This window comes from Ovis aries, chromosome X (assembly GCF_016772045.2).
Source record: "Ovis aries strain OAR_USU_Benz2616 breed Rambouillet chromosome X, ARS-UI_Ramb_v3.0, whole genome shotgun sequence".
Taxonomy (NCBI): Eukaryota; Metazoa; Chordata; class Mammalia; order Artiodactyla; family Bovidae; genus Ovis; species Ovis aries.
The window spans coordinates 83,329,533-83,906,248 of record NC_056080.1 but is presented as its reverse complement, the minus strand read 5'-3'; the positions used below and the strand labels follow the sequence as shown (position 1 = coordinate 83,906,248).

General features: G+C 40.4%; 4 protein-coding genes, 1 non-coding gene and 1 pseudogene across 6 annotated transcripts; 2 read left to right on the top strand and 4 right to left on the bottom strand.

Annotated features, from left to right (window-relative positions):
- The first annotated feature begins 88,961 nt into the window (after positions 1 to 88,961).
- Positions 88,962 to 94,119, top strand: LOC101106410 (melanoma-associated antigen 10). The gene is made up of 2 exons (XM_060408367.1): positions 88,962 to 91,664; positions 91,967 to 94,119. Exon 2 carries the CDS (start codon positions 92,022 to 92,024, stop codon positions 93,306 to 93,308), a length of 1,287 nt encoding a protein of 428 aa, XP_060264350.1. The 5' UTR covers positions 88,962 to 91,664; positions 91,967 to 92,021; the 3' UTR covers positions 93,309 to 94,119.
- Positions 94,120 to 124,694: 30,575 nt separating this feature from the next.
- Positions 124,695 to 142,438, bottom strand: GABRE (gamma-aminobutyric acid type A receptor subunit epsilon). The gene is made up of 9 exons (XM_004022672.4): positions 142,331 to 142,438; positions 137,976 to 138,196; positions 137,473 to 137,540; positions 133,098 to 133,318; positions 132,488 to 132,570; positions 131,005 to 131,142; positions 127,181 to 127,333; positions 126,864 to 127,063; positions 124,695 to 126,573 (listed from the first exon to the last, which is right to left on the bottom strand). The coding sequence occupies exons 1-9, from the start codon at positions 142,381 to 142,383 to the stop codon at positions 126,226 to 126,228; spliced, it is 1,485 nt and encodes a 494-aa protein (XP_004022721.1). The 5' UTR covers positions 142,384 to 142,438; the 3' UTR covers positions 124,695 to 126,225.
- Positions 142,439 to 236,162: 93,724 nt separating this feature from the next.
- Positions 236,163 to 239,244, bottom strand: LOC101105892 (melanoma-associated antigen 10-like). The gene is made up of 2 exons (XM_042241852.2): positions 238,135 to 239,244; positions 236,163 to 237,841 (listed from the first exon to the last, which is right to left on the bottom strand). Exon 2 carries the CDS (start codon positions 237,776 to 237,778, stop codon positions 236,660 to 236,662), a length of 1,119 nt encoding a protein of 372 aa, XP_042097786.1. The 5' UTR covers positions 237,779 to 237,841; positions 238,135 to 239,244; the 3' UTR covers positions 236,163 to 236,659.
- A 47,549-nt stretch (positions 239,245 to 286,793) lies between these two features.
- On the bottom strand, positions 286,794 to 530,499 carry GABRA3 (gamma-aminobutyric acid type A receptor subunit alpha3). Of its 2 annotated transcripts, XM_042241792.1 has the most exons (11): positions 530,323 to 530,499; positions 512,752 to 512,796; positions 427,772 to 427,937; positions 412,799 to 412,920; positions 382,507 to 382,574; positions 359,745 to 359,965; positions 348,905 to 348,987; positions 328,075 to 328,218; positions 307,568 to 307,720; positions 302,354 to 302,565; positions 286,794 to 289,097 (listed from the first exon to the last, which is right to left on the bottom strand). In XM_042241792.1, exons 3-11 carry the CDS (start codon positions 427,909 to 427,911, stop codon positions 288,762 to 288,764), a joined length of 1,479 nt encoding a protein of 492 aa, XP_042097726.1. In that variant the 5' UTR covers positions 427,912 to 427,937; positions 512,752 to 512,796; positions 530,323 to 530,499; the 3' UTR covers positions 286,794 to 288,761. The 2 variants fall into 2 exon arrangements, with proteins under 2 accessions (XP_042097726.1, XP_004022324.2); XM_004022275.5 differs by lacking the exon at positions 512,752 to 512,796.
- On the top strand, positions 491,616 to 491,722 carry LOC114111868 (U6 spliceosomal RNA). Its single transcript, XR_003587600.1, has one exon. It is a non-coding gene; the product is annotated as a U6 spliceosomal RNA (small nuclear RNA).
- Positions 494,510 to 495,388, bottom strand: LOC121818341 (transcriptional repressor p66-alpha-like; annotated as a pseudogene).
- Positions 530,500 to 576,716: the final 46,217 nt, after the last annotated feature.

Sequence of the window (576,716 nt, the reverse complement as noted above, 5' to 3'; positions counted from 1 at the left end):
ACCCAGAGGGATGGGATGGGGAGGGAGGTGGCAGGGGGGTTCAGGGTTCACATGTACACCCATGGTGGATTCATGTCAATGTATGGCAAAACCAACACAATATTGTAAAGTAGTTAGCCTCCAATTAAAATAAATAAATTTATATTAAAAAATTTAAAAAAAATTTAAGGTTAAATATAAATTCTAATTAAGTCAGGGGCTTTGTTCTTTGGACTAACAGTGAAGAAACTGATGGAATATTTGTTTATTATGTTATAAATGGAATTTTGTTTACTATTCAAAGTAAAGTGGTTCTCCTTTTAAAAAAAAGAGAGAGAGATTGATGTCAGAGAGTGAGGTAGGCAGAAATCATGTTTAGAGTTTGAAATTTATTCTTAGATCCAGATTTGCAAGGTAATCCACACAGCAGTCTCTAGTGAGTATGAGGAGGATAGGAAATAGGATAAAGGTCAAGGCCATAGATGGACTTGAAGGTCACTGCAGAAACCTCCACCCAGAGAAGGGAAGGAACTTACACAAAATTCCATAGATTTAAGAGGTAGAGTTGGAACAGGAGCTCAGCCTGCCTGATGTCAGATTCTGTGCTCTTTCTCTGTGGTGTTCCACCTCTGGGTGGAGGTTGGTTTGTGGACTCCAGCACCCAGCAAACATTCTTCCTCTACCATTGTTTATAGCTGCTGGCCATTTGGCCTTGGCATAGAGCTGAAATGCGGATGATCAAAGGTAGGAGGCTGGCTAGGTGATCTCTGGCCTTTCCTGGGTCTCAGATCTGGGCCTGAAAGGTCAGAGCTTGAAGCTGTTTTGGCCTTGTAAATTGTTCATAAGCTCTGATGGTGAGCTCCAGATTTGTCACTCCCTAATCTGGCCATGGCTATAGCTAGCTGTCATCAAGCTCTGGGGAGGAATGCTGTAAATCATTTTCCCCTTTGTGCAAGGAGGAAAAATAGAAAATTACATTCTTCTCAGCACTTTTGAATGTGCTGGTGCCTCTGTCAATAGCTCCTTCTTGCAAGCAAAAAAGCAGCATGATCCCTGGGAAGAATGTGTTCTTATGGGCATCAGCCCAGTCATCCACACACAGAGGGAGAGCACTGTTCACTCATCAGAGTGCTTTGCCCCGTCAGCTCATGGTGTGTACCTCTTAACAGCAACCTGGGATACAGGTCAGATCTCCCGCTTTTGCATATTGGTGACCTAGACTCAGGAAGGTTGAAAATTCACTCAAGCTATGAGGAGGCAGAGCTGCACCTCAAGTTCAGAGTCCTGTACTCTTGGCCCTGAGTGTGATTCAGGACTGGGAAACTGCCAACCAAAGTGGGGATAAAATCTGCCTAAGTAATGAAATAGCAAAATAATAATAGTGACAGTCATAAAATGCTGCTGCTGCTGGTGGTGGTGATGGTGCTGATGGTAAACAATTCTTCACTGACTTCTCTGGAAATCAGAGAAGGGGGTTACACATGCAGGGATGCCCAGGGTGCACTCACAGTCCATGCCCTGTGGCTAAGACGGGACCCCACTGGGGGCTCCATCCTCCAGGTCAGCCTCCCTCTTCTTCACCTTCTCCTGACCCTGAAGCAGAAGCAGAAAATCCACCCTCTCCCTTTCTTCCCATTTTCCTTCCGAATGCTTCAAGACCCTGCCCATAAACTTTATGGCTGGCCACACCCTGCCTGCAGAATCACACAGGGCCTTTGATCAGTGGGGCTGGCCATCCCATTGAACACAGCAGTGTCCAAAGTATGACCAGTCTTTGGCTCCCTTCCTGAAGATTGTGGCATTAATTCCTGTGCTTGCCACCAGAGATACAGCTGCATGCAAGCATGGGGAGCTGTTGGCTATTTTGAACACTGCTTCCAAAAGCACACTCCACACACAATTTTCTCATGGGCTCAAATAGGCAAGAGTTACAGAGCGAAGAGCAGGCAACTGGCCAGTGAGCGAGCTCGGATCTGAACTGCTCTGTGGCCCCACCAGGGCACGTCCCTTCTCTGGGCCTTGTTGTGTCCAACTGAGACAGTGAAGTTAGACTGGAGGGCCTCTGAGGCCTCTTCCAGTTTTTACTATCATTCACTCCATCTCTCCTTCTCACTTGTTTCCTTTCTCTCTCTCTCTCTCTCTCATTCTGTTTTGCTCTCTTCCTCTCACTCTCCTTCTTATTCTGTCATTTGCTTTGTCTGCCAAACACCCTAGGGCTTATTATAAACATGTAACTGGTCTTCTAATAAACATTCCACACTCTATCCAGCCAGAAGTGTGTTCTTGCTTCAGAGGACTCCCCTGGGGTGGCACTGGCTTGTTCCAAAAGGCAGAATCATGACCTGTGCCTGGATTTCTTTGCACTCATGGCCTAGAACCAGTTGACAGGAGGAAGCTAATTTCATATCCAACAAGAATGTGTCTGTGAACAAGAGGATCTGTGTTGGCAGGTTGATGGACTTGGATTTCAACTTGCCTGGGCCTGGTCTCCAAAAGCAGGGCACCGAATTCAGCAGCCCTAAATTCTCAAAAGCATTTGTGAAGGGAAAGAATAGAATTATTTTCTGAGCTGGCTATCAAGAGTCAGAGCCCACTTGCAAGGACACATTATCAGTAGGAAACCCAGGACTAGGTCTGCAGTCATCTATTCCCAAGTCTAATGAATTCCCATTGCACTATGCATATCGCTCAGTGAGGACCCCTGTGATGTTGGGAGAGAAAGAATTGAATTTCTATTTTTGTTAACTTGTAATTGAAATTTCTCATTTCATTTCATTTTGTAGGCAATGAACCACGACAGTATTAGTAATTTGTGAAACTTTGTCTCTAACAGAAATCACAGATTATTTTCCTAGTGTATTATTATCATCATAGCTATCTCGAGATAGTCTTTACAGTCCATAGTATTTTGAAATTATTGCAGTTGTTAGAATCACCATTAACTTTTTTAATTTCATGCATTTATGTTAGCATTTCACTGTAAGTTTTGTTTAATATTTTGACATAATTTGTATCTTTTATAATCTTATGCATTTTAATGCATTTAAAGTATTATTCTGAGATAGGGTTCATAGGTTTCATCTGTCTGCCAAGGCTCCACAGCAGAACAGAAGTGTAACACAGCAGTCTAGGGCCCACCTAAGTCTTGGAAATCATTGAGAGTTGAGCCTGGTGAAGCAGGCTTTCACTCTCACTAGACCTTACTCCAGGCACCTACTCACTTCCCCCATAAGACACCTGCCTGGACGTTATTCATTGTCCAACCTCAAAATAGCTTGCTATTCTCACAAGGGTGGGTTTGAAGTCTTATTTTGATCTCACTGTAGTTTGTCTGCCCCCAACATCAGCTCTTCAGTCTAGGCTCTGCTGAAATGCAGGCATCTCATGATGTCTCCCCTCCCCTGCCTGTGGAACGTCATCCTCCTTCAGCCTTGCTCATGCTTCCTGACTTCATTATTACTTGCTTCCCCTCCTCCTTCCTGGCTGCCGCCAGCACTGTCATGTCTCCTCTTTCCTCTTCCCTGGCCCACGGCTTAGCCCAAGAGAGGCCATGATGCCACATATGCCCTGCCTTTTCCAGTAGGACTCCTGCAACAATTTGGCTTGAGGCTCCAAGAAGGAGCTGGGGTTGCTGTTTCTGCTGATGCTGATAGGGGTGGGGCAGCTGTGATGATGCAGGTGCAGAAATAAAATCAGACCAGCTCTGAGCCAGATCGTTTGACTCCAAGACTTCCTACCCACTCTAATCTCTCTAGTCACACCACATCTGCTTGCAGTTTGGTGTCTCCGGATGCTCCCTCTCATCCAGGGTTGTCCTGAGCAGTGAATGAGACATTTCCTATTGGAGCTCCAGATGATGGACCCAGACAATGGACCCAGAGGGCACTTTTGGAGTGAGGCAGGTGAGAGGGTGGACTGGGATGACAAGCTAGTTAGTTTGGCCAGCCACGTGAACTTGGACAAGTCCCTAACCTCTCTGTGCCTCAATTTCCTTATATATAAAATAAAGAGGATTGTTGTGAGCAAAATGAGCTTATCCCCTTAAAGTTCTTAGCACAGTGGACACACAATCAGTGATAGCATTGTCTTTATTAAGCAGGTGCATGTTTGCAGGGAGGAAACAAAATGGGGAATTCTGGGTACAAGATGCTTCAAGATTCCAGGAAGCTCAGTTTGACATCTGCTGCCACTGCCCCTTTCCAGAGTGCCCACACTGGAATCTAGAAAGGAAGTGACCTTCCAGCTTACTCCACCGTTCCCACTCAGCCCATGTTGTTTGGAGTATATTCCTTTCTTAACAATCCCTCCCTCCCAGGACTGTCATGGGCTTCAAGGAGATATTGCCTATGCAGAGACGGGAGCTCCTTTGAAATAGCCATGCAGTAGATTCCCCAAGAAATTCACCTTTGAAAGGAATTTGTTTTGGACTCTAGACTCACCTGCCTGCAGCTGCTGGATAGTTTCCCAAAAGCCCAATAGCCCAGAGTCACCGAGCCTGGACTGAGTAGCTCCCCTCCCACAGTAGCCTTCCCTGAGGCCGCACACACAACATCCCACTCCTGTTGGGACCAGACTCCTGCCTTTGTTTCGCCATGCCACATGCTTTGATCCAGAGGCCCCTCCCCTCCTCCAAGCCCCGTGCTCCCCATCCTTTAAGGTTCAGTGCCAGTCCCTCTTCCTCCAGGAAATCTGTGCTGAGTATAATCATACATTCTCAGACGTCAGAGCTCTGGCTGCCCACGCATTACTCAGCCTTCATTGACTGCCCCTCCTTTGAATTCCTGCAGCACTTAAGGCCCAAGCCAGACAATTTAGCACTTAATTACAGACTGTCGTCAATTGTGCCTTAATTTTCACTTGTGCATTAGAGTGTTATCCCCCAGCTCTCTCAAAAGCTTTTAGAGGACAGAGAGAAGTAAAGACACCAACATTTCTTCCTGACACTGCTATAGAAATATGACTGGTGTGGTGTCTGTACAGTTGAAAATGAACCTTTTTATTCTGCTGTCATTCAGCCACCCTACTTCCAGATCTAAGTCTTATCCTACTGATTCTTTAAAAAAATTGTATTGGTTGATTTACAATATTGTGTTAGTTTCAGGTATAAATCACAGTGATTTAGTTATACACATATATACCTACATCCATACACATATATATATATACACATACCTGCATATATACATCTATATATACATACATACTACTCTTGCCTGGAAAATCCCATGGACGGAGGAGCCTGGTGGGCTGCAGTCCATGGGATCGCTAAGAGTCAGACACAACTGAGTGACTTCACTTTCACTTTTCACTTTCATGCATTGGAGAAGGAAATGGCAACCCACTCCAGTGTTCTCGCCTGGAGAACCCCAGGGACAGGGGAGTCTAATGGGCTGCTGTCTATGGGGTCACACAGAGTCGGACACAACTGAAGCGACTTAACAGCAGCAGCAGCAGCATACATACATACATATATATATATACACATACCTACATATATACATCTATATACACATATACATATATATGCATAAATATATATTCTATACATATGTATATATTCTTCAGATACTCTTCCCTTACAGGTAATTACTCAGTACTGAGTATAGCTCCCTGACCTATACTGTAGGTATCTCTTGGTGTTCCAGGTTCTTTTTGTCCCCAAGATACTCAGCAACTGAACCTCCAGGAGCTGCAGCCCATGTATTGCAATATCCTCCATCTCCTCTGAAGGGACTCCCCACTCAGGCTAGGGTTTCTCAATACTAGGGCTAGTGATAGAACTGACTATGCTTGGGAAAAAGCTGCCACCTATGGGAACAGGACCCTTCAAGATGCTTGAAAAAGGATTGCTTTAATAAGGTAGTGTGGCTTCGTTGCCTGGGACAGGCTACTGTGCTCTGATGCAAGTCTTCCCAGTAGGCTCCTTACACATACAAGTTTGGGTACAGATTGTCTCCATGTCACCCACTCATCTATGATGTTTATTCAGCAGTGAAACCTCAGTCTGCTTTCCCAAACTATCTCTGCTGAGCCAGCCATCTGAGGCAGCAACCGAAGACAGGGCAGCAGCAATATGCTTGCTCCACTACATTTATTGAACATTCACTGCCTGTCATGTATGTGCTGCTTGCTGAAATGACAAAGAGGAGAAAGAGGGAGTCCTTGTGTTTCAGAAGCTGATGGCCTGCTGGGAAACACAATCTATACAAGCCAACTAAACTCCATGATGGAGGAAACCACAGGGACTGTGAGGGCTTGTACAAACAGCCTAACTTCCCAGATCAAAGGAAAGTTCTTTCCATTTCCTCCAGTTCCCTAGCGAGGTGCTCTCCCAACAATCCATTCCCTGTCCCAGCTCTCTGCACTCCTTCCTCTGCTGCAGCTTCTGACAGAGGTCCAGAGAGAGAGAAATTAATCTGATAGACAGGCAGAGAGGCAGTTTCTAGTAACAGGATACAGGATGGGGGTCTTTGGGGTCATGATGTTGCTCAGAGAGTTGCCATCTCACTGGCAGTACCACTTAGCTCCAAAGCAAGAGCTGAGGGAAGTCCCTGACGCCATGGTTACAAATAGCCTTATCTCTGCGAAGCACTTACAATGGGAGCTATAATGATTGTCCCAGTGTCTTGTTCACAGACACTACATCGGGCAAATATTGATAGCTGTGGTCCAGTGGAAAGAGGCATATGATGTTGGGGTCAGGGATTTGCATTCTAATTCTGGCCAAGCCACTTACTAGCTCTGTGACCTTGGGTAATTTATTTACCTTCCTTGCCTCTGTTTCCTCAGCTGTCAAATGAGGCTAGTAATAGTATTTTGGCTAGGATCAAATGAGATCATGTTTTAAAATTCCTCCATAGAGCCTGACATACTATATGTAATCCACGAATGGTTACTGGCTATTGTTATTAAAATAATCTTCCTTCTCTCATTGGCAGTAATAGAAGCAGCAGCAGCATCTCTGTACCAATTCCTCTTTTTCCCTCTATCTGGCCTGTCTACCCTTCAGCTAGCTGAGTCTCTGAGCAAGTGAGGAGCAAAGAACCTGACAAAATGGACAGAGATGTTGTCAGGTGGGTCCAGGCAGCTTCCTAGCAAAGAATTAACAGTTGCTGCCAGAGACAGGGCTTCTGGAGTGGGGGGTGGTGAGATGGCTGAGTTCACTTGCTCAGATTGCTACGTCCCTTTGTGGAGGTTAACTTGTACATTTCATCTGATGAGTGTGTTAAAGCAGTAATGAGTTCAGCGCAGTCCTCTTTCTGGGAATTAATAACTGGTGATACAATATGGTCCTTTTTGCAGCCATTAGTGTTGGGCTATTACTGATTCCGAGAAGGACTACATTAGGGCCCTGGTGAGGTTATGAACCAGTGTTTTGCTAGGTTGGCTGATTATGGGGATGCACTTGGTGCTTTGAGCCTCAATGTCCTCCCCATTAGTTGTTCAAATGCGTGTACCACTTTGCTCTGTTCCAGGCTTGCACTAATAATGTTTGTATGTTTGGGCAGATTTTAAGCAATGTGATGCCCGCTGACATTGTCTGTTCCCAAATTAGAGTACCTTTAAGTGGAAAGCACTTAGCTTGGACATAAAATGTCATTTGTGGAGACAATGGATGGTGGCTTTGGTTGCCTTTGGTTACCGTTCTCCAACCTAATAGCTTGGGAGTTACCAGGTCTGGGTTTTATCAAGCTATTATCAAGACTATTCTTTCTCTCTCTCTATCGTCCTTCTTTCCTCCCTGCTTCCCTCTCTTCCTTTCTTCCTTCCTTCCTTTGTTTCAAGAACGTTGGATAGGAGATCTATCCTCTTAACAAATATATTGTTAACAATTGGTGCTTGGTTGTATAGCAGATCTCTAGAGCTTATTCATACTATATAATTATAAGTTTATACTCACTGACCAACAATTCTGCCCTTCTCCCCATCATCCGTTCTGGCAACCATCATTCTACTCTCTGCTTCTGTGAGTGTGACTATTGTAGATTATTCATAGAAGTGGAATCACATAGTATTTGTCCTTCTGTGATTGGCTTATTTCACTTAGTGTAATGTCTCCAGGTTCATCCATATTGCCACAAGTGGTAGAATTTCCTTATCTTTTAAGGCTGAAAAGTATTCCATTATATGTATAAACCATATTTTCATTATCCATTTGTCAGTGAACATTTGAATTGTTCCCAAATCTTGACTATTATGACTAGTGCTACTCTGAACATGGAAGCGCAGGTATCTCTTTGAGATACTTATTTCAACAGTTTGGGTCACGGGATCATATGGTAGTACTATCACAGATGTGTCCATATTTCCAAACTCATCAAAATATATACATTAAAATTTTGCCATGTTTTCTGTATCAATTATACCTTAACACTAGGCCCGGGTGAACACCTGTATGGGACAGTGCAGACACAGAGTATTTCCATTGCTGCAGAAAGTTCTGTTGGATAGTGCTGTGTTTGAATATTTCCAGTTAGGATTTGATGCTGAAACAGTGGTAGCCATCTGAAAAACACTGAAAGGGGCTAAGGATCACAAGTGAAAATGGAGATAACCTGAGGTTTTGAAAGGTTGACTTTCCTGATAGCCCAATTGGTAAAGAATCTTCCTGCAATACAGGAGACCCTGGTTCGATTCCTGGGTTGGGAAGACCTGCTGGAGAAGGGATAGGCTACCCACTCCAGTATCCTTGAGCTTCTTTTGTGGCTCAGCTGTAAAGAATCTGCCTGCAATGTGGGAGACCTGAGTTTGATCCCTTAGTTGGGAGGATCCCCTGGAGAAGGGAAAGGCTACCCACTCCAGTATTCTGGCCTGGAGAATCCCATGGACTGTATAGTCCGTGGGGTTGCAAAGAGTTGGACCTGAGTGAATGACTTTCACTTCACTTATACCTTAACAAAGCCTTTTTTAAAAGACTCTTGCTTCTAAACTCTGCTGCAGAGCTGTTTGCAGCCCTGGAGATTTGCCTTCTTTATACATTTCCAGAGGCTTCTTTGGTTTACTCCTCCACACAGGGGCACCTAAGTACCTCCTGGCATTGTTATAGCCCTCCAGAGCACATGACACTCATGAAGGAGGGAACAAAGGAGGCAGAAGTAATTATTTCCACTTTTAGATGATAAAATAGAAGATCAGAGTTTAAAGGACCCATCAGTGGTCACTTTGCTTGTCAATGTCAGAGACAGAACTGATATCAGGGTTTCTGCCTTCAAGCTCACAGCCACTTTTTCTCCCTGATGTAATCAGGGAAGTCTATGAGTTCTCTGAAAAAGTACTACACAAAACACTGATCATTTATAAAATGATGGGCTTGATGCACAGTGTAAATCAATGCACTGCTTCACTCCTGAGAAGTTCTTACTAGGGAATAAATGTCAGCTGTATTAAATAGTGTGCTTAGTGATAAGTTGGTTTACATTCTGGTTCAAGCTCCTGATCCCATCAAAGATGAGTATGTGTACCATACTTTGAGTAGTATTGGCCTAGAGTGATTATGCAGTAGAAGTGAGAAGTAGATTTAAGGGCCTAGATGTGATAGATAGAGTGCCTGATGAACTATGGAATGAGGTTCGTGACATTGTACAAGAGATAGGGATCAAGACCATCCCCAAGGAAAAGAAATGCAAAAAAGCAAAATGGCTGTCTGGGAGGCCTTACAGATAGCTGTGAAAAGAAGAGAAGCGAAAAGCAAAGGAGAAAAGGAAAGATATAAGCATCTGAATGCAGAGTTCCAAAGAATAACAAGAAGAGATAAGAAAGCCTTCTTCAGTGATCAGTGCAAAGAAATAGAGGAAAAGAACAGAATGGGAAAGACTAGAGATCTCTTCAAGAAAATTAGAGATACCAAGGGAACATTTCATGCAAAGATGGGCTCGATAAAGGACAGAAATTGTCTGGACCTAGCAGAAGCAGAAGATATTAAGACGAGGTGGCAAGAATACATGGAAGAACTATACAGAAAAGATCTTCACGACCCGGATAATCACGATGTTGTGATCACTCATCTAGAGCCAGACATCTTGGAATGTGAAGTCAAGTGGGCCTTAGAAAGCATACTACGAACAAAGCTAGTGGAGGTGATGAAATTCCAGTTGAGCTTTTTCAAATCCTGAAAGATGATGCTGTGAAAGTGCTGCACTCAATATGCCAGCAAATTTGGAAAACTCAGCAGTGGCCACAGCACTGGAAAAGGTCAGTTTTCATTCCAATTCCAAAGAAAGGCAATGCAAAAGAATGCTCAAACTACTGCACAATTGCACTCATCTCACATGCTAGTAAAGTAATGCTCAAAATTCTCCAAGCCAGGCTTCAGCAATACATGAACCATGAACTTCCTGATGTTCAAGCTGGTTTTAGAAAAGGCAGAGGAACCAGAGATCAAATTGCCAACATCCGCTGGATCATGGAAAAAGCAAGAGAGTTCCAGAAAAACATTTATTTCTGCTTTATTGACTATGCCAAAGGCTTTGACTGTGTGGATCACAATAAACTGTGGAAAATTCTGAGAGAGATGGGAATACAGACCACCTGACCTGCCTCTTGAGAAATCTGTATGCAGGTCAGGAAGCAACAGTTAGAACTGGACATGGAACAACAGACTGGTTCCAAATAGGAAAAGGAGTACAACAAGGCTGTATATTGTCACCCTGTTTATTTAACTTATATGCAGAGTACATCATGAGAAACACTGGACTGGAAGAAACACAAGCTGGAATCAAAATTGCCGGGAGAAATATCAATAACCTCAGATATGCAGATGACACCACCCTCATGGCAGAAAGTGAAGAGGAACTAAAAAGCCTCTTGATGAAAGTGAAAGAGGAGAGTGAAAAAGTTGGCTTAAAGCTCAACATTCAGAAAACGAAGATCATGGCATCTGGTCCCATTACTTCATGGGAAATAGATGGGGAAACTGTGGAAACAGTGTCAGACTTTATTTTGGGGGGCTCCAAAATCACTGCAGATAGTGACTGCAACCATGAAACTAAAAGACGCTTACTCCTTGGAAGAAAAGTTATAACCAACCTAGATAGCATATTCAAAAGCAGAGACATTACTTTGCCGACTAAGGTCCCTCTAGTCAAGACTATGGTTTTTCCTGTGGTCATGTATGGATGTGATAGTTGGACTGTGAAGAAGGCTGAGCTCCGAAGAATTGATGCGTTTGATCTGTGGTGTTGGAGAAGACTCTTGAGAGTCCCTTGGACTGCAAGGAGATCCAACCAGTCCATTCTGAAGGAGATCAGCCCTGGGATTTCTTTGGAAGGAATGATGCTAAAGCTGAAACTCCAGTACTTTGGCCACCTCATGCAAAGAGTTGACTCATTGGAAAAGACTCTGATGCTGGGAAGGATTGGGGGCAGGAGGAGAAGGGGATGACCGAGGATGAGATGGCTGGATGGCATCATTGACTCAATGGACGTGAGTCTGAGTGAACTCCAGGAGTTGTTGATGAACAGGGAGGCCTGGCATACTGTGATTCATGGGGTCGCAAAGTGTCGGACATGACTGAGCAACTAAACTGAACTGAACTGATCAGAACTGTAAGCTCTGTGTAAGCTCTGTAGAGGTAAGAGATCATTTCTGTTTTAATAATCCTAATAACTAGCTACCACTGATTTATCTGAGTTTTCTTGGTGTCAGATATTGTGTTAAGGTATTTATATAAACCTTCTCTATAATCTTATGTGATTGTCACTGTCATTAATCCCATTTTACATATGAGGAAACTGACAAATGGAACACCTAAGTAGTATGACTTTTCTATAGTCATACATTTTATCAGTGAAGAAGCTGAGTTTTGAACTCAGACCACCTGACTCAAGGGAACACACTATTTGCCACAGTGTTACATTCCTCTTATTGCTGGAGTCCAGCTCCAGCAGCCAGGGGATCAGCCTGAAGGGATGAACAGTGTCGGCCGGAAATGATGTAGCCTCTGACTCCAGGAACGGGACTACATGTTTATTTCAAGCATCAGATTCTCTTTTATACCTTTTCAAAAGCATTAGGTCAGATGTTTGACATTTTCAGTTCCCCCTCACCCAGATTATTGTCTCATTATTGCCCTTCAAACAGAGTTCCTGCTTCAACGATTCTCTCAGAATCGTGTTTACTTGTGATTACATTGTAACTCATGCTTATGTCCGGGCTGCATACCACATTCCTCAGTTTATTTCTTATCATTCTAAATCCTGCTTGCCCCTAGTATCCTAAGTTCACTATCTCCTAAAAAGGCTTCTAACTATTCTTAATTATTCCTAAACCCTAAACTCAGCAAACTTCTTTTGCCATAAACATTTCCCTCACAAACAGGTCTGAGATAACAATCTTTCCCATGGCCTCAAGATGTGGCCTACGTGTTCATCCTGGGACATTCTTTACAAAAATCCTGAACAAATGTCAATGGTTACTTTATAGATTATTTTCTGAGCACAACTGCAGAAGGCTTTGTGTTTTCTCACGCTTCCTCAAAAACAATAAGCACCTTAACCTTCTTTCCAGCCAACTCAACCAAAGAAAGGAAGAAACAAGTCAGAATCACAAGAACTAACTCCTTCATCCCAGGTCCATGCCTGCGGAATGAGGAGAGGGGGCTGGGACCATGCCTCCATTTTGTCAGTAATGCCTAATATGGCTCTGACATCTTATATCACTGTGGTATTCCCAGGGTAAAGTTCAGAAGCAATATGCTATTTTGAAAAAGGGTGAATGAAATATTTTCTTAGGGTGAGTAGACAGTGCTGGGGAGCCAAATGATACATCATAGGAGGAGTTAGATGGCAAGATAGAGGCTGTAAGAAAGAAGTCTGTCTCCAAGTCTGACCAAGTCTGTCTCCTAATGCCAGAATTCATGAGTTAGGATGGGATATTGAAGCTTAATGAAGGAAATTTTAGAAGAGATAAGGAAACCACCCATAACCTTATACCACATGAGCTAGGAGCAAGATAGAAATGTGAGCGAGCCCAAGAATGTTTATCATGCTGTTTGAAAGCTTAGGAGGAGTCCAGCTTGTGTCCAGTTAACACATGAGGTCACTTGGGAAACATCTTCCAAAAGCCCATGCTTAGGCCTAACCTGAAAGCTAGTAATTTCATAAGACTGATATGGGCACTGGACACCTGCTTTTATACAATCTTCCCCAAGTATCTCTGTTCAACAAATTTTGGATAGAGCATAGTCTTTATAGTCAGACAAACTGAGTTCAAATGAAGAATACTAGAAATAAATACACAGGTAAGTTTAAAAAGTCTGTTTCATCCTCTTATTTCTCTAAAATATAGGATACTGACTAAAGTAATATATTTTCTTATGGGACTTCTATTATATATATATATATATATATATATATATATATTCTCTATTTTTGTATCTAAAATAACTAAATCATAAATGGGTGATACAATAAATAGACCTATATGGATAAAAGACTTCTACATTTTATAAGACAGTATTTTTTGTACCATATTAACTCTAAGTAAACTATGAAAAATTAAGGACATATGATTTAGCACTTAGAACAATCATTAAAAAGTAATACAAATAGACAACTAAATAGGTTTATACCTCTTAAAGTAATAATGAATAAACAATGACTAACTTTCCAAAAGAGAAAGCACCAAGCTCAGAAGAAATTATTCAAATTTTCTAAAATATTTTTAGAAGGTAGAAACAGAGGGAATACTACTTCCTAACTCATTCTCTAAGGCCAGAAAACTACATAGCAATCTCTCTTTGAACACAGCTGCAAAAATTCTCAATAAAACATTAGAAAACTCAAACCCAAGGATATAGAAAACAAATTAGACACTGTGACCAAGTGGGATTTATTCCAAATGTGCCTGGCTGGTTCAGAATTCAAAGATCAATAAATGTAATCCACTGCATCAACAGGTTAAAGAAAAAAATAACATGATTATATCAATAAATGCACAAAAAGCATTTGATAAAATCCAACACCCAATCATGATAAAAAAAAAACACCTCTCAAGAAATTATAAACAGAGGGAAATTGCCTCAACTCAATAAAGAACACTACAAAAATACCTATAGCATACTTAATGGTGAAAAACTCGAAACCTTCTTACCATCAGGAACAAGATGAGTATTAATATATCTTACACAATAGCTTCTCTACATTGTACCATAAGTCTTAGTTAATTCAATAAGACAAGAAAAGGAAAGAAAAAATACACAGACTGGGAAGAAACAGACAAATTTATTTCTATTGGATAGAAATAAAACTGTCTTTGTTCACAGATGACATAATTGTGTAAGTAGAAAATCCGAAAAAATCCACCAAAAAACTCCTGGAACTAATAAGCAATTATAGCAAGGTTGGAAGATACAAGGTTAATATACAAAAGTCTATCACTTTCCTATACACCAGCAATGAACAGTAAGAATTTTACTTTTGAAGATACACTGCCATTTATATTAGCACGTACACAAAAAGAAATACTTAGGTATAAATCTTTAAAAATACAGAAATCAGCTTTTCAAAAGTTCACCTTACACCACTTCACTTTTATGAAAGACCTACATTAGTACAGGGCTTCCCTGGTGGCTCAGCTATTAAAGAATCTGCCTGCAATGTGGGAGACCTGGGTTCGATCCCTAGGTTGGGAAGATCCCCTGGAGAAGGGAAAGGCTACCCACTCCAGTATTCTGGCCTGGAGAATCCCATTGTCCATGGGGTCGCAAAGAGTCAGACACGACTGAGCGACTTGCACTTTATGTTAGTACATGTTTTCTCAATCGGAGAATCTGAGCAGGACCTTCACTTTTACAAAAAACAAAACAAAACAAAACAAAGGCAGAAAAGGGACAATATCATTTAGTGTTTGTTTTACAGGGAACTGTTATAGATGCAGCACATAGCCCAAGCAGCCAGAGTGGCACTTCCAAACTCTTTCTTTCCCTGGTAACTACAGTTAGTTACTCAGCATTAAGCGACTGCAGCTCTGGGCTTCCCAGGTGGTGCCAGTAGTAAAGAAGCCCCCTGCCAATGCAGGAGACCTGAGATGTGGGTTTGATCCCTGGATTGGGAAGATCCCCCAGAGGAGGGCATGGCAACCCACTCCGGTAGTCTTGCCTGGAGAATCCCATGGACAGGGGGAGCCTGGTGGGCTACAGTCCATAGGGTCACAAAGATTTGGACATGACTGAAGCAACTTAGCATGCATTGCAACTTTGAACTGTGTCTGTGAACATCTGTGCTTTTATCTTGATTTACTTTGTATATCCATTAACAAGACAGGTCCTAAGGCAATTGTTTCTTCTTCACTTTTTGCCATTTCAGCATGTGAAAGGCTTCATAGGAGCCTCTGCTTTTGGATAGTGGGGGAAACCTGTATATAAAGATGAATTTGAAGATAACTACAAAACTCTGCTGAGAGGTATCAAGGAAGAACTACATGAATGGAGAGACAGCTCATGTTCATGGATAAGAAGATATAATTTGTCAAGATTTTGGTCCTTCCCACCATGATGTATAGATTCAGTGTAATCCCAGTCAAAATCTCACCAAGTTATTTTGTGAATATCAGCAAGTTCTTTCTAGACTATAAAAAAGAGTTGAAAGACTCAGGATGGCCAGTTTAATACTGAAGAAAAACTGACACTACTAGACTACAAGCATTACCATAAAGTTACAGTAATCAAGACAGTATAGTACTGGTGAAAGAATAGACAGATCAATGGAACAGAATGAAGACATCAGAAATAGACTCGCAAAAATATAGTCAACCAATCTTTGACAGAAAGCAAAGGCAATGTAATGGAGTAGAGACAATCTTTCAACAGATGGTGTTAGAATACCTGGGCCTCTATATGCAGAAAAAACTTTTTTTTTAATACCCTTAGATTTTATACCCTTCACAAATATTAACGAAATGAATCATAGACCTAAATGAAAAATTCAGTGCTATAAAACTGCTCTGAAAATAAGTTTATTAATTAAAAAGTAAAATAATAAAAAAGGCATACATAAAGAAAACAATAGATAAATTTAAATGAAAGCATAAAAATATTCAGTTAAATCAAAAGAACATGGAGGGAAAGAGCATAAGGGGAAAAAACACAGATGAGACATAGAAAACAGAAGAGCTAAGTAAAACAATATCAATAATTACAGTAAATTATCATTGAAAGACAAAAATTAAAATGCAGAGATTGTTAGACTGTATAAAAGCAAGATTCAACTATGGTCTGTCTACAAGAAATGCACTTTAAATGTAAAGACATAAATGTATACCATGCATATAGAAACCAAAAGAAGGATAGAGTGGCTATATTAATATCAACAACATAAACTTTAAGACAAAGGGCATTATGAGATATAAAGATAAATATTTCATGAAGATAAAGGTCTCAATGCATCAGAAAGACATAACAATCACAAATTTATATGCATTTAATGCAGGAGTTTCAAAATGCCCAAAGAAATTATTAAAAAATATTAAAGGAAGAAGTAGACACATTCACAATCACTGTTGAAGATTTCAATATACTTTTCTACACAATTGATAGGGTAACTACACTAAAAAATCAGTTGTTATATAGATGATGTAAACAACTTATAACCACTCTGAAATCAAAAGTTGATTAATGCAGCTTTTAAGGAAGCTGTAAAAAGAACAAAGGAAATCCAAAGTAAGTAGAAGGAAAGACATTAAAAAAACAAAAACAATAGATAATATTAATCAAGTCAAAAGTTACTTCTTTTAAAATATCAGTGAAATTGATTAATCTCTATTGTGACTAATTAAGGAAAAAAGGGAAACAGACTATTAGGAGCAGGAGTGAAAGTGGACTTATCACGACAGGTCCAACAAACATTCAAAGGATAATAGGAGAATACTATGAACAAATTCCATTTCATTATTCTTGCCTGGGAAATCCCATGGACAGAGGAGCCTGGCAGGCTACAGTCAATGGGTTCTCAAAGAGTCAGACACGACTGAGTATACATGCACATGCACACATTTATGCCAACAATTTGAAAACATGTGTTAGACAAAGTATCTGAGTAATACAACTTACCAAAACTGACACAAGACAAAATGTTTAAAATCTGCATAACCCACTGTCTGTTAATGGATTCTTGCCCACAGTAGTAGATATAATGGTCATCTGAATTAAATTCGCCCATTCTGGTCCATTTTAGTTCACTGATTCTTAAAATGTCAATGTTCACTCTTGCCATCTCCTGTTTGACCACTTCCAATTTGCCTTAATTCATGGACCTAACATTCCAGGTTCCTATGCAACACTATTCTTTACAGCATCAGACTTGACTTTTATCATCAGTCGCATCCACAACTGGGTGTTTTTTTTTACTTTGGCTCTGTCTCTTCATTCTTTCTGGAGTTATTTCTCCACTCTTTTCCCGTAGCATATTGGGCACCTACCGACCTGCAGAGTTCATCTTTCAGTGTCTTATCTTTTGCCTTTTCATACTATTCATGGGGTTCTCAAGGCAAGAATACTGAAGTGGTTTGCCATTCCCTTCTCCAGTGGATCATGTTTTGTCAGAGCTCTCTACTATAACCCATCTGTCTTGGGTGGCCCTATATGGCTCATATATATGGCTCATACTTTCATTGAGTTAGACAAGGCTGTGGTCTATGTGATCAGTTTGGTTAGTTTTCTGTGATTTTGGTTTTCATTCTATCTGCCTCTGATGGATAAGAGGCTTATGGAAGCTTCATGATGGGAGAGACTGACTGTGGGGGAGTTTAGTTCAGTCCAGCTGCTCAGTCGTGTCCAACTCTTTGCAAAGCCATGGACTGCAGCACGACAGGCCTCCCTATCCATCACCAACTCCTGGAGTTTACTCAAACTCATGTCCATTGAGTCAGTTGCCATCCAACCATCTCATCCTCTGTCGTCTCCTTCTCCTCCTGTCTTCAATCTTTCCCAGCATCAGGGTCTTTTCCAATGAATCATTTCTTCTCATCAGGTGGCCAAAGTATTGGAGTTTCAGCTTCAGCATCAGTACTTCCAGTGAAAATTCAGGACTGATTTCCTTTAGGATGGACTGGTTGAATCTCCTTGTAGTCCAAGGGACTCTCAAGAGTCTTCTCCAACACCACAGTTCAAAAGCATCAATTCTTTGGTGCTCAACTTTCTTTATAGTCCAACTCTCACATCCATACATGACTACTGGAAAAACCATAGCCTTGACTAGATGGACCTTTGTTGGCAAAGTAATGTCTCTGCTTTTTAATATGCTATCTAGGTTGGTCATAACTTTTATTCCAAGGAACAAGCATCTTTTAATTTCATGGCTGCAGTCACCATCTGCAGTGATTTTTGAGCCCCCCAAAATAAAGTCTGTCACTTTTCCCATTGTTTCCCCATCTATTTCCCATGAAATGATGGGACCAGATGCCATGATCTTAGTTTTCTGAATGTTGAGTTTTAAGCTAACTTTTTCACTTTCCTCTCTCACTTTCATCAAGAGGCTCTTTAGTTCTTCATTTTCTGCCATAAGGGTGGTATCATCTACATATCTGAGCTTATTGATATTTCTCCCGGCAATCTTTATTCCAGCTTGTGTTTCTTCCAGCCCAGTGTTTCTCATGATGTACTCTGCATATAAGTTAAACAAGGAGGATGACAATATACAGCCTTGACGTACTCCTTTCCTGATGTGGAACCAGTCTGTTGTTCCATGTCAAGTTCTAACTGTTTCTTCTTTACCTGCATACAGATCTCTCAGGTGGCAGGTCAGGTGGTCTGGTATTCCCATCTCTTTCAGAATTTTCCACAGTGTGTTATGATCCACACAGTCAAAGGATTTGGTGTAGTCATAAAGCAGAAGGAGATGTTTTCCTGGTATTCTCTTGCTTTTTTGATGATCCGGCGAATGTTGGCAATTTGGTCTCTGATTCCTCTGTGCTTTCTTAAACCAGCTTTAACATCTGGAATTTCACAGTTCACATACTGTTGAAGCCTGGCTTGGATAATTTTTAGCATTACTGTGGGGGAAACTGGTTCTTATTCTAATGAGCAGGGCCATTCTCAGTAAATCTTTAATCCAATTTTCTATTGATGAGTGAGGCTATGTTCTTTCCCTGTTGTTTGGCCTGAGGCCAAACTATGGTAGGGATAATGACTGTAATGGTGACCTCCTTCAAAAGGCTTGTTCACATACTGTTGTATTCAGTGCCCCTGACTCTGCAGTAGGCCACTGTCGACCCATGCCTCCACTGGAGACTCCTGGACACTCACGGACAAGTCTGGCTCACTCTCTTGTTGGGTCACTGTTCCTTTCTCCTGGCTCCTGGTGCACACAAGGTTTTGTTTGTGTCCTCCAAGAGTCTGTTTCCCCAGTCCTGTAGAAATTTTGTAATCAAATCCCACTGGCCTCCAAAGTCAAATTCCCTGGGGGTTCTCAGTCCCTTTGCTGGATCCCCAGGTTGGGAAATCTGTTGTGGGTCCTAGAACTTTCTTAATGGTGGGAGAATTTCTTTGGTATAATTGTTCTGCAGTTTGTGGATAGTCTGCTCAGCAGTTCTATGGTGGGGCTAATGGTGACCTCCTCCAAGAGGGCTTATCCACAAAGGACAGAAAAGGAATCAGTCATCATTAGTGATCAAGGAAGTGTAAGTTAAAACTACAATGCAGGGACTTCCCTGGCAGTCCAGTGATTAAGACTTTGCCTTCCAATTCTGGGTGTGCAGGTTTGATACCTGGTCAGGGAGGTAAGATCCCACATGCCTGAATTATTGCAAGAGCCCCTTCCCTGGCCTCTTTGCTTCAGCCCTGTCCCTCCATGATACTCTCCATCAAGCAGCTGGAGTGGTTCTTTTAAAACATGAATTAGGGACTTCCCTGGAGGTCCAGTGATTAGAAGTCCAGGCTTCCACTGCAGGGGGCTGGGATTCAATCCCTGTCAGGGAACTAGGATCTAACAAGCTGCTCTAAGTTTTATGGCTTCTGCCCCAGCCTCCACCAAAGGCACTTCTGGGGTTAAAAACTTCGTAGCAAGACAGGAGGGGACCCTTCTCCAGACTAGATCCAGGCATACCTCTCTGAGGACCTTCTAACTTGTGCCCATGTACCCATTCTGCAGAAGGGAAAGCAGACCTCTGGGAGCCGTGGCTGGACGCCTGGACTCCAAGGCTGCCTTCTGCACCAGCCAAGCTGGGTGTGGAACATAATGTGGTCCCAGTCCCAGGAGGATGCCCGATTCTTTTGCATCACCCTAACCCTGGCAAGGTGCCCACAGCCAGGGCATGGGGGCCACCGGTGCTAATGACAGGGTCGGCAGCCTGTGTGTGGTGGTGGTGGAAGAAACCAGAGGAATCTGGCTGTTTTTGTTCTAGATACATCCACAGGCCTAGGCCAGGGATGGCCAGGATTCCTGGTCCCCATGTTTGCCCTCCCCACCAAATACGTGTAGGCAAACTACTGTGGACAAGAATCCCTTAGAGGAAATGTAGTAGCCCTCATAGTCAACAAAAGAGTCCAAAAAGCAGTACTCGGGTGCAATCTCAAAAATGACAGAATAAGCTCTGTTCATTTCCAAGGCAAACCACTCAATATCACAGTAATCCAAGTCTTTGCCCCAACCACTAATGCAGAAGAAGCTGATATTGAACGGTTCTGTGATGACCTACAAGACCTTCTAGAACTAACACCAAAAAATGATGCCCTTTTTATCACAGAGGACTGGAATGCAAATGTAGAAAGTTAAGAGATACCTGGAGTAACAGACAAATTTGGCCTTGGAGTACAGAATGACACAGAGCAAAGGCTAACAGAGTTTTGCAAAGGGAACCCACTGGTCATAGCAAACATCCTCTTCCAACAACACAAGAGACAGCTCTACACATGGATATCACCAGATGGTTGATACCGAAATCAGACTGATTATGTTCTTTGCAGCCGAAGATGGAGGTCTATACAGTCAACAAAAGCAAGACTGGGAGCTGACTATGGCTGGGATTGTGAACTCCTTATTGCCAAATTCAGACTTAAATGAAAGTAGGGAAAACCACTAAACCAATCAGGTATGACCTAAATTGAATCCTTTATGATTATACAGTGGAAGTGACAAAAAGATTCAAGGGATGAGATCTAATAGACAGAGTGCTTGAAGAACTATGGATGGAGGTTTGTGACATTGTACAGGAGGCAGTGATCAAGACCATCCCCAAGACAAAGAAATGCAAAAAGGCAAAATGGCTATCTGAGGAGGCCTTACAAGTAGCTGAGAAAAGAAGAGAAGTGAAAGGCAAGGGAGAAAAGGAAAGATATACACATTTGAATGCAGAGCTCCAAAGAATAGAAAGGAGGGAGAAGAAAGCCTTCCTCAGTGATCAGTGCAAAGAAATAGAGGAAAACAATAGAATGGGAAAGACTAGAGATCTCTTCAAGAAAATTAGAGATACCAAGGGAACATTTCATGCAAAGATGGGCTCAATAAAGGACAGAAATGGTATGGACCTAACAGAAGCAGAAGAGATTAAGAAGAGGTGGCAAAAATACATAGAGGAACTATACAAAAAAAGATCTTCATGACCCAGATAACCATGATGGTGGGATCACCTACCTAGAATCAGACATCCTGGAGTCCGAAGTCAAGTGGGCCTTAGGAAGCATCAATACAAACAAAGCTAGTGGAGGTGAAGGAATTCCAGTTGACCTATTTCAAATCCTAAAAGATGAGGCTGTTAAAGCATTGCACTCAATATGCCAGCAGATTTGGAAAACTCAGCAGTGGCCACAGGGCTGGAAAAGGTGTTTTCATTCCAAACCCAAAGAAATACAATGCCAAAGAATGTTCAAGGTAGTACACAATTGCACTCATCTCACACGCTAGTAAAGTAATGCTCAAAATTCTCCAAGCCAGGCTTCAACAGTATGTGAATCATGAACTTCCAGATGTACAAGGTGGATTTAGAAATGGCAGAGGAACCAGAGATCAAATTTCCAACATCCTTTGGATCATAGAAAAGCAAGAGAGTTACAGAAGAAACGTCTCCTTCTGCTTTATTGACTATGCCAAAGCCTTTGACTGTGTGGATCACAACACACTGTGGAAAATTCTTAAAGAGATGGGAAGTCCAGACCACCTTACCTGCCTCCTGTGAAATCTGTATGCAGGTCAAGAAGCATCAGTTAGAACTGGACGTGGAACCATGGAGTGCTGCAGTCCATGAGGTTGCAAAGAGTCAGACTCAACTGAACCGATGTCTGTTAAACAAATTAAATTAATTATCAAACATTCATTCAAAGAAAACTCCAAGTCCAGGTGGTTTCACTGGAGAATATTATCAGTCATTTAAGCAAAAAGCGACACCTGTTTTTCACAACCCCCCCCATTCAGAAATTAGACTAAAAGGGAACAATTCCAGATTTGTTAAATAAGGCTCACAGAATCCTGACAACAAAATATGAGATAAGTCATTACCAAAATTACAGAATAAATATTTCTCATGAACATAGATTTAAAAATATACACCAACTATTGTCATTTAGTCTAAATATATGTAAAAGTGATAATACATCACAATCAAGAATAATTTATCCTTGTGAGGCATGATCGGTTTAATACATGAAAAGCAATTGATATAATTCACAATTTTAACACAATATGATTAAAACCATATTATCATTTCAATAAACATGGAAAAAAGTATTTGACAAAATCCAGCACTTATTTTTGATAAAAACTGTCAGCAAACATGTATTTTATAGGATAATCTTAAATCTGATAAAAAACGTAAGTGAAAAACCTACAACTAGCACCATATTTATGGTGAAATATTGAATGCTTTCAATCTAATATCAGGTAAAAGGAAATGTGCTTGTGCTTGCTACTTTTATACGGCAACTGCTAAACATAAAGTTGGTGTGGCTATATTGCTATTAGACAAAGTAGGTTTAAATATAAGAAGAATTTCTATAGAAAAGAAGGATATTTACAATAATGTGGTGGGTTAATCAAGAAGACAAGATAATCCTTAATGTGTGTGCCTTTAGGATGCAGCCTGCAGCAACTGTATAATATACACTTTTTTCCAAGTATACATTGTATGTTTGCTAAGAAAGACCATACTCTGGGACATATATAAATCATATCTAAATAAATTTCAGAGAGTGTTCTCTGACCATAATGGAATTAAGTTAAAAAAAATCAAGAACTAATATCTTAAAAATCCTTAACTATTTGGAAATGAACAATCACTTCCAAATAGTTCATGCAACAATAAAGAAATTACATAAGAAGTTGTTAAATATTTCAGACTAAATGATAATAAAAATACAGCATATCAAAAAAATTTGGATATACTAAAGAAGTGCTGTCAGGGAAATCCATAGCTTCAGATACTTATATTAGCAAAAAGGAATGGTCTAAAAATATACATTTTACATTTTATTGCAGGAAAAGAAGAGGAATGATGATGAGGAAGAGGGAGAGAGGAAAGTATATTAAACCCAGATTTTCTATGTGGAAATAGTGAAGATAAGAGTGAAAATCAGTTAATCAGAAAACATAAAACAGAAAAAAAGAAAATCATTTAAACTAAAAGATGAATTTAAAAGATGAATAAAATCAACGAACCTTTAGTTATACTGATCAAGAGGAATGACGTAAGACCTCAATTACAGAATGAGACCTCAATGACAATATCAGAATGAAAAAAGCTGACTATTACAGATATTAAATATTAAAAGGGTAGCAAGAAAATGTTACTAACAACTTTATGCCAATAAATTCAACAACTTAGACAAAATCTTTGACAGATACACATTACAAAAATGTAACAAAAAGCAATAGAAAATATGCATAGCTTATGATAATTAAGTGTGATTCCCTGGTGGCTCAGATGGTAAAGCGTCTGCCTGTAATGAGGGAGACCCAGGTTTGATCCCCGGGTCGGGAAGATCCCCTGGAGAAGGAAATGGCAACCCACTCCAGTATTCTTGCCTAGAAAATTCCATGGATGGAGGAGCCTGGTGGGCTACAGTCCATGGGGTTGCAAAGAGTCAGACACAACTGAGCAACTTCACTTCACTTATGCTAATTAAATTAATTAAATTCATAGTTAAAAACCTTCGCACTATGAAAAGCTTAGCCCAGATGTTTCCTTAATGAATTCTATCAAATATTCAAGGAAGAAATGCAAATACTATTTCAACTCCCAGGAAACAGTGGAGGAGGAAACACTTTCCAACACTTTTTATGAACTCAATATTAATCTGATTCTATACGTGAAAACATTATAAGAAAGCAAAGCTATAGACCAATATCTCTCATGAACGTAGATTCAAAAATCCTTTATAAAATATTAAATCAAATATAGCAATATATTGAAAAAGATATATCATAACCAAGTGGGGTTCTTCTGGGAAGACAAAGTTGGCTTAATATTTGAATATCAATCCATATAATTTACCTATTACTCAAGTAAAAAAGAAAAATATATAATAATTTAAATGGGTGCAGAAAATTAATTTTATGCAGTTTAAAACCCAGTCATGTTTTAAAAAAATAGCCTTTTAGGTAACTATGAATAGAAGGGAACTTCCTCATTCGATTAATTAGAATCAATAAAGCATATGCATCTACTCAGAGCATCAAGGCAAGAAAAAGAAATAAAAGTTATCCGAGTTGGAAAAGAAGTAAAACTGGCATTAATGTGGATGACATAATTTTTATATAAGAAAACCATAAAGATGCCACCAAAAAAACTATTAGAAATAATAAAAGAATACTGTAAGGTTGCAGGTTTCAAAATCAATATACAAATATCCATTGCATTTCTGTACACTAACAATGAAATGATTCTGCCTGGAATGTGGAAGACCCAGGTTCAATCCCTGGGTCAGGAAGGTCCCTTGGAGAAGGAAATGATAACCCATTCCAGTATTCTTGCCTAGAGAATCCCATGAACAGAGGAGCCTGGTGGGCTACAGTCCATGAGGTTGCAAACAGTTGGACATGACTTAGTGACTAACACTTTCACTTTCAACAATGAAATAACAGAAAGAGAAATTAAGAAAACAATTCCATTTACTATGATAACAAAAATTAAAAATCCCTAAAAATAAACTTAAACTAGGAGATAAAAGACCTGTACACTAAAAACTGTAAGATATTGTTGAAAGAAATTAAAAAAGACACAAAGAAATGGAAAGATATTGTTAAAACATCTGTATTACCTCAAGTAATCTACAGATTCAATGCAATTGCTATCAAAATCCCAGTGGCATTTTCATGGAAGTAGAACATAAATTTCTAAAATTTATATGAAACTACAAAAAACTCTTAATAGCCAAAGCAATCTCATGAAAAAAGCTGGAGGTATCAGACGCCCTGATTTCAAATTATATTACCAGCCGATTGTACTCATAACAGGACGGTATTGGCATGATCATGGAACAGAGTTGAGAGTCCAGTAATAAACTCACACATATATGGAAAATTAACCTAAGACAAAGAATACAATGGAGAAAGAATAGTCTATTTAATAAATGGTGTTCAGAAAACTGAACAGTCACATGCATACTAGTGAAACTAGTCCACTATCTCACATGATACATAAAACCAACTCAAAGTTGATTAAAGAATGAATGTAAAGATTTAAACCATGAAACTTGTACAAGAAAAATAGGCACTACACACTTTGACATCAGTCTTAACAATATCATTCTGTGTATGTCTTCTTAGGCAAGGGAAACAAAAGCAAAAATATACAGATGGGACTATTTGAAACTAAAAACTTCTGACCAGCAAAGGAAATTCAAAAGTGTTGAAAGGGGTTTGTTATGAATAATAAGTTCAGTCACTCAGTCGTGTCTGACTCTTTGTGACCCCATGAATCATAGCATGCCAGGCCTCCCTGTCCATCACCAACTCCCAGAGTTTACCCAAACTCATGTCCATCAAGCAGGTGATGCCATGTAGCCATCTCATCCTCTGTCGTCCCCTTCTCTTCCTGCCCCTAATCCCTCCGGGGGTCTTTTCCAATGAGTCAACTCTTCACATGAGGCTTTATCACTTAGGAAGTTGCAAGGGCTTTAGGAGTTTTTGTGCCAGGAATAGGAAAGAAGACCAAATTATAAAATTTCTATTATGAATCACAATATTATAAAGAGAACTCCAAAACAGATATACTGATTTTTCCATTAATTAATTTATTTAAATTTTTATTTTATATTGAGTAGAGTTGATCAACAGTGTTATATTAGTTTCAGGTGTACAGCAAAGTGATTCAGTTACACATATGCATGTATCTATCCTTTTTCAAAATCTTTTCCCATTTAGATTATTATAGAATACTGAGCAGAGCTCCCTGTGCTATGCAAGTAGGTCCTTGTCAGTTATCCATTTTAAATATAGCAGTGTGTACATGTCCATCCCGAACTCCTAATGTATCCCTCCCCACCTCTGCCCCCATAACCATAAATTCATTCTCTAAGTCTGTGTGTCTGTTTCTATTTTATAAATATGTTCATTTGTATCATTTTTAAAAGATTCTGTATATGTGATATTATATGCTATTTGCCTTTCACTGTCTGACTTCAGTTAGTATGATAATCTCTAGGTCCCTCCATGTTGCTGCAAATGGCATTATTTCATTCTTTTTAATGATTTTTGACAAAGATGTCAAGGTAACTCAGTCGAGAGAGAATAATTTTTTTCAGCAAATGCTGCCAGAACAACTGGGTATCTGATATAGAAAAAAATTAACTTTGACCGTTACCTGATGCCAGTCATAAATAATAACATAACATAAATCATAGACTTTAACATAAAACCTAAAATTATGTAACTTCGGAGAAAATCTTTTTGACCCTGGGTTATGCATAATTTTCTTAATTATGACACAGAATCCACAAGCCTTAAAAGTTTGATAATCTGAAATTCGTCAAAAATTAGACCATGTACTCTTCAAAAGACATTGTTTAGAAAGTGAAAAGACAAGCTACAGAGTGGGAATAGATGTTCATAGCCCATATATCTGATGCAGCACTTGTATCCAGATTATAACTCTTAAAACTCAGTAATAATAAGAGAAACAACCCAATTATAAATGGGTAAAAGAATTGAACAGCTCATGTTGCTAAAGAAGATACATGAATACTCTGTCTTGTTATTGCTGTTTAGTTGCTCAGTCATGTTGGACTCTGCAACCTGTTGAACTGTAGCCCACCAGGCTCCTCTGTCCATGGGATTCTCCAGGCAAGAATACTGGAGGCGGCTGCCAGTTCCTCCTCCAGGGAATCTTCCTGACCCAGGAATCGAACCTGTGCATTGGCAGGTGAGTTCTTTACTACTGAACCACCAGGAAAGCAAGTTCTTGAAAAGATGCTCAATCATTAGGGAAATGCAAATTAAAATTATAAGACAGTAGCACACTACCAAAAGAATGAAAAAAAAAAAAAAAACTGAAGGTGCCAGGACAAGAATACCAAATGCTGTTGAGAATGTGGACCAACTAGAACTTCTATGCATTGCAAGTGGAAATGCAAATGGCATACACTCTTTGGAAAAGAATTCACCATTTCCTCATAATGTTTAGCATACATTCCGTCTAGTCAAGGCTATGGTTTTTCCTGTGGTCATGTATGGATGTGAGAGTTGGACTGTGAAGAAGGCTGAGCACAGAAGAATTGATGCTTTTGAACTGTGGTGTTGGAGAAGACTCTTGAGAGTCCGTTGGACTGCAAGGAGATCCAACCAGTCCATTCTGAAGGAGATCAACCCTGGGATTTCTTTGGAAGGAATGATGCTAAAGCTGAAGCTCCAGTACTTTGGCCACCTCACACGAAGAGTTGACTCATTGGAAAAGACTCTGATGCTGGGAGGGATTGGGGGCAGGAGGAGAAGGGGATGACCCAGGATGAGATGGCTGGATGGCATCACTGACTCGATGGATGTGAATCTGAGTGAACTCTGGGAGTTGTTGATGGACAGAGAGGCCTGGCATGCTGTGATTCATGGGGTTGCAAAGAGTTGGACACGACTGAGTGACTGAACTGAACTGAACTGAACTGATCATGTGAATCAGCAGTTTTACTTGTGGATGTTTCCCAAAGAGAAATCGAAACATATGTCCACATGAGTGCTCATAGCAGCTTCATTCACAAGAGCTGAAAGCTAGAAACAACTCACATGTCCAGCAACAGGTCAACAGATTTGTTACAGATTAGTATACTTGTATGCACATTTTATGAGCTAGCAATTCCATTTCTAAGTACTTACCCAAGGAAAAATAAAGTAATAAGTGTACACAAAAACTTGTCATGAATGTTAATATAAACATTATGTATAATAGCAAAAATTGGAGATGATTAGCTGCCCATCAACTGGTACATGGACAAAATTTGGTACATCTATAATATAGGATGCTACTCAGCAATATGAAATCAACTACTGATAACATCAGCAACTGGATCAATCCACATTATGCTAAGTGAAAGAAAAATTTAAAAAAGATCACTTACTCTCTGATTGGAGAAGGAAATGGCAACCCACTCCAGTGTTCTTGCCTGGAGAATCCCAGGGACAGCAGAGCCTGGTGGGCTGCCATCTATGGGATCACACAGAGTTGGACACGACTGAAGCAACTTAGCAGTTAGCACTCTCTGATTCCATTTGTGTAAAATTCTGGGAAATAACTACTGCTTTACAGTTACAGAAAGGAGATAAATAGTTGCCAAGGGTTGTAGTTGATCAGATTTATTCCAAAGGGGCAGGAAGGAATTTTCTGGCATGATGGGAGTGTTCTATATTTTCTGGCATGATGGGAATATTCTATATTTTGACTTTTGTGGTGGTTATGGGCACATAGGCATTTGTTAGACATTGTTAAATTGAGCACCTAAAGAAGATGCATTTTATGCTAATTGGTTTTAACAGCTCTGTCTGATGCTACAGTGTGCATCATGGATAGGGAAATCCAAGACGCACATGGAGACTCTTCCCCAACACGTAGAAGTCTTTTCTGCTTTTCACCCCACACGTCTGCTCTTTCTATTAGCAGGTCAGTCGCCTTCTGTAAGGCAAAAGTACCTAGATCCATCCAGGAAGATAAGCAAGAAAGAGGAATAGGGATACTCATAGAAGGCCTGGAGCAGCTGGTTGCCAGGGCTGCAAGGCTGTGCTGAGAGAGGGGAGAGAGGCAAATACCGAACCCCCTGCCCTACAGTGACAGGGAAGTGAGGAGGAGTGAGGAGGAGTGAGGTGTACGGCTGATGCATTTATTGTACTTGGAAACTCTCCCATGGTTGCTATGTTCATATATATATATATATATATATATATATACACACACACACATATATATATATGTATGTATGTATATGTATATATATATATATGCTTATTTAACTTATATGCAGAGTACATCATGAGAAACACTGGGCTGGAGGAAGCACAAGCTAAAGTCAAGATTGCTGGGAGAAATATCAATAACCTCAGATATGCAGATGACACCACCCTTATGGCAGAAAGTAAAGAGGAACTCAAAAGCCTCTTGATGAAAGTGAAAGAGGAGAGTGAAAAAGTTGGCTTAAAGCTCAACATTCAGAAAACGAAGATCATGGCATCTGGTCCCATCACTTCATGGGATATAGATGGGGAAACAGTGGAAACAGTGGCAGACTTTATTTTTTTGGGCTCCAAAATCACTGCAGATAGTGATTGCAGCCATGAAATTAAAAGACTCTTACTCCTTAGAAGAAAAGTTATGACCAACCTAGACAGCATATTGAAAAGCAGAGACATTAGTTTGCCAACAAACGTCCGTCTAGTCAAGGCTATGGTTTTTCCAGTAGTCAGGTACAGATGTGAGAGCTGGACTGTGAAGAAAGTTGAGCACCAAAGAACTGATGCTTTTGAACTGTGGTGTTGGAGAAGACTCTTGAGAGTCCCTTGGACTGCAAGGAAGTCCAACCAGTCCATTCTAAAGGTGATCAGTTCTGGGTGTTCTTTGGAAGGAATGATGCTAAAGCTGAAACTCCAGTACTTTGGTCACCTCATGCGAAGAGCTGACTCATTCAAAAAGACCCTGATGCTGGGAGGGGTTGGGGACAGGAGGAGAAGGGGATGACGGAAGATGAGATGGCTGGATGTCATCACCAACTCAATGGACAGGAGTCTGAGTGAACTCCGGGAGTTGGTGATGGACAGGGAGGCCTGGCATGCTGTGATTCATGGGTTCGCAAAGAGTCGGACATGACTGAGTGACTGAACTGAACTGAACTGATATATATATATGGTTTCCCTGGTGGCTCAGACTGTAAAGGATCTGCCTGCAATGCAGCAGATGTGGGTTCAATCCCTGGGTTGGGAAGATCCCCTGGCAAAGGGAATGGCAACCCACTCCAGTACTGTTGCCTGGAGAATTCCATGGACGGAGGAGACTGGCGGCTGAATCACTGTGCTGTACACCTGAAAATACCACCACATTGTAAATCAAATATATATATATATATATATATATTTTTTTTTTTTTTCATCATGATGGGTCTAATACCATTAGTGTGCAGCAGGGCCCCTGACAGGACCTCCCAGGATTCAGCATGCTATACCTGTGAATCTGCTGCACACTCATGTCCCTTGTCTCTGTCTTCTGGAGATGACTGGGAGAAAATTTCCACACCTCTCTGAACCTCAGTTTTGTCTCCTTGACCTGGGTCAGGAAGTCTTAAACTGGAGTCCTAGAGGCTTCCAGGGGTGGGGGTGTTGTGTCCGGGAGGAAGAGAAAAAAGAAGGAGCTCAAGCAGGCAGGGAGCTGGCTGGCCCATTCTCTTGTATCTCTCCTACATTTTGAGCACTCCATTCACAGAGTAAGAATTCTGTAGCTAAATCAAGTTGAAATATCTTGGGCCTGAGCACTTTGCCTTGAACTTGATTTGCATAGCCCTCAGATCTCAAAGCATCCTCCTTTCTTTTACTCTTCCATGCCTTCCATGGAAGTCTTCCTGTCTTCCATGTAGTCTATATCTCCCTATCATTTCTGTTCCTGTCACTTGCCTAATCTCTGGCTCCCTGGAGACCATTTTCCCAAATTGTAGATGCCTTTTTCTGGGGACCCTGTCCCAAATCCTTGTAAGGGTGCCCTCCTGCCTGGATTGGGGGAACAGTGCTGGGCCTGTGGGATCTGAGATCCCCCAAGCAAGAAAGCAAACTGGAGTACTTGGGCTGCAGGGACTGCAATCAGTGAAACGGCAGCAGATGGTAGCCAACTCAGGAAGAGTAAATGCTTCCTTTGCCTCTGAGCCAAAACTCAGTGGGCCTGTGAGGAGCTGAGAATGTGTGCCAGGCCTCAAACTCGATTCAAAGCATTCAAGCTGATGAGGATTTATGAGGCTCTCACTTTGTGCCAAGCCTGGTGCTGAGTATTCTGATGCTGCAATGAGTTATCATGAGTGGCAAGGCTGTCTCAGTCTTTCAAGTGGGCTGGACACATGTACTGGTGATATTAATACAGGAGGGGAGATTCAGCCTCTGCCTTCAAGTCTATTGACCCCGGATCATGTTGCCCTGGAGAGAATGGACGAGGTTTTGGCATTCTGAAGAGTGGGGACTGCAGAATCTCAAAGGCCTCCTCCTGGCCCAATGGGTTGGAGATGAAATCCTTCCTGCCCACCAGGTCTCCTCAGCATCTTTAATCTGGGTCAGGATCTATTTTATGGCCCAGGTGCTGGAGCCTCACTACTACCACCCTGCTAACATCTTTCCTTCTCCAATTAATGATTGAAAGACAGTCTGTTATAGGGAGAAATAGGGTGGCTCTTTCAATTTTAGGTTCTTTCTTTCATCAGGATTGAGGATTGACTGACTGACCTTCTAATGAGACTACCCTTTGAAAAACAGGGTTTTGATTCTGTTTTAAAATCCTCAGAATTCCAGAGAGGGCACAGAGTTTCAGCTGCCACCAGTGCCCAAATCAAGGGATGCTGCAAATTTCTGCAAGTATGTCCCCAAGGCCACCGGTCACTATCTGGAAGCTCATCATGGCACTTGGGCTGGGGCCTTAGACTGCAGGGTGCCCAGGTGACGTTCAATGCTAATTTCTTTCCTTCTGTTCTCATAGCACCAACAGGCTAGGAGGGACCTGGCCTGGAGAGATGGAAGATCCAGCAGATCAGAAAAAGGGGGAGGGGAGGCAGTGAGGAATAGTGGAAGGAACCTAGACTTTGGAATCAGGTGATACAGGGCCCAATTATGCCAATGACTAGCTATGTACCATAGAAAAATCTGATCCGTTCTGTCCTTATGTATAGAATGGAGATAACAATAGTACCTCCTTCATAGGGTTATATTGAAAAATTGAGATATAATTCACAAAATGCCTGAAAGAATGTAGACTTCTTAAAGTAGGAGCTACTGGCAGAAGTACTATTGTTCCATTATTTTCATTAATATCATCTTGATCAACAATATAGATCCTTTGGGGATCTAGAGCAGATGACAATGAGCACACTTGCCACTTGAAGCTTGTGGTTTAATTACCTTGTCTTAATATGAGTGTCCTGAGAGGTTGAAGCCATGTAGGACAGAGCCTAGGTATAAGCTTGTTTAGAGAAATCCAAGCTGTCTTGAAGTAACTTCTCTAGAGAGAGAAATTCCTGGCCATTTTCTGGAAGAGGAGTGAAATTCAGCTGTTTTAATGGTCAAAGTGACCTTTTAGTATCTCTGTGGCTCACTGGACCCAATACTCTTCCAGACTGGTCTTAAGTGCATTCCACCTCCTGCCATTTCTGGCTCCAGGGTCCACTTCCTGATGGCTTAGGGGGGGAAAGAGCAGCATGGTAGCTCCATTCTCAGGCAGTCACATTGGCTTCACAGCTGTGGCTTTTCCACTTATACTGGAACATGCTGCCCTTTGCAATGTTCAAGTGCCTACTCTATGTATTTGGACTTATGTAGTCTGCGTCTTTCAAATTATAGATTTTAGGGTGTGTGGGAGAATGGCACAGCCTTTTAAGGATAGGTCAGTAAATTAGAACCTCATGACCTATTTGCTCCATTTGTAATCTTGCTGAGCCATGCTCTCCCAAGATTGTAGCAATACAAGGAACCCCCTGGGGTGACATTCTGTTCCCATCCCAAGGGGCTGGTAAAACTGTGTCTTTGTCTGAAAGCTAAACATATTCCTTGGAACTAAGGTGGAAAAATGACAAATTTCCCATTTTAAAGAAGAGTTAACAGAGTCAGAGAAATGAAGTGAACTCACCTAAGGCCACAAGCAAAAAGGGTGATATTAAGGGGCCTGGTAGGTTCTGAATGTTGACAAAGCTGTAGCAATTAGACAGAAGACACGTCTTCTCTCCTTTCCCCTCCCCTTGCCTCTCCTTCTTTTCCCTTTCCTTCTCTCTCTCTACTCTACCCCTTGATAATATGGTCCATATGCTTATGGCTCCCAAAATCAGATCTCCAGAATGGATCTCTCCTCTAAACTCCAGACGTAAACATGACATCACTACTTGATTATCAAATACTACTTCTTTAGAATTTATTTCAACTGGTAGCCAGGGAAATGAGTAAAGAAAAATAAATAAAAGGCATCTAAATTGTAAAAGAAGAGCTAATACTATTTCTGTTCACAGTTGACATGAAAAATTATAAAGAATCTATAATTACACTACCAGAGCTAATAATTAAATTCAGCAAAGTTGTAGGGCACACACTCAACAGACAGAAACCAGTTGTGTTCTATACATGAATGACAAACAATTCAAAAAGGAAATTAAGTAAGTAATCTCATTACAAATAGCATCTACAATAATTTAACCAAGGAGGCGAAATACTTGTATGCTGAAAACATTGCCAAAAGAAATTAAAGAAAATCTAAAATAAAATAGAAAGACATCCTGTGTCAATGGGTAAGAAGACTTAATATTGTTGAGATGCGACTTACAGATCAAAAACAATATTTATCAAAATTGCAACAGCTTTTTTTCCCCCAAGAAATAGAAAAGCTGGATTATTGACTTCAAATTTGAAATTACAAGGTGCCCCCAAATAGTAAAAATAATCTTGAAAAAAGAAAAGAAAGTTGAAGGACTTACACTTTCCCAGTTTCAAAGCTTACTGCAAAGCAGCAATAAATGAGATAATGGCACCCCACTCCAGTACTCTTGCCTGGAAAATCCCATGGATGGAGGAGCCTGGTAGGCTGCAGTCCATGCTAAGGGTTGGACACGACTGAGCGACTTCACTTTCACTTTTCACTTTCATGCACTGGAGAAGGAAGTGGCAACCCACTCCAGTGTTCTTGCTTGGAGAATCCCAGGGATGGGGGAGCCTGATGGGCTGCCATCTATGGGGTCACGCAGAGTCAGACACGACTGAAGTGACTTAGCAGCAGTAGCAGCAGCAGGTACTGCCATAAGGGTAGAGATAAAGACCAAATAGAACTGAAGTCCAGAATTAAGCCTCACATCAATGGCCAGTTGATTTTGTCAAGGGTGCCTAGTTCATTTAATAGGCAAAAGAAGAGCATCTTCAATAGGTGGTACAGAGGCAACTGGTTTTCCACTGGCAAAAGAATAAAGTTGGACTCCTATACCACACTTTGCATAAAAATTAACTCAAAATGGGTCAGTGACTTGAATATAAGAGCTAAATCATAAAACTTTTAGAAGAAGACATGGAGGTAAATCTTCATGATCTCAGATGTGGCAATGGATACTTAGATGTGACACAAAAACACAAGCAACAACAACAAAAATAGATAAATTGTACTTCATCAAAGTTAAAATAAACTTTTATGCATCCATGTATATTATTATGAAAATGAAAAGACAATGGACAGAATGAAAGAAAATATTTGTAAGTCATATATTTCATAAGGGTTCTATATTTATTATATATAAAGTAAACTTATAATTTGACAACAAAAAATCTCACCAAAAAATGAGCCAAAGACTTGAATCGACATTTCTTCAAAGTATGTACACAAAGGGTAATAAGCACACAAAAAGATGTTCAAAATTTTGTCATTAAGGAAATGAAAATCAGAGCCTCAGTGAGATACTACTTCACAACTACTAGGATGTTTATAATTTTTTTTAATCAAAGGAGAATAACAAATGTTGGTAAGAATGTGGAGAAATTGGAACACTTGTGCTCTGCTGGTGAGAGTATAATTTGGCGTAGCTTCTGTATAAAACATTTTAGCAGTTCTTAAAAAAGCTAAAGACAGAATTACAACATGACCCAGAAATTCCATTCCTATGTATATATCTAAAAGAACTGAGGAGAATGGCATTCTAACATGTATACTATCATGTAAGAATTGAATCGCCAGTCTATGTCTGACGCAGGATACAGCATGCTTGGGGCTGGTGCATGGGGATGACCCACAGAGATGTTATGGGGAGGGAGGTGGGAGGGGGGTTCATGTTTGGGAACGCATGTAAGAATTAAAGATTTTAAAATTAAAAAAATAAAAAACTACAAAAAAATAAATTAAAAAAAAATAAAAGAACTGAGGAAAAATAACTCAGTTACTTGTATTTGTCCAATGCTCATGACAGGATTATTCACAGTAGCCATAACATGGAGACCACTCAAGCATCCATTAACAGATGAACGGATAAGTAAAATGTGGTATATACATACAATAGCATATTATTCAGTCATAAATGAAATTTCTCATATGCTACAATAAATATTGGAAACATTATACTAAGTGAATAAGTCAGATTAAAATGGTCACTTATGATATGATTTCACTTCTGTGAGGTACCTACACTAAGCAGATTCAGAGATAGAATTTAGATTAGTGTTTACCAGAGACTGGAATGAGGGAAGAATGGCAGAATATTGTTTAATGGTCACAGAGTTTCTATTTGGGGTGATGAAAAAGTTTTGGAAATAGTGATAATTACTTTACCGTATTGTAAATATCATTAAGGCCACTGAATTGTGTAGTTAAAATTGTTAAAAATGACAAACTTCATGTTATACATATTTTATCATCCCCAAAATGGTGAAAAAAAGTCAAAATTTATCTCAGTCCTGTGCACTTATTTCTACCTACACTACCCTCACCTCGATGCCTGTTTTGTAGTTTTCAGAGTAAGTTTTATCCTTTCTTTGTTAAATTTACTTCTGAGTTTTTCCTTGGGTGTGATGCTATTGTTTTCTTAATTTTGTTTTTGGGTTGGTCATTGCTATTGTACAGAAATGCAACTAATGTTTGTGTGCTTGTTGATCTTGTATTCTGCAGTTTTGCTGTTAGCTCAAACAGTATTTTTGTGGTTTTTAGAATTTTTTGCATACAAGAATAGCGATAGGTGTACTTCTTTTGTAATCTGAATGCCTTTTGTTTCATTTTGCTTCTAATTGGTCTGGCTAGAATTTCCAGTACAATGTTGAATAGAAGAGGTAAGAGTGAACATCCTTATTTTGTTCCTGATCTTAGGGAGAATGTTTTCAGTTTTTTATTATTGTGTATGATATGAGCTGTGAGGTTTTTTTTTTTTCCCATAGAATCCTTTTTCAGGTTGAGGAAGCTTCCTTATACTCCTTGTTTGCTGTATGCTTTTAGTAGGAAAGGGTGAGGTTTTGCCGAATGGTTCTGGTGTTTACTAAGAAGCTCATGTGGTTTTTGTCCTTTATTCTGTTCATATGGTGTATAATATTGGGTATGATACCATTTGTAGAAAGTAGGCAAGTAAAAGTAAACAACAGATTCTGTAGGGATACAAAACATATATTTCAAAACTTGGGAAATGAAAGACAAAGTTCTGAAAAGCCCAGAATTTCCCTTCAGGGCCACTGTTATGGAAAGGGAGGCTGGGATGAGTGAGGGAAGGAGCCCCCAAATGGTTGCTATGCTGTTGGGAATGTTCTTGTTCTTATTCTGGGTGGTCAGTGGATCAGTGTTTGTTTCACTATTATGCTTCAAATTGTTCTGTCATTTTTCTGTCTGCATCAATTATTGACAAAAGATGTAATACGTGGGACAACTGAAGTATCTAGAAGAAGAGACCGTCTGGCCTGGCTGCAGAGAAAGAAGCCTCTAGGAAGGGAGCAGTGATGCCAAGATCCATGGAAGAGTCATGCCTGGGGAAAGAGGTGCCAGAGATTATAGGCACTCAGCGAGGATGGACAAAAGCATCTTCAGCATTAAAGTGATCTTACTGATTGGTTAGACATTCCTAGAAGGCAGATGGAGACTCCTGAATGCCAAGAGGACAGCATGCGCCTAGTAATAAGGGCTTCATATAGACAGAAGAGTCCAGGCCCGCTTGTGCTTGTCTATGACCCAGGCAAGGGCTGGAACCATAGCTCTGAAGTTAACTGGGAGGAGGGCTTGTACAGACATCTAGGATATGAGACGTGATCTTGCTCTGTAAGTTGTAAAGGCCCACATTCACAGAAATGTTTAGGAGTCTGTGTTGTTTCCCTGAATGTCACCCAGTCTGAGGCTGCTTAGGGTCAGTCCACCTCTCCTGCATTTGCATCCTGAGTTTACTGGCCTTGCTGGAGAGACCAGCCCTGCGGAGACTTCAGGTTTGTATTGGAAGCTTTAGCCCTGAACAGTACAGACAGTTTGGCAGCCATTTAGAATCCATTGATGATGATTAAAGCCTCAGTGATTAATTCAGGGCCTTGCAGAGAGGCCTGTCCCTTCTGCTTGTGTTCCTACTCCATCATCTCTGGCCGACTCCTTGGCATGCTGATGCAAGGAAGAAGCCTGGAACCCCAGTCTGATGTTTTAGCACCTGTTGGGATGTTCTGGGCCTTTTGCATGGCAATGAGAGAAACACCTTCACCATTCCAGATGCAGTAGGCTATCTTTCCTCCACATCTCCATTAAGCTAGTCCCTATTAACACATTCCTGAGCAAATAACAGCCTCTGAACTATTTTGTGCCTCCAGGATCCATCCCCCTTTCGGTCTACTTTCCATGCAGCAGCCAGGGTGAGCATATACAAATAAAACTCTGTGCCGTTGGCCTGCTGAGAGTGTACCCCAAAGACAAAGTCAAACCTGCTTCAATTCCAGAAAGTCTCCCAGTATTCTTCTAAAGTGATCAGCCTTTGCTTTGCTGCAGAGTTACTAAGTTTTAAACAGATGCTCTTTGAATAGCATTGTCCAGAAAGTGAGAGCAGCAGGTCATTTTCTGGCCTCAAAAGCCTATGTTTTTGCCAAAGTTTTACCCAGATAGAAGGAGCAAAGCTTGGATTTGAACATGGACCTGTGTCTTAATTACTGGCACCAACTAGACTGTGTGAGGTCTCTGAGTATGGAACTTCCCAAAGTCTGTATTAAGTGGTTGACCTGGAGTGTCAGGCCTCCTGGCCTGAGCTCTGTTCACTAGAAACAGTCAGAACAAGCCCAAGACTTTTGCCCCAGTACTGCTGTGTCAGGACTGGCAGTCTCATCCCATTTCCCCAAGCCCTCTGGGGCCCTCAGCCCTTTGATAAACCTCCTCTGGAATACTCACCCTGTTAAAAATAATTCATCTCTATAGGCCAGAGAGAGTTTTTAGAAATCAAACATTTTGTGTGTGTGATTAAGAGCTTTGATGTTGCACAGATCTAGATTCAAATCTCCAGTCTCCAAGACCCCTTTTAGCTCTGTGACTCTAGCCAGATGACTTAACATCCACAAGCCCCAGTTTATGCACAGGTAATACAGGGTTTTTCCAGTGGTCATGTATGGATGCGAGAGTTGGACTGTGAAGAAAGCTGAGCACCAAAGAATTGATGTTTTTGAACTGTGGTGTTGGAGAAGACTCTTGAGAGTCCCTTGGACCGCAAGGAGATCCAGTCCATTCTGAAGGAGATCAACCCTGGGTGTTCTTTGGAAGGAATGATGCTGAGGCTGAAACTCCAGTACTTTGGCCACCTCATGCAAAGAGTTGACTCATTGGAAAAGACTCTGATGCTGGGAGGGATTGAGGGCAGGAGGAGAAGGGGACGACAGAGGATGAGATGGCTCGATGGCATCACTGACTCGATGGACGTGAGTCTGAGTGAACTCCGGGAGATGGTGATATACAGTGAACTCCTGGCATGCTGCAATTCATGGGGTCGCAAAGAGTTGGACATGACTGAGTGACTGAACTGAATACAGGGTTAATAGTAGTACCTTACTCATAAGATTGTGAAAATTGAGTTCATTTAGGTAAAGAACTTGAAGACGCATAGTAAACAATAAAACTGGGTTTGTTACATTGTACATTTCCCCAGATTCACTGAGGAACCCGCATTTACTTTTATTTTATTTAGAAAAAAAGTGATTGGGGTATAGTTCATATGAAGTAAAGCAAACAAACATTAAATGAATGTCTGTATATGTAAAAGATGTCTACATATTAATAAATATGTATAATGACAACTCAGCTCAAAATATGAAATGTATTCTTTACCCCCTCCTCTCTGCTTCTTCTCATTCAATACCTCACCCCTAGGTGTAGTCAATAATCTGGTTTCTATTACTATAGCTTAAGGTTTGTCTCTTCTAGAGTTTCATATAAATGGATTCATGTGATTTATATTTTTGTCTTAATTCTTTCATGCAGCATATTTCTGAAGTACATCCAAATTATAGGGTATATCACTTCATTCTTTTTATTCCTATTACCACATTTTGCTTATACATTCAACTGTTGATGGACACTGGAGTTTTCCAGCCTGGGGCAAATGTGAATAATGCTATTATGAGCATTGGAGTACTAGTCTTTGTGTGGACATAACCTTTTATTTCATTTGTGTAAATGCCTAACAGTAGAATTGCTAGGTCATATGGCAACTCTATATTTAACTTTGTGAGGATCCGTCAAACTGTTTTCCAAAGTGTTTGTACCATTTTAGATTCCTACCAACAATGTATGTGGAACCCAGTTGCTTCCCATTCTTGATAACAGTTGTTAATATTGGTCTTTTAAATAGGTTTTTTAGTAGCCTTTCTAGTGGATGTGCAGTAACAAGTATTTATTACATGACTATTCTGTGGTTTTTCCAGTAGTCATGTTTGGATGTGAGAGCTGGACTGTAAAGAAAGCTGAGCGCCAAAGAATTGATGCTTTTGAATTGTGGTGTTGGAGAAGACTCTTGAGAGTCCCTTGGACTGCAAGGAGATCTAACCATTTCCTAAAGGAAATCAGTCCTGAATATTCACTGGGAGGACTAATGCTGAAGCTGAAACTCCAATACTTTAGCCACCTGATGTGAAGAACTGACTCATTGGAAAAGACCCTGATGCTGGGAAAGATTGAAGGCAGGAGAAGAAGGGGGTGACATAGGATGAGATGGTTGGATGGCATCGCCGACTCAATGGACATGGGTTTGAGTAAGCTCCAGCAGTTGGTGATGGACAAGAAGGCCTGGCATGCTGTGATCCATGGGGTCTCAAATAGTCGGATATAACTGAATGACTGAACTGAATTCTGTGCTCAGTATTGATAAAGGCATTCTATTAGGCACAGTAGGTGCAAAATTCTAATTACTTTTCAGTATTATTACTTTTCTTCAGTATTATCTTTCTTTTCTTTTCTTCAGTGTTATTTCCATATTTTCTTCAGTATTAATACTGCACAGACATCAGGACGTATGGGTTCTGTGGCAGAGGCCTGTCAGCAATCAGTATTCTATGAACAGGTGACGAAACTGCAACTGTTCATGCATTAAACAATGAAACTCTGAACTGTGCCAGAGGTTGGGCTGGATTCTGGGAGACTGGTAAAGCAGCCAGATATTTCTGCTTGCCAGCGAGAGTTTCAGGCCCGTCGGCGGGGGTGGTTGGCTTCTGGTCAAGTGCTCAGTCACACAAACAAAATACGAAAATCTAAATGAGATTTTGAAGTCAGGCTAATCTGGACCGCAGCCCTTTCAAACCTGCCCTCTTTGGGGATGAATCCAATTTAGGTTTTGAGAGTTCTTTTTGCAGAGGGATTATTTTTCAAGCCAGGATAATGATGCTGAGGTGAGGAGCACAGGACTCTCCCGGGCTGGCACATAGCAGATGACCAGTAAGTGGCACTTGGTTTGTTAGGTATGGACTTCTTGGCCATTCTAATATCAGTCAGATCTTTCACTTATCACTGGTGGTGGAGCCACACCATGGCCGGACAGAAACTCATCATTTATAAGAAGAAGAAATTACCACCCTAGGGATTTTCCACTGGATGGGGAGTCATATTTGGGGATGTTCACTGATGTCTTTTTCTAAAGTCTCTTTGAATCACTGGATCCTCTGTCCTGATGGCCACCCCAAAGTGATTTTCATGCATTCTACTAGGAAATGGCAACCCACTCCAGTACTCTTGCCTGGAAAATCCCATGGATGAAGGAGCGTAGTAAGCTACAGTCCATGGGGTCACAAAGAGTCGGACACAACTGAGCAACTTCACTTCACTAGGCCTATAACTGAAGTCGTATCTCCTCCAAACTTCCCCGAAATTGTGTGGCAATCAGTCCAGCCTTTTTCAAGCTGTGCAGAAATAGTTACATGGGCAGAAATGAAATTGGCAATATATCTAAAAGGGCAAAATAGGATAACACATGCCTCCTCCCACACATATATCCCACTCTCTGCTCCTTTGGATAGTATGCTAGGTTAATGGGGGACATTTCCCAAGGGGACCCTTCTGCCATTTCCTCAGGAGAAGTAAGGCGTATGTTGTTTTTCTGAAAAGCTGGTTCTTAGAGAGTTTTACTTTTAAATAATCATAACAGATTCATCAGTTTATATTATGTAGAGACAACAATATTTTTTGTTGCTTCCTAACACAAATCACAGTAGCCTTGGGGAACCTACCCTCCTCACCTGCTATTCTTCAAAGGGTGCCTAACACAAGCCCTCTCCCTTCCCCCAAGCATAGCTCTGGAATAGAAATAGGACAGAGAATGCTAATTGAAACTGAACTGGGCAGTCTAAGGCATACCAACCACCCAAGGGGACGTGCTGCAGGCATTGTCAGTCGTTGCTCATTCACCGATGGATATCCCACTTTGGGGCCCAAACAGTTATTTGGGGCCCAAACACTTTGGGGCCCCAAAACATTCTCTTCTCAAAGGGCCCATGTCAACCCCTGTTCCTCTTTTTCTAAGTTCTTTTGACTATTCTAAGTTGTATGTGTTTCCAGGTTAATTTTAACATCAGATTTCCTATTCCTACAAAATATTTTGTGATTTTTATTTGGAATTGCACTGAATCTATATAACAATCTGAAATGTGAACATTTTAACAATATTGAGTCTTCTGACCCAACAACACAGTATATTTTTCTAATTATTCATTATTTTTTTCCATTTTTTCAGCAATGTTTTGTGAATTTCACTGTATAAATATTTTATGGATTTTGCTTTGGTGGTCAGATGTCTCTAAGTATTTTATAGTCTGGAAACTATTATAAATGTTATTGTTTTTTATTTCAACTTGTTTATTGATAGTATATAGATCTACACTTGATTTTTTTATATTGGTCTTTTCTTGAAAGCTTGCTATATTCATTTCCTATGCCTGCTGTTGGAGAAGGAAATGGCAACCCACTCCAGTATTCTTGCCTGGAGAATCCCAGCGACAGAGAAGCCTAGTGGGCTGCCATCTATGGGGTCACACAGAGTCGGACACAACTGAAGTGACATAGCAGCAGCAGCAGCATGCCTGCTCTAACAAATTCTCACAAACTCGGTAGCTTGAAACAACACAAATGTATTCATCTTACAGTTCTGAAGATTAGAAAGCCAAAATCAGTCTTATTGGGCTAAAATCAAGGTGTCCTCAGGGCTGTCCTTTTCTTTTCTAACTTCCAAGGCTGCCTGAATTGCTTGGCTATAGCCCCATTTACCTGCTTCAAAGCTAGAATAGCATCTGCCAACATTTTTCTCTTACTTTCTTTTTTTTTTTATTTTTCAAACTACATGCATCTATTTCTCTTTCTTTTCTTCTTCTTTTTTGAGGTAAGGGTTATTGTACTTGCTAAAATATATAGTACACTCAATTAGAAGTGATGAAAGGGGACTTTTTGCTTTGTTCTAGATCTTACAGCAAGATCTTTGGTGTATGTGTATTCTGCTATTGTGTGTGTGCTATAAATGTTGATTAGGTCACATTGGTTGACAGTGTTGCTCAATTCTTCTCTATCCTTTCTGTTTTCTATTTACTGTGAGAAAGATACCAACATTTCTGAATGTAATTGTTCATGTGTCTTTGCAACTCCATCATTTTTTATGTTTTGAAGATAAGTTATGAATTACATAAACGTTATGAATTATATATTATGTAGGCTTGGATGGTAAAGAATCCACCTGCAATGCAGGAGACCCAGGTTCAATTCCTGGGTCAGGAAAATCCCCTGAAGGAGAGCATGGCAACCCACTTGAGTATTCTTGCTTGGTGAATACTATGGACGGAGGAGCCTGGTGGACTATAGTCCATGGGGTCGCAAAGAATCAGACATGACTGAATAACATGGCTGACAAAAATTTGGATGTTCATTTGATGAATTGACTTCCTGATAATTATTAAATGACCTTATTTATACCTGGTAATACTCTTTATTCTGAAATTCACTTTGACTGACATTAAGATAGCCACTCTAGCTTTGTTTTCAATAGTGTTAGTATGATTTATCTTTTCCATCATTTTCCATCATTGTGTCTTTGTATTTAAAATATCTTTCTGGTAGGCAGCATAAAATTCAGTCATTCCTCTTTATCCAATCTGATAATCTCTGCTGTTTGTCAATTTGAACCATTGTTCTTATGGGATTATTGATATGGTTAGGTTTAAGTCTGTCATCTTGAAGTCTGTTTTCCATTTGTCCCTTATGTTTTTTGGTCCCCTTGTTCTTTTTTTCTTCCCTCTTTTGAACAAATTATATATATTTTTATGATTATATTCTATTTACTTTTTAAATTTATTAGCTATAACTTTTGTTATTTCAGTGGTCTTTTAGAATTTATAGAAACATCTTTTTGGCTTCCCAGATTTGCGCAGTGGTAAAGAATCTGCCAGCCAATGCAGGAGATGTGGGTTCAATCCCTGGGTCGGGAAGATACCCTGGAGAAAGAAATGGCTACCAACTCCAGTATTCTTGTCTGGAGAATTCCAGGTACATAGAAGCCTAAGGAGCTACAGTCCATGGGATTGCAAAGAGTTGGACATGAGTGAGCACGCATGCACACATCTTCTTCAGTAAACATCTTTGATTTACCACAGTCCACCTTCAAGGAATACCACACCTTTTCACTGATAGTATAAGAGCCTTATAACAATACTTCCATTTTCTCTTTCCCAGCCTTTTTGCTATTATTGACACATTTTACTTCTACATGTATTATAAATTATACAGTACTTTATTATTTTTAGGGCTTCCTTGTTAGCTCAGTTGGTAAAGAATCTGCCTACAATGCAGGAGATCCTGGTTTGATCCATGGGTTGGGAAGATCCCCTGGAGAAGGGAATGGCTACCCACTCCAGTTTTCTGGCCTGGAGAATTCCATGGAATGTATAGTCCATGGAGTTGCAAAGAGTCAGACATGACTGAGCAACTTTCATTGTTATTATTTTTGCTAAACCTGTGATTATCTTTCAAAATCATAAAAAGAGAATTATACATATTTACCCCCCATGGACTGGAAGAAACACAAGCTGGAATCAAGATTGCCAGGAGAAATATCAATAACCTCAGATATGCAGATGACACCACCCTTATGGCAGAAAGTGAAGAGGAACTCAAAAGCCTCTTGATGAAAGTGAAAGAGGAGAGTGAAAAAGTTGGCTTAAAGCTCAACATTCAGAAAACAAAGATCATGGCATCCAGTCACATCACTTCATGGCAAATAGATGGGGAAACAATGGAAACAGTGTCAGACTTTATTTTGGGGGGCTCCAAAATCACTGCAGATGGTGACTGCAGCCATGAAATTAAAAGACACTTACTCCCTGGAAGAAAAGTTATGACCAACCTAGAGAGCATATTGAAAAATAGAGACATTACTTTGCCAACAAAGGTCCATCTAGTCAAGGCTATGGTTTTTCCAGTGGTCATGTATGGATGTGAGAGTTGGACTGTGAAGAAAGCTGAGTGCTGAAGAATTGATGCTTTTGAGCTGTGGTGTTGGAGAAGACTCTTGAGAGTCCCTTGGACTGCAAGGAGATCCAACCAGTCCATTCTGAAGGAGATCAGTCCTGGGATTTCTTTGGAAGGAATGATGCTAAAGCTGAAACTCCAATACTTTGGCCACCTCATGCGAAGAGTTGACTCATTGGAAAAGACTCTGATGCTTGGAGGGATTGGGGGCAGGAGGAGAAGGGGACGACAGAGGATGAGATGGCTGGATGGCATCACTGACTCGATGGACGTGAGTCTGAGTGAACTCCGGGAGTTGGTGATGGACAGGGAAGCCTGGCGTGCTGCGATTCATGGGGTCTCAAAGAGTCGGACACGACTGAGCGACTGAACCAAACCAACCCCCTATTTTGGGTGCTCTCCTTCATTTATAGTCACATTTCTGTTACATTTTCCTTCTTTCTGTTTCCTTTCTGTAACAGCTTGAAGGGAGGATCTCCTGGTGGTATCTTTCACCTTTTGTATTTCTGAAAAAGCCTTTATATCATTTCACTTTTGACTGCTATTGTTCCTGGATATGGAGTTTTAGGTTGACAGTTATATTTTTCTTTCAGTGCTTTAAAAGCGTTGATCTACTGTTTTCTCATTTGCATGTTTTCAAAGGAGATTTTATGTTATCTTTACTTTTGTTCCTGCATATATTACATGTCTCTTTTTCTTTCTCCTTTTAAGATTTTTCCATTATCATTAGTTTTCAAAATTTGTCTATGATGTACCTTGGTGCAATTTTCTTCATGTTTCTTGTTTTCAGCTTATAGTTTTTTTTTTTTTTTTTATTTTACTTTACTGTATTGGTTTTGCCATACATCAACATGAATCCGCCACAGGTATACACATGTATAGTTTTCATTAAATTTGAAAAAAAAAAAGGCTGCTATTTTCTCACAGAATTTTTCTGCCCCCTCTTTTTCAGGGACAAGTTTCCCCAGTGGCTAAGATGGTAAAGAATCTGCCTGCAATGCAGGAGACCCAGGTTTGATTGGAGAAGGGAATGGCAACCCACTCCAGTATTCTTGCCTAGAAAATTATATGGACAGAATAACCTGGATTTTAAAGTTATGCTTATTAGGCCACTGGAAGATGTTTTATAGCTCAGTGATGCTTTGTTATTTTTTAAAAAATCACTTTTGTCCCTCAACTTGCCATTTTGGGTGGTTTCTGATTCTATGTCTTCAAGGTCCCTTATATTTTTTCCATTATATCTAATCTGTTAATCTCATCCAGTACATTTTAAAAATCTCATACACTGTAGTTTTCTTATGTAAAAGTTTGATCTGTGTTTTTCTATCTCTGTGTCTCTACTTCACTTTTTTTTCCCACACAGAATAGAATTGTAATAATCATTTTTATGTTGTTGTTTGCTAATTCTGACACTTGTATCAGTTGTGGCTTTGTTTCACCTAATTGATTTCTTTGTTGTTGTTTATATTTCCCTGGCTTTTTGTATGCCTGCTAACACTTGTCTGCAACCAGATATTTTGAATTTTACCTTCTCAGGTGCTAGATATTTTTGTATTCCTGTAACTGTTCTTGAGCTGTATACTGGGATGCAGTTAATTAGAAACAAGTTTATTCTTCTGGGTCTTGTTCTTGTTTTTAATATTTGCTTTGTAGGACCCAGCCATTGCCCAGTATTGAGCTAACTGCCCAGTTTTGAAGCAAGACTACCCAATGCCAGGTATTTTATGAGTTTGTCTAGCTGACTGATGGGAGCAGGTCCTGTGAGAGTGCTATGTTCCTCACTCTCATTCTTGCTTTCCCCAGCCTTGAGCAGTTTCCTCACGTATGTGTGTGCCGATCAGTACTCAGGTGAATCCCGGAAGGGGATCCTCTGCAGATCTCTGGAGTTCTTTATACATTCTTCTCTCCAATATTCTACATTTAAACTTGAGTGTCATTGTCTTTCCAGACTCAGTTCTGTCTCCTCAACTCAGGGATATTGTCAGGCTCTGCCGTGGCCTCTTCCTTGCATCACAGCTTAAGGACTCTTGCAAGGTAGTAAGTTGGGAAAACCATAAGGATTTGTTTTCTGTTTTCTGTTTTCTTTGTTTTCTGTTTTCTGTGGAATGTCTGTCCTTTGTTGGCTGATGTCCAGTGTCATGAAAACTGTTATTTCAGGTATTTTTTTTTTCTCAAGCAGGAAGATAAATCCAGTCCTTGCAACATCATCCTGGCCAGAAGTGTAAGTCTCAATTTTATTTCAAATTAAAATTTGATTTAAATTTAAATTTACATCAAACTAGGCACATACAAATAGGAAAAGGAGTATGTCAAGGCTGTATATTGTCACCCTGCTTATTTAACTTATATACAGAGTACATCATGAGAAACGCAGGGCTGGAAGAAGCACAAGCTGGAGTCAAGATTGCTGGGAGAAATATCAATAACCTCAGATATGCAGATGACACCACCCTTAAGGCAGAAAGCTAAGAGGAACTCAAAAGCCTCTTGATGAAAGTGAAAGAGGAGAGTGAAAAAGTTGGCTTAAAGCTCAACATTCAGAAAACAAAGATCATGGCATCTGGTCCCATCACTTCATGGCAAATAGATGGGGAAACAATGGAAACAGTGTCAGACTTTATTTTGGGGGGCTCCAAAATCACTGCAGATGGTGACTGCAGCCATGAAATTAAAAGACACTTACTCCCTGGAAGAAAAGTTATGACCAACCTAGAGAGCATATTGAAAAGTAGAGACATTTCTTTGCCAACAAAGGTCCATCTAGTCAAGGCTATGGTTTTTCCAGTGGTCATGTATGGATGTGAGAGTTGGACTGTGAAGAAAGCTGAGTGCTGAAGAATTGATGCTTTTGAACTGTGGTGTTGGAGAAGACTCTTGAGAGTCCCTTGGACTGCAAGGAGATCCAACCAGTCCATTCTGAAGGAGATCAGTCCTGGGATTATTTGGAAGGAATGATGCTAAAGCTGAAACTCCAGTACTTTGGCCACCTCATGCGAAGAGTTGACTCATTGGAAAAGACTTTGATGCTGGGAGAGATTGGGGGCAGGAGGAGAAGGGGATGGCAGAGGATGAGATGGCTGGATGGCATCACTGACTCGATGGACGTGAGTCTGAGTGAACTCCAGGAGTTGGTGTTGGACAGGGAGGCCTGGCGTGCTGCGATTCATGGGGTCGCAGAGAGTTGGACACGACTGAGCAACTGAACTGAACTGAGGCACATACATACATGAACAGTGCTGTTCTAGAGGATTATAAGAAGTTCTGTACGGCTGAAGTGCAGAATGCAAGGAGCATGTCACCAGATAATGCTGGTGTAATCAGGCTCTCTGTTTTAGATTCAAGTTATTTGCCATCCTAGCTTTACTTAGCCCCACAGGCCTTCAAGACCCAAGGTTATTTTCTCAATGAAAACCCCATTTGCCAGTGCTATTGCCTTCTCACCTAGCACTGCCAGCAGTTTTTCTCACCGCCCCCCTTCCAGGATAAGGGCTAGGTTCCATAATATCTCCATTGAGTCTACCATGGTACTACCCAGGCCTGATAAAACTAGACTGAGTAGAAGCTTCTAGGCTCAGAGGAAGTGCCTCATTGAACACGGGGCCTCACTTCTATAAGTGAGGGATGCTTGAGGGGCCAGATGACACAACTTGGAAATACAGGTGAGGTAACAGCTTCCGAGTTGGATCTTCAACACTAAGCACCAGGGGATAGGATGACTATGTTAAGGCAAGGTGGCTCCATTTCATTCCACCTGTTCATGTGACTCAACAGCTGGCTGAATTGATTTTGAAACTGTGGCCAGCTACACAATTTACCACTTGCTCTTTGCTTTCATTCCTTTCTTAAACCTCACTTTACTTTTTTCCTTCACTCCTCTTATCCTGGGACTGAAATTCTAAATAAAATCTTAGGAGGCAAACTTTGCTTCAGGGTATTTTTTTTTTTTAGGCAACCTCGTATAAGACTGTTCTGGCAGGTCATGGCCAGGATTTGGGACTTCAGGGCCCTGGAGACCCCCTAAGGTATGTTAAGCTGAGGAGTAATAAGTGTGCACTTTAGAAACTTCACACAAGCTCCTGAGGGGAGAATGGTTTTGATGGAATAAGAGTAAAGGTAATAAGGCCAATTAGGGGAATAATGTTATAGTTTAAGCCAGAGTTGATATTTGCTCAGACTAGGGTAATAATGGTGTAGTAAGGGAGAAGCTGATATATTAGAGGGATTTGGGAGGGAGACTCAAAAGTAAGTGACGATGGAATGGATGAAAAATAGGAGAAAGAGTAAGACGTCATAGTAGAATCATAAGTTACTGACTTTAATAACTGGTTGAATATTGTCATTCTCTAATACAAGGGAGAATGTGAAGTCAAAAGTTAGGAAGGAGAAGATGAATTTGATTTTAAACATAGAGAGGATACTACAAACCAGCTAATAGGATAGATTTAATTCTGCCTTCATGGGAGTGAGTATGCATTCTTCGGTCTCTCAGTTGTTACTGAGCATTTGATCTACGTGTGGTGGAAGGGAGGGGCATAGAGTAGGGTCATTTTGTTCAAGTGAGGAAGTGACTAATTCACAAACGCATGGACTGGCATGCTGCCATCCATGGGGTCGCAAAAAGTTGGACACGACTGAGCAACTGAACTGAACTGAACGGCAGAATTGAGACTTCAATATTGGTCTCAAGGCTCGGGGTGGGGAGTGGAGGAAAGAAGGCAGCATTGCTGACCTTGGAGCTCCTGGGTTGGATGCCACTGTGAGACCTCACTATCGTCTCTGCGGCTTATCTGTCAGCTATCTCCATGGTTGCTAGGGCCATGACCGGAGTCCCTTGGTCTTTTAGTTTTGCCCAGTGACAGAACAGACATCGGGTCTCTGGGACTAGGGACCTTTTTTAAAATGGTTTACTCGGATTTCTGTCCTGTAATTCACCTAGATGCCTATAGACATTGAAAAGCGCAGCTGTTAGAGCACGAGAACCCTGAAACCCTCAGTAGGAAGTTGAGACCCAGCTGTGCTTGCTGTGGCCCTTTTAATGTGGCAGTCTGAACCATGCCACCCTCAAGTTACCACAACAGGCTCCCCGAGAAGCAGCAAAGCAGCCCAAAAGGCCACCCAGGGCTTCTCCACCTCATTTAGTCGGGCATTCAGCTCAACAATGTTCTCTCTCCCAAGGAGTCCCAAGGCTCCACCTATTTGTCAGGCCCCTGTCTGGAGCTTTGCGGATTTAGGTTTAATTCTGAGGACAAGTCTCATTCCAGACATAATGTGTGAGGCTTTTGGGCCCTCACTGCAGGCAGCTAGGAGGCAGGTCTAAGCTATTACTCAGGCCGAGTCATTAAAGATCTGGAAATTGAGGCTATTTGTACCCCTGCCAAGCACAGCTCTCTGGTCTGGAAGAATCCTGGCTGTGTCTTAAATGGATGAGTAATTCTCTGCCCACACTGCAGCTTCATCTGCAGGCAGGGCCCAACTACCTGTGTAAATAGATTGACTAAGCAGAGATTTGGCAAAGTCTCCCACACATTTATGTGGCTGCCAAGGCTGCACCTGCCTGCTTGTTAGTCTTCCATCCAGGAATTGGTCCCAGGTTGAAGTGGTGTAGGGGAAAAGGCTAGTATGGGTTCTTCTTTGGAGCATTTTGGTTCACTTCAATGCCACAGCCATTTGCAGAGTGTCTATTAGTTGTTCTACTGGGTGCCTGGCCATAAGTTACACCTAATCCTTGCCCTGTTGATGTTGGAAATTTGGAGGTATTACATAGAAATTACTGGTAGGTTCTCAGAGCTCCAAGTTACCCTGGCAGCCAAATAACCGAAGGGATTGCCATTCAACAAGGTGTCCTAGAGGAGGTGGCACTGGAGCTGAGTCTTGTGAGAAGTAATTCTTTTGGATGGGTGGAGATCAGACTCGGGGTACTCCATGCACAGAGGACTGTGTAAGCAAGAGCAGAAAGTGATGGGAGGCAGAGTCCATTCAGGCAGCAGGATGAATACTGAGGATAAAGAAGTGGGAGTGGAGGGTGGACGACAGCTAGGATAGGACCATCCTCTGGGGATCTGACAGCCACGTTGTCAAGTAAGTTATTCAGCATGTGCCCTGGAGCCAAGGAAACGGTTTGAATTGCATAGGGGTAGGCAGCATTGTGACTGTCACAAAGACCTGTGTTTTGAAAATGACAGTTTAGAGGAAAGATTATTTGCAGAGAAAACAGAGTTCTATTCAAAGGCTTTCAGCAAGAGTTGAGGAGAGTCTGAGCTGATGCCCCAGCAGTGGGGTTGGAATAGAGGACAGATTTCTGACACACTCAAAGAGATTGAATAGGTAAGGTTTGTCCCCCAAACATACAGAGCGAGAGTCAGAAGGAAGGTGGTTCTCAGGATGGCTGCCATGAGTCTCCCAAGAGAATGAAGCCACCACCCTGAGGATGGGAAGTCCTGGAGGAACAGAAAAGCAAGAATGAGTTGATGGGGTGAGGTTTGCCACACTGGAGTGCAAGGTATCTGTGGGGTAACCCGGGCATAGCTACCAGGAGAGAAAGGGCCCGCGTTGAGTCTTCAGCTTCTAATGTGGTCTGCTGCATGGCATTGCCCAGCAGGGGGAAATGGGTGCCTTGCCACAGGGAGAGCCACCCCTTATTCCAAAAGCCTCATCAATTGTCAAACCCCACAAGGCTCCCAACCTGGCCCCACTCCCAAAACTGTCTCTGCCAAGGAGTTACTTCAGTTAAATAGTCCGCAGAGTAAAAGCAACAATTTTGTTCATTTTCTTACACCCAAAAGTAACAGGATAATTTTAGCAGCTTTTACAGGCCTTTGGGGGCAATTCCCAGGACTTAGTAATGAAAAGATCAACCCATTTGGCAAGGATTAAATGCTTTCCCTTGGACCTTTATAGAATTGTAGGTTGATGGGAACCCACCAAGGAGATTTTATCTGCAGAAGGCCTAGAAGCCAGTCCTCCTGAGCTTTCTGGCCTTGGAGATGGATGTGGGTGGCAGGTGGCAAAGAGGATAAGCAAGTCCCTAATTCCTAGCATCCTGGCATCCCAGATGGAAAATTGGCAACCCCCCGTCTATCACCCCTAGTGTACCAATAAAGGCAAGAAAGCATCAAGATGGGGCAGGGACTGGTCCAAAGCCACACAACCAGACGGGGGGGGGGGTGGGGGGAATCAGATTTGACCCCACTTCAGGCTCTTGGCTTGGTGTTCTTACCTTTACCCCATCCGGGCTGATCTTCCACTGCATCCATCCCAGTGGGGTTAGTTCAGAAGCAGCAACGATGGGTTCAGGCTTTCTCCCTACTGGCCTTGGTCCTATGGGTGGTGTGAGTGGGAAGAAGCCCGGGAAGTCCTCTGTAAGGAACAACTCAACAGAGGATTAGGGCCCCAGTGAGAAACATGGCCAGGGGCTGGCCTTGGCCATAGATGAATAGCATGCAGCTCAATGAACTACTTCATTAACCACCACTGAAAAATCCACAGAAGAACTGTACAAAAGTGATCTTCATGACCAAGATAATCATGATGGTGTGATCACTAATCTAGAGCCAGACATCCTGGAATGTGAAGTCAAGTCGGCCTTGGAAAGCAGCACTACAAACAAAGCTAGTGGAGGTGATGGAATTCCAGTTGAGCTATTTCAAATCCTGAAAGATGATGCTGTGAAAGTGCTGCACTCAATATGCCAGCAAATTTGGAAAACTCAGCAGTGGCCACAGGACTGGGAAAAGTCAGTTTTCCTTCCAATCCCAAAGAAAGGCAATGCCAAAGAATGCTCAAACTACCACACAACTGCACTCATCTGACATGCTAGTAATGTAATGCTCAAAATTCTGCAAGCCAGGCTTCAGCAATAAGTGAACTGTGAACTTCCAGATGTTCAAGCTGATTTTAGAAAAGGCAGAGGAACCAGAGATCAAATTGCCAACATCTGCTGGATCATCAAAAAAGCAAGAGAGTTCTAGAAAAACATCTTTTTCTGCTTTAATGACTATGCCAAAGCCTTTGACTGTGTGGATCACAATAAAATGTGGAAAATTCTGAAAGAGATGGGAATACCAGACCACCTGACCTGCCTCTTGAGAAACCTATATGCAGGCCAGGAAGCAACAGTTAGAATTGGACATGGAACAAGAGACTGGTTCCAAACAGGAAAAAGAGTACATCAAGGCTGCATATTGTCACCCTGCTTATTTAACTTATATGCAGAGTACCTCATGAGAAACGCTGGACTGGAAGAAGCACAAGCTGGAATCAAGATTGCTGGGAGAAATATCAATAACCTCAGATATGCAGATGACACCACCCTTAAGGCAGAAAGTGAAGAGGAACTCAAAATCCTCTTGATGAAAGTGAAAGAGGAGAGTGATAAAGTTGTCTTAAAGCTCAACATTCAGAAAATTAAGATCATGGCATCTGGTCCTATCACTTCATGGGAAATAGATGGAGAAACAGTGGAAACAGTGGCAGACTTTATTTTGGGGGGCTCCAAAATCACTGCAGATGGTGACTGCAGCCAAAGACACTTACTCCTTGGAAGGAACGTTATGACCAACCTAGATAGCATATTCAAAAGCAGAGACATTACTTTTTCCACAGAGGTCCGTCTAGTCAAGGTTATGGTTTTTTTTCAGTGATCATGTATGGATGTGAGAGTTGGACTGTGAAGAAAGCTGAGCACCGAAGAATTGATGTGTTTGATCTGTGGTGTTGGAGAAGACTCTTGAGAGTCCCTTGGACTGCAAGGAGATCCAACCAGTCCATTCTAAAGGATATCAGTCCTGGGTGTTCATTGGAAGGACTGATGCTAAAGCTGAAACTCCAATACTTTGGCCACCTCATGCAAAGAGTTGACTCATTCGAAAAGACTCTGATGCTGTGAGGGATTCGGGGCAGGAGGAGAAGGGGACGACAGTGGATCAGATGGCTGGATGGCATCACCGACTCGATGGACATGAATCAGTGAATTCTGGGAGTTGCTAATGGACAGGGAGGCCTGGTGTGCTGTGATTCATGTGGTCACAAAGAGTCGGACATGACTGAGCAACTGAACTGAACTGAACTGAACTGAACCACCACTGATACTCAGCAGGTGACCTGATTCAAACCAGTCTTTCCCATTCTTTCCAGTCTCTGAAGTCATCAACTACTAATTTCTCCTTTGCTCTGGTTCTTTCCATCACAGAAACCCTAAGGTCAGTTACTCTTTCCTCTATAGTGGCGAACTTTGAAGGAAGATTGGAGAGCCTTGAAAGAAGGTTTCTTTCAGTAGGAGAGGGTTGTGATAGCTGTGGGAGAGGGCAGTGTCACAGGCAGGTCTGTTTTCTGCCTGCAGCCAGGCCAGGGTGCTTCTCACCTGCCCCTCACCCTCCTGTGCGTTATTGATGGCTGCAGCCTCGCCACTTTCTGCCTGGGTACTTGAAGTCAGCATGACCCTCAGGTTTTGCACCACTTCTCAGGAATCTTCCCAGACTCACTGTCCCAGGCCTGAATGCTTTAGAGAAACTGAAGTATGACCCTTGTCTACCAGTCCCTATGAGGAAATGGATGGCTGTGCTAGCAGTAGTGGGCAAGGACAGGACACCTGTGACTTTCCAATGCCTTGCTGGCTCTTTTCGTATCATCCACTTGTAGGGAGCAGAGAAGTTTGGGAAGGTGGCCAGTCAGCAGAGACTTTTGGAAGAGACTAAGGCTGATTCATAACCAGGGCACAGGTCCAGACATGCTGTCAAAGGGACAACCTGAGTAACTCATCTCCAACATGCCAGGTCACTGCTAATATTTTCCAGTGAAGCTGTGGGTACAGGGATGACATCCAAGATGCCAGGCCCAGAGTTGGCACCAAGGAAATGATCATGGAAAAATTAATGATTCCAGATGGATGGAACACAGTTCATGGGCAATCATTTTCATTTAATTTTCTCTAATTTGTTCTTCCAGGTATTTCCTCTATATTTCATTTCATGTATTAATTTTGGAATTAAAGCTCTGGTTTATGAGCTCTTAACACAGTGTCTGGGACACAGTAAGCAGTCAATAAATATCACTGGCTATTATTATAAATTAGCATTTTAAACCTCGTGAGTAGCCTGTAGGTATTTTTGGTCTCCAAGTCAATCTTCTCTGGGAGAAAGAGTTCCCAGAAAATCTGGGACTACAGCCTGCTGTAGTCTCTGGAGTGGCTTCACCTCCATCAGGACCCAGATCTTCAGAGCACCTAACTTGCTCAAATGGACAGAGGCTGGGAATAGAAACCCAGTTGCCAGTGGTGGTACAGACATGGCACAGGACACAGCCCTGCCGAGTATACAAAACTTATTCAACCCTACAGTCATGGCAGGGATGACCAAACGGATCCTCAGAGGGGCAAGAACTTGTGTGTGACAGTGCAACAAAGCAAAGCAGAAGAGGGTCAGAGGCCAGGGCTGCAGCTTCAACTATATCAGGTGGCCTTTCTGCTGCCTCGCTCCACAATCTTAAGAGTCATAATTAAGACTTCTCTGGGAAGGGCAGATGTTATCTCCCCGGTCCTGTTTCACTCCTGAGCCAATAAAAGAGCTTGGAGAAAGAGAAGACCATTAGAAGAATAAAGAAAGCTGCCTCTCTGTATTAGAAGAGCCTTCTCCCAGCCGCTCAGCCACTCACGGGAGCATAATGCAGAGAGAGCTTCCCCTGGACCATAGCTACTGTCTAGTCTTCCACAGCAACTAGAGTGACCTTAGGAAAACACGAGTCAAATCATATCCATTCTTGGCCCAAAGTCCTACAATGGTGGCATCTTGTTCGGAGTAGGTCCCCAAGGCCTTACAGGGGCCTGCAAGGCCCTCCATGCTCTGGACCCCTCTGTTCGGCTGCCTGCCTTCCTGTTGCCTGCCCTCCTGACACCCCAGCCCCCCTTGTTGCTGCTCAGTCTCACAAGGACCTTTCACTTGCAGTCTACTCTGTCTGGGTCACCCTACTCAAATGGCTTCTCCTTAGAGAACCCTCCCGTGAAGGTCACATTTAAAGTTAGCTTCCTCAGCACCTCCTCAGTCTGTTAGAATTCTTTAGAGGGCAGTTAACTCCATTTGATTTTTTCCTTGTTCATTTGTCTGCTTGCTTCTACGCTGCTGGGACCTAGAATGCTTTTAAAGAACACGGCAGCATTTTCAACTGACATTGTGTATGTAATGTGAGTAAGAAATAAAACTTGGCTGTTTTAAGCCACTGAAATGTAGAAATTGTTGCTTTAGCAAAGCCTGCTGCTGCTGCTGCTAAGTCACTTCAGTCGTGTCCGACTCTGTGTGACCCCATAGACGGCAGCCCACTAGGCTCCTCTGTCCATGGGATTTTCCAGGCAAGAGTACTGAAGTGGGTTGCCATTGCCTTCTCCTTTAGCAAAGCCTAGGTAATCCTAATTATTACACTCTTCAAGTCACATCATTAAGAGCTATGTGGATACTTTGCACATTTCAGGCAAAATCCTTTCCTGAAGTTGTTGAAGGCGTGCCTAGCAGGATGGCAGGAGGTCAGCTTCCACAGTCACTGTAAAATGACTAAAATGTGATGTACAATTTTCCCAAACTGATCACTCTTGGGATTTTGGATGGAAGAATTATTTGTTGTGCAGGACAATGCTTCCCATATTATTAATAAAGCAAGGTGTTCAGCCTCCCAAATTCCAGTCTTACTCCTTCAGGCATTGTGCCAAACAAAAACATCCCCCCATTTTTAATGCCTCTAAGGGGTTGATGCCTGAAGAGGGTGTCGGAGGATGAGATGGCTGGATGGCATCACCAATGCAATGGATATGAACTTGGGAAAACTTCAGGAGATGGTGAGGGACAGGCAGACCTGGTATGCTGCAGTCCATGGGGTCACAAAGAGTCGGACATGACTGGGTGACTGAACAAGAACAAAAACAAGGGGTTGTATCATCCTCAACTGAGAACCCCTTGGGGAGGTGCTTGCAGGCATTTCCTTGAGGGTAGTCACCCAGCTCCCAAGGTAAGCCTCTCTGCAAAGGCTATGTACATGAACATCGCCATGGTCAGACAATGTGCAGATACTGGACTGGTTGACAGGGACTATGAATTACCTTCATTTAATGAATGAAAATACTGAGGCTTCAAAGGTGAGGTAACTTGTTCAAGGTCACATAGCCAGTGAGTGGATCTATGTCTTCAGGTTTGCAGTTCCCACTGTCCCCCTGTCATGATATATGTGCCCAGTGCCCACTGGAGCACACTACTACTACAATGGAAGCAGGCCTGCTAGATGTGAATGGAGTCAGAATGATAAGGAGGAACAGTCTGGCACTCCAGCAAGGAGCCAACACCTGGCAGGCATGAGCAAGGTGAGGAATACATCCTAATAACGCCAGTCCCTCCATGTAGGCTCACTGTGAATTTCCTAGGGTTGGCTGGGGGGGCTCCTTTTCCCCTGAGACCAGATTAACTCCATTGTTATACACCCCATGCTGCTGCTGCTGCTAAGTCACTTCAGTCGTGTCTGACTCTGTGCGACCCCATAGATGGCAGCCCACCAGGCTCCGTGTCCCTGGGATTCTCCAGGCAAGAACTCTGGAATGGGTTGCCATTTCCTTCTCCAATGCATGAAAGTGAAAAATGAAAGGGAAGTTGCTCTGTTGTATCTGACTCTTAGCGACCCCATGGACTGCAGCCTACCAGGTTCCTCTGTCCATAGGATTTTCCAGGCAAGAGTACTGGAATGGGGTGCCATTGCCTTCTCCGTATACACCCCATAGCATCCTGTATCTTCCCTCCATAACCCTCACCGCATTTGTAGTTACTTTTCAACGTCAGTTACATCGCCCACACACACATATACATAAGAAGAGGTGAGCTCTGTGAAAGCAGAGACTTTCTCCACCCTGTTCACTCACGTATCTGCATCTCTGACACAGTGTCTGCTACATGGTAAGCACTCATTAATGCTGTTCACCAGCTTCTAGTTCTCTATTCAGGACACATGGGAGGAATGCTTTTCTTCAGCTTTTAAGTGGTGGAGTATGGCCACGTTAATAGTTCTGATCAAAGAGTTTTTGTTGTTGTTGTTTTGGAAGGGGTGTTGTTTGGCCACATCATGCAGCATGTGGGAAATTAGTTCCCCGACCAGGGATTGAACCTGTGCCCCCTGCAGCAGAAGCCCAGAGTATTAACCACTGGACTGCTAGAGAAGTCTCTGACCAAAGAGGTTTGAATGAAAGTGTCATATCTCTCTCGCAGAGAGGGTCTAAGCTCCAGTGTGAAATGCTGTGGATTTGTTCTTCCCTCTGTCACAGTGACCAGCTGCATTCAAGTTGATGGCCAATACGTCAGCTTACATCCTAAGGTGAAGAGGCATGGAGCAAGCTTCCAGCCATCTAGCAATGAATATGCAGTCTGAATAAGAAACAACTCTTTGTTTAAAATAAGCCACCAAGTTTGCGGGGCATTATGGATTACTGCAGGATAATATGAAATATTCTGACTGATATAGTACTCAATGGATATTCATTAAAAGAATGTATATTTCCACATTGACTTGACTCTGAAGGCTAAAAATAATAAGTCCACAGACAATATGAAAATGCTACAAGATAAAGATAATTTTCTGGAAAGAGAAAATAAATAAAACAGCAATTTACACATGAAAGGTTATAGACTATTTTTAAAGGGAAAATTTAGTGAAGATAATGAATATCAAGTACTACAGGAATCAAACTGAATAATAACAGAAATAGAGAGTGATCCAAAATGTTTACTACATTGCTACACTCTACTTAAAGGGTAATGTAGAAAATATGTGGCGATGGCTAGGGCACAGGCAATTATTATATAGCCCATGTAAGAGTGAAAGTGAAAGTCACTCTCAGTCATATCCGACTCTTTGTGACCCCATGGACTATACAGTCCATGGAATTCAGTTCAGTTCAGTCGCTCAGTCATGTCCAACTCTTTGCAACCCCATGAACCACAGCACGCCAGGCCTCCCTGTCCATCACCAACTCCTGGAGTGCACCCAAACCCATGTCCACTGAGTTGGTGACGCCATCCAAACATTTCATCCTCTGTCGTCACCTTCTCCTCCTGCCTTTAATATTTCCCAGTATCAGGGTCTTTTCCAGTAGCCTTTCCATTCTCCAGGGGATCTTCCCAATCCAGGGATTGAACTGTGGTTTCCCGCATTGCAGGCAGATTCTTTACCAGCTGAACTGTAAGAGAAGCCCAAGAATACTGGAGTGGGTAGCCTATCCCTTCTTTAGAGGATCTTCCTGAGCCAAGAATCAAACTGGGGTCTCCTGTTGCAGGTGGATTCCTTACCAACTGAGCTATCAGTGAAGCCCTATAGCTCATGTAATGCAATACATATTTGCATATAAAAAGACTTTGGCTGAAATTTTATTTTTTTTCCTAGTAAAAACTGATGTCATCTCTGAAATCCTTTAATATGTAGTTCCTTGTTTTCTACCTCACAGAACAGTGGCACTGTTTCAAGGTGAGGCTGGAGTATTGAGTCAGGATTAGAAGTAGCCTGGATGTCTGGGGGTCTTGGTTAGAAAGGAGGTCTAGGGGGAAGAGCAAATGGGTAGCTGCAGTAGCTGGGGGACAAAGAAGGTTCTAGAGTCTGCCAGACATCCTTGAGCAAGTATACTTGCAGTTCATGTTAGGGGTTCCATTTCAATATCTGTTTTCATAATAAAAACAATAGTCATAAACCACACGTTTGGCACACTAAAAGTCAGGAGGTATTCTAAGTGCTTTGCAGGGATTATCTCATTTACTTCTTACAACACCATTGGGCAAGATGATATTACACATAATGAAGAAACCAAAGCCCAGAACAGTTAAGTAACTTGCCCAAAGTCACAGAACCAAGGAATGATAAGACTGATATATTGTTTCCTGGAGATCTAGCTCCAGAAATCAAACGTCTTAACTCACATCTGTCCTTGGGACTATGCTGAAAACTTGGTATAGGAAGCACTGTGAATGTGCCAGCAAAGCGTGGCACATGTGTAACATGTGACCAAAGGATGACACATTTAATTTAATCCACCAACCAGAGCCCAGCCTTGCTGGCCTTCACTCCACTGCTGCCTTCAGGCTTTCTTATGATTTTATAACATGACTCCTGAATTTAGTTACTACACGGTTCCAAGGCTTTACTCTTATTAAAGTTCAAGCAAGAGCCATTTGCTCAGATGAGGGCTATTGAAGATAAGGCAAAAAGGAGGGCATGCATTCTGATCATGAGGGGATAGCGAAAGTGTACATTTACCCTCTATATGTGGTGTTTCAGTGTCAAAATCAAGCCATGGACCACACCTGTTGATCTTGGGGATGGGATTGGAGGGGAAAGGTGGAGGCTACAGAAAGGAAACCTAAGCTTCCTTTCTTAATCTAGCCCTGGGCAACTTCACAAGTTAGTGAGCATTATTTGTGAGAAGAGAAGGACTTTCTGCACATACCTCAAGCTCTTAGCTCAGTCTGCTTTTGGATGGAACTGATATAGGAAAAAGTTCATAGACTCTGCACTTTTGATATGTTTGTCTCCTGGTGTGCTACAAACAGCAGCCTGGGGTCAAATGTTAATAGCCAGTTAGACAGTAAGATGGTAGGTGTTGCAAGAGGGCATCAGAGGGCAGACACACAGAAACCATACTCACAGAAAACTAGTCAATCTTATCACACTAGGACCACAGCCTTGTCTAACTCAATGAAACCAAGCCATGCCCGCGGGCCAACCCAAGATGGGCAGGTCATTGTGGAGAGGTCTGACAGAATGCGGTCCACTGGAGAAGGGAATGGCAAACCACTTCAGTATTCTTGCCTTAAGAACCCCATGATCAGTATGAAAAGGCAAAATGATAGGATACCAAAAGAGGAACTCCCCAGGTCATTAGGTGCCCAATATGCTACTGGAGATCAGTGGAGAAATAACTCCAGAAAGAATGAAGGGATGGAGCCAAAGCAAAAACAATACCCAGTTGTGGATGTGACTGGTGATAGAAGTAAGATCTGATGCTGTAAAGAGCAATATTGTATAGGAACCTGTAATGTCAGGTCCATGAATCAAGGCAAATTGGAAGTGGTCAAACAAGAGATGGCAAGAGTGAACGTGGACATTCTAGGAATCAGCGAACTAAAGTAGACTGGAATGGGTGAATTTAACTCAGATGACCATTATATCTACTACTGCAGGCAGGAATCCCTCAGAAGAAATGGAGTAGCCATCATGGTCAACAAAAGAGTCTGAAATGCAGTACTTGGATGCAATCTCAAAAACGACAGAATGATATCTGTTCATCTCCAAAGCAAACCATTCAATATCGCAGTTATCCAAGTCTATGCCACAACCAGTAACGCTGAAGAAACTGAAGTTGAATGGTTTTATGAAGACCTACAAGACCTTTTAGAACTAACACCCAGAAAAGATGTCCTTTTCATTATAGAGAACTGGAATGCAAAAGTAGGAAGTCAAGAAACACCTGGAGTAACAGGCAGATTTGGCCTTGGAATATGGAATGATGCATAGCAAAGACTAATAGAGTTCTGCCAAGAAAATGCACTGGTCGTAGCAAACAACCTCTTCCAACAACACAAGAGAAGACTCTGCACATGGACATCACCAGATAGTCAACACCGAAATCAGATTGATTATATTCTTTGCAGCCAAAGATGGAAAGCTCTATACAGTCAACAAAAACAAGACCAGGAGCTGACTGTGGCTCAGATCATGAACTCCTTATTACCAAATTCAGACTCAAATTGAAGAAAGTAGGGAAAACCGCCAAACCATTCAGGTATGATCTAAATCAAATCCCTTATGATTATACAGTGGAAGTGAGAAATAGATTTAAGGGCCTAGATCTGATAGACAGAGTGCCTGATGAACTATGCACAGAGGTTCGTGACATTGTGCAGGAGACAGGGATCAAGACCATCCCCATGGAAAAGAAATGCAAAAAAGAAAAATGGCTGTCTCAGGAGGCCTTACAAATAGCTGTGAAAAGAAGGGAAATGAAAAGCAAAGGAGAAAAGGAAAGATATAAGCATCTGAATGTAGAGTTCCAAAGAATAGCAAGGAGAGATAAGAAAGCCTTCCTCAGTGATCAATGCAAAGAAATAGAGGAAAACAACAGAATGGGAAAGACTAGAGATCTCTTCAAGAAAATTAGAGATACCAAGGGAACATTTCATGTAAAGATGGGCTCGATAAAGGACAGAAATGGTATGGACCTAACATAAGCAGAAGATATTAAGAAGAGGTGGCCAGAATACACGGAAGAACTGTACAAAAAAGATCTTCATGACCCAGATAATCATGATGATGTGATCACTAATCTAGAGCCAGACATCTTGGAATGTGAAGTCAAGTGGGCCTTAGAAAGCATCACTATGAACAAAGCTAGTGGAGGTGATGGAATTCCAGTTGAGCTGTTTCAAATCCTGAAAGATGATGCTGTGAAAGTGCTGCACTCAATATGCCAGCAAATTTGGAAAACTCATCAGTGGCAACAGCACTGGAAAAGGTCAGTTTTCATTCCAATTCCAAAGAAAGGCAATGCAAAAGAATGCTCAAACTACTGCACAATTGCACTCATCTCACATGCTAGTAAAGTAATGCTCAAAATTCTCCAAGCCAGGCTTCAGCAATATGTGAACCGTGAACTCCCTGATGTTCAAGCTGGTTTTAGAAAAGGCAGAGGAACCAGAGATCAAATTGCCAACATCCGCTGGATCATTGAAAAAGAGAGTTCCAGAAAAACATATATTTCTGTTTTATTGACTATGCCAAAAGCTTTGACTGTGTGGATCACAATAAACTGTGGAAAATTCTGAGAGATATGGGAATACCAGACCACCTGACCTGCCTCTTGAGAAATCCGTATGCAGGCCAGAAAGCAACAGTTAGAACTGGACATGGAACAACAGACTGGTTCCAAATAGGAAAAGGAGTATGTCACGGCTCTATATTGTCACCCTGCTTATTTAACTTATAAGCAGAGCACATCATGAGAAACGCTGGACTGGAAGAAACACAAGCTGGAATCAAGATTGCCGGGAGAAACATACAATAACCTCAGATATGCAGATGACACCACCCTTATGGCAGAAAGTGAAGAGGAACTAAAAACCCTCTTGATGGAAGTGAAAGAGGAGAGCGAAAAAGTTGGCTTAAAGCTCAGCATTCAGAAAACGAAGATCATGGCATCTGGTCCCATTACTTCATGGGAAATAGATGGGGAAACAGTGGAAACAGTATCAGACTTTATTTTTGGGGGCTCCAAAATCACTGCAGATGGTGATTGCAGCCATGAAATTAAAAGACACTTACTCCTTGGAAGAAAAGTTATGACCAACCTAGACAGTATATTCAAAAGCAGAGACATTACTTTGCCGACTAAGGTCCGTCTAGTCAAGGCTATGGTTTTTCCAGTGGTCATGTATGAATGTGAGAGTCGGACTGTGAAGAAAGCTGAGCACCGAAGAATTGATGCTTTTGAACTGTGGTGTTGGAGAAGACTCTTGAGAGTCCCTTGGACTGCAAGGAGATCCAACCAGTCCATCCTAAAGGAGATCAGCCCTGGGATTTCTTTGGAAGGAATGATGCTAAAGCTGAAGCTCCAGTACTTTGGCCACCTCATGAGAAGAGTTGTCTCATTGGAAAAGACTTTGATGCTGGGAAGGATTGGGGGCAGGAGATGAAGGGGATGACCAAGGATGAGATGGCATCATGAACTCAATGGACATGAGTCTGAATGAACTCCGGGAGATGGTGATGGACAGGGAGGCCTGGCGTGCTGCGATTCATGGGATCGCAAAGAGTCGGACACGACTGAGCGACTGAACTGAACTGAATTAGGCAGTAGCAAAATCCAGACTAGAAATTGTCTCTGAGACAGTTAGGGAGGGACACAGGGCTTCTGCTGGCTCTTGGCATAAGAATAGAATTACCAGGCAGAGATATTAAAAAAACAAAGTGATCAGAATTTTCCAAATCTTGATGAGTGAAGCTTTTCATTCAACAAGGATAAGCAGCAACCATTAGCTGTGTGTGTCATTCCTTGCATCATTGTGTGTCCAAGGCAATTGGATTCCCAGGGAGACTTGCGGAGCGTGTTATCAAAAGTGGCTTCAGCCCTAGCATAGCCTTTAAAACCATACAGAATATTGATCGTGTTTGTATTGCCCTGTTTGCCTTTGTCCCCGGCATTCTCCAGTGCTCTGGCTGAAATGGCTGGTCAGAAGTAAATCATCTTAGACAATGCTTCCCCTTACTTCCATTTACATGAGAGGCTACTATTTTGGCTCAGATTGACCCCATCTAGTGGGAAATGGCAACCCACTCCAGTATTCTTGCCTAGAGAATCCCAGGGTTGGGGGAGCCTGGTGGGCTGCTCTCTATGAGGTCGCAAGGGTCAGACACGACTGAAGTGACTTAGCAGCAGCAGCAGCAGCAGCAGTCCTATTATAGAACCAGGAAAAGAGGTAAAATTAGGTGAGAAGAGACCAGATGGTCCTAGATGGACTTGAATGGTGTGATCCTCCTTTTCCTCCCCGTCTTTCCTTGCCTGACTTCAGGCCAAGGAGAAAACTGCTGTATTTAGATCTGTGACTGGTAGCAGGGGGAGAGACTGAGAATTTCTGCCTGACTTACCTCTTTGGGCAATCTCTTCTAATACTAGCACCCCCTGCCCGACCCCCAAGCGGTAGAAAATGTGGGGAGAGGTGAATAGCACATTAGAGAGAATGTACCAAGCATGTGAAGGCCTAGATTGCAGCAAAAGAACCTGAAAGAACTCTAATATGGCAGGAGAAGAGAATGCAGAAAGAAGACAGATGTGACATGAAGCTAGAGAGTTAGTCATTGGAGGATTTTAAGCATAGAAAAGAAATGATCTGAACTGTTCTTAAAAAAAAAAAAAGATCACTTGGCTTGGTGGTGATTGGATGGTAGAGGTACAAGAGTGGAAGCAGAGAGATTAGAAGACATTCTCAGATGTCTAGGCAAGATATAATAGCAGCCTGGAATAAGCTGGCATCAGTAGCCACAGTGAGAAATGAGTAGATCAGAGAGATGTGTAAGAGGTAAAATTGCTGTGACTTGGAGAATTATTAGGTGCAGTAACTGAGGGAAAGAAGGGAATCTAGAATAAGTGACAGGTTTCTGGCTTGGGAGGGCCTCCTTTGTCGCTTAGCTGGTAAAGAATCCCCCTGCAATGCGGAAGACCTGGGTTTGATTCCAGGGTCAGGAAGATCCCCTGGAGAAGGGAAAGGCTATCTACTGCAGTATTCTGGCCTGGAGAATTCCATGGACTGTATAGTCCATGGGGTTGCAAAGAGTTGGACATGACTGAGTGACTTTCATTCACTCACTCACTTCTGGCTTGGGAAACTGGATGAAAGGTGGTTCAGCTTACTGAGATGGAAAAAGCTCGGCAAGGAGGTTGCTGAATTGTTTGGGACATTGAGAACTTATTTACAACCAATCCAAATCCATCACGTTTGCCATATCATCACCAATGAGCATAGGTTCTTTGTTCTCAGTCAATTCTTTCTAGAAATAGCAAAGCTATTTTCTCCAAGTGGAGCCTACCTTACCTAAAGATTGTTCCTAAATTCCTGTTCTGCAATCCGTTATGAGAGATGTAGATATTCTAATTCAAAGTTTATAATCCCTTCATCCCCAAATCCACAGGATCCATGATTGCTCAGTTTGGAGATTACCTGACTGACTTACCATCTTCTTCCTTCATCCATTCAGTCATCGTACCTTGAGGACCCAATTTACCTCAAGGACCTCCACTGGGCATTGGGGCCATAAAAGAATGACATTGGCCATTACAGCTCTCCATCCATTCATCCATTTCCTCCTTCCTTCAGTCACCCTTATTCCACAATTCTCTCACATTCTATTGCCCAGACTTCCCAAGAAAGAGAAGCTCTGTCTCACTTGCAGAACTGGGTAATGAATAGGGTGAGGAGAAATTGGATAGTGAAGCAAGAGAATCAAAGAGAAGCTAAAGCAAATCAACTGTTTAATAGAGGCATAACCCAAAAGATTCATTTAACACCATCAGTGACCAATACATCTCGTGTTTGGATTATTGTGACAGCCACTCCACATCCATGCCCTGTCCTTCCAATGCATTCTCCCAGAGCAGCCAGGGATATTTTGATAGCTAAACCAGTTAATTGTCCCCCCATGGTTAGAGCCCTCACTGCTTTTCCATCACACTTCAAATAAGATTGCACTGTCATGTCTGACGCTTTGTGTCCCCCATGGACTGTAGTCCTCCAGGCGCCTCTGTCCATGGGATTCTCTAGGCAGGAATACTGGAGTGGGTTGCCATTTCCTACTCCAGGGAATCTTCCCAACTCAGGGATCAAACCTCATCTCTTGCATCTCCTGCATTAGCAGGTGGGTTCAAATAAAATTCACTTAAAATACACATACCTTTCCACGTGTCCGGTATTTTTTCCATAAGCATCTTTACTGTAGACATCTTTGCTGAAAACATTTTGGTGCATAACTAATTGGCTGTAAGGCAATTTTGTAAAAGATAAATTAATTGTTTGACAATTTGGTTTCAACTGGTTGACAGTTTGCTTTCTTTTCTCCACTGACACCATACTCTCAGTTTTACATGAAATACATCTTAGCCATCATAAGGGTCTACAACAGACCTGACAATATGCCAAGAACATCAAGAGTATAGAGGGCTTTCACAATACAATACAAAGCTCAGCTACACACAGGCATGTTAGTATTTGGAAATGGATACCTCTCTTAATGAAAGAAGACATTTTAGTGAGGCTGGACAGGAAACTTTTTAGTCAGGCTCCACCAAATTTCCTTCTTTGCCCATTCTCCTGTCAGCCTTGCTATTCTCCAAGAAGCACAGGCATTCCAGATTCTACAGGCAACCATGCGTGAATCACCTGGGCCCAATAATGAATCCGAGGGGTGCTGCTCAGCATCCTCACAGCCCTTTAGGGTAACGGATTGGAAGCTCATTACATACCTGCTCACTTCTTCTGTGGATGTGGGATGGCTTTATTATGCTCAAAGAAATTGGTCAACAATGCAAGACTTAATCAAGTCAATTATTTAGCCCCATGCAGCCAGGAGAAAAATAAAGGAGTGTGCCCAAATGCAACTAAATCCAATAAAATTCGCTTGTAAGTAAAGGCAGAATATTTCATCCTGGTGGGTAGGTTTATTGTGGGGCAAAACTGAATGCCAATGGATAAATACAACTGAGGGCTGGGGCCATTTGAGCCAGCTCATCATCACACCTGAACCTCATACATTCACACACCAGGTGGTGGAATTTGCCAGAACAGGGCCTGATTATGAGCTTAAAAGGCCCTAAGCAAGGAAAAGATTATGCCGCCCTTCTATTTGCAATTAAAAATAATGGTTAGCTATTGTATACCCTGTAAAATAAGTGTAAGAATGTTCTACACAGTTCTAGTTTTGCACATAGTGATAGATACCTGAGTGCCTTGCCTTTGGAAATGTTTTTTCTTTTGGTTTCTTTGTTCTCTCCTTCTTTCCTCTTCCTTCTGTTCTTTCTTTCTCCTTCCATCTCTCCCTCTTTCCCACTTTCCTTCCTTCCCTCTGCCACTCCCTCACTTCCCTCCTTCCTTCCTTCATTTTCCCTGCTGTTCATACCCTAGTAAATCAGAGAATCCTAGCAGATCTGAGCCTGTTCATTATAGAGAGGAAAACTGACTGTGCTGGGGGAGGGGGAAGACATGATGGGAAATGGAAGCTAGTCATATAAATTGGTTAAAGGCATGATAATGTACAGCCTTTAAAGAAAATCAGTCAATTTATTTCAGTTACATAAAGTTGATGGATTTTCATAGTGACTGGCTTTAATGCACAAATGAAATTAGTTTGAAATTAGCCCATTGATTTGGTACAAAAGGTAGCTCTTGAAATGCTTTGCCATTTTTCAGTTTCTTCCTTTCTGACTGTCATCCCTTTTCGGGGAATGAGCATTTTTGGAAGTTGGAATCTATAGGAAGTTACTGTTGTTCTGAGGTATTGTCTGTCCACCATACCTGTGTGAGCTTTTGTCTAAGTGGTAAGTGGAAACATGCTTCATGGTCAGAGGTCTGCTGAGCATTTTCTTAGCAAGGTAGAGAAGCTTTTGTGACTTCATATTTTACTCACAACCTGCCTGCTCCCCCAGGACTCTGCTGACACCTGATTTCTCACCATTGTCCAAACATGCTGTCCATTTCTAGTCCTTTGCACAAAGTTTTCTCTTTGCTGGAAATGTCTCTCCATCTCTTCACCTAATATCCTCCAACTCAGGTTTCAAGCTCCATCTTAATGTCACATCCTCTGTGAACCAATCCTTCCTGAAAACCCTGGCATATTTAGTTTCTTCTCTGTATTTCCCCAACCCTCTGTCCATCTTTCTATTATACCTACATGTGGTATCATTGTCTGTTCCCTTGTAGGCAAGCACCATGTCTTGTTCCATTATGTATCCTCTTTATCTTCTTCTTGCCTTCCACTGCGTAGTCCAGTGATTTGTCCTTGGGAGACTTTCAGTAAATTCTCACTGAAAAGGGGAGAGGGGGTGAGGGAGATATGGTCTCTTAGAGAAAGCCCTGCTGAGAGCCTCACTACTCAAAGTGTGGCTCCCAGTCTAGAAGCATCATGATGCCAGGGAGTGTCTCAGGCCTCACCTCAGATCTGCTGAATCAGAATCAGCATTTAACAAGATACCCAGGGCTTTCTTTTGATGACTAAAGTTTGAGAATCATTCTTAGAGCTGATAGAAGGATGGTGGAGGGACCAGTACATTAATGATATTGTATCTGTCACAGGAAACAAGCTAAAGGTCAGAACAGATTCAAATGCTCACAAAGAAATGGGATGCTGGGACTGTTCAGAGAAGACTAGGAGAGCAGCTGGCTGACTGTAGTTCCCAATAGTCCTCGGATTCCTCCAGATCATGCTGGTCCTAGTAGAACTAAGCAGATAGTGTCATGGCTGTAAGGTTCTGTAGCCAGTATAATCAGCCAGGCGGCCTCAGAGCTGGTCCTTGGCTAGATGAAGCTGGCCAGCCAGTGATGCTTTGTGGCTCAGATGGTAAAGAATCTGCCTGCAGTGTGGGCAGATCCCACACTGGGAAGGGATCTTCCCACAGGGTTGGGAAGATCCCCTGGAGGAGTGCATGGCAATCCACTCCAGTATTCTTGCCTAGAAAATCCCCATGGACAGAGGAAACTGGCGGGCTACAGTCCATGGGGTCGCAAAGAGTTGACACAACTGAGCAACTAAGCACACACACACAGCCAGTGATTCAGGGCAGATTACTACATCCCCAAACTAGCTGGTTTCAACACCTTCCATTTGAATCTCTGGTGACTTCTATGATCTAGCTTTGCTCCAGGTCATTAAAAGTAAAATTCATTTCCACTGAACCCTCAGGTTTCTGTTAATTTGGCCAATTTCCTTTGTTGCTACTATTTTTGTATTAGATAACAGCTAATTTTAGACCAATTAATGCCATTGCACATAAGAAAAGCCCCATGGTGGTCTCATCTCTTTGTAAGGAAATGGAAAGTTCACTGTGCTCCAAAACACATAAAACTCTCAGCTGGTCCAGGAGACAAAAGTTTTCTTTCCAATTAGTCACTTCTGATGCCCTTTTCATTTGAAAATGTTCTTTTCCATGATTCTCCTGGCTCCCAAGTTTATCACTCCTTCCCATCTCAAAAAGAATTGAAGCTTTCAACTCCACTCATATACTCCATGCTTCCATTATTACCTAAGGCATGACTCAAGGGAGTTGTCAGTAAATACGAATGGGCAGAGATATGGAAAGCTCAGATACTGAATCCCTTCTAATAACAGCCCTCAGATCACGTCCCCTGACCACGTGCCCTAGTCCTTTGAATTCTTTCTTACTTTTACTACTGATGTAGCTTCTTCTTCACCTCAGCCAAGCATCCAGCCCTTGGGTGCACCCTTTACTGTCTCTCCAGCAGCCTCTTCCAAGCCTCTCTTCCTTGCCTCTGAAGTCAAGCCACCATATGTGGCGGATCAGTGGGACTGCTCTGTCCCCTGTATTGGCTCCTTCACATTTGTCTCTTTTCCTTGCACCCACCCAACAGAAACCCAATGCTGGATGAACTGATCATCCACAGTCCACCTTCTTTGTTTTTAGATGCAGCTCTGAGTCCAGGTGGAAGAAGAACAGAAAACCATATTAGCCTCATGGTATCTGGGTCTTTACTCAGTTGAGCAATCAGTGGTGCCAGGCAATCTTTTTTCATGGCTATAACGAGATTTGCCACCATTTTTCATCCAGCAGCTAAGGTTCAACCATTGCATTGTAAGTGAGAGGCAGTTTCAAAAAGGCCTAGTATGCCTGCTTTGAAACTGGCCGGAGAAACTCTTTGAATATTTACATTTACTAGTCACTATTCTAAACCTTTTCTTTTTGTCATCAAGCTTCCTAATGAGTTTTCATCCTTCTTGCCTATAAAAACCAGCCTTGCTCTTACTCCCCTGATAGAAGTGAGAAATTATATCTCTCAGCTTCCTAGCTCTTCCTCCTTGCCTTTGCTTCTCTGACCCCTTGACTATAGCCTTAGAGATGCCTCCTTCTGTTCGAAGATAAGCTCTTCTCCCATGTTCACACTTCTAAGTCCTCAGTCCTTCCTCTTCTGTCTCCTCTTCAAACTTTCCCTCTCTTTTCTGCTCCTTCATGATCCTTTTCTCTAATATCTTTTCTTTCTCCAAACTTGAAAACACATTTAAGTTTCTGTAATCTAAATTTAAAAATCCTCTCTTGACTCTTTATCTTCCAGCCACCATGATCTCTTTCCCCCATCCCCTCCACTGCCAAGTTCCTGGAAAGTGATATTTGTCCTCTAATAGTCTCTACCACTTACCCACTTCCCACTTACAATCTACTCTTCTATGGCCTCTGCCCACCACTCCACATAAACTGCTCTTGTCAAGGTCATAAGTAACTTCAGGTGTCTAAATCCCTTTGTCAAGTTTCAATCCTCTTTTCACTTGACCTCTTGATACCATTGAGCATGTTGACTGCTCCCCCTTTAAAACACTGTACTCCTTAGACACATTACTACTCTTCTCATTCTCTTTGGGGGTCTCCACTTACTTAATCATCCATCAAATGTTTGACACCCCAGGGTTTCTTCCTCAAGTCCATGCCTTTTCCCTTGGACATTCTTCTCCACTACTATGGTACTGAGTACCACCTTTAAGCGCAAGACCACCCCCAAACACATACACACACACCCACACGCGTTCTTTCTCTGACTTTTATCTGCCGCTCATAGCTCTCTGAACTCCCAATTCATGTAACAAACTTCCTGCCTGACATCTCTGATTGGACTCCATAAACTCGGAGTCACCAAAGCCACGAATTTAGGAGGTATCTAACTAGTCACTACAACATGCCCATTTCCCTTTGATTAACACTTCTCATACTGTTCATGGGATTCTCAAGGCAAGAATACTGAAGTGGCTTGCCATTCCCTTCTCCAGTGAACCACATTCTGTCAGACCTCTCCACCATGACCCGTCTATCTTGGATAGCCCCACATGGCATGGCTTAGTTTCTTTGAGATAGACAAGGCTGTGGTCCATGTGATCAGATTGGCTAGTTGTCTCTGACTGTGGTTTCAGTCTGTCTGCCCTCTGATGCCCTCTCTCAGTGCCTACCGGCTTACTTGGGTTTCTCTTACCTTGGACGTGGAGTATCTCTTCATGGCCGCTCCAGCAAAGTGCAGCCTCTGCTCCTTGCCCTGGATGTGGAGTAGGTCCTCTTGGCCGCTGCTGTGCCATCGCAGCCGCTGCTCCACTCACCTAGAGCCAGACATCCTGGAATGTGAAGTCAAGTCAGCCTTAGGAAGAATCACTACGAACAAAGCTAGTGGAGGTGAAGGAATTCCAATTGAGCTATTTCAAATCCTGAAAGATCATGCTGTGAAAGTGCTGCACTCAATATGCCAGCAAATTTGGAAAACTCAACAGTGGCCACAGGACTGGAAAAGGTCAGTTTTCATGCCAATCCCAAAGAGAGGCAATGCCAAAGAATGCTCAAACTACCACACAATTGCACTCAACTCACATGCTAGTAAAGTAATGCTCAAAATTCTCCAAGCCAGGCTTCAGGAATACGTGAACCTTGAACTTCCAGATGTTCAAGCTGGTTTTAGAAAAGGCAGAGGAACCAGAGATCAAATTGCTAACATTTGCTGAATCGTTGAACAAGCAAGAAAGTTCCAGAAAAACATCTATTTCTGCTTTATTGACTATGCCAACCCCTTTGACTGTGTGGATCACAATAAACTGTGGAAAATTCTGAAAGAGGTGGGAATACCCGACTACCTGACCTGCCTCTTGAGAAACCTGTATACAGGTCAAGAAGCAACATTTAGAACTGGACATGGAACAACAGACTGGTTCCAAATAAGAAAAGGAGTACATCAAGGCTGTATATTGTCACCCTGCTTACTTAACTTATATGCAGAGTACATCATGAGAAACACTGGGCTGGAAGAAGCACAAGCTGGAATCAAGATTGCCAGGAGAAACATCAATAACCTCAGATATGCAGATGATACCACCCATATGGCAGAAAGTAAAGAAGAACTAAAGAGCCTCTTGATGAAAGTGAAAGAGGAGAGTGAAAAAGTTGGCTTAAAGCTCAACATTCAGAAAATGAAGATCATGGCATCCAGACCCATCACTTCATGGCAAATAGATGGGGAAACAGTGGCTGACTTTGTTTTTCTGAGCTCCAAAATCATGGCAGATAGTGATTGCAGCCATGAAATTAAAAGACACTTACTTCTTGGAAGGAAAGTTATGACCAACCTAGATAGCATATTCAAAAGCAGAGACATTACTTTGTCAACAAAGGTCCATCTAGTCAAGGCTATGATTTTTCCACTGATCATATATGGATGTGAGAGTTGGACCATAAAAAAAGCTGAGCACCGAAGAATTGATGCTTTTGAACTGTGGTGTTGGAGAAGACTCTTGAGAGTCCCTTGGACTGCAAGGAGATCCAACCAGTCCATCCTAATGGATATTACTCCTGGGTGTTCATTGGAAGGACTGAGATTGAAGCTGACACTCCAATACCTTGGCCACCTGATGGGAAGAGCTGACTCATTTGAAAAGACCCTGATTCTGGGAAAGATTGAGGTCAGGAGGAGAAGAGGATGACAGAGAATGAGATGCTTGGATGGCATCACTGACTCAATGGACATGGGTTTGGGTGGACTCCGGGTGTTGGTGATGGACATGGAGGCCTGGCATGCTGTGGTTCATGGGGTCGCAAAGAGTCGGACACAACTGAGCGATTGAACTGAACTGAACTGAACTGAACATTTCTCAAGTTGGTTCCTCACTTCTCATCCCCCTGATACTATCTTAGTCTGGGTCCTCGTTGTTTCTCCCCTGACTATTACAAAAACCTACACATTAATTATGGATTACTAATCCTAGAATACTCATGGTAGCATTGATGGCACTTTGGAATCTGCAGGTAAGTTAAATGTAGACAAACACAACTCTGAATCACAGATTTGTTGGCCATGTTATTGATTTCACGTTTTCTGGCCGGATGTTATGAGAACTTGGGCAATGGATATCGCCAGCAATTCCTTTCTCATATCATTGGAAATAAGCAGGCTTTATAAGCCAAACTTATAGGAAAAAAACCTGGGTTTTGAGTCCTGATGATCACATAATGGAGGATTTTTTCCTCTTAGTTCTGGCTGCTAAAAATGTCTTAAGCTTAATTGAAAGTTCAGGATCCCATGACATGCATTGTATGTACAAACTCACTCTTGGATCCATCATTTTTTATTAATTTATATTTTTCCCTTAGCCTTGATACACTTTCCCTTTCCCTTGTGAGAAAACGAGGAGAAGAGGCAAGACACAAACTGAAGCATTTAACTCCTGCCTTGCCCCCACCCTGGGCTTCCCTTGTAGCTCAGCTGGTAAAGAATCCACCTGCCAACTGGGGGACCTGGATTTGATCTCTGGGTTGGGAAGATCCCTTGGAGAAGGGAAAGGCTACCCACTACAGTATTCTGGCCTAAGGAATTCCACGGACTCTATAGTCCATGGGGTCACAAAGAGTCAGACACGACTGAACAAGTTTTACTTCACTTCACTTCACTTAGCCTTGGTACATTAATTTTTCAAAAATCTTACTGTATTTCAAGGACTTTTGCAAATTCTCTTAATTCCATCTTTATAGCCCACCAGACTTTTATGTCCATGGAATTCTCCAGGCAAGAATACTGGAGCAGGTTACCATTTCCTACTCTGGAGGACCTTCCTGACCCAGGATTGAACCAGTGTCTCCTGAGTTGGCAGGCAAATTCTTCACTGCTACGCCACCTAGCCCAAACAGTAAAGAACCTGCCTGCAATGCGGGAGACCTGGGTTTGATCCCTAGGTCAGGAAGATCCCCTGGAGAAGGGCATGTCAACCCACTCCAGTATTCTTGCCTGGAGAATTCCATGCACAGAGGAGACTGGCAGGCTACAGTCTATGGGGTTGCAAAGAGTTGTACATCACTGAGCAAATTTCACTTTCACTTTGCACTTTAACTTGCTGCCCTGATCTCCATCTTGTAACCCAACAATGGCAGCAGTCCTCTCTTCCATCTATCCCACTGTCAGACTGCAATCTAAAATAGGACTCTGTACTGTAGGCAGTGGGGAACTACTGAAGCTTTTAGGCAAAGTCTGTTTAAGGCACATTATTTTGGCTTCAATATTCAGAATAAATTAGAGAGGAAGAAAACTAGAATCAGGACAATTTACTGAAAATCGGTTACAGTAAATTAGGTTCAGTCAGTTCAGTTCAGTCACTCAGTCGTGTCCAACTCTTGGATACCCCATGGACTGCAGCATACCAGGCTTCCCTGTCCATCACCAGCTCCTGGAGCTCATTCAAACTCATGTCCATCAAGTCAGTGATGCCATCCAACCATCTCATCCTCTGTCATCCCCTTCTCCTCCTGCCTTCAATCTTTCCCAGCATCAGGGTCTTTTCCAATGAATCAGTTCTTTGCATCAGGTGGCCAAAGTATTGGAGTTTCAGCTTCAACATCAGTCCTTCCAATGAATATTCAGGACTGATTTCCTTTAAGATGAACTGGGTGGGTCGCCTTGCAGTCCAAGGGACTCTCAAGGGTATTCTCCAACACTACAGTTCAAAAGCTTCAATTCTTCTGCACTCAGCTTTCTTTATGGTCCAACTCTCACATCCATATGTGACTACTGGAAAAACAATAGCTTTGACTAAATGGACCTTTATCGGCAAAGTAATGTCTCTGCTCTTAAATATGCTGTCTAGGTTGGTCATAGCTTTTCTTCCAAGGCACAAGCGTCTTTTAATTTCATGGCTGCAGTGACCATCTGCAATGATTTTGGAGCCAAAGAAAATAAAGTCTGTCATGGTTTCCCCCAACTATTTGCCATGAAGTGATTGAACCAGATGCCATGATATTAGTTTTCTGAATGATGAGTTTTAAGCCAGCTTTTTCACTCTCCTATTTTACTTTCTTCAAGAGGCTCTTCAATTACTTTTCATTTTCTGCCATAAGGCTGGTGTCATCTGCATATCCGAGGTTAGAAGCTAGGTTAAAAGTAGTAAAGGCTGTATCAGTCAGGGTCCAACCAGGAAAACAGAAATCACAGTAATTTTTTATGAGAGGACAAAGGCAATGCAGATAACTGGTTATATAGGAACTGGAATGATTGAGAAAGAAAGCTGTATAAAATGAAGCAACCCAGAAATAAGCAACAGCAGCAAGCTGCTACCACTCCTAGGCTACCGGGATAGAGAATGGATCCAGGGTCTGCAGAGGCCTGAGGAAGGGTTGACTGGTGGAAACTGGAATCACAGAGGGTTTGATGGTGGGAGATGGAGACACAGAGGAAATAGATGCAGCTCAGGAACACCCTCTCTCATCCTCCTTCTCACTTCCTGTCAGCCACCAGTCTCCCTCCATGAGGCACAATAGTCAAGAAAATTCATTCTGAAAAACAGAGTGGAGCAGAAGGATGAGGGGTGGATCTGAGGCCAAATGGGCTAGCCTATGCCAAAATTAAGGGCCTATACCAAACTGTGGCAGTGAGCACAAAGAAGAGATGATGGAATCAGAAAGAGTCATTTAGGAGTATAATCAGCAAGAGTGTTGAGCACTGATTTCCAGTCTGATAACTGCTGGATTAATCATGATGTTCTTTCCATAGGCGATGAAAATGTCTGGGGACTTGCTAAAATTTAGTTGCCTGTTGGGACTCAAGGTAGAGGGTCCTGGGAGACAATAATATACTTACCTCTGAAGTTCAGAAGATAGGTTGAAGGGAGATCAGGAATGGATATTAGACAGGGAGTGTATAGTGACAGAGATAAGAGGTTAGGAAGACCTGGAGCACAGTCTTTTTCTTAAACTTATGATAATGTTTATTAATCCTTAGCTCCAGTAAGTTGTGGTTAAATTATTTTTTGCATACAGTATCTATAAACATACTATGAAAACAACAAACAAAGAAAAACTGAAAAGTAGAAAGAAAAGTTTAATTATTCTCCTGTAGACTTTGTAAGGCTGTATTTTTGCAGGCTCAGGTTTGAAATTATTCTATTGTTTAATTTTGAACATTTGTACATTTTCTTATGAGAGTGGTATTAGCTAAAATGAAAAAGGATTTCTTTTGCAAATTAGTAGTGTAGAGTTCCGGAGGCCTTTTTACAACTACTTTGTTAGAATTTGTAAAGGAAGTATCTTGTATGATAGTGAATTTAATTTTTGTTTCACTTCTATCAAACCTAATTTATATATACTAATAATTAAATTAAAATTATATAGAATGGGTAATAGTTTAGAGTGATAATATTTTATAAAGTTTCTTTAAAAAGATTTTATTCAGAACTTGTTTATAGGGCAGTTAATTACAACTTTAAATAACATCAGTAGGGGGGATTAATATGTGTATTTTCTAGCCAAGTTAGAATTACTCTTACTCTCAATTCTAGTATCTTTTTCGCCATTAAAAGTTTTTTATTTTATATTATTTATATTGGAGTAGAGTTGATTAGCAATTGTGTTAGTTTCAGGTGTACAGCAAAGTGATTCAGCTATAGAGAGGTATTTATTCTTTTTCAAGTTCTTTTCCATTTTAGTTTATTACAGGGTATTGAGCAGAGTTCCCCGTGCTATAAAACAGGTCCCTATTGGTTATCTATTTTATATATAGCATTGTGTACATGTCAATCCCAAACTCCCAATCTTTCCTTCCCCACCACCCTTCCCTCTGGTAACCATAAGTTTGTTCTCTAAGTCCATGAGTCTGCTTCTGTTTTGTAAAGAATTTCATTTGTACCATTGTTTTAGATTCAACATATATTCAAAATATCATATGATATTTGTCTTTCTCTGTCTGACTTGTTTCACTTACTACATTAATCTCCAGGGCCATCCATGTTGCTGCAAATAATATAATTTCATTCATTTTAATCACTGAGTAATATTCCATGATATGTATATACCATATCTTTTCTATCCATTCATCTGTTGATGGACATTTAGGTTGCTTCCATGTCTTGGCTATTGTAAACAATGCTGCAATGAACATTAGAGTGTATGGATCATTTTGGACCATGTTTGTCTCTGGATATATGCCCAGGAGTGGGATTGCTGGATCATATGGTAGCTCTAGGGCTTTCCCAGTGGCTCAGCAGTAAAGACTGCCTGTAGTGCAGGAGCCCCAGGAGATGCAGATTCGATCCCTGGGTCTGGAAGATACCCAGGAGGAGTGTATGGCAACCCAATCCAGTATTCTTGCCTGGAGAGTCTCATGATCAGAGGAGCCTGGCAGGCTACAGTCCATAGGGTTGCAAAGAGTCAGACACAACTGAAGTGGCATGCAGACATGGAAGCTCTATTTTCAGTTTCTTAAGGAACCTCCCTACTGTTCTGCATAGTGGAGCACCAATTTACATCATCACCAGCAGTGTAGTACATCACCAACATTGTCCCTTTTCTCTACACCTTCCTGGAACACAATCTTGAAGAGCATCTACACTTAATGGTTGGATGGAGAAAAGAGAAGGATTGGTCAGTAATAGGAAGAAAGCCAGGAGAAAGTTCTTAGACAACGATTTAACTAAACTCAAATCAAAAGATATTCAGAAGACATCTAAATATGGAAAAATTTAAAAAGTATACTTCAGATAATCCATGACCCAAAGTGGGAATCTCAAGAGAAATTTTAAGATGCATTACACTGAATGAAAATTTAAATACACATTCAAGATTTGTAAGATTCAGCTAAAGTGATTCTTGAGGGAAATTCATTGCATAAATGCTTATATTAGAAAAGAAATTTAAAATTAATAACCTAAATTTCCACCCTAGAAAATTAAAGAAAGAAGAACAAATTAAACTTAAAGCTACTTAAAAAGAGGAAATAAGACAAATTAGAGGAGAAATCAATAGATTTTAAATAAGAAAACAGTAAAGAAAATCAAGAAAGCAAAGCACAACAACATAGAAATAGAGAACACATGAATAGTTACCAGGGGTTAAGGTGGGAATGGAAGTAGGAGGGAAGTGGATGTGTCCATTAATGGGCCACATGAGGAACTCCTGAAATTATGGAGATGCTCTGCATCTCGAATGTGTCCATGGCAATATCCCAGTTATGATATTATAGTAGTACAGTTCAGAGAAGGCAATGGCAACCCACTCCAGTACTCTTGCCTGGAAAATCCCATGGATGGAGGAGCCTGGTAGGCTGCAGTCCATGGGGTCGCTAGGAGTCGGACACGACTGAGCGACTTCACTTTCACTTTTCACTTTTATGCACTGGAGAAGGAAATGGTAACCCACTCCAGTATTCTTGCCTGGAGAATCCCAGGGACGGGGGAGCCTGGTGGGCTGCCGTCTATGGGGTCGCACAGAGTCGGACACGACTGAAGCGACTTAGCAGCAGCAGCAGCAGTAGTACAGTTATACAATATATAATCATTAAAGTTGGCTAAACGGTACATGGGATCTCTTTATTTTTTACAACTGCATGTGAGTTCATGATTAGCTCAAAATTCAATTTTCTCCGCAACTCAATGTCTGCACCAGGATTGAATAACTGCCATTGCTTCGCCTTTGGGAGCCACTATGCCACCACAAGTTTCTTAACAAGAAAGTAGCCTAACTGGTGTTGGGTTTGGGTGTCCAAATACCATTATTTTAGTGGTGGGGGAGTGCCGTCATTGACTTTTAACACTGTGAGATTTTTGGTCATTCTGAAGTCCTACAGTTGCTTACAGTTTATGGTGTGACAGAATAAACACAAGTATGAGGTAAATGGCTTAGAGGTGATGTATTTGCCCTTTTGATATGGGAGGGGGAATGCCGTCACCCACACACATCACTCTGTATTGTCATTATTCAGTCGCTAAGTCATGTCTGATTCTGCCACCCCATGGGCTATAGACCGCCAGGCTCCTCTGTCCATGGGATTTCCCAGGCAAGAATATTGAAGTGGGTAGCCATTCCCTTCTCCAGGGCATCTTCCCCACCCAGGGATCAATCCCATGTTTCCTATATTGGCAGGTGGGTTCTTTACCGCTGAGCCACCAGGCGGTTCTTATAATTTACACTTTAACATCACGCTCTGCACCCTCAAAATACACACTGGCAGAAACACCAAGCCCTTTTCCTCCTTGTCTATGTGGTAAATTATTATCTTTCTTTGTTGTTGCTTGCTTTCAGTGCTCATACCCACCCAGTCTTATCCTTCATATCTGCCTAACTGTGGGCCTTTTTCTGTGACCCACAACCCTGCAGAACTCTACCTTCTTTCATCCTCATACTTCTGCCACATGCCTACTCCCCACATTCAGAGAACTCATGAAGATGCACACATCTTTTCATAACTTATAGATTTAATTTTAATCATCAGTATTGGTATACACTGTAGGTGTAAGAGTTAACTTGTTCTCAGGGGTCTGATGCTACAAAGAACATTTCATGGGAAATGATGCTACAAAGAATATTTCATGGGAACCTGGAATGTTAGGCCCATGAATCAAGGTAAATTGGATGTGGGAAAGCAGGAGATGGCAAGAATGAACATCAACATTTTAGTAATCAGTGAACTAAAATGGACTGGAGTGGGTGAATTTAACCCAGATGACCATTATATCTACTACTATAGGCAAGAATCCCTTAGAAGAAATGGAGTAGCCCTCAGAGTCAACAAAAGAGCCTGAAATGAAGTACTTGGGTGCAATCTTAAAAATGACAGAATGATCTCAGTTCATTTCTGAAGCAAATCAACCGAGTCTATGCCCCAACCTCTGATACCAAAGAAGCTGAAGTTGACTGGTTCCATGAAGACCTACAAGACCTTCTAGAACTAACACCAAAAAAAAGATGTCATCTTCATCATAGGGCATTGGAATGCAAAAGTAGGAAGAGATAACAGGCAAGTTTGGCCTTGGAGTACAAAATGGAACAAGGAAAATGTTAACAGAATTTGCTCAAGAGAATACACTGGTCTTAGCAAACATCTTCTTTCAACAACACAAGAGACAACTCTACACGTGGACATCACCAGATGGTCAATACTGAAATCAGATTGATTATACTCTTAGCAGCCAAAGATTAATAACTTCTATACAATCAGAAAAAAACAAGACCTAGCTAACTGTGGCTCAGACCATGAGCATCTTATTGCAAAATTTAGGATAAAGTTGAAGAAAGCAGGGAAAACCACTAGGCCGTGCAGTTCAGTTTAGTTCAGTTGCTCGGTCATGTCCTACTCTGCAATCCCATGGACTACAGCATGCCAGGCTTCCCTGCCCATCATTAACTCCCAAAGCTTACTCAAACTCATGTCCATCAAGTTGGTTACCATCCAACCAACTCATCCTCTGTCATCCCCTTTTCCTCTTACCTTCAATCTTTCCCAGCATAAGGGTGTTTTCCAGTGAGTCAGTTCTTTGCATCAGCTAGCCAAAGTATTGGAGCTTCAGCTTCAGCATCACTCCTTTCAATGAATATTCAGGACTGATTTCCTTTAGGATAGACTGGTTTAACCTCCTTGCAGTCTAAGGGATTCTCAAGAGTCTTCTTCAACACCACAGTTCAAAAGCATCAATTCTTTGGTGCTCAGCTTTCCTTATGGTCCAACTCTCACATCCATACGTGACTACTAGAAAGACCATAGCTTTGACTATATGGACCGTTGTCAGCAAAATGTTGTCTCTGCTTTTTAATATGCTGTCTAGGTTGGTCATAGCTTTTTTTCCCAAGGAGCAGCTTCTTTTAATTTCATGGCTGCAGTGACCACCTGCAATGGTTTTGGAGCCCAAGAAAATAAAGTCTGTCATGGTTTCCATTGTTTCCCCATCTATTTGCCATGAGCTGATGGGACAGCACGCCATGATCTTAGTTTTCTAAATGTTGAGTTTTAAACTAGCTTTTTCACTCTCCTCTTTTACTTTTATCAAGAGGCTTTGTAGTGTCATCTGCATATCAGAGGTTGTTGATATTTCTCCCAGAAATCTTGATTCCAGCTTGTGTTTCATCCAGGTTGGCATTTCACAAGATGAATTCTGCATATATGTTAAATAAGCAAGGTGACACTATACAGCCTTGATGTACTCCTTTTCCAATTTGGAACCAGTCTGTTTTTCCATGTCGGGTTCTAACTGTTGCCTCTTGACCTGCATATAGATTTCTCAGGAGGCAGATAAGGTGGTCTGGTATTTCCATTTCTTTAAGAATACTCCACAGTTTGTTGTGATACACACAGTCAAAGTCTTAGGCATAGTCAATAATGCAAAAGTACATGTTTTTTTTTTTCTGGAATTCTCTTGCTTTTTCTATGATCCAGAGGATGTTGGCAATTTGATCTCTGCCTTTTCCAAATCCAGCTTGAAAATCTGGAAGTTCTCAGTTTATGTACTGTTGAAGCCTTGCTTGGAAAATTTTGAGCATTACTTTGCTAGTGTGTCAGATGAGTGCAATTGTGTGGTAGTTTGAGCATTCTTTGGCATTGCCTTTCTTCAGGATTGGAATGAAAACTGACATTTTCTAGTCCTGTGCCAACTGCTAAGCTTTCCAAATTTGCTGACATATTGAGTGCAGCACTTTCACAGCATCATCTTTTAGGATTTGAAATAGACCAGCTGGTTTTCCATACTTTCTTCAGTCGAAGTCTGAATTTTGCAAAAAGGAGTTCATGATTTGATCCACAGTCAGCTCCCAGTCTTATTTATGCTAACTGTATAGAGCCTCTCCATCTTCGGCTGCAAAGAAAATAATCAATCTGATTTCGGTATTGACCTTCTGGTAATGTCCATGTGTAGAGTTATCCTTTGTGTTGTTGGAAGATGATGTTTGCTATGACCAATGCATTCTCTTGGCAAAACTCTGTTAGCCTTTGCCCTCCTTCATTTTGTACTCCAAGGCCAAACTTGCCTGTTACTCCAGGTGAGCCTCGCACAAGATGGCAGAGTAAAAATCTTCTCCAAAATTGCAACTCGCTGCTGAACAACCATCAACAGGAGAATTTTGGATCCCACAGGGGGAAAAAAAAAGATACCTTATGTTCAAGGCAAAGGAGATGCCCCAACAAGATAGTAGGAAGGGCAATATCACGTTTAGAATCAAACCCCATACCCACCAGAGATACTTGGAGGGCTCAAACAAAACCTTGTGTGCACCAGGACCCAGAGACTCCAACAGAGACTGAGCCAGACCTGCCTTTGAGTTTTGAGTGTCTCCTGTGGAGGCACAGATCAGCAGTGGCCTGTTGTGGGGACAAGGGCTCTGGTGGCAGTAGACCTGGGTCACACAGAATATGATATAAGCATTCTTGAAGGAGGTTGCTGTTAGCCCCACCATAGAGCCACCAAGCAGATGACCCACAAACCTCAGAACAATTATAACAAAGAAACTCTTACACTATTAAGAAAGCTCTAGGACCCACAACACTTTTCCCGACCTAGGGATCTGGCAAAGGGACTGAGAACCCCCAGGGAATTTGACTTTGGAAGCCAGTATGATTTGATTACAGAACTTCCACAGAACTGGGGAAGCAGACTCTTGGAGGGTACAAACAAAACTTTATATGAACCAGGAGCTAGGAGAAAGGAGCAGTGACCCCACAAGAGACTGAGCCAGACTTGCCTGTGAGTGTCCAGGAGTCTCTGGTGGAGACATAGGTCAACAGTGGCCTGCTACTGGGTCACGGGCACTGAATACAGCAGTGTACACACAAGTCCCTTTGAAGTAATTACAGTCATTACTCCTACCATAGTTTTGCCTCAGGTCAAACAACAGGGAGGAAACACAGCCCCGCCCATCTACAAAAAATTAAATAGAAGATTTACTGAGCATGTCCCTGCCCATCAGAACAAGACCCTGGTTCCCCCACAGTCAGTCTCTCCCATCAGGAAGCTTCCATAAGCCTCTTATCCTTATCCATCAGAAAGGAGACAGAATGAAAACCACAACCACAGAAAACTGACCAATCTAATCACATGGACCACAGCCTTGTCTAACTCAATGAAACTATGACCCATGCCATGTAGGGCCACACAAGTGGACAAGCTGTAGTGAAGAGTTGTGACAAAATGTGCTCCACTGGAGAAGGGAATGGCAAACAACTTCAGCATGCTTGCCTTGAGAACACCATGAACAGTATGAAAAGGCAAAAATATAGGACACTGAAAGATGAACTCCCCAGGTCAGTAGGTGCCCAATATGCTACTGGAGAAGAGTGGAGAAATAACTCCAGAAAGAATGAAAAGATGGAGCCAAAACAAAAATAACACCCAGCTGTGGATGTGAGTGGTGATAAAAGTAAAGTCTGATGCTGTAAAGAACAATATTGCATAGGAACTTGGAATGTTAGGTCCATGAATCAAGGTAAATTGGAAGTGGTCTAATAGGAGATGGCAAGAGTGAACATTGATATTTTAGGAATCAGTGAACTAAAATGGACTGGAATGGGTTTATTTAATTCAGGTGACCATTATATCTAATACTGTGGGCAAGAATTCCTTAGAAGAAATGGAATAGTCCTCATAGTCTACAAAACAGTCCAAAATGCAGTACTTGGGTGCAATCTCAAATATGACAGAATGATCTCTGTTCATTTCCAAGGCAAATCATTTGATATCACAGAAATCCAAGTCTATGACCCAACGACTAATTCTAAAGAATCTGAAGCTGAACAGTTCTATGAAGACCTACAAGACCTTCTAGAATTAACACCAAAGAAAAGGCCATTCACATATGACCTCAATAAAATTTCTTATGAATATACAGTGGAGGTGATGAATGAATTCAAGAGATTAGATCTGATAGACAGAGTGCCTGAAGAACTATGGACAAAGGTTCATAACATTGTATAGGAGGTCATGACCAAAACATCCCCAAGAAAAGAAATAAAATAAGGCAAAGTGGTTGTCTGAGGAGACTTTACAAGTAACTAAGAAGAGAAAGAAAAGTCAAAGGAAAAAGGAAAAGATATACGCATCTGAATGTAGTGTTCCAGGAAATAGCAAGGAGAGATAAGAAAGCCTTCTTAAGTGAACAGCATAAAGAAATAGAGGAAAACAATAGAATGGGAAAGACTGGAGATCTCTTCAAGAAAGTTAGAGATACCAAGGGGGCATTTAATGCAAATATGGGCATAATAAAGGAGATAAATGGTAAGGACCTAACAGAAGCAGAAAGGATTAAGAAGAGGTGGTAAGAATACACAGAAGAGCAATACCAAAAAGGTCTTAATGACCCGGATAACCACAATGGTGTGGTCACTCACCTAGAGCCATACATCCTGGAGTGTGAAGTTAAGTGGGTCTTACTAAGTCTTACTATGAGCAAAGCTAGTGGAGGTGAAGGAATTCCAGCTGAACTACTTCAAATCCTAAAAGATGATGCTGTGAAAGTGCTGCACTCAATATGCCAACAAATTTCAAAAGCCTAGCAATGGCCACAGGACTGGAAAACATCAGTTTTCATTCCAATCTCAACAAAGAGCAATGCAAAAGATTGTTCAGACTACCACACAGTTGTGCTCATTTCACATGCTAGTAGGTAATGCTCAAAATCCTTCAAGCTAAGTTTCAACAGTACATGAATCAACAACTTCCAGATGTACAAGCTGGATTTAGAAAAGGCAGAGGAACCAGAGATCAAATTGCCAATATTCGTTGGATCATAGAGAAAGCAAGGGAATTCCAAATATATATATATATATATATATATATATATATATATATATATATATATATACATATATTTCTGCTTCATTGACTACGCCAAAGTTTTGGACTGTGTGGATAATAACAAACTGTGGAAAATTCTTAAAGAGATGGGAATACCAGATCTCCTTACCTGTCTCCTGAGAAACATGTATGTGAGACAAGAAGCAACAGTTAGATCCAGACATGGAACAATGGACTGGTTCCAAATGGGAAAGAAATATGACAAGGCTGTATATCATGACCCTGTTTGTTTAATTTATATGCAGAGTACATCATGAGAAATGCTGGGCTGGATGAAGCACAAGCAGGAATCAAGATTGTTGGGAGAAATATCAACAATCTCAGATATGCAGATGATACCACTCTAATGGCAGAAAGTGAAGAGGAACTAAAGAGCTTTTTGATGAGGGTGAAAAGCTGGCTTAAAACTCAATATTCAAAAGGCTAAAATCACGATATCTGTCCCCATCATTTCATGTCAAACAGATGGGGAAAAAGTGGAAACAGTGATAGATTTTATTTCCTTGAGCTCCAAAATCACTGGGGACATTGACTGCAGCCATAAAATTGAAAGACACTTGTTCCTTGAAAGAAAAGCTATGACAAACCTAGACAACACATTAGAAACAGAGATATCACTTTGCTGACAAAGGTCCATATAGTTGAAGCCATAATTTTTCCAGTAGTCAGGTATGGATGTGTGGGCTGGACCATAAAGATTGCTGAGCGTCAAAAAATTGATGCTTTTGAATTGTGGTGCTGGAGAAGACTCAAGAGTCCTTTAGACTGCAAGGAGATAAAACCAGTCAATTCTAAAGGAAATCAACCCTGAATATTCTTTGGAAGGACTGATGCTGAAGCTCCAATACTTTGGCCACCTGATGCAAAGAACTGACTCATTGGAAAAGAACCTGATGCTGGGAAAGATTGAAAGCAAGATAAGAGGATGACAGAGGATGAGATGGTTGGATGTCATCACAAACACAACAGACATGAGTTTGAGCAAGCTCCAGGAGATGGTGAAGTATAGGGAAGACTGGAATGCTGTAGTTCATGGGTTTGTAAAGAGTTGGACTTGACTTAGCAACTCAACAACAACAATAATGGTCAGACCACAGAGACTTTGCAAAGTGTTCTGAAATCTCTAGCATTGCTCTGAAGTTACTTGTTGCCCATGTCATCTCTTGAAGTGGTGGATTTCTCCACACTCTCTTTGTCCTGCACTGGCTAATTTTGATTCAGTTCCTCTTTTCTCCAGTGATACTTGTTCCATAATGCTGGTCTTCTAGCTTTCTTAGGTAAGAGAGTTTTTTGAGAGGCTTTTTTCTGAAAATTCCCTGAAGGTGTTTTTTGACCTCTTTAGTTGTCTTGGGAACCTGAAGGGACAACAGTGTTAGCACAGATGGACATTGGTTTGGGGTAATTGTTGGGGAATGAATGGGACCTAAGGTTTCATGAGAAGGGGTGTGGGCTGAGGATGGCTCTGGCAGGCAAGAACAGGGTAGAGGTCTTGGAGAGGTGTCAATGAGGAAGAGGAGGAGGATCTTGGGTGTGGTCATCTCACCTTGACCCTGTTTCTGGACTTGTATTGACAGAGCATCTTCTTCCTCCTTTTGATGCTTGGGATCAGTTATTTCATACCTATGCTAAGGAATTGTGGTTTACTGGTCACTTTCCCTGTGCCAAAATTTCCTAGTGGTCTGCTTCAGGCCTCCTGACCAGCCTATATACACTGCTCCCCAGGATAATAAAGGCCACACTCTTTAGGTTTGTTCGATCAAGGGTAGCCTTGGGGAAGAATCTCAGACATGACAAAGAACCATCCTGACATATCCATGGGGGCTTGCAGGAAGAAGTGAAAACGCCAAGATACTTTGGCTGGAGAAAGAGGGCTTTTCTTTAGTACCTCTAAAGAACCTTCTCAAACTGACCACTGCTTCTTACCATCCCACATTCAATTCTGGTGGCCACGTGTCAGGGAACAGGCCTTACCATCCATTTCAATGGTTCAGTGTTATCTCTCTTTACCATGCATGAACTGATTTTTGTATGTTCTTACATAAAATCCCTACAAGGTAAAATGGATGTATTTAAGGTTCGTTGAACATGTGAATCATCTCACTTCCCTTATGAATATTTCTTTTATATACCTTGAAAACCACTCACTTCTTGGCTACCACCAAAGAAACTTTCCATCCCACTTCCTATTCTGAGGATCCATATAGCTCTCCTCACTTTTCTACTTTCCAGATTGAAATCACTGCCTAAAGTCTGTTTTTAGTATACAGATTTTCCCAACTGGGCATCTTAGTTTTGTTTCAAATCTGAGAGGGAGGTCAGCGCACCTCACAAGTTATAGTACCCAGATGAGTTTTAACAGGGTAAGGTGAATAAGGCAGATATTAACCTGCCAGATATTGTGCTGGATGTTTGCATGTAGGAAACTGCACTCTTCCTTGCCCACCACCTCCTCAAGGAACTTGGAGATTCAGAGTCATATCCTGAATGGTGCAGACTCAGGTCCACAAAGGGCAGAAAGTCAAGGCTCTGCTGAAATCAGCAAAGGTAGGAGTCCCAGGACTTGACAGATGTGAAGGTAAGTAAGGACCCTGAAGGAGAGCCCTGAGGGAATCCTGGACCGCAAAACAGAGTTGGTCCTGTGAGGCCTTGGAGTGGGATGACCACTCGCAGCACTTTCTGACATCCGAGTCTCAGACTGGGGACCTGGTATAAGGGGTGGTGGCTCAGAGGGACAGATAAGATAATTCCAGGTCCTGCTGGGAGTCAAGGTGAGGACCCTGAAGGAGGATTGAGGGGATCCTGAACCTCAAACAGAGGGGACCCTCCCCCCCCCCCCCCCCGCCCAGATTCCTACCCTTGCTGTCAGCCCTGCAAGGACCTGGAGCTGGATGAGCACAGTAGGCCTGTTCTGAATTTTTGACATCCCAGTCTCAGAGAGACTGAGGACTCGGTGAAAGGGGCAAGGCTGCAGGTGGGCGGAGGGGAGAATCTCAGGTTCTCCCAGGAGTAAACGTGAGGACCCTGAGGAAGGATTGAGAGACCCTGGACCCCAGAACAGAGGCAATCCCTGGGATGCTTTAAGGCAGGATGACCCCATGTAGCCTTTCCTGACATCTGGGTCTCAGAGAAACTGGGAACTTGGGGAAAGGGGCGGGGCCTAAGGTCAGCAGAGGGGAGAATCCCAGGTCCCATCTGAAATCAAGGTGAAGACTGTGAGGACGGACTCAAGGGACCCTGCGAGAACAGAGAAGACTCTGAGAGGCCCTGGCGTGGGATGTGCACAGGCAGCATTTCCTGACATCCGGTCCCGGAGAGACTGGCAATCTAGAGTAAGTAGTGTGTCCTCGGTTGGAGAGAGAGGAGAATCCTAACAGGAGTCAAGGTGAGGCCCCTGAGGGAGGACTGAGGGGATCCTGGGCCCCAGAACACGGATGGAGGGTGAGGTGTCCCGGAGAAACCCACCCCTGCCCTCAGCTGTGGGCACCATGAGCTCGTGGCAGCCTGTGCTGACTTCCTCATCCGGGTCTCAGAGAATCCCGCCCCTGCCCTCAGCTGTGGTGAGCCGCGGGGCGAGATGAGCACGTGGCAGCCTGTGCTGACTTCCTCATCCGGGTCTTGGAGAGCAGGGGTGACCTGTGGTAACAGTTGCGGCCTCTGGAGGGCAGAGGCGGAATCCTAGATCCTTCGTGGACTAAGGCAAGGATCCTGAGGGAGGACTGAGGGGACCCTGTGAGAACAGAGAAGGCTCCGAGAAGCCCTGGCATGGGATGTACACAGGCAGGATTTCCTGCCATCCGGTCCCGGAGAGACTGGCAATCTAGCGTAAGTAGCGGGTCTTAAGTTGGAGAGAGGGGAGAATCCTCACAGGAGTCAAGGTGAGGCCCCTGAGGGAGGACTGAGGGGATCTTGGACCCTAGAACACGGATGGAGGGTGAGGTGTCCCAGAGAAACTTGCTCCTGCCCTCAGCTGTGGTAAGCCGCGCGGGGCGCCATGAGCCCGTGGCAGCCTGTGCTGACTTCCTCATCCGGGTCTCAGAGAATCCCGCCCCTGCCCTCAGCTGTGGTGAGCCGTGGGGCGAGATGAGCACGAGGCAGCCTGTTGACTTCCTCATCCAGGTCTTGGAGAGCAGGGGTGACCTGTGGTAACAGTTGCGGCCTCGGGAGGGCAGAGGCGGAATCCTAAATCCTTCGTGGACTAAGGTAAGGATCCTGAGGGAGGACTGAGGGGACCCTGTGAGAACAGAGAAGGCTCCGAGAAGCCCTGGCATGGGATGTACACAGGCAGGATTTCCTGCCATCCGGTCCGGGAGAGACTGGCAATCTAGCGTAAGTAGCGGGTCTTAAGTTGGAGAGAGGGGAGAATCCTCACAGGAGTCAAGGTGAGGCCCCTGAGGGAGGACTGAGGGGATCTTGGACCCTAGAACACGGATGGAGGGTGAGGTGTCCCAGAGAAACCTGCTCCTGCCCTCAGCTGTGGTAAGCCGCGCGGGGCGCCATGAGCCCGTGGCAGCCTGTGCTGACTTCCTCATCCGGGTCTCAGAGAAACCCACCCCTACCCTCAGCTGGGGTGAGCTGCCGGGCGAGATGAGCTCATGGCAGCCTGTGCTGACTTCCTCATCCAGGTCTTGGAGATCAGGGGTGACCTGTAATAACGGTCGTGGCCTCGGGGGCTCAGAGGAGGAATCCTAGATCCTTCGTGGACTAAGGTGAGGATCCTGAGGGAGGACTGAGGGGATCCTGTGAGAACAGAGAAGGCTCTGAGAAGCCCTGGCATGGGATGTACACAGACAGCATTTCCTGACATCCGGGTCCTGGAGGTACTGGGAATCTAGTTTAAGTAGTGTGTCCTTGGTTGGAGAGAGGGGAGAATCCTAACAGGAGTCAAGGTGAGGCCCCTGAGGGAGGACAGAGGGGACCCTGGACCCCAGAACACAGATGGAGGGTGAAGTATCCCAGAGAAACCCACCACTGCCTTCAGCTGTGGTAGCCCACAGGCCGAGAGCAGCCTGTGCTGACTTCCCTCACCTGGGTCCCAGAGAGCCACTGTGGGGTGGTCAGACGCGGAATCCTAGACCCTTCGTGGACCAAGGTGAAGACCCTGAGGGATGACTGAGGAGACCCCGTGAGAACAGAGAGGGCTCTGGGAGGCCCTGGCGTGGGATATGCACAGGCAGCATTTCCTGACATCCGGGTCTCAGAAACACTGGGGACCTAGGATAAAGGGCAGGGGCCTTAGGTGGGCAGAAAGAAAAATTCCAGGTCCTGCGGGGAGTCAAGGTGAGGACTCTGAGGGAGGACTAAGGGGAACTTGGGCCCCAGACCAGATTGGGCTCTGGGAGGCCCTGGGGCGGGATGACTACAGGGAGCATTTCCTGACATCCGCCTCTCAGAGAGACTGGGAATGTGGTGAAAGGGGCGAGGCCTCAGTGGGGAGAGGGGAGACTCCAATGTCCTAACAGGAGTCAAGGGAAGGAGTCAAACCCCTGAGGGAAGACTGAGGGGAACTTGGACCCCACAAGAGGCCCCAGATGGAATGGGGGAGGGGTTGCAAATGTGCTGTTTCCTGACTTCCTGCATGGCCACCTAAGGTGAGGTATCAGCATATGGTATTGTACTCAAGTGCACAAAGGTAGGAGGCTCAGGCTTTGTCAAGAGTAGTGGTGAGGACCTTGAGAGAGGACTGGCTGAACTCATGCGAAAATGTACTAAACCCCAGCTATCCCTACCCTTTCTGTTGGCCACAGAAGGACCTGAAGCAGTTTGACTGTATGTGGTGCCCTCTCATTTCCATCTTTGTTCTCACATAAAGGTGAGACACTTCAGTTAAGGAAGGTGGATTGAGGTAAACAGAAGGAAGCTCTGCCAGGCATTAAGGTGAGAACTCATCAGACCTCGACCCCAATCCCAGGACAGATGGACCCCACAGTATTCAGCCAACCCTTGCTCTTCCGCCTGGGAAGGCCCTGGGCAAGCATAGTTAGATGTGAAGCCCCATAACTTCCTTCTGTTCAGTCTAGGGATCCTATTTTGAGAGTTTTGTCTCAGGCCTGCAGTGAGGAGAGCCCACATCCTGCCAGGGAAAAGGTGAAAGCCCTGCGTGAGCACAAATGGGACCACCCATCCCAGAAGAATGAGGACCTCACAGAGTCCATCCTCCTATCAGCACCAAGGGGCCCAGCACTGTACCACAGTTTACAGCTGAGGTGCCCCCTTGTTTCCTCTCACAGGGGCTCCAGGAACCAAGAGGTGAAAGCCCAGATCTGAAGCTCGTGTCTACAGGTCACAGATCAGAGGAGGTCCAGGCAGCACGAGGAGTCAAGGTGAGGTGAGGTGCCTGCCTTGAGTGTGCACCAGGCAGGGACTCCCCACCCCAGAACAGACAGGACCCCACAAGACCCAAATCCCTTCCCCCTTCATCCCCAGAACCCTGGGCTGTGCTGCCCGCACCCTGGGGGGAGCCACCTCACTTCCTCCTTCAGTAGCCATGGGTCAGGCCACTCAGGAGGAGCTCCTCTATGAGGCCCGAGAGCACACCTCAAGAGGAGACCTGTCAGTGGCCTGAGTCAGACCGCCCAGGGTGGATTTCTCAGTCAAAGCCGCTCACACCCCCTCTCTCCCCCAGGCCTGTGGATCCAGTTCTGCACTGTCTGTCCGTACTCTTGCTACCAGGAGTCATTATGCCTCCACCTCCAAAGCGTTTGTGTTACAAGAAGTGTTGGTGCTGCATACTTAAGGACAACCTTCAGTCCCAGAGCGAGAATTGGGGACTTTGGAATGCACAAGTTCCTCAGTGTGAGGAGGAGAGGGAGCACACCTCCTCCTCCTCTTCCTCCTCCTCCTCCTCCTCCTCCTCCTCCTCCTCCTCTTCCTCCTCCTCCTCCTCCTCCTCCTCCTCCTCCTCCTCCTCCTCCTCCTCTTCTTCCTCCTCCTCCTCTTCTTCCTCCTCCTCCTCTCCTTCCTCCTCCTGCTCTTCTTCCTCTTCCTCCTCTTCTTCTTCCTCCTCCTCTCCCCACCCCACCTCCTCCTTCTGTTTTCTGACCCCAGGCACCACAATTGAGGTTCCTGATACTGCTGGGACACCAAGTCCTTTCCAGGCTTCTCAGAGAGTTTGGACCTTACCCACTGCCCTAGCAACCACTCCATCAATCATATCAGATCAGGGATCTGGCAGTAGAAAAAGAAAAAGGCCAAGCACTTCGCAGGCCCTGCCAGATGGTGGGCACTTGCTCAGAGATGCAATAGATGGTAAGGTGGGGGATCTGGTGTCATTCCTGCTCGTCAGATATCACAGAAAGGAGGTGGCCACAAAGGCAGAAATGCTTAGTGTTATCAAAGATTACCAAGACCTCTTCCCTATGATCCTCAGTCAAGCCACTGACTGCATGAATCTGGTCTTTGGTATTGATGTGAAGGCGTTGGACCCCACAGGTCTCTTCTATGTCTTGGTCAACACCTTGGGTCTCACCTACAATGATTCATTGAGTGGTGATGAGGAGAGCATGCCCATGGCTGGCCTCCTTGTAAATACCTTGAGTATAATCTTCATAGCTGGCAACTGTGCACCTGAGGAAAAGATCTGGGAAATGCTAGGTATCATGGGGCTGTATGCTGGTATGAACCATTTCATCTATGGGGACCCCAGGGAGCTGCTGACCCAAGTGTGGGTGCAACAAGGGTATCTGGAATACCGACAGGTGCCCAATAGTGATCCTGCCTGCTATGAGTTCCTGTGGGGTCCCCGGACATATGCAGAGACCACTAAGATGAAAGTCTTAGAGTTCTTGGCCAAAGTTCATGATACCATCCCCAGTGCCTTTCCTAGCTTGTATGAAGAAGCTTTGCAAAGTGAAAAAACAGGACCCCAAGCCAGAGTTGTAGCCAGGGCCAGGGCCAGGGATGGGACTTGTGCCAGGACCAGGGCCTATTCCAAGGCCACATCCAACAGCTTCTTTTGCCCTAACTGAAGTAGAGGAAAATGTTTCATTCTGTTTGATGAGAACAGTCACTTATCTAAGTAGTGGAGAGGCAAGATGGGGCTTGGGAGTATTGAATATATTATGTCTTTGTGTTCCTGCTGTGTAAAGGTGATTTGGAGATTTTTTTTTTTTTTTGGTACTTTTCAAATGCTGTTCCTATTAACAAAAGGCTTAATTAACTTCAAGTTCTAAGTTTACAAATGACATTCATCAAAAATGTATTGCTGTTATCCAGTTTAAGAAGTGAACATTTTACCTATTTTGTAGCTACAGTTATTGTCATAAGCCTGTATAAGTGATGGTGAACTCCTTTAGGTTTTACTTGTTTGGAGCATTTTTTATCTATCCTTTTCTGAATGATAACTTTGTAGGGTAACGAGCATATTGTTGGTTGGAAGTTTTTTCTTTTAGCCCTTTGAGTATATCATGCCCCTCTCTTCTGGCTGCAAAATTTTGGCTGAAAAGTCTGCTGATGCTCTTGTGGGGTCTCCTTCAAATGTACCAAGTTGTTTTTCTCTTGCTGCTTTTAAGATTTTCTGCATTTTGCTATTTTTTGAAACAAATTGGGAAACCTTTCATTATATTTTACTATCTGGAATAAGAAAACATGGCATTACTTTCCTTGGAAATGTGAAAATAGATGAATAGAGAGAAAAGTGAAAAATAGTTAATTTTTGTCTTCTGTTATCCCTTTTCTTGTGTTCTTCTGTAAAATTAAAAGATATGTACTTAGATATGCTTTGCTTATTTAAGAATGTATACAGTATTAAATCTAAATAAACAAGATTCTCTGTTCACTGGCTCTGTTATTCCCCAATCATTAATTAGAGATTGACTCTTTGAAAGGCCCTATAGAAGTAGGGGGACACCAAGATAAGGGAGATACACCCCTTAGCTATAAAATTGTAAAGTCCAAGAGCAACAGTCACATCAGGAAGATAATGAACTATTCTCTAAATACTAACTAAGGGTTAAGGTCTAAGTATTGGGTTAGCCTATAAGGTCATATTGTACAGCCCATGGGGTTGCAAAGAGTCGGACATGACTAAGCGACTTTCACTTTCAAAAGGTTGTATGGATTTTCTCATAAGCCGGCATGGAAAAACCCGAACTACCTTTTTGGCCCACCCGATACTAAATAATCAGTAAAAGAAAGGAAGAGGAGGTGAGTACTATGGATAAGAGTAAGTGTAAGTGCCCCAAGTCAGGGCAGTTTGGAGCTTTGGGAAACTTCAGTTCTGGAGGAGCTAGGGATGATGAAGCTGGGTGGTACCCGTGACCAGACTCATGGTGTGTCTTCAAAGTGAGAGGAAACCCTGGAATAGAAAACTGCACTTAGCAGTTACCTTTGAGTCGCTGAAAAACCAGAGAAGAATCTCCTCTTGGAGCAGGTAGGGAAGGAACCCTGCACACGTGTCTCAGTACTGTGGAGTACAGTACATAGACTAGACGCTTTATACTCATCATCTGTAAGTAAATTTTTTGAGAAATACGGTGATATGACTTTGAAGTGGTGCCCAGAAGCCTCTCAAGGGACACACTTTTCTCTGGCTGTGGAAAGCCAGAACGCACTGTATTTAAAAAACATTTTAATTAGATGATCTTGAGTGTCATTTGGACAGCTCTAAGCAAGAGCTAGAACTTTGGGGGGTAGAATGAATGAAAGACATCATTTGGATGGAAAAGCAGCTGGGAGGGAGGAATAGAGTTGGTTTTTGACTCAAATTCTAGGAGCTGTGAGTTGCATCCAGCTGAGGGAGACCCCCCCCCCCAAATTAAATAACATCTTCTAGGAGGGCAACTGTACTGAGTTTTATTTACAAAGCAATATTGTTGGATGATTTGTTATTCTTCATCCTATTGCTTTGCATATTCTCTGAGATCTGAAAAATAAAAAGCAAACAAGGTTCTCAGAAAAGGGGGTAGTATGGTTTGTGGGTAAAATAATACTAGAAGTGACTGCCAGTCATCAAAGTTCCAAGATATAATAGGCACTGTGTGAGATGCTTTACATACACTGCTCACATCCCTGAAGCCCTACAAAACAGAGCTCATCGAGCTCACTTGCTTCACAGATGAAGAAGCCAACACCGTGGGACTTGGGGATCTTCCCAGCATCACATGTTACTAGGAGACAGGATAGGGACTAGACCCTGGCCTGAATTTCTCTTGAGCCCATGTTGTTCCCACCTACCCCAGCCCGTGGCCGACCTTCTGACTTGTGTATTCTGTTCTCTCTACTACACGATGTCTCTGAGGTGACAAGGAGGATGTTGTGTCTAAGGTACTAAAAGCAGGCCTAAATAAGAAAGATGAAAATGAGATTTAAATGCAATTTGAGTACTGTCTATGGGCTTTATTAACCTAGGGTCCACCCACCTGAGTCCCAGAGTTCCTTGAAAACTGACTCTGCCTGAGTGCTAGCATTTTTTTCAGACCCAGAACTTTCCCAAATTATAGCACCCTTTCCCTGGTCTTCCTCTGTATGCTCTCCTGTCTAACTCTCAAATCTAGCCTGCTAACCAGCTCGTCATTGGTCTCCATTGGAAGCCCAGAATCACCTACCTTCCCCCAACATAGAGCATTAGTCTTCTGGCTGTCCCATGACTCACCCTAGAAGGCCTATGATATCAACAGCCCCATTGATGTAAAAATTCACCTGGGGACAGCTGCTTTAAGACACCTGGTCACCAGCCCTGTTATCTCTAACACAGTCTCCAAGTGTTTTCTAAATGGGGTGGTAAGTGCCATCTAATTTGGCACATCATCTATTTTTTCCTGGAATATAACTTTAAAGTTAGAGGATTATTGAAACCACCATGATATTTTAAGTAGGATTTCAATGAGGTGTCTTATTTTAAATTCAGTTCAGTTCAGTTCAGTCACTCAGTCGTGTCCGACTCTTTAAGACCCCATGAATTGCAGCACGCCAGGCCTCCCTGTCCATCATCAACTCCCGGAGTTCACTAAAACTCACATCCATCGAGTCAGTGATGCCATCCAGCCATCTCATCCTCTGTCGTCCCCTTTTCCTCCTGCCACTAATCCCTCCCAGCATCAGAGTCTTTTCCAATGAGTCAACTCTTTGCATGAGGTGGCCAAAGTACTGGAGTTTCAGCTTCACCATCATTCCTTCTAAAGAACACCCAGGGCTGATCTCCTTTATTTTTTTTTTATTTTTTTTTTCTTTTTTTTTTTAGTTTTTTATTTTTTAAATTTTAAAATCTTTAATTCTTACATGCATTCCCAAACATGAATGGACTGGTTGGATCTCCTTGCAGTCCAAGGGACTCTCAAGAGTCTTCTCCAACACCACAGTTCAAAAGCATCAATTCTTTAACGCTCAGCTTTCTTCACAGTCCAACTCTCACATCCATTCATAACCACTGGAAAAACCATAGCCTTGACTAGACGGACCTTTGTTGGCAAAGTAATGTCTCTGCTTTTCAATATGCTATCTATGTTGGTCATAACTTTTCTTCCAAGGAGTAAGCATCTTTTAATTTCATGGCTGCAGTCACCATCTGCAGTGATTTTAAATTCACTGCTGATCAAATACCTAACTTATGTAAGTGCTAAAAAACCAGAGACTCTCTCAGTTGTAGATGAGGAAAGATGACAGAAGTCATTGTGGAGCAAACATCTAAAGCTGAATTCCTAAATCCCTGGAGTTTCCTAGGAGTTAAAAATGGTTCCTTGGAAGACATGTCAGCTCTGTTGAAAAATAGAATAATTACCCATCCTCCCGCTGTGTCTTGCAATACATGCCACCAGGAAAGTCCCAGCTTTCAATGTGCTTCATGGCACCTATCCAGGTACTCAGGCAAGTTTAGTCACATGGAAGGTGAGCAGAGACTCAAAGGGTTAGAAGTGTGAGCTTGCATTAAGAGGAAGAAGTGCATTTTCAGTTTTATGAGATTATAGAGGTTGTTGCAAAGAAAAATGCAGAAAGGGGCCACTGAATGAAGAAAGTGAATTCTCCCTGCTGAGATTTATAGAACCATTTGACAATTAGATGTGACCCTGTATTTGAAAGCATCTGTCACATAGTAGATGCTTGAAAATTTCAGAGCATTTCAAGGCAGATCTGACTTCAGAAACTCCTCCAAGCATTGAAGATGGTTTTGGTCTCAGCAAATCATAATAATTGCTTTTTATTGAGCATCTACTTTGCAACGGTACATGCGAGAGGCTCCAATGCCCTTCCACATCTTGTCTTGCTCACCTTTCTGGACACGAGGGACACTATGCTGCCAATCTGCTTGTAGTTAAGAGGGGTCGTGACAACTCTTGGCCACTGAGACACAAGCAGGTGTTTACTACCACCTGGAGGCACTTGAGAAGCAGGATGCTGGTTTCACACGCTCTCCCTCGATTCACCAGCAAACATGGTGATCCAGTGTTGAGGTGCTGAAACCACAAGACAGAAGCAGCCTGGATCCCTGGGTCCCCCTAGAGCTGAGGGCCCCTGCTAAACCACATGAAAATTTACTTGCACAAAAACACACTCTTCTTGTGTTAGTCTTTCAAACGTCAAGGTTTGCCTGTTTCATCAGGTTGCAGTAACTTTAATAGACACAGCTACTATTTCTGTTGTTAGGTTTATATAAATATTTTAATTGGAAAGGTAGTAGTGTATATGTTCCTACCTCAAAAATTTCTAGAACTATAGAAAATTTGCAGAATCCCCTTTACAAAGTTTTTTCCATGATTCAGCCTCCTACTCAGAGGTCACCACAACTAACAATGTAGTGTGAGTTGCTTTAAAGCAGACTATGGGCTTTTTCATAGATATGCATTTTCTATCCTATAAAATATATTGATTTGATTTGACATACATAGATTATGATGCACATATTGATGTGCCACTAGCCTTTGTCCCTGAATTAAAAAGATGCAGGATCTTCCCATGACAGCATATACAGCTCCACCTCATTTTGAAACTACCTCTTGGAATGCTGAGGTATGTATGCATCATAATTAAACATCCCTAAGTTGCTTTTCTTTTGTTGTATGATAAATAAAAGGGAATTAGAATCTTAGAATTCTTGAGTAAATGTGGACGTTTTCTTATAAGATATACATACTAATGGGTTTCCCTCATAGCTCAGTTGGTAAAGAATCCACCTGCAATGCAGGAGACCTTGGCTTGATTCCTGGGTTGGGAAGATCCCCTGGAGAAGGGACAGGCTCCCCACTCCAATATTCTTGGACTTCCCTGGTGGCTCAGCTGGTAAAGAATCCACCTGCAGTGTGGGAGCCCTGGGTTTGATCCCTGGGTTGGGAAGATCCCCTGAAGAAGGGAAAAGCTACCCACTCCAGTATTCTGGCCTGGAGAATCCCATGGACTGTATAGGCATGGGGTCACAAAGAGTTGAACACAACTGAGCGACTTTCATTTTCATGCATACTAATACAGAAGTTGGGTTAATGTGGAAAGAGTAAGGATAATTTAACATTTTATAAATATTTCTGATTTTTTTCTCAAAACTGCTATACCTCTAAAACTGTCAGAAAATAAATTTGTGCTAAGTTATGATAATGTTGGTAATTTATTTTAGTGGCAAGAGGAAGCAAATACCATCTATTAAAACTGTATAGCTTAACCCCCTTTAAGAACACAGTTGAAGTGGTTCCTGTAAGAGCTAACTGGGACAAACTTAGCAACTGAACAACAAAAATAGCAACAAAGATCCTTTTGAGTATTTATTTAAGCTTTGTTAGGTGAGATGAGAGCAGTGTTTATAACTTATGGTCAGTATTTCTTCACTCCTAAGGCAAAATCCTTCTAAGTACTCTTAACAATGCACAATGAATTAGGAGCTTTTCTATTCTGACCATTGGGAACAAGAACGGTCTCCAACCCTATGAGAGCTATCTAGCCACCGTGGCCCCCCTGATCTCCCAGCTCCATCTTCTCAACAGAAGAAGACAATCAGGCTCCCCATTGTGCACCATGGTGTGCAGTCTCTCTCCAGGAAGTAAGTTGTAGGACACACGTCATTTGTTTTTTTATCAGAAATCACCATCCTTTGTTGCCTAATTCCAATCATTTGCCAAGTTTTGTCTCGTCTATTTTGTACAGATAATTTTTAGTTGTTTCAGGTAGGTGTATAAATCTGGTTCCTACTTCATCTTGGCCAGAAGCAGAAGTTCTATATTCTGATTTTAAAACTCAAATTATCTATACATAACAAATGTCCCAAATATATCAAACTAATTCAGAATAAAACCAGAATTGGAAAACTGTTGGACACACATACACACAAGCATACACACGTCTATATGTTCATGTAGACATACACAAAACTGAAAGCATATATAAAAATAGCAATAATACTCTTCTCTTGCTAACAGAAATATATTTACTTAAGTATGTTTTCAATATTTTCTAACCCTCTGAAACACATATGAATGCCTTCATAGTTTTAAAATATTATAAATATGTTAAATGTGATTTAGACTATCAAAAATAAGTATGCATTTTCTAGATAGTTTTTCTCCAATAGTGATCAGCTTCTTGCTGGATTCAGCTTTCCATATGCTTACTGTCTGTGAACTAGAAAGAAACAACAAACTTGGACAGGGAGTCACTCAACTTATTTCACACTTGCAAATACAATGCCATGCAAATAAGAATCTCCTTGTTCATAAAACCCTCCCTCCATGTTATAGTACCTTAATGGTGATTTAAATTTGTATTCCTGTGTTTACTAAATAGATTAACCACCATTTTATATGCTTACTGTCTATCTTTTCTTATGAAGAGTCTGTTCTGGTCTCTTGCACATTTTAATATTATGATGTCTTGTAAGTGGATGAAGTTGTAGAATTTCATAAATTTTGTAGAATCTATGTGGTAGGTACACATACATTCATAACACAATTTTTTAAACTTTTTTGTGCATTTGAAAATTTTTATTATAATAAAACATTGAAAGTAAGTTTCATTGTCACTCACTATTCTATATTGGGTACATTATAATATACAGAAAGAAGCAGAGGCAAGAAAAAATTTCTTCCTTCAGAGGTAAAATAAAATTAACCATTCTACTTCACAGACATAGTCATTACTACTCCTACACTGATCATATAGTGAAGATATGTGATTTCCCAAAACTTTGAGATAGGCGTTTCATTCAAGCTATTATCAAAGATAATTTTAGTATAGATTACTTTTGATACTATGCCATTTTTCCCACCTGCAAGGAAGTCCTCATCGAATTTAAGCTCAAAAGTGATTTTCAGAAACCCATTGTGAGGGCATATCCCCTGGAGGGATACCAAGAATTGTATCAGGCAGTGCCAGCCTGGAAAAGACAAAAGCGGACTAAGTACAGAAAATTGTTACACAGCTGATGAATGAACCAAGGGAGGCCACCTGTGAAGAAAGTAAGAAATCTCTACCATCTCCAGGTTTGTGGGGACCATGGAGAAAGTGTTGACCATCTGCTGATGTCCATCTATAGAGGCTTCTCTTGTGTTGTTGGAAGAGGGCGTTTGCTATGACCAGTGCATTTTCTTGGCAAAACTCTATTAGTCTTTGCCCTGCTTCATTCCGCATTCCAAGGCCAAATTTGCCTGTTACTCCAGGTGCTTCTTGACTTCCTACTTTTGCTTTCCAGTCCCCTATAATGAAAAGGACGTCTTTTTGGGATGTTAGTTCTAAAAGGTCTTGTAGGTCTTCATAAAACCATTCAACTTCAGTTTCTTCACCGTTACTGGTTGGGGCATAGACTTGGATAACTGTGATATTGAATGGTTTGCCTTGGAGATGAACAGAGATCATTCTGTCGTTTTTGAGACTGCATCCAAGTACTGCATTTCGGACTCTTTTGTTGACCATAATGGCTACTCCATTTCTTCTGAGGGATTCCTGCCTGCAGTAGTAGATATAATGGTCCTCTGACTTAAATTCACCCATTCCAGTCCATTTTAGTTCGCTGATTCATAGAATGTCAATGTTCACCCTTTCCATCTCTTGTTTGACCACTTCCAATTTGCCTTGATTCATGGACCTGACATTCCAGGTTCCCATGCAATACTGCTCTTTACAGCACCAGATCTTGCTTCTATCAGCAGTCACATCCACAGCTGGGTATTGTTTTTGCTTTGGCTCCATCCCTTCATTCTTTCTGGAGTTATTTCTCCACTGATCTCCAGTAGCATTTTGGGCACCTAATGACCTGGGGAGTTCCTCTTTAGGTATCCTATCATTTTGCCTTTTCATACTGTTCATGGGGTTCTCAAGGCAAGAATACTGAAGTGGCTTGCCATTCCCTTCTCCAGTGGACCACACTGTGTCAGATCTCTCCACCATGACCCACCCATCTTGGGTTGCCCTGCAGGCATGGCTTGGTTTCACTGAGTTAGACAAGGCTGTTGTCCTAGTGTGATTAGATTGACTAGGTTTCTGTGAGTATGGTTGACCAGATGGTCAACGCTGAAATCAGATTGATTATATTCTTTGCAGCCAAAGATGGAGAAGCTGTATACAGTCAACAAAAACAAAGACCAGGAGCTGACTGTGGCTCAGATCATGAACTCCTTATTACCAAATTCAGACTTAAATTGAAGAAAATAGGGAAAACTGCTAGACCATTCAGGTGTGACCTAAATCAAATCCCTTAGGATTATACAGTGGAAGTGAGAAATAGATTTAAGGGCCTAGATCTGATAGATAGAGTCCCTGATGAACTGTGGAATGAAGTTCATGACATTGTACAGGAGACAGGGATCAAGACCATCCCCATGGAAAAGGAATGCAAAAAAGAAAAATGGCTGTCTCAGGAGGCCTTACAAATAGCTGTGTAAAGAAGAGAGGTGAAAAGCAAAGGAGAAAAGGAAAGATATAAGCATCTGAATGCAGAGTTCCAAAGAATAGCAAGGAGAGATAAGAAAGCCTTCCTCAATGATCAATGCAAAGAAATAGAGGAAAACAACAGAATGGGAAAGACTAGAGATCTCTTCAAGAAAATTAGAGATACCAAGGGAACATTTCATGCAAAGATGGGCTCGATAAAGGACAGAAATTGTCTGGACCTAGCAGAAGCAGAAGATATTAAGAAGAGGTGGCCAGAATACACAGGAGAACTGTACAAAAAAGATCTTCACGACCCAGATAATCACGATGCTGTGATCACTCACCTAGAGCCAGACATCGTGGAATGTGAAGTCAAGTGGGCCTTAGAAAGCATCACTATGAACAAAGCTAGTGGAGGTGATGGAATTCCAGTTGAGCTGTTTCAAATCCTGAAAGATGATGCTGTGAAAGTGCTGCACTCAATATGCCAGCAAATTTGGAAAACTCAGCAGTGGCCACAGGACTCGAAAAGGTCAGTTTTCATGTCAATCCCAAAGAAAGTCAATGCCAAAGAATGCTCAAACTACCACACAATTGCACTCATCTCACATGCTAGTAAAGTAATGCTCAAAATTCTCCAAGTCAGGCTTCAGCAATATGTGAACCGTAAACTCCCAGATGTTCAAGCTGGTTTTAGAAAAGGCAGAGGAATCAGAGATCAAATTGCCAACATCCGTTTGATCATGGAAAAAGGAAGAGAGTTCCAGAAAAACATTTATTTCTACTTTATTGACTATGCCAAAGGCTTTGGCTGTGTGGATCACAATAAACTGTGGAAAATTCTAAAAGAGATGGGAATACCAGACCACCTGACCTGCCTCTTGAGAAATCTGTATGCAGGTCAGAAAGCAACAGTTAGAACTGGACATGGAACAACAGACTGGTTCCAAATAGGAAAAGGAGTACGTCAAGGCTCTATATTGTCACCCTGGTTATTTAACTTATATGCAGAGTACATCATGAGGAATGCTGGGCTGGAAGAAACACAAGCTGGAATCAAGATTGCCGGGAGAAATATCAATAACCTCAGATATGCAGATGACACCACCCTTATGGCAGAAAGTGAAGAGGAACTAAAATCCTCTTGATGAAAGTGAAAAAGGAGACTGAAAAAGTTGGCTTAAAGCTCAACATTCAGAAAACAAAGATCATGGCATCTGGTCCCATCACTTCATGGGATATAGATGGGGAAACAGTGGAAACAGTGTCAGACTTTATTTTGGGGGGCTCCAAAATCACTGCAGATGGTGATTGCAGCCATGAAATTAAAAGACGTTTACTCCTTGGAAGAAAAGTTATGACCAACCTAGATAGTATATTCAAAAGCAGAGACATTACTTTGCCGACTAAGGGCTGTCTAGTCAAGGCTATGGTTTTTCCTGTGGTCATGTATGGATGTGATAGTTGGACTGTGAAGAAGGCTGAGCGCTGAAGAATTGATGCTTTTGAACTGTGGTGTTGGAGAAGACTCTTGAGAGTCCCTTGGACTGTAAGGAGATCCAACCAGTCCATTCTGAAGGAGATCAACCCTGGGACTTCTTTGGAAGGAATGATGCTAAAACTGAAACTCCAGTACTTTGGCCACCTCATGTGAAGAGATGACTCATTGGAAAAGACTCTGATGCTGGGAGGGATTGGGGGCAGGAGAAAAGGGGACGACTGTGGATGAGATGGCTGGATGGCATCATGGACTCGATGGACATGAGTCTGAGTGAATTCCGGGAGTTGGTGATGGAGAGGGAGGCCTGGCGTGCTACGATTCCTGGGGTTGAAAAGAGTCGGACACGACTGAGCGACTGAACTGAACTGAAGTAATGGAGAAAGTGGTGAGATCAGAGTTCAGAAGCTGGCATCATCATCAGTGCCTCTTATGGACCAAACCTATTTGAAAACCAGGTAACAGGCTAACTTGAGAAATATAGCACATTGCACTGCAGAGCAGCACATGCTCAGGCCACAGAAAGCATGTGAAAGCAAACAGGCTAATAACTGGCACTGGGAGAAGTGAAAGTGAAAGTCTCTCAGTCTTTTCTGACTCTTTGCAACCCCATGAACTATACAATCCATGGAATTCTCTAGGCCAGAATACTGGAGTGGGTAGCCTTTTCCCTTCTCCAGGGGATCTTCCCAACCCAGGGATTTAACCCAGGTCTCCTGCACTGGAGGAGGATTCTTTACCAGCTGAGCCACAAGGGAAGGCATAGGGAGTGTTCTCTTTTTTCCTTTTTTTTTAGGTTCTGGAAGATTTTGTGTTAGGTTAATGTTATTTCTTCCTTAAATATTTGGTAAAATTTACCGACAATACCTGAGTCTGGGCTTCTTTCTGGGAAATTTTTAATTACTGATTTAATTTATTTTATAGTTATATAATTATTGAGGCTTAACAATTCCTTCTAACATACATTTTAATAAATTGCATTCATCAGGAATTTGAGAATTTTATGTAAATTTTAAAATATATTAACAAAAGTTGGCTTTAATATTTTTCTGGATCTTTAAAAAATTTTTTATATAGAAGCATTTTTATTGAAGTATCTCCAGAAAAAAGAAAGAGAAGTCATTTAGTCATGTCTGACTTTGCAACCCCATGGACTGTAGCCTACCAGGCTCCTACATCCATGGGATTTTCTAGGCAAGAGTACTGGAGTGGGTTGCTATTTCCTTATCTGGGGAATCTCCCAACCCAGGGATCGAACCCAGGTCTCCCACATTGCAGACAGACGCTTTGCCATCTGAGCCACCAGGGAAGCTATTGAAGTATAGTTGATTTAAAATGTTGTGCCAATCTCTGCTGTTAGCAAAATGACTCAGTTATACAAACATATACATTCCTTTTTGTAGTCTTTTCTATTATTTCATGGTCTTTTCTTTTTTCATTCTTGGTATCAGTTGTTTGTAACTTTTCTGACTTTTTCTCAGTATGTCTTATCAGTAATTTTATCAATTTTAGTTATTTTTTTTCAAGAACAAACCTGGCTTTTGTATCCTTTCTATGGCATGCTTATTTACTATTTAGTTAATTTATACTTTTATTATTATTTTTTCCATCCTTCTTATTTTCAGTGGGTTTTATTTTCTATCTTTTCTTTAGTCTTTTTATTTTATATATTTTTATATTTTTTTATTTTTACTTTATTTTACTTTACAGTACTGTATTGGTTTTGCCATACATTGACATGAATCCACCACGGGTGTATACAAGCTCCCAATCCTGAATCCCCCTCCCACCTCCCACCCCATATCATCTCTCTGGATCATCCCCATGCACCAGCCCCAAGCATCCTGTATTGAACTTCCTTCTTTTCTAGTATGTACATTTAACCTTTAATTTTTTTTCTTTACAAATGACTATTTTTGCTGTATCTCACAAGTTTGCATATGTAGCACTTTCATTTTTATTTCATTTGAAATGTTATCTACTTTCCATTGTGATTGTTTTTTGATCTTTGAGTTATTTAGAAGTGTGCTTCTTAATTTCCAGATGGGTATTTTCCTGTTATTTTTGCTGAACAGCAGAGATCCTCTGGAGGAAGAAATGGCAACCCACTCCAGTATTCTTGCCTGGAGAATCCCCTGGACAGAGGAGTCTGGCAAGCTACAGTCCACGAGGTCACAAAGAGTCAGACACGACTGAAGTGACTCAACATGCACACACGCAGTCAGTATTCATTTAAATTTACCACATATTTACCATTTCTTTTGCTCATTGTTATGCTTTCTGTCTTTGAGCTTCCAACTGGGATCACTTTCATTTTGCCAGGAAACTCTATTTTATTATTGCTTTTCAGAAAGTTCTAATGGTGATGAATTTGCTCAGTTTCCGTTTGTCTGATAACGGACTTCTTTCTCCCTCATTCTTGAAGTATATTTTCTTTGGATATTGGATTCTAAATTTGAAGCTATACTTCTTTTGTGCTTTGCAGACATTGTATCATTATATTGTGACTTTCATAATTTCTGTTGAGAATCCAGCTGTCAGTCTAATTCTTGCTCTTTTGAAGTATGGTAGGCTGAATGAGGGCTTCCCTTGTGGCTCAGCTGATAAAGAATCCACCTGCAATGTGGGAGACCTGGGTTCCTTCCCTAGGTTGGGAAGATCCCCTGGAGAAGGAAACAGCCACCCACTCCAGTATTCTGGCCTGGAGAATTCCATGGACTATATAGTCCATGGGGTTGCAAAGAGTCTGACACGACTGAGTGACTTTCACTTTCACTTTTCAGGCTGAATAATGTGCCCATTCCCTGCAAAGACATCCATGTTCAACCCCTGTAGCCTGTGTATACTGCTTTATATGGCAACTTAAGGATCCTGAGATGGGGAGATTATCCTGGATTATCAAGATGGGCCCTACTGTGATCACAAACGTCTGTATAAGAGAGAAGCAGAGAGAGACTTGACACAAACAGAAAGGAAGAAGCTGATGTGATCACAGAGGCAGAGACTAGAATGATGTGGCTACAAACAAGGAATGCTACCTGACACCAGAAGCTGGAAGAGGCAAGGAACACATTCTTCCCTAGAGCATCTGGAGGGAGTATAGTCCTGTTGACATCTAGACTTTGGCTTAGTGATATTGATTTCAGGCTTCTGATTTCCAAAAGTGTGAGAGAATAAATTTCTATTGTTCTAAGCCACCAAGTTCATGGTAATTTGTCACAGTGGCCATTGGAAATTAATACTTGATTTTTTTTTCTTTTTTCAAACTTTTGCTTTGGTCTGCAATAGTTTTAAAATAATATACATAGAGTATATTTTTATCTTGCTTGTGTTCATAGGCATTCTTTAATATCTTTGGTCACTGTAGGAAAGTTATTACCTTGATCTCTAGATATTGTGTTTGCTCCTTTCTCTCTAACTCCTCCTGGATTCCTTTTACACTACATTACACCTTGCCCCTGTATCCTCTATGTCTCTTACCCTATCTTATGTATTTTTCAGCTTTCTGTCTTTACTTCACTCTAGATATTTTCTCCTGATCTATCGCCTACTTTATTTTCTTTCCTACAGTAACAAATCTGTTGTTATACCTATTCATTTATTTTCACTATCAGTAATTGTATTTTCAGCTTTAGAATTTTCATTATTAGCAGTTTCCTAAAAAGAAAATTCTCAATCTATTGTTTCATTTCCTTGAACATATTACACATTGTTACTTAAAATTTGTTACTAATGACTCCTAAACCTGGAGTCCTCTGAATCTGTTTTAGTTTTCTTTTCCAGTTTTTGTTGATGTTGTCATTATTATTGTTGTTATCGTCTGTCAGGAGTTTCTGCCGCACTGAACTGGGAAGTGGAAGAGAGGAAGCAGTCTTCATTTAATTACCACAGATTCCAGTCTTATGAAATCTTTGAAAGTGAAAGTGAAAGTCACTCAATCATGTCTGACTCCTTGCGACCCCATGGAATATACAGGCCAGAATACTGAAGTGGATAATAGCCTTTCCCTTCTCCAGGGGATCTTCCCAACCCCGGATCTAACTCAGGTCTCCTGCATTGCAGGTGGATTCTTTATCAGCTGAGCCACAAGGGAAGCCCAAGAATACTGGAGTGGGTAGCCTATCCCTTCTCCAGGGGATCTTCCCCACCCAGGAATTGAACCAGGGTCTCCTGCATTGCAGGCAGATTCTTTACCAACTGAGCTATCAGGGAAGCCCATGAAATCTTTGTACATATTACCAAATAGATGTTTCTTGATTTGTTGTTCACCCTTAAGACCATTTTCAGAGTCTTTAAATGATTACTACTTTTGTTGATTGTATAGCTTTTACCCTTTCAGTGGTGAGTGGGTTAGCAAAACTCTGTCCAATCATGCAGGAAGGTGATCTTTCTCCTTTACTGTTTAATTTACCAAAACTCTGAAGGTCCTCAAGTCTTTACTCTTTGCCCAGTCCTCTCTTAGGCCATGTACATGAATGCTCTTCCTTCTTCGGAATTTTGACCAAAGGTGTGCCACCTAAACTGTTTGCCACTTCTCTTGCTATCTCTTGGATTAAGATCTAGTCAAGATCTAAGAAATAGAATGTAATCACATTCCTTATGAAGATCCAATATTCCCTGGCATAGAGTTAATATTACATCGCCCATGATAGGTTGGAGTTGAAATTTGACCACCATGTGGCTGAGTATTAGTAGTTCCTTTGTATGCTTGACATGTCACTTCAGTCCTGTCTGATGTTTTGTGACCCTTTGGACTGTAGCCCACAAGATTTCTCTGTCCATGAGATTTCCCAGGCAAGAATACTGGAACAAGTTGCCACTTCCTTTCCCAGGGGAACTTTTCAACCCAGGGATTGAAGCTGCCTCTCTTTCGTCTCCTGCATTGGCAGGCGGGTTCTTTAATCACTAGCTCTACGTGGGAAATCGTATAATATCAGTCAAACTTGGGGATGAAAATGGAAAACATTTAACTGATCTCATTGTAGGATGCTGTTATTCAGTTATTCAAATATGAAACAGGTTTGAAATCCATACCAACTGTAGGCCTCTATTGTGAGGCAATCTTTTTAAAGGAGTTCCCAAAACTTTTAAAAGCCCATTTTTCTAGTAAAGAAACCATTTACTATTAATATGTCACTCGCTGCCATGCTCAAGTCCTGGCAGGAAGGATCCTGTGATTTGGGAAGTGCTTATGAGGCTATACCCAGTTGTGGATGTGAATGGTGATAGAAGCAATGTCTGATGCTGTAAGAGCAATATTGCATAGGAACCTGGAATGTCAGGTCCATGAATCAAGGAAAATTAGAAGTGGTCAAACAAGAGATGGCAAGAGTGAACGTTGACATTCTAGGAATCAGCAAACTAAGATGGACTGGAATGGGTGAATTTAACTCAGAGGACCATTATATCTACTACTGCGGGTAGGAATCCCTTAGAAGAAATGGAGTAGCCATCATGGTCAACAAAAGAGTCTGAAATGCAGTACTTGGATGCAATCTCAAAAACGACAGAATGATCTCTGTTCATCTCCAGGGCAAACCATTCAATATCACAGTAATCCAAGTCTATGCCCCAAGCAGTAACACTGAAGAAGCTGAAGTTGAATGGTTCTATGAAGAGCAACAAGACCTTTTAGAATTAACACCCAAGAAAGATGTCCTTTTCATTATAGGAGACTGGAATGCAAAAGTAGGAAGTCAAGAAACACCTGGAGGAACAGGCAAATTTGGCCTCAGAATACAGAATGAAGCAGGACAAAGACTAATAGAGTTTTGCCAAGAAAATGCACTGATCATAGCAAACACCCTCTTCCAACAATACAAAAGAAGACTCTACACATGGACATCACCAGATGGTCAACACAAATCAGACTGATTATATTCTTTGCAGTGAAAGAAGGAGAAGCTCTATACAGTCAACAAAAACAAGACCAGGAGCTGACTGTGGCTCAGATCATGAACTCCTTATTGCCAAATTCAGACTTAAATTGAAGAAAGTAGGAAAAACCATTCGACTATTCAGGTCTGACCTAAATCAAATCCCATATGATTATACAGTGGAAGTGAGAAATAGATTTAAGGGCCTAGATCTGATAGATAGAGTCCCTGATGAACTATGGAATGAGGTTCATGACATTGTACAGGAGACAGGGATCAAGACCATCCCCATGGAAAAGGAATGCAAAGAAGAAAAAGGGCTTTCTGAGGAGGCCTTACAAATAGCTGTGAAAAGAAGAGAGGTGAAAAGCAAAGGAGAAAAGGAAAGATATAAGCATCTGAATGCAGAGTTCCAAAGAATAGCAAGGAGAGATAAGAAAGCCTTCCTCAATGATCAATGCAAAGATAGAGGAAAACAACAGAATGGGAAAGACTAGAGATCTCTCCAAGAAAATTAGAAATACCAAGGGAACATTTCATGCAAAGATGGGCTCAATAAAGGACAGAAATGGTCTGGACCTAACAGAAGCAGAAGATATTAAGAAGAGGTGGCCAGAATACACAGAAGAACTGTACAAAAAAGATCTTCACGACCCAGATAATCACGATGCTGTGATCACTCACCTAGAGCCAGACATCGTGGAATGTGAAGTCAAGTGGGCCTTAGAAAGCATCACTATGAACAAAGCTAGTGGAGGTGATAGAATTCCAGTTGAGCTTTTTCAAATCCTGAAAGATGATGCTGTGAAAGTGCTGCACTCAATATGTCAACAAATTTGGAAAACTCAGCAGTGGCCACAGGACTGGAAAGGGTCAGTTTTCATGTCAATCCCAAAGAAAGGCAATGCCAAAGACTGCTCAAACTACCACACAATTGTACTCATCTCACATGCTAGTAAAGTAATGCTCAAAATTCTCCAAGTCAGGCTTCAGCAATACGTGAACCATGAACTTCCAGATGTTCAAGCTGATTTTAATTGCCAACATCCGCTGGATCATGGAAAAAGCAAGAATTTTCCAGAAAAACATCTATTTCTGCTTTATTGACTATGCCAAAGCCTTTGCCTGTGTGGATCACAATAAACTTTGGAAAATTCTGAAAGAGAGGGGAATACTAGACCACCTGACCTGCCTCTTGAGAAATCTGTATGCAGGTCAGGAAGCAACAGTTAGAACTGGACATGGAACAACAGACTGGTTCCAAATAGGAAAATGGAGTACATCAAGGCTGCATATTGCCACCCTGCTTATTTAACTTATGTGCAGAGTACATCATGAGAAACCCTGGGCTGGAAGAAGCACAGGCTGGAATCAAGATTGCTGGGAGAAATATCAATAACCTCACATATGCAGATGACACCACTCTCATGGCAGAAAGTGAAGAGGAACTAAAGATCCTCTTGATGAAAGTGAAAGAGGAGAGTGAAAAAGTTGGCTTAAGTTCAACATTCAGAAAACGAAGATCATGGCATCTGGTCCCATCACTTCATGGGAAATAGATGGGGAAACAGTGGAAACAGTGTCAGACTTTATTTTGGGGGGCTCCAAAATCACTGCAGATGATGACTGCAGCCATGAAATTAAAAGACCCTTACTCCTTGGAAGAAAAGTTATGACCAACCTAGATAGCATATTCAAAAGCAGTGACATTACTTTGCTGACTAAGGTCTGTCTTGTCAAGGCTCTGGTTTTTCCTGTGGTCATGTATGGATGTGAGAGTTGGACTGTGAAGAAGGCTGAGCACCGAAGAATTGATGCTTTTGAACTGTGGTGTTGGAGAAGACTCTTGAGAGTCCCTTGGACTGCAAGGAGATCCAACCAGTCCATTCTGAAGGAGATCAGCCCTGGGATTTCTTTGGAAGGAATGATGCTAAAGCTGAGACTCCAGTACTTTGGCCACCTCATGCGAAGAGTTGACTCATTGCAAAAGACTCTGATGCTTGGAGGGATTGGGGGCAGGAAGAGAAGGGGACGACAGAGGATGAGATGGCTGGATGGCATCACTGACTCGATGGACGTGAGTCTGAGTGAACTCCGGGAGTTGGTGATGGAGAGGGAGGCCTGGCGTGCTGCGATTCATGGGGTCGGAAAGAGTCGGACACGACTGAGCAACTGAACTGAACTGAACTGAACTGAACTGAGTGGGCATTATCATTTGAGCGTTTTACTTGTCTACTTTTAATTCAGTTCCCTCTCATCTTCACTGGACTCTGGGAAAAACTAAATTTATCAAAGAATTAACCATGCCACATGGTTATTAAACCCAAACTAAGAGTGTGCAACTCTAGCTGTATTGAATGTGCCCTGAAGGGTAAGGCAAACATCATGGTTTAAGTATCCATTCTCAGATCTTGGGTTTTCAAGAGCATTAATTAAGAAGTACAGCACCCTGTGGATTCCCTTTGTGACCTGGAATTCCAGCTATGCTCCTTTGTGCAAAGATCAAGAATTTAAATGATGCAGTGAATGGAGAGAAACATCTTACCTGAAGAGTCTTATCCATCAACAAATGTTATTGGCTCAACCTTAACAATTTTCCCATTACTATTCTCTTCATCCTAGACCCCTGCACCATGAATTCTCACCTGGACTTTGTAATATTCTAACCAGTATCACGGTCTCTGCTCTTTCTTGATTCCAGGTTAATTTTTAACACTGTAGCTTGGGTGATTCTTTAAAAAAATTAAGTCAGATCAGGTCAGCTCATTTCCCTGTTTCAAGAGCCCTCAGACTCAGAGGGATAGACAAAGACCTTACAAATGACTAAGTGAATGTACGTGATCTGGCTCCCTTCTGCCTCTCTTACCTCTCTATTTATTCATCCTAGAGTTCAACTGAATTCAGCCACTCTGATCTCCATTCCACACTTCATCAACATCAGGCATGCTTCTGCCTCACGGGTTTTGTACTTCCTGTTCCCTGTGCCTGGAGCAGACTTTCCCTGAAGAGTTAGAAAGCTCACTTCCTCACCTCCTCCAGGTTCCTCATCAGTGAGTTCATCTCTGAGCTCTCAGTCTTAAAAGGCCCTCTCCCAGTTCTCAGATACTCCTTGATTTCATTTTGCTTTCTTTCTCTCAGTAGCATCTAGCATAGGTTCTGGCACACAGGGAATCTCACTTTGTATCTCTTGAAAGTCAACATTAATGATCTTGTTAGAAAAACAAACCCATATCAGAGAAACAATGAAAATCTGTGCATGATGATGTTGAGATGCTAAGGTAGTCTTTGAATTTCATATCGTTCAAAGCAGTGGGACCACTGGACCTGCTTTGGCACCACTCCTGCTCTCCAGCCAAAGCCAGGGAAAGCCTGTTCTGAGTTTGTATACCCAGAGACAGTGGTGTATCTCTGTTAGAGATGTAATATTATAAATCATATGTAGATCCAATATTTAAATAAAATTGGCCACTTAGTCATTCTTGAAACTCCAAATATGTGATTCTACATCCAAACCATTCAAGTTAGTATAGCCAGAGATAGCTAGACATTTTCTTCTTCTTCTTTTTTTTTTTTGAGTTTTTTAAATTTTAATTGGAGGCTAATTACTTTACAATATTGTATTGGTTTTGCCATACATCAACATGAATCCCCATCCTGAACCCCACCCTCCCTCCCCATACCATCCCTCTGGGTTATCTCAGTGCACCAGCCCCAAGCATCCAGTATCTTGCATTGGACCTGGACTGGCGATTCGTTTTATATATGATATTATACATGTTTCAATGCCATTCTCCCAAATCATCCCACCTTCTCCCTCTCCCACAGAGTCAAAAAGACTGTTCTATACATCTGTGTCTCTTTTGCTGTCTTGCATACAGGGTTATCGTTACCATCTTTCTAAATTCCATATATATGCGTTAGTATACTGTATTGGTGTTTTTCTTTCTGGCTTACTTCACTCTGTATAGTAGGCTCCAGTTTGACATTTTCATTCTGGTTTTCCTTAGCTGTCATTCTCAGCTAGCTGAGTCACGTTTCCAGTCATTCCACTTGTCTCCAGGTCTTGGGTACAGTTACCTCTTCTATTCAATGTTAAAAGGGCTGTATATGGGAAAGAATCATATGTATATTCTGTTTTATATGAACAGAATGTCAGAATATTCACAAGATCAGAAGAAGACAAAACTTGTAGCAGTAGGTCTTCATGTCAATTCACCTCATGCTCAACTCAGGTGAGCCACCTGATGGCCAGCCACCCTCTCCCCATGGCATTTGGTTGTGTCTGACTATTACAGTGAGAGGGGCACAGAACTATTGAAGAGACCATGGAAAATTGTTTTCATTTCAAAGCTTTTAAAATCTTTGTGGAAGCCTCTTTTTCTGAGAGTCAGCTTAGGAAAGGTGTTTTTGCTGGACGCCAATTGTAATGATAGATGTTTTGCCAATAAAATCACCTGTATTTCTGTCACTTGAGTTGTCTCACTATTCAATTACATTATTCTAGGGGTCTAGGGTCCTCAATAGCAGGACTGGTCTTTGAAGTCATTGCATTCTCCCTGTTCTGAGTGACCCCAACACTTTTTTTATACATATCCTTCTTTGGGGATTCATCTGTCTCTTAGCAACCTACAAGACAATGAATACCTTGAGGGCCACTGTAGTGCCATCTTCCTCTTTGTGTTCCCCACAAACACAGTGCTGGATTGTTATTAAATGCTCTGTGGCAAATATGTGATAGGCTGGAATGGTGCAAATCTTCACTTTGAGAAGGAGTAAACAGTCTGAAAGGGGAGACAAATGTTTCCCCTGGTCTCATCAATGTTTTCCTCTGAGGCTCAGAGCTAGAGCAGGAGGGACAGTGTACTTTGTTCATACAAGCAAGAGGAGTTCTATAGATGGTGTTATGGGCTGAGTTGAGCATCCCCCCATTCATATGTTGAAGCTCTAACCCATCAATGCCTTAGAATGTGGCTGGATTTGGAGACAGAGCCTTTACAGAGATCGTTAAGGAGAAATGAGGCCATATGGATGTGCCCTAATCCAATGTGACCTGTGTCCTTATGAAGAAAGATACATAGATAGGTACAGAAGGAAGACCATGTGAGAACTGAGAAGAGAGCATCTCCAAGTCAAGGAGAGAGGCCTCAGGTGAGTGAACCCACCAACAGACACCTCCATCTCAGACTTCTGGCCTAGCAAACTATGAAAAAATAAATTAAAAAAAATAGAACTATAGTTGATTTATAATATTGTGTTAGTTTCAGGTGTACAACAAAGTGATTCAGAGTCAGTGATATATATGCATATACATATATATATATGAAGATTATTTTCCATTATAAGTTATTACAAGATATTGCATATACTTCCATGTGCTATACAGTAAATCCTCATTGTTTTAAATTTCTGTTTTTTAAACCTCTCAATCTCAGGTACTTTGTTATGGAAGCCCTGACAAACTAATACAGATGGCTTCTGGAGAGCATTGAAGAGTTACCTTTTTGTCCAAATACAAAGTCAGGTCACATCTAGGTTTCTGAGATGCCAGAGTCACCATATTGGACTTAGTCAACAATGCTGTTGACTTTTTCAAGACTTCCCTCTGCACATTTCTGTGCCAACTCAGATTTTCCACGTGGGCTTGATTCTCTTCACCATTTACTTATTTTATATCTATTGTATGTGTTGGTACCAGAAGCCATACAAGACTGGCATTAATCCATAGTGGCCTTCTTGGCTCTCTGCTTGAAGGTACCGAAGGACTCTTGACCTCCTCAGTCCGGGGCCATGCATCTCCCATCATTCCAGCTAGTTTTGGAGGCCCCAGATTGTTAGGATTCTGAGGAAAGTAGAGGATACTGAACCTGCACAAGCTGCAAGTGAAAGAGAAGCCCTGGAGAGCACTCAGTGTGACCCTTCACTGCTCACTAAGAGGGACCAATATTGCCCCTCTCAGGGACCTCTTGCCTTCATCTCTACTCATGGTTCTTCCCTCTCAGACCACCTAGGATATGATTAATTTGGTTCTAGAGTTAGCTCCTGATTATTCAGTGGGGGAGGAATGCCTTCTTCTGTAGGTTATTATCTGTTTGTTTTGCCTTCTCCATTTATTCCACTGGCAGCATCCAGAGCCACTCTCCACTCCAGGCCAAAAAAGAAAACTTCAGGCACTCTATTCCACTTGACTGGAACCTCACAATATTTAATGATTCAAATGTTCTTGTTTCCCACGCGCATGGATAATCAGGAGTTAGCTCAATATTCTATTCAAGATGGGATTACTCATCAACATTTCTAATTCTAAGGTGAATAGAAGCTGCAGAAAATGGTATTTGCTACAGAACTTGAGCTTGCTCCTATGGGCACTGCCATATTTTATTATGTTGACTATCTGGTAGAAACTCAATTTTAAAAGCACACACTTCTTTGTCTTCTTTAGTAGACAATATTAAATGGGCCTTAATGCTTTCTTTGTGACTCACAGTCATCCTATGAGAATCACTTATTCTTTATAATATTATGCTATATTTGCTTCTGCACAAAATAATCCTAGATTATTACTGTACTTTTGAATAATTGCTCACTTCTAGTTTTTTTGTGTTTTTTGTTTTGTTTTGTTTTGTTTCCCCTCTCTGTCATAGTTTGGCTATTATTTTTTCTTGCTTTTCTTATTGTGCCTGTGGTTTGGGGCTGTCTTTTGACATCTCTTCTGATTTATTTTATCTTTACACTAGCAGTGAAATTAATCTATTTCTGGTTCTAAATAAAATAAATGTTCATTTTAGAAAGTAGGAATAATACAGAGAAGTGTAAATAACAAAATAAAAATTATATACAAATGTATAATCTATCTACATATAAATTACATATAATTTACTTACATTAACAACTTTTTTCCAGTGAGATAATACTAAACCTGGTACATTGTAATCTGATTTATTCACTCAGTAATTCTGTGAATGTCTTTCCTATCAATACAGACATATCTTAGATCTTTAAAATAACTTCAGAATATTTCTTTGTGTCATTGTATCATAAATATAGTCAAATTACTGATCACTTAATTAACAATTAAATCATTTAGAAAGCAGTCTCTTACACATGAGGCTGCGATATGTAGTCTGTATGTAATCTTTGCTCATTTTTCCTATAATTTCTATGGGACAAATTCTTAGGAGTGTGATCAACTGGATTAAAAAGTTATGCATATTTTATATTTTGATACATATTAATTACAGATATCCATCCAGAAAGATTGCACCAACTTATGCAACCATATAGAGTAAGCCTATTACCTCTCTTAATGCAATGCAATATTAATCTTTTTTATTCTTTTGTTCTTGTTCATCACTTAGTCCTGTCCGACTGTTTGTGACCCCATGAACAACAGCACTTCAGGCCTCCCTGTCCATCATCAACTCCCGGAGTTTACCCAAACTCATGTCTATTGAGTCGATGATGCCATCCAACCATCTCATCCTCTGTCGTCCCCTTCTCTTCCTGCCTTCAATCTTTCCCAGCATCAGGGTCCTTTCCAACGACTCAGTTCTTTCCATCAGGTGGCCAAAGTATTGGAGTTTCAGCTTTAGCATCACTCCTTCCAGTGAACACCCAGGACTGATTTCCTTTAGGATGGACTGATAAGATCTCCTTGCAGTCCAAGGGACTCTCAAGAGTTTTCTCCAACACCACAGTTCAAAAGCATCAATTCTTCAGCGCTCAGCTTTCTTCAGAGTCCAAATCTCACATCCATACATGACCACTGGAAAAACAATAGCCTTGACTAGACGGACATTGTTGGTGAAGTAATGTCTCTGCTCTTCAATATGCTATCTAGGTTGGTCACAACTTTTCTTCCAAGGAGTAAGGGTCTTTTAATTTCATGGCTAAAATCGCCATCTGCAGTGATTTTGGAGCCCCCCAAAATAAAGTCTGACACTGTTTCCCATCTATTTCCCATGAAGTGATGGGACCAGATGCCATGATCTTCGTTTTCTGAATGTTGAGCTTTAAGCCAACTTTTTCACTCTCCTCTTTCACTTTCATCAAGAGGATTTTTAGTTTCTCTTCACTTTCTGCCATAAGGGTGGTGTCATCTGTATATCTGAGGTTACTGATATTTTTCCCGGCAATCTTGATTCCAACTTGTGCTTCTTCCAGCCCAAGGTTTCTCATGATGTACTCTGCATATAAGTTAAATAAGCAGGGTGACAATATATAGCCCTGACATACTCCTTTTCCTATTTGGAACCAGTCTGTTGTTCCATGTCCAGTTCTAACTGTTGCTTCCTGACCTGCATATAGGTTTCTCAACAGGCAGGTCAGGTGGTTTGGTATTCCCATCTCGTTCAGAATTTTCCACAGTTTATTGTGATCCACATAATCAAAGGCTTTGTCATAGTCAATAAATCAGAAATAGATGTTTTTCTGAAACTCTCTTGCTTTTTTGATGATCCATCGGATGTTGGCAATTTGATCTCTGGTTCCTCTGCCTTTTCTAAAACCAGCTTGAACATCTGGAAGTTCACGGTTCACGTATTGCTGAAGCCTGGCTTGGAGAATTTTGAGCATTACTTTGCTAGCATGTGACCAAACTATAGTGGAGGTAAGGAAAATTATGGGGGCTTCCCTGGTGGCTCAGAGGTTAAAGCATCTGCCTCCAATGTGGGAGACCCATGTTTGACCCCTGGGTTGGGAAGATCCCCTGGAGAAGGAAATGGCAACCCGCTCCAATATTCTTGCCTGGAGAATCCCATGGACGGAGGAGCCTGGCGGGCTACCGTCCATGGGGTCGCAAAGATGCAGAGACGACTGAGGACTTCACTCACTCACTCAAGGAAGATTATGGTGACCTCTGTCAAAAGATCCTATGCATGCACTGCTACACTCAGTGCCCCCAACCCTGCAGCAGGCCACCACCAACCCACGCCTCAGCTTGAGACTCTTGGATACTCATAGGCAAGTCTGGGTCAGTCTCTTGTGGGGTCACTGCTCCTTTCTCCTGGGTCCTGGTGCACAAGGTTCTGTTTGTGCCCTCCAAGAGTATTCCCAGCCCTGTGCAAGTTCTGGCAGTTCTACAGTGGGGTTAATTGTGACCTCCTCCAAGAAGGCTTATGCCATACCCAAGTCTGCTGCACCCAAATCCCCTGTCCCTATCGCAGTCCATTGCTGACCCTTACCTCCACAGGAGATGCTCAACACTCTTCTATCTCAGCTTTGGTGGGGTACCTGGGTCCTGGTGTGCACAAGGTTTGTTTGAGCCCTTTTAGTGTCTCCAGCAGGAATGGAGTTTGATTCTAAATGTGAATTTGCCCCTCCTACCATCTTGCTGAGGCTTCTCTTTTGCCCTTGGTCGTGAGGTATCTCCTCACAGCCACTCCAGCGCCTACTGTCTTACTGGGGTTTCTCTGACCTTGGAAGTGGGGTATCTCCTCTCTGCTGCCGCTTGCCACTCCAGTGATATATTCAGGGTTACTTTCCGTTAGAATTGACTGGTTTGATCTCCTCGCCATCCAAGGGACTCTCAAGAGTCTTCTCCAGTACCACAGTTGAAAAGAATCAGTCCTTCAGCATTCAGCCTTCTTTATTGTCCGATTATGATGAGGGTGTCGGAGAAGGCAATGGCACCCCACTCCAGTACTCTTGCCTGCAAAACCCCATGGACGGAGGAGCCTGGTAGGCTGCAGTCCATGGGGTCGCTAAGAGTTGGACACAACTGAGCGACTTCACTTTCATTTTTCACTTTCATGCATTGGAGAAGAAAATGGCAACCCACTCCAGTTATTCTTGCCTGGAGAATCCCAGGGACGGGAGATCCTGGTGGGCTGCTGTCTATGGGGTCACACAGAGTCGGACACGACTGAAGTGACTTAGCAGCAGCAGCAGCAGCAGCAAACAACAATATGGTAAAGCAGCTGTAACCTGGACTATTACTTGGTGAAGCCTGTGACAACATACAGTCATTGTCTAGAATCCACCTAGTTTCTTTGAGGATCAGATTGACGAATTAAATGGAGATATAATGTGGACTTTCTTGAGATCTAGAAGGGTGGCACTAGTTTCTCCCATTTGGTTTGTGATATTGTTTTTGCTTTAATGTCTTGACTGGGTAAGGGTATTTTCAGAGGTATCCTCTTCACCTTACCCACTAGTAGCTCTTACTACACAGATCAAAGACTCATTGTGGAAGTTACCCAACTTCCAGGTATATCAAATCTGATTATGCACAATAGGACTGGCAAGATGATCATTCAATGAGTCTGTGGACCTAGTCCTCCCCCTGTGAACTGTACTCTAACTAAGATTTAATTTATTACTTGGTCTCCATAAACCCCTATTCTAACTGGGAAGTCTAATGATACTTTAGTCCTCTGGTATCAATGTTAATTCAGATCTAAGTCCAATAGTCCTAGAAATGTGCTGATATTCCCCTCCCTCCCAAGTAGGCAATCATCTGAGTAAATGGCTGGAAAACCCTTTGGCAAAGGAGTGAGGATATAACCATAGTATATATTTTTCATGGAATTGCATAGTACTTCCTCTTAGATACCTGGAAATCTATCCAGTCAATGGGTTCCAGTCCTGAAGGGTTGGTTCAGGGGCAAGAACTGAACAAAGTACCAAGACTTTTTTATCTGGGCAATCACACTCAACTTTCTGTTACTGCAGTCTTATCTCTGATCATAGATTTTCAGTAGCACTCACTGACTCTTCATCTATTTTTGCTTATTCTGTTAACCATCTCTACAACTTCCTGTTGATCAAGCTCCCTTGGCTGTCCCTCCAACCTTGCTGGCTAAGATAATTTCAGACTCTGACTTCTGGTGATTAAGCACTGCCATATGGTCCCCATTGCTTCAAGGCACCATCATTCTTGTTGCTATCAGCCATCCAAGCAGTCTTTACACCAGGGCTCCCCTTAAGTCAGTGAGACTTCATCAAACCTATTCTGCCATTCAAGGGTCTTCCTTCTATTTTTCCTTGTTTCTCCCTTTCCTTTTGGATGTCTGACCTCATTCCCACATGAAGGTTTCCCAGGTTACTCTTGCTCCTTCTTCTTCGTTTTTCACAAAACTTCGGCCAACAAATCTCTTGCTCTTCTAATCCCACTTTGGCATCTGGGTCCCAGACAACCTAAACTGACCCAGTTGATACCATGAACAATCTCATGTATAAAATAGATAGCTGGTGGGAAGTTGCTGTGCAGCACAGGGAGTTCAGCTCAGTGCTCTGTGATGACCTAGAGGGCTGGGATGGGAGGTGCGAGGGAGGTCTAAGAGGGAGGGGAGCTATGTATACATATAACTGATTCACATTGGTTTTTGTTTGTTTGTTTTAATTAATTTGGCTGCATCAGGTCTTCGTTGCAGCATATGGGATCTGTGTTGTGTCCTGTGGGGTCTTCTGTTGTGGTGCATGGATTCTCTAGTTGTGTCCCACGGGCTCTCTGGCTGTTGCACATGGGCTCTGGAGCCTGAAGACTCAGTAGTTGTGATGTGTGGGCTTAGCTGCTCTGCAGTATGTGGGATCTTATTTCCCCAACCAGGGATCAAACCTGTGTCCCCTGCATTGCAAGGCAGATTCTTAACCACTGGACCACCAGGGAAGTCCCTGATTCACATTGTTGTACAGTAGACACTAACACAATATTGTAAAGCAACTACACTCCAAAAAAAAAAAAAAAAAAAGATGGTGTTCTGGGATCACTCATCACCTGGCTGTCAAGGAGCAACCTAACCTGAGTTTGGGACACAGTGTAACGTCAAATAAAGCATTCTTATGCTAGTATTTATGTGTTATTTTTCTAAAATTCACGATTGATATCTTGGTTTTTCATTTTCTTAATTTGGCAACCCTACCACAATGACAGGGTTGAGGTTTTATGTAGGCATAACAGCATAGTCACCAACTTACTAAGGCTGATTTAGCTATTGATCATGCTAAACAGAGATCAATTTCAAGTCCCAATATATGACCATTCTTGAAGAGAATTGACAAGTGATTTGGGGACAAGTTGACTACAGTGAGTCATTTCAGACTTGCATGGGGCAATGATGCCTCTCAATTGCAGTCAGCACATTATGGATATGGGTTTGCCTTTCTTTTCTGGAGAATCTCAGACATCTCCATTAGTCAAGAGCACTGAGACAGGATTATATATAACTTGAAATGGACCCAGAGATCCACTTTGTGGCCACAGGAGTCCAACATTGGGCACATGGCTGGGATGTTATTACATACCACATCATCGTAAAATGATGAAATGGTATGTTGAAAGCACAACTAAAGTTTCAGCTTGTAGATGATACCTTGAGAGGGTGGGGTGTTACCCACCAGGAAACATTATATATCCTAAATCAATGACCATTATAAAGGAGATATAGAGGTTTGGGAACTAAGGAGTAGGAATAGAAGTCATCACTCCCAGTGATCCACTGGAGGAATTTGTACTTTTATCCTCATAATTCTGGGTTCTACAGGTTTAGTTCTTGGCTCCCAGATTGTGCCTTCACCAGAGGACAATAAATTAAATTTTAATTAAATTTTTATTCATGGCTAGTGCCCAGTCACTTTTGGCACCAAATCGCAAGTCTTCCTGATGGTGGAAATTGACCTTAATAATTGGGAGAAGATAAAGGCACTGCATACAATGGGGACAGGCAAGAACAGGTTTGATGTCTAGGTGACCCAGTTAGGTATCCCTTAGAAATGACAAACAAGTCCTCCAGCTCATGGCTTGAGATGAGCAAGGTGTCCAGATCTCAGACCCTTCAAGGACAAGGCATAGTCACTCAACCAGGTAAGCCACCTAGACCAGGAGAGATACTAGCTGAGAGTGAGAGGAAATCCAGAATTGAAGTGTAACATAGACATGATGTTTATCAGTTAAGGTCCTAAGACCAGCTCCAGTGGGAGGTGCTAGAGTGTTTCACTGATCTTTTAAGTTTTCCTCAGGAAAAGAAACTCAACGTAGGTGAATTACTCCAGATTTTATTTATCTGAAGCAAATTAGCCTGAACAAAGTGAGGAATGAACTATGGAGGATGCTGTGGTATGTTACCAAGGCCTTCCACATCCCTACCTCTTTCACCCTGAAGCTCTTGTTTCTCCAACTGCTGAGATTGTTGGAGACTGACTACTTCAACTGAGTCCTTCTCCAGACACACCCAAGTTCATATCCCTTGCAAGCTCATGCTCACATCCAGTAACTGATAAATGCAAGAGTATAAATGCCTAGCCTCCTTGCCCTGATTTGTGACAATTTGGAAAATCCACCCCAACTCCAAAACTCCTCATGTGTACCACTGAGGACCTAATGGTGGCTGCAATGACCCTAAGAGCACTCCCCAATCAAACCCCTACACGCTAATCTCAGTCTCAGAGATTGCTTCCCAGAAAAACTCACCACTGACAGTGTGTTTTGTTATACATTTTTTTTTTTTTGCTTTTCCTTTAGTTACTATTTCTTAGTATGAACAAATTTTTCAGCACTTTCCTTTACAGTTTCTGGTGTTTTATGTCATGCTTATAAAGGCTTTTCCTATCCCAAGAAAACATATTCACCCATATTATCTTAGGATTTTCTTTAAAAAGTTTTAAAATGTTTAATTCATCTGTGATGTTGATGTAAAGAAAAAGACAGAGACCCAGTTTTATTTTTAAATGAGTAGCTAGTTCTCCTGCCACTAATTAATTTTTAAATCCCTCTTTCCCTCAAACTTTTCTAAGATATAATGTGCTTTTATCCTTTTTCCAGTTTCTAGGTTTCCATGCTTACCTCATTTATCTTCCATTGTGCTCAGTAATTGAAATGCTTAAATCATGAATTTTTCTCTGAATGTGGTGCTGGCTGCATCTCATGTGTTTTTAAACATATGGAGTTTTTTTCTTCATTAATTTGATTTTTTTGACATTATGCATCCCATTATGGTTTTAACGTATTCATTTTTAAAGAACTGTTTACATGAACTTCTTAAAATTTACTAATGGTAGGAATTTTGTTTTTAGCTTTACTGTAGTGTGTTGAAGAAATCAGGTTTGCACTGTTTCAAAATGCATTTAAATATGAGTGTTCACAAATTTGCATGTCCTCATTGCTCAGGAGCCAGGCTTTCTCTCCCCTCATCCCTGCATCTAATATAACTAAAAGTGAGCAACTATTTTCCCTGTTACTTGTTATTATTAATTGTAATGTGTCACGGGTTAGGACATCAGAAAATGAACAGTAAAGGTATGTAGATTTCTTACAGGGAAATCATTTCAAGATTTGTGCATCATTTCAAGAACTTTATGGCAAAACTGTTGGCTGTTCAGATGCCATTTTGTCTCCTGTTTGGTTCTTATTATCGTTTCTGACTTTCCTTAGAGCTGGATGTGTCAAGGGATGCCAGGGCCAACACTTCCCAATACCTTTAGAAAGTTCATTTTATCAACCAAGATCTCCAGGCTTGTTGTAAGCCAGACAGGGTATTGACTTTGTCCCACTCCACTGGTTGTGTGATAGCTGCCTCAGCATCCCCATCTTTAAATGGGGAGTGTTCTGAGTCTGATGATCTTTAGGAAGCTGACTAGATGAAGCTAGAATGATGGGCAAAGCAAATGAAACATGGAGGGAAGAAGAGGTATAGGAGTAAATAAGGGAATCAGTAAAGGGGGGGGGGGCGCCTACTTGGTCAGTGTCTTCCCTTAAGTTCTCCACTGAGAGAAAAGTACATGGCAAGTGTACGGTAGGTCTAGGAGTCATGGATGGGGAGGAAAACAGACAAAGATTTGAGTCACTGAGTTAAGATTTAAAACCTCAGCAGTAGACTTCCCTAGTGGTCCAGTGGTTAAAAATCCATCTGCCAATGCGGGGGACACAAGTTTGATCCCTGGCCCAGGAAGATTCCACATGCCGTGGGGCAACTAAGCCTGTGCACCACAACTACTGAGCCCATACTCTAGGGCCGGTGAGCTGCAACTACTGAAACCCACTCCCTAGAGCCCATGCTCCACAGCTCCACAGCAAGAGAAGCTACCTCAATGAGAAGACTTCACACCCCAACAAGAAAGTAGCCCCTGCTCTCCACAACTAGAGAGAGCCCGTGCACAGCAACAAAGACCCAGTGACGCCAAAAATAAGTAACTAAAAATTAAAACAAAAACAAAAACAAAAAACCTCAGCAGAGAACAAACACCCAAGAAACCAGCCATAACAATTTTATGCTTTACTGATATATTTATTGATATATTTCCCCTTTACAGTTGATGGTGACAAAAAGCAGATGGACCCCTACCCTACCCACCCACCCCTCAATAAAATACAGACACAGATTTCATTCAGCATATATAAGCATTGGGGCATGTCCAAATTCACCTCACTGGGTTACTAGAGCCAGGAGAGATTAGATCTTTGGGGCAGTCTGAGCACCTGAGGCCCAGGAATTGAGCAGGCCAATGCTGAAGAGGCTGGCCCTGCCCCTGGGGTGTCAGCAGAGGCTATAGAATCAAATCATGGTGGAAAGAGCTGCCTAGCCCTGTCGCGTGACAGTGGGCTCCTGGGTAGTTTCCAGTGAGATCCACAGTCCCATAGAAATCTGTGCCTCAGAGTTCTCATCTGCAAAATGGGGATAAGAATCCTGCCCTGAATATATCACTAGGCTATGAGGCTCAAAATAGAAATAATTTGTCAAAAGTGCTTTTGCAAAAGGTAAAGTGCTGTACAAATTTAAGGGAATTCAATTGATTGATTGTGATTGTCAGAGTGCCCCAGAAATAGGAGTGGACTGGCTCACAGGTCCAGGGGCCAAGGAAGTGGCAGAACTCCTATGCTGTGCCTCAGCTGGGCACCAATCAATGCCGGTAATGCCCACTGCAGAGGGCAGAATTCCCTTTGTTTCTTGGCCCCAGGAAGTCATCATGGCCTAGCACCTGGGTTGGGGCTGGGAAAGTCACTGGGGAAGTCACAGAAAAGTCACAAGGGTCAAGGGGGAGGAAGAAAGGGGCATACAAAGCAGGGGGCCATTACTATCATCACACACAAAAATAGACACCCACTGGATGCAAGGCATTGAACTGGTGGTGCAGATGAGCAATGAAGGCCTGCGGGGAGGGGAGAGGGAGGTATCACAGCAGCAGAAGGAGGGGTACTGTCCTCACTTGCTGGCTCCCCTCCTCCTAGAGGAATCACGCCAGTGCCCATCTATCTGCAGGGAAAGGAGGGCAGGGAGAAGAGAGTCAAGAATATAATCATCGGACCTAGGAAGGAGATCCCCTTCCCCTGTTACACTGCTGCCCAGCATCATTAGGAGGTGCCAGGATCAGGCAAGCAGCTGGTGTATGCACTTTGAGGCTGAGGCCAGAGCTGGGCCCAGAGCACCACAAAGGCAGTGCTGGGTTTCTGGGAAAAGGCAGTGGGTGTTAGCCCTTTGGGGAGATGGCTAATCCGCTCACACATGGACACCATCCTAGGAAGCTGGTTGCTGAGTCTACGTTTCAAAGCCTGAGTGTCATACATGCCCCAGGAAGAACAGACATGGGGCCGTTCTACTTGAGATGGGCCGCTAAGGAGATTCGGTGAATGGGCCAGGTGGGGCGTGACTGGCAAGGAGCGATGCCCTGCCAGCTGCTGGCTGGGGAAGGGGAAGGAAAGACATTCTCTGGTTGCTGCTTTCCTCCAACTCCCTTAGCAAAGGCTGTGGGACCTCCTGGGGAACTGGGGAGGCTGCCCCACAGGGTACCAGCTGGCACCTACAGGTTAAGGCAAACAAGCCAATAGATCACATTGAAGAAGAAGAAGGTGACTGGGAAAATCACTCGTGAGTAGTTATCCAAGCGGTAGACATGGATGAAGAGGCGGCCCTGCTGCCAGCTGCTGGCGTCACAAGTGGGGACCATGCAGCAGTACTTGTCGCACCACCTGCTGCAGCCAGCAGAGCGCCGGAGGCGGCTTGGCCTGGCGGCCTGCTGGGCTGGGCAGGATGGGCCTTCATCTTCCTCACTCTCCCCCGACTCGTCCTCCTCGGAGTCCTCAACGTCACACACAAAAGCTTCCGGATGCTCAGTGACAGGGATGCGGACACGGATCGTGGCACGAGGCTGAAAGGAATGAGTGAAGAAATCAGAATGAGTCAAGGGAAGATGAACCAAGCCCAGGTGCTGTCTCAAGGATTCCTGAGGACTCAAAGCTTGGCACCCTGTTTCTTTTCCCACACCCCTATCCCAGAATTTCCACCATCACACCAGAAAATTTACCCAATGCCCCCCAAAGTCCCAGGTTACCCCTCATTACTTGGTGAGCTGGCCACCCATGTGTCATGAGTGCCAGTGCCCTACTTGCATGCCTCCATCCTCCAAAGCCTTGCCACCACTCCCATACCAGCTCATACATGGCGAAGTATGGGAGAACCACGGGGCGCCGTCCGGTTGTAGGTCAGGAAGTTGAGCACGGCAAACTCCATCAGAGCGCAGAAGCAGAAGACGAAGCAGATGGCAATGTAGAAATCCAAGGCTGTGATATAGGACACGCGTGGGAAATTCTTCCGCGAGAAGGTGCCCAAAGTGGTCATGGTGAGTACAGAGGTGATCCCTGTGAAAGGAGATGAGTGGAGGTGGACAGCACTACTAGCTGATATATTACACTTTGGAAAGGCCCCCAGAAAAGGCAATTCTGTGCTCCAAGGAGATGCCTACCTCACCCACTTACCTAGAGAAGTCCTGGCTGGAGCAGACTCTTTCTTGATCCAAAAGGAAATCCAGGAGACCATTGTGGTCACAGAGGAAGGAACATAGTTATGAAAGGCCACAAAGCCAAATCGCCTGCTCACGTTGAAGTAAAGCGTCATGACTATGAAATCACCTGGAAGATATTTAAAAAATACCTCCTCACTATAGCACTGCCACGAGGGTGACCCACATGCAGAAGGACATGCATACTAAGGGCCCAATAGGGGCTCATGGGGTGCCCACCACGGTCCTTGGACAGAGGCACATTAAGGCAATACCACACAGTTAAGAGTCAAGCCAGGGCTAGAACCTTCATCAATTCTTTCTCAGTTCACTGTCACACACCCCATATCCATCTTTCCAGGATAGGGAGCAGAATAGTCAAGTGAAAGCAATAAAATCAGTTAGCCGTCTAGATATCAGAACCACATGGCTAATGTCCAGGTGGCTGACTGAGGCCTCCACGTCTACACCCTACTCTAAGCTAACCCTATCTACTCAGCTTCCTTGAGATAGTGTGTGGATATTTATACCAATATTCGAACCCTGGACTCCTGTTCTTAGTCTATTACCCTAGCCTAAAATGAGTGTTTCAAGAAAATAGAAGAATTAGCTGAAAGTGAAAATTTCAGTCAGTCCTCTAGATGTCAGGTCTGCAGAACATACATCCACAAGGCTGACTGAGGTTTTCGCATTCATTGGGTATCGTGTCCTTGATGTTGGCTCTTAGCCTAGGCAGTGATGGCTTGTGCAGGACCTGAGGACAGCCTCTATCTCCACTTGGCATCTTCTGTTGGACCCATCATGCTGCCTTATAGTCTGACATGCCCAAACACTCTGCATGCTTATCATGACCCCCGGAGATTCTGGAGGCCTTTCTGAGGCCAGAATATCTCTTTTTACTCTCAACATCATGTTGGGTTTACAATAGTTCAAATTCTGGCTCCTCAGTGAAACTAAGCTCCAACTCTCCACCTCAGTGATGCTGTAGAATTCGCTGGCCTTATTAGGTGGGTTTTTAAACCCCTTCAGGGCAGGTCTCACCTGAGCCCTGTTGCTATATTCCTGCCCATCCCAGCCCAGCACAGCCTAGAACCCAGCAGATGCACAGCAACTCTTGCTGCTGCCTGGCAACAGTTCTGTAAAGCAGACCAGAACACTAACCTGTCCATGTGTCCTCCTATTTTAGAAAGTAGATCACCTGCCCAGCAAGTCTGGGTATGTTGGGACTGAATGGGAAGACCAGCCTTTCCTACTCACCTTGGCACCACTGACACTCAAGGGGCAAGACTTCTCAGAATCTTCTGGAAAAGGCCAGGAAGTTGCCTGGGGCGAGTTGAATACCTGTGTCCAGAATAGTAGCTTTGCAGATAGAAGTCCTCCTCCGGGGCTGCTGCAGGGACCACTCATCCTTGCCTACTAACCAGAATGTTATTTATCGAGATCCTAGCTCTTTCTCCTGGGGTCTCGACTGCAATTAAAATGGCCCTACTCAGCTATAGCCACTCTGCACAAAACTTTGCTGAGTTGATATATTCTTGTTGCAATAAGATTGATTATTCTATCGGCTTTTTCTATTTTTATTTTGTCTATTTCACCAAAGAAGTACCTTCTCTACTTTTTAACAGATGGGAACTTACCCTTTAAGGCCAAGTGAAGGTACTAACACACACTTTCTTATTTCTGAGGAATGGAGGAGCATGGGTAAGGGAAAAAAGATATCTGGGGCTGAGAAGCCAGAGGGGGAGAAAAACTAAAGATGCTTTCTGCTCTTATCTGCCTCAGCCAGAGCACAGTTGGTCACTGCACTGTCAGAGGAACACAATGAAAAAGACTGTGTCCAGAGACTGAGACTAGAAGGATGAGTGGAGCCAAAGCTTTGAAGAACAAAGGGGAGGAAAAAAAAGAACAAAGGGGAGGGAAAAGAACTACAGCTGTATAGTCTATAAAAGAATATGATCCAGGGTTGGAACTATAATACTGGCTCTTTGATCCTGACCCTGTGGAAGACTGACTAGACTTACTGGAAGCTCAGTAGTTCTAGGGAAAAAGAACTAAGTCTAACGGGTGGAAGTTCCAGAGATTTCAATTTCAGATGAACAGAGAGGTTTTTTCTGACGAACAGAGTTGTCCAGTGAAGGAAGAAACTCCCTTGCAAGAAAGCAAAATCCTAATCATGGGTGAATTCTGTATCAAAGGCTCAACAGCCAGCAGTGAAAGATGCATTACTCACTGCGGGTAAGGCTCCTGAAGCAGAGGTTCTCTGGTTGAAGGCCCAAGGTGGCCAGAGTACCAAGCTAGCACTGCATTCTGAACCCTTAGGAGCTTAGGACCTAAGTCTACTCCAGACAGAGAGAACTGCCCAGGGACCGACTGAAAGAGTTGGGACCAGTCCCAAAGATAACTATGATACTGAAGAAACTATGATTCAAGATCAACTCATCTCTCGCAGAAGATAAAGGAGGCCTTCTCCTTTCTCTCAAGAACTCTCCTCTCTTCCAAGGAGGGCGGGGTGCTTACCTATTGTCATTGGTGATGATGCTGCCTCTGGGGCTTTGTAGTCACTAGGGTACCATTTTGAAACAATGTACAACCATCTACTAAACGGAACCACTAGTGACTTGAAAGCCCATGGGCCTTTTCTCCTGCTGCTTTTGATGATGGGTCCCCACCTGTCTGGGGAAACCAAGGTGCAGAAAGGTAAGAGGCATGCCAATGGTCAGCCAGCAGAAGAGCAAGGGTCCCAAGTCAAAGGGAGTAAAATTGCTTACCCAGAGCCCCCGAGAAAAAGGAAAGCATTTGTAAAGCAGACTTCTACCCCTGCCTAGTACTGTGCAAGCAAAGCTCTAGCCAGATGAGCATGGGCTATTCCTCACCCAGGGACCAACTCAGTGAGTAAAGCAAAAGCAGATTTTCTGCCTAGCCACACGGAAGCCAAGCAAGACACCTTCCATGGCAAATGGCTGGCTGGGTGACTGGTTCCATCCGCAGGCTGGAAACGGTGAGGGCAGAGCCGCCACTGCCCTGACTGGTCAGTATGTGTGAAAAGGCTGCTCCCAGAGCAGCCCCAGGGAGGCCCCTTGGCTCCTCATTCAGATCACCTAGGAACACAAGCAAAGACACTCACACCTAATTGGGAGCTAAAGTATAATAGACCCAGGACCCTCCCCTTTAGTCCTTGTGAGGGACAAGGTCAGAAAACCAATGATCACCATCCAAGTTGAATCCACCACGAAGCCTTTGACGGGAATCTGTGCGTGTCAGGGCTGCTCCTTTAAAATAAATGTTGATACGGCAGTATTGTAGCTGCTGAAACCTCTTCCAGATTATCCCAGCCCTCACATAGCTGATGATAGAACTCCAGCCTCCAACCTCCCATCAGGACAGACTGCATCCCACTCAACTGGAACCACTTGGATTGTTCTGAGTATGGAGAACTCACATGACCTCCATTTCCCCAAGTGTCCAAGTAGGTCAGTTGTAACAAAACGCTGGAAACCAAAAGGTCTGCATGACAAGGCTAGTTGCAAATTCTGACAGCAACAAAACTTCATCTACTCACCTACCCTCTCCGGGGCTTGGCAAAGCACTTACTTCTTTGCAGATGAGACTGAGATATAGCTACAAAGCCTCAGTTTCCTCTGCAAACAGTTGTAAGTGCTTAGCATTTATAAGACAGGAGCCATGTTCTACAATATTGTCATAGAATGAGTACATAGCATTTGGACGAATGGATGGCTACCTTCAGTCATCCTTACCACCCTCCCGGGCCTCTGGCTAGCCCTAGCTCAAAGGTGCACTTACCAGCCAGGGTTGTAACAGTTTCAGTTGTGTTGCTCACTCCTGTAAAGTCAAACTGGAAGAGCTTCCAGGAATTACTCTCATTGATCTTAAGCGTGAAATTTTCCCACTCGTAGATTAGGTCATTCTCAGGATAGGAAACTGTAAGGCAACGTGGGAAGACAAGCCATGTGAGTCTGGGAAGCCGAGCTGAGGCGTCCAACATCATGGTGTCTGAGCAATGCCCTGGAGTCCTGACTCTGGCTGCACCAGCTGTGGGGCCTTACCTCTCTTACCTCATTGTTGAAGGCCAGCCAGTAAGTGCATTTACTGAGCATTCCTCAGTACCATGCCCTGTGCTAGACACACAGAGATGAGCAAGGCAGGAGCCCTGCCTTCAAGCATTCACATTTTATTGAATAAGACAGTGAGTACACATAAATTGTTGGAATTCCTCTGAGAACAAAGGAGGGAAAGATCAGTTGGGGACACACCCAGAAAAGACTATTCTATAGAGTGGGTGACATGCTCAGTAAGTCTTAAAAGTCCAGGATAAATATTCTCTGTACGGATGAGGCTAAAAGGGTGAGGAGTGTGTTCTATGAACAAAAAGGTGAAAATGCCTGATGTATTATGGAAACGTTAAAAGTTCAGGATGGCCGGCTCACAGAAGATGGATGAGGTATGTAGGAGTGGATAGCAGGGACCAGTTCATGAAGGGCCTTGAGTGCTATTTTAAGCAATTTGGAATTGATTCGAGAGTTCAGGAAGAATTTGAAACTAAGGAGTAACCTAGTCTAGATGATGCTTCCACTAGGTCACTCTAGCTCTTATATGAGGATGGCCTGTTGACAGAGAGACCAGTTATGGGAGCCCAGTGCAATAACTCAGGCACAATAAAATGAACAAAGGCAGGAGCCAAAGCTGTGGCAGAGAGAATGCAGAGAAATAAAATCAATAGAGATTCTGGAGGGAACACCAACAGGATGTGTTGATTGGATAGATGTAGGAGGTGAAGAAGAAAGAAGCATCAAAGTTCTTGGCATGGAACACTGAGTGGTTGATGGTGCCTTTCAATGAGACAGATGGGAACACAGAAGCAATGCATTTGTTTTGAGGGTAGAGGTTGGGAGGAGACCGTGTATTTAATGTTGGACATGGTCAGCTTCAAAGTACAGATGTTGCGAAGTCCAAGTGGAAGATGACAAAGATCTAAACCAAGATAGTAGTGACAGTGAAGATGGAGAGCAGACATACTTGAGATACACTTTAGAGGTGACTGATTTGAAATGGGGCGGAAAGGAGGAGGAAGCCAACATGAAGCCCAGGTTAAGCAACACAGCATTGTCAGCAGGAAAGATGAGGATGGACTGGGAGGCCCTGGGCAACCTTGGCACCATCTTAAGGGAAAAAAACAAAGGCAGAAAAATGTAAGGGGCAAGGATGAGAAAAAGAAGGGGCCCAGTGTGATGACTCTGGGGTCCCAGAAACCTAAGAATGTACTCACAGCTAGAGAAAGACAGAGGGCAAGAGTGAGAGTCCATTGGAAATTTGAGCATGTGGAGTGAGCATCCAGCCTCAATGGTCATCCTGGAAGGGAGAAAGGAGCCTCATTAGGCTGGCCCTGAACACTTAGGTATCTACCCAGCTTGGGCCTGGGGACCACTGCCAATGAGTGGCAATGGTGGGATTTGAGACAAAGAGCTCAAAGGAGAGACAAAAAGAGTGGAAGAACAGCTTGGATGTATATGGCTACTCTGGCCTCCATCATCAGAGAAATGTATGGACCAGCTTAGATGGGCTTGTGTTTCTTGCCCATCCCAGCTTCAAGGACCTGCCAACACTCTCCCATTCTTTACCACCTCCTCGGCCCCATAGCACCCAGATATCAGTCCCAGCTATGCCACAAACTCGGGCTGTGGCCTTAAGCAATATCTTCTTATTCTGAGGCCTTAGTATGTATGTCTATACACCAAGGGATTGAGCTCATGGTCTGGGAAAGCTGGAGGGGACCTTAGAAGTATCATTCAGGATGAAACCTCAGTCCATGTTTCTTTGGCAAAAATTCTCAGAAGGGGAAGAGTCACAGGAGGCAAGACTCCAGAAGCTTGACATACCTGATGGTGTACAACACCTTGCCATCCTTGTGGATGCGGACCATCTGGTTGGGCATGGTGATTGAGTGCTCATGGGTCCTCTTAGAATTCCTAAAAAAGGTGTCTGGGACCCACAGCAGGCTCACCAAGTTGCCACTCAGAACAAAGCTCTCAAAGCTGCCATTGAAACGAAGGCGTTCGTCATACCAAGTCTGGCAGAAGGTGATGTCAATGGTGTATTCCTGGTGGCAAGGATAGAAAAGCACACATTTGGGGCTGTGCAGACAAAGAACATTCCTGTGCCATCTTGTGATGGACCTATCTAGTAGACAGGAGCCCACTTAGGTTTGCACAGAGGAAAACAGCATGGGTTTAGGTGAAGGACATTCTCTATTTCCATGTATTCCAGAAAGAAAAAAAAAATCCCAAATGAATAGCAATCTGGGAAGACACATTTAACCCAGAAACGGACAGACAATGGTGGCTTAATTGTAAAGGCTGGGCTCATCACGTCGATACTCCCCTGTAGGACTATGATGCTACTCCAGTCAGGCTAACACCATCTGGGCTCCCACATTTCCATAGCAAATCAAGATGTCAGGTCAAAATCATTCTAAACATTTACAAACATATGCACCTTTGATTGCATACAATGAAGTTGCCCCTTTCAGCTTTTATTTGGGGAGCACAGATGTTAAGTAACGCACAAGTATTTGGTCTCTAGATATGGTCTATCACATAAATTGTTAAATATCAAAAAGAAGGTTTAAGAGGAAGAAGTATGAGAAGCTAGAGATCTGCACCACTGGTATTGAAAGGAGGAAAAAAAACAACAGACTCTAACAGAACTGCAGGCAGCTTGAACAGCAAGTAGCAGAACAAGGCCAAGGTACAACTTTTAGGGCTAGTTCAATCTCCTTTACTTTAGAGGTCAGAGAGAAAGGAGTCTGTTCGAAATCAAACCAACAGTTAATGGAAACATACTGGCTCTGATGCTCAGAGCATCACTGCCATGGCCCTGCCCTGGGACTACCTCCGCCTGCCTTACTCTCCAGGGCTTACTCCACTTGTTCCAAGAATCCCTTTGGGGGTCAAGTTCCAGTTTTCCTCTGCAGGACCCCTAAGCCTTTCCTGTGAGTTTTCCTGCATCAAATAATGAACACCACCAACCAGAAACCCACAATGAGGAGGCCTGTAGAGCCCTCGAGGTTGGGGAGCACGAGTCAAGACCATCTCTGCTTGCCTTTGCTGCTCAGGACACAAGGTGGTGAGAGCCACTGCCCAATTACAGGGAGCCAGCCCCCCAAGACTGAGAATGTTCCCTGGAGGAGTACGGAGAATCACACAGGAAAAAGCCTGACTACCATTCACATGCAGAGCCCCCAGCCCTGCCCTGCCAAGCCACACCAGCCCTCATGAGTGGCCTTCAGGGTGGCTCTGCTCTCCTGCATGGCTGGCAGCTCCAAATCGGCCTACAGAGCTGCTGAGTAAGCAGAGGAAGCATTCCCACTACGGGGCACACTTGCTCCTGTGCTACACTCCCGGGTTTCAAATAAGCATTTCATTCCCATTTAACCAGATTCCAACTGTAAGCTCAGGACACACCAACTGATAACTAACTGTTCAATCTTCCCCAGTCTGACAAGGGGGCTTGTTTTCTCTCCCTGAGGACAAATCCTGTGATCTCCACAACCTCTAATTTATGACTGAAGGGTATTGGAACTCCTCCTCACCAAGCACCACACTCTACAGTATCAGCAGAGAAAAACAGGCTATGTACAAGGACTGGGACCTTCCACAGCTTTAAAGAACTATGGGGAACTATGCAGATGGCCAGACTTCTCTGGGAAATTTAATACCACATGAGTGTTTGGAATCTTCTAAAGGCACTTGGCCCAGGCTAAAGCAACATGTTACCAGCCAAAGAAAATCAAGTTGCTGGCTCCTCTTTGGACCAGTTCTGTGCTACACGCCAGGTTCGGTGATGGCTGGGTCATTATACTGTATCCCTCAGGCTTGTCAGGTAGCAGTCCTCCCCGTGAAATCAGTGCTGCCAACAAGAGTAGGCACACAGCAAAGGCTCTTGCAGATGTTAGAAACAGATTTCCCCAAATTACATCTTACACACATAACAAGGAGGTGGTAGCCAGATTTTCTACTACTCTTCAGGCCACTTTCGCCATGATCCCACCAATTATCTGAAAGGTGCCTTTCTTATTAATTAATTAGCCTCCAATTAAAATAAATAAATTTAAATTTAAAAAAAGAGTAAATGGTGGCTATGATGGTGGGACCAGAGGCCCTTAACCTCTGGCTCAAAACCCAGTATTTCTTGGTTTATCAACAATTTTAGTCAAACTAATTGCTAAATTCATACTCATTTTAGTGGTAAGCACATTGGTGACAGCAATGAATAAATGTGACATCAAGGGAAGAGGGAAAAAAAGCTTTAAAATGTCAACAGAAACTCAAAAAGATCTGACTGCTCTCACATTTCTCTTCTTCCTTCCCCAAAGTTTGTGGCTTCTATCTTGAGCACTCTTTCTCATGCTCTTGTTCACTCTGAGGGAAGCCACCTGCCACACGTGAGCTGCCCTGTGGGGAGGCCCACGTGGCAAGGACTGTGGAAAGCCTAGAGACAGTAGCCAGAGAAATAAGCCCTGCCAACAACTACATGAAAACTTAGAAGGGGACCCTCCTTATTCAAGTCTTCAGATGACACCCCAGTCCCAACTGACACCTTAACTACAGCCTTGGGAGACCCTGAAACAGAGAACCCAGCTAAATCATGCCTGGATTCCTAACCCACAGGAGCTGTGACCTAATGATTATTTGTCATTTTAACCCCTATACTTTGGGGTTAATTTTTGCATGAGTGAGTGAGTAAAGTCGCTCAGTTGTGTCTGACTCTTTGCGACCCCATGGACTACAGCCTACCACGCTCCTCCATCCGTGGGATTCTCCAGGCAGGAGTATTGGAGTGGGTTGCCATTTCCTTCTCCAGAGGTTCTTCCCAACCCAGGGATCAAACCCAGGTCTCCTGTATTGCAGGCAGACTCTTTACCTTCTGAGCCTCCAGGGAAGTCCTAATTTTTGCATAGCTGATACACAAGTACACTGTGCCCCAAGAATAAGGCAGTCAAACAAAGCATCACAGTGGGGAACCCCACTCTTGCATTCAACCTATATAAACACCTTGAGCTTCCATGAATGTTTACTTACCTTTGAGTGTGTATCTGCAAGTACTATCTCAGAGCTTAGACGCTTAGCTCACCCAGTCACATGGTGCTTGTTGGGTACCAAGGTGTGTGCTAAAACTGTGTCTGCCCTGGGCTAGGCCAAGCCTATGGCAGTGATGGAGTTGGTTACTCCAGTCTTCCTCATTATCAGGCTCCACAGATGAAAATGACATTTGAAGAACATCTTTTATAATTCATTTGCTCAGCTAACATATACTGGGTCCTTGACATCAAGGAACCCATAGTTGAGAGAGCAAGGCAGATACAGAGTACATAATTACAATACAATGAGGTAGAGAAGTTCAGGTGAACAACTGTGATATACGCTAAAAGGTCTGAGAGTCAGAGAAAGGAGTGTGGTGTGAGTAAAAAAGGGAGCAACTAATAGTTGTAGAAGGCAGGGAAGATGCCATGAAAGAGATGTCATTAGAGTTAAATCTGGGAGGATAAGGTGAAAAATTGGAAAAATGCCATCCCAAAGTGGAAATCACTTGAACAAAGGCTCAGAAGCACAAGATAGCCTGGGAAAACCATACGCTAGTGTGACTAGTGTACATGATCTCTAAAGGAATGGAAAAAAAATAAAATAAAACTAGAGCCCTGAGTTGGCTGCAGACATGGAGAGCCTTGGCTGCTAGAGTGTGGGGTTGAATTTCATGCTTTAAGCAGGGCTGGGACTACAGGAGGCATGTCACACAGGAGGCTGGGTTAGTAGGTTGCCTGGGGCAGGCAGAAACCTTGCATTTTGTATATATCAAGTAGGAGCTCATGGAGGCTACCTGGGGAGTACAAAAGGAGATAAGAAACTAGGGAAGAATTCCTAGAGCAACAGTTGGTAACTACAAGAGTAAGTCCATAAAAATCATTATCAGAAGAAAAGAGCCATTCCACTGTGTTGTTTAAAGTTGCTTTATTATTTTTATTTTGAATGAAATAATGAAAGATACAGTCAGGATTCCGAAGGTCCTTTTCAGGCAGCAAGGGACTTACTACTTTCAGTCTCCTTCTCAAGTCCTTGTCATTTAAATCCCACCCCCCCCAAAAGAAAAAAAAAAACACCTCTTTTGTTACAGACACAGAAAAACCAAGTACTTGAAAAGCCTCATGGGCCAGCTCACTAGGCTAGAAGATACTATAAATCAAAGCTCAGTACTCACCATGTCCATGATAGAGAGAGGCCCAAGGGTGTTGACAGACAGTTCGACGGTGACCACAGTGGGTCTCTCTGTAAAGTAAGCAGAAGTGGCAGAGGTAAGTGTCAAACAGAAGTGTGGGGCAAGGGAGGGTGTGGTCAGCGGCAAATAAAGAGGGTAAGGATTGGACTACATGGTTTCAAGATCTGATACCATTTCTTTCTTTCTTTTCTCATGAAAAGGCCCAATTTATAGGCTGTGAAGAGTTGGACATACCTCAAAGGTCAATCATCTAGTCCAGTCATCTCATTTTATAGTTGGAAAAACTGAGGGTGAGAGAAAAGTCTAGACCAAAGTCAATGGCATTGCTGAGACCAGCACTGACATCTCTTACATGATACGTCAGCAACAGCTGTTCCTGCCCACATGCAGGGCACCACCACCTACACCCCAGGCCCATTCTCCACACTTAGGCCCTCAACCCTCCTACCCTCTGGGGCCTGGGAGATTTAAGTCCTGCTACTCACCTCCAATGCCAGGGCGCAGTTTGTAGTCATAGTTATGGAAGATGCCATCCAGGATTTCCGTGGCTGTTGGCATTTTGCCAAGTTTCTTATGGGTACCAACAGCAGTTGGCTTTATTTCTTCAGAGGAGAGGTCCTTTTCAGGAGGCTGGGGCTTTGGGCCATAGACCTTATCAGCACTGGCAGAGGATCCCTCCTCTGATTCAACTTGAGGTCCTTCAATGCTAGAACATAAAAACAAACAAGTGAACCTCTGTCCTCCACTCTGAGGGGGCCCAGCTGGTGCCTCCTGGGAGAGTGAATAAGTCGGCAACCCACAGCACAGTTAGAGTACCTGGTAACAGTAAATCAAGAGCCAGATTATTCTTGTTAATTTCTTCTAAAACTTGTGCTCTCCATTGGAACTTCCCATGCTATCCATCTTTAATGGTCATTCTTTATTTAACAAAAATCAATAACAAAAGCACGTTCAAGATTTTAAAATAATATTTCAAGGTAAAAGCAAGAGCACGTGGGTGTATGAACTCTAGCCAATCAGCTGCCATTACTAGTCTTGGTCTCCAGTCTGCCTGACCAGTGCCACCTGGGAGCAAATGGGCAGGCAAAGGGCCAGGGTTGTGAGAAATGCTCAGGAAAGCCAGAGCACTCTCTCCCAGAGAGGGTCAGAACACTGCATGTCTTTGCTTTAGTGATACTCTACTACATTGCAGCTGGGGGCCAGGGCTGGGGGAAGCTCTGAGAAATGAGAGAAAACAAAGACTATTATTTAGGAAATAGATGGTCAACAGGAATCCAACCTGAGTGCCACAGCCAAATATTACACAAAGAATTAAACTTAAAAATTTAAAAAACTTAAAAAAGCCACCTGCAAATGTATAAAATACAGGAGATACGGTGTTAGAAATCAGAGTCATGCTTCCTTTGCTGGGAGGCAGTGAGGGAGGGGGCACCAGGTAGCTTGAGGTTCTGGTCATATTCCAGTCCCTGATGTGGGTGTTTTGATATCAGTGTGAATCATTTTTGGACAACTCGTCAGCCGTGCACTTATGGTTTGAGCACTTTTCTGCATATATGTTCTAATTTTTAAAAAAAGCATTTTGAAAAATTAAAATGCTAATAAAAATCTGCAAATATATGGACCTTATATGAGCCCTGATTTTAAAGGGCAAACCATTAAAAAAAAAAAAAAAACCAAACACAACACAACAACAACAAAAAAATTATGATACATTAAGGGAGATTTGAATATTGACTGGTTAGTTTCTTCAGGGTGAAAACATTCTAAACATTTTTAGTGTAATAGTGGTATTTTATTCTGTTTCTGAAGTCCTTACAATTAGAAATACATACTAAAATAATTACATATGAAATGATACGATGTCTGAGATTTGCTTTAAAAGAATTTAAGCTGGAAATAAAGAGTGGGTGGGATGCATAGAAAATAAGACTGCCTATGAGCTGATAATTAACAAGGCTGGTGATGGGTACATGGAGATTCACTCTACTGTTCCCTGTACTTTTCTATGTCTTTGAAAAAATTTATAATTAAAAGCTTTTTCAAAAGCCATCATCAAATTAATCTGTGATGTTGGAAGGCAGGAGAGTGTTTTTCTTTGGGGAAGAGGGTGTACTTGGAGGGGCCAGAGTGGTGAAGCTGGTGGAGGTGGGGGAGGGGACAGGCAACTTTCTGTTTCCTGGTCTAGGTGCTGTTTAAATGGGCATGTTTCCTTTGTGAAAATCCACTCCTGATTTCTACACTCTTATATCTTGGTAACACAAAATTATTTTATAGTTTACAAAATCAATTAGACAGCTTGCTCCCTCAAAGAAGGGGTTAACAAGGCAGGAGATGTGGGTATGGCCTCTGTACTGCAGACCAAGGGAAGGCCAACTTGAACAGCACAATGCATGATCCTGCAGTATTTCAAACTCTTAGAATTGCTTAAGTGGTGTCCAGATGTGCCAAGTTGATGCCATTTCTCATGTCTGAGGTGGCTATTTCCCACTGTGGGCAAGGGAAGAACTGGGCTTGGGGAAAGCAATTTCCATTTCTAATCACATATCCAGAGATGCCCTCTTTCCCTGAGGCTCTTCCCTCTGTCCTCTGAATAGATCATGCCAGCCTCTGTGGGGCAGGGGAGGGGGGGGGGGGGGGATGGAGAACTAGGGGACTGCAAAATGTGTGACTTGACTGAGAGCGTGGCATGATCAGGACTGTTAGCCAGAGCCTGCCATGACCCCTCCCAGAAGTCCACAGCCAACCAGAAGAACCCCTGAGTTTCGAGAGGCAAACAAACAAGCAAAGGCCCAAAGACCACCACAGTCTCTCTGGTCCCAGACTATGTCTGCCATGAAAATGAGATCAGAGGGTCTTGAGGCTGCTGTCATCTGACAAATCGATTTTGCCAGTAACAAATTTCAAACAAATCAAAAAGCCCCGTCATCCTGGGATCTTGGAGTTAAGAAGTTGCTAACAATGAATACACCTTTCCTCAGCTAGCCATTAAGCCAACTTTCATGGCTAGAAATAATAAAAACATGAAAAACACTCATGCATAGGACTAGGGGGGTCTTCCCATGGGGCTTTTCAGGCAACCACATCCCTCTTGATGCAATGGTCCAAGATGGAGCTGAATTTCTGCAACCCCTCCCCCACAGAGGATGCTCAGGCAGCTGGCTGGGGAAAGAAAAGAGAATATGAGAAGGGCCACTGGACTGCTTTTTTCCCCCTCATATGAGTCCTCTTTTTCACTTTACAGATGGAGAAACTGAGGCCCAGATGGAGGTAGGAGGTGTGCCCAGTGTCACGCAAGTGGTTTCAAGCTGAGCCTGGACCCGAGCTAGGTGGTTCAAGATGGCCCGTGCCAGCACACCCCACTGCCACCTCCCCAGCTCTTTAATGACGTCACAGGTTACCATGTGGACAGTGCCTGAACTGACAGTGTGAGTTTCTGCAGTCCTTCCCCCTAGGCTGGAAGGGTAGTTCTCATCACAATAGCCCCTCTTCCTTGGTTTTCTCTCTGCTCCCCTCCCCCCTTCTGCACCCCTATATCCCTCTTTTGCCCCAGTCACCAAGTCATCTCTCCCAACTAGTCCAGTTCACATCTAGAGGGATGTGGATGACTGGAAATTCCTAGCACGCATTCAGAAATATTTACCAAGCCCCCTGATGAAGCTAGCCCCCCTCCTCGCCAGGGCATCAATGAGCCAGCAACCAGCTACACAGCCCTGCCCCTGATGAGCTGAAGTATTCTGGGGGTGGGGAGAGAAGCCATCTCCCCAATACCCCTCCCCGAAACGAAAAAGCAAGACAAGTCTAGTGGTGGAGGCTTCTAGAAAGATCAGGAAGCTTAGAAACTTGTGACAGTTGCAGCTGAATGGGAAACCATCTAAAAAATGTGAAGCAGTCCTCTTTCACTCTCAGAAGCCAGAGATTCAGGGGATAACCTTCCTGGCAAAGTCCCAGGACCCCAGGAAGGTGTGAGGGAAGCCGGCTGCTCCAAGGAAAACCTGCTATTGATCTTTGGAAGAGTGGGAGGGGTTGAAATGCAGGATCCAAAACCACAGGCCTCCGAGATGACCATTCTTGACCCCTGGCTCCAGTCAGCCAAGAGCGTCTGGGGGCATTAGGGAGGAAGAGGGAATCTGGCGGTAGAGGGGGATGGGGTGGACAGCTGGGGTGGGAACTCTTGGACTAAACCAAGGCTCTTGCCTGGGACTGGCACCAAAAGGAGCGGCGGGAAGGGAAGCAAATAAAGTCAGAGTCGTCTGGCACGGTGCCTGGTACTCACCAGGCGCTCAGAAAAGAGAAAAAACAATTTTTTTTTTTTTCCGAACGAGAGAACACACTAGCCAACAACACTCAAACATTTTAAGCGCAGTTTCTTCCCCCTGCCCGCACACCTCTCTGGGCGCCACGTTCCCAAAGTCCCCCCCCAGTTCGCAGAGGCGCGAACCTGACCAGACCGGTCACCTCTTCCCAGGGAATGCTGGGGTGCGGGTTGGGGGGGGGCGGGTAGGACGCGATCGGTCCCAGGCCGCTGCAGTGGTTTGGAAAGGGGGGTCCCCAGGGGGTAAAGGGAGGGGGCACGGGAGCGGCCAGGTGACAGGCGTCCCGTCTTCCTTCCTGGGCGCCCCTTCAGGGGCCCGGGGCTTCCATCCTAGGGGAAGCGGGGCGAAGGCCGGCTGCGTGCGTCGAGCGGACGTGGGACCAGGGTAGATCATGCGAGGGCCTGGGGCAGGCGGGGAGTGGGGCTCGAGGAACACGGGGTGCGGGAGTTCTCAGGAGCCGGCCTCACTCCCGGGGAGAGGGAGCGGGGCCTGGGCGGGGACTCCTGGGTCCAGGGCTGGAGACTCACCACGGAAAGATTACCAGCGTGCCCAAGAGGATCAGGAGAACTTTGGTCGACATTGCGGCGGGGACCGGCGCGACCACCTGTGCGGAGGTCGCTGCGCGCGGTCTGTCCGCACTGAGCGCGGCGTGTAGGGTTTTGTCGGGCTCCAACTTTCACTCCTCCCACTCGCCCCGCCCCGCGCCCCCCTTCCTGGCTCCTCCCCCTAAGCCCCGATGGAAATGTCCGACGACGTGTACGCGGCTGCGGCAGAGGGAGGGGTGGCTCCGGCCAGGCGCGGGGAGGAGGAGAGAGACAAGGAAGAAGCCTGGTCGCCAAGGCCCCCCGCCCCCCACCGCCACCGCTGCGGAGCTGCCAGACAGCCAGGGGCGGGGGACGTGGGGGAGGAAGGAGGAGGCTAGCCGGCTGTGCGCGGGCCCCAGGCGGGGAAACCAGCGGGCCGCCGCTGCGGCTGGGAGAAAAACTGCAGGCTGGGCCCAGCAGGGGCAAGATGCGGGTGCTGCGACCCCCGCCCGTGCCAGCCCGCTGGTGCGCCATGGGATCGCACTGTGGCTTCCAGCCCCTGTCTTCCCGCGCCCCTCGCCCCAACCTGTTGCACCTCATCACTTTCCCAAGTCCCCTGGCCTCTGAGATTTTCCCCCACCCTCACTCCACACCTTCCAGCCCTTCAGAGCACATTCCTGGGAGTCCAAAGGAACCTGGGTAATTTAGCACCTTCCTTGGCACAGGGGAAAAAGAGACTTGAGAGTCTTTCCAGGAAACTCTGATCTGAGTTGGTTACTCCTTGGGCCATTTCCCCAGGTATTTGGGGGTGGAGGAGGACCCACCACCAAAGGACCAGTCCAAGGCATTCACTGGAGGACTTTTTCTGAACCCAAAGGAAACTGATGGCAATTTGGTTCCCAGTTCAGCGCCCGGGGCCTGGGTGTGAGAGGGAGCACCTGGAGGAGGAGGGGGAGCTTGGAAACCCCCTTTCCCAGATTGACTGCCCCTATCTTTCCAGAGACTTGGCTCCTGGTGACCTCCAGAGGAAGTGAGAAGCCCCTAGAGGTGGAGTGTGGGATCACTAACCCCTTTCACAGGGAACATCTCAAGTCTCTCTCAAGCATCCTTGGACTTTGTCTTTCTCACCTAGAAGCTCATGATTCACTTCAGAGGGGAAGGGATTGCAGAGATCTGCCTGTGGAGTTGAGGCCAAACACTATCAGCATCTTCAGGTGTTGCTGTACAAGGGGTTGTGAGCTCCTTGGACAGGCTTTGCTGTTGTTGGGCTCAGTCACTAACTCATGTCTGACTATTTGTGACCCCGTGGACTGTAGCCCACCAGGCTCCTCTGTCCATGGAATTTTCCAGGCAAAAATACTGGAGAAGTTTGCTATTTCCTCCTTCAAGGGATATTCCCGACCCAGGGATCAAACCTGCGTCTTTTGCGTCTCCTGCATTGGCAGGAGGATTCTTTACAACTGAGCCACCTGGGAAGTCCTGGTTTCACTGTCGCATGCTAATCTAATACATTTTCTCCATCACCCCACCACCATCTCATCACTATACTTTCTCATCTTCAAGACAGTGCTCACTAACTGATGATGTTCTTGGGTATTTGTTTGTGAGATTGTTTACAGAACGTTTTGTCACTGGAGTAAGCTCAGTGCCAAAAAAGAAAACCAAACAAAACCGTACAAAGAGTCTGTCTGGTTTTTCACCATATCCCTGAAACTTAAGATGAGTTTTGGGCACACAGTAGGCACCCGACAAAGATTTGTTACTGGCCTATGTGCAGTTGTGTGTGTCTTAGTGCCACTGATTTCACTGGTATCTTCTACCTTCAGACTTTGCAAGAGAGAAGAGACTGTAGGATACATTCAGGCATGCTGTGTATATCCTTCCCAGCCATGTGGCAGTGCCAGCCTCGTGGGCATGTGGCCTGTGCAGTGCAACATGGCCCTACACACAGAGGTGCCTCATGCTTTCATGCTTTGTCACTTTCTTGAAATTCTTAATAATTTTTGAATAAGTGGCCCTGCATTTTTGTGTTTCCCAGGGCCCTGCAAGTTATGTAGCCACTCTTGCCCTAGGAAATGCCGGGGTGGATGAAGCACGAGCTGGAATCAAGAGTGCCGGGAGAAATATCAATAACCTCAGATATGCAGATGACACCACCCTTATGGAAGAAAGTGAAGAACTAAAGAGCCTCTTGATGAAAGTGAAAGAGGAGAGTGAAAAAGTTGGCTAAAGTTCTACATTCAGAAAACGAAGATCATGGCATCCGGTCCCATCACTTCATGACAAATAGATAGGGAAACAGTGGAAACAGTGTCAGACTTTATTTTGGGGGGCTCCAAAATCACTGCAGATGGTGACTGCAGCCATGAAATTAAAAGACGCTTACTCCTTGGAAGGAAAGTTATGACCAATCTAGATAGCATATTCAAAAGCAGAGACATTACTTTGCTGACTAAGGGTCCTTCTAGTCAAGGCTATGATTTTTCCACTAGTCATGTATGGATGTGAGAGTTGGACTATACAGAAAGCTGAGTGCCAAAGAATTGATGCTTTTGAACTGTGGTGTGGATAAGACTTTTGAGAGTCCCTTGGACTGCAAGGAGATCCAACCAGTTCATACTGAAGGAAATCAGTCCTGGGTGTTCACTGGAAGGACTGATGTTGAAGCTGAAACTCCAATATTCTGGCCACCTGATGCAAACAGCTGACTCATTTGAAACGACCCTGATGTTGGGAAAGATTGAAGGCAGGAGAAGGGGATGACAGAGGATGAGATGGTTAGATGGCATCACCGACTCGACGGACGTGAGTTTGAGTGAACACCGGCAGTTAGTGATGGACTGGGAGGCCTGGCATGCTGCAGTTCATGGGGTCACAAAGAGTCAGACACGACTGAGCGACTGAACTGAACTGAACTTGCTCTAGGAACACATGCTGCAGAGCAGGAAACAAGCAAGCACAGAGCATTTCTAAGCCTACTAGAAGGGGAAATCTGCCTTTCTATTCAGCATCAGACTGCTGCAGAGAGAGGTGATTTTGCACTTACTGTACCCAGTCTTGGACTTGAAATGTCCTCTATGCACATATTCCATCTTTTTCTCTACTGACACTGGAGCTCCAAGAAACAGAGGTTTCTCTGATTTATGTGGATTCCTGTGGGTTGAGAGCAGTGCCCCAATACTTAAAATTGTATTTGCTGAATGAATGACTGAATCCAGGCAACAAAAGAGGCAGACGGTTCCAGCTTCCCATTAGACAACCCAGCCAGGGCACCTTTCTCTTCAAAGGACTGAGACTGTTGCACTTTGCCATCCCCCTTATAAAGCTCATCCACAGGATGACTGCAAGGACCTTTGGACACTCTGGGATTCTCCAAGTATTTGCCATGTGTTGCTCTTTGCCAGGTCCTAGACTTGGTGATGATGGATATACAGTAAGTCCTCAAATACAGTCACATGTATTTCAAGAGAGGAGAGGGGATTTCTCTCATAAATTACTAGTGCATGGTTCGGTTCACTTCAGTCGCTCAGTCGTGTCTGACTCTTTGTGACCCCATAGACTGCAGCATACCATGCTTCTCTGTCCATCACTTAACTCCCAGAGCTTGCTCAAACTCATGTCCATCGAGTTGGTGATGCCATCCAAACATCTCATCCTCTGCCATCCCCTTCTCCTCCTGCCTTCAATCTTTCCCAGCATCAGGGTCTTTTCAAATGAGTCAGCTCTTTGCATCAGGTGGCCAAAGTATTGGAGTTTCAGCTTTAGCATTTGTCCTTCCAATGAACACCCAGGACTAGTCTCCTTTAGGATGGACTGGTTTGATGTCCTTGCAGTCCAAGGGACTCCCAAGAGTCTTCTCTAACATCACAGTTCAAAAGCATCAATTCTTTGGTCCTCAGCTTTCTTATGGTCCAACTCTCACACCCATACATCACTACTGGAAAAATAATATCTTTGACTAGACGGATCCTTGTCGGCAAAGTCAAGTCTCTGCTTTTTATATGCTGGCTTCCCTGATAGCTCAGTTGGTAAGGAATCTGCCTGCAATGCAGGAAATCCTGGTTCGATTCCTAGGTCAGGAAGATCCCTTGGAGAAGGGATAGGCTGTTCACTCCAATATTATTGGGCTTTCCTTGTGGCTCAGCTGGTAAAGAATCTACCTGCAATGCAGGAGGCCTGGGGGAGACCTGGGTTTGATCCCTGGGTTGGGAAAATCCCCTGGAGAAGGGAAAGGCTACCCACTCCAGTATTTTGGCCTGGAAATTGAGACACAACTGAACAACTTTCACTCACTCATTCACTCTAGGTTGGTTATAGCTTTTCTTCCAGGGAGCAAGCATCTTTTAATTTTATGGCTGCAGTCACCATCTGAAGTGATTGTGGAGCCCAAGAAAGTAAAGTCTGTTACTGTTTTCATTGTTTCCCCATCTATTTGCCATGAAGTGATGGGACTGGATGCCATGTCTTAGTTTTTTGAATTTTAAGGCAGGTTTTTCACTTTCCTCTTTAGCTCCTCTTCACTTTTGCCATAAGAGCGATGTCATCTGCATATCTGAGGTTATTGATATTTCTCCCAGCAATCTTGATTCCAGCTTGTGCTTACTCCAGTTTGGCATTTCACATGATGTACTCTGCATATGTAAGTTAAATAAACAAGGTGGCAATATACAGCCTTGAGGTACTCCTTTCCCAGTTTGGAACCAGTCTGTTTTTCCATATCCATTTCTAACTGTTGCTTCTTGACCTGCATACAGATTTCTCAGGAGGCAGGTAAGTTGGTCTAGTATTCCCATCTCTTGAAGAATTTTCCACAGTTTGTTGTGATCCACACAGTCAAAGGATTTGGTGTAGTCAATAAGGCAGAAATAGATGTTAATCTGAAACTCTCTTGCTGTTTCTATGATCCAACGGATGTTGGCAATTTGATCTCTGGTTCCTCTGCCTTTTCTAAATCCAGTTTGAACATCTGGAAGTTCTCAGTTCACATACTGTTGAAGCCTTGCTCTCGCCACTAAATGCCATATTTCTTATGTGTAAAATGGGAGATGCAATGCTTTCCAGTTTACATGGAATTTGTGAGGATTCAATGGCATAGATCATGTAAAGCCTTTAGCACAGGTTCCAGCAATGCAGCAAATCTTATATGCCATTCTCACCATTCCTATAATTAGTTTATAACTGATAAATACCAGTGTAGGCACAGTTGGTATCCCTGGGGTCTTGAACATCACCTAGGAAGATCTTCAGTTCAGTTCAGTTCAGTCACTCAGTCGTGTCCGACTCTTTGCGATCCCATGAATCACAGCACACCAGGCCTCCCTGTTCATCACCATCTCCCAGAGTTCACTTAGACTCATGTCCATCTAGTCTGTGATGCCATCCAGCCATCTCATCCTCTGTCGTCCCCTTCTCCTCCTGCCCCCAATCCCTCCCAGCATCAGAGTCTTTTCCAATGAGTCAACTCTTCGCATAAGGTGGCCAAAGTAATGGAGCTTCAGCTTTAGCATCACTCCTTCCAAAGAAATTCCAGGGCTGATCTCCTTCAGAATGGACTGGTTGGATCTCCTTGCAGTCCAAGGGACTCTCAAGAGTCTTCTCCAACACCACAGATCAAACGCATCAATTCTTCGGAGCTCAGCCTTCTTCACAGTCCAACTATCACATCCATACATGACCACAGGAAAACCATAGCCTTGACTAGACGGACCTTAGTTGGCAAAGTAATGTCTCTGCTTTTGAATATGCTATCTAGGTTGGTCATAACTTTTCTTCCAAGGAGTAAGCGTCTTTTAATTTCATGGCTGCAGTCACCATCTGCAGTGATTTTGGAGGCCCCAAAATAAAGTCTGACACTGCTTCCACTGTTTCCCATCTATTTCCCATGAAGTGATGGGACCGGATGTCATGATCTTCATTTTCTGAATGTTGAGCTTTAAGCCAACTTTTTCACTCTCCTCTTTCACTTTCATCAAGAGGCTTTTTAGTTCCTCTTCACTTTCTGCCATAAGGGTGGTGTCATCTGCATATCTGAGGTTATTGATATTTCTCCCAGCAATCTTGATTCCAGCTTGTGTTTCTTCCAGCCCAGCGTTTCTCATGATGTACTCTGCATATAAGTTAAATAAGCAGTGTGACAATATACAGCCTTGACATACTCCTTTTCCTATTTGGAACCAGTCTGTTGTTCCATGTCCAGTTCTAACTGTTGCTTCCTGACCTGCATACAGATTTCTCAAGAGGCAGGTTAGGTGGTCTGGTATTCCCATTTCTTTCAGAATTTTCCACATTTTATTGTGATCCAAGATCTTACCAAGGAGCAAGAGCCCAGCCCCAGATATATACCACAGAGCAAGGCCTTGTCCCAGGATAGTAGAAATGGAGTGGACAAAACAGGACTCTAGACCTCAGAAAATTGGACCACTCTGTGAGAATCTCAGGCTGGTGGTACTCAGGCCCAGTCTACATGGGAGAGGAGAGGCATGCCTGGGGATGGAGACTGAGAGTCATCAGCACATGGATGCTGTTCAAAGTTATTTGTCCAGATGAAGTCATCTAAGAAGAAAGCAAAGGGGCTTAAACTTGAGTCCTGAGAAGGCTGTCATAGCAGCCAACAGAGGAGCAGACATTTCTGCTTGGATGGCATGTTCAACAACATTCTTGTAAGGGAAGGGTTGAATGGTGTTCATTGAGTTTATCAACAGGGAACCTGGCATGAGCTATTGCAGTGGGGCATTGGATGACTCAAATAAGTATGGGTAGAAAGCAGGAACCAAACGTAAAGGATGGTGGGTGTCATGTCTTCTTCTCTGAGCTACTAAGGCCTGGACCAAGGCCTTGGAGAGGAAGAGAATGAGATTCAAGGAAGGAACTAACAATGTTGGCAAATGATACTGGGCAGCAGTTGAGAATAATGGGGTCCAGAAATTGTTTTCTGTGAGAAGTGAATGTAGGAGGTAAGGATGTGGGGTCAGAAAACATAGACAGCTTCTCAAGAATTTTACCATGAAGGGGTACAGAGTGCAACAGAGGGAAGCAAATATTTGAAGTATTTTGATCTTGGTGTTTTAAAGACAAATGAGACACAAGCATGTTTACTGGCTAAGAGAAAGAAACCAATCGAGAGGAAGAGCGAGAAACTATAAAGAGAGAGACAAGGACGATCGTAAGGAGGTAGTTGGGAATGATCACATCCCCGTGTGCAGAACTGGTGTGCCAGTGCAGATGGGCACCTCTTCCTCAAAGAAGGAGGGGAGGGGAAGAAGGGGAAGGGAAGAGACAGGCTCATTCATTCATTCAAGTAACATTTGTCATGTGTGTGCTAAGAAAAGCAAAAAATAAATGAAAATTCCTGCCCTTGTAGGGCATACATTCCAGAGGGAGGAGACCAACCGCTATATATATATGACTACAGCCTGCCAGGCTCCTCTGTCCATGGGATTCTCCAGGCAAGTATACTGGGTACTGGAATGGGTTGTCATTTCCTTCTCCAAGGGATCTACCTGACCCAGGAATCAAACCCAGGTCTCCTGCATTGCAGGCAGATTCTTTACCCACTGAGCTATGAAGGAAACCCATATATATGAGACCAATCACTATATATATATATATATATATATATATATATATATACACATATATATATACATATATATATACATATATGCAAATTTATAACATAGCCTAATGGCTTAGAGAAAAATAACAGGCAGACTGAGGTAAGTCAGACTGGAGAGTGGATTACAATTTTACATAGGATGGTCAGGGAGAGCATCACTGAGGTGGCACTAGACTATGCAAATATCTGAAGGGAGAGTGCTCTAGAACAAAGGAACAAACAGTAAAAATTACCTAAGGTAGAACATACTGAGCATTCCAGGAACAACAGGAAGACTGGTGTGGCTGGAGTAGAGTGAACAAAGAAGAAATATTAAAATAGTAGGAGGTGAGGTCAGAGAGATAAAAAAAACAGGGACAGCAAATCACTGGACACTATATAGTCACTGAAAGAATGTTCACTTTAATTCTACCTGAAAATGGGAGCCATTGGGAGGGTTCTGAGAAGGAGAGTGACATGATATGGTTTACTTTATTTTTTAAGGACCACTGTATTTAGAATAAAGTAAAAACAGTAAAGATAAAAACAGCAGGCCATTGTAGTCAACCTAAAAAGAGATAATGGTGACTTGGAACAGGGTGATGGCATGGATATATAGTGAGAAGGGTTCAGACTCTCGACATATCGTAAAGGTAGCACCAATAGGATTTCCTGACAGATAATATGCATGAGGTGTGCAAGGAAGAAAAAAGATGAAGGATAGAATTGCCATCTGCTGAAATAGGAAAGGCTATGCACAGAACAGTGTTTGTTTGTTGCTTACTTTGTTTTGCTGGAATTTTGTTTTCTGCTTCATTTTGTTTTGTTTTTGGTAGATAGGTAGGAAGTTTAGTTTTAGACGTTGAATATGAGGTGGCTCCTTCAATTTCCTAGTATAGATGCATTTATGAGCATGAAGTTTGTATGAGAAAAGTGTCAGTTCCATTCAGTTGCTCAGTCATGTCCGAGACTCTGTGACCCCATGAATCGCAGCACACCAGGCCTCCCTGTCCATCACCAACTCCTGGAGTTTACCCAAACTCATGTCCATCGAGTCGGTGACGTCATCCAGCCATCTCACCCCCTGTCATCCCCTTCTCCTCCTGCCCTCAATCCCTCCCAGCATCAGGATCTTTTCAAATGAATCAACTCTTCGCATGAGGTGGCCAAAGTACTAGAGTTTCAGCTTTAGCATCAGTCTTTCCAATGAACACCCAGGACTGATCTCCTTTAGGATGGACTGGTTGGATCTCCTTGCAGTCCAAGGGACTCTCATGAGTCTTCTCCAACACCATACTTCAAAAGCATCAATTCTTTGGCGCTCAGCTTTCTTCACAGTCCAACTCTCACATCCACACATGATCACTGAAAAAACCATAACCTTGACTAGATGGACTTTTGTGGGCAAAGTAATGTCTCTGCTTTTCAATATGCTATCTAGGTTGGTCATAACTTTTCTTCTAAGGAGTAAGTGTCTTTTAATTTCATGGCTGCAATCACCATCTGCAGTGATTTTGGAGCCCCCAAAAATAAAGTCTGACACTGTTTCCACTGTTTCCCCATCTATTTCCCATGAAGTGATGGGACCAGATGCCATGATCTTCGTTTTCTGAATGTTGAGCTTTAAGCCCACTTTTTCACTCTCCACTTTCACTTTCATCAAGAGGATTTTTAGTTCCTCTCCACTTTCTGCCATAAGGGTGGTGTCATCTGCATATCTGAGGTTATTGATATTTCTCCTGGCAATCTTGATTCCAGCTTGTGCTTCTTCCAGCCCAGTGTTTCTCATGATGTACTCTGCATATAAGTTAAATAAGCAAGGTGACATATACAGCCTCGACATACTCCTTTTCCTATTTGGAACCAGTCTGTTGTTCCATGTCCTGTTCTAAATATTGCTTCCTGACCTGCATATAGGTTTCTCAAGTGGCAGGTCAGGTGGTCTGTATTCCCATCTCTTTCAGAATTTTCCACAGTTTATTGTGATCCACACAGTCAAAGGCTTTGACATAGTCAATAAAACAGAAATAGATGTTTTTCTGGAACTCTCTTGCTTTTTCCATGATCCAGTGGATGTTGGCAATTTGATCTCTGGTTCCTCTGCCTTTTCTAAAACCAGCTTGAACATCAGGAAGTTCACGGTTAACGTATTCCTGAAGCCTGGCTTGCAGAAATTTGAGCATTACTTTACTAGCGTGTGAGCTGAGTGAAATTGTGCGGCAGTTTGAACATTCTTTGGCATTGCCTTTCCTTGGGATTGGAATGAAAACTGACCTTTTCCAGTCCTGTGGCCACTGCTGAGTTTTCCAAATTTGTTGGCATATTGAGTGCAGCACTTTCACAGCATCATCTTTCAGGATTTGAAAAAGCTCAACTGGAATTCCATCTCCTCCACTAGCTTTGTTCATAGTCATGCTTCCTAAGGCTTACTTGACTTCACATTCCAGAATGTCTGGCTCTAGGTGAGTGATCACACCATCATGATTATCTGGGTCATGAAGACCTTTTTTGTACAGTTCTTCTGTTTATTCTTGCCACCTCTTCTTAATATCTTCTGCTTCTGTTAGGTCCATACCATTTCTGTCCTTTATCGAGCCCATCTTTGTATGAAATGTTCCCTTGGTATCTCTAATTTTCTTGAAGATATCTCTAGTCTTTCCCACTCTGTTGTTATCCTCTATTTCCTTGCATTGATCTCTGAGGAAGACTTTCTTATCTTTCCTTGCTATTCTTTGGAACTCTGCATTCAGATGCTTATATCTTTCCTCTTCTTTGCTTTTTGCTTCTCTTCTTTTCACAGCTATTTGTAAGGCCTCCTCAGACAGCCGTTTTTCTTTTTTTTGCATTTCTTTTCCATGGAGATGGTCTTGATCCCTGGCTGTGCAGGGCCACCCAAGACAGATGGGTCATAGTGAAGAGTTCTGACAAAATGTGATCCACTGGAGGAGGGAATAGCAAACTACTCCAGTGTTTTTCCTGTGAGAACCCATGAGCAGTATGAAAGACAAAAAGATATGACACTGGAAGATGAGCCCCCCAGATGGGAAGGTGTCAAATATGCTCCTAGGGAAGAGCAGAGGGCACTTAGCAATAGTTCCAGGAAGAATGAAGCAACTAGACCAAAGCTGAAATGAAGATCATCTGTGGATGTGTCTGGTGGTGAAAGTAAAGTCCGATGCTGTAAAGAACAGTATTGCATAGGAACCTGGAATGTTAGGTCCATGAATCAAAGTAAATTGGATATGGTCAAGCAGGAGATAGCAAGAGCAAATATCAACATCTTAGGAATCAGTGAACTAAAGTGGACAGGAATGGGTGAATTTAATTCAGATAACCATTATATCTACTACTGTGGGTGGGAATCCATTAGAATAAATGCAGCAGCCACATAGTCAACAAAAGAGTCCAAAATGCAGTTCTTGGGTGCAATCTGAAAAATGACAGAATGACCTTAGTTCATTTCCAAGGCAAACCATTAAACATCACAGTAATCCAAGTCTATGCCTCAAACACTGATGTCGAAAAAGCTGAATGAAGTTGACCAGTTCTATGAAGACCCACAAGACCTTCTAGAACTAACATCAAAAAAAAAAAAATAGAAAGAAAGATGTAATTTTCACCACAGGGGACTGGAACGCAAAAGTAGGAAGTCAAGAGATATCTGGAGTAACAGACGTGTTTGGCTTTGGAGTACAAAATGAAACATGCCGGCAAAGGGGCTTGAGCTTTGCCAAGACAACAGATTGGTCATAGCAACCCTTTTCCAACAACACAAGAGATGGCTCTAGAAATGGACATCACCAAATGGTCATTATTGAAATCAGAATTATTATATTCTTTGCAACCATAACTGGAGAAGCTCTATACGGTCAGCAAAAGCAAAATAAGGAGCTGACTATGGCTCAGACCATCAGCTCTTTATTGCAAAATTCATACTTAAATTGAAGAAAGTAGGGGAAACATCTAGGCCATTCAGGTGTGACCTAAATCAAATCCCTTATGGTTATACAGTGGAGGTGACAAATAGATTCAAGGGATTAGATCTGGTAGACAGAGTGCCTGAAGAACTATGGACAGAGGTTTGTAACATTGTAAAGGAGTTAGTGACCAAAACCATCCCCAAGAAAAAGAAATGAAAGATGGCAGTGTTTGTCTGAGGAGGCTTTACAAATAGCTGAGGAAAGAAGAGAAATGAAAAGCAAAGGAGAAAAGGAAGGATATTTCCAACCAAATGCAGAGTTCTAGAGAATAACAAGGAGAAATAAGAAACCTTCTTAAGTGAACAGTGCAAAGATACAGAAGAAAACAATAGAATGGGAAAGACTAGAAACCTTTTCAAAGGCTTTACAAATAGCTGAGGAAAGAAGAGAAATGAAAAGCAAAGGAGAAAAGGAAGGATATTTCCAACCAAATGAAGAGTTCCAGAGAATAGCAAGGAGAAATTAAGAAACCTTCTTAAGTGAACAGTGCAAAGATACAGAAGAAAACAATAGAATGGGAAAGACTAGAGGCCTTTTCAAGACAATTGCAGGTATCAAGGGAAAATTTCATTCAAGGATGGGCATGATAAAGGACAAAAATGGTAAGGACCTAACAAAAGCAGGGAAGATTAAAAAGAAGTAGCAAGAATACACAGCAGAACTGTTCAAAAAAAGGTCTTAATGAACAGGATAACCATGATGGTGTGGTCACTCTCCTAGAGCCAGGAATCCTGGTGTGTGAAGTCACGTGGGCCTTAGGAAGCATTACTACGAACAAAACTAGTGGAGATGGTGGAATTCCAGCAGAGATATTTCTATAGTGCTAAAAGATGCTGCAGTTAAAGTGCTGCACTCAATATGTCAGCACATTTGGAAAACTCAGCAGTGGTCACAGGACTGGAAAAGGTCAGTTTTCATACCAATCCCAAAGAAAGGCAATGCCAAAGAATGTTCAAACCACCATACAATTGTGCTCATTTTGCATACTAGCAAGGTAATGCTCAAAATCTTTCAAGCTAGGCTTCAGCAGTTTGTGAACCAAGAACTTCCAGATGTACAAGCTGGATTTAGTAAAGACAGAGGAACCAGAGATCAAGTTGCCAACATCTGCTGGATCATAGAAAAAGCAAGGGAATTCCAGAAAAAAAATATATTTCTGCTTCATTGACTACACTAAAGCCTTTGACTGTGTGGATCGCAACAAACTGTGGAAAATTCTTAGAGATGGGAATACCAGACCACCTTACCTGTCTCCTGAGAAACATGTGTGCAAGTCAAGAAGCAACAATTAGGACTGGACATGGAACAATAGACTCATTCCAAGTTGGGAAAGGAGTTATCAAGGCTGTATATTGTCACCGCACTTATTTAAATTATATGCAGAGTACATCATAGGAAATGCCAGGCTGGATGAAGCACAAGCTGGAAACAAGTTTGCCTGGAGAAATATCAACACCACAGATATGCAGATAATATCACTCTAAAGGCAGAAAGCAAAGAGGAACTAAAAAGCCTCTTGATGACAATGAAAGAGGAGAATGAAAAAGCTGACTTGAAACTCAACATTCAAAAAACTAAGATCATGGCATCTGGTCCCATCAGTTCATAGCAAATAGATGGGGAAACAATGGAACCAGTGACAGATTTTATTTTCTCGGGCTCCAAAATCACTGTGGACGGTGACTTCAGCCACAAAATTAAAAGACATTTCCTCCTTGGAAGAAAAGCTATGACAAACCTCAGTTCAGTTCGGTTTAGTCATTCAGTCGAGTCCAACTCTTTGCGACCCCATGGAGTGAAGCACGCCAGGCACCTCTGTCCATTACCAATTCCCGGAGTTTACCGAAACTCATGTCCATTCAGTCGGTGATGCTATCCAACCACGTCATCCTCTGTTATCTCCTTCTCTTCCTGCCTTCAATCTTTCCCAGCATCAGAGTCTTTTCAAATGAGTCAGTTCTTAGCATCAGGTGGCCAAAGTATTGGAGTTTCAGCTTCAGCCTTCCAATCAATATTCAGGACTGATTTTATTTAGGATGGACTGTTTGGATCTCCTTGCAGTGCAAGGAACTGTCAAGAGTCTTCTCCAACACCACAGTTCAAAAGCATCAATTCTTCATCACTCAGCTTCCTTTATTTTTTTTTTTTTAATTCTCTTTTTTTTTTTTTTTTTTAGTTTTTTATTTTTTAAATTTTAAAATCTTTAATTCTTACATGCATTCCCAAACATGAACCCCCCTCCCACCTCCCCTCCCCATAACATCTTTCTGGGTCATCCCCATGCACCAGCCCCAAGCATGCTGCATCCTGCGTCAGACATAGACTGGCGATTGAGTTCACATGATAGTATACATGTTAGAATGTCATTCTCCCAAATCATCCCACCCTCTCCCTCTCCCTCTGAGTCCAAAAGTCCGTTATACACATCTGTGTCTCTTTCCCTGTCTTGCATACAGGGTCGTCATTGCCATCTTCCTAAATTCCATATATATGTGTTAGTATACTGTATTGGTGTTTTTCTTTCTGGCTTACTTCACTCAGCTTCCTTTATAGTCCAACTGTCACATCCATGCATGACTACTGGAAAACCCATAGCTTTGACTAGATGGACCTTCGTTGGCAAAGTAATGTCTCTGCTTTTTAATATGTTATCTAGGTTGATCACAGCTTTTCTTCCAAAGAGCAAGCGTCTTTTAATTTTATGGCTGCACTTACCATCTGCAGTGATTTTGGAGCACCCCCTCCAAAAAAAAAGAGCCTCTCACTGTGTCCATTGTTTCCCCATCTATTTGCCATGAAGAGTTGGGACTAGATGCCATGATCTTGCTTTTCTGAATATTGAGTTTTAAGCCAACATTTTCACTTTCCTCTTTCACTTTCATCAAGAGGCTCTTTAGTTCTTCTTCACTTTCTGCCATAAAGGTGGTGTCATCTGCATGTCTGAGGTTGTTGATATTTCTCCTGGCAATCTTGATTCCAGCTTGTGTTTCATCCAGCCCAGGATTTCTCATGATGTACTCTGCTTATAAGTTAAGTAAGCCGGGTGACAATATACAGCCTTGACCTACTCCTTTCCCGATTTGGAACCAGTCTGTTGTTCCATGTCCTGTTCTAACTGTTGCTTCCTGACCTGCATACAGATTTCTCAGAAGGCATGTCAGGTGGTCTTGTATTCCCATCTCTTTAAGAATTTTTCACAGTTGACAAGCCTAGAAGGCATATTAAAATACATCACTTTGTTGACAAAAGTCCATATAGTCAAAGCTAGGTTTTCCCAATAGTCATGTATGAATGTGAGAGTTGGACAATAAAGAAACCTGAGTGCTGAAGAATTAATGCTTTAGAACTGTGATGTTAGAGAAGACTCTTGAGAGACCCTTGGACTGCAAGGACATCAAACCAGTCAATTCTAAAGGAAATCAACCCTGAATATTCATTGGAAGGACCGATGCTGAAGCTGATGCTCCAATAATTTGGCCACCTGATGCAAAGAACTGATTCATTGGAAAAGACCCTAATGCTGGGAAATATTGTGGGCAAGAAGAAAGGGGTTGATAGAGGATCAGATGCTTAGATAGCATCACTGACTCAATGAACATGAGTTTGAGCAAACTCTGGCAGATAGTGAAGGACAGGGAAATCTGGCATGCTGCAGTCTATGGGTCCCAAAGAGTTGGGCACAACTGAGTGACTAAAGAATAACAGAAGCAAAGAAATAAAATTGGGAATCATCAGCATAGAGAATGCATTTAAAGCCATGGGACTGAATGAGATGACCATCGGAAGAAGTGTAGCTAGAGAAAAGAAGTGAGTCAAGGACTGAGCTCTTAGTTTTTTAAGGAATCTCCATACTGTTCTCTGTCATGGCTGTATCAATTTACATTCCCACCAACAGTGCTAGAATGTTCCCTTTTCTCCACATCCTTTCCAGTATTTATCATTTGTAGATTTTTTGATGATGGCCGTTCTGAGCAGCCTGAGGTGATACCTCATTGCAGTTTTGATTTGCATTTCTCTAATAATGCATGCTGTTGAACATCTTTTCATGTGTTTTTTGGCCATCTGTATGTCTTCTTTGGAGAAGTGTCTGTTTTAGATCTCCTGCCCATTTTTTTTTTTTATTGGGCTGTTTGTTTTTCTGATACTGAGCTGTATGAGCTGCTTATATACTTTGGAGTTTAATCCTTTGTCAGTTGTTTTGCTTGTAATTATTTTCTCCCATTCTGAGGGTTGTCTTTTTAAAGTTGCTCATTGTTCCCTTTGCTGTGCAAAAGCTTTTAAGTTTAATCAGGTCCCATTTGTTTATTTTTGGTTTTATTTCCATTACTGTAGGAGGTGGACCAAAGAGGATCTTGCTGTCATTTATGTCAGAGTATACTGCCTATGTTTTCCTCTAAGGGCTTTATAGTTTCTGGCCTTATCTTGAATACATTTGAGTTTACTTTGTGTTTTGTGTTATGAAGTGTTCTAGTTTCATTCTGTTACATATAGCTGTCTAGTTTTCCCAATACCATTTGGCCCAGCAATCTCACTACTGGGCATATACCCTGATAAAACCATAATTGAAAAAGACACATGTACCCCAATGTTCATAGCAGTACTATTCACAATAGATAGGACATGGAAGCAACCTAGATGTCCATCAACAGATGAATGCATAAAAAGATGTGGTATATATATACAAAGGAATACTACTCCACCATAAAAAAGAATGAATTTTAGTCAGTTCTAGTGAGGTAGATGAACCTAGAGCCTGTTATACAGAGTGAAATAAATCAGAAAGAGAAAAACTATGGTATATTGATGCATACATATAAAATCTAGAAAAATAGTATTGATTAGCCTATTTGTAGGGATGGAATGGAGACACAAATATGGCGAATGGACTTGTGGACACAGTGGGGGAAAGAAAGAGTGGGATGAATGGAGAAAGTAGCAGTGACATATATACATTACCATGTGTAAGGTAGGTAGCTGATGAGAAGCTGCTGTATAACACAGGGAGCCCAGCCAGGTGCTCTGTGATGACCTAGAGGGGAGTGGTGAGCAGAGAGGAGGAAGACTCAAGAGGGAGGTGATATGTGTATAATTATGGCTGATTTACATTGTTGTACAGCAGAAACCAACACAACATTGTAAAGCAATTTTCCCCTAATTAAAAATTAAATTTAAAAATAAAGGACTGAGCTCCAAGATACTCCAATATTAAGAGACCAGGGAGAAGAGAAGGAGTCAGCACAAAGATAGAAATGTGATCAGTGAGGAGGGAGGACAATCAAGACAGTGAAGCATTGTGGGAGTCATTAAGGAGGGAGGAATTCAATCTGTAGCTGCTGCTGACAGGTCAAGTGGGATAAGGCTAAGAACTGAGCATTGGAGTGAGCAGCATGCAAGTCTTATAAAATAAGTTTCTATGGTATGTGTGGTTTTGGGAAGGCATGTGAAAGAGAAGCTAAGATTGATTGAAATAGCTTCAAAAAAGACTAGGAACTGTAGGTAAGGAGCATAGACAACACCTTGAGGAGTTTTGTTTGTAGCTAAATGGTGCAGTTATTAGACAAGGAAGGAGGATCAGAGAAGGTTATGTGGGAGAAGTGACATCTTGTGCATAAGCTGAAGGAAATGTCCAAGTAAGAGTAAAACATACTTTAGGGGAGTAAGGGTGAGGCTTCCTGGGATGTCACTGAGTGGGTAACAAAGGATGAGATATAATGGTTTGGAAGCAACATTAGTGAATGTAACAACCTTACATCAGACCCTGAGGGACACAGAGTACCAGAGAATACTTGCTTTTGATTGGTCCACAGACCTGGTGCCCAATCACTGTGCATTGACTGAATTAATGACTGAGTGCATAAATGAGAGCCTTGTAGGGGAAACCTTGTCCTCCAGGTGGAAGAGCTACAGTAGGATTTGGATAAAGCAGTGGAGGTAGAGTTCACCAAGAGGTGGGAGCAAGGCGCTGGTGGGCTAGTGGGAGGTACTGAAGATGTAGAGGGGGTGCCAGAGTGGTCAGTAGGTCAGTGGAAGCTGTAGAAGCACAGAGCAGTGCAGGGATGGGTATACTAGAGAGCAAGGTGGAGGACTGGGGTATGGAGTGTATCGGGTCTTGTTGGAGTCTGAGAGAAATGATTAGCCACACACCCCTACCCCTCCCTCCAAATTCCGAGTAATTTAAAAATAAGATTCAAAAGTCAGACAGATACCAAAAGACAGATGATTCCCCACATTTCCTAATAAAGTGGACAGAGGCTCCAAATTGGCTTCCACATCATCCCTCTGCCCTGCCTCACTTTAAACTTAGCAGCTCTTCCTGAGGACAGGCAGCTACAAAACGCAGAAGACCCTCCTGTGGACCTCAGAATCCCAGTACAGAAACACCAGGGAACTGAGATTGCTGCATTTCCTTTGCTCTGTCTTCCCAATCAGGTTGGGCTTTCCAGGTGGCTCAGTTGTAAAGAATCTGCCTGCAATGCAGGAGACCCAGGTTCAATCCCTGGGTCAGGGAGATCCCCTGGAGAAGGAAATGGCAACCCACTGCAGGATTCTTGCCTGGAGAGTCCCATGGATAGAGGAGCCTGGTGGGCTACAGTCTATGGGGTCTCAAAGAGTCAGACACAACTGAAGCAACTGGGCAGACGCACACATGCCCAAATAGGTTAGCCACGGGTTCTCCAAAAGAAGTAAGAGAAGGAACAGAAGTGTTTCTTGCATAGATCTTTGCTACTATGTGTGCAAAATAGAGACACTAAGTAGAGGAGGAATCATTTCACTTGGGCTTTCCTGGTGGCTCAGTGATTAAAAAAAAAAAAAAATCCGCCTGTCAATGCAGAAAATGCAGGCTTGATCCTTGGATGAGAAAGATTCCCCCGGAGAAGGGAATGGCAACCCACTCCAGTATTCTTGCCTGGGAAATTCCATGGACAGAGAAGCCTGGCGGGCTACAGTCCATAGGGTTGCAAAGAGTCGGACAAGACTGAGGGACTAAACAACAACATTTCACTTACAGTCTCCAGGTTTTATTTCTTTTAACCCCTTAAGCTTAAGGATTAGGTCTGAGATTAACCAGCCGTGGGGCTGTGACCCTCATGTTTGTAGTGGGGATTATGGGGAATGGCCAGTATATCAGAAAGCACATATTTGCAGAGTCCTGTTCTCCCCTTCATGAGACCCTTCCCCCATTACCACCCCATGCCCGCCTTGTGTATCTTTGCATAGAGAGTAAATCACATTTCCATCCTCCCTCTCCTTTCTCACAAATGCTGTTCTGGGTGCTGGGGATACTGTGACAGGCCAGAGGAGTCTCTGCCTTCGTGAAGCTTATTGTGTAGGGCAAGAGCAAATTAGCAAAGATGGCAATGGTCAGACTCCCTTACCCCACAGACTCTCGCTCTCCCTCTACCTTTTGTAAATGAATGGGTATGTAACAGCTAAGATCACTTATAGCACTGTGCATGCGCAACACGATGAACCCACCTGGCCATGGGCTACTTTTGTTCTCTAAGCGTATATAAGCTCCACCTAAAAAGCTCTCAAGGCTGTGTTATGACTGCGTCTGTTGGGTCAACCACAAGAAGAGAGAATACGGCATGTCTGCTGCTATGGCTGCTGCACCAGCCTGGAGAGAATAAGCATGTCTGCAGTTCCTATGGCTCCTCGAGTTTTCTTACAGCTTCCCCACTTACATGTTACCTACCCCGGGGTCAGCAAACAGTGTAAACAGTGAAACACATTGTTATGTGAGAAAATGGGCAATACACAGACAAGGAAACAAATCTGATAATATCCAGTATGAAGTGTAATGAAGCAGTTTAACTTGGTAATACAGCCCAGGATTACTATAGGAGGAGAGTGGAGTGTCAGTCTGGCCGCGGTGATGAGAATGTTCTGGACTTTCTGGGCAGCTTGGAAACTCAGGGCAATCAGCCCTGAAACCATTTTTGCCACTTCTAATTTCAGTGTGAAATACAGGGAACGAGAGGAAGGTAAAATGACAAGGCTATTAATATATGAGAGGCTGCCAAGCCATTATCATTTATTTCAAGTGGTGGTAAAAGCAGATGACTCATCCTTCAGAGCTGCAGGACTTTTCACCAAACAGTCTTGATGGTTTACTGGCTTGCCTGTTTTCCCAAATCTAAAGTTCAGGGGACAGGGCTTTGGAGCATGAATATCACTGAAGAACTGTATTTTTTTCACTTCAACTGTGAAAGGTCCCAAGGGAACCAACAAATGCTTCAGCAAAGATTGGGAGCAGGGTAGTTTCCTGGTGGGGCTGGAGATAGGCACATAGATGGAGGAGTCTGTGTTCCCTTTGCCATCTCTCAGCAGGCACACTTCCATGCCTTTTGTAGGTTACAGAGTCGCTTGTTGGAATTCCCAGGAGGAGCATATTTTACCTGGTGCTCTGGACACATGTATTTAATGAAAGCCATTTCTCCCCCCAAGCCTGTGGAAAACCAACTAACATTTCATTATGCCTGCTGGGCCCAGCTGCCAATAATTTGTAACAACTGGGATTGTTGGGTTTGGTCAAGTGCTCTGGGAGCCTCCATGGATGGAAGCTCCACCATTGAGTCTATCAGCCTGTTCTACAAAAGAGATTTGCTCCCAATATATTGTGAGGTGAGTTCACTGAGGAAGTATGTGCTTTCAATGTAGATGCATCATCTATAACATTGTTTGTTGGGCCTTGGTTCCAAAATTATTTGGGCTGTTATGTATAATAGAAAGGGCTCTGTATTGGACTAGATACATTTGAGATTTCTGATTTCTATGGGTAATTTTGACAGGAAAAATATGTTTTGATCTCTTAAGAGTCTAGTATGATGGGCTAGAAGAGGAATCAGGATTTGGAAGGAACTATAAATAATTTGATGAAACTGGTCCTAACTTTCTCTCAAAATAGGAGTACCTGTTACAGTCTCCCTCACAAATAGGGTGTTCAACCTTAGACTGAAGCAGGGATAGGGAGCCCAGTACTCAGGGCAGCCTGTGTCACTTTCAGATGAGCTCTACAACAAAGAACTCCTTTGATACAGTAAATAAAGAATTTCCTAAAAGAAGGTACAAGGGCCAATCAGACTCCCCTTTGTTTACAACCCTAAATTATCCAGGACAAAACATTTAAACTTGAAATTAGAGAGCCTGTCCCTACCACTGTTTTGCCCTGCCCACATAGGCAGGCATGGTTTGATCCCCTCCTCTATGGATATGTGCTCTGTGACATTCAGTAATCATTTTCATACACACTAAAGCTAAATAGGTGACACGTTATCATAATACTTCTGATATTATTTGGACCAAAGATTAGCCAGTAATTTAGAGACATCACAATCATCTGAATGTCTCAGAGTCAACAGTAAAGCTTCTGCCAGTTTTTCATAGGCAAGCCCTTAGGACTTTATTCAGAGCCTGTTTACACTTAGTCTACATACAGTTCCAAAATTAGGTTACCAAACTCAAAGCAGCTTAATAGCACAATTAGAAGGGAATAGGACTTATTCACCTGATAATCCAGGGTGCAAATAGCTTTCAGTATTGTCACAGTCAATGCAATTAGCCATAGAATGTTCAGTGTACTCTTGGGGAAATGACTTTCCAGCTCTGAGCTGCAGTTTCTATTTTTGTTTAATTGATGTGAGAATGATGATAGCTCCTGTGCCTGCTTCAAGTCATCCTTATTGCTCACGTCAGCTATTGTGTTGGATCATTTACAGTGCTTTTAGCTGCAAGTAATGAAAATCTTTACTTAGATTGACTCAGATAACAAAAAACATTTATAACGGGAAGGCCAGGGTTATGTGAGCTACTGGATTGCTTAATTCAGTAACTCAACAATGTCACTGAGGACCATTTCAAAGACAATACAATGTTCTCTGTGTTGGCTCTTTCCTTTAGTGGAAGAACTTGATCTAGGACAAGAGCTGGACCTAAAGTCAACTGACAACCCAGAGTTCTGTCCACTGCTCATGCTCTCTTAGGACTGCAGATATTCCAATAGTCTTCTGCATGAGGCTGTGTTGGGAAAAGCACTGGCAATTGAAGGAAGCTATCTCAGGGGAGCACTTGTGTCCAATTGGCTGTAAAGTTCCACAACTCTAGGAAGGGTCTAATTCCATGAAAATGTTCAAGATATATCAGAATGGAAAAGGCTGAAGAAGGCTAGAGAGGAAATTATATGTTTAAGATGCTTCTGGTTAGGATTGGTAAGAATATTGGATACTTAGGCTAGAAAGCGAAGTTGGCACGTATCTCTAATATCATGGTGTAAGACTACATTCTTATGGGTCATTACATAATTTAAGGAGAGGAATTTGACATGGTCAAATTTAGGTTTTTGAAGGATTTGTATGGCCATGATGGCAAACATGGATTTGGAAAGTTGATGGGTGATACCAGAGGTAGCTGGATCTCTTAAGATGCTGTTACAATATTACAGGACAGAAATACTGAGAATATGATTTAAGTCAAGGCAGAGGAGATAGAAAGTGATGACAGTCCTTCAAGTATTAGTCTTAGCCTAGCAGTTGGTGATAAATTGGATGTGGGTGGTGAGGAAGAGTTCAGCCTATGTTTCAGGTGTGGCCCCCTAGTGCCTCCTTCATTGACATAGGCTGCCCAGGAGAAACAGGATGCCTTGCAATGGAAGGTAGAAGTTTTGGTAGTTTGGGATATGTTGGCTTTGAAGTTTATGTGGGAAATTTCCAAGAGGCAGTTGAATATATCAGACTGGAGCTTAGGACAGAAGTCAGGTTAGAGATTGACTTATTAGTATTATCACCACTGTGTTTTACAAAGTATCTTTACAAAGTATCATTCATGATTATATTTTATCTTTACCCCAATTCTATGAGGTATACATTATTTTCCCACTTCCCAGCTGAGGCAACTGAGTCCCACAAAAATTAAATGACTTGCCCAAGATCACACAGTAGGAAATAATAGAGCTGGAGCCAGAATGCAAGTCTCCTAATACCAAATGCTACATGTTTCCTACTGTTCTTCAAAATAGCAAAGTCAGCTGCACGGAGATGGTAGGAGAAGCCACGAGCATTACTGAGGTCCCTTATAAAGCTTATGGAGAGCAAAAAGCATTTGGCAGATGAAATCCTGGTATTTCCATGGAAGGAGATGTGAACTGACTGCAGCTGGGCCTGCAGAATTCTAGTCAGTGAGATGTTATGATTCCACTTTTCTTTAGACCTTACTCTTGGCCCTGGGGATACTGCAACTTTGCCCTTCCCAGTTTTCTTCCTATACCTAGTCTAGCCCCCACCCCCACCCACCGCCTCCTGTGCTTCTACTGAAGTCACTCAGTTTGTGTTTTTGGCTCTGTTAACTGTGCCTTGAGGTTCTGAACCTTGGCTGAATCCCTAGATTGTTGACTCACTGCACCCACCACAGGTCTCCCTGTTTGGGTCTTGTACTCTGTCCAGGATTTGGGCTGGCTGGGCTTCAGGTTCTGGATGCAAGCCCAGGGAGCATTACAGGGGAAGAATGAATTCAGACATGCTTCTGCATCCCCTCTCAGGCTTGCTCTCTTGCCCAGTAGGTCACAAAGGAATGGCTGTGATTTGCCTGATTCGCAAACAAACCCCTATTAAGGTTCACATGGCACATTAGACAGAAATGAGGACTTTGTAAACTAGGGGGCAATTCTCCTCCTTGTGAGGAGGCAGTGAGGAAAATCCAAAAGGCAAGAGTCAACTTGGGGCATGAGTTGGAAGAGGGAGGGTGCCAGGCAAGACAATGGAAGCTCTGGTTCCTGTCTTCAGGGAAATGAGAGGCAATTTATTCCCATCCTCAGATCAGGACACAGTAAGCAGCAGAACTGTGCTAAGAACAATGGTACTTTCACATTTTCCAGACTGGGTAGTGAGGAATCTGCATGAAGGTGTCTAAAGGAAGTTCACCACTTTGAACATCAAGGCTTTTGAAAAAGGTTATTTAATCTATGTATCAGGAGGTAAAAAACACATCTTCCGGCTATGGTACTTTTTTCTATCTTAGCAAAACGAAACATAGCACACCACACATAAGTAACCCCTTTCTAATGATTCCAGGTTCTTATTATGAATTTCATGTTCTGTTCTTGGCCATGACAGTTGTTTTCTTGGTTGCTACTTAGATGTAGTCACTCTATTCTAACAGCAAATTGCCTCAGATGGATGTACTTTTTGAGTTAGCATGTTACAGAGTTTTTTCTCTTCCTTTGCTGTCAATGTGTCAACTGCCACTTCTCATGATTGTCAGTGAGTCTGCTTCTTGCATGAAATCACTTTGCTATTTATTATTTGCTTTGAGATTGGAAGTTATATACATATATTTCATAGAACTTTTTATAAACTAAAGTTTCTGAGCTCTGACTGAAACCCCCTACTCCAATATAAGTGTGGAGCTTGGGCTTCATGATCATGATTTAGTTGGCTCTGAAAGTGTTAACTGCTCAGTTGTGTCTGAGTCTTTCTGAACCCCATGGACTATAGCCTGCCAAGCTCCTCTGTCCACAGAATTCTCCAGACAAGATTACTGGAGTGGGTTGCCATTCCCTTCTTCAGGGAATCTTCCTGGTCCAGAGATCAAACCCAGGTTTTCCACATGGCAGGCAGATTCTTTACTGTCTGAGCCACCAGGGAAGCCCAGTTTGCTCTGAGGCTTTCCTTTTTCTCCCTTCTTAGTTGTATTTTCTTTCAGTTCAGTTCAGTCACTCAGTCGTGCCCGACTCTTTGCGACCCCATGAATCGTAGCACGCCAGGCCTCCCTGTCCATCACCAACTCCCGGAGTTCACTCAGATTCATGTCCATCGAGTCAGTGATGCCATCCAGCCATCTCATCCTCTGTCGTCCCCTTCTCCTCCTGCCCCAAATTCCTTCCAGCATCAAAGTCTTTTCCAATGAGTCAACTCTTCAACTTATTAATTCTTTTAGTGAATATTTTCTGAGCACCTACTATATGTCAGAGATTTTTTTTAGAGGCTGGGGAATACAGAAATAAACAAAGCTAAAAAAGTCTCTGGCTTCACGATGCTTGCATTTCATGGGAAGAGACACTTTAAAAATAAGTACAAGATATATTAGAAGATGGAAAATGTTATGCAATACAGAGATCCTTGGGTTTAAATACAAAAGAAGGTTTCAACCTAGCTTCTGGGTGTGGAAGAAGCAAGCGGAAATGGGTGTGGTCAAGATTGCTAGATGTGCATTGGAATTTAGTTTCTTTTTCTTCCATAGTAACAACATTGTGGCTGGGTACATAACTGCCCAATTAGACCACATTTCTAAGAATCTCCCTCACTTTGATGCTGTCATATGCTGTCATGTGACTACCTTATACTCACCTTAAGACCAGAGTGTGCCTCCTCCTTGTCCTTCTCCCTCTTTTCCATCATCTAGATCCCTTTATAGTGACCATGCACATTTAAATGATACCAATGCCACAATGAATAGCCAAGCAGCAACTTGGAAGGAATCTTGGTTCCTAAATGACTTCAAGGGAAGAACCACTTAATCAGTAGTCATGTATGGATGTGAGAGTTGGACTATAAAGAAAGCTGAGCACCAAAGAATTGATGCTTTTGCACTGTGGTGTTGGAGAAGACTCTTGAGAGTCCCTTGGACAGCAAGGAGATCCAACGAGTCCATCCTAAAGGAAATCAGTCCTGAATGTTCATTGGAAGGACTGATGCTAAAGCTGAAACTCCAATACTTTGGCCACCTGATGCTAAGAACTGACTCATTTGAAAAGACTCTGATCTGGCAAAGATCGAAGGTGAGAGGAGAAGGGGATGACAGAGGATGACATGGTTGGATGGCATCACCGACTCAATGGACATGAGTGAGTAAACTCCTGGAGTTTGTGATGGACAGGTAAACCTGGTGTGCTGCAGTCCATGGGGTTGCAAAGAGTCAGACATGACTGAGTGACTGAACTAACTAACTTAAGCACAGGGTTATTAAATAATAAAAAATAAACTCCTTTGTTTTCTCATCCATTCTATTGGTGGGTCTTTATTATAACAACTAAAGTAGAACTGTATCTTAAATAAGGTGCTATTATAACAAACGCCTAGCAGATAGGTTGTGGGGAGAGAGATAGTGATACTATCAAGTTGAAAATGGGTAACTTCTTTCATGCTATGACAAAGCATAGTAAAACTGTCACTTATACTAACTTGGAATACAATCTGATGTTTACTGAGACTACAGTGCTAGAAAAAGTGGGAAGACTCAGAATGTTTATGTTTGCTGCTCCTTAATGCTTTTAGGCAAGTATTAGAAAGAGTTGATCTCAGCTGAGAATTTCCTCAATTTGCAATCAGAAATGGAAGGGAATACATATAGTCCAAAGATATGCCCCCTTGCCAGGTTTGGGAAAGGGAACTACTTAAGAAATTCCAAGTATCTAGAGGGAGAAGATTGGCTTTCTCAGAGTTCCAGTGAAACTTTTCAGCCAGCCAAAAAGAGATGGCCTGTTCCATTGATGTCTGCTTCTGTTTTTGTGCTAGTACCATCCTGTTTTGATTACTGTAGCTTTGTAGTATAGTCTGAAGTCAGGGAGTGTGATTCCTCCAGCTCTGTTCTTCTTTCTCAAGAATGTTTTGGTTTTTTAATCATTGTGTAGCATTCATTTTATAAATTTACTAAATTTTTATTTTTTTTATTTTTATTTTTTTTTATTGAAAAACAAGTGGCTTTATTCAGGAGGGATAATTCACAAGCGGGTAATAAAAGATCTCTTTAATATAGGCTCATTACCGAATTCCATAGCCATCCAGACAAAGTGCCTCCACCTCATATTACTCATTCACTCTTACTTGCTAATTTATATGATGCTCTCCAGCAAATAGTTGTTATTCAGAACTCAATGGCTTCTGTTGACAGATCAGTGGCTTTATAAAATAAATTAATACATGTTTTTTTGACTATTGTCCCTGGCTTATTTTTATAACTCTTTATTTTAAAACAAATCAAGTTTACAGAAATTATGTTGAATAATACAAGTCCAATATAGCTTCTACTCAGATTCAATAGCTTTACAATTTACCCCATTTCTTGCTTTATCATGCTGTTTATGAAGTGAAGTGAAAGTCGTTCAGTTACATCTGACTGTTTACAACCCCATGGACTATACAGTCCATGGGAATTCTCCAGGCCAGAATACTGGAGTAGGTAGCCTTTCCCTTCTCCAGGGGATCTTCTCAAGCCATAAACTCACCAACATATGCACACAGGCACACACACACACACACACACACACACACACACACAATTGTGCTTTTATTAGATGTTTAGATAGTTTTCAGTTTGGGTGTTTATTATGAATAAATCTGTAAAAATCATATATATATATATATATATATATATATATATATATATATATTCCTGTTGGTTATACTCTAAAACCTAGAGCCAGACATCCTGGAGTGTGAAGTCAAGTGAGCCTTAGGAAGCACAAGAAAAGCTAGTGGAGGGGATGGAATTCCAGCTGAGCTATTTAAAATTCTAAAAGATGATGCTGTCAAAATGCTGCACTCAATATGTCAGCAAATTTGAAAAACTCATCTTTTCCAACTTATTGGAAAAGACCCTGAAGGACAGGGAAACCTGGCATGCTGCAGTTCATGGGGTTGAAAAGAGTCGGACATGACTTAGCGACTGAACAACACTCTACAAACTAGAATTGTTGGACCAAAGGGTATGCATATATGTAGCTTTAGTGTGTGAGTGCATGCTAAGCTGCTTCACTTGTGTTTGACTCTGTGTGACCCAATGGATTGTAGACTGCCAGGCTCCTCTGTCCATGGCATTCTCCAGGCAAGAATACTGGAATGGATTACCATGCCCTCCTTGAAGCGATCTTCCCATCCCAGGAATTGAACCCTGGTTTCTTAAATCCCCTGTGTTGGTAGGCAGATTCTTTACTACTAGTGCCATCTGGGAAGTCCATGTAGCTTTAGTGTGTGCTGTGCTTAATTCACTTCAGTTGTGCCTGACTCTTTGTGAACCTTATGCCAAGTGTGGTAGAGTTGGGATAAGAAGTAATATTGACTAACTGCTAGTCTAATCATTGCCATAGCCTGGATCAAAACAGAAAATCTAGCTTTCTGGAAATTATTGTGTCTATGCATTTTGCAAACAAATTTTCCTTCTGCCAAATTATTGCTGCTTGGAAGCTTAGAACTATTCCTGAGCAAAGGCCATGGAATTGCCTCTAACCAGTGGGGCTCATGCTGAGGGGGCACACATGAGAATGGACTTTGCTCCATTCTGCTAACCCTCTGAGTCAAAATTGCTGACCATCCTCTTTCTTCAAAAACACCTTAAAAGCACTGTGCCTAGTGCCTCTCACTACTCCTGTCCCCTCCTCCACCCCCATTGGTATTGAGCCTGCACAAGTGGGAGGGGTGAGCTGGCACTGTGTTTGAAATACAGAGAGCATTTCTTTGTTTATCTGTCTCTAATGACCCCCAACAGGAACCTAGCAAAGTCTGAAGGCTGCAACCTCTCACCAACTATGACTTTCTAAGGGGACATATGACAAAGATCATGCAGATGATTCAGTAATGTCTGGTGAGCAGTTCTGAATAGTTTCACCTATGACTGAGACCTAGTACAAAAATTGTTTAACAATCAATTAGGCTATTTATTTGTAATTAATAGTATAGCCTGTGTATTGCTAGTTGTAGGCAAGATTATTCATGTTGTAGTTCAAGATGGGTTTAAGGAAGTAGGACCCACCTCACTCCTTCAGGAACAGGTGTTCTCTTTAGTGAGTAAGACCATCAGCAGAATTGAAGATAAATCCGCCCAAAGGACAGGAAAATTCCATAGTACACAGACAGATAGAGCAGGTTTTGAACTTCCACGGCCATCACAACTATTTTGAAGATATGTTAAAATGCATTTTCCTGGGTCCTGCCTTGTAAATACTGATACAGTAGACCTGGAGAAGCTGAATCTGTTGCTGATGGCTCAGGGGAGGATTATATGTTGATAATCGCTCTCAATTATTTCGCTTGAGCAAGGATCTGGTGAGCTGGAAGATTCTTATTTCAATCTTACAAGTGTATTCAATTGCTACAGTTGACCAGCTAGTCCTTGGAACCTGCAAACAATAGCCTCTGACACTCTGCAGACCTTCTCAGTTTCCAAAATGTCTCCGGGCCATACATTCCTATGATCCTCAGGTTAACTCTAGAGTGGAATGCTCATGATGGCATGAGTATCCCATTTTACAAATGAGGAAATTGGGACTCGGTGAAGGAAAGTGACTTGCCTAAAGGCTTCAAAGCCAGAGTTGCCAAGCTGTTATTCAAACCTTAATATTCAGAATCTAGCTCAGGGAGTGTCCTGCTCCAACCTGTTCGACCAAGAGGCATTGAGTTTCTAATTTTATTCCACTGTGACAGGCGTTTAGGAGGTGTTGCCATTTATTCTAATCCCTCAAGAATGTGACAAGTGATTTTGAAAGTTGGACTCAGGGTACTCCTGGCAGAGACAACTGTGGAAGTGAAGTGAAAGTTGCTCAGTCGTGTCCTACTCTTTGCGACCCCATGGACTATACAGTCCATGGAATTCTCCAGGCCAGAATACTGGAGTGGGTAGCCTTTCCCTTCTCCAGGGGATCTTCCCAACTCAGGGATCAAACCCAGGTGTCCCGCATTGCAGGCAGATTCTTTACCAACTGAGCCACAAGGGAAGCAAAGGCCAAATCTCAGGGAAATGCTCCCTTATCACTAGTGTGCCAATACCCCTCTCATTACCTGAGGTCCAGTTCAGAGTTCTGCATCCTTCTCCATCAGATGTCTTAGTCCCTAGCAAGGCTGCCCTCACTGAACAGGGCACTATCTCCCATACCTCTCCTTCCTTCTCTCCATCAGAGCCTACTGTCCTGGACTGGGCTCCTTACCCCAGAATCACTAAGTCTAATGGAGCACACTAGTTTACCGAGGTCAGGAAAAGTGAGGAGGCTTGACTTAAAGCCCAGACTATTCTGTAAGGGGGGCAATATTTCCATACTGCGGGGCCAGGGACTCTGCCTCCCATCATCTTTTGCAAGCTTTTAATCCACCCTATATTTTAATATTTTGGATCCCCAGAGTAGGATCCAGACCCCTCAAGTCCCCTTGCCAAGATTTGAGGGAATTAAAGCCTCTCCTGTCCATTCCCATGCAGGACGTCTAATTTGCTTATGGGAGAAATCTTTGTATCTTGTTTCGAGTCACTGGGTAGTTGCACAGAAGCCCAGCTAATGTTACAGCCATCAGGTCTAAGGAAACAATTTGCCAACTGACTTCTCACACATTTATCTCTCCAAGAAGATTCTCATCTCAGTCTGAAGATTATTTCCTTATTTAACGAATTTTTAATAAGAGTCTGATATATCCCCAGCACTATAGCAAGCTCTGGAAATATAGCAGTGAGCATAATAACAGATAAAAATCCCTGCTGTTCTGAACATTACATTCAAACAAGGGGGTATTATTTCCAATGCCTGAAACATAATATATAGAATATATACTACAGTTGAAAGTGGTGAGTGCTAAGGCAAAAAGATAAAAAAGAAGGGTAAGGTTTATGGTAATTGCTAGGGGTGTGTATGTGTGAGAGAGAGATGTTAAATAGATGGCAAGTGAAGGCTTCATTTAGAAGTTTAACAGTTGATAAAGACCCAGAAGAGATGAGAAATGAGCCATGTTGTACACAACTGGAAAAAGAGCATGCCAGACAGAAGTGTGAGTATAAAGTCCCTAAAGTGAGAGTATGCTTGGTATGCTCTAGGAAGAGCAAGAAATCAAGTGTGGCCAAAGCAGACTGAACAAAGCCAAGAGCTATTAAGAGCTGAAGTCAGAGAGGCTGGAGTAGGGAAGGAGAAGTAGATCATTAAAGACTTTAAGCCTTTGGAAGGAAATTGATACCCATTGTATGACAGGAGAAAATCATGATCTGCTCAGGTATTTTTACAATCTGTTTCTCTGGAGTACTTTTTTTAGCATACAATAAAATATACCCAGTTTAATCATAATACAGTTACATGAGATTATTTAAATGTACACTTATGTAATCTTGATCACAATCAAGATACAGAATATTTACATCACCCAGTTTTAAACTCTCCTTTCCACCCTTGCCTCCAATCCAAGGTAATGCCACTTACCTAATCAATCACAGTGCATTAGCTTTGCTTATTCTAGAATTGACATAAGTAGAGTCATACTTCATAGACTATTTTATAAATGCCTTGTTTCACTAAAAATTATGTCCACGAAATTCATCCATGTTATATGTAGCAGTAGTTCTTTCAATTTAATACCAAGTACTAAATATACCACAGTTTGTTTTTCTGGTCATTTGTTGGCAGATATTCATATCATCTTCAGTTTGGGGGAAACATGAATAAACATGCTATGCAAATTTGGGTACAAATTGTTGTGTGAACATCTATTTTCAATTTTCTTCGCTTAAAAAAGAAAGCATACAGCAAACACTTTTATAGCGCCACCTAGATTCTATTAGTTTTATTATAGTTGCATTATCATATTTGTCCATCCTGCTATTGACCCATTAATCTACTTTATTATTTGTGTACATTTCAAAGCAAATTAGATACAACGGTTATTGTCCTCACAAATATTCTATCAGGTCTTTCACTAACTAGAATTTAACATTTGTCTACAGTTTTTTTCTTTCAATTTAAAACTTTACCAAAACTTTACAATGAAATGCACAAATCTAAAGACAGCATGTGAGTTTTGACAAATGCGTGCACCTGAGTAAGTCAAATTGTTAAAAAGACATAGAACATCATCATTGCTGTTACCTTATGCTCCCATGCTCCTTGCCATCAATTCTTGTCTATATCATGCTCTGGAAGCAACTACTGTTTAAAATTCTTCTAAGACAACTACTTTGTCTATTCTATACCTTCATACAGATAGAGTCATACAATATGTACTCTGCCATGTAATTCTTCTTTTGCTTTGGTTGAGATTGCCCTTTTTTGCTCTATTTTCAAGACTCATTAATGTTTTTGTGTTCATTAATAGAGCTTTCCTTTTTCTTGCTGAGTAGTCTTCCATTGTATAGATGTACTGTATTTTGCTTATGCATTCTCCTATTGATAAGCATTTATTTATTGCAGTTTTTTACTATTATGAATAAAACTGCTACGAATACTTTGGTAGGAGTCTTTTTGTGCACATATATTTTCATTTCTCTTGGATAAATATTTAGGAATAGAATGACTGTCATATGATAAGAATATGTTTAGTTATAAGAAACTTCTAGAACTTCTTCCAAAGCAGTTGTAGCATTTTACATTCCAATTAACAATATACAATAGTACCAACTTCTCCCCAAGTCTTTTTAAATTTCGGCCATTCTGATGTGTGTGTGGTGGTATGTTCTTTTCGCTTAATTTTGCATTTCCTTGTTAACTACTGATAATGAATATTTTTTCATGTGTTTTTGGGATATTTATATATTTTTTCTTGTGAAGCATGTATTAAAATATTTTGCCCACTTTTAAGGTGAATTTTTTTTTTCTTATTGAGCTATAGGGTTTTATTTTTTTTTTTATTTTTTTTTTTTAAATTTTAAAATCTTTAATTCTTACATGCATTCCCAAACATGAACCCCCCTCCCACCTCCCTCCCCATAACATCTTTCTGGGTCATCCCCATGCACCAGCCCCAAGCATGCTGCATCCTGCGTCAGACATAGACTGGCGATTCAATTCACATGATAGTATACATGTTAGAATGTCATTCTCCCAAATCATCCCACCCTCTCCCTCTCCCTCTGAGTCCAAAAAGTCCGTTATACACATCTGTGTCTCTTTCCCTGTCTTGCATACAGGGTCGTCATTGCCATCTTCCTAAATTCCATATATATGTGTTAGTATACTGTATTGGTGTTTTTCTTTCTGGCTTACTTCACTCTGTATAATCGGCTCCAGTTTCATCCATAATATATACCCTAAATAATAGTCTAATGACAGATATATGTTTTGTAAATATTTTCTTCCAGTCCATGACCTTCCATTAATAGTGTCTTATTACAAGCAGAAGTTTAAATTTTGATTAAATATATTTTATTAATTTCTTGTTTATAGTTATTATTTTCCATGGCTTAAGGAACTTTTGCCTACCCCTAATTCTCAAAGACATTCTCCACTTTTTAAAAATTTTAATTAACTTATTCATTTTAATTGGAGGATAATTACTTTATAATATTGTGATAGTCTTTGCCACACATCAACATGAATCAGCCATAGGTACACATGTGTCCTCCCCACATCCTGAAGCCCCCTCCCACCTCTCTCCCCACCCTATCCTTCTAGGTTGTCCCCAAAAAGCATTAGGGTTTTAGCTTTTACATTTAGGTCTATGATTTGTCTTGAATTATTTTTTATTTGCAGTATATGTTTTGGGTTGAGGTTTATTTTTTAAATATAGATATCCAGCTGTTTCAGTACCATTTTTTTCAAAAGTCTTTTATTGTCCACTTGGATAGCATCAAGACCTTTGTGGAAAATCAAATAATTTTATGAGCGTGCATCTATGTCTGCGCTCTGAATTATGTTCCATTGATCTATGAGGCAATCTTTGTGATATTTCTTTACTGTCTTGATTACTGTAAGTTGATAATAGGTCTTGAAATCTGCTAATAGTATAAGACCTCTGACTTTGTTATTTGTGGAGGTTTTAAATTTTGATGAAGACCAATTTATCATATTTCTTCTTTTATGGTTAGTGTTTTTTGATCCCACAGTTTCTATCTAGAAGTTTTACAGTATTAGCATTTATATGCTATTAGTGTTACTCAGTCCAGCTGGACTCTTTGCAACCCCATGGACTGTAGCCTGCCAGGCTTCTCTGTCCTTGGGATTCTCCAGGCAAGAATACTGGAGTGGGTTACCATTCCCTTCTCCAGGGGATCTTTCCAACCCAGGGATTGAACCTGTGTCTCTGCATTGCAGGCAGATTCTTTACCATCTGAGCCACCAGGGAAGCCTTTTATATGCTATGCACAATTTCAAATGAATTTTTATATATGCTGTGGAGTAGGGGTTAGAGCTCATTTTTCCCATAAAAATATCCAATTGTTATAGCAACATTTATTAAAAAGAGTTTCTCTTTTGACCAGATGCCTTAATCTCGTGTCAATTAAATGTATGTACAGGAATCTATTTCTAGACACTTCTGTTCTAACAATTTTTGTGTCTAATTGTTATGTTACTACTGCACTGCCACTTTGCTACAAATTTATTTTATTTTTTAAACTACTTCATTGAGGTTTGATTGACATATGTAAACCTGTACATATTTAATGTATACAACTTGATGGGTTTGGAGATAAGCATATACCCATGAAACCATTACCAATATCACGGCAATAAACATATCCATCACCTCCCAAGGCTTCCACCTGCCCCTTTACTATTTAGGGGAGGGTATTAAAAAATCAACATAAAATCTACCCTCTTAGCAAATTAAAAGTATATAACACAGTATTACTCTTTGCTATAAGCATTATGGTATATAATAGCAGATCTCAAGAACTTACTTACCTCGCATTAATAAAAATTTGCATCCTTTAACCATCACCTCCCCATATTCCCCTCTTGTCAGGCCCTGAAAACCATCATTCTATTCTCTGCTTCTAAGAATTTGACTATATTAGATTCCACATATAAGTGAGATCACATGGTATTTATTTTCTGTGTCTGGATTATTTCACTTAGCACAGTGCCCTCCAGGTCCATCTATATTGTCACAAATGGAAGGATTTCCTTTTTTTTTTAAGGCTGAATAATATCCCACTGCCTGTATACACATTTTTTTTATTCATTCTTCCATCAATCAACATTTAGATTGTTTCTATATCTTGGCCATAGTGAATAATGCTGCAGTGAACATGAGAGTACAGAATGCTTTGAGATCTTGATTGCAATTTCTTTGTATATATATATCCAGATTGTTGGATCACATGGTAGTTCTATTTTTAATTTTTGAGAAACCTCCAATCTGTTTTCTATAATGGCTGTGTCAAAATTACATTCCCACCAATACTGTACCACAAAGGACTTCAGATAGCCAAAGCGATCTTGAGCAAGGAGAACAAGATTTCAAATTATACTACAAATTCCTGATTTCAAATTATGCTACAAAGTAATAAAAAACTAGAAAAGTACTGGCATAAGGACATATATACCAATGGAACAGGATGGGGAACCCAGAAATAAATTCTTATATATAAGGTCAATTGATCTTTGACAAGGGCACAAAGAATACTAAATGGGAAAAAGACAGTCTCTTCAATAAATGATGTTGGGAAAACATGCAAAATAATAAAAATGAACCATTATCTTACACCATACACAAAAATCAACTCAAAAGGGATTAAAGACTTAAACATAAGACCTGAAACCATGTACTTCCTGGAAGAAAGTACAGGAAAAAAACCTCTCAGACATTGGTTTCAGGAATGATTTTTTGGATAAGACACCAAAAGCAAAAGTAAACAAGCAGCATGACATCAAAATAAAAAGATTTTGTCCAGCAAAGGAAACAATCAACAGAATGAAAAGGCGACCTACAAAATGGGAGAAAACATTTGCAAACCATATATCTGGTAAGAGTTTAATATCCAAAATATATAAGAAACTAACCAAACTCAATAGCCAAAAAAAAGCTAACCTGATTTTAAAATGGCCAAAGGACCTGAATAGACATACAAATGACCAATAAGCATATAAAAAGGTATTCAAGATCATTAATCACCAAGGAAATGCAAATGAAAACCAACTGACATTCTTAGGAGACCTCCACATGGACTCCCGGAGTACTACACTTCCTGCAGATCCCTCATCTATAGTACCCTGCCCCACAAATTCCAGTCATTTCAGATCCCCTTACCACTGTATTCCTTCTTCTCAATCCATGGGAGTGCCATGCTTTGCCTTGACTCTGGCTCACTGTACTGTGAGGGGGAAACTTTCTCCAGGCTGAAAGTTAGGTGACTCTGAGGCTTACCTTGTGAGTTTACTTTGTTTTAGTTATTTGAATCACGTGCTTCCTGTTCTCTAATGCCTGAAAACAGTCGTGTCATATATTTTGTACAGTTCTATGGTTGTTAACAACTAGAAAGCTTGTCAACTACCAGTTACTCCATCACAGCTGGAAACTATGACTTAGTTTCTGAAAAAAAAAACCACTCTGACTACTGTAGCAAGAATGGATTACAAAAGGGTAGAGTGGCATTAGGGAGACAAGCCTGGTGGATAGTGTGTCAGTACAAGAAAGAGATGATGGTGGCTTGGACCAAGGTGAGAGCAATGTAGATGTTAAGGAATCATTGGAATCTGGATGTATTTTAAAACTATTTCAACAACATTTCTTGATGGATTATATATGAAGTGTGACAGAAAACAAGGAACTAAATAGTGGTCCAAGGTTTTGGCTTGAGTGACTTGGAGTATGAAATTCCTATCAATTGAAATAAGGAAGTCTATGGATAGAGAAAGCTCTGTGGGAGTTAATCAGTTTCAGTTCAGTTCAGTCGCCCAGTTGTGTCCAACTCTTTGCGACCCTATTAATCACAGCACACCAGGCCTCCCTCTCCATCACCAACTCCCGGAGTTCACCCAGACTCACATCCATCGAGTCGGTGATGCCATCCAGCCATCTCATCCTCTGTTGTCCCCTTCTCCTCCTGCCCTCAATCCCTCCCAGAATCAGAGTCTTTTCCAATGAGTCAACTCTTCTCATGAGGTGGCCAAAGTACTGGAGTTTCAGCTTTAGCATCATTCTTTCCAAAGAAATCCCAGGGCTGATCTCCTTCAAAATGGGCTGGTTGGATCTCCTTGTGGTCCAAGGGACTCTCAAGAGTCTTCTCCAACACCACAGTTCAAAAGCATCAGTTCTTCAGTGCTCAGCCTTCTTCACATTTTGAGATGTCCATTAAACCTCCAAGTGTTGATGTTGAATAGGTATGAATATTATAGGTGTGTAGTTTGTACATGAAGAATGAACTGGAGATACAGATATGGTAGTTAGTGGTATATAGATGGTATTTAAATCCATGAGACTGGAAGTGAGTGTAGATAGAGCCAAGTGATTCAGAGACTATTTCCTGAGTTATTCCAACATTAAAAATTCATGTTGAAGACAAAGAATAGGAAAAAGAAACTAAGAAGGAGCCACAAATGAGATAGCAAGGAAAACCAAGTTTATGTTGAAAATCAGAAACTGAGTTACAGAAGCAAGTCAAGGAGGGGGTTGTGATTAACAGTAACAAATGCTGGTGATGAGTCTTATAAGACAAATACTGAGTGTTAACCAATAGATTTAACAATATAGCAGTCACTGGTGATCTTATTAAGAGCAATTCCTATGGGTGTATCTGTGCGATGTGGTAAGGAGGTAACAAGGACTGATTGAAGTAGATTCAAAAGAAAATCAGAGATGAGGATTTTTAGATGGTATACGCAAGGAGGTCAAACAACACTGTAGACAGTGTAGACAGGTAGTTTTTCTGTATAGGCAAGCAGAGAAATAAGGCATTACCTGGCAGGGAAAGCAGGTCAAGAGACTGTTTTGTTGGTCTTGGAAAAGTAATAGCATGTTTATTTATTTATGGGAAAGAATAAGTAGACAGTGAATAATTGATAATGCAGAAGAGAGAGAAATTAATCCGGGATGCAAGTAGAAACAAAGACATTAGGTAGAATTGTGGACAGTTAATTTAGACTAATAGATGTTGGTACAGGTAGTTGTGGGTATGGTGAGGGTAGCATATGGAAGTTCTCTTCAGATTACTTCTATTCTTCTGAGTGAAATAGGAATTATGGTTGGAACTGAGAGTGAGGCCCCAAACCAGTACAATTGCAAGTACAAGGGAACCAGAGTGGGTTGAGGCTCATTTCAACACCCAAGCTCCCTCTAAGCTTGCATTTTCATTAGCACCAGGCCAGAGGGTCAAAGGAGAAAAAGAAGGGGATTTCAGGGCATCAGGGACAGTGCCAATATCTGAGTACCTAGCTTCTCCTGTTCTAGAGGGCCTCTGCAGGTAACTTATCACACGTTCAGAAGCAGGAAGGCAGTGTTACAATGTCTGCCTCCTTCAATGATACAGCTGTTATATATAATTTGCAGAGGTAGAACCTTGCCAGACAGAAGAGCACACTTGAATGACTGATAATGGCCTCAGGGCTCATGGGGACCAGAATGGCCAAATCTTGGCCTACCATATCTTCAGCAGGCACCAACTCTGTGTTGTGGTATATCTGGGTGAGCCTGAAGAAAGGTGTAAGGGGGTACACGTGCACTTGTTGGACTTCTCCAGGACTCTATAAATATGTGGAAAACACAGGCTTGGTAGGTTCCAGACCTGAGAAGGAAACAACTACCAAAACCAAGTGTCAAACACAAAGATACTCAACCACTGCTTAAGAGGATGTGGAAAAAGGCTGGAGTCCTTTTGATCACCATTTTGATAGCAAAATATGGCTTTTAGATGTATTTTTTTAATTAAAAAATTCTTCCTGTTAAATAAGTTGTGTTTGTTGTATAACATTTATTGTATATCAGTATAGAGAAAATAAAATCATTACAATACCACCACTCAAAGGAAAAGACGGTTGCATTTTCCTTTCAGGCATTTTCTTATACACTCATACAAAAGTGTTTTTGCAAAAGTGAGATCAGACTGTGTATATAAAGTTGCTACCTAAGTTTTACACTTGACATTACTGTGGTGACTGATTAGAAAATCACCACATGACAGTTATATAAGTTTCGAAACACATATAAATATAACAACTTATCTCCCCATCCAAAGATAACCTCTGTGGGTGGCCAATTTTAAGTGGCTGGAGTTTCTGTGTCTGGTTTATTCTTAGATAATCAAATTCATTAGTGTTTAGCCCCTTTCCTGTCCCCCACACCAAGGGAATAGAAAACAACTCCCTGCATGATTTAAAAGGTCTTCTCTTTCTTATCTGGTTCTGTCCCTTTGTTTTACAGACAAAAATCTGAAACAGAAAAGTTTGCGTATTGCTTATGAGAATTTAACCTACCATCCAGGTTTCCTATTCCCTGAAATTGCTACCTCTGGCTGCTTCTTCCTCTGTAAACTGGACAATCTCCATGGCTGCCCCTCACCCCCACACCATATGCTGCCAATGCCAAGTGACCTGAAGAGAGTTTAAAAAAGTCAAATCAACCTAGAGTAGCACAGTGGAGGGTAGCTTCTAGGAGAAGTGGGTGGTAACAGAGTAAGTCTTCTGACTTGATTGGAAAGGAGGCCCTGAGGTCTTTCAGTGAGGAGAGGAAATGGCTCATTCTTTCAATTATTAATTTGCTCATTTATGGTGGGAGAAAAACAATTGCTATGTTAAGAGCTGGCTGCAGTTTGAGTGTGCTGGCTCTGGAGTAAAGCAGAATTTTATTAGGAAAAAAAACCTTTGGTTTATAAAATCGTGTTATTAGGGCCTTGCAGCCATGAAGAACAGAGCCAGTGGGCAAAGTGGAGGTGGAAGAGGCGAGATCAACAAGAATTTAATTCCTCAGCATAATAAAGTAACAGGTGTTTTCCCCTTTCCTCTAGTGAGCCAGGAAAAATGAGGTTATAGAATCTAGAAGTGATAGGTAACTTTGGAGGGAGGAGAAAGAATTTAGAGAAGTAGCAGACAGGGCCATAAGAAAAGGCATCATAAATACCGAGATTCAGTACACTGTACACACCTCGGGGCTGCAGAGCAGTCAGGTTATTGTGCTTAGCAATAATCTCTCTCTGTTTCCCTCCTCCCACCAAGATTTCTTTTTCTTTTTTTCCATCATCAAATCATCATCACCACTACCATCATGTTTATTGAGCATGTACTACATACAGGCACTGTATTTTTTAAATGTGCTTCATGCCATTTAATCCTTACAACTATTCCATAAAACAGATTATCAATATTGTCATTTTTCAGATGCAGAACATCTGTGCTTTCAGAAGCACAAAGAGGCTAAATAACTGGCACAAAGTGAATCATCCAAGAATGGGTTCAGTTAGTGCTTAAGTCCAGGTCTATGCTCTGTAACAGTAATCTTCATACTTTTGTGATTGCCCATCCCATCAGTTAAACATTTTCCATTATCTGCTCCCAATATATGAATAGTTACTTGCAGCTGATATACACGTACCATGAGACTATTTCTATATTATAAATATAGTATAAAACATATTTAAATTTAGAACTTTTAGTAGGATAATATAAATATGAGCTTCAAAATACCTATCTCTGTAACTATCTTATAAGTCCTGGTGGCTTTATCCTGCAATTTGCTAATTTCTCAGGAAATAATATACAGTTAATATGAGGTTCATCATCAACAATGGTGATGAAATATCATATTTCATATTGTCTTGATACTTTCAACTTTTTACCATTTTTTGTCACATATGATTAGCTTGTCATGTAGCTTACAAAGGGTTTGTTCCCAGATTAAAGTGTCAGTGGTGTCATTTTCTTGTCATTCACTTATGCTTGTATCATTAGTGTTAACTTCAAACTGCTGTTTCTTTGCAAAAAAAACTTTTTAAAGCACTTATCTACTTTGTGAGGGTGAGTTGAGTTAAAGTTGGATGATATCTTCTTGATTTTAGTCATCCTAGTGCATTTGAATAGGATAACATTGTGGTTTTGATTTGCATAATCCTAATATCTAGTGATGTTGAGCATCTTCTCATGTGCTTTTTGACCTATTATATATCATCCTGGCCTCTTATATATCATCCTGAGAAATGTCTACTCAGATCCTTAGCTCATTTTAGGTCACTTGTCTGTTTTGTTTTAAGAGTTCTTTTTAAAAAAAATAAATAAATAAATAAATAAATAAAATAAATAAAATCTAAAAAAAAATAAAATAAAATAAAAAAAAAAGAACTCTTAAAAAAAATTAAAAAAAAGAGTTCTTTTTATATTCTAAATAGAAGTCCTATATCACGTATATTGCAATTATTTTCTCTCATTCTCTGTGTTGGAAAGGATGTGAAGAAATGAATGCTCATTCATTGCTAATGGGATTGTAAAATGGGTGGCCACTTTGGAAAACAGCTTTACAGTTAATCAAAAAGTTAAACATAGTTTGCATATGACCGAGCAATTCCACCATTAGGTATTCACTCAAGAGAAATGAAACCATACATCTACACAGAAAGGAAGTCACACACACACAATGTTTTGGAATTAATAGTGATGGTAACCCAACTCTGTGAATATACTAAAACTCACTAAATTATATACTTTGAAGGAATGAAGTTTATGGTAATTGAATTATAACTCAATGAAGCTATCATATAAAAATAGTTGATATCTCTAAATTCATTTAACTTAGCACCCATGGCTTGCTCAAAATGCTGGTGTTCCTCCAGGAGAGCCCTGCAGTAAATGCTAGAACACTGTGCATCTTTCTTCTATCTCAGGGCACTTCTCCACAATGCAGGCCTAGGACTGTCTGCCACATGAGTGAATAAAATGAGATGAGGACTACAGGTCATCAAGCATACTCCATAATGGGAAGACAAATTTCTGTCTCAGCTCTTCATTTTCTTTTTTTGGCTGCACCATGTGGCTTGTGGGATTTTAGTTCCCTGACCAGGAATGGATCCAAAGGCCTTGGCAGTGAAAGGATGGAGTCCTAACCACTATACCACCAGGGAATTCCCCATTTCACTTTTAAAATTTAAAGACACAGAACAAGTTGTAGTGTCTTCTTTCTCACAAAGAAATGGATCACTCCCATGCATCTCATATTAGATACTACTGTGCTAAACCATGTTCTAGAAATGCTCTAAATTTTTTTCCAGTAAAAGCCAGTTACACACAGTAGCCTGACCAACTTAGCAGAGGCCAAGATCTACTGTTACTCAAATTATTGACAAGAAGTAGCAGTTGAACATACAATCTGGAGAAGTGATCATTGATAGAGTAAAGCTATAAGAAATTGGGACCAAGTGCGATCCAAAGCAAGGGGGAGGGATTCAACCAAGACAGAAGAGTGATCACTTTCTCTAGCATAAATGAGTGGAACAGGTAACTTTGTAGGTTTGACAAACATAGCATAGGGAAATTTCCTTCTGTTGGATTTCATTTTGTGTATGTGTGTGAACTAGGAAGTGAGGTCCTATGCTGAGAGCAAGAGGCAATTAGGGGAGAAAGTTAAAGGTTTGCGGATAGTAGATAAGGTTTGAAATAGCTATTGTGGATAAAATGGGTGGGTAAGTTGATCAGAGGCATGTGGTAGAATTGCCAGGCGGTTGGTGTTGGAGGATGAAAGTTGATAATTGTGCCTTTAGAATGGAATCAACCTTCCTGAAGGGCAGTTTTCTCCAGCATTATGCAGCTGCTGAGACTCAAGCACAGAGATTGAGTTCATGCAGAGTTGGGTTACCAAAAAAAAGGTGGGAGGGGGGCAAGAGAATTTAGCAAGGTGTTGGGAAGGGTGGAACTGAACTAATCAGCCATTCCATCCAAATAGGATAAGGAGTCAGGCAGAGAAAGGAAAGCGCTAAAAGATTGAGTGAGACAAAAAGAGTCACTAGTTTGTGAGCCCCAAAATGGTGAAGAACTGTAATGGTGGAGAGTAGAGCAAGCAATCAAGAAATAGAGAAGTTTGTGGTCAGAGAGTAGAATGTTTGAAACACTGGTTCGGAAGGTGGGACAATAACAGGAAATGACAGGGTCTTTGGTATGATGGCAGGAGCATGTGGCTGAGTTGAAATAAGGAGAGGTTCCTTGGAAATAAAAAGGCTAAGAAATGGGGAATTTAAGAAGTTAGACAAAGTCATCCACATTGATGGCAGCACTTAGAGTACAAAGAGCACTGTGAATCAGGTGCCAAGTCTTCAATAAATAAATGACTAGGGGATCTGGACATTAGAAAAGTAAGGAAAGAGAGAGTGTGTGTACGGAAAGAGCAAATTAGCCAAGACAGAGGTGGTCAGGCACTCTTGCCCCATGGCCTCTCTCTCTCACCCCATGTTATGTAAAGAATTATGTAACAGCTGAGATCACTTATAGTATTGCACATGCGTGTCACAAGGTACTCGCTTGGCCATGGGCTACTTTTGTTCTATAAGCATAAAAGCTTCACCGGAAAAGTCCTTGGGGCTATGTTATGGCTGCGCTATGGAGGTGAGGCTGTGTTACAGCTGTGTCCACTGGGTCAGCCAGGAGGGGAGAGAATACAGTGTGTCTGCTGCTATGGCTGCTGTGCCAGTCAGGAGAGAATAAACATGTCTGTAGTTCCTATGGTTCCTCGCTTCTTCTTCCAGCTTCTTAGCTCACACCTTGCCTACCCCGGGTTCAATGAAGAGTGCACACAGTAAGATAACAGTGAGACAACTGGCACTGTGAGCAGGATCAGCAAGAGAGTATGATATAAGTAAATGACATAGGACTCAAATAAGTGGAAGTTTCCTGGTTTTTTTTGTTTTGTTTTACAAGAAAGTGGAAGAATCATGATCTGGAGCAAAAAAGGTCATTAATTCCATTTCTAGACTGAGATATATGAGGTGTGAGAAAATAAACAATCCCAGCTTGCATTTAAGACAGCTGTGGGAAAGGGATTTCTCAGAGGGAGCCTCAAAGCCATACTGATAAACCCTGGAGGGAGGGACAGCAAAGAGGAGGCAGAAAAGCTTTTATAATTTGTCATGAGAATGCAGAAACAAAAAACCATAATAAATTGTGAACATTTTGAGCAAGAGCAAGCATCATCTCTCCAGAGCATGTGGTTCACAGTCTATAATGTAGGCCATATACTGCAGGTTCTATTCGCTGCCCTAAATGTAGTGTAGGAGTCATCACCACAACACAAGTAAAGAAGTAAAGCTTAGAAAGGAAGAGATTTGTCCAACATTCCTCAGAAAGTCAAGGTCTGATTCATAAGGCAAGATGTTTGCCCTGTAGCAGACTACATTCCTTGGATCATTTCCAGCGGTGCCTGAAAGACGCCAGAAGAGTTAGTCACCACTTTCATTTCTTTTTTTTTTTTCTTTTTTTTGTCACCAGGCTATGAGATGTGCACATGTATGGCAAGGGGGCTTTGTGGCTTATTTATCCTATGCTCTTAGAGCACATTCCTTAAAATGAACCAGCTTCTAGTTCAACTCATTTGAGATTTGACTTTTTTTCCACTTGACTTTTGATCCACAAAGTAGAGAGCCAAAGTAGAAAGATCCAGGAAAGCCTAGAGCCCTTTTTTATGCCTGGTTTATTTCAGTAAGACGTGTGGAATTTGCAAAATATGACTGCAAATTTTTACATTCCTTTCATTAAGGGTTGGGGTCTACATATCCCACTTAAATCCGGGTGGACTTGTGACTTCTAAAACCAATAGAGTACCAGAGAAACAATGCTATATATTATCAATTCTGAGGCTAGGTTATAAAAGGCCACGCACCTTCCGCCTAGGTCACTGAAATACTAGCTTTTAGAGCCTTGAGCTGCTAAGTAAGAATTCTTGAGCTGCCCCTAAGAACACCATGCTAGTAAGACCACATATAGGTATTCTGGTCAACAGGCACAGCTGACCCTAAACTTCCTGCCATCCCTGCTAAGGCACCAGGCATGTGAGGTGCATTCACCAGACCAGCCCATCTTATAGTTGAACACAGCTGAGTGATCTCTATCAAAGCCATGTGGGCAAAAGAATCACCTAGCTCAGCTCTACCTGGATTCCCAAACCATGAAATTGTGAGATATAATAAGATGACTATTGTTTTAAGCCAGTAAGTTTTGGGTTAGTTTGTTGTACAGCACTAACTAACCAGAACACAGACCTGGAAGAGATAAACACTCAGTTGCATCCTCCTATTAGTCTTATCCCCTGCCACCTACTCCCACCCTTATTCCATACTTTGCTGCTGACATACAGGACTTTCAGGCATTCTCTGAGAATATTTTTCACTCTCCTGCCTTTGGTCTTGCTATTCCACCCATTTAAACTTTTCTTCTCATCTCCCCAACTGAACTCATACTCAGCACTCAAGACCCAGCTTCATGGTCAGCTCCTTTATGCTTCCATTCCTGATTGCCTTGGAGTTTTTGATAGCTCCCATTCCTGTGGTTCTCTCTTGCTTATCTCTCAATCTAGCACCTCTTCCAAAGTCATGAACTTTTGTGGTCTGCCTGTCTCCATGTCTAGACTGTGAGCTCCTTGAGGACAAGGAGTAGGTCTTGTTCTCTTAGAGGCATTTCTTCCAGGATCAAATATGTTTCCTAAGTGAGTTTCCAGGAATGTAAGATAGATTGGTAAGAGGCCTTGATGGAGCAAGCCCCATTCCCTAGCGGGAGGCCGCTTAGGTAGGGGGGAGTAGAATTTATGGCATGGTGAGGTAAGGTTCACATTGTAGTTTGTTTATAGGAGTAGCAGGGTATCTGTGTACAGAGTGGTTAATTATGGCCAATATGAATGAAGAGCCTTCTCTAAGGATTTGGTAAAGAGCAGGAATCATGGATGGAGGCTTTTGAAGAAGTGGATTCCTCATAGGATGTCTTTCCTTCTTCAGAGAATGTCCCATTTTTATCATGCAGTTCACAGAGTTCTACTTGGTAGGGGGTTGGCTGCTCAGAGCTGATAGTTCAGAGTAAGTGGGCAGGTGTGGGAATGTACCACTGTGTACCACCAGCTGGTTAGAAGTTTGACATGGCCCTTCGTATATGCCCCCACGTGATGAGTCTAAAATGAGCTCTCAAGCTCAAATATATGGGTCTGGAAATCCTGGCTTGAAGGTTATGGGCTCAGAGAGCAATAGAACTCTGAGAGATGGCAGGATGTGGAGAGAGGGAGAGAGAATTACTGAATTCTATTGCACTGTAACATTTGCATTAATAAGCTCAGTACCTCCAGTCGGTATCTCAGGCCTGGGGACCTGGTGCACACTATGGCATGGATTCTGAACCCTCCCGGCAAACCCTATGCCTACCCTAGGATGCAATGAGGAAGTGTCAAACTTTCCACCTGACCCCCTAGATGTGGCAGTCTGACTTGTTCACATGCTCTGAACAAGTCAGGATCTTGGTTTTTCGTCTGTCAACTGGGGTGCCTTGGCTGGCTGTATTTCAGGGTTTCTCCTGCCCTGCTTCCAGCATCAGTAGCTGGAAGTGATGAGGCTGTGGCTCCTGGCAACCCCACAGAACTGGGCATTGGCAAGTTTCCAAGGACAGATCGGGACCCCCTCTACTTGGTCACGCCAGAGGCCAACTAATGGTAGGATAATCACAGTCCAAGACGTCCAATATACTTATTTACTGAGTCATGATTTGATGCAGCCAATTAATAGCTTTTGGATGGATTTTTTAATCCCTGTGAGGCATCCAGGGTGTGAAGGTGACAATGTGCAATTAACAAGGCAACAGGTGATAAATGGCGGTGACCTTACAAGGAGAAGAGAGGGTCCCCAGACCCCTTGGTTCCATGTGTGGAGAAAGCACTTTGAGGAAGTTAGAACTGGGAATTCTAAAAGACTGAAAAACTTTGTTAGTCTGTTGTGATTGATTCAGCTTTAGAAAATCCAAACTTTTGTCACATTTGTAGCATTACTAGAAAGAAAGCACTCAGACCAGGAACCTATCAAGCCTAGCCTTTTGTGTGGGAAGCAATCAGGTTCCTCCAGTGACAATTTTTCAGAGAGGCCCAGGGGCCAATCTAGGGTCAGTGTGATGGGTATTTGGATGGAATCCTGGAGGCAGAGATCAGCATTGTTGGAAGGAAGTAGCTGTCAACCTGAGTTTTTCATTGGAGGAAAACTTCCATAGTGTCCACTGGGAAGACACCCTGAATGCAAAAGAGGTGTGTGTCCTAAACTCTCAAGGACCTTAAACCATGAGAGTGCTAGAGCCCACATTTTTCACTCTAGCTCAGGAAACCACTCTTGAAGGCAAAGCAAAGAGACATCTGAGGTGTCCCCCAGTTCTAGAGCTCAGGATGCCCATGGCTTAAATTTTCCACTCCTCCAGTGGCTTCAACTGGAAGGCATGTACTGGCTGTTCTGTTGATTACAATAAAATCTGGTGAGCTTGCTTGACTTACAGTCTGAGAGCACTGTGTGTGAGAGAAAACAGTTGCCAAGTTAGGCTCTAGGGGCACAGTAACTTAAGAGGCTTCCCATAGAAAGGCCACTAACCAGGCAAGGCGCCATGAGGCCACTCAGTTGGGGGAAAGCCAGCTTGCATTTTGCCAACAACCACACATCTGTGCCTTATCCATCAGGGCCTAGCAGCTCCTAATCTGTGCCTGAGGCCAGATGGTTACACATCTTGTCCTTTCTAGCAATGTGTTCCCAGATTTTTATGAGAAAGGAGTTGCAAGACTTCCAACATGAACCAGCTTGGTTTGATAAATTCTTGATGGAGGAACACTAGATTTGCAGTTCACTTCATACTATAAACTACCTGGCGATCCCCTGGGGATTCTGGTAAAATGCAGACTTTGACTCAGATAGTCTGGGATGCTCATTTCCAACAATTTCCCAAATGCTGTTGGTCCCTGGCTACAGCTGGACTGGCAGAGACCAAGCAAGTCTCAGGCCAAACCCTAAATGGGCCAGGTGGCTAGCTCCAGGTGGGAAATGCCCAGGTGGGAGTGCCATTCCTGGGTGCCAGGTAAACTATGGCCACGATAATGATCACAGTTGAGGCTCAGAGTGGGGATTCCAGGGCCAATCTATAGCACCTAGATGTCTTTCCTTGTGGAGTTCTGAACTAGAGAGGTAGAGAGGTAGGTGCCTGAGTCATGCCAGAGGAGATGGAAACCACAGCTCCATTACTGGTAATATCTGAATGAGAGACCTCCACTGAGATGAGCAGTCACCCTGGGCTAGCTGGCTCCTCATCCCAATTCTGCAGATGGGCCCACTCTGGCTTGTCAGACCTCTGCCTTCTCCTGAGGGTCAGGCCCCTTTCTGCTGGGCAGAGAGCAGATTATAAAAGCTGCAGTAAATCCTGAATCTGGGCTGCCCCTGAAACACAGCCCAGGGAGGAGGGGCTCCTCAGGAGGAAGAAATGTGCTCAGCTCCTTCTCTTAATTCTTCCACCCTTGGGGAGGAGAGAAGAAAAAGGAAGTGGCCATGAGTGTCAGCTCTTAAATTCCTCAACAGGTTGCCATGAAGCCAAAGATTTGAGAGTTCCTGCCCCCACAGGCTTCCCAAGTGGCACTAGTGGTAGAGAACTTGCCTGCCAGTGCAAGGGACACAGGAGATGCAGGTTTGATCCCTGAGTCAGGAAGAGCCCCTAGAGGAGGTCATGGCAATCCACTCCAGTATTCTTGCCTGGAAAATCCCGTGGACAGAGGAGACTGGCGGGATATAACCCATAGGGTCACAAAGAGTCAGACACAACTGAAGGGACTTGGCAAGCACACGCGCATGCAGTCCACCTTGAATATGTTCTGTGGGGTTAGAGAAGCAGGTGCCTTTTCATCCCCTGGGTTTCTCCTGCTGTCTTTGCAATCTATTCACTTCACAGTCACCAGAAGGGCCTCCTTATTCATAATCAGATCACGTCACCCCTCTGTTTAAAACCTTCCAGCAGCTTCTAAGTGCATAAGGAATGAAATTGGAATCTCTCAGCATAGCCCATAAGGCCCAACATAGTCTGACCCCTAACATTCCAGCCACTGGGGCTTGCCTCTGGTCTCTGTTCAAATGTCACTCCCTCACACTGACCAGTGTGCAGTCTCTAAAATGTGTCCCTTACTTTGCCTCCTTCATTTCCAGTCATTTTTATTTATGGCACTTATTATCTATTTAGGTGAGTATGTTCTTTTCCTTCTGGGGCTGTCAGTCCTCTTCTGCCTGTTGAAATTCAACTACAAGACTTGTTCACACACACCATCCCTTGGGAAATTTTTGCCCTCTTCTTGCTGCTTACTCTCCTCAGTGGAATTCATCTCTTCCTTCTGTGATAAAACTGGATTACGACACACATGGGTGAGAGTGGGTGCCCTTTCAGAGTGAAGCTCATCTGAGCTCTAACCAGGTCAGGAGCTCTTCTGGCAAGGTGAGGTCAGGAAGGCTGATTGTCTGATCTCCTGGGTGCTGAGGTTGAGAATTCCCCTTTACCCTTTACTTACTCTTCATACCTCATTTGTGCTGGCTGTAGGTGGTCATAGCCAAGTTTACTGCCATTTGCTGTTCCACTGAGCAGTCTCTCCCAAGATCACTGGACATACTCAAAAGTTGGTCGGTCTCTCTTTGAGCTTGGCCCCCCTGCAAATTCTTCTACCACTGGTCTGTGGAGACCTGCCCTGAATCACAGCCTTTGCCTGAGAGATGGGGGTTGCAGGAGGAGATTGGCAGTGCATGGACTATTCTCTGAAATAAAACTTCACAACCCAATGTCTCTGCTTGTGATTCTTTCCACATATTACAGGATGAAAGGAGAATGGCAGGGTAGGGAATTCTAAGGGTCCATCCCCTCTACTGAAGCAACCATTAATCTGACCCAAAAAACCTTTCAGAATCAACATTTTTTAGAATTTTAGATTCTAATCAAAGACATATAGCAACCAGGGGAGTGCTAAAGAAAGAAAAAGGCTGATAAATTTTGGTAAAAGGTTGTTATAGGATGTTTGTTTACCTACCTACCATCCCCACTGCCCTGTTCAGGACCAGCTGGTCATCATCCACCTACATGATGAATGTTGTTGGTGCAAAAGGAGACAATACAGACCTTATTGTCAAATGATTGTGATTGTGAATTTTTCCTGCCTGGTAACTCCCTAAGAGATTGATTAAGGGGCTTGCCTTTGTTTTACACCCCTCAGAACTCTCTTATATGAGAATGGCCTCCTGTACTGCATTTTTAGAAAGCACTTAGAGGCATAGACTATCCAAAGCTCCATGTGGCAAGAGACAACAGATGGGGCAAGCAGCAGAAAAACAGAAATCTAGGAATAGAGGAGCAGGGGTAGAAAGTACATAGGAAAGTAACAGCTTTGTGAAGCTGCCATGTATTTTCCATAATCCAGAGAGGCATGCCCATGCTCAGGGATACATGCATGCTCAGCAAAGACCTGAGACAACCTCAGCTTTCACCCCTAACTGATCTCTGGGTTCCAAATAAGCAGAAAGTGAAGACTAAGGCAGAATTATAGCACCTGGCTAAGAAAAGGAGTACGTCAAGGCTGTATACTGTCACCCTGCTTATTTATCTTACATGCAGAGTACATCATGAGGAATGCTGGGCTGGAAGAAGCACAAGTTGGAATCAAGATTGCTGGGAGAAATATCAATAACCTCAGATATGCAGATGACACCACCCTTATGGCAGAAAGTGAAGAGGAACTAAAAAGCCTCTTGATGAAAGTGAAAGTGGAGAGTGAAAAAGTTGGTTTAAAGCTCAACATTCAGAAAACAAAGATCATGGCATCCGGGCCCATCACTTCATGGGAAATAGATAAGGAAACAGTGGAAACAGTGTCAGACTTTATTTTGGGGAGCTCCAAAATCACTGCAGATGGTGACTGCAGCCATGAAATTAAAAGACACTTACTCCTTGGAAGAAAAGTTATGACCGACCTAGAGAGCATATTGAAGAGCAGAGACATTACTTTGCCAACAAAGGTCCATCTAGTCCAGGCTATGGTTTTTCCTGTGGTCATGTATGGATGTGAGAGTTGGACTGTGAAGAAAGCTGAGCACTGAAGAATTGATGCTTTTGAACTGTGGTGTTGGAGAAGACTCTTGAGAGTCCCTTGGATTGCAAGGAGATCCAACCAGTCCATTCTGAAGGAGATCAGCCCTGGGATTTCTTTGGGAAGCAATGATGCTAAAGCTAAAACTCCAGTACTTTGGCCACCTCATGTGAAGAGTTGACTCATTGGAAAAGACTCTGATGCTGGGAGGGATTGGTGGCAGGAGGAAAAGGGGGACGACAGAGGATGAGATGGCTGGATGGCATCACCAACTTGATGGACGTGAGTTTGACTGAACTCGGGGAGTTGGTGATGGACAGGGAGGCCTGGTGTACTGCAGTTCATGGGATCGCAAAGAGTTGGACACGACTGAGCAACTGAATTAAACTGAAGCATTGAAGAAGTGCCCTAACTCAAAGCCAATTTGCAAAGCTAAATAACTACAACCAACAATGAGCAACAAGAATAAACCCTGAGGAGGGCAAGAGAATACGATTTTCAGAGTTACCACATTATAACATTCAAAACATCCAGTTCAAACAAAAATTATGTGGCATTCAAAAAGACAAGAAAGTATGGGACATTCATGGGAAAAATTAATTAGCAGAAACTGTCCTCAAGAAAGTGCAGATATTGGGCTTACTCGAGAAAGGCTTTAAATTAGCTATCTTCATTTTGCTTAAAGAACTAAAGGCAATAATGTGCAAAGAACTAATGGAAACCTAAACTAAAACTAAACTAAAGGAAGCTAAAGGGAAAAAGTCTCACCAAATAGAGAATATGAATAAAGAGAAATTATAATCCTAAAAAATGAGGTTGTGAAACTGCTGCACTCAATATGCCAGCTAATTTGGAAAACTCAGCATTGACCACAGGACTGGGAAAGGTCAGTTTTCATTCCAATCCCAAAGAAAGGCAATGCCAAAGAATGTTCAAGCTACCATACAATTGCACTCACCTCACACACTAGCAAACTAATGCTCAAAATTCTCCAAGCTAGGCTTCAACAGTATGTGAACCAAGAATTTCCAGATGTTCAAGCTGGATTTAGAAAAGGCAGAGGAATCAGAGATCAAATTGCCAACATCCATTGGATCATAGAAAAAGCAAGAGAATTCCAGGAAAACAACTACTTTTGTTTTATTGACTACACTAAAGCTTTGACCCCACTCCAGTACTCTTGCCTGGAAAATCCCATGGGGAGAGAAGCCTGGTAGGCTGCAGTCCATGGGGTCGCTAAGAGTAGGAGATGACTGAGCAACTTCACTTTCACTTTTCACTTTCATGTATTGGAGAAGGAAATGGCAACCCACTCCAGTGTTCTTGCCTGGAGAATCCCAAGGATGGGGGAGCCTGGTGGGCTGCCATCTATGGGGTTGCACAGAGTCAGACACGACTGAAGCAACTTAGCAGCAGCAACAGCAAAGCTTTGACTGTGTGGATCAAAACAAACTGTGGAAAACTGTTCAAAAGATGGGAATACCAGGCCACCTTACCTGCCTCCTGAGAAATGTGTATGCAGGTCAAGAAGCAACAGTTAGAACCAGACATGGAACAATGGACTTGTTCCAAATCAGGAAAGGAGTACGTCACCCTACTTATTTAACTTATATGCAGAATACATCATGCGAAATGCCAGGATGGATGAAGCACAAGCTGGAATCAAGATTGCTGGGAGAAATATCAATAACCTCAGATACGCAGATGACACCATCCTTATAGCAGAAAGTGAAAGATCTTCTTGATCAAAGTGAAAGAGGAATGAAAAAGCTGGCTTAAAACTCAACATTCAAAAAACTAAGATCATTGCATCCAGTCCCATCACTTCATAGCAAATAGATGGGGAAAGAATGGAAACAGTGACAAACTTTATTTTGGAGGGCTCCAAAATCACTGCACATGGTGACTACAGCCATGAAATTAAAAGACACTTGCTCATTGGAAGAAAAGTTATGAGAAACCTAGACAGTATATTAAAAAGCAGAGGCATTTCTTTGCCAACAAATGTCCATCTAGTCAAAGCTATGGTTTTTCTGGTAGTCATGCATGGATGTGAGAGTTGGACTATAAAGAAAGCTGAGCGCCAAAGAATTGATGCTTTTAAACTGTGGTGTTGGAGAAGACTCTTGAGAGTCCCTTGGACTGCAAGGAGATCCAACCAGTCCATCCTAAAGGAAATCAGTCCTGAATAGTCACTGGAAGGACTGATGTTGAAGCTGAAACTCCAATACTTTGGCCACCTGATGCGAAGAACTGACTCATTGGAAAAGACCCTGATGTTGCAAACGATTGAAGGCAGGAGGAGAAGGGGATGACAGAGGATGAGATGTTTGGATGGCATCACAGACTCAATGGACATGAGTTTGAGTAAACTCCGGGAGTTTGTTATGGACAGGGAGGCCTGGTGTGCTGCAGTCCATGGGGTTGCAAAGAGTCAGACATTACTGAGCGACTGAACTGAACTGATAAATTGTAAAAGGAAATTAACAGAAATTCTGAAACTGAAACTACTGTCACTTAAATACAAGAGGTACTACAGGAGTTCAATGGCAGATTTGAGTAGGCAGAAGACTCAATAAAGTTGAATTCAGGGCAATCGAAATCATCCTGAAGAGCAGCAGGAAAAAAAGAATGAATTCCAATACTCATGGAATTCACTGTTCTTACCATGTTTCCCTTGAACATGAAGCTGCTGGCTTGGTAGGTAGAAGGGTGGCAGGCCCTCTTTCAGACTCAGTTGTAGTGCCAGCTGGGTGCTGACACCTCTAAGGCAGGGCCAGGTGCTGACCAAAGCTATGTACAGAAGTCTGCTTATGCTCTGACTCTGTGTTCACTCTACAGTGCTATTTTTCCTGCAGCCTGGATTTGCGGGTGTGAGCATCAGGGGCTAGAAATGGGGGTGGCACCAGTCTCTATTACCACCAGTAGCCTGTGAAAAATGCTTCCTGTCTCTGCAGCATCGTGCTCCACTCGCCTCGAGGTCTTAGTTCCAGGGGGAGGGTGCTTCTACGAAGAAACACCATAATGATTCCATTGAGCTGGAGATTGAAACTGTCACTCAGTCTCTTTGGGTTCCTCATGCCTCTGAATCAACAGGCAAGGAACAGAGTTCGTGTGCTGGCTGGGGTGATAGCTCCTGACCACCAATAAGAAATTGAACTGGTGCTCCACTGAAGGTAAGAAAGACAATGTCTGGATTATGGGACATCCCCTAGGGTGTCTCTGAGTATCACTTACCATGCCCAGTGATTAAGATGAAAACTATACCAACCAACCGAGCCAGGACTACTAATGACCCAGACCCCACCAGATAAAGAACCACAGCCAGCTGAGGTACCTGCTTAAAGGTAAAGGGACTACAGAATGGGTAGTTGAAAAGGTTGCATGTGCGTGTGTGCACGCGTGCGCACACACACACACACACGTGCGCATTCTGTTTCTTTGGGAAATCCTAACTAATACATTAGTGAAAATTAATATACTACTGTTAAAGGAAAGAACATAAGTGAATTTCATAAACATAATTTGAACAAAGTAAGTTAAAGAGAGAAGACTACTGATTCCCGTATTATAAAGGTAAAAACAGGTAAAACCATGATGTTAAGAATCAGAACGGTGGTTATCTTTGGGTTGTTTGGATGGGGGATTTATTAGAAAAGTCACAAGGGGACATCTGGGATGCTGGTTATGTTGTATTTCTTGATCTGATTCTTTATGACCCTAGTATGATAGAGTCAGAAAAATTTCTGGATTTATGTGTATTATTTGTACATACTATGTACATGCACAGTAGTTCTATCAAAATATTTTAAAATGAGAATTGAAAATGATAGCGAAGAAAATGTTTCAAATGTCACTCACAGCTTCATGACCTGTTTCAGAAATGAAGATTTTCTGCTCATATTTGCCTTGAGTCTCTGCCAATAGAAAGAGAGACTAAGTTTGGAGAAGGAAGAAAGGACTGGTTCTTTTTATTTGCTTCTATGCACTTCTTGAAATTCCTCTGGGGATCAGTCCAGCAAGTCTTCTCCACCTAAGCAGATAAAGTTCCTTTCTATAGAAGTAAATGAATCGTTTGCAGTTTTTCTAACACTTTCAGAACTAATTTCATTGAGCTCTCCTCAGAGAAATAAGAGAAGTAGTGCCCACTCTTCAGAAGTCCAGTTGTCAGGCTCCTCTTGGTCAGGGACACCAACATTAGCAGAGAAATTTTGTCAGAAGTCTGTGCTTCACTCCACAAGGCCTTAATTCTCAGTTTCAATGTCTTTAATAAGCTCCAGTAGTTCCAGTAATTCCAACCTCTTCCCTTTGTTCTACCAGCCCTGCTATTTTCTCTAGTTCTTACCACCATGGCCCTTTTGGGCTCTCATTTTACACCTGACATCATGGAGTTCACAATTTTATTTCTAGTAAATAATTATTTATATTAAATCCTCTCTATTGAAATTAGTTGTACTATTTGCTTCCTGATCTATAAAGACAATGGTAACAGAAGTGTTTCCAGGAAATGCCCTAGAATAGGATTTAGGGATTAGTTTGCCTGTGTCCTTGGGATAGAACATGAGTCAATGGAAACTGGGATGTTAGTAATCCATGTACATCTTTGATTGATTGTCATGAAGTTCTTGTTGACATACATGCTTTGGGAGCCCAAACTATTGCCATGTTGACTTTTATGAGAATATTTATTAATAAAAAGACCATGTCTTCTTTTCGGTACATTGGAGCTGTACATAATGAAAATGAGAAGCTCGAAGCTGTAACCTCTCAATTCAAATCATAGTCAGAAAAACAGAGAGCTGCTATCATAACTTATTTCTTATAGCCATGGGGCCAATATTACTGAAAATAAAACACTAAACTTAATTGTTCAGGTTGTATAATTTTTAGTTAAATTTAGCAGGCTTACCAAGATTCAAGGATACTTTTTAAGTCTCCATTTGACTCACTGTTTTGGCCTGTGCAGAAGATAGCTAGACCTTGGAGAATAACTGATGATTGTTGTTATCTTAATCAGGTGATGACTTCAATTAAGCTCCTATTGCAGATATAGTGTCTTAACTGGAGCAAATCAACAAAGCTTCTGACATTTGATATTTATCTACTTGCCTTTACAATGCTTTTTCTCCATAGTAATTTATAAAGACCACCAGAAGAGTTTCTTTTATCTAGAAGGGCCAAGAGTACATCTTCACAGACTTTCCTCAGGATGATATTGATTCTTCTGCTCTCCTCCAAAATATAAAGCCTAGAAGTTTTGATTGCCTGCACATTCCATATTATATACTGGTCTACTATATTGACAACATTATGCTGATTACAGACATGAATAGGAAGTACAGGGAATAGCTTGTGCTTTAATTGCCTTGGTAAGACATGGGTGAACTAGACAGTGGGAGAAGAATCGTGAAAGCTTAGGGGTCCACAACTGCAGTGAAGTTTCTGGAGGTTTCTGATGGTTTGGAGCATCTTGAGATGGACTATCTTTGTAGTAAAAGACAAATCTTTGCACTTCTTACCATTTACTAATGAATGAGAGGCACAATTTGACTTCCTTATTTTTTAAAATAATATAGTGTATATATCCCCAATATATACTACATTTAGGACTTCCCAGGTAGTGTTAGTGGTAAAGAACCTACATGCCAGTGCAGGAGACCTAAGAGACACGGTTTGATCCCTGGGTCAGGAAGATCCCTTGGAGAAGGAAATGGCAACCCACTCCAGTACTCCTGCCTAGAGAATCCCACAGACAGAGGAGCCTGGTAGGCTACAGTCCATGGGGTCACAAAAAGTCAGACACAACTGAAGCCACTTCGCAAGCATGTGTGCATACTATATTTGCATATGTTAATTGTACCATTTACTCAATAATCCATAAGGTAACGAGTGTTGAGAGAGGACTAGAGCATGAAAAGACTAAGTAGCAAATGCCAGCTGCAGTAAAACACTGCAAGCTACTTTTCCATTTTGGCCTTATATTCCATCAGATTCAATGATACTCAAATATCTGTGGTAATCAGGAGTGCTATATGGACTTTCTGGAGAGCATGAATACCAGAGTCATATACCATATTTCTAGGATTTGGGAGAAAAATCTATGTTCTTTTCTGAAGATAAATTATCTTTTGACAAACAGACCCTAGATTGTTTCTAGGCTTTAGTATAGAATTAATATCTAATTATGGGGTATCAGGTGACTATGCAGCTCACTTTTTATCATAAACTAGTTGTTATCTGACCCAAAAGGCCTTAAAGTTGAGCATGCACACAAGAAAAGTATCATCAGATGAAAATGATGTCTAACAGGTAAGGCAGGTCTGGAAGACACAGGTAATTTGCATGAGCATATGGCTCAGACTCTCACCAGCTGCATTGATTCCTTTCACTCTAATAATATCTATGATCTCATAGGGAGTCTCATATCAGTGACTGAGGAGGAAACATCAGGCCTATTTTTATAGATTTTCTGCATGATATTCTGGATGTGGACATCTGCAGCATTAAAGCCCCTCTCAAGGATGACCTTGAAGACAGTGGTGAAGGGGAAATCTCCCAGTGGACAAAGTTTCAAGCTATATGTTTTATTGTTGACTTGATGTGGAATGAAGGATAGCCAGATGTACAAATATATGCTGATTCATAGCCATTTCTCAAGGGTTTAGCTCTCTAGCCAGAGACTTGGAAGAAATGAAACTGAAGATTGGAGACAATGAGAGAGCTCTTAGAATTGTCACAGAGTATAGCATATTCAAAAGCAGAGACATTACTTTGCCAACTAAGGTCTGCCTAGTCAAGGCTATGGTTTTTCCTGTGGTCATGTATGGATGTGAGAGTTGGACTGTGAAGAAGGCTGAGTGCCAAAGAATTGATGCTTTTGAACTTTGGTGTTGGAGAAGACTCTTGAGAGTCCGTTGGGCTGCAAGGAGATCCAACCAGTCCACTCTGAAGGAGATCAGCCCTGGGATTTCTTTGGAAGGAATGATCCTAAAGCTGAAACTCCAGTACTTTAGCCACCTCATGCGAAGAGTTGACTCATTGGAAAAGACTCTGATGCTTGGAGGGATTGGGGGCAGGAGGAGAAGGGGACGACAGAGGATGAGATGGCTGGATGGCATCACTGACTCGATGGACGTGAGTCTGAGTGAACTCCAGGAGTTGGTGATGGACACGGAGGCCTGGCGTGCTGCGATTCATGGGGTCGCAGAGTCGGACACGACTGAGCGACTGAACTGAGCTAAACTGAACTGATGAAGGTATTTGTTTACCATGTGAATGCTCACTGCACACTAAAAGGCATACAGTGCAGATGCATGGTAATTATGTAGACCAAATGATACATTCTGTCAATTTCTGCCAACCTGTTCTCCAGCTACCCAAATTCTTTTTCAGTAATCCTGAACAGAGTGACCATGGTGACAGGTATGGAAGTTATGCATCGGTTAAACAATTTATCTGGCTACCATTACACTTAAGCACTTTATTTGTCAATATCAGAGAACAACATTAAGTCTGTGATAGGGCAAAATTACCTTGGAGGATACCATCTAGCTAGCTGGTGGCAGCTTGGTTATAATGGCTCTCATCCATCATGGAAGAGGAAGAGGGTTCATTCCCACTGGAGTAAAAGTATGGATTTGCCTTCTCTACCTGAAATACTTCTGCCAGTGTCACAAGTCATGAGTTTGGTTGCCTAATTCATTGTAATGGTATTCAACATGGCATTCACTTCTGATCAAAGAAATAATTTCACTGCATAAAAAAGGGGTAACAATAGGCTCATGCACATGTAATTCAGTGTTTTACCATATACCTCATTATTCAGAAGTATTTGACATAAAGTTAGTAAAAATGTATAATGCTGGGATAAAACAACCTGAAATGATAGAGCTTTGTTTTATAGAATGTGGTATGTGCTTTGAATCAGAGACCAGTTAAATCAGTCTTCTCAGATTAGTATAACAAAATACCATAGTTTGGGTGGCACCAGAAAATTACTTTCTTACAATTCTGAAGGCTTGGAAGTCCAAGATCAAGTTTCCAACAGGATTTGGTTTCTAGTGAGAGCTTTTTTTCTGGCATGCAGAAGGCCACCTTTTCACTGTGTCCTCACATAGCGGAGACAGAGATACCTAGTGTTTCTTCCTATTTTATAAGGATAACAGTTTTATCAGATTAAAGATTCACTCTTATGACCTTATTTAATATTGAAAAAAAAAGTGAACGTGAAGTCACTCAGTTGTGTCTGACTCTTTGCAACCCCATGGACTGCAGCCCACTAGGCTCCTCCATCCATGGTATTCTCCAGGCAAGAATACTGGAGTGGGGTGCCATTGCCTTCTCCAGAAGGAAATACTATTTAATATTAGGCACTTCCTTAAAGGTCTTAAATCCAATACAGTCACATGAGTGGTTAGAGTTCCAACAGATTATTTTTGAAGAAATTTAAGTCAATCAATAACACCAGTGCATGCATGCATGCTAGGTTGCTTCAGTCATGTCCAACTCTTTGTGACCCTGTGGATTGTAGCCCGCCAGGCTCCTCTGCTCATGGGATTCTCCAGGCAAGAATACTGGAGTGGGTTGCCATGCCCTCCTCCAGGGTATCTTCCTGACCCAGGGATCAAATCTGCATCTCCTGCTTGGCAGTTGGATTCTTTATCACTGAGCCACCTGGGAAACCAATTCTGCCATCTTAGAGACATCATAATCCATGTCCTGCTATCTCTCCCTGAGAGATCTGAGTTCTATCCCTATGAGACGATCTTCTGAGCTTGGAGACACCAGCACCTGCTGCCAGCACACTTTTCTAGAAGTGTAGGTTCCAGTCCCAGGTATTTCCTCTGAGCTCAGAGATATCAGAATCAGCCTGATGAAGCTCTATCCTCAGAGGTCTGGGGTTCAGCAACAGTGGGTTCCTCCTATAAGTTTCTAAGTTTCAATAATTTCAACCTTTTCTCTGTTCCACCAGTCCTACTATGTGAAGTCATTACCTCCATGATAGTTTAGAGTTTACTTTCTACTCTTTCAGTTACCTAATTAATAGTTATGCCTGGTTAAAAATTCTTTATATTTCATTCTCTTTGCTTAAAAAAATGGTGTGGTTCCTGAATCTTACTTGGAAACTGATACACATAGGGAGTGTTAGGGAATGGTTATTTCTAAAATTTAGTCCATAGGTGGCTTCAGTGGTGAAGAATCTGCCTGCCAATGCAGGAAGTATTCTTGCCTGGAGAATTCCATGGACAGAGGAGCCTGGTGGGCTACCATCCATGGGGTCACAAAAGAGTCAGACACAGTTTAGTAACTAAACAACAACAGTACTAAAACAACAACAGTACTAAAACAGGGTACTGATGGGGAGTAAGGGAGAAATGGATGCCATCTAGAGATCTTGACTTGTAATTTGTCACGGGAACTGATGACCTTTGGATTTATGCCTTTTGGCATAGGGCTGAATGTATTTTCAGTTGTAAGGGTATTAAATAGCATTACTTTTATTTTTTTATTTTTTTTTGTATTTGCTGATTTTGTTTTTTATTTTTTTTATTATTTTTTTTATTTTTTTTAATTTTAGTTTTTTATTTTTTAAATTTTAAAATCTTTAATTCTTACATGCATTCCCAAACATGAACCCCCCTCCCACCTCCCTCCCCATAACAACTTTCTGGGTCATCCCCATGCACCAGCCCCAAGCATGCTGCATCCTGCGTCAGACATAGACTGGCGATTCAATTCACATAGGAGGAAAAATTGATGTATGTATTATATGTGAGATGGAAGGTAGATATTAAAAAGTCAAAGTGATCAACCTTAATGGCTGCCCTGACCCTAAGTCTCAGGCTAGATAGAGATGGGAAGAGGCAGTGTCTGTGGAATCCCCTTGACTGGAGGTAATGGAAACAGAGATAGCATCACCTGTTTTCTAAGGTAGCAGTTGCCTCTATGGTTCTAGTACGAATATTCCTTGTCTTGCATTAGTAATTGTTTGTGCCCCCGCATGGTAGAGAATCACATGGCTGCCTTCTCCAGCTCAGCTGGAGCCTTGGTCTTATCCAGGAAGTTTCCATATCTGGTTCACAGGCACTCTCCCCAGAGTATGTGGGTTACCCAATTCCCTTTTAGCTAATTCTTTTTGTGCTTATATAAACCTAAGTGAGATTTGATTGCTTGCAACTTGAATAATAAATGTCTATTCTCTGTCACTCTATTCTCTAACTCTGTTTGCTACTCAGCAGGTCACAAGGAGATGCTATGGGTTCAGAAGACCAACAAAAGGGTTAATTTGCCCTTTTATCTCAGTCTGAATTGTCATTCCTACATCAGGATATAGGTTCATTTCTCTCTTACAGCCCGCAGAGCTACACACATGCAGCCCACCCGTCTAAGTGGCATGCAAGCCACAAGACCTAGGAACCTAAGTGGAGCAAAAGGGATTTTCACAGTAGTAAAACTATACCATTCTGTGTTGATGGGTACTTGACATCATGAATTTGTCAAAACCCAGAGAACTGAGGGAACCCCAGTGTAAACTATGGGCTTTAATCAATAAAATGTGTTAATATTAGTTTATCAATTGTAAGAACTACACCACACCAATGCAAAATGTCAAAACTGTGGGGAGGGGAAAAGGCACAGATAGGAACTCTCAATTTTCTTCTCAATTTTCTGTAAGCCTAAAACTGTTCTAATAAAATAAAGTTCATTATTTTTAAAAGTGCTAAAAGGTTTGAGCAGAAACATCAGCCAAAAAAGACATACAAACATCAAATAAGCTCATGAAAAATGCTCAACCTCACTAGCCATCAGATCCATAATGCATACCCATTCCAGTGACTGAAGGTTAAAAGATTACCAATATCTAGTTTTGGTGTAGATGTGGAGTAACCAGAATCTCATATATTGTTAATGGGAATGTAAAATTGTGTAACCACCTTGAAAAATGGATTGGTAGTTTTCTACAAATTTAGACAGGCATGCATGCATGCATGTGTGAGTGCTAAGTCGCTTCAGTTGTGTCTGACTCAGTTTTGTCTGACTCTTTGGGGCTTCCCTGGTGGCTCAGACAGTAAAGTGTCTGCATGCAATGTGGGAGACCTGGGTTTGCTCCCTGTGTCAGGAAGATCCCCTGGAGAAGGAAATGGCAACCCACTCCAGTACTCTTGCCTGGAAAATTCCACGGATGGAGGAACCTGGTAGGCTACAGTCCATGGGGTCGCAAAGAGTTGGACACGATTGAGCTACTTCATCTTTGCAACCCCATGGACCATAGCCCAACAGGCTCCTCTGTACATGGACTTTTCCAGGCAAAAATAGTGAAGTAGGTTACCATTTGTTCCTCCAGGGGATCATCCCGACCCAGGGATCAAACCCTCATCCCTTATGTCTCCTGCATTGCTGATGGATTCTTTATCACTAGTGCCGCCTGGGAACCCCAAGTTAGACATACGTTTATGTTAAAAAATCTATCAATCGTATTCACAGATATTTACCCAAGATAAATAAAAATATATGTCCACACAAAAAACTCACAAATGACCATACACCAGCTTTTCATCATAAAAATAAAAAATTAGAAATAATCCAAATGGCCATTTACTGGTGAATGGATACATTAAATGTGACATATACCTACAATGAAATATTGCTCAATGATGTAATGAAGAAATTACTGGTGCACATAGCAGCATGGATGAATTTTTAAAGCACTGCACTAAGTGAAAGAAGTTAGATACAGAAGGCTACCTACTGTATAGCTCAATTCATAGAAAGTTCTAAAAGTGAAAGATCAGTGAGTTCATGGGGCTGTAGAGGAAGAAGAATTGGCTGCCTAAGTGGACATGGTGTGATGTTAATTTCTTAACTGTGGGGTTTATACAGCTGTATGGTTTTTTTTTTCCCAAACTAATCAAATCATGTACTTAAAATAGGTGAACTTTATTGAGTGTAAATTATATATCAATAAAATGGATACATTAAAACAATTTATGAAAGGTATAGGAATTTAGAAAGTGACATTAGCACAAGGATAAACAGATAGATGGGGCTTCCCTGGTGCCTCAGACGGTAAAGAATCTGCCTGCAATGCAGGAGACCTGGATTCTATCTCTGGGTTGGGAAGATTCCCTGGAGAAGGGAATGGCTACCCACTCCAGCATTCTTGCCTAGAGAATTCCATGGACAGAGGAGACTGTAAGGTTACAGGCCATGGGTTCGCTGAGAGCTGGACACAACTGAGCAACTAACACCATCACAGACAAATAGATAAATGTAACACAAGTAGAGTCTAAAAGCAGAACCATGCATATTTGGAGAATTTTAATTTGAAAATGCTGGCATACAGAGAAAGGTTTTTCAATGTACCAGTATGGCTACACGGATGTCAATGTGAAAAAAATATAAAATTTGACCACTAACTTAAAAAACCAATCCCAGATATATTTGAAATCTAAATGAGAATGGTAAAATAATAAAGCCACTAAAAGAACACATAGTACAACATTTTCATGACCTTGGATTGGGGAAAAATTTCACAGCTATAAAGTACAAGATCTGCAAAGTGTACCTCAGTAATAATAAAGATTTCTGTCCATCAAAATACATTATTAAGAGAATATAAAGGCAAGCCACAGGTTGCAGTTGTGGGTGAAACTTTTCAAAACTGCCTGCCAGACATTGCTAAGTCATCTTCATGGCCTTCCTTCTATGTCCTTTCATAGGAGCGTAGTTGGTGAGAGGTTCTAGGCTTTGGACTTTTCTGAACTTGTGCTGGGTATGGGGTCGCCCAGAGGCCTACAAACAAAGAAATGTTCTCTTTCAAGTATAATGCCAGCTCATACCTCCCATACGTGAAGGGTCAGAGTGTAAAGTTTAGGGGGCAGGATGGAAAAGGGACTAGTGAAAGGTACAATGTTTTTCTTGTGAACTTTTTCTGGAGAGAGCTAGTTAAATTCTCATTCCATTGTGTGTCCCTTCAGACTATGTCCCATAGTCCATTTGGTGGCAACCCACTTCAGTGTTCTTGCCTGGAGAATCCCAGGGATGGGGGAGCCTGGTGGGCTGCCGTCTATGGGGTCACACAGAGTCGGACACAACTGAACAACTTAGCAGCAGCAGCACTACCAAACTAGTAGTTGATAGTGTCCACTATCTTTGATGGTGTTCATTTCATCTCAGCTTCCTAAGCAGCAAATGTTTTGTTAGAAAGAATGTTTTTTTGTGTGTGCAAAGTTCATAAATATGGCCAATTATTTATAACAATTAGAATTTCAATTATGGCCTGGGCTAGGACATAATCAAGCAAAGAGGCAGTTAACAACTATGCACTTTTAAAAAATAGTTTGGAGAAAGTATAGAGGATGCAATTAAGTCTTTCTAGACACTTGTGTCTTCTCAGAGCAATTCAGAGTGTTGTCAGGAAAGCATGAGTGCTAAGTCATTTCAGTCGTGTCCAACTCTTGTGACTCTATGGACTGTAGCCTTCCAGGCTCCTCTGTCCATGGAATTTCTCAGGCAAGAATACTGAAGTGGGTTGCCTTGCCCTCCTCCAGGGAATCTTCCTGACCCAGGGATTGAATCTGCATCTCTTATGTTTCCTGCATTGGTAGGTGGACCTTTACCGCTAGTGCCACCTGGGAAGCCCCAGGAAAGCAAGGTCTCAGCATTTAGATGAAGTCAAGGGTGTGACTAAAAGAATCCTTTGTTAAGATATCAGACTGCTTCCCTGGTGGCTCAGATGGTAAAGAATTTGCCTGCAATGCAGGAAACCCCAGTTTGATCCCTGGGTCAGGAAGATCTCCTGGAGAAGGGAATCCCAATCCACTCCAGTATTCTTGCTTAGAGAGTTCCATGAACAGAGGAGCCTGGCAAGCTACAGCCCATGCAATCACAAAGTGTTGGACATGACTGAATGACTAACACACTAAGATATCAGACAATATTAAATGGAGCTTTATAAACCTTCTCCAATGGGGAAAAAGGGCTTTTTTAGAATTATTATAAGGCCTCTAAACAGTATGAATATCTTTGTTGAACAGTTGGATTTCCAAAAATTTTGAGGACCCCATCATGCAATGATTGCCTCACAGGGGCCCCAAGCTAAGGAAAGCTTATCTCTTGAAGAGATTTATGGGTTTTCCATTTGTCTAATGGAGTTGATTATAAATTGATATGTAAACTCTACAAAGTCTTTTAAAGGAGTTATACCAGCATGCCCTGCAAGTGGTAGTTCAGTTCAGTTCAGTTGTTCAGTCATGTCCAACTCTTTGTGACCCCATGGATTGCAGCATGTCCGGCCTCCTTGTCGATCACCAACTCCCGGAGTTTACTCAAACTCATGTCCATCGAGTCGGTGATGCCATCCAACCATCTCATCCTCTGTTGTCCCCTTCTCCTCCCGCCTTCAATCTTTCCCAACATCAGGGTCTTTTCAAATGAGTCAGCTCTCTGCATCAGGTGGCTGAAGTATTGGAGTTTCATCTTCAACATCAGTCCTTCCAATGAACATTTAGGACTAAGCTCCTTTAGGATGGACTGGTTGGATCTTCTTGCAGTCCAAGGGACTCCCAAGAAATCTCCAACACCAGAGTTCAAAGCATCAATTCTTTGGCGCTCGGATTTCTTTATAGTCCAATTCTCACATCCATACATGACTACTGGAAAAACCATAGCCTTGACTAGATGGACCTTTGTTGGCAAAGTAATGTCTCTGCTTTTTAATATGCTATCTAGGTTGGTCATAACTTTCCTTCCAAGGAGTAAGCGTCTTTTAATTTCATGGCTGCAATCACCATCTGCAGTGATTTTGGAGCCCCCAAAAATAAAGTCTGTCACTGTTTCCATTCTTTCCCTATTTAGTTGCCATGAAGTGATGGGACAGGATGCTGAATGTTGAGTTTTATGCCTACTTTTTCACTCTTCTCTTTCATTTTCATCAAGAGCCTCTTTAGTTCTTCTTTGCCTTCTGCCATAAGGGTGGTGTTATATGTGTATCTGAGGTTATTGATATTTTTCTTGGCAATCTTGATTCCAGCTTGTGCTTCATCCAGCCCAGCATTTCTCATGATGTACTCTGCATATAAGTCAAATAAGCAGGGGGACAATATACATCCTTGACATACTCCTTTCTTGATTTGGAACCAGTCTGTTGTTCCATGTCCAGTTCAAACTTTTGCTTCCTGACCTGCATATAGATTTCTCATGGGGAAGCTCAGATGGTCTGATATTCCCATCCCTTTCAGAATTTTCCACAGTTTATGGTGATCCACACAGTCAAAGGCTTTGACATAGTCAATAAAGCAGAAGGAGATGTTTTTCTGGAACTCTTTTGCTTTTGTGATGATCCAGCGGATGTTGGCAATTTGATCTCTGGTTCCTCTGCCTTTCCTAAAACCAGCTTGAACATCTGGAAGTTCCTGGTTCACATACTGTTGAAGCCTGGCTTGGAGAATTTTGAGCATTACTTTACTAGCGTGTAAGATGAGTGCAATTGTGTGGTAGTTTGAGTATTCTTTGGCATTGCCTTTCTTTGGGATTGGAATAAAATCTGACCTTTTCCAGTCCTGTGGACACTGCTGAGTTTTCCAAATGTGCTGGCATATTGAGTGCAGCACTTTCACAGCATCATCTTTCAGGATTTGAAATAGCTCAATGGGAATTCCATCACCTCCACTAGCTTTGTTTTTAGTGATGCTTCCTAAGGCCCACTTGACTTCACATTTCAAGATGTCTGGCTCTAGGTGAGTGATCACACCATTGTGATTATCTGGGACATGAAGCTCTTTTTGTACAGTTCTTCTGTGTATTCTTGCCACCTCTTCTCAATCTCTTCTGCTTCTGTTAGGTCCATACTATTTCTGTCCTTTATTGAGCCCATATTTGCATGAAATATTCCCTTGGTATTTCTAATTTTCTTGAAGCAATCTCTAGTCTTTCCCTTTCTATTATTTTCCTTTATTTCTTTGCACTGATAACTGAGGAAGACTTTCTTATCTCTCCTTGCTATTCTTTGGAACTCTGCATTCAAATGGGCATATTTTTCCTTTTCTCCTTTGCATTTCACTTCTCTTCTTTTCACAGATATTTGTAAGGCCTCCTCACACAGCCATTTTGCTTTTTCGCAAGTGGTAGAGAGAATACAAAATAAAAAATCTCTGGACCCTACCCCAAATTATATTGTCAGGAAACAGGATGTAAAATCTTCAGCTGCAAACACAGACTACTTTGCACAGAAAAGGAAGACTCAGAACTGAACAAAGGGCAAAGATGACAGAGCCAAGAGGTGGGGAAAATCTCTCCTAGGAAGCAGAACTTGGGCCTATTTTTTTTTAATGGCATCATTTACCCCACTGACCTGAGAATCCCCATGGAGCAGTGAAATCTATATGCTCTCATTTTGAAGGAGTATCTATTGTATCCTATGCCAGTCCCACAATTGTATCTTGTGAGGTAGATAACTTTTCACTTTAGTTCACAAGACTTCAGATCAATAAGAACCATATAGGAGAAGCTAAACATAGGAGTTTCATTCATATCTGGACTTGATTTAGATAACAAGATCTTAAATCTGATGCCATAAAGGGACTGGACTTCAGTTTGGTTTGAGATGGCCTTTGTGGAGATAGAGTACATTTTGCTTATGGGAGGAATATAAATAATGTGTAGCCAGAGGTTGGATTGTGGTGGTTTTGAAACATGGCATCAAATTCTTTAACTCTCCTTCCATCAATAGGAGCTACTACTTCCTTTTCTTATGAATATGAGCAGGCTTGAGATTGCTTCAACCAACAAAGTAAAATGGAAGTTATGTTATTCTAAGGCTAGGTCATAGAAAGTAATGCAAGCTTCTGCCTTCTACTGCTAAAATATTCACTTTTGAAGCCCAAGGACAGGATGTAAGAAATCCAACAATCCATTGTGAGGAAGGCATCTGCAGTGTGAAGAAGTCTAAACCACAAGAAAAAGCCATTTACAAGTGCTCTGGATAACAGAATCAACTGAGCCAAGACTTTAGTCATCTTGTCCCTCGTGACAGACATGTGAGTAAAGAAGCCTTCAGATGATCCCAAACATTCAAGTCACTTCGAAACCATTCAGGTGTTCCCAGCTGAGGCCTTGAATATTGAGTACAGAGATAAGTCATCCTCGCTGCAGCCTATCCAAATTCCTGACCCATAGAATTAGTGACCATAATAAATTGTTTTTTTTTTTTTATGCTCCTAGGATTGGGATGTCTTGTTACATAGCATTTGATAACTGGAATATTCATATCTGGAATATATAAATAATTCAAAAATTATTAGGCAAACCCCTGAAAACTGAAGAGAAAAATGGACAAAAGAATTCAAGCAAGCACTGTCCAAAGGTGGAAATTAAAATGGCCAATACACACATGAAAAGGTGTTGCTTATTAGTCATCAGGGAAATGCAAATTAAAACCACAATGAGATGCCATTTCTCACTCACTGGAATGGGTAAAAATAAAAATACAAACAACAAATGTATGTATAAGTGAGAGAACTCTCATGAACTGTTAGTGGGAATTTAAGTTCATTCAAGCACTTTCAAAAAACTGGCAGTAATTTCTCCAGTTAAAAATATACATCGTGCATCTGGTGAATAGCAACACCACTCCTAGGTGTCTAGAAGAAATTTTAAGATGTGTACACAAATGTTCAGAGAAACACTATTCATTCAAGCCAAGGACTGAAACCATTCCACATGCCCATCAAGAAGAGACTGGATAAATTAAATCATGGTGTATTAATAAGATGGAATACTGTGCAGCAATTAAAATGAACTAAAGCTGTACTCAGCAATACAGATGGATGTCAGAAACACAAACTTTAGCAAGAAAATCAAATGTAAATAATGTATACGGTATGGTTCTGTTTATATTTACTTTAAAAAAAACAGGGAAATTTATCTATAGTATTATGAGATGCAATAGCTCTTTCCTTTGGAGTGGAAGAGGGAAGTAGTGGTTGTGAGGGAACATGAGGGAATTCTAGGGTCTTGGGAATGCTTGAATCCTTAATCAAAGGGGTTGTTACAAAGGTATCAGTTCAGTTCAGTCACTCAGTTGTGCCTGACTCTTTGGAACCCCATGGAGTGCAGAACACCAGGCTTCCCTGTCCATCACGAACTCCTGGAACTTGCTCAAACTCATGTCCATTGAGTCAGTGATGCCATCCAACCATCTCATCCTCGTTCATCCCCTTCTCCTCCTGCCTGCAATCTTTCCCAGCATCAGGGACTTTTCAATCAGTCAGTTCTTCACATCAGGTGGCCAAAGTATTGGAGCTTCAGCTTCAGCATCACTACTTCCAATGAATATTCAGGACTGATTTCCTCTAGGATGGACTGGTTGGATATCCTTGCAGTCCAAGGGACTCTCAAGAGTCTTCTCCAACACCACAGTTCAAAAGCATCAATTCTTCGGCACTCAGCTTTCTTTATAGTCCAACTCTCACATCCATACATGACTACTTGAAAATTGTACCTTTGAGTAGATGGACTTTTGTTGGCAAAGTAATGCCTCTGCTTTTTAATATATTGTCTAGGTTCGTCATAGCTTTTCTTCCAAGGAGCAAGCATCATTTAATTTCATGGCCACAGTCACCATCCACAGTTATTTTGGAGCCCAGGAAAATAAAGTATGTCACTGTTTCCACCGTTTCCCTATCTATTTGCCATGAAGTGATGGGGCTGGATGCCATGATCCTAGTTTTCTTAATGTTGAGTTTTAAGCCAACTTTTTCACTCCCCTCTTTCAGTTTCCTCAGGAGGTTCTTTAGTTATCCTTCACTTTCTGCCATAAGGGTGGTGTTATCTGGATATCTGAAGTTATTGATATTTCTCCTGACAATCTTGATTCCAGCTTGTTTTTCTTCCACCCCAGCATTTCTCATGATGTACTCTGCATATAAGTTAAATAACCAGGGGGATAATATACAACTTTGACATACTCCTTTTCCTATTTGAAACCAGTCTTTTGTTCCAATGTCCAATTCTAACTGTTGCTTCTTGACCTGCATACAGGTTTCACAGGAGGCAGGTAAGGTGGTCTGGTATTCCCATCTCATTAAGAATTTTCCACAGTTTGTCATGATCCACAGAGTCAAAATCTTTGACATAGTCAATGAAACAGAAGTAAATGTTTTTCTGGAACTCTTTTGCTTTTTCAATGACCCAACGAATGTTAGCCATTTGATCTCTGGTTCCGTGGCCTTTTCTAAATGTAGCTTGAACATCTGGAAGTTCTCAGCTTACATACTGTTGCAATCTCAATTGGAGATTTTTGAGTATTACTTTGCTAGCTTGTGAGATGAATGCAACTGTGCAGTGGTTTGAACATTCTTTGGCATTGCCTTTCTTTGGGATTGGAATAAAACCTGACCTTTTCCAGTCCTATGGTCACTGCTGAGTTTTCCAAATGTGCTGGCATATTGAGTGCAGCACTCTCACAGCATCATCTTTTAGGATTTGAAATAGCTCAACGGGAATTCCATCACCTCCACTAGCTTTGTTCATAGTGATGCTTCCTAAGGCCTACATGACTTCACATTCCAGGATGTCTGGCTCTAGATGAGTGATCACACCATCGTGATTATCTGGGTCATTAAATCTTTTTTGTATAGTTCTTCTGTGTATTCTTGCCACCTTTTCTTAATATCTCCTGCTTCTGTTAGGTCTACACTGTTTCTGTCCTTTATTGTGCCCATCTTTGCATGAAATGTTCCTTTGGTATCTCTAATTTTCTTGAAGAGACCTCTAGTCTTTCCCATTTTATTGTTTTCCTCTATTTCTTTGCATTGTACACTTATGAATGCTTTCTTATCTCTCCTTTTATACTTTATGACTTTTGGTATATGAAAGTAAAAAATCTAGTTTTTCCAAGTTCTGTTTCTGTTTACAAAGTAGAAAATCAGAAAAGAACATTACATCCATTCTAACAATGGGAGAAAACTAGATGGTCTGTAAAATCATAACTTTTCTCAAACCATTGCAAGGCAGTCAAAAAATTAAATTCTGAAGGATGACAATTCCTTCCAAGGAGAGACAGGACAGCTAAGAGGAAGAGACTAAAGAGACACAACAATTAAAAGTACTGTGTTATCCTGAATGTGATTCTGGAACAGAGAAAGGAAATTAGGTAAAAAGTGCTCTGTGAAGGCGCACGAGAGTGGCCGAGAGGAGCTATCCCACGTCCAAGGTAAGGAGAGGCCGTGAAGAGATATCCAATATCCAAGGTAAGAGAAACCCAAGTAAGATGGTAAGCACTTATGGAGGGCATCAGAGGGCAGACAAACTGAAACCACAATTGCAGACAACTAGCCAATCTGATCACATGGACCACAGCCTTGTCTAACTCAGTGAAACTAAGAAATGCCATGTGGGGCCACCCAAAATGGACGGGTCATGGTGGAGAGGTCTGACAGAATGTTGTCCACTGGAGAAGGGAATGGCAAACCACTTCAGTATTCTTGCCTCGAAAAGCCCAGGAACAGTATGAAAAGGCAAAAAGATAAGACATTGAAAGATGAACTCCCCAGGTGAGTAGGTGCCCAATGTGCTACTGGAGATCAGTGGAGAAATAACTCTAGAAAGAATGAAGGGATGGAGCCAAAGCAAAAACAACACCGAGTTGTGGATATGACTGGTGATAGAAGCAAGATTCGATGCTGTAAAGAGCAATATTGCATAGCAACTTGGAATGTTAGGTCCATGAATCAAGGCAAATTGAAAGTGGTCGAACAGGAGATGGCAAGAGTGAACAACATTCTAGGAATGAGTGAATTAAGATGGACTGGAATGGGTGAATTTAACTCAGATGACCATTATATCTACTACTGTTGGCAGGAATCCCTTAGAAGAAATGGAGTAGCCATCATCATCAACAAAAGAGTCCAAAATGCAGTACTTGGATGCAATCCAAAAAATGACAGAATGATCTCTGTTCATTGCCAAGGCAAACTGTTCAATATCACGGTAATCCAAGTCTATGCCCCGACCAGTAATGCTGAAGAAGCTGAAGTTGAACAGTTCTATGAAGACCTGCAAGACCTTCTAGAACTAACACCCCCCAAAAATGTCCTTTTCATCATAGGGGACTGGAATGCAAAAGTAAGAAGTCAAGAAACACCTGGAGTACAAGGCAAATTTGGCCTTGGAGTACAGAATGAAGCAGGGCAAAGGATAACAAAGTTCTGCCAAGAGAACGCAATGGTCATAGCAAACACCCTCTTCCAACAACACAAGAGAGGACTCCTGTGATGGTCAACACCAAATCAGATTGATTATATCCTTTGAAAAGACAGAGAAGCTGTACACAGTCAGCAAAAACAAGACCAGGAATGGACTGTGGCTCAGATCATGAACTCCTTATTGCTAAATTCAGACTGAAATTGAATAAAGTGGAGAAAACCACTAGACCATTCAGGTATGACCTAAATCAAATCCCTATGAGTATACAGTGGAAGTGAGAGATAAATTTAAGGAACTAGATCTGATACACAGAGTGCCTGATGAACTATGGATGGAGGTTCATGACATTGTTCAGGAAACAGGGAGCAAGACCATCCCGAAGAAAAAGAAATGCAAAAGAGCAAAATGGCTATCAGAGGAGGCCTTACAAAGAGCTGTGAAAAGAAGAGAAGTGAAAAGCAAAGAAGAAAAGGAAAGATATTCCCATTTGAATGCAGAGCTCCAAAGAATAGCAAGGAGAGATAAGAAAGCCTTCCTCAGCAATCAATGCAAAGGAATAGAGGAAAATAATAGAATGTGAAAGACTAGAGATCGCTTCAAGAAAATTAGAGATATCAAGGGAATATTTCATGCAAAGATGGGCTCGATAAAGGACAGAAATGGTACAGACCTAACAGAAGCGGAAGATATTAAGAAGAGGTGGCAAGAATACACTGAAGAACTATACAAAAAAGAGCTTCACAACCCAGATAATCACAAAGGTGTGATCACTCACACTCATGTAGAGCCAGACATCCTGGAATGTGAAGTCAAGTGGGCCTTAGGAAGCATCACTATGAACAAAGCTAGTGGAGGTGATGGAATTCCAGTTGAGCTATTTCAAATCCTAAAAGATGATGCTGTGGAAGTGCTACACTCAGTATGCTAGCACATTTGGAAAACTCAGCAGTTTCCACAGGACTGGAAAAAGTCAGATTTCATTCCAATCCCAAAGAAAGGCAATGCCAAAGAATGCTCAAACTACCGCACAACTGCACTCATCTCACACGCTAGTAAAGTAATGCTCAAAATTCTCCAAGCCAGGCTTCAGCAATATGTGAACCAGGAACTTCCAGATGTTCAAGCTGGTTTTAGGAAAGACAGAGGAACCAGAGATCAAATTGCCAAAATCCACTGGATCATATAAAAGGCAAGAGAGTTCCAGAAAAACATCTATTTCTGCTTTATTGACTATGCCAAAGCCTTTGACTGTGTGGATCACCATAAACTGTGGAAAATTCTGAAAGAGATGGGAATACCAGACCACTTGACCTGCCTCTTGAGAAATTTGTATACAGTTTGCAACAGTTAGAACTGGACATGGAACAACAGACTGGTTCCAAATAGGAAAAGGATTACGTCAAGGCTGCATATTGTCACCCTGCTTATTTAACTTATATGCAGAGCACATCATGAGAAATGCTGGGCTGGAAGAAGCACAAGCTGGAATCAAGATTGCTGGGAGAAACATTAATAACCTCAGATATCCAGATGGCACCACCCTTATGGCAGAAAGTGAAGAAGAACTAAAAGCCTCTTGATGAAAGTGAAAGAGGCAAGTGAAAAAGTTGGCCTAATGCTCAACATTCAGAAAATAAAGATCATGGCATCTGGTCCCATACCTTCATGGCAAATAGATGGGGAAACAGGGGAAACAGTGGCTGAGTTTATTTTTCTGGGCTCCAAAATCACTGCAGATGGTGTTTGCAGCCATGAATTAAAACCTCCCTGGAAGGAAAGTTGTGACCAACCTAGATAGCATATTCAAAAGCAGAGACATTACTTTGCCAACAAAGGTCTGTCTAGTCAAGGCTATGGTTTTTCCAGTAGTCATGTATGGATGTGAAATTTGGACTATAAAGAAAGCTGAGCACCAAAGAATGGATGCTTTTGAACTTGGTGTTGGAAAAGACTCATGAGAGTCCCTTGGACTGCAAGGAGATCCAACCAGTCCATCCTAAAGGAGATCAGAGCTGGATGTTCATTGGAGGGACTCATGTTGAAGCTGAAACTCCTATACTGTGGCCACCTGATGCGGAGAGCTGACTCATTTGAAAAGACCCTGATGCTGCGAAAGATTGCAGGCAGGAGTAGAAGGGGATGACAGAGGATGAGATGTTTTGATGGCATTACCTACACAATGGACATGGGTTTGGGTGGACTCCGGGTGTTGGTGATGGACAGGGTGGCCTGGCGCGCTGCAGTTCATGGGGTCACAAAGAGTCGAGCACAACTGAATAACTGAACTGAACTGATGAAAATATTGGTTTGCTATTTGTGATAAATGTATCATAGTAATATAAAATGTTAATAATGAGGAAAAACAGGCTTAAGTTAATGGGAACTCTAGCATGTTCATGACACTTCTGTGAAATGAAAACTTTTCTTTTAAAAAGTACACCCGTGGCGGATTCATGTCAATGCATGGCAAAACCAATACAGTATTGTAAAGTAAATAATAAAAATAAAAAAATTAAATATTAGCAAGAAGAGTGAGAAAGGGAATCAGAAATTGAAGTAAAATCAGTATGGTTATAAGTGTCTTGTGCTCTTTTTTCTTCCTGTTTCAATAAATCTAGACTCAAATGCAGCTCAAATTTAGTAACTGCATATGAGACGAGATCAGAAAGAGCACTAAAAACTATCTCTATTTCTAGTCAAGGAATAGGAATTAGGATCCACATGAGACACAGAGAGGGGTCCAAATCCCCTTATCTTTCTGCTGGCCCTGCCTCTAAGTGCAGGTGGACCTAGGTGCTGGTGATCTAGGTGTTGGCCACATCAGTAAAAGATGCAAAAGCATCTAAAATTGGAGTGAAAAATCCTTCTATCAGGAGATCTTTGGTCTAGAATATATGAGATGAATCCTTGTTGATATCTTTCTCTCTCTGTACTCCTGCCACTTGATCATCAGTGTAGATTGATTCAGGGAAACCACACAATTGAGTGGTTAGAATAAAGATCCACTTTTTGGCTAAAGGAACAGAATGGGGTCCACTGGGTAATAGAAAATATGATGAAGATTGCCAGGAGAAGGAAATGTGTGAAAGGGATACCATCAATTTGTGTATCAAGTAGTGGGCTCAGTCTGAGATGCTTATGCAGGAATATTACAGAAAGCAAGATACCAAAACTTGGAGAACTGTAATCATGGTAGACCACCACACAGGTCTTAGTCATGGTTGTGGGTAGTCACAAAAACTGTGAATACCAAAATCACTGCATATACATATGGAATATTCACTGAAATACATCCTAAGTCATAAAACAAACAACAAATTATGAAAAATACAAATGATCCTGAGTACATTCTCAGTCAGAAAAAAACAAGCCCCAGAGCTGACTGTGGCTCAGATCATGAGTTCCCTAATGCAAAATTCAGTCTTAAATTGAAGAACGTAAGGAAAACCACTAGGCCATTCAGGTATGACCTAAATAAAATCCCTTATGATTATACAGTGGAAATAACAAATAGATTCAAGGGATTAGATCTGTTAGCCTGAAGAACTATGGATGGGGCTTCATAACATACAGGAGGCAGTGACCAAAATCATCCCCAAGAAAAAGAAATGGAAAAAGGCAAAATAGTTGTTTTAGGAAGCCGTACAAATAGCTAAGAAAAGAACAGAAGTGAAAAGCAAAGGAGAAAGGAAAAGATATACTCAACTGAATGTAGAATTCCAGAGAATACCAAGGAGAGATAAGAAAGCTTTCCTCAGTGATCAATGCAATGAAATAGAGAAAAACAGTAGATTAGGAAAGGCTAGAGATCTCTTCAAGAATATTAGAGGTACCAAGGGAATATTTAATGCAAGTATGGGCACAATAAAGGACAGAAATGGTAAGGACCTTACAGAAGCAGAAGATATTAAGAAGAAGTGGCAAGAATATACAGAAGAACTATACAAAAAAGATCTTAATGACCTAGATAATCACGATGGTGTGACCACTCACCTAGAGCCAGATATCCTGGAGTATGAAGTCACATGGGCTTAGGAAGCATTACTATGAACAAAGCTAGTGGAGGTGATGGAATTTCAGTTGAGCTATTACAAATCCTAAAAGATGATGCTGTGAAAGTGCTGCACTCAATATGCCAGCACATTTGGAAAACTCAGCAGTGGCCACAGGACTGGAAAAAGTCAGTTTTCATTCCAAGCCCAAGGAAGAGCAATGCCAAAGAATGTTCAAACTACCACACAATTGTGCTCATTTCACATGATAGCAAGGTCATGCTCAAAATCCTCCAAGCTAGGCTTCAACAGTACATGAACTGAGAACTTACTGTACAAGCTGGATTAAAAAAAAGCAGAGGAACCAGAGATCAAATTGCCAACATCCACTGGATCATAGAAAAAGCAAGGGAGTTCCAGAAAAACATTTATTTCTGCTTTACTGGCTACACTAAAGCTTTTGACTGTGTAGATCACAACTAACTGTGGAAAATTTTTAAAGAGATGGGAATTCCAGACCATGTTACCTGCCTCCTGTGAAACTTGTATGCATGTCAAGAAGCAATAGTAAAGACTGGTCATGGAACAACAGACTGGTTCTAAATTGGGATGAGAGTACATCAAGGCTGTATATTATCACCCTGCTTATTTAATTTATATGCAGAATACATCATGAGAAATACCAGGCTGGATGAATCACTAGCTGAAGTCAAGACTGCTGGGAGAAATATCAATAACCTCAGATATGCAGAGGATACCACCCTGATGGCAGAAAGTGAAGAGGAACTAAAGAGCCTCTTGATGAAGGTGAAAGAAGAGAATGAAAAAGTTGGCTTAAAACTCAACATTTAAAGTACAAAGATAATGGCATCCAGTCCCACCACTTCATGGCAAATAGATGGGGAAAGAATGGAAACAGTGATGGACTTTATTTTCTTGGGCTCTAAGAGTTCTAGAGAATGCAGAGTTCCAGGTGACTGCAGCCATGAAATTAAAAGATGCTTGCTCCTTGGAAGAAGAGCAATGACAAACATAGACAGCCTATTAAAAAGCAGAGACATTAGCTACCTACAAAGTTCCATCTAGTGAAAGCTATGATTTTTCCAGTAGTCATATAAGGATGTGAGAGCTGACAATAAAAAAGGCTGAGTGCCAAAGAACTGATGCCTTTAAACTGTGGTGCTGGAGAAGACTCTTGAGAGTCCCTTGGACAATAAGGAAATCAAACAAGTCAATACTAAAGGAAATCAACCCTGAATATTCATTGGAAGGTCTGATGCTGAACCTACAATACTTTGACCACTTGATTTGAAGAGTCAACTCATTGGAAAACACCCTAATGAGAAAGATTGTGGGCAAAAAGAGAAGGGGGTGATAGAAGATGAGGTGGTTCGATGGCATCACTGACTCAATGGACATGAGTTTGAACAAACTCAGTCAATGGTGAAGGACAGGGAAGCCTGGTTTGCTGCAGTTCTTAGGGTTGCAAAGACTCATACATGACTGAGCAACTGAACAAAAACATGACAGCTAGAGATCACTCCCAAAATTTTAAAAGATTTAACACTATCTCTAATAAAATCTCTTCAAGAAAATAAAAGCAGAAGGAACATTTCTCAACTCATTTTATGAGGTTGAATGAGTGAAAGTGTTTGTTACTCATTTATGTCTGACTCTTTTCAACCACATAGTCTGTAGCCCACCAAACTCCTCTGTTCATGGAATTCTCCAGGCAAGGTACTGGAGTGGGTAGCCATTCCCTTCTCCAGGGAATCTTCCCCACACAGGGATCAAATTCAAGTGTCCTGCACTGCAGGCAGATTCTTTATTGTCTGAGCCACCAGGGAGGCCCTTTAGCATTACCTTTAATATGAAAACTGTGTGACAACAGTACAAGAAAAGAAAACTATAGGTCGATAAACCTCATGAACATAAGATGCAATGATCTGCAATAAAGTATTAGCAAACAGAACCCAGAAAGGTATAAAAAGGATAATACATGACAAAGCTGTGTTTGAGGAACACAAGGCCAGTTCAATATTTCACAGTCAATGAATGTCAAATATCAGTACAACAGACTAATTTTATGATCACATCAATTGAAGGAGAAAAAGCATCTGCCAGACTACAGCTTGGTTGGTGAGCAAAGCAAGAAACGAATAGGAACTTAACCTGATATATACAAAAGCTACAGCTAATATCAAGGTTTACAGTGAAAGATCGAATATCTTTTAAAAGCGAGAAATAGGCAAGGAAATCCACTCTCCCCACTTTTATTGAAGACAATGAAATTCTTACAAGTGGAATGAAGGAAGAAAATAAATAACAAGCAAACAGATAGGAAGGGATCACAAAACAGATCACAAACAGATAAGAAGGGATCCCTATTCTCAGAGACATAATTGTCTTACAATAAAATCTGAAAGAAACCAAAAGAAAAAACTCTTAGACCTAATAAATGAGTTTATCAAGTTTTCAGGATACAAAGTCAATGCACAAAACCCATCATTTTCCATATTGTGGTTTAGTTGTTACTAAGTTGTGTCCAACTCATGTGACTCCATGGACTGTAGCCCACTAGGTTTATCTGTCCATGGGATTTCCAAGGTAAGAATACTGAAGTGGGTTGCCATTTCCTTCTCCATATAATTACAAAATATGCAAACAAAAATATTTTAATACCATTTCAATAGCTCCCTCAAAAGACTTAGATATAAATCAAATGTAGTGTATATAAAACCTGTAGTTTATAAACAGTAAAATTCTGATAAAAGAAACCAAAGAACACCTAAATAAATACATACTTTGTTCATGGACTTCAAAACTCAACATAGTAAAGAACTCAATTTTTACCAAATTGATATATAGATTCAAAACAATACTAGTCAGAATCACAGCAGTAATTCTTGCTTGAATAGACAAAGTGATTCCAAAGAAAATTATGTAAGGGCAAAAAAACTAGACTAGCTAAAGCAATTTTGGAAAAAGAGAATGATTTTGGAAAAATCACATTCAAGTCACTCTAGCTGATTTAAAATTTTCCTATAAGGCTATAGTAATAGTGGAATTTAAATTTGGCTAAGAAATAGACACATAGACCAAGGGAACTGAATAGAGAGTCCAGAATAAGCCAATATAAATATGACCCATGGAGACTTTATAAAGGATTGTGTGTATGTGCATTCGCTCAGTTGTGGTTGACTCTTTGCTGTCCCGAGGACTATAGCCTGCCAGGCTCCTCTGCCCATGGAATTTTCCAGGCAAGAATACTGGAGTGCCATTTCCAGTATTTTCTAGGCAAGAATACTGTTTGCCATTTCCTTTTCCAGGGGATCTTTCTGACCCAGGGATCAAACCTGCATCTCTTGTATCTCCTTCATTGGCAGGTGGACTTTTTACCACTAGCATCACCTAGGAAGCCCTTATAAAGGATTAAAACAATTTAATTGAGAAATTTGGGCTTTTTAATAAATTGTTTTGGAACAGTTAGGCAATCATGTTAAAAATTAATATCAAAACTTCATCATTTATATAAATACATAATAAATCTAATGGGTAAATGAAAAAAATATAAACCTTAAAAGATAAAACAAAGGAGAAAATCTTCATGACCTGAGGTTAGGCAAAGAGGTCTTAAGGATGACACCTGAAGCATGATTCATAAAATTTTAAAAATGATAAATTTGATTTCCTCAAAATTTGAAACTTTCATTCTGAGAAACACAGAATAAAACGTCAAGATGGAAGGATTATATTTGCAAATTACATATCCAATAAAGGACTTCTAGCCAGAAAATATAAACAGCCTTCAAAACTCAAATATTAGAAAATATAACAACTCAGTTAAGGAAATGGGCAAGTGATGCCAGTAGACACATCAGTGAAGTGGGAATATGAATGGAAAATAAGCACATGAAAAGTTATTCTGTATCATCATCCATAAGAGAAATGAAAATTAAAGCCATCATGAGATACCATAACACATATTTGAGAAAGACTAAAAATGTTTTAAAAATGACACTGCGAAGTGCTATCAAGGATGAAGAACAACTTGAACTCTTACACATAAGTGAGGAATATAAAATAACACAGCTCTGTGGAAAATGATTTGGTAGTTTTTATAAAGATACACTTATTATATAATTCAGCAAAGCCATTCTTGTGAGAAATAAAAACTTCAGTTCATACAAAAATCTACATATGAAAGTTTATAGGAGTTCCATCCATCTTTGCAAAAATCTAGGAACAATCCAATTGTCTTTCATGGCTGAATGGATAAACAAAACTGTGATGCATCGAACCAATGGACTACTGTTGAGCAAGAAAAAGAAATGAGCTATTGATACACAGAACTTGAATGAAACTCAAAGGGATTTTCCTGAGTGAAAGTGCCTCAAAAAGTTACTTACTCTATTCTTCCATTTGTATGACATTCATGAAAAGACAGTGATGGAGAACAGTTGAGTGGTTGTCAAAGTTAGATGTGGAAAGAGGGTAAGAGTATAAAAGAACAGCATAAGAGGGGTTGTGTGTGTGTGTGTGTGAGGACAGGTATGGTACTACTGAATCCTAATCGTAGTTGTGGTTACGTGAATCTATAGAGGAACTTTAACAGTACATTGAAATAAAAAGATGATTTTTATGTTCAGTAATTTTAAAATATTAAAGTAAGAAATTAAAAACATGGAGTGACTACATCGATATCAGAATAAATTGATTTCATTAGAAGAAAATTTATCATAAATAAATTGGAACATTAGTTACATAAGAACTCATCAAGAAGACATGACAATCCTAAATATGTATGCACCTAAAAGCAGCGTTGCATTTGTATGGAAATACAAAAAACCTCGAATAGCCAAAGCAATCTTGAGAAAGAAGAATGGAATTGGAGGAATCAACCTGCCTGACTTCAGGCTCTACTACTGAGCTACAGTCATCAAGACAGTATGGTACTGGCACAAAGACAGAAATATAGATCAATGGAACAAAATAGAAAGCCCAGAAATAAATCCATGCACCTATGGACGCCTTATCTTTGACAAAGGAGACAAGAATATATAATGGAGAAAAGACAACCTGTTTAACAGGTGGTGCTGGGAAAAGTGGTCAACCACTTGTGAAAGAATGAAACTAGAACACTTTCTAACATCATACACAAAAATAAACTCAAAATGGATTAAAGATCTAAACGTAAGACCAGAAATTATAAAACTCAAGACACAGATGTCCAGAGCAGACTTTTGGACTCTGAGGGAGAGGGAGAGGGTGGGATGATCTGGGAGAATGGCATAGAAACATGTATACTATCATGTAAGAAACAAATCGCCAGTTTATGTTCGATGCAGGATGCAGGATGCTTGGGGCTGGTGCACGGGGATGATCTGGAGGGATGATGTGGGGTGGGAAGTGGGAGGGGGGTTCATGTTTGGGAGCTGTGGCGTATTCATGTCAATGTATGCCAAAACCAATACAGTATTGTAAAGTAAAATAAAGTAAAAATTAAAATTAAAAAAATAAATAAATAACACTCCTAGAGGAAAATATAGGCAAAACACTCTCCGACATCAATCACAGCAGGATCCTCTATAACCCAGCCTCCAGAGTAATAGAAATAAAAGCAAAAATAAACAAATAGGACCTAATTAAACTCAGAAGCTTTTACACAATGAAGGAAACTATAAGCAAGGTGAAAAGACAGCCTTCAGATTGGGAGAAAATAATAGCAAACAAACCAACTGACAAAGGATTAATCTCAAAAATATACAAGCAACTCCTGCAGCTCAATTCCAGAAAAATAAAGGACTCAATGAAAAATGGGCCTAAGAACTAAACAGTCATTTCTCCAAAGAAGACATACAAATGGCTAACAAACACATGAAAAGATGCTCAACATCACTCATTGTCAGAGAAATGCAAATCAAAACCACAATGAGGTACCATTTCATGCCAGTCGGAATGGCTGCTATCCAAAAGTCTACAAGCAATAAATGCTGGAGAGGGTGTGGAGAAAAGGGAACCCTCTTACACTCTTGGTGGGAATGCAAACTAGTACAGCCACTATGGAGAACAGTGTGGAGATTCCTTTAAAAACTGGAAATAGAGCTGCCATATGACCCAGCAATCCCACTGCTGGGCATACACAGTGAGGAAACCAGAATTGAAAGAGAAACGTGTACCCCAATGTTCATCACAGCACTGTTTATAATAGCCAGAACACGGAAGCAACCTAGATGTCCATCAGCAGATGAATGGATAAGAAAGCTGTGGTAAATATACACAATGGAATATTACTCAGCCATTAAAAAGAATACATCTGAATCAGTTCTAATGAGGTGGATGAAACTGGAGCCTAATATACAGAGTGAAGTAACCCAGAAAGAAAAACACCAATGCAGTGTACTAATGCATATATATGGAATTTAGAAAGATGCTAATGATAACCCCATATGCAAGACAGCAAAAGAGATACAGATGTATAGAACCGTCTTTTGGACTCTGTGGGAGAGGGAGAGGGTGGGATGATTTGGGAGAATGGCATTGAAACATGTATATTATCATATGTGAAACAGATTGCCAGTTCAGGTTCGATGCATGAGACAGGGTGCTCAGGGCTGGTGCACTGGGGTGACCCAGAGGGGTGGGATGGGGAGGGAGGTGGGAGGGGAATTCAGGATGGGGAACACATGTACACCCATGGTGGATTCATGTCAATGTATGGCAAAACCAATACAATATTGTAAAGTAATTAGCTTCCAATTAAAATAAATAAATTAAAAAAATAAAAGCAGTGCTGCAAAATACATAAAATAAAAACTGATAGAACTAAAAGTACAGATGGTCAAATCTACAATTGTACTAATGTTTGCAGACCATGACACTCATCTCTGAGTAAATGCTAAGAAAAGATGGACAGAAAATATGCAAGGACAGAAAATATTGAAGGACTCAGATAACACTATCAACCAACTTCATCTAATTGGCATTTGGAGACTACTTCACACAACAACAGAAAAATAAATATTATTTTCAAGTACATGTGGAATATTGACCAAGACAGACCATAAAACAACCTTTAACAAACGTAAAAGAATTTACATTGTGCCAAGCATATTCTCTCCTCATAAGAGAATTACAGAACACAAGATATCTGCAAATTCTCCAAGTAGTTAGAGATTAAGCACATTTTGCCTAACTGATGTTTCACAATAAATTCTTGGGGGAAATTAGAAAATAGTTTGAAGTGAATTAATGTAAAAATACAACATATTAGAGTTTGTAGGACTCAGCTATTGCAGTATGTAGAGAGAAATTTATGTCATTAAACACATAAGATTACAAAGCAAGACACAGCACAACTCAATAATCTAAGTTTCCACTGTAAGAAACTGTGAAAAGAAAAGTAAGTTGAACCCTAGGTGGAAACTAAGTGTGTGTTAGTTGCTCAGTTGTATCTCACTCTCTGTGACCTCATGGACTGGAGCCTGCCAGGCTTCTCTGTCCATGCCATTCTCCAGGCAAGAATACAGGAGTGCCATTTCCTTTTCCAAGGAATCGTCCCAACCCAGGGATTGAACCCAGATCTCCTGCATTGCAGGCAGATTCTTTACCATCTAATCCACTAGGGAAGTTCCCTTGAATGTAGCAGTAACGTGTAATGTTTAAAAATTTGGAATAAGCAGTAAATCATGTAGATCTACATAAAATGTATGTAAAGGGACCAAATGATATGATACAAAAATAAGGACCAGCTGGGTTCACAGGTGGCACTAGTGGTAAAGAACTTGCTTGCAATGAAGGAGACATAAGGGGCACAGGTTCAGTCTCTGGGTTGGGAAGATCCTCTGGAGAAAGAAATGGCAATCCACTCCAGTATTCTTGCCTGGAGAATTCCATGGACAGGGGAGCCTGGTGGGCTACCGTTCACAGGGTCACAAAGAATCGAACACAACTGAAGCAACATAGAACAAGGAACAGTTACGTTTTGCTAGGGGAAAATTCTGGTTATATATAAAACAAGATTGGTTTGAAAAAGCACTGATAAAGATATTTGTATTTATTACTTCTCTTTTATTCCTTTTTGGAGAATATGAACCTATATTTTTAAAAGGGAAAATTAAAAAAAAATATTATAAGACTGTTGTTGTTTAGTCACTCAGTCATGTCTGACTCTTTGTGACCTCATGGACTGCAGCCCACCAGGCTTCTCTGTCCACGGGATTACCCAGGCAAAAATAATACAGTGGGTTGCCCTTTCCTTCTCCAAGGGATCTTCCCTTCCCAAGGATCAAACCTGGGTCTCCTGCATTGGCAGGCAGATTCTTTACCATTGAGCCATCAGGGAAGCCCAACCATAAGATTATTCCATTGCAAATAAATTACATGCCCATTTTTTATAACTAAAAATCTATAGAAACATCTTTGAAACAACATAATTTGGTAAAAAAAAAATAATGATTGATGAGTTGCAAAAAGAGCAAAGAATAAATTAAAAAGTGGTAAGAAAATTTCTGAGGCACAAGAGTATGAAATCATATCAATATGAGAGAAACCATTCATGGCTTAACTAGTACAGTGTGTGAATTAAAACATTAAAATGGAGAAATTGTCAATGCACAAAAGAAATATGAAAGATATAGCTAACAACTAAGTGTGTATTATCTACTGCATAGAAGTTTTAACAAAATTAAAAATTACAGTTCTTTTTGCATGGTGTTCAGTTTTTGAAAGATAAACATGTATTAACTTAAAGCTATCAATGTGTGTGTGTGTGTGTGTGTGTGTGTGTGTGTGTGTTAGTCCCTCAGTCGTCTCTGACTCTGCAACCCCACGGACTGTAGCCTGCCAGGCTTCTCTGTCCATGGAATTCTCTAGGCAAGAATACTGGAGTGGATTGCCATTCCCTTTTCCAATGTATTGAATTAAAGAAATGTGGATCATTGTTATAAAAATATTCCTTCATTCTTAGGACAATCAGTATTTTTAAAAGTACATTTTTACTGATGATTCAGAATTAATAACATTAAAGACTGAAAACATATTTTACATAACAATTTGTTTATTATGGGGTTTACGAGAGACATATAAACAAGTTTTGACAAGGGACATATAAACAACACTTATAGTAGCGAAATTAGTCATGATAATTCCACCTGCCAATATTACCTACATACAATCCTTCCTATAAATATTGGATCCAATATCATGTCATTGGGAATATGCATGAGTGCATGCATGCTCAGTTGCATCGAACTCTTGGTGACCCCATGGACTGCAGCCCACCTGGGTCCTCTGTCCTTGGAATTTCCCAAACAAGAATACTGGAGTGGATTGGCATGCCCTCCTCTAGGAGATCTTCCAGGCCCAGGAATGGAGACTGCATCTCTGGCGTCTCCTGCTTTGGCAGGTACGTTCTTTACCACTAGTGTCACCTGGGAAGCTTGCGTTGGACATATGACTTAAATATAAATATTGTTTTTGCTCATCCTCAGTCATGTCTCACTCTCTGTGATCCCTTTGGACTGTACCCCGGCAGGCTTCTCTGTCCATGAATTTTTTCAGGCAAGAATATTGGAATGGGTTGCTATTCGCTTCTTCAGAAGAACTTCCCAATCCAGTGATTGACTCAAGAATATAAATATTTAATTTCCCCTTTTAAAAATACTATTAGAGTTTCTGAAAGATGGCTTTAAAGATAAGAAAGATTCTTAACTGTGAAGGATTGTATTTGAAATTGAGAGAAGTTGGATGACTACACGTAGCCTACTAATTGTATTTTTTTGTTTCTTTACAGTTACATAATCAGTCAGCATGCCAGAGGCTGAAAAGAATGCAGCAAGAAGTTAATCAGTATTACAAACAAAACATCTAGATAATTAGTGTTTATTTTTGGTAGCCTAAATCATATTTTTTAAATATTTAAAGTATTTTGTTATTATAATGGTAATTATTTTTAATTAAACTTTTTATTTCACATTAGAGTACAGCTGATTAACAATTTTGTGATAGTTTCAGATGGACAGCAAAGGGACTCAGCCATACATACACATGTGTGTGCTTAGTCACTCAGTTGTGTCCGACTTTTTATGATCCTATGGGCTGCAGCCCACCAGGCTCCTCCGTCCATGGGATTTTTCAGGCAAGAATACTGGAGTGGGGTGCCATTTCCTTCTCCAGGGGATCTTCCCGACCCAGAGATCAAACAGACATCTCCTGTGCCTCCTGCATTGCAGGCAGATTCTTTACCTGGTGAGCCATCAGGGAAACCCCACATATACATGTATCCTTTGGTAATTCTTATGTGTCTTAGAAGGGTTAGAAACATTGAAAGCACAAATGAGACAATTTAAAAAACAGTTATATTTCTACAAGCAAGAGAAAAATATTGTTGCTATTTTGCTCTATATACTTCTGGGTTTTTGTACGAATGTCTATATTAACATATGTATGTGCCCCACAGTCTTTCAACCTGGTTTTAATTTGAATCAGTCAAAATATGGGGACACTATCATATATAGATAATTTTGGTTTTACATTTGAATTATAGGACTTCTGATTCTGGCCATTATGTAGTAACAGGGACCAAATATACACACCTACCTCAAACAACTATAAAAACAGACAACACACATGAAACAATGATTTTCAGTTTATTAGACATCAGGCAGAGAAGAACAGAGTTCTCTAAGAGATGAGAAATAAATGAGGTGAGTCCTAAGATTGCTCAAACTTACGGCCTACAGAAAGATTGTAGGCCACAGTGTATAACGGAGGAGGCTGGGCATCTTCTTGAGTTGGAGAGATAGAACTGAGGGTCTAGGAGATGCTTGGTGGCAAGAACTTGCAGAACAAAATCTCAGAGGGGAGAGCGCTCCACAGACAGCAATTTCCAGAGATCATACAGGTCTGGGAGTTATTCTGGTTCCCATTAATCAGAGTAGAAAATCAGATAGTTCATGGGGCTCGGTTAAAATATAGAGAGTGGTTTTGCCTGAGAAAAGAGGAATTATTATCCATAATCTAACCACTGCTTTTAACTCACTTAACAGAGTTTAAAAGCATGACTCAAAAATACCAGTGACTTGTTTTCAAGTAATTTAATTGTGTTCCTTCAAAAAGCCTAAGAATATTTATCTATAGAAACACAAAAATACCCAGCATTTAACAAAGTACAATTCACAATTTCTGACATCCAATCAAAATTGCTAGCCATTCAAAGAAGCAGGAAAGTAGGGTCATAAATGAGGAGAAAAATAAATTAAAACTGACCTAGAAATGAGACAGATGATAGTAGTTAAGGACATTAAAGCAGCATTATATATAACTGTGTTTTGTACGTGCAAAAGAGGAGAGGTTAAACATGCTAAAAAGGAACATGAAAGACATAAAAAAGAGCCTAAATAAACTTTGAGATATGAAGGCCACAATGCCTGAATTGAAAAGATACACTGGTTTTGACTAATGGCAGATTTGACATGTATGAAGAAATGATCAGTGAACTTGAGGATATAGCAATAAAACTTTCTAGAAAAAACACGCACTGAGAAAATAATACTGAAAACAATGAATAGAGTATTGGCAAGTTGTGAGACAACTTCAAGTGACCTATGTACATATATTTGGAAACCCCAAAGGGAAGGAAGAAGAGAGGATTGAAAAAAGCATTTGAATGAGAAATCTCCAAATTGGATAAGAACTATAAGGTGGATGGGATGAATTAGGAGGTTGGGATTGACATATACACACTATTCTTTGGGGGCTCACTCAGTAAAGAACCCACCTGCCAGTGCAGGAGATGCAGGTCCCATACTGGGGTCAGGAAGATCCCCTGGAGGAGGAAATGGCAACCCACTCCAGTATTCTTGCCTGGAAAATCCCACGGCCAGAGGAGCCTGGTGGGCTACAGTCCATGGGGTCGCAAAAGAGTTGGACATGACTCAGTGCCTAAACCACCACCATCATGTATAAAGGATGCAGCATGCTTGGGGCTGGTGCATGGGGATGACCCAGAGAGATGTTATGGGGAGGGAGGTGGGAGGGGGGTTCATGTTTGGGAACGCATGTAAGAATTAAAGATATTAAAATTTAAAAAATTAAAAAAAAAATAAAATAGATAACTAATGAGAACCTACTGTAGAGCACAGGGAGCTCTACTCAATGCTCTGTGGTGACCTAAATGGGAAGGAAATCCAAAAGAGAAGTGATAGATGTATATGTATAGCTGATACATTTTTCTGTACAGCAGAAACTAATACAATGTTGTAAAGCAATTCTACTCCAACAAAAATTAATTGATGAAAATAAACAAAACTATAAACCCACAGATTCAAAAACCATAAAGAATGCCAAGAAATACGAAATTAAAAAAAAACTATCCTAAGGCCCACAATATTCAAATGACTTAAAATCAGCGATGAAGAGAAAATCTTAAAAGCACCTGGGGTGGCGGGTGGTGGGGGGAAGGTACTTTACTACAGGGGAGGAAAGATAAGGATAAGAGTGAGTTTCTTGTCAAAAACAATGAAAGCGAGAGATGAGTGGAGCCTTATTTTAAACTCCTGAAAAACTAAATTGTCAACCTAGGATTCTATAGTCAGTGAAACATATATTGCAAAAATAAAGGTTAAATGAAGATTTTTTTCTGAAATACAAAACCTTTAAGAATTAATAACCAAGAGACATGCACTAAAATAAATATTAAAGAATGCTTTAAAGAAATGCTAAATTCCTCCAGGCTGACAGAAAATGATGCCAGATAGAAATGTGAATCTAAACAAATGAATGAAGAGCACCGGAATTGGAGCTCTATGTGTGAACATGAGGATTTCCTTATTTTTGTCAATGTCTTTAAGAGATAATTGACTATATAAAGTAAAGATAATAACAATGTATGGTGGAGTTTATAACATCAGTTCAGTTCAGTCGCTCAGTCGTATCTGACTCTTTGCAACCCCATGAATCGCAGCACGCCAGGCCTCCCTGTCCATCACCAACTCCCGGAGTTCACTCAGTCCATCGAGTCAGTGATGCCATCCAGCCATCTCATCCTCTGTCGTCCCCTTCTCCTCCTGCCCCCAATCCCTCCCAGCATCAGAGTCTTTTCCAATGAGTCAACTCTTCGCATGAGGTGGCCAAAGTATTGGAGTTTCAGCTTCAGCATCATTCCCTCCAAAGAAATCCCAGGGGTGATCTTCAGAATGGACCGGTTGGATCTCCTTGGAGTAAATGTATGCCAAGATTAGGCAAAAGGCTGACAGGGGAGAAATGGAAGAATACTGTTGGGGTTTTGTATTTGATTCTTTTGAGATCCAGTGGGTATGCTGATTGTTTTCTTTTTTGTACCAGAGGTCCTAGCACACTGACCAGATGAGCCCATATACACCAGGCACTTAAATTGCCCTCATTACTTAAATGTGAACACAATGAGACTGGAGGGTCTGCTGTGAACTCCGGACTCATATTTTTCTTCTCTTCTTACTGAATAAGAAACTCTTTCAGAAACCACTTCCCAGGGCTTTCCTGTTCCAATTCCACCCTTCGGGCAGCTACACACTCCCTCTCCCGGCTCATGGGTACTCCTGGCCTGTTTCAGCTGTCTGCCCCTAGTCACCAACCCCGCTCATTCAGATGGCCCCGACTTCAAAGGAGGGTTGCTTTATACCCAGGGGGAAAGGCCCCAGCCTCCAGCTGGCATCATGACCACTCCCAGCCCAGCCCTGAAACACTGGCGAGGCTGCAGTGGACCACATGTGTAGTCAAGAGATGAAGCTCCCCTGAATGAGGCACAGAGCCAGGTGTACTCTTCTGACAGAGATGGGGGACTCTAAGGGCAGAGTGGGCTGTCTGGCATGCCCCTGGTCCAGCCATACAATTGACCTGACTATTCAGACCACCCTATAACTTCCAGCTGGGGAGGAGGGTCTAGAAATTTTCCCAGCCTATTCACATTCCTTGTTCTGGACCCTTTGCTCTCCCCAATTTCTCTCCTTTGGGGTCCTGTGCCCCTTACACTGAACTCTAGATTCAGAGTCCTGACAGTCAGCCTGCCTGGGGCTCTCTGGACTTGGCTTTGCTCTTGTCTCTCTTGTGTACTCTGGCAACAGCTGTTCCAGGATGCTCTCAATGCCCCTCGCAGGCTGGGGGCGCCCCCTCTGGTCTCCTTCCCTAGCTCCTGACTGAATCCTTGCTCCTCACTGAGAAGAGGACCAGGAGGCTCTCCATGTTGGCATTTCATTAAAATCATGCTCAGAGGAATCCTGTCACTTTGGGCATCACTGCATCAATCCAGGTTTACATGGATGGGAATTAAATAAATGCTTTGTTTAACCTAATTAGAAAATGTGTGTGTGCTCAGCCATGTCCGACTCTTTGTGACCCCATGGACTGTAGCCCGCCAGGCTCCTCTGTCCATGGGATTTTCCAGGTAAGAATACTGGAGTGGGTTGCCATTTCCTACTCCAAATTAGAAAATGGGGGAGACCCAAATTAAAACAACACTGAGACAATATTTTATCCATAATTTTGACCAAAGTTTAAAAGAATGATAAAATATTTTTGAGAGTGAAGGATATTCACATACAATAGTTTTTGAGAGTATGAATGGTAGAGCACTTTAGAATAAAATTCCAGCAATATTTATGAAAATGTAAAATAGTTATACCATTTCCACTTTAACCAAAAAATCACATTAATATGTTAAATGTGGTTACCTCTGGATAAGGGGCTGAAATTTGGAGGGAGTTTACAAATGGGGCAATTATCTATTTTTACAAGTTTTCTGCAATAAGAGTAAGTACACTGTATGCACTAATAATACCTTTGTAATTAAAGCATTTAAATATACTTACCTATGCATTTGTCAGTTGAAGTAACTGCAAGCTGATGCAACAAACAAAAACGGTAATTTAAATGGCTTAACATAAGAAAAGTTTATTTTTGTTCATATAACTTCTGATGCACTGGGCAGGAGACCTCTGCTCTCAGGTGACCCAAGGATCCACAATACTTCGAGACTATAGTTCCACCATCTCAACAGGGAGATGCCAGGTTTGCTGTCGAATGAAATAGAAAGCACGGAGATGCCATGCTGGCTCTCAAATATCTGGATGTGATGATGCTTCTAACTCATATTTCAGGGACAATGGGTAGTGATGTGATCATTCCTAACTACAAGTGGATTGTACTTGTAGTAATACAACTACAATGTAGTACTTCATTTACTACAATACAATGTATTGTATGCTGCCTCTACAATACAATGTCTTGTAGTAAATATATTGTAGTAATACATTGTGAAGGAAAGGAAGACAAAATATGGATAAGACAGTGTGGTCTCTCTCATACACTGTTACATAGTAGATGCTGAACACAAAGCAATTATTATAAATTGCTATGACAACAACCTTCACTTCTTGGAAAATTTCCTTTTTTATTGAAGTATAGTCGATTTACCATGTTGTGTTAGGTTTTGGTATACAGTGAACTGATTCAGATATCTACCTACCTATATATTTCATATCCTTTTCCTTTATGGTTTAATTACAGGATTTTTTTTTAAATTGGGCTATAGTTGCTTTACAATGTTGTGTTAGTTTCTGCTGTACAACAAAGTAAATCAGCTGTATGTATACATATATCCCTTCCCTCATTGATCTCTCTCTCACTGCCCTCCCTACAATCACACCCATCTAGGTCACCACAGAGCATCGAGCTGGTTTCAAAAACTCTTAACTTCAGGGTTTTATCCAAAGAACTGGTAGATTATGTGCCAAGTTAGACTCTACGCATAAACTCATTTAGAAAGCAAAGAGTTTGTTGAAGATACCTGTGGAGGGGGGGGAGAGGTAATGGCCAATGTCTAACATCACTATCCAGTGTAAACCCAAGAGCACCATAAGCGGGCAGTGGGTTGAGACAGTCTGGGGACTTCTGCAGGGAGTTGAAATGCTTTATGTCAGAGGGAGGGCAAGAGATTTAGGCTGTTCCATTTGGAGTGGGCACAGATTTCAGAAGAGGCAGCAGTTATGAGCTGGTAAGCTGGTCAGGTTCCAGAGTTGGACTGGAGGGTACATAGGGGAAGACCAGGGGATGGCTGTTGTCATGTGGCAAGGTGCTGGGACTAGCCAGACTTCTGGCAGCTCAGCTCTCAGGGGACCCTGACAGGCAGGAGGACTCTATGTTAATAATGCCCACAAACAATACCCAGACCCTGTCTGCTTCACTTTGTCGCCTTCCTTCTTTAAGCCTGCTTTCAGTGTCTTGGGCATGGGGGTCCTCCTTTTGGTCACCTTAGAGACTTTATGGAGTACTGAGAAAAGAAATGATTTAGAGTCAGAAGGTTGGTATCAGGCTGGGGTTGAGTAGGAAAAGCATAGATTCCCAATGAATTTAGACTAGAGATCTAGTGCCTGCCCTGTCACTTATTAACCATGTAACCATGGTAGATTACCAAGCCCTAGGGCCTCAGGTTTTTCATCTGTGAAGCAAGTGGGCTTGATGAGTGGCTGAGATGTAGGTAACGTAGGCAACGTAAAGCACCTTGCACAGTGCCTGGCTCAGTCTTTAATGATTAACAGTTACAGTAACTGTTATCCACAGTTTTGCTTTCTGCAGTTTCAGCTACCTGAGATCAACCAGGGTCTTAAAATATTAAATAGACAATTTCAGAAATATACAATTCATTAAGTTTTAAATCACACCATCCCACTCTGTCCTGCCCTGAACATGAATCATCCTTTTGTTCAACATATCCACACTATATATGCTACCTACCCATTAGTATAGGAAAAAATGTAACATTATAGTGTTCAGTACTCTCCATGGTGTCAGATACCTACAGGCGGTCTTGGAACATAATCACTGGCAGATAACGGGTATTTCTGTGTTTCTAACATTAATTTGACACCAGGCTCTTCTACCCTGTACTCTAGAAGTTGTTGCTATTATCCAGTATACCTTAGAGAAATCTCAATAGGACACATAATACCATAATCAGTCAACCATACTGCTGGCTTTGTAAATAGTGGTAGTAGTGTTAGTCACTCAGTTGTGTCTGACTCTTTGCGATCCAACAGACTGTAGTCTGCCAGGGTCCTCTGTCCATGGGATTCTCCAGGCAAGACTACTGGAGTGGACTGCCATTCCCTTCTCCAGAGGATCTTCCTGACCCAGGGATTGAACCCGGCTCTCCTATGTTGCAGGCAGATTCTTTACCATTTGAGCTACAGGGGCTTTCCAAATAAAAATCAGTAAATATTCTTCTTAGAGGATATATTATTAAATTTAGGTGGAGGGGAGTCTTCCCCAGCTGGATGCAACTCAAAGCTACTAGAATTTGAGCCAAAGACCAATTTAGTCCCTCCCTCCCAGCTGCATTTTCATCTGATCCACTATTTTCATTAATTCCTCCCCACCCAAGCTATATATTGCTCAGAATTGGCCAAATTACATTAAAGGTAATCTAATTAAAATGTCTTCTAATAATGTCATCTCTGGTTTTCCTAGGTCAGTGAAATGGGTGCCTGGACAGTGACTTCCCAGCATCATTCAAAAGATATCCATCCTTATTTCTTAGGAAACCCTTGCAGACGATACTTATAAAACACCTAGGTCTTGTGTTCAGCTGAACTGGGACAAGAGTACAGGACAACTTCTTTACTTGCCCCAGGAAGTGATTTCTCTATGGTTTATCCATGATCCAAAAGCAAATGCCAAGAGCAGTTTTGTTATCCACGTTTTTCTCTCATTCCTAAGACACATGGAGAAGGCAATGGCAACCCACTCCAGTACTCTTGCCTGGAAAGTCCCATGGACAGAGGAGCCTGGTAGGCTGCAGTCCATGGGGTCTCTAAGAGTAAGAAATGACTGAGCAACTTCACTTTCACGTTTCACTTTCATGCATTGGAGAAGGAAATGGCAACCCACTCCAGTGTTCTTCCCTGGAAAATCCCAGGGATGGGGGAGCCTGGTAGGCTGCTGTCTATGGGGTCGCACAGTCGGACATGACTGAAGCGACTTAGCAGCAGCTGCAGCAGCAGCAGCAAGACACACCATCTGCAGGTCTGAGGGCTGCCACCACCCAGGTTCATTTCCATCACCTCCCAGCTTCCCAAAGCCCCAAATGGCCCTGGCTCAGGCACCGACACTCGAGGGCTCCTCCTGGAGTCCCACCGCCCTGCCCTATGTTTCCTTGTTCAGTGGGACTAGGGGACATCTCTCCACCTTCCTCGTGTGACTGTGGCTCCTGGACCATCGCTCTAGGTTGTAGGGGTGCCTTGCTTTTCCCAGTGTCCCCACTGCTAACACAGGGCCTTCCACAGAGCAGAGGCTCCATGAAGGTTTTTGGAATAAATGAACCAGTGAGCAGAGATTTCATTTATTACTATTTTATTTCTTCTACATCCTTGAATAAGCTAAAAAATCCAAGTACAAATCTTAATGTTACAGAATAGACTAAAAGTGAGAATTAAAAAGTAAACCACTAAATTTTTTCCTCTATTTTACTAAGTTCTTTCACATTTTCAAGGAAATTCTTATTCTAATGCCATCTTATTACAGAGTACAAATAAAATGAAAGGTTTCACAATTTGTCTTAAAATAGCAAAATTCTGTATCCTAAACTGAAAAAAAAAAAAGCTAAATGTGCCAATGTCATGCATAAACCTAGATTTTGAGAATAACAGACTTTCTAGTTGAGTAACAGCATTTTAAGATGCCAAAAAATAAAAGAAGATCAAGTTCGAAGTCACCTCAGTGGAAGAGAAACACAAAGATGCTATTTACTACGATTCCCTTGCCCCCAGTCTGTCCCTCTACTAGTTAGATCATTGACTGCCCTCTTAAAGCACAGAGTGAAGAATCTGCCTTGGACTTCACTCAGGGCAGAAGCTGCTAGATGGGGCACTAGAACTTTCACTGGCCATGGCACTAGTATCATCCGTGGTGGTAATTCCAGATTGGGCTCTCTCTTCCTGCTGTCTCAACGCCTCCTCATACCACAGAGGGAAGGCTCTAGGGTCACTTCCACTGATCTTAGCCAAAAACTCCAGGAGAGTCATCTTGCAGATCTCCGCGTGGGCCCGGGGACCCCACAGAAACTCATAGCGGGCAGGATCACTGTTGGGCACCTGTCGGTACTCAAAGTACTGCTCCTGCACCAACACTCTGGTAATAAGCTCCCTGGGCTCCCCATAGATAAAGTGATCTGTCCCATCATATACCCCCATCACATTCAGTACTTCCCACACCTTCTCCTCAGAGACACAGTCACCCTCCATAAAGATCATGCTCAGGATAACTATCAGAATACCGTTCTTGGGCATGGTCTCCCCATCACTCATCATCCCATCACAGGTGAGGCCCAGGGTAGTGACCAGGACATAGGAGTCGTCGCTGGGGTCCACTTCCTTCACATCCACGCCAAACGCCAGCTGCAGGCACTCCGAGGCTTCTCTGAAGATCTCAGGGAAGTGATCCTGGTAATCTTGGATGACGACATTCAGCATTTCCGCCTTTGTGGTCAGCTCCTTAGTGCGATACTTGAGGAGCAGAAACTCTACCAGATCAGCCACCTTGTCATTAATCACATTTCTGGGCAGGGACTCAGCATTTGGCAGAGCCTCAGAGGTGCTCAGACTCTCCTCTTTTTGGCTGCTGGAGCCATCCTCGGATTGGCTCATTGGAGAGGCAACAGCAGTGGGAGAGAGAAAGGAACTCGGAGGGTTCTGTGAAGGACCCTGGGAAGGATCCTGGGAAAGACCCTGGGAAGGATCCTGGGGAGGACCCAGGGGCCCAGGAATAACATTAAGCTCCTCCTCTGGGGAGCTCAAGATCAGAGGACAAAAAGAAGAAGAGGAAGAAGAAGAGGAGGAGGGAAATGAGGAGGAGCAGGTGGAGGATGAGGACGTATCCTCTTCCACAACTGCAAGAACACTTTGGGTCTCACTGCCTTCCTCAAGCACGCAGCGCCTTCGCTTTGAAGCATGAGACATGATGACTGGTTTCCGGCAACAGACAAGAGTGTGGGCAGAGGTAACAGATGGGGGACCACGGGCCTGGGGGAGAGAGAGGATGAGAGCGGCCTCAGCTGAGAAACGAACCCTGGGTGGTCTGACACAGGCCACTTAGAAGTCTCCTCTCGAGGGGTGCTCTTGGATGGAACAGGGGCACTCCTCCTGGGTGGCCTGTCTGCTGGCTACCCAAAGAAGGAAGGGCAGGGGCTCCCCAGGATGCAGTCAGCCCATCCCGAGATTCCAGGGTTCACATGGTGGGGGGACTTGAGCCTTGTGGGTTCCCCTCTGTTCTGGGATAGGGGGCCTCTGGTGCACACTCAGGGCACTCTCCTTACCTTGACTCCTGGTTCTGCCTGGACCTCCTCTGCTCACTGACCTCAGGACACCGGCCTCAGACCTCCACCTTCACCTCCTGGTTCCTGGAGCTCCTGTGACAGAAATGGAGGGGACACCTCGAGGGTAGACTGTGGCACAGCCCTGGGCCGGCCTTCTATGATGGTTCGAAGGGTGGACTCTGTGAGGTCTCCCCAGTTGTGCAGTGGGAGGTCCCATCGGGGTTCCCTTGTAGTGCCCACTTTTCCTCTGGCACGGCCTAGACCTTCCCCTTTGGGGACCTGCAGGGAAACTCAGAACAAGACCCGAGTCTGAACAGAAAGCGCTAAGGGGCCCCACATGTGGCCGTACCTGCCCAGGGCTTCCCTCAGGTCCGAGGCTGGGGAGATGCTCGGTTCAACTCCTCCTCACCTCCCGCCTGCCCTCCCAGCATTTCCCACAGGGGAGGGAGTCTGCTCAGTCCTCCCTCCGGAGTCCAGGGAGTTCACCCTCTGTAGATCTGAAGCCTCCACACTCTGCCCAAACACCTCCCGAGACCCTAAGCCAGAGGTCAAGAAAATGCTCACCCCGCTCTAGGGCCTCCAATAGCCCCTACAAGGGACAGGATCCCTGCCTCCCTATTGCGGTATAACCACCTCAGTCATTCCTCACATGGAACCTAGACTCCAGGCAGGACTGGGGATTGTCCTGTCTGCCATTTTGAGACCCCCCACAGCTTTCACAAGGTCCCCCGTCTCTCTGAGACCCAGATGTCAGGAAATGCTGCATGTGGCCATCCTGTCTGGGGACTACAGGGTCCCCTCTGTTCAGGGGTCCAGCTCCCTTTAGTCCTCCCTCAGCGGTCTACCCCACCTAGGGTCCTCCCAGGGCTGACAGCAGGGGCAGGAACCTGGGGTCTTCACCTTGACTCCTGGTAGGACCGGGGTTCTGTCCTCTCCCTACCTGAGACCTGTCTCCTCACACCAGGTCCCCAGTCTCTCTGAGACCCGCATGTCAGGAAGTCAGGACAGGCCTAGTGTGCTCTTCTCACCCCAGGGTCTCCCAGGGCCAACTACCGGGGCGAGGATCTGTGGGCTTCCGTCAATCCTCCCTCGGGGTCCCCTTAGTCCTCCCTCAGGACCTTACCTTGTCTCCAGGCAGCACCCGGGATTCTCTCCTCGACCCAAATGAAGCCCCGCCTTTTATACCAGTTCCCCAGTCTCTCCAAGGCCCGGATGTCAGGAAGTCCACCCCCTGTACCAGGTCCCCAGTCTGAGACCCGGATGTCAGGAAGCCCGCCCCCTGTACCAGGTCCTTAATCTGAGACCCGGATGTCAGGAAGCCCACCCCCTGTACCAGGTCCTTAGTCTGAGACCCGGATGTCAGGAAGCCCGCCCCCTGTACCAGGTCCTTAGTCTGAGACCCGGATGTCAGGAAGTCAGACCATGTCTGTTGGGCTCATCCTACTCCAGGGCTGCCCAGGGCCGACAACAGGAATGGGCTTCTATCAGGTCTCCTCTGTCTGGGGTCCAGGGTCCCCTCGGTCCTCCCTCAGGGGCTTCAGCTTGACTCTCAGCAGAACCTAAGATTCTCCCCTCTGCCCATCTGAGGCCTCGGTCTCTGAGATTCGGATGTGAAAGTCAGGACTTGCTGCCAAGGTGCCTATCCCCCAACCAGGGGCCTCCCAGGGCCAGGAATTTGGGGGGGGAGGTCCCCTCTGTTTGGGGTCCAGAGTCCCCTCAGTCTTTGCTTAGGGTCCTTACCTTGACTCCCAGCAGGACATGGGATTCTCTTTTCTGCCCTGCTGAGCCCCCACCCCTTATACCAGGTCCCCAGTCTTTCTGAGACCTGGATGTCAGAAATGGATGATGCATATGGTCATCCCACCCCAAGGTCCCTCAGGGTCTTCCTTCAGGTCCTTACATATCTTCCTGTCTGTCAAGGCCTGGGACTCCTCCATCTGCTGACTGAAGGATGCACACCCAAGACCAAACCAACCCTATTTCAGTATCCCAAGGCAAAATGATGTAATACTAAGTCCAGTCAGATGCCTGGGCTGACAGCACCAGATCTGTTGGGGGATCCCCTCTGTTCTGGAGTCTACTGTCCCATCAGTCCTCCCTCAGGGTCCTCACCTTGAATACTGACAGTTCTTGGGTCCTCTCCTCTGCTTACCTGAGTCCAGGCCTGCCAGCTCGATGTCTTTCCCTCCTTTAGACCATTTTACCCAGCAGAAGACAGAGGCCACCGTATCAGGCTACAGCTTGTTGGGGCCTCCCTATACTGATAGCAGGGGCAGGGTGGAGCTGACCTCTGTTCGGAGGTTCAAGGTGCCTCCAGTCCTTCCTCAGGGTCCTTGTCTTGACTCCTGGCAGGTTCTGGAACTCCTTTCTTTGCTGATCTGAAGACATATCCCTCTATCCAAGCCTCACTCCCCTGAGACGTTCATTTTCTACTTCCCCAGAAAGAAGTCAGAGGCTTCCACATCTCTCTGACTTGGCACCTATGGGGGCTGACTGCAGGGACAGGGTAAAGCTGGGACCCCTCTCTTCCAGTCTGGGAGATTCCTTCATTGCTCCTTCAATATCCTCACCTTGACTTGTGACAGGGCCTGAGACTCTTCCCTCTTGTGACCTGAGCCTGTCCCCTTCCAGCCAAGGCTCTCACCTCTCTGAAGACCCCCAGGGAAGATTGAGGAAGGCTCACAGTCTGACAGCTCTGCCAGGGATCTCCCACAGCTGTTATCAGGAGTAGAGCTGGATAATCTGGACCTTCTGAGAAGATGCCCCTGGTTCAGTCCTCACTTCTGAGGTCCTGGGTCCTTGATGAAATCCTGGCTGGGAGAGGCTCCTCACTGTCAGCTCCAAGCATTTGTCCAGCTGCGTCCCTTGCAGAGAATGATTCTGCAACACGAACTAGTTTCTAGATAGGGAGCTGCAGTGCCCATGAGCATGGGGGAGAGTCAGAGAAAAAGCAACCTTTTCAATCTAGTCTCTTGACCAGCCAGCCAGACTTCAGAAACATTTTGTTCTAAAAGATTCATTTTTCTGCACAGAAGAGGCTGAGCAGCAGCAGTTGGGGAGGTCCTGCTCATTTGAAATTATCTAACATTTCATAGTTCAGAGCACTGATTTTCATTTTCTTAACTCTCATTCCTAGTATATTCAAAAAACATATTATACATCTCTACCAAGTGTATGTTTAGAATACATGTAAAATTTCATGAAAGAATACTTATACTTATTGTGTGTGGTTCACTTTAATAGCTCCTGTTCTATAATATATCCAGTCCATTCTTTATCTTCTGTTAAGAATTATTTTGGAAAGGCCAGTTCTCAGTCTCTTGTCAAAAGTTCAGAAATGACAGGAGTAGAAACAATGAATCGCTAAAGTAATAATTAGTCATAGTTTATTCTGCCCGTGCCAAAAAGACAGTTTGTGAACAAAGAGCATTCAAACCAAACATGGAATGAGGCTCAGGGGGTATATTATTATACAGCTGCTTATATTGTAGGAAGGCAGTGACTATTCTTCACAGTGGTTGGTTATAATATTTGAATTTCTTAAATGATAGGGAATTGGTTAGTGATTACCTCATATCAATTTGGGGAAACAACTGAAGTTTTACTGATGATTTCCAGAGGCATAAGCAAGAAATGAACCAGATCAAGTTAGTCTTGCAATAAAACCTAAATTAAGCTTTGTTTGTATGACTAAATTGGTTTTGTCTGCTCAGGGAGTTTTTCAAGGCTAGTCTCTGTTTTTGATTGTAACAAGACTAAATTGGTTTCAGGTGGTCATTAGCACAGGCTTTGGGGTCCTACAACCTCAGTCATCTCATCTTTCCAGCTGTCCTGTTATCATCCCAGAGCTACTGGTATCTGTGGTTAGAGGGCCTGCCTCTGGTTTGTGCAATGAAATAGGTCAGAAATTTAAGATCTTCTTCTCCTTACCCATCCTGCCATCTGCATCTCTGTGGCCTACAGCCCTTCCGCAACTTCTCCACTGCCCCCCACCTCGCCAAACAGAAGAACCAGCTCCCCACAGTCATCAGTCTTCCCTAGGGATTTCTCAGTGTTTTCTTGTTTAGCTTTTGTCGTTGATTCCCCCACCCCCACTTCCTTTCTATAGTTATTGAGAGTTGATTTAGGGAGTGGAAGTCAGTGGTCTGAACCTGATGGTCATCTTGGCATTTATAGGTAAGGCACTAAACCTATAAATAATTTAAGGAGAATTCATATCTTTGTAATAATGCTGTTCCTTATTAATAAATATGTTTTACTGCTTTATTTATTTGGGACTTTGAGCTGAATCTATCAGAATGTCTTTTAGGATTCTTTTTAGGTAATTTTCTTGACTTTCTTGCCATTGTGAATGAGGTATTTCCTATTTCATGTTCTAATTATTGCTTTTAGATGGCAAGGTTCTTGATTTTGCTATAATGATTTTCCATATATATTTTCCTGAAATCTCTCAATTATTCAAATACTCCACATGTTTTACAGATAATAATATTGTCACCAAATATTATCTTTCTTTTCAATATTCATACTTCTTATTTATTTCAATATTCACTGTTCTATGTGTCCCAGTGCAATTTTGGACAGTAGAGGAGAGAGTATGCATTTTTGTGTTGTCTGGCCCTGGCTTTAATGGAAATTCTAATATTTTACATATAAGTGTGTTTGCAATAGACTTTAGGAAATTGAAGTTCTATTCTAATGTTAACTTACACTTTTTTAATCATAAACTTGTGTTTAATTTCTTTCAAAGGCTTTTTAATACACCCATTGATGTGATCAAGTGTTTTTTTCCTCCTCTAATTTGTACAGGGAATTATAATTGAAAGTATTTTATAATGTAAATCATATTTTTATTCCTCAGACACAGCCCATTTGTTCATTTAATTCACTGCTATGTTGAATATGCTATTAAATTATTTAGAATATTTGCTGCTCTGTGAGTGAGCATGGCTTAAAGTGTTCTTTTCATGGGATGTTCTCATCTGGTTTTTGAATTGAGGAGCAATAACCTGGCAAAATGAGTTGAATAATTGACTGTTTCTGTATGTTTTGGAGTTTACATAAGGTGATAATTTGTTTCTCCCTTACTATTTGGTAAAACTGGCTTCCAAAACTGCCTTGTTTTGGAACATGTGATGGTGGCTTGAGTTTTGAATACAGTTTCAGTTTGTATTGTTTGATTAAACTTTTACATGGTCAATTTCACTTAGGATTTCAAATTTAATGGCATATTTATAATATTTTTATTACAGAAATTATCAAACATACACACAATAAAAAGAATCCATTTCTCTTTGTTTTATAATATAATGAACCCAATATACCTGACACTCAGCATCAACACACTTCAACACAATCTGGTCCGGTTATACCTTCACCTTCTCCCATTTCTTGCTACTGGAATAATTTGAAGCATATTCAAAACATCATACTATTTTATTTCTAAATATTTCATGTTGTTCAGTCACCCAGTCGTGTCCAACTGTTTGCAACCCCATGGACTGCAGCATGCCTGGCTTCCCTGTCCCTCACCATCTCCTAAAGTTTGCCCAAGTTCATGTACATGTCAAATATTTCATGTCTTCCTAAAATATAGATTCTTTTATGAAATATAAATCTAAGTCTTTTCAAAAAATTTAAATAAGTAATCTTCAAATGCCAGGTATTTTTCATGTTTCCATGGCAGACATACTTTAAAAAAAATCAGTTTCTTTGAATCTGTGTCCAAATAGGATCTAATCACTACAATTGTTCTTTATGTCTCAAGTCTTTTTTAAATCTGTAATTTCTTCCTCTGTTACCTCTTTTTCCTTGCAATTAAATTTTTTTCTGGGGAAAAAAAAAAACAGAATTTGTGTTTTGTTTACTTTCCAACAGTATGGCTTTTGTTGAATGCAACATTTGTGGTGTCCCTTAACATGTTCTTCAGAATTTACTGACACTACAAGATACTCCAGGCTCATTTTGTATATTTACTGCCTTATTTCTAGAATCAGTCATTTCTCCAAAGAGCCCTTGTTCTTTTTATTGTATGTAGACAAATATTTCTTCAGTGAACAAAGGGAGAAAAAATTTTCCTTCCCCAGTTATACGTCTTATTCTTTTCTTATTTTACTAGCTTGAACTTCCAGTACAGTGTTGAATAGGAGGCCTCAGAGGAGACATCCTTGCCTTTTTCCTGATCATAGGTGGCAAGCATTGAGGAAATTTCCTTCTATTCCTAGTTTACTGAGACTTTTTTATCATGCATCTGTGTTGGATTTTATCAAATGCTTTATTTGTATCTCAATTGATATGATAATATATTTTTTCTTTTGCTTGTTGATGTCATAAATTTCATTAATTGGTCTTTTAATGTTAAGCCAGACTTGTATACCTGGAATAAATCTCACTTGGTCATGGTGTATAGTTATTTTTATACATGTTGAATTTGATTTGCTTATATTTTATTGAAGATCATTAGATCTATGTTCATGAGAGTTATGGGTCTGTAGTTTTCCTTTCTTATAATATCTGTTACTGGTTTTGGTGTTAGGGTAATGGTCTCACAGAATAAGTTAGGAGTATTCCTTCTGCTTTATTTTTTGGAAGACCCTTTGGAGGATTGTTGTTAATTCTTCTTTAGATGTTTGGTAGAATTCACCAGTGAAACCATCTGGGCCTAGTGATTTCTCTTTTGAGAATATTAATTACTGATTTAGTTTACTTAGTAGATATAGATTTATTTAGATTACCTTTTTATCCTTGTGTGGATTTTTATAGATTATGTCACTGAAGATAATTTTATCTAATGCATTAAATTTGTGGACATAGAGCTATCATAATACTCCTTCATTTCCTTATATTAGTCATCTATGTCATCTAATTTTTGTTTTGTAGCCTTGCTAGAAGATTACCAATTTGTTGATCTTTTCAAATGACTTCTTTTAGATTCACTGATTTTCTACATTGTTTTCCTGTTTTTAATTTCATTGATTTTTGCAGAAATTCTTATTTCTTTTCTTCTGCTTGCCTTCAATTTAATTTGCTCTTCTTTCTCTAGACTTAAGTTGTAATCTTAGGTTTTGATTTTAGAACTTATTTTTCTAATACAGTTAGTGGTATAAATTTATCCCTAAGAACTGTTTTTTCTATATTCCACAATTTTTGATTATTACCATTTGTATCTTATTTAAAATATTAAAACATTTATATTGGAGCTTATTCCCTGACCCAGAGATATATGGATGTATATTGTTTAATTTACAAATTAAATTATATTTCTTCTCCTTCTTCTGATATTCCAGTTACTTAAATATTACACCTTCTGAAATTGTCCCACAGTTCTTAGATATTCTGTTTCATTTTGGGTTTTCACTCTTTTTTTTCCATTTTAATTTTTTCATTTAGAATTTCAGTCTATGTCTGACGCAGGATGCAGCATGCTTGGGGCTGGTGCATGGGGATGACCCAGAGAGATGTTTTGGGGAGGGAGGTGGAAGGGGGGGTTCATGCTTGGGAATGCATGTAAGAATTAAAGATTTTAAAATTTAAAAAATAAAAAACTAAAAAAAAAAAGAATTTCAATAAAATTTCAATTTAGGGAATTTCTGTTGACATTTTTAAACTTGCTGATTCTTTCCTCAGCTATGTCTAGTTTGCTGATGAGTTCACCAAAAGCCTTCTTAGTTTATGTTTTTTCTAGCATTTCCTTTTAACTCTTTCTTAGAGTTCCCGTATCACAGCTTACATCTGCTTACCTATCTGTCTTGAATATTGTCTCCTATTTCAATTATAGCCCTTGACATATAAGTCATAATTATTTTAAATTCCTTGTCTGATACTTTCAACATCTTTGTCATATCGGAGTCTCTTTCTGAGGCTTGCTTTGTCTCTTTGACTGTATTTTTTCTTGCCCTTTAGCATGCCATGTAATTTTTTGTTGTTGTTGAAAATCCAGACATGTTATATTAGATAATAGGAACTGAAGTAAATTGGCCTTTATAGTGTGAGGTTTTATGTTAGTCTGGCTAGTATTGGACCTTCTGGTGTCAGGGGTTTAAAATTCATCTACACCCTTTCTTTTCCTCTTCTGTTGTTCTTGGGTTTCCCTAGGAACTGCATCTTAAATAGATTCTTGTCTTGCAGTTCTTTCAGCTATAATCTACTGTTGTTATAAAGAAGACATGTTGATGTAGAGGGAAGGGACAGGAAAAAGGCTTCTATAATATTATTGAGACAGGCCTGAGACCTGGGACCCTTTCCTGTGTTGCTGCTCAGCTTTCTGCAAAGTTTACACCTGGATATACCTCTCCTCAAGCTGCAAAATACAAAGAAATTTATGGGAATTAAAACAACTGTGTCCATGCACAGTTGGGGAAAATTCTGGACCACAAGATACAAAAAGACAAAAAAAAAAAAAACCCACCAAAAACCCGACTGCTATTTCTGAATAGCCTGAAGCAAAAACAGAGTGTCAGGAGCAAAAGCAGGGTACTACACGTGCCCCCTGCACTCAATACCAGAAAGGGGAGGGCAAACCACCTAAACCACCCCTGTATCCACCTAGAGTGGAGTTTCTTTAACACTGTGCTGGGATGGAAGAGGAGGGAAGTGGGTCATGGTTCAAATACCATAGCCTCTCACTGTTACCAAATGTCAGCCCTCCAGTCTGACCCCTGGACATACCCCTACCCTCACCACATATAAGGAACAAGCTTGCTCTGCTTCAGTGAACAAGCAAGGGAATCTGTTACTTGTTTTTGCTCCCCCTGCTTCAGCTGGAGCTCCAGTAAAGCCTTGCTTGAATTTCTTGCCTGGCCTCTAGTCAATTTATATTGATTGGAGAAGGCCAAGAACCCCAGTCCATATCAAAATGAAGTCAGTTCCTTTAGGTAGTTTTCAGAGATCTCTGCTTTTATGGATTGTCTTCCTGGTCAAAATCTCTGAGCCATGGCTCTGGAGCTGGAAGCAGGGTGAGTGGAATTTTTTTCTAAATAATACCCCTGCTTTAGTAGTGGAATGCTTGGGATGGAGGGGAAAGTGGCCAGTTGCCTCAAGTCTTTTATGGCTTGCTACTCTTGGCATGTTAACTCTGCCAGGGTGAGGAAAAGCAGGGTTCCAGTATTCTCAGTGCACTGTTCCTAAGGAAGGGACTCTGTCCCACAAGTGGGTGGTTAGGTGAAAGAAGGGATTTTCCACTTCTCAGCCTTACTCTTCTGAAACTTAGTCTTTGGAACAAGTAGCTTGGGATGGGATGAAAAATGCTAATTCCTATACTTCCAAGAAAGATACCCAAAGCTCTTGACTGGGAGCTGGAGACAGAAGGAATTCTATGTTCTTGGCTGTATCCACCTGCGGTGGAGTTTTTTTTAACACTGTGCTGGGATGGAAGAGGAATTAAGTGGGTCATGGTTCAAATACCATAGACTCTCACTGTTCTTACCAACTGTCAGTAAACTTTTTTGAATAAGTCCTTCTTAATTTGCATATTCCCTTAGGACAATTTCCAGATATTTTATCACTTCAGTTCAGTTCAGCCACTCAGTCGTGTCTGACTCTTTTCGACCCCGTGAATCACAGCACGCCAGGCCTCCCTGTCCATCACTAACTCCCAGAGTTCACCCAAACTCATGTGCATCGAGTCGGTGATGCCATCAGCCATCTCATCCTCTGTTGTCCCTTTCTCCTCCTGCACCCAATCCCTCCCAGCATCAGGGTCTTTTCCAATGAGTCAGATCTTCGTATGAGGTGGCCAGAGTACTGGAGTTTCAGCTTAAGCATCATTCCTTCCAATGAACCCAGGACTGACCTCCTTTACGATGGACTGGTTGGATTTCCTTGCAGTCCAAGGGACTCTCAAGAGTCTTCTCCAACACCACAGTTCAAAAGCATCAATTCTTTGGCACTCAGCTTTCTTCACATTCCAACTCTCACATCCATACATGACCACTGGAAAAACCATAGCCTGGACTAGATGGACCTTTGTTGGCAAAGGAATATCTCTGCTTTTTAATATGCTATCTATGTTGGTCATAACTTTCCTTCCAAGGAGTAAGCATCTTTTAATTTCATGGCTGCAATCACCATCTGCAGTGATTTTGGAGCCCCAAAAAATAAAGTCTGACACTGTTTCCACTGTTTCCATCTATTTCCCATGAAGTGATGGGACCGGATGCCATGATCTTAATTCTCTGAATGTTGAGCTAACTTTTTCACTCTCTTCTTTCACTTTCATCAAGAGGATTTTTAGTTCCTCTTCACTTTCTGCCATAAGGGTGGTGTCATCTCCATATCTGAGGTTATTGATATTTCTCCCGGCAATCTTGATTTCAGCCTGTGCTTCTTCCAGCCCAGTGTTTCTCATAATGTACTCTGCAAAGAAGTTAAATAAGCAGGGTGACAATATACAGCCTTGATGTACTCCTTTTCCTATTTGGAACCAGTCTGTTGTTCCATGTCCAGTTCTAACTGTTGCTTCCTGACCTGCATATAGGTTTCTCAAGAGGCAGGTCAGGTGGTCTGTATTCCCATCTCTTTCAGAGTTTTCCACAGTTTCTTGTGATCCACACAGTCAAAGGCTTTGGCATAGTTAATAAAGCAGAAATAGATGTTTTTTCTGGAACTCTCTTGCTTTTTCGATGATCCAGCGGATGTTGGCAATTTGATCTCTGGTTCCTCTACCTTTTCTAAAATGAGCTTGATATTTTATATGATTGTTTAAAAAATAATGAAGACAGATTTCACTGGGAGTGCATTCATGGAGCTCTTCCCATTGCCAGTAGAAGTGGAACTCCCATGATGTAGTTTTGGATACAAGGCTTTAATTTTTATGTTTATCTTGATTTCCTTGTGATTTCTTTCTCCATTTTCTTATTCTCTCACTTTTGCTAGACTGATAGCATTGTATTTCTCTGCTCTACCATAATTAACTGTTTTATAAGCTCTGATTTTTTTTTCATTCTGCAAGTTGTTACTTTCAAACTTCTAGCAAATACGTTTTAAACTTTCAACCTCCTGTCGACAAAGAATATTAATCAAAATTTAGCTTCTCTCCCAAACAAGACTTTCAGTAAGTTTTTATTTTCTGCCCCTACCACACTATTCAACTGAATCTTTATTTCAAATCATTGTTTTCAATAGTACGTCAGTGCTATTTTATAGGCCATTACATTTATAATTTTGTTAATTTTTTAGCCTTATTATCAAGAGCTATTTACTGTAAACTGAAAGTTTTAGTTTTTGTTCACCACTGTTTCTTATAGTTGCTTTCTTTTTGCTTGGATTCTGTTTTCCTTTTGCCAGAGTTTGGCTCAGAATAATAATTTCAGTGGTATGGCATGTTTTGTTAGTTTCCTGAGTCTTTGTGTGGCTGAGAAGGTCTTTATTTTGCTATCATAGTTTGTTGATAATTTAAACATCCTGCATTGCTAATTAGAGGTCTGATATAAGTCAGGTTCACATTTTTTATAGGTAACTTCTTTCTCTGTAGAAAATTACAGTGCTTCTCTTTATCTACAGAATTTGAAAAACGATCTGAGATGTGTCTAGATTTCTTGTGATAAGTCATTAGTGCTGTTTTCCAAATATTTCCAGTTCTTCTTCCGGGCACGTTGTACTTCCCACACCCCTAAAAGTTACTTGTGGCTTTGTGACATGCATTAGCTAGTAAGATTTGAAAAGACATGACATATTACTTCCATGAAAGCTTTAATAACAGTACATAATTTGTACCATTTTCTTTCTTCTGTAATAGTGAATGTGGAAACCCACATTGATCTAAAGCTTCTGTAAGTCTAGTCTCTGAGTAACTACAATGAGCAAAGCCCTCCTGCTGCCCAACATTGAATAGGCAGTATGAAAAAGAAATGTGTTGTTATTTCAAGCCACTGATATTTTAGATTGTTTATTATTAGAGCATAAACTAGCCTATCCAGACTGAAAGAGGAGGTTATTGCCATAACAAAAAACCCATAAAATTAATAATAATAATATAATATTAATAGCATTGTTTGAGTTACCAGATGATGGCTACCAAATAAACTGTTATCAAGGGTTGGAAGAATGGTGATCCATGTTTTGTAGTGGTGAAATATTTACTGAAACTTTTGCCTGCATTAATTTGTAAGGCAGATAATTTAACTAATGAATGTTTAGCTCTAGGAGAAGAGATTGGAATAGAGAATGTTGGCACTATGTGTTAGTCACTCTTGTCCACATTTGACAAGTTATTAAAAAAGTTCTGAAGTCAGAAAAGAATTGGCTGGCTTGCAGGCAGTGATAAAAGGAAATATAGAGTCCAGAAGTGTGAGGATTTGTAAAATTGGAAGAGACAATTGCTTCTTAGCCTCACTGAGTAAAAGATAAAGGCAAGGAGGTTTTTTGTTGACAATGGCTTCTTAAAACCACCTTCAGTTCAGTTCAGTTCAGTTCAGTCACTCAGTCATGTCCGGCTCTTTGTGACCCCATGGACTGCAGCACGCCAGGTCTCCCTGTCTATCACCAACTTCTGGAGTTTATCCAAACTCATCTTCATTGAGTCGGTGATACCATCCAACCATCTCATCCTCTGTCATCCCCTTCTCCTCCTGCCTTCAATCTTTCCCAGCATCAGGGTCTTTTCCAATGAGTCAGTTCTTCACATCAGGTGGCCAAAGTATTGGAGCTTCAGCTTCAGCATCAGTCCTTCCAGTGAATACCCAGGACTGATTTCCTTTAGGATGGACTGGTTGGATCTCCTTGCAGTCCTTATAATAGGACTAAATCAAGGGGATGGTCATTTGACCACTGTAAAAATATCTGAATGGACTGCGGTGTTTCAAAGGACAGACAAATTAGAACTGTTGCCATAGTAAATATTTTCTTTTGAAAAGAATAGTTGAGGGAAAATAAACTTACGGTCCAGTTCTCCCATAAAAGTCTGATAAGCTCAAGATACAGTTAAGTTGCAAGAAACATGAGCCTGAGAAAGCAAATATAGTATATATGCAAAATGTGTTTAATAATGAATTGTGGGTATGGTTATTGACATTTGGAGCTGAGTCAAACTAAATAGCTAAGAAGCCTGAACAAAATTACTGTGACTGTTTAAAACTTAAAATGACCCTTGGGCTCCAAATCTACTATAAAGAAGAAGCAGGCTATGAGTTTTTCAGCCCCCAAGGAGTAAATATTTTCTGATACTCAATCCAGATGTGGTTAAGGAGGATGACAAAAGAAAGACACCCTCTGAGGGCAAAATCAAGGTCCATAGTGAAAAACTGAGGAGGCATACCCCTTCCCAGGGAGCAGAATCAAGGCTTACCAAGGAACAATCTCACTCCCTGGGTGGAGCACTCCTTCTGCCTATGTCTAGTAGAATTTAGGCATTGCTAAATTCTAGAATTTAAGCAGTGGTATTGTGATTCCTGATCTTTCTAGAAGGGATTGTTTGTGTGATTGCCTTTCTGGGAATATTGTATGCATGTGTGAGTGCACCTCTCAGTCGTTCAGTTGTGTCCAACTCTTTGTGACCCTGTGGACTGTAGCCCGCCATGTCTGTGGCATTGTCTAGGCAAGAATACTGGAATGGGTTAGCATGACTTCCTCCAGGGGATCTTCCTGACCCAGGGGTCGAACCCATGTCTCCTGCATTGGCAGGCAGATTCTTTACCACTGAGTGACCTGGGAAGCCAATACTGGATATGAGGGGGAAAATTACTTTTTATTTTTAGTTCCTAATCTTCTGGACTAAGAGGTGACACTTCCAGAATAGATAAAGAAACTTCCAAACACCATTTAGAGGTCCTAGATTGGGGGAGTGAAAAAGTGATTGAATGAGTCTTCTTGATTCCTCCCAGGAGGAGGGGGTAAATGTTTTCTGCATGAAGGAAAAAAAAAAGTATACAAAATATTCAGTGACAAGAAAGGAAGGCTGGGATGGTGATTAGTGCCATCTACCCAATGTTTCCATTCTCTTCTCAAGCACACAGTAGGATCACTCTTTCCCAGCCCTCAAAGTTAGATAAGGCCATTGTGATTTGCTTTGCCTGAGAAATGTGAAGCAAAATTATATGTTTTGCCCAAAGACAAGTTTAAATTGTCAGTGTGCAATTTCCCACATTCTTTTACCCTGTTTTGTGCTCATGGAAGTAGGTATTGTGATGAAGTCAGCCTGGGTTCCTGATGATAATAAACAGGATCCCTTTGTTGACCTGCAGTGGACACAGAGTTGAAAAGGAAATAAACCTTTGTTGAGTTGAGCTCTGTGATTTGAGATAGTTTACTCCAACAGCATAACAGAGCCTAGTCTGACTAATGTAATTTGTTTTTTTGGTTTTTTTTTTTTTTTTGTCTTTTTTTTAATACTCCTTACCTTTTTGGCTGTCCTTTGCTCTTCAGGTTGGCTATTCTATCCATTCTGACTCTGGTTAAGCATGATTCTCCTTAATGGCAGTTAGGAACATGTTAAGCAATCAAGGCAGCAAGGTGCCAGAGTTTTGGTTTTTTTTTTTTTTTTTTTTTTGGCTTCTTGTTTGTTTGTTTTTTTATCCAAGGCAATCCATAGACAGTATGAGGAGCATGATATCTCCCATATTCTATCTCTGGGGTTTCCTCCTGTGTAGTAAATCAGCTGATAGAAAACATGACATAATATGGATGCACAAACATTTGATCTACTTATACCTACTCTAACCACGTTAATGAGAGATTAAAAAAAAGGTTCAGAGTTTGCAGGCTGTTTTTAATATTCCTATTTATTAATATTATCCTGAAACCACATATGAGATTTCTGGAGCAGCATAGATTAATCATTATTTCCTTTCAAGAAAATAATAATTCTGTAGTTCCCCATGCCCGAATTTCTCATATTTTGTACCACAAGATGTGATTGGATGTCAACCTACACAAACAAAATTTTTATTGCCGAAAAGAAATGCGGAAGAAGTGATTCTGGGCATTTATTTAGAAAGGGAGTGGCTGTCCCTGTTGAAAGGAAGGAGGAAAATCTTTGCTCCTTCGGAAGGATCTGGTGGTCTTACTCAAACCTTTTGGAATGTAAATAAATCTTTCCAGGGGAAAGATAAAGACCATTGTCTCCAGCTTTACAATCAAGGAATGAAATGCGCACATACTTCTAGTCATAAATCTGTCTGGAGTCCTCTTACTATATAGTTGTAAATTACCTTCCCAGGCTTGCCCTTTTATCCCAGGTCCCAAGTTTCAGTAAGATTTTCTCAGCAAGCCCTAATTGTGCAGAAACATGAGCTATTTTCTCTAGAGGCCCAGACAGGCCCAGTAAATCCTTTTATTAGTCCAAGAATATATCCATGTGGTCTTATCTTCTGTCCACTGCACAGTTCCCTCCAAACCTCTTCCCCTGGCCTTCCTTTAAGTGGAAGCTAGATAGATCATGATTCCTTCCCCAGTTACTGGTTATTATACACAGCTCTTCTTACTGCAATATAATTTACATATAGGAGCCTAAAACTGGGATACCTGGTAATCATACCTGTATAATTAAGTTTTGCTTGGACACTCAAGTTGAACTCCAATTGTGTTCCCAACTTGTCTTGGTCACTGGAATAAGGACACATTATAGCTCACCTCTGTTTCTCTCATGAACTACCAATATAACATGCCAATTTTGTTAACTATACCTTTCCCAGTTCCCTTCTCAAACAGATCTATTTCCCTCAGATCAGCACTAATTAGGTGAACACTTTCAATCTTAAGACTCAAGTTCTTCACTATTCACTAATATAGAGACATTTTAGTTCACTATTATTTGTTTCACTATTATTTCATTCTGTGTGTTACTTACTTCTGGGACTCCTATTATATAGACTTCTGTGGCTCAGCTGGTATAGAATCTGCCTGCAATTCATAAGACCTGAGTTCGATCCCTGGGTTGGGAAGATGCCCTGAAGAAGGGAAAGGCTACCCTGTCCAGTATTCTGGCCTGGAGAATCCCATGGACTATACAGTCCATGGGGTCACAAAGAGTCGGATATGACTGAGAGACTTTCACTTTACTCTTTTAGATCTGTCCTCTAAGTCTCCTAACTTCTCTCCAATAATCTTCCTATCCTTTTCTTTTGCACCCAATCTGAGGAGGATGTTATCAATTAATCTTCCAATTTACAATTTTATGACACATGTATTATCTTTCTGCTATTTAATCATTCATGACTGCAGCCAAAATTAACAGACTCTTGTTGCTTGGAAGAAAAGCTATGACAAGCTTAGACAGCATATTAAAAAGCAGAGACATTACTTTGCCAACAAAGTAGTTTGCTACTAGTCAAAGCTGTGGTTTTTCCAGTAATCATGTATGGATGTGAGAGCTGGACCATAAAGAAAGCTGAGCACCAAAGAACTGCTGCTTTTGAACTGTGATGTTGGAGAAGACTCTTGAGAGTCCCTTGGACTGCAAGGAGATCCAACCAGTCAATCATAAAGGCAATGAACCCTGAATATTCATTAGAGGGACTGATGCTATAGCTGAAGCCCTGATAGTTTGGCCACCTGATGAAAAGAGCTGACTCATTGGAAAAGACCCTGATTCTGGAAAAGATTGGAGGCAGGAGGAGAAGAGGACGACAGAGGATGAGATGGTTTGTCAGCTCTTCACATGAAGTGGCCAAAAAAGGTATTGGAGTTTCAGCTTCAACATCAATCTTTCCAATGAACACCCAGGACTGATCTCCTTTCGGATGGACTGGTTGGATTTTCTTGCAGTCCAAGGGACTCTCAAGAGTCTTCAACACCACAGTTCAAAAACATCAACTCTTTGGCACTCAGCTTTCTTTATGGTCCAACTCTCACATCCATACATGACTACTGGAAAAATCATAGCTTTGACTAGATGGCCCTTTGTCAGCAAAGTAATGCCTCTGATTTTTAATATGTTGTCTAGGTTAGTCATAGTTTTTCTTCCAAGGAGAAAGGAGAAAGCGTCTTTTAAGTTCATGGCTGCAGTCACCATCTGCAGTGATTTTGTAGCCCAAGAAAATAAAGTCAGCCACTGTTTCCACTGTTTCCCCATCTATTTACCATGGAGTGATAGGACTGGATGCCATGATCTTAGTTTTCTGAATGTTGAGTTTTAAGCCAAATTTTCACTCTCCTCTTTCACTTTAGTCAAGATGCTCTTTAGTTCTTCTTCGCTTTCTGCCATAAGGGAGATGTCATCTGCGTATCTAGGTTATTAATATTTCTCTCATCAATCTTAACTCCAGCCTGTGCTTTATCTAGCCCAGCATTTCATATGATGTATTCTGCATATAAGTTAAATAAGCAGGGTGACAATATACAGCTGTGATGTATTCTTTTCCCGATTTGGAACCAATCTGTTGTTCCATGTCCAGTTCAAACGTTTGCTTCTTGACCTGGATACAGATTTCTCAGGAGTCAGAAAAGGTGGTCTGGTATTCTCGTCTCTTTAAGAATTTTCCACAGTTTGTGGTGATCTACACAGTCGAAGGCTTTAGCGTAGTCAATAAAGCAGAAGGAGATGTTTTTTTTGGAACTCTCTTGCTTTTCTGATGATCCAGTGGATGTTGGCAATTTGATCTCTGGTTCCTCTGCCTTTTCTAAAACCAGCTTGAACATCTGGAAGTTTACAGTTCACATACTGTTGAATCCTGGTTTGGAGAATTTTGAGCATTACTTTGCTAGCATGTGAAATGAGTGCAACTGTGTGGTAGTTTGGTAGTTTGAACAGTTTTTGGTATTGCCTTTCTTTGGGATTGAAATGAAAACTGACCTTTTCCAGTCCTGTGGCCACTGCTGAGTTTTCCAAATGTGCTGGCATACTGAGTGCAACACTTTCACAGAATCATCTTTTAGGATTTGAAATAGCTCAATGGGAATTCCATCACCTCCACTAGCTTTGTTTGTAGTGATGCTTCCTAAGGCCCACTTGACTTCACATGCCAGGATGTCTGGCTCTAGGTGAGTGATCACACCATTGTGGTTATCTGGGTCATGAAGTTCTTTTTTGTACAGTTCTGTGTATCTTGCCACCTCTTCTTAATCTCTTCTGCTTCTGTTAGGTCCTAACCATTTCTGTCCTTTTTTGTGCCTAGCTTTGCCTGAAATGTTCCCTTGGTATCTCTAATTTTCTTGAAGAGATCTCTAGTGTGTGCACTTGGTGTCTTTCATTTATGTGGTTGAAAGGTGAAGTTGCTCATCTTTACGTTTTTGGTGATCTTTGTTTATCTGTTCATATAAACAAGGATATAACCATATTCTCAATCTTGTTTGCTCAACAGAGTTGCCTTGGGGGCTTTAAAAAAAACCCTGATACCATAGACCAATTAAATAAGACTATCTAGAAGCCATATTGATGCCAAGCAGGGCCCTGTGAGTATGGTGGCCTTTCTGTCCCTCACTTCTTATAGGCAGGATTCCAATCCCCATGACCTTCCTGAGTTCCAAAGGGCAGAACAATTGCTAATCAAGGGAGGAGCAGCTACAAACTACTTGAGGCAAGATTAAAGAGACCAGAGACACTCATCAACATTAGGAAAACAGATCACCTAAGACCCTGCCCAGGCCCTAATCTTGTAAAAAAACCTTGCCCTTTTGAAAATTTGCAGAAGGAAAAATGACTATTACTGCCTTGATCCTTATCACTTACTCCTGCCTGACTATATAAACTTTTCTTACTTACCAGGAAGGCGGACACAGTTCTTGAGGCACTAGTCTATTGTGTCCCCTCTTTGCCTGGCAAGGTTACAAACCCTCTCTTTCCTTCTTCTCCATAACTCTGTCTCCATATTGCTGTTTGGCATTAGTGCACAAGGAACCAAGATTTTGGCATCAGTGCCCCAGCACTTGAATTTTTCTCTTTTTATTTCTTTTTTAGGGATTTGATTTACACACAGTATAGTACAAAAATTGTAAGTGTACTGCTCAATAGACCCTTACCTGAGTCATATACATATATATACAACACATTGTGAGTCAGATAAAGACATAGACCAAAGGTTGGAAAACTTTTTCGGTAAAGGGCCAAATGGTTTTAACTTTATGGTCCAATCACTGTCTGTCGCAACTACTGAACTCTTGTAGTACAAAAGCAATGAAGGATAATATGTAAATGAATGAGCATTTCTGACCCCTGATAGAGGCCATTTCTAGCACTCCAGAAAAACTCCTTGCCCTCCCAGTTAATACTCTTCCAAAGATAATCTGTGTTTATTGTCAGTATTTAATGCTATCCAAGTGATTACAATATACACTGACTAATCAAAATTAATAGATGTGTGTATTAACAGATCTTAAGTAAAATTTCCTATTTCCTGTGCATTGACTCAGGATTCTGGGAAAAAGCATTAAGGGAGCTCTAAAAGACCCTTGCTTCTTGAAGGAAGAACAATGGCAAGCCAAGAAAGCATATTAAAAAGCAGAGGCATTACTTTGCCAACAAAGGCCCATATAGTCAAAGCTATGGTTTTCCAGTAGTCATGTATGGATGTGAGAGTTGGGCCATAAAGGAGGCTGAGCATCGAAAAATTGATGCTTCTGAACTGTGGTATTGGAGCAGACTCTTAAGAGTCCCTTGGACTGCAAGGAGACCAAACCAATCAATACTGTGTGTGTGTGTGTGTGTGTGTGTGTGTGTGTGTGTGTATGTGAAAGTCGCTCAGTCATTTCCAACTCTTTGCGACCCCATGGACTATCCATGGAATAGTCCATGGATATTCTCCAGGCCAGAATGCTCGAGTGATAGCCTTTCCCTTCTCCAGGGGACCTTCTCAACCCAGGGATCAAACCCAGGTCTCCTGCATTGTAGGCAGATTCTTTTGTTTCTCCTTCTTCTTTTTTTTTTAATTTAAATTTTATTTTTTTACTTTACAATAGTGTATTGGTTTTGCCATACATTGACATGAATCCACCACATGCGTACATGAGTTCACAACCCTGAACCCCTCTCCCACCACCCTCCCCATATCATCTCTCTGGGTCATCCCAGTGCACCAGCCCCAAGCATCCTGTATCCTGTATTGAACCTAGCAGATTCTTAACCAGTGAGCCACCAGGGAAGCACCAATCAATCCTAAAGGAAATCAGTCCTTTAGGAATATTCATTGGAAGGACTCATGCTGAAGCTGAGACTCCAACACTTTGGCCACCTGATGCAAAGAGCTGACTTATTAGAAAAAACCCTGATGCTGGGAAACATTGAAGGCAGGAGGAGAAGGGGACGACAGAGGATGAGATGGTTAGATGGCATTGGACTCAATGGACATGAGTTTGAGCAAGCTCTAGGAGATGTTGAAAGACAAGGAAGACTGGCATGCTGCAGTACGTGGGTTTCCAAACAGTTGGACATGACTGAGCGACTGAACAACAGTGTCGCTTGAACACTTTGAACATACCTGTGGAACTCTTCCAGAACAGACTCACACTTTAACTGAAGAAAATAACACAATCAGTTGCTTTGAAAAATGATCAATGAAAGCTGCTCCCAGACTCTTCAGTTCAGTTCAGTTCAGTTGCTCAGTCGTGTCCGACTCTTTGCGACCCCATGAATCGCAGCACGCCAGGCCTCTCTGTCCATCACCATCTCCTGGAGTTCAATCAGACTCATGTCCATTGAGTCAGTGATGCCATCCAGCCATCTTATCCTCTGTCGTCCCCTTCTCCTCCTGCCCCCAATCCCCCCCAGCATCAGAGTCTTTTCCAATGAGTCAACTCTTCGCATGAGGTGGCCAAAGTACTGGAGTTTCAGCTTTAGCACCATTCCTTCCAAAGAACACCCAGGGCTGATCTCCTTAAGAATGGACTGGTTGGATCTCCTTGCAGTCCAAGGGACTCTCAAGAGTCTTCTCCAACACCACAGTTCAAAAGCATCAATTCTTCGGCGCTCAGCTCTCTTCACAGTCCAACTCTCACATCCATACATGACCACTGGAAAAACTGTAGCCTTCACTAGACGGACCTTTGTTGGCAAAGTAATGTCTCTGTTTTTCAATATGCTATCTAGGTTGGTCATAACTTTTCTTCCAAGGAGTAAGCATCTTTTAATTTCATGGCTGCATTCACCATCTGCAATGATTTTGGAGCCCCAAAATATAAAGTCTGAGACTGTTTCCACTGTTTCCCCATCTATCTGCCATGAAGTGATGGGACCAGATGCCACGATCTTAGTTTTCTGAATGCTGAGCTTTAAGCCAACTTTTTCACTCTCTTCTTTCACTTTCATCAAGAGGCTCTTTAGTTCTGCTTCACTTTCTGCCACGAGAGTGGTGTCATCTGCATATCTGAGGTTATTGATATTTCTCCTGGCAATCTTGATTCCAGCTTGTGCTTCTTCCAGCCCAGTGTTTCTCATGATGTACTCTGCATATAAGTTAAATAAGCAGTGTGACAATATACAGCCTTGATGTACTCCTTTTCCTATTTGGAACCAGACTCTTACTCACTTTAAATATTCTCTTTATGGATTTTCTTCCACTCTCACCTATAGCTGCCTCTTATCATTAGGTCTTCCTGAGTTCAGAGGTCTCTTTCACACCTACAGAGAGCTTTTGTTTATTCAGTTCTGTTAAAATCCCCCATTAATTTTTTCCCATTTGAATTCTAGCTTCCAAAATTTGCTTGATCCAGTAGGTTATTAATATCAGGAGCTCAAGTTCTTTCCACTCTACTGTCCATAGGCTTCTGCTGCTGCTGCTACTGCTAAGTTGCTTCAGTCGTGTCCAACTCTGTGCGACCCCATAGATGGAAGCCCACCAGGCTCCCCTGTCCCTGGGATTCTCCAGGCAAGAACACTGGAGTGGGTTGCCATTTCCTTTTCCAATTCATAAAAGTGAAAATTGAAAGGGAAGTGCTCAGTCGTGTCCGACTGTTAGCGACCCCATGGACTGCAGCCTACCCGGCTCCTTCATCCATGGGATATTCTAGGCAAGAGTACTGGAGTGGAGTGCCATTGCCTTCGCCACAGGCTTCATCCTATTGCTATTTCTCTTGGGTGATGTGACAGATTACAGCATCAAATGGTGTTACTTGCTTTTTCTCTTGCTTTCAGAAAAGGGGAGAGCATTACTCGTGGAAATTATGCCAAAAGAATGAACTAAAACTCTCTTGGAACCTGTTAGTCAATTTTTCATTTCTCATTCCCATTTCTGAACTAATTATGGGCAAAGAGGATGGATTATCTCAAACCAATCAATTCTCAGATGCTAAAAAGGGTCAGGTTCACCCAATGCCCAATATAATCAATGTGGAAGGAATAGTCTCATAAACAAAATGTAGGGTTCTGTTAGAAAGGAGGAAGGGAAAATGCATGCTGGGCATTATTGATTGAATGGACATTTCCAGGTGGTGGCATTTGGAAACCTATGAGAAAAGAGCAATGTGATCTAATGTTTCATTGACTGAAAGAAGGCAGGTTATTTGTGCATGTTGTTTGACCACTCTGTGCCTCTGTTTCCTCATTGGAAAGATGAGGATAAAATAATATCTACTTCATAGAGTTGTCTGAAAGTTCATTCATTCACCAAGTATTTTTGAGCATTTACTAGGCATTGGGCAATATTCTAGCAGTAACTACTATGCTGAACAATGCAGATTAAATCCCTACCCTGAGAAAGCTTGCTCCTTAGTGTGTGGGTATGAGAAAGTGTGCAGTGGGGGAGGAAGATAAGCATGGAAAAAATTTCCTTCTCTCCTCCCTGAGCTGGACAGATTTAGGACTCGGTGCAGCTTTTGTAATCTGCTCTCTGCCCAGCAGAAAGGGCCCTGACCCTCAGGAGAAGGCAGGGGACTGACCAGCCAGGGTGGGCCCATCTGCAGAATTGGGATGAGGAGCCAGCCAGCCAGTGACTGCTCATCTCAGCCGAGGTCTCTCATTCAGATATTACCAGTAATGGAGCTGTGGTTTCCATCTCCTCTGGCATGACTTAGGCACCTACCTCTCTATTCCAGAACTCCAAAAGGGAAGACAGCTAGATGCTATAGATCGGCCCTGGAATCCCTGCTCTGAGCCTCAACTGTGATCACTATTGTAACCATAGTTTACCTTGCACCCAGGAATGGCACTCCCACTTGGGCATTTCCCACCGGGAGCTAGGCAGCTGCCCCGGCCTGGCCCATTTAGGGTTTGGCCTGAGACTTGCTCAGTCTCTGCTAGTCCAGCTGTGGCCAGGAACCAGCAACAGCAGCAGCACTTGGGAACTTGTTGGAAATGCAGCATCTCAGGTCTGGGCCAGACTCTCTGAGTCAAAATCTGCATTTTCCCAAGATCCTCAGGGTAGTTGCAGGCACATTGCAGTGCAATGTACACTGACTTCAGACATTTGCTTTCAGTCTGTGTGGGGGCAAAGACTGTTAGAGTGGGAAGTGAGCTTTTCACAGTGATGACTAAGTTTTGCTCTGCCCAGTCCTCATGTCCACCTTTAATATTGTATTTGTTATTTTTCATTCTGTAGCTATCATGCTGCTGCTGCTGCTAAGTCGCTTCAGTAATATCCAACTCTGTGCGACCCCATAGATGGCAGCCCACCAGGCTCCCCCATCCCTGGGATTCTCTAGGAAAGAACACTGGAGTGGATTGCCATTTCCTTCTCCAATGCATGAAAGTGAAAAGTGAAAGTGAAGTCGCTCAGTCGTGTCCAACTCTTAGCGACCCCATGGACTGTAGCCCACCAGGCTCCTCCATCCATGGGATTTTCCAGGCAAGAGTACTGGAGTGGGGTGCCATTGTCATAGGAGAAAAAAAATTACATAGCCTAATATTATCATTTCAACCCACTAATAGAATTATTTTTGTTTTGTGTTTTCAATCTATAGCAATAATGTTTGCTCTTGAAAATTCTGTCACAATTATTTATATCTATAACCCTTATACAAAGTGACATCAGAATAATAGGAAGTCAGTGAATAGAAGGCTCTCCTACTAGGAAATGAAGTCTTTATGTTCCAAATTTGGAGTGCCCATGTATGTGGCAGCAAAGATTTAGGGTGTGTTAAAAGTCCGCTCAGACCAGGAGGCCCCACATTCTTGTGTAACGAGATCTGTGGAGGAACAGCTGCATCCTCAGAGGGTTCTCTAAGGGGTCCTCAAAGAGCAAACACTTCAAAGCCCTGAGCTCTAGCCAGACCAAATAGTGTGTGCACATAGAGAGTAGAAGTGTCCAGGGTGGTACAGTAGATGCCACCATCTTTTTCCAGAGTCCAGCCTCCATAGACTTAGGCTCATCAATGTTCCCATGGCAGGCTTGTGGAAAAATCTCTTGGGTAGGATTCAGAGCAGTAGTGACTAGTTCCAAGGCTAATGTGGAATGAATCTCTAGGGACTCCACCTACTTCTTTTAGGATGACTTTGGGAATTTAGGGAAGCCTCTGTCTTCACCCTATTGAGCCTAAATATGTGTCTGCAACAAAAATCACCTTGACTGGGCCCCATGTTTGTCTAAGCCTCAGAATCCCTTAGATTATTAGTTCATTCATTTGTTCACCCATGATGTTACTCTGTGTCAGGCCCAGGGCTAGGAAAAGAAAATGTAATAATGGCTTGAATTATTTTCCTCACTTCAACATTGATGTCTTTAATCTTCTCTTCACTGAAGATTATGTCTCCAGGCCCACATTCTTCCTCTCTATTCTGAAATCTGGTATTCTTTGGGGTAACTACAATATCCCTATGAAGATCCATCCAACACCCATGTCTTCCTCACGAGAAATGGCTTCCTCCTTCATTGGACTGCAGCTGTCTGCTCCACTGATTATACTTAAAATTAATCCACTGTGATATCGTAAATTTAAACATTCAATTTAACTGCAACTGCTGTTGTTATAGCTTACTTACTCGTCTATTATGAAAATACTTCATTTTCACACTCTTTTAGAACTTCAGTTCCTTTGACTTCCTGCTCTCTTGTCAACATTTCTAGCTCCTTTTCTCTGTCATTCTCAAGTCCAATTTATACAAGCTATTCTTCCATTGTCCTCACTCACCTAGCCTGATGAAAACTGACTGCTAGAGAAGAATCTCACCAGTAGGTAGATTGGCTTCAGTGAAAATTTATGGTTTCTAAAAATTCATCAGATAGGATCCCGTGTACTTTTTTCCACTCCATTGAAAACTTACCTGCAATTTTATTAAAGGTGATATTTCTAAAATTACCAAGGATTTCTTTGTTGCTAAATTCAATTATAATCTGTATGTGATCATTCCAAAATATACATTTCTGGTTCAGATCTTTCTGTTAACCTGAGATCTATAATATCCAACTTCTTGAATATCTCAAATTGGATTTCCCCAAACTATATTTATCACACCCTTCATTGTCAAGACTAAACGATAACTATAATTAACAAATGGCACAGCCATCCATTTAGACATCCAAGCTAGAAACCTATCAAGATATACCCCTTCCTCTTCCACATCCCCATATTTAATCACAAACCAAATCTTATGAAATCTGTTTCATAAAGTTTTATCCTAATTTGTCTTTGGCTGTGGTGTTAGAAAAACTGGACTTCCCATTTTCATTATCTTTGTCCAAGACATGATATATTGCTTGAATTATTTTAATGACCTTCTACATGGCCTCCCTGATACCAGTCTTATTCCTCGCCATTCACTTCTACCAGCAGCAGTCTAAAAAGATCTTACTAAATCTCACTTGATCCTGCTATTCTCCTACTTAATGTCCTTCAGTGGACCCCCCTTGATCTTCAGATAAAGTTCAAAGTTCTCATGCTGGCCTATACAACTCTGCACTATTGATTTCTACTTATCTCTGTACACACATCTCTATCATGTGCCCCTATTCTCTGTTCTTTGCCCTCCCCCCCCCCCCCCCCCCAGTACTCTTCTTTAGAGCCACACTTGACTACTAACAGTTCCTCAATAGCTACTTGCTCTCTCAAGCCTCTGGGACCTTGCACATGTTGTTTCCTATATATAGAATATCCTTTCCCCTGTTAATCTCAGAGTCAAGAAAGAGGGGCACACGGGACAATGAATCACAATTTGAGAAATTCAGCTGAGTTTTCATCTTGTTGCATCTTTGGAACAAGAACACATGTATACCTGTGGCAGATTCATGTTGATGTATGGCAAAACCAATACAATATTGTAAAGTAATTAACCTCCAATTAAAATAAATAAATTTATATTAAAAAAAGAAAAGAGATAAATATAGGCAGCCTTGAAAGGGGGGAAGGAAGAACAGATCACCCTGTCCTCCTTGATCTTTTGCTTTGCTGCTGCCAGCCTCCCAAACCTTCTTCTCCATTCTAATTTCCACCATTCCCTCAGATGACTGACAAGTAGATGAAGTCCACTTGAAAGATGGCTTCAGGGGGCAACCTGGGAGGGAGCACCGAATTCCTGACATATCAGTGATCGGGGGTATCATTACAAGGTGAAGATGTTCCCACAAAGCTCTTGAACAAGACTGCATCACTCTTCTTGGATTTCACACTACATCCTTTATCCCTGGTTCTGAATACTCTCTTCTTAACGTGAAACCTCAGGAAAAAAGTGCAACTTCTGCTTGTGAGATCCACAGAGGCTGATGATAAAAGAATCATTAATGTTGTAGGCTTGATCTCATTTGCTGATTTACACACCCTAGAAGAAACAATTTTTCATTCTGTGAAAAAAATTCTCTTTATATTGGGGAAGGCTGTACTATCAAAAATGTTCAGATGTGAATAACTTGTAATAAATTGAGCAGATATCATAAAATGCAACAGTTATTAGCTTCAATGTAATGTTTTCCTGGGAACTCAGCTGATGAGGCAAGGCAGCAGATGAAGGCTGCTACTTATGACAAAGCCCTGGGAAAGAACCAGAACCAGTTCTCCCTTCCCTGGGAATCCCTTTCTCTGATGTGGAAAGAAAGATATGTTTCACTTTCTTGGTTGATAAAATGTGACAAACTCAGGGTTCTCCCTGTACCAAGATTTCAGGGATTCTCTGCTGAGACACTGCCACCTGGGCTGATCTCTACTTGCTCTCTGGGTCTCTTGTAAAGTCAGCATCTGAGGCCCTAATTGAGTCTCTAAGAAGTTAGCATCCTTTCCAGAAGCCAGAGAGCAGGGGCTGGCTCAAAGGCTCACAGAACCTTAAATGCAGCTGTCCATGCTCCCACATCCCCCATTCGTTGCTGGGATTCTCCTCCCTGACTGCTTGCTGAAGTCATCTCTGAAATGAGTTTCATTTAGTTGTCAATCTTTCAAGGAGGTGGGTGGAGAGAATGAAAAGGTGAATACTGGAGGAGGAGGTTTGGTGGGCTGGCAGCAACAGAGAAAAAAGTAAAGAGGATGAGTCTTTCCCCTCTTCCTTTCTCCCTCCTTGCCTTGCTTTCAGGGTTGTCTGTCTCTTACACTGTGGCTTGTAGTCTCTGTGTGTCTCTTTGCCCCACCCCTCCCAGAAGCAGAGAAAGAGTGATTTCTCTGCTTGGCACATGCATGCACCTGGGAAGCAAGGACCCCCCCTCAAAGAGTTGACAGCTCTGTGGAGACAGCCAAGTCACAAGCCCTGACAACACACTATAGCATCATAGTGTGGGAGGTTGGGGAGGCGAGGACAGGGCTACAGCATCCCCGGGGAATAGGCCCATCCTCAGATATTCAGACCGTCAATACCTATACTTTATCTCAGAGTGGCACTGCCTCCCTAGCATCACTGCCGTCTAGGCCCATAGCCACATCCATGGCCTTTACCTAGATTCCAAATACTTTTGGCCCCTTGTTCATTTGCCCTGACACTTGTCAAAACTACAACTTGTACAGCTTCTCCCTACCCACACATGTTCTTCCCTAAGCACTTCTTGGAGAAAAGCCCAGGCAATCCAGTCCTTTCCTATTCTGACCTAAGGTGTTGTTTGGTTAGCTCTGGGGACAAAAATACAACTGGCAAAATCACTGAACTAGGACAGGACTTTTCCAAAGAAGCAAAACTAAGGACTGAAGACTTGCACTACAGTTACCTCATTCCTGTTGCATGTTACTAGAGACCTCCCTGTGTGCCACTAATGTTTAGCCTTGTTTAGTTTCTTGTCTGTTGTATTCCTAGCACCTAGTATAGTACTTTGTGTGTAATAAATATTTGTGGGATGGACTTCTTGTTACCCTCAGTCAGATTTTTCCAATAGAATTTGAACAGGAGCCTGTATTCTGGGAGTTTAAATGTTTGCCCAAATTAATAAACCTGCACTCATATTCAGCTGGTGATCTTTGATTATTCCCCAGTGTCTTCCATCTAGTCAAAGCTATGGTTTTTCCAGTAGTCATGTATGGATGTGAGAGTTGGACTGTAAAGAAAGCTGAACACTGAAGAATTGATGCTTTTGTTTTTTTTTTTTAAATTTTAGTTTTTTATTTTTAAAATTTTAAAATCTTTAATTCTTACATGCATTCCCAAACATGAACCCCCCTCCCACCTCCCTCCCCATAACAACTTTGATGCTTTTGAACTGTGGTTTGGAGAAGACTCTTGAGAGTCCCTTGGACTGCAAGGAGATCCAACCAGTCCATCCTTAAGGAAATCAGTCTTGAATATTCCTTGGAAGGACTGATGCTAAAGCTGAAACTCCAATACTTTGGCCATCTGATGCGAAAAACTGACTCATTGGAAAAGACCCTGATGCTGGGAAAGATTGAAGGTGGGAGGAGAAGGGGATGATAGAGGATGAGATGGTTGGATGGTATCACCAACTCAAAGGACATGAGTTTGAGCAGGATGCAGGTGTTGGTGATGGACAGGGAGGCCTGGCGTGCTGCAGTCCATGGGGTTACAAAGAGTCAGACATGACTGAGCGACTGCACTGAACTGAACTGAGAATCCTGGAAGGAAATAAAGGTTGAGTGGAGATGTATTGGTTCCCTATGACTACTATAACAAATGAACATAAACTTAAGGACTTAACACACATTTATGATGTTAGGTCAAAATGAGTCTTACCAGGCTATGCTGCTTCTGAGGCTCTAGGGAAGAATCTGTTTCCTTGCCTTTTTCACCTTCTATAGTCTTTCTGCACCCCTTGGCTCCTGGCCCTCTTCCTCCATATCCAAGCCTGCAATGCTGGACTGAGTCCTTCTCAAGCTACCATATCTCTGGTTTTCTCTTTGGCCTCCCTTTTCTACTTACAAGGATGCTTGTGATTACATTGGGTTCACCCAGATAATTCAGGGTCATCTCCCTATTTGAAGGGCAGCAGACTAGAAAACTTAATTCCCTTTACCGTCTAAGACAATATGTCCACAAGTTCTAGTTGAAGAGGGTGTAGATCTCTCTGGGGGCCCATTATTCTGCCTACCTCAGGAGGGATTCTGAAGCCCCAAACTCTCATGTTCCTGAATGACAGCCATACTCTTACCTCTTCTTCTGAGCATTCCTGCGCCCAGTGCCACCCACCCCTAATCCTTGGGTCTCATTTTCCTTCCTGTCCTCCCTCCTTACCTCTTTCTCTCCTTTCTCCTCCTCTCTTTGTCCATTGTTTCCTTTTCCTTGGCCTAAAAGCTGATTTAAGTTTTCCCACATGAAAAATAACTTATTACAACCTTTATCAACCCCAAATCCCCTCCAGCTCCATCTGTCTCCTTTTCTTTAACAAAATGTCCTTTACATGTATTATCTTTCTTCCCTCCTTCCTTACTTATCAGTCCATTGCAATTTGTCCACTTCTCCCATCACCCCACACAAAGTGCTGTTACAAATGTCACCAAAGACTTCTTTGTCCATAAATCCAAAAGAGATTTTGTTAGTCCTTGTCCTTTCTGAAATCATCAGCAGCAGATGACAGCCTGGAACATTCCCACCCCTCCACCCTTCTAGAAACATGCCCTCTGCTTCTGTGCATAGCACCACTTCTTCCTGGTCTTTCCTGTACTTGTTTAGTTACCCATTTGCAGTCTCCCATGATGGCTTCTGCTGGTAATGTGTTACTCTTCTCATGTCCCATGTCTGGGGGTGTGGGGCAGAGATGGGGGCTGCAGGAGGTCCTAAACTTTCAATTACCACCTTCACTACATCGACAAAGCCTTGATCCCTGATTGCTGTCTTGAGTCCAGGCCTCAATGTGGAGCTCCAGAACCTTGATATACAGTTGCCTCCAGGACACACCACCAATAATATTCCATGGACACCTACATCGTCATATGTCTAGTGCTAAACTCATCATCTTCCAATGAAGCCTGCTCATCCAGTCTTTCCCATGTCCAGAAATGTTACCCATATCCTCTTGTCACTCAAGTCAGATGCCTGGTTGTCCAGTATCCCTCCTCCTTTAGAAGCAGACTTTTCCCCAAGGAAGATATTTTGTTCCCAGAAAACAACCAAGATGAAAATTTTAAAAATCAAAATTTAAAGCCATAAATTACCAATCCATCTCAGAAAGCATATAATTGCATTGAGAAATGTGATAATACCTTACATTTTGCTCTGGTCTGATTACAGCTCAAGGGATAAATATGAGTATGGCAGTAAGAATTGATCCTAGCAGACACCAGGAATCTGGGGCATCAGGAGCATTGAATTTCCCTCCCTGCAATGCCTACCTTGCTGCTATTCACACTCCAAATGCACAGAGCACATTTCTTCATGTAAACAATAAAAGCTATTTTAGACTCTCAATTTGCACACAGGCACATTTGACTTCAACTCCAATAATTAGTTTGGCTAGAAGCCTGGATTATCAGGAGCAGGAGCTCCCTAAAATATCACATAGTTTAAGATCCTCATTATATAGGTGAATATTTGAGACCTAGAAATGAGAGGGCTTATCCTAAGTCAGTAACAGTGTTTTTTTTTTTTTCTTTTTCTGGTTTTATCAATATATAGTCGATGTACATCACTGCATAAGTTTAAGGTGTACGGCATAATGTTTTGACACATATATATTGAAGTGTGATCACTACAATAAGTTTAGTTAGCATTTGTCATCTCATATAGCTACAGTAAAAGAAAACACAAAGAGGGAAAGAAAATGTCCCTTCTGATGAGAATTCAGAATTTGCTCTCTTAGTCACGGTGGAGAGTTTTGACAGAATGTGGTCCACTGGAGAAGGGAATGGCAAACCACTTCAGTATTCTTGCCTTGAGAACCCCATGAACAGTATGAAAAGGCAAAAAGATAGGATACTGAAAGATGAACTCCCCAGGTCAGTAGGTGCCCAATATGCTACTGGAGATCAGAGGACAAATAACTCCAGAAAGAATGAAGGGATGGAACCAAAGCAAAAACAACTTCCATCTGTGTATGTGACTGGTGATAGAAGCAAGGTCTGATGCTGTAAGAGCAATATTGCCTAGGAACCTGGAATGTTAGGTCCATGAATCAAGGCAAATTGGAAGTGGTCAAACAGGAGATGGTAAGAGTGAATGTCGACATTCTAGGAATCAGCAACTAAAATGGACTGGAATGGGTGAACTTAACTCAGATGATCGTTATATCTACTACTGTGGGCAGGAATCCCAAAGAAGAAATGGAGTAGCCATCATAGTCAACAAAAGACTCCAAAATGCAGTACTTGGATGCAGTCTCAAAAACAACAGAATGATCTCTGTTTGTTTCCAAGGGAAACCATTCAATATCATGGTAATTCAACTCTATGCCCCGACCAGTAATGCTGAAGAAGCTGAAGTTGAAAAGTTCTATGAAGACCTACATAACCTTCTAGAACTCGCACCCCAAAAAGATGTCCTTTTCATTAGAGGGGACTGGAATGCATAAGTATGAAGTCAAGAAACACCTGGATTAACAGGCAAATTTGGCCTTGGAGTACAGAATGAAGCAGGGCAAAGGCTAATAGAGTTTTTCCAAGAGAACACACTGGTCATAGCAAACACCGTCTTCAACAATGCAAGAGAAAACTCTACACATGACCATCACCAGATGCCCAATGCTAAAATCACATTGATTATATTCTTTGCAGCCAAAGATGGAGAAAATCTATATAGTCAGCAAAAACAAGACCAGGGGCTGACTGTGGCTCAGTTCATGAACTCCTTATTGCCAATTCAGACTTAAAGAAAGTGGGGAAAACAACTAGACCATTCAGGTACAACCTAAATCAATTCTCTTAGGATTATATAGTGGAAGTGAGAAATAGATCTGATAGACACAGTGCCTGATGAACTATGGACAGAGGTTCATGGCATTGTACAGAAGACAGGGATCAAGACCATCCCCAAGAAAAAGAAATGCAAGAAAGCAAAATGGCTGTCTGAGGAGGCCTTAAAAATAGGTGTGAAAAGAAGAGAAGTGAAAAGCAAAGGAGAAAAGGAAAGATATACCCATTTGAATGCAGAGTTCCAAAGAATAGCAAGTAGAGATGAGAAAGCCTTCCTCAGCAATCAATGCAAAGAAATAGAGGAAAACAATAGAATGGGAAAGACTAGAGATCTCTTCCAAGAAAATTAGAGATACCAAGGGAACATTTCATACAAAGATGGGCTCGATAAAGGACAGTAATGGTGTGGACCTAACAGAAGCAGAAGATATTAAGAAGAGGTGGCAAAAATACACAGAAGAACTGTACAAAAAGAGCTTCATGAACCAGATAATCACGATGGTGTGATCACTCATCTAGAGCCAGACATCCTGGAATGTGAAGTTAAGTGGGCCTTAGAAAGCATCACTACAAACAAAGCTAGTGGAGTTGATCGCATTCCAGTTGAGCTATTTCAAATCCTGGAAGATGATGCTGTGAAAGTGCTGCACTTAATATACCAGCAAATTTGGAAAACTCAGCAGTGGCCACAGCACTGGAAAAGGTCAGTTTTCATTCCAATCCCAAAGAAAGGCAATGCCAGAGAATGCTCAAACTACTGCACAGTTGCACTCATCTCACATGCTAGTAAAGTAATGATCAAAATTCTCCAAGCCAGGCTTCATCAATACATGAACCGTGAACTTCCAGATGTTCAAGCTGGATATAGAAAAGGCAGAGGAACCAGAGATCAAATTGCCAACATCCGCTGGATCATCTAAAAAGCAAGAGAGTTCCAGAAAAACATCTATTTCTGCTTTATTGACTATGCCAAAGCCTTTGACGGTGTGGATCACAATAAACTGTGGAAAATTCTGAAAGAGATGGGAATACAGACCACCTGACCTGCCTCTTGAGAAACTTGTATGCAGGTCAGGAAGCAACAGTTAGAACTGGACATGGAACAACAGACTGGTTCCAAATAGGAAAAGGAGTACATCATGGCTGTATATTGTCACCCTGCTTATTTAACTTATATGCAAAATATATCATAAGAAATGCTGGGCTGGAAGAAGCACAAGCTGGAATCAAGACTGCTGGGAGAAATATCAGTAACCTCGGATACGGAGATGACACAACCCTTATGGCTGAAAATGAAGAAGAACTGAAGAGCCTCTCAATGAACGTGAAAGAGAAGAGTGAAAAAGTTGGCTTAAAGCTCAACATTCAGAAAACTGAGATCATGGCATCTGGTCCCATCAATTCATGGGAAAATAGATGGCGAAACAGTGTCAGACTTTATTTTTTTGGGCTCCAAAATCACTGCAGATGGTGACTGCAGCCCTGAAATTAAAAGACGCTTACTCTTTGGAAGGAAAGATATCACCAACTTAGACAACATATTAAAAAGCAGAGATATTACTTTGTCAAGAAAGGTCCATCTAGTCAAGGCTATGGATTTTCCAGTAGTCATGTATGGATGTGAGAGTTGGACTATAAAGAAAGCTGAGTGCTGAAGAATTGATGCTTTTGAACTGTGGTGTTGGAGAAGACTCTTGAGAGTCCCTTGGACTGCAAGGAGATCCAACCAGTCCATCCTAAAGGAGATTAGTCCTGGGTGTTCATTGGAAGGACTGATGTTAAAGCTGAAACTCCAATACTTTGGCCACATGATGCGAAATGCTGAGTCATTTGAAAGGACCCTGATGCTGGGAAAGATTAGGGCAGGAGGAGAAGGGGACAACAGAGGATGAGATGGTTGGATGGCATCACCGACTGAATAGGCATGAGCTTGGGTAGACTCCGGGATTTGGTGATGGACAGGGAGGCCTGGCGTGCTGTGGTCCATGCGGTCGCAAAGAATCAGATATGATTGAGCGACTTAACTGATCATGAAAGTGAAAGTAAAAGTCACTCAGTAGTGTCCAACTCTTCGCAAACTCACAGACTATATAGTCCATGGAATTCTCCAGGACAGAATACTGGAGTGGGTAGCCTTTCCCTTCTCCAGGGGATCTTCCCAACCCAGGGATCAAAGCCAGGTCTCCCACATTGCAGGTGGATTCTTTACCACCTGAGCCACAAGGGAAACCCAAGAATAACTAGAGTATCATGTATATCATATGGCCGTGTTAATTCAGTTGTCATGTTGTACATTACACCCTTTGTAGTTATTTATCTCATAACTGGAAATATTTATCTTTTGACAGCTACTGCTAAGTCGCTTCAGTTATGTCTGACTCTTTGTGACCTTATGTACTGTAGCCCACGAGGCTCCTCTGTCCATGGGATTCTCTAGGCAAGAATACTGGAGTGGGTTGACATTTCCTCCTCCAGAGGATTTTCCTGACCCAGGAATCAAACCCGCTTCACTTATATCTCCAATGTTTGCAGGCAGATTCTTTACCACTAGCGCCACCTACCTTCCTCCAATTTTACTTCCCTTCATGCTCCAGCTCTGTTAACTACAATTCTGATCTCTGCTTTTAGGAATGTGTTTGTTTGTTTGTCCTCATATAAGTGAAATCATACATTATTTGTCTCTGTCTGACATATTTCACTTAGCATAATGCCCTCAAAGTTCATCTTTGCTGTTGCAAATGACAGGATTTCTTTTTTTTTTTAAATGTGTTAATAATATCCTATTGTGCGTATGTGTATGTGAGTGTGTGTATCACATCTTCATCCATTCATCAATCAGTGAACACTTAGGTTGTTTCCTTGTCTTGGCTATTATAAATAATGCTGCTATGAATGTGGTGGTGTATGTATCTTTTTGAGTTAGTGCTTTCATTTTAGGGGGGTTATATTCTCAGAAGTGGAATTGCTAAATAATATAATAGTTTTATTTTTAATTTTTTTGAGGATCTTCCATACAGTTTTTTAGTTTATTTTTTTAATTGGAGGAAAATTGCTTTACAATGTTGTATTGGTTTCTGCCATACAACAATGCACGTTAGCCATAATTATACCTATAACCCCTCCTGCTCCCCCATCCCGTCCCTTTAGGTCATCACAAAACACCAGGCTGTGCTCCCTGTGTTACAGAGCAACTTCTCATCAGCTGTTTTATGCATGATAGTGTATATATGTTGATGTTATTTTCTCCATTCATCCCATTCTCTCCTTCCCTCACTGTGTCCACAAGTCGGTTTTCTACATCTGCATCTCCATTTCTTCCCTGCAAATAGGTACATCAGTACCATTTTTCTAGATTCCATATATATGCATTCATATGCAATATTTGTTTTTCTCTTTCTGACATACTTCACTCTGTATAACAGGCTCTAGTTCATCCACCTCACTAGGATTGACTGAAGTTCATTCTTCTTTATGAATGGGTAGTGCACCACATCTTCTTTATCCATTCATCTGTTGATGGACATCTAGGTTGCTTCCATGACCTGGCTATTGTAAATATTGCTGGAATGAACATTGGGGTATATGTGTCTTAGAATCATGGTTTTCTCAGGGTATATGCCCAGTATTGCCCAGTAATAGGATTGCTGGGTCGTATGGCAGGTTTATTCCTAGTTTTTTAAGGAATCTCCATACCATTTTCCATAATGGCTGTAACAATTTATATTCCCACCAACATCATAGAAGGGTTCTCTTTTCTCCACATCCTCTCCAGCACTTACTGTTTGTAGATTTTTTAATGATGGCCATTCTGGCTGGTGTGAGGTGATACTTATTATAGTTTTGATTTGCATTTCTCTAATAATGAGTGATGCTGAGCATCTTTTCATGTGTTTATTGCCCATCCATATGTTTTCTTTGGAGAAATGTCTGTTTAGGTCTTCTGCCCATTTTTTGATTTGGCTGTTTGTTTTTCCTATACTGAGCTGCTTATATATTTTGGAGACTCAGTTCAGTTCAGTTCAGTCACTCAGTCATGTTTGACTCTTTTGGAGACTAATCCCTCCATATTATTTTATAGTGTCTGTACCAGTTTACAATCCCATCAGAAGTGCAAAGGGTTACGTTTTCTCCATATCCTCACCAGTATTTGTTAGGATCTCTTGAATTTTTGATGATCGTCATTCTAACAATCTTGTTGGGGTTTTGATTTGCATTATCTTAGTAACTTGTGACGTAGAGTATCTTTTCGTGTACCTGATGATTACTGATGTATCTTCTTTGGAAAAATATCTACTCAGGTCTTTTGCAGTTTTTACTTGGATTCTTGCGTTTTTTGCTATGTTGTATGATTCTTTATATATTTTTGATGTTAACCACTTACCAGATATGTGGTTTGAAAATATATATTTTTTCCATTTAGTAGGTTTTTTATTTCATTTATTTATTTATTGCTGTATAAAGCTGCTTAGTGTATGGCAATTCAGCTTGCTTATTTTTCGTTTTGTTCCTTATGTGTTAGGTGTAGTATCCAAAAAAAAATCATTGCCAAGACCTGTGTTGAGGAGCTTTATTTCTGTTTTCTCCTAGGTGTTCACGGTTTCAGGTCTCATATTAAAGTCTTTAAACCATTTTGAGTTAATTTTTGCTAGTGGTGTGAGAAAGGGGTCTAGTTTCATTCTTTTACATGTGAATATCCAATTTTCCCGGCACTCTTTATTGAAGAGACTATATTTTCTCCACTGAGTATTCTTGGCTCCTCTCTCAAATATTACTTGACTGTATATGCTTGGGCTTATTTCTGGGCTCTTGATTCAGTTCTAATGACCTATGTGTCTTTTTTTATGCCGTTACTTGGTAGTAGGTAAGGCTGTGAATTATCTTTCCTGCCCTGGCTCATCAGCAGGATAGGACCCAGGGTCTGTTTGGGTCACTGTTTGGGGACCCAACTCAAGCAAGAATGGGGACTGAATATCCTGGTCATCAAGGCCATTGATTTTTGTCTGCAGATAGGGAAAGTCACAGACTGTGCTTTCAGTTCAAGTGCCACTATACGCAGGGTTGCTAGATGGACCATGTATCAGAGCTCCCTGTGTGCTCTGATTAGGTTCCCTGATCAGGCAGCTAAAGGCTGATTTCAGTAATAAGTGGGACTACAAATTAGTTTCCTTTCATGGGTACAGGGGGTGAAGCATCTCCAAGGCTACTAAGGCTCTCTGCAGTATTGACTCCAGCAAACTCATGCCACAAGTTCCTTGTCTGAACAGGGCCACTGGCTTTTTCTGTGTGCGTGTGTATGCTAAGAGTCATTATTTATTTATTTATTTTTGATTGGAAGATAATTTCTTTACAATATTCTGTTGGTTTCTGCCATACATCAACAGCATCAGCCATAGGTATACATATGTCCTCTCCCTCTTGAACCTCTGTCCCACCCCATCCCACCTCTCTAGGTTGTCACAGAGCAGGGCCACTGGCTTTGCTCTGAGGTGAATGAGTTCTGCCCATCCTCCTTTCAGCTAGAGCGCTGCTGTGTTACAGTTTCCAGGTATTCTCATCACCCTTTCCTGTCAGACGGGGATGTGAACCATACTCCACGGTGGGTGCAGCTATGACTCAGCTCTCCTGCCTGAGTGTGGGAAGACCTAGCTCCAGGGCTGACAAAACTCCCCATGTCAGGACCCAAACCTAGGAGAGCTGCACCCCCACTGAGTTCCCTGTTCAGACTACACCATCGACTTGGTTCTCCAGGTGAGCAAAGCCACTGGTTGGGACTACTTACTTGATCTCTGCAGGTAGGAACATGGTTTGCCAAGACCCGTGTACTGGTTGTTGTAAGTCTCTCCTCGCTTCTCTGTCACAATTATATTTCAAGTGGTTGAGCCCCACAGGTTCAACTATAATCTCTATGAGGAAAAACTAGAGTAGGGGCTCCCACAAAGTAACCTACAGTACTGGGGCAATGCTGGATGTAATCCCTGGGCTCTCTTTTCTCACTGAAGAAACTATAGGCTCAAGAGAGACCTCTCTGCATGGTGCTGCATTGGCCTAGGGGAGGGGAATGCCATCACTCCTTTTCTCTTTCAAATGTAGTCTGTCTTGGCCTCCGTGATACAGGGGTTGCAGTCACCCTCACTGCTATGTTCCAGGGTTCTCTCAGTGGGTGTCTTCCCCATAAATAGTTTTTAGATGCTCTTCTCATGACATGGGGAGAAGACAGGAATGAATTCTTTGTCACCACCTTGGTGACTTCACTCTCAGTAACAGTGTTTAGATTAGGTTTATTCCCTACTTGTGAGTAGCAATAAAGGATTCCAATGATCTTCCATGGGCAGTGGCTTATATAATCCAGTGTTCCGTGGAAAAGTTTTCTTATAATATTTATATTACAGACATTAAGTGACTTGCCCAAGGTAAGAAAGCTGAGACAGTGGTATCAGTTCAGTCACTCAGTCATGTCCAACTCTTTGCAACCCCATGGACTGCAGCACGCCAGGCCTCCCTGTCCATCACCAACTCTCAGAGTTTACTCAAACTCATGTCCATTGAGTCAGTGATGCCATCCAACCATCTCATCCTCTGTCATCCCCTTCTGCTCCCACCTTCAATCTTTCCCAGCATCAGGGTCTTTTCAAATGAGTCAGCTCTTCGCATCAGGTGGCCAAAGTATTAGAGTTTTAGCTTCAACATCAGTCCTTCTAATGAATATTCAGGACTGATTACTTTTAGGATTGACTGGTTGGATCTCCTGGCACAGATCTGAGACAGACCTGTGTTTGAGCATCTCCTGTGGAGGTATGGGTCAATGGTGGTCTGCCTCAGGGACAGAGGCTCTGGGTGCAGCAGACTTGGGTATGGCATAAGCCCTCTTGGAGGAGGTCACCATTAACCCTACCATATTGCTGTCAGAACTTACACAGGACTGGGAAATAGACTCGGAGGGCACAACAGAACCTTGTGCACCAGAACCCAGACGAAAGGAGCAATCACCCACAGGAGACTGTCCTGGACTTACCTGTGGGTGCCCAGGAGTCTCTGGTGGAGGCGTGGGCCAATGGTGGCCTGCTGCAGGGTTGGAGGTACTGAGTGTAGCAGTACATGCATGGGATCTTTTGAGGGAGGTCACCATTATCCTCATTCAGTTCAGTTCAGTTCCGTTCAGTCGCTCAGTCCTGTCTGACTCTTTGCCTCCACCATAGTTTGGTCCCAGGTAAATAGCAGGGATTCATGGGGTTCTCAAGGCCATCCCCATAGAAAAGAAATGCAAAAAAGCAAAATGGCTGTCTGAAGAGGCCTTACAAATAGCTGTGAAAAGAAGAAAAGTGAAAAGCAAAGGAGAAAAGGAAAGATATTCCCAATTGAATGCAGAGTTCCAAAGAATAGCAAGGAGAGATAAGAAAGCCTTCCTCAGTGATCAATGCAAAGGAATAGAGGAAAACAACAGAATGGGAAAGACTAGAGATCTCTTCAAAAAAATTAGAGATACCAAGGGAACATTTCATGCAAAGATGGGCACAATAAAGGATAGAAATCATCTGGACCTAACAGAAGCAGAAGATATTAAGAAGAGGTGGCAAGAATACACAGAAGAACTGTACAAAAAGAGCTTCATGACCAAGATAATCATAATGGGGTGATCACTCACCTAGAGCCAGACATCCTGAAATGTGAAGTCAAGTGGGCCTTAGAAAGCATCACTACAAACAAAGCTAGTGGAGGTGATGGAATTCCAGTTGAGCTGTTTCAAATCCTGGAAGATAATGCCGTGAAAGTGCTGCACTCAATATGCCAGCACATTTGGAAAACTCAGCAGTGGCCATAGGACTGGAAAAGGTCAGTTTTCATTCCAATCCCAAGGAAAGGCAATGCCAAAGAATGCTCAAACTACCGCACAGTTGCACTCATCTCACATGCTAGTAAAGTAATGCTCAAAATTCTCCAAGCCAGGCTTCAGCAATACATGAACCGTGAACTTCCAGATGTTCAAGCTGGATATAGAAAAGGCAGAGGAACCAGAGATCAAATTGCCAACATCCACTGGATCATATAAAAAGCAAGAGAGTTCCAGGAAAACATCTATTTCTGCTTTATTGACGATGCCAAAGCCTTTGTGTGGATCACAATAAACTGGAAAATTCTGAAGGAGATGGGAATACCAGACCACCTGACCTGCCCCTTGAGAAATCTGTATGCAGGTCAGGAAGCAACAGTTAGAACTGGACATGGAACAACAGACTGGTTCCAAATAGGAAAAGGAGTACAGCAAGGCTGTATATTGTCACCCTGCTTATTTAACTTCTATGCAGAGTACATCATGAGAAACACTGGGCTGGAAGAAGCACAAGCTGGAATCAAGATTGCTGGGAGAAATATCAATAACCTCAATCATATCATTAATATGCAGATGACACCACCCTTATGGCAGAAAGTGAAGAGAAACTAAAAGCCTCTTGATGAAAGTGAAAGAGGAGAGTGAAAAAGTTGGCTTAAAGCTCAACATTCAGAAAACAAAGATCATGGCATCTGGTCACATCACTTCATGGGAAATAGAAGGGGAAACAGTGGAAAAAGTGTCAGACTTTATTTTGGGGGGCTCCAAAATCACTGCAGATGGTGATTGCAGCCATTAAATTAAAAGACACTTACTCCTTGGAAGGAAAGTTTTGACCAACCTAGATAGCATATTGAAAAGCAGAGACATTACTTTGCCAACAAAGGTCCATCTAGTCAAGGCTATGGTTTTTCCAGTAGTCATGTATGGATGTGAGAGTTGGACTGTGAAGAAAGTTGAGTACCAAAGAGTTGATACTTTTGAACTGTGGTGTTGGAGAAGACTCTTGACAGTCCCTTGGACTGCAAGGAGGTCCACCCAGTCCATTCTAAAGGAGATCAGTCCTGGATGTTCATTGGAAGGACTGATGTTGAAGCTGAAACTCCAATACTTTGGCCACCTCATGCGAAGAGTTGACTCATAAGAAAAGACCCTGATTCTGGGAGGGATTGGGGGAAGGAGGTGAAGGGGATGACAGAGGATGAGATGGCTGGATGGCATCACTGACTCTATGGACATGAGTTTGAGTAGACTCCGGGAGTTGATGATGGACAGGGAGGCCTGGCGTGCTGCGATTCTTAGGGTCACAAAGAGTGGGACACAACTGAGAAACTGAACTGAAATAAACTAGCAGGGAGGGGATACAGCTCCACCCATCAACAGAAAATCGGATTAAAGATCTACTGAGCATGGCCCCACCCATCAGACTAAGACCCAGTTTCTCCCTTAGTGTCTCCCACCTGGAAACTTCCATAAGCCTCTTACCATTCTCCATCAGAGGGTAGACAGACTGAAAACCACAATCACAGAAAACTAACCAATCTAATCACATGGACCACAGCCTTCTCTAACTCAATGAGACTATGAGCCATGGCGTGTAGGGCCACCTGAGATGGGTGGGTTATGGTGGAGAGTGCTGAAAAAATGTGGTCCACTGGAGAAGGGAATGGCAAACCACTCCAGTGTTCTTGCCTTGAGAAACCCAAGAGCAGTATGAAAAAGCAAAAAGATAGGACACTGAAAGATGAACTCCCCAGGTCGGTAGGTGCCCAATATGCTACTGGAGATCAGTGGAGAATAACTCCAGAAAGAATAAAGAGATGGAGCCAAAGCAAAAACAACATCCTGTTGTGGATATGACTGGTGATGGAAGCAAGGTCCGATGCTATAAAGAGCAATATTGCATAGGAACTTGGAATGTTAGGTGCTTGGATCAAGGCAAGGTGGTAGTGGTTGAACAGGAGATGGCAAGAGTGAACATCAACATTCTAGGAATGAGTGAACTAAGATGGACTGGCATGGGTGAATTTAACTCAGATGACCGTTAAATCTACTACTGTGGGCAAGAATCCCTTAGAAAAAACGCTGTAGCCATCATAGTCAACAAGAGTCTGAATGCATTACTTGGATGCAATCTCAAAAACGACAGGATGATCTCTGTTCATTTCCAAAGCAAACCATTCAATATCACGGTAATCCAAGTCTATGCCCTAACCCGTAATGCTGAAGAAGCTGAAGTTGAAGGGTTCTATGAAGACCTACAAGACCTTCTAGAACTAACACTCAAAAAAGATGTCCTTTTCATTATAGAGGACTGGAAGTATGAAGTCCAGAAACACCTGGATTAACAGGCAAATTTGGCCTTGGAGTACAGAATGGGACAGTACAAAGCCTAATAGATTTTTGCCAAGAAAGCACAGTGATCGTAGCAAACACCCTCTTCCAACAACACAAGAGAAGACTCTACACATGGACATCACCAGATGGTCAACACCAAAATCAGATTGATTATATTCTTTTCAGCCCAAGATGGAGAAGCTCTATACAGTCAGCAAAAACAAGACCAGGGACTGACTGTGGCTTGGATCATGAACTCCTTATTGCCAAATTCAGACTTAAATTGAAGAAAGTGGGGAAAACCACTCGACCGTTCAAGTATGACCTAAATCAAATCCCTAACTATTATACAGTGGAAATGAGAAATAGATTTAAGGGACTAGATCTGATAGACAGAGTGCCTGATGAACTATGGACAGAGGTTCGTGACATTGTTCAGGAGACAGGGAGAAAGACCATCCCCAAGAGACAGTGATATAAGCCAGATTAGAACTCAGTGTTCTTGCTTCTGAGTTGCTATGTCTATTTACCATTCACATTTGCTCTAACCACTAGCAGCTTTTCCTGCAGGCACGTTGGTATCTCATTCTTCTCATGCATTTGGGTGGGGACCAGTCCCAATAAAAGTCACTCACATGGCCACATATTAATACTTATAAGAGGAGATGGTCATCTACCAAAGATTCAGCCCATGCTGAATTTATCATCATAACTCGTTCAATAGGACTATAGCATAGACAAGACCAAAAACCAAAGTGCCTAGAACAGATTCCCAGCTGAATTACCACCGACTATAGCACCATTCTGAGCACCATTTCCTATTGACTTTAACCTTGAGGGGACCTGCTGGTACCATAGAAACCTGGAAAAATTGGCTACAGGTCATCATAGGAGACTGGCTCAGTATGGATGTGGCTTGAGGAGATTAGACAGTTTCAGGGTCAGTAGCATCTGCCCCTCACATGAGAATGCAGAGAAGGTGGTGATTAATAAGACCTTGGATTTCTCTGAATTATACTATTTCTATTAGTTGTTCACTAGCTCTCTGTCAATAGACATTCATTGAACTTCCTTTGTTCTCCTCTCATTAAGAGGCAGGGAAGGGACTGGTATGATGCAAGGTTAGATATGCATTTCAGGAAGGGGATCCAGCTTAAAGTGTACAAAGATTATAGAGCTCCTACCAAACATAACACCTGCAGGCATTAAAGCTCCATCTGCTAGAATACAGAGTCCTAAACCCCCATGAAGGCCACACCATGGTTGTCCTGAGACTTTAATATAGTTGAGTGGCCTACAACAGGACCTAGCAGTGTTAATTTTATTCTTCATGAACTTATGTTAACTTCATGTGACCGTTTAATTATCTAAGAAATGGTCTGTAGGTTTTGAAATACTGTGAATAAATGTGCCTGTTGTGTAGGAAAGCTGGAGTGTGGTTACATGGATGGGAAATTCTAAGACTCTGGGTCTTTAGGAAGTTGGCCTAGAATGGAGCCATCAAGCCTATGGGCCAACAAGTGGCTATTCCCAAATCAGTTCACATGTGCTGCTAATATCTTTGTCTATAGAAGCCAACTTCCTGGGATCACAAGTCACAAGATGGTGGCATGCAACCAGGTTCTCAGGCAGATGATAGTTTGTGGCCCCTCACAACCACCTCTTAAGTCCAGAACCACCATACTCACCATCCATCCTACTGGGTAGAATGCCTGGAAAGTTAGGACAAATAAATTTTGGCCATATACCCCATTATGGTCTCTGTCACTTTTGGGTCTTTGTACATTCAGGTTGAATGTCCTTCTCCTTTTTGCTGGACAAATTCTGAATCATCCCTTAAAGTCCAGCTCAGAAGTTATTTGATTCAATAAATATTTTCCTGAGTTTACACTATGGTGTTGACTCTACACTGTGGTGTAAATGGGCAGCTCTTCCTAACAGAGCTTAGGGTAGTAGGAGATTGCAATGAAATGTAGTGAATATGGGGATAGTGAGAGCAACAGAGTAGAGTGGAAGCAAGCACACAGCTTTTTTTAACATGGAGAACGAGGCATGAGAGACATGACCTTTCCAGTGAGAACTGAAGGATAAGTAGCAGTTAGCCAGGTCAAGGCAGAAAGGGAAGAAACATTCTAGACTTAGGAAACACCCTGCACAAAGGTCCTGAGACATACTAGTACTTAATGTTCAGTTGATATGGCTGATGCATTGTGAGTGAGTTAGGCATTGTGGTAACAGGAGGCTGAATAGGACTTTTAAGGCCTGGGTTAGAGGTTGGATTTTATTTTAGATGCAGCAGGGTGCCATTGAAATGTATTAAACAGGCAAGTGATGTGACCTGATTTACAATTTAAAATGCTAGCTATATAGTTATTTAGGTAAGAGATCATGATGGAAGGTTAGAATGGAGTTCTAGTTTGTAAGAGAAGACAAGGGGATACAACATGGGATTTAAACTAGAGGCTGAGTACAAAAGATTGTCAGATGTGCTAGATATGGGGATGAGAGAGGTGTAAGTAACTCCTGCTAAATTTTTGACTTGAGCATCTAGTTGAATGATGCTTCTACTTATTGATAAAGGAATGTCCAAGGGAAAAAGTATGTGGGTTGAGGAATTAAAGAGTACTGCTTTTAACAGGTTAAATTTGATGTGAAAGAACTAGGCTAGAGATATTGACTTGGCAGTCATCATCATGAAGTAGATGTGGTGGTTTTCAAGCATGTCTGCAAATTGTTTGACACTCCTCCCATTAAGAGATGAGGTCTGTGCCCAAACTCTTGAATCGGGCCTGGCCTTAGTGACTCTGTTGTAACCAACAGAATGCAGCTACCCCTCATGTGAGGATGGCAGAAGCCATGTGGCTTCCTACCTGGTTCTCTTAGAACACTTGTACTCTGGAGGCCCCTTCTGGAGATGCTCCCTTTCAGGACCTAGTTGCCATGCTGTCAGAAGACATAAGGAAAGGCTATATATAGATGCTCTAGTTAACAGTACTAGTTGAACTGTCCTTCAACCATCACAACCCAGCTGCTAGACATGTGAATGAAGGACCCCACCCCATGGACTGGCACACAGAATGCCCTCCTCTTCTCATTTTAGGACCCTTTTCCCTCTTGAATAGGACAAGAACTGGGTAACTAATATGCCTTCATCTCACCACCAAATCCCCTGCCACATGGAGCTTGAAAGTAGATCCTCCATCCTCATGTTCCAGTCAGTTGGGTCACCCCCCCCCCACTCATTTAAGTATTCCCATCTGACATCCCAGGCATCACAGAATAGAGATAAGTCATGTGTTAGTTGCCCCATCAACATTCCTGGCCCATGGGAATACTAAATGATTGTTGTTTGTGCTATTACATTTGGGGCTGGTTTGTTACACAACAAAAGATACTTGAAATATGTGATAACTGAAGCTATCAGGACAGATGAGATCATTCAGGGAGAGTGTGTAGAGTGAGGAGACAAGAGAAAAAACACTGTAGGAAGGGATGGGAGAAGTTGAACAGGAAAAACAGAAACAGGTAGCAGGGAGGAAAATGCAAGGCTATGAGGAGACTGTGGTGTCATGGAAAGCAAAGAATCAAGTCATACTCAACAGTGTCAAGTGCTGCTGACAGGTCAAGTAAGATAACTAAAACATGCCTTTAAGTTTTAGTAACCAGGGCAGTGGTGACTCAGCAAGAACAGCTTCACTGAAAGAGGGTAACAGCATAGAATTCCTTTAGAAAAGAGGAGCTACATGAAGAATAAAAGAGGGACTGGCCTGAGACAGAGGAAGGCCACCTTTTGCCTGTCACAAGGGAAGGAAGAGATGGTGTGTGCAGATCCTATGAGTTCTGTTGAAGTTTAGGGAGTTCCCATCTAAGAGTTTCTGTTCTCCACTAAGCTGAACTTTGGGAAGAAAAAAAAAATGAAGACGGGGTGTTTCACGTTTCCAATCTGTACTCTTGGCATCCCTAGGGGCTCTTTGCCTGGTACCAGCACCTGCTTAATTTTGTCAAGGTAGGACCCAACTCTTCCCATGCCGGGACTAATGGTGGACCATTAATGGCACTGTGCATCATGATGCAGGACTCCACCACATGAAGCTCAGCCCAAGGATGAGGGTAGCAGTGGTAGTGGTAAGGAGGTCACTATTAAACCTGAGAGTTTGGCCCCTGCATTCCAATGTTTAGCCTCTTAGCTTCCTTGTTTGGTGTTTAATCAAAATCTTTTGAAGCTGCAAATCCATCTAGAGTTGCATGATAGGCAATCAAAGGATGGTGTTTCTGTTCCCCAGGTGGGCTGGGTGTGGGTGGGGGGAAGGGTGTGCCCAGGATTTGGTGACACTCAGGGCAGAGTGGACCACCAGGGAAGCTGCTAGAACATGTACGCTTACGTTGACTTGGCTCTCATCAGAACCCCAGTTTACTAATAGGGAAACTCTGAGCTCAGGGGAGAGACTTGTACAATTTCATGTAGCAACTGATATGGAATTGAGCCCTGACTGAAATTCAGGTGTTCATTCGTCTCAATGTTTTTCTCATAACATCAAATTGTTGGAGCTAAGGCAGAAGCAAGGTAGACAAGGCCCCCGTGCTCTGTGATGGAAAAGGTAGGAGGTTCCGGACAGTAGCTTGCATGGTCAACAAGGGCAGGTGCCTTTAGCCTCAGTGCAGTGGACGGTCACATGAATGATGTTTCCAGGGAAAAGGGAACCTGTGTAATTAGATGCTATTGAGACTGAAGAGAGATTCTTGCTCCAATTCTAGACCCCTTTGACAGAATCTTTCCCAATTCTTTCTTCCTCTTCCATTTCCCTTCTCATTCATTCCATCTCCTGCTAGACCTCTAGGAAGGAGTCAGACTTCCACAGGGCCTCCTTCCCAAGCTCAGTGTGAGAAGCCCTCTGAAGGGTATTATAACACAGATGCATCCTGGTGCCCAGTCATGCCTTGCTCTCCTGCCCGCCATACTTTAGCACGAGGAACTAAAAGGTCATTACATGAACACCTCAGATTTAAAAGTCCATAGGAGAAAACAATTATTCAGTAGGGGGAAAAAAGCTATTTTAAGTGATAGTGTACGTTTATTAGCACTTGGATGCTGCTTTAGAGGGTTGTATATTGCATTTGTTTGCTTCCATCAGTCTCCACTGATCATGGTTTAGTTAGTCTCTTTTCCAACATCACCCTGCAGAACCCCCACCCCACCCCACATACCTCTCATCTAGGTTAGCATTTATTTATTCATAAATAAGGTTTTAGTTGCTCAGTCATGTCCAACTCTTGTGACTCCATGGACTGTAGCCCACCAGGCACCTCTGAAGACTGAGGGTAAGAGGAGAAGCGGGTAACAGAGGATGAAATGGTTGGATGGCATCACTGACTCAATGGACATGGATTTGAGCAAACTCTGGGAGATAGTGTAGGACAGGGAAGCCTGGTGTGCTGCAGTCCATGAGGTTGCAAAAGAGTCGGACACGACTGAGAGACTGAACAACAACAATTCAAAAATACATATTAAGTGCCTACACTTTGTTAGACATTCTTGTAGTAGCCTCTAGAACTGCTAGGGGTATGTCTCTGAAGCTCTTATTACCATAGGATTCTTCAAGTTCACAATATTGGTCCCAGTTTGGGGTAAGGTTTCAAGCTCTAGGGAACCTCAGCAACAGAATTACTGATGGGAACAGCTTCAGCTTTCCCATAAAACTCGGGGAATAGTTTTCAGAGGAAAACAGGTCTTAGAAGTTTCTCAAGGAAACAACACTTAAATATGGGTAGCAGGCAACTTTGCTAGGGAGCCTGTATCTCATGGTTGTTTGGGGGGTATGATTGAATTGGTCAAGGATTATGAAATTGCTGTAGTATGACGGTATCAATCAGATGACCACATAGCTAGAACATGCACTGAGGGTCAAATTGTTTAAGTCTCTAGTCTTATTTCACCCAAAAAACCTTTTATATGACTCAAATGCTCTCCCAAGGAGATTTTCCCCATCCCTTAGAAGCCCAGTGATTTCCACAAGCACATCTCATAAGATTATTTCCCAGATTTTTCTTAACTCTGTAACAGATAAAGGTCACCATCTATTTCCCAACACATAGACTAACCAATTAGACACTTATTCTCTCTCTGCCTAGTAACTATTACCTGTAGAGAACTATTGCCTAAGGAAAATAATAATCACTGGAAAAGGGGGGAAGAAAGCCTTTTCAATTACAAAGAAAAGACCTTTCTCTTATTTCCTGGGAGTGGGTGAATTTAGTGGAGGAAGCACATACAAACATTTCCTTCTCTGTCATAAGACCCCTGAGTCAATCAAAGCAATCTTTTCACATGGGTTCCATTTTGGATTGCTATAACAGATCTCTTGTTCTTGGGATACCTTTTTTCCAGCATATTCCAATGGCGTTAAGTAAGGGTGGCACGAGAATAGGAGTGAAAGCCCAAAACAGACTATGGCTTGTGTTAGTCAAAGAGTGTCCACAAAAAGTTATTTAGCCTGAGTACAATTCAGAAAGAGTTTAATAAACAGCCACTAAACATTGCACCAAAGCATTTGGAAACACAGTTTCTACAGAGAGGTAAAGGTCAGGCTTCCATTCTAAATTCCTTAAGACAATCATGAACAAGACAATCATTAACAGCCCCACCCCCCACCCCCCATCCCCACATAGCCACGACACTACACTCTTATAGTCATGAATTTACCTACAGACACAGTCTTAGGAATAATGGGACTGGCATGCATTATCCCAGCAATGGCAAGGAAGCAGGATATGGGGGAAGGATGAGTGAAAAGGCAACCAGCAGCTAATGATAGATCCCTTAGGAGCACTGATCAGGGGTTGGGCAGGGAGAATCTCCTTTTGGTACCTTCTGTGGCATTACTTAGGGGCTCCCGGATACTTTGGATTAGTGGCTGGGGCTGCCATCTTCATCTCATTCTCTTGAACCATGGCAACGAGAAGTGGTCTCCTTGGATAACACATTGTGACTTTCTAAAAATCTTTTTGGTGTCCAACCAAACTGCATTCAGGACCCAGCATGCCTGTTGAGATGGTGCAGATTCTGAGGTCTAGATGGACCTGGATTCTCAGTCCTATCTTCATGTTGGCCTTTGGAAAGGGGTCCATGATAGTTCTCTATTACAGACACTTGTAAGGAGCCTCGGTGAGTCATTCAAACATCTGAAACTGAGTTTGTCTACTTTATACAAAATTTACAATTATAACTGTCCCTTTTATTCATGCTAAGAACAAATGAGATAGAATCCTTTAAATAATATATTATCAAACTGGTAGTAAGGTTAATGATTTAATTGACTTAAAAGTAAACTAGACTCCAATTCATCCCTCTTAATATTGGCATCAAGAGAGGACCAGAGGTCCCTGACAAGTAGGAACAAAGTTCTTGGGCTAGGGTCTGGAGTGTGGAGGGTATGGAAAGAAGGACTTGACTTTCACCTGCCAGTAGCCCTCTTTTTCAAGCCAGTCTTCAAGCCTCAGCTACCACAAAGCCCAAATCTCTCACTCCATCCAGTATTTGATGAGTTGCCTTGGCCAGGAGATGACTTTCATATCTTTCTAATCTTTTAAAAAATTTAGGCATTTGATCTCATTTTGTTGCATATGTCCCTTCTTAGTATAAATTAAAACAAATACTTGATCCTTTTCTTAAAGAGTTTGTAGGCAGTAATGAGTCCAAGCTAAGCCATGTCCAGCTGGCTACAACAGGTTCAAAGGGCTTAAGAGAAAAGGGCTTTCTGGAGGAGAGATATACCAAAGAAGGTACTATTTTCCTGAGGGTCTAGACCTGGCAGGTATTCGTCATCTTGGTGCCAGGCTGACCTAACTGGTTCTATCTGTTTTGGCAATACATGGTAGACAGAGGTAAGCCTCAGTTGTCCACACTAACCTCTAAGCCAATAAAGGGGTTTCAGGCCATCTTCAGAGGTTAGCACTGGCTCCTGCCTTTGTTATCAATACTTATGCCTTGTGGGCCCTGTTGTGGGCAGGAGAGGTGGCAGGCAGGACCACTGGGGACCCAGGCTAGCTCCCTAGTGAGTCAGAATCATCTGATCTGGACAAGTCAACAATCCACCTTAGTCTGGACCTATCCAATAGCCAAGGCTCTCACTACAAGCTGTAGAGTCTCCTGTTGTTTCTGTAGTGGGCAGAGTGTAGTAAATTATACACTGTGCCCTCAGCTGAGGGAGACTGGCAGATTAAAATAAGCAACTGGACAAATGGCAGTGTTTGGCTCCAACTGGGACATACTCAGCAATGTTAGAGGGACAAGTAATTTTTTCTGTTATTGTTTCTTCATTGAGATTCCTAAATATTAACTGAGAGTCATGGTGTGGTAAGAGGATTATAAAAGAAGAATCCTGAAACACATGAGGGGAGCCCTGGGGTTTGGGTGCCTGGATGCTTCCTAGGGTATATAGTGCTCTGGTTGCAGCGCCACCACTATCTACTGTTTGCGGATCATGCCCTTGATAGCTGACTCCCGGTTGACATATGTAGCCCAATAGACCAGATTGAAAATGGCAAAGAGCACAGGAAAGATGATGCGGGAAATCTTGTCAACCTTGCTGACACTGTTGTAGGTCTTGGTCTCAGTCGGGATATCCTGCACATAGGTGGTCTTGGGTGAAGCAATGATTGTCGGAGTGGAGGAGGTGCTTGGAGCAGCGCCCTTGGAGATGGCAGAGAACTCAGTGTCCTTGGCCAGGTTGATGGGATAGGTGGTTCCCACGATGTTGAAAGTGGTGCTGGTTTTCTTGGTCGGGACTGCTGGTGTTTTCTTCTAAGGGCCAGAAAAAGTAGGGGAGAATGGGGGGACAAAAGGAAAGCTAATTAATTCACTATATAGAACACCTTCAAAGGCTGTGGGGAGGAGGAGACATGAGGGAAGTTAGGAAAGAGGGGCCATGAAGCCAATAGCACTGAGTAGCCAGCTTTGTACAAAGGAATAAATTGAAGATGACTTTGAAAACAAAATCTGCATCATCCTGGTTTACTAGCTATTGTGCCTTTGGCCAAGTGACTTCTCCCATTAGAGCTTTAGTTTCTTCATCTGTAAAATGAGGATCAAAATATTTGACAGGGTTGTTGAGAGGATCAGATGAAAGAATGGTGGTAGAAACAACTGGAAAACTGAAATCTTGTCATGTGTAGGATCCTATGCAATCATGTGACTTGATCCTCACAGTAACCATACAATGTAAGTGTGTGAGATTACTCCCATTTGGCAGATGAGAAAACTCAGCTTCAGACTGAGTGGCAGAGCCCACACTAGCCATCTGGGCTCCCAACTTTTAACCAGGGCTGCACTGTACTGTTCTATAGGTATGAGACACTGTTTGGTTACCCGAGACATAACTCCAAAAGGCTTCAACCATCAAGTGGCACATCTCCTGTGAGGAAGAGAGCTTGGTGAGTCTGAAAGTCATTTTGTCTTAAAGACATACATTCTATAGCATGTTAACATGCATCATTATAACCCTTCATGCAGGCAGGAGTTACAGCCTCTCTAGTTCAGTTCATTTCAGTCACTCAGTTGTGTCTGACTTTTTGCGACAGCCTCTCTAGGGAACTTCCGTCTGCTTCCCTCTGACAGCACAGGCAGGGATCCTGGGGGTTTGCTATGACTCAGATCTTTGTTTTTCCAGATTATAAAAAAAAAAAAAAAAAAAAAAACCTCAATGATATATAAGCATACACACATGTGCCCATTTGTTCTCACATATATGACTCATATATACATGGGCCTTCCATGTAGAAAAGAGAAAAGGTGACAAAGCTCAGGCCTGGGTCAGAAGAGAGGCTGAGAAACAGGAGAGGCCAAAGGCAGTGGCTGAGGGCATAGTCTGAGTGCTGAGCTCATAGTGTTTACTGCCTCATTTCCCACTCTGGCCTTTTCTTCCTTTCATCCCTCTTTGTTTCTAGGGAAAAGTAGGTACAGATGAACTTTGAAAATGCCCAAGAGTATTTGATGGAAAGTGATGACCAATGTGCTGCCCTGATTTCACATACCTCGAATTTTTCTTTCTCAACGTGCCTTTGCTTCCCAGCATCTGTTTTACTTCTTTGCACGTGTTTCCTTCCTGGATTTCTCTACTCCTGCCCTCTCCTACTGACCCCCTTTCTCCTAATCTATTTCCTTTCTTCTTTACTTCTGAGTTCCCCCCATTTTCTGACTTATTTTTCTTTAGACCACACTGCCATTGATCTTCCTGGTCCTAATAATAACTTTTGTCCAACAGCTGCTGAATATCTACTGGGCCAAGAACTACGCTAGATGTTTCAGGATAGGTTAAAAGTTAACCTTCAGGGAAGGTTAAAAGTTGTCTGTTTCACTACTTGTTTTGTAGGAGTTTGTAGTCCAGTGGTGGGGGGGGGGGTCAGGGGAGAGCCCTTTGAACACACCATTGTCATATAATGTGATCAGAATTCTAAGAGGTATGAACAAAGGGTAATGGGAATTCAGTAGAGGAGGGGGTGATAGGAATTCAGTAGAGGAGGGGCAAAGTACCCTCAGGTGCTGGAAAAGGTGGCTCAGAGAAGGCAATGAGGATGGCAAGCTGGGTCATGAAAGATGAGCAGGAGCTCACCAGATGAAGATGTAGCCAAGGCAATGCACAGGTCAAGGGCACTGCTACTTTGAGGAATGACAAGGAGTCTGCTGTAGGTAGATGGGAGTGTAAATGATAAAGGCCTGTCTGTGCTGGCTTCAGGGTTTTCATCAGGGAGGGTAAGAGGGACAAAGAAGTGGGTGCTGGTTTAAGTAAAGCAACAGTCTGACTAATAGGACACTTAAAAAGCAAAACCATTCTTTCTCTTTGAGGACTGTAGTTACATTGCTACAAGTGGAAGGGGGGACAGAACTCTAAGGGAGTCTAACAACCTTGTAAATGCTTTAAATATTACATGGGACTCACTTATAATTAGGAAATTCATTGTGTGAATAGAGGCCTGCTGCTAAATGCCTCTGCTATTAAATTAAGGAGCACTTCACTTGTTTGCCTACTTACTTATTCATTTGCTTACTAATCTCTTTTTTTTTCATGGTTAGACAAAAAATAAAATAAAATAAAAGAAAGAAAAAAACCCACTACCCTGACTTTGCTAGAAGCTTTCACACTCACATATATTATTTCATTTAGTCATCTTATAAGCTGGTTATGACCAAGTCTTTGAAATAATCATTCTGAACAGCAAACACTTTGTTTAGCTCTGTAGGCACTTTGTGTTCTATACGTAGAGAAGCAGCAGTTGATTTAACCACAGATTTTTTAAGTAATAAAAGAAAATTACCTTTTAATTTCCCTCGCCCTTTCCATCATGGAACTTTTTAATCAGCCACTATAATTTTTACCTAAATTGTCAAAGAAGGGAAATCAAAGCAAAAGTTGTAGTGCTGAGAAGACAGAAACAGGAAGCAGAGATTAATGGTTAATAATTCACATTTCTGCATCTAGTTTTCTAATACTTCTCTACAGCCTGGAATTTGATAGACACAAACTAGAGTCACTTAGCTCTGACCAAGCTATGATTCTGTGCCTACCTCTCGAGCCAATGCTGGGCTCTTAGCTGCATTATAGATGTTTACAGAATGAAACCTGACCCCCCAAATGAAGATTCTTCATGTGATTTCTAATTTATTCCTGCTGAGTCTTGACCTCTCCTATCAGTTCAGTTCAGTCGCTCAGTCGTGTCCGACTCTCTGCGACCCCATGGACTGCAGCACGTCAGGCTTCCCTGTCCATCACCAAATCCTGGACTTGCTGAAACTCATGTCCATCGAATCGGTGATGCCATCCAACCATCTATTCCTATGTCATCCCCTTCTCCTCCTGCCTTCAATCTTTCCCAGCACCAGGGTCTTTTCCAATGAGTCAGTTCTTCGAATCAGGTGGCCAAAGTATTGGAGCTTCAGCTTCAGCATCAGTCCTCCCCATGAATGTTCAGGACTGATATCCTTTAGGATCTCCTTGCAGTCCAAGGGACTTTCAAGAGTTTTCTCCAACTCTTGAGAAGTATGATCTCTCCTATCTAGTATGACTTCTCCTATACAGACAGAGATATATAGAATATCTCTATAGTTCATCCTGGAGTAATTCCCATACCACCATACTGAAACTCACTCTTCCAAATTCCTCCAAGCATTTTGACCTCAGGGCAGGACACTTTTCCTTCTAGAAAGCTACCTCCTGTGGACTGGGGATGAGGTAGTGAAAACTTTTACAGACTAATGCATGTCCAGCTTTAGAGTTTTTCTCAGATGACGTTCACGTTAATTGTTTTCAGAAGTGCTAATTAGAGGGTTAGTTGAAGCCCTGAATGTATTTGAGACCTCCAGGACCTCAGAGTATATGCAGACAAAGTCCTATGACTGTGTTAACCTAACATCCATCCAACTTTCCTGAACCCCAGTTTTCAGAAGTGGGTAAAGTAATGGAGTGTATGCTATGTTGGATTCAAAGACAAATCAGACAAAGACCCAATTTTTACACCCAAACAACCCAATTTTTAAAATGGGTTTTAAAATAGACATTTTTCAAAAGAAGATATAGATAGAAATGGCCAATAAGGATGTGAAAAGATGCTTAATATCACCAATCATAATAGAAATGCAAGTCAAAATGAGATACCACCTCATACCCATTAGGGGGCCTACTATAAAAAATAAGAACAATAACAGTAACAATAAAAAAAGGAAATAACAAGTATAGACAAGGATATGGAGAAATTTGACCCCTTATGTACTGTTGGGAATGTAAAGTGGTGCAGCCGCTATGAAAAATGGTACATCAGATCCTCAAAAAATTAAAATATGACCCAGCAATTCTACTTTGGAGTATATTGCCCCCTCAACTGAAAGCAAGGTCTTAAAAAGATATGAGTACACCCATGTTCATAGCAGCATAATTCTCACTAGCCAAAAGATGAAAGCAACCCAAGTATGCATAGAGAGAAGAATGGATGAAGAAAATGTGGTCCATCCATACAATGGGATATTATTCAGCCTTAAAGGAAATTCTGATGCATGCTATAGCATGAATGAACCATGAGGATGTTATGCTAAATAAAATAAGCCAGTCACAAAGACAAATAAGATTCCAGTTGTATTCGATACTTAGAGAAGTCAGGTTGCTAGAGACAGAAAGTAGAATGGATTGCCAAGGGGAGAGTGGAGAGGAGGATTGGAATTTCTGATTTCATGGGGATAGAGTTTCAGTTTTGCAGGATGAAAAAGTTTTGAAAGTTGCTTGTACAATACTGTGAACATACTTATTAAAACAGTTAAGATGATAAATTTTAGGCTGTCTAATGAAGATTAATTAAAATAAGAGAGAACTAAAATATAAGGGAGAACACACACACACACACACACACACAAACACAGAAAGGCACAAATGCTGAGTCAAATGAATTCAAAAGAGGAAGGGAGCATGCTGGATTAGGAAGAGGTCAGTAAGCCAATAGAATGGGGAGAGAAAATGCAGGTGCAAGAGAAGTAATCACTTGCACCAGTTTACTGAGAGGGTAGGGGATAGCCAGACCATATGTGGGGATGGACCTGGGGCCAGTGTGTGAGAAAGGATAGAGTGGATGAGACTCAAATATTATCTATGGTTTATTAATTGTGTTTATCTGTTAGTGGGTAGACCTGTGTCCATGCCCAGTTATTTGCTTGGCATGAGGTGTCCTAGAACTGTCCCAGGGCAGGGCTGGGTCCTGAGGTTAATAAGCTAGAGGGAGGATTCCAAAATGGAGTTTGCCAGCACCAGTGTGTCTACATGGTAGAATGAGTTCTCTAGAATGGCTGCCACCAGTGTCTATGTCTCCAGGGGGAGCTGCAGTTGACCCCGGCTTCTCCAGGAGACTCTCCAAGATCAGCAGGTGGGTCTGACCCAGTCTCCTATTACTGCTTTTGCCCTGGATCCCAGAGCATGTGAGTGAAGTCTCTATTTCCCCCCAGCTCTCTGGGACTCTCAATTGTATGCCTTACTGGTCTTCAAAGCCAAATGCTCTGGGGGTTCATTTTCCTGGCATATCACCCACAGGTTATGGAGCCCACCTTGGGGCTCAGACCCCTCACTCCTAGGAGAGAACCTCTGTAATGGTAATATTCCTCTCGTTTGTGGATTGCCCACCCAGGGTATGAGACTTGCCTATATCACAATTCCACCTGTCTTGTTTGGTTCCTTCTTCATATCTTTAGTTGTAGAAGGTCTTTTCTGGTAAATTTTGATCTTTTCCATGGATGGTTGTTCTGCAGATAGTTGTGACTTTGGTGTGCTTTTGAGAGGAGGTGAGTGCTGGGTCTTTCTACTCTGCCATCTTGACTGATTCCCCTGTTTGTTTCTGTTTCAATCAATTCACCAGTGATAGAGTATGTTTGTTGTCAGGGAATTTATATCTACTGTAGAAAAGGGTGGGAAGGCTACCACTTTATGAATACAAATTAACCCAGAGTGAATATCATTCACCCCAGAGAGAACATACCAAGTGGTGACTTGATTTGTGGCTCTTTTTACAGGAATGCCAAAAATTTTAAAAAGCCATTAATGATAAAAAAAAAACAACTAAACTTTTCCAAATTATGGATGGAAGTTGAGTATCTTCTAATGTAAAACAAAATGTTATTCTAGAGCATTCAAATTTCTTATTTGAAATTAAGAAAAAAGCATAAGAATCACTGTGTTTCCAAAAATTAGGTAAGAATTTATGACTATTTTAAAAGAACTAAGAATAATAATTGTCTTCTTTTTAAACATAGTTTTATTTCTTCATTTTAATTTGTTCTTACTTTTAATTTTCAAAAAATCTAGGTAATAATGCACATAGTTAAAAAGAAATAAATGTAAAAACTTATAATGCCTATACCCCCAACCTTGTCCTACAACATAATTATTTTTAACTTTCTATCTTTATTTTAATTTTCTAAATTTTCTAATATTTACATATTTCTAAGTAATATGCTTATACTGCTGTCAGTTTTATACATAACCATTCATATTTTCATGATGATTTACCTCACTTATGCAACCCTTCATCCATCTTCCATACAATTATAGCAATCTTTCTAGTGCAATCAATAGTCAATGGTAACATCATTATAAAGGACTGGATAAATACCTCTAGCCTCTTGCTACAAACTGCACTGGGTTCTTCTCCAGGTTTGCTTGCTGCATAGCTTTCATCTCAGGAATTCCCTTCATCTATCTCCTCTGTAGGATACCCTCTTCTCTGGTCCAGTGTCTTTCTCTTTTTTGTTCTACTCTCGTTTTAATAGAACATATTCTCCTGTATTTTCCTAAGGCGGAATTCATGGGAAGTGACATTTCTGAGTTCTAGCAGGTCTGAAAATAACTACCTTTCCATGTAAGTGATACTTTGGCTAGGTATAGGATTCAAGGTTGAAAATCATTTGTCCTTCAGATCTAGATTTACAGCTCCACTGTCTTCTAGCATCCAATGTAGCTGAGAAGTCTGATGCCATTCTGCTAATCATTTCTTTGTAAATAACACTTATTGCCCTTCTAGAATCTCTTTAGTCTACCATTTATCCCTGGTTTTCTAAAATTTCAAGATGATGTGACTTTATGTGGGCCTATGAGGACACTTTCAATCTGGAGGCTTATATCTTTCCTTTTGTAAATGTGTCTTATATTAGTTCTTTGCTAATTTCCTTTTTTCCCATTTCTCTGTTCACTCATTCTGCAGGTTCTGAGTTGGATGAATTTCCTGGATTCATCCCTAAGTCCCTTAACCTTTTATTTTCATTCGTCAATTATTTTCTTTTTACCTTACTTGTAGAGAGATTTTTTTTCAGTTTATTTTCCCATCTCTACTGAAACTTTTATTTTGGCAGTTATTTTTTCAAATGTATCATATTTTGTTTCAAATAAAGCAACATATGTATATATGTATATTTTTTCAGAAAAACACAAGATGTTAAACTCTACAAAAAGTGCATGTATCTTCAGCAGACAATGTTTGTCTGATCAATAAGAATTTTGTTTTCAACATTAACTCTCCAAAGACAATCAATGGACTGACATCACTGCTACAACATAGGTTGCTACTTGAGCTTCTGATCTTTAGTCACATCTTGATTTTTGTTAACAAATGTGTAAATACTGCTAGCAGAAATGCTGCAATGTCTTGAGAAAAAGTGCTAACAGATCAAGCAAAGCCATGAAAGTTATGAAACAAGCTAGAGCTGATTATTGGGGTTTCCCTGGTGTTTCAGATGGTAAAGAATCTGCCTGCAATGCAGGAGACCCAGGCTTGATCCCTGGGTTGGGAAGATCCCCTGGAGAAGGAAATGGTAATCCACTCCAGCATCCTTGCCTGGGAAATCCCATGGACAGAGGAGCCTGATGGGCTACAGTCCATGGGTCACAAAGAGTCAAACACGACTGAGTGACTAACACTTTCACTATTTTCACAAATTATTGAGAGGATCACACAACCTAATAGGGTTTGTATATTCAGACTGACCCTCTTGTGGCAGGGAATTGGGTCAGCACCTCGAGCAGGGAACTGAAACTGAGTGAAAACCGCTTTTTTTTCCCCTCTCCTAGCTCAGGCCACCAACCCCACAGCTGGGACAGAGAGAATCGCAGCATCTGTGGAAATTTCTATTTCTCATTACACTGTGAAACCCTGGAGACATTTCCCCAGAAAGGCCTGGCCTCAGAGTTGTCTGCAGAGTCCTGCCTTCACTGGGGTCTTTGGCCCCAAAGCAGCCTCTTGGTTTTTGGCACAGCCTTTGTTTTGGGGATGGAATGCCTTGTGTGGCTTGTCTTCTGTGTTCATGGAGGTGTTGCCCTTCCTTATTGGATCGGCTTCATTACCACTTGGTGGTTATTTTTCATTTCAGAAGCTCTTCCTTATTCTCTGATTTCCTTTTATATTAGCATCCTCCTTATTTTATGTATATGATATATTTACAAATATAAGATAAGATTTACTTTTGTTTTGCTTAGGTTCTCTTTAATTCCCTAAATTATTTCTGTTCCAGCCAAGGTGAGTTTTTTTTTTTTAATCTTTACTTTTCTCTATTACAAATTTTACTTTGATAATGCTTCATATCATAGTATTATTTGGCAACATAAAAGATGTCTGTGTTTAGTCTGCCTGAGCTGGGCTTGTTGACTGGTAAACTATGACTGATGATTATCTGGAGGGAGGTCATTTTATGGGATACCCCAGAATGTCACTGTATTAAGGTCTTTTCTATGGAGACATTTAGCTTCTTTAGAAAAGAAACTTCTGCTGGTCTTTAGGAAACTATACATCTGGCTGTTGACATTTTATATGCTGGCAGGCTCTGGGGTCTTGACTACTCTGTACACAGGCCTTTATCCAGTCCCCTTAATTGCACCCCCATGATTTATTGTCTGTTGTATGAGGCATCTTGAATGCTGAGTTTCTCTCCAACTTGATAAATCAGTTCTTATTCTATCTTTCCACATTCATTTTTCTTAAAAAATGCATTACAATCTCTTGTCTGACTGAAAGCCCTTCTTCAGTTCTCCTGGTACTTGGGGGTTTATACTTGTTTTATTTCTTTACCCTCATTTTAGCGGGATTTTTAAAGGAAGTGGTGATAAAACGTGTAGCTGTTCCTCAGAAGCCCACAGTTCATCTATTTTGCAGAGTGCTATTATAAGGTAGTCATTTGTCTTCATTTGAAAATGAGGTATTTGTTCCTACCTATCCCTTCTTTTCCTTTCCTTTATCTTTCCCCTCACATTCTGTCTAATCCATGATCATAGTACAGATCAGAAATGGACTTTTGAATCATTTATATTAGTTTTAAACAGTTTTGTGCTCAACTATTCTAGTTTTATGAGGCAAATAAGGTTTAATATGTCTCTCTAAAGGAAGCAAAATAAGGTACAGTTAAATTGCACTGTTTTTTACTTTTAATACACTTCATTTTTTTTCTGTGGGTCAGTGGTTCTGTTAGTTCCTTCATATTGTAGCAGCGTGTACAAAACAGTACCCTCATATTAGAAATCCATTTTTATATATTTCATAGTTGTTTTCAAATCTCATCAACATCTTTCAATAACTTAAATTGATTGACAGAACTAAGGAGGAATACTAAGATCACCATCTTTGCAGAAGACTTTTAGATGATTCTTTTTGTCCCTTTTTTTTTTTTTTTAATTTTTAGCACTCTTTGGAATTGGAGAAATGGTTACCAGTTTTGAAATCCACAGCTACACTGTTCAAATGCTCTTTCTACCTTCAAGCCACCACTGCATCTCTTCTCAATTACCAAAAATAAGTCTACCACATATTTCATAAGCTATTTATGGCTGCCTTTCAGATATCTGAAATTAGCAATCATCATTGCCTTAATGCATCTGTCCTTTCTCCATTGTAGTAACCAAACTGGAACAGCATATTTTAAACATGGTACAACCTGTACAGAATAAAAGGGGTTTATCATCTCATTTGTTCTAGGTAACTCCTAACTCAGACTTAAATCAAATCTGGCTTTTCAAGAGTTACACTGCATGGATGGCTTACATTAAATGTGTTCTTTCCCTATAGCATCTTATTTATAACATGCAAATCTTTGTTAAGCTTTTTTATCCCTGAACTTTTTTGGAATATATGTGTAAAAATTTGTTGTATTTAGAAATGTTAATATTTTGGTTTCAGCCTATTCTTTCAAACTTCAGAAATTATCTTGGACTCTACTTCAGAAGATACTCTTTTTCATTAATGCCAGCTTAAGAATTTGAATCTCCTATATTATGTATCTTTATTTAAGTCACAGATGACAGTATTTAAGAGGGCTTCCCTGGTAGCTCAGATGGTAAAGAATCTGCAGAGGGTCAAAGATAAAGCTTGGTGGCTTATTACAGCAATATCCATTCAGGTTGATGTCCATCCATCAATCAGATTATATTTGACTTCAGTTGGTCAACCAACTACATCAGCATAATTGTAATATTTTTTCAACTGGTATTTCTTCTTCATGAAGACATAATTTTAAAAAGTTAGATGTCTTGATACAGTCTATATATTTCCTATTCTACCAGTCTAGTAAACTTTCCATGAATTTTCTTAAGGTTAGTTTGGCACAATTTCTTCTTAGTTAAATCAGGCTATATGTCAGTAGTTAGTGCAAACTGCTCTTAAAACATCTGTTTAATAAGGGTCTTTCAGTTTAATATGTCAGAATAAGGAAATCTTTGCTTCCTTTTCTTCTCTGGAACCAACCAAAATAAGGAAAATTATATATGAAACCAAAACTCCATCTTTGATGAAAACTGGAAGTATTTTTGACCCTCACCCCAAAATGTAAGGGCTCCCAAATGCAGTAAAAATTGAATCAGGGTGAAGAAGACATTGAGGATGCCTAATATTCTAGATTTCAGGCCAAGAACAGAGTCCTAAAATGTGGATGGCAGGACCTGAGTGAAAAACAAATGACCTCTGTTTTGAAACAAATGGGTTTTCAGGCTGGTAGTGAGAACATCCTGGAATATTGTTTGATTAGCACATAGTAGTGAGGAGGTGGAGACTGGAAACATTAAAGAGTACAATATTACACATATGCATACAAGCATGCACACACTATGCCATACATAGAGGTCTTTCTTGAGGGTTATTTATAAGAATTTATATAGATAACAGATGATGGTCAAACTATTCACTTTCAACTACTTATTCTCAACCACTCACAACTATCCTATTCATTGTCTCAGTCCCTCCCCAAAATGATACTTTCACACATAGCAGTGTTAGTAAAAACTCCTCTAATACAACTTCAAGTAACAGTTGAAAAAGAATATGTTACTGATGCAAAATAGGTTACAATGAGGGGAAAGAACCAATAAAGAACTGTGTAACAACACACAAAACAAACAGAATACATTAAAAGCTAAGTCAGCAGGAATCATAAAATTAATATAAGGAAAAATACCACTACTATAGAAATGAAGGAGAACAGACACGGTGAAAATGTTCAGAGACACAGAAGACAGGCTTGAGAAAACTAAAATGGATAATAACAGTTGGAAATTAGTAGAGAATAATGGTAAATAAAGATTACAAAGTTCTTTATATGTATAATCTGCGCTTTTAGGGAGATAACAGAGCAAAGATCTGTTTCAGGAAAGCTTTCCTGAAACAAGGACAGTTGTGAATCTATAGACTTAAGGGTAACATGCTGTCCTAGGAAAAAATCATACAGATAGATCAAGATCTATCTATCCTCGTAAAGTAAGTGGTATTTGTAAATAAAAGACACATGCATATAGGTTTCTAAGCCATAAAATCATCTCCTCATTATGTGAAAGATTCTCAGGGTGGTTTTAAATTTCCTCATAATAATATTCAGTTCTAGAACCAAAAATAGCAACCAATGTCTATGTGGACATTAGAGAAAGAGAATGTGACCCACAAATTGTATAACAGCCCAAATATAATTCACGTATAAACACAACTGATAGATAATCTTATACATGTAAGATTGTCAGTAATGTTAGGCATTACTGACATAAGATAGTAGGAAATATGGTTCCCACGAACACTTCCTAAAGAAACTTCCAGAGGATAGCCTTGAGGTAACTAAGCGATGAACATAAAAATGGATAAGAGGGCTATTTTGAGAAGAGAGTCTTTTTAAATATAGAACTGTGAGTAATAAAATACAGAAATTATGACTGCATAAAAGCATGTAAATACTATAAAACTTGACAATGTGGAGACAGTTGTATAACAAAAGTTGAGCGATGACAGGAACTGGTAGAAAGCAAAGGTGAGAAGCAGGATAAGTATAATAATCTCCTTATATTTTGCAGTGGGTGAGGGATCAACAGACCTGGTTTATAACTGATGAATCAAGCATTAGATGGGTAAATATATTTTAAGGATACAAATGTTAACAACTAGACTAAGACTAATAATAAAACCAACCAAGAAATTCCTATGGTAGAACAGATGGAGGAAAAAGAAATATACTTATTTCTTCGTGATTTATAGCAAAGAGTTAATAAATTTTATCTAAATAAATAGTTAAGATCTATTCTAAAAATTTTCCAACTCACCAGTCTATAGTCTATGGAATCTATTCCTCCAGTTTGAAAAATCTTCATTATGTTTTCTCTTCTCCATGATTCTGGGGCCACACCTGCCCATTCTTTTTAGCATCGTGGGTTAGTCTTCATCTACAGCTAGAGATCTCAACTCTTTTAAAGCAGTCAAAGATACCAAACTTGATTTTACTGTATTTATATTTTTTTATTCCTACCAATTCCAGGTGGTTTATTGGAATTTTTCTTTCTTCTCATCCATTAATCCAATTAACATTTATTCAGCTTTTACTATGAGTCAGATGCTGTATACAGTTGCTAGCTAGTTAGACAAATGCAGGCAAGTCCCTGCCCTCAAGAAGTTCAGTCTAGTGAGGAAGCAGACAAATAACTCTAATGCAAATAAATGCTTTTCATATCATGAGCAACCTCACCCACCCCCAGAAAAGCTGAAGCTATCTCATGATTCTGGAAAGCTTCTATGGAGAAAATAGCATTTCATCTGGTTCTTAAAGACTGAGCAGGTCTTTATCAGGCAGGAAAATAAGAAAAGAACATTCCAGGTAGAGAGTAAAAGTAAGCAAAGACATAGAAGGAATGATGATCATTTTTGTTTGATGGTAATGGGAACATATTGCCAAAATGAGGGGCAAAAGTGGCCCTAGAGACTGTTCTCTGGGTGGAAGATAAAGACTACTCTTCTGGGTGACTTTGTAAGTACAACAGATTCTCCTTGGGTTCAGCAGTATCACACTTAGGTTTGATCCCTCACCACAAGACATCATCCCTCCATGATACCAGCCCTCTTTTCTTTGCCCCCAGCAAACACTCCACACTGCCAAGAAGCACTCCAGTTGAGAATTGGATTGATGACCCCAGTGAATAGCACACAGCCCTGGCCAGTTCCCACAGGCTGCAGGCTGCCCACTCCTGGTTCCAATACAGTTCTCTCAGGGAATGCTTCCCAGCCCCCACCTTTCCTGTATCTTACCTTCATCTCCAGGGCCTCTGGCACCTTCTTGCCTTCCCAAGCCCAACTCCGTTTTGTGAAGTAGTTCACGGTCGCAAACTCAATCAGCGCAGAAAATACAAAGGCATAACACACGGCTATGAACCAATCCATGGCCGTCGCATATGCCACTTTAGGTAAGGAGTTTCTGGCACTGATACTCAAGGTGGTCATGGTGAGAACAGTGGTGACACCTAGGGAAAGAGAAAATAAGAACTAGTTGCCACTAAAAGACATTGAGTGTACCTGATGATATCACCATCTTCCTCCTTGAAAGGAGGAGCTAAACCCACCCAAAATGACCTCCTTTAAAGTAAAAAAAAAAAAAAAAAGATAATGTCAAAATGGAATGGTTCTATGTAATAACCACCCCATCCCAACTATCACAGAAAGAGGAATCTCCAGTATAGCATTTAAGAGTTGCCTTTTAACCTCGGCTTAAACATTTCCATTGAATACTAGGTTGTAGGTAACCTATTTCAATGTAATAGAGCTTTCTTTTTTTTAATTTAAATTTATTTATTTTAATTGGAGGCTAATTACTTTACAATATTGTATTAGTTTTGCCACACATCAACATGAATCCACCACGGGTGCACATGTGTTCCCAATCCTGAACTCCCCTCCCACCTCCATCCCTGTACCATCCCTCTGGGTCATCCCAGTGCACCAGCCCCAAGCATCCTGTATCCTGCATCAAACCTAGACTGGCGATTCTTTTCTTATATGATATTATACATGTTTCAATGCCATTCTCCCAAATCATCCCACCCTCTCCCTCTCCCACAGAGTCCAGAAGACTGTTCTATACATCTGTGCCTCTTTTGCTGTCTGGCATACAGGGTTATCGTTACCATCTAATTAGAAAAGTCTACCTTATGCTGAAACCTGCGTTCCTAACTCCTAATCCACTGGTTGATCGCAGAGGTTCTGTCTGGAGACTTAAGAAAGAAACCCTGAATTTTTCTTTCTGGGACAGGACGTCAGAAAGTTGAAGAGAGTGGCCATGGTTTCTTGTGAGTCTGTTCATCTCTAGAACATGACAAACTCCTACTTTTGTTTCTCCTCCTTCTCCATTCTGGTAGATGCCTTCTCAACAGACTGGAACTTAGGCTAAGACTCAGGACATGGTCTGATATTAGCTGGAGTTTCATTTCATGTATTGTGGACACTATTCCCCTAATAACACAACAAAATATTGTAGAAAAATTGTCCTTTAGCTACATCACAGTCTAGGTCCTATTGAATTCATGAACAACCAAAACTATTCTCACTTCTATTTCTTATGAGTTTTTGCCAAACCAGAACTTGGTTTTAAATCAATTGATTCTTTTTCTTGGTGGTATTTATTAACCTAAATTTAATATTTTCTTTTACTCATTTTTTTTTTATTTTTTAAAATTTTAAAATCTTTAATTCTTACATGCATTCCCAAACATGAACCCCCCTCCCACCTCCCTCCCCATAACATCTCTCTGGGTCATCCCCATGCACCAGCCCCAAGCATGCTGCATCCTGCGTCAGACATAGACTGGCGATTCAATTCACATGATAATATACATGTTAGAAAATTATATTAATTTTTTTCTAATCTGCTCATAGTTTAGATATGCATATGAACTATATAGTGTTGTGGTTAACAATATGAGCTCATATTGTTAACCACTTCATGGCAAATAGATGGGGAAACAGTGGAAACAGTGGCTGATTTTATTTTTTGGGGGCTCCAAAATCACTGCAGATGGCGATTGCAGCCATGAAATTAAAAGATGCTTACTCCTTGGAAGGAAAGTTATGACCAACCTAGACAGCATATTGAAAAGCAGAGACATTACTTTGCCAACAAAGGTCCATCTAGTCAAGGCTATGGTTTTTCCAGTAGTCATGTGTGGATGTGAGGGTTGGACTATAAGGACAGCTGAGTGCCGAAGAATTGATGCTTTTGAACTGTGGTGTTGGAGAAGACTCTTGAGAGTTCCTTGGACTGCAAGGAGATCCAACCAGTCCATCCTAAAGATCAGTCCTGGGTGTTCATTGGAAGAACTGATGCTAAAGTTGAAACTCCAATACTTTGGCCACCTGATGCAAAGAACTGACTCATTTGAAACGACCTTGATGCTGGGAAAGATTGAGGGCAGGAGGAGAAGGGGATGACAGAGGGTGAGATGTTTGGATGGCATCACCAACTCAATGGACATGAGTGTGGGTAGGCTCCAGGAGTTGGTGATGGATAGGGTAGCCTGGTGTGCTGCAGTTCATGGGATCGCAAAAAGTCAGACACGACTGAGTGACTGAACTGAACTGAATTATAGTCACATTTTAACAATAATATTATAACACTAATTTTGTCATTGTTAGTAAGAGTATTCCAGTCTTAAATGTTATTGTTTTTTAGTTGTGAAGTCGTGTATGACTCTTTTGCAAACCCATGGACTGCAGCCCACCAGAGGCCTCTGTCCATGGGATTTCCCAGGCAAGAATACTGGAGTGGGTAGCCATTCCCTTCTACAGGGGATCTTCCCAGGGATTGAACCCATATCTCCTGCAGTGACAGGCGTATTCTTCACCACTGAGTCACCTGGGATGCCCCAGTCTTGAATACTTACACTAGAAGTAGGAAGTCCTGAGTTCTACTACTTACTGGTTTTGTATCTTGGGAAATTTCTTTAATATCTCCTTGACTTCATTCTTCCTATCTATATGAATATTCCCTACAGTCTCCTCCAGAATTTTGATGATGCAGTTGTGTACCCAAATCCATCCAGAATTTAGTAAGAAGGAATAGTCAGAACCTCTTTCTAAGTGTTGGGTTCCTCAAGACGATGGAGAGTGTGACCCTTATGAGCCTGGGTCAAGTAGGATATGGAACGTAGTCCTAATGGGGTAAGATATGTTATATCAAAAAGCAAGCAGATGAGGCCTATTAACTATTAACTCTACCCAGAGAGTCAGCCACATGTGCTGTAGTCTCTGGAGCCTCCTTTCATATCTTGATTCTATGAGTATCTTACTTACACATTTACTATATAAATCAAAAGCCAGACTGGCAAAAACTTAATACAGTTTCAACAAAGAGACCCTAAAGGAGCGCCTTTACACAAACTAAGCAGAGAATTGTCAAGGCTGATTAGAGAAAAGACAATTTAAGCCCTGTCAGGAACAAGCCATACAGCTAGGACCTCATAACAAAATCTGAATTTGTAGCCTGGTAAGCTCTGAGAATGGATCTAAGGCTCAGTAATCCTCTGATCACACCAAGCAAGTGATTCATGGAACAAACAAGTTATCTCATTTATGGTTATCAGCAAATGTAATTGTCCACACCAGTACATTCTTAACAGTGCCAAAGCATGGACCAAGAGAACCATACGGCAACACAAGTGTTTAGGTACCATATCTCAGTGGAGAGGTTTAGAACTCTAGCCTTTAAGGCCTAATTAAAACTGTCATCTTGTGAAGAGTTCTTACCTAGTCAGAGCTGGTAGGGCCTTCAATCAAGCATCTGGTATACTTCATGGATGGACAAAGAGGTTTGGCATTTTAAAAGATCCAGGCCTGCCACTCAGGGCTTCTCTTTCAAGACTCTTCTACAAAGCTTTTCTGTGCCTGCCCTCTTCCTTCCTTTGAGTACTTCTAAAAGTCTAGTATGCTTATTTGATAATGTATGTCTGTCCCACCCAACTAAAGTTGCTTGAGATAATGCAAGATAATCTCCCCATCTCAAACTTCTTAACTTAGAACAAATCTGTAAAGTCCTTCTGCCATATAATGTAACATTCACAAGTTCCAGAGATTAGAACATGGGTATCACTAGGGACCATTATTAAGCCTACCACAATCCTAGTTTTAACCCTTAATTTCACTCAAGCTAAAAGCCTTTCTTGTGTAACCTTAAAACTCAAACTCTTATCTACCAAGACAAGTAGTCCATCCATTGATCCATTTTCTTGCTACAACAGTACCAGCTCATGCCATTAACATTCCAGTTTTCAGTTCCTTCTTCCATTTGGGCCACTGAGTGTTTAATTTATGAGCTCAGATATTAAAAAATAATGCTTTCTATGTTTTATCTGTTTTTTAAGGATTTTGTACAGGAAGATTTTTTCAAGGTATCTAGTTTGCAACATTTCCAAAAATTGGGCAAATTTAATCTACTCCTATATAGATTATGCCCCCCCTGCCAACTTCATTAGAGCTGTTCTTTTCAAATCACTAGCAACCAAGCATATCATGATCCCAAATACAGTTTTTATCTGCATTTTACCTAAGCACACAGAATTCACCCCAGTTGATCACTCCCTGCTTCTTGAACACTCACCTCTTTTGATTTCCATGATATCACACCGTTTCTCTTTTTTTTTCTTACTTTACAGATTATTTCTCTTTCTTTCTCCACTACTGTCTGCTCTTCTACCTGACCTAAAATGCTTCTTCTTTCTGAAACATCATTTATTCTTTAATTACACAGTATAGCTTCAGGGTCTCTGTAGGAAATATTGGCCTTCTTTGGGAATACTTAGTATATCAATGTATGTGGAGACAGTTCAGTGGATTAAGAGCCAATTAATGTTTATCTCCTTAAAAAATCTTACAACGAGAAAAACAGACAGAAAACAGTTTATATGCTTTAAGTCTCTCATGGAAAAGTGCTAAAGCTATGCAAATCTCTTGCTAGACAACAGTCAATTCACAGTGAAAAATATTTCTCTAATTATAGGTATTCTTGTAAAAACCTTCAAACTTTGTAGCTCTTACTGAATATCAGACAATTCATACTTTCAAAAAGGCTAGAGAGGAAGCAGCAAAGTCATATAAAAAGCTGGGTCATTAAAAAGCCCCAATCTACTTTTCTGTCTTCAGCTTAGTTTCTCCCCTTCCCTTTCTCCAGCTCTGCCCACTAATTTCCTCTCCATTTCACTGAAAGTTCCATCCCTCTCCAGCTCCAGAAGCAAACCTGACTGAGATAGGAAGCATTTCGATAAACCTTAATGTTCCAATACTCTTCTTATTCCCACTTTTAATAATTCAGTTGCTGAACATACCAAGGTATGATGACTTAGCTATTAATGCTAGGCTCAGGTGTTTCTCCCATTCACTACAGTAATGATTCTTCTACCATCCTTACCCCTACTCTGACTGTTCATCATAACACTTTGCAAATGTCCCCCACCCCTATTCTTCATAAACAACACTCACCAAAGACCGTGCGGGCAGGGACAGACTCTCTGTTGAGCCAGAAAGACACTTGTGACAGGATGACAGTCATGATACATGGCAAGTAGGTCTGGATCACAAAGTAGCCAATTTTTCGCTTGAGGTGAAAGTGGGTTGTCATGACGACATATTCTCCTAGAGAGTAAAAATTAGACATTATTGCAGTCAAACATTGTTGGATCAAGGTGGGCCCCAATTCAGTTCACAAAGCTCCTTAACCTTATACTCAGAATAAGACATTCTAGTACCTCTCAGGTCCATGTAACCAGATCTCTTTAATAATCATGAAGAAGTACGGAGGTGAGTTTTTAGGTTTTTTTGTGAAAATATTACCAAACACAAACCCATGTGACCAACACACAGTGAGGCCAAACAATACTAAAATGTCGGAGCTTGGCACAGAAAAAGGATTATTGCAGGGCCATGCAAGGAGATGAGTGGCTTATGCCCTAAAAACCTTGAACTCCCAGAAAGCTTTCAGCAAAGCCCTTTTATAGGAAAGGTGAGGGATGGCCATGGTTTGTTGTTTCAAACTTCTTGTTGTCAGATCCTTTGTTCTTGAGGTGAAGTCACAGTCAGGTCACCATGTTCCTGTAAACCTTCACCAAAACAAATGTTATTCTCTGTTCTAACAAAAACAGGCAAGGTCCCAAGGCCAACTTTCACCCTTTGAGCTCCAGGCCTGGCTAAAAGGAAGGGGTCACTGCATGGATCGGTTACCCTGCCCAGAAGCGTTCATCTAGCCCCCAGTCTGTATCCTCTTGCCAGTGCCCTGGCCCAGCTGAAGAGGCAGATCTCAGCTGGAGGCGCCCTCAGGACCAAGTCTTCAGACCCTGCCCAGCCATCATCACCAAGGGAGCCAAAATGCACAGGACTGAACTGGCCCTCAAGCTTTTTATTTAAACTGAAGGGAATCTGAGAACTCCATGGACTGCAACCTATGAAGACACTGCCGCCATTAGGCTGCAGACAGGGGAAGAGGTTTACGGCTGCTTTGAGGCCTGGGCTTGGAAAATGGGTATCCGTAGTGATGACCTGGAGCTCTGTGGGATACAGCCCTCTGCCTGTCCCCAGGGGGCCCCCAGATCACCCACTGGCCTGAGGCTGAAGTGCCTGGAGGGCCTGGAAAGAAGGCCAAGATCTGCCTCTCACTGCATTCTCTGCCACAAGGACACCTGCAAGCTGACTATTGGCTGAGCAGGCTCTCTAAACACCCTGGTAAAGGTCTCATGCTAATGGCTGTGTGCCTGTCCTGCTCCTGTTATATCCTAGAAGGGCACTGTAGGGGCCTGGATGACAGCTGAACTGAGGGGTCTGCACCATCCAATAGCAGGTGCCTGGTGTGTGAGTGAGCAGAGGCTAGCATCTCCGGTGCCAAATCCAGACACTTGTACTGAGGTGGAGGGAAAATTGGGGGGAGGTATCACATCCTAGATCCTAGTAGGGTAGCCCCAGCTGGCCCATCTGTCCAGGCATGTACTGTCCCACCTAGTGGAGGGTTTGATAGGAGCAGGCAGATCAGGCAGCTGCAATACTGCCTCTGGGGCCATTTCTTCATTTTCTCCCTGACCTCAGGAGGGCAAATGGCCTTGCTTCCTGGTCTCCCCTCACTGTTGGTGGTGTCCCTACCACACCTGCAGTGGAGCCTACATGTATCTGACCCAATAAACCCTGCTAGAGCATGACCACTTTTATTACAAGGTCATGATGTTCTAGCCAAAGCATTTTCAACTAGCCTTACATGTCAGCAGAGGGTCTCCTGAATTCATGGTCAAGAGCAGCACCATATCCACTGATCTGCTGGTCTACCTGTCAGTGAGTCTGCCTCTACCTGTCTTGGTGATCTGCAACAACTCAGACTTGCCCAAGGCAAGAAGGTGCAACGTATGTGTGCATACCTCATGTTTCCACAGCACACTACTCTGCCAGGCATTGCTTGGCAACTGCCTGGGCGAAGGCACAGAGCACACAAACGAGCTTGTCTCACTCCCTTGGCATTCCTATCCAGGTCTGTATCTTTAAATAATAACTTAAACTTTGATAACTCCCCAATGTGTATTTTCTGCCTGGGCTTCCTACTTGTTATGGTTATGGGTTGAATTATGTCTCCTAGAAATATATGAAGTCATAAACCTGAATGCCTCAAAATGTGACTTTCTTTAGAAAGAGGTGTGCTGCAGATATAGCTAGTTAAAATAAGTTCATACTGGAGTAGGATGGGACCTGATCTACTATGACTGATGCTCTCCTATAAAAAGAGAGACACAAAGGGAAATGTGTGATGGCAGAGGCAGAGATTGTAATAGGGGCGAGGCAGACACGAGCTATAGTAGCCCCACTCAGCCACTGGTATGCACCACAGTGGGTCCTTCCCCCATCCCCTCTTCTATATATAAGGAGCCCAAATTTGGACTGATGGAAAATGGTTTTTTTGAGACGCTAGTCTGCCACCTTCTTGGTCTGCTAGCTTTTCTATCATTCCTTGCTCCAACAACTCATCTCCAGATTGATTGGCCTGTTGTGCAGCAAGCAAAACAATTTTAGGCTCAATAACAAATTTTTGGTGAAACCACTCAGGAGCCTTGCTACTTGTGACCAACCAGCCCTGCTTGGGGAATTTTAGGGTAAGGCCCTAGCAGCTGCCAGGACCATTTGTCCTGAGGATCTTCTCTTCAAAATTCCCTAGAGTGGCACTGGGTGCCTCAGAGCTTGGCCGTTGGAGCAAGGAATCAATGCTTGGGAACCGACAGGCTTGATATGGTAGGGTGAGTTGCTCAGGTGTGTACAACTGGAAACATCTTCCCTTCTCAATCTGGGTTTTTTTCCTTAAAGGAAAAGCCCATTTGTTCATGGTATCCTTTTGGAGAGGGCAGTTGTTCGAGGGCTTCCCAGCTGGCACAGTGGTAAAGAATCTGCCTGCCAATGTAGGAGATGAGAGTTTGATCCCTGGGTCAGGAAGATCCCCTGGAGAAGGAAGTGGCAACCCACTTCAGTATTCTTGCCTGGAAAATCCCATGGACAGAGGAGACTGGTAGGCAACAGTCTATGGGGTTGCAAAGAGTTGGACACAACTGAGTGACTCAGCACGCATGCACACATGAATTGTTGTTGAACTCTATCTGGGTTTTGAGCCATTTCTTTCAGCTTTATTTTGTGTTCACTTGCTTTTTTTTTTTTTTTTTTAGTTCCTTTCTTTTTTTTTTTTAATTTTAGTTTTTTATTTTTAAATTTTAAAATCTTTAATTCTTACATGCATTCCCAAACATGAACCCCCCTCCCACCTCCCTCCCCATAACAACTTTCTGGGTCATCCCCATGTACCAGCCCCAAGCATGCTGCATCCTGCGTCAGACATAGACTGGCGATTCAATTCACATGATAGTATACATGTTAGAATGTCATTCTCCCAAATCATCCCACCCTCTCCCTCTCCCTCTGAGTCCAAAAGTCCGTTATACACATCTGTGTCTCTTTCCCTGTCTTGCATACAGGGTCGTCATTGCCATCTTCCTAAATTCCATATATATGTGTTAGTATACTGTATTGGTGTTTTTCTTTCTGGCTGACTTCACTCTGTATAATCAGTTCACTTGCTTTTGTTTTGCATTTGTTTGTTCCTGTTTTGCCCTCATTCACGATGGACCCTATTTATGCCTCTGGCATTGGAATTTGCTTGTCCTTTTTGTGTTTTGTTGTTCTTGAACTTATAAATATGGGAAATACTCCATCTGTCCCTAAGAAAAGCCCTTTGGGATGTACCTTAAGTAAATGGGCAAAAAATAGTTGTGAGCTTATGACTAAGGAACAGATGATATGCTATTGTCATAGTGTGTGGTCCCAATATTATTAGGATCAGGAGAGCTATGGCCTTTGAATGGCTCACTTTATTATACAATCTTGCAATTAGAATTGTTTTGTGAAAGAGCAGGTGAAAATGATGAGATTCTATATGGAAAAACATTTATGCTATTGCATTAAGAGGAAAAGCAGTCAAATGGCTACTGCCTTATGGCACAGTGATCTTAAGGGAAAACCTGTTCTCCGAGAGGGAGAGGGAGAAAGCAAGAGGGAGGACATGCTATTTCAAAACTTAAAACCCCCTCCAACCAACCCAGCTCCCCCATTGGCCAAGCAGGATGTACTAACATATGCACTGTCTCCTGTCTCCCCTACTTATGAGAATCAATTAGAAGTTTCTATGTTAACCTCCAGGTCACAGGAGCCTGGTTTGTTATCACCATCTAAGACCTGACAGGGCACCCAATTTGGACTGGGAGCCACTTCTGGAGCAGGGCAATCTTCTTTGTGCACATATCCTGTAGGAGGCCTTAATGTAGATGGCCAAAGAGCTGGGTTTCCATGGATGCATAAGCCATTCTCAACTTCAGATTTGTTTAATTGGAAAAAACCATAACCCTACATACTGAGAGGACCCCCTCCATATGACTGAACTTTTCACTTCTATCTTTGCCATTCACCATCCCTCTTGGGCAGACATTCACACTTGTACGAAGTTGATGCTTATTAGGGATGAAAGGATGATGCTCACTGACAAGGCTAGAGAGGAAGCATAGCAGCTTAATCTAGCAGATCCAGATGGAACTTCAGAAGTAAATCTGGCATTTCCTATTGTTGAACGTGACTGGGACCCTAACAATGGAGAAATGACGCACCTAGAGCATTATAGGAAGTGTATCTTAGTGACTCTTTGAAAGGGAGTACCTAAGCAAAAGACCTTAAAATAAATTCACAAGATACACAAAAACCCTACAAGGATCTGTTAGGGGAAGCACATGGACTGAAACTGCCCACCCTGGCCAGGCACGATAGTAACCATTTGCATGAGTTTCTTTATGACAGGAGATCCTGATAAGGAATACGGAACTATTAAGCCACCACCAACTGGAAGAGTTCGGGAAAGGTCGAAAGGAGACACAGGGTGTCCGTCCACTTCCCAGAATCCTTCTCACTAGCATCCATCTTGGCTGAGCAATGCGTGTGCCACCAGGAAAGACTCTGAATTAGAATGATTGGCCAAAGACCACCCAGAAACTAATCCCATCACCATAAAACCCAAGACTGTGAGCCACGTGGCAGAGCTGTTCTCCTGGGTTCCCTTACCCTACTGCTCTCCACCTGGGTGCCCTTCCCAATAAAATTTCTTGCTTTGTCAGCACGTGTCTCCTCAGACAATTCTTTTCTGAGTGTTAGACAACAGCCCAGTTTCGGGCCCTGGAAGGGGTCCCCCTTCCTGCAACAGATCCATCAGAGTTTATAGAAACAATCTTTCAAGCTTATAGGTGCTACATTGGACCCTGAGGTGTCCAAAAATATGAGAATGGTAAATATGGCCTTCATTGGGCAAAATGCTTCAGATATAAGAAGAAAATTACAAAAGTTAGATGGTGCATTTGGAATGAACTCTTATCAATTGGTAAATATTGCTTTTAAAGAGTTGAATAACATGGAACAAAGACTGAACTAAGATGATCAAGATGGAATGCCACTTTCCTGGCAGCAGCACTAGATTTCTGGAAGGCAAGTATCCTGAAGAGAGAGGTAAGCCACCACTGGGGAAGGAACAATGTACTTACTGCAAGGAGGAAGGGCTTTTGAAAACAGATTGCCCTAGGCTAAGGAATAAGAAAGAAAACAATAAAAGAAAGACAGGTCCCTCTCCTCTGGTAGAAAGAGAGGAACATTCTAATGAAGAATGAAGAGGCCTGGGGGCTCCCTTGGACCTGAGGCATCCAATTCTAATTTCCCCACAGGAGCCCCAGGTAACTTTGACAGTGGGAGACAAGTTGATTGACTTTCTGATAGATCTGCGAGTAACATACTCTGTGGTAAACACCAAAGTAGCATAGAAAACATGTCAATCCATCTCGATCATGGGTGTTTCTGGAGAAGTGCAAAATTATTCTTTCTTACAACCTCTAGAATGCCAGTTAGGGGACCTTACCCTGAAACACGGGCTTCCCAATTGGTGCAAGTACAAAGAACTTGCCTGTCAATGCAGGAGACATAAGAGACCCAGGTTCAGTCCCTGGGTTGGAAAGATTCCCTGGAGGAGGGCATGGCAATCCACTGTAGCATTCTTGCATGGAGAATACCATGCATAGAGGAGCCTGGTGGGCTATAGTCCATAGGGTCACAAAGAGTTGGACATGACCGAAGCAACTTAGAACGCATGCACGCACCCTGAAACACAGCTTCCTGTATATGCCAGAGTGTCCAATCCCTCTTTGGGGCTGAGATCTTCTTTGTAAATTAAATGTTCAAGTAACTTATCAGGACAGCTTGACATCAGGGTCCCACTAGAACACACCATAAGCCTGCAGATGGCAGTCATGGATGGCCCAGAAAAGGAGACTGAGCTTTTACCTCCAAAGTCTATGGAAAGGCAAGACAAGAAGTGTGGGCTAATGGCACCCCAGAGAAGGCCCCAAAATGCATGGCCAACATTAAGAAGTGATGCTGGGACACCTAATCTAACACAATACTCTCTGAGACAAGAGGGAATTCAGCCAATTCTTGAAAAGCTTTTGAAAACAGGAGTGATTAAACCTTGCAGGTTCGTATAATACCCCTATCCTCCCAGTCAAAAAGTCCAACTCAAAGAGTATCACTTTGTCTAAGACTTGAGAGCTATTAGTGAAATAGTTCAAGATTTACACCCTGTGGTACCCAATCCATACACTCTGCTCACAACTATTCTGGGAGAATACAGTTGGTTCTCAGTTTGGGACTTAAAGCATGAATTTTTTTGCATTCCTATTGCAGAAGAATCATAGCAGTTTTTTGCTTTTGAATGGCAGGACCCCGAAACACAAATAATCCAACAGCGTTTTTGCGCAGTCCTGCCTCAAGGATTTAAGAATTCTTCTACCTTGTTTGAGGAAATGTTAGCAAGGGACCTTAGAAACTTAATATTGGATGAAGGACTCATACTCCAATATGTGGATGACTTGCTCATAGCAAATCCTACTTATGACAAGTGTCTACAAAATACCATCAGAACCCTGAACTATTTGGCCAGTTGTAGATATAAAGTTTCCCAGAAAAAGGTCCAAGTATGTAAGCAACAAAGTCAAGGATCTAGGTTTTGCCATTTCCAAAGGACAGTGAGGTCTTACCTGATAGAAGATGGGCAATTGCATGCTTGAGAACACCCAAGACTTATAGACAACATAGAGGTTTTCTGGGAATGGCAGGGCTCTGTTGGATTTGGATCCCAAACTATGAGGTCATAGGGAATCCCCTTTATAGGGCACTGAAGGGACATGATCTTCAGTCCCTTACTTGGACTAGAGTGCCAAATACCTTTTGTGACAATAAGAGCAAAGTTTCAGCTCTGGCTTTGGGACTACTGGATCTAAAGAAACCTTTCAAACTGTACGTACATGAGAGAAAAGGCATAAGCCTTGGGGTGCTAATCCAAACCCTGGGGAATATCCCCAGACTGGTTGCCTACTTCTCAAAACAACTAGAACAGACTGTCAAGAGGTGGCCTCCTTGCCTTCAAGCTGTGGCAGCTAGTTGTGACATACTTCAAGAAGCTGAGAACTTTATTCTGGGGCAACCCACCATTGTGTATGTTCCTCATCATGTCCTTACTTTGCTGGAACAGAAAGGGGGTTATTGTCTGACTTCTGGGAAAATAGGAAATTACCAAGCCATTCTACTGAACAATCCTAATGTGAGAATTCAAGTCACTTCAGCCCTAAAGCCAGCCATATTGCTGCCGATTGATGCTGCCCAATCCCCGAGCATGACTGCCTACACACCATCGAGCTAGTGTACTCCAGTAGACTGGACTTAATGGTCCAACCCTTGGCTAAGCTGGATGTGGAACTGTTCACCAGCACAAGCAGCTTTGTGGACAAAGGTAGGTAATGCACTGGGTATGCAGTGGTAACCCTCACAGAGACTATGGAAACAGAAGCCCTGCCCCCAGGGAGCACAGCTTAGAAGGCAGAAATCAAGACCCTAACTGGGCCCTGCTCCTCACTAAAGAGAAACAAGTAAATATATACATAGATTCTTGCTATGCATCTTCTGTAGTGCATGCTACAGGGGCAATCTGGAAATAAAAGGGGCTCCTCACTTCGAACAATGAAGACCTAAAACATGCTCCTGAAATCCTGTTACTATTAGAAGCAGTCGATAAGTCTTCACAAGTGGCCATAAAGCACTGCCCAGGCCACCATAAGGGTGAGACTCATACAATTAAGGGGAATTGGTTAGCTGACCAAGCTGCAAAGAAAGCAAGCCATGATAAGATCACCCCTTCCACAGACTGACTTGTCAAAATACCAGCCAGCATATTCAGAAAAGGACGAGGAGAAGGCCAATGAGTGGGTTTCACTCTTGACCATAACTCACCTGATTGGAAATGTAATGCACAAGGAATTGTGGCTCTCCTGGACACTGTGCTGCAGCAGCACATCCATGACAGCACCCATTATGGGACAGATGCCAAGTTACAGTGGATTTGGAAACATATAATGCAACCTCATCTACAAAGGACTATCTAGAAAGTCACTCAGAGTTGTATGATTTGTGCTAAAATTAACCCCAAAACCTCTTTCAGACAGCCTCAGATGGGAACCCAGAACAAAGAAACTTGCCCCACTGAGGTCTAGCAAATAGACTTTATTCAAATGCCTCAAATTGTAGGAAACTTCAGAACCTGCTGGTATGTGTGGACACCATTTAAGGATGGGTGGAAGCCTATTGCACCCAGACAGAAAAGGCCTCTGAAGTAGTTAAAGTCCTCCTTAAGGAAATTATTCCCTGCTTTGGACCGCTTAATATCCTCCAAAGTGATAACAAGCCTGCTTCTGTCTCTAGCATAACCCAACAAGTGTCTAAAACAGTGAATTGACTGGAAGTTACATTCATCCTGGGGATCAGAAATAACATGAGAAACTGAGAAACTGATTCATACATCTAGAAGGAGCATTGCTAAAATATGTCAAGACATCAATTCACCTGTACAGGAGGAGGTGACCAACACCATCCCCCCCAAAAAGAATTTCAAGGCAAAATGGTTATCTCAGGAGGCCTTACAAATAGCTTAGAAAAGAGGAGAAGCAAGAGGCAAAGGAGAAAGGGAAAGATACAACCAACTGAATGCAGAGTTCCAGAGAATAGCAACAAGAAATAAGAAAGACTTCTTAAGTGAATAATGCAAAGAAATGGAGGAAAACAATAGAATTGGAAAGACTAGAGAGCTCTTCTAGAAAATTAGAGATACCAAGGGAACATTTCATGCAAAGATGGGCACAATAATGGATAGAAATGGTAAGGATCTACAGAAGCAGAAGAGATTAAGAAGAGGTGGCAAGAATAAACATAAGAACTGTACAAAAAAGATCTTAATGACCCAGATAACTATGATGGTGTGGTCACTCACCTAGAGCCAGATATCCTGTAGTGTGAACTCACGTGGGCCTTAGGAAGCATTATTATGAGTATTAGGAAGAATTACTATGAGCAAAGCTAGTGCAGGTGACAGAATTCCACCTGAGCTATTCAAAATCCTAAAAGATGATGCTGTTAAAGTGACACACTCAATATGTCAGCAAATTTGGAAAACTCATCAGGGGCCACAGGACCAGAAAAGGTCAGTTTTCATTCCAATCCCAACGAAAGGCAATGCCAATGAATGTTCAAACTACCATACAATTGCAGTCATCTCACATACTAGCTTAGAGAAGGAAATGGCAAACCACTCCAGTATTCTTGCCTGGAGAATCCCAGGGACAGAGGAGCCTAGTGGGCTGCCATCTATGGGGTCACACAGAGTCAGACATGACTGAAGCAACTTAGCAGCAGCAGCAGCACATGCTAGCACAGTAATGCTCAAAATCCTTCAAACTAGACTTCAACAGTTCTCAGTTCACAACTGAGATGTATAAGCTGGACTTAGAAAAGACAGAGGAACCAGAGATCAAATTGCCAACATCCCCTGGATCATACAAAAAGGAAAAGAATTCCAGGAAAACATTTACTTCTGCTTCATTGACTATGCTGGACTATGTGGAATACAACAAACTGTGGAAAATTAAGAGATGGGAATTACAGACCACCTTACCTGCCTCCTGAGAAACCTGTATACAGGTCAGGAAGTAACAGTTAGGACCGGAGATGGAACAACAGACTGGTTAAAAATTGGGAAAGGAGAGTATGGCAAAGCTGTATATTGTCCCCCTGCTTATTTAACTTATATGCAGAGTACATTATGCGAAATGCTGGCTGGACGAAGCACAAGCTGGAATCAGGACTGCCGGGAGAAACATCAATAACCTCAGATATGCAGATGACAGCACCCTTATGGCAGAAAGCAAAGAAGAACTAAAGAGCCTCTTGATGAAAGTGAAAGAGGAGAGTGAAAAAGTTGGCTTAAAACTCAACATCCCCAGAACAAAGACCATGACATTCAATCCCGTCACTTCGTGGCAAATAGATGGGGAAAAAGTGGAAACAGTAGCAGATTTTCTTTTCTTGGGCTCCAAAACCACTGCAGACAGTGAACTGCAGCAATGAGATTAAGACACTTGCTCCTTGGAAGAAAAGCTATGACAAACCTTGACAATGTATTAAAAAGCAGAGAAATCATTTTACTGACAAAGACCCATAGAGTCAAAGCTATGGTTTTTCCAGTAGTCATGTACAGCTCTGAGAGTTGGACCATAAAGAAGGCTGAGTGCCAAAGAACTGATGCTTTTGAACTGTGGTGTTGGAGAAGACTTTTGAGAGTCCCTTTGACAGCAAGGAGAGCAAACCAATCAAGCCTGAAGGAAATCAACCCTGACTTCATTGGAAGGACTGATGCTGAAGCTGAAGCTCCGTACTTTTGCCACCTGATGCAAAGAGCTGAATTTTTGGAAAAGACCTTGAAGCTGGGCAAGATTGAGGGCAGGAGGAGAAGGAAGAGAGAAAGGATGAGATGGTTGGATGGCATCGCTGACTCAAAGGACATGAGTTTGAGCAAACTCGGGAGGGCAGGAAAGCCTGTTGAGTTGCAGTCCATGAGGTAGCAAACAGTGGGACACAGGTGAGCAACTGAACAACAACAAGGCCTTGCCAGCTGCCATGCTACCGATCAGAGTGGCTCCCAGAAACAGGCTTAATTTAAGCCATTTTGAAATCTTCTATAGTTTGCCAACCAGGTGTCTGCCCAGGTGTGAGAATCTATAAATGCTGTGAAAGATCTCGCAGTTGTAACTGTTCATGTGTTTGCTTCCAGCAGGTCTGTCTATCCAATGGAAATAGCCTTACATCCTTTCCCAGCAGGAGATGGAATCCTCCTTAAAATGTGGAGAGAACAGCGGCCACAGCACCAGCTGACTGCAGGGAGGACAGGACCATACATGGTATTATTCACCATGCATTCATCTGTCAAGTTAGCTGAAGTAAAGCCATGGATATATCACACTGCTTAAAGTAGCCCCACTGTCATTAGAAAATGACTCAACCCTGAGAAGCCAGAGAGCAATGGGTTTGTGAACCCTTAGAAGGGTTAAGGTTGCTCTTCAGAAAGTTTATGTATTGAGATTAAAATCTCATTGTAGAAGGAATGTCATCAGGTTCAAATAGTTGTAGATAAAGAGAATTGTATTGCTTACCAAAAATTTTAAGAAATATTCTCAACCTGACGCTGATCAATTTTATTTCACGATCACTTCTGTGTCTCCCCTTTTCAGTGAGAGATAGCCAGAAATATCATCACCCCTTTTCGTACAAGACTGTGGAAGGGACACTGACAGTGGGGAAATGTAAAATGGGCTGGGCAGGTGCAAGCTACAGCAGCCCCACTCAGCTCTTGGTCAGCACTGCAGTGGGTCCCTCCCCCAAGCAAGCCACTTTTAGTGAGCAACTGTCAACCAGCCAACATTAGTGGGCCTGTTGAGCCATGGGTTGGTGCCACAGTGAGCCCCTTCCCATCTTCTGTATAAAAGAAGCCCAAATTTGAACAGAGGGAAGACAGACTTTATTTTTTGGGTTTCCAAAATCACTGCATATGGTGACTGTAGCCATGAAATTAAAAGAGGCTTGCTCCTTGGAAGAAAAGTTATGACCAACCTAGACAGCATATTAAAGAGCAAAGACATTACTTTGCCAACAAAGGTCTGTCTAGTCAAAGCTATATGGATGCGAGAGTTGGACTATAAAGAAAACTGAGCACCGAAGAATTGATGCTTTTGAATTGTGGTATTGGAGAAAACTCTTGAGAGTCCCTTGGACTGCAAGGAGATCCAACCAGTCCATCCTAAAGGAAATCATTCCTGAATGTTCACTGGAAGGATGGATGCTGAAGCTGAAACTCCAATACTTTGGTTACCTGATGCAAAGAAATGACTCACTGGAAATGACCCTGATGCTGGGAAAAATTGAAGGCAGGAGAAGGGGATGACAGAGGATAAGATGGTTGGATGGCATCATTGACTCAATGGACATGAGTTTGAGTGAGTTCTGGGAGTTGGTGATGGACAGGGAAGCCCGGTGTGCTGCAGTCCATGGGGTCACAAAGAGTCAGACATGACTCAGTGACTGAACTGATAATGCTCTACACCTATATATTTCATTACCCATTAGTCATCACCATTTGGGGATCTAATAGGTATCTTGACCTAACATGTCCAAACCTTACTCTTATTTTCTCCATTTCCTATGTGCTCCAAAATATCTCCTCCAACAGATTTCCTATCTCAATAAATGGTAACTCTCAGGAGCATGGATCAAAATTCTTCAAAATCTTTAATGTCATCGATTGCTCCCTCTTCCTCCCTCATGCATGTTTCTATGTGTGCATGCACAAATGTAGACACAGATTCAGATATATTGATGGTTCTTTCTTAAAAATATATTAACATTTATAATTTGACCACTTCTCACCACTTCTGCTGTTACTATTCTGGACTAAGCTACCATCATCTCTTTCTTAGAGTCTGTAACAGCTTTGTAACTTGCCTTGCTTATATACTTGTCCCCTTAAATGTATTCTCAGAGTTGCAGCCAAAATGAATCTATTAAAACGTAAGTCAGACTCAGTCTCTCTTTTGTGTAAGACTCTCCAAGTTTCCCATCTCTCAAAGAGTAAAATCCAAATTTCTCCAAAGAGTCTCCAAATGTCTATGCAATCTGATTATTTCTACTTTTCTTGTTAGGCTTCTTATTTTTCACCTCTCTGTCTTTCCACTCCTATTTAGTTTCAGCATGTCTCCCAAATGAGGTAATTTCCCACCTTCCTACCTCACCTACTCCCTTGTACCTAAGCCTAGGAAGAACCATCTGGTCAGCCAAAGGTCAATATACAATCCATACTGTGTGTGTATTCACATTCTAGCTCGTTTATGTGAACATGAAAAATATAAGTATGCTTATTTTTAATTTAGCAAAGAATTTTCATACAAAATTATAGAATTTCTTCAGTATAACATTGGAGTTTCTTTTCTTTCTCTCTGCCTCTTTTTCAATCTTTTTATTTCTTTGTTTCCTACCCCCTCCCACTCTCTCCTTATTCTCTCCATCTCTTCTATCTGTATACATTGCTATTGCTTTCTTTCCCTGTTCTCTGTTCACTCTTTCTCTCAGCTGGGGAAGCACTGAAGATTTATTTTTAACAACGGTTGGACTTAGACTAGCTTGGGGAATTTCCTCCTTCTTCATGTTAGTCTCATACCTCTAAATTCTTTCCTATCTGTTAATCCTACATCTGATCATGTAAAATACTTAACATTTATTAATAATACATATTATAGATTTTATATAAGTTATATTGGGTAGAGCTGAAATGAAAGCAAGTGGGCTTTTTAAAAACTTACCCAATTAGCCATTATTTTATATAACTGAATAAATATATTCTCATTTTCTATCCCCTCTTTCAATTTCTTCCAGAGAAATTGTCTCTCTTCCAAAGAAACAAAGAGGGTGACCGTGACTTAAGATCAGTAAGGTGGTGGAATATGACAGTCCCGGCTTTAGTACCCTGTCATAAAAATATGGTTTAGCAGCTAACCATGGAAAAGAACACATCTGTGAAAATCCCAGATCCAAGAAATAAAACTAAAGCAGCACTCCCTCCCACCAACCCCTGGCATGAAAAGCAAGAAAAGCCACATTAGAAAGATAACAGAAGTGGTATCAGTTTTTGCTTTCTTCCCTCCCCCAGGCTAGCTCAGTTGCAGCACCTAAGAGGGTACCTTTGAATCTATGGTTTCTCCAGTAGGGAAATGAGAACCCAAGGCAGATACCTATCTTTCCTAGTCATTTCCCTGGAGGCCTACTTCTGCCATCTGTCATGGGGAAGGCTCTGGCAACTGCAAGACCAGATCATTTCAGGTCAGCTTGCACAGGGGATGTAGTATAACTTATAGCCAACAGTGCACGAACCTTGGAGGTGGTACCAGGACCCCTGCCAGTAACATCTCCTGGTCAAAAGTACAGTCAGCAGTCTAATCTCACCTGCAAGGGAACCCAACCTTTGAGAGCAGCCTCTGATAGAACCCAACCTCTGAGCGCTAGTCCCTAGCTCTGGCAAACAGACTAGTACACACAGAGGCTCCACCCAACAGTGAAGCTCACTGCCAATAGGAAAACTCCAGCAGATCCCTCTTTCAGTAGCAACCAGCCAGGAAATAAGGCCACGTCCCCTGGTGTCTGTTGCCACACTGCAACAAAATGGTGACCTCAGCAGTTGATTGCTTCTGTAGCTGTGCAGTAGTGGGGTTTTGGCACCCCTGTCCACAAACTGGACATGCCCTTTGGTGTCAGTGGCCTCCCATGCCAAAATGGTGACCTCAGGGCTTTATCTCTCTGGCTAAGCAATTGTGGTATTTTGGTGCCCCAACTACAAAATGGTGTCTATGAATTGGTCAAAACACCTGCTGCACTGCTCTTATTTTCTAATTTATCTTCACTTACCTATGTTCCATGTCTAAATAAATAATATACACAATAACAGTAATAAAAATTTTTTCTAACAAACTTCAAATTTCTAGGAAAGATGCAAAACTAAGATCATACATTCAAATGTTCCTCTTAGAAAATAAATGTAACAGTTGCAAATAAGGGAAAATGGAATCAGGGCTGAAGTAGGGAGCGGTGTGAAGAACTGGCCAGAGACTTTGAGAAATTTAAGTTATTTATTTAATTCATGCTTGAATTTGGAACAAAGAACAGTCCTCTACTTAGAATTACTGCATGTTGGACTTCCATGGTGGCACTGCGGATAAGAACCCGCCTGCCAAATCAGGGGACATGGTTTCTCTCTCTGGTCCAGGAACATTCCACATGCTATGGAGCAACTAAGCCATGTGTCACTACTGAGTCGGTGCTCTAGAGCCTGTGAGCCACAACTACTGAGCCTGTGGGCTGCAACTACTGAAGCCTGCACACCTAGAGACTGTGATGATAACAAGAGAAGCCACCACGATGAGAAACCCATATAACATAACAAAGAGCAGCCCCTGCTCGCCACACCTAGAGAAAGCCCATGCAAAGCAATGAAAATCCAGTGTAAAGTGAAAGTGAAGTTGCTCAGTCATGTCCAACTCTTTGCGACCCCATGGACTGTAGCCTACCAGGCTTCTCTGTCCATGGGATTCTCCAGGCAAGAATACTGGAGTGGGTTACCATTTCCTTCTCCAGGGGATCGAACCCGGGTCTCCCACATTGGAGGCAGATGCTTTAACCTCTGAGCCACCAGGGAGGCCCACATACTAATATATATCCTACAATCTTTTATGGTTTTGTATTTGCTTTTTTCGCTCAATGATATATCTTGTAGATATTCCCATAGAACTTCCTCATTCCTTCTTACACTTGCATATTATTGAATTTTACAAATGAATTTTAACATATTAAATCACCTCTTCACTGATGTACTCTATATCATGTTTTCAAAACTAATTTGTGACTATAATCTAGTATCTGAAATAACCTTATTTTCAAATAAGGTCATATTAGAAGGTGCTGGGGGGTCATAGCTTTTGGGGACACATAATTCAATCCATAAAATCTGCATTGCCAAGAGTGAAGGGAAACTGGCAGGCTCATACACTGATAATGAGAGCATGAATTGTTTAACCTTTTAGAATGGCAATTTGTCAATATGTATTAAAATTTTTTTAATGTGTCTACTTTCTGAAATAGCAATCTCAATATTTTGTTTTGATCCTAGGCAGGTAATTACATAGGAACAAAATTCTATGGCAGGTCAGGTGGTCTGATATTCTCATCTCTTTCAGAATTTTACACAGTTTATTGTGATCCACACAGTCAAAGGCTTTGGCAAAGTCAGTAAAGCAGAAATAGATGACCTGTTTCTTCAGAAACCTGTATGCAGGTCAGGAAACAACAGTTAGAACTGGACATGGAACAACAGACTGGTTCTAAATAGGAAAAGGAGTACATCAAGGCTGTATATTGTCACACTGCTTATTTAACTTCTATGCAGAGTACATCATGAGAAACACTGGGCTGGAAGAAGCACAAGCTGGAATCAAGATTGCCAGGAGAAATATCAATAACCTCAGATATGCAGATGACACCACCCTTATGGCAGAAAGTGAAGAACTAAAGAGCCTCTTGATGAAAGTGAAAGAGAGTGAAAAAGCTGGCTTAAAGCTCAACATTCAGAAAACAAAGATCATGGCATCTGGTCCCATCACTTCATGGGAAATAGATGGGGAAACAGTGGAAACAGTGTCAGACTTTATTTTGGGGGGGCTCCAAAATCACCACAGATGCTGACTGCTGCCTTTAAATTAAAAGACGTTTACTCCTTGGAAGAAAAGTTATGACCAACCTAGATAGCATATTGAAAAGCAGAGACATTACTTTGCCAACAAATGTCCATCTAATCAAGGCTATGGTTTTTCCAGTGGCCATGTATGGATGTGAGAGTTGGACTATAACGAAAGCTAAGCACAGAAGAATTGATGCTTTTGAACTTTGGTGTTGGAGAAGACTCTTGAGAGTCCAAGGGACTCTCAAACAGTCCATCCTAAAGGAAATCAGCCCTGGGTGTTCATTGGAAGGAATGATGCTGAAGCTGAAACTCCAATACTTTGGCTACCTGATGCAAAGAGCTGACTCATTTGAAAAGACCCTGATGCTGGGAAAGATTGAGGGCAGGAAAAACGGGATGACAGAGGATGAGATGGTTGGATGGCATCACCGACTCGATGGACATGGGTTTGGATGGACTCCGGGAGTTGGTGATGGACAAGGAGGCCTGGCATGCTGCAGTTCATGGGGTCACAGAGTTGGACATGACTGAGTGACTGAACTGAACTGAACTGAAAATTGTATGTGGAAAAAGAAGGTCTTTGCAGTGTTGTTTATCGCATTAAAATAGAAAATAATTATAAATAATTTGTTAAATGAATTATGATCTACAAGTATGAAGCTATTAAGGTAAAGATATCATTGAATTTCATAATGAAATGCCACATTTCCCACTGATAGCAACATTTGTCATTGTCAAGAATGCTGGCTATGGCCTCAGAGGATGGCATTGTAATTTTCTTTTTAGAGTAACTAAAACAGGTAATAATATATGTCTATTGTGATTATTAAAATATTATTACTAACTACTTACAGCTAACAACAAAATACAAATGTTGGTGAGGATGTGTGGAAATGGTAACCCTCATGCACTCTTGGTGGGAATGTAAATTGGTGCAGCCACTATGGAAAATAGTATCGAGTTTCCTCAAAAAATTGAAAATGGAACTACCATATGATCCAGCAATTTCACTTATTGATCTGAAGAAAATAAGAACACTAACTTAAAAAGATATATACTTCTCCATCTTCACTGCAGCTTTAGTTACAATAGCCGAGACATGGAAACAACCTAAGTTTCCATCCATGGATGAATGGATAAAGAAGATGTGATATATAGAGATACAATGGAATATTATTCAGCCACAAAAAGAAGGAAATTTTTGCCATTTGAGACAACATGCAATGACCTTGCGTACATTATGCTAACTGAAACAAGTCAGACAGAGAAAGACAAATATTGTATCTCACTTATATGTGGAATCCAAAAAACAAAACAAAAAAATCAAGCTCACAGATACAAAGATTAGATTAGTGGTTGCCAGAATCCAAGGGTATGTGTTAGGTGAAATGGGTGAAGGGAATCAGAAGGTACAAACTTCCAGTTATAAAATAAATAAGTCTTTAGGGTGTTATGTACATCATGGAGACTATAATTAATACTACTATAAATACTCTACTGCATATGTGAAAGTTATTGAGAGTTTATCTTCAAAGTTCTCAGCATGAGAAAAAATTCTGTAACTATGTATGGTGATGGATATTAACAAGACTTCCTGTGGTGATCATTTCACAGCACAGACAAATATTGAATCATTATGCTGTACATTTGAAACTAATATGTCAATTATATCTGAAAAAAGTATTACTAGCTTGTGTGTACATTTTACTTGAATCCTATACTTAGTGACAAGAAAACAAGCCTACAGTATAAAATTACATAAAAAACAGCTTGTAAGACAATATCAATATTATGGTCCCATTAATATAAAAATATATTTATGATTAAAAAGGCAAATAGAACTTTCTTAATGGTTACACACCAAACTGTATAATAATCAATTAATGCACTAAATTCCTCTAAAGTTTTTTTTCTAGATGGAGTTTAAGAATATTTTAATTTACATTTTTTGCTTCTCTGATATTTCTAATTTTTCTATCCTGAATGGGCATTGCCTGTGTGATAAAGGCTAAACAACAGTGGTTTAATGAAATAAAATGGGACTGCTGAAATTGCTAATGATGGGTCTCAAAAGTTAATATCAGGTGAGCAGTACCAAGGAGGGGTGGAGAAGTCAGGAGAATGAACAGATGCTGTAGCCCCAGAAACTCTCTCCATTCTGCTGGGTGGACCTCTGGGGTTCCTTGGATGCCCTTGGTCTTCAGGGGCTTGCCTTGCTGTGCTGGGATGCCACAGAGCCTTCATCAGGAGCCTGGGTACTCTTTGCCCACAAGCTGTGGTGGGAAGGAGTAGGGCAACTGATGTCAGAGAGGAGGTTGGTTGCAGCAGCAGGAGGACCCCAGAGCAGGAGGTAACTTCCATCCAAAAATGAAAGCATCACAGTAGGACAATGAAAGTACACATTGCACATGCAGGCAGTGAAGGTCCTCCTCCCTCCCTCTGCTTGGGGAGAGCTAAACTAGCCAGGCGGAGACTTCCCTCCCACATTCACAGAACAACTGACCTTCTCCAAAAGGTCATGTTCTCACAAACCTCTGGTCTTTTGAACCTCAGTGTTACCATTCTCAAGAATAGCATTTTCCCACACCAAATTCTGAATCTCTAAATCCTATTGTCCTTTGCATGCGTGCATGCTCAGTCACTTCAGTTTTGTCCAATCTCTTTGCGACCCTATGGACTGTAGCCCGCCAGGTTCCTCTTTCCATAGCATTTTCCAAGCAAGAATACTGGAGTGGGTTGATATGCCCTCCTCCAGGGGATCTTCCTGACCCAGGAATTGAACCAGTGTCTCCGGCATTGCAGGAGGATTCTTTACCCACTGAGCCACATGGGAAGCCCCCTGTTGTCCTTTAATTCTTTTCAAATACTGCTTTTTTAAGGTTCCCTCCCCTGGTCCAAGGATGGAGGGAGAACAGAACACAGACATACTGCAACACCACAAGGAGATGGAACAGCAGTGTCCAGCTAATGAAAAAAAGGACAAGAGTATCCTACTTTGTTTGTAACTTCCATGGAGACAAGTGTTGAAAGTTCCCACCCTTTCATGTAAAAAGTACTCTAAGACATGTGGGCTCCTAAGATATACTCCATTTTGCCAAATACCCTAAAGTTAGTTGGGATTCAGGGTGTCTCCTTCCTAAGGCTCCTACAACTGATAAGTTTCTAAATAGACATGACTTAAGGCTACAGAACAAGTCTCTAAGTTCCATTTATCAATATCCTAGGAAGAGCCATCGAGAGGACCTGGCAACGTTTGCTAGACACACTTGTTTCTGAAATGGCAGATTTGCTTAAGAAAATAATTCCATGGCTCATTCCTGGACCTCCTGGCTGTGTTCTTGCCACCTCTGTATTTGCGGAGTTAAGCAATATTTTCACGAAACCTTTAGGATCAAAGTTTAGCTCTCCCAATATTGTGGCTTCCCTTTGCTTTCTCTTCTATCACAGTACAGCCTTAAAGACCTTGATCTTCTAACTCACCAAGAGACAGCAGGACATCACAGTTAAAAGCATGGTTTTGGAAGCCAATCTGCCTGAGTTCATCTCTTGGCTCTGACATTACATAACTGTGACATAGAACAAATTACTAAATATCTGCATGCCTCAGTTTCCTTAACCTAATGCTACCTACATCCTAAGACTGTTTTCTTATCATAAGTTATTATAAGCATTTAAAACAGTGACAGATATATGTTACAGGTTACAAAATACTTGTTAAATAAATAAATACCTGTACTAGACCGGATTATTTCTGTCCCAACAACATGGCCCAGCAGGTCATATTGATTCAGTCGAGAGCCATCTTGTGCCACTTCCACAGATTTGTTCTTCCCAAGTGTCCAAGAATAAACGACTTCAGCTGTTGTATAGGCATCTAAGGCAAAAAAAAAATTTAAAAAAAAAGTCAACATGGAAAACAGAAGGAAAAATAAAATGATTATCTTTGATAGTAAACTCATATGAGATTGAAATACAACTCTTATCCCAAAAAACTTTTTACTATGTGGTCTGACTTGAAATGAATTGCATTTATTCATGCTTGTATTAAGTACTTGTTGAATCATTATTAATAATTTACTCTGGACACTACTGCCAACATCCACTGGACTGCAGAAAAAGCAAGGGAATTCCAGAAAAAATATCTACTTCTGCTTCATTGAGTACACTAAAGCCTTTGACTGTGTGGATCACAACAAACTGTGCAAAATTCTTCAAGAGATGGGAATACCAGACCACCTTACCTGCCTCCTGAGAAACCTGTATGCAGGTCAAGAAGCAACAGTTAGATCCAGACATGGAACAATGAACTGGTTCAACATTAGGAAAGAAGTACATCTAGGCTGCATATTGTCACCCTACTTATTTAACTTATATGCAGAGTACATCATGCAAAATGCCGAGGTGGATGAAGCACAAGCTGGAATCAAGATTTCCAGAAGAAATGTCAGTAACCTCAGATATGCAGATGACAACATGCTAATGGTAGAAAGCAAAGAGGAACTAAAGAGCCCCTTAATGAAAGTGAAAGAGGAGAGTGAAAAAGCTGACTTCAAACTCAAAATTTAAAAAACTAAGATCATGGCATCTGGTCCCATCGTTTATGGCAAATAGATGGGGAAACAATGGAAACAGTGACACATCTTATTTTCTTAAGGCTCCAAAATCACTATAGATGGTTACTGAAGCCATGAAATTAAAAGACACTTGCTCCTTGGAAGAAAATCTATGACAAACCTAGACAGCATATTAAAAAGCAGAGGCATCACTTTGCTAACAAAGGTCCATCTAGTCAAAGCTATGGTTTTTCCAGTAGTCATGTATGAATGTGACAATTGAACCATAAAGAAGGCTGAACACTGAAGAATTGATGCTTTCAAACTGTTATGCAGGAGAAGACTCTTGAAAGTCCCTTAGACAGCAAGGAGATCAAACCAGTCAGTCCTAAAGGATATCAACTTTGAATATTCATTGGAAGGACTGATGCTGAAGCTGAAGCTCCAATACTTTGGCCACCTGATGTGAAGAGCCAACTCAGTGGAAAAGACTCTGATGCTGGGAAAGATTGAGGTTAGGAGGAGAAGGAGGCAACAGAGGATGAGATGGTTGGATGGCATCACCGACTCAATGGATATGAATTTGAGCAAACTCCGTGAGATAGTGAAGGATGGAGAAGCTTGGTGTGCTATAGTCCACAGGATCACAAAGAGTCAGACACAACTGAGCGACTGAAAAACAACAATAACAACTCTGGACACACAGAAATAAACCCAAAGTGGTCACAGTCTAGAAGACTCACAGTGACTCTCAGTCTTCTGGACTGCCAATAAACCTTTATAAAGTTTTCCTTCTCTTGGAGGATAGAGAGTAGTGGCAAGGGGAGGAATGGTTAAAATATAATCTAATGCAGATGTCACAAATTCAAATGTCCACAGGAGCTACAGCCATGTCTTAAATGACCTAATTAAGCTAGCTGTAAGAAAAATAAACTTCTAGAAATATAGTAAAATTTCTTTAATTATTAATTATTATGGGGTGAGTATATGAATTATGGTAAAAAATCATGTTAGGTATATTTTAAATTAGAATGAAAAATTACAAATTAAAAAAGCAATAACTAATGATTACAATTTTATTTTGAAACTTATAAGTTTAATCTGGTTTAACTTGCAAACCGGAAACCTGCCACCACGTCTTCTGTATCAGGGTATTAATATCAGGTCTTGTATTTGGAATTTCAAAGTCGAGTATGGAACTTAGCACAGATTAATTTTAACAGGGGTGGGTGTAGGAAAATGGTGAGGGAATGTGGAGTGAGGTTTTTCAGTTATAGTCAGTATCTTAAAGGAATAGAGTTGCTTTCTTTCTAGATACAGATCAACTCTTAGAACAGTGGGTTTTATATTTGGGGTGAGCACCATGCCATAACTCAGATATCTAGGATCATTATAAAGGGAACCTGACTGCCATACTGCTCACCCTTTTCATTCATTTTTGAGCTGTTTATTGTTCAAGTCACTCAGAGATCTCCAACTCATGGTGGCAGCTATCATGTCCATAACATGCTCTATTTAAACCTTATACCACAAAGCAAATAACTGCTAGTCAATCTACCAGTGAACGGATATAAATTCTGTATCCCTACAAAACTTTGAAATGTTGGATATGTATTTTGTAACAGTCTGACAAAAACATATGTATTAATTGTGATCTGCTTATATTATAGTTTTAGAACTATTTTCAATATATTCAAGAAAAACATTTCCTGATTTGTATATAGTAGGCCACATGCCCAAAAGTTCCTCAGGCACATCAAACTTCTCATTGAAATTATGAGAAAATACACATAACTCTATGGTACTGTTTTAAAATCTGTGCCCTCATAAATGATGAAGGAAAATACAACAAGAAATCTAACTTCTCCACATAATATGCACTGTATATGTTCTCAGTCATTTCTTCAATTCACTGACAAAAATACTTGATTAAATATAAAGCTACTGCTGCAATTTAATCATTTTTATAAATTTGACATCTATAAAATATTTTGATGCCTGTGAAGGTTAATTGCTTAATTGATATATAACTACATTTCCTAGCAGCAACACTTAATGTATACATTCAAATACAAACCTGTTGAAATTTTAATCTATTTGATTTTTTTTAAATTTCAGTCTGTTTTAAGATTTTCATTGTACATCTTTTAAAATGTATCAATTATGGTTCTTATAATGGATTGTATAATGTTGATATCTTAAGTTTTATTTCTTCAAACAAAAGCATACTTTATATGCAAAGCAATTGTGTATAAATATTCATTTTTACTAGGAAATGAAAACTCACAATCTTTCTTGAAATAGTCCTTTCAGTCTATCTTCTATTTATTTAAAATATGTATAGTTATGGGTACAACAATTATGTCACTTTCCTCTTTATTCAACTAGGAGCTCTTAATTCTACCACATGTAAAACAAGAATGTAAGTGAGTTGACTAATGGCAACTGACATTGTACCCTGTTTTTAGTAAGAGAGTAGAAAGTGCCCATCTAAAGAGACAGATACTTTTCAGCCCCATGTGGTTGTGGCCCTGTGGGGATTTGAGCTCAGTGTTTTCCTATCTTCTGATTTCATAAAATAATAATAATAAATGAATTGGAATTCTGTGTGACATCTCCCAAACTTCAAATATTGGAGGATAATTTTGAAAGTAATTAACACTTATTATGGGCTTCCCTGGTGGCTCAGTGGTAAAGAATCTGCCTGCAATGCAGGAGATGTGAGCTCAATCTCTGGGTTGGAAAGATCCCCTGGAGAAGGAAATGGCAATCCACTCCAGTTTTCTTGCCTGGGAAATCCATGGACAGAGGAGCCTGGTGGGCTACAGTCCATAAAGTTGGAAAAGAGTTGGACATGACTTAGTGCCTAAAACAACAGACAACACTTATTATGTCAAACAAAGGATATTTGCAAACCACCAACTTGTAACTTAGTTGCACCTAAAAGATATCTAAAGGACACTCCATCCAAAATAGCTGAATACACATTCTTTTCTGTACACACGGCAGTTTTTCAAATAGATCATATGATGGCCACAAAGCAGGTCTCAATAAAGAAGATAGATATTATATCAAGCATATTTTCCAACCACAAAACCTGAATCTGGAAATCAATGACAGGAAGAAAAATGGAGAAAACACTTAAAATATTATGATAATAAAAAAACCCGAAGAGTCAACAGAAAAATCAGAGAGGAAAATTTTTTAAATACCTTGAAACATATGAAATAAAGCACAATATTCAAAAATCCTACCACATAATTGCACTCAACTCACATGCTAGCAAAGTAATGCTCAAAATACTCCAAGCCAGGCTTCAACAATATGTGAACTGTGAACTTCTGGATGTTCAAGCTGGTTTTAGAAAAGGCAGAGGAACCAGAGATCAAATTGCCAACATTCGCTGGATCATCATAAAAAGAGACTTCCAGAAAAACATCTATTTCTGCTTTATTGACTATGCCAAAGCCTTTGGCTGTGTGGATCACAATAAACTGTGGAAAATCCTGAAAGAGATGGGAATACCAGACCACCTGACCTGCTTGCTGAGAAATCTGTATGCAGGTCAGGAAGCAACAGTTAGAACTGGACCTGGGGGGATGATCCTAAGGTGGCGGAGGAATAGAACGGGGAGACCACTTTCTCCCTCGCAAATTCATTGAAAGAACATTTGAACGCTGAGTAAATTCCACAAAACAACTTCTGAATGCTGGCAGAGGACATCAGGCACCCAGAAAGGCAGCCCATTGTCTTCGAAAGGAGGTAGGACAAAATAGAAAAGGTAAAAAGAGAGACAAAAGAGGTAGGAAAGGAGATCCATCCCAGGAAAGGAGTCTTTAAAAAGAGAGGTTTCCAAACACCAGGAAACACTCTCACTGGTGAATCTGTGGCGAGCCTTGGAACCTCAGAGGGCAACATAACCGGGAGGGAAAATAAATAAATAATTAAACCCCACAGATTACGTACCTAAAGGCAACTCCCAGCAGAGAAGCAGCCCAGACGCTTGCATCCACCACTAGCAAGTGGGGACTGAACAGGGAGGCGCAGGCTGCATTGCTTAGGGTAAGGACCGGGCCTGAATGCCCCGAGGGCAATCTCAGGGAACTAACTAGAGATAGCAACCCAGACTGTGGGACAGCTATCCCGTGAAAAGCCCTAACCTAAGACACCTTCAGGCCCACTCACAGAACAAAGGACTGAGGAGAGCTAGCCGGCTGTGAACCAGTCCATCCCCCACCAGAGACAGGCAGCCAAGTGCAGCCGGAGAAGGAAGGGGGAAATCACGGCCCCAGAGAGGCATCATCTACCAAACTGCAAGCAAGCTTCATTGCTAAGCAAGACTCCTTGGGATTCTGGATGGTCGACATCCACTGGGAGGGTCTCAGCCAGAGATCAGCTCCCCAGAGGAGACACGGCACACCTGAGAAGGCATACCTGAGAAGGCACGCCCAGTGTATACTCAGAAAACCAAGAGAGGCTGGGACGGGGGAGGCGGTAAGTCGCAGATAGCCAAGCACCTGAGCTGCTTGGACCGGGGAAGGGCACAAAACGCAAGCCCAATCAAGTCTGCGCCTTTGTAGAGTACCAAAGAACCTGAACCTGAACAGCTTAGACCTGGGAAGTGCACTCAACCCAGGGTCCACATCAGACAGTTCCTGCCCGAGCAACCTAAACCCTGAGCAGTGTAGACTGGGAAAGCACACACACCGTGAGCGGGGGAAACCCAGTGTGGCTGAGACACTGCAAGCACTCCCCACAGATGCCAGTGATATCTGTTTGCCATGTTCCTCCCTTCCCCCACAGCAAGGCTGAACAAGTAAGCCTAAAAAAAGTAACCACTACCGCCTCCTTGTGTCAGGGCAGAAATTAGACACTGAAGACACCAGCAAACAGAAGAATCTAAAATAAACAGAGGGAACCACTTTGGAAGTGACAGGTCCAATAGATTAAAACCCTGAAGTTAGCACCGACTACATAGGAAGGGGCCTATAGATCTTGAGAAGTGTAAGCCAGATCAAAGAACTATCTGAAACTGAACTAACCCTACACTGTCCACAACAACACCAGAGAAAGTCCTAGATATATTTTTACTATTGTCATTTTTTAATTAAAAAAAATATTTTTAAGTCCTCTATTACTCCTTTTATTTTCATTTTTAACCTATTCCTTTGCCAAAAAGACCTTATTTTTAAAAGCAAAATTCATATATATATTATAATTTTTGTGACTTTGTTTTTTTTCTTTAATATTGTATTTTTGAGAATCTAACCTCTATTCTAGATTTTTAATCTTTGCTTTTTGGTATTTGTTATCAATTTTGTACCTTTAAGAATCTAATCTTCAGTACCCATTTTTACTTGGGAGCAAAATTACTGGCTGGATTGCTCTCCCACTTTGGACTCTTCTTTTTCTCCACCAGGTCACCTCTATCTCCTCCCTCCCCATTCTCTTCTCTACCCAACTCTGTGAATCTCTTTGTGTGTTCCAGGCTATGGAGAACACTTCAGTTTAGTTCAGTTCAGTTCAGTTCAGTCGCTTAGTTGTATCCGACTCTGCGACCCCATGAATTGCAGCACGCCAGGCCTCCCTGTCCACACCAACTCCCGGAGTTCACCCAAATTCATGTCCATCGAATCGGTGATGCCATCCAGCCATCTCATTTTCTGTCATCCCCTTCTCCTCCTGCCCCCATCCCACCCCCCAGCATCAGGGTCTTTTTCAGTGAGTCAACTCTTCGCAAGAGGTGGCCAAAATATTGGAGCTTCAGCTTCAGCATCAGTCCTTCCAATGAACACCCAGGACTGATTTCCTTTAGGATGGAATAGTTGGATCTCCTTGCAGTCCAAGGGACTCTCAAGAGTCTTCTCCAACACCACAGTTCAAAAGCATCAATTCTTCGGTGCTCAGCTTTCTTCACAGTCCAACTCTCACATCCATACGTGACCACTGGAAAAACCATAGCCTTGACTAGATGGACCTTTGTTGGCAAAGTAATATCTCTGCTTTTGAATATACTATCTAGGTTGGTCATAACTTTCCTTCCAAGGAGTAAGCGTCTTTTAATTTCATGGCTGCAGTCACCATCTGCAGTGATTTTGGAGCCCAAAAAAATAAAGTCTGACACTGTTTACACTGTTTCCCCATCTATTTCCCATGAAGTGATGGGAGCAGATGCCATGATCTTTGTTTTTTGAATGTTGAGCTTTAAGCCAATTTATATGGAAATTTAAAAAAAAACCTTGAATAGCCAAAGAAATCTTGAGAAAGAAGAATGGAATTGGAGGAATCAACCTGCCTGACTTCAGGATCTACTACAAAGTCACAGTCACCAAGACAGCATGGTACTGGCACAAAGACAGAAAAATAGATCAGTGGAACAAAACAGAAAGCCCAGAGATAAATCCACGTACTTTTGGACACCTTATCTTCGACAAAGGAGGCAAGAATATACAATTAAGAAAAGACAATCTCTTTAACAAGTGGTACTGGAAAAACTGGTCAACCAGTTGTAAAAGAATGAAACTAGAACACTCTCTAACACCATATACAAAAATAAACTCAACATGGATTAAAGATCTAAACTTAAGACCAGAAACTATAAAACTCCTAGAGGAAAACTTTGGCAAACACTCTCTGACATAAATCACAGCAGGATCCTCTATGACCCACCTCCCAGAATATTGGAAATAAAAGCAAAAATAAACAAATGGGACCTAATAAAAATTAAAAACTTTTGCACAATGAATGAAACTATAAGCAAGGTGAAAAGACAGCCTTCAGAATGGGAGAAAATAATAGCAAACAAACCAACTGACAAATAATTAATCTCAAAAATATACAAGCAACTCCTGCAGCTCAATTCCAGAAAAATAAATGACCCAATCAAAAAATGGGTCAAATTACCAAAGAGACATTTCTCCAAAGAAGACATACAGATGGCTAACAAACACATGAAAAGATGCTCAACATCACTCATTATCAGAGAAATGCAAATCAAAACCACAATGAGGTACCATTTCACGCCAGTCAGAATGGCTGCTATCCAAAAGTCTACAAGCAATAAATCCTGGAGAGGGTGTGAGAAAAGGAAACCCTCTTACACTCTTGGTGGAAATGCAAACTAGTACAGCCACTATGGAGAACAGTGTGGAGATTCCTTAAAAAACTGGAAATAGAGCTGCCATATGACCCAGCAATCCCACTGCTGGGCATACACACCGAGGAAACCAGAATTGAAAGAGACACATGTTCCCCAATGTTCATCGCAGCACTGTTTATAATAGCTAGAACATGGAAGCAACCTAGATGTCCATCATTAGATGAATGGATAAGAAAGCTGTGGTACATATATACCATGGAATATTACTCGGCCATTAAAAAGAATACATTTGAATCAGTTCTAATGAGGTAGACGAACCTGGAGCCTATTATACAGAGTGAAGTAAGCCAGAAAGACAAACACCAATACAATATACTAATGCATATATATGGAATTTAGAAAGATGGTAATGATAACCCTGTATGCGAGACAGCAAAAGAGACACAGATGTATAGAACAGTCTTATGGACTCTGTGGGAGAGGGCAAGGGTGAGATGGTTTAAGAGAATGACAGTGAAACATGTATATTATCATATGTGAAATGGATTGCCAGTCCAGGTTCGATGCACTATTCAGGGTGCTCACAGTTGGTGCACTGGGATGACCCAGAGGGATGATATGGGGAGGGAGGTGAGAGGGGGGTTCAGGATGGGGAACACATGTACATCCGTGGCGGTTTCATGTCAATGTATGGCAAAACCAATACTATACTGTAAAGTAATTATCCTCCAAAAAATAAATAAATACATAAATAAATAAATTTAAAAATAAAAAAAAATAAAGTTAAAAAAAAAGAACTGGACCTGGAACAACAGACTGGTTCCAAATAGGAAAAGGAGTACGTCACGGCTGTATATTGTCACCCTGCTTATTTAACTTATATGCAGAGTACATCATGAGAAATGCTGGGCTGCATGAAGCACATGCTGGAATCAAGATTGCCAGGAGAAATATCAATAACCTCAGCTATGCAGATGGCACCACCCTTATGGAAGAAAGTGAAGAAGGATTAAAGAGTCTCTTGATGAAAGTGAAAAAGGAGCGTGAAGAAGCTGGGTTAAAGCTCAACATTCAGAAAACAAAGATCATGGCATCCAGTCACATCACTTCATGATAAATAGATGAAGAAACAGTGGAAACAGTGGCAGACTTTATTTTGGGGGGCTCCAGAATCACTGTAGATGGTGACTGCAGGCATGAAATTAAAAGACACTTACTACTTGTAATAAAAGTTATGACCAACCTAGACAGCATATTAAAAAGCAGACATATTACTTTGCCAACAAACGTCTGTCTAGTGAAGGCTATGGTTTTTCCAGTATCATGTATGGATGTGAGAGTTGGACTCTAAGGAAACCTGAGTGTTGAAGAATTGATGCTTTTGAATTGTGGTGTTGGAGAAGACTCTTGAGAGTCCCTTGAACTGCAAGGAGGTCCATCCTAAAGGAAATCAGTCCTGAATGTACATTGGAAGGACTGATGTTGAAGCTGAAACTCCAATCCTTTGGCCACCTGATGTGAAGAGCTGACTCATTTGAAAAGACCCTGATGCTGGGAAAGATTGAAGGCAGGAGAAGGGGACGACAGAGGATGAGATGGTTGGATGGCATCACTGACTCAATGGACATGAGTCTGAGTAAATTCCAGGAGTTGGTGATGGACAGGAAGGCCTGTTGTGCTGTAGTCCATGAGGTCACAAAGAGTTGGACATGATTGAGCAACTAAACTGAACTGAACTGATTCAAAAAACCATGGGATGCAGCAAATACCAAGAGGGACATTTATGGCAATAAAAGCCTATATCAGGAAACAAGAAAACTCTCAAATACACAACCTAACCTACCATCTAAAGGAATTAGAAAAAGGGCGAAGAAAACCAAGAGTCAGCAGATGAAAGGAAATTATAAAGATTAGAGGAGAAATAAGTTAAGTAGAGACCAAAAAACCCCCCACAACAATGGAAAAGATCAATGAAGGCAAGAGCTGACTTTTTGAAAAGATAAATGAAACTGATAAGACTGTAAGCCACACTCATTAGAAGAGGAGACCCAAATAAACAAATTAAAAAATGAAAGAGGGGAAATTACAATGACTATCACAGAAACACAAAAAATCATGAGAGAATACTATGAGCAGTTATATGCCAACAAATTGTACAACCTAGATGAAATGCATAAACATACACTTTTCCAAAACTGAGTCAGGAAGAAACAGATACTCTGAACAGACTGGCCACTAGTAGGAAGTTAAATCAGTAATCAAAAAACTCTCAAAAAACAAAACCCCAGGACTAGATAGTCTCACAGGGGAATTCTACCAAATAAAGAAGAATTAATACCTATCCTTTTCAACTATACCAAAACATTGAAGAGTAGGAAACATCCCCAAATTCATTCTACAAGGCCATTATTACCATGATATCCAATTAGACAAAGACACTACAAAACAGAAAATTATAGGCCAATATCTCTGATTTTTATATAGATATAAAAATCTTCAATAAAATATTATCAAACCAAATCTAGCAATATGCATAAAAGAACTACATACCATGGTCAAGTGAAAATTATTCTAGAATGCAATCATAGCTCAGTATCCACAAATCAATCAATGTGGTACACCTCATTAACAAAAAGAAGACAAAAGCCACATGATCATCTCAATAGATGCAGAAAAATTTTACAAAATTCAACACCCATTCATAATAAAAACTCTCCAGAAAGTGGGCATAGAAGCAACATATCTCAAAATAATAAAAGCCAGCTGGGACAAACCCACAACTAATGTTATAGTCAATGGTAAAAAGCTGAAAGCTTTTCTTCTAAAATCAGGGAATAAGACAAGGATGCCCAATCTCACCATCTTTATTTAACATAATATTGGACGTCCTATTCACAGCAATCAGACAAGAAAAAAATAGCACCCACATTAGAAGGAAAGAGATAGAAAGGTCACTATTTACAGATGACATAATACTATATATAGAAAATGCTAGTCACCACCAGAAAAAGTATTAGAACCAATAAATTAATTCAGCAAAGTTGTAGGATTCAAGATTAATATATAGAAATCTGTTGTTATTCTATACACCACTAAGAAACTATCATAGAAAGGCAAATAAACAATCCCATTTATAATTATATCAAAAAGAATAAAATATGAAGGAATAAGTTTAACCAAGGAAGTGAAGGATCTATATTCTGAAAACTATAAATCATTAATGAAGGAAATGGAAGATCATACAAACAAATAGAAATGTAGCCATTATTTATGGACTAGAAAAGTTAATATTGTTAAAATGTCCATATTGCTCAAAGCAATTTACAAATTTAACACAATCCTTAACAAAATACCCATGCCATTTTTCACAGAACTAGAAAAAATAGTCCTAAAATTTGTGTGGAAGCACAAAAGACCCTGAAGAGCTAATCTTGAGAAAAAAAAACACAAAGCTTGTGGCATCACCCTCTCTGACTTCAGATTTTATTACAAAGCTCCAGTAATCAAAACAGTATGATACCACACAAAAATAGAAATATAGATCAATGGAGCAGTATAGAAAGCACAAAAATAAACTTGTACACCTATGGCCAATTAATCTATGACAAAGGAGGCAAGAATATACAGTGAAAAAAGGATAGCCTCTTCAATAAGTGGTGCTGTGAAAACTGGCAGCTACATGTCAAAACATGAAATCAGAACATTCCTTCACACTATATACAAAAATAAACTCAAAATGGGCTAAAGACCTAAATGTAAGACTGGAAATCATAAAACTCCTAGAAGAAAACATAGGTAGAGCAGTCTTTGACATAAGTGTTAGCAATATATTTTTGGATTGTCCCTTTAAGCAAAGGAAACAAAAAGATAAACAAACAAATTGGACATAATTAAACAAAAACTTTTGCACAGCAAAGGAAACCAACAAAAAAACTTAATTTAAAAATATAGAGAAGACCTGAATAGACATTTCCCCAGAGATATAAATGGTCAATAATAAGACACATGAAAAGATGACCAATATTACTAATCGTCAGAGAAATGCAAATCAAAACCACAATAAAATATCACTTCACATGAGTTATAATGGCTGTCGTCAAAAAGATCCCAAATAATAAATTTGGAAAGGATGGATAGACTTGGAAAGGATGTTGAGAAAAGAGAACACTTCTACACTAGTACACTGTTAGTGGGAATGTAGACTGATGTAGACACTGTGGAAAACATTATGGAGGTTTCTCAAAAAACTAAAAACAAAACTACCATATGACCCAGCAACTCCACTCCTGGGAATATATTTGCAGAAAATGAAAACACTAATTTTAAATGATATCTGTACCTCAGTGTTCATAGCAGCATTATTTGCAATAGGCAAGATACAGAAGCCAACTTAAATGTTCAACAGATGAATGTATATGATACTGTGTGTGTGTGTGTGTGTGTGTGTGTGTGTGTGTGTAAAATGGATACTGTTGTTTAGTCACTGAGTCATGTCCAACTCTTTGTGACCAACATGGACCATAGCCTGCCAGGCTCCTCTGTCCATGGGATTTTCAAGGCAAGAATACTGGAGTGGGTTGCCATTTCCTTCTCGAGGGGATCTTCCTGACCCAGGGACCAAACCCACATCTCCTGCATTGGCAGGCAGATTCTTTACCATTGAGCCACCAGGGAAGCCTAAAACAGGATATTAGCCATAAAAAGAAAGAAATTTTGATATTTATAACAACATGGATAGACTTTGAGGCTTTTATGCTCAGCTAAATAAGTCAGACAAAGAAAGACACATACTATATGTAATCACTTATATACAGAATATAAAAATTCCAACAAACTAATGAATATAAGAAAACAGAAACAGACTCCCAAATACAGGGAACAAACTAGTGCTTATCAGTGGGGAGAGGAACTAGGAGATGGCAAGATAGGGGTAGAGGATTAAGAGGCACAAACCACTATGTATAAAGTACATAAATTACAAGAAAATACTGTGCAGCACAAGGAATACAGCCAATAATTTATAATAACTTTAAATGGAATATAATTTATTAAAATTTTGAATCACTGTGGTATACATCTGAAAGTAATATAATATTTTAAATTAACTATACTTTAAGTTTTTAAAAAAATGAAATAAGGGTTTTAGTCCATAGGCTATAAGGTCTGCAGGCATGACTGAAATAGAGATGACATGGCCAGATGTATGCTCTAGAAAGATTGTTCAACCAGCAGTATGGATGCCTGGTTGAAAAGAATGAAACTAAAGCCAAAACAGTAGTTACAAAGGCCATCACAATGTTTTGTGTGAATGACATTTAGGACAAAATTATATAGTATTAGTGGGATGAATTGAGTGGAACGGGAGGAGATCTCAGTGGCAGGATATAACTATTGCTTGGCTTCCCTGATAGCTCAGTTGGTAAAGAATCCGCCTGCAATGCAGGAGATCCCAGTTGGATTCCTGGGTTGGGAAGATCCCCTGGAGAAGGGATAGGCTACCCACTCCAGTATTCTTGGGCTTCCCTCGTGGCTCAGCTGGTAAAGAATCTGCCTACAGTGTGGGAGACCTGGGTTTGATCCCTAGGTTAGGAAGATCCCTTGGAGAAGGGAAAGGCTAACCACTTCAGCATTCTGGCCTGGAGAATTCCACAGACTGTATAGTCCATGGGGTCACAAAGTGTCAGACATGACTGAGTGACTTTCACTTTCAAGAAAGGAAAGGAGGAAGTCTGAGGAAGGATTCTAGATGACCATGAGTTTGTAACTTTTCCAAGTACTTGACTAATGATGGAATTCATTCACCCATTGGGGAATAGAAGTCTTTCCCTTCAGGCCTTCTTTTTCTTCTCTTCTCCCTGCCTGTCCCATGGGTTTCTTTAAACCCTTAACTTCCCTCTCAGTTGAGTCCTTCTCCTCAATTTTGATCTCCCCCCCCCCATGGAGGAGCAGACTTAGAGAGGTGTGGGGAATGGATGCTGCAGAAAGAAGACCTATCAGACAATAAGAACTACAGCACTCCCAGAATGGACCCCTTAACATATATTGTATTGGCTATGATGCCACAAGCATCTGCTTGCCTTTGGTTGCTTTGCCAAATGCCTCCTTCTGTTACTTGAGCCTTGGTATGTGCCAGGCTCCAGGAATATGAGAAGTAAAAATCACTCCTGCCACAACAGCACAAATGAGCAAGAATTCCCTTTGAACTCATACTGTCGCTTGCTTGATTCAGTCACTTATATACTAAGACATTATATTAGATAGTTAATGTACAGAAGTCATAAGACATTTGAGGTCCCAACCCTTCATTGAACTAGTACAGAAAGAAAATATGTAAGTAAATAAAGAAGATAATATCGTACAGTGATAAGTGCTATAAAAAATAAAACAGTTTATGAGGTAGGGAGAAGTTTAATTAGATATAGTGATCAGAGCAGATCCCTTTGAGGGGGTGGCTTTTTAGCAGAAAAATGGAAGATGAGCAAAAGCCAGAGTTCAATGGAGAATATTTCAGGCACCAAACAAACAAAAAACAGAAAGTGTAAACTCTTCTGAGTGGGAAATATTCTGCAGTGTTACAATGTTCTAGGAACTGGAAGAAAGCCAATGGAAAGGGGAAAGAGATATGAGATGAGGTTGAAGAGGTTAACAACAACCTGATCACAAGATCTAAACCAAGACACAAAACACAAAAGAAGGTATCAGAGAGAAAAAAAAAAAAACAGCTTGGTTTAGGCATATTCAGTAAGAATACAAGAGTTCTGATGAACATAACAACTACAGCCTAAGGTTTGGCATACTATGAAACCAAGTGGAAATAAACACTCCATAGCTTTATAACTAATTCAAATACTTAAAACTGTCAAGATTTTAAAATATCCAAAGTTACAGGGTAAGTTATAGGCAAGTATGCATATGTGCCAAGTTGCTTCAGTTGTGGCTGACTCTTTGCAACCCTATGGACCGTAGCCCACCAGGCTCCTATGTCAGAGAGTTACTGGCAAATCAGGACAGATTTGGACTTCTGGCATGAGGTTTATGTGTTTATGCAGCTATTGAAATGAGCATGTGGCTTTTTTTGTCTTTATTTTATTGATATGATGTATTACATTGATTGATTTTTGGATATAAAGCCAACTTTATATCCTTGGAATAGATCTTACTTGAAGATAGTGGGTAATTCATTTATAGGCTTTTTTATTTGGTTTTTATTTTATTTATTTTGTTGAAGACTTTTATGTCTATAGTCATAAAGAATTCATAAAGAATATTTGTCTATAGTTTTCTTTTCTTGTGATCTTTGGTTTTGGTATCATGGTAATACTGACCTGACTGAATGTTCTTCCTCATCTGTATTATACAAGACTTTGGAAGACTTAGTATTCATTCTTCTTTAAATGTTTGGTAAAATGCAACGGTGGGTCTGGGTTTTTGCTTGTGGGAAGTTATAAAATTACTAATTAAGTCTCTTGTTATAGGTCCAATAAAAATGTCTACTTTTTTTCTCAGTCACTTCCAGTAGTTTGTATATTAGTAGTAATTTTTTCCATTTCATCTAGGCTCTCTCATTTGTTGACATGTAATTTGCAGCTTGTGTTACTTTATAATCCTGTTTATTTCTGTAAGATCAGTAGTGATGTCTTTATTTCATGATTTGATTATTCTCTTGTTTTGTATTTGCATTTTGTATTTGTATCTGCATTTTGTATTCTCTCTTTCATCAGTCTAGCTAAAGGTTTATCAGTTTATTGATTTTTTCAAAAAAACACTTTTATATTATTTGATTCTGTTTAATGTTTTTCTACTTTCTGTTTCATTTAATTTCTCTCTAATGTTTATTATTTTTTTCTGTCTGCTTGTTTTGAATTTAGTTTGCTCTTCTCTTTCTAGTTTCTTAAGGTAGAAGTTCAGGTTATTGATTTTAGATCTTTCTTCTTTTTGATACAGGCTTTCAGTTCAGTTCAGTTCAGCTCAGTTCAGTTCAGTTGCTCAGTCGTGTCCAACTCTTTGTGACCCCATGAATCGCAGCACGCCAGGCCTCCCTGTCCATCACCAACTCCCGGAGACAGGCTTTACAGTTATAACTTTTCCTTTAAACACTGCTTTAAGCTGTATTTACATTGTACATAATTTTCATTAATTTCAAAATATTTTCTAATTTCTCTTATGATTTTTTCTTTGATACATTTTTTAAATTTAGGAATATGCTATTTAATTTCAACATATTTGTGAATTTCCCAAATTTCCTTCCATAGTTGACTTTTAATTTCATTCAAGTGAGGTTAGATAACACACTTCATATGGTTCCAGAACTTTTAAACTGACTGCATCTTGTTTTAAGGCCTAACATACAGTCTACCACAGAAAATATTCCATGTGCACTTCAGAATAATGGGTGTTCTGATATTATTTGGTAGAGTGCAATATAAATGCTAATTAGACCCAATTGGTTAGTCTCATGTTCAAGTCTTCTATTTCTATGTTGATGTTCTGTCTAGTTGTTCTATGGAAGTGGAATATTAAAATGTTTAGTTTTTTTAATTATTATTGAATAGTTTATTTCCCTTTTCTATTCTTATCAGTTTTTCTCTGTGCATTTTGGGTTTCTAGGTACAATCATCTTTATAATTGTTATTTCTTCCTGATGAATTGATCCTTTTATCATTATGAAATTTTCAAGGCTTCTTCAGAATGGGGGTGAAGAGGATCAGAACATGGTTCTCTTGCTGAAAATCAGCCATTTCTCTTGACTAACACTCCTCAGACTGTTGTGAGCCTTTGTTTAGAGTTTGGAGAAAGTTTATTTTGACAACTTTTGAAAATGTTCTTGTTGCTTTTATGGAAGAATGGGTTTTCAGAAGTTCTCACTTTACCATTCCAGAATTGCTTCCTTATTAGTTTTCAAAGTCAATATTAACTGCCCACTTAAGAATGTAAACCACTCTCTCCTTCTTAATATACTTAATTTGCTTCTAGGATAGTATATTCCCTTAAGTTTCCTCTTACTACACCTGTCCTATCCTTCACATTTACTGAGTTATTCTCTTCTCTTTAGCCTCTAAATGTTATAGTGATTCAGGAAACAGTCTTTGACACTCTTATCTACATGCAGTCAACTCCTCCAGCTTTATGGCTTTAAATACCATCTAAATGGATGAAACTTCAATTAAATATCCAGTCTGCAGGCTCAGATGGTAAAGAATCTGCCTACAATGCAGGAGACCCACAAACAATCCCTGGGTAGGGAAGATCCCCTGGAGGAGGGATTGGCTACCTACTCCAATATTCTTGCCTGGAGAACCTATGGACAGAGGAGCCTGGTGGGCTACATTCCATGGGGTCCCAAAGAGTTGGGCATAACTGAGAGACTAATACATACTAGATATCTTTCCTGAAACCAGACTTACATTCCATATATTCAGCACCCAGAAGCACTAGTTGTGTCCCTTATCAAGCATAAACCCCATCAAGTGTAACCACTATCCTGACTATTGTTTCTACATGTAATTTCCTTCCTGGCATTATTGGGAAATGTATATATATTTTTGAAAATCAAATAATGAGAAAAATAGTTAAGAAATAAGCAAAATGGAAATGTATTATAATTCTTCTATAAAAATTAAAGCTTAACAACAGACAGGATCATTACTGGATTAAAGAAATCTACTAATGTCAAGTCAAAGCAAGAACAGGAAATGCTGGCACACTGAGTCAAAAGTGTTGAAATTCCAAGTATCAGCACAGGAATATATGTTGATCTGATCACTTGATTTTGCTTATCACAAGTGTATGCTTATAGCCATGTATACTGCTAATGGTGAATCATTTTTAAACAAAATTTTAAACTTTTTATATTGTGTTGGAGTATAGCCGATTGTCACTCCAGTCTTCTTGCCTGGGAAATCTCATGGACAGAGGAACCTCACTGGCTATAGTCCACAGGGTCACAAAGAGTTGGACACGACTGAAGTGAATTAGCATGCATAGCCAGTTAACAATGTTGTGATAGTTTCAGGTGAACAGCAAAGGGGCTCAGCCATACATATACATGTATCCATTCTCGTACAAACTCCCCTCCCATCCAGGCTGATAAGTAACATTGAGCAGAGTTCCCTGTGCTATACAGTAAGTTCTTGTTGATTATCTATTTTAAATGTAGTATGTACATGTCTATCCCAACCCCCCTAACTATCCCTTCCCCCTGGCAACCCCAGCAACCATAAGTTCATTTTCTATTACTTTTTTATCTATTTCATCCAGCAGCAGCCTTATGGCCAGGACAAAACTTGAATTCCAAGCTGCAATCCATGGCCAGAATTGGAAAGTACCACCAAGAATGAAGGGGCTTCCCTGGTGGCTCAGACGGTAAAGAATCTGCCTGCAATGCAGGTGACCTGGGTTCAATCCCTGGGGTGGGAAGATCCCCTGGAGAAGGGAATGGTAACACACTCCAGGATTCTTGCCTGGAGAATTCCATGGACATAGGAGCCTGGCGAGCTACAGTCTATGGGGTCACAAAGAGTCAGACACAACTAAGCAACTAACAAACACACACACCAAGAATAAAGGAGGTTCTACCCTATCTCCAGAATTTTAGTCTTTTCAATCCTTTTTGCTCAACAGTTCTAGGTTTCCTAATTGCTCATGAGGGGAGCATGTTCAATCACGAACAACTCTATCCTACACAGAATGGAAGTAATACTTACCTAACTTGATAGTAAATCCATTAGGACAGAAATCTATAAGTCATCCCTGAGTTCTCTTCTTGTGATATTCTATATCTAATTCATTGGAGGATCCTTTGAGATTGTCCTTCACAATGTATCCAGAATCAGAATCTTATCACTTATGCCACTATCACTCTGATCTGAGCCATCATAATCTCTCAGCTGAAATATTGCAATAACCTATTAACTGGACTCCCTGCTTCTATCTTTCTCATACTTATTTTTAACAGAGTATCCATAATGATTCTTGAAAAAACAAAAATCAGATATTATATCTAAATATTCTAATAACTCCATTTTCCCTCAGAATAAAATTCAAAGTGCTTTACTGTCCATCACCACTGCAGATAACCTGACCCCCTCTTTGATCTCACATCTGGCACTTTGATGTTCTTTAACAAGTCAGATACATTTCTGATTCAGGGTCTTGTCCCTGGCTGTTCCCTATAACTACAGTATTATTTCCACAAATATCTGTCTTGTTAAACCTTCTGCCTCCTCAAACTTTCTGCCCAAATGTCACTTTTTCAAAGAAGACTACACTGATTACTTTATTTTAAATTTCAATGGCAATGTCTATCTTCCACCTAGACATGATTGACCCCACCTTATTCTGCAGTACTTTTATGTCTTCTTATGGTGCTTCTCATTTTACAACATACTTTATACTTTACTTTTTAATTTAGTGTTTATTTTCTCTTTTGCCATCACTCTTTCCTCTATATAAGCTCTACAATGGCAGGGTCTTTGTTTTATTCATGGATGCATTCCAAGCTCCTATAATAGAGCCTGGCCCACAGGAGATAATTTGTAAATATTTGACAATGATTGAAAAAAATATGTCACACGTAATTATTTGGGTCTTTTCAAATGCACTTTCTATGTTAAAATACAGAGATAAATATAATTTAGAGATGATAAACACAGACCATGATATATTGCTCCAAGTTCAGTTCAGTTCAGTCACTCAATCATGTCCGACTCTTTGTGACCCCATGGACTGCAGCACACCAGGCCTCCCTGTCCATCATCAACTCCTGCAGTCTACCCAAACTCATGTTCACTGAGTCAATGATGCCATCCAACCATCTCACCCTCCATCATCCCCTTCTCTTCCTGCCTTCAATCTTGGCCAGCATCAGGGTCTTTTCAAATGACTCAACTCTTCCCATGAGGTGGCCAAAGTATTGGAGTTTCAGCTTCAACATCAGTCCCTCCAATGAATACTCAGGACTGATCTCCTTTAGGATGGACTGGTTGGATCTCCTTGCAGTCCAAGGGACTCTCAAGAGTCTTCTCCAACACCATAGTTCAAAAGCATCAATTCTTCTGTGCTCAGCTTTCTTTATAGTCCAAATCTCAAATCCATACATGACTACTGGAAAAACCATAGCCTTGACTAGATGGACCTTTGTTGGCAAAGTAATATCTCTGCTTTTTGATATGCTGTCTAGGTTGGTCATAACTTTCCTTCCAAGGAATAAGCGTCTTTTAATTTCATGGCTGCAGTCACCATCTGCAGTGATTTTGGAGCCCCAAAAAATAAAGTCTGCCACTGTTACTCTGATGACTCCCAAATTAAACTTACTCTGAAATTCTTAGTCAGAAACTCACTCAAATTCTCCTCAATTTTGATTTTTCTCATTATCTGAAAATGAGCTATGTATTTAATTATTTTTCTGCCAGATTTACAGCTTCTGGCAAGGGCAATACTCTCTTAAATGGAGAAAATTTCCCATCTCTTACTGTTTATCATTCACTATAGAGAATCAGATAGAACTATGTGAAGATGCACACAGAACAGGCATTTCAAAAATATAAACACCTTCTGTTAGAAGGATCTTGTCTTTAGGAAGCTATTATTGCGTTTTATATTAGCTCTCTCTTGGCTTGTCTTATGGATAATTTAGGAAACAGATGTTAATGTTTCAACCTAATGACAAAGAAATTAGTCTAAAATGGTGAAATAACGTTTGCTTTCTAAAATAAAAACTCTATTAAAGGTTAAATCTCCTCCTGATCAGTTAGTACTACTCCATCCCACTCCCCTTCCCCACTTATATACTAGCCCAAATTAAAGGTTTCAGCTTTTGAAATTACTAAGGGGCAGAATAGGAACTATGTCATTTTTTTGGGGGGGGGAGGGGGCGAAGATCAGAAAACAGAAAGTAAGAAAATACATACAGCTTCCAAACTTCAGTGGGCAGGCATGCACATCCATAGGAAAATCTTCCAAATGCATGGGACACTCGGCATGAATTGTTAACCTAAAAGGAAGAACAAAACATGAAATTAAGCTAAAATGAATGGTATTAAACATGGAGCTCAGTTTCCATTCACCAGCAGTGTAGTGCTGCTAAAAAAACAATAATTTGTTTGTTTAGGTTCACTGAGATCTAAGATTTTATGAACACAAGGGATGGATTAACTGAACTAGAGAGCCTCTCAAAGCAGCATTCAGTATTCAGATTTTTAGATCAGATATGAATCCACTTTACCACCTTTAGGAAAACAAATATCATTTATCTGCCCTAGCTGAGCTCCCTTAGCTACCTCCCCACCAAAGAAGCATGGAAACACCAGGTTCTGACTCATTCAGTCCTGATAGCAGTTTAATTGCATGTGTGAGTGTATGCTCAGTCAGTCAGTTGTGTCTGACTCTGAAACTCCATGGACTGTAGCCTGCCAGGTTCCTCTGTCCATGGAATTTTCCAGGCAGGAATACTGGAGTGGGTTGCCATTTCCTTCTCCAGGGATCTCCCCACCCAGAGATCAAATTCGCGTCTCTTGCATCTCCCACATTGGCAGGCAGATTCTTTACCACTGCACCACCTTGGAAGCCCAGCAGTTTATTTCTGAAATAATTCTCCTCAGCAGGCTATCATGTGAATTAAAAAATTTAGAGACTGCACTGGAGAGGAAGGATGTGTAGAAAGGATATCTTTAACCTGATAATAAGCACAAAAGATGGTTCTGCTGAAGGTGATTCTTGGAGCACACATACACACATCTGCACATTCATGTATACACACAGCAGCTGGTGAGAAAAAAAAATTACAAAGTTTATGGAGGACACCAAACATCTTAGAGGTCAAGTATGAAGAACTCATGTGCTCTTAATAGGGACAACACGTAGGAGAGACTGTTCATGGATTCCTCAACGGAAATCTGGATTGGGTAAGACTTGCCATACCCACATACTCATTTCCTGGCATTACTCTGTCTAAATAATCAATTCCAAAATTTCCCGTCTTTTTCCTTCATTTATTTTGAGCCTCAACTTTCTTTGTCCTAGGAAGTAACCTGCTATGTGGAAATGGGAATCGCACAGCAAAAATTAAATTATTTGACAGCTAACTCTGATGAGCTTTATCTAGCTAACCTGTATACCTCCTGGTTATACTGAATTCAATCCCTGCCATCCTTTTAAGAGTTTTAGGTGGCCAGCTGGCGAGAATCCTATCCTAGCTAACTGTTAAACTTGATAAATGTGTACCACCTCATAAATGATCACAGTAGCAGTAATGGATACTGCTCAAAGCAGGCTGACTAAAGCAAACATTCTCAGGTGTTTATTAACAAGAACTCTAGGCTGGAAGGCAGAAACCAAGTGTGTGCCCTTTAGCAAATATTTACCCATCTCTTATTTTCCATTTCCTTATCTAAACAGTAAGAGGTTAAAACTAGATGGCAAGTATCCTTGCAGCTCTAACTAATCCCTTGGATATTTATAAAATTTCCCATGTGTCTTGGACAAAAGCTCAATTCTCAAGTCAGCCTGCAATATCCCACCAATCTACTCTTTATTCTTAAGGCATAAGTAGGGAGTTTTATGACGCAGAGAACCTGATAAAGAGAAATATCTTTCATTGAGAAGCCTGTTCCTGTTGGATACATAAAAGACTTCATGAGGGCTTAATAAAGAAAACTGTGTTCCTTTTCTCCACTTATATTAGTATTTCCAAGATACTGCCTATTATGAGTAATGCCAAGGGGAAATTATGTCTACCCTGTTGTCCTGAGGGCATGGCAAATATAATCACAACAAATAAATTATCAAAGCCAAGATGCAAAAGGTACTGATTTCTGTTTAGGAGCAGAACTGAATTATAATAGCTTTCCTATTTTCATTCCCATCCACTTTATACCCATTCTACCTAAGCACAGAGAAGTAATGATAAAGCAGATGTTGGTGGGAGTAGGGTACTTTGAAAGCCAGATTATGCTGTGGTCTTTACACTGGTACTTAAATGCACCCTAATACCTTCTCTCCTCCTTGTTACAACTTTTAAGACCCCTTCAAGCTTTTTATGCAGCAGAAAGCACCCAGACTAAACTTAGGCTAATATACTCATCACCACAATCTGTGCCACAAAATATCCATCCTCTTCAAAACTTTGCTTCTACCCTCTTTTATTATTATGTTGAAAGTGAAAGTCACTCAGTCATGTCTGACTCTTTGCAACCCCATGAACTATACAGTCTATGGAATTTTCCAGGGCAGAATATTGGAGTGGGTAGCCTTTCCCTTCTCCAGGGGATCTTCCCAACCCAGGTCCCCCACACCGAAGGCAGATTCTTTGCCAGCTGAGCCACGAGGGAAACCCTATTATTATGTTATTAAATTAAATTATTATTTTGTGACAAAACACTTGACATAAGATCCACCCACTTAGTAAATTTTAAGTATTTAACATAGTATTTTTAATTCACCCGAATAGATATTAGTCCAAAGAAGACATACAAAATGGTTAACAGGGACTTGAAAAGATGCTCAACATCTCTACTCATCAGGGAAATGCAGATTAAAACCACAATGTGGTATCAATTCACATCTGTTAGAACAGCTGTCATCAAAAAAGATAAGAGATAACAAGTGTTGGTGAGGATGTGGAAAAAAGAGAATCCTCCTACACTGTTGGTGGGAATGTAAATTGGTACAGCCCCTATGGAAAACAGTAGAGGGGTGCCTCAAAAATTAAAAATAGAACTACCATGTGATCCAGCAATCCCACTTCTGGCTCTCTGTCCAAACAAACTGAAATCAAGGTATCAAAGAGATATCTGCACTCCCATGTTTTATTGCAAAATTACTCACAATAGCCAAGAGATAGAAGCAAACTAAATGTCCATTAACAAATAAGTGGTTAAGAAAATGTACATACATACAATGGAATATTATCCAGCCTCAGAAAGAAGAAATCCTACCATCTGCAACACTGATGAACTTTGAGGACATCATGCTAAGTGAAATAAGGTGGACAAAGACAAATACTGTAAAATTTCACCCATGTGTGAAATCTAAAATAGTCAAATTCACAGAATTAGGGAACAGAATGGTGATTGCCATGAGCTGGAGTGAACTGGGAGGTATTAGTGAAAGGGTACTAAATTTCAGTTACACAAGATGAATGAGACTTACAGATATATGAGACAGCGTATTAGAAAGCAGAGACATTGCTTCGCTAACAAAAGCCTGTATAGTCAAAGCTATGGCTTTTTCAATACTCATGTATGGATGTGAGAGTTGGACCATAAAGAAGGCTGAGCATCAAAGAACTGATGTTTTCAAACTGGTCCTGGGGAAGACTCTTGAGAGTCCCTCAGACAGCAAAGAGATCAAACCAGTCAATCCTAAAGGAAATCAACCCTGAATATTCATTGGAAGGACTGATGCTAAAGCTGAAGCTCCAATACTTTGGCCACCAGATGTGAAGAGCTGACTCATTAGAAAAGACCCTGATGCTGAGAAAGATTGAGGTTAGGAGGAGAAGGGGGTGACAGAGGATGAGATGGTTGGATGGCATCACTGACTCAACGGACATGAGTTTTAGCAAACTCCAGGAGACAATGAAGGACAGGGAAGCCTGGAGTGCTGCAGCCCATGGGGTCACAAAGAATCTGACACAACTTAGCGAGTGAACAACAACTAGTCTTCAGTTGGCTTTTCAAAAAAGGTCCAAGACCCCTCAAAATGTGACAATCAGATTACAGGAACTGAGTCCCAGCCAAGTTTTGTCCTGTTTTGATTCCTACGCAGAGAGCAAACAGGAAGTAAAAGGCAATATAGGAAATCATTTTCTTTGGGGATGAAAGATATAGATGGGAACACAGATGGAAGGAGATGTGTTTAAGCCCTTCACACATGCATATACATACCCACACCCTCCTCAGGTATTCGGAGAAGGCAATGGCACCCTACTCCAGTACTCTTGACTGGAAAATCCCATGGACAGAGGAACCTGTTGGGCTGCAGTCCATGGAGTCGCTAAGAGTTGGACATGACTGAGCGACTTCACTTTCACTTCTCACTTTCATGCATTGGAGAAGGAAATGGCAACCCACTCCAGTGTTCTTGCCTGGAGAATCCCAGGGACGGGGGAGCCTGGTGGGCTGCCGTCTATGGGGTCGCACAGAGTCAGACACGACTGAAGTGACTTAGCAGCAGCAGCAGCCTCAGGTATTGTCCTCATTTTACTGTTTTGTAGCACCCTGGCTCCATTGTCACCCTAATCTTTGTTTCCCAACAGTTGGTTTTTATTCCACCACAGTAATAAGTTAAAGTTTTATTACTTCCATAGCCTCCTAACTTGTATCTCTACTTTTATCGCTTCTCTGTATACTATATTCTCTACAATATAGCCATCAAGTATTTCCTCATCCTATACAGAGTAAAAGCTGAACTCCTTGCCATGGCTTACAGGCTCTTATATGATCTTATCTTCTGTTCCTCTATGGCTTATCTCCTACTGTGCCTTCCCTTGCTGTCTCTGTTTCAGTCACCCTGGCTTCCTTGCTATTCTTCCAACATGCTTGTCTCTCTTGTGTCATAGCCTTTGCACTTGTTATGCTCTCCTGTCTCTTTCAAGTCATTGTTTATTATTATCTTCTGAATGAAGCCTACCCTGACCTCCACTCAGTTTATTATCCACACTATGCTTAGTAAACTTTACCATGCTCTTTCTTTTCCCATAGTACAGTTCAGTTGCTCAGTTGCGTATGACTCTGCGACCCCATGGACTACAGAGCACCAGGCCTCCCTGTCCATCACCAACTCCCAGAGTTTATGCAAACTCATGTCCACTGAGTTGGTGATGCCATCCAACCATCTCATCCTCTATTGTCCCCTTCTTCTATGGCTTTCAATCTTTCCCAGCATCAGGGTCTTTTCCAATGAATCAGTTCTTTGCATGAGGCGGCCAAAGTACTGGAGTTTTAGCTTTAGCATCAGTCCTTCCAATGAATATTCAGGACTGATTTCCTTTAGGATGGACTGGTTGGATCTCCTTGCTGTCCAAGAGACTCTCAAGTGTCTTCTCCAGCACCACAGTTCAAAAGCATCAATTCTTCAGTGTTCAGCTTTCTTTATAGTCCAACTTTCACATCCATACATGACTAGTGGTAAATCCATAGCTTTGACTAGATGGACCTTTGATGCTGTCTAGGTTGGTCATAACTTTTCTTCCAAGGAATACCTTTTAATTTCATGGCTGAAGTCAACATCTGCAGTGATTTTGGAGCGCAAGAAAATAAAGTCCCACACTGTTTGCATTGTTTCCCCATCTATTTGCAAATGAAGTAATGGGATCAGATGCCATGATTTTAGTTTTCTAAATGTTGAGTTTTAAGCCAACTTTTTCACTCTCCTCTTTCACTTTCAAGAGGCTCTTTAGTTCTTCTTCACTTTCTGCCATAGGGGTCGTGTCCTCTGCATATCTGAGGTTATAGATATTTTTCCTGGGAATCTTGACTCCAGCTTGTGCTTTATCCAGTCCAGTCCAGCATTTCTCAATATGTACTCTGCATATAAGTTAAATAAACAGTGTAACAACATACAACCTTGATGTACTCCTTTCCCAATTTGAAACCAGTCTGTTGTTCCAGGTCTAGTTCTCACTGTTGCTTCTTGACCTGCATACAGATTTCTCAGGAGGCAGGTCAGGTGGTCTGGTATTCCCATCTCTTTCAGAATTTTCCACAGTTTGTTGTGATCCACACAGTCAAAGGCTTTGGCATAGTCAATAAAGCAGAAGTAGATGTTTTTCTGGAACTCTATTGCTTTTTTGATGATTCAGCGGATGTTGGCAATTTGATCTCTGGTTCCTCTGCCTTTTCTAAATCCAGCTTGAACATCTGAAAGTTCACGGTTCATGAACTGTTTGAAGCCTGGCTTGGATAATTTTGAGCATACTTTGTTAGCATGTGAGATGAGTGCAACTGTGCACTTAATATGCTAGCAAATTTGGAAAATTCAGCAGTGGCCACAGGACTGGAAAAGGTCAGTTTTCATTCCAATCCCAAAGAAAGGCAATGCCAAAGAATGCTCAAACTATTGCACAACTGCACTCATCTCACACACTAGCAAAGTAATGCTCAAAATTCTCCAAGCCAGGCTCCAACAGTCACTAGATGAATAAACTATGGGGTGAAAAATAGTGTCACGCTTTCATTTTAAGTTTTGAACCTAGGTTTCCCTCTGTACCCACATTCTTGGGTGCACCATAAAGTATTTACTGTGTAAGGGAACCACTAACTTCATCATGCTTCTGAATATCTGTACCTCCTCTGTTCTGTCCTTCAAAACAAGCACAAGGGCATTCTGAATAGACTCCTGTCTTATTAAACTCCACTTTTTTGTCCAATTCAGATTAAAAAGAAAGACCTAATGGCCATCTTTTTCTATTCATCCAACTCTATTTTCAGGTGAGTAATCTCTTGGTCTGCTTCTTCTTCTGCCCTTCTTAATCAGCACCATCCCTTCTTCATATTTCAATATTCTCATCCTCCCTTCTCCTTTCTTCCCTTTTCTATTCTTCCTCCAAAACTTAAACTTATTCTCTATTCTAACTTCCTTTTATTACTTAACTTTTCCACTATCCTGTTTTCCTCATTCTTTCTATTTTCTTTCTCCTCTGTTAGTCTCAATCTCTGTATCTGTTCATTTCCCTTTTGCCTATCACTCTTCCCTCTAGCTTCTCTTCCATTTTCTTACTGCCTTTTATCCATCCATATCTCATCATCTTTACATGTCTCCAACCACCTCATTTCATACATTCTCTCTTCTATTTACACCTACTTCACTCCATTTCCTCTTCAAACTCTTTCATGCACTTTATTACAAGTGTATCTCCCTACTATCTATTTTTCCACTTATCTCTATCTCTTCAAATTCTCCTTCATAGATTATAACCACTCATATTTCTACTCTGTCCAGTCCGCCCCACCTCCTTTTCAACATTTATGTCTAATTTCATGTCTTTTCATGAAATTCCCTCCTTCTTTACAAGGAAAATGTTCCCTAAAGTTTGGATACCATCTCCTGACAATTTTCTCTGGAAACCTGATGTCAGAAAACCCTATTTCTACAGTCTGCTGTTCTATGTCCAGTTCTAACTGTTGCTTCCTGACCTGCATATAGGTTTCTCAAGTAGCCACTTTCAGCTATCTCACAAATATGTGCCAGTCTCTACATTCAAAAAATAACTATTTCATTTACTTCTGCATATATTAATTATATATGCATCCCTTTCATTTTCAAGCACATTCCCAGAAACTATTTTCTATGTTTACTACCTCTATGCCAAGTCCTAAAAACTCATTGCACTAATCATTCCACTGAAACACTGTATGTGAAGAACACCAAGTCTTCCATGTTACCAAACCTAATAAATACTTTCAATTCTCTATATTACTAGATATCTTTGCAATAGCCAACAATATTATAGAGATATATTAGTTAAGAGCATAAACTTGCAACCAAACTGCCAAAGTATGAAGGATCAACCATTTACTACATAGGTGATACTGGAAAATGTTCTTACTAGCTCTGTGTCTCAGATTCCTTATTTGTAATGTTGGAATAGCAGTAAGTAGAATGAGTATAACAGTCCCAGGTGCATTGTAAATACTATATTGACGGCAACTATTGTACTTATTATGCTATTATTGTGTTATTATTGATCACTTCATCTTTTGAAAGTCTTTACTCCTTTGATTTATTAGTCAAAATGGATTTGATCAATATGTAGTACTAATCATAAAATATCAGTGTCCTAAAATAACAAAGTCTTATTTCTCATTCATACTATTTATCTATCTCAGGCTGTGGGGAGGGATGCTCTCTTCTGTTATCTTTAATAAGGGACACAGAATAATAAAGCCAAGATCACCTGGCATAATGCTACTCACCATGGCCAGGGGAGAGGAACACAGACACTCATGTACTGGCTCTTAAAAGTTTTCAATTTTTCAGATAGATAAACAACAAGACCTACTGAACAGCACAGGGAATGATATTCAATATCATGTAATAGCCTATAGTATCAAAGAATCTGAATATTCAGGAGGCTTTTTAGCTCCTCTTCACTTTCTGCCATAAAGGTGGTGCCATCTGCATATCTGAAGTTATTGATATTTCTCCGGGCAATCTTGATTCCAGCTTGTGCTTCTTCCAGCCCAGCGTTTCTCATGATGTACTCTGCATAGGAGTTAAATAAGCAGGGTGACAATATACAGCCTTGACATACTTCTTTCCCTATTTGGAACCAGTCTGCTGTTCTATGTCCAGTTCTAACTGTTGCTTCCTGACCTGCATATAGGTTTCTCAAGAGGCAGGTCAGGTGGTCTGGTATTCCCATCTCTTTCAGAATTTTCCACAGTTTATTGTGATCCACGTTTACGACCATAGCAGCCTGAACGCACCTGATCTTGTCTGATCTGGGAAGCTAAGCAGGGTTGGGCCTGCAGAAAATGAAGAGGAATTAAAAAGCCTCCTGATGAGAGTGAAAGAGGAGAGTGAAAAAGTTGGCTATCTATTTTTCCTTGTCCATCTTCTTGTCTCTCAGAAAAAATAAATAGTAAATTTAAAGTAAAGAAAGAATAGCATATACCATATAGGCAAGCACACTTCATGTATTCATCACATGTTTATCAGGCTTGTATTATTTGAGATTCATTGTGTATAATGACAAATGTACAAACTTGAAATAGCACAGAGCCTGCACTGAAAGATCATATTTTTTCCATTCAATAAATGTTCACTAAGTTACTTAAAATTGATACTTGCTAATGTAGGAGAGAGCTTTAGGAAGTGACAAATGACAGCAGAGAAACTAGAAAAATAAAAAAGCAAGAACCGAGAAAGTTTTTCAATGTTGGGGCAAAGGATTTTACTAAACTGAAAATGCATTTAAAGTTCTTCTATTTAAAAGCAAAATTTCCTTACCTAAAAACTGTAATGATAATAATGAGTCATGAAAAACATAAAAATTGTTATAGTTTTTATACTTTAGAAGTAGAAAAGTATGAAATATATATATTTCCACATATATATATGGAAATGTATATATTATAAACATGTATATTCTCCAGTTGTTTGGAAATTCATTTATTTCTCAGCATTCCCATGCAACGTGGCATGACATGTATGTTGCTATAATTTTGCATTTATATATATAACACCGTATGTTTCAGAACATAGCTAACATCTCACTTGATTCTCATAATTCTGCACCATACAGATAGACTATTGCTGCAGTTAAACCTAGATGCCATTGTGTCACTGTGTTTATGCCTGTGTATGTGGTTGTGAGTCTGTATATTTAAGTATCCTTGACTTTGTATAGGGATTCCCTGGTGGCTCAGATGGTAAAGAATCTGCCTGCAGTGCAGGAGACCCTGATTCAATCCTTGGGTCAGAAATACCCACTGAAGAAGGGAATGACAACCCACTCTAGTATCTTGCCTGGAGAATTCCATGGACTGAGGAGCCTGATGGGCTATAGTCCATGGGGTCACAAAGAGTCGGACATACTGAGAAACTTCCATTTTCACTTCACTTTCACTTTAACTATGTATACACCTGTGTAGTACATGTCTCTGAGTACACATAAACATTTATACACTGTGAAAGTATATCTCTGTGTGTCTGAAAATGTTCATATGGACAATTCTCTATTTTTCATTGAAATAGAGTTGATTTGCAATATTGTGTTAGTTTCAAGTGTACAATACAGTGATCAGTTATATATATATATATATATATATATATATATATATAATTTCAGATTACTTTCCATTAATATAAGTATTGAGTATAGTCTCTCATGCTGTAACAATAAGTCCTTGTTTTTTTTTAATCTACTTTATATATAGTAGTGTGTATCTGTTAATCTCAAATACAAACTCCTTATTTATCCCTTTCACCTCCATTTCAACCTTTTTGGTAAACATAAGTTTGTTTTCTATGTCTGTGAGTCTATTTCTGTTTTGTATAGAGATTCCTTTGTATTATTTTTTAGATTCCACATATAAGTGATAGTATAGAATATTTATCTTTCTCTGTCTGACTTACTTCACTTAGTATATTTTCTAGGTCCATCCATGCTGTTGAAAATGGCAGTACTTCATTATATTTTTATGGCTGAGTAATACTCCATTGTGTGTGTGTGTATCACATCTTCTTAAAGCAATCATCTATTAATGGACACGTGTTGTTTCCATGTTTTGGCTATTGTAAATGGTGCTGCTATAAACATAGGGGTGCGTGTATCTTTTCAAATTATAGTTTTGTCCAGGTATGTGCCTAGGAGTGGGATTGCTGGGTCATATGGTAGCTCTATGTTCAGTTTTTTTAAGGAACCTCCATACAGCTCTCCATAGTAGCTGTCCTATATACATATCCACTAACAGTGTAGGAGGGTTCTCTTTCCTCCACACCCTTTCCAGAATTTATTAATTTATAGGCTTTTTAATGATAGCCATTCTGATCAGTATGAGATGATACCTCATTGTGGTTTTGATTTGCATTTCTCTGATAATTAGTGAGTGATGATGAGCAGTTTTTCATGTGCTTGTTAGCCAACTCTGTATTTATATGTGTATATATAATATCAGGTCTGTAAGTGCACATACCTGTAGCTATGTTAGGAAATATATGCCTCTATGTGCATTTCTAATTTGTAAGTTTGCTTTCAACCCTGGTCCTACCCCCATGATACTTTAGATGAGCCGGGCAGTCTCTGACCTCATCGTGTAGAGGAGGGTTCCATTGTCCACCAGTCTGAGCAGCTTGTTAGGTGTGGTCATGTTATGGGCCACTGATTTCTTGCCATTGTGGAAGAAGGTGTCAGGGGTCCAGATCTTACTAGCCAAGAGATTATTCAGTGGAAGGATCTTCATGGGTCCATCAAATTTCAGTCTTTCATCATGCCATGTTTGTCGAAAAAATACATCAATGGTGTACTCCTAAGGACAAAAAGAGAAAACAACATTTCAGCAGAGTTCTGGTGAGGATCCACAGTGCCCTTAGCAAATATTAACTACTTTGCAGTATTTCCTCTGATGCAGAGAAGCAGCAATCTATTGACAGTAGTTACTGGCAAGTAGGACAAATGACTATGATTGAGAAATAATGTCATGGTAATCAATAAGTACATAAATAATATGTCCGAGAAGATTTCACTTAGGAAGATCACTGCCAATGCTGCCCTGCACATCATACAATCTGAATACTAGACTTTGCCTTATGAAAAGGCAAGAGCTCCCTTCTCTACGCAGTGGCATCTCTAATAAGAGCAAACTCCTAACCTTGTCTCTTCTACTATATGATCCCATATAAACATCAAAAGCCAATATAACAACTGCCATAAAACTAAAACCTTAAATTTTAAAAACCATTTCATTTGATTCTCAAACTAACAGTGTATCTAATGAGTTAATATCTTATCTTCAATAAGTAAAACACTCTTACAGATAAGGAAAAAACAAACACACAAATAGAAAAATGGGTAAATGACATGAACAGAAAAATTCATGAAACAGAAATTGTTAATAAACTTTTTTTTTAAATTGCCATTCATCTAAATACAAATTCAAATAACAATAAACATTACTGGTATTAGTAACAGCAGACTAAATCATTTGGACATATCTTCTTGTAGTTATTAATCATAAAATTTGAACCAAAACTTATAGATAGATAGACAATTTGAAACCAATGAGAAATGACTGAAAGCAGACAAAAACTTGAAGAAAGTTTACTCTTGAAAGATAGCAACAGCAACAGGTTAAAATTGTGTTTGTGGCTTTCTTTTCTAAAGGTGGTCTCCCAAACCTAGAATTTCTATGTCCAATATCACAGCCTTAATGGCTCAAAGTGGATAACCATCTGGATTCTTAGGGGGTAGGAATCCTGGAAGCAAGAGAGTCACTGAGGGGATGGGAACTCAAACCCCAGTATAAATCCCAAAACTCTGAGGCTCTGGAAAAAAGGCAGACAGAAACAATAGGGGAATCCTCCAGTAAATGAAAGATGACAAATGTGTGGTGGGTGATGTTTGTGCATTTGGCAGAAATCAGAAAAATTATTGGCTTAATATACCTCAGAAGAAAGAGCTCAAATTTGACAAAAGAACTGAAAATTCAGGGGGAAGCCTTGAGAAAAAACCAAAACCATTCAAAGGGAAGTCTGAAATTGTGAGTACAAACTCTGCCCAAATCTTTGGCCACTAAACTACACAAGGGATAGGGGACACATCTAGGTAGTCAGGTAAAACAAGGCAGTCAGAAGCTGCTTAAAATATGTTGTTTTTGAGTCACTAAGTCGTATTCAACTCTTTTGCGACTTCTTGGACTGTAGCCTTCCAGGTTCTTTTGTCCATGGTATTTTCCAGGCAAGAATACTGAAGTGGGTTGCCATTTCCTTCTCCAGGGGATCTTCTCAACCCAGGGATCGAACCTGCATCTCCTGCATTATATGAGGATTCTTTACCACTGAGCCACTAGGGGAGCCCCCCTCAGTGGCTTCCAATTATATTTGGAATAAATACCAAAACCTTTCCCTTACCTAGAAAGTACTTCATAAACTGGCCCTTATTTTCTCCAACCACTTGTACCTCCACAAATTAGCCAGTCTGGCTTTTCTCCTTCTCTAGAATGCTAAGAGGAGAAGGAAATAGCAACCCACTCCAGTATTCTTGCCTAGAGAATCCTGTAGACAGTGGAGCCTGGTGGGCTGCCATCTATGGGGTCGCACAGAATCGTACATGACTGAAGCAACTTAGCATGCATGTATGCATTGGAGAAGAAAATGGCAAACCACTCCAGTATTCTTGCCTGGAGAATCCCAGGGACAGAGGAGCCTGGTGGGCTGTCGTCTATGGAGTTGCACAGAGTCGGACACGACTGAAGCAACTTAGCAGTAGCAGAACACTAAGAACACCCCTGCTTAAGGATTAAGATATTATATAATCTATTATCTAAACTGGAACATTTTTGAGAGTGAGAGGAGGCTTTATCAATAATTATATCAGAATGACAGGTGTAAGCCAAGACTATGCCAGTTTTAAAACTGGAATTAGATTCCCACACAAAACCAGCACCCTGAAGGGCTCTGACCTCAGCATAGTGAAGTGAAGTGAAAGTCGCTCAGTCATGTCTGACTCTTTGCAACCCCAATGGACAGTATAGTCCTTGGAATTATCTAGGCCAGAATACTGGAGTGGGTAGCCTTTCCCCTCCCCAGGGGATCTTCCCAACCCAGGGACTGAACCCAGGTCTCCTGCATTGCAGGCAGATTCTTTACCAGCTAAGGCACAAGAGAAGCCCCTCAGCATAAGGGTGAATTAAATAAAATGAACTAGACAAAACCAATCCACAGCATGTAAATGAAGAAAGGAAACTTATCCAAGCATGAATTATGAAATGGAGAAGGGGTAAGGGGAAGCATTTCTACTGAGATTTAGAAACTTCAAATTTAATCTGAGCTAAATATTTAAAGGTACACATGGTTTGGGTCTTACAAGCTGAGAAATTAACATAAAAATAGGTCTCAGGATGGGGATACCCCTAGACTGACTTACAAAAGCAAACACTCTAGAGGGACATAGCCATAAATAAATGCTTGCTTAAAAAAAGTATGCAATTCACAACAACAAAACACCTAAGGAAATGGTCATAAGCAAGAGTCAGCCAATACAATATATAGCTCACCCCTCAAGAACCTCACATATGAGGGCTTCCCTGATAGCTCAGTGGGTAAAGAATCTACCTGCAATGCAGGAGACCTGGTTCAATTCCTGGATCAGAAAGATCCACTGGAGAAGGGACAGGCTACCCACTCCAGTATTCTTGGGCTTCCGTGGTGGCTCAGCTGGTAAAGAATCTGCCTACGATGCAGGTGACCTTGGTTCGATTCCTGGGTTGGGAAGATGCCCTGGATAAGGGAATGGCTACCCACTCCAGATTCTGGCCTGGAGAATTCCATGCTCTGTAGTATAGTCCATGGGGCTGCAAAGAGTCGGACACAACTGATCAACTTTTACTTCACAAGAACCTCACATAACAAAATAAAATATATATTATAAAGGAACTACTGAATATATTAAAATGATAAAAGTATCAAGGGAGAGATTGAGAATATGAGAAAAGATCAAAACATTATGGGGTAGGAATGAGAAAAAATGATTTTAAAAAGATCTATTTGAAGTAAATGTTCTGTGAAACAAAAATAAAAAGTCAATGGATATGTTATATAGAAGATTAGATATTATTGAACAGAGATTAGTGAACTGGAAAATACACACAAAGAAAACTTTTTCAGTGTATATTTCTAACAAAGTTCTGAAGTTATGGACATGAGTTTGGGTAAACTCCAGGAGTTGGTGATGGATAGGGAAGCCTGGCGTGCTGTAGTCCATGGGGTCGCAAAGAGTCAGACACGATTGAGCGACTGAACTGAACTGAACTGAAAGTTAGAGAATAGAGAAAATGAGGGAACAATAAAATACTAATGGATGAAAATTTCTCGGAATTGTTGAAATATTAGTGTAAGTACCTTAGTTTCGAGAACCTTAATCGGGGGCAGTCTTAAGACGGTGGAGGAATAAGACAGGGAGACAATTTTCTCCCCCACAAATTCATTGAAAGAACATTTGAACACTGAGCAAATTCCACAAAACAACTTCTGAATGCTGGCAGAGGACATTGGGCACCCAGAAATGCAGCCCATTGTCTTAGAAAGGAGGTAGGACAAAATATAAAAGATAAAGAGACAAAAGAAGTAGGGAGGAGATGTATCCCGGGAAGGGAGTCTTAAAAGAGAAATTTCCAAACACCAGGAAACACTCACTGGCGGGTCTGTGGGGAATCTTAGAATCTCAGAGGGCAACATAACCAGGAGGAAAAATAAATAAATAAATAAATAAATAAATAAATCCCACAGATTACATAACAGCAACTCCCAGTGCTCACAGCCACCACCAGCAAGTAGGGGATGAACAGGGAGGTGCTGGCTGCATTGCTTAGGGTAAGGACCAGCTGGAATGCCCTGAGGGCAATTTGAGGGAACTAACCTGAGATAGGAGAAGGCAATGGCACCCCACTCCAGTACTCTTGCCTGGAAAATCCCATGGATAGAGGAGCCTGGTAGGCTGCAGTCCATGGGGTCGCTAAGAGTCGGACACGACTGAGCAACTTGACTTTCACTTTTCACTTTCATGCATTGGAGAAGGAAATGGCATCCCACTCCAGTATTCTTGCCCAGGGATAGGGGAGCCTGGTGGGCTGCCGTCTATGGGGTTGCACAGAGTCGGACACAACTGAAGTGACTTAGCAGCAGCAGTAGCAACCTGAGAAAGCACCCCAAACTGTGGGATAGCCAGAGAGAGAGAGAACTATCCTGCGAAAAGCCCTAATCTGAGGCACTGCTAGGGCTGCTCACAGACCAAAGGACTGAGCGAATACCAGAGGAGAGCTAGCAGGCTGCAGACCTGCTCATCCTCCACCAGAGACAAGCAGGTGGGGGGCAGCCAGAGCCAGGAAAGGACAATCGCAGACCCAAAGAGGCATCTTTTACCAAACTGCAAACAGGTTCCGTTGCTAACCAAGAGTTCTTGGGATTGTGGATGGTTGACATTGCCGGGACAGTTGCAGCCAGAGATCAGCTCCCCAGAAGAGACACACGGCACACCTGAGAAGGTGCGCCTGTTGTACACCCAGAAAACTGAGCAGCTGGGACAGGGGAGGCGATCAGATGCACCACCCACCTGGGAGTGACTGCTCACCAAGCACCCGGTCACCTCAGCTGCTCGGACTGGGGAAGGGCACAAAACGCAGGCCCAACCTAGTCTGTGCCTTTGGGAAGTACTCAAGAACCTGAACATGAGCTGCTTAGACCTGGAAAGTGCACAGAACCCAGGGCCCGCCTCAGACACTTTCCAGGAGAGCAAACTAGAGCCTGAGAAGTGTAGACCATGAAAGCACACATGCCATGAGCAGGGGCAAACCCAGTGCGGCTGAAACACTGCAAGCACTCCTCACACAAGCCAGGGATATTTGTTTGCATTGTTCCTCCCTCCCCACCACAAGAGAGAACAGTTCAGTTCAATTCAGTTCAGTTCAGTCGCTCAGTCGTGTCTGACTCTTTGCAACCCCGTGAATCACAGCATGCCAGGCCTCCCTGTCCATCACCAACTCCCGGAGTTTACTCAGACTCATGTCCATTGAGTCAGTGATGCCATTCAGCCATCTCATCCTCTGTTGTCCCCTTCTCCTCCTGCCCCCCAATAACTCCCAGCATCAGTCTTTTCCAATGAGTCACCTCTTCACATGAGGTGGCCAAAGTATTGGAGTTTCAGCTTTAGCATCATTCCTTCCAATGAATACCCAGGACTGATCTCCTTTAGAATGGACTGGTTGGATCTCCTTGCAGTCCAAGGGACTCTCAAGAGTCTTCTCCAACACCACAGTTCAAAAGCATCAATTCTTTGGCACTCAGCTTTCTTCACAGTCCAACTCTCACATCCATACATGACCACTGGAAAAACCATAGCCTTAACTAGACAGACCTTTGTTGGCAAAGTAATGTCTCTGCTTTTTCACATGCTATCTAGGTTGGTCATAACTTTCCTTCCAAAGAGTAAGCGTCTTTTAATTTCATGGCTGCAATCACCATCTGCAGTGATTTTGGAGCCCCCCTCAAAATAAAGTCTGACACTGTTTCTACTGTTTCTCTATTTGCCATGAAGTGATGGGACCAGATGCCATGATCTTCGTTTTCTGAATGTTGAGCTTTAAGCCAACTTTTTCACTCTCCTCTTTCACTTTCATCAAGAGTCTTTTCAGCTCCTCTTCACTTTCTGCCATAAGGGTGGTGTCATCTGCATATCTGAGGATATTTATATTTCTCCTGGCAATCTTGATTCCAGCTTGTGCTTCTTCCAGCCCACCGTTTCTCATGATGTACTCTAGTGAGACTAAATAAGTGACCACCTTCACCCCCTTTTGTCAGGGTTGAAATTAAACACTGAAGAGATCAGCAAACAGAAGAAGCTAAAAAAAACAGAGGGAACCACATTGGAAGTGACAGGTGCAACAGATTAAAACCCTGTAGTTAGCACCGACTACATTGGAAGGGGCCTATAGATTTTGAGAAGTATAAGCCAGATCAAGGAACTATCTGAAACTGAACTGACCCCACACTGTCTGCAACAGCTCCAGAGAAATTCCTAGATATAGTTTTACTATTATCATTTTTAATTTTTTTAAAATTTTAAGTCCTCTATTACTCCTTTAATTTTCATTTTTATAATCAACTATTACCTTGAAAAATAAAGACCCTATTTTTAAAGCAAACTTCATATATATGTTTTATAATTGTTGTGACTTTGTTTTCTTTTTTTAATATTTTAATTTTGAGAGTCTAACCTCTACTCTAGATTTTTATTTTTTGCTTTTGGGTATTTGTTATCAATTTTGTACCATTAAGAACCCAATCTTCAGTACCCATTTTTACTTGGGAGTGTGATTACTGGCTTGAATGTTCTCTTCCCCTTTTGACTCTCTTTTTTCTCTGCCAGGTCACCTCTGTCTCCTCCCTCCTCCTTCTCCTCTCTACCCAACTCTGTGAATCTCTTTCTGTGTTCCGGGCTGTGGAGAACACTTAGCGAACTGACTACTGGCTGAATCTGTCTCTCTCCATTTGATTCCCCCTTTTCTCCCCCTGGTGACCTCTGTCTCCTTCCTCCGTCTTCTCTTTCCTGTGTAACTCCATGAAAATCTCTGAGGGGTCCAGACTGTGGAGAGCCCATAGGGAACTGATTACTGGCTGGCTTGCTCTCTCCCCTTTTGATTCCCCATCTTCTCCTCCTGGTCACATCTATCTCCCTCCAACCTCTTCTTTTCTCCATGTAAGCCTGTGAACCTCTTCAGGTGTCCCTCATTGTGGAGGAACTTTTCATCATTAACCTAGATGTTTTATTATCAGTGCTATAAAGATGGAGAAGTCTTGAGGCTACTGTAAGAATAAGACTGAAATCCAGAGGCAGGGGGCTTAAGTCCAAATCCTGAGAACACCAGAGAACTCTTGACTACAGGAAACATTAATCGACAGGAGCTCATTCAAAAGCCTCCATACCTACACTGAAACAAAGCACCACCCAAGGGCCAACAAGTTCCAGAGCAAGACATACCATGCAAATTCTCCAGCAACACAGGAACATAGCCCTGAGCTTCAATATACAGATAACCCAAAGTCACACCAAACCCACTGACATCTCAAAACTCACTACTGGACACTTCACTGCACTCCAGAAAGAAGAAATCCAGCTCCACCCACCAGAACACTTACACAAGCTTCCCTAACCAGGAAACCTTGACAAACCACCCATCCAATCTTACCCACAGTGAGGAACCTCCACAGTAAAGAGGAACCACAAAATTCCAGAATATGGAAAGGCCACCCCAAACACAGCAATATAAACAAGATGAAAAGGCAGAGAATACTCAGCAGGTAAAGGAACAGGATAAATGCCCACCAAACCAAATAAAAGAGGAAGAGATTGGGAATCTACATGAAAAAGAACTCAGGATAATGATAGCGAAAATGATCTAAAATCTTGAAAACAAATTGGAGTCACAGATAAATAGCCTGGAGACAAGGATTGAGAAGATGAAAGAAATGTTTAACAAGGACCTAGAAGAAATAAAAAAGAGTCAATATATAATGAGTAATGCAATAAATGAGATCAGAAACACTCTGGAGGGAACCAACAGTAGAATAACAAAGGCAGAAGATAGGATAAGTGAGGTAGAATATAGAATGGTAGAAATAAATGAATCAGAGAGGAAAAAAGAATTAAAAGAAATGAGGACAACCTCAGAGACCTCTGGGACAATGTTAGTGGCCAACATTCAAATCATAGGAGTCCCAGAAGAAGACAAAAAGAAAAACCATGAGAAAATACTTGAGGAGAAAATAGTTGAAAACTTCCTTAAAATGGGGAAGGAAATAGTCACCCAAGTCCAAGAAACCCAGAGAGTCCCAAACAGGATAAACCCAAGGCAAAACACCCAGAGACACATAAATCAAATTAACAAAGATCAAACACAAAGAACAAATATTAAAAGCAGTAAGGGAAAAACAACAAGTAACACACAAGGGGATTCCCTAAGGATAATAGCAGATCTTTCAATAGAAACTTTTCAGGCCAGAAGGGAATGGCAGGACATACTTAAAGTGATGAAAGAGAAAAACCTACAACCAGATTACTGTACTCAGCAAGGATCTCATTCAAATATGAAGGAGAAATCAAAAGCTTTACAGACAAGGAAAAGCTGAGAGAATTCAGCACCACCAAACCAGCTCTCCAACAAATGCTAAAGGATTTTCCCTGGAAAGGAAACACAGAAAGGGTGTATAAACTTGAACCCAAAACAACAAAGTAAATGGCAATGGGATCATACTTATCAGTAATTACTTTAATTGTAAATGGGAAGAATGCCCCAACCAAAAGACAAAGACTGGCTGAATGGATACAAAAACAAGACCCTTATATATGTTGTCTACAAGAGACCCACCTCAAAACAAGGGACACATACAGACTGAAAGTGAAGGGCTGGAAAAAGATATTCCATGCAAATAGAGACCAAAAGAAAGCAAGAGTAGCAATACTCATATCAGATAAACAGACTTTAAAATAAAGGCTGTGAAAAGAGACAGAGAAGGACACTACATAATGATCAAAGGATCAATCCAAGAAGAAGATATTAAACTATAAATATATATGCACCCAACATGGGAGCACTGCAATATGTAAGGCAAATGCTAACAAGTATGAAAGGGGAAATTAACAATAACACAATAATAGTGGGAGACATTAATACCCCACTCACACCTATGGATAGATCAACTAAACAGAAAATTAACAAGGAAACACAAACTTTAAATGATACAATAAACCAGTTAGACCCAATTGATATCTATAGGACATTGCACCCCAAAACAATGAATTTCACCTTTTTCTCAAGTGTACATGGAACCTTCTCCAGGATAGATAACATCCTGGGCCATAAATCTGGCCTTGGTAAATTCAAAAAATTAAAATCATTCCAAGCATCTTTTCTAACCACAAAGCAGTAAGATTAGATGTCAGTTACGGGAGAAAAACTATTAAAACTTCCAACATATGGAGGCTGAACAACATGCTGCTGAATAACCAACAAATCACAGAAGAAATCAAAAAAGAAATCAAAATATAGAAATGAATGAAAATGAAAACACAACAATCCAAAACCAATGGGACACTGTAAAAGCAGTGTTAAGGGGAAGGTTCATAGCAATACAGGCTTACCTCAAGGAACAAGAAAAAAGTAAAAAAACAAACAAACAAACAAACAAAAAAACTAACTCTACACCTAAAGCAACTAGAAAAGGAAGAAATGAAGAACCCCAGGGTTAGCAGAAGGAAGGAAATCTTAAAAATTAGGGCAGAAATATATGCAAAAGAAACAAAAGAGACCATAGCAAAAATCAACAAAGCTAAAAGCTGGTTCTTTGAGAAGATAAATAAAATTGACAAACCATTAGCCAGACTCATCAAGAAACAAAGGGTAAAGAAACAAATCAACAAAATTAGAAATGAAAATGGAGAAATCACAACAGATTCACTATCAGCAATTATATGCCAATAAAATGGACAACATGGAAGAAATGGACAAATTCTTAGAAAAGTACAACTTTCCAAAACTGAACCAGGAAGAAATAGAAAATCTTAACAGACCCATCACAAGCATATAATCAGAAATCTTTCAGCAAACAAAAGCTCCAGACCAGACAGCTTCACAGCTGAAATCTACCAAAAATTTAGAGAAGAGCTATCACCTATCCTACTCAAACTCTTCTGGAAAATTGCAGAGGAAGGTAAACTTGCAAAATCATCGTATGAGGCCACCATCAGCCTAATACCAAAACCTGACAAAGATGCCACAAAAAAAGAAAACTACAGGCCAATATCACTGATGAACATAGATGCAAAAATCCTTAACAAAATTCTAGCAAACAGAATCCAACAACACATTAAAAAGATCATACATCATGACCAAGTGGGCTTTATCCCAGGGATGCAAGGATTCTTCAATATCCACAAGTCAATCAACGTAATACACCACATTAACAAATTGAAAGATAAAACCATATGATTATCTCAATAGGTGCAGAGAAAGCCTTTGACAAAATTCAACATCCATTTATGATAAAGACCCTCCAGAAAGCAGGAATAGAAGGAACATGCAACAACATAATAAAAGCTATATATCACAAACCAACAGCAAACATTACCCTCAATGGTGAAAAATTGAAACCATTTCCCTTCAAGTCAGGAACAAGACAAGGGTGCCCACTCTAACCACTACTATTCAACATAATTTTGGAAGTTTTGGCCACAGTAATCAGAGCAGAAAAAGAAAGAAAAGGAATCCAGATTGGAAATGAAGAAGTAGAACTCTCACTGCTTGCAGATGACATGATTCTCTACATAAAAAACCCTAAAGACTCCACCAGAAAATTACTAGAGCTAATCAATGAATATAGTAAAGTTGCAGGATATAAAATCAACAAACAGAAATCCCTTGCATTCCTATACACTAACAATGAGAAAACAGAAAGAGAAATTAAGGAAGCAAGCCCATTCACCATTACAACAAAAAGAATAAAATACCCAGGAATATATCTACCTAAAGAAACAAAAGACGTATATATAGAAAACTATAAAACACTGATGAAGGAAATCAAAGAGGACACAAATAGATGGAGAAATATACCATGTTCATGGATTGAAAGAATCAGTATAGTGAAAATGAGTATACAACCCAAAGCAATCTATAGATTCAATGTAATCCCTATCAAGCTACCAAAGGTATTTTTCACAGAACTGATGCTGTTGCTGATGGTAAGTCACTTCAGTCGTGTCCAACTCTGTGCAACCCCATAGACAGCAGCCCACCAGGCTCTGCCGTCTCTGGGATTCTCCAGGCAAGAACACTGGAGTGGATTGCCATTTCCTTCTCCAACGCATGAAATTGAAAAGTGAAAGTGAAGTCACTCAGTCATGTCCGACTCTTTGCAACCCCATGGACTGCAGCCTACCCGGCTCCTCTGTCCATGAGATTTTCCAGGCAAGAGTACTGGAGTGGGTTGCCATTGCCTTCTCCGTTTCACAGAACTAGAACAAATAATTTCACAATTTGTATGAAAATACAAAAAAACCTCGAATAGCCAAAGCAATGTTGAGAAAGAAGAATGGAACTGGAGGAATCAACCTGCCTGATTTCAGGCTCTACTACTGAGCTATAGTCATCAAGACAGTATGGTACTGGCACAAAGACAGAAATATAGATCAATGGAACAAAATAGAATGCCCAGAGATAAATCCATGCACCTATGGATACCTTATCTTTGACAAAGGAGGCAAGAATATACAATGGAGAAAAGATAATCACTTTAACAAGTGGTGCTGGGAAAACTGGTCAACCATTGGTAAAAGAATGAAACTAGAACACGTTCTAACAACATACACAAAAATAAACTCAACATAGATTAAAGATCTAAACGTAAGACCTGAAAATGTAAAACTCCTAGAGGAAAACTAGGCAAAACACTCTCCATCATAAATCAAAGCAGGATTCTCTACGACCCAGCTCTCAGAGTAATGGAAATAAAAGCAAAAATAAACAAATGGAATCTAATTAAAATTAAAAGCTTTCACACAATGAAGGAAACTTTAAGCAAGGTGAAAAGACAGCCTTCAGATGGGAGAAAATAATAGCAAACAAACCAACTGACAAAGAATTAATTTCAAAAATATACAAGCAACACCTGCAGCTCAGTTTGAGAAAAATAAATGACCCAATCAAAAACTGGGCCTAAGAACTAAACAGACATTTCTCCAAAGAAGACACACAGATGGCTAACAAACACATGAAAAGATGCTTAACATCACTCATTATCAGAGAAATGCAAATCAAAACCACAATGAGGTACCATCTCACACCAGTCAGAATGGCTGCTATCCAAAAGTCTACAAGCAATAAATGCTGGAGAGGGTGTGGAGAAAAGGAAACCCTTTTACACTGTTGGTGGGAATGCAAACTAGTACAGCCACTATAGAGAACAGTGTGGAGATTCCTTAAAAAACTGGAAATAGAACTGCCATATGACCCAGCAGTCCCACTGCTGGGCATACATACCAAGGAACCCAGAATTGAAAGAGACACGTGTACCCCAATGTTCATCACAGCACTGTTTATAATAGCCAGAACATGGAAGCAACCTAGATGTCCATCATTAGATGAATGGATAAGAAAGCTGTGGTACATATATACCATGGAATATTACTCGGCCATTAAAAAGAATACATTTGCATCAGTTCTAATGAGGTGGATGGACCTGGAGCCTATTATACAGAGTGAAGTAAGCCAGAAAGAAAAATACCAATACAGTATACTAACGCATATATATGGAATTTAGAAAGATAGTAATGATAACCCTATATGCAAGACAGCAAAAGAGACACAGATGTATAGAACCGTCTTTTGGACTCTGTGGGAGAGGGGGAGGGTGGGATGATTTCAGAGAATGGCACTGAAACATGTTTATTATCATATGTGAAATGGATCGCCAGTCCAGGTTCTATGCATGGTACAGGGTGCTTGGGGCTGGTGTACTGGGATGACCTAGAGGGATGGGATTGGGAGGCAGGTGGGGGGGGGGCTTCAGGATGGGGAACACATGTACACCCGTGGCTGATCCTGACAACATATGGCAAAACCACTACAATGTTGTAAAGTAGTTAGCCTCTAATTAAAATGAATACATTTACTAATAAAAAAAAAACTCAATCAGTTGTGAGCTTAGTATAATAAAATATATCCAAGCCAATACACAATGAATTTGAAAAATACCAAAGAGGAGATCTTAAAAATAACAAGATAGAATAGGCATATTATCTATAAAGAGGTGACAATTTGACTTCTTCTTTTGATAGAAGTCAAAAGAATTGTATAACCAACTAGATTAACATGTAAGAGTGCTTTCAAAATAAAGATGAGTTTAGGTAAATAAAATACATTTTTTCTCATGGCTGGGTCACTCCAGAATTCAGGCTTCTTTCAGAAATCTCTATATCAGAGAAGTATTGTTTGACCATCCTATCATAAAGAGTAATTCCTCTTCCCCGTACTATGCATTATGTTTTTTCATGCATTATTTTGTCAGATAGCTCTGAAAAAAATGTACTTTCATTTGCTTGCTCTTTCTTTCATTCCACTAGCCTGGATGCTGCACAAGAACAGAGACTTTATTTAGTTCACTGCTATATCCCTAGCACCTAAAACCCTACCTGATCTATAGTAGCTGATCTATAAATATTTTTGAATTAAAAAATGATTGAATGAATCCTTAGGAAAGGAACTGCTAAAATAATTTTTCATGTAGTTGAAAATGAAACCAGCAGGAAGACACAAGAAGGAATGGTGAGCAAAAGTGTTGACAAGCTTATAGATAAGATAAACAAATAATGGCTCTCTACAAATGATGATAAGGGCTATGAAAACAAAGTAGAATAAATAACAACAGCAACCAAATGGAAGGAGAAAGTAAAGAAATGTGGATTGACATATTCTTGTATTATTTGGAGAAGAGTGGAGATATTAAATTTAAGGTCAAGTATATATATCAACAAGGTAATCACTAAGGATATGCTAGAAACAGAATGTAAAACTTACAAAAGAGAAAAACAAAGGGAATGTAGAAAAATGTTTCAATCCCACAGAGAGGAAAGAAAAAATAAAGCATATAAGAACATGAGGGGAAAGAATATATAAGACAATGGAAATAAGCAATATAATCTAATGATAAATAAACAATGTAGTTATATATTGTGTATTATATATACAAGAGTCACAACTTAAGGGCACATAAAAACACAGGTTGAAAATGAAGTGATGGAAACATATATGGGCAAATTTTGATCAAGATAAAGTCATAGAACTATAAAATACAAATAGCATGGACTGTAAGATAAACATTTTTCTTCAGGATGAACTATTACACTAAAAATGTATATCAGGTAAAAAAAAATTATGTATGAGTAACATGGACTCAAAATATGTAAGGCAAAAACTTAATTACAAGGAGAAAATGACAAACCCATAGATTTTCAATAAATGAAAGACCAATCAGGCCAATAATTTGTATGATGAAAGTATATAAAGAATCCTTTTGACAACTATGAACTAAGGAATACACATATACTTATCTACTTAACAATTAGTTAACATATCTTTTTCACCAAAAATAGATGATCATATGCTAAGTCATAAAGCAAATCAAAGAAACAAAAAAGATTTCATGTCCTACAGGCCATCTTCCTTTAATATGAGGCATTAAATTAGAAATTAATAACAAAGTTTTACATTTGAAAATGAGAAAACACTAAACATTTTCCAAAAAACAAAGAAGAAATCATAAATGATATTAGAAAATACTTTGAACAACAGTGAAAATACTTACAAAATGAAATCTTATATTCAATACTTCATATGAAATGACATCTAATTGATATTGCATGAATTTTTCTGCTGTTGCATTAGTTTCTGCTGTACAACAAAGTAAATCAGCTATATATATATATATATACATATATATATATATATATCTCCCCTCCCTCTCTGACCTCCCTCCCAACAAAGACCCAGCACAGTCAAATAAATAAAGAAATAAAATATTTTAAATATCATTATCAAGTTTTATTCTTCCAGAGAATGTAAAGATGTGCTAATAAGTAGAAAAACCTATTAATTTAATTAGACATGTTAACAGATTAAAAGAAAAAAAATCACACAATCATCCTAATAGGGGACAAAAGAGAAGTTGAAAAATTTTCAATTAAACACATACTTTTTAGAAAATTAGAACTAGAACAGAGTGCATATCTGTCATATTCATTATTGCCCATAGTCATTTGTTTGGCCTTTCTAAGATATCTTATAGAAATTCCCATATTATAAGTTCTGCCTTCCTAAACCGAGCCAAAACTCAAAATGCCCAGCTTTTCTTGTAGTTAGAATCAGACTAAATGACCAAGCACACAAATGCCACAAGAAACTTCAATTCAGAAGTTGTAGCATGAGAAAACAGGATCTACATGGAGTTTCTACTTTTGCTAATTCAGGTGGTAACAAGTATCTTGTCTTTAGTGGTATACATTGGCTACTAAACACATAAAAAGATGCTTAACCTCAAAGTTCATCAGAAAAATGCAAATAATATCAATTAGATGTCATTTCATATACATCAGAATGGCAAAAACAAAGTGCAACAATATGAATCATTACCAAAAGTGCAGAGAAATGGAGCTCATACACTTCTAGTAGGATTAAGAAATTGGTACAACCTCATCACAAGAGTTATTTGGCCCTATCTGAAAAAAGTGAAATGTTTGCAAACCCTGCAAATCAGAAATGTTATCTGTAGGTACACACCCTACAGAAACTCAAACGTGTTCACAAAAAGATGTGTACAAGAACATTTGTTTTTAATAGCAAAAAACCATTCTTTTTAATAGAAAAAAGCTGGAAACAGTCTAAATACACATTGACATGAGAAGTGAATGTATTAATATGAGTAAATATTCATATGCTTTAAAAGTCTATAGCAGTTAAATGAACTAGGTTAAGAGCATTAGAAAGAATAAATTTCAGTACAGTAAAAGATATGTTGTAAAATGATAAACAAGCTATGACACATTTGAATTATTATAGTTTGAAAACATGGAAACCACTATTATTTTATTCATTATAATATTGTTATTTCATGTGATATATATAGAGTTGGACCATAAAGCAGGTTGAGCACTGAAGAATTGGTGCTTTCAAACTGCGGTGCTGGAGAAGACTCTTGAGAGTCCCTTGGACAGCAAGGAGATCAAACCAGTCAATCTTAAAGTAAATCAACCCTGAATATTCATTGGAAGAACTAATGCTGAAGCTCCAATACTTTGGCCACCTGATGCAAAGAGCCAAATCTTTGGAAAAGACCCTGATGCTGGGAAACAGAAGTGGGTGGCAGAAGATGAGATGGTTAGATAGCATCACTAACTCAATGGACAGGAATTTGAGCAGACTCCAGGAGATAGCAGAGGACAGAGGAGGCTGGTGTGCTGTAGTCCATGGGGTTGCAAAGAATTGGACACAATTTAGTGACTGAACAACAAATACATCCTCAGTTATAGATCTAGAGTATACATTGGAATGGCCAAAAAAAGCAAATTCATGGTTATTATTATCTCTGAGGAGGAAGGGAAGGAGAGAAATAGGATCAGGAAGATACACAGGGGTTTTATTTTTATCTTTAAAGATTATATTTCTAATATGAAAAGAAATATAGGAAAAATTTCAAGATTTAAAAAAGTTGTTATTCAGTTGTGTCTGGCTCTTTGCGACCCCATGAACTGCAGCACGTCAGGCTTAAAAAAGCTGGGTGATGGTTACCCAGTTTTTTTATGTGTTGTTCTCTACACAGTCAAAACTATTGGGGAAAATCACATAGTAATTATTTGCTCTATAAGTATCGCATGACCTTTGGCTAAAAGCAATTCAATTTTGACCTGACCTTCTAGAAATGCAATCAATCCCTTCCTTGCAAATTGAGCCTTTGTATACTCTCCAAGGATGATTGCCTCCAAATTGACAAATGAATTCTGTTGTTTTGTGAGGCATTTAAATCAAATCTTCCGGATAATAAGCCTAAGTCTGCCTCCTGGGAAAGGTACTTAATACATTTCCTACACTGCTCAGAGATGACACAAAGCTCAAGGGGAAGAATTTCTGGCTTGGTGTTGAAGCTTGAATGTCTTCAACTCTCTGACACTGTGCTGTGTATCAGTGCAGGCTTCCAGAAAGGGCATGTGTGGCTGGATCAACTTTAGCAGGGTCTCGGGATCATCCAGTCCTCCCTTTGCTCTTTGCCTCCTCTCTATTCTCTATTTAGGAAAGCCATAATCCACATGCCTCTTTCAGTTGTATTTAGCCTCTGAAATAGTCTTACTAGTATTGTTTGTGTTCTGCCTGTCTACAAAAGAGTAGTCCAGGAGATTCATGATCATAGACTCCTAGGCAAAACACTACAGACATGAACTCCTTTTCTATGTTGCATCTGGGAATATGGTATACTATAGAATAAGAGGAAACTGACAGCTTATGAGGCTTTCAAAATGCTCCCCTTCACTCTATGCATGAGGACACCAGTAAGGGAGGACTTGAAGTAGACACAGCCACTTTATTCCAGTGTTGGGGAAGAAACAGGTCCAATAATTTCAAGCCCATCACCACAGGAAAAAAGTCCCTATGTGGACTTTCTTTTTATTTAACAGCATTTTTTCCCATGCAGTCTTTCAATACTTTGATAACTGCATGACTTTCATAAGCAGAAGTCCAACTAAAATGTATGTCACCTGAATCTGTTAAAAAGAATTAAGATTATAATATATCTTATGGGTCCTCATTTCCCATGCCTCCATTTTTTAAATAAATTAGTTTATTTTGGTTAAGCTAGGTGGTTAGTTCTATTAGTGTATTGTCTACTTTCATCATTACCTGGCTGTCCACTATATAGCCTAGGAAGTTTCTCCCAGATTATTAAGGCATGATTGACAAATAAAAATTGCATATTTTGGTTATACGATGTGATTTTTAAAGGTCCATGACATGATGATTTAATATACACATTGTGAAATGATTTCCACAATCAAATTAACACACCTATCACTTCACATAATCACTGTTTATGTGTGTGTGTTGAGAACATTTAATAGCTACTCTTTTTTAAAAATACTAGCTGTTGGAATGGGGTGGATGGTGAATGAGGTCCAAGATGGAGGGGACATATGTCTAACTATGGCTGATTCATGTTGATGTATGACAGAAACCAATACAATACTGTAAAGCAACTATCCTTCAAGTAAAAATAAACAAATTTTTAAAATTCAGCTGTTAACTTTCTACTTTCCTTTCCAATCACTGACCATTTGAATACCCTACCATTGTTAAACCAGCAGCCCACTTTTTCTTCATTCTAATTCAGAGGATCTTGACCAGGGAAAACTACCATTGGTCAAGAACCACTGCTCACTGGTAAGGAATAGACAGATTCAATTTGCAAGACAAGTGGAAATGAAACTGCATTTTTCATTAACCCTCCCTGTCATTGCCACCTCCACCATCTTTCCATATATTGACTGAGAAAATGGTCTACAATATCCTAAACATAGAAAATCATAGATAGTCACAAGACTTCAGTTTATTCAAATTGACATTATATCCTTTGTTCTGTTTCTTTTCTGGGAGACTATCAACACAGGATTAATATTACTGCTGAAAAACTATGTATTGTGTGATTATTCAGCTCCATTTGCTATAAATGGTTAATACATGTTTTTATTCATAATGCTTGTAAAGTTCCCATTGTAACCAGCTGCCAAATTCTGTCTTTTACTCTGCATTATTTCTTTCTTTCCCAGACTTTCCCATTAGAAACATCTACTATTCTTCAATTTTCATCTCTGTATAATTTTCTTTCATCGTAGCTCCTTATTTTCACAGATGGAGAAGTCATCAAAACTTGTGCCCTGCTACTAATATTTCATATAATCTCAGCAAACACAGAGGACTTGTGTCAGGTTCTGTGATAGGTGCAAGAGATAGAAATGTATTTGATATACAAGCAGCTCCTGCAGCTCAATTCCAGAAAAATAAATGACCCAATCAAAAACTGGGCCTAAGAACTAAACAGACATTTCTCCAAAGGAGACATACAGATGGCTAACAAACACATGAAAAGATGCTCAACATCACTCATTATCAGAGAAATGCAAATCAAAACCACAATGAGGTACCATCTCACACCAGTCAGAATGGCTGCTATCCAAAAGTCTACAAGCAATAAATGCTGGAGAGGGTGTGGAGAAAAGGAAACCCTCTTACACTGTTGGTGGGAATGCAAACTAGTACAGCCACTATGGAGAACAGTGTGGAGATTCCTTAAAAAACTGGAAATAGAACTGACATATGACCCAGCAATCCCACTGCTGGGCATACACACCAAGGAACCCAAAATTGAAAGAGACACGTGTACCCCAATGTTCATCACAGCACTGTTTATAATAGCCAGAACATGGAAGCAACCTAGATGTCCATCAGCAGATGAATGGATAAGAAAACTGTGGTACATATACACAATGGAGTATTACTCAGCCATTAAAAAGAATACATTTGAATCAGTTCTAATGAGGTGGATGAACCTGGAACCTATTATACAGAGTGAAGTAAGCCAGAAAGACAAACACCAATACAGTATACTAATGCATATATATGGAATTTAGAAAGATAGTAATGATAACCCTATATGCAAGACAGCAGAAGAGACACAGATGTATAGAACCGTCTTTTGGACTCTGTGGGAGAGGGGGAGGGTGGGATGATTTGGAAGAATGGCATTGAAACATGTATATTATCATATGTGAAACAGATCGCCAGTCCAAGTTCAATATATGAGACAGGGTGCTCAGGGCTAGTGCACTGGGATGACCCTGAGGGATGGGATGGGGAGAGAGGTGGGAGAGGGGTTCAGGATGGGGAAAACACTTACACCTATTGCTAATTCATGTCAATGTACGGCAAAAACCACCACAATATTGTAAAGTAATTAGCCTCCAATTAAAATAAATAAATTAAGAAAAGAAATTAGATATAAACATAAATGATTGTCTTTTAATAGTATTTATATGTTGGGGTTAGGTTTGTTTTCCTCTATTTAAAAATAAAATTCTAGGGAAGTCTTTATTTCAAAAAAATTAAAATAAAAAAATAAATTAAAAATAATGTATTTTCCCCTCAAATTTAATTTGTTTTATCTCATTCATTCTTAAATTTAACAAATAGTTGAGAGTCTGCCAACTGACGAACACCAAGTTAGGCATTGGTGGTACTGAGAGTGACGAAACAGACATGACTCTTCATTGAGCTGTCAAACTCAGGATCAATGTTTGTGGGGGTCAGTGTTTGACCAAAGAGCACAATGGCTACAAAGGGCTATGGCTGTTGCTGGTTCAGTGCTAAAACTACCACCACAACTTTCCCCCTTTGTGAACAAAAGACTCTCTATCTCCTTAGACAATTATTAGGCACCAAAGCTCCCTGTTTGAGTGGAAGAAAGTCAAGAACCCAGCTAGCCAGCCCTAATTTTCATTTACTTTTCCAAGTGGTCTGTGGGCTCAGGGGAGCTTGCTTTCTTGATTCAATTAATTGTTAAAGTCACACGACTATCTGATGTTTCTTGTGAAGCCATCCCTGATCCTGCCACAATTGACACAGTCTATTAAGTAGTACAGGAAGAAAATTTTCAAAACACCAGAAATTTGTTTCCCAGCCAGATTGATCATAGCTATTCTGCCTTGTGATAGGATGGAAGTTCAGCTAAAAATAACCTGAAATGTATTTGTCCAAAGGTTGCTCTATCAGGAAAGGACCATTCTGTTATCTCTACTTAATCATGGGTCAGTGCCGGGGACAGACAAGTGGAAGACGAAACTTCAGAAGATAAAACGTCTGGATTGTTTGAAGTGTCTCTAGAGTCTATGCATACCTATGTGTGCCTGCTTGGGTGGGAAAAGAGCAGGGAGACAAGCTGGTTTGGGCAGGGGATATGTGAATACTTCTGTAGTATCTCAGAATTTGGGTATCTGTATGTGTGTGTCTGTGGAGTGCCTAGGGTGGTGTATAAGCTGTTTTTTTTTTTTTTAATTCTCCATATACTTTCTTATTTTGCCTCAATGTATTTATGGATGTAGATTCATAAGGGAAAGTGAGTATGTGTGTGTGTGTGTTCAAACAGTAGCTTCAGTTCCTTTCTTATGAAAATATTAGTCAATCACTAATTCCCAGGAATAAAAAAGAGAGCTGCACCTACCTGAAGAATTTGGTTATCCCCCTGGCTGGTCTCACAACCACTTATGACTTCCTCTCCTGAGAACTAGCTTGTTTCTCCAGTTGACTCCTACACCTTGCCTGATTGAAGGAAGACCCAGGGAAAGACATGCCTAAACCACTTCTCAGCTCCCAGTCTTTTCCCCCTTGTAGTTCACCCTGTACAGACTGCCAGATGAATCATTCTAAAATAATGGCTCTGCATTACCTGTAGGAAAAACTATCATGACACTACACAACTGTTTGTGTTTTCCTAAAAGATCTAAATAAGCTTTGACCCTGCTAAGTAGTAGTCCCATTGAAGATAAAGAAAAATATCTATATAGTGAGCAGGGACATTTCATATTTTTGAACATATTTTTTCTAATTTTAAGACTTTAATTTTCAACCCAAAGTCACTCATTCAACAAAAGTTTATGGAACATCTAATAACTTCAGACATTCTGAGCAGCTAATAGCTTCTTTGTCACGCACCATGATAATCTTTTAAAAATCTAATATTCAGAATCTGAAGTAGGTATTTATCAGGTCCTCCATTATGACAGGGTCTCATGTGTGAACTCTCCACTGCATTCTTTACTTTGGCAGCAAGGGACAAAGGTAGGAGCAGGGGAAGTCCTCGTAGATGGCTCATGAATCATCCCCTTGCTAGTTCTGCTATAGTCATCGTTTAGTTACTCAGTCGTGTCCGACTCTTTGCAACCCCAAGGACTGCAATCCATGAGGCTCCTCCGTCCATGGGATTCTCCAGGCAAGAAGACTGGAGTGGGTTGCCATTTCCTTCTCCAGGGGATTTTCCTGACTCAGGGATCAAACCTGCATTCCCATTGGAAGGTGGATTCTTTACCACTGAGTCACCTGGGAAGCCCAGTTCTGCTGTGCCCTGCCTTATTCTTTGAATCTGATCTGAAGCTCTCCTCCTCCTTACACCTACTCACATCTATAGAAAAACCAGTGTCTAAAAGTAGGTTTGACTCTTCCCCCAAATGGTTTGCATCGCTGTGGTCTGTCCACTTCCCCAGTGAATGCTTGTTTGCAAGGAGTGGACTTCTTAAATGACACCACCAGTTGCTAGACTGAGAGTCCTCCACCACCTGTCCTTCTCATATGACCTATTTGTGCTAATTTGTGTGTGGTGGACCAAATATAAAGGGTGAGAGTCAGAGAAAGTTTAATTGAGAATAGGGAGCCAAGCTGAATTTTGAAATTTTCTACACGTTGTAGAAAGAATGGAATGGTACTCCTGATTGGGGGGAGCGGGCGGGCGGTATATGCTTGTTATGTGAATAGGCGGGGAGAGCAGGGCAAAAGATGCATTTAGTTAAATGTAGGACAGTGAGGGTAGGGAATTCATGAGACAAGACTTCTCCTCAGAATATAGCTCCAAGGTCCTGCCACAGGAAAAAACCAATTTGTTTACTTTGACCTGTTGCGTAGTCTTTCACTTTTACCTTTGCAGAAACCATACTTACCATGTCAGTGTCTGACACAGGGCCAAAACTGGTCACATAGATGTCAGTCTTAACTTCAGTCACAGCATCTGGTTGAAAGAAAGTAGAAAAGCAGAGTGTTAGGAAAGCCTGTTGCCTTAGCTCACATAGAGTCCAGTGCTGTTCTGCAAAAGATATCGAACTTAATACTTCTAAGTAAAGGATATTTGGTAAAATCATAGGAAAACCCTTCAAAAAACTCTCATTTGTACTATCTCTTCACAGAAAATGTGTTCAGTATAGGAACAAAGTCCATCCATTTAGATACCATTGAGAGTAACAGCAGAATTCCCAAACTCCAAAGCCCTTCGAGATCTCCAACATTCACACATGCTGGGATGTCACACTGGGATTATCCTTACCTGTGGTAGGTTACAGATGTTCAGGACATAGGATGATTGTACTGCCACTTCCCAGCCCACTTAAAGTAGGGAGGGGACGTGTGACTGGTTTTGGTTATAGGAAGAAGAAATATATATCCCTTCCTTTGGAACAATTAATGTCCAATGCAAGACACTCCCTGCCATGGTAATCATGGAAACATATGTTTCTATGGAGCTACTATAAGACTGAAACGGCCTGGAATGATGACTCAGAACTTGAAGGACAAGTGCCCTTGGAAAGTTGCCTGGATCTACAACAGATTTTGCATCAATGAGAAATAAACTTCTGTGGGGTTAAGTGACTGAGATTTGCAGATGACTGGTAGCCCCTGATACACTTTGGATTTTTCCATTATAACTGTCTGTTTACTTGTCTGCTTTCCCACAAAACCCAAGAGCTCCTAAAGGGCAGTGTTCCTGTTTTGTTACCTCTCTGTACTCAGTAGATAGAAAAGCAGCCTGTTACTCAGAAAGTGCTCACTGAACATTTTTGGTATTAATGGATGAATCTTATCACATATATATTTGCTAAGTTGGAAAATGATACTCAGAGAAGTGAAATGACTGCACTGCTAAGTTTCCCTTTTCCTCCTTCTGTCAGCCCCATTTACCCCACTGCAGCCAACCCACTCCAACATACCTCAAACAGAGCACAGGGTAGCCTTCTTCAGCTTCGCAAAGTCAATGAGACCCTACCAAACACCTCATCATTACAGTTAACTCAAGCAAGGCTCACTCCAAGCCAGCATGAAAGTGAAAGTGTTAGTCACTCAGTCGTGTCCGACTCTTTGCAACCACATGGACTGTAGCCCACCAAGCTCCTCTGTCCATGGGATTCTCCAGGCAAGGATCTTGCAGTGGGTTGCCATTTCCTTTTCCAGGGGATCTTCCCGATTGAGGGAATGAACTCAGGTCTCCCACATTGCAGGCAGGTTCTTTACTGTCTGAGCCACCTGAAGTTCCCTCCAGCCCAGCATACCTGACCCCAGCAGCGCATGTCAGTAGCATAGCTAATACACATAAAGCCCACATAGGACTTGATAATCAGGTTGGTTACTGCAGTCAATGACACTATTTTCTTAATTTTAAAATTTATATTTCCTTTTTTAATTGAACTATAGTTGATTTAAAATATTATGTTCGTCTTAAGGGTACAATGTTGCATTTCAATATTTTATAGAATATATTCCATTTAAAGTTATTATAAAATATTGGTTACAGTCCCTGTGCTGTATATTACAGTATTTCTTCTACCTCATGGAAAGGTAATGGACTAAGCGACTCCATTTATAGCATGTTTACTACATCCATCCAGTCCTGGGTCCTAGCCCAGATGTACTTTATATCTTGTTGACTTCCCATTTTCCAGAGCCATCCCTTAGGCTTAATACTTTGTTCCCCTATACAGGCACATAGTATACTCAAGGCCACTGCACACATCTACAAACATTCCATTTTCAAAAGAGACTGAGTATCATTTAATAATCATCAAAGATATAGTCAATTCACCAAAACACACAATTTACTTCCAAGCTTATTCAGCAAATAACATGTCTCAAACTAGAGTTGTATTTTAAGTATTTGGGCTTTCATCTAGAGCACAGCCTTCCCCCTATTTCTGTGCTTCAAGGACAAAAGACAGTACTTCAGAACTCAGAACATACCCCCTAAAGATTTGTCCCTTCAAATACACTGCCACATTCACTGGCTGTAGAAACACTGCCCTACCCCAAAGTACATAAAACACAATTAATTAATGGGAGAGATCACAATTACAGTTGAATCCAGTATTCCAGGCAGGACATAGTTAGACACAGAACAACTTTCTAAACCAATTTAATTGTAAAAGTGGGCTTCCCAGGTGGCTCAGTGGTAAATAATCTGCCTGCCAATGCAGGAGATATAAGATGCTGGTTTGATCCCTGGGTTGGGGAGATCCCCTGGAGTAGGGCATGGCAACTGACTCCAGTATTCTTGCCTGGGAAGACCCATGGACAGAGGAGCCTGGTGGGATACAGTCCATAGGGTCACAAAGAGTTGGACACATTTGAAGCAACTTAGCACATAAGATAGTTATACAGATTAAAAACAGGCACTCATACTATAAAAGAAAAGAAAGTGAAGTTGCTCAGTCGTGTCCAACTCTTTGTGACCCCATGGACTGTAGCCCATCAGGCTTCTCCATCCATGGAATTTTCCAGGCATGAGTACTGGAGTGGGTTGCCATTTCCTTCTCCAGGGAATCTTCCCAATCCAGGGATTGAACCCATGTCTCCTGCATTGCAGGCAGACGCTTTACCATCTGAGCCACCAAGGAATCTCATAAAAGAAAAAGGAGAAGAATATTTGTAGTGATAAAGTCAGGAGACTGCTTTAGTTCCAAGAGGACAGTGGAGTCACTGTAGGTAGAAAAGAAGAGTCTTGGGCTAGGATAGGAAGGCTTACATTCTGGATCTGTACCTGACTTTCTGAACGCCTTAAGATCTTTTTTTCCTTTCGGCTTTTCTCTTGTACAGGAGGTTTGTTACCAAACACATTTGAATTTTCTCTCTGCTCTGACTAGGAACTCTGACAGGGCAAAAAGCATGTGACTAAAAGTGTCCAATGGTAGCAAAAGGCAAGTTTATTCTGCTGCCTATAGGTCAGTATGATCAGGCCACCCAAGATGGCTGATCTCTTGCTCTCTGTACATTTCCCTGCTGGATCAGTCTCTGCTTCACCTACAGCCCACTCCCATGACTGACCTTCCCTCTTAGTCACAGAGGCTGATAAGTAAATGCCTACTCACTTCTGGCCCCAGTTAGTGACTGATCTAATCTTAAGATCAGAACTATCTCCACTCTGATTTATCACAGTGGCAGTGAGGGGTGCACCCATCTACTGCTTTCCATGGCAACTGATGAGCATCAACCTAACATCAATTCCCCCCGTTACTGGTAATCTCCTTCCCACCCACTGATTGCTAAGAAGAGGCTGCTTTCCCAATGAATTAGGTCTCAGCCAAGCTTCAGAATTTTCTCTGACTTGGAAGCAGGGAAAGACTTGGGAAGTTTGGTCTAGTACAGTGGACACAAATTCATTCTTTCTCTATTTCTGTCCCATTTTGAAAGAATCTGGTAGATAAGAGAATTAGGGGAAGTGATACTAAATGAAGGGGAGGTAAAGAAGGGGAGAGAAAGAAAGAAAGAAAAGGAGAGGGGAGGGAGGAAGGTAATTAGAATCTGATTAGAGGGAAAAGCAGAATAGAAAGGATGAATGACAAGAGTGAGAAGAGGAAATTAAAACAGTTAGACAGCAAGAAATAGCAAGAGCTAACAGCACTAAAGAAAAACAAAGCAAGAGAAAAATGCTAAAAGAAAAAGAGAAGTAATGCTCTTGTCACCAAAGAAGCCAGAAATCTCTCAAGGAGTAGGGTATGAAGATAGGGATTGTCATTTGTATCATGGTAACACAAGTGACAGAGGGCTCTGAATTTATATTACCATCCTTAGATCTCTAGCCCTCTACTCTAAGACCTGGTAAACACATGGATATTTGACATTTCTCCAGTGTCCCATATAGGGACTACAAAGCCCCAGTTACTAAATCCCATCTTTTGACTAGGAAATCCAGGTACTTTGGAGCAGTATATGTGACAACACACAGAAGTACCCTGCAGAAGTATTGTACAGTGATTAAAGGCATCACTAACTGGATCTGAATTTAGGTTCTATCACTTACTCTTTGTGTGCTTTGTGTCACTTAACTTTTTTATGCCAGTTTCTTTATCTGGAAAATTAGGATAATGATACCACATATTTCAGAATTGCTCTGAGGATTTAAGGAGACAGTATTGAGGCCAGTATTTAGAACAAATCCAGTGCTCACTGTATGTTAGCTGTTGCTACAGCTTAATACTATTCCAGAGGCAAGGCCACATGAGCCACCCATAAGGCCAGGTGGACACAGAACTCACCCAGAAGTCTAAGGTCTTCAATTCCAGACAAAGAAAAGAGTATCCACCCACCACTCCAGCTTCTCCGTGTGAAGGAATAATTAGAAGTTTGCTATTTGATTTAATTAAATGAAAAGACCAGTGAATTAGACTAAAATTGGTGAGGGCTGCAATTCATAGTCCAGCCCCTGTGGACAGCCTTCTCATTTTTCAAATGTAAGAAATTATTTAATTGGGAGATGAGTGGAATTCTTTCTTATTTTTAAACAAATATTTTCTATGTTCCTTGGCTCTTTTAAAATTACTTTGAAGATCTAATTTCCTTCAAATATTACCTTCTGAAAATAAAGGTGAACAGAATTATCTTTTCCTTTTGCAAATTTACTGTGGTATTAGCAGTAAAATTCCAATAAAATAAACTGGAAGTAAAATATAAACTTGAAATTTATATTTATATAAACATACATGCCTTTAGCCCTCAGCAGGACTCCCATTGGTGGGGAACTTATCAACCAGTTCCTAATGTCATTCCAACTTGCTTTTGATCTGAAAGAGTAAAGATAAGCCAAATAGCAAGTGATCACTATGTTTATGTTAACTCTGAGGCTCATGTGTGTGCTGTGTGCTTAGTCACTCAGTTGTGTCTGCCTCTTTGAGACCCCATGGAATGTAACCCAGTAGACTCCTCTGTCTGTGTGATTTCCCAGGCAAGAATACTGGAGTGGGTTGACATTTCCTCCTCTAGGGTATCTTCCTGACCCAGAGATTGAACCCATATTTCCTGAGTCTCCTGCTTTGCAGGTGATTCTTTACCCACTGTCATCTCACAATAAACTGTATTTCCTCGTTTGAATTAAAATAGATCCCCAATAAGCTATGAATTTTCTTCTTTGAGCACAAACCAGAATAGGTTCCCCAACTCTAGCTTCTCCACTCCAGCACACACATAAACATTTGTCTTAGTACTGCCCTTTGGATCCATTCAATGAAGTCTGCTTCCAGTTCTTTTGAGACTTAAAACTTTCAGAGACTGAAAAAAATTGATCATGCTATCCCTAAGTCTGATCTTTTTATTCCTTTCCATGTCGTGATTTTAAGCACCCTCATTTTCCCCATTCACTTTCCTCTGGCTTGGGTCTAATTTTTTTTTAACTGGCACTCTGAAATATATTTTATGATGAAACTGTCACAATTCTATTAGAGACAGGATTATAAAATGAACGATATGAACAAAAGCCAACCATACCCCCTTTATTTCATTATAAGCTATGATGGACTTTTCAATTCTTCCCAGTAAGTCTTTCTGAGAACAGTGAGGTTTTAAGGACTGGGACGTTGACTAAAAGAACAAAGCCCTGACTTTTCTGTATTCTTAACTTCCGTATCACTGGAAATTTTAGAGAATAATTGCTTCTTGTTGCGCATGCTTTTCACTGTAAGAAGAGATTAACCTACTAGAAATGAGTTCCCATGTGACTAGCGGGTCTGCTAGCAACATGGATTTAGGGAGTGGGCTACAGTGACTTAAGGATAGGCTCTCAGAGATCTGAGAGTTTGAGTGCTCTGTTCTGTTAATGGCCTTTTCATTTCTTTTTGATAATCCTTGGGGACAGAGATACTGTAAGTATTCAGTGACACACCCCTCTCCCAACAGCATTAATCACTGATAACCTCTTCAGAGGAATCATAAACAGATGGTTATAACAAAAGTCTGTGTTAGAGATCCTAAGCTCTAATCTAAGCTCTGCAGTTGAGTAATACCCCTTTTGCAGAGTGTTTGGGCACAGCTCATAACTTTTGACATTTGGTAGGCTAGAGGTCTAGCACTACGTTTATGCTACTCCATCTAGTGTCTGACACTTGGAATGTACAGGAACTCTTAATAGCTAGCTGCATGCAACACATGTTTATAGCAAAACATCAGTAAGAAATACCACAAGATTTAAAAGAGACCACAATCACTACCAACTTAACAACTGTGGGTTCTCATTAACTCTACTATTGCTAGAATCTTGATGCTCACAAAGGTAATATAGAACACACAACTGTTCTTATTTTCTCTGGAGCTACAAATCCAAGTATTGCCTTCATGGCACCCAGCCCCATCATTTTATGGCAAATAGAAGGGGGAAAAGTGGAAACACTGACAGATTTATTTATTTCCTTGGGCTCCAAAATCATTGCAAATGGTGACTACAGCCATGAAATTAAAAGACACTTGCTCCTTGAAAAGAAAACCATGACAAACCTAGATAGTGTATCAAAAAAGCAGAGACATCGCTTTGCCAACAAAGGTCTGTCTAGTCAAAGCCATGGTTTTTCCAGGAGTCATGTATGTATGTGAGAGCTGAACCATAAAGAAGGCTGAGTGTCAGGAATTGATGCTTTCAAGTTGTGGTGATGGGGAAGACTCTTGAGAGTCCCTTGGACTGCAAAAATATCAAACCAGTCAATCCTAAAGGAAATCAACCGTGAATATTCATCAGAAAGATTGATGCTGAAGCTGAAGCTCCAATACTTTGGCCACCTGAGGCAGAGAGTTGACTCACTGGAAAAGACCCTGATGCTGGGAAAGACTGAAGGCAAAAAGAGAAGAGAGTGGCAGAGGATGAGATGGTTAGATAGCATCACTGACTCAATGGACATGAATTTGAGCAAACTCTGGGAGACAGTGAGGGACAGGGAAGCCTGGTATGCTGCAGTCCATAGGGTTGCAATGTGTCGGACATGACTTAGGGACTGAATAACAAGAACCCTATCACAAGGGAGGTTGGAGGGCAAAGACACTGCAGGAATGTCCTTCCATAAGACCCATATTAATGTCACTAGAAGCACTGCAAACAGTTTTGAGAAAAGTCAAAATACCATTTGAGTATTTTCTTTACATGGGCCAAACCCTGGATATTAATTATTTCTTTCCTACCCCTTTCTTTACTACATTGGTGCTTATTTCTTGCTTTTGCCACTGGTCCTCTCTTCTGTAACATGTATGGAACAAATAAAACCATCAGATAGAAGTCTCTTCAGTGGTTCATAACCCTTTGCTGAAAATAGAGGCCACTCCCAAGAGCCAGTAGGATTTCCTTGGGGCAAAATTATGAGGAATTTAGAGAGGAAGCAGAAGCAGTGCCCAAAAAATGACCAAGAAATAAGTTGGAGAATGACTACATAATGTGTTCTCCACACTAGAGGCACATCCTTAAGCCAGAACAAGCTGAAAGCCAGAGGGAAAGCAATAGAATTTTTAAAACAGCTGAAATATTCTAAAATGTTACAAGGACACTCTGATATTTTTCCAGGGCCTACTGATTTTGACCTTATGCATAAAATTAATAAATGGTAAAAACATTGGTATTGGAATCTGGAAATTTGGGTTAATCCTGGTCCAACCTCAAGTTAACTATACCTTAGTTTCTTTATCTGTAAAAAATGGAATCGATTTTGTTATTATTCTAACACTAAAAACATTGGCCATAATCAATTAAAAGAGGCTACCAGAGGGACTTATACTGTCATTCTTATTGTTTGGAACTTCCAGATTAGATGGCACAGGTAATAAACACACAATAATGAGACATAAAACATAAAAGATATAATTGTTTCAGATAAAAGATCAAAATGTCATGTAACAGAAATAAATACAAAATGTATGCAATATTGAAGCCAGAGTTCTGGTCTGAAAAGAAGAGGTGGAGTAAAGGAACTAAAATATTTCTTTGTACAAAAGGAGAAATTGGAAATACAATATTATACAAGCACAAGGCAGTAAGAAAAAGAGGGTGAAAAACAAAAATTCAAACAAAGTTAAACTGGTTTTTGGCATAGTGGAGTAACAGCATTGCAGCCTTTCTTTGCCACTGATTATACATAAAATTTCTGGATAAAATATAAAAGCAACTACCTAAGCACTCTAAAAAGTAAAAAAGAACAGGTGGTTTACGGACGGGAACCAAAACTTGGAGAAGTAACCCACAAGGAAATACATTTCCAGTGTTTTTCTCTCTTCTTCTTTTCTCTTGTAGTTCTGCCTCAAAGGCAAAGCTGCATAGTGGGCTAGTGGCACAAACAGGCAAAACTCTTGACAAAAAAAACATCTGTCCTACCAGAGAATCAGGGGAAAAGGCAACTGTAGACCAGAGAGTATGGGGAATCCCAAAGTACAGAGGATTAAACAAGAAGATCCAATAATTCTTCCCTCAAAAAAACGTATGTTTACCCTTCAGAACAAAGGAAATGAATCCTGAATGTTCATTGGAAGGCCTGATGCTGAAGCTAAAGTTCCAATATTTTGGCCACCTGACGGGAAGAGTGAACTCATTGGAAAAATTCCCACCCTGATGTTGGAAAAGGTTGATAGCAGGAGAAGCGTGCAATAAAGATGAGATGATTGGATAGCATAACTGACTCAATGGGTATGAATTTAAGCAAACTCTGGGAGATGGTAAAGGACAGGGAAGCCCGGCATGCTGCAGTCCATGGAGCTGCAAACAGTTGGACAGGACTTAGCAACTGAACAACAACAACATGCCCCTAGGACAGACCCAAGGCAGCATGTGCAAAGGCTTTGACAAGTACACTATGATTTCACACAAAATTTCACACTAGTCCTGAGTTGCACAAGTATAGGACAGACTCAAAGCCATATAGCAAAGGTTTTGATAACTGAATTATGAAGTAATATGTAATCCACAGCCCAAGTCTAGGGACTATCCCCTCAGTGATAACATGTGTGAGATACACCAAGTGCAGTATAGCAAAGATCTTGAAACCGTAAAGATCTGGGTATCACCACCAAGAGAAAGCAAGGCAGACCTTGCTGCTTAACCAAGTTGATTCTCTGCTAAAACAAACAAACAAAAAAAAATCAACATTCTCCAAAGCATTATGACAAGGCTGAGGCTCCACATAATATGAGTCAAAATGTCTAGAATAGAATTCAGCATTATTTTACTTAGAAAGAACTAGAAAAATATTACCAATTCTGAAGGGAAAAGACAATCAACAAAGATCAAATATAACACAATTCAGATGTTGAAAATTTCAAAGATTTTTAATTGGCAATTATAAGTAAGTTCCATGAGGTAAATGAATTTTCATTTAAATGAATTTACATTTTAAATAAACAAAAAGATGAAGCTCTCACAGAAAAATTAGGAAATATAAAAATAACCAATTTGAAAATTGAGAAGTGAAAAACTACAGTCACCAAAATAAAAACATTCACTGCTGCTGCTGCTAAGTCACTTCAGTTGTGTCCGACTCTGTGCGACCCCATAGACGGCAGCCCACCAGGCTCCGCCGTCCCTGGGATTGTCCAGGCAAGAACACTGGAGTAGGTTGCCATTTCCTTCTCCAATGCATGAAAGTGAAAACTGAAAGTGAAACCACTCAGTTGTGTCCGACCCTCAGCAACCCCATGGACTGCAGCCTTCCAGGCTCCTCTGTCCATGGGATTTTCCAGGCAAGAGTGCTGGAGTGGGCTGCCACTGCCTTCTCCAAAAAACATTCACTGGATGGTCTCAATAGCAGAATAGAGATGACAAAGGTAAAAGCTAGTGAATTTGAGTGATAGAAATTATCCAATGTGAAGAACAGCAACAAAAATGTCTGAAAAAAATATCAAAAGAACCTCAGGGGTATTCTGAACAATATGATACTCTCCAACACATAGAGCACTTGAATTCAAGAGGGAGTGGGGAAACAAACTAGTAAAGAAAAAATATACTTGAAGAAATAGTGCTCAGAAACTTTTCAAGTTTGGTAGAACACACAAGTTTACAGAAACAAACTATTATACACACTCCAAACAGAAAAGAATGAAAAATAATGAAAGATTGCTTAGACATATCATAATCAAACTGCTAAATACCAAAGATGAAGAAAAATCTTGAAGGAAGCTATTAGAAAAGAACACAGTCTGTGAAGGGTGATAATTACTTGAAAGACTGAAGATATATCATCAATTTACAGACAGTAGTGAAACAGAATCTTTAATATGCTTATAGAAAACAGCTGTTAACCTCTGAATTCTATATCCAATAACAATAAGCTTCAGGAGACATTCTCAGATTTAAAAAGACAAGGGAATTTGCCAGCAGACTTGTTCTATAGGAATTCTACATAAATTCTTCAGGTTTAAGGGAAATAATGCCAGGGGGAAATTAGATCATCAAGAATAAAGTAAGAACAACAGAAATGGAAGTTCTGGATATATATAAAAACATTTTTCATTTTTAAGCTCTTTAAAATAGTTATGACTGCTGAAGGAAAAAAATTCAAAGATTGTCTCATGTGGCTTTTAATGTGCTGTTGATATAATAGTTAAGACATCCATAACATAAAGGTCATTTAGATGGGAAATGGATGCATACTCTTACAAGGCTACACAATTTACTATAAGTGGAACAATATTAATTCTAAGGAGAGTGTCAAATCTCAGCTGTGACGATTGCAATCCCTAAAACAACCAATGAATCTCACAAAGAAATATTTCTGACAAGGCAATAGATAAAATAAAGATATTCAAATACTTCAAAAAATCAGAAAAAGGAAAATATATTAGCAGAAAAACAGAGGGGACAAATAAATAATAAAATGATGGATCTAAGCACAAAAACTGATGGAATTAAAATAGGAAATATACAAATCCAATATTATTGTTGGACACTGCAACATCCCTCTTTCAGCAACTGATAGAATGTGTACAGACAAAACCAGTAAATACATGGAAGACCTAAACAATATTTTCAACTAATGTGATCCTTATAGAACATTCTACCCATAAAAGAAGAAAACCCAATCTTTTTCAAGGACACTGGAACATTCACCAAGATATCCCATAAAACAAGCTTTAACAAATTTAGAAGAATTCAAGTCATATAGACTATGATTAGTGACCATCAAAGAATAAACATAGTAAACAATACAGAAAAATATCGGGTAACATTTAGAAATTAAAGAACAATCTTCTAAATAACCCATGGATCAAGAAAGAAGTCACAAGTGATCTTTCAAAATACAGTGAACTCAATAAAAATAAAAATACAACACATCAAACCTGTGGGATGCTCACAGAGAAATACATAAGAGGGAAATTGATAGAACTGAATGTCCAGGAAAAAGAAGACTCTAAAAATCCAAAACCTAAGATTCCATCTCAAGAACTAGAAATATATAAAAAAAGAAACACTAAAAATGAAACAAGTAGAATCAAAAATAGAAAAACAATTGAGAAAATCAGTGAAATTAAGAACTGGCTCCTTGAAAAAAATGGAAACATATACAAAACTCTAGCCAGACTTTACAAAAACAAAAAAAGAAAAGACAAAAAATCTATGAGTATCAGGAAAAATAGAGTAATATCACCAAAAGGGGCAGAGTTAGGAACTTCGGGGTTTTGTCTCTCCATAAAAACAATTAATAAGCTTGGGAAAACTGTAAGAATCAACTTTTACAGAACTCTACAATCTAGTAAAAAATTTATAACCACCAAGGGAATATGTGATGAAGAAAACTGCTACTGCAGCCATAAAGATGTCAGCCCACACTCCTGTTACTGGTTCCCATTGCCTGAAGGAGTAATACAAATCTTATTCTCAAAAAAATTGTGGTTAAGGGATTTGACCTCAATGGCAGCTCCCTCAAAGAGGGATGCAATGGCTTACCTTTGTTTCACCCAACTAGGAACATTTCCAGAGCTGTGGCGGTCCTGAGAGGCATAGCCAAAAGCATTTGAAGACAAAAATATTGACAGCAGCAGCCTGAAGCTAGGGGTAAACAGTTGAGACAAACAACAGACTGAAAAGTCTGAGAAGAAAAAGTTTAGAAAAGGAGATATTTGGGTGAATAAAGATTTTTATAAAGTTCCAGCATATACCAAGGGATTGATAAATTCCCGCATAGGCCCAGGGCTTAACACACACTCAGGCTTGAGAAGAATCTAAACTTTCACATCTGGCTAAATCTCAGACCTCACTAGAAATGAGAAGTGGAAGATAAGACAGAGTCAATTCTCCCTAAACAAATCTATAAATTAAACACAGTCCTATATAAAAGCTAAGGGTATTTTTTAAGAAATTCATGAGTTGATTCTAAAATTTATATGGAAAGGCAACAGAGCTAAATAAAATTGCCAAAACTAATTTTTTAATGTGTTCTTAATTTGGAGGACTCCATTATAGGATTGAGTGTCTCAAGAGTTACTATACACATACATTGATCAAAACAGTCAAGGAATACACATCAATCAATGGAACAGAGTACTGTGTCAAAAAATATGGCCAGACATATACGGTCAATTGAATCTCAACAGTGTTTATAATGCAGTGTAGAAAATACAGCCTTTTCAATAAGTTGTGCTAAAAATCAGCTCAGTTCAGTTCAGTTCAGTCAACAGTCCTGTCCAACTCTTTGTGACCCCATGAATCTCAGCCTTCCAGGCCTCCCTGTCCATCACCAACACCTGGAGTCTACCCAAACTCATGTCCATCGAGTCGGTGATGTCATCCAGCCATCTCATCCTCTGTCTTCCCCTTCTCTTCCTGCCCTCAATCCCTCCCAGCATCAGGGTCTCTTCTAATGAGTCAACTCTTTGTATGAGGTGGCCGAAGTATTGGAGTTTCAACTTCAGCATCAGTCTTTCTAATGAACACCCAGGACTGGTCTCATTTAGGATGAACTGGTTGGATCTCCTTGCAGTCCAAGGGACTTTTAATTTAAGTAAGTGTCTTTTAATTTCATGGCTGCAATCACCATCTGCAGTGATTTTGGAGCCCCCCAAAATAAAGTCTCTCACTGTTTCCACTGTTTCCCCATCTATTTGCCATGACAGAAAACTAGTCATTCTAATCACACTAGGACCACAGCCTTGTCTAACTCAATGAAACCAAGCCATGCCCATGGGGCAACCCAAGACAGGCGGGTCATGGTGGAGAGGTCTGACAGAATGTGGTCCACTGGAGAAGGGAATGGCAAACCACTTCACTATTCTTGCCTTGAGAACCCCATGAACAGTATGAAAAGGCAAAATGCTAGGATACTGAAAGAGGAACTCCCCAGGTCAGTAGATGCCCAATATGCTACTGGAGATCAGTGGAGAAATAACTCCAGAAAGAATGAAGGGATGGAGCCAAAGCAAAAACAATACCCAGCTGTGGATGTGACTGGTGATAGAAACAAGATTTAATGCTGTAAAGAGCAATATTGCATAGGAACCTGGAATGTCAGGTCCATGAATCAAGGCAAATTGGAAGTGGTCAAACAGGAGATGGCAAGAGTGAATGTCGACATTCTAGGAATCAGCGAACTAAAATGGACTGGAATGGGTGAATTTAACTCAGATGACCATTACATCTACTACTGCGGGCAGGAATCCCTCAGAAGAAATGGAGTAGCCATCATGGTCAACAAAAGAGTCCGAAATGCAGTACTTGGATTCAATCTCAAAAACGACAGAATGGTCTCTGTTTGTCTCCAAGGCAAACCATTCAGTATCACAGTTATCCAAGTCTATGCCCCAACCAGTAACACTGAAGAAGCTGAAGTTGAACAGTTCTATGAAGACCTATAAGACCTTTTAGAACTGACACCCCAAAAAGATGTCCTTTTCATTATAGGGGACTGGAATGTAAAAGTAGGAAGTCAAGAAACACATGGAGTAACAGGCAAATTTGGCCTTGGAATGCGGAATGAAGCAGGGCAAAGACTAATAGAGTTTTGCCAAGAAAATGTACTGGTCATAGCAAACACCCTCTTCCAACAACACAAGAGAAGACTCTACACATGGACATCATCAGATGGTCAACACCGAAATCAGATTGATTATATTCTTTGCAGCCAAAGATGGACAAGCTTTATACAGTCAACAAAAACAAGACCAGGAGCTGACTGTGGCTCAGATCGTGAACTCCTTATTACCAAATTCAGACTCAAATTGAAGAAAGTAGGGAAAACCACTAGACCATTCGGTATGACCTAAATCAAATCCCTTATGATTACACAGTGGAAGTGAGAAATAGATTTAAGGGCCTAGATCTGATAGATAGAGTGCCTGATGAACTATGGAATGAGGTTTGTGACATTGTACAGGAGACAGGGATCAAGACCATCCCCATGGAAAAGAAATGCAAAAAAGCACAATAGCTGTCTGGGGAGGCCTTACAAATAGCTGTGAAAAGAAGAGAGGCGAAAAACAAAGGAGAAAAGGAAAGATATAAGCATCTAAATGCAGAGTTCCAGAGAATAGCAGGAAGAGATAAGAAAGCCTTCTTCAATGATCAATGCAAAGAAATAGAGGAAAAGAACAGAATGGGAAAGAAAAGAGATCTCTTCAAGAAAATTAGAGATACCAAGGGAACATTTCATGCAAAGATGGGTTCAATAACGGACAGAAATAGTATGGACCTAACAGAAGCAGAAGATATTAAGAAGAGGTGGCAATAATACACAGAAGAGGGGCACAAAAAAGATCTTCATGACCCAGATAATCACGATGGTGTGATCACTAACCTAGAGCCAGACATCCTGGAATGTGAAGTCAAGTGGGCCTTGGAAAGCATTGCTATAAACAAAGCTAGTGGAGGTGATGGAATTCCAGTTGAGCTGTTTCAAATCCTGAAAGATGATGCTGTGAAAGTACTGCACTCAATATGTCAGCAAATTTGGAAAACTCAGCAGTGGCCACAGGACTGTACCCAGAAAGGATTTCATTCAAATATGAAGGAGAAATCAAAAGCTTTCAGTTCAGTTCAGTCACTCACTCGTGTCCAACTTTTTGCGACCCCATGAATCGCAGCATGCCAGGCCTCCCTGTCCATCACCACCTCCCGAAGTTCACTCAGACTCACGTCCATCGAGTCAGTGATGCCATCCAGCCATTGCATCCTCTGTCGTCCCCTTCTCCTCCTGCCCCTAATCCCTCCCAGCATCAGAGTCTTTTCCAATGAGTCAACTCTTCGCATGAGGTGGCCAAAATATTGGAGTTTCAGCTTTAGCATCAGTCCTTCCAAAGAAATCCCAGGACTGATCTCCTTCGGAATGGACTGGTTGGGTCTCCTTGCAGTCCAAGGGACTCTCAAGAGTCTTCTCCAACACCACAGTTCAAAAGCATCAATTCTTCTGTGCTCAGCCTTCTTCACAGTCCAACTCTCACATCCATACATGACCACTGGAAAAACCATAGCCTTGACTAGACGGGCCTTAGTCAGCAAAGTAATGTCTCTGCTTTTGATTATGTTATCTAAGTTGGTCATAACTTTTCTTCCAAGGAGTAAGCGTCTTTTAATTTCATGGCTGCAATTACCATCTGCAGTGATTTTGGAGCCCCCCAAAATAAAGTCTTAGACCTAATTGTAAAACCTAAAACTATAAAATTTCTAGGAAAAAACATAGAAAATGTCCATGAACTTGGGTCATGCAAAGTCTTTTATTAGATAGGACATAAAAGTCAAAAACTATAAAAGAACAAATTATTGCATTAGACTCATCAAAATTTAAAACGTCTCTTTTTCAAAGATGCTATTTAAAGAGTAAAAGGGCACATCAAAAACTGAAGAAATATTTTCATTTCACATTTTCTAACAAAGGATTTGTACACAGAATATATAAAAAACTTTCAAAATTCAGTAATAAGGGGTAAAACAAGCCAAAAATTTTTGCAAAGCATCGAAACAGATATTTCAACCAAGAAAATATACTGATGGCAAATCAGCACATGAAAATATGCAATCAGGAAATGCAATTTATAACCACAATATGATACCATTAGTAACCTGTCAAAAGAGCTATAAGGGGATTTTTCCAGTTGATAGAACTATTTTGTATCCGAGCTACATGATATTAGTTACGTGATAGTATATCACGAAGAGTGAATTATACTGAATATAAGTTGCATATGAAGTTTTAAAAATATAAAATTTGATTAAAATTAAACAAAAGTGAAAAAAGCATAAAGACCCCCATTTGAAATGAGTCTACACATCAAAACTAATGAAACAGAACAGTATGTCTGTAAACTGTCCTATGAATACATGAAAACTTGATGTATGGGAGGACAGGCATTATATATCAGTGAGAAAAACTTTTACTAATGAAAAAATGTACCAAATTGCAAGTTATCCATATACAAAAAGTACATCTCTACCTCATACCACATATAAGCATCAATTACAAGTGTACTAACTTAAATAGGAAACATAATTCATGAAAGAAAGAAACTGAAAAACCAATGAATGTAAGATATCCAACATCACCAGATAATGAGGGAAATGCAAATTAAAGAGAGATACCACTTTACAGCTATCAGCAAAATTTTTAAAGCATGACAGTACTGAGTATAGGTTAAGAACTGAAACAAAGAAAAGTTTCATACAGTGTTGGCGGGGGGGGGGGGGGAAAAACTGGTACAACCATTTAGGAGAGCTATTTGGCAATATTTGCTGGCACTGAGAGCTGTATATCTTATAATCCAGTTATTCCACTGACAGATCTATATTCAAAAGAAATTCCTACCCATGTGCACAAAGAGACATGTACAAGTATGTGCATTTGGGGTTTGAAATGTGATCCTATGTATACTTAATGGAATTGTAATAGGCATCTTTCAGCAAATAAAATTATTTATTTCCCTCAGAAATCTCCAATAGGGACTCCTTTGCAATCACTGTAGATTAGCATTTTCCAAGTGAGATGTGGTCATATTTCTTTTGTTGTGTAATAAATTAATGTGATGGTCCTGGCCAAGCAGAGCAGAACCCAGGCTTTCTGCCTAGACTTAGATACCTTCACTTTGCAACTCAATTAAGTGGTGTTTTCCTCCCACGTCTTTGTTACAGTTTTCCTATCCTTTTGACCCCACTAAGAATTTTATCTTCCAAACACACTGTCTGCCAAGCTGTCCTTCCTTAATCTTGGTGTTAAATCAGAAATCTTCCATATTTTTCCTTTTCCATCAGTATTAGCCATCATCTGCTCTTTTTAATTTTTCTTATGAGGAACCATCCTCTAAGTTGATATTCAGCTTTGAAATTGTTATAGCTTTTTTCAGTACTCTTTTTTTCATTAATTTATTTTTTAATTGAAGAATAATTGCTTTACAGAATTTTGTTGTTTTCTGTCAAACTTCAAAATGAATCAGACATAGGTATACATATGCCCCCTCCCTCCTGAACCTCCCTCCCATCTCCCTCCCCATCTCACCCCTCTAGGTTGATACAGAGTTCCTGTTTGAGTTCCCTGAGACACACAACAAATTCTCTTTGGCTATCAATTTTACATATGGTAATGTAAGTTTCTATTCTACTAAACATACTCCCAGCAAACCCTGACATTCACAGATTCAGACTGGGGCTGTGAGGGTGTGCTGTTCATTTTTACCCTGTTACACTCTTTCTCTCAAATATAGCAGTGATGAGAAACAAAGAGCCCTGTACTTAGAACCAGTACCCTTGAGACTGAGCCCTGGCTGTACTGTTTATTGACTAAGTTACCTTAATCATTCTAGTCTTAGTTTCTACACTGTGAAATGGGGATATCAGTATCTGTATCTGCCTTCACAATTCCATTGTGAGAATTAAATAACAGACATTAAATGTGAAAAAATACTTGGAACTTGTAAAAGGGCACCCATAGTAAAGGATCTTGAGTACGGAGTTTTGAGTTAGGTAAAATCAACAGGCAAGGCTGTATATTGTCATCCTGCTTGTTTAACTTATATGCAGAGTACATCATGCAAAATGCCAGACTGGATGAAGCACAAGCTGGAATCATGATTGCCGAGAGAAATATCAATAACCTCAGATATGCAGATGCCACCACCCTTATGGCAGAAAGTGAAGAGAAGCTAAAGAGCCTCTTGATGAAGGTGAAAGAGGAGAGTGAAATAGCTGACTTAAAACTCAACATTCAAAAAACTAAGATCATGGCATCTGGTCCCATCACTTCATGGCAAATAGATGGGGAAACAATGGAAACATTGACAGATTTTATTTATTTTATTTTCTTGGGCTCTAAAATTACTACAGATGGTGCTGCAGCCATAAAATTAAAAAGACGCTGGCTCCTTGGAAGAAAACCTATGAAAAACCTAGACAGCAAATAAAAAAACATGACAAACTAAACAGCATATAAAAAAAAGAGAGACATCACTTTGCTGACAAAGATCCATATAGGCAAAGCTATGTTTTTTCCAGTAGTCATGTACGGATATGAGAGTTGGATTATAAAGAAAGCTGAGCACAGGATAATTGATGCTTTTGAACTGTGGTGTTGGAGAAGACTCTTGAGAGTCCCTTGGACTGCAAGGAGATCCAATCAGTCCATCCTAAAGGAAATCACTCCTGAATATTCATTGGAAGGACTGATGCTGAACCTGAAGCTCTAATACTTTGGCCACCTGATGCAAAGAGCTGACTCACTGGAAAAGACCGTGATGCTGGGAAAGATTGAGGACAGGAGGAGAAGCGGGCCACTGACTCAAAGTACATGAATCTGAGTAAATTCCTGGAGATAGTGAAGGACAGGGAAGCCTGGCATGCTGCAGTCCATGGGTTTCAGAGTCAGACACAACTTAGTGATTGAACAACAACAACAAAATCAATGGGAGACTCAGGGACACCAACTTCCTTGACTAAACCTTGTCCCTGATCCCCAGCTGATCTAAGGCTACCTCCTAGCAGACACTGCTGATAGCCATCCCCATTAGAGGATGAGGAAATGATGAAATAAAACAATAATAATGCTGGGAGGCTGCTATTATTTGTCATTCAATGTCTACATTTATTATTTGTCCTGGCCTTTTCCAGCTGGAGGACTGGAAGACATATTTGGCTCTACTTCACTTTGAGCTTCTGCTGCTAAAGTTCCCATGTTAGGCCAGCTCTGTCTATTATCCTACTGCAAAGGATTCTAGACCAATATAACACTAAAAAGAGGTGCTAAAAGATTTGAAGGCAGAAAACCTGCTTCCTGACTTTTCTTACCTTTCACTTTGCCATTCTCATCATAAATAAGACTTAGCAGTAATTTTGGCATCCTAAGTTCAACTTTCTGCCAAGCAAATATACTTCTTCACTCTCAAAACCAAGAGTCTCCCCAATGATCTATATCCCAATCTATGACTCAGGGTTCAATATCCTTGTACGTCCCTGGTAGGTGGCTCCATGCTTAATATAACTCCACTTCTGCCAACACTGCAGGAATCTCATTTCCTATAGAAACCCCACAGTAAACTGTCCTTGACCAAATTGGACCTCAATGCACTTGCCATCTTATGCACGAGGAAAAGTGATATTGGAAGACAGTCTTCCCAATAGATCTTCACCAAGAGGAGTATGCTAATAACAATCTGTGTAACACCCCAGCTGTTTTCTAGTCTTGATAAATGCCATATTAAGTGCTTCTAGATACAACAATACATTTGAACAGCTTCCTGTCTGTCATTCCAAACTCAAAATCCCTTGGATACCTGATTTAAATTATTTTTAACTACTCATGTCAGCATTTTCTCTGGGCCAACCAGAAGTAATACATATCTGTTAGTCCTGAGATGGAATTTCTGAGTCACATTTTATCTATCACAGTTTCTGCATGATGTTGAACAAGGTGTCAGTAATTCTGAACTGAGAGCTTTCCATCCCCATTCAATTAAATACACTCAGCAATTCTTGGGTTTGATCAATACTGTTGATGGATGGTTTAATTTTCAGTTTTCTCCCCTGACTATCTCCGTGACAGCCTCTCCTGGAATGTTGAAGATGATGAGACAGATTATTATGTAGTCATAGAAAATTTGGTTTTAACCCTTCATGTCTATTTAAAGTAGTCTAGCGTGCATAGGATGCATAGCATTGCACAGTGGAATCACCTGAATATTCAGGTTTATATAAGAGACAGTACCTAGAAACACAGTATGCAAAACTGCTAAACAACGTAAATTCTAAAAGAGGAAGCCTGTATCTAGGCACTTCACTCACAATGTCATTCTATCGAGTCAAATCTCATTTATAACAACTAATAGGGCTCTCGCGGAGGGACTTTTGGTGTCCCCAAATTAGAAAAATCACCTTATGTTATATCATTATCTATGGCACTGATGTGGCCTGAGAGGTTATTGCAACCTTCTCTAACCCTCAATATCACCTGAGAATTATTGGATTTAATCTTTTATTCCAATGGATTAAGACATCACTCATTGCTGCTTACTCTTAGCCTGTTTGTCAAAGTTCTCTTCTACCTCCATGGACAACCAAATTACCTGATTTCTGTCCACACTCCCCTCTGAGTTTTGAGTATATTAGCTGGGTCTTTGAAAATTTCAACACTTTTTATACTTCCCAGTGATATTGCCACAGACCAGTTTACATTGTCGCACTCTTCCAGGCAAAAGACCCCTTTCCATAAAAACAGTAACTTTCTTCTCAACGACTACCATGAGTGGAGCATTCTGGTAGGTGATCATTCTCTGAACAAACCAGGTTTCCCGAAAGAACCTTCATTATGTCTCCTGGCCTAGGGATTAGGATGAAGAGTATATTGACCAAAGTATATTGACCAATACTGGACCTTGAGAGGAAACAAGATGTCATTTGATCCTCCTTTCAACAGATATGAATTACCAGCCTAAATTTCAGCTCAGTATTCAAAGCTAGATGACCATTAACTCCACCTGTGTCTTTCAAGATTATAGTAATCATCAATCTAGTTGCCTTCTGACTCTACAGCTGGCTTATAGACATTTCCACACTTCATTATTTTCCGCTAGATTCTGTCTCTTTCTTGGGAATCAGTTGGGATAATCCAGAAAAGTGGAGTATTTTTTTTTTCTTTTGAAAGAGTTGTTAAACACACTATACCTTGGCCCACTCTGATACCTGGTTCAGGAGATTAGATCCAAAAAAGCCATCACAGTGGTATGTCTCCCACCTTCAGAATGTTTCAAAGGCTGTTCAAGCCTTCCCTTAGTGTCCCTAGTGAAACAGTGGTCTTATTCCACCTATGGCAAGGGTTACAGAAAGGTAGTGTCTGAACCAGCTCAAAACTGTGAATAGCTCTCATAGGCAAGGCCAAAGGTAATACATCTATGTAGTTTTGCAACAATGCCTCAGAAAACTCTCCAAGTTGTATATTCTACTTTTCTTTCTTTTCTCACCCAGCAAATCAACTTTTCTTGCACTCTTCTTATGATTTCCATACTGTTGCCTGGTAACTGGTTTATTACTCTTGGCATAGTCTCTACACCAGTTGGATTGTCTACTTGGGCTCTCACTTCCAATTTCACTCCTGAGTATTTTCTTTCAGATATTTCTCATCTGCACATTCTTCAGCCTGCAAGTTAATCATTCACCACCTAGTTTTAACACCAAGAATTCCAGCCTGAGTTTGAGACACTGAGCCCTCGCTTTTTCCAGACAGATAAAAATCATGATACAAGCACCTAAATAACTAACCCCTTGCCAAAGAAGTAAATGCTACAGAGACCCTACTAAAGACATGAGGTTTAGACAAGCAGTGGTCAATTTCAAACTGACGGAAACAACAAAAATGATAATATATTTATGGTGTTAGATTTTATAAAATACTTTTGTATATCTTATTTCACTTGATTCTCACAATAAACCTGGAAGGAAAATATTCATTCATTAAGCAAATACTGAGGACTTACTATGGACTAAGCAATAACTGACAATTTAGCAACAAATCAGGGTCAAAAAATCCCCACACTCCTAAAACTTATATTCGAGGGTAGGGGAAGCAGATAAAATACTTGTAAACTATGATAATGCAATAGATGCTATGGGGAAAATAAAGCTGCAATTTGGATGTAAAATTTTAAATACAATTGCCAAAAAGGCCTCATTGAGCAGGTGCCATACAAGCAAGAGGAAGCCAATATAATAATTCAGATGAGAGATAAGGGTGGTTCACACCAAGCTGGTCGCTATAGAGGTGATGGGAACTGGTCAAATTTTGGGGTGTTTTGATGGCAGAATTTGTTACTAGGTTGGATTTAGAAGGAGTCAATTTTCCTATAATGTGTGCTGGTTACCTTTGTTTTGTAGCCAAAGGTATGACGTGATGGTTTAGAGAGGTCAAGTGACTTTTCTAATGCCACTCATCTAGAATGAGCCAAAATAAAATTGTAAATTTAGGTCACCTAGCCTAGGCTTGAAGACTGCATGCTAGAAAGGGTATTTAGATTTTGAAGAAAGAACAAGACCCTAAATGGTAGAGTTATGAGTGCATGCTAGACTAAGGACATAATATGAATAAAGCCATTGCTGGGCTCCTAAACTGCTGATGGTATTTCTGCTAGACTAAGACATAGTCCTCTATTATGAGTGCTAAGCACTCAAGGCAGGGAACAAAGAGATTAATGACTAAAAGAAGAGAAAGAAGGCAAAAGAGTTAAGCATGAAATCAAAAGATGATATTCAAATGAAAGACACTAGCACAAACAGGAGATCAGACAAAAGCAGTGAGAGATAATTGTATACAGAGCTCTTGAAGAAAGTTGAGCACAGTGAATAGGAACTAGTGAAAATCAGGTACTCCTCCACAGTTCACACAGTGAAATGATGACGTGTTCAAGACAGAAAGCAACAAGGGGTCAGGTACTAGAAGCTGGTTTACAACTCTTGGTAAATGAGGCAGAATGAGAAGTTGATGCCACAGAAGAAAATAATTATTTGTGTAATAACTGTGTGCCCAACCAAAAGATATGAATCAGCAGAAAAGAAAGCAGAGACAAAAATCAAGGTATAAGGGATCACAAGGAGAACCTGTCAATTATATCCCATTCACGGTTTTCCTATACCTCTTCTATGGGCAAAGCTCTGTGCTGAGCACTCCAGGGGAAGAGAGCAATTAATAGGACATGGTTTCTGCCTTCAAGTAACTTGCTAGGGAAGAGGAAGAACAAAGGAGACAAAGCCTAGGACCACGTTATTGCCCAGTCAGTAGCTAGCACTATTTCCATGTGAAGGCTTCCACATTGCTGACTATTTGTAGCTAAAGCCAAAGGATTCCAGTGAGAGAAAAGCAAGGAAGGTCGGACAAAAAATCTCACTGGGAAATCTCTCCAGGGCTTGACTAATTAATTAATGCTAACTAAGTCTATATAGCCTCATTAGAGGGGCATAAAGAAGAATATCTTGATACTCCAAGTTCTTCCCACGGTCTACCCTAAATACCTCCTGTAGTTATTCCATCCTGTCATGTTTTCAGAGATAGTGGTGACTGTCTGGAGGCACTAAATAACCACCATGACATGGAAACATTGTTCTGGTTATTTAAAGTGAAAGCGAAGTCGCTCAGTCGTGTCTGACTTTTTGCGATCCTATGGACTGTAGGCTTCTCTGTCCATGGGATTTTTCCAGGCAAGAGTACTGGAGTGAGTTGCCATTTCCTTCTTCAGTGGATCTTCCCAACTCAGGGATTGAGCCCAGGTCTGCTGCATTGTAAGCAGACGCTTTTACTGTCTGAGTCACCAGGGAAGTCTTAAAATTATTTATGTATTATTTTAATTAGTTTTTTTTTCAAGTGGTAAGTTTGAAAAATGCTGTGCTATAAGACAAGGCATTTTTTGGATGTTATGTAATAAACTGGTGCAAAAGTCAGACAATGAATAAAATCTCTGCAGTCCTGACCTTGGATATATTCCAACTATCAAGCCCTATGCTTTCTTTAACACTGGTTGGTAGCTATCTATTTCTCCATGCTAATAGGATCCCAAGGAAAAAATGGTCGAGAGAAGAGGTAGAGCAGGAAGGTGCTATACTAGTAGCTAATCTGTGGTAACAAGTAGGTCTCAGATCCATTAAAAGACTATAAAAGATATTTATTTATAGAAACACAAGTATTGCTAAGTCACTTCAGTCGTGTCCAACTCTGTGCGATCCCATAGATGGCAGCCCACCAGGCTCTCCCGTCCCTGGGATTCTCTAGGCAAGAACACTGGAGTGGGTTGCCATTTCCTTCTCCAATGCATGAAAATGAAAAATGAAAGTGAAGTCCCTCAGTTGTATCTGACTTAGTGACCCCATGGACTGCAGCCTACCAGGCTCCTCCATCCATGGGATTTTCCAGTCAAGAGTACTGGAGTGGGGTGACATTGCCTTCTTCACACAAGCTATTACAAGAGCTATTATTGTAAAGTTGAGTTTAAAAAGGGATTTTCTAGGGGATCAAGATGGTGGAGTAGGAAGACTCTGAACTCAGCTCCCCTCAGATATGTATCAAAACTATAACTACATATAGAGCAACTCTCACATAGTATGAGTTCAAGACTAGAAGAATGGCTCTTCTACAAGCAAGGCTGTAAAGAAAGAACTATACTCAAGTCTGGTACATAGGGAAAAGAAACAAGCTGGTTGGGTCCTGCACCCTGAATGGGTGACCCCAAAGAGCAGGGGGAAATCACAGGCTTGAGGATTCTCCCTGGAGAGCAAGTGGTTCAAGCCACATATTAGGCACCTCAACCCTGAGGACTAACATGAAAAAAGAGCCCACTTAGCTGCTTTGGTAAACAAAGTAGTTTATTAGAGGACTGTAGGAAACCCAAGACTCCACTTGTGAGGAGCACATGCAACCAATTTGCTTGCTCCCAGTTCTAGCACAGACATATCAGACTGAAAACTGCATTGTTCTCTGGCTGACCAGCCAGGACTGCTCTGGCACACACCCCAAACTGAACCAGGCTCCTGCTCCAACCCATCCTGTTCCAGCACTGCTCCTCACTAAGGCAGAGATGGTCATTGCCTATGAACATGCATGCCTAGAGGGAACAGAGCCAGCTGAGGCCTCAAGTCCTGCCTCTGGGTAAGGTAGACATCCATTGCCAGTGTGTGTGTACATGTGCAAGTGTGTGTACACATGTGGGCACCAGTGAGGGAACAGAGACAGTTCAGTTCTTGACTCTGCCTCTAGCCTTGGCAGAGACCACCCCTCCCTACACACACATGTGTGAACACACTGGGAAAGAAGTGGAGGCAGCTCAGTAGTGGAGCTACAACACTTCCTAGCTCAACCCAGCCTCTAACCAAGGTGCACACACTGCGGAACAAGTGGAATGAATTCAGAAGTGCAGGCTTAAGTCCTCATATCCTGGCCATACCCTCAATAAAGACAGAGACTGCTATCACATTTGGGAGAAGCCCAACTCTCTCAGAGTTCATGCTCCAGCCTCTTGAGCCCCCACCCCACTCCCACCATTGAGCCTAGGAGAATCCCCAGTTCAAATCCAGCCTTAACTTCCACAGAGACTGTAGCTGATGGAGCACACCAAGAGAAGATGCAACCTGTGGCCACCACATGTCCACCTTTCACACCAAAGCCACTGATCATACACAGACTACAAAGGATGTTCCCACACAAGGATACATATTCAAGACCAGGATTGGTAACTATTTTACCTAATTTCATAGAGACAAACAGAGAAAGTTAAACAAAATAAGGTAGTGGAGTATGTTTCAAATGAAAGAATAAAATAAAACCTCTGAAAAAACCCTAATGAAACAGAGATAAATAATTTATCTGATATAATTCAAACCAATAGCAATAAGAATGCTAACTGAACTTGAGTGAGAATTCCAACAAAGACCAGAAAATATAAAGAAGAACCAATCAGAGCTGAATAATACAATAACTGACTAGAAGGAATTAACAGCAGAGTAGGTGAGGTAGAAGAAAGCATAATTGACTTTGAAGGTAGAATAGCGGAAATCACCTAACAAGAACAGCAAAAAGAAAAAAAAATTAATGAGGATTGCCTAAGAGATCTCTGGAACAACATCAAGCATACTAACATGTACATTATAGGGTTCCCAGAAGAAGGAGAGAGAGATATATAGGGGTAGAAAATTTATTTAGTGAAATTATGACTGAAAATTTCTCTAACCTGAAGAGGAAACAAATATCCAGGTAAAGGATACACAGAGTTCCAAACAAGAAGGACCCAAGACACACAAAAGACATATTATAATCAAAATGGCAAAAGTTGAATATAAAAAGAGAATTTTAAACGCAGCAAGAGGAAAACAAAGAGTCACATACAACTGAATCCCCATAAGGCTATCAGCTGATATTTCTGCCAAAATTTTATAGACCAGAAGGCAGTGGTATGATATATTTAAACTTCTAAAAGAAAAACCGACATTAAAAGAAATGTGGATTCATGTTGATGTATGGCAAAACCAATACAATATTGTAAAGTAATTAACCTCCCATTAAAATAAATAAATTTATATTAAAAAAAGAAAAAAAAGAAAAGGTATTCTTTAAGTGGGAAAGGTAAAACTACATGAAGTAAGAATATACAGGACAGAAAATCACAACACTAAAGGCAAATACATAGTAAAGGTTATTGATCAACCATAAGCTAGTATGAAGATTAAAAGCCAAAAACTGTAAAATTGAGTATAATTACAAAAAAAAAACAGTTAAGCGAAGAATATGAACATGTAAAATATAACATCAAAAGCATAAAATATGGGAGGAAGTAAAAAATATAGATTTTCAGAATGTGTTTGAACTTAAACAATTATCAGTTCAAAATATGTAGATATAAGTCAACATATATAAACTCCACCATAACCACAAATTACAAACCTATAGATTCTCAAAAACTAGAAAGAAAGGAACAGAAACAAACCACTAAAGAAAATCAACAAACCACAAGAAAATAGACTAAAATAAGAAGAATAGAGAAGGACTACAGAAGGACTACTTTAAATGTCAATGGACTAAATTCTCCAATCAAAGACATAGAGTGGCCAACTGGACATAAAGGCAAGACCCATCTATTTGCTGCCTATAAGAGACACACTGTAGTGGTAAAGACAAATAGAGACTTAAAGTAAGGGGACACAAAATTATATTGCATGCAAATGAAGACAAAAAGAAATCTAGGCTAACAATACTAATATCAGACAAAGTAGATTTAAAACAAAGCCTATAACAAAACACAAATAAGGGCATAATATAATGATAAAGGTGTCACTAAAACAGAGAATGTAATATTTGCTAACATATATTCACCTAATATAGGAGCAGAGTTGGTGATGGACAGGGAGGCCTGGTGTGCTGCAATTCATGGGGGTTGCAAACGGTCGGACACAACTGAGTGACTGAACTGAACTGAACTGAACTGAAATATATAAACTAAATATTAAGAGATATAAAGGGAGAAATTGACAATAATACAATAACAGTAACACCCCATTTACATCAATGGACTGATCATACAGACAGAAAATCAATAAGGAAACAGTTGCCTTAAATGACATATTAGTCCAGCTGGACTTAGACATATACAGGACTTTCTATGTAAAAATAGCAGAATATTATTTCAATTAATGGAAACATTACCAGGATAGATCACATGCCACAAAACAAGTCTCAACAAATGTAAGAGGATAGAAACTATATCAAGTATTTTTTTCTGGCCACAATGGTATGAAACTAGAAATCAAATACAGGAAAAAAAAATGTGGAAAACACAAACATGGAGACACTAAACAACATGTTACTAAAAAACTGATCAGTCAATAGAGAAATCAAAGAGGAAATGAGAAAATACTTTGATAAAAGTAAAAATAAAAACAAATCACTCCAAAATCTATGGAACACACCAAAAGCAGTTCTAAGAGGAAAACTTATAGCAATACAGGCCTACTTCAAGAAAGAAAAAAAAATCAAATAAACAATGCAACCTACAATAGAAAGTAATTATAAAAGGAAGAATAAAGCCCAAAGTCAGCAAAAGGAAAGAAATAATAAAGATCAGAATGGAAATAAATTAAAGAGAGACCAAAAAGAAAAGATTAATGAAACCAAGAGCTGTTATTTTGAAAAAATAAAATTGATATGCTTTTAATTAGGCTCATTAAGAAAAACAGAGAAAGGACTCAATTGAACAAAGCTAGAAATGAAAGGGTAGAAATTGCACGTTAAATCCAAAGACAAAAATCATAACGGAATACTGTGAAACAGTCATATACCAAGTAATTAGACAACTCATAAGAAAAGCATAAATTTCTAGGAACATACAATCTTAAAAGACTGAATCAGGAAGAAACTGACAATCTGAATAGACTGATCACTAGTACTGAAGTTGAATTAGTAATCAAAAACTTCCAGAAAAAATTCTAAAACCTGACAGCTTCACAGGGGAATTTTGTCTGCTATCATTTTCTCCTCCTTTTTCCCCCTAATCCCATAATATAATCAGTCACCAAATTCTTACATTCCCACAATCACCACCTTCCTTCTGGATAACAAATCAATTTGTGACTAGCCTTTTCTTCCTCTAATACTGCCCTGCTCCAATCTATTATTTGTACCAAAGCAAGAGCCATATAGCCTTCATCTAAAACAAACACCCAAAAAAAGACCATGAAAATTTATTTTTAACTTTACTTAATAAGTGTGTTTATTACAGTGATATAGGTATAGAGATTCCAACACTATTTTATGTATATTGTATAATTAAGCAAGTTAGTAAGTCAATGAGGAATACTTAGACTGGAATTAGTGGTATCAGTATAAACCCATTACACATGCACATACACACATATATCTACATTGTGTCTATATATGGTGGTTTAGTCGCTAAGTCGTGTCTGACTCACGACACCATGGACTGTAGACTGCCAGGCTCCTCTGTCCATGGGATTCTCCAGGCAACAATATTGGAGTGGGTTGCCATTTAGCCCTTCAGGGGATCTTTCCAACCCAGGAATCGAACATGGGTCTCCTGCATTGCAGGCAGATTCTTTACTGACTGAGCTACAAGGGAAGCTCCTATGTGTAATGTGTATAAATATGCATATATAAGGGTGTATATATGTTGTGTATGTATATATACATATATATTATTTTCTATTTTCTCAATTCTGTCCACTGAAAGATCTTAGAAACAAAGAAACCCAATAGCAATGAAAATATTTGGCACATAGAAGTTGGATCTTAAATATAATTTCCCACAAAGAAAGATCCCATTTCTTCTTGGAAAAATTGATTGACTGTAAGGCTGAATAAGGGAGAGTACAAGTTAAATATGGAATATGGTTATGCTATGGAGCCAAAAAGTGCTCAAAAATGAAAATACATCAAAAGTCAGCTTGAAGAGGCTCTCACTAAGCAAATATGGGAAATTAGGAACAATAATTCTAATCAAAATAGATAATAACAAATAATAATATTAATGGATTACAATTCATTGAATAAAAAAAGAATCCATCTGTTCATGCTGATAGTTGCCTAATTAACTAAAGATAAGGAAAGAGACTTCTTATAATACTGTCATATAATAAATGTAGATGATTGGCAAAAGTTGAATATGGACTACAGATTAGAAAATAGTATGTCAGGTTATATTTTTTGAATTTATAATTTAATTATAATTTTATAAAATAACTTCTATGTTCTAAGAAAGTACACAGAAAGTATTTATGGATAAAGGGTTATAATATCTGCATCTAATTTTCAAATGATTCAAGAAATATTTAAATATATATACATCTGCATACTTGCCCTTTCAATATGGCCCATGAAGTATTGTAATATGTTTACTTCCTTATGAGATCCCATCTAGCCATCAGATTTCTCCTCTACAGAATATCAGGCTGATGTGTGATTGGGGTTTTTAGAACAAAGACATGTTTCCCAGCTGTTCCTGAGATACATCTGCCATCCAGGCAGGGATTACTATTTTATTACCAGAAATGGGTGTGGCCAAATGATGTGGTTTAACGCCCTATATGCATTTACCTAAGTGAAATTCAGAACCTTCCAAAACCAGACCAGAGAGACTAACCATTGAAATGAAGGATTAGGACACATTTCCAGTACTCAGAGGGAAGAAACTCAACTTGATACTAACTTCATTGATCAATACACTATTAAAGGTACCTTTAGACTCTTTTTAGAAAACAATACCTAGGAAGATCTTAAAACAATAACTGACCTCCAAGTCCAGGTCGCAGCCGATTGTCATAGCCATCCAGAAGACGATCCAAGATTCTGGTGAAGATAGTGATGTTGTCGGTGCTGTCATCAGGAATATCTGGAGCATGCTTTGGAGAGAGTCTAAGGCAGTAGAAGAAAACGAGACACAAAATAATAGTTCTTAATAGCAAATATTTACATGTCTAAACACTTTAATTCAAGAAAATGTCAATCAGTAGATTGGGCCAGTTAAATGGCTTTGCACCTCCCAAACCAGCAAGTACTTTGGCATGAGTTTTAGCAAACATACAGTCCATCCCTATCTATTTCTGCTTTATTGGCTATGCCAAACCTTTGATTGTGTGGATCACAATAAACTGTGGAAAATTTTGAAAGAGATAGGAATACCAGACCATCTGACTTGTCCCTTGAGAAATCTGTATGCAGATCAAGAAGCAACAGTTAGAACTGGACATGGAACAACAGACTGGTTCCAAACAGGAAAAGGAGGACGTCAAGACTGGATATTGTCACCCTGCTTATTTAACTTAAATGCAGAGTACATCATGAGAAACGCTGGGCTGGAAGAAGCACAAGCTGGAATCAAGATTGCCAGAGGAAATATCAATAACCTCAGATACGCAGATGACAGAAAGTGAAGAGGAACTAAAAAGCCTCTTGATGAAAGTGAAAGAGGAGAGTGAAAAAGTTGGCTTAAAGCTCAACATTCAGAAAATGAAGATCATGGCATCTGGTCCCATCACTTCATGGGAAATAGATGGGGAAACAGTAGAAACAGTGTCAGACTTTATTTTGGGGGGTTCCAAAATCACTGCAGATGGTGATTGGAGCCATGAAATTAAAAGACGGTTACTCCTTGGAAGGAAAGTTATGACCAAACTAGATAGTATATTCAAAATCAGAGACATTACTTTGCCAAGAAAGGTCCGTCTAGTCAAGGCTATGGTTTTTCCAGCGGTCATGCATGGATGTGAGAGTTGGACTGTGAAGAAAGCTGAGTGCTGAAGAATTGATGCTTTTGAACTGTGGTGTTGTAGAAGACTCTTGAGAGACCCTTTGACTGCAAGGAGATCCAATCAGTCCATTCTGAAGGAGATCAGTCCTGGGTATTCATTAGAAGGACTGATGCTAAAGCTGAAACTCCAATATTTTGGCCACCTCATACGAAGAGTTGACTCATTAGAAAAGACCCTGATGCTGGGAGGGATTGGGGGCAGGAGGAAAAGGGACAACAGAGGATGAGATGGCGGGATGGCATCACCAACTTGATGGACATGGGTTTGGGTGAACTCCAGGAGTTGGTGATGGACAGGGAGGCCTGGCGTGCTGTGGTTCATGGGGTCGCAAAGAGCCAGACACGACTGAGCAACTGAACTGAACCCAGCAGTAGAGAAAAACCAGTAGAAATCTTAGACAAGATGTCTGTAGGAATAATACCTGGCATAAAGTTGATTTATCAAATTTTGTTTCATGAACAAGAGGGCCCCAAAACAAAAAAGGAAAATTTTAAATTACCCCTCTTTCTAACCTAGAATAGGTTCACAGAACAACAAAGCCAGAAAAACCTTTGAATTGCATGTAATTTACCTATATCTCACCCCGTAAAGATAGAGCAACAAAGCAAAAGCATTCCATTAAATGTTAAAGCCACCAGAACACTTAAGAGATTCCCTAAACTCTCTCATTTTATACATGGGAAATAAGCTCAGAGAAGATACCAAATTTTCCCACAGTCATATTGCTACTGAGGGTCGGACAGAACTATAATCCAAAATTTCTGATTTTCTGGAGACCCTCAGCTATTTCCTGCTTATCCAGTGTGGATGCCTTTTGCAAGCCTTTCCAAGCAGTAGGCTCTTTGTGCTGGTGTGCTATGTTCAGTCATGTCTGACTCTTTGTGACCCTGTGGCCTGTAGCCCGCCAGGCTCCTCTGTCCATGGAATTCTCCAGGCAAGAATACTGGAATGGGTTGCCATTCCCCTCTCCAGGGGATCTTCCTGACCAAGGGATGGAACCCATGTCTCCTGCACTGGCAGACGGACTCTATACCACTGTACCACTTGGGAAGCCTTTTATGAATCAACTGATCAGGCTGATGGCATCATCAACTCAATGGATATGAGTTTCAGCAAGCTCTGGGAGATGGTAAAGGCCAGGGAAACCTGGAGTGCTACAGTCAATGGGGCCACAAGCAGTCAGACAAGACTGAGATACTGAACAACAAATTAGCCTCCAATTAAAATAAATCAATTTAAAAATTTAAAAAAAAATCTGGCTAGAGCTGTGAATAATGCTTTCATGCTTTTATGAGGAGAAGCTTGGTGTGGTTTAGCAAGGCTAGAAATAAACAAAGGACCTGGGTAGTTAATGGAAAGAGAGATATAGTGAAGGAAATGGCTGTTGCCCAGGGTCAAGAAGCATGGTATAGAATCAAGTAATAAACTAGATGTCAGGAATCCTATGTCCAAGTGCCAGCCAGCTGTATTTGTGATTTGGAGTAGTCCATTAAAGCCTGTATCACTGTAGATCTTGGTTTTACCCATTCTTACTTTGGAACCAGAAGGTTGCCATTAATAGATATATAATAACTATTCCTAGCATCTAGTTAATCAGAGCACTAAAAGACATAGCATAACAGTTGAGAGGAATCTTGAGAGGCAGTCAGTATGTCGTCCTTAGAGAGAAAAATCTACAGAATAGTACGTATGCATGTGTTACTTGCTCAGTTGTGTCCGACTTTTTTGCGACCCCATGGACTGTAGCCTTCCAGGCTCCTCTGTCCATGGAATTCTCCAGGCAAGAATACTGGAGTGGGTTGCCATTTCCTACTCCAGGGGATCTTCCCAACCCAGGGATCAAACCTGGTTCTCCTGCACTGCAGGCATATTCTTTACCATCTGAGCTACTAGGGAAGCCCACGGAATAGTAGGAACATCTAAACTGAATAGTTCTCACTCTACACTGCCACTTGCTAGCTGGTAAACTGTCAAAAGCCATTTTGAACACCAATTTCCTTAATTCATAAACCTAATTCAATTTACATAATCATTCAATGTATCTTTAACGAGCATCAACTATGTGCCTATAGAAAAAAAACAGAGCAGAAAAAAAAGGTAAAATAAGGCAAGTAATCTCTCCCTTGCTTACAGGTTTGCTGAGAGAATCAAATGGTAAAAGTAGATACACATGGAATGAAAAGGGGAATTAGGTTTAACTAGACTGGAGACATGAATTTGAATTTATTAGTTGAGTGACCATAAGCAAGTCACATAACACCTCTTGTACAACGGCTTTCTCATTTTGAAAATTAAAATAACTTCACAGATATGTTGTATTATTATTAAATACTATATTAAAATTTCCAGATTTAATATTTAATGTCTAAAAGTATTCAAAATTTGTTTTGTCTTCTTTAAGATAGTAGTTTATGCACTCAAATACATTGAAGTGAAGTCACTCAGTCGTGTCCAACTCTTTGCGACCCCATGGACTCAAATACATTATTCAAATGTAAATAATGACAAAATATAGGCACCCTCATCCGCCAAAGCCATAAGGAAAGCTTTGGCCAAGAGGCACTGGAAACCAGTGAGACTAGAGATGATTGGCTGTTTCAGTGAAAAGAATACCAGAAATGATACAGACACCTTTTTTTGGAAGGGGAAAAAAAAGAAACTATAGTGCAGAGCTAACAAACTGACATCAATATGTTGAGGAGATAAATACAGACACCCTGTCAGGTCTCAGCTCACATTTGGCTTAATCTTCAATATTCTAAATCCATCCTGCATGGGCTGTGGGGAGAGAGGCTGTAGGAGCTTAATTGATTTTGTGAAAACCTCTTTTGTATTTTCCCTTAACTCTCACTGCGGGGAATCTTGACCCTGGTTAGCCTAATTTGATTTCTGGGAAACAGGTCTATGAATTGAATGAAAAGCCATTTTTTGGATTACTGGAAGAGGGTAAAAAGCAGAAACATCAGAGAGTCATAGACAAGCTATAAAGGACTTCAGAGATTACCTACTCCAGGTGGATCTATATATGGGAATTGTAAAACCCCTGAACATAACTTTTAATTTCGGTCCAGAATTCTTGAATATAAGGCCCATATACTGTGCTACCTCTTTTACTGAAATAATAAGTTCCTTGACAATGCATGTCTACCCCCTGCTGACTCTATTTTGATATGTTAGCAGCATTAGTCACTAATAACTTTTAAACTTTTAAGTCAAAAATCAATGCTTAATGTCATTCCAAAACAATTTTTAATAGATTGCGCTATGATTTTGATTACTTGACTTGATTACTAATAAAATTTTCTCCCAGTGTTCTCTAAATTATTGCATAGGCAGCTGGAAGCTGGTTTAATTTAGAACCCAAGTTAGAACTCTTTCTTTTTAAATAACTGAACTGCAACAAGCTGAAAATTCTATAGTTTGTGTCCATTCAAAATAGTTTGGAGGAACAACAAAGCATTATGGTATGTCAGGATTATGGAGGACTTTAGAGATCATGTAAGTATTTCCCTTCACTTTACAGATGGATGGCCTGAGACACCAACAAAAGAAAGAGATTGTTTAAAGCCATATACTTATTAAGTTGATGAGACTGATGTAATAACCATGCTTGCTTTGCCTTATATCTATCATTACTGGCTGGACAAAATATATTAATAATGCATCATTAAAAATGAAAATGATGTTACTAAGACACCATCTATAGGTTAGGCAAGTTTAGTCATTTATCGAGTCCTAAAAATGGAAAAGCAGTAAATCCAAAGAACTAGGGTCAGATGAACAGAGTTTTAGTTCTGACTCCCACTAACTGATCATGTGAACTATTTCCTTGCATGTAAAATAGGGATAGGTCCTCAATTTATAATGCTTTTGGAAGAAATAAGTAAAGAAGATAATAAATATAAAATTACTTTGTAAATGGTAAAACTCAACATACATTGAGGATGATCATTCCTTTCTCCCCAAACTCCTGAAAATGTAATACTGCTGCTGCTGCTAAGTCACTTCAGTCGTGTCTGACTCTGTGCGACCTCATCGACGGAAGCCCACCAGGCTCCTCCATCCCTGGGATTCTCCAGGCAAGAACACTGGAGTGGGTTGCCATTTCCTTCTCCAATGCATGAAAGTGCAAAGTGAAAGTGAAGTCGCTCAGTCATATCCGTCTCTTCACAATCCCATGGACTGCAGCCTATCAGGCTCCTCCATCCATGGGATTTTCCAGGCAAGAGTACTGGAGTAGGTTGCCATTGCCTTCTCTGGACACCTTTGAAAGATATGCACTTTTATGCTATGGGAAAAGTTAAGCTCACTGAGCATTAAGTTCAGGATAAATAAATAGCATCAGTTCAACCACATTGAGGAAGCTCCTTAATGTGCTTATGTCCAAGGGAAGCAAGAGTCACAGATGTGGAGTCGCTGATGCAGTTCATAAAACAACCCAAAGACAGGAGAAATTTATTTCATTAAAAGGTTGGCATCTTTTTCTAATACTGTATATCTCCTGGGGGAGAACAGATTTTAAAAATAAAGAAAATTCTTACTATGCAGAAAGTAATATTAACAAGATATATTCATAATATATAAAGAAATATAATATATATATTGGATTCTATAATATATAAGGAACTCATACAACTCAATAGCAAAAGGAAAAATAATCCAATTAAAAAATGGTCAAAGAAACTGAGTAGGCATTTTCCCAAAGAAGTTGTTGTTGTTGTTCATCATCACTAATCATCAGATAAAAGCAAATCAAAACCACAATGAAATATCAACTCGCCTAGAATGATGTTTTATCAAAAAGACAAGAGATAACAAATGTTGGCAAGGATGTGAAGAAACGGGAACTCTCATGCACTGTTGGTGAGAATGTAAATTGCTATAGTATTATTGTTCAACTCAGTGGACAATGAGGATTAACTGTCCCAGGTCAGTTCAGTTCAGTTCAGTCCCTCAGCCATGTCCAACTCTTTGCGACCCCATGGATTGCAGCACACCACACTTCCCGGTCCTTCACCATCTCCCAGAACTTGCTCAAACTCATGTCCATTGAGTCAGTGATGCCATCCAACCATCTCATACTCTGTCATCCCCTTCTCCTCCTGCCTTCAATCTTTCCCAGCATCAAGGTCTTTTCCAGTGAGTCAGTTCTTCACATCAGGTGGCCAAAGTATTGGAGCTTCAGCTTCAGCATCAGTCCTTCCAATGAATATTCAGGACTGATTTCCTTTAGGATTGACTGGTTGGATCTCCTTGCTGTCCAAGGGACTCTCAAAAGTCTTCTCCAACACCACAAAGCATCAGTTCTTCAGTGTTCAGCTTGCTTTATAGTCCAACTCTCAAATCCACACATGACTACTGGAAAAACCATAGCTTTGATTAGACGGACCTTTGCTGGCAAAGTAGTCTCCGCTTTTGAATATGCTATCCAGGTTGGTCATAACTTTCCTTCCAAGGAGCAAGCGTCTTTTAATTTCATGGCTGCAGTCATCATCTGCAGTGATTTTGGAGCCCCCCAAAATAAAATGTCACTGTCTCCACGGTTTCCCCATCTATTTACCATGAAGTGATGGGACCGGACGTCATGATCTTAGTTTTCTGAATGCTGAGTTTTAAGCCACCTTTTGCACTGTGTGAAATCATTTCTATGTGGAACTAAAAATAAAACTGAACTTGTGCAAGTAGACACTAGAATGGTAGTTACCAGAGATTGGGGGTGGTAGGGAATTGGGGAGGTTTCGTGTAAGGCTACAAACTTACAAGTAGTAGATAAGTTCTGGGGGTGTGAGATACAACACAGTGACTATAGTCAACAATACTATATTATAAACTTCAAAGTTACTAAGAAACTATGTGACATGACAGAGACATTCGCTAACTCTACTATACCATATTGCAATATATATAAATGTATCAAACTATAACATTTTACACCTTAAATACAATGCTATTAATATGTGTCAATTATATCTCAATTTTTTAAAAAAAAGCATGTTTTTTTAAAATTTAAATTTATTTATTCTAATTGGAGGCTAATTACTTTACAGTATTGTATTGATTTTGCCATACATCAACATGAATCTACCACGAGTGTACACGTGTTCCCAATTCTGAACCCCCTCCCACCTCCCTCCCCATACCAAATTCCTGTTCAGATCATGTGGTTTTCTGTGAATCTGCATTCCATTCCCCATATACTTTTACAGCTGCAAATTCTAGTGCTTTTTCTGACCAGAAACCATAGCTATATCAGATTATTTACCATTTCCCCATACCCCTCCTGTTTTTATTGTCCAGGTCCAGTCATTCTGATAAGTGAAAGGGTCAAGCTAAAACTTCAGCAATAGGGATGCCAGCTCTATACTCGGAACTCAGTAACACATTCTAATGTTTTCACAGAAGCCACTTAAGAAAAAAGAATAAACGTATTTTTGGCTAGAATATGCACAATCCATCTCAGACAGATGTCCTTTTCTTAAATGGCACCTATAGATTTGTTCTGAAACTAAAGAAGTATTATTTTAAGGCACACACATTCACTATGTGCTCTGCCTATTCACACTCTTTGCTGAATTAAAGAAAAATAAAAACCAAGTCCTTTCTACCTTCTTAGTAACTAAAAGCCACAGCTTCACAGAAACACACAAGAAGATCTGGCTACTGTATGTTCTGAATGATTAAATACCAAGGTACTTTACCTTAGAGATATGATTCCATACATGAACATAAGCAGACATACCTCAACATAAAATGGGTTGTATTCTAAATTTGCAAAGAAATAAAGGTCCATTTTTCCTTTGAAACAATACCATAAAAGGCAATTAGTCTTTCAGGCAAGGCTACACAAGTCCTTATTTCTCGTAATTTGTCTGAATGATTGTAATTGCCAATGCACGAGCACTATTTCAGCAACATTTCTCATTAAGCAGACTTTCATAGGCCAGCCTGAGAGCCACTTATAACACTGCCTATGTGGAGAAAATAATTATGATACAAATGAAGGGAAACCACAGTACTAGGAATACTCTCTTCTACACTATTATTATTTACTCTCTATCCCATATCCATGGCCATGACCACAGCAATGAGCTGGTCATGAGCTCAAATCTCTCAATCAATCCCAGTGGCTAGTATCCTTGCAGTAAACAGTCCTGACAGTTATCATCTTAACAAAGAGATCACATTTTACCATCAGTAATACTGAGACACTGTTGCCTCCTGACATGATACAGTAGGAAGTCAGGGCATCACTTACCAAGTATTCTTGACCCTGGCTTCAAATGTCCAGCTCTGCCCTGTGTTACAAATTCTGTATTTCTACTTCAAAATGGAAAATGATACTTCTTATTTCTCTAGGTCCTATAAGAAAATTATACTTGCCCCACTGTAGCACTGGCCAGGCAGTCATGTGGCTGAGATATTAAATATTCAGAGGTTGAGGGATTACTATACATAAGTAAATGTTCATGTACACAAAATATATGGACATGTTCCTAATTTTTAAAGGTGACTGAATACATGAAAACCAATTCATTGAAGCAATTAATAGTATGTACTCTGAAGCCAGACTGGGTTTTGGTTCTGGCTCTGCCACTTTTAAACTGTGTGAGCTTTGGCAAGTTACTTGACCTCTTGGTGTCTCCATACTTTATCTCTGAAACAGGAATAATAGCAGCACCTAGTTAGCAGATCTGTTATAAGGATTATATGAATTAACATATGTAAAGCACTTAGAATAGTGCTTGGCACATAGTAAGAGTTATTTAAGTATAAGCTCTAAAGTAACATGATAGAATATGAAAACTAAAAATAAAGTATTGAACTAAGTTTCAAAAAAATCTAGAGAGCAAAGGAGAGTACCAAGTTTTAAGCAATGACTGGAAAACTGTATCATGTGAGGAGACAAGTTGAAAGTGATGAAAGTTATCCTATAGACAAGAAAGCATGGAGTAGCTCTGAGAAGAAGGAAGTGTGAAATAGGAAGGAAGTGTCACAGGAGCCTAAAACAGATAGGCATTAGAGGAACGTGGACTTCTGTTCAATATAGGAAGCACTTTCACATCCCTAGAGCTATATGTCCATGGGAGTAATGCAGTTTAATACTGGAGGGATTCAAACTGGTAGGTCAATCATAAAGCATAATGCAAGAAGGATTCTTGGTCTGGGTAAGAGCTTAGGACTTATGGCTTCTCAGGTCCCACATCTGGTTCTTAAATTTTAAAATTTGGAGATTGAATGGTAAGAGTATTAATGTATTGATGCCATAATAGAGATTATATACACACAGAAGAGACTAGACTTTACATACTTGCACTTCAACTCATATATACCTGTAGTGGATTCATGTCAATGTATGGCAAAAACCAATGCAGTATTGTAAAGTAAAAAGAATAAAATTTAAAAAAAAATTAGCTTGAGACATACCCACTCGACATGTGCCCTACCTGTTCACATTATTTGCTGAGTTAAAGTAAAATAAAAAACAAATCCTTAATGTTTCTCTTAGTAACTTAGTATTTATTGCGTTGGCCAAAAAGTTCATTTGGGTTTTTTTGTAAGATGATATGGAAAAACCCAAACAAACTTTTTGGCCAACCCAATACATGTGTAGCCACAGGTGCCAGTTTATTCTGAGATTAAGAAAACTGAGAAAATATATTTCATGATGAAAGCAGATACTTAGGAGAACCTTTGGAACAGTGGCACCAAGTCAGGCTATGCATATGACAAGGAGATAATTAATTCAACCATTTCCTCTTAAATTCACAATATCTGCTCACCACTGCCACTACTATGGAATCTTGATGAAGAAAAAGTCGTGATTTGGTGTCATGTAAATGTAAGGCCTTGTGCCCAATGTCTATCATTCCTTTTTCCAGATATATTATATATTCATGTTCAACCTGTTTGCTTTCTTATAAGGATAACCTATATGAACTGTATCAGCAGGGCTGCCACAGCCCCTGGCTTCAAGTAGGCAGAAGATCAGAGGGAAGAAGAAGGGAAAAGTGTGGGTATGTAATCTCTTAGCACTCTCTCTGTGAAAGCTCCTCCACTAAAGATCTCTGCACTCTTAAAAAGACTTGTTTTATATGACATATCTGCTGCTGGACTTAGGTTCTTGCTCTATTCCTTGGAGTGTACCTATACCCAGATCATACCTTCACAATTAGTCCCTTTGCAAACATACTCTCCTCAAATAGTCTTAACTGAAATTCCCCATCTGTTTTCTTTGGGATCCTGACTGATACACATCTCAGGTTTCAATAAATTACAGTCAGACAAGGATAGTTGTTGTTCAGTCATGTCTGACTTTTTGTGATCCTATGGACTGCAGCACACCGGGCTTCCCTGTCTTTCACTATCTCCCAGAGCTTGCTCAAACTCATGTCCACTGAGTCAGTGATGCCATCCAACCATCTTATCCTCTGTTATTCCCTTCCCCTCCTGCCTTCAGTCTTTCCCAGCATCAGGGTCTTTTCCAATGAGTCAGTTCTTCTCATAAGGTGGCCAAAGTACTGGAGCTTCTGCATCAGCCTTTCCAATACATGAATATTCAGGGTTGATTTCCTTAAGGATTGACTGGTTTGATCTCTTTGTTGTCCAAGGGACTATCAAGAATCTTCTCCAGCTCCACAGTTAAAGGCATCAATTCTTTGGTGCTCAACCTTTTTTATTGTCCAGCTCTCACATCCATACATGACTACTGGAAAAGCCGTAACTTTGACTATTTGGACATTTGTCAGCAGAGTAATATCTCTGCTTTTTAGTATACTGTCTGGGTTTGTCATTGCTTTTCTTCCAAGGAGCAAGGGCCTTTTAATTTCATGGCAGCAGTCACCATCCATAGTGATTTTGGAGCCCAAAAAAACAAAGTCTGTCACTGCTTCCATTGTTTCCCCATCTATTTGCCATGATGTGATGGGACCGGATGCCATGATCTTCATTTTTTGAATGTTGAGTTTTAAGTCAGCTTTTTCACTCTCCTCTTTCATCTTCATCAATAGGCTCTTGAATTCCTCTTTGCTTTCTGTCATTAGAGTGGTGTCATCTGCATATCTGAGGTTATTGATATTTCTCCCTGCAATCTTGATATACAGACTGGGATAGAAGATCCATTTGGCATTTACTTGCTACTTAGCTTGACCCATCACTAAATTGCTTATATTCAACAATTTTGACCCAGAGTGATGATATTTTCATAATGGTCCAACCTAACACTTTTCACACATACAGTTCTCAGTTGTTAATGGTCAAAATATTGAGCCAGGAAACAAGAGTATAAGAAATATATTACAGGAAGCTGAAATTGTTCCTTGCAGCTTTTCTTTAAAAATATGGGACTAGGAATCAGAGACTGGCGTTTTAGACCTATCTCTACGATTAATTTTTTGTTAAGTCTTAGAAAGTAAATGTCTTTTGTTGGAAGCCAATATTGTCACGCACAAAATAAAGGATCAGAAAAGATGCTCTCAACAGGTTTTTCTATGTCTGCTATTCTAAAATTTCTGAAGCCCACATTCCTAAATATACTGTAAGCTCTTTGAAAACAAGGACTGTGTCCCCAGAGTATTGTCCAAACATTCCTTATATCAGAATCAGGTAGGCACTTGATAGAAATGCAGATTCTTAGGCACTACTCCCAAGTTCAGTCAGTTCAGCTCAGTCGCTCAGTCGTGTCCAACTCTTTGTGACCCCATGAACAGCAGCAGGCCAGGCCTCCCTGTCCATCACCAACTCCCAGAGTCCACCCAAAGCCATGTCCATCGAGTCAGTGATGCCATCCAACAATCTCATCCTCAGTTGTCCCCTTCTCCTCCTGCCCTCAATCTTTCCCAGCATCAGGGTCTTTTCAAATGAGTCAGCTCTTCACAACACGTGGCCAAAGTATTGCAGTTTCAGCTGCAACATCAGTCCTTCCAATGAATACCCAGGACTGATCTCCTTTAGGATGGACTGGTTGGATCTCCTTGCAATCCAAGGGACTCTCAAGGGTCTTCTCCAACACCACATTTCAAAAGTATCAATTCTTTGGCGCTCAGCCTTCTTTATAGTCCAACTCTCACATCCATACATGACTACTGGAAAAACCATAGCCTTGACTAGATGGACCTTTGTTAGCAAAGTAATATTTCTGCTTTTCAATACACTGTCTTGGTTGGTCATAACTTTCCTTCCAAGGAGCAAGCATCTTTTAATTTCATGGCTGCAATCACCATGATTTTGGAGCTCAGAAAAATAAAGCCAGCTGCTGTGTCCACTGTTTCCCCATCTATTTGCCATGAGGTGATGGGACTGGATGCCATGATCTTTGTTTTCTGAATGTTGAGCTTTAAGCCAACTTTTTCCCTCTCCTCTGTCACTTTCATCAAGAGGCTCTTTAGTTCTTCACTTTCTGCCATAAAGGTGGTGTCAACTGCATATCTGAGGTTATTGATATTTCTCCCAGCAATCTTGATTCCAGCTCTGCATATGAGTTACTAAATCAAATTCTCCAAGTGTGCAACCTGTTTCCTTGCTTAAGCCTACAGAGAGCCATTGCATTTAGAACATGATTTAAACAAAGTATTGTTTAATAAACCACTGTTGATTGTCGAAGCTGCTTGGGTAGCCCACCATGTGATTTAATTGAATAATTCACTAAAGGTGGATAAAATAATGCAGCAAATGGATTTTATTAAATACACAGAAACATCATTAAGAAGGTATGAAAACAAGCAAACGAAAAGCAGCAGCTGTTAAGTATCAGAGCTACCAGCATATACATTTTAATGTTATATTGGTTTCTATATTTATAGCAAATACAAATATAATGCCAACACTAATATTCAGAGCCAGACTTTAAGTAGTTTTATCTCCTCCAAAGCATGAATTGTGTTGGACATGGAAGAAAGTAAAGTCCCCCCAAAAGTTTTCAATATCTCTGTATTAAACATAAGCACTTGTCTCTGCTTTTCCAAGCGATATCTTGGCCTTCTATTTAATATAGTTTTCAAAAGGCTTGATTATCTGGCTTTCAAAGCACCAACAGGATATGAGCAAACCAATATAAACAGGAGAGGTGACAGCTAACACTGAGGATGGAGACACAAAAAGAAAAAAGCAGATATAGAATAAACATAACGAATGCTCTTTATGACGATCAGAAAGTCACCATGAAGGACTATTCTGTTCAAAATCCTTCTTTATTATTATTATATAACATGTAATATATGTTTTAGAGAACTTTACTCTCAGTTAACATTTGACGAGGTAAGATTCATTTATTTAGAACTTCCATCTTATTTAGAACATCTATCATGCCCAATGAAATCAGATACATGAGAAGTTAATAAGATAGAATCAGTCTTTTTTTTTTCTTCCATGCTGGTATAAAGAGTAAAAAGGGCCTTGTGGGCCAAGTTTCTAAGGACATATTAGTCTAGTTCTATAGCCCTCAGACCCAGAGATTATCGCTGAAAACGCTGATAGAAGATGGAAAGACTTAGAGTACACTAAGATAATTGAATACTACTCAGCCATAAAAGCAATGAATGTCACTTAAACTGAGGTGAATGCACCTAGAGCCTGTTATGCAAACTGAAGTAAGTCAGAAAATGAAAAACAAATATTGTATATTAATGCATATATATGGAATCTGGAAAAATGGCACAGATGAACCTATTTGAAAAGCAGAAATAGAGACACAGACATAGAGAATGGACTTGTGGACATAAGGGGTGAAGGGGAGGGTGGGATGAACTGGGAGATTGGGATTGACATATATAATACACTACCATGTGTAAAATAGATAGCTAGTGGGAACCTGCTGTATAGCAGAGCAAGCTCAGTTCGGTGCTCTATGATAACCAAGAGGGGTGGGATGCTGGGGGAGTGGGAGGGAGATTCAAAAGGGTAAGGAGATATATATATATATACACACACTCTCACATACATACACTTATGGCTGATTCATGTTGTTGCGTGCAGAAACCAACACAACACTGTAAAGCAATTATACTCCAATAAAGAATTAAATTTTAAAAAGGTGGTATGTATATACAATGGAATATTGCTAAGCCATAAAAAGAATAAAATATTGTAACTTGCAGCAATGTGAATGGATCTAGAGAATATCATACTAAGTAAAATAAGTCAGAGAAAGACAAATATGTATCACTTATAAGTGGAATCTGAAAAATAAAATGAATCTCTATATGGATGTGAGAGTTGGACTGTGAAGAAAGCTGAGCACTGAAGAATTGATGCTTTTGAACTGTGGTGCTAGAGAAGACTCTTGAGAGTCCCTTGGACTGCAAGGAGATCCAGCCAGTCCATCCTAAAGGAGATCAGTTCTGGGTGTTCATTGGAAGGACTGATGCTGAGGCTGAAACTCCAATACTTTGGCCACCTCATGCGAAGAGTTGACTCTTTGGAAAAGACTCTGATGCTGGGAGGGATTGGGGGCAGGAGGAGAAGGGGATGACAGAGGATGAGATGGCTGGGTAGCATCACCGACTCGATGGACATGGGTTTGGGTGAACTCCAGGAGTTGGTGATGGACAGCGAGGCCTGGTGTGCTGTGATTCATGGGATCACAAAGAGTCGGACACGACTGAACTGAACTGAACTGAACTGATACACAAGAGAAACAAACTCAGACAGACAGAAAACAAACTCAAGGTTACCAAAGGGGAAAGGGATGGGGGAGGTATAAAAGACTATGGGATTAACAGATACACAGTGACAAGAATTTATTGGTATATCATGGAGAATAATATTCAATATCTTATAACAATCTAGAATAGAAAATAATCTGAAAAAAAGAATATTCATATAACTGAATCACTTTGCTCTATACCTAAAACTAACACAATATTGTAACTCAACCTTACTTCAATTAAAAAAAAAAATCTTTGACCAAAGTCAGTAATTTATCACAGTCTTCTTTTGTTCTAGGAGTTAAGGGTACTTACCCGCCAATATCCTGCTTCACAAAGTCCCCAGGTTCTTGTCGTCTTGATTCCACTTGGCCAGTTGTTCCAGGGAGAATATTAATCAGGAAGAGAAGCCCAAGGCCAGCCATGTAGAACTGACTCATTTGTGTGATTATCATCTTCTTAGGCACCAACTTAGAGAGACCTGTGAGTTCCATATTCAGAGGAAGAGGAAAGGAATAGAAGACAAAAGGAAGGAGAAAGAAGAGATGAAAAAAAAAAGAAGATTTTATTTAACTCAGAATCATTTAATTTTCATAATATACAGTTACTAAATGCTTACTGTCACAGTTCTCCATCTCCAATTCACCAATGCCACCAAAATTCACTTCTGGCATACCCTTCTTTTGATTATACCAGAGCCCATCGAATAGAAGGTAGTGTAAAGACTCTAAATCAGTAATCAGAAGTCTTAGATTACAATTTCATCTTTTTCCCTGTCTTCCTCTGACTAGGTGAGTCACAGAACTTCTCTCAGCCTCAGTTACCTCTTATAATCCAAGATCCTAAAATAGTCTCTCATCTTCACTTTATTTCCCCTCAATCCTGTTTGATTTCTTACTATCATAAATGTCTTTTCATGTGTAATTATGCAATATTGTAGAAAATCTTAGGATATTAAGACCTGGAATCTCTTTATGGAATTTTTGGGATTGATTCTCATCTTGATATGGTTAGACGGTTTTTGAAAATATCAAAAGGCCTGGAGTAGAGGGACTGTTTCCTCTGAATCAGATTGGGAAACTGTTGAATGATGAGACACGGTTTTCCCATAAAGAAATATCTGAGGGCAAAGCCAGCCCAAAATAGGGCCACAACATAAAGAAGAAATCCAAGCCTAGTCTCCTGGTACAGAAGTCCCTCCATGGTCAGCAGATTATACTGATTATGTGATTTCGAGTTGTCTATATGCAAGGATGTTTTATGAACTCTGGTTTGGTGGAGGTTTACCCAGGACATGGGCTAAGAAAACAGTGTAAAGAGGCACTTGCTTGTATCCTTATGGCCTCCAAGAATCTGAGACATTGACCACCTGAAGAAGACCTAATTCTCACCCAGCACCATACTCTTTTTCAGTCATAGATGTGGTTCAATTTTTAGAAGGCATAGAAGGATATAGAACAGTTTTCCCAAGGAAAGCTTATACAAGAGACTGCTAATATGTAAAACAGATACATGCTGAAGAAATATTCTGATTGATGAGAAGATGAAGAAAAAAAGTCTTTCTAAATTGATCCTCACCCTCCTTGCCCCAAAGCAGCCACTAGGTTCCATACTGGGGCTTCCCTGGTGGCTCAGCTGGTAAAGAATCTGCCTGCAATGCGGGAGACCTGAGTTCGATCCCTAGGTTGGGAAGATCCCCTGGAGAAGGGATCAGGTACCCACTCCAGTATTCTGGCCTGGAGAATTCCATGGACAGAGGCGCCTCACAGGCTACAGTCCATGGGATCACAAAGAGTGAGACATGACTGAGCAACTTTCACTCACTCACTCAGGTTCTGCTTTAGACTGTCTTCTTAAATCTGGTGCAGGCATAGAATACTATGATATGCAAGAAGACAGATTTCTGACATGGGAAAATGTCCACAGCATAGATAGAAATAGTCACAATATTAAGCTGCATCATTTACATGTGCCAACATTTAACAATTTTTCTTTCATAAAACATCAATTTCTAATGCTCAACCTAATAAGTGCTGTGATGATCATGATTCATGAGCTGTATAAGAGTTGATGGCTATTTTACAAAAATCAACAAAAACAGTACAGTTAAGAAAACCATAGCATATGAGGAAGAAAATACAGTGCATAAAGAGACAACTCTAAGGCAAGAGAAACACCTGTAGTATGGGCAATAACTTTGACATATGTTCAAACTTTCATAGGACCCAAAGTTTGAAAATCACATGAGAAAGATTAATGCTCAGATAATCATGATTGATAAATGCTCTACAGGAAGAAGAGAGTTGGTACAGGATATGAAGTCCAAATTGTAGAAATCATCCATGGAATATAGGACAGAACTATGATGCATACTCAAAAAAACATGAGTATCTGAGTAACAATCCTGGATTTAGGAGAAGGTGGCCATATTGCATGAGCAAAGATACCAGTAATGTGCGCTCATCTATGCTATTCTAGTATATAACTATGGTTTGCATTCAAATGATAATGGTAAACAAGCTGCTAACCTTCACACTAAACATAGATGCCAGTGACACAGAAGCAAATGCCCATGATTTAGAAGGAGAAAACTATGATGCATAAGAAGATAAAAATGTTATATGAACTCATGACTAAGATATTAATACATGTTTAAATAACCATTATGCATGAGAAGACATTCATAACATATAAAAGAAGCTGGACATAAAGTGTGCCCTCCAACTCCTATAACACTTGTTAGCAAACAAATTATTGTAATTCATGTGAACATTTATGCTATAAAACCATTTGGCCATGGTATATGTCACAAAACCATAATAAGCCTAGTAAACACTGACCAAGAGAAGGTGTCCTTGGTCCATATTTCATTAAGACATTGCATGTGATCAAAAGAATGCCACTAGAGTGCTGTACAAAAATGTGAATATACTTAGTAACATTAAACTGTACAGTTAAAATAGTTGATTGTTGATGTGTTTTTAACCAGAATTAAGTTTTTTATTAAAACCAACATGGAACAGGTAGCTTTAGCAAGATAGCACATATCTGTAAAACAGGACCCAACTCTGATACGTGTACAGAGAAATATGGCACATTAGCTGTTATTAGCATTAAATGAACATAAATCCATGTATATGATCATGTACATGTAAATGATGCAAATCCATGTAAATGATCAACCTCAGATGATCATCAAACAAGTGCAGATAAGGGCAGTAGAAGGCCAGATGTTTAAAATTCTTCTGCCAACCTTGCTGAATTTTCAAGTGACCACAGTGCATAAACTGAAAACCGTGACACTTCAAGAAAGACCCTTCAAGCATAATAAAAAACATCTATTAAGCTAGAAACACCTATGGTATATACTTAAATAATCATGATGAATGTTAAGAAGCATTTGGTATATTATTCCTTACTGTGATATGTGCACACACAATGTGTGTATCATGGCAACCATGATACAGGAATTAAGTGACATGGTTGAGGAGGAGATGGTCATGCTAGACTGCCACAATGTAGGAACAGAAGCCATGGTCCAAGAGTAAGCAGACATGCTGAACTCTTTCTTCACTGGGTAAGAGAGGTTAAGATATAGATGCAAGTGGTCACAATGAAGAATAGGTATCTTTCAAGTAATGATGATCACAGTGAATAAATTATTATTTATAACATGTGAACAAGTATAATTCACATATTCATGGTAAATACACTGAAAATTATAGAAAAAGAACATCATATAGTGACATGAATATTCAAACAACTATGTTGCAAGCTCATGCTCAGTCGCTTCAGTCATGTCCAACTCTTTGCAAGCCCATGGGATTTTTCCAGCAAGAATACTTGAGTGGGTCACCATTTCCTTCTCCAATGTTGAGTAGAATGTAAAACATAATAACAATTGTTTAAACTTAGTATAAAGAAGCCAGTCCACATTGCAAAAGTAGACAACCATGGTGTATGCTCATATAAATACAGCAAATTAAGCACCAATGACATATGAACTTAAAACCATTGGGTGTATTCAGATAACCATGGCCACAATGGCAGATCCCTTTGGTAGGTGCAGACTGGCTAAAATACAAGAAGCAACAGCCCTTGTGCAGGCTCAGATAATCTTGGTGTTAGAAACGTATTATCCATGGTACAGGAACACACAATCATGACACATGCCCAAGCCACCATAACATGACACTGCACAGCCAAAATTTAGCAAATGGTTATTCAGCCAATTCACTCTTCTCCAGAGATAAAGGAAGTTACAAGGAACTAATGAGAGGGAAATCTCCATTAGCTGGTAACTTACAAATTAATATCTCCATCCTACAACTCTCCTGTAACCCATATCTGCACTTTGATGTCCAAGAAGCATCTTAAAGCTAACACGTTTATATCTGAGGTTCAGATATCCACCTACACACACACACACACACACACACACACACATAGACCTGGATCACCTCTCATCTGTTTCATCACATATAATGGTAACTCCGCCTTTCCATTTGTTCAGAGTTAACACTCTGATGTTATTCTTGATTCCACTTTTGCTCTCACACCCACACTCAATCCATAAACAAGTCTCATGGGCATTCCACTCAAAAGGCAACATATTCAGAACAAAACCACTGGTCATCACCTCTGCTGCTACGACTCTGGCTCATCATCTCTTGCTGAGATCATTGTACAAGCCTCTTAACTGCTCTTGCTGCCTCTGCCCTTGGTCCCCTGTGGTCTGTTCTTTAAATAGCAGACAGTGAAATGATAAAGTGTTAAGTCAGATCATGCCTCTCATCTGTTCAAAATCCTCCAATTGATTCCCATTTCAAAATCCTTATTATGAGCTAAAAGAACCTACATGATCTTATCCCCAAGTAACTGGCTAATCTCTGCACCCTCCTATCTTACACACTCCATTTCAGCCACATGGCCTCCTTGCAGCTCATTAGATATGCCTGGCATACTTCAGTTCTAGAGCCTTTGCAGATGATATTGCCTGTACCTGGAGTATTCTTCCATCCAGTTTCCAGATAGTTTGTTCATTTCCTCACTTCAGATATTTATTCAAACATCATGTCTCTCATGGAGGCCCTCCCTGAATACCCTAAACAAAAATTAAATCCTTCTACACACCCCAAATATTCCTTATGCAGCTTTAATTTTCCTCCTTTGCACTTCTTGCACTGTTGTTGCTGTTGTTATTCAGTCACTTAGTCGTGTCCAACGGTTTGCAACCCCATGGACTGAAGCACACCAGGCTTCCCTGTCCTTCACTATCACCTGGAGTTTGCTCAAACTTATGTCCATGAGTCGGAGATGCCATCCAACCATCTTATCCTCTGTTATCCCCTCCTCTTCCTTCCTTCAGTCTTTCCCAGCATCAGGGTCTTTTCCAATGAGTTGGCTCTTCACATCAGGCAGTCAAATACTAGAGCTTCAGCTTCATCATCAGTCATTCCAATGAATATTCAAGGTTGATTTCATTTAGGATTTACTAGTTTGATCTCTGTGCAGTCCAAGGGACTCTCAAGAGTCTTCTGCAGCACCAGAGTTCAAAAGCATCAATTCTTCAACACTCAGCCTTCTTTATGGCCCAACTCTCATATCCATACGTGACTACTGGAAAAACCACAGCTTTGACTAGACAGACCTTTGTTGGCAAAGTTATATCTGTATTTTAAGGCACTGTCTAGGTTTGTCATAGCCTTTCTTCCAAACAGCAAGTGTTTTTTAATTTAATGGCTGCAGTAACCATCTGCAGTGATTCTGGAACCCAAGAAAATAAAGTCTGTCACTGTTTCCATTGTTTCCCCTTCTCTTTGCATGAATTGATCATACCATCATGGTTATCTATGACCATCAAGGTCACCAAGATCTTTTCTGTATATTTCTTCTGTACATTCTTGCCTCCTCTTCTTAATATTTTCTGCTTCTGTTAGGTCCATATTTTTTCTGCCCTTAATTGTGCAAATCTTTGCATGAAATGTTTCCTTGGTATCTCTAATTTTCTTGATGAGATCTCTAGTCTTTCCCATTCTATTATTTTCCTCTATTTATTTGCATTGTTCACTTCTAGCATGCATTTTATATTTTTTGTTATCAGCTGTTTTCCCAGTAGAATATAAAAGTTCAATGGCAACAAGGAATTTTGCTTGGTTTATTTGTAGATATATGTTCAATGCATAGAAAACTGCCTGGAAATAATGCATACTTAATAAATAGTTAATGAATGCTATTTTGAAAAAGTCACATCTCTCAATGAGGTAAGAGAGTATAAAGGATAGGGTATAGGTTGGGCTTTGGAACCCACTAAATTAAGAGATGACTTGGAACTACCAAATACTACTCGTGTTAGGCTTAAAAGACCTCCTTATTTAACATAAACTGGTGATAATAATACTCATCTTATCAGAATTTTAAAAATTAAATCACAGAACATACATGAAGTGCCTGGCTAAAAACCTGCTACCAGGGTGACTCTGCTGCTATTTCCTGTCCAAATATAAATTCATTTAATCACAAACATTTGAGCACTTAGTATGTACAAGACACTGATACAGTACATTCTTCTATTAGAATTCCCCAAATTCCTTTACCTCAGTCCTTGGAATCTATTAGATACTAACAGTCTGCCTACCAACTCCTCTGCTTGGATGCTATCAGGCACTATCTGCCAGAACTTTACCTGAACAGAGGTATCCCAAGTGCTGCTACCCACATACTACAAAGCCAAGTCTGCCATTTTCTTGCCTCAATTTGTCACTGCAGTTTCATTTTATGCCATCTAATTCTACTCTGTCTCAAGACACTGTCAGTATTAAAGGTTTTGGAATAGGAAACATTCTAGTTCCAATCCTGGACATACCACATAGAAATCTGACATTATTTCTCATCTATAAAATGTTAAAAATGATAATTTTCATGCAAAGATGGACACAATAAAGGACAGAAATGGTATGGACCTAACTGAAGCAGAGGAGGTAGCAAGAATACACAGAAGAACTATACAAAAAAGATCTTGATGACCCAGATAACCAAGATGGTGTGATAGCTTACCTAGAGCCAGACATCCTGGATTATGAAGTCAAGTGGACCTTAGGAAGCATCATAACAAGCAAAGCTAGTGGAGGTGATGGAATTCCAGTTGAGCTATTTTAAATCCTAAAAGATGATGCTGTGAAAGTGCTACACTCAATATGCCAGCAAATTTGAAAAACTCACCAGTGGCCACATGACTGGAAAAGGTCAGTTTTCATTTAAATCCCAAAGAAAGGCAATACCCAAAACTGTTCAAACTACCACACAATTACACTCATCTCACATGCTAGCAAAGTAGTGCTCAAAAATCTCCAATCAAGATTTCAACAGTATGTGAACCAAGAACTTCCAGATGTTCAAGCTGGACTTAGAAAAGGCAAAGGAACCAGAGATCAAATTGCCAACATCTGTTGGATCATTGAAAAAGCAAGAGAGTTCCAGAAAAACATCTACTCCTGCTTCATTGACTATGCTAAAGCCTTTGACTGTGTGGATCACAACAGACTGTGGATAATTCTTAAAGAGATGGAAGTACCAGACCACCTTATCTGCCTCCTGAGAAGCCTGTATGCAGGTCAAGAAGCAACAGTTAGAACTGGACATGGAACAACAGACTGGTTCCAAACTGGGAAAAAGAGTACATCAAGGCTGTATACTGTCATCCTGCTTATTTAACTTATATGCAGAGTACATCATGCAAAATTGCAGGCTGGATGAAGCACAAGCTGGAATCAAGATTGCCAGAAGAAATATCAATAACTTCAGATACACAGATGACACCACTCTTATGGCATAAAGAGAAGTAGAACTTAAGGGCCTCTTGATGAAAGTGAAAGAGAAGAGTGAAAAAGTAGGCTTAAAATTCAACATTCAGCATCCAGTCCCATCACTTAATGGCAAATAGATGTGGAAAGAATGGAAATAGTCAGAGACTTTATTTTGGGGGGCTTCAAAATCACTGCAGATGGTGACTGCAGCCATGAAATGAAAAGATGCTTGCTCCTTGGAAGGAAAGCTATTTCTAACCTAGACAGCATATTAAAAAGCAGAGTCATTACTCTGCCAACAAATGTCCATCTAGTCAAAGCTATGGTTTTGCCAGTAGTCATGTATGGATGTGAGAGTTGGACTATAAAGAAATCTGAGCACCAAAGAATTGATGCTTTTGAACTATTGTGTTGCAGAAGACTCTTGAGAGTCCCTTGGACTGTAAGGAAATCAAACCAATCTGTCCTAAAGGAAATCAGTCCTGAATATTCACTGGAAGGAGTGATGCTAAAGCTGAAACTCCAATGCTTTACCCACCTGATGCGAAGAACTGACTCATTTGAAAAGACCTTGATGCTGGGAAAGATTGAAGGGAGGAGAAGAAGGGGACGACACAGGATGAGCTGGTTGGATGGCATCACTGACTCAATAGACATGAGTTTGAGCAACTCTGGGAGTTGGTGATGCACAGGAAAGCCTGGCATGCTGCAGTCTATGGGGTTGCAAAGAGTCAGATGTGACTGAACTGAACTGAATGATAATACTGGCATATGGGAGTTTTATGAGAATTAAATGGCATAATTCATGTACACAATTTAGCATTATATTTGACATAGAGTAATCCTTGGTCACTGAAGCCTACAAATAGATTCCTTGATCTCTTGCCCTGCAATGAGTCTCAGCTTCACCCTAATCCAGCCACTTATTCCCATGGTCATATGTAAACCTTCTCATTACAAATCTATGATCTCAAATAACTATCTGATCATATGTTTCCAACTTTTTTCATGTAGTACTTTCATACTGTCAACTCTTCTATCCTCCTATCTCTGATCGCTTGATCTTGCCACCTTTAAATCGCCCATCATCACCTTGGTGCCCTTACTTTCTTTTTTACTCTCCTTGAATTACATGGTGGCTCAGCGGTAAAGAATCTGCCTGCCAATGCTGGAGGCTCAGGAGACATGGGTTCAATCGCTGGGTCGAGAAGATCCCCTGGAGGAGGAAATGGCAACCCACTAGAGCATTCTTGCCTGGAAAATCCTATGGATGGAGGAGCCTGGTAGCCTATAGTCTATGGGATCACAAACAGTCAGACAGAAGTAAGCACACACACCATAATTAAAATCATAATAATCATTGTCTGCAATGAACTCTCCGTGCACTTGCCTCTCTCTAACTCTGTTGTGACTGCCTGAAAAAAACATAAGCCCTGGTTAAATTCATCTCTTTGCAACTGAGCAGATAAATATAGCTGGAGAAAAATCCATAATTATGCCTGACTGGTCTGTCTGTAAATTTTCTCAACATACTTCAAAATGTTCCACGATCCTTTTACATTTGCCAAACCAATTTATTCTCCCACTCTCTGAAACAACTATTTTTTACTTTCTCTCCTCTCCTTAATTCTCCAGTAACTCTTCTCCCAGACTCTCAACAGATGGCTTTGCTTCCTATTTTCCAGTAAAAATGAAACAATCAGAAGATTTTATCTTCATAATATCAATTATTAAAGCTACCCAAATCTCTGCCATATACTCTACACTTTCCTTGTTACCAGAGGTATCTAGTCTTATCTAATGCTATTCCTGCTGCATGTGCCATGGATCTTATTCCCTTTCTCCTGCTCAAGGATTTTACTTAGTGATTTTCTTCTCTCTTCCATACTTGTTAGCTTTTCCCTATCCTCTGGCTCATTGCCTGCAGCATATAAAATGATGTAACTATCATCTGTGATAAAAAAAATAAAGCCCTCACTTGTCCTGACATATTCCTCCAACTCTTTCCTAATTTCTCTGCTTCCATTTATGTAACTCATTTTAATAATTTTTGATATCACTATCTCAACCTGTTTAATTCTCATTTTTTTATTACCCTTATACCAATCAAGTACTTTCACCTATCACTCCACCTAAACCACTCTTATTATTCATTCATTCAGAATTTATGAAGCCTCATCTACTTACCAGGCATTGTTCTAGGTGCTGGGACTACAGTAGTGAACAAAACAGATTAAAAGGGAATCAATGAAGTGAGAACCAAAAATTCTTCTTTCTCACATAACTCATATCAAATCCACCCAAACCCAATCCATATCTACACCTTGATTTACCTCTTCCATACAAACTATCTGCTTAACCTATTGATTTCAAAACATATTCAAACTCTAACCACTTCTCAGTACCTCCAATGCCAACAAGTTTATCTAAACCATCATCTCGTATCACCATGATGGCAATGAATGGCCTCTTAACTTTCTCTCCTTCCTCTCCCTGTACTCTACACTCCATTATCCGCACAACAGTTAGAGTGAGTTTTCAAAAAGTATAAGGTATATTATATCACTCCATTCTCAAGTTTTCCAGTGGATTTTCATTGGATCCAAAGTACTTGTCATGATCTATAAGTATCTACTTGATTTGACCACTGGCTACTCCTGAATCTCAACTCTTTCTACTTTTCCTCTCCAGCACTCATATCAGCTGAAACTGATCTTCCTACTGTTCCCTGAAAACATACCACATGCTCCTGCCTTAAAGGGCTTTGCCCTTCTGTCATAATGCTCTTCTTCCAAATACCATTTTGGTTCACCCTTTTACTTTCCTTAGGATTCTAGTTCTGTGTCATTGCTTCAGAGAAACTTTCCCTGATCATTCTTATCTAAAACTGCATACTCCTGCCTCATATCTTTCTATCCCCTAAGCAGCATTTTTCTTACATAGCACTACCTAAAATTACATTAGGAGAATGCTATGGCAACCCACTCCAGTACTCTTGCCTGGCAAATCCCATGGACAGAGGAGCCTGGTAGGCTGCATTCCATGGGGTCGCTAGGAGTTGGACACAACTGAGCAGCTTCACTTTCACTTTTCACTTTCATGCACTGGAGAAGGAAATGACAACCCACTCCAGTGTTCTTGCCTGGAGAATCCCAGGGATGGGGGAGCCTGGTGGGCTGCCGTCTCTGGGGTCACACAGAGTAGGACACAACTGAAGCGACTTAGCAGCAGCAGCAAAATTACATTATATACAATATTTACTTGTTTACTTTCTGTTTCTCCCACTAGATGTAAGTTTCATTAGAATGGGGACTTTATTTCTGAGCCATAGAACAGTACCTGGCATATGGTAACTACTCAGTAAAATATTTATTGGAAAAAAAAGAGTGAATGCTTTCTGGTGTTCATGCCCACACTCTTCAGGGATCCTTTCACTCTCAGAGATATATTCTCAAGACTAACATACCCTTCTAAAACCTTTCCCTCATGCCTTTCAATCCTTCATTTTATGGGAAACAAATGTTCCTGTGTCCTCAGCCTCTTAACAGAAAAGTCTCCTCTCTGCCTGAAATAAACTGGGTTTACGTCAAAGACACTACTTCATTAACTTTCCTCTGAAGTGTAGCATGTGCGTATTCCCACACATTATGCAATTGAGAGACAGGATCAGAATTATCTCATCTCTTTAATGCCACTTTGAAACTATTCCTCTTCTGTGTGCATACACTCCTCATTTGAGGTTTACACCATTTATCTGTATCACCCTCTGCCCTCATTATTCTTACATCGACTTCCTTAAAGCCTCTTCACATTCATTCAAAACCAGTGCTCAACTCACACTTTTTATGTCCTTCCATCATCTTCAGTATTTCATTGTTGGTGTTGATAATATATCTATGTATTCCACTTTAGCAATCTATATCCATAGCCACATTTTCTGTATCTTATATGTAACTGCTCCATAATTGCATGAAAAAGCTTAAACCACAGTATCTTTAATTCTGTTTTTGTTATTCTAGTTTTTAAACTATTACTTCTATTCCACTTGCTCTTTGAAGTTAGTGTTTCTTTCAGTTGATCCTTCTATTGTCTCCTATTCCCTTGGGTTTGCTTAAATGCTACTTCCTTTCATTTCAAGGCTGGACCCAAGAGTAAATCACTTGAATTACTCTTTCACCAGAACCTTGCATACATGACCTTCCACCATATTTGCCCAGAAATATTTTCTTGGATCAATCAAGCAAAAAATCTGTTTTATCCTAAAGAATGCTGCTGAAGAAAATTCTAGTCATGCAAAGCAGACCCACAACAATGCCAGAACCATTCAATTTTTTGATTTGTCATAAATCAACACTTTCCACTGAGGTCACAAAGAGTGCCCATGACTTAGTGACTGAACAACAGCAAGAGCACTCTCCACTACTTCTCTCAACTATTTGTTCTAAACTTTTGTCATTCATCTCAAATTGCCTATTCAAGGAAATTTACAATGGTTCTTAATAAAAAGTCAAGATGCTCAGGAAAGACAAAATATCCACAGCACATACTAACAGTGCTTCCACTCATATACCCTTGTATTCCTTTATCGGTTTCTTCTATACTGACTCAGCTGTGCCTTCTCTCCAAACATCAGAGTCTTCATTTCTTTGTCTCATGGCTGTCTCCGGGCTGCTGAAACCCACCTCTGTCTGTGCTAACAGAGAATCAGAAGTGTCTGAGAATTTGAGTCCCCACGCCTGGGTAGCCCTTAACCAGGATTAATAGGTACAGAGATACAAATACTGTAGCTCCATGGTGGGGACAACATTGAGGTAAGAACCACACTGTCTCCATGATACTTTGCTTGACATATTATCCTTGCTTGGCCTCCTTCCCTTCCTTGCCTGACTTTCCACTTCTGCATTGGTTTTTCCTGAGACTACTTCCTAATAAGCCACTTTCACATGAATCCTAATCTGAGTCTGCTTCTTTGGAACCTAACTTTAGACATTAACCTTGACCCAAACTACAAAAATATTTACTTTAAGAAATATCTCTGGGGGTCCAATGGTTAAGAATTCGCCTTGCAATACAAGGGACATGAGTTTGATCCCTCATTGGGAAACTCAGATCCCACAGGCTGCAGAGCAACTAAGCCTGAGCACCACAACTAGAAAGTCCATGCACTGTAACAAAAGATCCTTTATGACACAATGAAGATTCTGTGTGCCATAACTAAGACTTGATGCAACCAAATAAATGTTTTTAATATATTCACTTTTATATTTACCCTTACTTTCTCTTCTATTTATTTCATAAAACAAGGTTAACCTGTTCACTTTAAGGATAATCCAGTAATATAAGCTCCTGGTTTCATCAGCTCCTTTCCCTTCCATCAGTTTTCCTACTCGACTGTATCTTAGATTTCCCCTCTCTAATGATTCCTTTCTCTTAGACTATAAATATAATCAAGCTTCTCCCATCTGAAAAAAAAGATTTTATTCATATGCTCTTTTCTAGTTACCTTCTTTCCTTTCTTCATCAATCAAGCTCAAGTAATTTGTAATTGTTAACTCCACATTACTCACCTTCTATTCATTCTTTTATCAACTACAATACATTCTACCTTCTTCCCTAATGATTTCACTGAAACTATGTACTACTACACCAGTGATCATCAGTAATGGTGGTGTTAAAAATATAACCCACACTTAGCATACATTAGATTGAACTTTTCTTTCTCTTTTTTTTTTCTTTTCATTTTCTCTCTTTTTTTTTTCTTTTTGATAGCAATGACCACAATTTCCTCCTCCAAAATTCTTTGGATTCCATGTTACCATCCTAGTTATAATAGACCTATGTCCATTTCTAATCCATCTCCTTTGGGGGCTTCTATATGCTAAGTCACTTCAGTCATGTCTGACTCTGTGTGACCCCATAGACGGCAGCCCACCAGGCTCCCCCGTCCCTGGGATTCTCCAGGCAAGAAAACTGGAGTGGGATGCCATTGCCTTCTCTGGGGCTTCTATATGGATACCTCTAAAATTTGGGGTTCTCTGGCTCTGGACTAATAACACAGTTCAAAATATCTCTTCTCAATTTCTCATTAAAAGAGGTAGATAGCAACAAAAAACAGTGAGGGAAGGGGAGTATAATTGTCAAAATTAATGGAAAAGAGACAAAATTCAATGTCTAAAGGACATTTAGTTATATACATTGCTGTTAAGAATGAATTGAGATAAATTACACAACACATGTTCCATCCTTTAAAATAGAATACATAGACCCAAAAGCTGTTGGGAAAGACAAGCCAATGTCACATCAATACTACAACTTAGAAACCTAAAGGCTGAATTAGCCAAAAATGTATATGGTGACATAATATATTTTGTATTGTACTGTTCTTTGAAGTATATAGATGGTATTCTTTCCCATCCCTACTAGAAGCAACAATTCCCAATACTTTCTACTTTCAATAACACTACTACAGAATACATAAAACAAGAACTTACAAGTAAAACATAAATGAAAAAGATATTGGCTTGTTGGGGTAAACTAACACACCACTCAGTTTGCAACAGACTAAGCTGAAAAAGATGAAAACAAATTCAAACACTATAATTAATACAACTGATAAACATAAACTGACATGTGTTCTCTACATAACACATAATACTACTTCTTTTCAAGCACCATCTCAAGGAAAATAAACTGGTAAAATTACAGAATAAAACTTTTTTTTGAGAGGGATGTGCCCAAAGCTAAACAGATAGATAAATTCATAAACCAATATTCTTCAACACCTTTAATTAAGCAAAACAGAAAAATATCTCAAGAAAATAAAATAAAAACAATAAACCAACGAAAAGTTAGAGGAAAAAAATAGAATTACAAAAACAAACACAAATATCCCTAGAAAATAATACCTTTCTATTTGGTTTTGTGAAATGACCACAAATAATATCTTTCAGAGGAACTGATTAGTATATATACAATAAAAACCAAGAACAGAGTCTAGGAATTATAAAAAAGAAACAATGAGAACAGAAAGCAAACCTCACATACTTCAGATTTTGAATTATCAGACATATATGCAAACGAACCAGAAATCAAATTACTAACATTTGTTGGATCATAGAGAAAGCAAGGGAATTGCAGAAAAACATCTATTTCTGCTTCATTGACTACACTAAAGCCTTTGACTGTGTGGATCACAACAAACTGTGGAAAATTATTAAAGAGAAGAGAATACCAGACTCCCTTACCTGTGTCCTGAGAAACCTGGATGTAGGTTAAGAAGAAAAAGTTAGAACCAAACATGGAACAATGGATTGGTTCAAAATTGGGAAAGGAGTACATCAAGGCTATATATGGTCACCTTGCTTATTTAACTTCTATGCAGAGTATAACATGTGAAATGATGGCTGGATGAGGCACACACTGGAATCAAGGTTGCCAGGAGAAATATCAACAACCTCAGATATACAGATGACACCACCCTAATGGCAGAAAGTGAAGAGGAACTAAAGAGTCTCTTGATGAAGGTGAAAGAGAAGAGTAAAAAAGCTGGCTCCACATTCAAAAAACAAAGATCATGGCCTCCAGTCTCATCACTTCATGCAAATAGAAGGGGAAAATATGGAAAAAGTGACAGACGTTACTTTCTAGAGCTTCAAAATCACTGTAGACAGTGACTGCAGCCATTAAATTAAAAGACACTTGCTCTTTGGGAGAAAAGCTATGACGAACCTAGATAACATATAGGGACAAGCAGGGACATCACATTGCTGACAAAGGTCCATATAGTCAAAGCTATGGGTTTTCCAGTAGTGATGTACGGGTGTGAAAGTTGGACCATAAAGAAGGTTGAGTGCTGCAGAACTGATGCTTTTAAACTGGTGTTGGAGAAGACCCTTGAGAGTCCCTTAGACAGAAAGGAGATACAACCAGTCAATCCTAAAGGAAATCAACCCTGAATATTCATTGGAAGGACTGATGCTCAAGTTGAACCTCTAAGACTTTGACCACCTGATGTGAAGAGCTGATTCACTGGAAAGGACTCTAATGTTGGGAAAGATTGAGGGCAGGAGGAGAAGGGGGCAACAGAGGATAAGATGATTAGATGGCATCATCGACTCCCATCGACATGAGTTAGGAGACAGTGAAGGAGACGGAGGCCTGGCATCCTGCAGACCATAGGGTCACAAAGAGTGGGACATGACTGAGCAACTATACAACAACAGGTTTTGGGTCGTGTTTTCATTGTCCTTTGTTTCTAGGTATTTTTTTTTAATTTCTTCTATGATTTCTTCAGTTATCTCTTGCTTATTTAGTAGCATAATGTTTAGCCTCCATGAGTTTGTGGGGTTTTTTACAGGGTTTTTTCCCCCTATAATTGATATCTAACCTCAAAATGTTGTGGTTGGAAAAGATGCTTAATACAATTTCAATTTTCTCAAATTTGCTGAGGCTTGATTTGCGACCCAAGATGTAATCTATCCTAGAGAATGTTCCATGTACACTTGAGATGAAAATGTATTCTGCTGGTTTCAAATGGAATGCCCTATAAATATCAATTAAGTCTATCTGGTCTAATGTGTCATTTAAGGCTTGTGTTTCCTTATTAATTTTCTGTCTGGATGATCTATCCATTGGTGTAAGTGGGTTGTTAAAGTCCTCCACTATTATTGTGTTACTGTTGATTTCTCCTTTTATGGCTGTCAGCATTTGCCTTATGGATTAAGGTGCATATAATGTTGTCCCAAAGGTCTCTGAGACTGTGCTCCTTTCTTTTCATTCTTTTATCTTTATTCTGCTCTTCAACAGCTATTTCCACCATTCTATCCTCCAGCTCATTATCCATTCTTCTGCCTCATTTATTCTCCTTTTGATTCCCTCCAGTGCATTTTTCATTTCAGTTACTATATTGTTCATCTGTGTTCATTTGTTCTTTAGTTTTCCTAGGTCCTTGTTAAATATTTCTTGTATCCTTTCAATGTGTGCCTACATTCTATTTCTGAGATCTTGGATCATCTTTACTATCATTACTCTGAATTCTTTTTCTGGTAGATTGCCTATTTCCTCTTAATTTATTTGGTCTTGTGGGTTTTTACCTTGCTTCTTCATCTGCAACATATTTCTCTGTCATCTCATTTTGTCTAAAATACTGTGTTTATGGTTTCCTTTCCCCAGGCTGTAGGGTTGTATTTCCTCTTGTTTCTGGTCTCTGCTCCCAGTGGGTGAAGTTGATCCACTGACTTGCAGAGGCTTCTGGTAGGAGAGACTACTGCCTGTGCTCTGGTGGGTCAAACTGAGTCTTTTCCCTTTGATGCACCAGGCTGTATCAGGTGGTGTGTTTTGTGGGGTTTGTGAACTGAGTATGTGCTAATGGGTGGGGTTGTGTTCCTATCTTGCTGCTTGTTTGGTGTGAGGTGTCCAGCTCTGGAGCCTGCAGGCAGTTGAGTGGAGCCAAGTCTTAGTGTTGAAATGGATAACTCCAGGGGAGTACATGCTGATTAATACTCCCTTGGCCTGGAAATTCTCTGGTAGAGGGTCCTTGACTCAGTATTCCCACCACAGAGGCACAGGCTCAACCCCTGGCTGGGGAAGTGAGAGCCCACAAGCCCACAAGCATGGCCAGAGAAAAAAGAAGGAAAAGTAAACAGAGAAACAAAAATCCAAGAACCAACCAAGACAATGATAGAAAGAAAACCAAACCCAAACAGACAAAGAAATAAGAAAACAAACAAACAAACAAACAAACAAAAAAAAAACAAGAGAAAAAAGAACTCAGAAATAAAAACAATCAATAAAGACTAAACTAACAGTCATAAATCAGGGGAAAAAAGCAAATCAAAAAATAGTCTAAAAAAATTGAATAAAATATGAAACAAATGCATAAAAATGATTCAAAAAAACAAAGAACACAAACAAGAAAACAAAAAAGTAAAATAAAAATTAAAAAATTAAAAATGATAATAACTGAACAAAATGAAACAAACAGAAATAGAATAATAGTAATAAGGATATGTTCCTGGGGCCTCCACTATCAGTGTCCTGGCTCCCATAGTGAGCCTTAGCCATACCATATCTCCCCAGGAGGCTCTCCAATTCCTCCAGGTACATCTCTGGATCCACTGTGGGCACTGTGGGGCAGCTTAGAGTCCGTCCTGGCCCAACTCCTTCATGTACTTGTCCCCATAGTCCACTGCTGCTAAATCTAGACCAGTCTCTGTTGTGGGAACACTCATTTTCTATTCAGATATCCCACAGATGCCAAGATTTACCAAGCCAACTGTGGATATTTAATCCATGGCTTGTGCAGCTACACAGAGAGGTTTTCATTCCTGTTCTTTAGCCACACTGCCCCTGGGGCTCAGCTTTGGTTTTGGCCCCACCTCTGCCTGTGGGCCACCCTCAGGCATCTGTTCCCCAACCAGGCAAGAGGGAACAAAAGTGGCAGCTGATTTGGGCACACTTAGGCCAGAGAGTGATACTGTGGCCACAGCTGAAGTGTATGTGAAGTGACTGTGTCAGTGGAGACCAGCAGGTAGTTTCAAGAGATTGGAGTACATTTGCTCATGGGAGTTTTTAATGCACAAACAAATAAGTTTAAAATACATGCTGAAAGCAGAAGGATACGACAGAGAAACTGACAGTAACAATGGGAAACCATAAAAAGAAATAAATTTGTTATATAAACTTACTTCTCTAACATGGGAAAATACAACCTCATTAAAACAGTAGATGTGATTATGTCATATGCAGAAAACCATGGTATGTGAGCATACCAGATAACATGGTGATGTAATATATGTTATAGGAACAGAAATGATAAGTAGCAAAATCATACAGAATAATACGTAACTAACATGGTACAATAATTAGGACTGGAATGCAAAAGTAGGAAGTCAAGAAACATCTGGAGTAACAGGCAAATTTGGCCTTGGAATATGGAATGAAGCAGGGCAAAGGCTAATAGAATTTTGCCAAGAGAACGCACTGGTCATAGCAAACACCCTCTTCCAACAACACAAGAGAAGACTCTACACATGGACATCACCAGATGGTCAACACCAAAATCAGATTGATTATATTCTTTGCAGCCAAAGATGGAGAAGCTCTATACAGTCAGCGAAAACAAGACCACGAGCTGACTATGGCTCAGATCATGAGCTTGTTATTGCCAAATTCAGACTTAAATTGAAGAAAGTAGGGAAAACCACTAGACCATTCAGGTACGACCTAAATCAAATCCCTTATGATTATACCGTGGAAGTGAGAAATAGATTTAAGGGACTAGATCTGATAGATAGAGTGCCTGATGAACTATGGACTGAGGTTCATGACATTGTAGAGGAGACAGGGATCAAGACCATCCCCATGGAAAAGAAATGCAAAAATGCAAAATGGCTGTCTGAGGAGGCCTTACAAATAGTTTTGAAAAGAAGAGAAGCGAAAAGCAAAGGAGAAAAGGAAAGATATACCCATCTGAATGCAGAGTTCCAAGAAATAGCAAGAAGAGATGAGAAAGCCCTCCTCAGTGATCAATGTAAAGAAATAGAGGAAAACAACAGAATGGGAAAGACTAGAGATCTCTTCAAGAAAATTAGAGATACCAAGGGAACCTTTCATGCAAAGATGGGCTCGATAAAGGACAGAAATAGTATGGACCTAACAGAAGCAGAAGATATTAAGAAGAGGTGGCAAGAATACACAGAAGAACTGTACAAAAAAGATCTTCATGACCCAGATAATCACGATGGTGTGGTCACTCACCTAGAGCCAGACATCCTGGAATGTGAAGTCAACTGGGCCTTAGAAAGCATCACTGTGAACAAAGCTAGTGGAGGTGATGGAATTCCAGTTGAACTATTTCAAATCCTCAAAAATGATGCTGTGAAAGTGCTGCACTCAATTTGCCAGCACATTTGGAAAACTCGCCAGTGGCCACAGGACTGGAAAAGGTCAGTTTTCATTCCAATCCCAAAGAAAGGCAATGCCAAAGAATGCTCAAACTACTGCACAATTGCACTCTTCTCACATGCTAGTAAAGTAATGCTCAAAATTCTCCAAGCCAGGCTTCAGCAATACATGAACCATGAACTTCCAGATGTTCAAGATGGTTTTAGAAAAGCCAGAGGAACCAGAGATCAAATTGCCAACATCAGCTGGATCATCGAAAAAGCAAGAGAGTTCCAGAAAAACATCTATTTTTCCTTTATTGACTATGCCAACGCCTTTGACTGTGTGGATCACAAGAAACTGTGGAAAATTCTGAAAGAGATGGGAATACCAGACCACCTGACCTGCCTCTTGAGAAACTTGTATGCAGGTCAGGAAGCAACAGTTAGAACTGGACATGGAACAACAGACTGGTTCCAAATAGGAAAAGGAGTACATCAAGGCTGTATATTGTCACCCTGCTTATTTAACTTATATGCAGATTACATCATGGGAAACGCTGGGATGGAAGAAACACAAGCTGGAATCAAGATTGCCAGGAGAAATATCAATAACCTCAGATATGCAGATGACACCACCCTTATGGCAGAAAGTGAAGAGGAACTAAAAGCCTCTTGATGAAAGTGAAAGAGGAGAGTGGAAAAGTTGGCTTAAAGCTCAACATTCAGAAAACAAAGATCATGGCCTCTGGTCCCATCACTTCATGGGAAATAGATGGGGAAACAGTGGCAGACTTTATTTGGGGGCTCCAAAATCACTGCAGATGGTGACTGCAGCCATGAAACTAAAAGACGCTTATTCCTTGGAAGGAAAGTTATGAACAACCTCGATAGTATATTGAAAAGCAGAGACATTACTTTGCCAACAAAGGTCCGTCTAGTCAAAGCTATGGTTTTTCCAGTGGTCATGTATGGATGTGAAAGTTTGACTGTGAAGAAAGCTGAGCACTGAAGAATTGATGTTTTTGAACTGTGGTGTTGGAGAAGACTCTTGAGAGTCCCTTGGACTGCAAGGAGATCCAACCAGTCCATTCTGAAGGAGATCAGCCCTGGATATTCTTTGGAAGGAATGATACTCAAGCTGAAACTCCAGTACTTTGGCCACCTCTTGTGAAGAGTTGACTCATTGGAAAAGACTCTGATGCTGGGAGGGACTGGGGGCAGGAGGAGAAGGGGACGACAGAGGATGAGATGGCTGGATGGCATCACTGACTCAATGGATGCAAGTCTGAGTGAACTCCAGGAGTTGGTAATGGACAGGGAGCCCTGGCATGCTGCAATTCATGGGGTCACAAAGAGTCGGACATGACTGAGTGACTGAACTGACTGACTGAACTGAAGAAATTAAGGCAGAAAGATAGGAAATGACTTGTACATCAAACAGTCTAACCACATTATACATAAGTATTGCTATGCTACCTCTGATGGACATGGTAGGAGATCAAAAGGACCCACACACAGAGGAAAGGAATTAATGGCTATATTGCTGATACAGATACCACCTCCTATTCCATAAGTAGATACATAGTCCATTATCAAGAATCTGGTACATGAGCACCTACCATGGTAGTCAGAACATCTGACCACAAGGCATACTCCAATGATTCTGAGAAATGAGCTGATATACCAGATGATGGAGATATAAACAAACTCAATACTGTCACAATTAATAAACTTATTCATGATACAGAGGATTATATTCTCAATTCACAAGTACACAATTACTTAATTTTTACAGAATCAGTATGAGTATAAATCTATAGTATAACCTCAAACACTACATATGAACATAAATTTCTTATGCATGTCCAGACTGCCATGAAAAAATGAGACAGCCTGTATGTAAGATAAGACAGAATGGTACAAAGAAAAGAATCACACGGTGGAAATTGCATAGGTAGTCAGAATATATGATCAAGAAGCCAGAATATGTAAATCAATTACTTGGTCCAGGAGCAGATAGTAATGATGGGACATACCATGATTTATACTCGGATGATCACAATACAAAAAATGTACAGGTGTTACAGTATTTGAACATGATACATACATACCAATATACCTTGAAATGTGAGTTATCAATCATAATACTAGTACAGGTAGAAATGGTAGTCAACTATTATGCTATTCTTGCTAGGGGAGAGTTGATGGATGTGTAATAAAGAACAAAACACAGCAATGAATGGCTTTGTTGAAAGAGTGGAACCACTATTGCAAAAGGAGAAATCAAGGCATAACATCAGATGACCATGTTAAAAGGACAGCCACTACCAGTAATTTAGCATGGGACTGAGAGGCATGACTAGACAATCTCAGAATACAAGCTGATAATCACCATAAAGAACAAAGAGACACAGTAATTATTATCAGCATATATTTTTCACTTACCACGTGACAGGCACTAATCTAAGCATATTACATTTAACTCTTTGATCCTCACAACAATCCTACAAAGTAGGTATTATGATTATTACTTTGCAGTTGAGAAAAAAGACAGACACAAAGGGGTGAAATGACTTGCCCAAGGACACCAAACCTAAACAGCAGGAGTGGAATTAAATACAAGCATTTTAACTTCAGAGTCAGCACTTTGCATATACACTGATGGTGCCATGCTTCCTCAGATGAACGTGGTACAGATTAAAAACACAGACTGCAGGAACAAATGGCTTTGGTCCAGAAGGAGACGGCAATGTAGCAAAAGTAGACACCGTAGCACATGCTCAAACATCCGTGGTGCATGAGCAGCCACCACAGGAGTCTGAGCATTTGACTACGATGCACACTCAGAAGGTCCTGCAACATGAGCTGACATCCAGCGTATAGGAGTAGATACTAAAGACGAAGGAGGAAGCAAACACATTGAAGTAACAAATAATCATGGTGTACAAAATGATATTTATGGTACAGAAATTTCCATTATTAAAAAGCAGACGATGATATACATTTTCACACACATAAGAAATGAACAGAAGCTTGGAGTAAAATTTCAAACACAGTAAAACAGTAGTAAAATGCATTATGCACATTCATACTATTATGGAAAATGAGCCAACACCAATTTAGAGCCAAGAGACAAGGTACAATAGAAAATAATTATGTGTGCAAACATCACAGATGGATATGGTACATGACCAAAATATCTCAATTATGAATGATTGTTTCAGAAGCAGATGGCAAGATAGAAACCATGGAACATGCTCAGATAACAATAGTTGATGAAAGTCATCAGTTGTGTTTGATCAGTTGATCATGATGTACACAAGCAAACAAAATCACTATGATATGTCATAGCAGTCAAGACACAGGAGCTATGAGACAGGATGTGGTACACAAACTTGTTTACTGAGAAGAAAACCATGTTGTAATGCTCATGATATCTGGTATTTAGATAGATACTGTGCCTTACAAAAAATTCATGATATAGGAGTGAATAGCTTTGTGTAGAAGTAGATATCAAGTAGGTAAAAAAAATAAATAAATAAACATCAAGTATTTAGAGAAGCATGTTGCATTAATAGCCACAATTAGTATATGAGCTTTTGATTACTATACTTACCTATATAACTTCATGACATGGATTGAAAATGAAGATACAGAAGCAGGCAGAGATGCCACTATACTTCCTGAAATGGATATGGTTGGTAATTTAAAAGATACAACAAATTCCTTTAGTTTAGGAACAAATGGCAATGATGAAACATGTGAAATCACAGTACAAGCTTAAACAATCAGGTGTATGAGCAGCTACACTATGTGGTTGAGCATTTGACTACGATGCACACTCAGATAAACCAATGGCATGAGATTACAAGCTATCATTTTGAAATATATAGACATGGTACAGGAAACGGCAGGAGTGATCAAAGAATAGAGAGCCATGAAATAGGAGCAAATTACCATAAAATGCAAACTGACATACATAATACACAAGACACTATTTCCCTTACTAGAACAGTAAGCAGTGACGGTTCCTGCTCGGGAACCATGGGGTATGAGCAGACAAGCATGCTGCATGCTCAGACAACCATGGTGCACGAGCAAAAACCTATAATACAAAGACATGTGAATGTGACACAGGAGCAAAAAACATGTCATGGAATATGCTCAAATGGACTGAGCATATGAATAAAGGAAACATAAGGCATAAATACATTTTTTAGGCCAGCAGTATATGGTAATAATACTAGAGGGGATAACATGGCACATAGAGGAAGATCATGGTACACGAACAACTACCAATGATGTTTGAGCATTTTACTGCGATGTACACCCAGACATTCCAAGAAAATGAGTTGATGACAACAATATAGGGGCAGAGGAACTAGTATATTAGAGAAGATAGTGATGATGGAAGAAAAGAAACAGTAATACAAAAGCTAATAGGACAGTGCAGACGGCAATGATTCAAAGGGAAGTCCCATGGCATAAGCTCATATAATGGTTTCTTAAACACTATCACAAATATATGAGCAGTTTACCATAATTCAAACTTAGAGAACCCCATATTTTGAGCTGGCATCACCATACAGAATCAAAGGACACAGTATTACCATTATCATTATCATCACCACATATATCTTACTACATGATAGGCAGTGTTTGAAATGTTTATGTATAATAGCTCATATGATTCTCAAAAATCTTATGAGGAGTTCTTTTTATAATCTTACAGAAAATGAAACATGGAGATGCAAACTGGTAAGCCCAAGATCTCATATCTTGTAAGTAGATAATTCGAGATTCAAATCCAGTCCTTTTGGCTCCACTATCCATTCTCTTAAACAGTACAATGAATGACAGTATTCCATGATTCTTCTGACAGACATGATACATTACAAACAGAATAATGAATGGCTTTATTCCAGAAGCAGATGGCAATGTTGCAAAAGTAGACACCATAGCACATGCTCAAACATCCGTGGTGCATAAGCAGCCACCAAGGAGTCTGAGCATTTGACCACGATGCACACACAGAAGATCCTGCAACATGAGCTCATACCCACATTATAGGAGTAGACAGTGATGACAAAGGAGAGAGAATTCATTGCAATAGCAAACCAAGTTGCACAAGCTAATATACATGGTACAAAGTATTCTTAGTACAAGAGTAGAAAATGATAGTGTATTGTCACAAAGCATAGTATTTAAGTGGAAATTCATAGTGCAATTTCAAACATTAGGTGGACAGAAATCCATTAAGTATGTTTAGACTATCATGAAGGATGAATCCATTCATATATGAAAGAGGGGACCGATATGATACACCAGGAAAGGACAAAAGAGTGAAAAACTACTCAGATGGTTGTTTTTAATTATCAGAATATATGGCATTGGTCTGAGAGCAAATCACACCTACATGCCTTTAAGTACATGAGGTATACATACATACCTATAGGACATAAGATGTCAAGTATGATACAAGTGTAAATGCATATGATATAGAAACAAACTATGCTATGATTCCTACTCAAATAGATACAGTATATAATAAAAAAAAGTCACAATGCAAGCAATGAATGATCTTAGTCTGGGAGAAGATGACAATGGTACAAAAGGAGACTCAGATGGACATGACTAATTTTAAATAATCATGGTGAATAACTAGCCAGAATTCATGTTTTATACCACTGTACACTCAAACTATGTCATTATATGAACTAACAGCTGTGATACATTTAGCAGACATAGTATAGGAGCAGACAGCACACATGGAATAAACAACTGTTATGCAGGAGCTAATGACCACAATCCAAGAGCTAATATCCATGTAATAAAAGTCACCATGATGCTTCTTTTTCACAAACTCATAATGGATGAGCAACATCCATCTCATATATATATATACATATGTATGTATATATATATGTATGTATGTATATACACATATATATATACACACATACAATATACAAACAGTTGGACAGGAGCAAGTAAACACTGACCAATTCATTCAGATGCATATCACAATCCAATATCCAATATATATCCAAAACCCAGTCTCTTGCATTGCAGGCAGATTCTTTACCACTGAGCCACCAGGGAAGCCCCTGAGTTAGTAACAATGCTGCCCAAAGTGACAATTACGACATAGAAGGTAGACAATTACAAATCAAGCTCAATATATCCAATATCTGTCACAATATAGAAGCAAGTTCTTACAGTCAAGGATAAGATGACAATGCTGCAAAATGAGACTACAGGCCATATGCTCAGATGCCTATTGTACATGAAGAGCCGCATCTTGTGTATGAGTATTTGATCACAATGTATATTCTGACAGTTCCAAAATATGAGGCATGAATGATGATATAGGACATATCCCAAGAAAATATCCAAAACACAAGGGTAGTTGGACATGGTATAGGAGTAAAGAGCAATGTTGAAATAGGAGACAGATGTGACTAATACATGAGTTAATAACTACATGGACTGTGGCCCACCAGGTTCCTCTGTACATGGGGTTCTCCAGGGAAGTATACCAGAGTGGGCTGCCATTTCCTTTTCCAGGGAATCTTCTTGACCCAGGGATTAACCCAGTCTCTTGCATTGCAGGCAGATTCTTCACCACTGAGCCACCAGGGAAGCCCCTGAGTTTGTAGCAATGCTGCCCAAAGTAGTAATTATGACATAGAAGGTAGACAACTACAGATCTAGCTCAAACATCAGTAGTATATGAAAAGATAATCAAACTATAGTCTTTACCCAGATGGACATAATGCCTAATTAAAAAGCCATAGTACAAAAGCAAATGTTGAAACAGTTGAGTATTAGTTGACAGTGATTGGAATTTCATTCTCTTAATCACCATATTTTCTAAAATATTGTTTTCTCACTTTAGTAGGTATATCATATCTTATATCAAGAAGATCACAGCAATCTATCAATTTTGGTACTTTAAAAAATTCCATTCAATGCTTCATTATGTCTAAAAATTTTAGGGTATTTTAAGTAAATGATAAATATTATTGAAGTGGTTTTTTTTAAGCAAATATCTTCAAGTATAGATATTGTAATGGATTTAATTATGTCTCCCCCAAAAAGAGACACTGTAGTTCTAACTTCTGGTACCTGCACGTGTGACCTTATTTGGAAATACGAGCTTTGAAGCTATAATCAGGTTAAGATGAGGTCATAGTGGATTAGAGTGGACCCTAAATCTAATAATGCTAAGTTGAGTCCTACTCTGCGATTGCATGGGTTGCAACCTCTGTCCATGGACTTCTCCAGGCAAGAATACTGTAGTGGGTTGCCATTCCCTCTCCAGGGGATCTTCCCAACACACAGATGGAACCCGAGTCTCTTAGGTCTCCCGCGTTGGCAGGAGGTTCTTTACCATTAGCGCCCCCCTGGTGTCCTTATTAGAAGGAGGAAATTTAGACACAGAAAGAAAAGGAAAAGAATGCCATTGGATGATGGAGACAGGGATTGGTCTGAAGATCTCACAAGCCAAGGAACACTTGCAATTACAAGAAACTGGAAGAGGCAAGGGTGGATCATTTTATAGAGCCTTCAAAGGCACTACAGCCCAGCCAACACCTTGATTTTGGACTCCTTGCTTCCAAAACCGTGAGAAAATAAATTTCTTTGGGTTTTAAGTTACTGAGTTTGCCATCCTTTCTTACAGTAGCTCTAGAAAACTAATACAAGCGGCAAAAAGAAATGTCATGGTGCATGCTTAAATGACTGTATGGTATATAAACATCTCTCTGTAGTTTTACCACTTGAATAAAATACACTTATAAAACATTCAAATATTATCAGTCAGCCATGATCCATGAGTAGATAGCCAGAGTACAGTGTGCTGACACTCACTTATCAGAAGTAGAGGGTAGTCATTTACAAGTATGTATCTTGTGACTGTAGTTAACATTGTATACGAGAAGACTGCATTGGCATATAAGTATAATGTAGAATGTCAAGAAAATAAAGATTGTTGAACAATTAATCACATGACATTGACCTAACACTCCTGTGTAAGTATTGAGTGTCATAGTGAATGCTAATTTAAACTATAAACAATGCAGCTTGTATATAACATGAAATTCATTGGAAGGTCTGATGCTGAAGCTGAAACTCCAGTACTTTGGCCACCTGATGCAAAGAACTGACTTACCAGAAAAGACCCCAATGCTGGGAAAGATTGAGGGCAGGAGAAGGGGACAACAGAAGATGAGATGGTTGGATGGCATCATTGAGTCAATGGACATGAGTTTGAGCAAGCTCTGGGAGTTGGTGATGGACAGGCAAGTCTGGCGTGCTTGGCATCCACGGGGTCACAAAGAGTCGGACACAACTGAGCAACTGAACTGAACTGAACTGATAACATGAAAGTTATAGGCCCTGGCTCTACTCAAAGAATCATGATATCAAGAGATGACCATGGTAAATGCTCAAATAACCATGATGCATAGGCAAACATAACTGACATATGCTTAAAAATCATGATAATGACATCATGATCATGGTTCCGAAGTGTGTGGAAAAGTTCCTACTAAATAGGAGCAGATACTAATGATTCAGGAACAGAAGGCTACAATGCTTGCTTGGATGTCTAAAGTATAGAGACTCAGAGTGGCAAGGGCATACTGCAGGGGAAGAAAACCATAGATATATCTTAAATATAGGATCATTTCCTATGATTTATGCCAAGAGGATCACAGTATCTGCTCAAGTCATAGTATAGAAACTTATACAATGATTAAGTTCAAATTGCCATGACACATAAACCTCAACATGTGCTCTGATCACCATGCTACAGAAGAAGGCGCCTATGGTGCAGCAGTAGGTAGCTATAATGAATGCTCAAATGACTATAATGTATTAGCAGCTGACAATGTTATACAACCAAACATGCCATTTGTTTGCTTTGATATCCATGCTTCAGGAACATTAAAGTCACTGCCTTTTTTTTTCTCTAAATTTATTTATTTTAATTGGAGGCTTTATAATACTGTAGTGATTTTTGCGAAACATTGACATGAATCAGTCATGGGTGCACATGTGTTCCCCATCCAGAACCCTGCTCCCACCTCCCTCCCCATTCCATCCCCCAGGGTCATCCCAGTGCACCAGACCTGGGCTCCGTCTCATGCATCGAACTTGGACTGGCAATCTGCTTCACATATGATAATAGACATGTTTCAATGCTACCCTCTCAAATCATCCCACCCTCGCCTTCTCCCACAGAGTCCAAAATACTGTTCTATACATCCGTGTCTCGTTTGCTATCTCGCATACAGGGTTATCGTTACCATCTTTCTAAATTCCATATATATGTATTAGTATACTGTATTGGTGTTTTTCTTTCTGGCTTACTTCACTCTGTATAATAGGCTCCAGTTTCATCCACCTCATTAAAACTGATTCAGATACATTCTTTCTAATGGCTGGGTAATATTCCATTGTGTATATGTACCATAGCTTTCTTATCCATTTGTCTGCTGATGGACATCTAGGTTGGTTCTATGTCCTGGCTATTGTAAACAGTGGGGTACATATGTTTCTTTCAGTTCTGGGTTCCTCAGTGTGTATGCCGAGCAGTGGGATTGCTGGGTCATATGGCAGTTCTGTTTCCAGTTTTTTAAGGAATCTCCACAGTGTTCTCCATATTGGCTGTACTAGTTTGCATTCCCACGAACAGTGTAAGAGAGTTCCCTTTTCTCCACACCCTCTCCAGCATTTATTACTTGTAGACTTTTGGATTGCAGCCATTCTGACTGGCATGAAATGGTACCACATTGTGGTTTTGATTTGCATTTCTCTGATAATGAGTGATGTTGAGCATCTTTTCATGTGTTTGTTAGCCATCTGCATGTCTTCTTTGGAGAATTGTCTGTTTAGCTCTTTGGCCCATTTTTTGATTGGGTCATTTATTTTTCTGGAATTGAACTGCAGGAGTTGCTTGTATATTTTTTAGATTAATTATTTGTCAGTTGCTTCATTTGCTATTATTTTCTCCCATTCTGAAGGCTATCTTTTCACCTTGCTTATAGTTTCCTTCGTTGTGCAAAAGCTTTTAAGTTTAATTAGGTCCCATTTGTTTATTTTTGCTTTTATTTCCATTACTCTGGGAGGATCATAGAGGATCATAGAGGATCCTGCTGTGATTGATGTCGGAGAGTGTTTTACCTATGTTTTCCTCTAGGAGTTTTATAATTTCTGGTCTTACGTTTAGATCTTTAATCCATGTTGAGTTTATCTTTGTGTATGGTGTTAGAAAATGTTCTAGTTTCATTCTTTTACCAATGGTTGACCAGTTTTCCCAGCAACACTTGTTAAAGAGATTGTCTTTTCTCCATTGTATATTCTTGCCTCCTTTGTCAAAGATAAGGTATGTTAACAGTAATCATGGGTTAAGAAAAAAAAAAAAAACAGAAGGCAATGACAGGCCAGAGTAAAGGTGCAGAATCAGAAAATTAAAATGAAACGATCACCATATATGAATGTAAGTCCACAATTCCACAGAGAGAGCCAAAATGCTGAAGCAAATAAGCATGTAATGGAGAAAATAGTCCTTAGGTAGAAGTAAAGGATGGTAAGAAATTTTTTAAATAAACCAGAAATTCATAAGCAGGTGGCCAAAATATATGAAGACATGTTTAGACAGTCACAGTACATGAGCACATGGCCATGGTTGCAGGAGTAGGTGGCCCTAAGTATAAAAGTATACAATTATGCTGCATGCTCAGAATACCACTGTGCACAAGCAAACAAACATGGAAGGGGATCAGATGACCACAGCAAAGAACATAAAAAAGAAGTGAAGAACCATGGTGTAGGAAACTATGTCCAAGACACTTGTGAAGACAGCCATAATACACCAATATATAGGCATCCTGCAAAGCGGAAACTTTTACAAGTCTCAGAAGATACAAGAAAAGTTCGAATGATGGTTTTGAGCGAGCTAAAATTTGGTCATATTATATAATTCTCCCAAGATGCCAATTTCCTAGTCTAGTATTAATATAAGGTATACATAAAATGAGAGACTTTATTTATTACTGCATACAGCATATAATGGGCAACCAATAAATAGCTGCAAATGAATAGTACATTCTATCTGTATACTTATGATGCATTCATTACCAGATTTTAACTTTATCCCTATCCTTTCAGGTAAGTAGGGTGAGAATTTTTCAACCTACATAATGAATAAGAATCTAAAACACAAAGAGGTTTTTACTTGGTCACAAACCAATAACTAATAAGTGTCAGAGAGGGACTAAATCCAAAACTTCTGATTCCTGGTTAAGTGTTATTTCCATAGCTTACTTAAAATGTGAATACTTCCTGAAGGAGTTACTATAATGGTGAGAATTCAGTCATACTATTGGGATAGAGAGAAGTACTTTTTGGCCAAGCTGTTATCTGATGTCTCTGATGTAGCACAGAGCTGGCCCATGCTCTGGAAATGAATACTGAGTATTTACAAGAAATATAATTTCACAATGGATCTGCTTGGAAACCACTCAAATAGAGCAATGGAGACTATAGGACAGAGAGATTTGGATAAGGCCATGTATAAACCAGCACTTAGGGATTTAGAAATCTGATACAGCTGTCTAAAGTGCAAATACCATGTAGTTCTTAAATCCTGAGTGTTCTGGTTTCAGCCAAATCCATTAATCCTCTCTGCTTCCTGCTTCTTCAGCTCACTTGCAAGCCCCTCCCCAAAGTTCTACAATTCAGCCTTATTTCAAAGTGCAAGAAACTCAGATATAAATCCAATATGATACATAAAGCTAGAAAGCAACTACAAGTAATAAAACAAAGTCTGGCCAAGGTACTCTCATATGTTCAAATCCAGAAACAAATAGTACAGGATCCCCCTAAGGAATACTGTCTATATCCATATAAATAGTGAACCAAGGCAGAATCTGCTATTCCAGAAGCTGGTGAAAGTAAACCTCTTTTTTCTCTCCTGTAGAATGTCCTGATGCCCTAAGGCCATGTTGATCTTTACCTACCCATGGCACATTTTCTACATGTCAAGAGGAGGACTGACAGTAGGGAATTCATAGCAATTACCACAGAGCAAAGACAAAATAATGTCTGTATGATGTCATCTCTTTTTTTCTACACAGATAAATTCATAGAATAAATTTCATATTAGCTCTGACTTTGGGGCAATTGACTTCTTATACTGGACCTCAGTTCCCCCATCTGTAATATGAATGGGCTGAGCTAGATGATGACTAAAGTTCTGGATCTAATATTCAATTCAGAGAAACATCAACTGAGAACAAAGTAGGAGCATAAGCAGCACTGGGACCATGTTTATTTTCCTTTCCCTAGGTCTAAACATAGCTTAGGACCAGAGACTCCCAAACTGACCAATTCTTGGGTAATATCAAAGGAATATAAGAACATGGACAGTTAAATATGGCAAAAGTACTGAGATTATTAATTTTATGAAAATAATTGACTATGTAGCATGGGACAGATAATGTACCAAGAATGGGGATACAGATATTTTTGAAAGACAAAAAGTTCTCAAAGGGATAGATAAAAAATAGCTAACATTTACTTTAAGGAAGAACTAAATAACTGAAACAGCACTATAACTACTATGCTGTTGTCAAATTGAAGAATGAGAAATTAATTATTATTTAGAAAGAACAAGCTATAAAATTGGAGAAGAAGGTTGCATTTTAGTAAAAATTTGAAAAAGATTTCAAGAAGAAATGGGATAACGTTTATAAGACTTAATACTTACACCTGTTAAAAGAAATAACTTGTCTTAAGCGGGAATATTTTTTGAAAAATCCTAACTCAGCAAAAGATATCATTCACATGATGTCCACAGAAACCTTCATACTTGATAATGAAACATTAAATGAATTCTCAAAAAAGTGAGGAAGGAGATAAATTGATTGTTCACATTATTACTATTTAGTATCTTATTATAAAAGCATAGCAATGAATTAAGCTAAGGAAAAGATGAATACATAATAGAGAAGAAGAGAAAAATCTATCAGTTTGCAATGGAATAAATAAAAAGTTTACTATAAGATGGACCAATGGTAGATCCAAATACACTTAGTCAACATCTTTTATAAATACCAGCAATAACCAGTTAGAAAATGTAACTGGATAAAAGGACCATTCATACTGGCAGCAAAGTATAAAAATTGAGAAATACATCTAACAAAATATATTTTTAAATCTATTTCAGGAAAACTATAAAAATGTATTAAGAATTTCTTGACTGTGACGAACAGCTTTATACAACAGATCAACTCACCCACCAAGAAAATCTAGAAAACTGGGGTAAAATATGTGTGTATTATTCCATCTGAGCGCTAATAAGGCAAACAGAATTTGAGGGGCAAAGATCTTGGAATGAAGGAAAACTCACTGAGGTGAACCTGATATAGTACACTTCTTAGCCCCTGAAGCAATTAGCTAACTGATAGTTACGAGAGAAACTAAAAAATTAAGAGACATTTAAAAATTAGGCAGAAAGTAGCTACTAAGAGATAGATAAAGAAGCTGAATGAAACTTTTCCACAGTCTCATGGAGATGGTGAGACAAAAATCAAAGTTAAGGGATTTAAGTAACTCAGATTTAAAAAACAAGATTTAGGAAAAGGCAGAAGAACAGACAAATTGGATCTGATATTTGGAGCCAAATTTTTCTATGGAGGTAATTCAGACTGTAAAGAATCCGCCTGCAATGCGGGGGACCTGAGTTTGATCCCTGGGTTGGAAAGATTCCCTGGAGGAGGTAATTACTGATTTCTAAATGGCTGAACTGGAGAATACAAGCAGAAAACGGATGCATTCTCCAGTTCAGCCATTTACTAATCATTCCAATTCCAAAGAAAGGCAATGTCAAAGAATGCTCAAACTACCACACAACTGCACTCATCTCACATGCTAGTAAAGTAATGCACAAAATTCTCCAAGCCAGGCTTCAGCAATACGTGAACCATGAACTTCCAGATGTACAAGCTGGTTTTAGAAAAGGCAGAGGAACCAGAGATCAAATTGCCAACATCCGCTGGATTATCAAAAAAGCAAGAGAGTTCCAAAAAAACATCTATTTCTGCTTTATTCACTATACCAACGCCTTTGAAAGTGTGGATCTCAATAAACTGTGGAAAATTCTGAAGGAGATGGGAATACCAGACCACCTGACCTGCCTCTTGAGAAACCTATATGCAGGTTAGGAAGCAACAGGTAGAACTGGACATGGAACAACAAGGTGGTTCCAAATAGGAAAAGGAGTACGTCAAGGCTGTATATTGTCACCCTGCTTATTTAACTTCTATGCAGAGTACATCATGAGAAACCCTGAGCTGGAAGAAGCACAAGCTGGAATCAAGATTGCCAGGAGAAATATCAATAACCTCAGATATGCAGATGACACAACCCTTATGGCAGAAAGTGAAGAGGAACTAAAAAGCCTCTTGATGAAAGTGTAAGAGGAGAGTGAAAAAGTTGGCTTAAAGCTCGACATTCAGAAAATGAAGATCATGGCATCCGGTCCCATCACTTCATGGGAAATAGATGGGGAAACAGTGGCAGACTCTATTTTTGGGGGGCTCCAAAATCACCACAGATGGTGACTGCAGCCTTTAAATTAAAAGACACTTACTCCTTGGAAGAAAAGTTATGACCAACCTAGATGGCATATTCAAAAGCAGAGACATTACTTTGCCGACTAAGGTCCGTCTAGTCAAAGCTATGGTTTTTTCCTGTGGTCATGTATGGATGTGAGAGTTGGACTGTGAAGAAAGCTGAGCGCTGAAGAACTGATGCTTTTGAACTGTGGTGTTGGAGAAGACTCTTGAGAGTCCCTTGGACTGCAAGGAGATCCAACCGGTCCATTCTGAAGGAGATCAGCCTTGGCATTTCTTTGGAAGGAATGATGCTCAAGCTGAAACTCCAGTACTTTGGCCACCTCATGCAAAGAGTCGACTCACTGGAAAAGATTCTGATGCGGGGAGGGATTGGGGGCAGGAGGAGAAGGGGACGACAGAGGATGAGACGGCTGGATGGCATCACCGACTCAATGGACGTGAGTCTGAGTACTCAGGGAGTTGGTGATGGACAGGGAGGCCTGGCGTGCTGCGATTCATGGGGTCACAAAGAGTCAGACATGACTGAGCGACTGAACTGAACTGAACTGACTGAAAATGATGACAAGCAAAGCAGAGTTTTAAGTAGTTTCTTGGAGTTTGAAGTCTAAGAAGGTGAAGAGTTCCTGATAAAACCCCAAAATTTCAGCTAGAATTCTGAAGAACTTCACAAAGAATAAGGGTGAGTCACAAAGAGCCTTAGCAAAATGAACAAGCAAACAAACAACCAGCCATAACAAACAAAAAACCTCATACTTGAAGTACCTCAATCTCTGATCAGATTAAAGTGATCTGCTTCCACTTTAATCCTCTACCAGAAAGTAAATACTACAGTACATACTCTCTAAAAAATATAACAGAGAATTTCTGTGACCAGACAAAAATAGATTAGTTTCTCCCAAGTCATTACAATTAAAACACTAAACATTAATACAACAGAAAATCACTAGTGGGCACTGAAAGTTATAAAGAAAAAGGCAGACTGCCTAGGGACTTTGGGACTTATGGACCAACACGGCAGTGAGTTCCTGCATTTTCTTTTTACCTCCCAATTATTCCAAACTAGGCACCAGGAAAGCCTGCAACCAACAACAACCAACAGAAGTAGACAAAAAATGCCCCACCCCATAAGCCTGCTCTCTCTAGACAAGGAACTAGAAAAGGGACAGCTTAACAATACAGAAAACTTACTGACAATACCTGCCCCACCCTACCCCAAGCTCTAAAAACACTCCACCACCAGCAGTACTGGCTGGCCAGGGGAAACCAAATAAAAAGTTGGAACTCCCATCCAGTCTGATACGATGATCCGCTTTGCTAGGGTCAGGGCATCAGCAGCAGCTGAGTGAGGAGTGTGAACTCCAAATCCAGGGAAATCAGGAGAGCCAGAACATTAATTTTTCAGTTCTCAGTTACTCAATTTTCAGTTACTCTTTAAGTAAATTTCTGTGAAATTACTATCTGACACTTTTCATTTTCATGCATTGGAGAAGGAAATGGCAACCCACTCCAGTGTTCTTGCCTGGAGAATTCCAGGGATGGGGGAGCCTGGTGAGCTGCCGTTTCTGGGGTCGCACAGAGTCAGAAACGACTGAAGCAACTTAGCAGCAGCAGCAGCTAAGAAAACAGAAGCTTCAGTGACCATAAGGAAAAAGAAGACAGTCTTTTGAAAACTGTTTACAGAGCCATGAAACAAAACACCATAACCCTGCAAAAAGCAAGAAAAACAAATCCTGGGGAGGGGGAAGAATGTGATCTTCAGAGTTAACAAATCATAATATTCAAAATGTTCACCTTACAAAAAAAAAAAACAAAAAAACAAACAACAAAAAAAAAACCGAGGAATATAAAGATACAAGAAAGTATGACTTGGTCACAGGAAAACAGGAAATTAATAGAAACTGTCCTTGACAAGGCCTATACATTGGACTTACTAGACAGAGACTTCAAATCAACTGCTCAAAAAGCCAGAGAAAATCAGGAAAATAATGTGTCACCAAATAGAGAAATATCAATATGGAAATTGAAACTATGAATTCGTAAGTTGAAAAATATAACAACTGCATTGAAAAATTCACTAGAGAGGTTCAACACAAGATTTGAGCAGCAAAAAAAGTGAATCATCAAACTTGAAGATAGTTCAAATAAATTTTTCTAGTCTGAAGAGAAACGAGAAAATTAAAGAAAACTGAACACAGTCATGCTAGAATAACTGGATGTCCACATAGAAAAGAAGGAAGCTGCATCCTTTCCACTCATCATATACAAAAATTAATCCAAAGTGGATTAAAGACCTAAATAAAAGAACTAAAACCATAAACTATTTTAGGAAACAGCAAACTAAAATGGACTGGAATGGGTGAATTTAACTCAGATGACCATTATATCTACTACTGTGGGCAAGAATCCCTTAGAAGAAATGGAGTAGCCATCATAGTCAACAAGAGTCCGAAATGCAGTACTTGGATGCAATCTCAAAAATTACAGAATGATCTCTATTTGTTTCCAAGGCAAACCATTCAATATCATGGAATGGTGATACCTATTGCTATCATAGGTATCCAAGTCTAGGTACCAACCAGTAATGCTGAAGAAGCTGAACAGTTCTTTGAAGACCTACAAGACCTTCTAAACTAACACCCAAAAAAGATGTCCTTTTCATTAGAGGGGACTGGAATGCAAAAGTAGGAAGTCAAGAAACACCTGGAGTAACAGGCCAATTTGGCCTTGGAGTAAGAGTGAAACAGGGCAAAGGCTAATAGAGTTTTGCCAAGAGACCACACTGTTCATAGAAAACACCCTCTTCCAAAAACACAAGAGAAAACTATACACATGGATATCACTAAATGGTCAATACTGAGATCAGATTGATTATATTCCTTGCAGCCAAAGAAGGAGAAGCTCTATACAGTCAGCAAAAACAAGACTGGGGGCTGACTATGGCTCAGATCATGAACTCCTTATTGCCAAATTCAGAGTTAAATTGAAGAAAGTAGGGAAAACCACTAGACCATTCAGGTATGACCTAAATCAAATCCCTTATGATTATACAGTGGAAGTGACACATAGATTTAATGGATTAGATCTGATAGACAGAGTTCCTGATGAACTATGGACAGAGGTTCATAACATTATACAGGAGACAGGGATCAAGATCATCCCCAAGAAAAAAATGCAAAAATGCAAAATGGCTGTCTGAGGATGCCTTACAAATTGCTGTGAAAAGAAGAGAAGTGAAGGTAAAGGAGAAAAGGAAAGATATACCCATCTGAATGCAGAGTTCCAAAGAATAACAAGGAGAGATAATAAAGCCTTCCTCAGTGATCAATTCAGTTCAGTTCAGTCGCTCAGTCGTGTCTGACTCTTTGCGACCCCATGAATTGCAGCACGCCAGGCCTCCCTATCCATCACCAACTCCTGGAGTTCACCCAAACTCATGTCCATTGAGTTGGTGACGCCATCCAGCCATCTCATCTTCGGTCGTCCCCTTCTCCTCCTGGCCCCAATCCCTCCCAGAATCAGTCTTTTCCAATGAGTCAACTCTTCGCATGAGGTGGCCAAAGTACTGGAGTTTCAGCTTGAGCATCATTCCTTCCAAAGAAATCCCAGGGCTGATCTCCTTTAGCATGGATTGATTGGATCTCCTTGCAGTCCAAGGGACTCTCAAGAGTCTTCTCCAACACCACAGTTCAAAAGCATCAATTCTTCGGCGCTCAGCCTTCTTCACGGTCCAACTCTCACACCCATACGTGACCACAGGAAAAAACATAGCCTTGACTAGACGGACCTTAGTCGGCAAAGTAATGTCTCTGCTTTTGAATATGCCATCTAGGTTGGTCATAACTTTTCTTCCAAGGAGTAAGTGTCTTTTAATTTAAAGGCTGCAGTCACCATCTGCGGTGATTTTGGAGCCCAAAATAATAAAGTCTGACACTGTTTCCACTGTTTCCCCATCTATTTCCCATGAAGTGATGGGACTGGATGCCATGATCTTCATTTTCTGAATGTTGAGCTTTAAGCCAACTTTTCACTCTCCTCTTTCACTTTCATCAAGAGGCTTTTTAGTTCCTCTTCACTTTCTGCCATAAGGGTTGTGTCATCTGCATATCTGAGGTTATTGATATTTCTCCTGGCAATCTTGATTCCAGCTTGTGCTTCTTCCAGCCCAGTGTTTCTCATGATGTACTCTGCATATAAGTTCAATAAGCAGGGTAACAATATACAGTCTTGACGTACTCCTTTTCCTATCTGAAACCAGTCTGTTGTTCCATGTCCAGTTCTAACTGCACAATTGCACTTATCTCACATGCTAGTAATGATCAAAATTCTGCAAGCCAGACTTGAACTGTACATGAACTGTGAACTTCCAGATGTTCAAGCTGGTTTTCGAAAGGCAGAGGAATTGCCAATATCTGTTGGATTATCAGGACTTCCCTGGTGGCTCATACAGTAAAGCGTCTGTCTACAATGTGGGTGACCCGGGTTTGATACCTGGGTTGGGAAAATCCCCTGGAGAAGGAAATGGCAATCCACTCCAATTACTATTTACTATTGCCTGGAAAATCCCATGGACAGAGGAGCCTGGTAGGCTACAGTCCATGGGGTCACAAAGAGTCGGACATGACTGAGTGACTTCACTTTCACTATCAAAAAAGCAAGAAAGTTCCAGAAAAACATCTATTTCTACTTCATTGACTATGTCAAAGCCCTTGACTATGTGGATCACCGCAAACTATGGAAAATTCTGAAAGAGATGGGAATACCAGACCACCTGATCTGCTTCTTGAGAAATCTATATGCAGGTCAGGAAGCAACAGTTAGAACCGGACATGGAACAACAGACTGGTTCCAAATAGGAAAAGGAGTACGTCAAGGCTGTATAATGTCACCCTGCTTATTTAACTTATCTGCAGAGTACATCATGAGAAACACCGGGCTGGAATCAAGATTGGCAGGCAAAATATCAGTAACCTCAGATATGCAGATGACACCACTCTTATGGTAGAAAGCAAAGAACAACTAAAAAGCCTCTTGATGAAAGTGAAAGAGGAGAATGAAAAACTTGGCTTAAAGCTCAACATTTAGAAAACGAAGATCATGGCATCTGGTCCCATCACTGCATGGCAAATAGATGGGGAAACAGTGGAAACAGTGGCAGACTTTATTTTGGGGGGGCTCCAAAATCACTGCAGATGGTGACTGGAGCCATGAAATTCAATGACACTTATTCCTTGGAAGAAAAGTTATGACCAACCTAGACAGCATATTAAAAAGCAGAGACATTCCTTTGCCAACAAATGTTCGTCTAGTCAAGGCTATGGTTTTTCCAGTAGTCAGGTATGGATGTGAGAGTTGGACCATAGCTGAGTGCAAAAGAATTGATGCTTTTGAACTGTGGTGTTGGAGAAGACTCTTGAGAGTCCCTTGGACTGCAAGGAGATCCAACCAGTCCATCCTAAAGGAAATCAGTGCTGAATATTCATTGGAAATACTGATGCTGAAGCTGTAACTCCAATACTTTGGCCGCCCGATGTGAACAACTGACTCATTTGAAAAACCCTGATGCTGGGAAAGATTGAAGGCAGGAAGAGGATGTCAAAGGATGAGATGTTGGATGGCATGACCTGCTCAATGGACATGAGTTTGAGTATACTCCAGGAGTTGGTGATGGACAGTGAGGCCTGACATGCTTCAGTCCATGTAGTCACAAAGAGTCAGACATGACTGAGCGACTGAACTGACTGAAAACTATAAAAACCTTAGAAGAAAACATAGCGGTGACTCTTCACAAACATAGATTAGGTGATGGTTTCTCTGAAACACAAAAAGCATAGGAAACAAAAGGAAAATAGATAAAATGCACTCCATCAAAATTAAAACCATTTATTCATCAAATGACACAGTCAAAAGAATGAAAAGACAGTCTGCACATGAGGGAAAATATCTGCTAATAATACATCTGATAATGATCTAGTATCCTCAAAATATAAAAATCTGCCTTACAACTCAATACAAAGAAAAGCTATCCAATTTAAAGATGGTCAAAGGGTGTATTTTATGGAATGCAAACTATATTTCATTGAACAACTTTATGCTATAAAATAATCACATAAATGAGCAAAGGAATCGAATAGCCATTTCTCCAAAGAAGATATACAAATGACCAAACAACACACAAAAATAGTCATTAGGGAAATGCAAATCAAAACCATAAGATAACATCTCTCATCCACCCACTAAGATGTCTATAAATTTAAAAAAAAAAATAGAAAATAACAATTGCTTGTATGGATGTGAGGAAATTGGGACTCTCATATACTGTTGGTGGGAATGCAAAAAGATTCAGCTGCTGTAGAAAACAATAAGCAAAAAAATAGTATAGACTCAGCAATTACAGTCCTGGGAAACTGGAAGAATTCAAAACCAGGGTTTAAATAAAAAATTGTACATCAATTGTCACAGTAGCAGTATTCACAATAGACAAAAGAGGAAAACAAACCAAATATCTATAGACAGATGAATGGGTAAATAAAATGAAGCTTTGTCATACAAGGAAATTGCCATATATATAAATAAAATAGTGATACATGCTAGAGTATGGTGAATCTTAACAACGTCATGCTAAATGAAAGGAAAGTGACACAAATGCCACATTCTGTATGATTTCATTGATATAAAATTCCAGGAATAGGTAAATTCATAGGCTTAGAAAGTAGACTAGCAGATGTTATGAGCCTGGGAAAAGGGAGATTAGAAGCACTAGGTATGGGCTTTCTTACTGAGATGACATAATATATTGGACCTAGATAGTGTGATGGTTGCACAACAAAGTGAATGTACTAAATGCCACTGAAGTGTACACTTTAAGATGGCAATAAATAGATAAATGAGTCTAAGAGACCTGTGGAACATTTGCATAATAGATGTCCCAGAGAAAAAGGAGAGACAGCAAGGAGCAGAAAGAACATTTAAAGAAATAATGGCCCAAATCTTCCCAAATACAAAGAAAGACATTAATCTATACACCCAGGAACCTCAACAAAAGCCAAGTTGGTCACCCCAAAACACATTGTAATCAAATTGCTCAAAGACAAAAAGAGGAACTTGAAAGCATCAAAAGAGAAGTGATTCATTTCATGTAAAGGATCCTCAATCAGATTATCAGTTGATTTTTCATCAAAAAAACCTTGAAAAAAGAAATCCTAGCAAGATGGCTTCCCTAGAGAATTTACCAAATATTTGAAGAAGATATGGCACAAATTTGACAAATCCACTTCTAGAATTAGAAGAGGATGAAAAGTAACAAACTCATTTCATGAGAGCAGAATTATCCTAATTACAAAATCAAACAAAGGACAAAGGTAATACAAATTAACTAACAAATGAGGAAGGGAGGGAGGGAGGAAGGAAGAAAACTACAGGTTGATACCATTCATGAATACAGAATAAGATTTATTCCAGTTATACAAAGTTGGTTCATTTGAATATAGTCAATTTAATCCACCATAATGACATGCTAAAGAAGCAAAAGCATATGACCATACCAATTGACACAGAAAAAGAATTTTACAAAATCCAACATCCATTCATGATTTTTAAAATAGCTGGAATGCTAGAAACTTTATACACTACCAAAAAATACAGAAAACAAAATTTAAAAAACAATTCTAGTTGAAACATAAAATAGTTTAAGCACTATGGAAAACTGTTCGGTAGTTTCAGAAAACTGTTGGGGAGTTTCTTTAAAAAGTAAACATGTACATACCATAAAAATATCAATCACATCTCCTAAATTTTTATGTACACACAAAAACCTGCATTTTGTAGTTCACAGCATCTTTTTACATAATAGCCCCAAACTAGAGACAACACAAAAGTCTTCCAATTGGTGAACTGCTAAACAAATTCTGGTACGTCCATACTAAAGAATACTACTCAGCAATAGAAAGGCACACTATTGATCATGTAATGACTTGGGTGGATCTCACGTGTATCATATGTAGTAAAAATGCCAGTCTTTCACCAAAGAAAATATATAGATGATAAATAAGTACATGAAAAGATTCTCAATATCATATTATCATTAGAAAGTTGAAGATTAAGATAATAAAATACCACTACCATCTGTTAGCATGGCTAAAATTCAATCTGTTGACAACACCAAATACTGAAAATGATGTGGAGCAAAGGGAACTCACACTCATTCTGATGGGAACGCAAAACGGTATAGCCACTTGGAAGATGGTCTGATAGGCACATACAAAGCTAAACATAGTCTTACCATATGATCCAACACTTGTGTTCTATAGTGTTTATCCATATGAGTTGAAAATGTATGTAGACACAAAAACACACACATGAATATTGACAGCAACTTTACTCATAATTGCTAAAAATTGAAAGCAACCAAGATTTCTATCAAGTGAGTGGATAAACAAATAATGGTACATCCATACAATGTAACATTATTCAGTGAAAAGAAATGAGTTATCAAGCCATGGAGGAGTTGCAAATGCATAGTGGAGAAGGCAATGGCACCCCACTCCGGTACTCTTGCCTGGAAAATCCCATGGATGGAGGAGCCTGGTAGGCTGCAGTCCATGGGATCACTAAGAGTCAGACACGACTGAGCAACTTCACTTTCAATTTTCACTTTCATGCATTGGAGAGGAAAATGGCAACCCACTCCAGTATTCTTGCCTGGAGAATCCCAGGGATGGGGGAGCCTGGTGGGATGCCGTCTATGGGGTCGCACAGAGTTGGACACGACTGAAGCGACTTAGCAGCAGCAGCAGTGCAAAGTAAAATAAGCCAGTCTGAAAAAGCTACATACTGTATGATTCCAATTACATGATATCCTTGAAAAGGCAAAAATACAAAGACTAAAAAGATCAGTGGTTGCCAATGATTTAGGGAGGAGAAAGGGAGAGATGAATAAGTGAAATGCAGAGAGTTTTTAGTGAAGTGAAACTACTCTGCATGATACTTTAATGGTGAGCATATGACATTATACATTTGTCAAAACTCATAGAACTCCCAAATGCAAACTATGGGCCTTAGTTAATACTAATGTATCACGAGTTCCCTGGTAGCTAAGTGATAAAGAATCTGCCTGCCAATGCAGGAAACAGGGGTTGTTCGACCCCTGATCTGGGAAGATCTCACATGCTGCAGAGCAACTAAGCCCGTGTGCCACAGATAGTAAGCCTGTGCTCTAGAGCCCAGGAACCGCAACTACTGAGCCCACGAGCTGCAACTACTGAAGCCCACTGCCCTAGAGTCTGTGCCCCACAACAAGAAGAGCTACCACAATGAGAAGTCTATGTACCACGAGAGAGTAACCCCCACTTGCAATAATTAGAGAAAAGCCCACACAGCAACAAAGACCCACGCACAGTCCAAAATATAAATAATAAAAATTTTAAAAATAATGTATCAATATTCATTTATCAATTGCAAGAAATGTACCACACTAATCTGTCAATGATAGGGGAAATCAGTAGGGGATGGGGACAGGGTACAAAGAAACTCCTTGTACTTTCTGCTCAATTTTCCTGTAAACGTAAAACTTCACTAAAAAATAAAGTCCGTTAATTTTCAAGAAGCCAATCCCCAAAAGGTTACATGGTATACAAACACATTTTTATATTTTCAAACTGACAAAACTATGAAGATAGAGAGATGAGTGGTTTCTAGGAAATGAGAAAGGGGTCAGAAATAGTGGGTACTATAAGAAAGAGGCAACATGAAGGAGTTTGTGGTGATTGAACAATTCTGTATCTTGATTGCGGTGGTGGTGGTTAAACAAATTTACCTATGGGATTAAATTGCATAAAACTACACAAATACATACACGCATGCACACACACAAAAATATGCTTATACGATTGTAGTACAATATGTTCACAAAGTCTGTGGTCTAGTTAATATTGTACTGTAATCATACCAGAACTCCTACTTGTGGAAGCTATACAAAGGGTTCACAGGGCTCTATATACTATTTTTGCATCTTCCCATGAGTTGATTGTTATTTTTAAAGTTTTTTAAAAAATAGCATCAATCAAAGCCTTTTCCATTTTCACTTAATATGCCCAGCATGCAAACAAATAATTATCACAAATGAGATGAACTAAAATTCACAAAGAAAACACAAACTAAAAAAGAGTCCCAGATGCAATCCACATACTGGACATGCCAGCACAGACTATAAAATAATATGATTAACCTAAGAAAATAGATACAGTGGAAAATATCACACAATAGAACAGATATTTTAAAACTTAAAAAGTAATAATTGGATTTTAGAAAGTAATAACTATAACTGATATTTTAGGCCATCAGGAATCAATAAAGATATATTTAAGAGTCTAAAGAAATGATTACTACTACTACTACTACTACTACTACTAAGTCGCTTCAGTCGTGTCCAACTCTGTGCGACCCCATAGACGGCAGCCCATCAGGCTCCCCTGTCCCTGGGATTCTCCAGGCAAGAACACTGGAGTGGGTTGCCATTTCCTTCTCCAGTTTTCCTTTAAAATTGGAGGATGTTACAGTTCAGTACACACAGGCAAAGTCATATCCGACTCTTTGTGACCCCATGGACTGTAGCCCACCAGGTTCCTCTGTCCATGGAATTCTCTAGGCAAGAATACTGGAGTAGGTTGCCATTCCCTTCTCCAGGGAATATTCCCGATCTGGGGATCAAACCCAGGATCTCCTGCATTGCAAGCAGATTCTTTACTACCTGAGACACCAAGAAAGCCCTTTCTCACACAGGCAAAGGAGCCACAGAGGACTCCTAAAACCTGTAAAGTCATCCTCCTGTTCCTTTAATGCAACATATAAAGAAGTTTCCTATCTAACATCTCTTTCCTGTTGAAAGAAATCTGATAGATTTTTCCATCAAAACCTATTATTCTTTCTTAAGTTCAAGCTGGTTGGCTCCCCATTAAGTATAAAAGTGATTTGTTTAGACAAAAATGAAGTTAAGGTGGCTATGAGCTCAGATGTCAGATATACATTTGTTTACCTAGCTCTGTTAAAGCATATTTTAAACTATTCTGCATAGTATGTCAGGTTATAGGTCGCTCTGGTATCATTTATTGAATAAATTTCTAAATTCTTGTTATGATTAAGGCACTATTACAGTCACTGCGGATTATACAAGGATAACAACAATCATACAGAATAAATGAGCAGAACTGAAGAGTTTTAAAACCCCACATAAGAGTTATATCCCTTCCTTTGCCAATTAGGTCCTATGTAACCATCTGTGAGCTTATCTGAAAAACTGCAATCTAGACATATGGACAATACAAGAAAGGAGGGTTAATCCTGTTATGGTATAGGTTCAACCTAAACTCAAGGACAACACTGGTAAAAATTACAGCTGCGATAATTTCTATCTTCATGTCAACTGTCATAAGCCAAAGCACTGTTAGTTTATTATAGTACTGCTCTGCAAAGAAATGATTAACAAACTTAAATTATTTAACCTAAGATACAAAGATATATTGAGAGAGTCAATTCCTAGGCAGGCTGATAAGAAGTATGGTGGTCCCCAAGGAGACGGGTCTGGGGTTCTCGAGAACCAGACCCCTGGTTCTACCCTTATGGCAGAAAGCAAAGAACTAAAGAGCTTCTTGATGAAAGTGAAAGAGGAGAGTGAAAAAGCTGGCTTAAAGCTCAACATTCAGAAAACTAAGATCATGGCATTCAGTACCATCACCCCATGGCAGGGGTCTGGAATTCTCAAGAAGGAGGAAAGGACAAACTTTTTTTCCCTCTACATTCGTTAGGATTACATAACAATAATGTATCCTGCTTGAGCACAGTTTCTGGGAAAAAAAAAAAACCTTCCAGCTAATCCTACTATCTTAAAATGTAAATTATGGGAGTGGGTCTAGTAAAGTCTTTACAACCTTCAGACATTCTTTTGATTCACTGTAATAAGTAATTAAAAAGTATGTAACTCCATTGCTAACACTAGTGAGGGGGTACTCTTTCTGCCCCCTTCTGATGTCTATGTCAGAAGCTTTCTCTATCCCTTTTATACTTTTATAAAACTCCATTACACAAAAGCTCTGAGCAATCAAGCCTCATCTCTCGTCCCAGATTGAATTCTTCTCCTCTGGAGGCCAAAAATCCCAGCATCTTCTGTGGTTCAACCTTTCAATATTGTACGACAAAGGGAATACAGCCAATATTTATTGTAACTATAAACAGAGTATAGTGAAAGTGAAGTCGCTCAGTCGGGTCCAGTTCTCTGCGACCTCATGGACTGTAGCCTACAAGACTCCTCCATCCATGGGATTTTCCAGGCAAGAGTGCTAGAGTGGGTTGCCATTTCCTTCTCCAGGGGATTTTCCTGACCCAGGGGTCGAACCCAGATCTCCCCCATTGTAGGCAGACGTTTTACCATCTGAGCCACCAGGGAAGTTCCATAAATGGAGTATAACCTTTAAAATTATCAATTCCTGTATTGGACAACTCTAACTTACATAGCATTATATGAGAAATCTGTGCAGGCCAAGAAACAACAGTTAGAACCGGACATGGAACAACAGACTGGTTCCAAATCGGAAAAGGAGTATGTCAAGGCTATATATTGTCACCCTGTTTATTTAACTTATATGCAGAGTACATCATGCAAAATGCTGGGCTGAATGAAGCACAAGCTGGAATCAAGATTGCCAGGAGAAATATCAATAACCTCAAATATGCAGATGACACTACCCTTATGGCAGAAAGCAAAGAACTAAAGAGCTTCTTGATGAAAGTGAAAGAGGAGAGTGAAAAAGTTGGCTTAAAGCTCAACATTCAGAAAACAAAGATCATGGCATTCAGTACCATCACTTCATGGCAAAGAGATGGGGAAATAATAGAAACAGTGAGAGACTTTATTTTCTTGGGCTCCAAAATCACTGCAGATGGTGACTGCAGCCATGAAATTAAAAGATGCTTGCTCCTTGGAAGAAAAGCTATGACCAACCTAGACAGCATATTAAAAAGCAGAGACATTACTTTGCCAACAAAGGTCTGTCTAGTCAAAGCTATGGCTTTTTCAGTCATCATGTATGGATGTGAGTTGGACCATAAAGAAATCTGAGTGCTGAATAATTGATGCTTTTGAACTGCGGTGTTGGAGAAGACTCTTGAGAGTCCCTTGGACTGCAAGGAGATCCAACCAATCCATCTTAAAGGAAATCAGTCCTGAATATTCACTGGAAGGACTGATACCGAAACTCCAATACTTGGGCCACCTCATGCAAAGAACTGAGTCATTGGAAAAGTCCCTGATGCTGGGAAAGATTGAAGGAAGGAGGAGAAGGGGATGACAGAGGATGAGATGGTTGGATGGCATGAGCAACTCGATGGACATGAGTTTGAGCAAGCTCCAGGAGTTGGTGATGGACGGGGGGTCTGGCGTGCTACAGTCCATGGGGTTGCAAAGAGTTGGAGACGACTGAGTGGCTGAACTGAACTATCAACTATACTTCAATTAAAAGATAATAGTAAGCCCCCTGACCTTTTCCCTGGCTGGCCACAGTGTCTTGCTTTCTATTACATATCCCCGCAAGTACCAACAGTTTCTGGTGATACCCAAGAAAGATATATCCCAGATTTCTGCAGTAGATGATGATGATAAAAGTCTTCTTGGGCATTTGATGATTGTTGGCAAGAAATGTGCTGCTGATCTGGGCCTGAAGAAGGGGTCTCAAATGGTGGTGAATGAAGGTTCAGATGGGGGACAGTCTGTCTATCATGTTCACCTCCATGTTCTTGGAGGTCAGCAGATGAACTGGCCTCCTGGTTAAGCATGCTGTAGGGATAATTTTGCCTTCTCTATGCAGTAATAAGGTTTACAAGTTCAAATATTCTACACAATTTTTTTTTTGCCTGTGTAGGGAGATATTAAAAAATAATTTAAAAAACCTCTACATAATAAAAGATATTGTACCATGGTCTGAAAAAAGAAAGATAATAAAATTTTTAACCCTATATGCGAGACAGCAAAAGAGACACATATATAGAACAGTCTTTTGGACTCTGTGGGAGAAGGTGAGGGTGGGATGATTTGAGAGAATAGCACTGAAACATGTATATTACAATATGTGAAATAGATTGCCAGTCCAGGTTCAATGCATGAGACAGGGTGCTCAGGGCTGGTGCACTGGGATGACCCAGAGGGATTGGGATGGGGAGGGAGGTGGGAGGGGGCTCAGGATGGGGAACACATGTACATCCATGGCAGATTCATGTCAATGTATGGCAAAACCAATACAATACTGTAATTAGCCTCCAATTAAAATAAATGAATTTGAAAAAAATCTTTAATATAAAGAAATGTAATATATATAGATACAATGGAATATTCAGCTCAATTGCTCAATCGTGTGCCTGACTGTTTGAGACCCCAAAGAGTCTCAAAGCACTCTTTGGACTACAGCATGCCAGGATTCCCTCTCCATCACCAACTCCCAGAGCTTACTCAAACTCATGTCCATCGAGTCAGTGATGCCATTCAACCATCTCATCCTCTGTCGTCCCCTTCTCCTCCTGCCTTCAATCATTCTCAGCATCAGGGTCTTTTCCAATGAGTCTGTTCTTTGCATCAGGTAGCCAAATTATTGGAGCTTCAGCTTTAGCATCAGTCCTTCCAATGAATATTCAGGACTGATTTCCTTTAGGATGGACTGGTTTGATCTCTTTGCAGTCCAAGGGACTCTCAAGAGTCTTCTCCAATACCACAGTTCAAAATCATCAGTTCCTCATCAATCAGCTTTCTTTATAGTCCAACGCTCACATCCATACATGACTACTGGAAAAACCATAGCTTAGACTAGACAGACCTTTGTTGGCAAAGTAATGTCTCTGCTTTTTAATATGCTGTTTAGGTTGGTCATAGCTTTTCTTCGGTGGAATACTATTCATTCATAAAAAGAAGGAACCGTTGCCATATGCAAACACAAGGATAGACCTTGAGGGCATTATGCTAAGTGTAATAATCATGGAAAGAAAAATACCATATGATTTCACTTATACATAGAATCTAAAAAAACAAGCTCATAGATACAGAGAACAGATTGGGGACTTCTAGTAGCAGAGGTTGGGGGTAGGCAAAATGGTTGAAGGTAGTCAAAAGCTACAAACTTCTGGTTATAAAGTAAGTCACAAGGGTGTAATGTAGTGGTGACTATAGTTAATAATGCTGTATTGTATGTTTGAGTGTTGCTAAGAGAGTAAATCTTAAAAGATCTCATCACAATAATAAAAAACCTGTAACTGTGTGTTAATGAATGTTAACTAGACTTATTGTAGTGATCGTTTGCAATATACACAAATGTTGAATCATTATGTTGTTTTGTATACTTTAAACTAATATAATGTTGTGTGTCAATTATATCTCAATTTAAAAAAAAGATAAAATGAAAACAAAGACTGCTAGCAAGACTGACGAATAATGAAGAAGAGAAAACAAATGCCCAATGTTAGGAATGAAAAGGTGTATATCAATACAGATACAAAAGAAATAAAAAAATATGAGAGGATGTTATTTTTTAAAGACTTTCTGTCAATAAATGTGAAAATTTAGAAGAATGGGCAATTCATTAAAATATAATATAAAATTGATTAAAATTAGACAAATGTACAAATTATTTGAAAAAGGTTTTTCAAAAAATTTAAGACATTTAAAAGGTATAAACAGCATGTGAAACCATGATTAAGCTCATAAGGTATTAAGAAATGCAAATTAAAACTACTAAAAGTCTCTAAAATGTGCATATTATGATGGCTAAATTTTAAAAGCTTAACAGTACTAAGTGATAGAAAGAATGGAGAGTCACAGGAACCCCTATACACTGCTGGTAGACATGTAAATTGTTGCAAAAATTTTGTAAAATTCCTGGACAGTTTCTAATAAGTTGAATGTAGGCATACTCTATGACCCAGCAATCCCATTCCTAGTTATACAAACAATAGAAATGAAGACATATGTTCAACCACAAATTGTAAATGAATATCTTACTAAACATTTCTCATACTATAAAATTAGACACAATAAAAATTCCATCATCAACAGTAGAATGGATATATAAATTGTGGTTTATAAAATGGATTACTAAACAGCACTGAAAATTAATGAACTATAGCTAGTATAACAACATAAATGAGTCTAAAAACATTATATTGAGTGCTACAAGCCATATACAAGGGAGTATATATATTATACTGTATTATCCCACTTACTTTGAACTTTGAATATAGTTCACAAACAGGTGCAACTAATCTGTAGCTTAAAAAATCAAGATATTAGTTGTCTTTGGGGAGGGGAGTGTGGACAGTGACTTAGAAAAGGCATAAAGGCATGATTCAAGATGTTATTATTTTTTTTTAATTTACTGATCCAGATGGTGGTTACACAGGTTTGTACCTTTGAAAAATATTCATTGAGCAATACACTTATGATTTTATTTTATCCTATATGTACTTCAAACCAAACAAAATTACTGAAGAGATCTGAATAAATGGCAACATAGAATGTTTCTGGCTGAGGAGAGCTAATTAAAAGATACAAATGTTCTCAAGTTTATTCACAATTTGATGAAATCCCAGTAAGTGTCAGCATCATTTTCTTAAAACTTGTCAAGTTTATTTTAAGGTTTATAAGAAATTGCTTGCAACTACCCAAAAAACTGTAAGAGGTCATTTGATCTAACAAAGACCAGAATATACTATAAATCTAACAAAATAAAACATTGTAGTATTAGAATATTTTCATGTTGATAGGTTGATGCATGAAAACACTGGTAAAAGGAATTGTCTCCTAGGAGGAAAACTGGGTGGCTGTTTGGGTAAAATGAGAGGGAGACTTATTTTTCACTGTATACCACTTTTTACTCTTTCAATTACGATCTTTGCATAAGAGTTATTTATTCAAAAAGCAAATTTAAAAAATTAAAATTTAGTACTAAGGTAAAAATAGAAAAAAGAATCACTGTAATTAAACAGAGGGTCCCCCAAACAGATCCATATGTATATATAGGAATTTAGAGTAAGATGAAGGAAAAATTTATGACCAATGAGGAAATTATAGACTATTCAATAAATTGCACTGAACTAATTGGGTTATCCATTTAGAAAAAAATTCATGGTGCACAATGGAATATAATGCTACTACACGTAATTAACAATTAATGAATGTACTCTTGAGGTGGGAAAGAGTTTGCTGAGTAATGCCTAAAACTCATAAGCCATGAAAAGAAAGAGTTTTAAGTACACACTAAAGTTCACTATAACAAAAAGACCTCATCTATAAAGTTAGAAATAATAGACTCAGATTTTGAAACTAAATATTAACATTTCTAACACATAAGGAGCTATTTGAGTCAATAAGTAAAAGATGTCACAAAATACAAAATTGTGCAAAGGATATGGACAAAAAATTAACAACAGAATATTACAAATGGATAGCAAACATATATTCAATTTCAAGAGTAATCAGATAAATACACTCTAAAATAAGATGTTTGCATTTTAAAAACTATAGAAGAATAATACATTAATTTAAAAGTTCAGTTCAGCCACTCAGTTGTGTCCAACTCCTTGCGACCCCATGGCCTGTTAGCTTTTGTAAGATTCAGGGAAGAAAACAGGATTGCTAAAGACTGTGGTAGGAGCAAACTTTATTTGTATATCATTATTTTATATTTTTTTTCAATAAATGCCTTTATTTTCAAATTTTTCTTGTAAGAAATACATGTTAATATTGAGCTATAAATACAGATGATAAATTCGCAGGATTATTTTTTTTCTTCTCTGATTTTTTTTTATTTTTTTATTTTATTTTATTTTTTTTATTTTTTTATTTTTTTTAGTTTTTTATTTTTTAAATTTAATCCCACTTCTGGGCATACACACCGAGGAAACCAGAATTGAAAGAGACACATGTACCCCAATGTTCATCGCAGCACTGTTTATAATAGCCAGGACATGGAAACAACCTAGATGTCCATCAGCAGATGAATGGATAAGCAAGCTGTGGTACATATACACAATAGAGTATTACTCAGCCGTTAAAAAGAATTCATTTGAATCAGTTCTGATGAGATGGATGAAACTGGAGCCGATTATACAGAGTGAAGTAAGCCAGAAAGAAAAACACCAATACAGTATACTAACACATATATATGGAATTTAGGAAGATGGCAATGACGACCCTGTATGCAAGACAGGGAAAGAGACACAGATGTGTATAACGGACTTTTGGACTCGGAGGGAGAGGGAGAGGGTGGGATGATTTGAGAGAATGACATTCTAACATGTATACTATCATGTGAATTGAATCGCCAGTCTATGTCTGACGCAGGATGCAGCATGCTTGGGGCTGGTTCATGGGGATGACCCAGAAAGATGTTATGGGGAGGGAGGTGGGAGGGGGGTTCATGTTTGGGAATGCATGTAAGAATTAAAGATTTTAAAATTTCATTATTTTATTTTTGAACCATGTAACTGAATTAATTTTCTCTGGGTCCCAGCATTTTTCCAGGACCAAATACTCTTCCATTATTCCTTATCTCAGTGAATGGTACCATCACCCATCCAACTGCAGAATCAGAAACCTAGAAGTCATCTTTCACATGTCCCTCTTCAACACATTCTAAGCCTGGCATCACCGACTCAATGGGCATAAGTTTGCACAAACACCAGGAGACAGTTGAAGGACAGGGAAGCCTAGCGTGCTGCAGTCCCTGGGGTCACAAAGAGTCGGCCTCAATGGAGCAACTGAACAACAAAAACCTCTTTCAGAAACATTTGCTTCTGTTCACATGTTCCACCACAACCCTAGTGCAAGCTGTCATAAACTCATTCTTGACCACAGCTGCAGCCTCATTTCACACAAGAAATATTTGCTAAGCATCTACCTTGAATCTGATCATAATAGTCTGTAATCTACTTTTATCTCCTTCTCATCCATTCTACACACTGTAGCCAAGTTTAGCATTTCAAAATCTCATTTTGTCAGTAGCTCTCTCACCACTTTAAATACCTCAACGACTTCAGGGTAATCTTAAGGAAATTTAAAATTATTAACCAAGGCACAGAATAACTGCATGGTCAGGTCCAAACTACTTCTTCAGCCCTATATTTACATCAGGCTCACAGCTACCAATCTCAAATCACATGAGATCCCACAATGCATCATGTTGTGTATCTGGCATAGACATCATATTCCCATAAACTCAATACCCATTTTCCTAGCAAACTGTTAAAAAAAATCAGAACAAATGGAAGACATTCTATAATAATGTGTATTTATAATCAAATATACTAATTATTTTAAATATAAACTGATTAAATGTTCTGATTAAGGGCAATTATCATACTGAATATACAAAAACTTTGTTACAAGAAGATATATATCTAAAATATAAGGATGCATAAAGGTTGAAAATAAAAGAATGAAAAAAGATACGCCAAGACAGAAAAAGAGACACAGATGTATAGAACAGTATTCTGGACTCTGTGGGAGAGGGCAAGGGCGGGATGATATGGGAGAACGGCATTGAAACATGTAAATTATCACATGTGAAACGAATCACCAGTCCAGGTTCAATGCATGATACAGGGTGCTCGGAGCTGGTGCACTGGGATGACCCAGAGGGATGGGATGGGGAAGGAGGTGGGGGGGGGCGGTTCAGGATGGGGAACACATGTACACTCATGGTGGATTCATGTCAATGTATGGCAAAACCAATACAATGTTCTAAAGTAAAAATAAATAAATAAAACTGAGATTTAAAAAAAAGAATGCAACAACAACAACAACAACAAAAGAATACAATAAATAAGATATACCAAACAAAATTAATCAAAGGAAAGCTGGTGTGGCTAAATCAGTATCAGACAAAATAGACATTAAAGCAAAAGTCATAACCAGCAATAAAGAGACACTTCAGAATGATAAAAGATTCTATTCACCAGAAAGATATAACAATTCTAAATCTGTATGCAACAGTATTGCATCAAAAGATATGAAGTAAGATACCAGATGAAGAAAAGCTACACAAAACCACAATGAGAGACAAATAAAAGATCTTACTGGGATATTTTAATACATCTTTCTCAGTAACTGATGGAATGGAAGAAAAAAAAAAAACATCAGTAAGGATACATCACATCTGAATAACATTAACAAATTGAACCTAACTGACATATGTGGAACACTATACTCAACAACTACAGAATATATATTCTTTTCATAAACACATGGAATATTTGCATACACTGAATGTATTTTAGGCCAGAGGTCAGCAAACTTTCTGTAAAGGGTTTGATAATAAATATTTCTGATTCCAGTGAGCATTGGATCCCACACTGAGAGACATTATCTAGTGGCTAAAGTATGAGGTCGGAGAAGGCAATGGCACCCCACTCCAGTACTCTTGCCTGGAAAATCACATGGGTGGAGGAGCCTGGTGGGCTGCAGTCCATGGGCTCGCAAAGAGTCTGACATAGCTGAGCGACTTCACTTTCACTTTTCACATTCATGCATTGGAGAAGGAAATGGCAACCCACTCCAGTTTTCTTGCCTAGAGAATCCCAGGGACAGCGGAGCCTGGTGGGCTGCCATCTCTGGGGTTGCACAGAGTCGGACACGACTGAAGTGACTTAGCAGCAGCAGCACTTCAGGCTTGGTGAGCCTCATGAGATCATCATCACATATTTTTCTTTTAAACCACCTTGTAAATATGTAAAAAAACATCTTTAGATTTAGGATCATACAAAAATAGTCTAATAAGCAATTCCTGGCATGTGGACCATAATTTCCTGACCTCTTTTATAGACTGAGAAGCAAGTCTCAACAAGTTTCAAGGAACTGAAAATTCTATAGAGTATGCTCTCTGACCATAATGTAATTAAGCAAGAAATAAATAATTAAATGACATTAGGAAACCTCCATCATTTGAAAAATAAGAAATACACTTAGTTTTAGGTTTTGGAGGAAGGAGATGATAGGAGGAAACTTTGGGAGATATAACATGTTCATTATATTTATTATTGTTTATTATCTTAACCATGGGTATATAAGTATTCTGAAATATACCAAATTGTACATATGTAATTTATTATATACCAATTTAGCTTCAATAAAGCTGTTAAAATGGGGTAGGGGAAGAAATACATTTTCAAATAACCCTGATTCTATGGGAAAATCACATTAAAAATTAGATAATATTTCAAACTAAATAATACTGAAAATAATAAATACAAAAACTTGTGGACTACAGCTAAAGTTATGCTTAGAGGAACATTTGTGACCCTAAAAACATACATTAACAAAGAAGGAAAGTTGGAAATCACTGTGCTAAGCATCATCTTACTAAGCTAAAATAAGAAAAGCCAATTAAGCCCAAAGAAAGTAGAAAAAATTAAATTAGAAGGCCAGAAATAAATAAAACAGAAAACAATATACAATGAAGGGGATCAAAAAAAACAAACATTGTTTCTTTGAAAAAATAAGAAGGTTGATAAACCTCTAGAAGGACCAATGAAGAAAAAACAGAAAGCATAAATAACGTGAAATTTAAAAAGGGATGTAAGCTACAGGTCCTACAGATGTTGAAAATATCATTAAGATACTACAAAAATTTCATGTTGTTAATTTGAAAATATAATTAAATGGTACAAATTTCTAGCAAGGTTCAAGCTATCAAAATGATTCAAATCAAAATAAAAAATCAGAACAGTACACAATATTAAAGAAATTGATTCTATATCTTAAAACCCTTTTAAGGATGTCATCAAGATGGCAAAGTAGGAAAGACCAGGCTCAGTCTCTCCACAAAGTTCAACCACATGCAGAAAAACTGAGTCACTAACTTATACCACTTACAAAAAATAACTCAAAATAGATTAAGGATTTATATAAGGCTTGAAACTGATAAACTCCTAGAAAAAAAATAAAGGTTAAAACCTTATTTACATTAGTCTTGGCAATGACTTTTTATTTTTGAAATGTCACCAAAACCACAAAGCAACAAAAGCAAAAATGAAAAAGTGGGGTTCCACCAAATTAAAAAGCTTATACACATGAAAAGAAATATTCAACAAAATAAAAAGGCAAATTGCACAATGGCAGAAAATATTTACAAATTGTGTATCTGACATGGAATTAATGTCCAAAATATATAAGGAACCCATACAACTCAATAGCAAAAAAAAAAAAAATCAAATTAAAAAATAGACAGAGGATTTCAATAGACATTTCTCCAAAGAAAATACACAAATGGCCAAAAGGTACATGAAGAGATGTTCAGCACCTCTAATCATTAAGGAAATGCAAATCAAAACCACAAGAAGATATCACCTCTATCTGTTAGTATATCAAAAAAGACAAGAGAGACAAATGTTGGCATGGATGTGGAGAAAAATGAAGCTTTGTGCACTGTTGGTGGGAATGTAAATTGCTTTGCCACTATGGAAGATAGTATGGAGGTTCCTCAAAAACTTAAAAATGGAACTACCATATGATCCAGCAATCTCATTTCTGCATATATCCAATGGAAATTAAATTACTCTTGGAGAGACACCTGCATTCCCATGTTCATTTGCAGCACTGGTCACAACAGTTAAGACATGGAAACTACCGAAGTTTTCATCGACAGATGAATGGATAAAGAATATATGATATATATGTAAAATGGGATATTATTCAGCCTAAAAATGAAGGAAATTCTGCCATTTGTGACAACATGAGTGGACCTTAAAGACATCAGCTAAGTAAAATAAGTCAGACAGAGAAAGACAAATGCTATATGATGTGATATATGGATGACTTCGTTTGACTCAGTGGTAAAGAATCCACCTGCAAATGCAGGAGACAAGGGTTTGATACCGGGGTCGGGAAGATTCCCTGGAGTAGGAAATGGCAACCCACTTCAGTATTCTTGCCTAGATAATTCCATGAACAGAAGAGCCTGATGGGCTACAGTCTACGGGGTTGCAAAAGAGTCGGACAATACTGAGCACACACACACACACACACACACACACACACACACACACACACACACACACACGATTATATGTGTTATCTAAATCATTGCACTGAGAAAAACAGATAGTAGAATGGTGTTTGCCTGGAACTTAAGGAAGGGGAACTGAGGAGATGTTTGTCAAAGGGTAAAGATTCAGTTATAGAAAGTTTTGAGATCTAAGGTATAGCATAGTGTCTATAGTTAACAATACTGTATTGTACACTTGAAAGTTGCTCTGAAAGGAAGCTTTAATGTTCCCACCATAATAACAAAACAACAAAATGGTAATTTTGTGAGGTGAAGGATATGTTAATGAATATTACGTTGGGAACCATTTCACAATATATTCATGTATAAAATCACTGCATCATGCACTTTAAATTATGTATTAATTATATCTCAATTTAAAAAAATTTGAAAAGTTATACAATGAAGGCAAAAATATACCATAAAGAAAAGACAGTCTCTTCAATAAGCGGTGCTGGGAAAATTGGACAGGATGTAAAAGAATGAAATTAGAACATTCTGTAATGCAAAATGTTATGCAAAAAACAAACTCAAAATGGATTAAAGACCTAAATGTAAGACCAGATACTATAAAACTCTTACAGGAAAACATAGGTAGAACATTTTGTCATAAATCACTGCAATATACTTTTGGATCCACATCCTAGAGTAATGGAAATAAAAACAAAAATAAACAAAAGGGACCTAATTAAACTTAAAAAACTTTTGCACAGCAAAGGAAAACAACCTACTGAATGGGAGAAAATATTTGCAAATGATGCAACCAACAGGGGATTAATCTCCAAAATATACTAGCAGCTCATAAAACTCAAAAACAGAAAACACAATAAAAAATGGGCAGAAGACCCAAATGGACATTTCTGCAAAGACATACAGATAACCAAAAGGCACATGAAAAGATGCTCAATATCACTAATTAATAAAGAAATGCAAATCAAAGCTACCATGAGGTATCAACTCACACCAGTCAGAATGGCCATCATCAAAAAGTCTACAAACTATAAATGATGGAGAGGATGTGGATAAGGGACCCCTCCTACCCTGTTAGTGGGAATGTAAATTGGTGCTACCTACTATGGAGAACAGTATGGAAGTTCCACAAAAAAAAAAAAAAAAACTAAAAATAGAGCTACCATACAATCCTGCAATCCCACTCCTAGGCATATATCTGAAGAAAATCATAATTTGAAAAGATACATGCACCTCAATGTTCACTGCAGCACTATTTACAATAGCCAAGATATGGAAGCAACCCTATGTGTCCATCAACAGATGAATGGATAGAGTGAGAAGATATTACTCAGCCATAAAAGAGAATAAAATAATACCATTTGCAGCCACATGGATAGACCTAGAGATTATCATAGTAAATGAAATCAGTTAGAGACAAAGATAAATATCATATGATTTCACTTATATGTGGAATCTAAAAAAAAAATAAAGTTCAAATGAAGTTATTTACAAAATAGACTCACAAACAGAAAACAAACCTATAGTTACCAAAAGGGAAAGGTGGGAGGAGGGATAAATTGGGAGATTGGGATTGACACATATACACTATTATATATAAAATGGGTAACTAATAAAGACCTACTGTATAGCACAGGGAACTATACTCAATATTTTATAATAACCTATGTGGGAAAAGAATCTGAGATAGAGATACATAGATATGTAACTGAATCACTTTGCTGTATACTGAAAACTAACACATTATAAATCAACTATACTTCAAAATATAAATTTTTTAAAAAGGAAGGCATTGATGACTTTACTATCACTTTCTACCAAACACTGAACAAAGATATAACATCATCTTTATACAACTGAATCCATAGAATAAAACTGTATTCTGAGATCAGAATTTCATTCACACCAAAATTTGACCAGAACATAAAAAGGCTTTACAGGCCAATACCTCTAACAAACATACATGTAAAATATTTAAACAAAACATTACTTAACCAAATCCAACAGTATATGAAAAGAATAATATGTTGTAACTATGTTGGATTCCTTTCAAGAATGCAAGCTTTAATATTTGAAAAATCAATATAATTCAAAATAATAGCATTAAAGATAAAATTCATATTATCATTTCAATTGGTGAATTTTATCAAATGCTTTTCATGCAATAGCCATTTCTAATTAAAACCATTAGCAAACTAGAAATGGAAAGAAACTTCTTTAATCTGATAAATCAACAAAAAATTTACAGCAAATGTCACACTTAATGGCAAAATGTTGAAGCCTTTTCCTTGCAGCATCCCCAGACTCAATGAATACTAACATACAAATGTTTTGCCAATGTAATTTTAATCTTGTCACATCTCCATGAATACATAGCATTATCCCCAATTTATACATTAGAAACTGAGTCTTGGAGGTTCAGTTACTTGGCCATGGTCGAAAAACACATAAATGACTTTATAAATGTGAACTCTATGCCATTACTGCCTCTTTCAATACCAATTACTCAATTCCTTCTATATTATCTATGATATCTACACCATCAACCATTTCTGCCCATTTTACTTTTAAATGGTGCCCCAAATGGATCAAATTCTACCTTTCCATTGCCCCACTCCCATGCTGTTGCCACAACACTATCACAAACTACTCAAGCACAACCTCCCTACTCTACTTTTATTTAACTGTTTTGTTTTTACATTTTTACTTTGAAATAACTTAAAATTTTCAATAACTTCCAAGAAGAGAACATACTGGGTATTCAGAGTTATCAATTATAAACATTTGCCACACTGTACCTCTCTCCAGCAGAGGTGTGGGTTGGTGGTGGCCTGCTGCAGGGTTGGGGGCACTGAGTGTAGCAGTATATGCATGGGACCTTTTGAAGGAGGTCACCATTATCTTCCTTACTTCCACCACAGTTTGGCCCCAGGTAAAGGCTGTATATTGTCACCCTGCTTATTTAACTTATATCCAGAGTACATCATGAGAAATGCTGGGCTGGATGAAGCACACGCTGGAATCAAGATTGTTGGGAGAAATATCAATACTCTCAGATATGCAGGTGACACCAACTTTATGGCAGAAAGTGAAGAAGAATTAAAGAGCCTCTGATGAAAGTGAAAGAGAAGAGTGAAAAAGTTGGCTTAAAGCTCAACATTCAGAAAACAAAGATCATGGCATCTGGTCCCATCACTTCATGGCAAATAGATGGGGAAACAGGGGAAACAGTGGCAGACTTTTTTTGGGGGGGGCTCCAAAATCACTGTAGAGGGTAACTGCAGCCATAAAATTAAAAGACACTTATTCTTTGGCAGGAAAGGTATGGCCAACTTAGACAGCATATTAAAAAGCAGAGACATTACTTTGCCAACAAAGGTCCATCTAGCCAAGACTATGGTTTTTCCAGTAGTCATGTATGGTATATGAGAGTTGGACTATAAAGAAAGCTGAGTGCCGAAGAACTGATGCTTTCGAACTGTGGTGTTGGAGAAGACTCTTGAGAGTCCCTTGGACTGCAAGATCCAACCAGTCCATCTTAAAGGAGATCAGTCCTGAGAGTTAATTGGAAGGACTGACATTGAAGCTGAAACTCCAGTACTTTGGCCACCTGATGGAAAGAATTGACTCATTTGAAAAGACCTTGATGCTGGGAAAGATTGAAGGCAGGAGAAGAAGGGGACGACAGAAGACGAGATGATTGCATGGTGTCACAGACTCAATGGACATGAGTTTGGGTAAACTCGGGGAGTTGGTGATGGGCAGGGAGGCCTGACATGCTGCAGTCCATGGGGTCACAAAGAGTCAGACACGACTGAGCAACTGAACTGAACTGACCTCTATATCTATAAATATTTCATTGCATGCTTCATAAAGAGCAATATCATACTCTTCTATTACTACTTATTGGGCTTCCCAGGTGGCGCTAATGGTAAAGAATCTGTCTGCTAATGTAGGAGATGTGGGTTTGATCCCTGGGTCAGGAAGATCCCCTGGAGTAGGAAATGGCAACCCACTCCAGTATTCTTGCCTGGAAAATCTCATGGACAGAGGAGCCTGGTGGGCTAGAGTCCATGGGGTCAAAAGAGTTGCACATGACTGAGCACGTGCATACACACACACATTACAAGTTACACAGAATTATCAAAATGAATAAATTTATCATTGATAAAATACTATTATCTAATATAGAGTCCATATTCAAATTCCACCAATTGTCCCAATAATGTCATTCACGGTTATTTTCCCAGTATAGGATCCAATCTAGTATCATATTCACATTTAGTTGTCATATCTCCTTATTCTCCTTTAATCTGGAATATTTCCGAAACTGTCTTTATTTCATGACATTGACATTTTTGAAGAAAAAAAGGCCAGTTATTTTGTAGAATGTTTCTCAGTTTGAGTTTGTCTAATGTTTTCTCATGAATATACTGGGTTTATGGGGTTTTGGCAAGAACAGCACATAATCAATTTTGTGTCCTTTCTAATGTATCACAACAGGGAACAAATGATTTTTTATGTTGTGATGTTAAGTTTGATCAGTTGGCTAAAGTAGTGATTGTCAGGTTCTCCAGTGTAGTGCGATGCCCTTTAAATTGCTCTCCTGGTTTCTGATTTTACTTCCCCAGTTGGAGATCTGCCTGCATTAAAATCTCTGTATTCCTACTCTATGCCCCTATCTTGCCATCTTCTTAGAAAGGCTATCTTGAGTTGTCCCATCTAATTATGTGTCCTCTGTTTTCCTCTATCAAAGAATTTTGTTTTTCCTTCCTATTACTTCTCATAATTTTCAATTATTTTATTTGTGCAATTAACATCACATAGTTTATCTTCTCCTGTGCATGTGTGCTAAGTCACCTCAGTCATGTCCAATTCTTTGTGACCCTATAGACCGTAGCCCACTATGCTTTTCTGTCCGTGGGATTCTCCAGGCAAGAATACTGGAGTGGGTTTCTATGCCCTCTTCCAGGGGCTCTTCCTGACCCAGGGATCGAACTCACCTCTTTTATGTCTCCTCTATCTTCTCCTGCTGCTGCTAAGTCACTTCAGTCGTGTCCAACTCTGTGCGACCCTATAGACGGCAGCCCACCAGGCTCCCCCGTCCCTGGGATTCTCAAGGCAAGAACACTGGAGTGGGTTGCCATTTCCTTCTCCAATGCATGAAAGTGAGAAGTGAAAGTGAAGTCGCTCAGCCGTGTCCGACTCTTAGCGACCCCATGGACTGTAGCTCACAGGGTCTTCCGCCCATGGGATTTTCCAGGCAAGAGTACTGGAGTGGGATGCCATTATCTTCTCCTTCTGGATTATAAATTCCATAAGAACAAGATCCTTGTTCTATTTAGTTTATTCTTTCATCTCCTGCTCCCTACATAATGCCTGGCATATAAGCAACCAAAAAATACTGGTTGAGTAATTGAAAAGCTTTAAGGATGGTCAAAAACAGATCGAATTTTACCCTTTAACTAAAGAACTGGCATTTTAAGATACAGCATGGTATAGGAGAAACATTTTGGAGTCATGCAGATGCAGGTTCATATTTGATAAGAATAATTATGTGTGACCTTATATTTTCATCAAAGTGAAATTGGTCATACAGTCAGTTACTTTACTGATTGTGAGGATTAAATTCTTGTTAAGAAACTATAGTTATGCTTAGTGTGTAAAGGAAGCTGCAAGGAAGACGGGGTTAATCTTCTGGGATTAAGAGATATTCAATCTTTACAAGAAGCACTCTATCATCAAACTGCTTAGGTTGCTGTGTGTCCACAAGTACAGGTGAACTGATTAACTCCCAAAAGAAGTAAAGTCTTTCATAGTCAACTCTTCCCACTTTCACACTCAGCTCTTTTTTATAATTTTTAAATAATGTTTTTACACTCAGTTTTACTCTGTACCAAGCCCTGTGGAAAGCTAATGGACAGAAAAGGAATGGAAAGGAATGGACAGGATTCTACCTCACTTCTAAGAAGCACTCCCATAATGAAAGTCAGTTTTTCCCAACTGGTAAGTATATGTTCATTGATTGTACCTTCTCTGTACACTCTGTCACTCCATTATATCCCTTATTTTAGGCAGTTTTGTATTCGTTATATATCTATGTGCCTGAGCTTAGCTCCTCCTAGATTTTTTCAGAATATTAGTAATAATAATAAATAATATTGTTAGCAGCAAAAATTACTATATTTCATTCAATCTAAGATGCCATTGATTTTGACACACCAATATTTTACATACCACAAAGAAAACAGAAGTGCCACCAAGTAAATAACAGTACATCACTGATAGGTAAGATTTGTCCTGACTTCAGAAATATTAAAATATGGGGAGAAAATGTGCTTCTTAAAACTAAAGAAACATGGTCTATATCAAGCACTGTTGTGAGCACTGTATTTTTATTAAATTATTTAAGCTGCATAACAACCCTCTGAGTGAGGTATACTTTCCTACCTCTTGATCAGTTCTCTCTGATCTTCAGTTCAGTTGCTCATTCGTGTCCGACTCTTTGCAACCCCATGGACTGCAGCATGTCAGGCTTCTCTGTCCATCACCAACTCCCAGAGTTTACCCAAACTCATGTCCATTGAGTCGGTGATGCCATCCAACCATCTCATCCTCCGTCGTCCCCTTCTCCTCCTGCCCTCAATCTTTCCCAGCATCAGGGTCTTTTCAAATGTCAGCTCTTCACATCAGGTGGCCAAAGTATTGGAATTTCAGCTTCAACATCAGTCCTTCCAGTGAACACCCAGGACTGATCTCCTTTATCTTCTAAATATCTCTCTACTCTACTCACTTCGGCAGCACATATACTAAAATTGGAATGATACAGAGAAGATTAGAATGGCCCCTGCGCAAGGATGACACGCAAATTCGTGAAGCATTCCATATTTTTTCAGGCCAGAGAAGAAAATGGCAACCCACTCCAGTACTCTTGCCTGGAAAATCCCATGGAAGGAGGAGCCTGGTAGGCTGCAGTCCATGGGGTCACTAAGGGTTGGACACAACTGAGCGACTTCACTTTCACTACTCACTTTTCTCCATCCCCTCTGAAACTGCCATGGAGTGAGACCCAATGCTATTTCTCTATCACCTAATTCTCCCTCCATATCTACTTTTGACTTCCTTGAAAGCTAATTCATTCTCTGCTGTCAGAATTACCTTAGAAAAGGCAAATTTTATCATGTCTTTCCTTGTTTAAACCTTGGAAGCTGTCAGTTTTCATTTCAATCCCAAAGAAGAGCAATGCCAAAAAATGTTCAAACTACCATACATTTGAACTCATTTCACATGCTAGCAAGGTTATGCTCAAAATCCTTCAAGCTAGGTTTCAGCAATACGTGAACTGAGAACTTCCAGATGTACAAGCTGGGTTTAGAAGAGGCAGAGGAACCAGAGATCAAATTGTCAAGATTCATGGGATCCCAGAGAAAGCCAGGGAGTTCCAGAAAAACATCTACTTCTGCTTCACTGACTATGCTAAAGCCTTTGATGGTGCAGATCACAACAAACTGTGGAAAATTCTTAAGGAGACAGGAGTACCAGATCACTTTACCTGTTTCCTGCCAAACCTGTATGTGAGTCAAGAAGCAACAGTTAAAATTGGACATGGAATAACAGACTCATTCAAAATTGGGAAAGGTGTACAATGCTATATATTGTCACCCTGCTTATTTAACTTATATGCAGAATACGTCACGCAAAATGCCAGCTAGATGAATTATGAGCTAGAATCAAGATTGCCAGGAGAAATATCAACAACTTCAGATATGCAGATGATACCACTCTAATGGCAGAAAGTGAAGATGAACTAAAGAGTCTCTTGAGGAGGGTGAAAGAAGAAAGTGAAAAACCTGACTTGAAGCTCAACATTCAAAAAACTAAGATCACAGCATCTGGTCCTATCATTTCATGGTAAATAGAAGGGGAAAAAGTGGAAGCAGTGACAGACTTTATTTTCTTGGGCTCCAAAATCACTGCAGATGGTGACTGTAGCCATGAAATTAAAAGATGCTTGCTCCTTGGAAGGAAAGCTATGACAAACCTAGACAGCAAAGACATCACTTTGCTAGCAAATCTCCTTCTAGTCAAAGCTATGGTTTTTCCAGTAGTCATGTATGGATGGAAGAGTTGGAAGAAGGCTGAACACTGAAGAACTGATGACTTCAAATTGTGGTGCTGGAGGAGACTCTTGAGAGTTACTTAGATAGCAAGGAGATGAAGCCAGACAATCCTAAAGGAAATCAACGCTGAATAGTCTTTGGAAGGACTGATGCTGAAGCTGCAAAACTTTGGCCATGTGATGCGAAGAATCGACTCATTGGAAAAGACCCTGATGCTGGGAAAGATAGAAGGCAGGAGGAGAAGGGGGAGACAGAGGATAAGATGGCTGGATGGCATCAATGACCCAATGGACATGAGTTTGAGCAAACTCCAGGAGATAGTGAAGGAAAGGGAAACCTAGTGTGCTGTAGTCCATGAGATCACAAAGAGTCAGCACAACGTAGCAACTGAAGAACAACAAGTATTCTAAGAGTTCACTAACTCATATCCCCTTCCAACTCAGAACTCAGACTAAAAAACATGCACCTTGCCAACTGTGGTGTCCTGCCTCTCATCCAAAGAGCTACTCTCAGTAGAGGTCCCTGGGGCTGCAGGCAGGCAGACGAAGGATTGGAAGATTCGTAGTCTGTCCCTAAGATGCAGGATTTACAAACAGGAATATGCAATGCACACTGTTTGGCCAACCTCCTTGTATTTAAAAATGGGAAATTTGGAGACTGGACACAAAAACATGAAGGTTATCTTTATATTCATCAATTTCAGCTTCCAGCTGCCACTCAGCAAATAACTAGGAGCATTATAGCATGGTTATGGCCCAGGATCCCCAAATACTTCTGAGACTATGCCACTTATTGATATATCTGAAGAGGCATTCAGAAAGGAGAGGGAAATCGCTCCCACAGTAGAGAGGAGACTGAGTTCTAAGACTACTTTTTTCTGTTGGGGTATTAATGCAGCTAAAATGCCACTTATGACAATGAGATACTTTTTGCAAACACATGGCATAAATACACCCATTCCAGAAGAGCAAGACAGTTTCTTTCTCAAAATTGAGAAAAATGGATTGAAAAGCAGTGGTCACCAACGTTTTTGGCACCAGGGCTTGGTTTCATGCAAGAAAATTTTTTCATGGGGGGGTGGGGTTATTCAAGCAGAAAGCACATTGCTGCTGCTGCTGCTGCTAAGTCGCTTCAGTCGTGTCTGACTCTGTGCGACCCCATCGACGGAAGCCCACCAGGCTCCCACGTCCCTGGGATTCTCCAGGCAAGAACACCGGAGTGGGTTGCCATTTCCTTCTCCAATGTATGAAAGCAAAAAGTGAAAGGGAAGTCGCTCAGTTGTGTCCGACTCTGCGACCCCAGGGACTGCAGTCCACCAGACTCCTCCATCCATGGGATTTTCTAGGCAAGAGTACTGGAATGGGATGCCATTGCCTTCTCCGAGAAAGCCCATTACATATTATATTTATTATGTCCCCACTGATCTGATAGAAGGCGGAGCTCAGGCTATAATTAGAGAGATAGGGGAGAGAGAAGGGTGTGGCTGTAAATGGAGGCGAAGAAGCTTAGATTTCCTGTGGCTGCTTACCCGCTGCTATGCAGCGTGGGTTCCTACCTTGCCAGGAATAGGTGCCTGTCCATAGCCTGGAGGCTGGGGACCCCTGAAGAAAGGAATCAGGGTGAAACAATACAGACGGCTTTACGGAAGGCGGTCTTCGGGTGCTGCTCCAAGTTGAGTGCCTTCTGGTTGGACGCCATGCAGTCCTCATACATGATGGCGCCGCCCTTCTCCTCCCACCAGCGACACAAGAAGTCCATCATAGAGTGTTCACATAAGTAGGGCACCCAGGACAGCACCACAACCTGCCCGCTTGCGTCTCCAGCAGGTTTGGCACCACCTCCTCAAGGCCAACCACTTAGATGGATTTGTTGTTCGCCACGCTGGGCAGGACGTTCATTTGGGGGGTGGGGGGAGGAGGGACTTAAAGCGGTGGTTACTCCCATGCAAGCTTGGCTGCCACCTGCCGGCTGACTGCAAAATCAGCAGAAGTGACCATGGAGGTACGCTGATGAGGGTGCAGTTGGCCTGAGCAGAGGTGGCTGTTGTATAGGGATGGTGAGGAGGGCTGTGGGATATTGACAAGTGGACTAGCGTTGGTGACATTGGAGACACAGAGAGGCCCTGCTGGGTCCTCTGTCCCTGAATGGGCACGGATGCCTGGGGAGCCAGCAAAGACTCGCTGTGGCCCACCCTGGAATGGTGTTTCTTGTGGATTTGCTGTCACCTTTCTGACGAGCAGGTGCCCTATGGTCCTAACTACAAGGACATCTGTGCCCACAGTGGACCCAGGGGTCTTGGGTTGTCACGACCACAGCATCTGAATCAAAGAGGTCTGAAGCAATGGCTTGCCAGAAAGAATGATCTAGGTGCCCTGTACAAGTAGAGGAGGGGTAGTCAGGGAACTCTCAGTAGAACCTCCTTTCCTCCCCCCCCCCATATTTGTAAACATTTTGTTTTATTTTAATTAATTTATTTTAATTGGAGGCTAATTACTTTACAATATTGTGGTGGTTTTGCCATACATCAACATGAATTAGCCACAGGTGTACTTGTGTCCCCCCATCCTGAAACCCCCTCCCACCTCCCTCCCCATCCCATCCCTCAGGGTCGTCCCAGTGCAATGGCCCTGAGCACTCTGTCTCATGCATCAAACTTGGACTGGCGATCTATTTCACATATGATAATATACATGTTTCAATGCTATTCTCTCAAATCATGCCACCCTCGCCTTCTCCCATAGAGTCCAAAAGTCTGTTCTTTATGTCTGTGTCTCTTTTGCTGTTTTACATATAGGGTCATTGTTACCATCTTTCTAAATTCTATATATATGCATTAATATACTGTATTGGTGTTTCTCTTTCTGACTTACTTCACTCTGTGTAATAGGCTCCAGGTTCATCCAGCTCATTAGAACTGACTCAAATGTGTTCTTTTTTAAAGCTGAGTAATATTCCATTGTGTATATGCACCACAACTTCCTTATCCATTTGTCTGCCAATGGACATCTAGGTTGCTTCCATGTCCTAACTATTGTAAATAGTGCTGCGATGAACATTGGGGTACATGTGTCTCTCTCAATTCTGGTTTCCTCAGTGTGTATGCCCAGCAGTGGAATTACTGGGTAGTATGGCAGTTCTATTTCTAGTATTTTAAGGAATCTCCACACTGTTCTCCACAGTGGCTATACCAGTCTGCATTCTCACCAACAGTGTAAGAGAGTTCCCTTTTCTCCAAATCCTCTCCAGTCTTTATTGTTTTTAGAGTTTTTGATGGCAGGCATTCTGATTGGCCGGCATGAGATGGTACCTCATTGTGGTTTTGATTTGCATTTCTCTGATAATGAATGATGTTGAGCATCTTTTCATGTGTTTATTAGCCATCTGCATGTGTTCTTTGCAGAAATATCTGTTTGGTTCTTGGTTTCCTTTTATATTTTACTCTGTTATAACTTTTTCAATAAAATTAGTTTTGCTTCTTCTAATCTTAACTCTAGTTTTAATCACTTAATCATCCGTTTTCGTTCTGCAGGACGGCTTTTCATGAAGGCCTCATGGTCTGTTTCAAGGCATTCTGCATCAGCCTCTTCACCCTCAGGCTCACAGGCTACTAGTCCAGGCAGCACGATCACAAGCAAAGGGGTTCTCCTCTTGGACTTAATGGCACTGTGTGTAGTTCACATGTTCATGGGCACATCACCCACCTGCTCTTCATCTATGCCCAGGGTGATCACCTCTGCACCCTCAGCAACATTTGGGCTGGCCCTGTTCCCAGCTCAGGCATCCCTCCCATGTCTCCGTCAGTTTAAATCTGAAGCCAATACTCTCTTCTCCCTTTTATTTTCTTGTTCTCCATATTGTCCTCTGCTGGGTGCCATTCAAGTGTTTGTTTCTGACTCCATGTTGGGAGCTTTCAGCTATTCTGAACTCTTTGCAACCCTGGGATAAATCCCACTTGATCATGGTGTATGATCCTTTAATGCATTGTTAATTTAATTATATACATTTATATCGTATTATTGGCCTCCAAGGTTTGTGTGGTGGTAAAGAATCTGCCTGCCAAAGCAGAAGACACTTCAATCCCTGGGTCAGGAAGATCCTCTGGAGGCGGAAATGGCAACCCACTCCAGCATTCTTGACTGGGAAATCCCACAGACAGAGGAGCCTGGCAGGCTATAGTCCATAGGGTCACAAAAGAGTTGGACATGACTGCAGCAAGTGAGCACATATTCTATTATGGCAAAGGTGAAAACACCACCTTTGCCACAACAGCAACCAGAAAAATTTACTCCAAAAATGAATCAGTACAAAACAAGTCTGTTTCAGAATTTAAGAAAAGTACAGAAAAAGAAGACTTTACATGAATTTTAAATCCTATTTTAAAATATAAAGGAAATAAATCCATCATTGGCCACACAGCCCCAGTCTGTCACCCCCTCCTACCAGGGAGCACCATTGAGACATCTGGGTCCTGGACCACACCCAGATTTGCTGGTTTGACTAACTGGTGTCCATTCTTGTATTTTACATGTCTAGCTGGGCGTCCAACTCCTCTGTAAAAAATTGCTGCTTTGAATTCCCGACAATGCATCTGCCTCTATCCCAGGTCTGACTCCGTAGTGGATCCATTTCTTCTACTTTAACCTTTGTGCTTTACTGCTTTCACTACAAGTTAATCACTAAAAGGATATTGCCTATAGCTTAAAGTATACATAATGGCTCATCTCCAACATCTCTGCCTCCCGTGCCTGAGTGTTAAGTTAAAATACCTTTGTTTATGCTCACAGGAAATATCCTGACAAGGCACACCAGTGAATGACTACAGAAAAGAAGAAATGAACATATTCTCTCTGGAGTCTAGCTGGAACTAGGAAATATTTACAACAACTCATCATCTTTTCTACTTTACCACCTCACCTCTCCCTCTTTGATCTATTTTTAAAAAAAAGCATCCAACCCCCACAGGATGGTTCTTTGGGATACTAGTCAACCATCTTCCTGGTTTGCTGGCTTTTGAAATAAGGCAGCTCTTCCTTCCCCTAACAGCTCTTCTCTCGATTTATTGTCTTGTGTAATGGTGAACAGTAAGAACTTGGATTCAGCAACACTGGTGCCACTACTGCCACTGAAACTTCTCAAAGCATGGTTTCTAGTTATCCATCTAATTTACACTCTGCACAGATTTGTGCTTCATGTCAATCTGTGAGGCAATAAGCTGAATGTTCCTGGGGCAGCCATCCAAAGGGACACCACTGTACAGTTTCATAGCTTTTAGTGGATCTGCATTCCACTCAGAGAGCACTTCAGCTATTTGGAAACTATGGGTGGTATGGAGCAGCCACCTTCTTTAGAATTCCAAATTCTGCTATGGGTTTTTGAGGATTAGCAGTGGGACCCTCCAAAATCTGGTGGTGTCAAATGTCCACATTTGCTGGTGTTAAATGTTCCGATTTGACACCAGCAATTTACCAGTATCCACACCAGCACCACCTTCAAATCTCTGTCCAAAAGGTCACAATGCCATTTGTCAGGAAGTTGTTTTGGCCTGCTATAGGTCACTGGCTGGTTCCTACTGCCACCACCTGCTGGGGGCAGGTGACGACCAGCTGGATTGTGGATGGATCCACTACCTGGTTTCACTTTTAGAGTAGCTTACACTCCACCACACCAGGGCTAATGCCCAGAAGATGCCAGTGGACTCCCTAGGGTCACTCCAGATGCAGCAGTGCACAGCCAGTGATACTGGGCAGATTCTGCTGGGTCCACCTTTGTTCACTCCAGACATGGATATGATGCTCGGTGGATTCCAATGGGTCCCTGCCTTGTTTCACTCTAGAGATGGCCACTCTAGCCCTGCTGCCAGGGCTGCTCATTTGGCTGCTATGGAAGCATCCAGGGTATGGCCCCTGTCACGGCAGCCTCACCAGGTCTGGTTCAGCTAAATGATGTCACCTAGACATCAGTCAGGGCGAGTGGGGAATTGGCGTCAGCTAGAGCCTATGAGTCCATGAACATTGATGTGTCACTTCTGATGTTCTTTGGGTTTTTACAGTGCAGTCTCACCCTGTGGCTGCTAGATATGCTCCTAGCCAGTTGTGGGTATGGGGTGGGGCAGCAAGTCTGCCCTCAATGTGAAAGTTGCTCAGTCCTGTCCAACTCTTCACAACCCCATGGACTATACAATCCACAGAACTCTCCAGGCTAGAATACTAGAGTAAGTAGCCTTTCCCTTCTCCAGGGGATCTTCCCAACCCAGGAATCGAATCAGGATCTCCTGCATTTCAGGCAGATTTTTTTACCAACTGCTCTCAATAGACACAGACAAAGCTTTTGATAAAATTCAACATCCATTTATGATAAGAAATCTCCATAAAGCCAGCAAAGAAGCAACATACCTCAACATAATAAAGGCCATATATGACCTACCAGCAAACATCATAGTTCAGTTCAGTTCAGTTCAGTCACTCAGTCGTGTGCAACTCTTTGCGACCCCATGAATCATAGCACGCCAGGCCTCCCTGTCCATCACCATCTCCTGGAGTTCACTCAGACTCATGTCCATTGAGTCCGTGATGCCATCCAGCCATCTCATCCTCGGTCGTCCCCTTCTCCTCCTGCCCTCAATCCCTCCCAGCATCAGAGTCTTTTCCAATGAGTCAACTCTTCACATGAGGTGGCCAAAGTACTGGAGTTTCAGCTTTAGCATCATCCCTTCCAAAGAAATCCCAGGGTTGATCTCCTTCAGAATGGACTGGTTGGATCTCCTTGCAGTCCAAGGGACTCTCAAGAGTCTTCTCCAACACCACAGTTCAAAAGCATCAATTCTTTGGTGCTCAGCCTTCTTCACAGTCCAACTCTCACATCCACACATGACCACTGGAAAAACCATAGCCTTGACTAGACGGACATTAGTCGGCAAAGTAATGTCTCTGCTTTCGAATATGCTATCTAGGTTGGTCATAACTTTTCTTCCAAGGAGTAAGCGTCTTTTAATTTCATGGCTGCAGTTGCCATCTGCAGTGATTTTGGAGTCCCCAAAAATAAAGTCTGACACTGTTTCCATTGTTTCCCCATCTATTTCCCATGAAGTGATGGGACCGGATGCCATGATCTTCGTTTTCTGAATGCTGAGCTTTAGGCCAACTTTTTCACTTTCCTCTTCCACTTTCATCAAGAGGCTTTTAGTTCCTCTTCACTTTCTGCCATAAGGGTGGTGTCATCTGCATATCTGAGGTTATTGATATTTCTCCCTGCAATCTTGATTCCAGCTTGTGTTTCTTCCAGTCCAGCGTTTCTCATGATGTACTCTGCATATCAGTTAAATAAGCAGGGTGACAGTATACGGCCTTGACGTACGCCTTTTCCTATTTGGAACCAGTCTGTTGTTCCATGTCGAGTTCTAACTATTGCTTCCTGACCTGCATACAGATTTCTCAAGAGGCAGGTCAGGTGGTCTGTATTCCCATCTCTCTCAGAATTTTCCACAGTTTATTGTGATCCACACAGTCAAAGGCTTTGGCATAGTCAATAAAGCAGAAATAGATGTTTTTCTGGAACTCTCTTGCTTTTCCATGATCTAGCGGATGTTGGCAATTTGATCACTGGTGCCTCTTCCTTTTCTAAAACCAGCTTGAACATCAGGGAGTTCACGATTCACGTATTGCTGAAGCCTGGCTTGGAGAATTTTGAGCATTACTTTACTAGCATGTGAGATGAGTGCAATTGTGTGGTAGTTTGAGCATTCTTTGACATTGCCTTTCTTTGGAATTGGATGAAAACTGACCTTTTCCAGTCCTGTGGCCACTGCTGAGTTTTCCAAATTTGCTGGCATATTTAGTGCAGCACTTTCACAGCATCATCTTTCAGGATTTGAAACAGCTCCACTGGAATTCCATCACCTCCACTAGCTTTGTTCGTAGTGATGCTTTCTAAGGCCCATTTCACTTCACATTCCAAGATGTCTGGTTCTAGATTAGAGATCACATCATCATGACTATCTGAGTCGTGAAGATCTTTTTTGTACACTTCTTCCGTGTATTCTTGCCACCTCTTCTTAATATCTTCAGCTTCTGTTAGGTCCATACCATTTCTGTCCTTTATCGAGCCCATCTTTGCATGAAACGTTCCCTTGGTATCTCTAATTATCTTGAAGAGATCTCTAGTCTTTCCCATTCTGTTGTTTTCCTCTATTTCTTTGCATTGATCACTCCAGAAGGCTTTCTTATCTCTTCTTGCTATTCTCTGGAACTCTGCATTTAGATGCCTATATCTTTCCTTTTCTCATTTGCTTTTCACCTCTCCTCTCTTCACAGCTATTTGTAAGGCCTCCCCAGACAGCCATTGTGCTTTTTTGCATTTCTTTTCCATGGGGATGGTCTTGATCCCTGATTCCTGCACAATGTCATGAACTTCATTCCATAGTTCATCAGGCACTCTATCTATCAGATCTAGTCCCTTAAATCTCTTTCTCACTTCCACTGTATAATCATAAGGGATTTGATTTAAGTCATACCTGAATGGTCTAGCAGTTTTCCCTACTTTCTTCAATTTAAGTCTGAATTTGGTAATAAGAAGTTCATGATCTGAGCCACAGTCAGCTCCTGGTCTTGTTTTTGCTGACTGTATAGACTTCTCCATCTTTGGCTGCAAAGAATATAATCAATCTGATTTTGGTGTTGACCATCTGGTGATGTCCATGTGTAGAGTCTTCTCTTGTGTTGTTGGAAGAGGGTGTTTGGTATGACCAGTGCATTTTCTTGGCATCATATACAATGGTGAAAAACTGAAGGCATTTCCTCTAAGATCAGGAATAAGACAAGGATTGCCATTCTCCCAACATAAACCTGGTGACTGACTTTTCTCATATTCCTAGTGTCTCTTCCACCTAGCTTCACAAAAATTCTCTCCTGCTGAGGTAACCATTGCTGCCCATCTGTCCTACAGAAATTTCTTTACTATCAGTCTGGGGCCCCAGTTTTAGGCAAGTCCAATGTTCCTGCCTTCACAGTCAAAAATATCTGCTTGCCTCACCCAACCTGAGTGGGTCCATGCCTCCATTGCTTCACAAGTGAAAGTGATACCCATATACTGATATATTAATGTTAGAACCTATGATTACAGATTAAGGATGGAAAACTAATCAGTAAAAACTCTTTATAACCATGGTCTCAAACAGTGAGTAGTCACTTTTTGGGGGAAAAAAAAAAAAAAACATTAGCAGACATCTAAATGGAAATAAATTTGGGCAAACTCCAGGAAATAGTGAAGGGAAGATAGTGACACCTGGAATGCTGCAGTCCATGAGGTCACAAAAACTTTGCCACGACTGAACAACAAGCCATCTAAAAATTCCAAGGGATCATCATGTCAAGTTAGCACTGTAGGTTCACATGGGAAAAACATCCTGCCTAAGCTCCAAACATAAAATATAGTAATGACAGCTAAATCACAAAACATACTTTTAAAATAAAAATATAGCCATAATCACTTAAAATAGTAAATAAGAGAAAAGAGGAACATGTTCATAGAGCTGAAACAACAAAAAAAAGAAACTTAGCAACAGAGGAGACTAAAGTCACTTACCTACTAGGAAACACACAGAGGCATCTAGGAGTTCAACTCCTATGGGGGTAACATAAACCAACAGTATTGAATGTGTGGCAGTATAGTGAAGTTAGGTCATGACAGGAAATCATGAGGTGAAGCAGGGATTTCCTGTTTATGCATAGTGACTTTTAATATGCTATGATGACTGTAGCAGCTCAGCTTGGCAACTAGGGTATCGTCAAAGTGGTAGGAAGTAGTAGAAATAGCTATCAAACCAAGATTTGCATTACACCACCCACTGGCTTGAAAATCAGACCTTTGATATTCTCATGGAACAATAAATAGCTCAAGCTGCCAACATAAGAACTGGTCCTGAACTGGGGATTGAGCAAATAAAACATAATCCAGCAAGAATTAAAAGGGATAAGAAAAGCAGACAGAATAACTATGATTTTCCCTATTTATGGTAAACTTGTAACAAGTTAAAATTCTAAGACTACAAAAGCAATCTTGAAAATAAAGTAAACAAATTCAACAAATATGAGGTTATAGTCTCAGAGAAATAATGTAATTTGAAAAAGGACTTGAAAATAAATGCCTAGCATCCACAAAGAACTGAAGGATTAAGGTTATAAAAAGCAAGAACAAGAGTTTATTAAGTTGTGAATCAAAAATGGTAGATGTTAAAAAAAAATAGGAATCTTATAAATCAAGGCTGTAAACTCTGAAATAAAAGCTCAAAAGATAGCATAAGCTCTCGATTGGGTATGGCCAAAGAAAAATTTTGAGAAACAGACTCAGAATGAAACACCAAGAGACAAAAGAAATTGATACAATAAAAGGGAAGTTAAAAGACCTAGAGAACAGATTTAGAAACTCCAGCCAAGACTAATGGCATGATTCCAGATGTAGAAAGTGTTGAGTATAGAACAATGATGATTGCAAATAAATAAGTAAATAAATAAAATCTTATACAAATTTAAACCATTGTATAATAGTGGTGGCACAAGAAAGCCACTTGCATGCATACTAAACTAAAAGAGTTGACCACCTACTGACTTCGAAAGGAAATAAATAACTATTAAGAAATAACTATATAGAAATACACAAGAACTTATAAACCATAATATTTTTTTAATACTAAGAGTTCTTCCAATTAAAACAGCCAAACATAAGCACTTGCTCTTGCTTTGTTCTGAGGCCTTAACAGTGGGAGTAAAAGGATTAATTTTAATTCACAGACCAACAAGGACAAAGATACAGGGAGATATGACAAAAAAAAAAAAAAAAAACCATTTCACAAGACAACTTCAACCTTATTTGCTATCCAGAATATAAGAAATTAGATTTGTATCTTCCAAGGAAGATGTTGACTGCAGCCATGAAATTAAAAGACGCTTGCTCCTTGGAAGAAAAGTTACGACCAACCTAGACAGCATATTAAAAAGCAGAGACATTACTTTACAAACAAAGGTCTGTCTAGTCAAAGCTATGGGTTTTCCAATAGTCATGTGTGGATGTGAGAGTTGGACTACAAAGAAAGCTGGGTGCCGAAGAATTGATGTTTTTGAACTGTGGTGTTGGAGAAGACTCTTGAAAATCCCTTGGACTGTAAGGAGATCCAACTAGTCAATCCTAAAGGAGATCAGTCCTGAATATTCATTGGAAGGACTGATGTTGAAGCTGAAACTCCAATACTTTGGCCACCTGATGCGAAGAACTGACTCATTCGAAAAGACTCTGATGCTGGGAAAGATTGAAGGCAGGAGGAGAAGGGAATGACAAAGGATGAGATGGTTGGATGGCATCACTGACGTGATGGACATGAGTTTGAGTAGGTTCTTTGAGTTGGCGATGGACAGGGAAGCCTGGCATGCTGCAGTCCATGGGGTTGCAAAGAGTCATACACGATTGAGCAACTGAACTGAACTGAAGGAAGACATTTAGAATATAAATTTCTGTTGAATCTTCTCAGTACAAGAGAAAAGACCAAAAAACTTTGACATCATAATTCTCAACAAAACAACCTCAGCAGATACTAAACCTCCTCACTTAGCATTCCCAATCAGTTTTCAAATAGAAGGAAACAGTCAAAGAACAGAAGACCCATGAAGAAAGCCTCTGACATAAAATATAAACAACAAACAAATATTTTAAAATATTAATTTCAACCAAGAAGGGCCTATTGTATAGCACAAGAAACTCTGCTAAATGTTATGTGGTGGGCTTGATGGGAGAGGAATTTGGGAGAGAATGGATACATATTTATGTATGGCTGAAACCCTCTGCTGCCCACCTGAAACTGTCACAATACTGTTAATCAACTATATCTCAATACAAAATAGAAAGCTTTTTAAAAATGAAAATAAATTTTAAGAGAAAAGACTCTAAAGATAAAAGGCACAAAATTATGTCATTAATATCACTGGAGATAGCAGATAAGATTTTGCATTCAGGAAAAAGAAAGAACAAGTTTCTGTAAGAAAAGAAAATTCAAAGAATAGTTTTTAAAAACATTAGAAATTAAAATCATGATAGAGGAAATAAAACACTCAATAGAGGGACTGGTTGATAATGTTGAAGATATCCTCTGAAATATAGACATAGACAAGAAGATAGAAGACAAAAAAATGTTAAGAAATTATAAAAACCAGCTTTGGAAAGGCAACATTTAAATTGTAGGAGGGAAGGAGAGACATCGATAGAGATGGGGGGGGGGCGGCGGGTGGCAGGAAGTACTTCACCAATACAATAATTCAAAAAAAAAAATCTCTGAAGGGAAGAGCAAATGGAGCTCTCAGTACAGTGGATGAAAATAGATCCACAAGAAAACACAGCATCATCAGAACACTAGAGATGACAGAATATGAGAAAGAGATACAAAGTATAAATGTTCACAATCAGGATGGATTCATACTTCTTAACAGCGATTTTGGAAGCTACAAGGGAGTAGAACAACCTTCTGAGAGAAATAAATTATTCCAGGATGACAGTCGTGAACAAAGCCAAGTGAGAAACCAGTTAGACTGTAGTAGGACAGAAAAGTCAAGGAGCAATTTAAAGATGATAATAAAAATAAAGAAGTGATGCTAGTGGTAAATAACCCACCTGCCAATGCAGGAGACATAAGAGATGTGGGTTTGATCCCTGGGTGGGGAAGATCCCCTAGAGAAGGGCATGGTAACCCACTCCAGTATTCTTGCCTTGAGAATCCCATGGACAGAAGAGTCTGGCAGGCTACCATCCATAGGGTCACTAAGAGTTGGACACAGCTGAAGTGACTTAGCATACCCATATCATATATGTCTGAATTACTGAGAAGAAATGTAGACAACTGACAGTGTGAACTTAGATTGGTGGTGATAACATGGAAAATAAGCATATTTTTTAAAATATAATAATTCCAAGAAAAACAAAACAAAAATGTGTGCGTCCTGTGACTGTGTTAGGCTACATGGCAAAGTGGGATTAAGGTAGCAGATGGAATTAAGGTTGCTAGTTAGCAGTCTGGCATCACTGACTCGATGGATGTGAGTCTGAGTGAACTCCGGGAGTTGGTGATGGACAGGGAGGCCTGGCGTGCTGCAATTCATGGGGTTGCAAAGAGTCGGACACGACTGAGCAACTGAACTGAACTGAACTAAAATAGGTAGATTGTTCCGACTATGTGGGTGGGCCCAATATAATCACAAAGGTTTTTAAAAGTAGAAGCAGGAGGCAGAAGAGTCAGGGTCAGAGTAATGCAATGTAAAAAAGACATTGCTGACTTTAAGAAGAAGGAAGGGGCCATGAACCAAGGAATGTAGTGGCCTCCAGAGGCTGGAAAATGCAAGGAAATGAATACTCCCCCAGACTCTCCAGAAAGGAACACAGCCTTGCAAACACCTTGATTTTAGCCCAGGAAAATCTTCAGAATTGTAAGAAGATAAATTTGTGTTGTTTTGACCCATTAAGTATTTGGTAATTTATAACTCAGCAAAAGAAAACTAACACTTGGGGCTTCCCTGGTGGCCCAGACAGTAAAGAATCTACTTGCTATGCAGGAGTCTTGGGTTCGATTCCTCAGTTGGGAATATCCCCTAGAGAAGGAAATGGTAACACACTCTAGTATTCTTACCTGGGAAAACCCATGGACAGAGGAGCCTGATAGGCTATGGTCCATGGAGTCACAAAGAGTTAGCCATCATTTAGAGACTAAACAGCAACAGCAGCAATAAAAGAACTGGCACCAGTCAACAATATTAAGAATGAACAAGGAGGCAAAAGTATAGATAAAAGAAAATAAAAATATTACTAGAGCAGTAGGGGGAAAACATTATGCCAATAGATTAAAAATAATAGAAGAGTAGGTACAGCTTCGGAGAAGGCAATGGCACCCCACTCCAGTACTCTTGCCTGGAAAATCCATGGATGGAGGAGCCTGGTAGGCTGCAGTCCATGGGGTCGCTAAGAGTCAGACACGACTGAGTGACTTCAGTTTCACTTCTCACTTTCATGCATTGGAGAAGGAAATGGCAACCCACTCCAGTGTTCTTGCCTGGAGAATCCCAGGGACGTTGGAGCCTGGTGGGCTGCTGTCTATGGGGTCGCACAGAGTCAGACATGACTGAAGCGACTTAGCAGCAGCAGCAGCAGGTATAGCTTTAAGAGCTTCCCTGGTAGCTCAGAATGTAAAGAATCCACCTGCAATACAGGAGATCTGGATTTGATCCCTGGGTTGGGAAAATCCCCTGGAGAAGGGAACGGCAACCCACTCCAGTATTCTTGCCTGGAGAAGTCCATGGACAGAGGAGACTGGCAGGCTACAGTCCATGGGGTTGCAAAGAGTTGGATACAACTGAAGTGACTACCACTTTCACTTTTCACCATATCAACAAACTTTAAATGATTACTTCAGTCAATACAGAAGAGGTATTTGAAAAAAATCCAGCATATATTCATCATAAATCCATCAGCAAACTATTGATAGAAAAGAATTCTCTCAAATTTATAAATGACATGTAAGAAAAATCTAAAACTGACTGCACAGTGAATGGTAAATGGCTGAATATTTCTCCCAATAAGATCAGGAGAAAGGCAAGGAGTTCTGCTCTGACCATTTCAATTCAACATTCTACTAGAGGTCCTATCCAGTTCAAATACAGCAAAAACAAAACAAAATAAGAAAAAATATACAAATTAGAAAAGAGGAAATAAAACTGTCATTATTCCTAGATAGCATAATTATCTACATAGAAAATCCCAAAACTCTTTTAAAAAGAAAAAAGCTACTAGAATAATTGAGTCTTTTAAGGTCATAGAATACAAGCTCAATATATAAAAATGAACTGTATTTATGTATACTAACAATAAATGTTGAAAAATTGTCAGCGAGGAGTTCAAGATGGCAGAGTAGAAGAACATAGAGTTCATCTCCCCCTACAAGTACATCAAAAATACATCTAAATGTGGAACAGTTCTCACAGAATGCCAACTGAAAGTGGGCAGAAGAGCTCATGCAACTAAAGCTGCAAGAAAGAACCTCACATAACTGGGCAGGACTAAAGGAGAAAAAAAAAAAGAAATGAAGAAAATGAAGATAAGACCTGCACCCCTAAGAAAAAGCCAAGAATGAGGAAAGAAAGATTAGCTCACCTTGGGAACCTCCTTCACTGTCTAGTAGATTAGCCAGGTATAGGGAGGTGCAGGGGCCTGGAATTTGCCTAGAAGAATGTACACGGGCTGACTTGCTGCCAAGCAGGATGAGGGACTAGTACTGATACCAGAAGGTAAAGAAAGAGAAAATGGAATAAAAAATGTATTTGAAGAAATTATGGCTGCAAACTTCCCAAACCTAAAAAAGGAAATAGATATCTAGGAATAGGAAGTACAAAGGGTCCCCAGCAAGATGAACCCAAACAAACCCACCCTGAGATATATCAAAATTAAAGTGGCAAAGTTCAAGATAAAGAGAGGATTCTAAAGGCAGTGAAAGAAAAACAGACAATCAGTTAAAAGGGAATCCCCATAAGGTTGTTAGTACTTTCCTGGTGGCTCAGTGGTAAGAATTCATCTGCCAACACCAGAGATATAGGTTCGACCCCTGGGTCAGGAAGATCCCATAGAGAAGGAAATGGCAACCCACATCAGTATTCTTGCCTGGAAAATCCCATGGACAGAGGAGCCAGGTGGGCCACAGTTCATGGGATTGCAAGAGTCGGACATGATTTAGTGACTAAACAATGACAACAACATAGGGTTACCAGCTGATTCCTCTGCAGAAACTTTGCAGGCCAGAAGGGAGTAGCAAAATATATTCAAAGTCCTGAAATGGAAAAACCTGCAACCTAGGATACATTGCCCAGCATGATTATCATTTAGAAAAGGAGAAAGAATTTCTCAGACAAGCAAAAAACTAAAACAATACAGCAGTACTAAACCTATCCTAAAAGAAATATTGAAAGGTCTTTTCAAAATAGAAAAGTATGACTCTATAGGAAAAGGACTATCACAACAGGAAAGGCAAATATATAAAAGGATTGAAGATTACTTAAATAAGCCAGTTCAGTTCAGTCGCCCAGTTGTGTCCGACTCTTTGCGACCCCATGAATTGCAGCACGCCAGGCCTCCCTGTCCATCACCAACTCCCGGAGTTTACTCAAACTCATGTCCATTGAGTCAGCGATGCCATCTAGCCATCTCATCCTCTGTCGTCCCCTGCTCCTCCTGCCCCCAATCCCTCCAAGCATCAGAGTCTTTTCCAATGAGTCAACTCTTCACATGAGGTGGCCAAAGTATTAGAGTTTCAGCACATAGGCTTAAAAAATCAAAAATTTGTGAAAGAAATTATAGTTAACAATTATCAGCAAAAGGATAAACATAAAGATTTAAAACAGGACATCAAAATCACAAAATGTGGGGGAGGAGAATAAGAAAATGTATATTTTTGAGAATGTGTTTAAGCTCATATGACTATCAGTCTAAAGCAAGTAGATATAGTTATGGGTTAACATACTTGATAACCAGGGTAACCACAAATCAAACACATATAATACTCATAAAAATCAGTAAGAAAAGAACTCAAGTAAAATACAAAAAAAAGTCATCAAACCATAAAAGGAAAAATAAAAAGAAGAAAGGAATGAAGAAGAAATACAAATTCAACTGGAAAACAAGGTTTAAAATAGTCATAAATACATACATATCAGTAATTACTTTAAATGTCAATGGACTATATGATCCAATCAAAAGACAAACAGTGGCAGACTAGATAATAATTAAAAAACAAAAACAAAAAAAAGAACCTACAGTATGTTGCCTAAAAGAGACACTTTAGGGAAAAATACAGGCATAGATTTAAAGTGAGGGAATGGAATAAGATTATTTCAAGTAAATGGAAATGACATGAAAGTGGAGATAGCAATACTCATATCAGACAAAATAGACTTTAAAACAAAGCCAATAAAGACAAAGAAATGCACTACATGATGATAAAAGGATCAATACAAGAAGAGGATATTATAATCATTAAGATATATTCTCCCAATGTAGGAGCACCCAAATACATAAAACGAATACTAACAGACATAAGAGGAGAAATTGATAGGAACACAATAATAGCAGATTTTAATAATAGCAGATTTATCACCCTACTGATATATACTAGGGAACAAAACAAGCCTTAACAAATTTAAGAGAATGGAAATTATTTCAAACAACTCTCTGACTACAGTGGTCTGAAATTAGAAATCAACCACAGAAAGAAAAATGAGAAAAAAATATACAATTACATGGAGACCAAACAACATGCTACTAAAAACCCAACAGGTCAATGATGAAATCAAGAAGAAAATTTAAAAAAAAATACCTTCAGACAAACAACATTAAAAACATAAGCATATGAAATTTATGGGATGCAGCAAAAGAGGTCCTTAGAGGGAAGTTCATAGTGATACAGGCCTTCCTCAAAAAATGAGAAAAACTTCAAATAACAACCTAATCTACCACTTAAAAGAATTAGAAAAAGAACAAATAAAACCTCAACTCAGCAGAAGGAAGGGAATAATAAAGATCAGAGAGGAAATAAATAAAATAGAATTTAAAAAAAAAACAATATTAATATCTCAAACATACATATAGCTTATGAAACTCAATACCAAAAAAAAAACCATGAATGAAAAAATGAGTGAAAGACCTAAATAGACATTTCTCCAAAGAAGAAACACATGAAAAGATGCTCAGCATCACAAATTATTAGAGAAATCAAAACTGCTGTATCATCTCAATGATGTATCATCTCACACCAATCAGAATGGTCATCATCAAAAAAAAAAAAAGTCTATAAACAATAAATGTTGGAGAGGATGTGGAGAAAAATGAACCCTCCTACAATGTTGGTGGGAATGTAAATTGGTAGAGCCACTATGAAGAACAGTATGGAGGTTCCTCAAAAAATTAAAAATAGGACTACTATATGACCCAGCAATACCCCTCTTGGGCATATACCCAGAGAAAACCATAATTCAAAAAGATCCATACACCCCAATATTCATTGCAACATATTTACAATATCTAGGACATAAAAGCAACCTAAATGCCTATCAACAGAGGAATGGATAAAGAAGATGTGGTACATACATACATACAATGGAATATTACTCAGCCATTAAAAAGGAACAAAATCGTGCTATTTGCTGAGGCACAGATAGACCTGGAGAGTGTCATACAGAGGAAAGTAAGTCAGAAATAGAAAATCTAATATAATATCACTTGTATATGGAATCTAGATGAACTTGCTTTCAAAGCAGAAACAGAGGCAGAGATGCAGAGATGTATGGATACCAAGGAGGGGGGATGAATTAGTAGACCAGGATTGACATGTATACATCACTATGTATAAGCCAGTCAATCCTAAAGTAACTCAATCTTGATCATTCATTAGAAGGACTGATGCTGAAGCTGAAGCTCCAATACTTTGGCCACCTGATCCAAAGAGCTAACTCACTGGAAAAGACTCTGATGCTGGGAAAGACTGAGGGCAAAAGGAGAAGGGGAAGACAGAGGATGAGATGGTTGGATGGTATCACTGTCTCAATGGACGTAACTTTAAACAAACTTGTGAGACAGTGAAGAACATAGAAACCTGGTGTGCTGCAATTCATGGGGTCAGACATGACTTAGTGAGTTTATAAAATAGATAACTAATGAGAACCTATTGTATAGCACAGGGAACTGTATTCAGTGCTCTGTGCTGACCTAAATGGGAAGGAAATCTACAAAAGAGGGGATATATGGATACATATAACTGATTCATTTTGCTGTACAGCAGAAACTAACACAATATTTTAAAGCAAGTATGCTCCAATAAACATTTTTAAAAATTAAAACAATAGGAAAAAAATTAGTTGAGTCAAGAGATGGTTCCTTGGAAGGTTAAATAAGATCAGCAAACCTCTGGCCAAGCTCACCAAGAAGAAAAGAGAGAGCACACAAATAAACAAATTAAGAAATTCAAGTGGAGAAAATAAAACCAATACCACAAAAATTCAAAAAAATAATCTTAAGAAATTACTAGGAATAGTTACATGACAACAAAATAGGCAGCCTAGAATAAATGGACAAGTTTCTACAAACATACAGCCTGCCAAAGCTGAATCAAGAAGAAACAGATAATTTAAACAGATCTATCACTGGAGGTGAAATAGAATTTGTTAACACAAAAATAATAAATAAATAACAACTCCCTGCAAACAAAAGGATCAGATGGCCTCATGGGGAATTCTACCAAACATACAAAGAAGAACTCATTCCAAACCTTCTCAAACTCTTCCAAAAAGATCGAAGAGGAAGGGACACTCCCAAAGACATTCTATGAAGCCACCATCACCCTGACACCAAAACCAGACACTACCAAAAAAAAATTTTACAGGCCAATACCTTTGATGAACATAGATACAAAAATTGTCAGCAAAATACTAGCAAATTGAATCAAACAATACATAAAAAGTATCACATACCATGATCAAGTTGGATTCATTTCAGGGTCATAAGAATGGTTCAACATAGCCAAATCAATCTATGTGATATACACATTAACAAAAGAAAAGACAAAAACCACATAATTATCTCAACAGATGCAGAAAAAGCATTTGGCAAAATTCAACGTTCATTCATGATTAAAAATCTCACCAAAATGAGTATATAGGAAACATCTCAACATAATAAAAGTCATTTATGACAAACCCACAGTCAGTATAATAGTGAAAAGCTGAAAGCCTACCTGCTAAAGTCTGGAATAAGATAAGGATGCCCACTTTTATCACTTCTTTTCAACATAGTATTGGAAGTCAGCCACAGCAATCAAATAAGAAAAAGAAATAAATAGTAAGAAAATTGAAAGAGAAGAGGTAAAATTGTCTTTGTATGCAGATGACATGATATCTTATACACTGACTCTTTGTGACCCCATGGATTGTACCCTGCTAGGCTCCTCTGTCCATGGAATTCTCCAGGCAAGTATACTGGAGGGGGTAACCATTTTCCTCTCCAGGGGATCTTCCCGACCCAGGGATTGAACCTGGGTCTCCTGCATTGCAGGCAGATTCTTACTGTCTGAGCCACCAAGGAAGTCCAGAAAACCCGAAAGACTCCACACAAAAGCTATTAGAACTAATAAATTAATTCAGTAAGTTAGCAGGATACAAGATTGATATACATAAATCTGTTGGATTTATTTACACTAACAATGAAATCAGAAAGAGAAAATTAAAGCTAATGATCCTATTTAAAATCATGTCAAAAAAAATACCTAGGGAGGAATCTAACCAAGGATGTGAAAGACCTATATGCTGAGAACTACAAAACACAGAAAGGAAATTGAAGATGATACAAAAAAACATGAAAAGATATCCGATGATCTTGGTTTGGGAGAACTAATGTTGTTAAAATGGCCATACTACCCAAAGCAATCTATAGATTTAATATTATCCTTATCAAATTACCCATGACATTTTTCACAGAGTTAGAACAAATAATTATAAAATTTATATGGAAACACAAAAGACCCAGAATTGTCAAAATAATTCTGAGGAAAAAGAACAAAGTGGGAGGCATAAACCTCCCAGACTTTAGACAATACTGTAGCATGGTACGGGTGCAAAAATAGACATACAGATTAATGGAGCAGAATAGAAATCCCAGAAATAAACCCAAATACCTATGGTCAATCTTCAACAAAGGAGGCAAGAATATAAAATGGAGAAAAGATAGTCTCTTCAGTAAGTGATATTGGGAAAGCTGGACAGCCACATATAAATCAATGAAGTTAGAATGCTGTCAGACTACAAACAGAAATAAACTCAAAATGGCTTAAAAATTTACATATAAGACATAACACCATAAAACTTCTTGAAGAAGACATAGGCAAAACATTCTTGGACATAAATCACAGCAATATTTTCTTAGGTCAGTTTCTCAAGGCAAAAGAAATAAAAGCAAAAATAAACAAATGGGAGCTAACCAAATTTATAAGCTTTTGCAGAGCAAAATAAACTATAGAGAAAACAAACAAAAAAAAAACAATCTATGGACTGGGAGAAAATATTTGCAAATGATGAGACCAACAAGGGCTTAATTTCCAAAATATACAACAGCACATACAACTCAATATCAAACAAACAAACACGACAAACAACCCAATCAAAAACTGGGCAGGAAACCTAAATAGACCTTTCTCCAAAGAAGATATACAGATGGCTGACAGTCATATGAAAAGATTTTCCACATTGCTTCTTATTAGAGAAATGCAAATCAAAACTACAATGAGGTATCACCTGACATGGGTGAGAATGTGGGGCCATCATCAAAAGTCTGCAAAGAATAAAAGCTGCAGAGGGTGTAGAGAAAAGGGACCTTCCTACACTGTTGGTGGGAATGAAAAGTGGTACAGCCACTATGGAAAACAGTATGGAGTGTCCCTAAAAACTGAAAACAGAGCTACCATTAGATTCCACAATCCCACTCCTTAGCATATATCTAGAGAAAACTCTAATTCAAAATGATGCATTCACCCCAGTGTTCACAGCAGCAATATTTACAATAGCCAAGACATGGAAGCAACCTAAATTTCCATCAATAAATGAATGGATAAAGAATATGTAGTATATGTACACATTGGAATGCTACTCAGCCATAAAAACAGAATGAAATAATGCCATTTGCAGCAACATGGATGAATCTAGAGATTATCATGCTAAGTGAAATAAGCCAGATATAGAAAGACAAATATCATATTATATCACTTACATGTAGAATCTAAACTATGATACTAAAGAAGTTATTTACAAAACATAAACAGACTCACAGGCATGGAAAACAAACTTATGGCTACAAAAGGGGAAAGGGGAGAGGGGGATAAATTAGGCATATGGGATTAACAGATACACATCACAATGTATAAAAGGATAAACACCAAAGATTTACTATACAGCACATGGAACTATATTCAGTATCTTGTAATAAAGCTTATAATAGAAAAGAATTTGAAGCTGTGTATCTGAAACCAACACAATAACTAAAAAAATTTAAAATGCTATATCATTTATATATGATAAAAATATAATACTTAGAACAAAGTTAATAAAATATATTCAAACCTATATACTGAAAACTACAAAAACAAACTTTATCCTTGCTCCAAAGACAAAAGTCATCTAAACATGTATCAAAGACATAAATCAAAGATCTGAAATGATAAAATTCTGGAAGAAAACAAGTGAAAGGCTCATTAGGAATCTAGCTAAGGCAAAAACTTCTCAGAATACAAAAAATCAAAGTCATATAGAAAGCCTACATAGAAAAATTTAAAAGGTCACATAATGGGAGAAAATATTTTCAAAACATATTTTAAAAGAATTTTATATATATATATATACACACACATACAATTTTGTATATGTATATATACAACTCAATAATAGGAGTACAAACATCCCGATTTTCATGGACATTTCTCCAAAGAACACACAGAGATGGCCAATAAGCATATGAACATGTTCAGTATTATAGTCATGAGCTGTGCTGTCGCTCAGTTGTGTCCAACTCTTTGCAACCCTAAGGACTGTAGCCCTCCAGTCTCCTCTGTCCATGGGATTCTCCAGGCAACAATACTAGAGTGGGTTGCCACGCTGTCTTTCAGGGGATCTCCCAAACATAGGAATTGAACCCACGTCTCTTACATCTCCTGCATTGGGAGACAGATTCTTTACCACTAGCGCTACCTGGGAAGCCCATCACGAGTCACAGAGTTCTGCAAATTAAACCACAGTGAGCTACCACTACACATTCACTCTAGGCTAAAATAAAATGAGCCAAAATAAAAAGTTAATAAACAGAAGTCAGTTACTTTCTTATATACCAGCAATGAACAACTGAAATTTGAAATTAAAAACAGCACTATTTATATTAGTACCAAAAGATGAAATACATATAACTTTAAAAAAATATATATGTGAGATCTATATGAGGAAACTACAAAACTTTGATGAAAGAAATCAAGAAGATCTAAATAAATGGAGAGATGTTTCATATTCCTGGATATGAAGATATAATACTATTAGATTCTGTTCTTGCCAACTTGATCTACAGATTTGGCACAATTCCAATCAAAACTACTGGACTTCCCTTCAGACAGTAAAGAATCCGCTTGCAATGTGGGAGACCTGGGTTCAATCTCTGGGTTGGGAAGATTTCCTGGAGGAGGGCATGGCAACCCATTCTAGTATTCTTGCCTGGAGAATCCCCATGGACAGAGGAGCCTGGCAAGCTACAGTCCATGGATTGCAAAGAGTCAGACACATTGAGAGACTAAGCACACACAGCACAATCAAAATCCCACCAAGATTTCTATGGATCTCAACAAACTAATTCTAAAGTTTATATGGAAAGGCAAAAGACCCAGAATAATCAAGCAATACTGAAGAAGAGGAATACAACTAAAGGACTGACACTACACAATGGCAAGAATTACTATAAAGTTATTATAATCAAGAGAGTTTGGTATTGGTGAAAGAATACACAAATAGATCAATGGAAAAGAATAGAAAGCCCAGAAATAGATCCACAAATATAGTCAAATGATCTTCGACAAAGGAGCAAAGGCAACTCATTAGAAAAAGAAAACTCTTTTCAATAAATGGTGCTGGGCAACTGGATATCCACAAATTCAAAAATGAATCTAGACCCAGACTTTATACCAATATGGATCACACACCTAAATGTAAAATGCAAAACTATAAAAATTCTAGAAGATAAAATAGGAGTAAATCTAGGTGACCTTATTCTTGATGATGAGTTTTTAGATTTCATACCAAAAGCACAATTCATGAAAGAAAAAAAATGATAAATTGGATTTCATTAAAATAAAAAATGCTTGCTTTGAGAAAGGCACTATTAAGAGAATGGAAACACAAGATAGACTGGGAGAAAATGTTTGCAAAGACATATATATGATAAAGAATTTGTGCCCAAAATATTCTAAGAACTCTTAAAATTCTAAAATAAGTAACTCAGTTAAAAACAGGCAAAAGATCTGAAGAGACACCTGGGCAAAGACTATATAATATATGAATAGCAAATAAGTATTTGAAAAGATATTGAACTCATATGTCATTAGGGAATTGCAAAGTAAAATAACAATGAGATGCCACTACAAATCTATTAGAGCAACTAAATTCCAAAACACTGACAACAATTGCTGATGATAATATGGAGTGACAAGAACACTCACTCGTTGCTGGTGGGAATGCAAAATGGTGCAGCCACGTTGGAAGACAGTTTGGCAGTTTCCTACAAAGCTAAACATAGTCTAACCATGTGATCCAGCAATTGTGTGCCTTAGTATTTACCCAAATGAGTTGAAAACATTATCTGCACAAAAACCTACACATGAATGTTTATAGCAGCTTCATTCATAATTGCCAAAACTTGGAAGCAACCACAATGTCCTTCTATAGTAAATGGGAATAAAAGACTGTGGTACATCTGGCCAATGGACTATTATTTGTCAATAAAAAGAAATGAGCTATAAAACCTTGAAAATACATGGAAGATCCTTAAATACACATTACTAAGTGAAAGAAGCCAGTCTGAAAAGGCTACATACTGTAAAATTTCAACTGTATGACATTCTGGAAAAAGCAACAGTAAAGAGACAGTAAAAAGATCAGTGGTTGCTAGGGGTTCAGGAGAGAGGGAGGGATAGGTAGAACACAGAGTATATGTAGGGCGGTAAAATATTCTGTATACTGTAATGATGAGCACATGGCATACACTTGTTAAAACTCATATAACTGTAGGACACAAAGAATGAACCCAAATTCAGAACTATGGACTAAACTAATGATTATATCAATATTAGTTCACCAGTTTTAACAAATGTGCTACATTAACACAGAACGTCAGTAGTAGAGGAAACTGAGGGGGAACAGATAAAGTAACTCTCCATACTTTCTCTTCAGTTTTTTGTATATCTAAAACTTCTCTAACATTTAAGTTTAATAATTAAAAAAACACTGAAAATGCCAAGTGTAGGTGGGGATGTTGAGCAACTAGGATTGTCATACGCTGCTAGTAGGAATACAAAATGGTATAGCTACTTTGGAGAACAGTTTGACAGCTTCTTATAACAGCAGACATTCAATTGCTATATAACCCAGAAATTCTCCTCATAGAGAATTTCAGTGCAAATATATGTGCAAACAAAAACCTGTATAAGAACATTTATAACAGAATTACTTATAATAGCAAAAAAGTGGAAAACACCCAAACATCCATCAACTAATGAATAAATACACTACTCATCAATAATAAATAGGGGCTTCCCCGGTAGTCCAGTGGCTAAGACTCTGTGCTCCCAATGCAGGGGGCCCAGGTTAGATCCTTGGTCAGGGAACTAGATTCCACATGCCACAACTAAGACCTGGCACAGCCAAATAAATAAATAAACATTTTAATAAAAAAATAGTAAAGAACAAACTGCTGATACATACAATTACATAGATGAATCATAAAAACATGTGCTGAGTGAAAGAAGCCAGATACAAAAGGCTATATACTATATGACTCCATTTATATATTATAGAAGAAGCAAAACTATAAAGACAGATAAATTCTTTCCCAGATAACTGACTGCAAACAGGCACAAGTGACCTTTTTGAGGGGAGGGACATTTTCTGTATCTTTATTGCAGTGGTGGTCATGGTTATATGATCATATACATCTGTCGAAATTTTGAAATGTGTACTCTCAAGGGTACATTTTATTTCATGAGAAGTATGTCTTAATAAATTTGAGTAAAAAATTGAAGATGCCTAGGAATATATCTTATACATAAGAGTATTATTAATAAAACTATATCTCTATCAAAGATTATAAAAACAGAATTTAAATAATATCGAGATATACTATTCATAAGTAGTAAATCTCTTTATCAAAAATATGCTAATCCTGCTTGAATTCATTCTACATATTCAATAAAATTGCAAGAAAAATCAGCATGATTTTATTGGAATTTGACAATCTTATTTTAAAAATTAAGTTAAAGGGAATAAAAGGCCAAAAATAATCAAGACAATTCAGAGAGAACAAGAAAAATGGTGTGGGTGTGGGTAACTGCAGAGAATGAAAAATAACTTGACCTTACAAAATAATCAAGATTGATATAAAACATTCATAATTAAAACAACACAAGTGTACACAAATGGATTAATAGAGCATATAGACAGGCCAGAAATAGATGCAAGCATCTATGGAAATTAGGTTATATGATGGACTCTGCATTGTAAATCAGTTGTGTATAAATTAACAAATGATATTTGACGTAGAAAAAATTGACCTATATTTCACATCACATGTAAACATAAAATCCAGATGTTCTTAAAAAGTGAAGCAAAATGTTTTAAATTTTAAAGAAAATTTGGAGAAAGTCTTTTATGTTGATGGAATAAGAAAATACTTCTTAAATATGACACAAAAATAACAATTCATGAAGGAAAAAATTCATAAATTTATAATGAAAATCTAGAATTTCTATACTAAAAAGGACCCCATAAACAAAACAGAAAGCCAAGGTGACATATTAGAAGCAGATATATGTGACATATATAACTGAAAAATAATTAGTATCCAGAATATAAAAAGAACTCTTTTACAAATCAGTTAGTAGAAAGTGGCCAAACAAAAAATAAGCAAATGTGGGTGGCTCTGCATGTAGTATTTTGAAAGGATATGGGGAAAAAATGAAGCTGGGCCTAGACTCAAAGGAAAGATAAAGTTTATCTGTAAAGTTTTATTTCATTAAGACATATCTGAACAAGAAATAACAATGCTAATAACACTTGTTCATTCTGAGCAAGCATATATGTGGTTATTTGCTCATTGTTTTACATGCTTCTGAGTCTCCTTGTCAATATTTTAAATTCTTCAAAGTTAAAAAATAGAAGAAAATAAACATGTAAACAAACTTTATAATAATAAATTTGAGTTAAGTGGAAGGAATGAAAGTTAAAATTATAAATAACATTTTCTCTGTATGCCAGCCATAATCAATTATTAGAAACAATGATAGAGAGATCCAGCTCATAAAATTAAAAACATAAAATAGATGTTACTTCTATTATATACTTTCTATGCATGCATGCTAAGCTGCTTCAGTCATGTGTGACTCTGTGTGACACTGTAGTCTGTAGCATGCCAGGCTCCTCTGTCCACGGGATTCTTCAGGCAAGAATACTGGAGTGGGTTGCTATGCCCTCCTGCAGGGAATCTTTTGAATCCAGGGATCGAACCTGCATCTCCTGCATTGCAAGTGGATTCTTTACCCACTGAGCCACTCGGGAAGCCCCTATATACTCTATATAATTATACAAATTAAAGTTCAAAGACCACACAGTAAGTAGAAGAGCTGAGGTAATAAAAACTGCAACTGCAATAAGATTTAAACTTTGCAACTAGATCAAGAAGAGACAAGCTAGAAGAAATGGAAAACAGAAAAAAACCCAAAGAGAACCTACTAAATATAATAATTTGTACTATAATATATATAATATGGCATCACAGAATGGTGGAATGATTTAGTCAATATTTGGTACTGTGAAACCATTGAAGAGGAAAACAATTTTGAAAAGTACCTCACACCACAATAAATTCCAGGGGGATTAAACAATTAAACATAAGCAATAAAAATGAAAACACAATCCATTCAAACACTTATCCCATTTTGGATAAGGAAAAGCTTATTAAATATTAACTTCTCAGAAAAAATTACAAATGAAGAGACAAATGCATAAATAATTACATAAAAGCTAATTTGTACATTAAAGTTAAATTAAAACACAATCTGGAAAATATATTCCACATATACCACAGAAGAATGATCTGCTGCTACTGCTGCTGCTAAGTCACTTCAGTCGTGTCCGACTCTGTGCGACCCCATAGACGGCAGCCCACCAGGCTCCCCCGTCCCTGGGATTCTCCAGGAAAGAACACTGGAGTGGGTTGCCATTTCCTTCTCCAATGCATGAAAGTGAGAAGTGAAAGCAAAGTCACTCTGTCGTGTCCGACCCTCAGCAACCCCATGGACTACAGCCTTCTAGGCTCCTCTGTCCATGGGATTTTCCAGGCAAGAGTACTGGAGTGGGCTGCCACTGCCTGAAGAAAGATCTAATGTCTACTAAATGCACACATTGTCCCCACAAGTGAATAAAAATCACTTAAGTTCTCAAAAGAAAAATGCATATAGGTCATCAATACACGCTTATAGGAAGGAAACAAAAGTGACCAGGAAACACAAGAAAGTATCCATGCTAACTATAATAAAAGAAGCATATTAAAATTGTAGGATACTGTTTTGCCTCTATCAGATTGGCAAAGAGTTTAAACGTGAATGTATGGCAAAAACCACCACAATATTGTAAAGTAATTAGCCTCCAATTAAAAGTAAAAGAATAACAATACCCAGTACTGGCATAGGATTACTAGCAGAAATTGGCCATCTTATAGAGTAGGACAACTTCACACTTATGTCAAGAACCTTTGAAAATGTAATATCCTTAGGCACAATAATATCCTTAAGCACAAAGACTCAGACACAACTGAGCAACTGAACTGAACTTAGGCACAGTAATGCCTTCATAAAACCCATAAAACAAACAAACAAAATAGAAAAAAAAAATCCATGTACTTGACAGTCTTACCTTTTAATACAAGGATTCAGGTAGCAAATAAATAAAATATCTAGTCTGTTAGGTGATGATACAGACTAGAGAGAAAAAATAAGGCAAGAAAGGAAAATAGTGTTAAGGGAGAAGAGTTTTCATTTTTATGTTACAGTTGTTACAGAAGACCTCATCGAGGTGACATTGAATAAAAGCCTGAATGGGCAAAACCAATACAATATTGTAAAGTAATTAACCTCCAATTAAAATAAATAAATTTATATAAAATATAAATTAATTAAAAAATTTAAAATTTTTTTTTAAAAACCTGAATGGGGCAAGGTTCAAAGAAGCAAAGATTTATGCATAAGGGTATATACATTGCAAGGCTATTTATGATAACTTATAAGTGAAAATAGTTTAAATGACCAATATAGGATCTCTTAAATAATTTTGGTATAAATTGTACAACTGAAAATTATGTATAATAACTGTTAGAATTGTTTGAAGGCTGCTGAATCACACGGGAAATGCTCACAATATGATACCAATGGAGAAACCACATATAAAATAGAATATAAGGTATGATCTCAATCATGTAAACATGGAAACATCTGGAAGGAAGTAGAACAAGTTATCTTTGGGCTAGGTATTCAGAGGTGATTTGTATTAGCTTCTCTCCATTTTCCAAATTTTCTATTATGAGGCTGTTTTACTTTTATAGCTGAAAAAAAATCTGTTTAAAGGCAGATTTTATAGCCTCAAGGTAGATTAATAAATGTGTAAAATGTTTTTAATGGTGGCACTTGTCAGGCATGCCTTGAGTACAGGGTCCAGATTTCCAGATTTGGACACTGTGTGTTAAGTATGATACTGAAAATTGAAGTATCTCAAGTAGAAGATACTCAAAATATATGTCATATGAGCTTCTCTTGTACTATTTTAAAAAGTTATTTTATGCTATGATCACTTACATAATCCATTCCCATCCACCTCCCCTTCCCTTCAAAAAAATCTGTGTAATACTTGATTTCTTTTAAGAAATCATTTTCTAAAGAGAAAAAACACCCTTCAAAATATACATCCTGGAGATTTTTATTCTTCCTTCTGTGTATGGTGAGGAGACATACTGTGTATAAATGTCAATATTTTAAAAGTCATGTTTGCAATATTAAAGGTGTTTTTCTATTACCAACCAATATTTCCCTTTATCATATGTGTTCCCCCCCTAGGAAGAGACAGCATTTAAGAACACGAGCTAATCACCTTGCCTCTATTTCACAGTATACTGTACCATTTTTTTTTCAGTACTCTTAGTTTATTTCAAACCAGCAATAGTAGAAATATCATCCAATACCCAGATTTACTTCAGATTTTAGAAAACAATCAGTTCTGTCCTTAGCTAACAAGACAGTCATGATTTCAGCAATCTCATAAATGGAACAAGAAAAAGGTCTTGCTGTGATCTCTTTCAGACCTTGTGAATTATTCCACCGAAGTTAGCAACCTCCAGAATTCCATATAAAATCCTGTGCTTCTTATATAAATAACTGGGCCTGAACTACCTGCACAGGACCATGAGGATATAGTACAGAATAGAGCATGAACCACAGAACCTTACAGCTGGGAGTCTTTATAAATCATCCAGGTCTAATCCAACCCTCCTCATTTTACAGTTAGAGGCTCAAATAAGACAGGTGATTTGTCACAAGAAACTAAGCCTCTATGCCAGGACTAGAACCTAGGACTAGGCTATCCAAAATCCTATTTAAGAGAGATCTTTAATATCTAATTATTCATCATTTTAAAAATCAAGTGCCTCTTTCTCTAATTTATAGAATGGGGAGAGTTGGGAGGTCTGGAAAGAGTCCTGGCTCATTGAGAGTTTCAGCTGTGCAACACGACATGTTCTCTTTCCTTACAGCACTATCATCCGTTGAACATCTGCAAAATGGATATGCATCACCCAGTCTTAACTGTTAGGAAGCACTGTGAGCATCAAAATGGGGGAGGACTGTTAGGAACAGGGTATCATGTCTCAGTACACTCAACTTCTGTCAAAAGTCTGACCATACCTTCCTTCTTAAAGCAGTACATTTTCCTCTATACACTAATGACAAAATACAATTATATAGTTCAGTAGCTTGTAGAATAAAGTCTATCTCCACATCTAAACCATGAGCCCCAAAGTGACAACAACCATGTCTATTTTGGTCACTATTATATGGTACATGCTTAGTCAATCTTATGTAGTCACAAAACATTTGTTTTGTGGATAAGGCCTCTCTTCTCTTGGATATTTCACAATACTGCTGCTGCTGCTAAGTCGCTTTAATCATGTCTGACTGTGCGACTCCATAGATGGAAGCCACCAGGCTCCCCTCCATCCCTGGGATTCTTCAGGCAAGAACACTGGAATGGGTTGCCATTTCCTTCTCCAACGCTCAGTCATGTCCAACTCTCAGCAACCCAATGGACTGCAGCCTACCAGGCTCCTCTGTCCATGGGATTCTCCAGGCAAGAGTACTGGAGTGGGTTACCAGTGCCTTCTCCGTTCACAATACTATACTCCCCTAATTTTCCTTCTACATGTCTGATGTCTCCTCCTTCATAGCTTTCACACAAACTTATCTTTGTTTTCCCTTCCCTGGTGGCTCACATGGTAAAGAATCTGCTCACAATGTGGGAAACCTGGGTTTAATCCCTGGAGTCAGGAAGATCCCCTGGAGAAGAGAATGGCTACCTACTCCAGTTTTTCTTGCCTTGACAATTCCATGGACAGATGAGCCTGGTGGGCTATATAGTCCATGGGGTGGAAAAGAGTCAGACAGGACTGAGCAGCTAACACTTTGGGCTTCCCAAGTGGCACTGGCAGTAAAGAGCACGCCTGCCAATGCAGGAGACATGAGAGACATGGGTTCAGTCTCTAGGTTGGGAAGATCCCCTGAAGGAGGGCATGACAACCCACTCCAGTACTCTTGCCTGGAGAATCCCAAGGACAGAGGAGCTGGTGGGCTACAGTCCACAGGGTCACAAAGAGTCAAACATGATTGAACCGACTTAGCATGCACACATCCTAAGATAAGCATTCTCCAAAGAAATCCTTAGATCCTTTTTTTCTACTTCAAGTATTGCTTCTTTATCGATAACTCTCAAATCCCTCTCTCCAGCTAAGTTCTTTCCAGAGCTCCAATCCCATATTTTTTTTCCAACTGTACCCAGTACTTCTTGGTGGGCTACAGCAATAGTACTACCTGTGTGACCTCACTCAAATCAAGTCACTCCACCTCTAAGGATCAGTTTGCTCATCCATAAAACAGGGGAGTTGACTCTCTACTACATAAAGAGCAAAGTCCTCAGTTTCCAAGCTAGCATTCAATATTATTTATAGTGAAGCCCTCCAAGTACCTCACAAAACATTTATCAAGAGTTGGACTGTGAAGAAGGCTGAGCGCCAAAGAACTGATGCTTTCGAGCTGTGGTATTGGAGAAGACTCTTGAGAGTCCCTTGGACTGCAAGGAGATCGAACAAACCCATTCTGAAGGAGATAAGCCCTGGCATTTCTTTGGAAAGAATGATGCTAAAGCTGAAACTCCAATACTTTGGCCACCTCACGTGAAGAGTTGACTCATTGGAAAAGACTCTGATGCTGGGAGGGATTGGGGGCAGGAGAAGGGGACGACAGAGGATGAGATGGCTGGAGGGCATCACTGACTCGATGGACATGAATCTGTGTGAACTCCGGGAGTTAGTCATGGACAGGGAGGCCTGGCGTGCTGCAATTCATGGGGTCGCAAAGAGTCGGACAAGACTGAGCGACTGAACTGAACCATACTCTAATACAACTGAATTCACTGTTCCCAATATATTTTTCTGGCCTCTGCCTAGAACACCTTTCCCATCCCCCAAACTCCATCCACAGTTTGTCCAATTTTCAAAACCCAGTTCAAATGCTACTTCCAGGAAGCTGTTTTTGATCTCCTTGGCTGCAAGCCCTTTCCTTTTATGAGTGTGGCTCTCATTCTCATAGTATCATAGTTGTTTGTGTAGTTCTTCTCTCTATTTGACTGTGTCATCTTGGAGGGCAGAGACTATTCCTAAATCAGTCTATGTCTCCCACATTGCCTTTGGTCCATAATGTGCTCGTAATAATCTTATACTGAATAGATTCAGTTAAGGTCATATCAGCCTCCTTGCTTGAAAGCCTTCAATCAGTCCCGTTGTTTCTGGAATAAAGGTCAAAATCCTTACAGTGTCCCATTCCAGCCATCCCAGAGTTTGCTCAATTTTCCAAATTCACTATGCTTCTCTCATCCTAGGATCCTCTTGCGTGCTCTTCCCTTCATCTAGAAAACTACTCCACGTCACCCCACTCTACTCTACGTCACCCCACCCCCATGTCTTTATTCGGCCTTAATATTACTTTTCAAGGAAGGTTTTCTTAAACCCCAAACTAGATCAGATTTCCTCTGTTACATACCTTCCTAGCCCTACTCCACCCATACTTTTCCTTTAAAACATGTGTTGCTGACTGAAATAACACAGTTGCATGATTATCTGATTTATTACTTCTTCCCCATCAGACTATAAGCTCCAAATAAGCAAGTACCATGTCTGTGTAGCTTATCTTTCTAACATCTGCATGGTGCTTAACCATATCACTGAATAAATTGCTGTTGAATGACTGAACTGATGAATGACTGAGTTAAAGGTAAAAATTTGGGACCTAGAATGTAGAAAAATATTTTCCTATCTTCCTATAATTCCTTCAAAGTAAAATTAAGATGCCTGGTAGCTATCTGGGACAGGTGAACTTGCCTTCTAATTCAACATAAGAAATTTGTAAAAGTAGGATGAATATTGCCCCCCAAAATGCCAGAAAGAAAACAAAATTACCTTTTTTAAAATGAACATATGGCCCCAAAAGTCATCACTAGCACCAACTGGTCTGTTCCTTTAATTTAACAAGCACCTACTTTATGCCATATACTATTATAGTGTCTGATGTTACAATAAACTGGACTGATACAGCCCCCTACTAGCTTGAAATATATAATCTAAGAGTGGAATTTATAGAAGCTTTTAAAAAGCCTTTATTGAAGTCACAACACTCAACTAATGCTACTTTGAGAGGATATTAAATTTTCCATCAAAGGAGATACTAACCTGAGGGTGAAAGATCATTTGGCAGGGATTATTTAGAAACTATAACTGGGCCCAATCTGAGCCTCTTAAATTAGATAGATGGGCAGGTAGCCTAGAACAATGGTCCAAGGATCATTGCTTATCTACAAACTATTATTACCAGACAGCAATGACCTAAGTATAAAAATTGAGAAGCACACACATGCAGAAATTGAAAATATGTACTTACAAAATGTAGCAACTCAACTGGAAAAAAAAATTTAATTTTATGTCTGTTGAATCTAACAATAAAATGATACATTATATTTTGCATGGTTTTTATTTTTCTAGTAATTCATACTTAATGTATTTTACTAAAGAAACTATCTGTGGTGGATTGGGAAATTTTAAAACACTGGTTCTTCACCAAGATAGTTTGAAAAGCATTGGAACAGTAGCTTAAGGATTACCTGTCAGCTTGTTAAAAATGCAAAACTCAGGTCCCACCCCTTTAACAAGATCCTCAGGGGATTCTTTTGCACATTCAAGTTTGAGAAGAACTGGCCTAGATGAAGTCCCTTAGAACCCTGAGATTTTACAATTTACTTCAGACAGAGATTTGCAGAGCTGAAAAACCCTCAGAGAAGCTGAGACCCATGCAGAGGAAATCATGTGTGTTAACGTAACTGGCAATTTTTCAGAGCTAGCAATAGAACTCAACTTTCCTAACAACCAGGTCAGTTTTCCACTCTTAACACACCACATGCTAACTCCTATTCCACCCAGTCCCACTCTGTACCATCCCCTCAGTGATGTCATTGTTCCTGAGATACTGATATAACAATTTATTCTTCTATCTTTTATATACTATGAATCTTGAATCACAAGATTCCAAATGTTTCCTTTATAATTGTGGTTAATCCTTTCTTTCCAAATCTTCCCACCTGCTTATTTTCTGGACATTCTGGGGCTTCAGAAGAAATAGCACTGATTTCTGGTTTTTGGAAAAGAACAGAGACCGTCTTTGTTCCCATCAGTCCACTTGATACCAGATAGCAAGCTTTTCCAAGGAAGAAAACGTACAATATTAAGGCTGCTTTACAAAGCTCAGTGTGATCAGTCTGTGGCTGACAAACAAGAGAATGGGATAATAGGCCATATTAATAAAAGTCTAGTTCCCCGAATGAGGCAAATGATGGTCCCTTCCTTGTGGTCCTGTCAGATTCAAAGCTTGAGGGGAGAGATACAGCTGTCTTCAACTAAGGCACAATTATTAAGAAGCAAATTTATTCTAGAAAGTCCCAAAGAACCAATGAAGAGACGTTACAGGGAGACAAATGTTGGCTTATAACAGGGATTACTTCCTGACAGTATAGAAGGAGCCATCTAATGAGCTCTCTGTCACTCCAGGGAGTTCAAATAGAAATTAGTCAAAGAATTGGATGCTTAGGACAAATTCAAGAACTGGGTGGAGAAGTAAAGCTTAATAACCTTTAGGGATCCTTCCAGTTCCAAGGTTTTAGTACTCTACAATTTTCAGAACAAGATGACTCGAAGCTCTCAGAAGAAAAGAGCGACAGCTGGTCCTAAAAGGAGTCTTTAGCCGGATGTTAGATGGATGAGGCCATGACAATGGAAAAATGAAGTCTTTCCTGGCATTCTTTTCAAAGGAAAGCAGGCTGTCCAAGGAAAGTCTTTTGGGCAGCACCTCTAGGAAATCCAAATGAGGCTTGGCTCCACAATAGCTAGCCACTATGCCCCACTCTAAATTCCTATTACTTTACACAAAGGACTCTGCCGCTGCTAAGTCACTTCAGTCGCGTCCGACTCTGTGCGACCCCACAGACGGCAGCCCACCAGGCTCCACCCTCCCTGGGATTCTCCAGGCAAGAACACTGGAGTGGGTTGCCATTTCCTTCTCCACTGCATGAAAGTGAAAAATGAAACTGAAGTCGTTCAGTCATGTCCGACTCTTAGCGACCCCATGGACTGCAGCCTACTAGGCTCCTCCATCCATGGGATTTTCTAAGCAAGAGTACTGGAGTGGGGTGCCATTGCCTTCTCTGACAAAGGACTCTACTACTTTCCAAAAAAGAATTGCCAAGCAGCACCCTTTCTAGTATACCTACACTTGCCTAACAGACGAGGGAGGAAAATTCTCACCAGGGAGGCAGTGGTGCTTAGTGGTCAAGACCGTACATTCTGGAACCAGGTTGCCTGTGTTCTAATTCCCAGTCAGGGCATTTAGTTGATAAACCTCTCTGTGCCTCAGTTTCCTCATCACTAAGAAAAATGATAGTATCTTGCTTCATACGGTTAATGTAAGAATAATACATATTAAAGTCACAGCCCAAGATTTGAAACACTGTAAGCACTCAACAGTGTCAGTAATTGGCATTGCAGGTGTTGTAATTACTACCACGGGTACAGCTGTGTCGCCAACTCAAAAAGCCCCCATCAAGCAACCAGATCTTTACCCCGACCAATTCAGAGAGGATATACTACAAGAGCTTTAGCCAACCCTTGCATAGCTACAGACCTCCAGAACCTGCTGACCCTCAATAAATCATACCATTTACACCAATCAGCTCTTCACCCTGCACTCTCTAAATCCAACAGCCACCCCTCCCCCAGTCCTCCTGCCTAAGCCACCCGCAGCCACAGCCAGAGGAGCAGCAAACTGGAAATTCAGTTCCAGACAAACCATCAGGTGTTTCTTCCCTCCCAAGGACAGAGCTGGACCTAATACCAAGCCTGCCAGTTGATGGGGTGGGATATCTGAATCCCAGGTCTAGCCTATCAGCTTAACTACCTGGAATGGGGAGTGGGCAGGCAATGGGGCTTCCCACAGAGAAGCAAGGGAAACCTCCCAAGTTTGTGAAGGAACTCAGGCCCAAAGAGCCTCTTAAGGGAAGGGGGGAGGTCTCCACCTGCTTTCAAAGGAAACAGTTATTTACAACTTTCTACTCACTTGCATCTGGGGGAGGTAATAAGAAAAGAGGAAAGGGACTACAACGTATTCTCCTTTCTCATTTCCAGCAAGGAGAAGCAGCTGCAGAGAAAGAGTTAAAGGAGCAAGGAAGCTCCAGCCATTACCCCATCCCTGTGCTTAGGGCTGTCTGGGGGGTCATGACAGTGCTTTCTGCTCTGGCTAGGGGCCACTCGGTGTCTTTCTGCAGCAGCTGCCGGCCCCCCAAGCAATTTGCAAGGTCAATGCTGACCTGCTTCCTAAAAGGAACAAAACAATTCACTGACAATGAAGCAAATAGCGCATACACCACATCGCAAACCCCTCTTCCTCAAATCAGGTTTTACCCCTGCGCCTCCCTGCCCAGATGCCGACTCTGGGCTTCCACCAACCCCACTGGGAAACCCAGGATAGCATCACAGCTGCAGAGCATGTCTCGCCTCGCTGGCCAACCCAAGGAGACTCTCCGTACAGGGGAGAGATGCTATCGCTTAAGGAGACCTGAGCTTGGGGGGAGGGGGAAGGAGGGAAAGCTATGTTTCTTACCAAGCGCCACAGTCACTTCCCCGAAGCGGAGAGAAGAGAAGGATGAACGAACTGAAACAAGTTGGAGGCTGAGCCCTAACAGAGCTCGGCTTCCTCTTCTGTTTCTCTGGGTCTCTCCCCGGTCCCTCTCCCGTCTGTCTCTCTGGTTTGCTCGCTAGCTTGCGCGCGCTCACGCTCTCCGTCTCTCTCTCTCACCCTCCCTTCCTTCCTCTCTCTCTCCCCCACTCTCGCTCCCTTCTCTTCTCTCTCCCCCCCCACCTCCCTTCCCACTTCCCCTCCCCCTTTGCTGGTTTTGGATTCACCACTGCTTGGTGCTGAGCACGCGGCTGTGCTGGGGCTCAGAATACAGCGCTGCAAAGGTTTGCATCTGTGGTTGCTTTAGGAAAGACTAAAGTAGTATTTGATTCTTTAAGCTATCCAGCAGAGAAACAGGGAAGCGCTGAGAGAAGGGGAAGAGCAAAGGAAGCAAAGGGAAAGGAAAGAGAGCATAAAGGATAAGAGCGAATAGGGATAAAGGAAGTATGGATTACCATACTTGATGTGTGATGCTTACTAGCTAGCTGCTCCTAGACGGAAGATAAGTGGTCTGTCTCCCTTTCATCCCTATGGGCGCGCCTTAGCCCAGACTCCATATAAAGGCTGGACAAATCTGTCTGTTCACATTACATCTCTGAGGACAATAATGAGCTAAAAAAAAAAAAACAATAATAATAATACTACATCAAAGAGGTTGCCATTCCAGCTCCACTAAGAAGAAAGGGTTCAGCCACATTGATCTGCCACCCCCACCCACCTCCAACCAAGTAGAAGTGTAGACCCAATACAGACCTGTCAGCTGGAGCTTACCTCCAGGCAAAACAGACAAGCAGCAGAACCACAAAGCTTTCCTTTCAAAAACCTCTAAAGGGAATATAGGTGTATGTAAGTTTGTGAGCCTACATGTAAGTTTGCACAAGGATAAAGAAAGGAAGGAAGGAGATTAATTAACTCAAAGTATAAAAGAATAATACTCCCATTGGGGGAAAAAACTGGACAAATTATAGTAATAATGCAACAGGGGATAGGAAAAGACCTAGACTGAGAGTAAAATAAAGGAACTTAGCTTTGACTTCTGCCTCTGAAAATTACTTGATTATTCTCTTTGACAAGTCTGACCCTTATTATCCTCAATGGCAAAATGAATGGTGATGGATGGATATGATTTTGAAAGACCCTTTCACACCTAACAATTTAGGCTCTAAGACAAGAAAATCTCAGATGAAGGAGTTGAACTGTGGAGAGTGAAACATAGACTACCAAATTTAAAAGGTTTTCCAAAGGTGAGTCCCCAAATGGGACCTCAAATCACACTGACAAAACATTCCCTTTTGAGCATTTCAGGGGCAACATAAATATGAACTGTTCCTATCAAAGAGTTCAGCCCCTCTTATGTGATTTTTTAACCCATTTAGTCAGAGAATCAAAATGGTCCTTTAGGGCATCTGATTGAACATATGTTTTATTGTGCATGTTAAGTGTACTGAAATATATATATGTATATACATACATACATATATATAGACTGGGACATGGAAGGCATTTAAAATTCTTCCCACTATACTGATAATAGTGTACTATTTAATAATAATAATTTAATAATAGTAATAATAATTTAATAATAGTGTATAATAATAATAATAGTGAACTATTTCTATCTGAAATAGTTGGGTCCACTCCCTCCAAAAAATTCCTAAAACTCTCTACTTCTCTTCATTGAGGTACATGTGCTATACTCTGACTACATGCATATACCCATTTACTGAGTACATATAGAGGGATCTATAGGTTCAGTCACTAAACTGTGAGGACCCATAGAGATAAACATCTCATTCCTTTTTGTGACTGAGTATTCCCTTCCATGTATGTGTGTGTGTGTGTGTGTGTGTGTGTATGTGTATACACACCAGATTTTCTTTATCCATTCCTCTCTTGATGGACATCTAGGTTGCTTCCATGTCCTGGCTGTTGCAAATAGTGCTGCAATGAACACTGTGATATGTATATCTTTTTGAACTGTGCAATTTGCTGGACCTAAAAATTCATACAGAGTGAAGTAAGAAAGAGAAAAACAAATATTGTATATTAATGCATATATGTGGAATCTAGAAAAAACGGTGTAGATGATCTTTGCAAAGCACAAATAGAGACATAAACATACAGGACAAATGTATGGATACTAAGGAGAAAGGGAGTAGACGAATTGGAAGATTGGAATTGACATATACACTAGTATGTATGAAATAGATAACTAATGAGAACCTACTATATAGAACAGGGCACTCTATTCAATGCTCTGTGCTGACTTAAATTTCAGAGAAATCCAAACACAGGGGATATATGTATATGTATAGCTGATTACCTTGCTGTAGAGCAGAAGCTAACACAAAACTGTAAAGCAACTATGCTGCTGCTGCTGCTATACTCCAACATAAATTAATTTTACAACAGAAAACCATCTCATTTTGCAAAAAAAGAAACTTGCCTACAGAAAAAAAAAATAGCTCACCCAATGTTATAGTGAATCAGTGACAACACCAAGACCACTATAAACTAAGTATATATGTGGGCACATCAGTCAGTTCAGTTGCTCAGCCATGTCCAACTCTTTGCAACCCCATGAATCGCAGCACGCCAGGCCTCCCTGTCCATCACCATCTCCCGGAGGTCACTCAGACGCACGTCCATCGAGTCAGTGATGCCATCCAGCCATCTCATCCTCGGTCGTCCCCTTCTCCTCCTGCCCCCAATCCCTCCCAGCATCAGAGTCTTTTCCAATGAGTCAACTCTTCACGTGAGGTGGCCAAAGTATTGGAGTTTCAGCTTTAGCATCATTCCTTCCAAAGAAATGCCAGGGCTTATCTCCTTCAGAATGGACTGGTTGGATCTCCGTGCAGTCCAAGGGACTCTCAAGAGTCTTCTCCAACACCACAGTTCAAAAGCATCAATTCTTCGGCGCTCAGCTTTCTTCACAGTCCAACTCTCACATCCATACATGACCACTGGAAAAACCATAGCCTTGACTAGACGGACCTTAGTCGGCAAAGTAATGTCTCTGCTTTTGAATATGCTGTCTAGGTTGGTCATAACTTTTCTTCTAAGGAGTAAGCGTCTTTTAATTTCATGACTGCGGTCACCATCTGCAGTGATTTTGGAGCCCAAAATAATAAAGTCTGACACTGTTTCCACTGTTTCCCCTTCTATTTCCCATGAAGTGATGGGACTGGATGCCATGATCTTCGTTTTCTGAATGTTGAGCTTTAAGCCAACTTTTTCACTCTCCTCTTTCACTTTCATCAAGAGGCTGTTTAGTTGTTCTTTGCTTTCTGCCATAAGAGTGGTGTCATCTGCATATCTGAGGTTATTGATATTTCTCCCAGCAATCTTGATTCCAGCTTGTGCTTCTTCCAGCCCAGCGTTTCTCATGATGTACTCTACATATAAGTTAAATAAGCAGGGTGATGATATACAGCCTTGACATGTTCCTTTTCCTATTTGGAACCAGTCTGTTGTTCCATGTCCAGTTCTAACTGTTGCTTCCTGACCTGCATACAGATTTCTCAAGAGACACGTCAGGTGGTCTGGTATTCTCATCTCTTTCAGAATTTTCCACAGTTTATTGTGATCCACACAGTCAAAGGCTTTGGCATAGTCAATAAAGCAGAAACAGATGTTTTTCTGAAACTCTCTTGCTTTTTCGATGATCCAGTGGATGTTGGCAATTTGGTCTCTGGTTCCTCTAGCTATGTACAATTCCTCCTGCACAGGTATGTATTTGTTTGCATAAATGCTCATTGGATTTAGAGGATTAGTGAAATGGCAAGAAGAAATATTAGAAGCTGACATAAGGTTGCTGTATTATTTCATAGCATTGCCATAAAAAATTACCATAAATTTGGTGGCTTAAAACAACAAAAGTTTATTGTCTTACAATCCTGGAGACCACAAGTCCGACATTAAGGTATTGGCAGGGTCACACTTGCCCTAAAGACTCTAGAGGAAAATCTTTCCATGACTCTTCCAGCTTCTGGTGGCTCCTGGAATTCTTTGCCTTATAGAAGCATCACTCCAATCTCTGCCTCAGTCTTCAAATTGTCTTCTCCTCTTTGCCTCTGTGTAACCAAATTTCCCTGCCTCTTCCCTTATAAAGACAGCAGTCACAGGATTTAAATCCTTAAATCTTAAATCCTTAAATCTAGGATGACATCATCTCAAGACATTTTACTGATTACTTAAGTATTTGAACATCTGGTGACGTTCATGTGTAGAGTCATCTCCTGTGTTGTTGGAAGAGGATGTTAGCTATGACCAGTGTGTTTTGACAAAACAAATCCTTTGCCCTGCTTCATTTTTGTACTCCAAGGCCAAACTTGCCTATTACTCCAGGTATTCCCCTTTTCCCACAGTCAGTCAATACCAATATCAGATTGGTTATGTTCTTTGCAGCCAAAGATGAAGAAGCTCTATACAGTCAGCAAGGAAAATATGTGGAGCTGGCTGTGGCTCAGATCATGAACTTCTTATTGCAAAATTCTGGCTTAAATTGAAGAAAGTATGGAAAACCACTAGGCCATTCAGGTATGACCTAAATCAAATCCCTTGTGATTATACAGTGAAGATGATGAATAGATTCAAGAGACTAGATCTGGTAGACAGAGTGCCTGAAGAAGGCAGTGACCAAAACCACCCCCAAGAAAAAAGAAATGCAAGAAGGCAAAGTGTTTGTCTGAAGAAGCTTTACAAATAGCTGAGAAAAGAAGAGAAGTGAGAAACAATGGAGAAAGGGAAAAATATACTCAACTGAATCCAACCTTCCAGAGAATAGCAAGGAGAAATAAGAAGGCCTTCTTAAATGAACAATGCAAAGAAATAGAGGAAAACAATAGAATGGGAAATACTAGAGGTCTCTTTAAAAAAACTGGAGATATCAAGTGAACATTTCATGCAAGGATGGGCACAAAAACAGTAAGAATCTAACAGAAGTAGAAGAGATTAAAGAGATGAAAAGAATATACAGAAGAACTATTCAAAAATGGTCTTAATGACCCAGATAACCATAATGGTGTGGTCACTCACCGAGACGCTGACATCCTGGAGTGTGAAGTCAAGTGGGCCTTAGGAAGAATTACTACGGACAAAGGTAGTGAAGGTGAAGGAATTCTCAGCTGAGCTATTTCAGACCCTAAAAGATCAATATGTCAGCAAATTTGGAAAACTCAGCAGTGGCCACAGGACTAGAAAAGGTCAGTTTTCATTCCACTCCCAAAGAAGAACAATGCCAAAAAACGTTCAGACTACCATACAATTGTGTTCATTTCACATGCTAGCAAGGTAACACACAAAATCCTTCAAGCTAGGCTTCAGCAGTATGTGAACCAAGAATTTTCATATGTAAAAGCTGTATTTAGAAAAGGCAGCGTTATGAGAAAACAAATTGCCAACATTTGTTTGATCACAGAGAAAGCAAGGGAGTTCCAGAAAAACATCTATTTCTGCTTCACTGACTATGCTAAAGCCTTTGACTCTGTGGATCATAAAGAACTGTGGAAAATTCTTAAAGAAATGGGAATACCAGACAATCTTACCTACCTCCTGAGAAACATGTATGCAGGTCAAGAAGCGACAATTAGAACTGGACATGGAACAATGGACTAGTTCAAAATTGGGAAAGGAGGATGACAGGGTTGTATATTGTCACCATGCTTATTTAACTTATATGCAGAGTACATTACGTGAAATGCTGAGCTGGATGAATCGCAAGCTGGAATCAAGATTGTCTGGAGAAATATCAACAACCTCAGATATGCAGATGATACCAGTTTAATGGCAGAAAGGAAAGAGGAGCTAAAGAGTTTCTTGATGAAAGTGAAAGAGGAGAGTGAAAAAACTGGCTTAAAACTCAACATTCAGAAAACTAAAATCATGGCATCCAGTCCCGTCACTTCATGGCAAACAGAAGAGGAAAAAAAAAAATGGAAACAGTGACAGACTTTATTTTCTTGGGCTTCAAAATCTCTGCAGATGGTGGCTACAACCATGAAATTAGAAGAGGCTTGCTCCTTGGAAGAAAAGCTATGACAAGCCTATCAGCATATTAAAAATCAGAGACATCACTTTGCCGACAGAGGTCTGTATAGTCAAAGCTATGTTTTTTCCAGTAGTCATGTATGGATGTGAGAGGTGGATCACAAAGAATGTTGAGTGCTGAAGAACTGATGTTTTCAAATTGTGGTGATGGAGAAGACTCCTGAGAATTACTTGTACTTCAAGAAGATCAAACTAGCCAATCTTAAAGGAAATCAGTCTTAAATATTCATTGGAAAGACTGATGCTGAAGCTGAAGCTCCAATACTTTGGCCACCTGATGCAAAGAGCTGACTCATTGGAGTAGACCCTGATGCTGAGAAAGATTGAAGGTAAAAGGAGAAGGGGGTGGCAGAGGATGAGATGGTTAGATGACATCACCAATTTTGAGCAAACTCCAGGAAATTGTGAAGGACAGGTAAGCCTGGCTTCCTGAAGTTCATGGGGTTGCAGAGAGTCGGACATGACTTAGCAACTAAACAACAACAACTTCTACAGAGAATATACATCCAAATAAGATCACATCCTTAGGTTCTGATGGGCATGCATTTTGTTGTGTTAGTCATTCTATTGTGTCCAACTCTTCGTGATCCCATAGACTGTAGCCCACCAGGGTCCTCTGTCCATGGAATTCTCCAGGCAAGAATACTGGAGTGGATAGCCATGCCCTTCTCCAGGGGATCTTCCTAACCCAGGGACTGAACCCAGGTCTCCTACATTGCAGGAAGATTCTTTACTGTCTGAGCCACCAGGGAAGCCCAGACACGAATTTTGGGAAGATACTATTCAACCAACTACAGTGGCCAAGTTTTCTTTTTGTCCGTTAAAGCCACTAAACAAATAAACCATCTGGGAAACCATCATTTTTATTTATTTATTTTTTTTTTTTACAAAAGAAAAGGTATTTCAATCCAAAGAAGTTAGATGAAAATACCTTCAAACAAAACTATAATTTAAATCCTATGGTTTTAGCTATATTAATAGCTTAAAAATAATAGTATTTTCATAAATGTTCTCAGTTCACTGCAAACCACAGAAAATTTTTTACTAGAACCACTTCTGATTTTGGAGAAGTTTATATCAAACCAATCTTGCTGCAGACAGCAATAATAAACTCTCAACAAAAAACAATCCAGATGCATTGGAAATGTATCATAAATAGTCATAAATTGGAAAAGAGTTGACAATTGAAAGAAAGGAACAATATTAAGTTTGCCCTTTTTAAAAATGTCTGCCTGAGGGTGGGCCACAGGCCAGAGCAATAACTAAAACTCTAGAGAAATTGAAAGTAAGTGTTGCAGCTGGTAAATGTTTAACAACTGGATCTCCAGGAAAAATAAATAAAAGCCCAATTCATAGTATTTCCCAATTTCCATAGTGTAAATTATCACACCCTGGCTTGTAGAACCAAAAGACAGAGTTCAGGATGACAACTGAAGCTGGAAAACAATGGGAGAAATCCAATAATTGAGAGAACTTCAGAGTGGGAGATCCCCATTCTGTGTACAAACTTCCCAAATCGCTGATGGAACTATCAATTACACATGTGGTGACAGTTTCCAAAGAACCTAAATATAGCTGAAAAAATTAATCAGAATTTTCAGTGCTGCCCATCACAAAGGAGAGTTTTGAGTTTCAGTTCAGCCATATTAATCTCTGACTAAAACAAACAAAAAAAGCAATTCTCTACAGAGAAATGAAAGAGAATATAGGTATCCTACATATATCATTCACAAAGTTTAGGGTATACTCCAAAATTGCTAGGGAAAAAAAGAAATAGGAAAATATCACCAGCAATCAGTGGAGACCAACCCTAAAATGGGCCAGATTTTGAAATTAGCAGAAAGGATTTTAAGTCTTCTAGAATAACCACTAATGGAAATAAAGGAAAACACACTTTTAATAAATAAATAAAAAATCATATCAGAAGTCTAGAAACAATCAAAAAGGAACAACAGATGCAAATTCTAGAATTAAAAATTAAATATCTGAAGTTCACTGGGTGGGCCTAATAGCAGATTGAAAGTGAAGGAAGGAAGAGTAAATTAACTTGAACACAAATTAATGGATATTATTCAACCTGAAACACACAGAGGGAAAGGTAGAAAAAGATTAATAGAGCCTCAGTGATCTGCTAGATAATACCAAAGTTCTAACATATATGTAGTTGGAGTCCCAGAAGGCAAAAAACAAAAGAGGCAGGAAAAATATTTGAAAAATAATGCCTGAAAAATTTCCCAATATAATGAAACATAAAGGTACAGATTCAAGGAGCTCAGAGAACCCCAAGCAAAATAAATGGGTACATCATATCAAACTACATAAAAATCAAATCTTAAGGGAAAACCTTCAAAGAATCTGGAAAAAAATAACACACTGAAGAAAAACAATATATTTGACCATTGACTTCTCATCACAAAAAAAGAGATATCTTTAAAATGCTGAAATATAAGAAAAAAAAAATCTATCAATACATCTAGCAACAATGACTCTAAGGAAACTTTGAAAAGTTAAAGGTGGACTTCCAATTTCTAGTTTCCCATGTAAGGAATTTGGTAGTCACCACTCCATCTTACCAACAAGTAAACCTTGAACAAACTGAAAAAACAATAGCTCTTGCATACATAAGGTGAGGACACAAGGCAAACTGTTGCATCCAAGACTGGAGAGACATAGAGACATAGAGACAGGGAGCTAAAGATTAACATAGCAGAGACTCAATAGCTGAAACTGCCTGGAGAGCCAATGCTGGGGTTAATGGATAAATTGCTGGAGTCTCAGTGTGGACAAGTATGAGAATTAAAAATTCCAGGGGCACCCAGTAATAGGGAACCCCACAAAATTGTGAGATTTATCTCTAGGAACTTATGTTCTCACAGTAAATATTGGAGAAAAAAATTCCTCCTGCTTCCTTCACCAGGGGAGAGGGGAAAGGAACCATGCTGAAATATACCTGAGTGTAAGGCCTGCCCTTAGGAGAATCTAGTTAACCAGAGCCTAGCTTTCTGGAGTATTATCAAAGCCTAACTGACCTGGGGAAAGGGAAATAGCCAACTTTACTCATTTCTAGTCTTTTGTGTGGAAAAAGAAAAATACCCAACCTCAGCCCACTCTAGTCATCCTGATGCAACTAAGCAGGGTGAAAAATACTGAGAAGCATTTGTGATGTCCACAGTGCAGAGACACAGGCTTACTAAAGACTGAGACCTAATCATAGGAATGTTTAATATATCCTTTCTCCCCTTACCCCCATACCTCATATCATGTCCAACAATAAAGAAAAAATTGTAATACATGCCAAAAGGCAAAAAGCACAATTTGAAGAGACGAAGCAAGCATTCCAAACAGGTATGACAAAGATGCTGAAATTATCAGACCAGGAAATAAAAATGACTATGATTAAGGGAGAGGGTGGGATGATTTGGGAGAATGGCATTGAAACATGTAAGAAACGAATCGCCAGTCTATGTTCAATACAGGATACAGGATGCTTGGGGCTGGTGCACGGGGATGATCCAGAGAGATGATATGGGGTGGGAGGTGGGAGGGGGGGTTCAGGATTGGGAACTCACGTACACCCGTGGCTGATTCATGTCAATGTATGGCAAAACCAATACAGTATTGTAAAGTAAAATAAAGTAAAAATAAAAATTTTAAAAAAAACGACTATGAATAATATGTAAGGGCTATCATGGATAAAGTAAATAGCATGCAAGATAACATGGACAAATAAGCACAGAGACAGAAATCCTAAGAAAGAACCTAAAAGAAATGCTGGAGATCAAAAACATTGTAACAGAAGTGAAGAATGCCTTTGATGGGCTTATTAGTAGACTAGACACAGAAAAAAATTACTGAGCTAGAGGATATATCAACAGAAAACTTTGTCCAAAACTGAAAAGCAAAAGACTAAAAAAAAAAGAACAGAATATCCAAGGATTTGAGACAACTACAAAAATTGTAACATATGCATAATGGGAGTACCAGACGGAGAAGAGAGAAAGGAACAGAATAAATATTTGAAACAACGACTGATAATTTCCTCAAAACATTGTCATACACCAAACCGCAGATTTGGGAGCTCACAGAACACCATACATGAAAAAATGCCAAAAAACTGTACTTAGGCATATCATTTTCATAATACATAAAATCAAAGATAAAGAAAAAATCCAGTTTTAATTACCACAGCTTGTAGTATAGTTTGAAATCGGCAAGTGTGATGCCTCTGATTTTGTTCTCTCTTTCTCAGAGAGAAAGAGAATCAGAGACTTTAATGGTTCTACATGGATTTTAGATTTTTTTTCCTATTTGTGAAAAATACCATTGAAATTTTGATAAGGATTTCACTGAATCTGTAGATTACAGTATGGACATTTAAGCAATATTAATTATTCTAATCCATATATATGAGCTATCATTCCATTTATTTGTGTCTTCTTTAATTTGTTTCTTTTCAGTATATTAACCTTTCACCTCCTTGGTTAAATTTATTCCTAAGAATATTATTGTTTTTGATGCTATGGTAAATGGGTTTGCTTGCTAAATTACTTTTCAGATAGTTAAATTCTAGGATTCAGAAATGCAACTGATCTTTGTTGATCTTGTATCCTACAACTTTGATTCATTATTTGTTCTAATATTTTTTTGTGAAAATTTTAGCATTTTCTATACATAAGAGTATGTCATCTGCAAACAGAGAAGCATTTAACTTCTTCTTTGTTGTTTTGGATGCCTTTTATTTCTTTGTCTTGCCTATTTGCTCTGGATAAAATTTCCAGTACTATATTGAATAGGAGTGGTGAGAGTGGGCACACTTATTCCGTGCTAGAAAAAAGCTTTCAGTCTTTCACCATTGAGTATTATGTTAGCTATGTGTCTTTCATACATGAGTTTTATTATGCTGAGGTACACTGAAAAAGACCCAGATTCTGGGAAAGATTGAAGGCAAAAGGAGAAGAGGGTGAAAGAGGATGAGAAGGTTAGATAACATGAATTTGAGCAGACTCTGAGAGACAAAAGAGGCCAGAGGAGACTGGCATGCTATAATCCATGAGGTTGCAAAGAGTTGGATATAGCTTAGTGACTGAAGAACAGCAACATCCCTTCTACACCCAATTTGTTGTGAGTTTCTATTGTAAAAAGATATTGGAGTGCTTTTTCTGCATTGTTGAAATAATCATATGATTTTTATCCTTCATTTTATTGATGTGGTTGTCACATTTATTGATTTCCATATGTTGAATCATCATTGCCTCCCAGGGATAAATCCAGTTTGATCATGCTGTATGTTCCTTTTAATGTGCTGTTGAATTAGGTTTCTTAGTATTTTGTTGGAAGATTTGCATCTATATTCATCAGAGATACTGGTCTATAGTTTGCTTTTCTTGAAGTCTACTTATCTGGCAGTGGTATCATGGTATTACTGTCCTAAAAATAAGTTTGGTGTTTTCCTTCATCTTCAGTTTTTTGGAAGAATTTTAGAAGGATTGGCCTTAATCCTTTTTAACACATTTGTTAGAATTCAGTGAATTAATGCTTCAATCTCCTACTCATTATTTTTATGTTCGGATTTTCTGTTTCTTTATGATTCAGTCTTGGTGGGTTGTATATTTCTAGGAATTTATCCATTTCTTTTGTGTTATTCAATTTGTTGCAATCTAATTATTCATAATAGTGTATTATGGTCCTCTGTATTTTTGTAGTATCAGTCATAATGTTTACTGTCTCCTCTTTCATTTCTAATTGTGTTTGAGTTTCCTCATCCCCCCATTTAATCTAGATAAATATTTGTCAATTTTATCTTTTCAAAAAGCTAACTCTTGGTTTTCCTTAATTTTTCTATTATTTTTCTAGTCTATATTGCTTTTATTTCTGCTCTAATTTGTATATATCCTTCCTCATGCTAACTTTGGGTTTAGTTTGTCCTTTTTCTAGTTCCTTGAGGTATACAACGAGATTGTTTATTTGAGATCTCTTTTTCTTAATGTAGGTGTTTATCACTATGAAACTTTCCTCTTACAACTGTTTTTACTACATTCTTATATGTTTTGGTATGTTGTGTTTCCATTTTCTTTTGTCTCTAGATAGTTTTATTTCCCTTTTGATTTCTTCTTTGACCTATTGGCTTTTCAGAATTGCATTGTTTGTTTTCCATGCATTTGTCAGTTTTCCAGTTTTCTTGCTCTTATTGATTTCCAATTTCATACTGTGGTCATAAACAGTCAACGTAAATTTGTTGAGACTTGCTTTGTAGTGCAACATATGGTATTGGAGAATGTTCCATGTGCACTTGAGAAGAATGAACTTTCTGCTGCTGTTGGGTGCAATGCTCTGGATATGTTTGTTAGGTTCATTTACTCTATAGTGTAATTCATGTCTGCTATTTCCTTGTCGGTTTTTCTTTCAGGATGATCTGTTCAATGTTGAAAGTAGAGTATTGAAGTCCTTTTATTTTCTTGCTATTTTCTCCCTTTAGTTCTGTTTATATTTGTTTTAAATATTTAAGCACTCCAATATTGGGTACAGTAAGTCCCTACATACAAATGGGTTCCATTTTGAGAGCTTGTTCATATGTCAGATTTGTTCATAAGTCCAACAAAGTTAGCCTAGGTACCCAACTAACATAATCAGCTATGTAGTACTATACTGTAATAGGTTTATAATACTTTTCACACAAATAATACATAAAATAGCACAAAAAAGAAAGCAAATATTTTTTATCTTACAGTGTAGTACCTTAAAAAGTATAGTAGTACTGTACAATAGCTGCCATACAGGAGTTGGCATCAAGTGAACAGGAAAGGATAGTTACCAACTGGAGGAGAGAGAGGAGGTGGGAGATGGTAGAGCTGAAGGCTCATCAGCAATAGGAGAGAGAAAGAAAGCTGTAATTTCATTCATGCCTGACACTAATGGCACAGGTTCTGGTTCCTTGCTGGATTCAATTCTGTCTACCCTCTTGAAAAAATGACCCAATGATGTCTGGGTAGTAGCTCTTTCTGCATTCTGAAATTTGCACTGGATTGCCTTCTGAAGGGCTGCTGCAACCTTCACATACCATTCTACATTCAGGTCCTATGCCTCAAGAACTAACAGTGTCTCCTCAAATAAAGAAAATGCCCCTGCTATTTCCTAGGTCGTGAATTTCTTCAGGTCTTCAGTTACTTCTTCCTCCTCTTATCTCTCTTTGTCCTTTCTCTGTGCCTCCAATTCCATCATTATTGCTTGACACTTCTTAGCAGTACGAGCTACATCACTGCTGCTTTTACACTTGCTTCCAGATATCCTGGGCTTGAAATAAAGATACCGTACTACTATACTCTATACAGCACTATAAAATACACAAAAGCACAATCACTTGTAGAGGATGCACACACATGAAAATGTACACCTGACATGTGAACTAACTTATGTGACTGGACACGCAAACACGTGTCCAAACACGTGCATCTTTGAAAGTTCGCAACTTGAATATTCATATGTACAGGGCTTACTGTACATATATACTTATAATTGTTGTTCTCTTCATGAATATACCCTTTCATCCCTATATAATGTCTTTTGTGACCAATTTTGTCTGAAGGTCTATTTTATCTGATGTAAATGTAGCCAATTCTGCTCTTTTTTGGTTACTATTCCCGTGGACATCTATTTCTATCATTTCACGTGGAGCCTATGCGTATTCTTAAGGCTTAAGTGAATCTTTTATAGGTGGTATAGATTTGAGTCTTAGATGTTTTTCCATTCAGCATTCCTGTGTCTTTTGATTTGAGAATTTAACGCTTTTGGTTTTAAAGTAATTTGAAGAGCAGAGACATTACTTTGCCAACAAAGGTCCGTCTAGTCAAGGCTATGGTTTTTCCAGTAGTCATGTATGGGTGTGAGAGTTGGACTGTGAAGAAGGCTGAGCACCGAAGAATTGATGCTTTTGAACTGTGGTGTTGGAGAAGACTCTTGAGAGTCCCTTGGACTGCAAGGAGATCCAACCAGTCCATTCTGAAGGAGATCAGCCCTGGCATTTCTTTGGAAGGAATGATGCTAAAGCTGAAACTCCAGTACTTTGGCCACCTCATGTGAAGAGTTGGCTCATTAGAAAAGACTCTGATGCTGGGAGGGATTGGGGGCAGGAGGAGAAGGGGACGACAGAGGATGAGATGGCTGGATGGCATCACTGGTGCGATGGACATGAGTCTGAGTGAACTCTGGGAGTTGGTGATGGACAGGGAGGCCTGGCGTGCTGCGGTTCATGGGGTCGCAAAGAGTCGGACACGACTGAGCAACTGAACTGAACTGAACTGAAGAACTTAATGTTGCCACCTACATAACTGATTTCTGGCTACTTTATAGTTCCATTATTCCATTTTTCATCTCCAGCTATCTTTCTTTATGATTTGATGATTTATGTAGTGGTATGCTTTGATTCCTTTCTTTTTACTCTTGTGTATCTTCTGTGGATTTTCATTTTGTGGTTACCATGAAGCTTACATAAAACTTATTGTGGATATAATAGCCTATTTTAATCTAATAACAACTTCTCTCACATATAAAAACTCCAGCCTTTTTCTCCACCACATACATTTCATATTCTTGCACAACTTACAATTTTTTACATTGTGGATCCATTAAACAATGATTGCAGTTATATATATCTTTAACATTTTTTAACATTTATGCTAGAGTTTACAGTGGTTTATAAGTAAGAAAAATAGCAAAATACTTTGGTAGCTCAGCTGGTAGAGAATCTTCCTGCAAAGCGGGAGACCTGGGTTCAATCCTGGGTTAGGAAGATCCCCTGTATAAGGGAAAGGATACCCACTCCAGTATTCTGGCCTGGAAAATTTCATGGACTGTACAGTTCATGGGGTCGCAAAGAGTCAGACACGACTGAGCGACTGTCACTTAGTAGACACTGCACAAAATAAGATCTATAAAGATATAAAAATGGTCAATGGGTGCTGGAAAAGTTGCATTATTAGTCATTGTAGAACGTCAGATTAACACATATCAAGTATCACTACACATTCACTAGAATAGATAAAAGATTAATTTATATTCTCTGTTGTCAAGAATGTGAAGCAAATAAAACTCTCACACATGAATTGTGAACTTTTAAAGTGGTGCAACCACTTTAAGAAACTCTTTCTCATAGAATTTGACATGTAACTATACCTACAATTCAGCAATTCTACTCAAAGGTATATAACCAATAGAGAGAAAATCATATGTTCACACACAAAAAAATGTTATGCAAGAAAGTTCATAGCAGCTTTATTTGCAATAGCTAAAAATGCGGAAAAAGCAAAGTCCATTGCAATAACTGAATAAACAAAATGTTGACACTCATACCGTGACGGTTTTCAGTTCAGTTTAGTTGCTCAGACTTGTCCGACTCTTTGCGACCCCATGAATCGCAGCACACCAGGCCTCCCTGTCCATCACCAACTCCCAGAGTTCACTCAGACTCACGTCCATCGCACCAGTGATGTCATCCAGCCATCTCATCCTCTGTCATCCCCTTCTCCTCCTGCCCCCAATCCCTCCCAGCATCAGAGTCTTTTCCAATGAGTCAACTCTTCACATGAGGTGGCCAAAGTACTGGAGTTTCAGCTTTAGCATCATTCCTTCCAAAGAAATGCCAGGGCTGATCTCCTTCAGAATGGACTGGTTGGATCTCCTTGCAGTCCAAGGGACTCTCAAGAGTCTTCTTTTAAACGCATCAATTCTTCAGCATTCAGCCTTCTTCACAGTCAAACTCTCACATCCATACATGATCATTGGAAAAACCATAGCCTTGACTAGACGGACCTTAGTCAGCAAAGTAATGTCTCTGCTTTTGAATATGCTATCTAGGTTGGTCATAACTTTTCTTCCAAGGAGTAAGCTTCTTTTAATTTCATGGCTGCAATCACCATCTGCAGTGATTTTGGAGCCCCCCAAAATAAAGTCTGACCCTGTTTCCACTGTTTCCCCTTCTATTTCCCATGAAATGATGGGACCAGATGCCATGATCTTCATTTTCTGAATGTTGAGCTTTAAGCCAAGTTTTTCACTCTCCTCTTTCACTTTCATCAAGAGGCTCTTTAGTTCTTCTTTGCTTTCTGCCATAAGGGTGATGTCATCTGCATATCTGAGGTTATTGATATTTCTCCCTTGCAGTCTTGATTCCAGCTTGTGCTTCTTCCAGTCCAACGTTTCTCATGATGTACTCTGCATATAAGCTAAATAAGAAGGGTGACAATATACAGCGTTGATGTACTCCTTTTCCTATTTGGAACCAGTCTGTTGTTCCATGTCGAGTTCTAACTGTTGCTTCCTGACCTGCATACAGATTTCTCAAGAGGCAGGTCAGGTGGTCTGGTATTCCCATCTCTCTCAGAATTTTCCACAGTTTATTGTGATCCACACAGTCAAAGGCTTTGGCATAGTCAATAAAGCAGAAATAGATGTTTTTCTGGAACTCTCTTGCTTTTTCAATGATCCAGCAGATGTTGGCAATTTGATCTCTGGTTCGTCTGCCTTTTCTAAAACCAGCTTGAACATCTGGAAGTTCACGGTTCACGTATTGCTGAAGCCTGGCTTGGAGAATTTTAGTGAAGTCACTTTGTTGTATCCGACTCCTAGCTACCCCTTGAGGGTTTTAGTCAACATCAAAAAGGACAAACTATTGATAAATGCAACAGCTTGCATAGATCTCAAAAACATGATGCTCAGCAAAGAAATGAGATCAAAGAGAAGTACACAATCTATTATTATATTTATATTTAGTGCTGCTGCTGCTAACTCACTTCAGTCGTGTCCAGCTCTGTGCAACCCCATAAATGGCAGCCCATCAGGCTTTCCCGTCCCTGGGATTCTCTAAGCAAGAACACTGGAGTGGTTTGCCATTTCCTTCTCTAATGCATGAAAGTGAAAAGTGAAAGTGAATTCACTCTGTCGTGTCCAACTCCTAGTGATCCCATGGACTGCAGCCCACCAGGCTCCACCGTCCACGGGATTTTCCAGGCAAGAGTACTGGAGTGAGTTGTCATTGCCTTCTCCAATATTTAGTGCAGGAATAGGCAAAACTAATCTACAATATGGAGAAAGCAATGGCACCCCACTCCAGAGCTCTTGCCTGGAAAATCCCACGGAAGGAGGAGCCTGGTGGGCTGCAGTCCATGGGGTTGCTAAGAGTCACACATGACTGAGCGAATTCACTTTCACATTTCACTTTCACGCATTGGAGAAGGAAATGGCAACCCATTACAGTGTTCTTGCCTGGAGAATCCCAGGGACAGGGGAGCCTGGTGGGCTGCCGTCTATGGGGTCACACAGAGTCGGACACGACTGAAGCGACTTAGCAGCAGCAGCAGCAGCAACAGCAATCTACAATAAGAGAAGCTAGATCACTTAGGTGTGGGGACAGTGACTGGTGGGGGCACAAGGAAATTTTCAGGGATCATGGAATGTTCCTTATCTCAATCTGGGTGATGGTTACATGAATGTATCCTTTTGTCAAAATTCATTTTTTTGTTTATGAAAGGTATGTGGTTTTCACTATATGCATATTATATCACAATAAAGTACTGTAGAAGACAAAAACAAAAGGATCACCTGAATATTGCTCTACTAAGAAAATACAAACCTAAAATTCTCCCTCAGAGAAAATCTAGACCAAAATGGCTTTACTACAATTTCTACCAATCATTTAAGAAAGAAGTAATTACAGTCCAATAAAAACTATTCCATAGAATAGATAAAGGAACAAGACTCCCAAAAATCATTTTATGAGGCTCACAAAACCTTAAGATCAAAACCTGACAAGAACTGAACAAGCAAACAAAATTATAGGCTATTCTGATTCATGGTCATGAATGAAAACATCCCTAAAAATGTTCATAAATCATATCCAACAATATACACAAACTGTAATATATCATGGCCAAGTTGGGTTTATCCCAGAAATCCAATTTTGGTTAAAAATTTTAAAAATGTAATTCACCACATTAACATTTTAGAGGAGAAAATATTTTAATTATGCAAAGAGGCATAAGAAAAAAAGGCATCTGATAAAATTTGATATCCATTCTTTCCCCAAAAAAATAGCAAAGAAGGAATATAAGAGAACTTCTTGAATATGATACAATGTATCTAGAAATATACTTACTGAAAACATCACACTTATTTATAACATATTAAAACACTTTTCTTTGACATTGGAAATATGATAAGATGGCTACCATTATCACTACTATTTAGCATTATAGTAGAAATAATAATGAGTTCAGTGTATTAAGAATACAACAAAAAATGAAAACATAAACATAGGAAAGTAAATATAAAATTGTTGTTATTCACAGGTTGTATTTTTGATTATATAGAAAATATAACAGAATATATGGATAAACTATTACATTTAAGTAGGTACTTTAGTAAAATTGTTGGATACAAAAGTGATATACAAAAATCAATTTTCTTAAATGAACAAAAATGTTTATGTCACTAAAAGGTCTCAGTCATAGTAGCATCAAGAATATCTATTTGGATTGCTTCTGAATAAAAGGTCAAGAGAGACAACAATATTTTAAAACTAGAATAAACTGGAAAATGTATATTTTTTATTGAGGTAAAATTGGTATACTACACTGTGTAAGTTTCATATGTATGACATTTTAATTTGATATCTGTAAACTCTACAAAATGGTCACCCCAAAAATTCTACTTAGCATTCATCAACATATAATTGACCCCCTTCATCCATTTTGCACAGCCCCCAACCCCCTCCTTTCTGATAATCATTAATCTTCTCTCTGTATCTATGAGTCAGTTTTTGTTTTGTCTGATCATTTTCTTGTTTGCGTTTTTGTTTTAGATTCCACATATGAGTGAACTCATATAGTATTTTGTCTTTCTCTGACTTACTTCACTCATTTCACTAGAATACAAAAATTATCATTTTAAAGGTAAAAACAACAGGATTAAATAACAGTTCAAGGAAGAGAATACTTTTCAAAGTGAATTGACAATCTTCAATTGTTTTTCCCCCTCTGAAATATGTACCAACTGTAATAACAGGCTGTGGATCAGCCTTAGCCAGACACAAAACCTCTACTGAGAGAAAGAAAAACCAACAAAGTTTTAACAGTTTGACAGGGCTGGTTGAAAAATTGAAAAGTTGATGAGACAAATGCTCAGCAAATTTCCCCTACCAGAAATTTGCTGACTTCTGGTACTGCACAAGAATACAGGGAGCTAGGTCAAATACTTCTAAAAGGTAAAGTGAAATCTCCAGCAACCACCAGTTCCTAGGAAACAGACATGTGCTAGAATTTGAAGTTATAGGAGGCTGCAAACTGTGAATGATAGATCTTGATTTTCAACAATCTTTCAGAAATCAAAAGACAGAAGTCCATTAGTGTTTTGCATCTTTCAGTGGAAAAGCAAACCACAGTAGCTTATTTTATTAAAATTGCAATCCAACCCTGACTCATCTCCATACCTAATTGGATTGAGAAAAGCATCCCCTTACCTTATCCACCTAAAAGGAAAAAGTTAGAAGTCTCTCTAGAATATCTCATCTAGAAATACTATGGTTATTTTGTATGTGGTGCATGGCATGCAATAAAAAAATTGCTAAAATGGCTACATGCCTATCAGAATGGCCCAAATCCAGAAAACTAACAACACTAAGTGCTGATGAGGGTGTAAAGCACAGGAATTTTCACTCATTTCTCATGGGGATGAAAAGGGTATGACCACTTTGGAAGGCAGTTTGGAGATTTCTTACAAAACTAAACATACTCTTATCATATATCCTCCCTGTTATTTACCCAAAGGAACTGAACACTTATTTCCACACACACACAAAAAATTACACAGAGGTGTTTATAACCAGTTTATAATTTCTAAATCCTGGAAGCAACCAACATGTACTTCAGTTGGTGAATAGATAAATAAACTATGATGTATTCAGTTGATAGAATATTCTTTAGCACTAAAAGGAAATGGGCTATTGAGCCATGGAAAGACATGAAGGAAACTTCAATGTATATTACTAAGTGGAAGAAGGTAATCTGAAAAGGGCACATACTGTATTATTCCAACTGTATGACAATCTGGAAAAGACAACACTATATAGACAGTTAAAAGATCAACAGTTGCCAAGGGGTGTGGGGAGGAAGAGATGAATAGGTGGAGCACAAAGAACTTTTTAGGGCAGTGAAACTGTTCTGTATGATCACATAATGGCAGATGCATGTTACGATAAGTCCCCTACATACAAACCTTCAAATCACAAATTTTCAGTCAGGTGTGAGTGACTTTGCAGCAGGCCCTCTGTCTTCTATTGCTGATGATCCTTCAGCTCTACCAGCCCCCAACTCCTCTCCCCATTCCAGTCAGTAATTCTTCGCCAGTTCACTTGATGCAAGCCCTGGTATGTCAGCTGCTGTACTATATACTACTGTACTTTTCAAGGTACTGTGCTATCACATTAAAAATGCTTTCTTTATTTTTGGCATTTTTAATGTACTGTTTTGTTGTTGTTGTTTAGTCACTAAGTCGTGTCCAACTCTTTTGCGACCCCGTGGACTGTAGCCTACCAGGCGCCTCTGTTCATGGGATTTCCCAGGCAAAAATACTGAGGTGGGTTGGCATTTCCTTCTCCAGGGGATCTACCCAACCCAGGGATCAAATTTGTGTTTCCTGTGTTGGCAGGCAGATTCTTTACCATCATCAGGGAAGCCCTTTTAAAATGTATTATTTATGTGAAAAGTTGGCTTTCCTGGTGACTCAGGTGGCAAAGGATCTGCCTGCTATGCGGGAGACCCAGGTTCAGTCCCTGAGTTGGGAAGATCCCCTGCAGAAGGAAATGGCTACCCACTCCAGTATTCTTGACTGGAGAATTCCATGGACAGAAGAGCCTGGTGGGGTATATAGTCCATGGGGTTGCAAAGAAACAGATGCAACTGAGCAACTTTCACTTTTTTCTTTTTATTTTTTCTAAAAAATTTTATTTTTACTTTATTTTGCTTTACAATACTGTATTAGTTTTGCCATACATTGACATGAATCAGCCACGGCTATACATGAGTTCCCAATCCTGAACCCCCCTCTCACCTCCCACCCCATATCATCTCTCTGGATCATCCCTGTGCACCAGCCCCAAGCATCCTGTATCCTGTATTAAACATAGACTGGCGATTCATTTCTTACATGATAGTATACATGTTTCAATGCCATTCTCCCAAATCATCTCCCCCCCCTCCACAGAGTCCGAAAGTCCATTCTAAACATCTCTGTCTCTTTTGCTGTCTCGCATACAGTGTTATCATTACCATCTTTCTAAATTCCATATATATGTGTTAGTATACTGTATTGGTGTTTTTCTTTCTGGCTTACTTCACTCTGTATAATCGGCTCCAGTTTCATCCATCTCATTAGAACTGATTCAAATGTATTCTTTTTAATGGCTGAGTAATATTCCATTGTGTATATGTACCACAGCTTTCTTATCCATTCGTCTGCTGATGAACATCTAGGTTGCTTCCATGTTCTGGCAATTATAAACAGTGCTACGATGAACACTGGTGTGCACGTGTCTTTCAGTTCTGGTTTCCTCGGTGTGTATGCCCAGCAGTGAGATTGCTGGGTCATAAGGCAGTTCTATGTGCAGTTTTTTAAGGAATCTCCACACTGTTCTCCATAGTGGCTGTACTAGTTTGCATTCCCACCAACAGTGTAAGAGGGTTCCCTTTTCTCCACATCCTCTCCAGCATTTATTGCTTGTAGACTTTTGGATCACTGCCATTCTGACTGGTGTGAAATGGTACCTCATTGTGGTTTTGATTTGCATTTCTCTGATAATGAGTGATGTTGAGCATCTTTTCATGTGTTTGTTAGCCATCCGTATGTCTTCTTTGGAGAAATGCCTATTTAGTTCTTTGGCCATTTTTTGATTGGGTCATTTATTTTTCTGGAATTGAGCTGCATAAGATGCTTGTATATTTTTGAGATCAGTTGTTTGTCAGTTGCTTCATTTGCTATTATTTTCTCCCATTCTGAAGGCTGTCTTTTCACCTTGCTTATAGTTTCCTTTGTTGTGCAGAAGCTTTTAATTTTAATTAGATCCCATTTGTTTATTTTTGCTTTTATTTCCAGTATTCAGGGAGGTGGATCATAGAGGATCCTGTTGTGATTTATGTCAGAGAGTGTTTTGCCTATGTTCTCCTCTAGGATTTTTATAGTTTCTGGTCTTACACTTAGATCTTTAATCCATTTTGAGTTTATTTTTGTGTATGGTGTTAGAAAGTGTTCTAGTTTCATTCTTTTACAAGTGGTTGACCAGTTTTTCCAGCACCACTTGTTGAAGAGATTGTCTTTAATCCATTGTATATTCTTGCCTCCTTTGTCAAAGATAAGGTGTCCATATGTGTGTGGATTTATCTCTGGGCTTTCTATTTTGTTCCATTGATCTATATTTCTGTCTTTGTGCCAGTACCATACTATCTTGATGACTGTGGCTTTGTATTAGAGCCTGAAGTCAGGCAGGTTGATTCCTCCATTTCCATTCTTCTTTCTCAAGATTGCTTTGGCTATTCGAGGTTTTTTGTATTTCCATACAAATTGTGAAATTATTTGTTCTAGCTCTGTGAAAAATAGTGCTGGTAGCTTGATAGGGATTGCATTGAATCTGTAGTTTGCTTTGGGTAGTATACTCATTTTCACTATATTGATTCTTCCAATCCATGAACATGGTATATTTCTCCATCTATTAGTGTCCTCTTTGATTTCTTTCATCAGTATTTTATAGTTTTCTATATATAGGTCTTTAGTTTCTTTAGGTAGATATATTCCTAAGTATTTTATTCTTTTCGTTGCAATGGTGAATGGAATTGTTTCCTTAATTTCTTTTTCTACTTTCTCATTATTAGTGTATAGGAATGCAAGGGATTTCTGTGTGTTGATTTTATATCCTGCAACTTTACTATATTCATTGATGAGCTCTAGTAATTTTCTGGTGGAGTCTTTAGGGTTTTCCATGTAGAGGATCATGTCATCTGCAAACAGTGAGAGTTTTACTTCTTCTTTTCCAATTTGGATTCCTTTTATTTCTTTTTCTGCTCTGATTGCTGTAGCCAAAACTTCCAGAACTATGTTGAATAGTAGCGGTGAAAGTGGACATCCTTGTCTTGTTCCTGACTTTAGGGGAAATGCTTTCAATTTTTCACCATTGAGGATAATGTTTGCTGTGGGTTTGTCATAGATAGCTTTTATTATGTTGAGGTATGTTCCTTCTATTCCTGCTTTCTGGAGAGTTTTTTATCATAAATGGATGTTGAATTTTGTCAAAGGCCTTCTCTGCATGTATTGAGATAATCATATAGTTTTTATTTTTCAATTTGTTAATGTGGTGAATTACATTGATTGATTTGTGGATATTGAAGAATCCTTGCATCCCTGGGATAAAGCCCACTTGGTCATGGTGTATGATCTTTTTAATGTGTTGTTGGATTCTGATTGTTAGAATTTTGTTGAGGATTTTTGCATCTATGTTCATCAGTGATATTGGCCTGTAGTTTTCTTTTTTTGTGACATCTTTGTCAGGTTTTGGTATTAGGGTGATGGTGGCCTCATAGAATGAGTTTGGAAGTTTACCTTCCTCTGCAATTTTCTGGAAGAGTTTGAGTAGGATAGGTGTTAGCTCTTCTCGAAATTTTTGGTAGAATTCAGCTGTGAAGCCGTGTGGACCTGGGCTTTTGTTTGCTGGAAGATTTCTGATTACAGTTTCAATTTCCATGCTTGTGATGGGTCTGTTAAGAGTTTCTATTTCTTCCTGGTTCAGTTTTGGAAAATTGTACTTTTCTAAGAATTTGTCCATTTCTTCCACGTTGTCCATTTTATTGGCATACAACTGCTGATAGTAGTCTCTTATGATCCTTTGTATTTCTGTGTTGTCTGTTGTGATCTCCCCATTTTCATTTCTAATTTTATTGATTCGATTTTTCTCTCTTTGCTTCTTGATGAGTCTGGCTAATGGTTTGTCAATTTTATTTATCCTTTCAAAGAACCAGCTTTTGGCTTTGTTGATTTTTGCTATGGTCTCTTTTGTTTCTTTTGCATTTATTTCTGCCCTAATTTTTAAGATTTCTTTCCTTCTACTAACTCTGGGGTTCTCCATTTCTTCCTTTTCTAGTTGCTTTAGGTGTAGAGTTAGGTTATTTATTTGACTTTTTCTTGTTTCTTGAGGTATGCCTGTATTGCTATGAACTTTCCTCTTAGCACTGCTTTTATAGTGTCCCACAGGTTTTGGGTTGTTGTGTTTCATTTTCATTAGTTTCTATGCATATTTTGATTTCTTCTGTGATTTTTTGGTTATTCAGAAGTGTGTTGTTCAACCTCCATATGTTGGAATTTTTAATAGTTTTTCTCCTGTAATTGAGATCTAATCTTAATGCATTATGGTCAGAAAAGATGCTTGGAATGATTTCGATTTTTTTGAATTTATCAAGTTTAGATTTATGGCCCAGGATGTGATCTATCCTGGAGAAGGTTCCATGAGCACTTGAAAAAAAGGTGAAATTCATTGTTTTGGGGTGAAATGTCCTATAGATATCAATTAGGTCTAACTGATCTAATGTATCATTTAAAGTTTGCGTTTCTTTGTTAATTTTCTGTTTAGTTGATCTGTCCATAGGTGTGAGTGGGGTATTAAAGTCTCCCACTATTATTGTGTTATTGTTGATTTCCCCTTTCATACTTGTTAGCATTTGTCTTACATATTGCAGTGCTCCTATACTGGGTGCATATATATTTATAATTGTTATATCTTCTTCTTGGATTGTTCCTTTGATCATTATGTAGTGGCCTTCTTTGTCTCTTTTCACAGCCTTTGTTTTAAAGTCTATTTTAGCTGATATGAGTATTGCCACTCCTGCTTTCTTTTGGTCTCTATTTGCGTGGTATATCTTTTTCCAGCCTTTCACTTTCAGTCCGTATGTGTCCCTTATTTTGAGGTGGGTCTCTTGTAAGCAGCATATAGAGAGGTCTTGTTTTTGTATCCATTCAGCCAGTCTTTGTCTTTTGGTTGGGGTGTTCAACCCATTTACGTTTAAGGTAATTATTGATAAGTATGATCCCGTTACCATTTACTTTATTGTTTTGGGTTCGGGTTTATACACCCTTTCGTGTTTCCTGTCTAGAGAATATCCTTTAGAATTTGTTGGAGAGCTGGTTTGGTGGTGCTGAATTTTCTCAGCTTTTGCTTGTCTGTAAAGGTTTTGATTTCTCCTTCATATTTGAATGAGATCCTTGCTGGGTACAGTAATCTGGGCTGTAGGTTATTGTCTTTCATCACTTTAAGTATGTCTTGCCATTCCCTCCTGGCCTGAAGAGTTTCTATTGAAAGATCAGCTGTTATCCTTATGAGAATCCCCTTGTGTGTTATTTGTTGTTTTTCCCTTGCTGCTTTTAATATTTGTTCTTTGTGTTTGATCTTTGTTAATTTGATTAATATGTGTCTTGGGGTGTTTCGCCTTGGGTTTATCCTATTTGGAACTCTCTGTGTTTCTTGGACTTGGGTGATTATTTCCTTCCCCATTTTAGGGAAGTTTTCAACTATTATCTCCTCAAGGATTTTCTCATGATCTTTCTTTCTGTCTTCTTCTTCTGGGACTCCTATAATTCGAATGTTGGAGCGTTTCATATTGTCCTGGAGGTCTCTGAGATTGTCCTCGTTTCTTTTAATTCGTTTTTCTTGTTTCCTCTCTGATTCATTTATTTCTACCATTCTATCTTCTATTTCACTAATCCTATCTTCTGCCTCCGATATTCTACTATTTGTTGCCTCCAGAGTGTTTCTGATCTCATTTATTGCATTATTCATTATATTTTGACTCTTTTTTATTTCTTCTAGGTCCTTGTTAAACCTTTCTTGCATCTTCTCAATCCTTGTCTCTAGGCTATTTATCTGTGATTCCATTTTGATTTCAAGATTTTGGATCATTTTCACTATCAATATTCGGAATTCCTTCTCATGTAGATTCCCTACTTCTTCCTCTTTTGTTTGGTTTGGTGGGCAACTCTCCTGTTCCTTTACCTGCTGATTATTCCTCTGTCTCTTCATCTTGGTTATATTGCTGCCTTTGGGTGGCCTTTTTATATTCCGGTAATTTGTGGAGTTCTCTTTATTATGGAGCTTCTTCACTGTGGGTGGGGTTGTATCAGTGGCTTGTCTAGGTTTCCTGGTTAGGGAGGCTTGTGTTGGAGTTCTGGTGGGTGGAGCTGGGTTTCTTCTCTCTGGAGTGCAGTGGAGTGACCAGTAATGGGTTATGAGACATCAAAGGTTTTGGAATAATTTTGAGCTGCCTGTATATTGAAGCTCATGGGAGTGTTCCTGTGTTGCTGGAGAATTTGAGTGGTATGTCTTGTTTTGGAACTTGTTGGCCCTTGGGTGGAGCTTGGTTTCAGTGTAGGTATGAAGGCATTTGATGAGCTCCTATTGCTTAATGTTCCCTGAATTCAAGAGTTCTCTAATGTTTTCACATTGAGGGACACTCAGAGAGGTTCACTGAGTTACAAGGAGAAGAGAAGATGGAGGGGGTAGTTAGAGGTAACTGGAATGAGATGCGGTGAGATCAAAAGAGGAGAGAGCAAGCTAGCCAGTAGTCACTTCCTTATGTGCGCTCCATAGTCTGGACTGCTCAGAGGTATTTATGGAGTTATACAGGGAAGAGGAGAGGGAGGAAGTAGACAGAGGTGGCCAGGAGGATAAGAGAGAGGAATGAGAAGGAGAGAGACAAATCCTGCCAGTAACCAGCTCCTTGGGTGTTCTTCACCGTCTGGAACACACAGAGATTCACAGAGTTGGATAGAGAAGAGATGGGGGAGAAAAGAGACAGAGGCCACCTGGTGGAGAAAAAGGAGAGTCCAGAGGAGGAGAGAGAGGTCAAGCCAGAAATCTCGCTCTCAGGTAAACTTGGGTAGTGAAGTTTGGGTTTTTAAATGTACAAAATTGACAATAAAAACCTAAGAGCAAAGATTAAAAATCTAGAGTAGAGGTTGGATTTTCAAAGATACAATATTAAAGAAAAGCAGAAGGAAAAAGGAAGAAAGAAAAAAAAGAATTATTAAAAAACAAACAAACAAACAAAAACAAACAAACAAAAAACCAGCAACAACCATCCAAAGACTATATATGGTGTTTGCCTTTAAAAAAAAAAAAAGTCTTTTTTTTAAATAGTAATAGTAGGTTATAGAAATAAAAATTAGAGGAGAAATAGAAGACTTAACAATTAAAAAAAAGTTAGAAAAAAAAGAAAAACCAAAAAAAACCAACAAACAAACAACAAAAAAAAGGAATGATTTTAAAAATAGTAAAAATAAATCTGACCCTTCTCTGATGTTGTGGGCCATGTGGGATCACTTCCAAGGTGGTTCCCTCTGTTTAACTTCTTCTGTTTGCTGGTTTTTTAGGCTCACTAGTTCAGTCACGCTGTGGGGAGGGGGGATGCTGCAAACAAATAGCACTGTCGTGTGCACACAGTGTCTCAGCCCCGCTTGACCTGTCCCTTCTCGCGGCGCACAAACCGCTCCGGCTCTACGATGCTCAGCTGGGAACGGTCTGGGGCCGGCCCTAGGCTGCATGCACTTCCCCGGTCCAAGCCGCTCAGGTTCAGCGCTCAGGCAGCCCTCAGAGGCACAGATTCGGCTGGGACTGCGCTTTGTGCCCTTCCCAGGTCCGAGTAGCTCAGGAGTTTGGTGAGCGCGATCTCTGCGGCTTGTCACCTTTTCTGCCGCTGCTGCTCAGCTTTCTGGGTGGACCGCTGGTGCCCCCCGTGAAGCAGATTGTGACTGTCCAGCACCCCCAGAAGTCTTAGCAAAGAAGCCTGCTTGCAGTTAGGTAAGTAAAGTCTCTCCGGGTCTGCAATTGCCCCTTTCCAGTCCTTACGGCTCTGGCTGCCTGTCCCCGGCGGGGGATGGTCTGCAGCCGGCTTTTTCCGATCCGTCCTTTGTTCTGTGCTCGGTCCTGGTGGTGTCTTATGTTTGAGGTTTTCGTGCGGTAGCTATCCCACAGTCTGGTTTGGGCGTTCTGGTTGTATGTGGTGCGTTCCTGCCCGATTCTTACAAAGCACTGCAGCCCACGCCTCCCACGCATCCCTGCCCTGCCCCCACTTCCCAATGGCGGATGTAGGCGTCTGTGCTGCTTTTCCGCTGGGGGAGTTACTGTTGGGCTTGTAATCTCTTGGTTTTAATTATTTCTTTATTTTTCCTTCCTGTTATGTTGCCCTCTGTGTTTCCAAGGCTCGCCACAGACTCTGCAGGGAGAGTGTTTCCTGGTGTTTGGAAATCTCTCTTCTTAAAATTCCCTTCCCGGGACGGGCTTCCCTTCCCGGGACAGAGCTCCCTCCCCACCTCCTTTGTCTCCTTTTTCGTCTTTTATATTTTTTCCTACCTGTTTTTGAAGACAATGGTCTGCTTTTCTGGTTGCCTGATGTCCTCTGCCAGCCTACAGAAGTTGTTTTGTGGAGTTTGCTCGGCGTTGAAATATTCTTTTGAGGAATTTGTGAGGGAGAAAGTGGTCTTCCCGTCTTATTCCTCTGCCATCTTTACCTCCTTCTGAGCTACTTTAAATTCTAAAAGATGATGCTGTGAAAGTGCTACATTCAATATGCCAGCAAATTTGGAAAACTGAGCAGTGGCCACAGGACTGGAAAATGTCAGTTTTCATTCCAATCCCAAAGAAAGGCAATGCCAAAGAATGCTCAAACTACCGCAGAACTGCACTCATCTCACATGCTAGTAAAGTAATGCTCAAAATTCTCCAAGCCAGGCTTCAGCAATACATGAACTGTGAACTTCCAGATGTTCAAGCTGGTTTTAGAAAAGGCAGAGGAACCAGAGATCAAATTGCCAACATCTGCTGGATCATCAAAAAAGCAAGAGAGTTCCAGGAAAACATCTATTTCTGCTTTGCTGACTATGCCAAAGCCTTATAAACTGGAAAGTTCTTCAAGAGGTGGGAATACCAGACCACCTGACCTACCTCTTGAGAAACCTGTATGCAGGTCAGGAAGTAACAGTTAGAACTGGACATGGAACAACAGAGTAGTTTCAAATAGGAAAAGGAGTACTTCAAGGCTGTATCTTGTCATTCTGCTTATTTAACTTATATGCAGAGTACATCATGAGACATGCTGGAATGCAGGAAGCACAAGCTGGAATCAAGATTGCTGGGAGAAATATCAATAACCTCAGATATGCAGATAACACCATCCTTATGTCAGAAAGTGAAGAAGAACTAAAGAGCCTCTTGATGAAAGTGAAAGAGGAGAGTGAAAAAGTTGACTTAAAGCTCAGCATTCAGAAAACTAAGATCATGGCATCAGGTCACATCACTTCATGGCAAATAGATGGAGAAACAGTGGAAACAGTGGCTGACTTTATTTTTTTGAGCTCCAAAATCACTGCAGATGGTGATTGCAGCCGTGAAATTAAAAAGACACTTACTCCTTAGAAGGAAAGTTATGACCAATCTAGACAGCGTATTAAAAAGCAGAGACATTACTTTGCCAACAAAGGTCCATCTAGTCAAGGCTATGGTTTTTCCAGTGGTCATGTATGGATGTGAGACTTGGACTATAAATGTATGGCAAAACCAATACAGTATTGTAAGTAAAATAAAGTAAAAATAAAAATAAGAAATAAAAAATTTTAAAAAAGAATAAAAAGATGCTTTAAGAAAAAAAAATAAAGAAAGCTGAGCACTGAAGCATTAATGCTTCTGAACTGTGGTGTTGGAGAAGACTCTTGAGAGTCCCTTGGACTGCAAGGTGATCTAACCAGTCCATCCTAAAGGAGATCAGTCCTGGGTGTTCAATAGAAGGACTGATGTTGAAGCTGAAACTCCAATACTTTGGCCACCTGATGTGATGAGCTGACTCATTTGAAAAGACCCTGATGCTGGGAAAGATTGAGGGCAGGAGGAGAAGGGGATGACAGAGGATGAGATGGTTGGATGGCATTACCGACTCAATGAACATGGGTTTGCGTAGATTCTTGGAGTTGGTGATGGACAGGGAGGCCTAGTGTGCTGCAGTTCACGGGGTCGCAAAGAGTCGAATATGACTGAGCGATTGAACTGGAACTGGGTGGTTTAATTGAGATTATATTGCAGTGCAAAGGTGAAAGCATAGTTTTTCGAACAAATAATGCTACTTTAAGCAGATATTCATATGGAAAAAGAAATGCAATTATATCCCAAACATACATATGAATTGCACATGAATTGCAGTTTTATGTTAAAATTAAAACAGTATTTTTTTTATTATATAAGTTTCAGGTGTACAACAATACATTTGACATCTATATACACTACAGAGTGATCACCACAACAAATCTAGTTGCCATCCATCTTCAGTACATCTGACCCACTTCATCCATTTCACCCACCCTGCCCAACCCTCTGCCCCTCTGGTAAGTGCTAATCTGTTTTCTGTATCTATGAGTTTGTTTTATTTTGTTTGTTCATTTGTCTTATTTTTTATATTCCACATGTGAATGAAGTCATATAGTATTTGTCTTTCTCCATGTGGCTTATTTCACTTAGCACAATATTAATATCTTCAAGGTCCATGCATGTTGTTGCAAATGGCAGGAGAGTTCATTCTTTTTGTATGAATGTGTAGTATTTCATTGTATATGTATGTATTTATATATAAAGCAATGTTTTATAGATAAATATAACTAAGGAAAATCTCCTCATGACGGTATAGGAAAATATTTTTTTAAGCAGGACAGAAAAAGTACTAATTATGAAATTAAAAAAAATTATTACTTATGCCACATTAAAATTAAGACTTGTTCATCAAAAAATACCAATAAAAAATGAAGAAACAGTCCACAGGATGGTAAATAACACTTGAAATACACATATTCAGCAAACAATATATCAAGAATATATAAAGGCCTCCTACAAAATAATAAGGAAAAGATAACCCATGTAGAGAAATAGGCAAATGACTTGAACAGTTTGTGCGTGCTAAGTTGCTTCAGTTGTGTTCAACTCTTTGCAACCCTATAGACTATAGCCTGCCAGGTTCCTCTGTCCATGGGATTCTCCAGGCAAGAGTATTCCCGACCCAGGGACTGGACTTGTGTCTCTTGTGTCTCCTGCATTGGCAGGCGGGTCTTTACCACTAGTGTTGCTTGGGAAGAAGTCCACCAAATGTACATCTGTGGTGGATTCATGTCAATATATGGTAAAACCACTACATTATTGTAAAGTAATTAGCCTCCAATTAAAACAATTAAATTTATATTAAAAAACAATATTCAAATATCCAATATATTTGAAAAGGTATTCAGTTAGAAAGATGGTAATGATAACCCTGTATGCGAGACAGCAAAAGAGACACAGTCTTTTGGACTCTGTGGGAGAGGAAGAGGGTGGGATGATTTGGGAGAATGGCATTGAAACATGTATAATATCATATATGAAATGAATCGCCAGTCCAGGTTTGATGCATGATACTGGATGCTTGGGGCTGGTGCCCTGAGATGACCCAGAGGGATGGTACAGGGAGGGAGGAGGGAGGGGAATTCAGGATGGGGAACACGTGTATACCTGTGGCGGTTTCATGTTGTTGTATGGCAAAACCAATACAATATTGTAAAGTAATTAACTTCCAATTAAAATAAATAAATTTATATATTTTTTAAAAAAAGTTATTCAACTTCATTCTTATCAGAGAGAAGCAAATAAGCACATTAAAACTATAAGGAGATACCGCTACATCCCCACTTGAAAGGTTAAAATTAGCAGTGCTTGCAAGTATTAGACAACTGGATTTATTAAATAAATAAAAGCCCTGATTTGTAGTAGCTTCTAGTTTCCACAGTGTAAATACTACAACCACAGCCAATTTCAAGCAACCATCCTGAGGTCACTGAACAAAGTCGGAAAGAGACACTCACAACTGGCTCTTGAAAGACAGTATGGCCTGGCTCCAGAATACCACTGATGTGCAGCAACAAAAATTCTCACATATTGCTGGTGGGAGCATAAAGTAATACAACCAGTTTGGAAAACTCTTCAGCAGTTTCTTCTAAAAGTTGATGATATGCATATATGTATTACCTAGCAATTCTATTCTAGAGTGTATACTCAACAGAAATGCATATATATGTTCACCAAAAGACATGTTCAAGAAGTCTCACATAGGTAGTATACGTAAGAGCCAAACCATTTGGATACTATCCAAATCACTATCAATAGCTTTAAGGATAAACAAATTGTTAATTTAGTAACATAATAATATGCTATAGAAATCAGCAACGAACAAACTGTGGCCCACAGGACAAATTTGGCCATCCCACTGTTGCTATAGCCTCTGAGCTAAGAATGTTATATGTTTAATAGTTATATAATTACCTACATAATATTATCAGTTTTGCCTCTTGGCCCACAAGTATTTGGTACCTGGCCCTTTAAGAAAAAGTTTGCTGACCCCTGCTATAAATTAATGAAAATGAATAATTTACAAGAGTGATCTCTGGAGCAGCAGCAACAACTGGTTAGAAATGCAGACTCCTGGGAACCACCCCCAGATACATTGAATCAAACGCTGGGGCTGTGACCCAGCAACGTATGTTTTAACTAGTCCCCCTGGTAATTCTGATGCATGCTGAAGTTCACGAACCACTGATCTACAATTCTAAAAACATGAATTAATATCACAAATATAATGTTGAGTAGAAGAATAAAGCTTCCATTGTCACAGCTCCTTCTCTGATTCTGACCTTCCTGCCTCCTTCTCATAAGAGCCCATGTGATTACATTGGGTCCACCTCAACATCCTTAACTTAATCACATTTGCAAATTCTCTTTTGGCATATCAAGTAACATATTCACAGATTCCCAGGATTAGGAAATGGACATCTTTTGAGGGCCATTATTCAGCTTACAAAAAGTTAGAACAATTCAAGAAATAAAATATGTAACATTTACATAGCTTACTATGCACCAGGCCATTATTCTAAGCACTTTACACACAGCATCTTAATTAGAATTCAATAAGATACTGCATATAAAGTCACACTATTTATGTAGTTGGTAGTTACTATTATCTCCATTTTTAATGCATTAGCAAACTAAGACACCGAGAAGTCAGGTAACTTGAGCACTTAATTTTCAACATATTGAAGGAAAAAAGTATTTCTTCAAATCAACGCTAAAAGCTAGCAAATATGGGGATATTCCTTCAAAATTCTGGAAAATAGTTATTTCCAGCTTATAAATTTGTACATAGCCAAAGTACTAATCAATTCTGATGATAAAATAAATATCTTTGTGTATATATATATATGAGTTAAAAAAAATTACCTTCACCACATTCTTTCTCAGGGAGCTGCTGGAATAAGTGCTGTAGTGAAATAGTGCATAATTTAAGAAAAGGAAGTGAGAGCCAAAGTAAAAAAAAAAAAAAAAAAAAAAAAAAAAAAAAACAGGAACTCTAACCCAAGATGGAAGAAAAGCAAATTCTCAAGTTGTCCTGAAAATGGATATTTTCAAGATTACAGCAATTAGTCCAAGCTGGAGCAGCATTGAGGGCCTCAACAACAAAAATGCACTAGGCTGATTATCTAATATTTCAGAACATAATTAAAAGATATTTATGCTTCATGATTGATCAAGAAAAAAGTAAACACATGAATAACCATGAACTCAAAGAAAGGCAATAGGTTGTACAAGAGGAGAACTGGCACCATGTTGTAATAAGTTACCAAACTATTGAGAGGATAGGAAGATGGCATGTGTGTGCACATGCATGTGCATGCACACACATTAGTCAGTGTGAACATCTATGAGAAAGTGGTCCTTGTCATTCACACAGAAAGTGAACAGACAATACTAAAAGAAACTACAAAGAAATAACAGTTCATATATGTTACTTAGGAATATGAAATTAACAAAAAAATGTGTGCAGTTTAAAGTGATCATGTCAGGGTAGAGAGAAAAGTGAAGCAAATTAGAGGGCAACTTGGTTTTTCTTTAGAAGTCTAACATTACTGTTTGTTTTTTTTAAAACATATATATGTTTTATGACATTGGTGGTAGGGCAAAAAGGCTTTGTGAAGTCTCTACAAGACAGTCTGATTCTGGTTGCTAGAATTTTGTTGAGGATTTTTGCATCTATGTTCATCAGTGATATTGGCCCGTAGTTTTCTTTTTTTGTGGTATCTTTGTCAGGTTTTGGTATTAGGGTGATGGTGGCCTCATAGAATGAGTTTGGAAGTTTACCTTCCTCTGCAATTTCTGGAAGAGTTTGAGTTAGGATAGGTGTTAGCTCTTCTCGAAAGAAAAACACCAATACAGTATACTAACACATATATATGGAATTTAGAAAGATGGTAATGATGATCCTGTATGCGAGACAGCAAAAGAGACACAGATGTGTAGAGTGGACTTTTGGACTCTGAGGGAGAGGGAGAGGGTGGGATGATTTGGGAGAATCGCATTGAAACATGTATACTATCACGTAAGAAATGAATCACCAGTCTACGTTCGATGCAGGATACAGGATTCTTGGGGCTGGTGCACGGGGATGATTCAGAGAGATGATATGGGGTGGGAGGTGGGAGGGGGGTTCATGTTTGGGAACTCATGTACACTCGTGGTGGATTCATGTCAATGTATGGCGAAACCAATACAGTATTATAAAGTAAAAAAATAAATAAATTAAAAAAAAAGACACTCTGGATCTAGGTCTTAGCCTGACATCATGGTTTGTTGTATGACTTTCAAACAAGAAAAATTTCTGTGAAAAACCAGCTGAAAGACAAAAATAAACAATGACAGTGAGCGTTAACATTTTAGTTAAGAAAGGAAGAAAAATGGTTGACCAGTTTTCCCAGCACGACTTGTTAAAGAGATTGTCTTAGAGGGAGAGGGTGGGATGATTTGGGAGAATGGCATTGAAACATGTAAGAATCGAATCGCCAGTCTATGTTCAATACAGGATACAGGATGCTTGGGGCTGGTGCACGGGGATGATCCAGAGAGATGATATGGGGTGGGAGGTGGGAGGGGGTTCAGGATTGGGAACTCATGTACACCCGTGGCAGATTCATGTCAATGTATGGCAAAACCAATACAGTATTGTAAAGCAAAATAAAGTAAAAATTAAAATTAAAAAAAAAAAGAAAATAGGCTTTCTGGCTTAAGACCAATAAACACTACATAAATAATAATAAAAAGAAAGAAAGAAAGAAATGAATCTTTACTGGCACCAAAGTACCAAGTTACCCAATTTTGTAATTTTTGCCAGTGCTGCTCAGCTGCTCCAGAATGAGACATTTATCTAAGTTTGGGGTTGGCTGTGCTATGTAACTATATGTACTTAAAAATTTAAGAATTATTACAAATGATATGAATTACCTTAAGAGATAGTAAGTCTGCAGCATCAATGGTAACCATATATTCTGCAACATCAATTCTATTTTGTGCAGAGAAGTCCCAGGTTCTACCATGTTGTCTCAGCATAATTTTTCATAAGTAAATGTTAGTCCCTCAATCGTGTTCAACTCTTTGCGGCTCCATGAACTGTAGCCTGCCAGACTCCTTTGTCCCTGGAATTCTCCAGGCAAGAATACTGGAGTGGGTAGCCTTTCTCTTCTCCAAGGTATCTTCCCGACTCAGGGATCAAACCCAGGTCTACTGCTTTGCAAGCAGATTCTTTATTATCTGAGCCACCAGGGAAGCCCATAATTATTCATACTGCCCACTTTTAATCAGAAAAGTATTCTAGTTTGGATTATATATTGTATAGTTTCCCTACCAATACATGTTAGTTACACACTAAATGAATGGTTGGTAAAGGAGAGCCTAGACAGCAATTTAACAGGGTTATTTTCCAGGGCATTAGTGCATCAAACAGGAGGTTGGATTAGGTAACCAGTAGTGTTTTCCAACTCTAAACTTCTAGGATTCTTTTTTTTTTTTTTTAACTGGGACAATTTGCTTCATAAAGAAGGCAGAAAGATGTTCTGCTGCTTCCACTGGCATAAAATTCAAGATTTTCTAGAATGAAACTCTCTCTGCCAACTGTTTATATCTGCCACTACCCATCAGTCATCAATCATCCCAGGCTCCTCCCTAATGCAAGAATTCACTGCCATCCACTGCACCTCCCAGATGCTTCTGGCCTTGCTCTGGCAGATAGTGAAGCCCACCCAATATTCCTTTTTCTCCCATATATTTTCTATCGCCCTTCATGTTAAGCAGGATCATGATACTACTTCTGGCCAACTCAACGTGTGTGGAATGTGATGTGCCATCAGTCTGGTCCCTGAATGACTGAAGCAGAGCTCTCCATGCAGACCAGCACTGGAAAGGTACTAGAAGGTAGAAATGAATGCTAGTTGTATAGACATTAAGATGGGGATAGGGAGGAATCTACTACCACAGTGTTGCCTAACACACCTTCATTAACAAGCATCTCTGAATCCTTTGCTAAGCAACTCAGGCTGCATTTACTTTCTCTGCAGCCATGGAAGATAAGTATAGTTTCTATCTGAGGACAAGGATAAAGAAAGCCATCTGGGGAATCATTCATTGTAAGGAAAATGAATAGGACTCCTCTATGCAAAGAGTAATGTTGGGCCTGATCATCTCTCCTCCTGAGACCAGATGCTCAGGTCTGTTTGGAGCCTAGTTTCATCTCAACTTGCTACAAGTGAAGGTGACCTTTAGATCTATAAATAATTTTTATAGTTGATTTCTATACAGACCTGTTTCTTTGTTTTTCTGATATTTTTCAATTGAGCATTTTCTGAGAACATATTATAGAAGACAATTCAGGTTGAAGGTCATGGTCTCTTTCTTTAAAGAGTTCAAAGTCTAATAGGGAGATAGAAATGTGGTGACCTGAATATAATATGAAGTAGAATCAAGACACTGCTGTAATGGTAATGGATAGGCATGCTTTAAGGGAGTGAATGACTCAAGAGAACTGGGCTATAATAAGGAAAGGATCAATAATGAGTGGCATTGTTTGACTTCCTACCACCCAGCACTGCACACCTTCCACCACTAACAAAAGAATAATCTGAGGTCTTCAAACCTGGATATTACATCTTAGCTGATCAGATTCTTACAATGAGATAACTGCTGTTTTGCTCACCATTAAACATTTAAAAACATTTGTGTAATTTTCTCTGTTTTAAAAAATATCTCAGTAGTGTTTACAGAAGTATATGCTATACCAAAACAATATTTCATGCTCTTGGCAAGGACTTGAAGAACTAAAATACATACACATTTAAGATAAATTTTGCCAAACTCATGTGACACCAGAATTGTTAAAGAATAACCGTAAAGATGGATGATGATCTGCCTTAGACCTGGGATCCAAAGCTTTCTACACAAAGCTATTGAAGAACCGGGCTTTCCTAAACATATTACCAATCTTAAACTAAGCTATCCATGACTTATTTGGCCCTCAAGACAGGTGCGGGATGGATAATACTTCAGCCATCTTTGTAGTAGGATTAAGTTCATTGATGCACCTTCTATTTTAAAATCTCATACAGACAACAGTTTAATACTAGAAACTGAATCTCAGGTTGAGGACAGGAACAGCTGATCAAAGGCACTAACTCTATATTGCTCTGACTCTCATTTTTCCCTCATGGATGCAGCTTAACACTTTGGTCCAACAAACATTTTCACGTGGTTTTTCTCTTAGAATAACTGAGACAGATTGAAATTTTTTCAAAGAAAAAAAATCCAAATACTAAGGGAGTGAGAAAAAGCAAACATAGATAGTACAAAACACAAAAAGGAGACATGATTCAGTTTATACATGCACCACCAAGTCCATCTGCTGTCTTGCTCTAAATAGCTGACACAATCTTACAGCACTTGGCCTTGATTTTTTTCTTTGCCTTATAGCTATTGAGTCATCTTGTTTTCACCAACCTAGTACCCAAAGATCCCCCTAGACAAATTAATACTATTCATGGTATGGAGAGAGAGAGGAAGACATCAATTGAATTCTCCTATGTTGTTGACCTATTAAACTCCTCCCCCTGGCTTCCTGGTTTGTAGGCTGAAACATAACTCTCTCTCTCCCTTCACTGATGATATTCTGCCCTTACATAAAGGCTGTATTCCTATGCAAAATATAGATGCAACACTACCAGAATGCAGTATCCATCAGCTCAGTACAGTTCAGTCACTCAGTCGTGTCCAACTCTTTGCGATCCCATGAATCGCAGCATGCCAGGCCTCCCTGTCCATCACCAACTCCCGGAGTTCACTCAGACTCACGTCCATCGAGTGGGTGATGCCATCCAGCCATCTCATCCTCTGTCATCCCCTTCTGCTCCTGCCCCCAATCCCTCCCACCATCAGAGTCTTTTCCAATGAGTCAACTCTTCGCATGAGGTGGCCAAAGTATTGTAGTTTCAGCTTTAGCATCATCCCTTCCAAAGAACATCCAGGACTGATCTTCAGAATGGACTGGTTGGATCTCCTTGCAGTCCAAGGGACTCTCAAGAGTCCTCTCCAACACCACAGTTCAAAAGCATCAATTCTTCGGTGCTCAGCTTTCTTCACAGTCCAACTCTCACATCCATACATGACCACTGGAAAAACCATAGTCTTGACTAGATGGACCTTTGTTGGCAAAGTAATCTCTCTGCTTTTCAATATGCTATCTAGGTTGGTCATAACTTTTCTTCCAAGGAGTAAGCATCTTTTAGTTTCATGGCTGCAGTCACCATCTGCAGTGATTTTGGAGCCCCCCAAAATAAAGTCTGACACTGTTTCCACTGTTTCCCCATCTATTTCCCATGAAGTGATGGGACCAGATGCCATGATCTTCATTTTCTGAATGTTGAGCTTTAAGCCAACTTTTTCACTCTCCACTTTCACTTTCATCAAGAGGCTTTTAGCTCCTTTTCACTTTCTGCCATAAGGGTGGTGTCATCTGCATATCTGAGGTTATTGATATTTCTCCCTGCAATCTTGATTCCAGCTTGTGCTTCTTCCAGCCCAGCATTTCTCATGATGTAGTCTGCATATAAGTTAAATAAGCAGGGTGACAATATACAGCCTTGATGTACTCCTTTTCCTATTTGGAACTAGTCAGTTGTTCCATGTCCACTTCTAACTATTGCTTCCTGACCTGCATACAGGTATCTCAAGAGGCAGGTCAGGTGGTCTGATATTCCTATCTCTTTTAGAATTTTCCACAGTATATTGTGATCCACACAGTCAAAGGCTTTGGCATAGTCAGGAAAGCAGAAATAGATGTTTTCCTGGAACTCTCTTGCTTTTTTGATGATCCAGCGGATATTGGCAATTTGATCTCTGGTTCCTCTGCCTTTTCTAAAACCAGCTTGAACATCTGGAATTTCACAGTTCACGTATTGCTGAAGCCTGGCTTGGAAAATTTTGAGCATTACTTTACTAGTATGTGAGATGAGTACAATTGTGCAGTAGTTTGAGCATTCTTTGGCATTGCCTTTTTTGTGATTGGAATGAAAACTGACCTTTTCCAGTCCTGTGGCCACTGCTGAGTTTTCCAAATTTGCTGGTTTATTGAGTGCAGCATTTATCTTTCAGGATTTGAAATAGCTCCACTGGAAATCCATCACCTCCACTAGCTTTGTTCATAGTGATGCTTTCTAAGGCCCACTTGACTTCACGTTCCAGGATGTCTGGGTCTAAGTGAGTGATCACACCATCATGATTATCTTGGTCATGAAGATCTTTTTTGTACAGTTCTTCTGTGTATTCTTGATACCTCTTCTTAATATCTTCTGCTTCTGTTAGGTCCATACCATTTCTGTCCTTTATTGAGCCTATCTTTGCATGAAATGTTCCCTTGGTATTTCTAACTTTCTTGAAGAGATCTCTAGTCTTTCCCATTCTGCTGTTTTCCTCTATTTCTTTGCGTTGATCGCTGTAGAAGGCTTTCTTATCTCTCCTTGCTAGTCTTTAGAACTCTGCATTCAGATGCTTTTATCTTTCCTTTTCTCCTTTGCTTTTTGCTTCTATTCTTTTCACAGCTATTTGTAAGGCTTCCTCAGACAGCCATTTTGCTTTTTTGCATTTCTTTTCCATGGGGATAGTCTTGATCCCTGTCTCTTGTACAATGTCACAAACCTCTGTCCATAGTTCATCGGGCACTCTATCTATCAGATCTAGTCCCTTAAATCTATTTCTCACTTCCACTGTATAATCATAAGGGATTTGATTTAGGTCATACCTGAATGGTTTAATGGTTTTCCCTACTTTCTTCAATTTATGTCTGAATTTGGCAATAAGGAGCTCCATACACCTAGATTTACATGTATTTAAAGAGAATAACAGGGCAGGTGTTGAGGGAAAGTGTATTTCATCATACCCAGTGCTTCCCAAAGTGTAGTTCTAGAATTATTTATAGTACAATCTCCTGTAAAATGGAAATTCGTGTGCACTGCAAAAGACTACTAAATCAGTGTTGGATGAAACCAACAGACATGATCTTTATAACAGATCAGATGATTCTGATGTACCTGAAAGTTTGAGAGTCCCTGGAGTAAATGCTCAAGGCAAAATTAGATGATTACATTTAGATTATGTTAAGACAAAACATTTTGTGTCCTGAACTATGCAATATGCTTTTATATACACACAATTCCTATAAACTTCACAGAAGACCTGCCAAAAAGTTCCCATTGTACTTCCAAGTAAATGAAGGCATAGAGAAATAATGTGATTTCCCAAGGCTATACAGCTAGTAGCTTTACTAGCATTACTTTGCCGACTAAGGTCCGCCTAGTCAAGGCTATGGTTTTTCCTGTGGTCATGTATGGATATGAGAGTTGGACTGTGAAGAAGGCTGAGCACTGAAGAATTGATGCTTTTGAACTGTGGTGTTGGAGAAGACTCTTGAGAGTCCCTTGGACTACAAGGAGATCCAACCAATCTATTCTGAAGGAGATCAGCCCTGGGATTTCTTTGGAAGGAATGATGCTCAAGCTGAAACTCCAGTACTTTGGCCACCTCATGCAAAGAGTTGACTCATTGGAAAAGACTCTGATGGTGGGAGGGATTGGGGGCAGGAGGAGAAGGGGACGACAGAGGATGAGATGGCTGGATGGCATCACTAACTCGATGGACATAAGTCTGAGTGAACTCTGGGAGTTGGTGATAGACAGGGAGGCCTGACGTGCTGCAATACATGGGGTCGCAAAGAGTCAGACACGACTGAGCAACTGAAATGAACTGAACTGAACTGATATAGTTAGTAGAAAGGAAGGCATACCTGTTAGAGGTGGAGTTTAAGGGACAATGTGCTAGTCTCAAAAACTAAGTCAGAAAGAGAAAGAAAAATACCATATGATATCATTTATATGTGGAATCTAAAATATGACACAGATACATCTACCTATGAAACAGCAACAAAATCAAGGACACAGAGAACAGACTTGAGGCTGCTAAAGAAGAGAACTTCCAGATGTACAAGCTGGATTTAGAAAAGGCAGATGAACAGGAGATCAATTGCCAGCATCTGTTGGATCATAGAAAAAGCAAGAGAATTCCAGAAAAACATCTACTTCTGCTTCATTGACTACACTAAAGCCTTTGAGTGTGTAGATAATAACAAACTATAGAAAATTCTTAAAGATATAGGAATAACAGATCACCTTACCTGCATCCTGAGAAACCTATATGCAGGTCAAGAAGCAATAGTTAGAACCGGACATGGAACAACAGACTGGTTCAAAATTGGGAAAGGATTATGGCAAGGCTGTATACTTAAATAAGCTGTCACCCTGCTTATTTAACTTATATGAATAGTACATCATGTGAAATGCCGGGCTGGATGAGGCACAAGCTGGAATCAAGATTGCCAGGAGAAATATAAACAACCTCAAATATACAGAGGACACCACCCTAATGGCAGAAAACGAAGAAGAACTAAAAAGCCTCTTGACGAAGGTGAAAGAAAAGAGTGAAAAAGTTGGCTTAAAACTCAACATTCAAAAAACTAAGATTATGGCATCTTGTCCCATCACTTCGTGGAAAATAGAATGAGAAAAAATGGAAACTAACAGATTTTATTTTCTTTGGAGATTTTCATCTTCAAAAACTGCAGATGGAGACTGCAGTCATGAAATTAAAAGATGCTTGCTCTTTGGAAGAAAAGCTGCAACAAACCTAGACAGCATATTAAAAAGCAGAGACATCACTTTGCTGAGAAAGGTCTATATAGTTAAAGCTATGGTTTTTTCAGTAGTCATATACAGATATGAGAGTTGGACCATAAAGAAGTTTGAGCACCAAAGAATTGATGCTTTTGAACTGTGGTGCTGGAGAAGACTCTTGAGAGTCCCTTGGACTGCAAGGAGATCAAACCAGTCCATCCTAAAGGAAATTAACCTGAATATTCACTAAAAGGACTGATGCTGAAGCTGAAGTTCCAATACTTTGACCACCTGATATGAAGAGCCGACTCACTGGAAAATACCCTGATGCTGGGAAAGATTCAAGGCAAAAGGAGAAGGGTGCGTTCAGGGGATGAGATGGTTAGATAGCAACACTGACTCAATGGACATAAGCTTGAGCAAACTCCGGGAGATGGTGAAGAACAGAGAAGCCTGGCATGCTGCAGTCCATGTGGTTGCAAAGAGTCAGACACGCCTGAGCAACTGAACAACAACAATAAGTAAGATACTTAGAGAAATATCCAACATGTAGTAAGCTCTATATAAGTGGCAATTATTATTATTACTTTCTTGTTTTGATTATAAACATGTACATTTAGCCTCTGATCTCCTCTTAGCGGCAATTGAGAGCTGGCCTCTTGCTCCTCCCCCACCAGCTTCTGTGAAGCTGCTCATCATTGCTATATACAACAGTCCAGAGTCCCTGAGCATTTTGAGGAAGTGGCCTGTAATTCTATTTCTGTGCCCTAGGAAGAATTGTCTCCTCCCAAGTCTATTACAATTGCTGTCATACCACTGTGTTTGTTTATTGAAGAACCCAGACAAAGTAATAGTAACTTACCAGGCTTGGGAGGTGACATAATAACCTAGTAAGTCCTTAAAAATCAGCCAACTGAAACTTACTTAAAATCAAAGTTCCAAGGAAATGTAAAAACCCCTGGGGAAATTTCAGAACAGAAACTATCACAATATGGGACACTTGAAAGAGATTCAAACACCAATTTATTACACTGTGACTAGACTTTGTGCAAAATAACATCAACCTAAAGCCTTTCAGATTCCCTGTAACTATAACAGGTTTGTTTACTCAAAGCAGCAGCAGACCTTGGTGCTCTGGCCATCACTAAACTATTTATGGTAGATTCTTGGGAATGCTTCATAGAAATGATATATGAGCAAGTGCATGCACAGTGGGTAGGCAGGGAAAGGAGAAAGCACATCACAAACAAAATGCAATCATATTGCCTTCTGATCCTCCCTATCCAGGTCAGGCAGTTGGAGAATCATTCATGATAGAAACCATACCTCTATACTTCTTTTTAATGACAGGGGCTGGCACTTCATGCAGATCAGTGAAGAAGACTGGCCAGAGAAGACAGTGCCTAATTTTTTCTAAAAAACTACAACAGAACACACATATGCCCCACCATCCCATGCTGCTAACTTACCCACCCCAAGGGATGTGAACGTAAAATTCAAATTACTACTTTCACAACAGCAAAGTATAGCTTCACCCAACCCAAACAGAAGTGCTTGAAGTAGCTGCTGCCTAGAAAGGGGATGTTCTTGAGGGAATCTTCAAGTAATGTCTATCTGCCTTTATCATTTAGATTCAGAATTTCAGAATCTTCACATTTCAAGGTCGGAACTTCAAAGATCATGTGGCTGACAGGTCAAGTAGGAGGATAACCATTGGTTAAGCAGCAAAAGATGCCCAATAAGTATTTCTGGATTTGAACTAAAATAGAATACAATGAGTTATCAGGCTTAGAAACATTACTTTTGATAAAGAATGAAATGTGTCTATAACATATCAATTTTCTTGTTTTGCTACTGAACTGGATCCTCTCTCATCTGCTGTTTGCATTAACTCTTCAAAGGAGATTGACAAAGTCTCAAGCATAATATCATAAAGTTTGTTTAGTGTCTGTAATGGAATTTACCTGTTCTATGAATTGAATTTATGTATTTATTATCCATCCTCTCTTGGAATATAATTCTTTCTCTAAAAAAACTTACTCTAGTATTTTGCAATGAGGGTACTGCTGGCATCTGGAGTGGGAAAATTCTCTATTAGAAGAGACCGTCCCATAATTTGAAGGACTTTTAGCACATTTAGGTCCTGTCTACTAAATACCAGTAGTATGTTCCCTTTCTTCAGTTATTGTGTAACCAAAGAGCCCATACACACAATTCCAAATGCTCCTTAGTGGGATACTACCTCTCCTGGTTGAGAACCAGTCATTTCCACTTGGATAACTGGTACAGTTTCAAGAAGGAAAGGAAAATAAACAGATTTAGATGCCTCTGAAAGATCAGGTAAGATGAGGAGTGAGATTTGATAAAGTGAAGTTCCTTGGCAAACTTGACAAGAGAAGTTCCAGTGGAGTGATGAAACTGAAAACTTAACTACAATAGCTTTATGAAAGAACAAGAACAGAAAGGAGAAACATCAGGTCCAGAAAATTCTTTCAAGAAATTTTGCTGTAAAGAGAACCAGAGACATACTTAAGGAAGCGGAAGGTAAGGGAAATATGAGGTCCAAGTTATGTTTAGTATTTTAGCATGTTTGTTGACAAATGGAAGGGATTCAGTAGAAAAGAAAAGGTTGGTAATGCAAGAAAGAGAGGACTTGCAGGACATTTAGTCTTATCCAAAATGTCCATTAGACATTTGGTCCATGCCAAAACATCCTTGAAATCTGGTTATATTTGGTCCTGTCCAAAACATCCATGGAGACATTTCAGTTCAGTTCAGTCACTCATTCATGTCCAACTCTTTGAGACCCCATGGAAAGCAGCACGCCAAATTTCCCTATCCATCACAAACTCCTGGAGCTTGCTCAGACTCATGTCAATTGAATCAGTGATGCCATCCAACCATCTCATCCTCTGTCATCCCCTTCTCCTCCTGCCTTCAATCTTTCCCAGCACCAGGGACTTTTTCAATCAGTCAATTCTCATCAGGTGGCCAAAGTATCGGAGCTTCAGGTTCAGCATCAGTCCTTCCAACGACTATTCAGGACTGATTTCCTTTAGGATGGACTGGTTGGAGCTCCTTGCAGTCCAAGGGACCCTCAAGAGTCTTCTCCAACACCACAGTTCAAAAGCATCAATTCTTTGGTGCTCAGCTTTCTTTATAGTAAAACTCTCACATCCTTACATGACTATTGGAAAAACCATAGTTTGACTAGATGGACTTTTGTCGGCAAGGTAATATCTCTGCTCTTTAATACACTGTCTAGGCTTTTCTTCTAAGAGCAAGCTTCTTTTAATTTCATGGCTGCACTCACCATCTGCACTGATTTTGGAGCCCAAGAAAATAAAATCTCTTGCTGTTTTCATTGTTTCTCCATCCGTTTTCCATGATTGACAGGGCTGGATGCCATGATCTTCATTTTTTAAATGCTGAGTTTTAAGCCAACTTTTTCACTCTCTTCTTTCACTTTCATCAGGAGGCTCTTTAGTTTTTCTTTGCTTTCTGCTATAAGGGTGGTGTCATCTGCATATCTGAGGTTATTGATATTTCTCCCAGCAATCTTGATTCCAGCTTGTGCTTCAGTCAGCCTGGCATTTCACATGATATACTCTGCATATAAGTTAAATAAGCAGAGTGACAATACACAACCTTGACACATTCCTTTCTCAATTTGGAATCAGTCTGTTGTTCCACGTCTGGTTCTAACTGTTGCTTCTTGACATGCATGCAGATTTCTCAGGAGGCAGGTAAGGTGGTCTGGCATTCCCATTTCTTGAAGAATTTTCCACAGTTTTTTGTGATCCACACAGTCAAAGGCTTTGGCATAGTCAATAAAGCAGATGTTTTTCTAGAACTCTCTTGCTTTTTCTATGATCCAATGGATGTTGGCAATTTGATCTCTGGTTCCTCTGCATTTTCTAAATCCAGCTTGAACATCTGGGAGTTCATGGTTCATGTATTCTTGAAGCCTGGCTTGGAGAATTTTGAGCATTATTTTGCTAGTGTGTGAGATGAGTGCAATTGTGCAGTGCAATGGAGACACTTAACATCAAAAAACCATGTCATTTGTTCCTATATGAAATTGTTTAGCATGGACC

Excerpts from the sequence above, each read along its gene's own strand:
- LOC101106410 (XM_060408367.1), top strand. The coding sequence starts at position 92,022 with ATGCCTCCACCTCCAAAGCGTTTGTGTTACAAGAAGTGTTGGTGCTGC.
- GABRE (XM_004022672.4), bottom strand. The coding sequence starts at position 142,383 with ATGTCGACCAAAGTTCTCCTGATCCTCTTGGGCACGCTGGTAATCTTT. Across the intron at positions 132,571-133,097 it reads AAGGTGTTGTACACCATCAG|GATGACCATTGAGGCTGGAT; the intron begins GTATGTCAAGCT and ends TCTCCCTTCCAG. Across the intron at positions 126,574-126,863 it reads GTTCTCCCATACTTCGCCAT|CCTCGTGCCACGATCCGTGT; the intron begins GTATGAGCTGGT and ends CATTCCTTTCAG.
- LOC101105892 (XM_042241852.2), bottom strand. The coding sequence starts at position 237,778 with ATGTCTCATGCTTCAAAGCGAAGGCGCTGCGTGCTTGAGGAAGGCAGT.
- GABRA3 (XM_042241792.1), bottom strand. The coding sequence starts at position 427,911 with ATGATAATCACACAAATGAGTCAGTTCTACATGGCTGGCCTTGGGCTT. Across the intron at positions 359,966-382,506 it reads CTGTGTCAGACACTGACATG|GAGTACACCATTGATGTATT; the intron begins GTAAGTATGGTT and ends TTTTGTCCTTAG. Across the intron at positions 307,721-328,074 it reads AATAATCCGGTCTAGTACAG|GAGAATATGTCGTCATGACA; the intron begins GTATTTATTTAT and ends TTTACTCTCTAG.